Source organism: Peromyscus leucopus, chromosome 5 (genome assembly GCF_004664715.2).
Source record: "Peromyscus leucopus breed LL Stock chromosome 5, UCI_PerLeu_2.1, whole genome shotgun sequence".
NCBI classification, from domain to species: Eukaryota; Metazoa; Chordata; class Mammalia; order Rodentia; family Cricetidae; genus Peromyscus; species Peromyscus leucopus.
The window spans coordinates 62,876,765-63,383,166 of NC_051067.1; the positions used below are offsets into that span (position 1 = coordinate 62,876,765).

At 44.7% G+C, this 506,402-nt stretch overlaps 1 protein-coding gene, 1 non-coding gene and 2 pseudogenes across 4 annotated transcripts; 3 read left to right on the forward strand and 1 right to left on the reverse strand.

The window, feature by feature from the left end:
- Window positions 1-909: 909 nt before the first annotated feature.
- LOC119088112 lies at window positions 910-14,747 on the forward strand (annotated as a pseudogene).
- A 40,206-nt stretch (window positions 14,748-54,953) lies between these two features.
- On the forward strand, window positions 54,954-465,789 carry Camk1d (calcium/calmodulin dependent protein kinase ID). 3 transcript variants are annotated; one of them, XM_028891816.2, is made up of 11 exons: window positions 54,954-55,069; window positions 209,076-209,207; window positions 321,665-321,739; window positions 400,259-400,397; window positions 408,067-408,193; window positions 425,669-425,744; window positions 445,427-445,539; window positions 447,437-447,515; window positions 455,449-455,536; window positions 457,056-457,177; window positions 459,644-465,789. In XM_028891816.2, exons 1-11 carry the CDS (start codon window positions 54,978-54,980, stop codon window positions 459,666-459,668), a joined length of 1,068 nt encoding a protein of 355 aa, XP_028747649.1. In that variant the 5' UTR covers window positions 54,954-54,977; the 3' UTR covers window positions 459,669-465,789. The 3 variants fall into 3 exon arrangements, with proteins under 3 accessions (XP_028747649.1, XP_028747637.1, XP_028747645.1); XM_028891804.2 differs by having other exon boundaries at window positions 457,056-457,173; XM_028891812.2 differs by having other exon boundaries at window positions 457,056-457,130.
- LOC114708498 lies at window positions 420,281-421,022 on the reverse strand (annotated as a pseudogene).
- Window positions 465,790-485,654: 19,865 nt separating the features above from the next.
- Window positions 485,655-485,848, forward strand: LOC114708848. Its single transcript, XR_003736855.1, has one exon. It is a non-coding gene; the product is annotated as a U2 spliceosomal RNA (small nuclear RNA).
- Window positions 485,849-506,402: the final 20,554 nt, after the last annotated feature.

Sequence of the window (506,402 nt, forward strand, 5' to 3'; positions counted from 1 at the left end):
CGCATCACTGGGTATGAAACAACCTCTGTGGGGAAGTGAGTCTGCCCAGCTCTTATCAACTTCTTGTGGCAGAACTCCCTGAATATGACACAATGTCCTGAGGGAAGGGAGGCCTGCAGCTCTTATCTTTGTCTCTCAGCTGTCACCAGGGCATTCTGGTGGCCAAGACCAATGAGTCACTTGGAGGAGCCCTGGAAACAAGAGGTGGGGATAGAAGTGTATGTTGTGTAAGCCATTAGAATTGCTGTTCTGAGGGATTGTGTTCAGAATTCATTGAGAGGTAGACCAATTAGCTCTATGGTTGTTGAGGGTTCCACCCTATAAGAAACACCAAAGCAGTACAGAGGTTGCAATAAGATAGAAAATTTTAATTTTCAGACTATTTGTTTGTTTTGAGTTCATGGACTTGAACTGGCCATGAACTCACTATGTAATCAAGGATGACTTTGAACTCCTGATCCTCCTACCTCTACCTCCCAAGTTCTGGCTTTACAGGTGTGTGTCATTGCACCTAGCCTGGACCAGAATCTAAGCAGAATGTTGTAAGAGGTAGGCAAAAACACTTGGATAAGTGACTTCAAATATTAAGTAAGATGGCTTATCCACCACCTCACTCTACTCCCAAGATCATACTAGCATCACAACTCCTGAGCTTCCCAGACATCTGCCAGCTGCAGAAGTTGTTGGCTGGGTAGGGCAGACAATGTGGGGCCTGAGCTAAACCAGGGATAAGAGAGAAGAGGCTGGGTTTGACGATTTCCACATGGCCACCTGTCCCTGATCCAGGCTGTCACATGCAATCATCAAACTAATCTGTAAGAAATGTGGACTTGTGGCGAACCCAGGTGTGAGCCAGTGGGAACACCATGGGTACTCACCCTGACAAGAGGAGTGTGAGTCTCTGGGAACATGGAGAAGCTGATGAGAGGAGTACCTGGGCAAGGAAACCACCAGGGAGCCCCCGGGTGAGTGCCCCGGATTTTCATCTTGTGTTTCTTCCTCAGGTACCCCAGAACAATACCAGTCCCATTTGTCCTGAATTTGCAAGAATGCTTGATTTTGAATATTCTGTTTGGTTCTGAAAAATACAATCTTACTTATCAGTATGGTTTTATGTACTAATTTTTGCCTCAAAAAATAGCATAATCTCAAGATCTTTGAATTCAGCCGTGTTCTTTTCCTTGTAGTAGGAAATTTTCTAGGAGATGGCTAGAGATGGATCATTTGGCCAAGCACCAGGCTGGGGTCTGGAAATTGCTGATGCCGGCCACAGTGTGTGCCACCGCTACATGTCAGTGGGTTTGGAACTGTGGAAGAAGATGAGATGGATCAAAGGCCCTGCTAAATGGAACTAAATATTTTCAGAGGGTTGTGAATTATTCCAGAAGGGCCTTCCTTTAAATGTAAATGAGCCCAGAGAAACAGAAGTTCTGGTTCTAGAACTTTCTGCTTGCCCAGCCTAATGGCTTCCCCTTCTGGCTCACATCTGACTGACACTGTTCTTTGACCCTCTTTCATTCTCTCTCTTTTGCTTTGCAAAGTCGTTTCTTGATTAACTTTTTCACGGTGGGCACATGGGTAGGAAAACTAAGTCCTTTTTTTTTTTTGCCCCTTCTCATGCTATTGATCATTTGAGTGAGAAAAGAATCTAAATTCAAACTCATTTCCCACAAACATTTTGAACAAATTATTTTATTGTCTTGAAGCATAATTAAGTTTTAAAGCTTTGTGTTTTTTCTTTCGGCCATCTCTCCACCCTCTTCCACTTAAGCAGGGCATTTCTTCATAGCAGGGTGAGTAAACACTTTCATCAGTGGTCCTTCTGAGAGGATAAAGGGGATCACAGTCAGGGTGAAAAGCTATGCATCTTCCATGCCAGGGGCCAAAAGTTGGACCTTTTATGGATTTCATGACTCACCACCAGGAGCCCAAAAGATTAATTTGCTCCTCTTGTGTTCCTAATCACATGGGCTGAACAGCAGCTAGAAGCCCAAACTCCGGCACTTTCACATGGTTTGAACGACCCAGGAAGCATACATTTCTGACAGAGTGCCAGAAAACAGAACCGCTCCTTGGCAAACTGTCAACTTCCAGGTCTAAGAAAAACAACCTTCAGCTTATGTTGAGTCATATGGTAGAAGGTTAGCTAATAAGAGAAAGGGGCAAGTTGATTTTCTTTGTGGAGGGCAAGAGCTGATCATAACTCATGTAGCAGTCAGGAGTGGGAATTATGAATGAGCCCAAGGGAGAATGTGCTAGCAGTTGTGGCCAGCTAAGAGAAGGATGGACTGCCTCGGGAACCTCGGAGTTCTTCATGGTAAGAGTTACTAATCGGTGGTGGTAGATGTCAGATCCCAAAATATACAGGATGCCTGGAACACATGATCATTAGGTCATGTGAGAACTGTTTGTGGTAGATGATCAGAAGATGGTAGATGTTCCACATACGCTGAATAAAATGATCGTGGACTTAATTATACCTTAGCTTCTGGGATGGATGATATCACAGCTTTTGTTTGCTGGAACACTCATAATAAGGTTTTAGTCACAACCACCTTTAGCTATTATATTAAAAAATTAATAGAATATTCTCTCCTACAAACAGTAGCTGAGTTTGAAGTGGTAACTCGGTTGTGGTCCCAGTTTTACTGATTAAAACACTTATCTTAACTTGGTATTGGGAATTGCACACGATGATACATGCTTGTAATCCAACACTCAAGAGGCAGAAGCAGGAGGATCATCATGACTTTGAGGCTAGCCAGGGCTCAAATGAGCAGACCTTGTTTTAAAAATGAAAATAAAACCAAATACTGGTGTTGGAGTTGTGATAGATCTCAGTGGTAGAGAGCTTGCCTAACCTGGGCAAAGGCCTGGGTTCCATCAAGCATGTTAAAGACAAATCAGAACCACCTTAGAGTCCTACGGATGAAACCAACACACAGCACACAGCACAATTAAACACAAAGTTCTGTTCAATCACCCTGGTTAGCAGAGGCAGAGGGCTTCAAACTAATAGGAAACAGGCTTCTGGGTAGCAGCTGGTGCAGAGGATTGAAGAAGGCACACCAAGTGTGGTCCATCTCTTCTAGAGCCTTCATTGACCTTCAGTAGAGCTAGGAACAGACTCTGTAAGGCAGGAGCAATAGAGACAAGTAATGATCAATAGTAAGGTGAAAAACTTTACAAGATGGTGCTTTCAGGTAGGATTCAGAGGCCCACGGCCACGAACAAAGCACAGTTACTATCAGGAAGTGACAAACTCCACAGCTGTAGTCACGGTCAACCAAGAAGGAAGGGATCTTGCCTGATTTAGCCTCCCTTTATTTTCCCTTTTTCTCTTTCTCTGCTCTGCCCTCTCTGGAGCATGGCAGGGACCTGCTATCAAGTTCATCTAGCCCTTTAATTCACTATGTAGTATAAACTGATCTCAAAGGCATAGCCTCAGCTTCCTGAATAATGGGTTACAGACATGTACTATCAAGGGGCCAATACTCTTCTCTATCAAGTATTAGATTTAGCTGGGCGGTGGTGGTCTACACCTTTAATCCCAGCACTCGAGAGGCAGAGGCAGGTGGATCTCTGTGAGTTCCAGGCCAGTCTGGTCTACAGAGCGAGTTCTAGGACAGCCAGGGTTATACAGAGAAACCCTGTCTAAAAAAAAAAAAAAAAAAGAGTTAGGCTTGTTAATTTGATAAGAGGACATTTCCTGCTATATGAATACACACACACACTTTATAGGCAGCTACAAAACAAAACAACAACAACAAAAAACTGAAGTCATTTCACATCAATTCAACTTTATTGTCTTGATACTTTTAGGGCTCTCTGTGGTCACATATAATTTATTAGAGGGATGAAGGAGATAGTCTACTAAAATTTTTGTAGATGTAATTTTTATAATTGGATTTTTCCTGTTGAATATATCATAGGTATTTTTTTAAACATTCTGCCAACTTTTGTTTCATATTTTAGTTTCTCCTGCTAAAATATATTTCCTCGGGTGGCATGACAGAGCTTGCGTTTACGATGCCGGAGACCCTGGGGTCAGTCCTGAGACCCAAAGCAAACTATCGGAAACTTACATGGTGTTTGATATGATGTAACCCCTCTGTCCTGTCCACCCTACCCCAGTTACCAGCCCTGGTCTCCTCATTCCCATATCACACCTCTGCTAGCACCATTTGGAAGGCCATCAGTCACAACCACAGATACCTTAGTCTCTCGGCTCACCCCCACACTCTTCAATCCAGTGGACATTTCTTAGAACACATCTTGTTCTTTAGATCAGCATATGTTACTAAAAATAGTGGGTTTCACTGTGACATTTTCAGAGATGTGGAATGGGCTTTGATCATACCGACCCCTCTTGTTACTCTCTCTTCCTCTAGCTCCGTTTCTCTTCCTCTTCCCAAGTAATTTCATCTCTGCTTCCATGATTTTTTCTTTTTAAATCTAAACTGCACGTGAGAGAGACCAGGAGAAATTTGTCTTTTGGAGTCTGCCTTAATTTGCTTAACACAGTAGTCTCTGGTTTCATCCATTTCCCTGCAAGTGGCAGAAATTTGTCGTTTTATTAATTTGTTTTTTATTGTGTGTGCGTGTGCATGAGCGTGCTCTCATGTACTTGTGAGGTCACTCAGGGCCTCCTCTGCCACTCTCCCCTAGACGAGGTAGCCAGTGCGCTTCTGGGAGCTGCCTGCCTCCGTCCCCCAGCACTGAGACTGCAGGTCAGGCAGGTTGCCACGCCCTGCTTTTACCTGGGATCTCAGCTCAGGGCCTCATGCCTGTGCAGCAAGCACTTTATCCACAGGGCAGCTCCCCAGCTGACATTAGTTCTTTTTTTTTTTTTTTTTTTTTTTTTTTTTTGGTTTTTCGAGACAGGGTTTCTCTGTGTAGCTTTGGTGCCTGTCCTAGATCTCACTCTGTAGACCAGGCTGGCCTTGAACTCACAGAGATCCATCTGGTTGTGCCTCCTGAGTGCTGAGATTAAAGGCATGCTCCACTGCCACCCGGCTGAAATTTGTTCTTTATATTTGAATGATGCTCCTGCACACGCACGCATGCATGCACGCACACACACATCTTTATGCCACATCTGTTTTATCCATCCAGCTATTGATGGGTACCTAGGCTGACTCCATAGCTTGGCTATTGTGAAGAGTTACGTAGTAAGCATGGGTGTGCAGGTATCTCTGTTGTCCTCTGCCTCTGATTTCTTTGAGTATATACCCAGGAGTGCCATAGCTGGATCATATGGTATTTTTTACACTTTGAGGAACTGTATTACTAATTTCCCTAGTGGTGGGGTTCATTTACATCCCCACCAATAGTGTATAAGTGTTCCTTTAGAACTCACCTTATGCAAATAAGATGCTTTGTGCAAATAAGATGAGTTCCCACTATCCAGTAGACCTTGTAGAGAACCGTCACAGCCCAATGAGGAACTGTATTGCAGGACACACAGAATTGGGGATCAGCTAGTCTGTTTAGGGGTTGGTTTAACTGCCAACCTTAAGCCTGGGACTGAAAAAAAAAAGACATATAAGACACATCTCTTTATTCAGTACCTAACAGATTGAGGTGTCTTTTTCACATAGTAAAACATGTAGGTGTTAGGTGTACCGTCTGATAAGTTCTGACATCTGCACATACTCACGTCCTATCCACCCTCCTCCAGATAAACAACTCTGTCAAACCAGGAAGTTCCTGTATACTCAGTACCAGCTTGTTACCCACAAGAGGGGCAATCAGCATTCTAATTTCTACCAGTTAGTGTTCACTTGTCTATTTTAAAATTTCATATAGGTAGACTAGTTTAATTTAGTATTTACTTTTTGTGTCTGGCATCTTTTTTTTTCAACCACAATACTTTTGAAATTTGGGAATGTTGTCCCATGCATTAGCAACTTCCTCCTTTTTATTCTTAAATAGTATTCCATTATATTAATGCATCAAAATGTCTTAAGTCATCTGGTTTATATACATTTGTATTTTTTTAATTTCTGGGCTATTTTCAACAAAGCTGATATAAGCAATGCTGGTCAGCATCAGTACGTTTTGATTGTTTTGGTAACTTGACACACTCTGGAGTCACCTGGAAGAGAGTCTCAGTTGAGGAAATGCCTCCGTCAGGCGGGCTTGTGGGCAAGCATGTGGGGGCACTATTGTCCCTTTAATACTGTACAAATTCCAGTCGTTAGGGTTTCTTGTCAATATTTACCAGTATTGATCTCTTTCACTTCAGCCCCGAGTGAGTGGGAAGTAGCATGCAACTCTGGCTTTCCTTTGCATTTACCTGAGGACTAAGGACTCTGCACACCCTCCATGTACTGTTCGCATACAGCAGCTTCTGAGGAATGGCTGTTAGAGTCTCCTGCTGCCTGAAAACTTTATTTAACTTGATTTTATGAGCATTGGTGTAAAGGTGTCAGATATCCTGAAACTGGAGTTACAGACAGTTGTGAGCTGCCACGTGGGTGCTGGGAATTGAACCCTGGTCCTCTGGAAGAGCAGCCAGTGCTCTGAACTGCTGAGCCATCTCTCCATCTCCTGGAGGAGTCCTTTTTATATGCTGAATATAAGGCCACTGCCAGATGTGCATATTGCATTTTTCTCCCAGACTGTGGCTTGTGCTTTTCAATTTCTTAATGATATACTTTGAACAAACTTATTTTAAATTTGACTATGTTGAACTTATCAGTCTTTCCTTTCATGGTTATTCCTTTTTTTCTTTTGACTGAGAAACTGTTAGAGACCTCCCTATCCCAGGGATGTCCTAGGTGCTTTTCCTTAGATGTGTTTTAGTTTTGGTTTTGACTTTGGGGACCTAAGAGCAATCTTAAATAATTCTTTTGTGATGTCCCCCATGCTTGCCCACAGGCCAGCCCGATGGAGGCAATTTCTCATCCAAGACTCACTCTTCCCAGGTGACTCCAGCTTGTGTCAAGTTACCAATAAAAATAAGAATGTATAGATAATGGCCAGCATTGTTTAGATCAGGGCTCAGGGCTTATTTTTTTCTCCATGTGGACATTTAATACTTCCAGAAGAATTTGTCAAAATGAATTTCCCCACGGAATCACCTGGGAATCATTGTTGAAAGTCAACTGACACACAGGGATCTACACACATAGACAAAGTTCTGTGCTCTGTCTTCTGTTCTGTGTATCTGTTTATTGATCTTTTCCCAATACCATGCTCTCTTACAATTTTATAGTAAGTCCTAATACTGAGTGGTGTAAATCTCCCAGCTTGCTTTTTCTTTTTTACCCAGATCATTTTGGATAAGTTTTCATATTTTAGGGACAGTTTGCTAATCTTCACAAAAATAATTTGGAAAAAGAAAAAAAAATGCCAGGAGATGGTGGCACACACCTTTAATCCCAGCACTCGGGAGGCAGAGCCAGGCAGATCTCTGTGAGTTTGAGGCCAGCCTGGTCTACAGAGTGAGATCCAGAAACAGGTACCAAAACTACACAGAGAAACCCTGTCTCAGGAAAAAAAATAATTTGGAAGGATTTTGGTTGGATTAATATTGAATTTACAGACAGATTTGAGGAAAGCTGAAAATACCTTAACAAACTGAATTTTCTGACTTATAAATATGAACACTATCCATGTATTTGAGCATTTAATTTTTCTCAATATTTTACATTCTCTGTGTGTATGTGTTCATATGTGTGTATGTGCACATATGTGGAGGTCAGAAGTCAACCTGCAATATTGTTACTTAGAAGATGATGTCCATCTTGTTTTCATGAGACAAGATTTCTTTTTTAAAATGCTTATTTTTATCTATGCGTGTATGTGTGCTTGGTTGTGTGTGTATGTGGGTGTGTATACCATATGCATGCAGTACCTTCTAGGGCCAGAAGAGGGTGTCAGATCCTCCGGAACTGGAGTTACAGGTGTTTGTGAGCCACCACGTGAATGCTGGGATCTGAACCAGTGTCTTCGGGGAAAGGAGTAGCTCTTACCTGCCAAGTCACCTCTTCACTCCAGAGACAAGGATTCTCAGTGGGGTCAGGGGCTTGCAGATTGGGGGAGGCCGATGGCCCGCAAGCCCCAGGGACCCTCCTGTGTCTACCTCCTTGTCCTGGGGGTTACGAGTGCACACCACCACACCTAACTTCTTGTGTGGGAATTAAATCAGGGCCTTGTGCTTGCACAGCAGGAAGACTTCTGTCCGAGCTGCCTCCCCAGGCTTCGCTCTTACAAACATGCTAACAGGCCAGGCTGACTGATACAGGCACTTCCTCTCAGGTGACTTGAGGCTGACAGTTGAGGCAAACTAAGACAACCACTGAGCTCTACCCGCAGCTGCCAGGCGGGGTTGTGGAGAAGAGAATTGAGGCCAGGACCACAAGGCCTGAGACCCCAGCAGGTTTTTCAGGTGATTCGCTGCCAAGTCCAGCAGCTCTTTTGTCTCCTTAGGTTGTTTTGTTTTTGTTTTTTCAAGACAGGGTTTCTTTGTGTAGCTTTGGCGCCTGTCCTGGAACTCACTCTGTAGCCCAGGCTGCCCTCGAACTCACAGAGATCCACCTGCCTCTGCCTCCGGAGTGCTGAGATTGAAGGCGTGCGCCACCACCGCCCGGCAGAAGTAGTTCGGTTGTGTTGCCTACAGCCTGCTGGCTCCTGTGTCCGAGCATCCACGTTTCCAAGGAGAGACGCAGATTTGCCCCCTTCAACACTTTGGGAGCCCGCTGCCTGGGTTCCTAAGGTGGCCGAAGAGTGTTCACCCAGCTCAGGAAGGACTCGGTGAGCAGTCGCGAGAGTGGTCTAGAAAGCTTAGTTCACCCAGCTCAGGAAGGACTCGGTGAGCAGTCGCGAGAGTGGTCTAGAAAGCTTAGCTGCTGTTTTGGAACGCCCAGTCTGTGACATGCTGAGGCCACACTATGGTCTTGTTCCAGGTAGAGATAGATTACTTCCCTAGCTGGAGGAAGGGTGGGACAGTTTTTCCTCTTAGGGGGATTTGTGTGAAGCAATGGAAAACACACGTGGATTAAAGGAAGCAGGAGAAACGAGTCGATGGTTGGGGTGAAAGGGCGACGTTGTTTTAGATGGTTTAAAACCACAAAGGATTGGTAAAGCAGGGCATGCGGGCTTGTCTGGGAGATGGAGAACACGATTCCATGTGTTTACTGGTTTCCTAGCAATTAGCCAGCCTCAAAATCTTTCAGAGGAACTTGGTTGCCTGGTGGAACATTGCTTTCATCATGTGGCAGCCGTTCCAGGCTAGCGCTCCCGCCCTGGGCAAGCTGCTTTCCCTCCCTGTCAGCCGGGAGCACGTAGGTCTCACCACCTTCCTTAATTCGGAATAAGTTCACTTTTCTTTCTTGTTTTTTTGTTTGTTTGTTTGTTTGTTTTTTGTTGTTTGTTTGTTTGTTTTGTTTTTGGTTTTTGGTTTTCTCGAGACAGGGTTTCTCTGTGTTATTTTGGTGCCTGTCCTGGATCTCACTCTGTAGACCAGGCTGGCCTCGAACTCACAGAGATTCTCATGGCTCTGCCTCCTGAGTGCTGGGATTAATGGCGTGAGCCCCACTGCTGCTGCCAATGCCGCCGCCGCCGCCGCCGCCGCCACCACCACCCGGCTAAGTTCACTTTTCTAACCTCATCTCTGAATGCTTTTTTCTTTATGATTCTGGGGATGAAACCCCCCTCACCCAGCTCTCCACCACTGAACCCCCCTACCCAGCTCTCCACCACTGAACCCCCCCACCCAGCTCTCCACCACTGAACCCCTCACCCAGCTCTCCACCACTGAACCCCTTCACCCAGTTACCCCCTCACCCCCTCACCCAGCTCCCCCCCTCCCTCCCTCACCCAGCTCTCCCCCACTGAACCCCCTCACCCAGCTCTCCCCCCCTGAGCCCCCTCACCCAGCTCTCCCCCACTGAACCCCCTCACCCAGCTCTTCTCCCCCACTGAACCCCACTCACCCAGCTCTCCCCCACTGAACCCCACTCCTCACCCAGCTCTCCCCCACTGAGCCCCCTCACCCAGCTCTCCCCCACTGGACCCCCTCACCCAGCTCTCCCCCCTGAACCCCACTCACCCAGCTCTCCCCCACTGGACCCCCTCACCCAGCTCTCCCCCCTGAACCCCACTCACCCAGCTCTCCCCCACTGGACCCCCTCACCCAGCTCTCCCCACTGAACCCCCCTCACCCAGCTCTCCCCTACTGAACCGCCTCACCCAGCTCCCCCACTGAGCCCCCTCACCCAGCTCTCCCCACTGAACCCCCTCACCCAGCTCCCCCCACTGAGCCCCCTCACCCAGCTCCCCCCACTGAACCCCCTCACCCAGCTCTCCCCCACTGGACCCCACTCCTCACCCAGCTCTCCCCCACTGAACCCCCTCACCCAGCTCTCCCCCACTGAACCCCCTCACCCAGCTCTCCCCCACTGAACCCCCTCACCCAGCTCTCCCCCACTGGGCTGACCTCCAGCCATCATCACTAAATTCCTAGCAATGTAGCCTGGCTTCTCGAACATTCCATCCTGGCCTGTCCCGGCACACGCCATCCTGTGGCTCACCGCCTGGCCTCTGCTTAACCAAACTGCCTTCTTAGCATGGAGTTTCTCATGTTTCATGAGCCTTCCCTTCATGATGTCAAGTCACACTAGACTTGGTTTCCTTAGCTCCCCCAGATGCAGGCTCTACGATCAGTGTGTTGGCTAAATATATAGTCTTGGCTGGGGGCTGCAGCTGGCCTCGCATATACAAGGCCCTGGGTTCAATAAATTGACATTAAATAAATAAATAAGTAAACACTGTCTTGCCTTGGTTACTAATTACCATGTAGATGGTCAGTTCGTGGGTCCCCTTCCTGGACTTGCCAAGAAGCTGGCACAGGTCTGGTTGCTGGGCCTTGCTGAACATCAAGAAATGCCCTCTCTTGTCTGAAGTGGCTCCAAATTTACACACCAGTGCCAGCTTCAGCAACCCTCAAGTGTGCCCTGAGGAAAATACCACCACAGAAAGGAATACTTTTTTTCCTAGAGGCTGAACAGAGATGAATCCAGAACCATAAGACAGCTGTAGCAGTGATGATGATGGTACTCCGTAAAGTACAAGTGACTGACGAGGTGGGGCAATGCTGAGAAACACAATAATTGGAAGGGAACAATAGAGATTTAAAAAGCCATACAAGGAACGAGGCTTGGGGGTACTTAACTGTAATCCCAGGTATGGGAATTGAGACAGGGAAGATTGGAAGTTTGAGTCTAGCCTGGGCTACTAGTGAGTTCAAGGCTAGCCTGGATTACATAGGGGAGACTCTAAACTAACAGTCCTTGGAAAGGAGGAAGAGGAAAATGAGGAATTGCTTAATGTATACAGAGTTTCTGTTTTGTATAATGAAACATCCTGGAGACTGGATAAACAACAATGTAAATACATTTAATGCTATTGAACTGTACAGTTAAAATGGTTAAGATGGCAAACTTTATGTTATCACAATTCAAAATGTGCTGGAGAGGTGGTTCACTAAGCAAAGTGCTTATGGGTAAAGCATGAACACCTATAGTAAAACAAAAACAAAATCAAAACCAGGCAGAGCTGAGTGTGCCTGTAATCCCAGTAATGGGAAAACGGAGGCACGGGATCCTTCGGGTTTGCCGGCTAGCTAGTGTAGCTGAATTGGCGAGCTGCACATTCACTAAGAGACCCTGCCTCAAAAATAAGGTGGAGCGTAGTTGAGGAAGACATTCATCGATGACCTGTGGATTCCACATGCTCATACAATGTCCATGCACATACACACGCAACCACACACACATATGCACACAAATAGACAGCTAAAAAAAACCCCACAGTAACGTGGGAAAACAACAAATGGTGGATGATTTGGGTACAGTGGAAGGCCCAGAGAACCCAGGTGCTCAGGATTAGGAGGCCAAGGTGGGCAGCGGTTCTATGGACCACAGTTGTGGTCGAGGTCTGTGGCTGTGGTTGAAGCCACAGGACTCGTGGAGGTGAAGCCAAAGACAAGGATTGGATCCCTATCTCCAAGCTGGGCCACCTGGTCAAGGACATGAAGATCAAGTCCCTGGAGGAGACCTACCTGTTCTCCCTGCCCATCAAGGAATCTAAGATTATTGGATTTTTTCCTCGACACATCCCTAAAGGATGAGGTTCTAAAGATTATGTCAATGTAGAAGCAGGCTGTCCATTGGATCAGGTTCAAGGTTTTTGTCACTATTGGGGACTACAGTGGTCATGTTGGTCTTGCTACTAAATGCTCTAAGGAGGTAGACACTGTCATGCTAGAGACCATCATCTTGGCCAAGCTTTCCATTATCCCTGTGCAGAGAGGCTACAGGGTGGGGGTAGGGGGACAAGGGATGGGGACGACAAGATTGGCAATCCCTGCACTGTTCCATGTGAGGTGACAGGCTGCTGTGGCTCTGTTGCTGGTGTCCATCATCCCTGCCCCCAGAGGCACCAGCATCATCTCTGTTTGGTGCCCAATTAGTAACTGCTGCTGCTGGCCGGTATTGATGGTTGCTAGACACCAGCCAGGGCTGCACTGCTACCCTGGGCACCTTTGCCAATGCCACCTTTGATGCTATCTCTAAGACCTACATCTACCTAACCCTGACCTCTGGAAAGAGACTGTGTCCACCAAGTCTCCTTGTCAGGATTTCACTGACCATCTTGTGAAAATCCACACTAGAGTCTCCATTCAGAGACTCCACATAAAGTTTTTTTTTAAAGATTTATTTATTCATTTTATGTATATGATGAGTGCTCTATCTGCATGTATACCTTTATTCCAGAAGAGGGCATCAGATCCCTCTATAGATGGTTCTGTGGCACCATGTGGTTGCTGGGAATTGAACTCAGGACCTCTGGGAGAGCCGTCAGTTCTCTTAACTGCTGAGCCAGCTTACCAGTCCCCAAGGTTTTTATACAAGAAAAATAAAGTGAATTAAGTCTAAAAAAAAATCACAATAAAAGTGTTAGTGAAGGATTAGAGAGGAAACATTCATTTCTGAAAAGTAAATGTTTAGAAGAAAGTTGGGGCTGCCCCCCCCCCCCAGGGTTTCTCTGTTTAGCTTTGCACCTCTCCTGGAACTTTCTGTGTAGCCCAGGCTGGCCTCAAACTCACAGAGATTCTCATGGCTCTGCCCCCTGAGGGCTGGGATTAAAGGTGTGTGCCACCACCACCTGGCGAGGCTGGCCCTTTTTAATTACAGCATTTTGGAGGGAGAGGCAGGTAGATCTCTGGGAGTTTCAGGCCAGCCAGCCAGGGCCCCATATAGTGAGACCCTGTCTCAAAAAAAAAAAATCAGGTAATAAAAGTACCTAGATCTAGAAATCAATGGCCCCAAATAAATGGGAATTTCTCAAGGAATCTTATGCTGAGAGAAGAAAAAGCTGCCAGTCAGAAGAGGAATGCATCTCTAGGAAAGAGAGTTCACATAGAACTAACCATTTGTCATATTACCTTATAAGAGTGAAATCCAGACAAGGATGGCTTACTTGTGGAAGGGACCATACCTTGACCAAGGTTGCTTAGATGTGCAAATCCTTGATCTATTTTAACCTTAATCTTACTTCAGAAGCATGAAAACCAACTTGGGGATTTCTTGGACTCTTTGTCTTTCTTCCCAGTGTGGCCACATGGGGTAAATCTTTTTTCTGCTTTCTACTTCAATGTGGCTCTTTAACTGGCTTATTGAGGGCAGGTGGCTAGACTTGACCCAAGTCACAGGCTTGTGACCCTCAAGTTCAGTACACTCCCTTTCTTTCACTATTGTGTTCCATAGAAGGTTCTAGAATGCTGGAAAGCACAGGTAAGCTGTCATTACCCTTTCAGGAGACTGGAGGCCCCCTGCTGCTCTCTCCAGTGGCTTTGGGCCCCTAATGCTGCCACAGCCAAGTCACTGTGTCAGGCCCAAGGTTAACGGCTGGCGAGAATTAATTCATTGATTAGCATGCTGGGGAAGAGCCAGGCCTTTGCTTATGCTGAACTGTGCTTTGGACCTAGAAGTTCTGCCAAAATAAAGGGGAAAAAAAATCCTAAGATGATACATCTGAAATGAGATTGATGCCATTAACTGGAAACCTAAATATCTTTCTTCTGTTGGTTGACTTTGTTGACGACTATGAACACGGGCTCTTGTTTTTATTCCAAACTGCAAACCTGGGTTATCTGATGAGGTTTGGTAATAGGTAATAGTACTATTATAGCAGCTGACATTTGATATCATGTTGAATTTATAATCCATTCTGAGTCTTTTCAAATGGTCTTGACCAAAACCACTTGAGTTTAGAGCATCCTCCCCTGTGAAATTTAGACAGGAAAAACACTTGCCCAAGAATTCAATGAAGTACTTATCTACAGTCCAGAAGCAGCAATGGAATGTGGATTTGTACTCAGTGCTTTCAACCACTCAGGACGAGGGTTGGAAAGATGGTATGAATACTCTAGTGAGACATTAACAACACCAAGATGGTGGCATCTGTGGACGAGGCCCACATGGAAACTGTATCGAGTTCTGATTTCTTTCTCCTCTCATTTTCTTGTGGTTCTGAGGATGGGATCCAGGGTCTTGCCCATCCTAGGCAAGTACTCTACCACGGAGCTACATCCCCGGGGCTAAATGAGTTCTCATTCGATGACACCTCTCATTCATATGCTGTCCTATCCCCAGGGACTTTGCAAGGCCACACAAGCTACTAAACAGTACACATATGATGGTAATCAGGGTTTTAAGGACTGTGAGGACCACGACTGAAGTTCTGATAAGCATGTGCTTGTATTTTTAAAGTGAAGGTGTAGCTAGAGTTTTCCTGCCTTGCCCACAGTCAGGACGAATCTTTGTCACCCGCCAGTCCCACAGCCGCTCAGACCCAACCAAGTAAACACAGAGACTTATATTGCTTACAGACTGTATGGCCATGGCAGGCTTCTTGCTAACTGTTCTTATAGCTTAAATTAATCCATTTCTACAAATCTATACCTTGCCACATGGCTCATGGCTTACCGGTACTTTACATCTTCCTTGTCCTGGCAGCGGCTCCAGGCAGTCTCCTGCCTTCCTGTTCTTTTATTTCTCCTCTCTGTTAGTCCAGCCTATACTTCCTGCCTAGCCACTGGCCAGTCAGTGTTTTATTTATTGACCAATCAGAGCAACTTGACATACAGACCATCCCCCAGCACAGCCAAGTGCAGACCATCTCAGACACCTGCACTCAGGCCCGTGGTCCTGATCATCCTCTATGCGGACCTGCTGGGTAAAGCCAGGAGGAAACCGAGAACGGGCTCCCACAGGACATACAGAACATCCCACAGCATGAAGGCCCAGCACAAAGAGGGTGCCCCCCCCTTCGTTCAAACTTCATCTGATGGCAGCTTGGTGTTGAGAGGGTGTTAGTAGCCTTTCTGTTACTGTAACTAAACATCCGGCCCAGTCGGTTTAAAAAAGGAAGGGCTTATTTTTGGCCTCAGTTTTCAGTTGACTGGCCTGCTGCTCTTGGTCCCGTGGTGAGGCAGCAGGATGGTCATGGTGGGAATGCACCATGGATGCAGAAGGAAGGAAGAGAGCAGAGCCCCTCAATCCTCTTGAGAGCACAGTGTCCGATGACCAAATTCCTTCCACAAGGCACCGCTGTGTAAAGATTCCGTTCCCTCCTCAAATAGTGCCACCGTGGAGACTGAGTCTCTATTACGTGGTCCTCTGGGGAACATATTTGATCCAAACTACGGCGGAGGGCCTCCCAGGTGCTCTGGTGGAGGGGCTTCTGGAGCAGGGCTGGAACCTGTGAACAAGGTCCTCCAAGAAGTAGCTCTGCTTTCTTCTGCGGTGTGAGAAGCAGGCTTCATTGACAAGAGGCAGACACTGTTGGCCACCAAAGACCTTCAGCCTCTTCTGCTTCTGAGTTGTTCTCTTTCTCTTCAGTCCTGCCTTCACAGGAAGAACAATGGTAGGTTTCTTCCCCCAGCCCCACCTGTGGGAGGGGAACCCATGATTATGTGCATCAGGAATACCTGCATACCTGTTTACCCATTAACATATTTTTATTACATTTTACGTGTGTGTGTGTGTGTGTGTGTGTGTGTGTGTGTGTGTGTGGTCAGAGGACAACTTGTAGGAGTCTGCTCTTTCCTTCTACCCTGTGGGTCCTAAGGAGCTGACTCAGGTGCTAAGTTTGGTGGCAAACGTCTTAAGACACTGAGCCAGCTCACCAGCCTCCATGTGCCCATCTGTAACAGCTGTGTAATGCATGCACAGCAGGATGCATACTCAGGGCCTTTCAACCACCTTGTCTTTTACTCTCCTCTCTTCCAAATTCCTAGGTGTACATTATGCATGGTTGCAGTGAAGTTCCCCCAATACCATACTTCCTCAAATGGCCGTTGGTTCATGATGTTGCCCCTGTCTAGAAGGTTGCCATCCTTCAGTTGGGGAATTCTCACTGATGGTTTTAGATCTGTTCAGGAGGTGACTGCTTGCCTCTTTATATTCCCATAGATCTGGGCATACACTACCCAAACTTCAGTTCATTATAGTCCCATCATTGTCCCGATTCCCAGTCAAAGGCTCTGTATCGATCAGCATCCTGGCATATGTCCTTTACAGTAGATGCTCAATAATATCAGTTGAAATGAATTGATAATACATGTCCTAGAGCTTGAAATGAAAGCTTACGAGAAGCCTCCTAAAAGATACACTGAAATTTATTTCCAAAGCTTTGGGAACTTTCCCAAGAAAGATGTTTACCTTTCATGTAAGGAAGAACAAGTTATCAACGTACTTTTAGAGAAGATCTGGGTCCTTTTAAGCTCACAAATAGAACATTCCCATGCTAACAGATTTAATTTTGGAGAAGATCACATCTCTGGGCACCTGGAAACTGAAATTGCCAAAGGCCACCACACTAGCCACAACTTCTATCTGCCAACACCTCCTCCAAGACATCCCACTCCTGAAGAGAGACAGTGTAAATCTCCTCTTTGAAGAGCCCTGCTCTGCGGGGTCTTAACTGTGGGGTATATCAGACTTTATTTAATTGGCATTTGGTCTCCAGAGAGGGACTCACTAAGTAGAAACACCAGGGGACACTTGAAGCCATTTAGAGGCAGAAATAGAACCAGCTCCTTGCAAATTTAAGAGGTTTTGTCAAAGAAAATGGGAAAGTGGAGAAGAAGGATTCATCTCAGACACTTAGACATCCTCCAGATCCATAGTTCACTGTGAGATGGGCAGAAGAGAACCTGTCTCCACGTTGCTGCTGGGTTTGGATAACAAGTTTCCCTATAAGGCTCAGGTGCTGACGGCATGGTTATGAACTGGTGGATCCAGTCATTGGGAGGTGATTGGTTCATAAGAGTTCTGACTTCCCAGTGAGTTAATCCATTGACATTTTTCATCTGATGGCAGTACTGGAAGATGATGGGATCTTTTGGAGGTGGGACCTACTTGAAGAAAGTAGATGACTGGGTACGTGTCCTTGGAGGCCATGTCTTGTCCCAAGTTCTTCCCTGTTTTCTCCATTTCCTGCATTCTGTGAGGTGAATGACTCTGTTCCTCCAAATTCTTCCCCCATGGTGTCCTGACTTATCATGGTCCAGAACACAGCAAGCCAAATGCCCATGGACTGAAATCATTCCTCCTTTTAAATAATTTCTTGTACTTATCACAGTGATGAAGAACTGGCTGCCACAGTTGCTCTAGGGACCCCCCCCCTCATTGTTACTCCACCCCATCACAAAGAAAGCTGGTAGAATACACCAGCTGAAACAAGCCACAGGGTCACTTGCCCACTGGTAAATTTTCACACTTGGCATGGTGTTTAATAAACGTTGAGTAAGTGGATTGAATGCTAGCAACCAAACAAAATACCCAGTAGGTCATTTGTGTAAATTGCTTTAAGGATCAAATCAATTACAATTTTAAGGCAAATAATCTTCCTGTTTGTTTTATTTCTGAGGCTAATCCAAGGACAGTTTAATCAAGGCTGGTACTATTTCATTGTATTCATTAGAATAGTTCAGGACCCAAGTGTAGAATTTAGGTCCCTGAGGGCAAGGATTAAAATTTGTTTTTTTCTTCTTCCTTATTAAAAAACTGGTGGCTGATTCTAGGAACCAATGTGGTGAATTCAAGATGGTTAACTTTTAATGAAAATTGTTAAATAAAGCATTGTTTCCACTAATTATATTACTTTAAAGTACTTATTGCAGTATTTTGCCATTAGAAATGATCCAACCCTGGTGTAGTAGTGCATGCCTGTAGCTAGCACTTGGGGGCCTGGAGAAGGAGGATTAAAAGGTTGAGACTCACAAACACTGGAGCAAAGGAAACCCAAATGAACTGAGTATATATTTGTTTTATTATTTTTTTGTAAACTGAAAAGAAGCCAAATCAAGCAACAGTAAAAAGCAAAACAGAACCTCCATCGTTTCATTTGTATTATTCCAAGATCTTTTGGTCCATTTCCATCTGCAAAACAAACTGTGAATTTAGTAAAATGCACCTTTGAAGGAAAGTTGCTTATTTAAGAAGAAAACAAAAGGAAAAAAAAATCATGTACGAAGCAGAGTTTCATTGTCAAACATGATAGTTGGCCTCCAGAAAGTTCTCCAGTGTATGAGGAGGAGTTTTGAGTGGGTGCCAGGGCACTTCTCTGGAAAAGGTTCTTAAAAATATTAAGTAGAAAAAAACAAAACAAAACTCCTGACTTTAATTTGGTTTTCAAGGCTTTAAAGATATTTTCTTCACAACCATGGCAATAAGGGAAAACTGGAAACCATGAAAAGGCAAGTGGAGCGGTGAGAAAAGCAATAATACAGCCATTAAGAACAAAATGATACAGTGTCAAAATAGGAATCCCCCTCAGAACCCTAGTCTTATGACTTTCAACTCCTAAAACAAAGCTTTGAGCTTTGGGGAAATGGCTGAGAGAAACGCTTTCTGGTTTTGGCCAGAACTCGTCTTGAGCCTCCTCAGATGAGTCATTCCGCCCAGTGAATGGATTCTACCTCTGTCCCAGGGTGAAGATGCTTCAGTGAATGGCAGCCATCAAATTCTTCCTAACACTCCTTGTGCTGGGCCCCTGGTTGATACCCACTAATGATTTGTTTACTCGGTGCCTAGGGATGTAGCTCCTAGAGTGCTTGCCTAGCACACCTGGTAGCCCGGGTTTTAACTCCAGCACTGTATAAAGCCAGGTATGGTGAAACATGCCTATAATTCCAGCAGTGGGATTGGTGGGTAAGAGGCAGAAGGTCAAAGTCATCCTCCTCAAATAGTGAGTTTGAGGCCAACATGGGATAGATGAGGCCATGTTTCAGGAAAAAAAAATATTTTTCCTCACTTAAGTAAACCAGATGTCCTACATGAGACCAAAAGGCTAGAAATTCTTCTTCTTCTTCTTCTTCTTCTTCTTCTTCTTCTTCTTCTTCTTCTTCTTCTTCTTCTTCTTCTTCTTCTTCTTCTTCTTCTCCTCCTCCTCCTCCTCCTCCTCCTCCTCCTCCTCCTCCTCCTCCTCCTCCTCCTCCTCCTCCTCTCTCTCTCTCTCTCTCTCTCTCTCTCTCTCTCTCTCTCTCTCTCGTTTATTCAGCTGTAAATGCTCATCTGTCTTTCTCCTTCTCTTCAGGCAGCTAGAACAATGCTTTCTTGTCAACACTAAGCCTTCTATAGATGACAAGAGCTTGATCCTTCATCCTCAGACGCACTTGCATTTCTCCACCCTGCTCGTCTTCTCTGGACTGAATTTTCCAGGCCTGTTGGCTTAAAAGTTCTGATGAATTCCTTTTGCTTCTGTGTCCCCAGTGGCTCAGCTTTTGTCAGACTCCCTCCCTTCCTTCCTTCCTTCCTTCCTTCCTTCCTTCCTTCCTTCCTTCCTTCCTTCCTTCCTCCCTCCTCCCTCCCTCCCTCCCTTTCTCCCTCCCTCTTTCCCTCCCTCCCTCCCTCCCTCCCTCCCTCCCTCCCTTCCTCCCTCCCTTCCTTCCTTGTTCTCTCCCCCACCCCATCTCTCTCTTTATTCTGGTTCCTAATCCTATTTCTGTCTGTTTCTTTGTGGTCCTGGGGACTGGATGCAGGTCTCTACCATGGAGCTGCATCTGCAGCCTCTTTTCTTTGTCTCTGAACAGAATGATGATGTGAGTTCCTCAACGATGTGTCTTCATGACCAGTGAGGACTCCTTTCTGAATTACTGGCATAGGTAGAAGCAACAGCTATGTTTATGAATATTAGAAGCGTTGGTGCCAGTTTTTGCCCCGACCACTCCAATTTTCCCCTCCCCTACTTAATAACACCTCTTGATTCAGGAGTCAATAGAATAGTACCAGTGTTCAGAGGCTCCTCCAAGAGGACATTGGCCAAATGCTCTAGGGCATTGGGATTTCTTGGGGAGTCAGAGTGAGGAAAGGATGCTCCTTGGAGATATATATTTTAAGCCTTTTTTCTTTTCTGTTGTGTGAGTCTTTTGGCACTTTATTTATTTATTTAGGTTTTTTTTGAGACAGGTTACTTTGTGTAACCTTGGCTGTCCTAGAACTAGCTCTGTAGACCAGGCTGGCCTCGAACTCATAGAGATCTAGCTGCCTCTGCCTCCATGTGCTAAGATTAAAGGCATGCACTACCACCACCCAGCAGCACTTTGTTTAAGATGAAAATTATTAACAAACATCCCGCTTACAAAGGGAACTCATTTCTGGCACAGCACCAGAGTGGGGCCACAAGATGGGATCTAAGGGTAGAAAAAGGAAATGACATCAGTCTTGCTAAAAAATCTCCTTGCTTTCCTGGGTCCAAGTTTCTTCTTGGATGAACTGGAAGTGATAGCTATTCCCAAACTAACTCCCAGAAAGTTTCTGAAACCTGTAAACTTTTGGTGCCACACATGGAACATTGTAAAGGCCTTAGGAACCTGGCCCCTTGACTGTCTTCTCCTTGGCCACAGGGTTCTTGTGTAAGCCCCAACTCTTCTTGGATGCTTGGGTTCCTCACTGCAGCCACCTGAAGCGCCTAATCTGTGACCTCATAGACTTGATGATAATCGCTACTTATTCAGTGAGCATGCATGCATCACGAGATCTAAATGCTTTACGCAAGTCAACTTGCTTTATCTTTGCAACTATGTGAAGTAGTTGTACAACTTGCAGAGAGGGAAACTGAGGCACATGGAAGCTTTCTTTTGGCTGCTTTGCTGTTGTGACTCAAACAAATAGGTCACTGGCTATCTCAGCTCAAGTTCATGGTTTCTGCTTCAGCTACACCTTTGATGGTAGAGACTTTGGGGACCTGATTAGAGAATCCAAATGACTCTTGCAACGCCTTCTGGAAGAACGTGTATTTCCAGTTCCCAAAGCCAACTTCTCTTCAAACTTTTGGAAAGAGATTCCTTTGGAGTCATTGCTGCTGGTGATTAGCAGGGGGTAGAGGTGTTGAGCCTCTGTGGAGTTGAGCTGAGTTAAAAGGGTGCTTACTCCCCGTACATCCCGGGGCTCACTCATTCTTCCACATTAGCAGCTCTGGCAGGCCTCCAGCTGTATGTATTGGACAATCCACCTGACCTGGCCTAGTTTCCAGTGCTCCTCACACATAACCCTCTGGAGACAGCTGTGCTGTTTCAAGAATCAGCTCCTACGTGGGAGGTCTGATTTACTGGGTGGCTCATGGGATTATCAAATATTTTAACTATTACTTGTCACTTGAATGGGAGCCCTTTCCACACTCCCTTCACAGGTCGGCAGCAGGGAGATGGAAGAGAATTGTGTCCTCTCTGGCCCTTATTAAGAAGGGGCTGAGCACAGTATCTCCTTGTAAGGAATTCTAGAGTTGCTGCTGCCAATAGCTCTTATTTTTTTGCATCTGCTCCATGTCCTGAGCAGCACGTCCAGCTCTTTGTGTGCACCCTCTCAGTTTTACCAATAAGGAAACCGAAGTGTAGAGGATGGACTTACACCACAGGTGGAGCAGAGGTTGAAATTCCGGCTTGTCTCATTTTGAAGACTGTTTTCCTGCCCACTAGGCTAGCTTGTCTACAGCTGCTGTGGTCCTCAGTAAGGAAGAAGAGGGTGTTCATGGGTGAATCTGCATACCAGGCAACTTGCAAAAATTCCCACTTGCCTCTGGAACCCATTGCTGGGATTGACTGGGTTTATTTGGATGATTATGGACAAAAATTTGCATTTTGTGTTTCTAGCAGCTCAGGGTTTGGCAGCTGGGAGGGAAGTAGGTTGAATGAAGAGCTCAGAGCCCGGGAAGCAAGGAAGAAATGAGACTGAATTTAGAGACCAAACTCCTAAAGCCAGAGATGATAGCACACACAGGTAATCCCAGCACTTGGGGGGAGGGGTAAGGCAGGCCTGAGGCAAGCCTGAGCTACAAAGCAAGATGCTGTCTCAAAATACAAAAATAAAAAAACCCAACCCAAACCAAACCAAAATATCAGCCTCCTTGAACCGGTAAGATGAAGGCTATACAAGTAGGTGACCGGGGTTGGCTGCACAAACCTGGCTTATAGTGAATGGTAAAGTGATGAGCTTCGATCTACAGTTAGACTTGCCAAGTTCAGACACTCCATATTTGGAATCAACAAGCCAGTATCAGCCAGTTGAAGAAGTCCATTTCATTAAAGACACACAAGTGAATAAGAAAACATGGGGTGGGGGCTGGTTCAGAGAAAATGGTTTTGCTGAATGTTCTGTGCTTTGGATATACAGTTCATTAAGTTCGTCTCCTTTCCCAGTTTATTAAAATGGCCCTTGCAGAGGTGGCTGTTAGTATGCAACCCGCTAGTTGGGGTTGTCGCCCTTCTCTTTGAAATGCCAGGGCCAATCTTTCTGTGATGTTGATCAGACATCCTTCTGATTTAATGAGGTTTGACTGTGTCTGAAGTGTTTCATTATTGTACCCACAATAGCTTAGTAATGGCCAATAGCTGGTGTGCAGTGGTGGAGAACACACATTTGTGGTGTATACAGAGGACTGAAGGCATGATTGTCAATGAAGGAAAACCTAACTAATTGCTGTACATGGCTTGATTCCCCACTCAGACTTCCTTTTTGGAAAAGACCAGCTGCCCCTAGATCCACGTGGTTTTAGGGCTAGAAGGAGGCTTGGGTGTAGATGACATCTTTTCAGATGTTCTTCAGGAGCATGAATTTCCATAAGAACCCAACCCAAAGACAATTCGGAAAAACTCACATTATATATAATCCCCCTCACCCAGTGTGATTCTTCACAGGTAAGCATTAGCATACTGGCTCTCTCTCCCATATGGACACTTCCCCCATCCCACCCACCCCTCTCCTTCATCTCAACCTCAGTATCTCACCCAAAGAAACAACCAGGCTTCCTTTGTAGCCTCAAGGAGTCCAGGATGTGAAGCAGGTTGTTCATTACATTTTTTTTTTAAATTTTGTTGTAACATTTTATTTTTATTTTTTGCAGTTCAAGATAGATATATTTACATGCATATTTAGGGCATGTGAAAGTTTCTGTATTGCTAAGATCATAAATTTGACTGATAAAGACTACTACTTAAGTATGATGGCTCGTTCCTGTAATTCCAGCAATGGGGAGGCTGGGGCAGGAGGACAGCTATAAACCAGGCTTGCTTTGATTACATAATGAGGCCCTTGTCTTAAAAAAAAAAAATCAAACCAACAACAAAACCCATGCTGAACAACAAACTACTATTTAGTCTAGAACACTGGTCTATGTCACCTTTCACAAGCCTCCCTCCCTCCCTCCCTCCCTCCCTCCCTCCCTTCCTCCCTCCCTCCCAAAAGCATGTAATGATTGACTGCCAAGGGACACCTACTGATGTTCAAGCTTCACTGAATAAAGTGCATATTATGCCTTTATGAGCCCCTACTACAGATGCTTAGCTGGTAAGGCAAGTTGTCCTGATTCCACCTAAGAGGATGGGTATGTAGATACGGTTTCTAGGGATGGTGATGGGCTGTGCAGACCCACAGCTTCCCTAGAGCTTTCTGGTGAACCAGCACACTCTTCTCCCAAGACTTGTTGAATGGGGCTGCAAAAAAACCTCCCCCAGCTTAGGAGCATCTATAGTCCAAGTCTCCTTGGCAGCATATTTGAATAGAAGGCTGGCTAGACACAGATGTGATCCGGTTTGTAATGGTGGCAAAGGCTACAATTCAAGCTGTTGTGCAAAGTTTGACACTCGGATGAAGCAGTGTTCCCTAAATGTTTCTCTGCTCACAGAGGGTGCTGCACAGGAGCTGGTGCCCACCACTGCTTTATGATGATGTGAGCCCAGTAGATGACATTCAAGGGGGAGCTAAGGATTCATGTGTGACTCCTAAAGAGCAGGGTAGAAAGAATCTCTGCAGGCTCTGTGCTTATTCTAAACAGTTTATATTTAGGAAAGTCCGTCGATATGATCAGAACCTCTCTTTTCTTTATGGCACCCTTGAGGTTAACACATCCATTCCCTTTATGGATGCTGGCGCCCTTGAGGTTAACACATCCATTCCCAATTTTAAAAATGAAGCAAGCTTATGGTCTGATTTTTACTAGTGTTTTGTTTTGAATTTTTCCAACTCAGTAAGTGTTCCATTTGCAAAATCAGGACATGCTTTTTATTTTTATTTTTTTCCACCAAAAAAGAGGCATAGAATTGTGAGATCCTTTCTTAGGCTCAGTCCAGACATCTGTTTCTCTGAAGAACATTTGTCTTTTACATGAGTAATAACTAGGCGAAAAGAAACAAGAGAAATAGATGATCTTTGCTGCCATGGGGAATTATTTATAAAAGCACACCAGGTCTCTAAAGCAGGGACAAGTTTCCCCCTCAGCAGCCCCCTAGGTTTGCAAGAGATGTGTCCCAAAACCCTCAATGGATGACTGCAACTGCAAAGAATATGGAGCTGTGTATCATACTCTCCTATTCATACATAATCATGGTAAAGTTCATTCTATGAATTAGGCATGATGTGGTGGTTTGAATGAGAATGGCCCCCATAGGCTCATTTATCTGTAAGCTTAGGTGGAACCTTTTGGGAAGGATTAGAAGGTGTGACCTTGTTGGAGTAGGTGTGGGTGGTTTTGAGGTTTCAAAAGCCTATACCAGTCTCTCTCTCTCTCCCTCTCTCTCTCTCTCTCTCTCTCCCTCCCTCCCTTCCTCCCTCTCTTCTTTTCTTCCTCTCTCCCTCTTTCCTTCCCTCTCTCCCTCCCTCTTTCTCTGCCTGCCTGCCTTCTTGTGGATTGGGATACAGGATACAAGCACTCTGTCCCATGCCTGCCTGCTTCCTGCCTGACACGATAATAATGGATTAATCCTCTGAAACTCTAAGCAAGCCCCAATTAAATGCTTTCTTTTATGAGAATTGTCCTAGTCATGGTTTCTCTTCACAGTGATAGAATAACTAAGGCACATGGTAAAGAATTAATCATAATAACTAATAGGATAAAACTATTATAACAACATCCTTAAAATTTAGGATTTGTTTCATTCTAGAATTTCCCATGTAATATTTTGGACTATGGTTCACTGCAGGTAACTAAGACCATGAAAATAAAACTTAACAGAATACTGTATGGGTATAATAAGAATACAGTAATCAAAATTTTTGTTGGAAGAAATGGCAAACCGTGAACAGAACACAGAAACTGCTAGTTTCCACCGCTGTTGCTGAGAGCATCAGGTTTGGAGTTTTCAGTTGAGGGCTGATTGAGCCCATTGTTTTTGGGTGTAGCCAGAAGTTTTCCTGTGTTCTACAGGAAGTAAACACACAGAGGCTTATACTAATTACAAAATGTTTGGTCTATGGCTCAGGCTTACTGCCAACTAGCTCTTTTATCTTAAATTAATCTATTTCTATTAATCTAGGTTTTGCCACATGGCTGTGGCATTACAGGTCTGCTGGGATCTTGCTCCATGGGAGGCAGGATCTCACTCTCCAGACTCTGCCCTTCTTCTCCTGTACCTCTGCTTGGATTTACTGTCTGGCTCTTATCTTGCCTTGCCATAGGCCAAAGCAGCTTTATTTATTAACCAATGGGAGCAACACATATTCACAGCATACAGAAAGACCATCCCATAGCAGTTGGGTCTGTGGCAAGGCAGTATTTCATACTGGTGTAGTGGTAGAAAGCTCACCTGTGGTGGGAGGAGTGTAAAGAGATGGTGAGGAAAACCAGGGGTTCTACAATCTTTTTCAAAGGCATATTCCCAGTGATCTAAAACCTCCTAGGTTCCAACTCTTAAAGGCTCCATTGAGAGTGCCAAGCTGAGGACCCAGCCTTTAGCACAAGGGCTTCAGAAGGTACTTAAGATCAAACTGTAGCAATAATCATGCAAGCAGATGCCAGGAAATAGAATTAAAGTCTATGATAGAAGAACTTCACAAACAATTACTAAAAGGATGAATTATGTAATGAACCCTGATGGGAGGATGAAGAAGCATTTACCTTCACTGCTAAAGGTAAAGTCACATCAAATTGAATTCAAGATAGGTTAAAAAGTAATCCATAAAAGGAAACTTTAAGCAAACAGTAATGAAAACATGAATGATCATAGAATTGAAGATATCATGATGAAAATCAGTGGAATAAATGAAAAGTTGAAAATGAATACATTGGAAATACATATATACATTTAATAAAAAACCAGTTTTGGTCACAATATAAGCATATAATATAAAAGCACGCATTATAATGAATGCCCATCAAATGTGTTTCCCTCCTTCTTCCTTCTCTTCTTTCTTTTATTTAAAAAATATTTATTGTACATATATGGGTGTTTTCCCTGGATGTATGTATGGACAGCATGTACATGCAGAGCCCCTGGGCATCAAAAGACAGCTTGGATCCCTGGAACTTGAGTTTCAGATGGTTGTGAGCCACCATGTGGGTGCTGGGATCCAAACCTGGGTCCTCTGCAAGAGCAGCCAGGTGTTCTTAACTGCTGGGCTGTCTACCCAGCCCTTTTCTTTCTGTTCCTTTCCTCTTTTGTTCCTTTCTTCTCTTCTTTCTTTTTTCTAATAGCATCTGTCTATATTGCTCAAGCTGGCCTTGAACTCCCAAGCTCAATCTATTGCTTCCGCCTCACAAGGGGGTGGAACTACATACACCACCATGCTACTACAGCCCAGCTCCCTGAGCCTTTTGTTTTTCTTTGTCATTTTTTTGTTTGTTTGTTTTTGTACTGAAGAAACCCAGGTAATAATAATAACTGCTTTGGACAAAGATAACACTGAGCCAAAACAGAGATATTTCAAAGGAACATTCATTAACAAAAATATATTTTGAAAAATTCAGACCCAAATAATATAAATGGTTACTTAGATGCAATTTCATGAATTCATTTTTCACTTCCTAATTAGCAAAGATGTTAAAAAGCACTTGAGTCTAGGACAGGGCTCCCTAAGCTTTCTCTACTCATGAACCATTTTTGCCCAAGGAATTTTCATGTGACCCTAGGTATATGGGTATGTAAAGTAAGTCTACAATTCAAACATTTACTGATAATAAATCATAAGGAAATTTATCTTGAAACAATTCTTTGGTATAAATATAATTTTACTATTTATTAACTATGAAAGCAAATTTGCATACTAATGAGATGGATGTGCTTATTCTTACAAAAAGCATTAAGTCTTGGCTGAATGTTTGATTATGAAGGACATGGAGCATCTTCAATGTTTTTCAGAGTTGATCAATATTTTGATTTTGTAATTGTCAATACTGAGAACACACTTTGCATAAATATATAGTACAAAATGGCAGAAGTATGTTTAAGGCCATTTCAGTCAGATATTGTTGGAAATTCTGTCCTAATCCCAAGCCAAAATTCATTTAACAATTTTAAAAATAAATCTTAAGTCAGCAATTCAAATAACAATTTTAGAAATCAAATGTTCTGGACAGAATACAATTCAAAATCTGATACTTATATGCTCAGGAATGAAGATAGGAAAAAAATGTGAGAAGCCCTGGTTTTCCGTAATTAACCCACTATGCCTTTAGAAGAGTAGAACACTGTGTGTGTACTGGTAAAACATTACAGTACACAGCTTACATTCATCTTGACTCTGAGCTGGGGCTCTCAGGCAGTAATGGTTGATATGCAGTGAGATAGCATGCACAGGCAGAGTGGACATGAACAGGTGGGAGTCAGATTCATCGTGTGCTTGATTTTGAATTCATTCTTGATTATGGTACATCCACAACTCTTATACTGCAGCCAAATTTTTCACAACCCCTAACATCCAAACTGTAAGACCTTACATGAGACTGCAAACCCACTTTTAAGAAGCTGTGTTCTAAGGTGTATATATAGGAAAACAGCCCTTTCATTTACTACTGAAAAGTGTGTAAACTGGCAAGCTTTAAAAAATATTTATTATTTGAAAATGTCATACATGTACACAATGCATCTTGACGAAATCCACACCTTCTTCCCCTCCCCCAACTCTCCCTAGGACCCTCATCACATCTCCCTTCCAATTGCACGCCCTCCTTTTATAATTTGTATTTATTTGTTTATTTTTAACTCAGTGAGTCCAGTCAGTGCTGGCCACATGTGCACTGGCGTGGGGCCATCCATTGGAGCCATGGGCAGTGTGTCAATATGTATCAGTTCCTAAAAATATTTTGTATACTTAATTTTATTTCATGACTTAGAGTGATGTAGACCAATATTTATACACTAGGATGCTGATTGCAGCATTATTAATTAATTAGTTACCTATTTAGTTAAGTAACAAATGTTCAATAGAGAATAATCATTAATAATATAGAAGATAAAGAAAAAGGAATATTATGTAACTAGTAAATATTTTATTCTCACAGAACAAATACATGAGAAAGTCTCAGGTTATAGAACTATGAGAGAAAGAGATACATTGGCTCCATGTTTGAAAAAAATATGTTTAGAAATAAAAACAGAAGGACAATAAGCAAAAAATTAACTAGTCATCTTGGATAGGATTGCTGGTGAATTCTAGGTTTTTCTGTCTTCTCTACAGGAATCCTATGAGCAGCCAAATTTATCAGTGAACTGACAGGTCCCACATGTACTTTTATTGTATTCATTGTTCCGTATCACTGCAGTGGACAGTCCAAAACTCTTCATTTAGAATTCAGGTCCCTTCATATTGGCTCTCTGCCTCTCTTCCTATTTCCAGTGGTTCCCTAGCCCAGGCTCTGACTCCTCCGGCTAGCCCCCTCCTTCTGCAGACATCTTCCCAGGGCATGTGCTCTTCTCTCCACCCCTAGCTTCCCAACACCAGTCACATACTTCTAGCTCCCAGGGTTGACGTGAGGTCCTCTCTACTCTAGGGATATCTGCCCAGTCCAGCTTCTGAATTCCTGCAAGAGCTTGCTTGCTATAGGTCTGTTTTCTAGCTTTCTCCATGGGCATCTGTTTCTGCAACTAGATTGGAAGAACCTCTGGGGCAGTCCCTAGTGATGTCTACTACTGTTGTTGCACTCATATACAGCAGGTACTCAATAAGTACTACAGCCAGTCTCTTTGCTACTCTTTTTGTGGCAATGTGGCCTATTGTGCATTTGGAAATTTTTTTTCCCATGTCCCTCCTTTACCTTTCAATACAAATCCACTTAGAGACTGATAGTCCAGATTAGAGGTAATCTCTGTAAACTACAGGAGCATTCCAGAATGAATAGAAATTAGACTGTAGACTAAACAGACATTTCTCCCTGGCCTTGCTTTGTGTTGCTTTTCATACTTCTCTTTGATGCGTTAATGCTAGGCAGATATTTGGACTCTTTCCTGGGGCAGAGGGATGGAGCCCAAGGTCTCACCCAGGCTGAGCAAGTGCTCTACCAAGACACACCTTCAGCCTTCAGCCTCTTTTATCTATCTTAGCAAAGAAGAAACTGTAAAGAATAACGGCTTCTTTACTGCTTTTCACGTGAAATGAAATTCATTTGAGTTGCTGGAGTTTAAAGAGTCTGGCTGCATTTGATACTGGACATCAGAGCCAGGAGGGTAGCAAGGGCTGGTGGCTATAAGGTAGAGGCAGAAAGTCACAGACGCAGATACCTATAGGAATCTCACTGGGTATGGGTATGGGTGGGACTGTGGTGGATTTACCGTGGGAGAGCAAGGCATATTGAGTGACCTGAATTCTTATTTGCTTAGGCCTGTGGAGAAAACCTAACCATTTTGGGGTGTGTGTGTGTGTGTGTGTGTGTGTGTGTGTGTGTGTGTGTGTTTAGGCCAGAGGTCAATGTCAGACCTCTTGAGACTAGAGTTTCAGGTGGTTGTGAGTTGCCATGTAGGTGCTGGGAATCGAATCTGAGTCCTCTTCGAGAGCAACAAGTGCTCCTAATCATGGAACCAACCCCTAGAAACCTATATTTTAAACACTGTCTACTGAAAACAACAAATACCCTGTGTGGCTGCACAAGTTGCATTTAGAGACTATCCTGGGCCCATGGATCACCTGTTTGGGATTTCTTTTTCTTTTCTTTTCTTTTTTATTTTGAGACAGGGTTTCTCTGTGTAGCTTTGGAGCCTATCCTGGAACTCACTCTGTAGACCAGGGTGGCCTTGAACTCACAGAGATTCTCCTGCCTATGCTGGGATTAAAGGCGTGCGCCGCCGCCGCCGCCGCCGCCGCCGCCGCTGCCGCTGCCGCCCGGCTCTGTTTGGGATTTCTTATGATTCTGGTTTCTGTAGGAATTACAGAATCACTAAATACAAGCAATGACTCCATGGTTTTATCCAGCCTCCCCCACTTCTCTGCCTATGAAACACAGGTCAGCTAGTCTACACCAGCGAGCTTTGATCTTTTCCATTGCTGTTGCCAACTCCCAGACAGTCTCGAATATCTGCTCCTGGTCACAAGGCCAGAGGGTTGACCAAAGGTGTGGATAGACAAATTGGTATGAGTTCATTCCTACAAGAGGCAAAGCTGGCTTAACTCTGTGCCCAACGGACGGAGCACCAAAGTCACTTGACCACTGGCAGGCCATATGACATGACTCTTCTCTTTCCTGGCCACTCATCAGTCTTGAAGGCGGCAACTGTTTGGCTTCCTCTGTAGACGGCAACCGGGGAGGTCAGAGGAGCTTTGCATGACTGCTTCAATGGAGGGCAGGTCTTCTGGAAGCTCAATGCTCTGTTCTAGAACTACAGGTTTTCCACACTGCGCATGCTGTTCAGAAACTGTGACGGCTCCCACAGTAGTGAAGGAATTACTTCTGGGTACCATTTCATGTTCAGAATTAGAGACTCTTCTAAGCTTTTGAGGTGACAAGGACATCAGGACATGGTGGGGTTGTAGAAAGGAGAGAAAGAGAGCCAGGCCTTGCCAGTGACTGCCTGTGGGGTCCTTATGCTGGCGGCTCAGATCGGCCGGAAAGCTGCTTGAGGTGGCTGCATTTTGACTGCTAATTAGCTTGTTTGGAGAGCTGGTTTGCCCCCAGAGTGGCTCTGGGAACTGGTGCCTGGCCTTTCAGCAGCTGCCGGGATCTGTTGTACTGGTGCAGCCCATGAAGCTTGGGGCCAGAGCTGGGGGTGGATCTGCTGTGTAAACTCCACCCCTCCAGCTTCTGACAGGAGTGGACCCAGGAGTGGAGGAGCAGGGAGCAAGGAGAATGTGGTAAGACCCTCAGAGCACATGATTCCAGGCAGCGGTTCTTGACCTCTGGGTCACGACCCCTTTGGGGGGTTGAATGATCTTTTCACAGGGGTCGCATATCAGATACCCTGCATATCAGATATTTACATTACCATTTATAATAGTAGCAAAAATACAATTATGAAGTAGCAATGAAAATAATTTTGTGGTGTGTGTGGGTCATCAGAACATGATGAACTGTCTTAAAGGGTTGCAGCAGTGGGAAGGTTGAGAACCACTCCACTAGGGGCTGAGGCAGCTGTCCTCTTTGCATGGGCTTCTGGGAAAGAACCCAAGAAAACAATGTTTCACTACAAGTTGTTAGATGGAAGGAAACTCCAGTTCCCCAAACTCCAAATAGAAATGAGCTCAGTCTGGACCATAGGAGGCCCTATGACTACCCGTGGTGCCTATTAGCATATCAAAGTGGATGCTGGCCTCTAAGCTCACAGTATCCCAAGTACCTATTACACATTTCAAAGTCCAAGCTGGTATCCTGTTCACAGTTCCTTCCCTACCCTAAACTCCCTCTAACCCATGGGCATCCCTCTCCCTGGCTGTTCATTCTTCTTATAACCCTACTATTATTGCTATATTTCTCTGTCTGTCTGTCTGTCTGTCTCTGCTCCTGCTTCTCTCACCATGCTTTCTCTATTCTCTATCCCCTGCTCTTCTCCCATCCCTTGCAGATATCCCAGGCCATGTCCAGTCTGCTTCTTTCTCTCTCTGCTCTGGACTCCTCCAGACGCCCCTGGCTGTTCTCTCTCTCATCTCTACGATAAAACCCTTTCCCTTAGCCACACCATGGAGCGGCCATTGTGGTCATCAGTTTATCCACATACTTCCCCATTACCTAGAAAGTCTGGGAAATGCCACTGTCCCCACTCATGCCTCCACTCCTTCGTGGGTGGCTCAGTTTTAAATCTTTGATCTTACAGCTGGGGGGCTGGGACTGGTCTTGAACTCACTGTGTAGCCCAGGCTACCTTCAGACTGGCAATCTTTGCCCCAGCTTCCCAAGTGCCGCCAAGCTCGACTGGGGCTATACTTTTTCAAGGAATTCAAAAGCTATTGATTTTGTATAAAAATATGTATTTACTATAAATCTACTTTCATTCTAAACTGATTGTGTGTGGGGTGGGTGTGGGGGAGGATGTAGGGGATTGAACCCAGGGCCTTGTATATGCTAAGCAAATACTTGCGTTAAGCCCAAGATCCCCTTGGAAAAAAAAATGTAATTTCAGAAACTGCCACAGATAATGTATAATGGCACTGAGGGGGACATTAAATAAATTATATTCTGAGTTCTTCTGTTTCCCAGGGGCCAGCCTACTGTGCAGTTCGAATGAAAATGTCTTGCACAGACTCATTTTTTTGAACTCTTAGTCCCTGTATAAAGTGGAGGTTTTGGCACTAGATATATGAAAGGAGGACATGATCTCTCCAAGGTATGGTTGAGGAGAAGGTTTTTATTGTAGATATGAGGGAGAAAACAGCCAGAGGAATCTGAAGAGTCCAGAGAAGGGAGAGAAAGCAGTAGACAGAACATGGCCAGTAGACTGAACCAGGCCATGAGAGGAGGCGGGTGGGGAGAGTGAGAGGGGAAGAAACGAGAGAGGAAGCAAAGGAGACCAAGACAGAGGGCCCAGAGAAAGTCCAGAGAACCAAGAGAGAACATGGCTGAAATGGCTGGGTTATATAGGAATGAGAAGCTGGGGGAAGGGAAGCCCATGAGCTGGAGACGCTTATGAGGGAGCAGGGTGAGAAGAGCTGAGAGGAGCCGTGAGGCCAGCATGGACTTTGTAACAGGTACATGGGAGAGAGCCAGGAGGCCAGCATGTGCTTTGGTATGCTAATAGGCACCACAGTTAGCCATTTGTCCCAAGGTTCTTTTGGACCTGACTGTCCCCAGCTGGTGGATCTGTTTGGGGAAGCTTTGGAGGTGTGGCCTTGTTGGAGGAAGTATGTCACTGGAGGTAGACTTCAAGGTTTGAAAGACAGCCCTGGACAGAAGAGATGGCTCAGTGGTTAAGTCGGTGGCTACTCTTCCTGAGGACCCAGTTTTGGTTCCCCACACCTTCCCAGTGACTCACATCTATTTGTAAATCCAGTTCCAGGGGATCTAATGCCTTCTTCTGGCCTCCATGGGCATGAGGACATGGTGCATAAGCAAATATGCAGGCAAAACACTCTTACACATAAAATTAAGTAAATACATACATACATGCATGCATGCATACATACATACATACATGGATAAAAGACTTAGGCTGTTTCTAGTTTGCACTTTGTGCATGTGGGTCAGGAGGGGAGTCCTCAGCTTCCTGCCCCTTGCTGCCACACCTCCTGTTTGGCTGAGACCTTCCTGGTAGTCAATATCCCTGACTTTGGTATATACTTCATAGAGTTGCTTCATTTTGTCTTCTGATTTATTCATTTGTGAATTAACAGCCAAATTCCTGTGATAGCCCAGACCCTGATTCAGTATCAGGTATGAGTTGGGAGTATATGTAAAGATGAATATAAAATAAATGTCTCCCAACCCCGAGGACCTGGCTTAAAGTGAAGAGTGGTTTGATTCTGAACTTTGTCACTGGGCTTTGGAATTTTATTCCCTTACCCATCAAGCGAAGAGCTCATCTCCAACTTAATTTTCTTTGGGATTGACCCACGCCTCAGGCTGGAAGCTCTGTGAGCAGGAATAACTTGTTTTGGCTTTGTCTGCTCCTTGACTCTGGCAGGTGTTTCTTCACTATCTCATTATGGCTTTGATGCTTTTAAGAAAATTAAACAAAGATTTCATCCAGTTTTGCAAGCTGCCTTTGGTAGGAGGAACGATCTTAATCACTCACCTGACTGTGGCCAAAGGAGACCTACAAAGTAACTTAGGTTCACACCCCAGCTGTTATTTCCAGCTGGCTGGCGTTACCCCTTTAGCCTCCTTCTAGTTTAGACACACACATGAAACCCTACCGACTAATCTTCGTGGTTGTGCAATTTGAAAGTGAAAGCTTTTGTTTGGGTAAAGTGGAGGACAGTGACAGCACAGTGTTCATTGACTGTGTCCCAAGGGAGAACGCCAGTTCCAGGGTTATGGAACTGGTGTATTGACCCCCGATTGTCTCTTCCCCCAGCGATGCTTGCTACAGGGAAGCTGCACAGTAAGCATGAACTGTGGGGAAGGGTTACTTTGTAAAGATAACCAAGTACTCAGTCAAAGTCCCTATTATTTAAAAATAAAAACATGCTGGGTGTGTTGGCAGAGTTAGGTAGATCTCTGTGAGTTCCAGGACAGCCAGGGCTCTTACATAGAGAAACCCTGTCATGAAAAACATATGTATATGGGCTTCAAGATTAAGTTATTAAAAGCATCTACTATGTCTATGTAAAGGACCTTATTCCTTTTTATTATTTTATAAAGTTGATCAATGTCAACTTGGTTCTGTTTTAGTTTTTCATTTAATGTGGTGTTTTAATGGAGTCCTTATCCTAAATATTTCTTCTGATCAGAATTATTTAAACAAAAGTTCTATCAGTCATTGGCATGTGTGTGTGTGTGTGTGTGTGTGTGTGTCTGTCTGTCTGTCTGTCTGTCTGTCCGTCTGTCTGTCTTAAACCAAGGGTTGATTTAGTAAACCTGGGTTACCCTCAACCACCAAAGCTGGGATGCCAGCTCCTATTATACTCCTCTAGCTTTTTAGATAAGGATTTATAATCAGAACATTTAAATAACCCAAGCATGGTTTTATGTCATGACCCAATGACCCAAAGACTCCATATTTCAAGTGAAAAAGCCATAGCAATTCTGATCTGGACTGCAGATTGGCTTCCCCTGTGCCAGACTCTTTGCGGTCACTCCCTGCCTGGTGATCTTAAGACATTCCAGTTAACAAAGAATGCTACCACTCCCATTTTCTGGGCAAGGAAACAGGCTTGGAGGGATGGTTTTACCTGCCCAAGGCCACAAAGCCATCAAGAGGAGACAGACCAATGGCACCCCATTTACTACCTTCCTGCTTTCTGGATACCCATGTTCCATTGCTATCAAAAGAAAAAGTGACAGTTCTGTGTGGTCTGAGTGTCGGTTAAGTTCATGGAGTGTTTACTTAAAATTTTACCATGTTTGCCCCTAGGGCTGTGCTAATATGCCTTTAAAAGGTGACAAGGAGGCTGGGGAGATGGCGCAGTTGGTAAAGCACTTGCCATGGAACCATGAGGACCTGAGTCTGGATCTTCAGAACCCATGTAAAAAGTGTCATATGTTAACACCTGTAGCTCTTGAGTTAGGGGGCAGAGATAGGAGGGGCCTGGGGGCTTCCTGGCCAGCCGGTCTAGCAGAATTGGTGAGCTCCAGGTTCATAGAGAGATCTTGTTTCAAAATACAAGATGGAGACAACTGAGAAAGCATCTGTCATTCACCCTTGGCCTCTATGTGCACTTGCTTGCACAAGCACATGAGTGGGCAAGCGCATGAAAGCGTGCACAAAGTGATAAAGGCCATCATCATGATAGCAGCCATCAGGACTGAAGAGGCTGGACACCTGGGTACACAGAACCCACATCAGGACTGGGGTGGTCTGCTCAATACCAATGGAGCACCCACAGACTGAGCATGCTGGGCTGAGGCACCCACCCATCTCTCATGGACTCAACCAGAGACTAGGATTTCAGAAGGGTGGAGGGGCAAGTGTGACCAGAAGATATTATATACATGTATGAAAATGTCAATTAATTTTTTTTTTTGAGACAGGTTTCTCTGCATAGCTTTGGCACCTTTCTTGGAACTCACTCTGTAGCCCAGGCTGGCCTTGAACTCACAGAGATCCGTCTGCCTCTGCTTCCTGCATGCTGGGATTAAAGGCATGTGCCACCACCGCCCGGCTTGTCAATTAATTTTTAAAAGACTAAAATTTTGTTTTTCTGAGACAGGGTCTCTCTATGTAGCTCTGGCTATCCTAGAACTCACTATTTAGATCAGGCTGACCTTGAACTCACAAGACCTTGCCTGCCTCTGCCTCCCAAGTTCTGGGAATAAAGGCATGGGCCACCACACCCACCTGGCTAAAAACTAGGTTTTTTTAAAAGCTCAGTTTATGGACAAAAACGGAAATAAAGCCTCCCCTGTACACAAAAATATTTATTTCAAATAGCAACAAAAGCCAGATTCCATGCAGATCATTTTCCCTGAAAGAACAAGAACAGAGTGAAATCCGGATTTGAGGTTGGGAAATAAAAGATGCAGAGCTGTCTTGGCATCTGTCTGCCCTCTTCTCCCACTCATTTGCCATTTGTTACTTGCAGGGGAAGTGGAAGGAAGGACGACATGGCAGATGACAGTACCCGAAGCTCTGCTTCCTCCGGGCACCTTCTGAGTTGGACTTGCCTCTGCGGCCCTTGTGATCCTGGGAACATCTGGTTTTCGGAAAGGGCTGCGTGCCGAGGGCCAGACGGGATCACATTAAAACTTTGAGCTCTATGCAGGCACAGTAGCGGCAGCAGCAACAACGAAAAGTATATAGGAAGCCAGAAATAGAAGTTGGAGCTGTGGCCTGCCAGTCTGGGACCGCGATGGTGTGTGGATGGGCTCTAATTGAAGGGCCCGCATGAGTCACGCTTACCCAGCTCAGGGAGCCGGCAGCTCAGGGGCTCAGCATCCTTTCGTAACCCTCGGTAGCTGGGTTGAAGGAAAGAGAGAAGTTTTTGTTCATGATCTCATTCCAATCAGAATGTGTCCAGACGCCCAAATATTTGATTTGAGCCCGGTTGCTAAGAGACCTCCCACTGGGACCCAGCTGCCTGCGGGCAGGAGGGCGGTATTGGCATCGCTTCAGATTTCTGCCAATTTATTTTGAAACCAGAAAACCTGGAACTGCGGCCTCCTCAAGGCAGCCATGGAGAGAGAAGAGATCTGAGCCAGCCAAACACTAGGGGAAAAACCAGTACTGACCTTCTGCTAGGAGCTTTGGGAGGGCTTGGGAGAGAATCCTAACGCTGCGATTGTTTACTTAGCGTTAAATGTGCTGGACTGGTGAGGAAGAAAGCTGGGGTATTGTGCTTAGGAACTGCAGGTGACATCTTGAAGCAAGCTCGGGGATTTCAGAGCAGTGGGGGAGTTCCGTGTTATTATTGGGTATTGAATCAGATTGCCCTGACTCAGACTCCCAACCACACATACCCAGCGTCTTGGGTTTCAATTGCCCAGTGACTTTAACCCCTTTGGGGGATAGCCTGGGCAACATTGGTCCAGGTGAGTGTGTGAGCAGCCAGTGTACTAGGCAGAGCGGAGAACCTGGTTGTGATCCTCTCATTTCTCAACAGGACAGCTGTTTGTCCCAGTTAGGCCTTGGTAGGCCAACAGGAGAGGCTTCTCTACTGCAGGACCACACCCCTGGGCTGTTCTCTGCCAGAGACAGTGACATCCACAGGCCCGGAACGTCTTTCCAGGTGTTTCTATATTGAAAAGGCTTTAGTACTTATTCACATAACACGTGAATTTGTGTGCAAAGCCTAAGTTTTGTCATGGAGATTTTTGGATGAGGTTTGTAATGTACAAATTCTAAGGATCATGGATGGTAAACCTCAGTTTTCAGTTAAAGCCCAAGTATGAGTCAGGTGTATGTGTGTGTGTGTGTGTGTGTGTGTGTTATGTGTGTCAGCCAGAGGTTGACGTTTTCCTTAGTCCTTCTACACCTTATTTTTCTGAGATAGGGTCTTCACTGGAATCTGAAGCTCACCAGTTTGAGTGGGTAGATTGGCTGGTGTATGAGCCTCAGGTATTTGCCGGTCTCTGCTTCCCCCCTCCCCCCAGCACTGGGGTTACAGACATGCAGGCTGGCTTTTTAAGTGAACACTGGGGATCTGAACGCAGGTCCTCATATTTGCATGGCATGTACTTTTATTGACTGAGCCATCTCTGTAGCCCAAGTCAGGATTTTGTAGAGGAACAGAACTAACAGTATGTATTGAGATATCAGAAGGAATTGGCTTATGTGATTATAAAGGCTGAGAAGTCCTATAATCTATTGTCTGAACTGGAGACCCAGGAACCCATGGTATAATTGCAGTCCACATTGGAAGGCCTGAGAACTAAGAAAGTGAATGATGGAGATCCCAATCCAAGGTTGCCCTCCTCCCTCTGCCTTTTGTTGTATGCAGATCCCAGTGTGGTGTGGATTATGTGATACCCACATGCCTTGGGGTACGGAATCCACTGACTCAAACGCTAATCTCATGAAGATACCCTATCAGACCGGGCCTCACTTGGGTTCTCTGGGACCCAATCAAATTGACACTGAGAGCTGTTACCACTCTCCATTTCTCCCTGGGACTATACTGTAGTCTGTGTTGTGTTTGACCCAGGGGCAGGTACTAGTTTGGCACTTCTTATGAAGAAGTTAAATATGGTACAGGAGGAAGCTTGAAATTAAATATGCAAATAGGAGATCAAAAGGCCAGGGCAGAGCATGGACCTGCGACCCACGACAGCATCTGGCATCTGGATTTGCTTTGAGAGGCTCCAATCAAGTTTGTTAGGCTGGAAAAGAAGATGAAATAGAGGGGAGATATGTGCACAGTTGCATGAACCAAAGACTCGGGAAACTAAGAACAATGTGATGTAGTGTGGAGAACGTGCTGCGGAGTCCCAGCTGTGTGCATCTCAAGGTCCCGAAAAGCATCTCATCAGAAGGCAATAGGATTTCCATCTTAGGAGTCAGGAAAAAGGTACTTCCCAAAAGCAAACTATCCTTAAATCCAGAGAAAATACTCCCCATTAAAACAATTTTTTTTCACCTTAGCCTCTGCAGTGAAGAAATTTGAAGCTGGGTGGTGGTGGTGCATGCCTTTAATCCCAGCACTTGGGAGGCAGAGCCAGGTGGATCTCTGTGTGTTCGAGGCCAGCCTGGTCTACAGAGCAAGATGCAGGACAGGCACCAAGACGACTACGCAGAGAAACTCTGTCTGGAAAAAAACAAAAACAAAAACAAAACAACAAGTTGCAATTTGTTTCCCAAGCTACAGTCCCTTTGGTTAAATAGACCATCTAAGGCACTCAAGGTTTGTTACAGGCCAGTGTAATGCCACAGTGAGTAGAAGCGGTCGCTGTGCTTTCCTGGTCAGCTGACTTCAACCCCCAGAACCCACGGTAGAAAGAGAGAACTGACTCTCGAAAGCTGTCCTCAGACCTCCCCACTCGCCATCATGCTCATGCCCTCCTCCCCACCAATAAAACATTCTAAAAAACGTAACGATGCATCTTCATGAAAGAAGCTATGATGTCACAAGTGCTGCATTATGATGTCATCACAGGATCCCTTTGGTGCCTGACCAAGACAAACCGTGTCCCGTTTTGAATCCAAATCATCTTGCTAATGAGGAACATTGGCAGGAGAGGGAGGAGACCACTCCAAAAGAGATAAATGCAGCAGGCAGAGGGCCAAACTCCACATGGAGATCTTGAATATTCCACAGAATATTCAGCCAAAACCTGTCTCTTCGTTTTTCAGTAATGATCGATGACAGAGCGTAGGGTAAAAATAAACCCACTTCTGGTGTTGTTTCTGGCTGCTTCAGCGGGAAATAGCTTCGGTAACCTTCAGGGGACCGGGAGATGTTTGAGATTTGGATGCCTGAGGCTCTCCAGGGAGGCAGAGAAGGGAAGGCTAAGGGGCCCAAGTTCTTCACTTTGCTTAGTTCCAGTACAAATTTCATCAAGAGAAAGGCTCCTGTCCAGGCCGACAGTTTAAAAGTCTCTCCCAACTGTCAGTTTAAGGACTCACGGGCATTGGCAAGAGTGTACCTGCTCTGGGGTGGAATTATCCTCTGATGCTCCCAGAATGCTTGTGTCCATCGGAGGTGTAAATTCCACAGATGGCCTCCATGAACTCTGGAAGAAGCAGCCAGACCAGGATTGCTGGGAAGCACTTAGCTCAACTGTGTGGCTCTGTAACTTTGTGGATGGCTAGTTTCTCTCATCTTTCAGCAGCATTTAGAAATGATAGACAAGCTGAAAAACCACAGCAGCCCAGTCAACTTAGAGGAGAATTACCCTGCTTCCTCCTTTTTGAGACAATCTCCTACTGTCCCTGCTAGCCCCAAACTCACCTCTTGGCTGAGGATGACTTCGAACTTTTTATATTCGTACACCACCCTGGGGTTACAGTGTACTACCATCCTGGTTTATATGGTGCTAGGCAAGCCCTCTACCAGCTGTCCTATTCTTCCTATCGTTCCTTCCTTCCTTCCTTCCTTCCTTCCTTCCTTCCTTCCTTCCTTCCTTCTTCCTTCCTTCCTTCTTTCCTCTCTCCCTCCCTCTCTCCCTCCCTCTCTCCCTCCTTCTCTCCCTCCTTTCCTTTCCTTTCCTTTCCTTTCCTTTCCTTTCCTTTCCTTTCCTTTCCTTTCCTTTCCTTTCCTTTCCTTTCCTTTCCTTTCCTTTCCTTCCCTTCCCTTCCCTTCCCTTCCCTTCCCTTCCCTTCCTTCCCTTCCCTTCCCTTCCTTCCCTTCCCTTCCCTTCCCTTCCCTTCCCTTCCTTCCCTTCCCTTCCTTCCCTTCCTTCCCTCCCCTCTTCCTTCCTTCCTTCCTTCCTTCCTTCCTTCCTTCCTTCCTTCCTTCCTTCCTTCCTTCCTTCCTTCCTCCCTGCCTTCTTCTTTTCTATTTATTTGTAACAAGGTCTTGCTATGTAGCCTCAGGGTGACCTGGAACTCCCTAGTAGACCATGCTGGCCTCAAACTTGCTGGAATCCTTCTGTCTCCGCTTAATCTAGTACTGAGACTATAAACGTGGGCTGCCACACCCAGTCTCTTCCCCCCTTCACCTTCTTTCCTATTTAAGAAGATATAAGTCATTTTACCTTTACTAAAAAATTGTGGGCATAACTCAGTAGTGGAGTGCATGCTTAACATTTGGGAGGCCCTGGGTTCCTTTTCCAACACTCCCCAAATAAAAACACCGATCTTATGCATAGGTCTACGTTTTAAGCAGAAAAACAGCCATATGTTTCTGCTGCTGGATTCTATGTGTGCTGGGGATTGAACCCATGTCTGTGGGCATGCTATGAACATGTAGATATGTAGAACAGTGAGAGATTGCAAAGGTTTTATTTCAAAGAGCTGATGCCTGCAGAGTCAAGGCACTCAGGGAATGTTGTACTGACAGGGTCTTGTTAATTGATAGGTTGTTTGTTTTTTGTTTTTTGTTTTTGTTTTTTTTTTGTTTTGCTCCAGCTAGAGAACCCCTGCTGGCGTCTTCTGACAGTCCAGGATTATTTACATCTAATATAAAATGCACCCATCTAGTGCAAGTCTTGTAGGTGGGTGATTAAGGGATGTGTTTTTTTTTTTCTTTTAAAATAATTTATTTTGTAATCCAAATGGAAAACAAACCCTGCCCCCCCCAGCCAGATGTGACACATAATAAAAAAAAAAGATGCATATTATCAATACCGTATGTTTGTCGGCTGCCTTTCTCTGTGAGGTTCCAAGTGTTTTTCAGAAATATCTCGCTGTCCCCATATGTTATTCCTGGCTAAAAAAAGGGCCGGGAAATGCCTGAAGTCAAGCAGAGTGTGAGATGTCAGAGGAGATCTTGGTTCTTTTATTTTTCACAACACCTTGCTCGGTTCTGTATTTAGCGCACCCAACTCTGGGGCACAGGGTGGTGCCTCTCTTTGGACTAAGTCATGTTAAAACAAACAAACAAACAAAACCCATCTCTATTGTATCCTGCAGGCTGTTTCTCGCTGTAGCCCTAAGGCAAAAGCTTGAACAAGCAAACAGCTCTCACCAGGCAGACTGATGGAGCCAATTACTTTCTGACTAGCTTCCTGCATCACACTATCTGCAGTCAGTTACTAGCAGGGCACCAGCCCACTCACCAGCCACAGGATGCTGAGGCACAGTTCTGCGGAACTGGAGTGAAAGATCATGAATGAACCCTCGCTGTGAGACCGTATCACCTGGAGGGATGTCACAATGGTAGATTGCATTTGGAACTCTGGCTAATTAGGCTGTCTCTGACAAGTCCTCGGGACTTCAACCCAGACTTGAAGACCCCTTAAAGCTAGAAACTGAGATTCATTACGGATGCCCAGTGTAGGAATTCAAGAGGCAGAATCGGGACTTTCTCTGCAGCCACTGTTCTGAACTTCTTAAAGACATTCAGTATTTACTGAGGTTAAGGTGAAGTCATACCAAGGGCAGAAAAGTAACCACAGGGGTCTATCCTCCCTATTGGTGACAGAATCAGTGTAGAGTATTGCTATGCTGGCTGCAAGTCCTGATTGTCACACTCATCAAAGCACTTAACATTGTCATGTGTGTCTAAACGAGGCCTTTTTCCAAATAGATCTTTTAAGTTTGTCTAGGCTCATCGGCTGCTGACCCCCTGCCAGGCTCTCTACCCCAACGCTCACCACACGCCTGCTGAAATCAGAGGCTAATGTGATACCGTTTTGGTGTTCATTAGCAGCGTTTGCCAAATATACTCAATCCTGTGTCCATGCACCTGCAGATTCAACCAACTGTGGATGGAAAAGGTTTGTTCATTTGTTTTTTTTTTTAAATTGCATCTGTCCTGAACATGTACAGACCGTTCTTGTCATTCCCTCAGCAGTACAGTGTAACAACTATTTACGTAGCATTTACATCTTGTTTAGGTACTGTAAGTCAACTAGAGTAGATGGGAGGAGTATGTGGGTCTTATGCAAATATGATGCCATAAGGAACTCTAGTATCCATAGATATTGGTATCCTGGAGATAGGAGGAAGATCCCTGGACCAATCCCTGGAGAATGCCAAGGGATGGCTGTGTTTCAACCTCTCCATCTCCTAGGTACAAATGATAGAACTTGCCACTTTCTGGCTCCAATGTGTTGGGTGGGGCTATACAACTGGTAGCAGCCAATGACTTGCAAGTGGCAGTGATAAGTGTCATTTTGGGGATACAACAATTAGTTGCTAGTTCAAGACCTGAATTAAATTCCTTTAGGCGTAGCAGCTCATAGAGTCTGAGATTGTACTGCACTCAGGCCCCTAATCAACTCATGACAGATGTGAGAAAGAAATCTTTGTCATCATTACCCAGTATAATTTGGGGATTGGAATAAACACTATGCTATTCTGAGGGTTTCACCATTATTGGTTTGGTTTTTTTTTTTTTTTTTTTTTTTTTTTTCATGCTTTTCCATCTTCAAATTCACACCCACCCTTGTCTGCTTGGCAGCTTCTCTCTGGTCCTTCCAGACCGTCCTTATCAGGCATCTTTCCTGCACAGCTGCTTCTGAGGCCTCCTGGATGCTGACACTCTTCAGCCTGGGCTGGCACCGATTGCTGTGCGCATCTCTATCGCTGCCCGTGCTCGGTACCTTCCTCGCTGCTGTGATGAATACTGGACAGTAGCAATGTAAGCAGGAGAGAGTTTACTTTGGCTCACAGCCTGAGCGAACAGTTCATCACTGTGTGGGAAAGCTGGGGGGCAGGAGTGTGAGGTAGGGGGGGCACATTGTATCTGCGGCTGGGAAGCAGAGGGAGAGAGAGAGACGAATGCTTCCTTGTGCTCCGACGGCTTCCTCCTTTATATTCTGCCTGGGACCCCAGTCCATGGGATAGTGCCACCCACACTTGAGTGGGACATTCCTCCTCAGTCAAACTTTTCTGGAGATAACCGCACAAACATCCCAGGTATGGATTTCCATGGTGACTCTAAACCCCATGAAGTTGACAATGAAGACTGACCACCATGGAGCCGATAGCCCATTTTATTATTGCTATTTATGGAGCTGATATCTATTTTATTATTGCTATTTATGTTCTTTTTTTCCTTTAGACTTTAAACATCTCCAGGGTGAGAAGTGTACTCCACTCCTTTTCTATTTATAGTGTCTATTTGAAGCCGCAAGCTCAATGAATGCCTCCCAGAGCAATCGAGGCTCTCAGAGATGCTGAAGGGCGCAGCTGAGGCCTGCACCTCAGTGTTAGGCTGTCTGGTCATGTAGCTCAGAGGCAGAAGGTTTGCTGGCCTGTCACGTGCAAAACTTGCTTCAATTCTCAGCCCTGCTCAAGGGAGTTGGGGCCAGGGGGAGGACTTGAGGAAAGAAGTTTATAGTCCTTACGTTCCCGGGTAAAAGATAATATATACAGTGGTTCGATAATTTGATAAATTTAGCATTTACCAAATTGTGGAAGATATTTGTTAAAACTAAATATTTTTTCTTGATCCAACATTATTATCTATATACTTCAATTACTTGAAAGAAAAAAAATTAAAATCATACTTTCTTCTTCTAATACTTACAATTTAGTTTTTTAAATGGGAAAAAAATTTTAAAAGATGGGAGAGATGAACTTTTTGAGGGAAAACTTCAAAAGTGTTTTTTGTAAAGCCCCTAGTGAGCTGGGCGTGGTGGCGCACGCCTTTAGTCCCAGTACTCAAGAGGCAGAGGCAGATGGATCTGTGAGTTCCAGGACAGCCGGGGCTACACAGAGAAACCTTGTATCAAAAAGCCAAATAAATAAATAAATAAATAAATAAATAAATAAATAAATAAGCGTCATAAATATAAAGTCCCTAGTGGTTGTTTAAGTCTATCTCTGCTTACAAAATGAAGGGAAAAAAGAAAACGAAACTGAAAATGCAGCTTGGATAATAAAAATTTTCTTTATGTAGACAACTATATAGATTTTCTTTTTTATTTATTTTTAGAGTGATTTTTACATTGTAGAAGGAAACATTGTTAAATGTCTTTCATTTTCATAGTGTATCCATACAGATTAGCAATTCTATCTTCCTCAGCTATTTGGAATATACTATTAAATTCCAAAGTGTGGGCAGGAGAGGCAGCCTAGTCACATGCTTGCTGTGAAAACATGAGGTCAGATCCCCAGCCCTGTGGGGTGGCCTATCTGTAACCCCAGTACAGGGGGATGGGAGAGAAGCAGCTCTGTAGCTGGCAGCCAGTCAATCTAGCAGAAACAAGCTTCAGCCTCAGTGAGGGATCTTGTCTCCAAAGATACTGTGGAGGCTGAAGAGATGGCTCAGTGGTTAAGAGCACCTGCTGTTCTCCTAAAGAGCTGAGATCTGTTCCCAGCACCCACACTGGGCATCTCAGAACTGCCTGTAACTCCAGTGGATCAGTCCTCTCTTTGGCCACCTCAGGAACAAGGTCACATGGCATAGAGTCACACAGACACACATAGATAAAAATAAAAAAAAACTACACACAAAATAAGGGGGAGAAGTTTTGAGAAATACACCAGACATTGACATCGTGGCTCCACAAGCACATATACACATGCATGTGTGCATACACACATGTGTGCCCATATATGAACATACACATACAACACACACACACACACACACACACACACACACACACACACACACATACACACCCCACAGCAAATGGGTAAGATTCTCAGTGCCTATAGCACATGATGTAAATGTTAGTTCCGGGTAGATAACCAGGGGAGATCCCATTTCTTAGGGCTAGCTCTCTACATGAGAGGCAGCAGCATATTTACTGTTCTTAATTCTAAAAACACATCTATGCGTGTTGCTAAATGCACTTCATTGAGTTGTTAAGAATAGACTCTTAACTCTAATATGAACTGACAAGATCGTGTCTCAGTGCCAGTCAGCAGAAGAAGAAAACACACATCTGGGAGAGAGTCGGGGAAACTGCGCACTTTCCTTAGATCTAAGGCACACAGGATAATGTCCTCTGCGTAAATATCTAAGGGGCTATGTTTATTTAAAAGTCCCTTGTGGAGAAAGAAAGAAAGAAAGGAAGAAAGGAAGAAAGGAAGAAAGGAAGAAAGGAAGAAAGGAAGAAAGAAAGAAAGAAAGAAAGAAAGAAAGAAAGAAAGAAAGAAAGAAAGAAAGAAAGAAAGAAAGAAAGAAAGAAAGAGAAAGAACCCTGCTGGTCATCTTGGGAGCAGCACAGTAGAACTGGCCCTGGTGGTATGGGTGCTGGTGACAGGCCCTCTGGGCTATGAGAGCAGGAGAATTGGCCCCACCCCTTGCTGCCTGCTGCATTGGGTGAGCTAGCTGGGGCAGTGGTGGAGAGCTGGTGGGCTGACCAACCCAGCTACCACCTAGGCCTGGAACCAGGGCTCTGAGTTGGACCACCCAACATCCACATCATAGATGAACTGCTGGAGCGTGTGAAGGGGCCGTTCATGCAGACCCAAAGCTGCAGGATCTCCACAGCACAGGGCAACAACAGGATATCCAAGAGGAGTCCCAGTGAGGGCCCAGTATGGATAGTGTAGCAGCAGAAGCCAGAGGTCTCGAACCAGACAATGACTCATTGGAGTGAACACTTTCAAAGTAAAGATGTATGGACAAAAGGGTTTACTGGGTGACTCATGTGTCACATTACAGCTTCCATGATGAGATTTTCCCCTTCCTTTTAAATCTTGTTATATTTTATTTTGGGGGGAGGTTGCAAGGGCAGAGGGCAGATATGAAGGAACAGAGAGATGAATAGGATCGGGATGCATAATGTGAAAACCACAAAGAATCAATAAAAAGTAAAAAAAGGAAGGAAGGAAGGAAGGAAGGAAAATGAAACTTGGAAAAAGGTTTGGATAATAAAAATGTACCTCTGGAGATATAGTAATCTTATTTTGATTTTGACCTATAAATTCTCTCTTTTCTGTGTTTTTTCTCTTTAAAAGATTTTCATATGGTTCCTGCTGTCAGAGGCTCTGTGGTGTGCTGGTTGAGAGCATGGCTCTGGAGCAGGCTGCTAGGGTTTCTTTCACTCATGCTATGTGACCTGAGACATGTGACTTACCTTTACCAAGTCTTTGCCTCTTCCTCCATAGAAGGGGAGTGAAATGACTTCAGAATGTGATGTGGGGATTAAGAACTGAAGACTGGCAAAACATTTAGACTGGGGCCTGTTGCATAACGTGAGCTCAACTATTACTGTGAAGTTCCTATATTACAAGTCCCTTCCTTGGGGATTTAATTTTATCCATATATTGTTGTTCTTGGTGTGTATGTGTGTGTGTGTGTGTGTGTGTGTGTGTGTGTGTACATGTGTCTCTGCACACACATAGGTGTGCATGTGCATCTGTGTGTGTGTGTGTGTGTGTGTATGCAGGTGTGCATGTGCATGTCTCTGTGTACACACACAGGTATGCATGTCTGTGTGTGCATGTACACATGCAGGTGTGTATGTATCTCTGTCTCTCTGTGTGTGTATATGGGGATCCAGAGGTTGATGTCTGGTGTCTTCCTCAATCACTCTTCACTTTACTTATTGAGATAGGGTCTCTCACCAAACCTGGAGCTCACCAAGTTGGCTAGGCTGGCCAGCTGGTAAGCCTTGGCATCCCCAGCACTGGGATTACAGGTATGCACTACCATACCCAGCTTTTTCATGTGGTTTCTGGGGGAATTAAACTCAGATTCTAATGCTTACATGGTAAAAACTCCTCAGCCCAGCTTTATTTTATAATTGCAGGTGCATCTTTGAAACTGTATTATTTACTTTAGGTCTGTGGTGCTATGGATCACACCCAGGGCTTTATGCATGCCAGGCAAGTAAAGCCCAACTGAACTCCTGTCTCTAACCCTAGTCACTGGCTGTCACCAGGCATGGGCGTTAGAAAGCCTGCAAAAGGTCTGGGTCTGGGGGCGCAGACCTATAATTCAACCACCGAGGAAGCTGAAGCAGGCCATCTGTAAGTTCAAGGCCAATATGGGGAACCTAGTGAAAGCCTATCTTAACAATATTAAGTAAGGAGGCTTAGTCGTTGAGATGGTTAGTGGTTGAGAGCACTGGCTGCTCTTCCAGAGGGCACATCTTTGATTCCCAGCACAGAAATGGTGCTCATGCCCATCGGTGACTCCAGTTCCAGGGGCTCTGACACCCTCTTCTAACCTTGGAAGGCACCAGGTACGAATGTGATACCCATACACAGATGCATGCAAACACTCACACACATAAAATGAATCTAAAAAACATTGTTTTTTTAAGTAGTGAAAAAGAAAGTGAATTACAGCTTAGTAATAATACCTAAAAAAAAAAGAAAAGAAAAGTCTGCAACAGGATGATATGTGGATATAGAAATATAAATGTCTGTCTTCATAATTCATGTGAATTGACTTTTTAAAGAAAACTCAAGTATCTCTTTGGAGATACTTTTATCAGGACATTTGGTATTGGTCATCCATATATCCTTGTTTTATTTGTTTTCTTCCTCCCTTCTTTCTTTTTCCCCTCCAGGTTAGGATCAACCCCAGGGCCTTACATATGCCAGCCAAGTGTTCTTCCCTTCCCCCTTCAAAGATTTGTGTTTATTTGTATGTATGGGTGTGTTGCCTGCATGTACAACTGTGACCACGTGTGTGCCTGGTGCCTGCAGTGGTCCAAAGAGGCATCAGATCCCCTGGAACTGGAGTTATGGAAGGCTGTGAGCCTCCAGGTAGGTGCTGGGAATGAGGCTGGGTCCTCGGTGAGAGCAGTGATTGCTCTTAACTACTGAGCCATGTCTCCAGTCTCTGATTAATACATTTTTAGGCAAAGCAAAACAAACAACAACAACAAAAAATAAAAATAAAAACCAAAACCAAAACCTATTATATTTTAAGAGATAAAGTAATAGTACTGTGGATAAGCTTTTCATCATATGAAAACATACACTGATTTAGAAGGTCTAAAAATCATCTGTCTAGTTGATGCCATTGGCCTGTCTACAAACTATTTTGAATTCCACTCAAGCACATGCACAAACCAGTGGAAGACCTGGAACTGGGGCCTCATTTCTGGTTTCTTTCTTTCTTTTTTTTTTTCTTTGGGTTTTCAAGACAGGGTTTCTCTGTGTAAAAGCCCTGGCTGTCCTGAAACCCACTCTGTAGACCAGACTGGCCTCAAACTCACAGAGATTCACCTGCCTCTGCCTCCCTAGTGCTGGGATGCAGGTAGGGTGGGACCACCACTGCCTGGCTTCATTTCTAGTTTCTAATTCTTTCCATCATCCAGCTTGCCTAGCTGGCATATCAAGTTAGGTGCAATAGTCTGAAGAGGGGTAATTTAGCAATTTTCAAATTTAATCTGAGCATTTGCTTTAGGGTAGCATAGTCTTTCTTTCTCCAATACCATTTTCTCAGTACTCAACCTGGGTCATATAAATTAGGGGTTAGCTGGAAAGTTTGAGTGTAAAATTAGTAACCCTTTAATGATGGGTCATTAAAATGCCTTTTCCTTGAGCTCTTTAACTAAACAAATGTTAAGGGCTTTAAGAAAATATAAAGACTTTGAACCTCTGTTACTCATCATCCCATCACTATAACAAATACCAGATGGGCCAAGGGTGTAGCTCAGTGGCAGGTGCTTGGCACTTGTGAGGCACTGGCTTCAATCTCCAGCACCAAAACCCAAGCTAAAACAAAACCAACCAACCAACTGACCAACCAATCAATCAACCAACCAACCAACCAACCGACCAACCACCACCACCACCACCACCACCACCACCACCACCACCACCACCACCAAAAACCCCATGCAAACAACAAACAAAGAAAGGGAGAGAAAAGCCCCCAAACACATGAAATGATAAACTTGTATTACTACAGAATCTGTGAGAAAAGGCCCACAGTTGGGTATACCAGTTCTCCCTCCGGCCTTGGCTAAGGCACATGTCATGTTAGAAGCATTGTGTGCCTTTGGTTAGGAGGCAGGAAGAAGAGGTCTGTATTCCATATTGTTCTTCAAGATTATACCTCCATGGCCTAGGTTCCACTGCCTCTCAGTAATGTCACAGTAGGGACCAAGGCTCTAAAACATGGACCTTTGCTGTACCTTTACCATTCAGACTATAGCAGAACCCAAGCCTTAGTAATCCAAATATCTGACAAAGCTTTTTTTCCCCTTCATATATATATATATATATATATATATATATATATATATATATATATATATATTTTGTTTTTCGAGACAGGGTTTCTCTGTGTAGCTTTGCGTCTTTCCTGGAACTCACTTGGTAGCCCAGGCTGGCCTCGAACTCACAGAGATCCGCCTGGCTCTGCCTCCCGAGTGCTGGGATTAAAGGCGTGCACCACCACCGCCCGGCTGCTGTTTTTTTTTTTTTTAAAAGATTTTATTTTTATTTTTTTATTTTGTGTGTATTGGTGTTTTGTCTGCATGCATGTCTGTGTGAGGGTGTCAGATCCCTTGGAACTGGAGTTACAGACAATCATGAGCTGCCATTCGGGTGCTGGGAACTGAACCTGGGTCCTCTGGAAGAGCAACCAGTGCTCTTAACTGCTGAGCCAGCTCTCTAGCCCTCTGTCAAAGCTTTTGGAAATAGAGTTGTGGAGGAACCGACACCTGCTGACTGACAGACTGTAGTTTATTGGGAACGGACTTAGGGAGGCAAAGCCAATGCCAAAGGGGAATGGCAGCTGCCAGTTCTTCCACCAGAAAAATGTGGAAGGAGCGGCCAGCTGTGTTGGAGGAGAGTGTGAACACTGGCCATCTAGGAAACAGAACTGTGATGTTTACAGGACTAAGGTTAAAATATTCTTTAAAATTTTTTTATTTAAAAATATTATATATATGGGTGCTTTGCTTCCATGTATGTCTGTGTACCACATGCATTCAGTGCCCACAGAGGCCAGAAGAGGGTGTCAGATCCCCTAGGACTGGAGTTATAGAGGGTTGTAAGCCACCATGTGGGTGCTGGGAATTGAACCCTAATCCTCTGGAAGAGCAGCCAGTGCTCTTAACAATGAGCCATCTCATCTCTCCAGTCCCTGAAGCATTCTAAAAGGATGAAAGGTTTGATTTTTAATTGCTCTTTCCAGGATCAAGAACTTTTGTTTATTTTACATGGCATCTGGTAAGGGAGAAATGAAAATAATCCAGCCCAAACGAATGTGCCTTTGGCATTTCCATTGCCTACAAACCACTGGATCTGCTCTTCTGGGTGTGATTTTGCCAGCTCTCTATTAAAAAGCTAGTCCCCACCCCCCTCAGGAATCTAGTCCAGATGGAAATAGCTTTTTAACCAATGAACCAACATCATTATGGAGTTTGGACAAGAAAGCAAGCTTCTTCACAGTATTGCTACCAGCAATACAAGTATCAAATAGTGAGCTTAGGTCTATTTCTTTATCTACTCCACACTGCTTTATGGAACAGTCACCAGGTATAAATTACAGTGACTATGTTGGTGACACAGGCAGTGATGGGATGCCAAGAGCCTGGCTCTCAAGGAGCTTGTGCAGTCTGGTAGGAAAAGGCACACCTCCTGTGTGTGTGTGTGTGTGTGTGTGTGTGTGTGTGTGTGTGTGTGTGTGTTCTCGTATGCTCCAGTGTATGCACACACATGTGAAGGGCAAAGGGCAACCTCAGGTGCCACTCCTCATGGACTACCCACATCATTTATTCTTCTTCTTATTTTTAAATCATCTCTTCCTGGCCTAGAAATCACCAAGAAGATTAGGCTGACTAGTTGGTTGGCTACTGTACCCCAGGATCCACTTATCCCCACCTTCCCAGCCTTGGGATTACAAGTGTTTGCTACCACATCTGGTCTATTATTATTATTATTATTATTATTGCAAAAAAAACCAACAAAAAACCAACACCAAACCAACCAAACAAACAAACAAAACAATACCAAACCTAAAACCCCAAACCCACCTGGATTCTGGAGATCAAAGTCAGGTCCTCACATCTGCAAGGCAAGTACTTCACCTACTGAGGCACCTCCTAGTCCCTTCCTGCTACTTTTCCTTATACTTTGATTTTTCCTGTGAAATTGTCTCTTTTTGATGGGACAGAGGAAGAGAGGGAGATGGAGAAAAAAAAAAAAAAAAAAAAAAAACAACCAGGAAGGAGGATGGGACAGTGTCAGCTGTGCTTGAAGTTGACTTCTGCTTGTCTTTACTGCATATCTCTGTATAGAGTTCATATATATATATGGGGCTGCTGTATGCTCTGGACTATGGGGACGTCTCCATCTTTGAGAGAAGTTCCTTAATTCTTTCTTTCTTACATACTGAGTGTGTAGGTTCTTTTTTGGGTTTACAGCAGCAACCGTGGTCATGTAGGCACAATAGCTTTCTGAGGTTAGTCCCAGAAGATTATAATGAAGCTGCAAAATTCCTATGGCCTAGTGACCTCTAAGCCAGTCATAACATCACAGTGTGACCCATTACTCATGTGTTTGTGGTAATGGTGGTGTAAACAGACCCACAGAGCTGTACCTTGCCTAGAAGTACTACAGACACCATTACTTAAGTAAATAATGCCTGATGACAGATGATTCTTACTGCTTTATCTATTTACTGTGTTGAATTTTTTATTCTAGAACACGTTCCCTCTACTTATGAAAAAGAGTTGCCTGTAAGTCAGTCTGTTATATTATGCTGGCAGCACCCTCTTCTCTCCAGTGTTTACTGTTCCTCTTGATTGCATCATTTTGTCTTGTGCTAGATTTAATTTCACGTTTTGTTCATTTTGGTCCTAGGAGCAATAGGCGGTTTCTCCCCCCACCCCCACAATGTGTGTGTGTGTGTGTATGTGTGTGTGTGTGTGTGTGTGTTATCCCACAGGCTGGGTGTGTAGTAGGCTACACCATCTTGGCCTGTGTAAATACACTTAACATGATGATCATACAACCACTCAGGTGTTCCCCTTTCTGCTCTGGAGCTAAGGTCCACTGAAAGGTGGAAAATGGCACTCAGACTCCAGATGGTTTGTCTTCTGACCTCCTTGGGGGTCACCAGAGAGCTTGAAGGCAGAGCCTCTGGCCAGTCCGACCCAAAAGGGAGGTGATGGGGGAAGATTCTTTTTCTGAAAGCAGATTCACACCTCCCCCTTCTCAAATTGGAACAGTCCTGGGAAAATGGGACAGGTGTCCCTAATCAAGAGACAGGGCTGTTTACTCAACTCAGCAGAGCGGCCCTCGGGGAGAGGAAATCTTGCTACAAAGAAAACTTAAATTTTCCGATCCAGAGGTAGTCCCTGCCAGTGGCAGGCCACAAGACCAAGGAACCCTGCTGACTGTCCTCTAACAGGTGAATAGCTGGTCAAGTCAAAGTTCATTCTGGAGATCAGAGGCCCAGGAAATTCTTTGTTTCTTTGCCTCTACTACCTACTAAGTAAGCCCTCTGCGGGGTATGCCGATGGGGGAAGGAGGTAAGGAAAGGCACCAGAAGCTGCCTTTCCACAGGATCCTAGGTTTTGGCCACAGCCGCAGAGCATCAGGAAGGAGCAAAGCGAGAAAGAGCAAACCAGAAGGGTTCAAACACTAGCCAGTCCAATCACTCCAGTCCTGGGCTAGGCCAGCTGCTACGGTGTCCCGCATTCACCCGTCACTTGGCCGCCAAATATCTCCAGGAGTTTTGCTTCCAAAGAGACCACCAGGCAAGGCTTTGCCTGCCCTAGGAGTGCCTGTCCCGTACACTCCGAGGCTCCCTTTAGCGGTCCCGAAATTGACCTGAGGCCGATTTTGGTGCAATGCGAATTAGCTCCAGCAGCGGTGTCGGGAGGAGACTGCTGAGCTCTGGGAGCGCCGGCTTGGGCAAAGCTGGGACCGGGAGTCAACGCCCGCCGGTCGCTGGCTCCATCCAGGTCCCTGCCCATTGCCTTGACTACCAGCTCCCACCCGCCCTCCGGCACAGCAGGCTTGGGCCACCGGCTCTTGGGCATGCGAAGGCGCCCCGCCCTGGGCGCCCCGATTCCCTGAGCCGCACATCTCCACCTTGCCGGGAGCTTCCGAGCGCCACGCAGAGGCGCCCCCTCCTGCCCGAAGAGGGAAAGCCCGGGCGCCCCCAGCCTTGACTTCATAATAAAGCTCCCCAAAGGCTAGGGCTCCCCCGCGCGTTCCAGCGCCTTGCACCTGCCGGGTTCCCCTACCGGCCCTTGCTGGGGGACTCTGGGTGCGCGGACAGCCCAGGAGCGTGCGTGGCCCCGTGGTCAAGTGCAGCATCCCGGCGCCCAGGGCACGGCGCTCGTGGGGAGGGGAGCGGGACATCCCCGAAGGCCGCCTCGCGGGAGGCGGGGAGGCTGCCGGGTGCACGGGGAGGGCGGGGAGCCCGCGGGAGGAGGCGGGCTGGAGGAGTGGGGCGGGCGGCGGGGAGGGAGCAGGAGCCAGGCAAGAAAGTAGCAGAAAGTGAGGCTGGCAGGCGGCGGCAGAGGCAGGAAGTCTGTGCCGGAGAGCAGCAGAAATTAGAGCCAGGGAGGGACCGCGGCGGCAGCAGCCAAGGCGAAAGAGGAAACTGCCGAAGAGGAAGCTCTGCCGCAGCCCGAGTCTCCCTGCGCTCCGCATCCTCCGGCTCTGCATCCCCGCGCCCAGCATCCCCCTGCGCCCGCGCCGCGCCCCCGGCGCCCCTCCCCAGCGCACCCCCGGTCGCCCCACAGCGCTAGTCTGCCATGGCCCGGGAGAACGGCGAGAGCAGCTCTTCCTGGAAGAAGCAAGCGGAAGACATAAAGAAGATCTTCGAGTTCAAGGAGACCCTCGGAACGTAAGTGGGTGCTGGGGACCAGAGGGTGGAAGTGGCATCGTGGCAGCAGCTTTGCATCGGCGGCTCCCGCTGCTGCCGCCGCCACCACCACCGCGGCAGAAATTGACTGGTCGCTGCGTGTCCTCATTGTCCCATGGTTCGCTCTTGCGGGGACCCTCCGCGAGTCCACCGCGTGGGTCTGCGCCCACGGGTGACACCTCTCCTGGGCGGGGGAGGGGAGCGCTGGGCGCGCAGAGAACAGCCCACGCGGGCGGGCGACTTTCCATTTCCCTTGCCACCACCGCCCTCCACCGATTTTTCTCTCCACGCGTGACTGTGGGCTGAGTATGGTGGATCTCGTTGATCGCTGGCTGTGTGCACTTACCGTGTGTATGGGCGCACTGGGTCGACGAAAGTGATCACGAGGAAATGAAGCTTTTGGTCCTGCCCTTACATCATATAATCCTATGGAATTGACATATGCGCGTACTATGTGTAGGCAAGACTTTGGATGGCCTCAGGATGGTGAGAGGGAAGAATTTCGCAGTATTCAGAGTGACATGTGGGCAGAGCCTCATCTGAGTGTATATTTCACATAGGGTCAGCCGCACGCACGGGGATGCATGTCCGGGTGAGCGGAGGGTTAAGTGAGTCTTTAGAGGCGGTTCTCTCCGCGGCTTCACGTAATGTAGTCTCATGCTTGATGGTTACATCTCAAGAAAGCAGAAATAATCAAAAGTGTGTGTCATCAGTGCTCTGAACATGTGCCTCTCAGCACAGCTGCAGTTCCCTTCCTGCGCATGAGTTGGTTTTGTTTTGTTTTGAAGCGCCTCAGATAGGTACAAGGGCTGTGAAAGAATTCAGCGCTGCCAAAGGAGTCTGAAGTTCAAGTTCTTTTCTCCCCCTACTTGATCAGCTTCTGATTTTGATCAGTATCTGTCCATACAGATACAGTTACACACGGGCTGCCTGAAATGAGCGTTTTGCTGGGGTTTAGGAGGTGTTGGTGACACGGAGAAAAGAGGGGGTGTTTCCCGGGCATATCTGTGTGGCTGGGTGCTTTTCTGTCTTTCCTTATGCCACCTTCACCTTCCTATTTCTGCACCTGCTTTGCTTTCTCAGGATCCCATTTTTAAAATCTGCTCTAAGCTCAGAGTTCCACAGCTAAATATTGCTAATGATTTCCCTTCATGCCTCTCCTCTCCCGCCCCCACCTGCAGTGGGTCCCCCAGAGAGAAGTTGTAGGGTGACATTCTCAGCTGTGCTGAGCTCTAGAACAGGGTCACCCTGCTGCAGCTGCTGCTGCTGCTGCTGTGCACCAGGGAAGGCATCTCTGTGCACCTACTTTGTGTCTTTGTGGAAATAAAACAAGGGGCTCTTAGCTTTTTAGTAACGAGGGTTAAGCTTTTAACTTTCCCAGTTAAGAGGATACTTCTGGTCCCAACTTTTCAAAATTGTCGTTTAGGGTTGAGGTTGTGACTTTGAGATGCACAAGTTAACAGGCAAACAGAAATGTACCTTCTGCTTGTCCATCAGGGACCTGGCACATGATTGGAGATTGAGGAATACCCTCCTGTGTGAACAGATCCCCTTACATGTCTTTTACCTGCAGGAACCCCATTGCCTGCAGCCTTCAGGTACAATCTCCCTTCACTGACTGTCCTCACTGGCAAAGCCAGGCACCATGCCTGCACCTCTGCAGTGGCCAGGCTGCTGAGAGGGAGCCGGCTTCGAGCAGATTGTACTGTGTAGCATGCTGCTTGGGTTCACTGGAGTGGCGTCCATTTCTGGGAAGGACAGAGCCTTGACTTCATGCTGACCTGAGCTCAGGCAGAACAGCTTCATGGACTTGAGCTGTGCTCCTGTGAGCTGGTTCTTTCCTAGGGTCCCTTCTGTTTGAAAATAATTCTTTGCAAAGAAACTCTCTGGTGTAATGCTGACAGGGTACCTAGGTTGGTACTAGAAATACAATGATCAAGATTTTTTTTTTAAATTGATGACATAATAATATTGACAATTATGGTGGCATTCTTAAAAGTATACTAAGCACTAGGTATTTATTCTAAGTTTCTTGTGTATATTAATCCATTTTAACTCACACACACAAAATTCCTGACATAATTATGTAGTGCTACCCATAATTTCCAGACGAAGAAACTGAGGTATGAGAGAGACTGTGAGCTAATGAGCTAGCTACTAAGTGATGGAGATAATGTTCAGAGCTAGGCAGAAGAGGTGCGTGTGTGTGCACACGTGTGTTGGAGTGCACGTGGAGGCCAGAGGTCGACACTGGATGTCCCTTCCTTTGCCTGCTGCCTTACCGTTTGAAGCGGGGTCTTAGACTGAACTTGAGGCTTATCCATTTGGATAGAGTAGCTGCCAATGAGCTTCAGGGATCCAACCGCACTGGGATTACAGATGAGGGCGGCCATGCCCAGCTTTTATGTGGGTGATGGGAATGCAAATTCAGGTCCTCAGACCCTTTCCTTACTGAGACATCTTTCTATTTCCAGAACAACTCTCTGTGATCCTCAATGCTGTTCAGCTACTTTATAGCCTAAAAATGGCAACTTAACCTGAGAATAGGGATGTAGCTGAGTAGTAGAGTGTTTACCTACCATGTGTGAGGCCTGGGTTACATCTCAGGACTACAAATAATTATAAAAAAAGGTTTTCATATACGGAAAGCCACTTTTAATAAGGACACACATAAGAGACTATTATGAATAACCTCCTATCTAAATATGCAAGGACTTTAGAGTTCTTGGATCATCACCATTGTACCATCTTTCTGAACTTGCTAGAAGTGGTCCCAAGTTTAGGATGTCTGGCTCACCCTGAGCCAAGTCTAGTGACCTTGGCCTAAGTCTTACTATAGAAGTTACTTTCTGTCCCTTTGGTTTGGGTTTTATATCTGGATTTTTCTCTTATTTATAATGAAGTCCAGCAGGAATCAGAGGTGTAGACAACAATAATTGAATAATTGGAGTCTATGCCCAAAGATCCATGTAGCTCCAATCATACTGTTTCCCACACTTTTACCAAACATCTTTAAGATCCTAAGGTAGGAAAGCCCTGCCAGAAACTGGTCAAAATGCTTTTGGAATAAAACATTGTAAAAAAGCAAACAAAACAAACCCAGAGGAGGATTCAGTAGCAGGCTTTGTAATCCTGTATTTGGCAGTCTAATCTGGTATCTCTCCTCATAGGCTGGAAGGTCTAATGCTAGAAGGAGAGGGTCAGGCCTTTTGTCCCTGTGCTTAGAGGGACCTTGCTTAGTAGGGGCCCAGCGAGTGGTAACTGGATCAGGAGGGTTGAAGAGGAGATGGAGGGAGGGGAGAGGGGCGGGCTCCTGGATGCATATGTCCAATGCACCTTCAAGTCAGGCCCCAGGAAATGCTGTCAACCCCTATCTTCACTTTAGTCTCCTTCAAAGGGGGATCCCAGAACCTAACTGTATCTCTGAGTGAGGTGGTGAGACTTAATTACTGTTTATTAATCAACAACATGTTTTCAGATCCTTGGCACACAGTGAGAGCAAATAAATGTTGTGTAACAGCAAATTAGGAATGGTAAACATTTCTGTTGGCACGTTTGCTAGGCTGTTAGAGTCATCTCTGCTGGAGGGGTGTGTGTGTGTGTGTGTGTGTGTGTGTGTGTGTGTGTGTGTGTGTGTCTGCGTCTATGTGCAGATGCATGCATATGTGCACATCACATGTAGGTGTGTAGGGCAGAGAACAATCTTGGCTATTTTTCCTCAGGCCACAACCACTGTTTTTTTTTTTTTTTTTTTTTTTTTTTTTTTTTTGAGACAGTGTCTCCCACTGGCCTGACCTCACTAACAAGGCTAGGTTGACTGGTCAGCAGCCCCAGGAACCAGGCTGTGGTCTGCCTCTGCTTTTCCAGCTGGCTTTCAAGTGCATGCTGCCAGGCCTAGCGTTTTATTTCTATTATTTTTAAAATTAAAAAAAATGGGTTCTGGGGATTGAACTCAAGTACTCAGCTTTGCAAGGCCAACATTTTACTGACCGAGCTACCTCCCTAGCCCCAGAGATATCCTTAAGCACCTTCTGAAAAAAACAGAAACTTCCCATCCAGCATTCGGAGAAGGATATGGGAGGTTTTCAAACGCCCCGACAACTCAGTGGTTCACTTGTGTCTGGAAGGCATTTCTAATTGTTGTTCCTCGGGGTTTGCCTTGTGTGACTAGGTGCACCTATTTGGAGGGCCATTTCGTGTGTGTGTGTGTGTGTGTGTGTGTGTGTGTGTGTGTGTGTGTGTGTGTGTGGTGTTCATGAAGGTGAGTGAGCACGTGTGTTTTCATGCACATGGAGGCTAGAGGTCAACTTTGGACCCTGGCTTTTGAGACAGGGTTTTTCATTGGCCTGGAGTTCACCTCTTCCCTAGGTTAGCTGGCCTGTCTCTACTTCCCCAGTGCTGGGCGATGGAGCATAATGCCCAGCTTTTATGTGGGTGCTGGGGGTCAAACTCAGGTCCTCAGGCTTGTGCAGCAAGCATTGTAACCAACCAAGAAGTTTCCCCAACCCCATGGAGGGACATTTTTATGACCATCCAAGCAGAGGATGGAACACTCCAGGCCAGCTGCTTTCCCGAGTAGAGGGAGTGGCAATGAGTCTTTTCCATTACCCAGGTGCCTGCTGGGGGCTGCTTTAGGAGGAGAATAAATGGATATTTCCTACCTGTCTCATCCTTACACTGCTGAAATTGCTCAGTAAATACACCTGTTGAGGACAAAAGTAATTGATTTGTCTGCAACCCTAGATGGGAAATAGATTTGCCTCTTCTTTTGGTGGTGGTGGTGGTGTCCATGTGTATAAAGAATGCAAAATTCCTTGGGGTAGTTTGCATATTTGCACTTCTGGTTATCTGCGGATTCTGAGATCAGTCAGATTTTTTTAGAATCTGTGAAGATCATTTGAAAGATTAGAAAGAGAAGGAGGGATGTGAAGCCTGGGTCTCTCTGGGAGGCTAACCCAGCTGCAGTATTTGCTGTTAGTTTGGATTTCTCTGTTTGGAGGCATGATAAATATTCAGTTTATACATCTAAGATTACCCCTGGAATACCTGCTATGTGCTAGGCAAATTGAAAAGAGATGAAGAAGTCAAGCTGTGATGGTTCCAGTCCAGCTAAGGCTGGGAGGAAGTGAGAGGGGGAGGGGAGGAGCTAAGGAAAATGATGGATAGGCTTGGATCCCTTTAGCTTGGGCTCCAGATTGGAGGGGCTTGAGCAGAGGAGTGATGCTTGGCTTTGCTGTGGTGAGTGCTGTCAGGCTCAAGGGCAAAAGTGGAGAGAGCAGGAACCTTCTCTCACTGCGGTACCCTAGGTGAGTGGAAACAGGGCTGCAGGATGGGGGAAGCGGCCTTTGGGGTTACACACTCTGGTGTTCCTATGCGTGAGCTTACTGGGGTCTGGGGAGTGGAATTGTGGGCTAGAGCTCTTCCCCAGAGGAACTAACGAATGGCTGGGTCTCAAGTCCCAATCTGTGGTTTAAGCTTGTCAACTGAGTGCGCAGTAATTATGCGTGGTTGGTGTCAGGCGGACACTCATGCTCTCTGGGGAGGACGCGAGGGGTTAACTTGTTGAACCTTCCTTTGCCTGGGTCTCCATAAATCCCTCTAATCTTTCCTTTCCCCAGATAAATCTCCTCAAATCCCTCCAATCTCTCTTCTCCCTCCTTTCTTCCTCTCCCCTCTCCAAAGGCTTAGGTGGTAGATCATCGGGGAATTGTCATATTATTGGTCAACTTGCCTGAGGGTGTCAGGCTCCCGGACCTCGTGTCTGAGTTCTTACAGCTCCGATTTCACAGGAGTCAGCAGGGAACCCAGAGCCCATTGGATTCACATTCCTTTAATTAATGAAGGAATTTCTAATAGGTGGCTAACACAAGCCTGATGGCATAGTCAGGCTGATTTCTTTTCTGACCCACTATGGCCAATTCAGGGCTTATGTAGTTAAAACAGGAGGACACGTGGACTCTGGGAGGGATGCCAACATTTTTTTTTTCTCAGTCCATGTTGGTTATGCCCTCTTGACTTCCTGTGGTGCCAGAGAGCACTTCTTCTTCTGGCTGGCTTTTCATTAGATTCTATAAGATTTTTTAAAAGAAGGTATATACAATGCATACAAAGTTCATCCTTTGGCTCTAATCACACCAAGAATAACCTCCAAATGCATGCCACAGGTCAAGTTCATTCTGTGGCAGACCACATTGATTCCATGACTTCAGCTATCAGCTCTCGGCTATGATGCTGTGTGTTTCACCAGGACTAAAGTTAATGAAGGGACACCCCCACCCCCACCCCATGTGCGTGCCTATCCCCCTAGTTTAAGAGACAGAGCGTCTCACTGGGTTGGAATTCACTAGGTAGGGCTAGGTTGGCTGACCAGTGAGTCCAAGGACCCGCCTGGTTTCTGCTTCTCCAGCACTGGGATTACAAGTGCATGCTACCATACCTGGCTTCATAATGTGGGTTCTGGGAACCCAGCTCAGGTCTAACACTTTCCCAGCTGAGCTATCTCTGCAGCCCTACAGATGCTGTTCTTGGTTGGCACTGAATCTTGGGGACAAGTATTTAAGATCGTTTATTTGCTGAGCCTGGGTAGGGGAGGCAATAAAAATTAGTAGAAAGTTCACATCAGCACAGCTGTTGGTAGCTCTGTGACACTAGGTGTTTTCTTAATTTTTCTGGGTCAAGGTGGAGATAGAAGGCACCGCCTCCTGGGTTGTGTAGGGGTTCAATGACATCTAGGCTGGAACTGCTTTCAGCAGCTGGGCTGACTACCTAAGGTCCATCCGGGCCAGGACCAGTGGAGAAGAGCACGCTAGTGTCTGTTGGAAATTGATTTTTGGACGCTCTTGTGGCAAATATGGAGAATGTGTATTTAACCTTTCAGAAAATTAATTTGAGCAGCCACAGACAAGCTCTCATTCAGCTAGGGCCGAGCACCCGCTGATTGTTCTTCGAGGTACATCGAGCAGCGATGAACCTGGTTTAGAGGTTACCTGGGAGTGAGTGCAAGTTCTGTCAGGCTCCACTGCCTCCCAGCTGTGTGGGGTTTGGTCTTACTTGACCATTCTGAGCGCTGTGGCTTCCTCCAGAAAACCAGGTACTAAGAGGACCTAACATGAAGGTAGCGATGAAGAGGGACTGGAGAGTGCTTGGGAACCACCAAGAACAGTATGTGAGTTAGGCTTGACGGTGAGCCTAGCTGGCCCATTAGTCTCTGCTCCACAGATGCTATTGGTGCAGATTTGGGGACGGCACTGCACCATTCACAGTTGTTGCCAGCAGGAGGTGATTAAACCATATAGTGCTATCATTAACCAAAAGACTCAGCCTGAAAGCATTCTCCAGGCCAGCTCGTAAGCTGGAGTGACCTAGTTTGCTGCATCCTTTCCTCTGGCTGGCTAACCAGATTTGCCACTCTCTTCCTGTTTCCTGGGCTGAGTTTGAAAACTCAGTCTGCATCAGCTGGTGGAAGAGTCGTCTTCTCGTAGATGCCCAATGGTCTTCGCGCTGCTGTGGCTCTTCTTCAGCACCAGTCTTCTGTTCCTTTAGGTCAGCTGTTTGCTTCCGCCTTGTTTCTTACTGCAAGTGAGACGTATGTGCCTGTGAACACAGACGTGAACTCTTTTTTATTTTTTACAGTGCTGCAACTGGAACCCAAGGTCTTATGCATGCTTGTCAACTCTTCTACCACTGAACTGTGTCCCCAACTCTGAGAACAGTATTTTAATTGGATGACTGAAGTCACTTACTTAAAATGTCATTTCATCACAGCGTTGTGTAGTTTATAATGTTTGGGGCTGGGGACATAGCTCAGTTGGGAGTACCTTAGCTTGACCCCCAGAACCCATCAAAAATGTCTGGGTGTGAAGGCATGTGTACGTAAATCCTGTACTGGGAAGGCAGAGACAACTGGGAAGGCAGAGACACATCATTCCTGGGGCATGCCGGTGTGCTGGCCCAGCTTACTTGATGATTTCCAGGTCAACGAGAGGCACTGTCTCAAAAACAAGTGGATAGCAATTGAGGAATGACGCCTGAGGGTGTCTTTTGGCCTCAACAACATGCTCATACATGTTCACATCCACCTACATACGCATGTGCACCTGCACACACACATACTAACATTCATGTGCAGCTGTGCCCAGTATCTTAGTTCCTTCTCCTGCTGATGTGCGAAACGATCCCGGCAAAAGCAACTTGATGGAGAAAGGGTCCATTTCACCCTTCAGTTCCGTGGGACAGTGGGTGATGGCAGGGGAGTCAGGCATCAGGCACTGGAAGCAGCTGTTCCCAGTCACATCCACAAGCAGGAAGCAGGGAACAATAAATGCATGCCGCTACTCAGTTCCTTTTCTCCGTTTATGAAGTCCAGGGGGTGGGGCTGCTCACAGTAGGCAGGTCTTCCCACCCCAATTAGTGCAGTCAAGGTAATCCCCCAGAGGCCAGGCGACTTTAGATTCTGTCCTGTTGGCAGTTAACATGACATCACACACAGGCACAAACAGAAGCTCTGGCATTACTAGGCCTTGCACATGATAGGCAAGTGTTCTGCCACTGACCTAGACCCCAGGTCGTTGTATAGTTTAAGATACCTACGTACTGCGTTTATTTTAGTGTGTTTTGTGATGGCACCACATAAGCACAGGGGAGAATTTGTTATAAGCTGTCCTTGTTGGGGTTTTGAGATGGGAAGTGGGAGACGATCTCAACAGCTCCGAATTTCTCAGGCTCTAACGCATTGGAGCTGGGTTCCAAACTGGACATTGTCCTTGTTATTGTAGCCTTTGTTTGTATCAGTGTCTTGTGTCATGGTCTGCTGGGAACTCAACTTTTCCTGCTCTACTTGTTGAGAGGATGTCTCTCTGTCTTTCATGAGCACACCTCAGATCATTGGAACCAGTTTTGCAATGAGTTGGGTTAGTGTTACAGATGGAATCCTGAAAGCATCATATTAAATAAATAAAGCCTTGGGCAGCCCCTGAAAGAGGAAGTTACTGGTTAATGAGTCCCTTGTTATAGACCACATTAACAGGTACAAAACACCAAGAACCATGAGTCTGTTTTAAGATTTCATTCTAAGCTTTCAGGGTTATTTTCTGGGGCAAATTTCCTCTAGGGAGTGAAATCTTACATGGTAATTGGGGTCCTGCTCAGGCCGAGAGATAGCCCCAGAGACCATGAGATGAACACAAGGGCCTTGGTGTTTAGTAAAGGTGAAAAAAGTGTTGGCTTTGTGTGGCCCTTTTGGCCCCTTTTACAACTATGATGTAATAACAAGACTTCACATTTGTTTCCTGCTCTTTTTGTTTCAACAATTGTGGTTAAACATGTAACTTTAAACTCTTGTAGCCATTTCTAACTGCATAGTCCACATTTAGAACATCCGTGTTGGGCAACCACCACCACCACCACCACCCATCTATAGAAGTTTTTACTCTTCCCAAATTGAACCTTTGTACTCATTAACTAATACCTTCCTCTTCTTCTTTCTCTTCCCCAGGCCACTGACAATCACCACTGCACTTTCTATCTCTCTGGTTTTGACTTCTTTAGGATGCCTTATATAAATGGCCTTGTGGACTTGTGTGTTTAAGCCCATTTTACCTAGAATGTCTTCAGGTTTTCCTAAGCTGTAGCAGGCAGTGGGACTCTCAAACTTGTAAAGTGTTCATGTTTCACTGTATGAATATACTGCATTTTTGTTTATTTATTCATCATTAGATCTAATCTGTTTCTGCTTCTTGGCAACTGCGAATAATGTTTCTATCAACCTGGATATGCAAATCTCTCCTCAAGACCATGTTTTCAATTCTTTTGGGCACATATACAGAAGTGCCAGTGCTGAACATATGATAGGTCCATGCTTCACACACACACACATTTTAGAAGGGAGGTTCTTATTTAGCTCAGGCTGGCCTTGATGTCTCTAGGCATCCAAGGATGACCTTGAACTCCCGATTCTCTTTCTTTCATCTCCCAAGTGTTAGTATTATGGGTGTGAACCACCATGCCTAGATTCCATGCTTTGGTGCTGGTGGTTGAACATGGGGTCTCATGCATGGGAGATATGAGATAAGCACTATGCTTAATTTTAGTTGAATTAATTATTTTAGTGTGTGTTGCATGGATATGGTACATGCACGTGTGTGTGCACATACTCACCCATACATGTGCCTGAAGAGGCTGTAGCAGGATGTTGGGTGTCTTCCTGTCACTCTCAGTTCTGTTGCCTTGAGACAGGATTTCTCACTGAACAGGAAATTCACTGTTGTTTTTGACTAGTCTGGCTGGCCAGTGAGCTCTCTGGATCTGCCTGTCTCTGTCCCCAAGCACTGATGTTACGACTTCTGCCCAGCCTTGGCTGGCTTTTCACATGAATGCCAGGGATTCAAACTCAGGTCCTCATGTTTGCAGAGTAATCCTTCTCACTTACTGAGCTATCTCCTGACACCCATGATTCTGCTTTGAGGTATTGCCATACAGTTTTCTGTTTTACAGTGGGCAAAGTAGTTTTTATAGCTCTGGTTCCTTCTGATTCTTCAAATAGCTTCATAGCAAATGAACTATAGTTGTCACCTTTTTACAGCTAAGGAAACCAGAGGTCATAGGGGTTGAATGAGTCAGGTTAAAATGCCGTTGAGTGGAGATGAGGCGTCTGGCCCCTGATTCTGAGTTTTTCTTCCTATCTCAAGATGCTAACAAAGCTCCTTGTTCGCATTGGTAACATAGAGGAGGTGCTGACCATAAAGGAGGAGACCAAACCAGCACCCTCGATGAGCGCGTGTGGCAGAACAGCAGTGTGTCGTAACTGCTGGTAGGGAGGGATTGCTGATTTTAGCCCTTGCCGAGACACTCCCATCTGGGTCCGTTTCAGGCCGTTCATGGTTTAGTAACCCACTTGCAAGACTCCTGAGCAAGGTTCTCCTTGGACAAATACCATGGGGATGTAGAGGGCAGGAACCAGACTTTTCTGCTTAGCTCTGTCAGTCAGGAACCAAAATCTTGAGCTTACCATCTGTGCGACTTGATTGCCTTGATACATGTGAATCATATACTCACATTACAGTCATTTTATAAGTCCCAAATGAGCCAAGCCAGGTGTAAGGCAGAGTATACAGGGAGGCCTATGTCACCCAGAAGGCATTACTCTATTATAAAGATTATAGCTTTGTGAATGAGCTTTTCCCAGGTGTGTTAGCAATATGCTCACCTTTGAAAAGGTAGCTATTATCTTTTGGGCAGGTCTTCTATAGAAATTGGTCATATAGTGACCTTGAATCTGCTCCCAAAGTTTCTTAGTATATTTCAACTGGCCCTACCTAGGTGATTATTATTATTATTATTATTATTATTATTATTATTATTATTATTATTTTCAGTCTCAGATTTTAAGTGATTGACACCTTAAGAGAGACTTTGAAAAAGAAATTATGAAAACAAATATTATCTAGTGAGAGAATTTGAAAATCATGGAAGGGTATTGTCTTGGTCCATTTTCTGTAGCTGTAATAGGAAACTATAGAGTAGGTAGTTTATAAAGAAAAGAGGTTTACTTGACTCCCAATTCTGGAGCTCCAAAAGCATGGCTAATGCATGTGATTGGTATCTGGTGGGCTTTATTTTCAGGAAGGAGACCTTCCAGAAAGTCTCCAAGTAGCACAGGTCATTATGTGTACACACACACACACACACACACACACACACACACACACACACACAGGGGTGGTTGTTTAGAAAGCCACTATTGAAATTATGGAAACCCACTCCCATGGTCTTACTCCATCCAGATGACTTCCCACAGGCCCCACACAGACCCCACCTCCAAATGCTGTTAGTGGACGGCTTTGTGCATTCAATCTCTGCATGTGAGTTCTGGGGACACACCTAACAGCAGGTATAAAGAAGTAACTGCATGGCTGGATGAACCCTGGGCACTCAATTCTTCAAGAGGATGGGTGTCCCAGAGGTCTCTAATGGAGGTAGCCTCTTGGTTGTGGTAGGATGGTGACTATTTGCTGATTGGTGATATTATTGGTATTTTGTCATTCTACCAGCTGCTGTGGTTGGGCCACTATGCACAGGTTTGCTATTGGCTCTGGATGTGGTAGTGGCAGTCTTGGTTGAATGCCACAGATGACTGGCCGTGTGAAGTGTATCAGTGTTCTGTGCCAGCTTGGTGGTTGTGGTGATAGTATTCCTTGACTTACTGTCATGGTCACCTCTTCTGCCCTTATCACCACTTCTAAACATGTCCCCAGCCTCAGCAGTGTGACGGAACCTGGTGCCAAGATGAGATCCTGCTTAACTGGCTTGTAGAGAGCTAATAATACACCTGAGAAAAAGGAGATAAACAATAGTCATGTCCAAGTGTGGCTGACTGTCCCTGATAGGGCAAGATATGGGAACGTGGCTTCTCAGTTGCTTCCTGACAGATGACACAAAATAAATGCCATTCCATACACAGCCCTCTCTTCTGACAAAGTGCAAATACCTCATACCTTTAAGTCAACTTCTTAGCTACATTCCCCCCCCTTTTTTTTTCTTTTTTTGATTTTTTGAGACAGGGTTTCTCTGTGTAGCTTTGCGCCTTTCCTGGGACTCACTTGGTAGCCCAGGCTGGCCTCAAACTCACAGAGATCCGCCTGCCTCTGCCTTCCGAGTGCTGGGATTAAAGGCGTGCACCACCACCGCCCGGCCATTTTTCCCCTTTGAGATAATGTTTTTATGTAGCTCAGGGTGGCCCCAAATTTGCTATGTAGCCATAGATAACTCTCAACTTCTGATCTTCCTGTATCCACCTTCCAAGTGCTGGGATTTACGTGGCATGGAAGATTGAAGTCTGTGTGTTATGCTTGCTAGGCCGGTGCTATAGCCCCAGCCACTCTAGTTTGGATCTTAGATGTCTACCAAACACTCCTGTGCTAAAGGCTTGTTCCTATCTTGATACTGTTGGAAGGTGATGGAACTTTCAAAAGCTGGGTCCCAGTGAGAGGTTTTTGGAAGTGGATGACGGGACTCCAGGTTCTGCCTCCTTTCCCTCTTGGGTCCTGGCCACCAGGTGAGCATCTGCTCCACCGTGATGTGCTCTTTTACAACAGGTCCAAGAGTAATGAGGCTATCAACCCAGCACTGCCCAAACTATGAGCCCAAGGAGACCCCCTTCTCTTGGTGTCTCGTGTTTGTTACAGTGACAGAGGTGACTGATACATTCCCTTGAGAAGATCATTCCATCTTCCAGTTAGATGATGATGACTTTCTTATTGCAAGGAGGGCAGGAGGCCCAGCAGTCTTCCTCCACAGGCTGTGAAACCAGGAGCTTTGAGATGAAACGACCTGTCCAAGGTCTCATGTTGAAGCCTGGCAATATTCAGGCCACTAGCTCTTTGCCTGAGATTTTTCCCACCATGTCACGCAGGTGTAGAAAGTGAACGTTGGGAAGCTCTGGCCCCAGCTCCGAGGCAACCATGGTTCCTAGAGGACATGCTGCATTGTGGGCTTTGCCTGCCTTGGTCATTGTTTTCACATGCCTGTGGCCTTGGGATTCACTTTGCCGGTGTCAATTATTCTGAGGATGTGATGGGCTGCTGAGAAATGCAGAGAGCGGTCAATACTTTAGTTTCTCAGCCTGGTTTTCTCCCGCTGTGCTGTGTTGTGGCTCATAGGCCATGTGTCTGGGAGCCAGTGAGGCAGTTGGAACCAAGGGCAGTATATATTGGCCCCTATACTCCTGTGCTGAGGTGGGTAAACATGTCCTCAGGGAGCAGGTCCTACCCAGGGACAGAACTTAGCTCAGCTGGAATGCCAGTGTGCTTAGTAAATGCTTAAAGGATTGTTGGGGAAATGAATGATGAGTGGAAGAAAAGCAACATTGCCTTTTATTAGATCAATGACATTCCAGTTCCAATGGTTCCACTTAGAGCTATGAGGCCTTGACTGAGTTAGATCAACCAAGTTGCTTTTTACATTATTTTTTATTTTTTTTGCTTAAAATTTTTATTCCATTTATGTGTATGTGTGTGTGTGTGTGTGTGTGTGTGTGTGTGTGTGTGTGTGTGTGTGTAGGCACATACATGTCACTGTGTGGAGGTCAGAGGACAACTTAGCTGCTTATCTCCTTCCATGTTGTGGGTCGCAGAGATTGAACTCAGGCTGCCAGGCTTGGCAGTGGGCACCTTTACCCACTGAACTACTTCACTGCCCTCTATTCCTGTGCCTGTTTTGAGACAAGATCTCTTGTAGCTCAGGGTGACCTTGAACTCTTGATCCTCCTCTGTCTCCCTAAGACTGGGTTTAAAGGCATGGACCACCATGCCCAGCTGAAGATCACAGTTTATCTTTCCAGCTTATGGTGAGGATCTTATCATAACCAATTTTGGGGGGATGTAGGCATGCTCCATATTATGGGTTCAAAACAAAGGGTGCAAGCGAGTTTTAAGCAGGTGGATGCTAGACTCCATCATGTGATTACTTTCACTGGAAAGACTTTGATCTGCTGACTTCAGAAATACTGGCGGAAATTCATTCCTGGGACCCACATTATGTTTTCAAGAATAAGAAAGTAAGCGTTAAAGAGCTATTGGTTATTTTCCTTGTTCCTGCCACAAAGTACCCGACAGAAGCAACTTAGGGGAGCGAGCGTTGTTTTAGCTTCTAGTCTGTCATGATGGGGGGAGCCATGGCAGCAGATACATAAGGAGAGAGAGAGAGAGAGAGAGAGAGAGAGAGAGAGAGAGAGAGAGAGAGAGAGAGAGAGAGCTCTTATTTTCCTTTTTCATGCAGTCCAAGTCCCCAGTCCATGGAATGGTGCCATGCACACTTGGGGTGTGTCTTCTCACCCCACTTAACCCAGTTTGGACAAATCTCTCACAGACATGCCTAGAGGTTTGTCTCTAGTTGATTCTCCATCCTATTGAGTTGACAATCAATGTTAATTATCACAGCAACCCTTTAGAGATCATTGTAAAATAGTTGGTTTTATTGGAATGAGCTTAGAGAAAGATTGAGAAGATATTGAAATATCACAAGGGGCTGGACTGGAATTAAAGAGTGATGGTCATGTGGATGATGGCAAGGAGGAGGCTGGGTAGTCACGATGATAGAAGCATTCAATCACTCACTCAGTCATCAGTTTTTGAGTGCCTCTGGGGTGAGTAATGCTGGGAGACTCTTGCGTGTTATCCCTGTGGCCTGTGATGGCTGGACTCTGTCATCACAATGGCCTGTGAAGAAGCCACATGAAGAATATGTTGGGTCCCAGTTGAGAGCATCAGTCTTATGGCTGCCCTCGGTTGCTCATATAGTTCAGGTGAAAGAAAGGCCACAATGGCTCTCTGGTCCCTTCCCTTGAGTTCTGTGGCTACATGCAGCATCCTGTGGTCCTTGCCAACTATGTTCCTTCATACTAGCAAGGATCAGTTGTCATGTATGTGTCTGTGTGTTCACACATGTTGTACACATGTTTGCATGCATGTAGAGGTCAAAGATCAATTCTTGTTGTTGTTCCTTAGAAGCTGTCCACCTAGGTAATTTTTGTTGCTGTTTGTTTGTTTTGAGGCAAGATCGGCCTAAGGTTGGCCAGATAGGCTAGGCTTGGCTAGCCAGTATGTCTCAGGAATGAATGCTCCCGTCTCCACTTCCCCAGCGTCGAGGTTACCACGTGTACCACGATGCCCAGCTTTTTCGTTTTTTTTTTCTTTTTTCTTTTCTGTGTGTGTTTTTGGGGGTTGAGCTCAGACCCCCCTGTTTGCAGGGTGATCACTATCAACTGAGCTGTTGCCTCAGCTCCACAAACTGACTTTTTTCCTTCCCTGCTCTTTCCTGCCCTCCCTCCCTGTAACCGAACCCAGGGCCTTGTGCGTTCCTGTCAGATGCTCGACCCTGAGCTCTGGGTCCCCAGCAGTTGTTTCGTTTTTTTGTGCATTTGTTCTATGGTGCCACCCGAAGCCCTGTGCAGGCAGAGACGTGTTCGCACACTCGCTGCCTCTGTGCCCCCCCCCCCAATACCCAGCACACTGAGTACTACAGAGTTTGAGTCCTAAGCAGTGTATGCGCCTCTGCAGTCACTGAGGGAGCCTGCTTTCCTAAATGTTTTCATTAACGATAAGCCCTGGAGAATGTTCTCTCATATTTTCTCCCTCTGGATTTCTTCTTTAAATCATCATCATTTGCCATGTTTGGATTCCTTACCGTTCAGATTATCCAGCATGAAGCTTTAATCCATGGGCTTCGCTTCACTTCCTCGCTAGTCTGTTTTCAGGCCCTTCATCTGAAAGGGGAAGAAGATGAATGGGAGAAGTAACCTTAGGATGTATAGTAGGACTTCAAAATGGCGCTTAGCTCCATAGTGCGGAAAGTAAATGTGAATGATGAGTGGTTATGAATGGTTCCACCCTTCTGTTAATTGGGTAACCAAGGCTGGCTGTGTCTGTGGGCATCCTTGACTTTTTCTGTTGCTTTTCCTGCTTAGCATTCTCCCATCCTTTCCAGTGTGGCTTCTTGTGGTCTTGAGATTATCTCCAGCAACAGTGTGTGTTTGGCCTTTTCTGTTTTGTACATACATATATGCAGATGTATGTGCAGATGTGCATACATATGTGTGTACATGTAATATGGAGGCCAAAGGTCAGCCTGGGTGTGGTTCCTCGGGAACTGTCAACCTTGTTTGTTGAGACCTGGGGCTCTGAGTTGAGGCTAGGCTAGTTGGCCAGTAAATTCCAGAATCCATCTGACCCTGTCTCTCCAGTGCGAGGAGTACAAGCATGTGCCGCCACACCCATCCTCTTAATGTGGGTTCTGGGAATCAAACTCAGGTCCTCCCCCTTGTGTGGCAAACACTTCGATGACTGAGCTGTCTGCACAGCCCTGGCCTTTTCGTTAATTATTTACTTATTTATTTATTTTTCCCCTCATAAACTGAGCACTTTAACAATTTTATGATCGCATTTTTTTTTCTTTTTGCATGCCAGTTTACCTAAAGCCAGAAGATGATGCTTTGGTTTGCATTAATTTTCTTCAGAAAAATGTGATGTCTGTCGAAAGAGAAACTTCTAGGCATTTACAGTTAGTACCTTCTGACTTTTTATCCCTTAAAACTTGACAGGCTCTTTGTCTCAATGTCCCAGATTCATTGACTCTGAGGTAAAAGTCCTTGTCCTCAGTACCTTGGCCGAGCTTTCTTAGTAAAAAGGAACCCCACCGTTCCCTTTGGCCAACATCTATTTTTTGTGGTACTAGGTGTTCTGCAGAGGTCAAAGGGCTGGTGTAGTGGGAAGGTGTGCGGATGGCATGGTAAAGAGAAGTGAGGCTTCCAGTATTTGAGTGTCTTCTGGCCACTGCTTCCCTGGACACGTGACTTTGGGACAAGTCATTTAATGAGTGTACCTCCCTGCGGATTAAATCCTGACTGACAGATGAGGAGAACTGACTGGATAAGTCCCCGGGAAAGACTTGAACTTAGATATGTCTAAAGAAATTTCTAGAAGGCTGTTCAGCTCACAGCACACTGAGATGGGGCTGTGTCTCTCCTCCAGGATGTGTCCTATAGATGCCCCCCCCCCCGACTGGTTTGTTTTTTCAGGTCCCCTGGGGGACCTTCCAGGGGCTCTGTGCAGAGTCTTTGGTTCTGTTGCTGTAGCATGCTCAGAATTTTATCCTTCCCCTGGGCTTGTCCTGGAGCCCCGACCTGGAAGATGAGTTCATCTCAATCTGCAGTGGAGTGTGTGGGTCCAGAAACTGACCTGGTGTGTGCTTGTCAAAAAACCCCGTGTTGAGGAAAGAAATGGGCTTAATAACCATTGTATGGGTCAAGAATACATTTTGTTACTGTTTTGTTATTTCTATCCTGGCATAATGAAGCAGGTCCTCTCTCCCTCCCTCCCCCTCTCTCTCCCCCTCCCTCCCTCCCCCTTCTCTCTGTGTGCACAGGCTATGTAAACTGGAGAAGAGCTGTAGCTGCTGTTCCTTGCCGCTCTCCACCTTTGTATTTTGGGACAAGGTTCTCAAACTTTTTTGTGTTTTGAGTTCATTGGCTTGGGACTCATCTAGCAGGCTGGCTAGTGCCATCTACCCAGCAGTGTGCACCTCCAGGGCTGACAGTTTTGTGTGGCTTCTGGGAATTGAAGTCAACCCTTGCATATAAGGCAAGCGCTGTACTGACTGAGTTATCTTCCAGGCAAAGAAAGTAATTTGTAACACATCCAGAGAGCGGAGATTTATTACTCATTTGCACACCAACAATGGCAATGGCAGCCGTAACAAAATCCTAAATAAAACCCAACTACAGCCTTTCCTTAGGATTCCAGGAAGCACAGTGTAGTGGTCGCTGGAACTGGGCACATGCATGCCCTCTACAGCTTAGGTGTCCGTCAACAAAGGGCTGCAGGAAATTCAGTCATATATCCAGAAATGCAGAGAAGTCTGGTTAGTTTTCTCAAATGGCTAAACATGTACAGGACCACCATGTCAGTTCCTGCCCCGCCCCCCCCCCCACATTTTTTTTCTTTGAGATAGGGTTTCTCTGTGTGGTCTTGGCTGTCCCGGAACTCTGTAGACCAGGCTGGCCCTGAACTCCCAGAGACCCGCCTTCCTCTGCTTCCTGAGTGCTGGGATTAAAGGCGTGCGTCACCACTGCCTGGCCAGTCCCTGTCCCTTTTGCATGACCTGGTATTGAGCTGGCCACTTATCTCAACTATGACAGAGAAGTTTTAAAAATTTCCTACGTGAATTTAATAATTCTGCTTATTCTTGTCCCACCCCTCTTACCCCTTTACCCTTACCAACTCACCCCTCCTCCCACCAAATGTCCACTCCATTTTCATGTCCGTTTTTTTGTGTGTGTGTGACCTGCTAGACTTAATGAGAGTTGCTCACGTGGGCGTGGTGTGGAGTTAGCCACTGGAGCATGAGTAAATAAGTCACCAGTGGCTACGCTACTTCCTGTCTTTCAACAGCCCTTGACTGTCATGAGCTCCCTGGAGTGGGTCTGCGCCCTGGGAGCCCTTTCCCCATCCATGATTAAACACTTAGTGGTTCTGGCTTGTGTTTGCCCTTTGCAGCAGCCACAGATGCTCTGGCTTCATGAATGCCATGACCATGCCATCAGCCTAGGGCAGTGTTTTATGGCCCCATCCTTATTTCCTGGCTCATACATTCTTTCCGCCTTCTTTTCCACAGTGTTCCCTGAACCTTGAAGAGGGTGATATGGGCATCCGGTCTAAGGCTAAGCACTCACCAGTCATGTGTTCTCAACACTTTGCCCGGCATGAATCTCTGTGTTCACCAGCATTCAGTGCAGAGAGAGGCGTCTATGATCAGCCTGGGGGAAGTACACTAGTTTATGGGTATAAACATAAATATCTAGGAGGCTAGGACAGATATGTTTTGATGCCAGGCACATTACCCTCACATAAGGTATTTTATTTTATTTTATTCAATTTTCAAAATTCTTACTCTAAAGTAGTTTTTTTTCTTTTTCATATCACAATGTATTCTAAATGTTACTCAAAATGTTATTAAATCCGGTGACTTTTTCTCAGGGCTCCTTAACTTTGAAGAATCATCATTATTATTGTGTATAAATGACTCATCATATATTATGTACCTCAAGCAGTTTTTATATTCTCAATAATTGGAAAGCACCAGGAGAAAAGCAATAGGAAGATTAAAAATGTGGAGCATTCACTCTGTTAAGAAGGAGCTGGCAGCTTGATTGGCGGTTCCTCACTGTTTCTGTTTAGGATATGTTTTGAAATCTGTTTCTCTAATGATTTGTGTGGAAGGTGACCTTTTCCTGTTGTCACAGGAACTTCTTAGCAATAAGAAGCAGTTAAAACTGTATCTGATGTTGAGTTAACATCCAGAGGTATCAGAAGCCAAGCTGTTTAATGTTCCGGTTTGATTCTAATTTTGCCTGCACTTCATCCTGAGCATGCTTCTAACAGGAGAACCTGAGCTCACAGGTGCCCACGCCTTAGTCTTCTGGAGTCCAGTGTGACCTCTGAGGTTCTGGACGTATCTCCCTCTGGGGCAAGTTTTAGAGCTATTCCACCTACTCAGGTGCACAGGCCCACATACAAAGGGCTTTATGCTACATTTAGTGTCTTGAATACTCTCTCCGACTTGAAATTCTTTGTGTGTGTGTGGGCTATGAACATTTGTGTATGTGTGTGCACTTGTGCATTTATGTGCATGTAGAGGTCAGAGGCCAAGACAGGGTGTCTTCCTTGATTGTCATTTTTTTAAGACAAGATCTTTTGCTAAGCTTGGACTTCCTTGATCATCAAGACTCCCTAGCCAGTGAGTCCCAGGGATCTTCCCCTGTCTACCTTCCCAGTGCATGAATCACTGTGCCCAGCTTTTTATTGACTGCTAGGGATTAGAAATCATGTACTCATGATTCCTCATCTGGCAGATGCTTTACCAAATAAGCCATCTCTCCAGCCCTTCCAACTTTAAATCTTAGTATAATCTTGATTCAGAGTCGTCCCCCCCCCCCCCCCGCCTTGTGCTTTGCATTGTACTTCCCCAACAGTGAAGTGTAGGGCCTCATTGCAGAGAGTGTGGGAATAGGGGTGTGAGTGACAGATGTGTCAGCATCTGGCTGAGGCAGTTTGCAGGGAAGGCGAGATGGGGCCCCAGTAAAGAGGCGTCAGAGGACTGGGGACACGGCTTCTTCAACAAAGTGCTTGCCGTGCAAGTGTGAGGACTTGCGTTCAAGTTCCAGAACTCACATTTGAAAAACAAACACACACACACTGGTTGTTGTGGCATGGGCTTTTAATCCCAGCACCAGTATGACGGAGACAAGTGGCTAGCTAGCCTACGTAGGTTGGCAAACTATAGGCCAATGAGCAACTCTTGACTCAAAAGAACAATGGGGATGGCTTCTGAGGAATGACACTATAGAGGATGGCCTCTAGCCTCCATACACATGAGCTGACGTATGTGTACACATCTGCATTCACATGCATACCTTCCCACAAGAACATGTTTATGCGTACATTTACACACACATGCGTGTGCGTGCACACACACACACAAACACACACACAACTGCATTTGGCATTTGGTGAGCATCTAGGTAGAGCTCTTTTATTTGTTCAGGTCTGAATCCAGCAGAGCGGTGAGTGAGTCCCTTTCCAGCCGCCAATGAAGGGAATCGATGATTTTAAATGGCAGAGTGGAGGTTTCTAGTGCTTCAAGGAACCTGTCACACACAGCTTAGTTTATACAACAATTATGTAGTTTGACAACAGAAAGGAGGCCAAAGAAAGTCCTTTTATGAAGCAGATGACATCATGTCACTTCTGCTTTTCATGTGATTGTTGTCCTTATAAAATAGAGTGACGTTCTGGGGAGAGGGGCAGATGCTGCCCGGTCAGTATATGCTTAAGAACGTTTCTGAACTCATTTAAGGCTCATAGGCTTGGTACTGATAAAATTAGCCAGCTGGTCACTTCGCCATCTCTTTGGGGTTAGCATGAATAGTTTGAGGTTCACATGAGAACAGAAGGGCTTTCCTGTAGCCAAGGCATTTCATAAACCTCTTCTGTTTTGATTTAGTTGAAAGCCTTCATTCCCCTTTAGACTCGGAAATAAAAATGGAGATGGAAGTGAAAGGAAGGACCGGACTGTGCCTTGACAAGAATCGCAAGAGAAGGTCATTTTTGTGTACACCGAGCTCTGACAATGGGCCTGTGCCTTAGAAAGGCAAAGAATTAAGCGGCCCTCTTCCTAGTGTGGTCCCAGGAGGTCGGTTGGGTTGAGAATGGGAATCCCTCAAAGAGATAGCTTGGGTACTGTTTCTTAAGACACTGGAAGTTGGAAAAACATGTCACTGTAGAGCCTGTAATGAAGGACGTTCCTCTGGCAAGCGGGCTCAGCAGAAGAGTGCCTCCCATGGTCCCTGCTTCGCTGTGAGGGGATGTCAGGGCATTCTGGAATTTCTAAGCTTGAGGATGTTCAATCTGGAGAGGGCCTGCAAACATCTTGTTCACTGGTCAACTCGAGAGAGCAGAGGCCTAGAGACCTTCAATAAGGCCACACATGTGGGTGACAGATTGAGTTCAGAGTTCCCAGCGGGCATTCTATAATTTCCTTGGGATTTCAGATGTTAATCTTCTTTTGGCTGTGTGCATATATGTTTATCTGTTCAGGTGTGTGTGTGTGTGTGTGTGTGTGTGTGTGTGTGTGTGTGTGTGTGTGCGCGCGCGCGCGTGCGCGCGCGCGCGCATGTGCGCGTGTGCCTGTAGGAGAGTATTTGTAGGCCAGAGGTCACCCTCAAGGGCAGTCCACCTTGTTTTTAGGCTTGGCTGGCTGACCAGCCAGCTTCAGGGTTCTGTGTTTCTCCGCCACTCCAGTACTAGGTTGCAAGCATGTGCTCCATTCCCCACTTTTTATGTGGGTGCTGGGGTGTGGTTGAACTCAGGTACAGCCAACCCTTTGCTGATTGAGCCGCCTCCCCAGATGCTGAACTCGAGGAGACAGGAACTCAGAGAGGGGCTCCTTTGTCAGAGTGAAATGGTTTCTGTCTTTCTTCCCTTCCAGTCTACTGCTGTATTTGTGGCCCAGTCAGGGACGGAGTGTGGTGAACTGTCTCAAGCTGTTAGGAGAATGAAGTAAGCTGACAAACACGGAGTTCTTAGCATGACACCTGCTCCAGCTTTAGTACTTCACCCATGCCAACCTTTCCAGTCAGCAGCGTGACATGGCGTGGGCATTGTTTGATGTGCCTAATGATTGTGTTGTCATTGTTCTGGCTTTGTGTTCCAGAGGGCTGCTTTTCTTCCCGGAGACCGAACACAGGAGGATCCCTTTATCTGCTCAATTAGCATGGAGTTGATTTTTTTTTTTTTTATTACTGCTTGGTAATTTTCAGTTGCTGATTAGTGGTCTCTGGTGGCTGACACGGGAGAGCCCTGTGTAGTGTGTGTGTGTGTGTGTGTGTGTGTGTGTGTGTGTGTGTGTGTGTGCATCTGTCTTCGCACACAGTAGACATTTTATGCTGGCTTCATTTACGTTGTCTGTTAACGAGTTCTCAGCTCAGAGAAACCCAGCACTGGGGATTTGCAGAAGGTGGCCGGGTTGTGATTACAGAATAAGTATCTGCGTCTAGCTCTTCTTGTAAGAACTTCTGTGAAGCAGACAAAGTCTGGGCCCCTGATTTTGCCTCTGCTTGCCAGGATGATGCTAACCCCGGTGAGGTGCATTTAATTTTCGTGGCTGAGAAAATACGTTGTCTGAAACTCACTTGCAAGCCTTTCTAAGGAAACATCTTGCGCTTCTCGGAATGGATGGTGCAGGCAGAGTTCTCCAAAGGGAGGGTGTGGCATTGGGGAATGGCTCCAGTTTCTTCTGCAACTGCATCAGTTTCCTCTCTAGGTAATTAGATAATTCCAGATGTGCCAATTAGCTGGTGCCAGGAGCTTTCTCATTGGTAGAATGATAAATCTGGCAATGCCGTCGATGGACTAGTTTTTAGGTTGTGGGTGTGGCCTTCTAGGTAGCTTGGGAGTTTAGAGTGAAACTTTGGGAATATGGCTCACTTGGTAGGGTGCTTGGCTAGAATTCACCAGGCCCTGATTTTGATACCAATTACCATGTAAATTGGATGGTGAATGCCTTTAATCCAGGTAGAGGCAGAAGAATCAGTAGTTTAAGGCCATCTTTGGCTACATAGACAATTGGAGGTCCTGTCTTGAAAAACCAAACCAAACTAAACCAAACACATTTTATTTTTAAACAAGAAAACAACCTTGGTTTTTGAATTCCGTCACCATGTTTTGACAACTGGTGTTCTCCCACACCAATGGACACTCCCATTCCTCACATCAGATGAGTGTCACAAGTTTTTGTGTTTTTTTTTTTTTTTTGAGACAGGGTTTCTCTGTGTAGCTTTGGAGCCTGTCCTGGATCTCGCTCTGTAGACCAGGCTGGCCTCGAACTCACAGAGATCCACCTGGCTCTGCCTCCAAAGTGCTGGGATTAAAGGCGAGCACCACCACCGCCCGGCTACACAGGTTGATTCTAATAGCATCTCCTTCTGGTTTTGTAGGGCTACAGTGGCAGGCTCAGTCCGAGAAGACGGCCCCAGCTGCTGGGCCAGTTCCAGACCCCAGGTTGTGGTCTGTCTTGAGTGCATAGCTATAACCAGAAGATTCCTGTCGCCCTTTCCCCAGGTTGATAGTCTGCTGCTGTGACTATTGGAATTCCCGAAGTCCTTGCTCACATTTTCAGTCTATGGCGAAGGAGGCTGCGTGGGGGGTGGGGGGTGGTAAACATGCGGATGGGCATTCAGGGGAGCAGGTGCTTTGGCTGAGGACAGAAATGTCCTGGATGCAGAAGCCTCAGTCACTGTGAGTTTATGGGATACTATCTGGCAGTCACACAGATGTGTACACCAACCAGGAAACAGCCTAAGGCTCAGAGCCCATTATCTAGCCCCTCACCCTTCCTTGAGTTTGGTGGGTAGGGCTTAGTGGCCCAACCCTCTCATTACCTGGGTGAGGGTTACCCCCTGCACCCACCACCATCCAGAAGCTATCCAAGAGCCCCTTCCTGCCCCCACACTCTCATTAACACTTCCACCACTCCTGAGAGTCAGGGGGTCTCTTCTGTCAGGAGCCAGGATTAAGACCAAGTATTATGACAAAAGATGAACCTCTCACCACTGTCTCTCAGAAGTTACAACAGGCTTGGGAGTCCTATATCAGGAATTAGGGACAGAAACCAAATACGTATTTTTCATTATACTACACGCTCAGTTGGCTTTTCCCCTGTGTTACCCCATTAGGGAAAATATTGCATAAGGTAATAGTTGGATTGTATTAATGGAAACCGTGTTTTAAAATGTATGCCAAATCTTTGGCTATATGTTCTTCCCAGGTTGCATTTAAATCTTGTAATAGCAATCATGTGTGCTGAGGGGACTCATAGAACAACTCCCTCTGAATCTGGCGTCTTGGCAGGCTGAAGAAGTGATGTAAAGGGAAAACTCTGGAATTCCTCTTCCCTGCCTTACGTCTAGGATGCAACAGGGAACACAATTGCAGACCTCTCTGCCTCCAACTCTACTCATCTATCTAAAGAAATAAAGGCCGGCTCATTCAAACTCCAAAGAATGTTGCCCCCAGAGTAGTCATCTCCAAGCCCTCAGGATCTACACCCACCCCTCACCCCTCTCTGTGTAGCAAAGGGGGTGTATAAGTTGGTGTGTAATGTCAGCAGACAGATCATCACGCCTCTGAATTTCCCTTCTGTGTTGTGGTTTTTCTCTTCTTGCATGCTAATAAGTTTGTAAGCGTTTTCTCCTTTCATCCTTGTCAGTTTATTGCGGTGAACCTGCAGAAGGTGGAGGAGAGAAATTTCCCTTGAATCCATACATTGTAAACTCCTTATGGTACCCAGCATGTTTACTCACACTGGATTCCAAGCTACACGTGGATGAACCTGACACCCTTTCGGGTAGTTTACATGAGTCTGTGCGTAGGAAACACTGGAGAAAGAAATGAAGTACAGTTCTCTGTGTACTGTGATATTTTCTGCCATATTAAAAAAGCAACAACTCCCTACTATTATTAAGAAAGGTGATTTTATTTTTTACAGGGCTGGGGCTAGGACCCAGCTTTGTGTATGTGAGTAAAGCTTGCTATCACAGAACTGTATACACAGGTTTAGGAAGAGTGTTAACTACAAGAGTTTGAAAACCAGAAACCTCAAAGGATTGGACCATTTCTGGAAGAATTTAGTTAAAACATGCTCCTGCTAATGCATCATTCACTGTCACCTTCTGGGCTCCAGGTTTGTCATGAGTAATCTATTCTTTACTCTCCAAAACATTCCTTAAGGTTCACAGCTAGTGAGGAGGAGGAAATCTGGGGTCCTATAGCTCTTCTTTTATAGTCTAGCCATTTTTCTCTTTCTCTTTCTAAATGTGCCCCAGTGAGGAAGGTGCTGCTTTTGTATAATGCACTTGGGGAATCAGCCTACACAATCCAGGTCCAGGATGCAGTTTTCTGTCTGAAGTGTTTCATTTGCCTAAATAATCAAATTAGGTAACCACCAAATCCCTCTTTGTTTTAGGGTTTACAAAGTTAGCTACAATTAGAATAGATCGCTCTCTCCTTTTTTTTTTTTTTTTGTTGTCGTGAAGAGCCTTTTGTGGTAAAACTAATTTTGGTTAGTAACAGAATGAGAACTCACAGAACATCCAAGCAGGGAAAATGGATACAGAATTTCAGGACGTGCTCAGAATAAAGTCTTCCTTTCAGCACTGAGTCGGACGGCTGGCTGGCAGTGTAGGGAGATGCTGGGTGAACTTTAACCTGGCGCTCACCGCTTGGACATGTGAGCAGACGCTGATTCCACTAGGTACAGTCACGGATTTTATTAACTATGTCCATTTCAATTCTACCCGAACTTCAGCAACAGCTGGAATTTTTTTCATCATGTCATTTTTTTTTCTTTCTGACAAGCATAACACATGTTAAAGTTCTGTTAGAGAAATAAACATTGAGGAGGTTGTGCATTGGGAAATGAACATGCTTAGGATAGCTTATGAATGCACACGCACTGAACTAGCCTTCTAAAAGCCTTTAAAGTAAGTTGATTCGAGAATTCTGGCTTGGATTTGATGGTGTACACCTTCAATCCTAGCACTGAGAGACACAGGCAGGGGAATCTCTAAGTTGGAAGCCAGCCTGGTTCAGGCTAGGTAGGAATACATGGTAAGACACTGTCTCTAAAAATAAATAAATAAACAAACAAACAAATAAATAAGTAAAATCTGGAGCTGAGGGCATGGCTCAGAGGTTAAGTACTTGCCAGGCAAGTCTGAGGACTGGTGTTTGGATCTTCAAAATGTGGTAGCTGTCTGGTGATGTGATAAGGGTTCTGCCTGTCACCCCAGCCTAGGGAGGGGAGTCGCTCAGCAAACTGGCAAGCAAGACTAGCTGTATCGGTGAGCTCGGTGTGTGATTGAGTGCCCTTGCCTGAATGAACGAAGTGGGAAGAGCAAGAAATGATGATTCTAGACAACTTCAGGCCTTCATAGGTACACACACTTGTGTACACGCACCCAAACACATGTGTACCCATATGCATGTAGATATATACAATGCAAAAAAACCAAAAAAACAACCCCCAAAAACCCAATGCATAGATCACACACTCATACACAAAAAAATGAAAAACGATTACTTGTGGAACAAATCTCATTCTTCATGGCAAACGAATGAGTCTTTCCTCTAAGGTCAAGAATAAGACAAGAATGCCATTGCCATTCAGTACTGTACAGAAGATTATAAATGATCTAGGGTGTGTGCCCAGCAACCTTCTAGAAGGAAGATCACTATTCACCTTGACCTTCTTGGGTTAATTCCTGTATTCTTTAGACAGACATACTATTGTCTGCAGTTAAAATTCACAGCAGGGGGTGGGGAGATGGCCCAGCAGATAGGAATGCTTGCTGTGGAAGGTGTGGAAAAGTACCTAAGTAAAAAGTGTGGTCCTCGTGTGCCGTTCACCACCTCCACTGTGAAGGTCAGAGGCAGGAGGATCACTGGGGTTTTCTGGCTGCCAGCCTAGCTCCAAGTTTCCATGTCTCAAGGGTATAAGTCAGAGGGTGATGGAGCAGGAATAATGTGGGATGAAGATGTCAGGTCTGGTGGCGCATGCTTGTAACCCCAGTGGTGGGGAGGCCAAGACAAGATTCTTGGGTTCACTTTCCAGCCAGGATAGACTGTTGAGTGAACTCCAGGCTAACGAGAGACATTGTGGAGGAGGAGGGCAGCCTTCCTGAGGATGGTATTAGAAGTTGTCTTCTGGCTTCCACATATACCCATACACATGTTCACATGCACACCACACCCCCACCCCGACATGAGCATGCAAGACACGTACACACGAACTTTTATAGGAAAAAGAAAGTGATCTTCTTCATCCTAGCTATGATAATTGGAGGTTGGGAACAACTCAACAGGAGACTTATAAGCCATGGTGCAGCAATATAATGGGATAACCGTCAGTGTTAAATTGTGAATAAGGATATGGATAATTGGTGATACTGCTTAGTGTGAAGAAGGACATATGAGATAAGATGATCCTAATTTTATGAAAGAACATTTGTCATATGTGTGGGAGAAGGCTGAAGGCACACACATTAACGACATTAACACTCCTTATCCTGAGGGGCTGACATGGTAGATGACTTCAATTTTCTCCTTCTTACCATACTGTACATTCTCAATTTTCTGGAATAATCAGGTATTAACCAAGATGCTAATTTCATTCTCACTTATTTTATTTTATAATTATTACTAGTCTCAGGATAGTGACATTATCCATGCTTTAACGTGGGAGTCTCGATGCATATAAGCACACATCATTATATACTTACATATCTAATATCTAATAACTCTCCCCTGCTTTGGGATGGGAATCTTGCTCTATAGCTCAAGATGGCCTTGCACTTGTGATCCTTTTACTTCAAATCTCCTAGAATTTGTCTGGGGTAAACAGGTATGTTCCACTGTGCTCTGCTTTATTGTCTACCAGAATATAAATCCTGAAAGAGTTTATTCATTAATAAAGTTAGTGGGACTGGGGAGTCATTGGCTGAGTGGGTAAAGTGCTTGCTGCAGAAACACGAGGACCTGAGTTTGATTCCCCAGGACCCACATAAAAAGTTGGGTGTATATACAAGTCTGTAACCCTAGTGCTGGGAGGCAAAGATATATGGATCCTGGGGCCTTGTTGACCAGCCAGTCTAGCCGAAACAGTGAGATCCAGGTTCTGTGAGAGGCCCTGTTTCAAAACAAAATAAAACAAAAACAAAGCAAAACAAGCAAACAAAAATAACCGCCCCCCCAAACAAAAAACAAACAAAACTAAGCCAGATCAAGAAGTGATTGACTGGAAAAGATACCCTGACATCAGCTTTTGGCTTCCACACACCCATGCACAGGGGAACACCCCCCCCCATATATACATATGCTTGTATAACACATACAAAGGCACACACACACACACACACACACACACACACACACACACACACACACGAGGTTTATTTAGTTAGTAACTATAGAGGCTGAAGTTATAAGCAGCTCAGCTCTGGCAAGGGGCCCCTTAGCTCTATCACCTCAGGACAGTTGGCACTAGAACGGCAAGAACTTGGGGGGGAAGGTGCTTCAGGTGAGACAGGCAGAGCCAGGCCGAGAGACCAGTCTCGGGAGCTCCCAGTGAATCTTCACCTCTTCAAGGCCCCACCACCTCTCACCTTACCATGCTGAGGACCAGGCTCCCAGCACATAAGCCTTTTAGGGACACATTCAGGTCATTTCCAAGCCTTAGCGGGACTTGGGGAGGAGAGTGCTGAGCCCTTGGTAGTGTAGAATCTTACAGGAGTCACCTTTGACACTTACAGCGTTTTCTCACTTCCAGCTTTTCCCCCTAGACTCCAGCTTTTAGATCCTGTGGTCTGCTAACAATGGTGTCAAGTGCAACTGGCCAGAAGCAGAAAGCCTGGTCTCTTTCTTTGGCAGTGTGGCTGTTTATCATCTCTGTTGGGGGCTGTTAAAAGGCACAAGGAGAATTACCTTTTTGCTAATTGCAAAGGTTAGAAGCCAAAGCAAAAACACTCCTATCTAGCATGCCTTTTAAATTAATAAATTGCTAAGACATGCTTAGTTGGGAGATCTTGGAGGTCCTCACAGTCAGTGCTGTGATTGCCTCAGGATAGAGGTACCGACAATTTTCAGATAAACCGTGTGGCAATGTCGAGGTTTGTCTGTGATGCTAAGAAAACATCGAATTGTTTGGGAAATGATGAGATGCAGGCATTGATGTGATTTCGTAACTATGTCCTGGTGAAGAAGCATTCAGAGTGTTCTGAAAAGCCAGTGGGTAGAGGAACCTGCTCCATGAGCCTTAGATGAAGGTGAGGCTTGGGATTTCAATTGTGAAGTGTGTTGCCGTTAAGCATGCAGGCACATAAGCTGTCCATGTAAATCATACTATCTAAGGACTGAACTCCGGGGGCGCCGTGTCCTTCCTGTTTGGTGGATGATCTGGGAGAGGACTCAAGATGGGCTGTCTGTGTGAGTTTATTAGCATCTGCTAGAGAAAGGGCTAATTATGCAGGTTTCTAGGGATCCATGCCAGCTCCAGATTGGAGCATTCTGTATACTAGGGTGTCATCAGAGTTTGTGTTCCTGTTCCTGCTTAAAATGCACATGGAGCTGGATGAAGGGCTAGAGGAGCAGGTTGTTGTTGGTGGTCCCTGTGCTCCATGCTGTACCAGCCCTAGGCGCTGAGATCGAAGCTGACATTCTGTTCTCCCCACTGCTCTGGGGATAGGCTCCTCGGGACATCAAGGAGTCCAAGGACATCCTGACGCTGCATCACTGGGGGGGTTGCGTAGCCAGAGGGCTTCAAGGGGGGATGCGGAGTGTGAGAATGATGTTCATCCTTTGCACAGTACATGGAGACACGGGAGCTGCCAAGTGGCTTCATCCAGGCCTGAGTGAGAACGTGACCTAGTTACTGTGTCTCTCGGCATGCTGGCAGAGTGACCAGACTTCACTTCCTTTTCCCTGCTCACAGCAAGAATTCTGCAGAGCCTCTTGGAGGCTGGAGGGCCAGTTTTAGTAACTTGCCCTTTCCTGTTTGGCGATGGTCCATTTTCTTTTGGGTGAGTGTTAATGGCCATGGGCTTGAAAGTTTTATTTATAAGGAGACTCTTTTGACGAACTATGTCCTTGTCAGGTAGCATCTTCTGAAGCTGCTCCCGTTTTGGAGAAGAGGACAGCACAAAGTGGCAACGAAACCTACGGCTTTGATGGTCATCTGTTGTCTTTGGAGTTTTTCATTCTTTCCTTTTGATGCCCTCCATCTGGATTTAGGTCAAGGGAGGGAGAAAATTCGGCACACACACTTGTAGTAGATGCCCTCCTTGATCTTCAGCTAGAAGGTCACATTTCTCAAGGCTAGGCACTGCCTATGGGGTGTACCACCCCTTCTGTGTGAGGTGAGGTGGCTGGTGGTCCTGGGTGTAATTTCATTCAGGGTCATGTGTGTGACCAAAGGGTGGCGACTCCATGATGTGAATACTGCTGTGACCGTTTATGAGGTACCAGCACCTTGTTGTATATTCATGTTCAAGGCCAATGAGGAATCTTCACAGTCCACCTTGAAGTACCTGAGAATCTCTGGAGTAGATCAGTCTCTTTTTCCCTCGGAGTAGGTGAAATTTCCAGACAAATTCCGTGGGTTTTCTTTTTTTCTTATTTTTTAAACACAGACACTCTTACCAAAGGAGATTTCCTTACATGTGCTATTCTAGAACTGGAAGAGATGGTGTGTGTGTGTGTGTGCGCGCGCGCGCGCGCGTGCGCGCATCCACTATCTCTGTATCTCCTTTTTTGATGTGCTGGGGATTGAACTCAGGTCCTTACACATGAGCTGCATTCCCAATTCTGTCTTTACTTTCTGAAGTTAAAAGATAAATGTAAGTGTGTCCATATATATGTGAGTATAAGTGACTGAGGAGGCCAGAAGAAGGCGTTGAATCTGCTGGAGCTGGAGTTACAGGTGGTTCTGAGCTGCCAGATGCAGGAACTAAGAATGGAGCTGGGGTCCCCTGTGAGAGCAGCCGTATGCTTCTCACTGCCGAGCTGCCTCTCCAGCCTCCCATTTTTGGGATGAGATCTCAGAAAATTGACTGGAGTGGGCTTGAACTTACCCTGTAGCCCAGGCTAGCCTAGAGCTGTGCATCTTCCGGACTCAGCTTCCCTAGTCGCTGGGAATAGGCCTCCGTCACTAGACCTGGCTGTCACCATTTCTTTGTCCCCGCATCATACAGAGAAGCAGGCACAGAGGCGGTCTAAGCATGTTCCTCGGTATCACAGCACTCGCTCGGGATGCCAGGATAAATCCAGGGTTCAGGACAGGGGAGAGCATGGGCTTAGCAGTTCTGAAGGATGCATGTGCCACCATCTTTCAGTGGCTCTCATGGTCAAGGTGAGCGAAAGCAGAAGCAGCCCATGTAATGTACAATTGACTCATGAGAATAAGGAAGCGCAGAGGTTGTGAGGACCCTGCCCAAGGCCATGCACTGAGTGGCCCAGCCTGGTCCAGCCACCACAATGGAGCAGTCAGCATGCCCGCAGGTTCTGGATAGGTGAATACAGAGCGTTGAACATAGTCTGAACTTTGAGAATCAAATGAACGGGAGCCCAGAGTGGTGGCACATGCCTGTAATATCAGGAGAATTACTGGGAGCTTGAAACTGAGGCCAGCCTGGGCTACAAAGTGGGGTCCAGTCCAGTCTGATCTAGAATAAGTTTTTTTTCTCAAAATATAAAACAAACAAGAAAGAAGCAGATGAGTAGTCTTTGATGAAGGGTTGACTAATATTCCCAGAGCCCAACATTGAGGGAGTGTGAATACAAGGTGTGTGCATGAAGTACATATGGGATGTGTGTGTGTGTGTGTGTGTGTGTGTGTGTGTGTGTGTGTGTGTGTGTGTGTGTGTGAGAGAGAGAGAGAGAGAGAGAGAGAGAGAGAGAGAGAGTTCATTCCAGGCTTAGCACTGGCTGAATCTAGACCAGTAGTTCTCAACCTGTCGTGGCCCTTTTGACAAACCTCTCTATCTCCAAAAATATTTACATCGATTTATAACAGGAAGGTTGAGAGCCACTGTTCTAGACCCTCATACTGAGATACTGCCTGTTTCCTGTCAAGATTAAGGCCAAGTTTTTCTCAGGGGGTGTGTGTCTTTATATCTTCAGTCTTTGGCCATCAGGGCTAAAGTCAGATTTTTTTTGCCTGGGTTCTTGTTATTCTCAATGTAAAATTAAATACTTTAACTTTAGGCTGGATGGGACTCTGGGGACAAGCTAGGGTGTGCTTTTTCCTGATTAAGCTAGCCTGGCTTTGTAAATGAATGTTCCAGAGGACTGTCTTTGGGAATTCCTAAAGGGCTTCTAACATTGTTGATATCACATACAGAGAAAATGCCCCGAGCAATCAATTTTAGAAGCTCATCTTGCTCTCAGGGTTTCCACAGCAAGGCGATCTCATCCCAGCTGGATCACAGGGGTGCCTCCACATTCTTAATTCTTCTGCCAATTTTCCAGACGCTGTTGGGAATTTATCCTGACCTTTTTTTTTTTTTTCTTTTTTCATTCCATTTTGAGTACTGAATACTTTGCTGTCCCTACTTAAACTGGCATGAATAAAATATGCCTCTTCAGGATGATGGTTTTCAAATGTTTCTTAAAGAAAAACAAAGCATGCTGGTTGGTGGAAGCCAGGAGGCCTGTTAAAAAGTCCCTGTAGTTCCTGATGGTGGGTTTGAGAGGAATGATACCTCCTTCACACAGCATATAGTAACCACAGACACAAATACATTTAGATGACTGAGATCGACTCTTTCCAGGTTGAAAATAACGCCTCCCCAGAAAAATCTGTGACAGCTATATGAAATGAATGGGCTAGCTACTACCCACAGTATAAGTTAAAATGGGGAGATGATTTGGAAAAATAGCACCCACAGTAGTTATAAAATAGCCAATCCACATATTCATTGAGTAAATTTTCTTTTTCTTTTTATTGCAGTATAATATGTAGATCATAAAAATTTATCATCTTAACCATCTCATGTGTCTGATTCCATGCCTCCAGTATGTTCATGTTGTGCGGCCATCACCACTATCCCTCTCCTGAACTGTATCATCTTCCCAGAGACTGTCCTCATTAAACAGGAAGTCCCCATTTCCCCTCCCATCACTCCCCAGAATCCATCATTCTTCTATCTGTCTCTGTGAGCCTGGCAGGTTTAGGGATCTTAGGAAAGTGGAGTCTAGCGATTTTGCCCATTTGTGACTCGATTATCACTTGGAATGCTTTCCTCCTCCTCCTCCTCCTCCTCCTCTTCCTCCTCTTCCTCTTCTTCTTCTTTTTCTTCTTTCTGAGACAGGGTTTCTCTATGTAGCTCTGGCTGACCTGGAACTCATTCTGTGGACCAGAGTGGCCTCAGACTCAGAGATGGCCTGCTTCTGCCTCGCGAATGCTGGGATTAAAGGAGTGCACCACCAGGCCTGCCTGGCTCACTTGAAATTCTAACAGCTTTTGGTAGAATTTTCTTCTTGCACACATGTATACACACACATACACATATATGCACACACATACCCCTCACATTATTTCTTAATTTCTTGGACATATTCCTTCCAATGGCAATTTTGTATCCTTGACTCATATCACTCCAACTCTTCCCCCATCCCTGGCATTCACTATTTTTCTCTCTATTTGAATGAGATCAGTTTTAAAGAGAATTTCCTTCCTTTTTGAGGAGTACATTTTCAGTTAGCTCTTTCTCTGCATAATCTATTGTGCCAAGCTTTTTGAAAAAGACAAAAATTACTTCACTCAAATCCTCATAAACCTAAATAAGTATGACTTGGAACATGAGCGCAGGAGAAGGGGGAAGTGAAATTAAAATGGCAGTCATTTTATAGATGTTCTTATTGTGTATCCTTAGGACCTTAGTGAGACTGGCTAAGAGATTTAAGCTTTGGATAAGTGTTCCAGTTGGGTTCATGGCCTAGCTCTTGAGAAGACCCTTTTTAGTTTTCTGTAAGTAGAGGTCAACACTATGCAAGGTGGAAATTGGAGACTAAAATTCTGTCTGGGATGATGAGGGAGACTTGGGAGAAGAATGAGGATATGAGGCAATTCCTGAGGCATGGGGAGTTTTAGCTTTGAGGGGAGGAGAATGGTTAGGATAAACACTCCTGGCCAGAACACCTCTAGGGGGAGGTAGAAGGATATAAACAATGGGAGGTAGAGGGCAGAACTGAAAATTTCACACTCTGCACTTTACATCTTAGATGTGATGGCTTCTCCTCATGGTAAACAATTCTCACTCCTCCAGACATCAGTTGCATGTCATGCCAACTTAATTATGCTATTACGTTACAGACCCTACAGGCAAAGGGCTGCCAGGACTGTTCCCAGTCACGAGTCCCTGGTGAGACCTGTGCTTCTGACCACTGGCTGTACATCCAGGCTTTCCCTCAGTTTCTCCTCAGGTTGCACTCTTTGCTGTGCCAGTTCACAAATCTCAGGGAAACGCTTTGCTTTTGTTTACTAATGTATTAGAAAGCATGCGTTCAGAACAGTCAGATAGGGAGGACACATGGGGGGAGATAAAGCGTAGGGCGCAGACAGAGCCTGCGCGCTCTCTCTGGCCTCATCACCCTCCCCGCAGACATTTTGCATGCAAACAATAACAGCACAACGGTGGTGGCTGGGTGATTAAAGTGGGGGAACCCTGACATCCTCTTCCCTGCCAGTCTGTCTTCTGCCCCCCTCCCGGAGAGCTCAACACTCTGGGAACTGTGGCCCACGTTGCCACACCTCTGGTGAGTGCTGTTGAGGGTTTAATCTGCTGTCCTCAGCGATAACGTGTTCAAATTCTGACTCCTGCAGCCAGAATTCCCAGAAGGGTCTCCAAATGAACCTCCTTTTTGTATATTGGGGGTGGGGGTCGCTCTGCCTGGAGCACATTTTCCTTCTAGGCCCCCGTAGAGACTGTATTTGATCTCTCAGTTTTGTCTTGTCTCTGCTGCCTGTCTGGGGCTTAGCGGAACAGGCTCCTGAAGTGGCTTGAACAAGCACTTAGAATCTGCTTTGAGGAGAGATCCACAATGGGTCCATTGTCCTTTTCCCAGCCACCTGGTTGGGCTTTCTGTCTAAACTGTTGTGGCTCCCTAGGTCAGGTCACACGATCCCTGCCGTCCTGGCCGCAGGCAGGTCCGGGCCTGGTGTACCTTCACATGCTGTTCCTGGTGGCTGGGTTTTTAACTTCAGCACTGTCCTTTAGCGTTGTGTTTGGGCCCCGGCAAGGAGATGTGCTACACCATCTCCATGTTTGGCCTACAGCTGTGTTTGTGTGATTTCACAGCGTTTCCACGTCTCAGCCGTGCCCCACCATCCGACCCAGCTCATCTGCAGCTATTGGTAATCTCTGTGTAAATTAATCTTTCAAAGCGGCAGATTAAACTGATTGCTCTCCAGGCTGAGTTCTGGTGTCTGTACCTTTCAGCTGCCTCACAGAAGTGATTAAAATAAGAACTTTTTTTTTTTTTAAATGAGTTTTGGTACCCAGTTAAACTTATTTTTGAATCTTGTCTCAATGGTTTATTTCCATCATGTCCCTGTTTTTAGCATAAAAACTGAAGATGAGGAAGGGTGGGCTTTGGAGGGGTGGGCTTTGATCTTACTGTGTGCGTTCATGCCTTTCAGGCAGCCTAGGATAGCCATGGCCTTGATTCTGCTTTGTTGTGTCTTCCCAAGATATCCACGGTGAATCACCAGCATAGCTTCTTCTAGCTCTGGTTTTTCTTTGCAATTAAAACCATTTATTTCTGATTTAATATAAGCAAAGGCCCTGTGGCCACTGTACACAGGCTAACTAGCATGGAATTTAATCCAACACATTGCAGACATTTCCCTGTCTGTCAGTATGGCCCCATGCTCTGACCTCCTTAAGGACAGGGCTGGTGTCTTCCCTGATCTCCCAGGGCCCAGGAGAGTGCCTGGCACACAGTAGGTGCTCAGTGAGGGCTTCCTAAATGAGCAGATTCCCCTTTAAGTGTATAGAAAAGTTGATACAGGATGTTGAGTTTGCTTAGAGGCAAAGTCAAAGAAAAAATGTTGGCCTAGGAGTGCGTTTTGTTTGGCCTGAACTCTGCCGAAGCATTTTTAAGAACCAATATGTGAAAACCAGGTTGATTCTAACAATGAAACTTAGATGTCCAGCTCCTCTCAGAATGTTTAAGACCTGGAGCATGTTGGAATCAAGGCGGTAGGTTTCCTTCTCACGGGCACTGTATCTTCTTTTCCTCAGTCATCCCTAAAAAATTCTATGAAGCCATCAGTCCACACGGCCTTCCAGTGGACAGCTGAATATTTTTATATCATAACTTAAGAGCAGTGAAGAATGTTATTTTCTTATTGTGAATGTTGACATCTTTAAATGAAGCAGTGACATCATCATTTTTACTGTAACCGGTTAAATGGAAGTCAAATGCCATAGACATTTGATACCTGCCATTATCTGCTTAGAAAGTACTAGCTCATTTTAACCATTGGAATTTCTACCTGTTTTTCTTTTCCTTTAAATCAATATTCTATCCCTGTGGAATTTTATCCTGGGATATCATATTTATTCCTGCAAAAATATGTATATATGTTTAAATTAAATTTTCTCTGTCTGTAAGGGTCTAAATATATTTTAAAAAGCCATGTATATGGTTACCCCAGTGCTAAGCTAATGCTACTATACATTTGAATACAAGTACTGTAAAAGCAGGATGCAGAGTATGTTTCCTGATGCAATGGGTGGAGCCTTCTCCTTCTCACCCTCCTCCAGTCCTGTCCATGATAATGAATATTCATCACTTCTGAGGTTCAGTTGTTCATCCCTTTTCCAGATGTGACAACAATAAAACTGTGTCTAAGTAAATCAATATGTTGAGCTGGAGAATCACTGCGCCAGGCCCTCCCTTAACAGGACTTCACTCTTGTAGCCCAGGCTGGTCTGAAACTCTCTGTAGCCCAGGCTGTCCTCAAACTTGCAGTCTTCCTGCTACAGGCTTCCTGGTGCTGGGATTATAGTGAAGAGTTACGCCCCCTTCCGCTCCTTGAACTCCTTCTGAGTTGAGCACCAGGCTGTTTATTATGCGTCCAGCCTAGCTGTTGCGTTAGCCTCTTCCTTTCCAGCGGGGTGTTCCTGGGTCCAGGAGCCTGTGCTGCTGTGAGGTATGAGAGGGTCCACATATGGGTGCAGTGCCTGTCAAACCCTGTGGTGTCTCTTAGAGGCTCACTGGCAGAGGGCTTGGGAGGTGGTTCCCAGGAACGCACAGGAGGTTACAAGATGAGGAACATGGTGGACCGCCAGTTCCCCAAGGACAGGACCATATATGCCATGGCTTAGCTCTGTTAGGACCTGCCTCTGGGACAGCACAGTGGCACGAAGATCAGTGCTCAGTAACTTATTTTTTTTTTTTTTTAAATTCATGATCTTGCTTTGCAGTCCAGTCTAGCCTTGAACTTGTTATGTAGCCCAACCTAACTTCCAATTCATGATCCTTTTGCATCAGCCTCTCGAGAGCTGGGTGCACCACCATATTTATCTAGTAATTCTTAAAACTAATTTAGACTACAGCCATCCTTGGCTTTTGAAGCTTGAGGATTCATCTCCTCACTCAAATTTATTATAACCTGGAGATAGCCCTAGATTTTGTTCCTCCTGGTCATTTGAAAAACCAGAGTTTCCAGTTGAGGGCCACCAAGGTAAGAGCGACTTCTGCTGTCAGCTTTTATTCTGTAAAGAGGTGCCCTCCTCACAGTTTAGTTAATATCACAACTTTCTGGCGGTGTTTTTTTAATTCATTCATTCATTCATTTGCATATGTATGTCTGCAAGTGTGCCACAGTGGGCGTGTGAAAGTCAGAGGACACCTCTGGGGAGTCAGCGCTCTTCACCCCGTGTGTTTCAGGTGTCAGGTTGTTGGACATGACAGCAGGCCCCTTTACCTGCTGGGCCGGCTCTCCAGCCCTCTGCTGGTATTTTTGCAGTTTAAATGGTGCCGAGGGCGCACTGCCCTTGACTGGATACCATAACTTCGTACTTTCCAGCTTTGAGATAATATGAAAGCGTTGAGCATTCAGTGGAGACGCCTGGGAGATTTGAAGTTGGGTCTTTTCTCCGGGCGAGTGTGCTTGGTAGCATCCTCTGTCAGCATGTGGGATGGTGTCTGTGGACCCCGGCCCTCAGTTTTCCTGCCATCAGAGGAGTGAATGCTGGTGCTACACAGTGTTCTGTCCTGTTGAGCTTCGATGGTCAGGTGAGCATATTACACGCATTTTCAGCTTAGACTGTTTTCAAGTCCTAATGGGTTTATCAGGACATGACCTCATCATGGGCTGGGGAGTATCTGCAGTGCTGGGGTGTTTTTTTTTTGTCACTGTCAGGGTCCTTAAGTGCATGGAGGCTGTGATGCGCCTTATGGAGAAAAGGCATGTGTTATAATAAAAGCTTCATTTGGGCACAAATTATGACACCACTGGCTCCGAGTTCATTGCTAATGAGTGAGCGCTTGATAGCAAAGGCGGCATCTGTAAACAGAGACACACAGAAAACAAGGTTGTACATTGCTCAGCTGATGTGACCAGAGGCTTGTGGGAGCCTTGCTCTGTGTTCCTCTAGGGCCTGAGCTGATTCAGCATTGGCTATGACTTTGTAGGACAGCTCTACAGCTAACGAGACTCAAGTTTATATACTTTCTATACTGAAGTTATGGCTTTAGGAATTAAGACAATAACTTTAGAATAATATCTAGGTAGGAAGAATCACACTCAGGAATTGAGGGAAGCAAGGACTGTTTTATTTTTGCAGGATAATCTGCAGCCTGTTTCCCATGAGTGTCGTCTATGAATGTCTTTGAAGTCCACTTTGAAGAATTATGTTCTAATGACAGGAAATAAATGCCTTTGCCGTCTGTTGCCTTAGCTTTTGGTTTTCTTTGGTGCTAGGGATTGAACCTGGGGCCTTGCAGGAATGATAAGCATGTCCTCTACCACTGGGTCACACTCCCCTGCCTCCACCGTCACCGCTTAGATGTCACTACACGCTTACTTCTCCCTGTGTACTTCAAGTCCGGACAGTACAGTGGAGAGCTGAATAAAGAGGACAGTATCCAAGTGACTCTCCTGCTTCACTGAAGTTTGTGTCGATGAAGGATAAAAGGGCTCAGAAAAGAAGCCGGAGTCAGAAGCTGTTCTGGTCTCCTACTTCACATTCAGACCTGTCCTTCTTTCATTGTTTGAAGTCACATGGCTTTTTTTTTTCTTTTCTTTTTATACACTTTTTAACATTTAGTGTGTGTGTGTATTGTTCATGGACAGAGGTCAGAGAATTTTCTGGAGTCAGTTCTTGCCGTCTTCCATGTGAGTTCTGGGGATTGAACTGGGGTCATCAAACTTGTGGGGGCCCATAGAGGCTCCCTAGTAAGGCCTTACTCAAGGTCAGAGAATCTGAGCTTGCTTTACCCAGCAAGGCTGCATAATGGGATGATTTGGCCACGGGCGTGGTTACCACATGTTTGGAAGGGTCTACACTTGGCTGTACGTTGTGCTTTGATCTCACAAGGGGGAGGTCTTTTGCCTCTCCCCTTGGCATATTATAAAAAGTCCTTTGAAATAAACCCCGAGGCAACTGGGTATTGACCCAGGGCCCTCCCAAAGCTATCCTGTGTCTCTGTCTTTCTTCTCATCTCCATCTATCTTTCTATCTAATACTCTTAATCACCAAACCATCTCCCCAGCCTTTATTTTTATGGCATACTTAGTTTGATTTGATCCCATGGCAGCAGGGGAGCTGTAAGAGACTCTTGATCAGCCTCTGTGTGTATGTGTGTATTGTGTATGTGTGTATGTGAGTATGTGTGTATTTGTATATGAGTATGTATATATATATTTGTGTGTATGTGTGTATGTATGTATGTATGTGTGTGTATGTGAGTATGTGTGTATGTGAGTATGTGTGTATGTGAGTATGTGTGTATGTGAGTATGTGTGTATGTGAGTATGTGTGTATGTATGTATGTGAGTATGTGTGTATATGAGTATGTGTGTATGTGTATGTGAGTATGTGTCTATGTGTGTATGTGTATGTGTGTGTATGTGTGTGTATGTGAGTATATGTATGTGAGTATGTGTGTATGTGTGTATGTGAGTATGTGTGTATGTGTGTATATGAGTATGTATATATATGTGTATGTGAGTATGTGTCTATGTGTGTGTGTGTGTGTGTGTGTGTGTGTGTGTTTGAAAGCTATTTTTGGAAAGTATAAGGCCCCATTGGGCGACAGGAGTTGTGGGTGGGACAGTTGGGAGAGACCACATGGTGTAGTGCAGTCAGGCAGAACCCTTAGTGGGCGATCAGCTCTCCTTCTTTGTCACTCTGGACTTGGGAATGTTATTCTGGAAAGAAAGGCTAAGCAGTTTCATGATTGGACAACTGGATGAAAGATGAAAGATGGAGCATTCTCCTAACAGTTCACAGAGGGCCCTTTGCATGGGAGGAAGGTGCTGGGTCCTGGTGGCCTGTTACCCACTCAAGCGGTTTATGTTGATCTGTTTGTTAGCAGGAGAGGTGCTTGGAGAGAAGCAGGGAGAGGAAAGGAAAAGCTGCCTTCAAGGGAAACGCCGCAGTGGCATGCATGGTCTCAGGACCAAGGTAGCCCCGTGAAGGCTGTGGCAGCAATGGGCTGTCGGCTGGTATTGAAAGTGCCCTGTGAAAAGCTGTCACTTCTTGTCATCCTGTTTTTTTGTTTTTGCTTTTTCCTGAGCTGAGGACTGAACCCAGGGCCTTGTGCTTGCTAGGCAAGCACTCTACCACTGAGCTAAATCTCCAACCCCATCCTGTGTTTTTATGGACTCTGCACTGTGGAATTACACTGAGGCTGAGAACTTGGTTCTGGCTTCAGATGGACCCAGTTTGGTCATCCACCAGCCTGGGATCTTGGATGACCCCCTATTCTGTGTCTGTATGTCTTTCTTGTATAACAGTGGTGATAGGTCCCACTTATTGTGGATTTAATGAGATGGTGTTCCTGGAATACAGCACTCAAAACAACAACAACAACAACAACAATGATGTCCAATGAATCCCATGAGAAGATCTTATACAAAGACACATCAACCCATCGTTCAGAGCTGGTTTCCTAAGACATTTATTTTTCACCGTGAAAGAGGACAGTGCACAGCTCCTGTAGAGACTGGGGTGGAAATTTCCAGTCAGAGCATTTAAAATGTTTGGTTTGCAAAAGTTTAGCATGTTTGAAAGTGATCATCTATAATCAGTAACAATTTGTAGTATAGCAAGTGATGTTACATAATGCTTTGAACTTTTAAACCCGTTCTTTTTTCTTCAGTATTTCAATTCCTCCCCCTCATAGACCTCATGGAGGCTGATGTTTGCAGCAGGGACCTAAGACTTACCAGTGTCATAGATGATGTTCCTGGCTTCCCAGTTTTTGGGGTCCCATGGTGACGCTGGGGCCAAGTGGAAACTTTCTGTTTGATTTTAAAACAAAGAAAGGAAATCAAAGAGATTTAAAAAAATACATACATCTTGAAGAATAGAAAGTTTACCTGGAGAGATGGTTCAGTGGTTAAGAGCACTGGCTAGCTGATCTTCCAGAGGTCTTGGGTTCAAGTCCTAACTCCCTCATGGTGGCTTACAACTTCTATAACTGTAGTCCCATGGAATCTAATGCTGGCTTCTGGTGTGCAGACAAAACACCCATCTACCTAAAATACATAAATAAATCTTTAAGAAAAGAACAAGAAGTTGAAGAGGAAGCTACTTATTGAGCAAATGCATTTCTTTCCTTAATTTCCTCAAGTATGTCAAATATTTTTGAAGTTATGGTGTACCTTATAAATATATACATTTTTTTTTATTAGATTCAAAGACTTAAAAGGTGTAGAAAAGCTAGGAGAGAAATCAGATTGCTATTGTTAAGTGTTGTACAAGGCCACATGAAGATGGAGCCACCTTTTTTTTTTTCCTTCATACAATGCTGGGGATAAACTTAGGACCTTACTCGTCCTACACAAGTGCTCTGCCACTGGACTAAATCCCTAACCCTTGTGTTACCCATGACATAGATTTACCTATGAGAGGTAGAATCATCAAAGGGATATTAGAAATCAACTTTCTAATTATAGCAATCAAGTAAGCATTCTGAGCACAGATTCATTTCTCTTACATTTCCTTTGATAGATGACAGACCTACCTGCCAATGAGGACTTCTGGATGTGGGGGTCTCACCATGACCACCACACTTTGAGTTGATACCATTATAGTTCAAAGGAAGTTTGGTTTGGTCTGTGCCTTCATATTAAGAGTAACTGTGGTACCCACAAGACCCTCTGCAATACTGAAAATAGGTGTCCCTAATTCTCCTTTTGGAGACATCTGTAACTGGCTTTAGTCCAACCAGCTTAATTTGTAGACCTAAAGTATGAGGTCACCTGCTTATGGCAGAGATGGAGAGGCTTTGTAATGTGATATGTTGTCTCTAGTGCAGAAGTATACCACTGTAGTCAGAGGTTTTCCTGTGTCCTGCCCGGGGGTAAACACACAGAGGCTTATATTAATTACAAACTGCTCAGCCATTTGCTCAGGCTTAATACTGGCTAGCTCTTACACTTAAATTAACCCATAATTCTTACCTATGTTTTATTTATGAACCAATCAGAGCAACACACATTCACAGCATACAGAGCAACATTTCACAGCAATATCATGAAACTGTTATGTCTGTCAGTGAGTCTTGGTGTCATGTTCCTTATAGAAAACACCATTATGTAGCTATAAATGTATACCATTGTGTGTCTGTGCATGTTTGTGCATGCGTAGGGGCACTGTGTATGCAGGAGCACGTTCATGTGTGTTCAAGTGACGTCTGCTGTCATTCTTCAGATGTCATTTACTTTTGTTCTGTCTTTTTGAGACAGGATCTCTCATGGTCTAGACTTCATCAGGTTTGAGCCCCAGAGATCTGTGTGTCTTTGTCCCTACAACACTGAGATTATCAGCATTGTGCTTGACATTTTTTTTCTTCCTGCGGGTTCTCAGGATCTGTGGTAATATATTGTATATTCTAATAAACTTATCTGGGGATCACAGGACAGAGCCAGCCACTAGATTAGACATAGAAGTCAGACAGTGATGGCACACACACCTTTACTCCTATCACTCGGGAGACGGAGAGCTGTGTGGATCTCTGTGAGTTCAAGACCACACTGGGAACAGAGCCAGGCATGGTAGCACACGCCTTTAATCACAACACTTGAGATCCCATGTCTTTGCTTGGGAAGCACACACGCCTTTAATTCCAGGAAGTAAGATGGCAGGGCAGAAAAAGGTATATGAGGCGTGAGGAAACAGGAACTCACCGTCTTCAGACTGAGGAGTTCGTAGAGGTAAGCTAGTGGAGGAAGCAGTTCGCTGAGACCCTCAGGGGTGAGGACTCAGAGGCTTCCAGTCTGAGGATTCGCGGAAGGAAACAGGATCGGCTGAGGAGCTGGCGAGGTGAGGTTGGCTGTGGCTTGCTCTGCTTCTCTGATCTTTCAGCTTTCACTCCAATATCTGGCTGGTTTTTTTTTTTTTTTTTTTTTTTTTTTTTTTTTATTAATAAGACCTTTTATCAATTCCTGTTACAGGGATCAAACTTAGATCCTCATCCTTGCAAGGTACATCGGAGCTGCCTGCCTCGCCCTCCATATCAGAGGCAGTCGGTGAACTTGCGTGAGAATGCCACTATCAGCTCTGACTGTGTATTGGTTCATGCATCCACAGCCCTAAGCAGCTATCTTAAAAAGATTACTTACAGTCTGTCAGATCTAAACATTGAACAGCTAACACCACCTGCAATTGTCTTTGCCTGTAAATGCACAAGTGTCAAAAGCCCCCGAAAAAAAAACCCCATTGATAGAGTCTCCCGTGAATTTGACAGTGCACCCAGGGAGTTTGTTGGAGACAGTATCTGCGAAACAAGAGTTTGCTAAGCAAAGCCACAATGGTGACATTGCTTCTACCTCCTCTGAGAACAAACACTTAGCTTTCCTATCTGCAAGTGTAGTTAAGTGTTTATTACAGACCATTCTTCCCTGAGCTAACAAGCCTCCTGCCTAGCAATCCTTTGCCAACGTTTGACTGTTTGTTGGTGATGAGGCCAGGTGGGGTGGCACACCTTTAATCCCAGCACTGGAGAGGCCAGGGCAGGCAGATCTCTTCAAGTTCAAAGCCAGCCTGGTCTTCATTGTGAGTTCCAGGACAGCCAGGGCTATATAGCAAAAGCCTGTCTCAAAAGAAAAAAAAAAAGTTGTTAATAAAATTCTAAGTATTTAAATTGCTCTTCTCTCTGATTGTTTTGAAAGCAACAGAGTAAAACAGGAAAATAATAAAGAAAGCAGAAGAAAATAGAGGTTAATGCTTGGCAAACGATTTGTTTAATCTTAATTAAGCTGTTGCCTGTGCTAAATCATGCATCCCGCTCTGGGCCTCCTCAGTGCTGGATTCCACTGCCTGTTGCCCCTCACATGTTTTCATGGACGGTTCCAGTGTCTTTCTTCTGCCTCTTCCTGACATGGAGTATTGAGGTCAGCCAAAGTGAGTCATCGCCAGTTCAACTCTCCAAACCACAGACTTTTCCTTTCTTCCTCAGGGAATTTCCTTGCGCAGGGCTCCTCGGTTTTACTGCCAAGGCACCCTGTTGTCTAACCACCCTGTTCCCCGGCATTTCTCACCCATCTCAGCATCCCCTTCCCCTGCTGCCCGTGCTCGTCTCAGCTCTCCCTAAGTTTTGAAGTGCATCTCTGAAAGCCACATTCCTACCCCACTACCTCCGCTTCTCTTGTCCCTTCTGCTCCTGGTCAGGAATTGAAACACTTTTTTTTTTTTTTTTTGGCTTGGTAAAAAGAAGCTGGGTCCTTAGGCCATATCCCAGGGTGGGATCCAGACTGGTAGATTGTTCTGAGCCTAATAAGGAAAATGGGGAGAGTATTGTCTACCAAGGGAGAGAAAAGTCCCCCAAGGCACGTGGGATGTGGGACCAGGGATGAAGGACTAGTTAGTGATAGAGGGATGAGGGGTGAGCATCCAGGGATGAGGAACAAGCAACCAGGGATGAGGGTCAGAGCTAACATGCACAAATGGTCATACCACACCTGGACCACACCTGGAGATATACCTGTGTAGGATGCTTGGCTGTGGTGCATAAAACCTTGCATCAATCTTCAGCATGGCATAAAAGAAAAGCAAACCAAATTGAACTCGGCATGGTGGTTCATGGCAGTAATCCCAGCATTTGGGAGGTGGAGGCAGAAGGAACTCGGGTTCAAAGTTGTCCTTTATCCACAGCTACATAGCAGTTCTGAAGACAACCTGGGATACATGAGACGCCGTCCAAAACCAAAACGAGACATAAGTGTTTGGAAGGAGTCTGGTGGAAGATCCACCTCAACTCCCCTCCTCTCTTTCCCTATACCCGCTCCTTCAAAGCCCCCCAAACATAGCTCCTCCTCCAGAGAGGCTCAAAGACCACTGCCACAGGGGATATATAAGTGGCATCCCAGAAAACAGACTTGTGGGTCTCGAGTCCCTGTCTCCTCTCTGCGGGCCTGGGAAATCGCCCGGGAGCACTTTACCCATTAAACCTGGGCTTTCCCATTTGGTCTGATTTGGTTTGTTGCGACAGCGGAGAGGCATTCAGGAGACCTAAAACTTACCATCGTGATCATGTCAATTCCCAGCTTATAATCTGTCACCAAACCAGGACAGTAAACGTCAGCAGCACATCCCATTTCTGTCCTGGTCATCCCATCATTCAGACATCTGAGAGAGTTCAGCCGCTTGAACGGTTTGCGGTGACTCTCAACATCCGCTCTTTCCTCCCCAGCCGGGCTATGCTGTTTCATGTCTTTATTTCCACCTGTCCCTCTTTCTGTATCTCTGTAAGCCCCTCCCACTTTGTATCCCCCTCTAGGTCTCCCCCCTGTCCCCTGTGTAGGCCGGAAGGCAACCTCAGGAACCGTTCACGTTTTTTTAGGTCTCTCTTTGGGACCTAGCACTTTCTGATTGCACGAGGCTGTCTGGCCAGCAAAGCCCCTGGGGATCCACTTGTCTCCAATCTGGGATGACAAGTGTGACCGCCAAGCCTGACTTTTTACACGGTGCTGGGGATTGAACTCAGGCCCTTCTGCTTGTGTGGTGAGCACTTCCCCGAGCGAGCCATCTCCTCAGGCCCTGGGTCTTCTGTTCTGACTCTCTCTTCCCTCAGTCCATCCTTCATTATTTCTCAACAGTCCCTCCTCTGAGAAGGTTTTCCAAGGCACTGCACAGAGGGAGGCTTTGGCTTCGTTAACTCGTGTCTCACAGGAGTACGTGGCATGGACTGTGGTGAAGGACTTTGCTGTTTCTCCCTGCAGCTGAAGCCCATCTCATCAGCAGCAGCAGGTGGTTTGATTGAGCTATTTATTTATGTCTATTTATCTGTCTATCATCTATCTATCTATCTATCTATCTATCTATCTATCTATCTATCTATCTATCTATCTATCATCTATCTATCTATCTATCATCTATCTATCTACCTGCCTACCTACCTACCTACCTACCTACCTACCTACCTAGTCTCACTATGCAACCCTGGCCAGTCTGTAGACCAGGCCACCTCCAACTCACAGAAATCTACCTGCCTCGGCCTCCTCAGAGCTGGGATTAAAGGCATGCATTTTTTCCCAGTGGTTCTATGTTCTAAGTGCTGACCCTGCCCCGCCCACTCCCACCCACCCCCCAGTCTGAATCAGAGGAAAATAAAACCTGAATTCTTCCCCAGTGGCATGGTTTGCTGACTCTTTCAAATGCTCTGTTTGGGGCTCCCCCATGATTCCAGATATGCATGTGGCGAGGTCATTTGCTTGTGAAAATATTGGAATGAGAGAGAGAGAGAGAGAGAGAGAGAGAGAGAGAGAGAGAGAGAGAGAGAGAGAGAGAGAGAAAGAAGAGCCCAGATCTTTTACTTGACGACTTGTTTTTATCCAGTACAGAATCAGGGGGTATTCTGGCTAGTTTTATATCAACTTGACACAGGCTTGAATCATTTTAAAGGAGGGAACTTCAATTGAGAAAACATCTCCATAAGATCCAGCTGTAAGGCATTTTCTTAATTTGTTACTGATGGGGGGAGGGCCCAGTCCATTGTGGGTGGTGCCATTCCTGAGCAGGTGGTCCTGGGTTCTGTAAGAAAGCAGGCTGAGCAAGCCATGATGAGCAAGCAGTAAGCAGCACCCTCCATGGCCTCTGTATCAACTCCTGCCTCCAAGTTCCTTCCCTGCTTGAGTTCCTGTCCTGGCCTCCTTCAGTGATGGACTACAATGTGGAAGTGTGAGCCAAATAAACCCTTTCTTCCCCCACTTGCTTTTGGTCCTGGTGTTTCCCTGCAGCAATAGTAAGTAACTAAGACAGGGGCAAGTGGCATGTGGTGACGCTGAGATGCTTTGGACCCTGGAGTTTAGCAGTTCGAGTAGCCCCTAGCTCAGCTCACTCATCACACAGTGCTCATGATCGCCTCTGTCCATTTCCCGGGATTTTCCTGGGCTTGCCTTTTCCCTGGACTGCAGGGAACTTCACTCTCCTGTTTACTATCCTTTGCTTACCCTTCCCGTGATTTAGTTACTCACCTCAGTGATGCCTTCAACCTCTCCTTAAGCAGGTTCTAGGTAGAACCAAGTGAATAGACCACTCCCTCAGCCCTGTGACTGTGGGCATGACCCCTGCATTCATGGTTGGAGGGCTGAGAGAATGTGCATAAATTTACCAGTAGCATCATGTGATAAATGTTGTGATAGACACTATGGGGAAAGCAAGGAAAATAGGGCTTGATAAGGTGGACTGGTCAGGAAGCCTTAAAAATATGTGAAATACTTTTTCTTTTAAAAATATTTATTGCCGGGTGGTGGTGGCACATGCTTTTAATCCCAGCACTCGGGAGGCAGAGCCAGGCGGATCTCTGTGAGTTCAAGGCCAGCCTGGGCTACCAAGTGAGTTCCAGGAAAGGTGCAATGCTACCCAGAGAAACCCTGTCTCGAAAAACCAAAAAAAAAAAAAAAAACATTATTTAGTGTGTGTGTGTGTGTGTGTGTGTGTGTGTGTGTGTGTGTGTGTAATTCTGGAGACCACATTGGAAGGTTGGTTCTCTCCTTCCACCTGATTGAGGCAGATGATCAGTGAGGCATGGCTTCCCTTGCTGTTTCTGACCCTGCAGCATATTGCACACTAGCTGGCCCTTAAGCATCTGTCTGATTCTCTTGTCTGTGCCTCCCACCTTGCTTGGGGTTCTGGGCTTAGAGATGATATTCCCACTGTATCCTGAGGGTTCGTGAATCAGTCTCAGACTGGCAGACTTGTGCAGCAAGTGCTTTTCCCTGCAGGGCTGTGCCCTGCGCCGCCCCCACTCTACTTTTCTCTTTCTATAGATCTGCCCATTTTAGGTACCTCCTGAATGGGATCCTATAGAATTTGCTCCTTTGGGTCTGGATTCTTTCACTGCTAGCATAAAGTCTTCAAGGGATGACTGCCAGAACTCTTTCTGGGGTTGAACAACATTCCATCATCACATCAATAGACTACATTTTATCTGTGCTTCTGGAAAATCTTGATCTGTACTTTTGAGTTTCCTACTGTTCCCATAATTTTCATCAACTTAATGAGTGTGCCATATTGTCAGTGTATATTTCTCAACTGATTGACTTTACTAATGATTTTGAAGGCAATGATGATGGGAAATGTCATTTCCTGGTGTGTGTGTGTGTGTGTGTGTGTGTGTGTGTGTGTGTGTTTATGTGCATCTTCTTGAGTGTGTATATCACTGTGTCTTTTAAAGTTGAGGTCATCATGGTGGTGAGCATGTCTAGGGAAGATGATATGGGTCAGAGGCAGAACTGCAGGAACTTGGGACAGATTACACTATCTCCTTCCCCAAAGGGGTTTAAAGGGGAAGCCAGTGTCATAGAGTCTTAGCATTCTCCCGATTTACTGCCCAGGTCGACTCAGAGTTATGTCTGTCCTCTTGGAGTAAATGTGTCTCAGGACTGAAACAACACCCAGGAAACCAAAGTACTTCTATGGAGGGCTGCTTTCTGGGGGAGGCAATAATTGTTTTTATTGTTTATGTCTCAAACAAAGGAGTTCACATTCAGTATGATAAAGCGGCTAGGCAGATACATGCATGCATGCATACATAATGCATATATACACACATACATGTTTGGCCAACAGTTATTGGTTCTTTCTTATTTACAATGACATGCATTCAATGTCATGACCAGAGCCAAAGCAATTCTGTGCCTTGAGTAAGGCCTGAGCTTGGTGGAGACTCAGGTCCTCCTGCCTCCCAGTGCTGGGAATTAAACCCAGGCTCTTGCACATGCTGGGCTCCCCCCCTGAGCTATACCCCTAGCCCAAGGCTCAGTTTGATCTTGTAAGATATATGCTTCACATTGCCTTCTTTTATTGATTATTTCCAGCCAGTTCTGCAGATTTTTTTTTTCAGGGCTCTTGATCTTGAATCTGTACTAATTGCCCAAGGCAGCAGTCTAATGATTTGTTGTGGTGGCCCTTGCATATCTGTGACATTTCTAGAATGTGCTTGGTGAGTCTGTCCCCTTCTGTCTTTGCAGATCCAGTTCCACATTGTAACACGTCCTCAAAAATCCATTCGACTTCATTCATCTTTAAAGCTGTGAGCCTATTTCTTAGGCTTCCATTACATCATCTTGCTAAATGTTGGCTCATGAGGTGTTTGAGCTGCTGAGGGTGACTGGTGACCCAGGACAAGATGACTGTAGTTACTTCCTTTGTTGTTACTGTTTTTTGTTTGCTTTTAAGTCAGGGTTTCATGTAGCCCAGTCTGGCCTCAAACTTCCTATCTAGCTGAGGGTTGTCTTGACCTCCTGAACTCTTCATCCTCCTCTGCCCCCTGAGTGTTGTGAGTTCAGGTCCGTGCCACCACACCCTGTTTATGTGGTGCTGGGGATTGAACCCAGGGCTTGAGTATTACCATACAGATACTCTACTAGCTGACCTACATCCCCAGATCTTATGTTTTCTCTCTCTCCCATTTTTCTTTAAATGGTGCTAGAGACTGAACTCAGGCCTCCCACATGCAAAGCACACACTTTCACTGAACTACATCCTAGCTCTTGCCTTCCCTGTCTTGTGTGCTTACTCTGTAAGCACATCTAAGTATTGTCAGAACACTGAGAACCCGAGCTCAGAAGTTTCTGGCTTTGGTTAAAAAAGAATTCAGTTCGTACCTTAGCACTTTAGCTTATGTGTACACAAAGTGAATTCATGTTGCAATTCACCTTTTGTGCAGTCCTGCGGAAGCAGACACCTGAGTACTGTTTCCTTCAACCATAGGCACAAGGCTCTGGGGTGGATGCAGTTTTCAGAGCAGAGGCAGGTGCTGGCAGGAGTGTGTGGCAGCAAGCCCTTTAAAGAGACGTGAGATTCCACCCACTTTTATTAGTGTGTGTTTTAGGGGGGGGGTAGGGAAGGGACTTATGGGACTTAGGGCCTTGTGCATGCCAAGCAAGGGCTTTATGATTGAGCAACATCCCCAGAACTAGGTTTTTGGAGACAGAGTTTTGATATGAAGCTCTGGCTGGTCTTGAACTCACTATGTAGCCCAGGCTGGCCTCAAACTCACAATCATCTTGCCTCTACCTCCTGACTTTAGATTTGTCAATAGAGCTATGTTGTAAATGCATTTAAATTACTAGTGCTATTCTACCTGGCTTCTTACAAACATATTGTTGATAATAGTTACAAAGTTAGTAATCCAAATAACGATTTCAAAACAGAAGGCAGAGCATCTGTTGATGTCTTTTGGTGGCTTATCCCTGGTTGGAGTTTGAGTCTGGCTGGCTGGGTTGGTGTCCCAGGGGACAAATGGGCAGAGACACAGGAGAGCCAGGGCTCTAACCACACAGACGTGTTCCTTTCCAGCTGGTAAAGGAAAGGAGGCTGTTCTTTTACCATGGTCCCTACCTTCTGTTTCCTGGGACCCCACCTGCAGCGGGAGCTGAGAGCCTGAGACACTCTCTGGATAGAGATAGCAGAAGGGAAGCCAGGAATTGCCGACTCCCCCCAGCCAGCTCCTCTTGATGGGCACTAGAGAAAGCAAAGTGGGATGAGTAGCTTATTGAAAATGAAACCAGTAATAAGTTGTAGCAGATGCCCGAGGTAAGACTAACAAAAACAAGCCATGGTAATGTGGGGGTGTTTGGCACTAAATTTTCTACCCCCCCTCCCCCATTGTCTTCTTTGATGAATCACTTGCTCATCTGTGTTTGGGCCTTCTGGGTTCTCTGCCTTCCTGCAGAGTTTGTGAACATCATCCAACATCCTCCAACTGCCTCTTTCTATACTTAACTCATGATGGGGCTGAAATTCTGTGCTTTACAACCTTGGGTTGGGCTCTTGGGGAAACATGGACCATTTTTATAGGAATCAGACCCCTTTCTTCTCTTCTACGTGGTGTAAATATAGCATGATAATGGTGATGGTGATGATGTGTAATGGTGATGGGGTGATGGTGGTGTATGATGGTGATGTAATGGTGATGATATGTGATGTTATGGTGATGATGATGTTATGGTACTGCTGATGGTATATAGTGGTGATGGTAGTGATGGTATGGTGCTATTGATGTGTGAAGGTGATAATAGTGTGTGATGGGATGGTAATGATGATGTGTGGTATGATGATGGTGGTGGTGGTGGTGATGTGACAATGATGTTAGCATGATGCTGTTGATGATGCATGATGATGATGATGATGATGATGATAATGATGCTGTTGCTGCTGATTCATAGTAATGATAATGATGAAAAGAACACTGACGTGATACTGACAGGCTGCTGGTCACTTGCTGTTGTCTATCTTGAATTATTGGATTTAGAATAGTATTGAATTTAAATATTCCATTTCATTGTTACCATGTATTTCATCATATAGCTATCACATATTTCAGATATACATGTTGCCATATTTTGTCTGGAAAAAAATAAGCATTTTTTAGAGATTGTGATAAGGAGCCTGGGCCTGCCAATCTTGAAATCAGGTTTTCTGAACTGCTTTCTGAGTTATGGAATCATATGCTTTATTCAGGAGTTTTCAGGCTTCTCCTGTGCTGGGCTCACATGGAACACTGGTTAAAACATGGGTTGCTGAGCTCAAGCTTTGGAGTAGTTGTGGACTTGAGAACTGACGTTTCTAATAAGTTTCTAGGTGACGTCGATGCCATGGTATGATGCCCAGGCTCTGAGACTCACTCAGTGTCATCCTGACCACCACCCACTTTTCACTGGTCTGCAGCAGGATGAGGAACATGTGGTGTGGTTTCCAGAAGTGTAAATGGTTAAAAGGAGAAGATTTTTCCCTCCCCCTTTGCCATTACTGTTGCCACTCCCTAGTGGAATGATGGGCTTTCTCCGATGAAATGAAGATGGTTATATGCTAGTTTGGATGTACTGACCTTTACTTTACAAAAAAAATTAAAGTTGAGGGCAGGTGAGGTGACTCAGCATCGCTTGCTGCCAGATTTGACAACCTGAGTTTGATTCCTGGGCCCGCATGGTGGAAGGAGAGAACTCTAGCTTCACAGAGCTATCCTCTGAACTCCACATGTGTGCTGTGACATCCACATATACACACATGTGCATATGCACATACATTTACACAAATACAATGTAATAACAATGAAAACGAATTACTGCTGACAACTAATTCAGCTCCCAGATTGTTTTTTTGTTAGAAAGTTTTATAGCTTTTGGAAATCCATAATCTAGTAAATATGTAATTTGGTTCTTTAATTAAAAAAAAATCCTTTCTTTTTAAAGTAGAGACAGGGAGGAGGGAGGTAATGAATGTTTGGCTAGGGATTTACTGGCTTATTTTTTGATGACTGTTGCAAGCTTTCTGATTTCTGAGTGCCATGCCTAACAGCGTGGAGGGCACAGCGGCCTATGAACAGTGGGTATGTTGGCTGCTGTGTTCTGTCTTTGAAGCCATTCTCCTTCCCTGTAATTTCAGAATTCACGGAGGAAGAAGAATAACTGGCTTGAGGATCCTGGTTTGATTTTTCTGTGTTCGTGTATGTGTGCGTGTGCACATTTGCACATATGTGGGTACACATGTATATGTGTGTGTAGGCCGGAGGATGGCCTTAGATATCTTTCCCTGAGCGTTTCCACTCTGTTTTGTGAAACAGTCTCCTACTGGCCAGCTAGGCTAGACCGCCAGGCTGGTGTGGCCCAGGATCCACGTCTTTCTCTCCCCAGCTCTAGGACTGCTGTGTGCGCGGTGGTGATTGGCTTTCCCACTTTGAAAAACAGCGTGTTCTTGGGATCAAGCCTAGAGCCTCCTCCTTGCAAGGCAAGCACTTTACTGATTGAGCTGTGTCCTCAGCCTGGCTTGAGTTTATGACCTGACATCTTAGCTGCCCAAGTCCCCTTACCTCATACTCAGACTGAGATGTGTGTTGCATAAATATTTCTAATTTTTTTGAACATTTTGCAATTTTTCAAGCCTTGCTGTTTGAATAAATGTAACGCAAGTGCCCAGTTGTAGACATCTCTCTTGGAAGGGTTCTGATGGGCAGTCTTCATTGTCTTAGACTGTTCTAAGCCAAGTATTGAAGAAAATGCAGCAACTGTTCCTCATTAATTTGAACTTGGATAGCCTCCATGAAAAACCCTCTTAGTCATAGTGGCCCAGCCTTCTGCCTTCCTCAGCTGAGTGATTGATTGCTTTAATTCACCGGTTGGCTTTGCCTGTGTAGACATAGTTTCATCTGAAGTTGTTCAGACTTTTCTGGATGGCCAAATACAGTCCAACACAAGGAAATAAATTACGGAGAATCAATTTCTTTGTTCAAAAGATTTCACAAAACAGTCATTTGGAATTTCTATACTTAATCCTAATTGATTTTTTTTCCCCTTGATAATCTGTCTTCTTTCTGAGTTTAAGTTGTTGCCTGCCCATGGTTTTAGACTCTGCTCCCATTTTAATATGTTCCTTTCTTAGTATATTAATTTCCTCTTTCAGGAATATTGATATACCATATTCTTCAAAAACTTTTCTTCTGTATTAATATAGCTGAAAACACATGTGATTTTTCTTTCTTTCTGTTTGTTTGTTTTTCGAGACAGGGTTTGTAGCTGGAATTTTCCTGGTCCTGCCTGTCCCATTGTCAGGACAAATCTCTCTCACCTGCCAGTCCTGCAGCTGCTCAGACCCAACCGAGTAAACACACAGAGACTTATACTGCTTACAAACTGTATGGCCGTGGCAGGCTTCTTGTTATCTAGATCTTATATCTTAAATTAACCCATATCTATTAGTCTATACGTTGCCATGTGGCTCCTGGCTTACCAGTACCTTACATCTCGCTTGTCATGGCAGTGTCTGGCAGTGTCTCTCTGCCTCAGCCTTCCACTTCCCAGAATTCTCTTCTCTCCTTGTCCCACCTATACTTCCTGCCTGGCTACTGGCCAATCAGCATTTTATTTATACAGAGCGATATCCACAGTAAGGGTTTCTCTGTGTAGCAACCCAGGCTGTCCTGGAACTCAATTTGTAGACCTGGTTGGCCTCAAACTCACAGAGATCTACCTGCCTCTGTTTCCCTAGTGCTGGGATTAAAAGCGTGCGTCACCACACCCAGCTGATTTTTCATTCTAAAAAGAACTATTCAGTATGTCAGCCAATAATTTTCTTTAGAATTTTGGATGATAATGTTAGTGAAAAGTATTTGTTTGTGTAAATAGCTTCTGAAAATTGTTTCCTCTGTGTGTTACATGTCCATCATATTTTTCAAAGACTTTAAAATATATTTTGTATCATTATTCTAAAGTTATGGCTCTGAAACTACTCCTTGTTTGAAGCAGATTATAGTCGTGGCCTTTGTCTTCTTTAAAAGATGGTCATGTGATTGTGGAGCAGGAATACTTATTAGTATGTGACTATTCTTATGCTAATACATGTGTACAATGTGTAGTAAAATATAGCATAATAAAAGGCAGTATTTAAAATTGAGTATCATCTGCATTGATTATTTTTTGTGTCCACTTTATTTTCCCTTAGGAAATACAGGGGAATCCCTTGTCAATGGCTTGTCCATTTTCAAAACATATAAATCAGTATTAACTATGTTAATGGAGAGGTTTCTGGAAATGTCAATTCAGATGGAAATGTTTGGCTTGGGCTGAACTTTCTGTGCAATTATTCATGCAATGCCATTTGCGTTCACTGAGATTTTGTATTATTAATAGAATAGAAAAATCAGCATTTTGTCAGTGTGTAAGACTTTGCTTGTTTTTCCTGTCTTGATTGCTGGTTGCACGGAAAATTTGGAAAGTGATAAAGAGTGTCACTCAACGAAGAGGGGGTAGGGTGACTCTGTCTGTTCTGGAGGCCATCATTTGTAAGTGGTCTGAATGGAGTGTGTTAAATAGTGTGCATCCAGGGCACCTGCCCTCTGTGTGCTCTAATCCCACAGGTGGTGGACTGTGGGAGCCATCCACAGAGAAGAATTGCCATAAGCTGGGGTCTTAGTGGCCTCCAGAGGAGTGGTTCCCCGGCACGTGGCAGTGGAGAGAGCTAGAATTTTCCACACTCAGTGTAACTTATTTTTCAATGTGAGCAAAGACCCGTTTTGCCTGTGGCTGCTGTCAATTTATAGGCTTGTTCCTTCACTTTTCTGTTTTCCTCATTAGTTCAGAGCCCTGGCTTCAGAGCATCGGTATTGCTCCTGGCTCACCCTGGATGTTTCATCAGAAATGAGCCTCCTCCAGGGTGTGGCCAATGGTGTATAGATGACTCCCTTAGCTGTCCAGTGTTGGAGATGCCCCGGGGCTGCCGAGGTCAAGTGACGCTGCGCAGTATGTTTGGGGCTGCAGACTTAGACTTCTCAGTTCTGGGTTCTTATTTAGCTGTGGAACAAATTACTTAAGTTCCTGGATCCTCTTTCCTCATCTATCAAATGGGGCCATTGGTTTTCAGAACAGTATTTTCCATCCCTAGCCACATGCGAACATGTCCATTTTGTCACAACTTCCAGTGATTAGCCTTATTTTTTCCACCATGGCTGTATAAATTGAAATCTTTTGGAATTATTAACCAAGATAGGACTAGAAGATATTTGATTATTTACTTTAGAAAGGCTTGGAGAGTTGTGTTTGTCCAGGAATCCCAGATCTACATATGGTAAGAGATAGGGAAGGATGGTCTCCACACCAGTGTAGAGGAATATTCCATAGGGTTATTGGCGAAGAAGACTACAGCTGAGTAGCTGTGATTGAAGATTGCTCGTACGAAATAACTGCTTTGTGCTTTCTTTTCTTGATTAAACGGAACCTCACGATCTCATTTTGACTTAAAACTCAGAAAGACAGCAGGAGGTCATCTGTTTGCAACTTCATTGTATTGTGAAACTCAGAGAAGAGGGCACCCGAGCTGGACTTGAATGATTTTAACTCCTGCACACCTGCCGTGTGTATATACGTGTACATGTATGTGGACGCCTGATGTTAGGCCTTGTTCTGTAACATCACGCTGTGTTTTTTTGAGACGGGAGCTCTCCTGGGCCTGAAGCTTGTCAATTGGCTGGCTGGACAGCAAGCCCCCGGGACTCATCTGTTTCTGCTTTCTCAGTGCTGGGATTACAAGCGAGCGTCACCACACCCAGCTTTTTACGTGAGTTCTTAAGGACTGAACTCCGGTCATCATGTCTGTATGGCAATGCTTTTCTGATGTCTCCAGCCCCTTAATCTAGTTTCTTTAAAATCTGTCAGGCATAATCTCATGAACACCTGGCTCTACCCCCTTTCTTCTTATTTTTTAATAAATAAAAGGCATACCTGGCTCTATCTCTTTTCTTATTAATTATCATTTTTTAATAAATAAAAGGCAAGCTGAAGAAAACAAATTCAGTAAGGTGGATGCTTCTAGCCTGGGGCCACTTGGAAGATTCCGGAATAGAAATGGGTTATCCCTGTACCTGTTGATGTAGGGCTGTAACATTTTCCAATGTTGGGTAGCAACATTTTCCAAGTTACTATGAAAAAATGAGAAAACGCACTAGATACCCAGAGCCAAGTCCTGTTTCCTGACTTTTCCACAGGCTTTATTGACAGCAGGCAGGACACACATTAGGAGTGAGTCAGCCTCATGATTTTCCTAGTGTGGGGGGTGCTGAGCAAACAGTGAACTCCCCAGTGGGCCTCAGTGGCTTCTCAATGAAGCCAGAAAGTGATTCAGTCTTAATCGAAAGGGAAAACACAGACACACCACAAAGCAAAAATAGAGTCTCTATTATTCCTCGGTTGCAGAAAATCCCGAGACTGGAAAAACAGTCTTTTCTGTTTCTTAGGAATTTTAATGTACACATTTGGTGTGTTATTATGAGCCTCTGGCTGGTATGAGCAATGACCTCCATAGCTGCTTTCTTTGCCACGACACAACTTGAGGTATGTCTTGCTTTCATAGTGATTTCAATCACCGAACTGAACTCTATAAAAATTCTTACTAGGCAGGGGAGGATTGAACAGACAACTTTTTCCAGGCTTAGTTGAACATCTCATCGATGGAACTTTTGAAAAGATGGCATTTCAGTGATAGAGGTCAAGGAGGTATGACGTAAGAGTCCTTTTCAGACTCTGCCTCAATGGATGACCCACTTTCAACATTATTTACTATTATTTTATGAATTATGTTTTTTCCCTCTAAGTCTAGTAGGACATGGTTGGCAGTGGGTTCTCTGAGTTAGTACAATCTTGAGATGAAGGTTTACAAACTTAATTTAACCTTGGTTTTCTTGGAGGTTTTTGGTACACATGGTTATATATAACAATATACATATGTATGCATATATGCACACACACATATTTGGAATTATCTAGAAGTCTGTAACATCCCAGATGTCTTTGAATTTCTGAGTACCCCTAACCTCTCTGGGAAGACAGAAGATTTCAGGACAAGACCAAATGTAGAGCCTGTTCTGTTGGAGAATGACTCCAGTTTTCTCCTGTGAATTGTCATCTGTCCCTTTCTTCCCTGAGAATTGTCATCTGTCCTCTGGGTTTACACTGGTCTCTGTGACAACCGAAGGGTCCAGTACTCTGGCCGTCAGGTGCAGGGGAGCAGCGCCGATACATTGTGCACTGTGTGTGTGTGTGTCATGAACTTGCTCTTACCTCCACTCGCTGAGATGACCACACTGCCTTCTGTTACCCAGTGATGTTCCTCTTGCTGTCTGGGGGCCCTGAAGACCATGTTCTACAAGCCCCAGCGTTGTGTACCTTAGGAAGCAGGAGGCGCTAAATGAAGCCCCTCATAGAGTCTGTGAAGTGGGTATGTTGGGCTGGGGAGCTAGTCTGGGTGGTATATGGCTTCCACCTCCGAGGGATGGAGATGTTCCCCTCCAGCTTGACCCAGCTTGTGCTCTGCTCTGAGAGCTTCAGGGCAAGCGGGACGCTCCTGTCCGTAACTCCCATGTATTTGTGGGCAGAGACGGTCCAGGGTGCTCTCTTGTCAGTACACGGAGCACACAACCCAGGCATTCATTAGCTAACAGTAGAACCCACGGGACCCGTCCCACAGCCACCTGCTGCCGGGGTCTGCCTTCTGACGCTGTCCTTTGTAAAATGTGAGGCCATTTCACCTGGTCGGTCTGTCTGTCTGAGATGGGGTTTTGTGCAGTCTAAACTAGTCTTGAACTCACTATGTAATTAAGGATGACCTCAAACTCCTTACCCTTCTGTCTCCAGCCCCAAGTGGCAGGCTAGGAGGTGTGTACGCACGTCTGGTTAATGTGTGCTGGGGCTGGAGTGTGCCTCACGCATGCTAGGAAGCCCAGCACCAACTGAACTGCATCTCCAGCCCAGGCCTGCTTGAAAATCTTGTTTGTTGGAGATTGAGCCCAGGGCCTCATGCACACTAAGCACTCTCTACCGCCGAACCTACTCTGCTTGTCCCCAGAGTCCCTTAAAAAATTCCCTGTCACATCCTTGTGATTGATTTCCTGATTTTTCCCGGAGGCCAGACATTTGGGCACAGTTTTCCACTGTTATGTGGTCGTTGTGCCCTTTGAAACTTCTCACTGTAGTTCGGCTGCCAGCAGGTGCTGGGGGTGTGCGGGGAGAGCTATTGGTAACTGGTCTTCGGAAGGATTTTAGTTGCGTATGGTAGGAAAGAGCCTTTCTCCGGTTAGTCTAGCTTTTCAGCATGCATTGGTAATGGGATAATTACACAAGGATTGAAAAAATTACTCAGCAGCTGTGATTGAAGTGGCCCCACGTCCATGAGGGTTACCACATAATGACAGGTATGCTGAGGGACGCGGTTCCCTGAGTGTGAATAAGTGCCGGATTTCAAGCCACGGCATGCCGCTGGAACCACCGGAGGACCCGGGAGCGAAGCTTGCTTCCTCCACCAGACACCTTATAGATAAATAGGAAATAGGATTCGGGTGCAGGGAACGCTACCAGCATGGTCTCTCTTTGGAAAAGAAGTAACACCATGTTTTGAGAGGAGTTATTCACATGCAAGGAGCTTTTGCTTGTATCTTGGAAGCCTGAGTTCAGCTTTTCATTGTGAAATTCTTAAGTTTAAAAATGTGTATTCGTCACTTTTCTCCTTGTTGTCCTAAAATATCTGACAAGAGAAACTTAAGGAAGGAAGGTTTATTAGGGTCCTCGTTTGAGGGGCTACACTCCGTCATGGTGCCAGGAGGTTGAGGAAGCTGGTCACACATGGTGTCATAAGCAGGAAGCAGAGACAGACTGTGCTCAGCTCCTTTTGTGGCTCTCCTCTCTTCATTCAGCCCAGGATCTCACTTTCCTGCTCCCCTCTTTTCATTCAGGATCTCACTTTCCCGCTCCCCTCTCTTCATTCAGGATCTCACTTTCCCGCTCCCCTCTCTTCATTCAGGATCTCACTTTCCCGCTCCCCTCTCTTCATTCAGGATCTCACTTTCCCGCTCCCCTCTCTTCATTCAGGATCTCACTTTCCCGCTCCCCTCTCTTCATTCAGGATCTCACTTTCCCGCTCCCCTCTCTTCATTCAGCCCCGGATCTCAGCCGATGGGATGGTGCAGCCCACACTTGGGGTGATCTTCCTCTTCAGTTAAACCATTTTGGGAGCACCTTCACAGACACACCTAGAGGTGTGTCTTCAGATCTGGAGAGATGAATTAGCAGTTAAGAGCACATATTGCTCTTGCAGAGGACCTGCGTTCAATCCCCAACATCCACATGGCAGCTCACAACTATCTAACTCCAGTTCTAGGGAGTCCAGTGACTTCTTCTGACCTCTGCAGGCACCAGGCACACGTTCATACATGCAGGCAAAACACCCACCCATACATGTGAAATAAGAATAAATAAGTCTTAAAAAAAATACCAGCGGCATCTCCTAGGTGACTCCAGATCCAGTCAAGCCTACGATGAGGACTCGCCATCACAAGGCGCTCCTCTAGTTTATAAAGTATGCTGTTATGAGTTTAACTTTTCATATGGAGATTTCAGGTATCCTTTTGCCTTTATCACAAAGGGCATCCCCCCCACCCCCGCCCTGTATTTTCCACTCATTAAAAAAATGTTAAGTTAGTCCTGGGCATGGTGGCTCACACCTTTAATCCCAGCACTCCGGAAGCAAAGGCAGACAGATGTTTTTGAGTTCGAGGCCAGCCTGGTCTACAAAGTGAGTTTCAGGACAGCCATGGCTGTTACACAGAGAAATCCTGTTTGGAAAAACAAAAACAAACAAACAAACAAAGACTTAATTTAGCATACAAAATAATGGGTTTCATTGTGATATTTTCATACATATTTGTTATTGTATCTTGCTCATATTCACCCCCATTACTCTTTCTGACTCTCCTATCCTTTTTTGTTTTCATGTCATTGAATAGCTGCCCTTCTGCTTGTATGTCATTCATGTATGTATGTATGTATGTATGTATGTATCTATCTATCTATCTATCTATCTATCTATCATCTATCTATCTAGTTAAATCTAGATTCAATATAGAAGAACAGGCAATATTTATCTTTCTCCCTCCCCTTTTCCTCTTGCTTGTTTGTCTCTCTCAGCTTTCCTTCTATCTCTTTCTCCCTTTACATAGTCCTCCTGGTTAAAAATCTAGTCTTCCTTCTGGTTAAAAATCTAGTCCTCCTCCTGGGTAAAAATCTAGTCCTCCTCCTGGGTAAAAATCTAGTCCTCCTCCTGGGTAAAAATTTGGTCCTCTTTCTGGTTAGAAACTGGGAATCTTTCACAGATTTGTAGGGCCCATGCTAATCTCTGTGTCGTTCCAATTTTAGTGTTTGTGCCGCCGAATCAAGTGAATGACAGCTGTTTTAAGGACACAGACACGAGGAGGCAGGAGGGCTGTGTCTGCTCCTTCTCTGGACCTCGAGGATCTGAGTTGCCGCCTTGTGTACTGTCCATGGCTTTAATGTGATGAGCAACTGCCTAACCGTATCACGAGGAAAGGTCCTTTAAATTGAACTTTATGACAAATAAAGTCTGTTGCCCCTGGGCGTTTTGTGATTTGTGGGCAAGTAGCCAGACTGTCCAGGCACACAGCACCCCCACAGTGTAAGTGGTGAAAGTGCTGTCCTCTTTTATCCAGATGGGAGCAGCTGAACATGATGACTGCATGACTTGGGTCCAGATAACAGTAGCCTTTCTCTCCAGGATCATTCAGACCACTATGAGTGCGTTTGCCTGGATAATTTGGTTATTATTGGGTTTGGTTCCTGGGCTGCCAAAAATCAAAGATAGTATCTTGAGTGGTGGGTATTTGAGGTGAGCAGTCTTTTGTGGCATCTAGATGGTTCTTGGTTTCTGTTCAGGATGCCCAGCACCTTCCCTTACAGTGTCCTGTTCTGTCATGTTCAGTATCCCTCAGATGGTTGGGATGTATCTTTCAGGGACAAATGTACCCTCTTCTTCATCCTCCATCCTCTTCCTGCGCTTTGTACCCCAAGTCTCTGTGAGAACTGCTCTCTGCAGCGTAGCGACCATCACCAATCCAGGGGGCACTTGAGTAGTGGTGTATATGGGCAATTCCACACCCCCATTTCCCGTCTAGGGCCCTCTTCCTGCGCTGTAGCCTTCTGCCCAGGCTCCCTGGACATCAGGAACCATGCCAATGTTCTCTCAAAGGGATCCCTTCATCCTTGGCCTTGTCCATCCCAGTGTGATTCTTACCTAAGTCTTCCATTTCTGAATGGCCCTGACAGTCTTCTCCAGTTGCCCGTCTGAAATCTAGTAAATATTTTGGCTCCTCCATATTATCTATCTATCTATCTATCTATCTATCTATCTATCTATCTATCTATCTATCTTTCTTTCTTTCTTTCTTTCTTTCTTTCTTTCTTTCTTTCTTTCTTTCTTTCTTTCTTTCTATTTTTTATTCTTTTATTTTTAAATGAAGTAATTATTTTAGTTTCAATTATATGTCTATGCATTTCTTTGTATGGGTATGTGCACATGAGTGTAGGTACCTGCAGAAGCCAGAGGCATTGGATTACCCTGAAGCTGCCATCACAGAAGGTTGTGAATCGCCTGTCGGCACTAGAAACTGAACTCCAGTCCTCTGGAAAAGCTGTGTGTGCTCCTTCCCACTGAGCCCCTCCCGTCTCCAGCGCCTCCTTTCATTTCTAATCACACTCTCAAATGTAAGTGATGCTGTTTCTCAGATGTCTCTTTAAGCTTCTGGAGTGTGTCTACCAAACAAAGGTCCCTGTGTTCCCCGTCCCCATTCTCGCTCAGCAAGAGCCAGCGCTCTTCTGCTTTCACTTCCTGTTTTGATGCTGCTCTGGTTTGCTCTCCAGGACCAGTCCAAAGTGATTTTGTAAATCACATATCTGACCATGTTAGTCTTTGGTCTGGCAGAAGGCAGCAGGTCCTTCCATTTCCTATGAAGTTCCAGCTGTTTCTTACGTCTTTGTTAGAGTGGCCCTATGTTGTGTTTGTCTGGGGCAGTCTTGGATCAAATCCATGCTAGCTAAGTGTGCTACTATTGAGCTATATCCCTGCTCTGGTATCATAGGTTTCTTTGATGGGCTTGGAGATTGAAATCATGACTTGTATGTTAAACAAGTCCTGAGTTTCATCTGTAGACCCTAATTTATTGAGAAAGGCTTTTGCTAAGGCCAGACTCCATAGATAGCCCAGGCTAGCTTTACTTTCATGATCCTCCTGCCTCAGTATCTGGAGTACCATGATTGTAGACACATCCCTCTTAGACATCCCAGCTACAGGTTGAGTAGACCTAATCTGAAGACCCAAAATCTGAAATGCTCCAAATTCTCAGACTTTTGGAGTGCTGACCTGATACTACAAAACTCCATGCCTGACCTCATATGACATGTAGAAGTCAAAATATAGCCAACATTAAAAACATTCTATAACAATCCTTTTTGCCTAGGAGGTATGTGACATATGCAGGAATTTCATGGTTAGACTTTAGTCCCACCCCCAAGGTACATGAAAGATTCAAATAGCTGAACAAAGTCTGCAATTTGAAAAACTTCTCGTCCCAAACATTTCCAGTAAGAGAGTCTCTCAACCTGTCTGGTCTCTGCACTAATGAATGATTTAATGATGTCGTATTGCACTCCGCCTCCACCTTATATTTCTCCAGCTGCATTGAACCACTAGATCAGTGTTGTGGTTTTCATTTGTGATCCTTAGCTCTTGCACACATTGGCCCATCTTTTCAGTCTGACCCTCCATCTCTTCTTCCTGAGTGGTGTGTATGTGTGTGTATGAGACTCTGTGCATGTGTGTGCAGGTGCTTATACATGTGTGTGCATTGTGTGCATGCTGGTAGAGGGCAAAGGTTGATGTTGAATGCCTTCCTTATCACTCATCTACCTTATTTCTTGAGGCAGGGTCTCTTACTGAACCGGAAGCTCGTCAGTCTTCCTAGGTGGACTTACCAACGAGCTTCAGCGATTCGCCTGTCTCTTCCCAGCCCACCACTGGGGTTACAGATGTGAGTGTCTGGGATCCAAGCTCAGGTCCTCATGTTTGCGTGACTCTCACTTTACAGAGTGTGCCAGCTCCCCAGCCCCACATCTTTAACTTCATCCCATCCTGGAAACCTGCTTTCTTACACCACACTAGGTGAGGCTCCCGTCCCCCATTGTCTCCCAGCACCTATACTGAGCTCTGTGTGCCTTTTACTCATTGTTAATTCCCCACTTGTTTTATGACTCAACTAGATTCTAATCGGAAGATAAACACAATGTCTTGGTCACTGGGCTCTGAGGTTAATTTAGTGCTTTTGGAGTCTTAGATGCTTGATAAAGATTTATTGAACAAACGAGACTGGATAAGGACATTGTGGTGTATATACACAATGGAACTATAAAATTCTCATCCTGCTATTAAACAACTTGAGCTCACTGTTATTATTCCAGTAAACAGTGCCCTGCCAGGTATACATCACCTTTTTTTAAACATTAGCCAACTTTAACTGGTCCTGGTATTATTTTACTATTTCTTCTAGCACACTGCTCATGATCAGCTTTTATTTGAGTACTGCAATGAATTCTCTTTAATAAAACATCTTCAGGGTATGGAATAGTTAGGCCTGATGTGGAATCAAGCCTGGCACCAAGTAAGCATATCCCTTTGCTCGGGACTTTCTTGTTGAGGCTGCTGGAGGTTTTCTGAGGACAATTTCCTGGTGTGGCTGGAGGCTCAGGAGGAAATGCACTCATTACTGATGGGTCAGATGGAGACCTGGTGGAGGAGCTGATTATGGAGCCATAGGTAAATGTTGTGGTTGAATTTGAAATGTCTCCCAGCTGCTCATGCTTTTGAACATTTATTTCCTAGCTAGTGGCATTGTTTTGGGAGGTTATAGAACCTTTAGGAGCCAGGGCCTACTTGTCAGAAGTAGGTCACTAGGGCTTGGCCTTTGAACTTTGTAGCCTGTCCCAGGTTCCTGACATTCTCTGCTTCCTGACCCACAACGATGTGAAGAGCCCCTACCACGTTTGCTCAGGCTGCCATGGACTGAACTGCTCCTCCGTGCCTCCCCCCACTATGATGGGCTGCCAGCCTTTGAAACAGCCTGACCTAATCTGCCCATAAGGTGTTGGGTCGGGTGTTTTGTGACGGCAATACAGAATGAACTAATATAATAGAGTTAGAGGAACTGACCAGAGTTATTATTGAGCTGTCAAAAGAAAGACTAGAACCACCTCGAAGCCCAAGGGATCAGGAGAGGAAACTGCTAGGCCGTCTAGCTGAGACAGAATGATTTTCCAGAGAGAACTAGTGCAGGACCCTAGGTGTAGGTGGTATTGGACCCAGGCACTGAAGCAAGGAGCATGCAGGGGAGGACATTCCCTCCTTCTCCCTGTTCACTGCCCTTCAGAAACTCTCCCATTGGCTGTCTCAAAGCCAGAGAATTGTAAGGCCAGCACAATGCTATCTGCCAGGCTTGATCTGCCAAGACAAGACTGATGGTGGAAGACAGATCTAAGAGGGTGGAGATTAACCAATTTGCTGTCCCAATAGTACATATAGTTAATAACATGTATAATTAATATGACACATAGAGTGTATGTTTCATAAAAGTAAAGAATAATGTTCTAGCACTGTGGTGGTGTGGGTCATCTCTCCTTTTGTCTCTCCTCTTCTAGCCTATCTGCTTCCTTTTTTCTTCTTTTTTACAACCTTCTGAATTCCTTTACTGCATTTTCATTGCCCGGTATGACGAGGAAGACACACATGAGCACTTTCTCTGTCTTGTGGTTACCTCTTGGACAGAAGTCAGTAGTTGGTGTAATCACAGGAAACCCGCATGACTTGAGGCAGGACCCACCCTCTGGGGATCTGTGAGTGTTTGGATGGTTGATCTTCATTGACTTGATTCAGAGTGACCACGTCCTCTGGGTACGTCTGTGAGGGTTCACCCAGAGAGATTTAAGTAAGGAGGGAGGACCCATCCTGAGGGTGGCCAGTGGCTTCCATCTCACGAGCTAGATGGAGTCTGGGGTTAAATGAAGAAGAGCGGAGAAGAAAGCGAGCTGGGCAGCAGCTTTTCTCTCTCTGCCTTCTGACTGTACACACAGTGTGGCCAGCTGTCTCACGTTCCTGCTGCCCTGCATTTGCCGCCATGACGGACTGTACCTCCAAAACCAGGAGCCCAAATAGCCCTGTCCTCCCTTCTGCCGCTCTGGGCAGGCATCTTACTGTAACAAGGAGAGTAACTGCTGCAGCAGCGTTGATCTCCGCACTCTGTGGAAAGACAGGTCGCTCAGCAAAGCAGTGTGGTCAGTGTGTACCTGGAGGGATGTCATCTTCTTTCTAGGGTGACAAGTCATGCCAGGGTACTTAACTTCCTGCTGGCACGCATGCTTGTGTGGAGCAAGTTAGTGCTATATTGTTTGGTTTGTGAGATAGAATCAATGCCTTTCCTATCTAGATTTCACTAAATGCGATTGAATTATGGGCCACGTGCAATGGTCTGAGCATGGGGCAATATGTTTCTCATTTATGGGATATGGGAGGATATGGGAGCACAAGGGTGTCTTAGACCACAAATGAACCCTGTGCTTCCTCACAGGCGCTAGCCCTACACTCCACATCCCAAGGACCAGATGGCTCTTTAGAAACTTTTTGGGGCTTTTCAGATTAGGAACTTTGATATAAACATATGATAAACAGTTTTAAATATACATTTTAAAAATCTTTGAAGGAATACATTAGATGAATTGAATTTTCTTACTTTTTAAAAATTTATGCTCCCCCCACCTTGTTCTTATTGCTTTCTGATTGAAGTTGAGAAAGGAAGAAAGATTAAAACACTAAGACAGAACATTAGGTGGAGTTTTGTGGGAGAGTTAGGCGGAACACATCACACCTCTACATATGGTCCCTGGAGCCTGGGGCTGTTCACGTCTGTGCTCTGTCTCCTGCTGATTGAAGGCAGAGGTGGAAACAGACTCCTCTTGCCTGCCTTACTGTGTGTGAGGCTGCCCTGTTACTAGCGGGGAGACAGGGCGTGCAAGCAGGCCTGGGAGAGGAGGAGGCAGATCTTTGATGAGAAGCAATGGAGAGATGCAGGGGCTTGGGGGGACAGGGGGAAGATACCATTGCCACAATCTGTCATGAGAATGGGGTAAACACTGCCAAGAGGTAATGAATGGCCCCCTTACTTCTTCCAAGGTTCCCTAACACTGGGTAAAATCAAGTGCGGCCATTCAGAGTGTCTGCGTGACCACCGAGGAGCTGGCATGGGATCGGGCAGGCCAGACAAGCCTGCTACTTCTGGCTCCATGGGACTGGGGACATCCATCATCAGCCTTAATAAGGTCTTTCCTCTTGTCCCAGTGACCAAGTCTGACTTCTTCCTTCTTCGCTCTTTCTCTCAAGGGACTGCCTGGGAAAGCCAGAAGTGAAGGCTGTGGGCCAATTGCTTTATATTCTGTCTTAAGATTTACAGCCTCCTCACTTTGCACACAGGGTCAGAGGGCGGGCGTTGGGCAGTCTCTGCTGGCTCCTGCCTATGTCCCTCTGACATCATCATCCTGTGACTTCCCTTTCAGCTGTGCCCTGGGCTTTGGAGTTGGGTCATCCCTGGGAAAGACAACCCAGGGGGCCTGACCATGTCTCAGGTCACATGCACGACTGTCATCTTTGGTTCTTCAGGAAGAAGGACCCAGGTGATTCTGGACTCCGTGGGCTCTGTGGAGATGGGGCAAGTGTTTCTATGGAAGCTCCTCTTTGTCTTTGGTAGTGATGATGGGGAGTGAGAGCCATTTGGCCCACAGAGATGGGTTCGAACTTGCTAGTGGTGATGGGGATCCTGAGGGCGGAGTCTGAAACCCCTCTACTTGCTGCAGATAGATGAGTCTGAGGCTCTCAGACTGTCTGCTGTCTGTCTGTATGTCTCTTGGCAAATCCATCTGGGGGCCACCTTGGAGTGAAGGCTTATGCTTTCCTCCCCAGGTGGGAAGTGGAATGAATGAATGAATGAATGAATGAATGAACGAGAAAAGGGCTCCCTCATCCCTGAAGACATTCTGTTGTCTAGTTTCCTGGCCTCTCACCACTTGTGTCCTTTCTTAGTCTGGCTCACGCTTGCCTTTCCCTTGACGCCAGATTCCGCCTGGCTGCCCCCACAGTGCTGCAGACTTGGTGATGGGAGCTGTTACCCAGCCAGGGAGACCCCGCGGGAGAGTCTGCATGGTGCCTGGGATAGAGGAAATGCACACAGCTCATTACTTTGCCTAGATGCATCCTGGGCAGAGGGCTCGTCTGGAACACTGGCATGGAAAAGCCATGGAAGCATGGAGGTGCTGAGTCAGCTTTCCGTTGAGCCCACCTCACGACCACAGTCTCTGTGTTGACCTAGAGATCAGGGCATCACGGAGACCGGGGACTTCTAGCCTAAAGCCTTTCTTATTTTATCTCCTCCTCTGCCTGCCCTTCTCCTGGGGATAGGCTAGTGCACCACATCAGTACCCACTGCCCTGCGGCCGTACGACTTCAGCACCAGACCTGGATTAGTTCCCATCCGTCCCTCCCGGCGTTTCTTGCTCCAGGAACATGGTAAATTGGTTTTCAGACCGAAGGATCTGATATTTTGAAGCACTTGCTTTTTCAAACAACAGGCTCGAGGCGTTCGTCCGTCTCCTCCCCCTCAATTGGTTAATTTTGTCAACAAGAGAGAGATCAAATGAGGCTGGGGAAGCAGAAGCTGAGAGCATGTGGAGTTTTGGAGCAGTTGTTCAGTTTGCCTGGACCAGGAGCACAGTATTGTATTTTATGTGATTATCTAGAAAGCTGGTGGATGCTGTGTGCACCCTAAAGGAAGACACCAGGGAAGCGGGGAAACAAGAGCATGGATTAAGAGTGCATGTGCCGTCTCCTAGCGATGGCCTCTTCCTAACAGCCGAGTTGCTTGGGCCTTGCCTGTTGGCCTCTTTCAGCTCTGCGTCTTCTAGGGAAGTCTGATTTGGTAAACCTTCACCTTAGATTACTTGTGGTTAGAATCCTCTTTTGATTACATTTGCATTGCTGTGAGGTAAGTACCTCAGGGAAACAACCCTAGGGAGGAAACACTCTCTTCAGAGCACGGTTTAGAGGTTTCAGTCAACAGCTGTTTGGTGCTGAGCTCCCCTTGAACAGAACATCCGACAGTAGGAGTGTGTGGTGAAAGACAGCCGTACATACGGACTCCAGACCAGACACTGTGACATGCCGCAGTGTATGTGGGACTCGGGATCGGGCACATCCTTGGCTTATGACCTGAGGCTGTTTGCTCAGCCTTCTGGAATCATCTTTGCATACGGAATCTTTCAGGGTTTGTTGTTACATGTATGAAGGCTCTGGTACCCAGCCTGCCATGTGGGGATCCCACGGATAGCCGCTGATGTAATAATCAGGAGCCAGGGTTAGGTCTAATCGGTACTGTCACATAAGTGGGGGGTCCTAGGCCGGTCTTTCAGTTAGCAGTGGATGCCCACTACTGGTCTAGAATTAGCATGTAGCGGGTGACTTTCTGAAGACACTAGAGATTTAAGGAGCTATGTTAGCAAGCCTGCATCCATAGCTGGAAAGTTAAAGCAGTCCTCGGGCTGTTCCTAAGCTCATTAAATAACACCGTGAAGTCGGTGTGCTGTGTACAAGTAGGTGCTCTCAGAGCGTGGTGTTAGCCTAGACTCCTTACTTGCTTCTGGCCTGTGCCGAGAGTTCTGAGGCTTGAAGGATGCCAATGGTGACTTTAGAAGAGACTGGGCTGGTCATGACCCCAAGGTTCCAGTGTGAGGGTGACCCTGTGAGGAAGGGAGGAGTGGAGGGAAGGAGGGGGCCAGGAGGCAGAGTGCATCACAGAGACTGCACCCCAATAAGGAGCTGTGACAGCACGCGTCAAATGATGTCTCAAGGTGCTTTCGCGTCAGGTTCTCTATTCAGCCACACGGACTAAAATTCCAGCCTCGCAGAAGGGAAGCAGGCAATGGGCATAAACCACTTAGTTTGCCTGAATGGCTTAGGCAGAGTGAGTTGTCACTCTTTTTAGTTAGGGTAGTGGGAACCCTTCCGAACACCAAGCTCTCAGATGCTAGGCAAGGAGTCATAAGGTTCGGCTAGGCTGCTTAAGCTGACCTTGACCTAGCAATCTTCCCACGTCCGTCTCCGGAGCAGCTGGGATGAGAGAGCAAGCAAACGTTCCAAAGGATGGCACCAAGCCTGCTGTGCTGACTCCACTGCACACTCTAGTATGTGTCAGGCTCAGCCGAGAGCGACTCAGGTGGCTGGAGTCATTGGCTCTTCTTTCTGAGCCGTGGTCCCCATGCTCTTCGTGTTTGAGCATCGGTTCCCTGTCCTGCCACGGAGAAGAACCATTGGATACGCCTTTCTTTGCGTACCTTATGTACCTCTGATTCTTTGTATCACATAGGTGCATTACTTCATTTGTTCTTTGTCCTGATGAAATGGTTCATAAAGAACCTGTCCTCTCTGAAGAAAAAAATGAGACACAATTCCCTGGGCCTTTCATCCAGTGACTTTCTCAAGGAACTTCTGGACCCCTTTGTTTTTGAAGCATTTCATCACTTAGGGTTCTTGGACAGGCCTTTCTCATGAGGTCATAGTCTGGTCCTTCCTGTGACTTTCTATTTGTTTCACTGTTTCTAATGTCAACATCTCAAAATGTGTTCAAAATACATGTTTGCTAGTTATCCCTGACTCTGTACCCAGGAGTCATGGGTATGTTTTGGCTGCTGTCTCTGAACCCCTTTGGGACTTAGCGACCTCACCTGAGTTGCTGAAGTTGGAAGCTTTGCAGGAGAGACGGACTTCATGTTGCCCTCCCTAGAGGAGCCTTTCATCTTTTTTTCCTGCCCTGCCCCATTCTACTTCACAGTTAATCATTTTGATTTGGGCACCAGAGAGGTAGTTCCGTGGTCTTATTGGCTGCTCTTGCAGAGGACCCGAGTTCAATCCCCAGCACACACATGGCAGCTCACAACTATTTATAACTCCAGTTCCAGGAGACCTGACACTTTCTTCTCTGTGGGTACCAGGCACACATGTGGTATGCTATACATACATCGATGCAGACAAGACACTCATACATATAAGATATAAAAATAAGTAAGTCTTTCAAAAAATAAGTTTGATTTTAGTGAAACAACAATAAAAAGCAAGCACCTTACCTTTGGATGCTGTGTGAACTGCATCCTTGGATCACACTATATTACTTTAATCCTTTAGAAAAGTGTAGTATTGGTGTTTGATTCAGCCTTCTGTGGGATCTCCAGTACTGAATCCTTCTAGACTCTGTTTCCATTTTCTTCTTGTAATATTTAAGCAGAGGCATAAATGCCTTACATGGGGAAGACTCCCAGGGGTAGAGCAGACCCTGGGCACTGTCACCTGTGACCCCTAGGGGCTCTTCTACACACGATACCCAGGCTCTCTGAGGACTTTGCTTTCTACAGCACAGACTGAAATCATTTTTTCTTTTCCACAACTCATCTTTGAAGTCATTTTGTCTGTTGCTTTCCACAGTTAAAAAGGCTGTGTGCATTGGAGAGACCTGGGCAGGTTTTTTTTGTTGTGGTTTAATATTTATTGACAGCTCTAGACTCAGGGTGCCTTTATTGACTAGAGGCCAGACAGTGAGAGTTGTCTTCAAAGCCATTTTTGGCCTGTATGTCCCTTTCTGTTAGCAGGAGACTTATCACCATTTATTCAACGGAAGAGTGTAAGTTGATATGGCCAAAATGCGTCTCTTCTTTGTTTGTTACTTTGCGTTTCTCTGCTCTGGGGCCTGGCAGTGTTAAGTACCTGGCAGTCTTGCTTCTGTGTTTTCCACCCCCTTGCTAGTTAGCATTGCTAGTGAGAAACCTGCCAACTGGATTGCCCACTGCAGGGATGCACTCTAGCATGGGATGCCCCTGAACTTGACCTTTCCTGGAGTCCCGAGAGGCAACCGAGATTGACTGCTTTCTTTATTGCATCTTTGGTACGAAGCAGTCTGGGGAATTAAAAAAACAAAACAAAACAAAACCAAAATGGGAAAGAATGTAGTGTTGTTTGAAATTTATCTTCCTTTCTCAAAGCAAATTCTATTTGTTTGTTTGTTCGTTTGCTTATTTATTTTTGGTAGTGCTAAGGATTGGACCCAAAGCCACCTGCATGTTGGAGTAGGGCTCTATCATCAAGTTTTGCTCCCAGCCCCCAGGACACTGTCTTTAAATTGAGAGAGAGAGACAGAGAGACAGAGAGACAGAGACAAAGGAGGGGTAGATATGGTCTCCTTAACCAGACCATAACTGTATAACTCCTCATAAAAGTTACTTTTAAATTATGTCATAATTATAAAATACTAGGTCCATCTCCTCCTGTTTCCACTTTGTGTTAGTCTTTTTACATTCACTTTTGGGGTCTGTTTTATTTGGTATGACCAAAGCCAAACTCTTCTTTCCCCAATCAAAATGTGACTTTTTTGTATATTCTGTTCCATATTCAAATACGACAACTAAAATCTGCCGTGAACTAGAAGCACTAGGCAAGTCCATGTCACAGGTATTCATAACATACACAAGACTGGATATTTCTATTCCGCTGGTCTGCATAACATACAACAGACTGGATATTGTATAAAATGACTGACTTACACAAAAGTAGGAAGTATACCATATATTTTTAAAGTTATAAAAATTGGAAGTTTGCAGCTTTTTTTTTTTTTAGCTGGGGGCAGCATCTCTCTATATAGCCCTGGCTGTCCTGTAACTCACTATGTAGACTAGGCCGGCCTCAGACTCAGAGAGATTAGCCTGTCTCTGCCTCCCGAGTGCTGGGATTAAAGACGTGCACCACCACACCATGTCTTTATTTTTAAAGTTATGAAAGAGAAATTTTTATGGCATAAATCCTTTAGCAATAGTTCAAGTCTTATTAAAACATTAAAATGGAACAAACATAGTCAAATATGAACTGCAGGCTCCTAGAATTATTTGTCCTTATTAGTAATTGGCTTTTTATGGGGTGTGTATATGTATGTATATGTGACATACATGTATACGCAGAGGTGCGTGCAACTGTGTATGCATGTGGAGGCCAGAGGCCAATGTGGGGTGGCCTCCTCTATGGCTTTCCACCTTATTAGTTTTGAGAGGACCTGCCACTGAATCTGGAGGCCACTGATCGGCTAGACTGGCTGGCTTGGGAGCCCCTGCAATCCCCCTGTCTCCACTTCCCTGTGCTGGGATGGCAGATGTACCACCACTGCTTTCTGTACGGGGGCTGAGGATCTGAACTCAGTTCTTTGTACTTGCACACAGAGACTGTACTCCCGGAGCCATCTCCCTAGCCCAGGAATTTGCTTTTCTTGATACTTCGATTTCTCTTAAAATTATACAAAATGTGTTTTCCCCCTAGTAATGCTTAATTTCAGACAGACTCACAAAGCAGTTTCACTCATTGTCACTATTTTTAGCTTTTAACCCCAAACCTCAAAAGCTCACTCCAGAGTTTTCATCATCTAAAATTTTCTAACAATTTTATTCTTTAAAGAAAAAAAAAAACTTGTATTCTTCTCTCATACATTACATTCTGACCACAGTTTCCCCCCTCCACTCCTCCCAGTCTCTCGCCCCACCTCCCATCTCCCCCAGATCAACTGTTCTTCTGTTTCCCTTAGTTAGAAATAAGGAAAGAAAGAAAGAAGGAAAGAAAGAAAAGAAAAGCAGCCCACCAAGGATATCTACTGAATGTGGCCTAACAAGATATAATAAGACTAGGCACAAACCCTCATATCACAGCTGGATGAGGGAACCCAGTAGGAGGACAAGGGTCCCAAGAGCAGGCAGAAGAGGCAGGACCCCCCCCCCGACTCCCAATGTTGGGGGTCCCACAAAAACACCAGGCTACACAACCGTAAGTTATATGAGGAGGACCTAACTCAGAATCATAGGGTTCTGGTTTGTCTCTCCAGTCTCTGGGAGCCCCTATAAGCCCTGGTTAGTTAGTTCGGTGGCCTGTGTTCTCATTGTGTCCTCAACCCCTCTGGCTCCTTCCCTTCTGTGGGGTTCCCGTCTCCCCTACAGTTTGGCTGTGGGTCTCTGCATCTGCTTCCATCGATTGCTGGATGACACTCCTCTGATGACAGTGAGCCAGTCACCCATCTGTGAGTACAGCAGAATTTCATTAGGAATCATTCATTTTTTATGGTTGTGTTTCTCAGCCATTTGAGAGTCCTCTGTTTGACTTTATTCTCTAGCTTCTGAAAGCTTGTCAGTGGAGCATCCTTCCTTCCTTCTTTGTTTCCTTCCTTGTTTCCTTCCTTGTTTCCTTCTTTGTTTCCTTCTTTGTTTCCTTCCTTCCTTCCTTCCTTCCTTCCTTCCTTCCTTCCTTCCTTCCTTCCTTCCTTTCTTCCTTCCTTCTTTCCTTTTCTCCTTTCTTTCTTATGCTTCCCTTTCAATTTTGAGTCATTTTGCTTTAGAGACCTTGTACACCACAGCAGAAGACAAGAGACTCCATTTGAAAGCTGTCTGTTTTAATAAGGTCTTTATAAGGCTGGTTCTAAGAAATGTATCCATGATAGTGAAATCTTGACTTGTGGGGAAAAATTGAAATTTATTAGTAGAAAGTAGGATTTAGGAAACAGATACAATGGGCGCTCATTGTGTACCAAGCGCTGTGGTCAGGTATATCAATGGACAACTCGTGTCCTAATTTTGAGAGAAGCACAGCACTTAGAAGTTAGAGTATAATATTGGGGCTCTCTTCCTGTAGGAATGGACCCTGTGTTGTCGTCTGTAGTCAGGCATGGCGATGCTCGACTCCATTCCCCTGGTCCCTGGTGTCTGAGACATTAGAGAAGAGAAAATGCTGCTTAGAATTCATGTGAGAGTCCCGCACTGAAGCCACCTTGAAAGCTGTTAAAATGGCGGTTGGCCAGAACTTAGTTTGATTGAGCTGTGGGGCGGCTATCTTTGTTTTGTCTCTCTTTGGCATGAAGGGGGGGCCGTAGTCCCGCTGACCCTTGTCCTTGGGTGGCATCCATGCTGGCACCACCATTATGGACTGTGAGGTGGACAGCACAGCACCAGTGACATGAAGGAGCGGGGCACAGCTGGCCTGCAAGGTGGACACTTTCCTTTGAGATTCCAGACATCACTGTCTAGTGTGGTGGACGGTTTTTTTTGTAGACTGGAAATGTTCCCAAGGCCTTTCCTTTCCCTGACTTGCCTTTATCCATTAAAATCATTGCTTTTGCAATGTCCAAAGTAATAAAAAAGAGAAAAAAAATGTTCCCAGTCTTTCCAATGTAAAAGTCATAAACCATGCTTGACAACCATGGAGAATTATATCACTAATTTATCTTTATTGTCAGCATAACTTTTAATTGCCTTACTTATCCCAGGGCCTGACTGTTGTTTGCTAGGATGAAGTTAACAATGTTTTGAAAGGTTGGTTCAGGGGTGAACAAATGATGTAGTCATAATAGCAGATATAGGCATGTTGTTGGCGTTTTGTGAATGTCAGCTACTAATTTTAACATTAATAAATTTTTGAAAGGAACAGGAAGTTCTAAACTGGTAAAAGGAAGGTATTCTAGAAGTTCTTGTTATTTGCAGAGATCACTTTTTGTGCCTGTTGCAGATATGACATGCAGGCATGAGTTTTGCCTCAACTATTTCTTTTGTTGTTCAGCTGTGGGTGTTGAGGAAGCTCAGCTGTTTGAAGCAAAGGTGGCAACTATGGAATAGACTGCTTTGCTTCGTGTAGTCTGAGCCCCTGGCAATAATTCCCAAGTCCTCTGGAGTTGAACCTCTCTGTCTGTGTTGATCTGGCTTGTTGGTAACTCTGTTCTTTCAAATGCTGAAATGCTGTGTTTTAGTTCACATCCCCTGGAGAGTTCTGTGATTCGCTCTGAGAACACAGGAGTTGCCTATTCCTGTTCCATTGTGACGAGAGGAGGAACATAAATGAAGGGGCTTTGGTTAAGGACAGGGACTGTTTTGACAGACACCCCTTCCTGTTCATTCTCAGATGGCTCAGCCCTTTTAGACTTGATGGTTTGGATCTGAGTTTTTTGGTGGGGCCTCACTGGAGCATCAAATAAGTCATTAAGTGATGTAGACTCAGTCACTGTCAGTACTGTGAAAAGTAGCACAAACATTAGAAAGCTGACCCCCAGCCCCCCACCAGGGACATTTATGTGACTTTCTCTCAAGAAACACACCCAGAACTCTTAGCAGGAATGATAGGTACCTTTCTGTTCCTTCTTCCCAAGAGCGAGGCCTGATGGGCTGCCTGGCTGCTGCTGCTCACTAGACAGCTTCCAGATCATTCTTTAGAAGGAACTGAAGAACTGTCCAGACTTCCTAACTTTTTTTTTTTTTTGAAGAGACAGTTAGGCGGTACTGAAATAATTTGATTTTTTTCATAAGAAAAATAAAATGAAGGCTAGAAAATTTTCTTTTAAACATTCAACATTTTGTTTTAGCCTTTGGGATAGATTTTATTTTTCTCTTTTACTTTTTATTCTTAGTCCTTTGTGCTATTTGAAAGAGGGAGATGAGAAAGAATTCTTTTTCTGGACATTTGCTCCCTGTAAAGATCATTGGATATGATTGCCTGAGTGAGAATGGAGTGTGGCTGCAAAGAGGAGGACTCTGGACAAGTCATGCGTAATGCTGAGTGTCCCTTAGTGCTCTGTGGCCTGGGAGAGCTGCTTAATCTCTCAGTGTCCTGGTTACTTTATCTTTGTAATGGAGACAGTGTTCCCTTTGGATGTTGTGCTGATAAACTAAACTCATTCTTGCAAAAACACTTACAAAAGTGTCCAGTACATAAAATGTTTATAGTTATTACCCTAAGAATATGCCCAGATTACATCATGCATTGTGAGTGTTATGGGGTCTTAGTTTCTTGGTGGATTGATACACACTTTGCAACTCATAATGAAGGGAAGCTGATGTATTGGCTTTTTTTTTTTCCCCTTCAAAGCTCAGTTTGCCACACCACACACATTTGGAGCCCCTCTAAAGTAGAGTGGATACAGCCTAATTAGCCGACTGAGGGTTGATAGTCACATTATGTAGCTGTGCCTGTGTGGAGAATACAGGAATTTAAAAACAGCGTGGGAAGGGAAAATGCTTACTGCTAGCTCTCGACATTCCTTACTAGCTGTTTCTACCGTGGGCCAGGTCAGCTGTCTCTTTATTCAACTTTCCCAATGTAAAAAATACTAAGGCTATTTGCTAAGAGAGGACTTAAGTGTTCTTCCCACCATGGTGTCAGTGTCAAGACAATGAATATGTAAATTAGTTTGATTGTGGTAATCATTTCACAAGTTATATATGTATATTAGAGTACCACATTATGCACCCTAAACATATACAGTTTTTGTTTGTCAGTCATACTTCAATGAGCTACACAAAACCACAAATCCATGAATATAAAGTCAATTTAAGGGCACCTTGACCTTCTACCTCTAATAATAATATTTTGGGTCTCTGCTCCCTCACCGAAGGAAGGAGTGTTGTAAGCTTTCTCATTGGACTTTCTTGGACCGCCAGCCTGCAAATAATGGCATGGAGACTTAATATTAATTATGAAAGCTTGGCTTTAGCTTAGGCTTGTTACTAACTAGCTCTTATAACTTGAATTAATCCATATCTTTTTTTAAATCTGCATTCTGCCACATGGCTCAGTTACTTCTCCTCAGTACGGCATGTCTGATTCGCTCCAAGTCTATTGGAGGAGTCTGCATGCCTAGATTCTTCCTCCTTTTCCTTTCTCTCCCCAGAAATCCCACCTATTCTCTCCTGCCTAGCTATTGGCTATTCAGCTCTTTATTAAACCAATCAGAAGGTGCCTTGGGCAGAGACACATCTTTACAGTGTACACAAATATTATTATTCCACTACCAAGGAGGAAAGAGGCAAAGAAGAGAGAAAGGGAAGGACGTTTCCTCATGTAACCAAATTTACACCAGCACATCTATCGTTTTGTCTTACATAGCACCTTCCTCCTTAGTTCACATTTGGATCTCTGCGGTGGTTGGTTCTAGTTACATCCATCCCTAGTACCACAATTATTCCACCTGTACCGTGAGGAGGCCAAACTAAGCAGATGACCTCACAGGTTCATAGATGAAAGTCTTATTGGACTATGCTAGTACATGTCTGTAATTCCAGCTCTTGGGCAACTGAGGCAGGAGGGTCAGTTGTTCAGAGTCACCCTTAGCTACCTAGTAAGCAGTGAGTTCAAGACCATCCTAGGCTACATTAGATTAAGACAAAATAAAACAAAACAAACAAAAACAACAGAAGATGATGGAAGTTTTACATTTAATACCCATAGATGTGCTGCTCTGGCTTCAATAATTAGTTAATTAATATATATTATTTTGCAGGGCTGGGTTATGACCCCTGGCTTCATACATGCTAGGCAAGTGCTCTCTCACTGGGCTGCACCCCTAGATTCTGCACCCCTGGATCCTGCTTCTTGTTCCTAAGGAGGGAGGGTTCTAGCTTTAGGTATACAAGCATTGGCTCATTGATAAGATGGAATATAATAGGAATAGGTTGGCAGCATCTCAGATGACCTCTGACCTATAGATTAGGCACTGCATACTGGGAGATGAATTGTGCACTGACCAGAGAGAAGGAGACTGTGTATTTGTTTGAGGCCCTAGAGGTCTGGGGCGTGTTTCCACGATCTCCAGAGGTGCTTAGAATGTGCTTTCGAGTTTTAACGAGAGGTCTGCAGTGGCCTTTTGGAGATTGTTTTGTTTGGTTACTTGAGACTTGAGTGTTTTCTTTAAGGAGACAGAATTCTGGATCAAGTTACCTGTCTTGGGAAATTCCCATTGTTCCTGAATAAAAAAGGAATGAGTCGGCAGATACCAGGGATACTAACTCAGAGGTCATTGGCTGATTGGATTCTAAGCATCCCACAGGATCTCCATTGAACATGAGGTTCTTACCCTTCCTGTCTGAACTTGTTCTGGCCACTGTGATATGAGAGGCATGATGCTGGGGTACCAGGCATGAAGAGCCTGGATAGAACCATTCTCTCTCTCTCACTTGAGCTCTGAACCAGTTGAGGAGGAGGGCTGAAGGGCCAGGCAGATAGAGAGCAAAACAGCAGCTTTGCTCCTGGGCTGTGGTGTATGGCAATGGAGGGCTTCCTGTAGGTGGAAGTTTCCCTGTCCTGACCACCTGCTCCCAAATAACTGATTCAGAGACTTAATATAAATTTTAAGTACTTGCCAATAGCTCAGGCTTGTTACTAACTAGCTCTTACAACTTAAGCTATTTCTATTAATCTCTGTGCTGCCCCAGGCTCATGGCTTTTACCTCTATCCCATTTTGTGCGTCCAATTCATTCTCCATCTGGCTGGCCACTCCTCCGACTCCACCCTTCCTCATCCCATCATTCTCAGTTTGGCTTTCCCACCCAACTTTATCCTGTTCAACTACTGGCCAGTCAGCTTGTTTATTAAACCAATCATAGCAACATATATTCATAGAGTGTACAGAAGGGTTATTGTACAGCAGCTTCCTGGTCCTGAAACTCAGGGTCAATGACTTCTGTTGCTCTCAGGCTATACCAGACCCCCTGGTCCTCTCCAGAAGGACTGTCTTTGGCACAGTCCCTTAGGTTGGGGTTCCAGATGGAATAAGTGGAAAAAAGGAGTTAGCCTGGTGTTCATTCTCTCCCTCCCTCCCCTTCACTCCATACTTCTCAGTGGTGTGAGCTGCTTTGCTCTAACATCTCCTGCCATTGATGGATTGGCACCTTGGAAACCATGCGCTAAGATAAATCTTCCTTGAACTGTTTATGTCGGATATTTTCACAATGATGAAGAAAAGCTCACTTACTCAGGAAGCAAGGGTTATGGCATCTGAAAGGTTTATTTAGAAGAATCCCAGGCTTCTTTGGAAGGTACATGTTCTAGATTTTCTCTGTCCAAGGAACCATCATCCCCTGCATCCTGGGGACCAGGACAATGTACATGCTGGGGTTCTGAGGCAGCAATTATCAAGGATGCTTCTCCTTAACAAAGTGGTCAGGTATCCTCTCACTGAGGGGAAGATTGGTAAAAACAGTCCAGGACAGGTGAGAAGCTGGTGTGAGAGAGGATGGAGGAGGTGCCCAGGGTGCATAGAGCCGTGGTATTTCCAAATCCCATACTTTCTTTCAATTATGTTCTGAGAGATAAGTGTGGAGCTGTACAATGACCTTTCTTCAGTTTAATGGAGCAAGAGATTGGTTACATATTTTTGGGCATTTAAATGATTGTGGGAAAATACATGTAGCATACAATGGACCATTCTAACTATTTCAGATGTGCAGTTCAGTGGCATTCACATTGTGTGTAACCATCACCACCCACATTCAGAACTGTTTCATCTTTCCAAATTGAAACTCTTAACCTGGTGAAAACCGGCTTCCTTGTTCCACCCTCCCATTACTGAAATGGTATAATGCTTGTCTCTGTGTGCCTGGCTTATTTCATTCAAGGTTCACTCAGGTTACAGAATATGTCCTTTCCAAAGAATTTAAATTAGCGTTGCCAATGTTAAGATCAGGATATAATACTTCATTTTGGCCTTAGTCTTAGAAGTGTTGAGAATGGAACATAGTATTTTAGAAACTCCCATCTGTCCATAGACAGGGTGTAAGAACTATCTAGCAAGAGAGAAGCCCCAATTTCTTTAAGAAAAAGCATTCTTGACATTTGTGCTGTTAATCAGCTAAGGGCCTGGTGTCACTTGAAGATGGGTACTGGAAGAACTTCAGGCTGACACTTACTTCTGTTATAGGGACTTCTTGATTCGGGTGCTGACTGACCAGCATAAGATGGTAGGCTATGGTTTACACATAAGCTCAGAAATCTCTCTCTTTTTAACCGGAGATGAAGATACAAAACATTTCTATCATCTGAGACAGTTCCTTAAAATCCTTTGATACCCCAAAGGTAAATGTTCATAGGGTTCTTATTACCATATGTTAGTTTCCCCTGCTTTGAATCCCCTATCTTTGGAATCACACTTAGGCCTTGCGAGATTCATTAATGTTGATACGTATGGAAGTTGTCCATCCCCTCCCCCCCAATTGCTGTGTAGTGTTCCACTGGATAAAATTTAGACTCCTGTATGTTAGTTACTTATGAATAGCTATGACCCAAATACCGGGGAGAACAATTTCAAGGAGGAAGGATTTATTTAAGCTCACAGTTCCGGAGGGTAAAGCCCATGGTGGCTGACCCACCATGGAGGGAGCAAAATGGGAATGTGTTATGGAGGAAATCCTTCATCTCATGGTAGATGGGAAACAGAGAGATTGGCAGCAAGAGGGAGGGACAAGATGCCCCTAGAATCCACTTTTTCTAAGTAGGTCTCACCTCCTAAAGTTCCCAGAGCTACCTACCTCAAGTATCACCAACAGGTGAGGACCAAGTCCTGAACACATGAGCGTTTTAGGGGAACATGTTACATCCAAACCATAGTACCATTGCATAATTAATGGACATTTGACTGTTTGGAGTTTGGGGCTGTTAGGAATAAAGCAGCTAAAACATCCTTGTGCATGTGTTTGGTGGGTTGTGTATGATTTTTAATTAAGGTAACTGTCTCCAGAGTTTCTGTTCATGGACTATCATATTTTTCATGCCTGCTGATTTTAAAATGAGTTGAAGGTCACACAATAAACCTTATCAACCAGAGTGCGGCTGTTAACTTGACACTGCCTAGAATCACAGGGGGGGAAGCGTCATCTTGAGGAATTAACTGGTCTGCAGTCCTGTCTGTGGAATAGTGTCTTATTTGTTAACTGATGTGGGAGGTCCCAGCCATTGTGGTAACATTATTCCCCAGGCAGGGGGACCTTGAACAGAGAAAAAGTGGAGCAATTGAACTGGGAAGACAGGGATCCATGCATTCACTCTCTTTCTGCTGTTGACTGTGGATGTGCTGCATTGAGTTCCTTGGCTTCCCAGCAATAATGGACTACAGCCTATTGTAACCAAATGAAACCTTTCTTGATTTAGTGACTTTTGGTCAGGGTATTAATCGTAGCAACAGAAAAGTAACCAGAACAGGAACAGATTGAGTGCAGGGAGGTCTGTGTTTAGGGAGTCCATGCTGGTAGGAGAGCAGACGATTGCTTTTATGCTTCTTGCCTGGAATCATCATTCTCAACCAAATTTCCTGAGAGCCCCAATCCCCATGAAAGGATGGTATTTCTTAATGCCTCTGTTGCTCGAATTTCTAAAGGCCTTAGAATAATTAACCTGGAACCAGATATTGGGGTAGATGCTGAAAGATCAGAGAAACAAAGGAACAAGCCACTGCCATGTCTTACCTCTAGGACTCCTCAGCCTGAAAAAGCCTCCAGTTCCTGTCTCCTCACACCTTATATACCTTTCTCTGCCCAGCCATCACTTCCTTCCTAGTGCTGGGATTAATGGCGTGTGTGCTTCCGAAATACTGGGATTAAAGGTGTGTGCCACCACTGCCTGGCTCTGTGTCTCTCCTAGACTGAGTCAACTCGTGTAGTCCAGGGTGGCTTTTGAACTCACAGAGATCCAGACAGATCTCTGCCTCCTGAGTGCTAGGATTAAAGGTGTGTGCCACCACTGCCTGGGATCTAAGTTTAATCTAGTGGCTTGTTCTGTTCTCTGATCTTCAGGCAGATTTTATTAGGGTACACAATATATCACCACAGCCTTCTCTGGAAGGGGTGGGAAAGAACCTTTTTGCTAATTCTGCAAAGAGGCATCATTTTCTAATTATAGAGTCTTACTGTGAAAAAAGTCATGAATTACTAACAACTCAGAATATAAACTAGTTTTGGGAATTCCCTCAGTCGGGATGAACAATGTTTTTAAAATAATCATTTCATGTTGGTTCTCCTGTCACTCTGTGCATTGTAATAAAAACAGTATTTGCTGCTGACTTGGAAGCTTTCAATGCTCTTAGAAAAATGTAATTCCACCCATATTAACCAGTGGACTTTTTTGGAGGGCGATTTTCTTCTGATAACTTACCAGAAGGAGAATATGTCAGCCTTAGGGAGTTGATGGGTCCCAGGAAAACAGCAGAAGTGATTTCAGACCCCCACTGGGAGATGTGGTGTTGATTTCCACTTTAAGAGTGTATCTGTGGGAGTAAAGAAATAGATTAGCTGCTGTTGTGATTTGAATGTGAAATCTCCCTCACAGGCCCTTGCTTTGAAAATGAAATCTTTGGCTTGCGGCTCTGTTACGAAGGCTATGGAATATTTAGAGGGTAGAGCCTGGCTGGTGGAGATAAGCCATTAGAGGTGGGCCTTGAAGGTTATACCCTTTCCTGAGTCCAACTCTAATACCTTGTCTTTCCTAATCTACTGCCATGGAGCCTGTGCAAACTCCCATTGCTGGGCATGGTGCTATCCAACTATGTCCCTTTCCCCATTTCCTCAAGAGACTCAAATCCCTCTGAAATTGTGAACCAAAATAAACCTTTCCTTCTTTATGTTGTGTCTGTGAGGTAATTTTGTCACAGTGATGTGATGATGATCAATAGAGCAATCCTGTTGATCAAAATGGAGAACATCCTAGAGACTTACACCACACGCACATATTTACACTATCACATTTTATAGCACTTAATGATATTTTTGAGCAAACTTGTGTGAGCCCATGTTGCTGATACATTTACCCCTTGACCCAGCAGTCTTGGTTCTATATAGTAATCCTGCAGAACCACAACCACACAGAACAAACAGCTTTTGCATGAAGTTTGTTAGTAAAGCTTTGTGTGTAACACTAGAATGTTGAAAGTCCTCAAAGGTCTGTCATTCAGAGACTGGTCCATAGGATGATTGTCACATGACTAAAGAATGATGCTGTGTAGTTGTTAAGAGAGTGATAAAAGGATCTGGAGAGATGGCTCACAGTTAGGAGCACTTTGGCTCTTGCAGAGGACCTGGGTTTAATTAAAAATATCTATATGGTTCACAACTATCCATAACACCATTTCCAGGAGATCTGATGCCTTTTCTGACCTCTTTGGGTACCAGGCACACATGTGGTATGCATACACACGTGATATGAATACACATAAAATAAAACCTAAGAATTAAGTTTTTGAGAAGAAAATGGTAATGACCTGCATTCCGATGTGGAAGGGTCTCCGTGGACATGGCCAAGTATAAAAATCAAGGCAGAGAGGCATGTTTGTGTAAGAAATATGGGTATATGAAAGTGTTTGTATGGATTTACTTGTATTTTCATCAAGAAACTCAAGCAAGCATAATCTAGGAAGCACAGAGAAGGGAGTGATTGATAGTAGGTATAGAAATAACTTCTCTGAGTGACTCCTTTTATATTTTGTTGACATTTGAATCATGCAAAGAAAACTAACAACCAACCAAGAAAAAGCTAATCTGTCATTGCAAGCCTTCACATTGAACTAGATAAGAGCAGGTGGTGGAAAGTGAGGAGAAGGGGTGAGGTCACCCACTTCGTTTCTTTTCCCAGAGACCAAGTCAAATGCTTGTTGAGCACCTCCACCACCATGCCAGCAGCTATTTTAGGTGCTGTCATGATGTGGGAGTGCTCATGTCCAAGCTTTCATGGAGCTGGCATTCTCGAAGGGGAAGACAGTAAACAACCAGTGATAAATGGGGGTGAAAAGACACTTGCGGCAGGAGAGGGAGGGGAGAGGTCTCTATTGAGGTTCCTGGGGTCAGGGGAGGTTAGTGGCTGGCGTGCCCATGAGCAGGACTGCTGCATATTTCACAATACAGTGAGGTAAATGCTCACATTTAATTTCTTGCTATAGTAGTCAGGATTTCATTTTGTTATAATATCGTGTTTTCTTCAGAGAGGTTTCAGATTCAAACCCAGAGTATGGCATGCTCTCCTATCCCAGTCACTACTGCCGCGATGCTTAGGGACTGGAATTCACTTGGATCAATAAGAAGTTGGTTGAGAGCTGAGGATACAGCTCAGTTGGAAGAGTGCTTGCCCGAGACTCTGGATGCAACGCCCAGCACCACTTAAAAAACAGGCATGGTGGTCTACACCTGTAATTCCAGCATGTGGATGGCAGAGGGTCAGAAGTTCAAGGTTATCCTTGACTACATATCAAGTTTGAGACCAGCACTGGGCTATGTGAAATCCTCTCTTTCTCTCTCAAAAAATTCGACTTGATCATGGTGTTTGGATTTCACAACAGTGGGACATGTTGGTGACAGTGCTATCTAGCTAGTGACAATAGACACAGGTTATTGGCTGGATAGGACATTACCATGGTAAATGTATTTTTTTAATTTAGGAAAATTTAAACATTTTAATATACTAGCTGTAGAAAATTGTGGAAAACCTCCCCTCATGTATAGATGAACCACACAGCCATGCCGTCCATGTGTTATTAGGACGGTCATTGCCTGAAAATACCATGGGGATATTTAAAGTATGCATTTGAACACATTTCTCTCATGACTGTTTTGTTTCTCATTCTGTCAGATTTCTCTCTCATAGTTGCTGAGTCACAGAAAAAGCTATAGTTTTATTTGAAAACTTTCTGTGATTAAGTTTTTTTTTTTTTAAGAGAATTTTCTCTATCTCTTTGAATTCAATTAAATTTTGGTAAAAGTTGAGAAATTGTGAGGTACCCACACAGATTCTTCAGGTCTACAAGTTAAAATTTGCCTGAGGAATGAAGGAACCATAAACAATGTAGACTAGGTGGGCAAATCTAGCTGCATGAGATTTTAAAAAATTAATATTTAATTAACCCATTCAATCACACATAGTTCTGTGTGACATGGAGCTAGTGTATTAGCAGGCATTCTTAGATTTGTGATTTGGTTTTAAAATGATCAGAAATCATGTATCTGTCATCTACCCCCCTCTCTCTAACTATCCCTCTCCCTTTTCCCCCTCCTCTTTTTTTTTTTTTTTTTTTTTGAGGCATAGTCCCACTGTGTAGCTAAAGCTGGCCTTGAACTTCCAATTCTCTTCCCTTAGCCTCCCCAACTGCAGGTCAACAGGATTATATCCATATGTCATCAATATGCCTGGTTCAGCAACTTTTCTCAGTCCCCCAGATAGCATTCCCACATTCAGGGAGTAGCAAGCTCAGGCATCATCATGTCTGGAACACTTGGCTAAAGAAGCGGTAGGCCCCTAGATGCATATCATTCGACCTTGGGGCTTGACCGCCTATAATTTCAGAATTAGCATCAGTGGCAAATGTTGAACAAAGCAGGAGAGAGTGAAGTTCATCTCCAAGTACATTCTGTTCTATTTCATATTCTTGAACTTGACCACTTAGCACCACTTATGGCTCCCAGTACAACACATGCATTCTGGACTGTTTTGGATTTCAGGCTGGGAATAATCTACCCTAAATTGTCTATTTGCATTTATAGCCAGCATAGGGATCCCTGATGAGAATGGTAGCCAAGAACTTCGGTGTGTCTATCAGCCATAAAGTACTCAAGACTTCCTTGCATCTCAGTTACCTGCAGAGATTTAATGGTGGGTATCTAATTGAAGAATAAGGTAATATGGCAGCCTCTCTTCTCCAGCTCAGATAAATGAAAATGAAAAACCCTGCTCATTTGAGGAAGCCAATGGTTATAGAAAATCTCCATTGACCCATGAACTGAGGGATTTGGCACATAATTAAAATTTTCTAATAACTTTAACATTTTACTTCGTTAGTTCTGAGCCAGTCTTATTTTAAAAACAACTTTTAGCAAACCACACAGAGTCTGTGTGCATGCACATATGTGAAGGCCAGAAGAAAACTTTGAGTGTTATTCAGGAGCACCGTCTGCTTTGTTTTTTTTCAATCAGGGTCTTTCACTGTCCTAGAACTCACCAAGTAGGCTAGGCCAGATGTTCAATAAGTTCCTGTCTTGCCTCCCTAGGCTTGTGATTAAAAGTCCGTGCCATCACACACCCAGCTTCCCCATGTGGTTTCTGGGGATCAAATCCATGTTTTCATGCTTGCACAGCACACACTTTACAGACCAAGGCTCCTCCCTAGCCCAAGAGGTAACATTCTTGAACAATACTCACATTTTTATTTATGTTGTGACTTTTATTTATGTATTTTGTCTCCTCCTTTTTTTTTTTTTTTTTTTTTTCAAGACAGGGTTTCTCTGTGTAGTTTTGGTGCCTGTCTTGGATCTTGCTCTGTAGACCAGGCTGGACTCAAACTCACAGAGATCCACCTGGCTCTGCCTCCCGAGTGCGGGGACTAAAGGCGTGCGCCACCACCACCCCGCTTATTTTGTCCCTTAATGAGGTGTTACTCCAACGTTACCAAGAAGAGTTTGGTTTGGAACAGCTAAACACAGGCCATTCATTGCATCCTAGAGTTGGGTTGCCACTTCCCCTGTGTCCTTTTTGATTTTTGCTTGTTTATTTATTTATTTCCCTTTTTCTGTTGTTGCTAAATATGGCTGCCTACCCTCTGGTGGAAGCTGGTCAGAGGAAGCCAGAAAAAGGTTGAGATAATCTTCAATCATCTGTCTTGAATAAGCAGGCATTGACAAATATTTCAGAGCATTCATCTCAGTTTCAGAATTTTAAAAACTGAGGGGAGTAAGTTTTTCTCTTTGGGGGACTATGATAACGAGGAGCTGAAACAGTGAGACAATGTGCTGAAGTATGCTAGCAAGTGTGAGCACCACTAGACAGGCCGAGGAGAATAGCTTTTCCTTTGTGCCCTAAACCTTGGGAAGGTTCTGGCTCCAGGGAATGTTCCATCGTTCCTTCTGTGTTTTAGGAAGGTCACTACAGTAGCTACAACAGCCTGCTTATGTTATTTGAGGGCTCTGTCTGGTCCAGACACATGAGAGCTGCCAAAGGAACCAGCTCATTGTACAGATCAACATGGCTGGGAACACATTTGCTTGTTAGGATCTCTACAACTTTCTGATTAACAGGCACAGGGGAGCCAGCGTTATGTTGTATCCCTTTTATTCCGAGCACTGAGGAGGCAGAGGGGAGGCAGATGGATCTCTCTGTGAGCTCATGAACAGCCTGGTCTGAACAGTGAGTTCCAAGCCAGCCAGGGCTACATAATGAGACCCCTTTTCAAAACAGCACAACTGCTAAAAACACTGAAGGGCACAGGGAGTTTTGGCAAGTGATTTGAGAACCCAGTCCTGTGAGGTTGGTCTTCCTGACAGAGTAAGATGTTGATTTTCTTGTTTTATTGAGAAAGTTGCTCATCACCACACAGAGACTGGAAGGAACAGGAAGATGGTTACAGTTTGAGCAATGTGGAGAGCAGATGAAGAGTTTGTGATTTGGGCCACCCTTATGATTTCTGGACAGTTGAGATTCAGGTAACTGATGGATCATTTGAACCGCCTCCCACTCTGTAGAGTGTGTGTATGAAATTGTCGCTTACTTTAGGTCTACCTAAGTGACCTTGTTTCCTCACTGTCCGTGTTCTGAGAATATCAGAAGAGGTAGATTTTCTAGTTCTGATGTAGCACTGTAGGGGTGGCATGTGTATCTGTTGAACAAATGAACTGCTCAAGCTGCTCCAGAAACCAGGCAAATGTGTGTAACCACTCATGTATTATGACCCCTCTGTTCGTATAAAGCTTGTACAGCATGTTCTTTGGGGCTTTTTCTGTGGACTTTTAAAAACACAGGGTCTTGCCAGGCATCCCAGGATTGCTTCAATGTCATGACCCTCTGGCTTCCACCTCTGGAGTGTTAGTGTTGCAGTCAGGTGCGACCATGCTCCACTTTATTGACATTTTAATTGAGCTGGTTATAGAGTTACCTGGCAATGTAAGAGATGATGGAGAGAGATTGTGTGTACCTTTTACCCTGTCAACTCTGCAGCCAAGATGCTGATGTCAATACAGTCTACTTGTGTTGTCCTGTGAGACATTGATTTTTATTCAAATACAATACAAGGTTGTTTTTTTTTTTTTTTTTTTTTTTTTTTTTTTTGTCGTTGTTGTTTTGTTTTTTAAGACAGGGTTTCTCTGTGTAACAGTCCTGGCTGTCCTGGAACTTGCTTTGTAGACCAGGCTGGCCTTGAACTCACAGAGACCTGCCTGCCTCTGCTTCCCGAGTGCTGGGATTTAAGGTGTGCTCTATGACTGCCTGGCTTCAAATATAGTTTTAAAGTGTTTTTAAAATGATGGAGTATGACTATCAAAGATAAAAGGAAGGGAGTGGGTGTCTGAGGCCAAGGTGGAACTAGAACTTTCTAGGTCTCTGTTGGGATGAAGTTGGCCTCGGTGCAGAGGAAGGGGTAAGTGTGGAAGATTGAAGGAGACCCTAGAAGAGATTTTCCCAAGGTTTCCTGGAGTGAAAGAGCCCTGTCTCCATTTCTCAGGGCTGGCCAGGTCTCTCTTGGGTGCCCTTCTTGCCCATACCCTGTATTCTATAAATATTTCACCTGTGCCAGCTCCGTTTAGTCCATATGCTGGGGATATGTGGAGTAGTTTGGACTTGCAGAGACTTGGAGTCTGGTTTGTACCCAAATCCCAGACCATGTGCCCTCTCTTTGTAACCTAAAACCTCCAGAATATTTTTAGAAGAACTGGTCTCTGTTTTGGTCATCTCTGACTTCCCCTTGATGCGGTTGTTTTTCTTATTGGAGGCAGGTGAGCAGATGATCAAGTGTGGGAGGTCTGGTCTTTCATCTTTTCATTATTTAGCAGCATCTTTCCATTTCCAAATCTCATCCCTCCCCAGCCCCCAATAGCATCTTGCCTGGGAGAGGTGGGTAATTGAGAGTGATAGAAATGAAGCATGTTTCCCATCAGGAAAAGTTGTGAGGGAGATGAAAGCCTGTCGCTCTCCCAATAAAGAGGAGCTGGGAAGGTGGTTGGTAAAGAGCTTGCTTTGCAAGCACAGGGACTTGTGTTCCTCACCTGGCGGTGGTGGCAGGTGGTAGGGGTAGAGGCAGCTATGGTGGTACCTACCTACAATCCTGGAGAGTCAGGTGGAGGCTCAGGGCTCATCTGGCCAGCCGGCTTAGTCTACTTGGTGAATTCTAGGTTAATAAGGGACCTCGTCTCCAAAAACACAGTAGACAGTGCCCTAGGAATGGCAGTCAAAGCTGTCCTCTAGCCACCACACGTGGGCATGTGCACCTACACACAGGCACATTCACACACTCAAAAAGAGGCAGTAGGGTGAAGAGAGGAAGGTGGGTTACTGTCTAGAACAGGGAGTTTTCCAGGCTGGGGCCCTTGAAGTTCATTGCCTGCTGAGCCTAAAGGGGCTCTTCTGAATGGGGACGCGACCTTGTTTCTATTCAGGGAGAGAAAGGCCACCCAGCCTTTTTACACTCCTGAATTAATTCCAGCATTCTAGGTTAGAAGGTAGCAGTTCTCCCATGCTCTCATTTTCATGTAGACTTAGGAAAGAGCTGGATTTCAGCCTATACAAATGACTCACAGAGTTAACTGTTTCCAGCAAGCCAGGTCTGCCCGTTGGATGAGTTAACTGTTAACTGTTTCCACGTGGGCATAACCAAGAGAGGCTACATTTGCATCCTGTTCCTTTACCTGGGTCATTACCTCTGCCACAAGACATGGAAAACAAGACACACCTTTCCCAGGAATTACCAATCCCTAACCATGTAACTGTATAGCAATGCTTCTGACGTGGGAATTCCAAGAACTTGTTTCCAGGGAAGGCTAATCGTCTGAACAATTGTTTTAAAGATAATATTATTTCATGAGGCTTGAAGAACCTAGGTTGAAAATTTATACCTTTTGGAGAAAATAATATTATATTGTAGAAAAGTTGAGCTGAAAGGACCCATTCAAGGGATTTGGAAAATGCATCCATTAAATTATTCTTTAAAGTCATTGTGTAAGATTTTTTTTTTTTTTAAAAAGTATCTTATTTCTGGCAGATTTTTCTCTTTCTTTTCCTCTGTTGTTACTTTTTCAGTTTACTAGGGTTACTTTGTAAATATCGAACACTTTCTTCTGATATTCTTATAAACAGATGAAACCAGGGAGAAAAAGGTGAGCTTTTGCCTAATGGTTTTACACATTCCTTTGGATCTGAAGGTGATGTCTACGAGGTTCCAAGGGTTGCTTTATTAGCATATGATCAGATGATTGCATTTGTTGGATTATTTCAAAATGTCCTGTACTATATAAACTGTGCTGGCCTTTGCTATCTCTGGGATTCATGGTTTTCTGCCATGTTGTAAGAACTGGGTCGGCCTGTGTGGTAGTTAGTGCCTTCCTGCTTTGAATTAAGGAAAATGCTTACATTTTCCCTCCTATACTAGAAAGACTTGAAGAGGGGTCCTTAACCTGACTGCACATATTAACTACAGTCAATATCATTACTTTTATGTTGCATATGGTTTCTTGTACTAATCACACAATGGCTTATGTTGGACATTTCTTTATATTGTAAATCTTTCTAGAAAAAGCTTCTGTGCCTTTTGGATCTCAAGAACCTGGAGCTGGAGGTACTGTTCAGGGCCGGGGGCATTGCATACCCCTGCATTAAACTAGCTGCCCTCTCTTGTCTAGGGCGTCTTGGTTGGCTTTTTTGTTTATTTTATGTTTTGTTATTAGACAGCGTCTATCTATGTAGCCTAGGATGGCTTTGGTCTTCCATTTCTGTCTCCCAGGTTAGAGGCTTGCACCACCAAGCCCGCTGCTTAAGTTCACTCTCCTCCCCATCACTTCTTTTCTTCATCTTTTCCTCCCTCCCTGCCACCCTTCTCTCTGTACTGTATACATATACGTATGTGTGTGCGCCTACTGTTTTCCACCTGATTTTCTGAGACAAGGTTTCTCAATGAACTGGAACTGGCTGACTAGGCTAGACTGACTACCAGCAGGCCCCCAGGATCTTCCTGTCTCCTCCCTTCATGTGCTGAACTTACAGGTGTGCACGCTCCCGCCTGACTTTTTACGTGGGTGTGGGGGGATCCTCAATTATCTCTTTACCCCCGTGCCGTCTCCCAAGCCCCGCTTGCTTTCTTCTGATGGCATAACTCTGTCTTCCTCGGGTCCTTCTCTCACCCACGCAGAGCTTCCCTATGCTGCTTCCTTCCTGCTTATTTTCAGCTCTCGTTTGCACTGTCCGTCAATAGCTTGGAGCTGAAGACATTCACCGGGTACTGATTCTCCCCCGGGTATATACTCTGTCTAGCCTCTAGGATATGGCCAGTGCTGGTGGGAGTCAGTAGATGTCTGGATCAATGTGTTCATGTCCCAGTGGGAGTGGCTGTCTTCGCCAGTCTCTTTCAGGTTTACTTCTGGGCCCGAGACCTACCTATTTACTACATAGACATCCGAGCTGCTAACAGCATGTTGTTTAGGATGGTTTCTTAGTTAGTTTCTATTGCTGGGAAGAGACACCATGACCATAGCAACTCTTATAAATGAAAATATTTAATTGGGGTGGCTAGCTTACAATTCAGAGGTTGGTTCAGTCCGTTATCATCCTGACGGGGAACATGATGGCATGCAGGCAGATGTGGTGCTGGAAGAGTAGTTAAGAGTCCTACATCTTACAGGCAACAGGAAGTCGACTGTGACACTGAACAAAGCTTAAGCAAAGGAGACCTCAAAGCCTGCCTCCACAGTGACACACTGCCTCCAACAAGGGCACACCCACTCCAACAAAGTCACACCTCCCAATAGTGCCACTCCCTTTGGGGGCCCTTTTCTTTCAAACCACCACAGATATGGTGAACCTGTTTCTTGGGTGACCAGGTGGGGATGACTTTCCCTATCGGTTGTCTTATGTGAAACATGTCCTGGTTTTTCCACCCAAGCCCAGCAGGCAAAGCCAGAAATTCAGCTTTGGCTGCCACAGAGCCAAAGAGATTCAAGAACCCATGTGCTGGGGACGTAGCTCAGTTAGATGCATGCTTGCTTAGCATGAATGAGGTTCTGGGTTTGATTCCAGCACCACATAAACTGGACATGATGATGCATGCCTGTATTCCTAGCATTTAGATGATGGAGGGAGAAGGATCAGAACTTCAAGGTCATCCTTATTATATAGTGAATTGGATGGTAGCCTAGGCTACATAAGATCCTGTCTCAGAAATCAAACAGAAGTGTAGCAGGCTTTCTTGGACCATCAGCCTCCAAATCATGACATGAGACTTACTATGAATGCTTGGTCTTAGCTTAGGCTTGTTTCTAGCTAGCCTTTTTCAAACTTAAAATAAACCACTTCTATTAATCTATATGCTTCCTCAAGGCTCATTTACTTCATCTACATACTGTCCACCCTGCTTTCCTGCTTCCTCTGTGTCTGTCTGTCTGTCTGCTGGCTGGCTGGCTCCCTTTTTCTCTCTGCCCACCAGCCCACCACTATTCCTCTTCTACCTAGCTATTGGCCATTCAGATTTTTATTAGACCAATCAGGTGCCTTAGGCAGGCAAGGTAAAACAGCAACACATCTTTACATAGTTAAACAAATGCAGCATAAACAAAAGCAACCCATCCTCACATAATTAAACAATTATTTTGCAACACACACAAATGCATCACATCTTTACATAGTTTACAAATATTCTATTCCACAACACAGAAGGAAAACTAAGCCCCAAAGAACCCATCTCCATCCAGCCCTCCCACCCCAGCTACAGAACCTCAGCTTTCCTTCTCCTCTGCTAGAACTATGTGGAAGACATGCATGTCTCTGTTTCTGAGCTGGACTGTGAATCTCTGTGTGATTAGAGATGTCTCCCTCTTCTTATCCTCTTGTGTCCAAGTACATGGGAAACCATGACTCATATGAGGCCATTTTTAGGGACCAATGACATGCCATCCATGCCATTTTCCAGCATATATGCTTATTCATGTCTGAACTGATCACATGCATTGATGGGTTGAGCACTTGGTTGTGAATCTTAGAGGGTCCTAGCCCAGCATCATACCCCTGCCTGTTCCTTTTCATGTACCTCTGAGGCTTTCTTTCCTGTGAATGGAATCCTTGCTCCACTTTCTTCCACTCAGGCTTATCCTTCCATAGAGGGAGGCTTCGTGGGAATTTTCCCAGCCTGCCTTTGAGTGTCTGACTGTGTCTTCTTTTTTAGTTTTTCTTTGTTTTTTTTTTTTTAACATTTATTTTTCTGGAGTATGTGGGGAGGTGCATGTATCATGGCACATATGAGGAAGTCACAGGGGACTTGTAGGAGTGAGTTCTCTCCTCCCACCATCTGGGTAGTGGGGTTAAAACTCGGTTCGTCGGGATTGGTAGTAATCATGTCTCTTCACTGAGCCATTTTACCAGCCCTTTACTTCTGTTTCTGGGAGGCTGGGATGTGTTGCTCACAATATACAAGTTCTCTGCCCTGAGCCACTGTCTCGATTCTTTTTTTATATGGTGTTTCCAAGTTTTGTTACATTTTGTTTACTTAGTGTGTGTGCTTGTGTGCCATGGCCTACATATGGAGGTCAAAGGACAAGAAGAGAACTTACAGGTGCCTGTTCCCTTGTCTGCCATTGTGTCCTGAGGATCGAACTCAGGTCTTCAGGGTTGGCAGTAAGGGCCTCTACTCACACAGTCGGCTTCCTGACCCTGCTGCTTTTTATTATTCAATTTCTGTTCACCTTTATTCTAGTTTGACTCTTTCCAATGAACATTCATTCATTCATCTGTTCACTCACTTGTTTCCCCCAATTCATTTACTTGTTCATTTATTGACTTTTTCACTCATTTATTCACTTCATGCATTCAAGTTTTTGTGAATATCTCTTATATGCCAGGTTTTTTTCTCAAGGCTGGGTTTACAAGGATCAACCATACTCCTCCTTCCTTGTAGCAACTGATCTCCTTGCCTAGGGAATCACATTTCCCTAGCAACCCAGCCTGCACAGTGGACAGAGTTGTGGGGAGCCTGAGAGGGATATTTCAGATTAGAAGCAGGAAAGCCATTGGCAGAGATGCAAAGACTTCACTGTATCCCAACCATCTCTCAATAGTGCCATCTGAGGACCAAGCCTTTGCCATGTGGACCATTGCTGGCATTTATGTTTCAAGCTGTAGCAGTTTGTATTTGGAGAGTCAGGGGGGAACAATAAAGTGGGAATGTCACCCATTAGAACTTAGAGGGGACAGCAGGTGCCCTGCCATTGGTTGCTGGGAACCCTCATGACCTTTGCTAGATTGTTTGGGGTATTGGGAGTGTGGAATCCAAGATGGGATTCTTCCAGTATGCTTCTTCTTTGCCTCTTGAATTCTAGACATTGTCGTTCTGGACATTAGGTATCTTATATCACCTTTCCTTATGGAAACCCCTCACTAGTTGACAGCACAGTATCTGTTTCGACACCAGGATTTGCACTGATGGCCCTCTTTTCAGGGGCTTTTCCTCAAAATTCCTTTGCCTTCAGAGACAGAGAGACAGAGACAGAGATCCATTTCTTCCATTTTATGGGGTTTCAAACCTGCAAGATGCTTGAGGGATCAGAGTTTGTGGGCATCCCCATGTGTCTTAACACCTGCATCATAGACAACATGTATTGATCACCCCAGAACCTGGAACCTGGGCCCCAAACTCACCTCAAGCAGTTGACTGGGATGCTAGCCAGTTAGTCTTAATGTTGCCTCTGGGCTCTCTGTGAAAACACTTCCCTGATGGAGCAACTGTGGATTCCAGTCTTCCTGGAGCTGTTATGGAGTAAGTGCTATTCTGTAACTGTTGCACTGGCATTGATGGTGATAATAGGTAGAGTGCATTGAGTGCCGGTCATGGTCAGGGCCCTGTGCCAAGTGTTTGATGTAGATTGCCTCATGCCATGTATGCAGTGCCCTCATAAGGTAGGTAATGCTAGGTCCCCTTGATGAAGGAAGGAGCTGTGACTTAGCAAAACTGAGTAACTTTTCTGTGACTCATCAGCTTGAACATGTGTGGGAATCCCCTGGGGGATGAGTGAACCCGGTGACTCATGAGGATCCTGTTGTCCCCATCTAAGAAAACTGGGGTGCATAGACGATTGCTGACAGCCCCTTCCCTGGGTCACACAGCTGGCCAATGGATAGAGCAGAGATGCCCATCAGGTAACGGACTCCAGTGTTCAGAACCCACTGCCTGTCAGACCCAGTTCGGGCTTAGTGAGCGCCCATTAGAAGCACACATGGTGATAGATGGGCGTACTGGATGCAAGTGGCTGGAGAAGCTCAGGTCTCCAGTGGGAGCTGGATGCTGTGTGGGTCAGGAAAGGCTCAATGCCAGGCCACCGAGCTGCCCTGCAGCCCGCCCTTCTTGCCTAATTCATGTGTTTCCCTCCACGGTGAGGAAATGTGTCTTTTCTCAAGGGGGAGGATGCCTGTATTTATAGAGCATCTTAGAGCACAATTACCTCTTTAATCCTCTTAGCAGCTTTGAAAAGAGGGCCATGAACCCAGAGAGCCGGCTCTCCGCTCTTGTCCTTTCTTCACCCCGCCCCACCCCCACGTTCTCAGTGTGCAGTATGGCACTGGGGAAAGGGGGAGGAGCTTGGGGGGGTGGGAATCAGATATTTCCTTCAATCACTTCTGAGCTGGGTAGAAGTGGGGGGGGGGAGGGGTGTGCTTGGGGTCAGTTTGCTCCATTCCTACTTATTTTAGAAAACCTCGCAGCTGATCGGAGAGTCCGCTTTCCACAGAGAGAATGCAGCAGCCTTTTGTGCTTCTCCAGAGACTCCAGGCAAGCATGCTGGAATGACAGCGTTTGTTGTCTTCTGAAACAGCATCCCTGTGCAGAGGAACTTTTCTCTGTTGTTCTTGGACACTCATGTGCGGCCTGTTGCTCATGAGGGACGCACAGCCTGCAGTCGGTACTGTCTGTCACCCCGCCCCACCCCCACAGTTTTCAGTGTGCACCATGGCACGGAGCACAATCCCCGCTCACCGGGCAGCCCCTGTAGGTCCCCTGAGGGAGCCAGTGCTGCCCTTGGCCATCTGAGCTCATTGGTGGGCCACCTCGCGCAGCTGCAGGGTTCCTTTTGTTCACATGCTGCTTTCTGTTATCAGGATGAAAAAGTCTCTATGAGTAACGTCTGCGGTTGCTGTGGTTCAGGATGCTTGCAGATGCAGGCTCTCCTGTTTCAGGGTGACCAATCATTTCCCTGCCCAGGCTGCCTTGCAAACAAAGGTGCAAAAAAGAGGCTTCAGTCACAGAGGCACTTGCTTGCCTTAGCTTCCGCTCCGGTGACAGGGTCCAGCTGCAACGACTTCCTCTTTCTGCTATGACCTACTCCCTTGCGCAGCCACACTCAGGGGTGGGGTGACCTGAGGGGAGCCCCCAGATAACAGTTGGGGGAGAGTCCAGTCTATCGTTACAGACAGTCATCATTTGGTTTCATATCTTTTTTTTTTTTTTTGGCCATATTGTTCCTTCTTATCTTTGTGAGACTAGAGTCTATACAGCCCAGACTAACATTGACTCCTGGCACTTCCTCTTGGTAAAGTTTATTTCTTATTTATTTTCAGTTCCCTACCCTTCTTCTCTCCCTCCCCGACTCTCTTTGCCCCTTCCCCCTCTTCCTTTTCTGTAGTTCTGGGATCGAACCTAGGATCTCACACACGCCTGTCATGCACTCCACCACTGAGCTGCAGAAAGATCCAGATAGCATTTTCTTTGTGTCTCACCTCAGGAAAAGGCAAATGCCTGGCCTTGTGTCTTGGGAGACAGTGAAGTCAATGGTAGGAGAACCTGGGGGCAAAACAGGAAGAAGGAAGTATGAATTACGGCCTTTAAAAATTGGGCACATAATAATTCTTCCACCTCCTTCCCTTGCAGGAAAGCAGAGAGCAGAGATGGAACACTGTCATTATCCTCTCTGTAATTACAGGAGAGAGCCAACGTTCTTGGAAAATCCAGCAGTCAGGGCTGCTACGCCAACTCACTCTTCCAAGATGGCCCCTGGAAGCCAGGCAGGGAGTTAGCTTAACAGAGAGGTTGGGTGTTTCTGTAAGACCTTTGACCGAGGGCGCTAAGACACCCCTCTGCTCCCCCACCCCACACCTCATCCATCCCCTTTGGCCCCTGGTATAGAAATTACCTCGATTCTCTTTTGGTGGTCTCCAGTTCTAAGTGCCACACATCATCTATGGTTCCAGCAATTCCTGGCTGGCCTTGACCTGAACCTGTGCAGGCAGGTGTGAGGAAGAGGAAGCCTGGGGGACTCCCTGGCAGAAACCTCTGTCCTGATTGGCCTCTGCCTTTCTCCTGGCCTCCTCCTGGCTCTCCCCTGCAGCGCCCCTTTTCATATTGCCAGTTACTGCCCAGGGTCGAAAGGCTTGTGTTTGGGATTCATAGCTGAGCACAGAGGGTAAGAGAGGAGCCTTTTGGTCGGGGGAGGGGGTGCGGGGGGAGGGGCAGTTGTGTGGTGTGGTGTGGTGTGGTGTGGTGTGGTGTGGTGTGTGGAATATGGTTAGAATCCTTTTGCATGCTTTCTCTGCTCCTCATTCGGGTATTTCTGAGCAAGAATGCAAACAGGCCTGAAATAGAATGTGTAAGTGTAACAGAAAAGCAGAGGGTGTTTTTTTTTTTGTTTTTTTGTTTTTTTTTTTTTTTTTTAGCAAATATGGCTAAAGCAGATTATTTCAATGAAGTAAAGGTGAGGGAGGAGAGGGTGTGGAGCTGGGCTCTGGGGTCTAGGGCAGGTCGCTGCCTCTCTGGTTAGTTGCTCTAGGGAGTCTGGGAGACCTGGCCCTAGGCTCCTGTCATACCCAGGATATGGGGGCCACTGTGTTAGTTACAGGGTCCCTCATCTCCCTGTTGTGGGGAAGGATGTAGAGGCAGGTTACATAGTGGTAGTCAGGTCTGAGTACCCCAGGGTCATTGCTAAGGCCCCTCCAGCTGCAAACATGGCTGCTACCCTCCATCTGTCTCTAGCTGAAGGAGTGGGGAGACTTGGCCTAATATTCCAGAACATCAAGACCCTGGCTGTGGAAGCTCTGAGCTCTTTGATAATCCTGGGTGGGACTCAAATTGTGACTCTCGGGTCACAGTGCTGAAAACTAGAAAGCCTTTTTATCCAGCAACAGTGTTAACTTTGCTAGGGGCCCGTGAATCCAGACAAGGTCACAGATAAGAGGAAGTTTGAACTCCCAGTAGGAAAAAAAAAATACTAAAAATACCAACATGAACTATTTTCATGCCTGTAGATTAACTAGGGTTTAATACCTGATACAACATGAATGTGAGTCTGCCTCGTGTTATGGCGCTCTTCACAACACAGAGTTCAGGTCATCTTTGATGTGGCTTGGGGCTGGCTTACTAGACTGTACAAAGGCAGGGTGGGATTCGGAGGCAGGTCTCCCACCTCAGAATCAATCCCCTGGCTGGGCTCCAGGCTGGTACCTAAGCTGGCCAAGTGTATTGTGGTGCCTAGCTCTGTGTGGGTCTCTCTGTGTATCCCAGGCCGCCATGAGGCTCACGATTCCCCCGCTTGCTCCCCTGCTCCCATGTTAACTCCTTGTGAGAACCCAGCACCGCTGGTATGGTGGATATTTTATGTGGGATCACTAAATGCCAGAGAGTTGGTCACTTATTTGGAATCTGGAGTCTATAAGGTGGTTTTATTCTACTTTTCTTTTCCTCCTCTTCCTCTCCTTCCTTTTTTTGAGTCAGGCTCTTGCTTGTAGTTCAGGTGGATCCTCTTGTCTCAACCTCCTGAGTGCTAAGATTAGAGGTGATGAACCACCACACTTGACTGTGTAGATTTGAATGGGATTAGCATCTATAGACTAAATAAGGCACCCTCTTCCTAATGTGTATATGGAGGATCTCACCCAATGAACTGAAGACCTAAGTAGAAAAAAAAAAAAAAAAAAAAAAAAAAAAAAAAGGCCAGATTGTCAGGGTGCTTCCTGTTTGATGGCCTTCATTTGGGACACTGACGAGGACAAAGGCATCAGTTTTTCTGATGTCTGGCTTGTCTACCTTCACACTAGAGCTACTATCCATAGCTTTCCTGGGTCCCTAGCTTGTCATCTTCCCCTGTAGATCTTGAAAGTTGCTAGCCTCTTATAGCTATTTGAGCTAGCTCGTTATAACACATCCATTCCCACCTCCATTCTGTTTTTCTGGATAACCCCGAATAATACAACCATCTGCTAAAATTATGCTTTGGGGCCCAGTCAAGACTCCACTGCCTCCATTACACCATCTGATTTTGAAAAAGGCAATAAATAAGTAGAGAGGTAGCATTTGGGGGGTCTCTGATGGTTTAGCCTTCGCATTTCAGAGAGTGGGTCAGAAACTTCTAGTCACTGAGGTACCACTTTATAAAAGTCCGCACATAAAAAATGTAAGCCTATGTAAAAGGAGGAATTTGAGATCCCTTTAATGATCAGTTGCCCTCTTTATTTGGAAAAGTTTGATTTCTGCAAACCCTTCCAGTCACATGGCTTAAATCAGATCCACTACCCCGCTACTCACAGCCTCTAATGAACAAATTGAACAGCCTTATTGATCCCTTTACAGGTTGTGTGATTTGCTGACTCGTTCCAGGGACACTTCCCTTCTGGGTGGCAGGGCCTGGGAGTTGCCCTGTGGCATAGACAGCTTGAGTTGATTTGTACTTTACGTGCACATTTGAGTTTGATTTTATTGGATTGACTCTGAAGCTCTCCTTACGTCCTTTCCAATCATTTCTGAGCCTGAAGCGAGGTTCAGCTCAGCTTGGCAGTGGCACACAGCCCAGAAGAAAGATGCCCAGGGAACTGGAATTGGCTGGTGGATTTCACGAGGGCCTCCTGTTACCAGAAAGATGCTATTCGACTCAGAAGGATTCTGGGGATTCAGTAAGATGGAGGTTTACCCTTGGTATTCAGCAAGTGCCAAAAATATCCAAAACGGAGGGTGGGGATTTGGGAAGTGAATTACCAGTAGTATAAATGTTTGTGTCTGGATAGGTCACTCAGTGGTTAAAAGTGCTCGCTATACTTCCAGGGGATCTGAGTTTGGTTCCTAGCACCCATATCAGGTTGCTCGCATCTTCCAGCAACTCCAGCTCCATCAGGTCCAATGCCCCCTTCTGCCCTCCAAAGGTCGTGCCCACATGTGGCATAAACACACATACATATATATAACACACACACACACACACACACACACACACACACACACACACACACACATCTATTTAATACGGGGTCACACTGTGCTTCTTTTCCTGGGAAGATATAAAGAAATGTCAGTTCATCTCATGGCTAAGACAGACCAAGGAAGTGACTCCAGCCAAATCCTGCTCTGTGACGCAGTGAGCTGAGTGAGGTGACTCAGAAGCAGCTGCGTCACTGGAGAGGCCACAGCAGAGGTGAAGACATCACGAAAGTTGGATCACTGGAGTCTCCACCAGTCGCTAACGTTCTACTACCCGTGTGCTTTAGTACTCCCTAAGACCACACTACAGATCAGGGCAGAAGGCAGTGGGGCAGGAATCTCAGGTGAAGGGCTAGGGACCGTTCCCACTGCTTCTATTATTTTCTTATTCTATCACCATGACCGTGGGAGTGGGCTATTCTGTTCTGTCAGACTCAGTATAGCTTTTCCCTAATAACATCAAATCATAAGCAAGTGATGGCTTCAGGGATCCTCTGTTCTGCTTTAAAGAACATTCCTGGGTCAGGGGAGATGGCTGGAGAGAGATGTTTGTTGAGTAAGTGTGGAAACGAGCCTCAGCTCCTGCCTGCCTGCCAAGCCTGGTGGTGCATGCCTGTAGCTCCAGTGCTGGGGGTGGAGGCAGGTGATTTCAGGAGTTCACTGGACACTGCAGTCCAGCTGCATGCTAAACCTTAGTTAGGTTCAGACCCTGTCTCAAAAATAGCTGGAGACACAAGTGAAGAAGTGATACTGAGACTGAGCTCTGGCTTCCACATTTCTGCCCATGTGTGTGCACACACAAAGGACATTGACCTTTCAGGGTCTCCACAGGATTGTATCCACTGGTACACACTACTGAGATCCCAGGACACCTCTCTCCCAAGCTCCACCCTTTCACATCCACTGGGATTCTCACACTGGCTTCAGCTCTCAGGAGAAAGTGACGGGTAACAACTTAGAGTTGCAAGTCTGAGGGACGGTTTCCAGGGACTGTTTAGTGGGTGCAGAACTTTTCCGAGGATGAGAGCTTTCCAAGGTCCCTGAAGTTAAAGCAGTGAGGCCCAAATCACAGACGCAACGATACTTAAAGGCTCCCAGGGATTCTCTGTATGTCCTGGATAAGAATGGTGTGAGAAGCCGGGCGGTGGTGGTGCACGCCTTTAATCCCAGCACTTGGGAGGCAAAGGCAGGCGTATCTCTGTGAGTTCGAGGCCAGCCTGGGCTACAGAATGAGTTCCAGGAAAGGCGCAAAGGTACACAGAGAAACCCTGTCTCAAAAAACCAAAAAAAAAAAAAAAAAAAAAAAAAAAAAAAAGGAAGAATGGTGTGAGAATATGGCTTTGCTTTTAGAGCAGTGGTTCTTAACCTGTGGGTCATAAGCCCTTTGGGCAGGGGGAGGTCGAACAACCCTTTCACAGTGTCACATACCAGATGTCCTGCATTATCAGATATTCACATTATGATTCATAACAGTAGCAAAATTACTGTTATGAAGCAGCAACAAAAATTATTTTTATGGTTGAGGGTCACCACAACTCAAGGAACTGTATTAAAGGGTTGCGACCTTAGCAATGTTGAGAACCATAGCTCTAGAGGGTTTTATACAGAGCCTCAGGTGAACAGTTGACCTCACCTACCATCCCACAGCAGCCAGCCGATAGATTTGCCAACGTAGATGCATGTATGTATATACACTGTCTACACATCATAAGTGAACCTCCTGCTGGATCCCCACCTTTCCCATCATAGATGTTAATGGTAGAGTATAAATAGACCAGGTAGTGCTCCTCACGACTCCTCTCATGGCCCATATTGTCCTTTCCGAGCTTCCGTATTCTGCTGCCCTATGAATCTGTGAGCTTGACTCTCTACAGCAATGGCTGTCACTGTTCACATCTGTCGTGTCTCCTCCTGGCTGGTGATGCTGTGGAGTGGACAGTGGAGCCCTTAGGAGGTGGGGCCTGCTTGGCAGAAGTAGGTTACCAGGGGCAGGCCCTGGTTCTGGTCTGCCCTCTCTCTTTCCTGGTCGGATGTGATGGGTGGAGTCTCCACCGCACAACCCTATAACCATGAACTCCACCATGCTTCCCTGCCTTCTTAGCTAGAAACCGCTAAGCTAAAAGGAAAACTGTCCTCTCTCAAGTTGTTGTCTCTGCCAGGCATGTTGTCGCTGCAGCACAGAGGTGACACCTTGGTTCTGTGAGCCACTGTGTCCCTGCTGCTATAGAAACTCAGACACCTCTGCGGCTGCATTCCAGCACTGAGGGGGAGGAATTACTGCTAAGAGAGCATGCTCCCTGGGTGCAGAGGAAGCAGGGGAGCTGTGAATGGTGGCAGCCACACTCCCAGAGCCAGGTGTTGGCGACACCTTGTAGGCCAGCGTGAATAGGTGCATCTCTAGTGATTAGAGCTGGGACAGGTTTTCTGGATGAACTCTTGATGGCCCCTGGGTGAGAGCCGCTGTCCTCTCATGCTCCAGGCCTCACTTCTGCTAATTAAACCTTGGCTGGGCTCAGAAACTACTCGAGGATCTCCCCGTCCCTGCCCAGTGTGACCCGGCAGAGCAGAGCAGAGCTCCGAAAGACAGTCTTGCAGTTCATGAGGGTGTGATAAGGGTAGTCAACCAGAAGTGCCACCCTAGGAGCTGGCATGCAAGTGAACTGCCTAGCGCAGCCTCAGTCACACTCGTGATCCCTCCACCACCTGCTGATGCGTGTGCTGTGGGAAGAGAACCAGGGCCATCGCCCCGACTTGATGGGAAGACAGGAATGCGGGAGTAGGGGAAAGATTCGTGAGCACAGAGGAAGATGTCCGGGGTGGGCTTTGAAGGAGCATCTCTAAGTGCTCCAGTCCCACCCCCAACCTGCTTGCTCTCCTACTACGGTAGTTAGGTTGGACTTGACCGATTCATTTTCTCCATATATCAAAGGAGAATCATGTCCGGTACACACCAGGGGTTTGAGAGATGAATCTGGGTTCCACAGCCTGAGTCTGTCTTTGACAGTCTTCTCCCTGCACCCCATGTTACCATGGGTCACTCTTGCAAGGTGTGGGCATATGTGGGCATGTATGTGCTGGTGTCTGAAGACAGAAGTCATACTGCGATAGAAAATACTCTGGAATAGCCAGGCCTGGTGGCACACACCTGTAATCCCAGAACTCCAGAGGCAGAGGCAGGAGGATTATTATCTCAAGTGTAGGCTAGCCTGGGCTATATAGTGAGTTCCAGACTGGCCTCAGTGCCACACAGCAAGACCCTGTCTCAAAACTAGAAAATACCGAGAGAAGTTCGACTATATTGTTTAGACACAGAGCAGATAGTGGTGAATTGTGAATTGAGCCCAACAAACTAGGCCGTCACCAGTCACCAAGCTAAGGACACAGTTGCAAGCAAGTGACAAGTGGATCACTAGGAAAACTTGATTAACATATTTTTTTTGAATTAGAAAACTGATGCAATTTCATCAGTAAAAATCATTTTAACAGTACATTTGAGGTGATACAAAGATAAGGATTTTTTTTTTTCCTGTTGTGGGGAGTGGTCGAGGTTGGCCAAACAAAAACAAACGATGGAAGAACCAGCAGCAAAAACCACCAGATTAAAAACTCCAGGAGGCCTGCGTGAGGAAAGCATCAGGGTTGGTCTGGAGGCTGAGTCTGGTCAGTTCGGTGATGGATGTTGTCACCTTGATGGGCTCTGGAGTCACTGAAAGGACAGCCCTGGGGCACGACGGTGGAGCAGTTTCTAGGGTGGGTGGGAAGACCTAACGGAAAGGTGGGCGGCACCATTCCACAGTGAGAGTCCTGGGCTACCCTGAAAGAGAAAGCCAACCCAGGATAGCACTCATCTCTCGCTGCTTCCTGACTGTCGTGTGACCAGCTGCCGAGCTCCTGCCTCCACGAGGTCCCTCTAGGGCGGACCGCATTCTCCATCCCTCGTTCCCTTAAGTTACTTCTCCTCAGATAGGTTGTCACGGCCATGAGAAAAGCAATGGATGCAATCCCCACAGCGAGCTGAATTAGAATTCACCTGGGAAGATGAACTCAGTGTGCCTGAGTTAATAGAAAGCCTGTGGCATACAGCCTGACAGTGGCCGCCATCCTTCAGTGGCTTCTTGTTGTTAAACATGAAAGACCCACAGCAATGCTGTCAGCCTGCTCCTGCTCAGTACACTTTTGACTGGGAGCCCCACCCCTCGTCAATGTGGCCCCTTGGGCAAAGGATGTTTCTGCAAGCACAGAATTTGATGGATTTGATGTCTGAAGGCTCATGCTCATGGTCTGTTCTGGGGCTCCCCTCCACTGCGAGAGGTTTGTGGCAGAGAGCCTAGAACGCCATCATCCCAGTGAGAATGCACCACGTCTGGAGGGACCCAAGTGACTGCCCCGTGAGCTTCTGTTCACTAGGAAAATGGAAGTTAACAGATACACCCCGCAGCCGAGGTCACTGTCCATCTTAGGGCCTCATGGCTGGAAGGCAGATCTTCCACACTGGTGAACTGGCTGCCCTCTGAAGTCATCTCTGTGAGCACCCTCCCTGCCTCCTGACATGTCGGAGTGGCTTGCCAGGGATGCAGCTTTCTGAGCTGGACACAAGGGGCCAGCTATGGCTGCAGTTGACCTCAGTTGTGACTTCCTTAGTATGTAGGGCAGCTTAGCATGAGTGAGAGCTGAGTTTTGAAGGCCTTTCCAGGTTGTGGTGCTCTCAAAGGATCCCTAGCTTCCCTTGGTTATGGTCTTAGGTATCATGGACTGTCAGCTTTGGAGACACTGTGACTGTGTGCCTTTATAAATGGGTGAAACCTTGGAGCATTTCCCTGTGTATATATTCATTACCCTGCCCCCATGCCGGCACAGAGGTTGGCTGGATCCTTATTATTTTTTGAGATAAGAGTCTTCTCACTGTATTGAAAATTCGTGATTGAGAACTCTGATTTGGCTAGAATGGCTGGTCAACAACTCCCAGGAACCCTCCTGTTTCTGCTCCCAACACTGGAATTCCAGGAGCATGCCGGTACACCAGGCCTTTTTTTTTTTTAAATGTACCCTGATCATACTTGCTTCCCATTCCTCCCAGGTCCAACCTCCCACCCTTTAGTTCCCTTGCCCCTCCCCCCCTCAAAAAACAAAACAAACAAAAACCTCCCACGAAGTCCGATTTCTGTTGCCCATATACTCCTAGGAGCAAGGCCAAACTCCCAGTGGCCAGCCCCTCAAAGAAAACTGAGGACCGTGTCATCCCTCTCTGTCCCCAGAAGCCATCCGCTGTGAAGAGCTACATTTCAGCATCTTTATCACAAATTTTAAGGACTCTCTTCAATAGCTTCATGTCTGGACTGTTTCTTTTTTTGGGGGTGGTGGTGGTCACAGAAGCCTTTAATGTCTCTCCTCAGTTATGAGTCTGCAGTCAGCGATACCACCGCAAAAGAAGCTTCCTTGTCCACAGCAGCTGGCTTTTTATGGGGAGTCTGGGTGTCAAACCCAGGCTGTCAGCAAGCATTTAACCAACTGAGCCCTCTCCTTAGACCTTTTATATATGGTCTGTCCTACTAATAAATTTATAGAGAGTTATAATATATCTTCTGGGTCATCTAGACATGTCATTTTGTGGCGCCATCTTTACAAAAAGCCCTCTTCTAGCCTCTAGTCTGAACACCTAAAATAAGTCTCGCTGGTGTCCCCAGCAGGAGCTGGCAGCGTAGCTAGCCGAAGGATTTCAGTGAGAGCCGAGGACTCCAGACGGAAGACTGTAGAGTGAGATGCTCTTGGTGGCCTTGGAGAAGGTGCACTCGGTGTCCCCAGGCTCCACACCTGCAGGTGCACGCTCCTGTGGGCACACATTCGGAGGATGCAGGGGAGACGTCAGGTGTTTTTCTGTATTTCTCTCCACCTTATTCTTCTGAGGCAGGGTCTCTCACTGAACTGGAAGCTTTCAGTTTGTCCAGATTGGCTGGGTGGCTAGAGAGTTTCCAGGACCTACCTGTGTCCACCCTCCAATGCTGGGGTTACAGGCACCTGCAGCCATGCCTGGATTTTTACGTGCGTGCTGGGAACTTAAACTCAGGTTTTCATGCTTGCCCACCAAATATCACCTGCCCACTGGGCCCCTTCTCCATGACCTCCCACCTAGGCCTCTGTTCTCATGTTTTTAATTTGTCAGCCCTAACCTGCACGGCTGCTGAGAATGGACTTTCTTTTGTATTGTGTCCTGTAAGCTGAGTTTACTATGTTTCTTTGGCAGTGGGGGGAAATCCCACTGCCAGAGAGTGGAGCACAGGGAAGTTATGACAGTACCACCAAGATAAACAGAGGACTGGAGTGCAGCGGCTCATGCCTGTAAATCCTGGCGTTTAGGGGGCTGAGGCAGGAGGTGTGTCTGGAGTTTGAGGTCAGCCTGAAATACAGGCCACACAGTGAATTCCAGGTCAGCAGCGAGTCTCTGTCTCAGAAAATAAAAACAAACTAAAACAGTGACAACAACAATAAAAGATAAATAGATGGGGAATTCTTAGTGAAATGAAGAGAAAAGATTAATTATATCTTTTGGCCTAGAATAGCATCTGTGTTATCAACTTTCTTATCTATTTTATTTATTTATTTATTCATGGGTGGAAATCAAACACAGGGTCTCATTTATGCACTCTTGTCAGTGAGATAAATCCTTAGCAATTTATTGACAAAGTCCGGAATACACACACACACACACACACACACACACACACACACACACACACACACACAATTTCCTTTTCCCTTATATTAGTATTGAATATGTTTTAAGTTACCTATTGGAGATGGGATGGGACCAGCTGGGTTGCATGTTGGGAGTCTCTTCAGTATCTAAGCTCTAGGAAGATTACTGGAAAATGCACGTTGCTTTAAAATATGGGGACTGGAGTTCTGGACAGCAAGAGGCAATAAGACAGTGGGGTGGCTGGAGAATAGCCTATGATGCTGATCTTGGGACTTGAATCCTCTGGTTTATTTCAAGCCTCCTGTTGGGGGAAAGAGAGATCAAACTGTAATATCCAAGGGATGCAGTGGAGACCCTGGCAAGGTTGTGTGTCACATGCCTGAAAGGTGTCATATTGTTCCTGACAAGACGGAATCTCAGCCATTTATAGTATGGTACATCTGATGAAGATAAATACTGGAAGAAGCTTAAATTTCATTACAGAGCCAGATTACCTGTGGCGGATTACCCATGGAAAATGTTGATTCCCAAGCTAGCTTCTCTGAGTTTATTTTTGGTATGCAGCTTATTTTTGAGTCATTTTCCTTATCAGGGGGTGTGTACTTAAGAAATACATGCTATTTTTTGTGTGTGTGTGTGTGTGTGTGTGGTGCTTGAGTACACTCTAATTTGTAACATAAATACGGTATGTGTGCATGCACACATGCTACGCTAGGGACTCACAGGGACACAGGGAGAGCTGTGGCCGTCCCTCCTTCATTCTTCCTGTCCTGTGTTCACAAAGCCAGGTGTCCCTCATGGCAGTCTCCTGCTATTCTTCCCTTGACCTTTCATGTGGCCTTTACCTTTCTTGCTTTGGTTGATTAGGAGCTGACTATCTCATGGCTACGAGTTGAGATCTAGGAATAAAATAAATGATAAAGACAAGGTAGGGAAGAGTGGGGGAGGAGGGGATTTGACAGGGAGTTTCATCTTATGGAAAACACCTGTCTTATTTGTGTGCAAAACATTTTCAATAGAAAAGTAAAGCTGGGGGTTGGTGGGCCATGAACTTAGATTCCAGTCACTTCAGCTATTTTTTAAAGATTTATTTTATGAACATACGTGTTTTGCCTGCATGTATGTGTGTGCAGCACATGCAGGCCTGGTGCCCATGGACATCAGAAGAAGGCATTGGATCCCCTAGAAGTGGAGTTACAGAAGGTTGTGAGCCTCCGTGTGGGAGCTGGGAGTCAGACCTAGCGTCTCTAAAGTGCGTGTGCCTTTTCACTCCTGCCAATCAATCTCCCTCTCTTCTTCTTTCTTCCATTCCTTCCCCCTTTCCTCCCTTCCCACCCTCATCGTGTTTATTAAAAACCTCAGATGCTAGCAAATACTTTTTTCTTTTAATTGGCGTGTGTTCAGATGACCTTATGAAACTATAGAATGAAAGGACATCAATTTCAGAACTCTCTAGAATGGTGAAAATATCATCAGGGAATATTTCTAATTAGTTCAAATGATATATCCCTTTTCCTGATTATCTAAGATACTTGTCTTCCAATGCATCTATTCTTTTGAGTTAAAAAAAGTTTGCCATTTAAAATAAAAGACTGCTTTCCAGTAAGTGCAGCAAAAATCTTATCTCTGTAGGAAATGTAGAATTCCAGAATGGTTGCTTGAGTGTGTTTTTGAGTGTTTTGATTTGGGCAGTTCTTAAAGGATGAAAATGCCAGAGTTTGTTGTCCTGGTAGAATACAGGAGGAGGAGATATGGGAATATCCATTGCTATCAGTCAAGGATTTAATGAAGGATTGAAAATTAAATGCCTATCTTTACCTACTGTAGGTAAAGTATCTTTTCCCCTCTTAAATATTCCTCTGCACGTATGGGCTCTTAAGCATCTCTCTGCTATTTAAGGGTTATCAATAAGTATATTATCAGTAACTTAGCTTGGTTGTTAACTACATAATGAAGTTTATGTTGGATTTTCCTCTTCCTTTTTCTTTTTTGTTTATGTGTGTTCCTTTGGGTGAATGTGTGTTTATATGTGCATGAATTTATGTGCATGTGGAAGTGGAAAGTTGATGTCAGTTGCCTTTCTCAGCCGAACCCAGAGCTTATGTATGAACTAGCTTACCCAGTCAGCTTGCTCCGGGGATCCTCTGTCCTGGCTCCCCAAGGGCTGGATTACAGATGGCTGCCTTACCTACCTGGCATTTACATGGGGCTGGAGGTTGGGTGGGAGGATCTGAACTCTAGTCCTTTCATTTATATATCAAACACTTGATTCACTGACCATACCCATCAAGGGGTGGCTGAAAGCAATTGGAAAAAAAAAAAAAAACTACAGATAACTTTGATTAAAATGAGAAACGTGTTTTTCTTGTATGCAAGTCTTGGTAAGTAGTCCAGGGAGGGTCAATGTAGTTCTTCATGGCTTCAGAAACAAGACTGTTTCTGTCTTCCTTTTATGGTGGTGGTGGCAGTGGCGGTGTGTGTATGTGTGTATGAGATCCATCAGTGGCCATGAGCAGAGGCTAGAGAACATTAGGTGTCCTGCTCTGACTCTCTACTTCACTCCCTGGAGACACAGGGTCTTTCACTGAGCCTGGAGCTCACTATTCCAGGTAGAGCACCAGGCCAGTGAGCACCTGGAATTTGCCTGTCTCCATGCCCCAGTGCTGGGGTTACAAGTATGTGTGACCATGCCTGACTTTTTATATGGTTGCCTGGGATTTGAAACTCAGGTCCTCATGCAAGTGCTGTTATCCACTGAGCCATCTTGCCAACCTTAGACCTCTTCTAGGTTTTGCTGTGTCCTGTGTAGCTTGATATGGCTCCACACTGGGGCTTCATTCCAGCAGTGGGAAGAGGAAGGGACTAGGAAACAAGATGTGAGCAAGCTAGAGCTCCAAGAGTTAAGCCTAACTAAAAGGGAAGGTGGGAAATTTGGTCCCCATTCTGAGTCATCTGGATCTTCCCTGGAATCAAGGGCTTCTGCAGAATAGCTAGAAGTCTTTTTGGCAATCACAGTCTTTAGTTGTAAATATACAACTAGAGTGGAATGATCCATTAATAAACAATCCATTGGTAACATTAAAAAAAGTTGAATTTCTTTCTATGTTTGTAATGGCTTTAAGTTCTCTTATTTTTTAGTAAGCCCCCATATATCAAGAGCTGAAGTAAACATTACTTGTTTTAAAATCATGAAATGCAGTAATTCAAACTGCCACAGATTATAATGTATCTTTCTATAAACCAACTGATTGGGTTCAGAGGTATTCAGTATGGCAAAAGCCTGAAGCAGAGGTGAGGTGATAGTCGGGGAAGACCTGGGCGGGGATCTGTCAGTGAAGCGTGCTGTAGGAGTGTGTATACAGAGTATGGAGGAAAGGGGTGGGAGAAAAGAATGGGGAGAACACAGATGAGAGGGTGCTTAGAAGCCAGTGCTGTGGAGGCCTGTCATCACTAGCTCACTAGACCTGGAGTCCAAGACTGTACATAAGCCAAATGGAAGGAGCTCATTGGCATTTGGCCAGGATCTTAGAGCAGGAGCCTGGCTACCCACAGAACAGAGGGGAGACATCTTCTGGGTATCCAGGGAGAAAAGGCTGTGGCTATGAACAGGTGAGGTTTGGAAACACAGAGAGGTACCCAGAGATACTTTGGCTATGATTGCCCTAATCACTGATGTGTCCAATTTCGGTGTAGGTAAAGCCTGGGCTCCTAAGCAGGCATTATAATATCTGAGGAAGGGTTGGCTCCCTCCTCATCACCAGATGTCTTCAGAGAACTGTTGGGGTATCCCAACTTTTTACATTGTGACATGAAGTTGTCACCTATGAAGTGCATGGCCCAAGATATTACATCACAATCTAATTATGAAAATCACTGCCAGAAACAACAGTCATGATTTAATTAAGTTTCCCATTTTGTGTTGGGCCCTCTCCATGGCTGTCTTGGGCCACAGTTTGGCTAACCCCATAGCTGGAGATGAAGCAGAAAAGGGGCCAACTTTAAAGAGAAGATGGTGGGAGCGGAGGGAAAAAGACCCCAAACACAAGAGCACATAGAGGGTGAGCAGCTCATCTCCAGGGTCTTGAGGTAACATCAAAGTCATCACTGAGGTAGATCCTCAGACGTTCTTACATCCAAGCTTTCTGGGGGAGATGGCTTAGTCCTTTGAGGACTTAATGAGGTAGTAAAAAGAAGTGACGTGATAGCATGTTCCTTTGTTAGCAGAACCCTTTTCTTCCATATAATGTCATCTAGTTGAGGATTTATGTCAGCTGTGCAATAGAATTTATGTAAACACACAGTTCAGTGGAGGCTGTGTTAAGATAGGCTGGGAGCGACTTCTCATGTCCTATTGAAATCTACTTTTTTTTTTTTTTTTGCCTTCGAGATTGCCACTTTCTTTTGACATTTGCACCAAGGTTGGTGATTTAAAGTCCTTTATGCTATTTGATGACTAATAGGCTCTATGCAAGGGGAATGGAATAAGGTCATTTGAGTTGAGGCTTCCTGACCAGGTCTTCCATATTTTGTCTTTAAAAAAAATACCAGTCTCAGAACACAGAACTAATAAGGTCATGTAGGGCGACCGTGTAGGGTGGCTAAGATGTAGAGATGGCTTTGAGTCTTATTCAACTGCGAGGAGCCTCTCCTCCTTTATTTAGTCTAATAAGAAACCCCGCTTTACCTGTGCTGCCCACAGTACATATCCATATGCATTTTCACGATTTTCTTGCCTTCTGATTGCTTTAGAAAAAATATGTAATAAAAAAGAAAGAAAGGAAGGAAGGAAGAAAAGAAGGAAGGCAGGAGGGACAGAAGGAAGGAAGGAAGAAAAGGAAGGAAGGAAGGAAGGAAGGAAGGGAGGAAGGAAGGAAGGAAGGAAGGAAGGAAGGAAGGAAGGAAGGAAGGAAGAGAGGCCTGTCAGAGCTGGAACTTTGATGCCTCTGGCCCTGAGGTGTAGGGATTTCCCCAAAACCTGGACCCCTTGCAGGGAGACTTGATGTCCAGGAGGAGCCCCTCTTGGGGTTTTGGGATTGAAAGAACACAGAAAAGGACTCTTCTTCAAATGGACTGAAAGAGATGATTCTTGGCTCAGACAGAAAAAACAGTCATTAGTAGATGTCTGTCCCTTACTGGTGAATTTTGAGGAAACTGTGTGTGTGTGAGAGTGTGTGTGTGTGTGTGTGTGTGTGTGTGTGTGTGTGTGTGTGTGTGTGTGTGTGTGTCATCGTGGAGTTGGGGGCAGGAGCAGTTAATGGGAGAAAATGACCTATTACCTAATGTGTCTTTCCCAAGATCTTAGTGTGTAATTCTAGAACCTGGTCATAGAGTCTGGACACACTGATTCTGTCTGCAATCTGCTTGAGGAAAAAGAATTACCTCTGGGTTCTTTAGTAAGTGACCATGCTGGGATGCCCAGAGAGGTGGAGTTTTGGCTGTGTGGGATGGTTAGAGGGCTGAGAAAAGCTATCTAACATGAGTGTGTGTGTGTGTGTGTGTGTGTGTGTGTGTGTGTGTAGTTTACCAACTATGTACAGCGTGAGGTTCTGTGTGCCTCTTGCTTTGCTGGTGAGAAAGAACGCTATCAAGTGCTCTGATTAGTACAAAGAGGAAACGGTGCTGTTATTAAATGCCACCTGGGTAATCACTTTCCCATGGACTGCTTTAGTGAGGCCCACAGGAACCCTCTGTGGCTGGCATTATATTTCACTTTACAGTTTAGGAGATGGACGCTCCCAAAGGCAACTTGCCAGCGCCTCTGGGTGAATCAGGCATGCACCTGGGGGCAGACTTTACCTCCACCAACTCCAAGTCCTCACCCGTTTTGTGATTCCTCCAGCTTTTCAGCTCAAATCTATTCTGTTCACTAAGCAAAGAGAGAAAGCAAGGGAAAGATGGAAATGCGCTCATCCCAGCCTGTGTGGGCAGTAGCAACTCCCTGTTTATATTAGTTATGATTATTTTTCCCAGTAAATAGTGCTCTGGGGTAGAGATTATTCATTCTCTATAATTTTATTGAGCCCATTATACCCAAAGCACTGTGTACTGGCTCAGATTCCCAGACAGTGCAGTGGTTCAGAAATTCTGCATACAGTGTACAGTATACTGTGTGCTGTGTGCTGTGTATGTGTACTGTGTGCAGTGTGCTGTGTACTGTGTACTGGGTACTGTGTCCTGAGTAATGAAATGGCTCAGATTCCCAGGCAGTGGAGTAATTCAGAAACTCTCCTGCTTGTTTGCATGTTTATAGGGAATTGGAGGATTTTGTATATGCTTAAGTCTGGGTCCTGCTGCTTAGGGCTCCCGGGAAGCTTTGTCATGTCCTGTGTCTTTACCTCCCATGTATGTGCCCATTCATGTGTTTATTCATGCCATGCATGCACACCATATCTCTTGTGTGTGTTGCTATGTCCTGGTCATGCTTGGAAGAATGAGAAAGAATCTGGTGACCTAGAGTTTATGTCATATGTAAAGACATAAGTATATCCTAGGGATTGTAAACTGGGAGTCATTTGTTTTCTCCTCAGGGAATGTGGCAACATTTGGGGGGTATTTGATGGTTGTGTGTGTTGCTCCTTGTGCTAGTGGGTAGAGATCAAGGGCACTGTTAAATCCTATAGTGCTCAGGACCAGTCACCCGCCCCACAGTATTATCCAACCCATATGTTAGTGGTGCTGAGGTTGAGTAGTCCTGGGACATCCCAAGGCTGTGTTGCCCAAAAGCTATCTGGACCTACCAGCACAGCGGGTGACAGTTGCTGGGTGTCACAGAGGGCTATGGGAGAATTGAGGGGGATGATGGTGGGTGAGTGGATGCCATCATGGATGTGGGAAGAATTGAGGGGATGCTGGAGCAACTATGAGGCATCGTGAAGCTTAGACAGCTGGAAGGATAGGCACAGCGTGACCAGGCTGAGGCTGAGAGTCGGGAGCAAGCGTGGCGGAAGCAGGGTGGAGAGCATGCCCTGTCGTGGAGCAGAAGGCTGTGTTTGGAGATGTGGGGATCCTGGACTGTAAATAAAAAGGGTGCACTGTAGACTTTGAGGCAGAGGAAGGCCAGGATGGACAGTGTTTTAGGAAGATTTGGCCACAGTGGTGGCAGGGTTGGTTGGAGAAAGGTTGGTCTACAGCACAGAGACCCCAGACAGGTGAAAAGGAACATGTCATGATGGCAACTTGTGCATGAAGGACAGAAATACTGCCAGTTACTAGCCCGTTCCTCAGTTTACTTGTGTGTAAATTGGGTGCAAGGAGGTGAAATGCTTTGGCTTTTAAATGTAGCTGAAGTGATGACAGGACTCAGGAAACAGAAGGTGACCTTTAGATGGCAACATTGAGAATGTACTGTCTTCTCCCAGGCTCCACAGGCAGGAGCTGTCCTCAACTCCCCAGTTACAGAGGAGGAAACGGACACCCAAGGTCCCATCCTGAACATAGCTGAGTCAGGCATTACTTGGAGGAGCCTGGCACCATGATACATGCTCCCAAGCTCAAGAAGTGCGTGTTTTAGGTGCGAGGCCCTGTAGCCTGCCCCAGTGGAGAAAGAAAGGATGATTCCAGCAGCACCAGAAAGGAGGTGTGCTTATGATGTGGCTTCAGGCTGAGACCTGGAGTTCTGTGGTGTCAGAGATCCTGGGAAGTTTAGTCCTGTGGCATTTTCAATCTTTCTTCTTTGGAGCCCATCTTTACTGCATAGAGAAACTGCCTGCCATCTCAGGGCTTCTTTAAGATCAGCGTTGATGGATTTCCTCCTTGTTACAGCTTTAAGCAGTGTTGCACTGTAGCCCACTCAGTGAATTGTGTGTGTGTTCATGTGTGCGTGTGTGTCTGAGCACACACATGCATATGTATGCACATGTGAATGTGTGCATGCATGTGTGAATCCATAGGTGTACATAGATACATGCATTTGTGTATGTGCTCATATGTATACATAGATACATGCGAATGTATGTGTGTATTTGCATACATGTACATAAGGATATATACATATCTTATATATTCACATGTGTTTCTGAGTGTATATATGCATGTGCACACCCACACACTCACGTGCACACACACACACTTTTGCTTTCTCTGGGTGTCACTGGGATAAAGAGCACTCTCCTTTCTCTCTGCTGCATGCAGCCAGGGGCAGTATATAATGTATTTAAATACATTCAATGAGATGCATGAACAATAAAAAAACCCTCCTGGAAGCTGGGTTTCCAGCTGAGTAGCAGGTCCCCTGTTGGCATGTGTAACAGCCGTCTGGCAGCCTGGCTACTTTTATCAAGGGAGGAGAAAGCACGTAAGGAGAGGAGGGAGGGGAAGGAAGGGAGCATGCGGGTGAGAAAGGGTGTCACAGCAGCATAGGGGGCTGGTGGGAAATGGGCAGGAACGTTGGCAAGCAGAGATCTGGGCACCAGACAGAGAACGTGCTTAGCTCACATGACTCCACCCTGGGAAGAAACACATCTCAGGCTGAATTAACTGAGTGTGATGCCTTCTCTGGTGCTTTTGACTTCCCCCCTTTCTGTTACTGCTGGACCAGCCTTGCAGAATCAGGATGTGGGCTTCAGTGGGAGGGAGTACAAGATGGAAGATCATGTTTGAATAATTTTTCTTTCCCTTGGGGGCTGGGACAATGACTCAGTCAGCAAAGTGGTTGTTAGAAAGCATGGGGACCTGAATTTGGATCCCCAACATCCACCTAAAAACTGGGTGTGACAGCCCATGTCTGTGACTCTGGCATTGAGAGCCAGGGACAGGTAGATGCTAGGGCCTGCTAGCCAGCCAGTCTAGCTGAAACCTGGAGCTCCAAGTTCAGTGAGAAACCCTCAAAAAATAATGGAGAGAGTGACTGAGAAAGACTCCCAACATTGGCCTCTGGGTTTACATACATGTGTGGACACCCATGCACACACAGGGTTCTGCTTCCCTGTGCTTCCTGAGGCGTGTGTCTCTATAACAGTAACAGAAGTGTTAGTTGCTTGTATTAAGTGGCCTTCTCTGTGTGTGTGTGTGTGTGTGTGTGTGTGTGTGTGTGTGTGTGTGTGTATTCAAAAAATAGTCCAAAAAGCTTCAAAATAGCCGGGTGGTGGTGATACACGCCTTTGATCCCAGCACTCAGGAGACAGAGGCAGGTGGATCTTGGTGAGCTTGAGACCAGCCTGCTTTACAGAGCAAGTTCCAGGATAGCCAGGGCTACCGAGAAAAACCGTGTCTGGAACTCCCACCCAAAAAAGCTTCACTGTCTGTCTTGTCTATCATCATTAATCTTGTTCTGTAATCTCTGAGGCCATGCAATTATAGTGTATAACACTTCTTGAAGGTATCTTAGAGGCTTCTCCATGCTACCTATAACTCCATCCCTGTAACTTCTGCCTCTGAAACCCCACTTCTTAGAGGGGACTTTTCCCTCTAAGCTGAGTGGTCCATCTAGTATCTTCTTCAGCACACAGAGCAAGCTTAAGTTGTGTGCATCGCCAGCCATGTCTGTCCCTTCCTGCTTGCTCAGCGGGGTTGCACAGGAGAATGGATGCTGACTAGGGAAGCAAAGGGGCCAATGGTAGTGTCTGGCTCACGAGAATTTAATTATGCCCTTCGTGACAAAGCTAGATTTCTGCTGTGTGGTGTTATCGCTGTTTGCTCTTTATTAAGGCCAAGATGACATGCTCTGTCATGCATGGAGGTGAAGAAACACAAAGCAGGCCACAGAAGGGCCGATCCCAAGCAGCAGGTGATGTCACTCTTCTCGACCCAGTCTTCTGTGCAGCACATGTCTTTGAAAACTTACTATCCCCCCCGAAAGGCACTCCAGAATTATTCTTTTGGCCAGGAGTCATAGATACGAAGAAAGAGGAGTCCATGTGTATTATAGGCTCTGCCACAGGCTGGGTGAGTGAAGATGGCAGCTACCTTAAGTTCCTCCATTTATTTTTACGTGTATATCAGTTGCTTCCTAGGGTTGCTGTGAGGATGAGAAAGGATCATATATGAGTGAGTGCCTGGGAATTTTAAGATTCTCTGCCGATCACACTTGGGAGGCTGAAGGAGCCAGACCCTCCCTTTTATTTCTCTCCAACACTCACAGAGGACCTGGGGTGAGGATCTACTTTGGGTTTACTCCGTCCGTATTCGTAGTCCCTAGCATTGGGTTTACTCCATATTCGTAGCCCCTAGCACAGTGCTCATTATCCCTCAAATACAGAACTAGGAGCATCTTCAAGTTATCTGAACTAGTCTATAGAGGAAACGGTGTTTGTTGGAATACTGAGTACCACTTGTCAACTTTAAAGGTAGGCCTGGGTGGCTCTCTAAACAGCTGTGAAAACTCGGCAGCTGCTGTTAGAGCACGCCACTCTGCCCTGCAGTCTGGACTTCTCTTAGAGCCCCACTTCTTCAGGTGTGGGAGAGTGCAAAGTCTGCCCCTCAAGCCAGTAAACTCAGTAGAGGAACAGAGAGGCCAAAACAGTTCTGGAGGTTTCCTGTGGGAGGTCAGGTGGTATGTGTCTCCTGGAGGTCATTGCTCTGAGAATCTGTATTTATGAAGGAGTTTGGCCCAAGTAACAGTGAGGTGGTCCAGCAATGGGCAAGTGTTCTTCGTCCACAACCCTTGACTTTTAAAAACACTTATTTGTTTATCATCTATCTATCTATCTATCTATCTATCTATCTATCTATCTATCTACTGTGTGTGTGTGTGTGTGTGTGCGCGCGCGCGCGCGCGCGCGCGCACACACACACACACATTTGCATAGCACATTACATGTGTGTAGGTTAGAGGACAAGTTGTGTGAATCAGTTTAGTTCTCTTCTTCCAACATGTGGGATCTGGGGGATTGAACTCAGGTCATTAGGCACTTTTATCCCCTTAGCCATCTTGCTGGTCCACTCCCTGTGTTTTGGGCAGAGCCTGGGGCCTCATGCATGCTAGGCAAGTGCTTTGTTACTGAACTGTATGTATCCTTAGCTCCCTTTTTACCTTTTGAGACAGGGTCTCACTAGGTTGCCCAGACCAGTTTTGAACTCACTCTGTAATGCAGACATACCTTGAACTTGTAATCCCCCTGCCTCAGCAGCTAGGATTTCAAGTTTATGTCTCTAGGCCTAGCTGTTTTCCTCTTTTTTGTGCCTAAGATGGATCTCAACACCTGGTTCACACTAAACCCAGGAAATGCTATTGTCCCTTTTCTAGGAATGACAGAGGACAAGTGGATGATGTAGCCAATTGATTTATGACCAGCAGCTGCATCCATCTTTTAAAACTTTGGTCAAGCGACACCCTGGAGAAAGGAGAGGCCCAGTGATAGGCTTGTGGCTTGTTTGCTGGTTTCTAGGCGTAGAAAATTGCCTACTGGCTCCCTCCCACTCAGACTGCTTATCCTCCCCTGAGCTCTTACTGTGATTCCCGATTCTTCATCTTGTAGGCCTTACCTGCTACATTCCCTGTTTAAACCCACCAATCTCTGGCTGTCTCTGGTGGTAGCTCATTCTGATCCCCCCTTCCAATTGTATCCACCTTACAATTATGACTTCCTCTGTGGTCATCCACTCCCCTGCACCTCAACATACCATTTAGGCCAAATGGTTCTTAACATGGCTTTCTCCTAGGGAGCCTGAGAAATGCACACCCTAGTCCTGCACTTGCCTGGTCTATCACCCGGCCTAGGATGGGATGGAGACATCGTTCACCAAGATCCCAGGATAGATGGGAAGGTGATTGCATAATCCAAGTCTTCAGCTAGTTGTCTGTCCTTATGGGGGAATGCTCATTTCCTCTCCACTTTGAGCTATATTTATTTGATACCTCAGATAATCCTTCCACAAGTAAACATTAGCCAAAGGTGGAAACAACCAAAGTTACCCTCAGGAAAAGGATGAATGAAATTGTGAATGCATCCATTGGGATGATTCTTCCTCTTTAAGAAGGAAGGCGAATCTGACCCCTGTTACAACACATGTGAACCTTGAAGACTGCATGCTAAGTGAAATAGGCCAGACACAAGAAGGCAAATACTGCATGATTTCACTTGCAAGAGGTACTAGAATGGACAGATTCATAGAAAGTAGCTTGATGGTTACCAGGGGCTTGGGGAAGGGGAAATGGAAAGTTACTGTTTAATTGGCTCTGGGTTTCCATTAGGAAAGATGACAGTGTTCTGGAGATGGATGGTTGTGATGGTTCCAAGACAACGGGTACTTTATATCACCAAACTGTAGACCTGCAGATGAGTAAAGTGGTAGATTTTACATTTACATATGTTTATACACATATAGAAGGGGTTTGCCCAAATATATACTGTATACTCAGAACTGAAAATCCAAATGCTTTTCCTAAACCCCCCAACTAAATTCCTCATCCTGAGGTATCTGTGGAGTTAATACAACCATGATCAACTAGGCCCCAACTCCTGGATGCCATCACCTGTTAACAATGCCAACAAATCATGAAGCCACCACTGGATTAATTTACAGATAGGACCAGAGTTCTTAGGATCCAGTCAACTCCTGAAGGCTCCAGCTGGCAACCAAGCCTTTGACACATGAGCCCTCAGGGACATTCCGGATGCAAAGTGAAGCAACCTAGAATACAGCCCTTGGGGGAAAAACCATCAGATAACCAGTATGTGACTGAACCAGTGTTGCTTAGACCCTACCAGTTGTTCTGAGTCATCGGCTTCCTTTGAGATGGGAATTTTCTTGTCTACAGGTGGAGAAATAACATTCTTTTCTTCTAGAACTTTGAGAATACGACTTCTTAAGTGACCAGTGTCCAAAAACAATCCCTGGCAATGTCCTGCTATTACATACATTTTGTATATTGCAGCTTTCTTCTCAGGGGACTCAGGACTTCTCCAGTTAAGTGTACTTTCCAAGTAGCTATGCACACCTAGTAATTTCTATGAGAACCTGGGTTTCCCCCCTCTGGTGAGGGAGCAGCTTTCCTGTTGGGGAATTGGGACTGTGTGGTGATGGCTCTGTTTCATTGTTGTGAGGAGGAAGTGCCTGTGAGTTTCAAAATGGAAATCATGTGGGTAAATAAAGTCTGAATGTACCCAAACTGTAACTATCAGCATTCTGGCCTTGTATCCCTCAGCTCAGTGTACCTACTGCCCAGTTTAAGATGGTTTGGGAAGCTTTGTGGGCTTTTGGAAGCCATTTCCAAAATGGTTATAGTGTTATGATTAATGGTTAATCATTTCATTTTCCCATCACCAAAACACTCCTTCATTGACAAGCAGAAAGGTATATAAGGTATGAGGACCAGGAACTAGAGTCTTTGTTAAGCTTTTAGGCTTCTAACAGCAGTTTAGCTGAGATCAATTTGGATGAGGACACAGAGGCTTCCAGTTTGAGGAAACAAGATCAGCTGAGGAATTGGCAAGTTGAGATTAGCTGTGGCTTGTTCTGTTTCTCTGATCTTTCAGCGTTCACCCAATACCTGGCTCTGGGTTTGTTTTTATTAATAAGACCTTTTAAGATTCGTGTTACAATCCTGGAAAGAGGTACATGGCAGAACAGACCCATGCAGCTCATGACCCGGAAGTGAAAGAGCAGGGAAGAGAGGAGTCATGCCCCATTATTTCCTTTGAGGGCATGCCACATATGACTGAAGGGTTTCTCCCTAGGCTGTTTCCTCTAAAAACAATCCCACCCTGAGAACCAGTCTTTAACCTGTGGGTCTTGTGTGGCCAAGATTCAGCCTACAACATCTATATGCATGCTGAGGAAGCAGGATCAGAGCATTTTCTAAGGGGCTTCGTGGTCCTGCTGATAGCATAGGACTCCCCTGTAATTCAGTCCTCTCTAAAAGTCATCTGTGATATGAGACTTAATTCTGGTCACTCCTCAATGAGTCAGAGGAGTGCCATTTTCATGACACAGTGGGGACATACATGCGGAAGAGCTAAGCCTTTTCTAGCATCCTGTGCACTCCTTCTGTAGGGAAGACGGGGCAGATGTATGCAAATGAGCGTGACTTTCTGGTCCTGACAGGGATGGAAAATCCTCAGTTCAGCAGTGTGCATGGTTTCTCTTTCCGTAAAGGTGATCCCTGTGCTGGGATAACCAATGACAGCTGACAAGGAAGAGTTCAGCACACTCAGGATGTGGATAGACTTGGAGTCTGGGCCCATGCCTTTCAGTCCTCCTGTCCTTTGTGCCCTGTGTGGAAGCTGAACACGGGGGTGATCTTCATGGCTGTAAATGTGCTGGGTGTTTTCCTTGGCTGGCATGTTCAGTGTGACATAGATAGCCTAGAATCTTGATACTGAAATTGGAGCATCTCCAATGGATTCTCGCTCAAATCCTGAGTCAGCTGTTTTAAATTTCTTAGTAGGGCTGGAGGATAGAGATGTTCACTGATGCCTGCAGATTAGAACCACTTGGGGGAATTTCAGAGTCCACACACCTGGGATCTGCTTGATCCAGCTACATCAGAACCTCTGGGTGGTGGCAATTTGGTATGTTATATAAATGAATATCTTGGAAGACTTAAATGTACCACAATGTAGAGAACCCAAAGGCCATCTGGAAGGATCTGTGTTCATGGGTGGATAGAAACTTAAAAAAAAAATCATAGTAATCTATGAAAGTCTGAACTCACTTACCAAGCTAGGGGTGTTTGGGGCTGTGGAGGAGAAAATGGCCAGTGTACAAGTGTGAAGATTCTGGCCTTGGCATGTGCTACATGGATTTATATGGATTCACTCATGTGTTTTGTTTCTCACTTTCTCCGTCTTTGGAATGGGTTTTGTGACCCTTGCTCAGTATCCTAAAAGGGAAAGGAACTCATCAGATCACATACATTTGCAAAAGGAAACTGGAAAGGCACCATGCAAAAAGAATCTCTGATATGCCCCAGTGTAGTTACCTGTAATGAAAAGCCTGATACAGTCTCCCTCGGTCCAAAGAGAACTTAGCGCACAAGTCCAGAAATACCAACCTGTGTCCATTCATCAGGATGTTTCTGATAACACACTTCTGGAAGAAACACAGATGATGGAATGAGCCGTCTTCTTGAGCCAACTGGGAGAAATCAAGGCACAAGACGATACTGACTTAAGCTGCCTCTGGGTTCAGCCCTCATGGAGTATGCACCTTGAAAAAAATGCCTGTTGTTTTTGTTTGCATCAATGAGGAGACTCAGAGCCCATGGCTGGGAAGACTGTTCAACCAAATGCCACTATCTTATGGACAAGGGAAGCTTCTAGAACTCACAGTCCTTGGGTGTGACTGTGGTGCTGCTCTCTTGGTTTCTGGGTGTCCCCCCACCCCCTGCAGCCCAGTGATGGGTGTGACACTGGGAACAGACCATCTGTGTGCTTTGTTCAACTGATAAGGTTATGTGCACAAAAGCTCACTGGCGTTCAGATGGGCATATGCTTATTTCCCAGGGAAAAAAAGGTCCCCATGGCAGGTGACTGCAACAGCTTCCAGGAACACATGAAGAAAAACAAGCTGCATGCAGGACTAATATCGACAGCTCCCTTGGTGGAGGCGCCAGCGACACAGTGGGGTTTAAGTTGGCCTTGCTTGCTTCCTCCTCTTGGAAAGAACTGACCACACACACCTGAGAGGTGCTAGGGGACTGGGTATTTCTCCTGTGGTGACTGTTCAAAATTTGGTTGGCTGCCCATGTCAGCCAGAGAAGAGAAAGTGCTGATGGGACTCATCTTTGTCCCATTCCCTGAAGGAGATAGTTCTAGCTTATGCAGCTGTTTAGCTTTTTGGGGGGAGGGGAGTTGGATTTAGTTGGCTAAATGCATATATGTATGTATGTATGTTATGTATGCTCGCACATACGTATGTGTGAATGTGCCAAGGGTAGAGCCTCAGACCTTGTGTTTGCTAGACCAGTGAGACACAGTCCTCACCTGGCCTTTTATTTTCCTACCCTGGGACTAACCAGAGGACTTCCTAAACACTCTATAAAATACTAGAGTGGCCAGGTATGGTGGCACACACCTGTAATCCAGGAATTTGGGAGGTCAAGGCTAGAGTATCGCTGAAAATTAGAGGTCATCCTTGTCTACATAGCAAGTTCCAGCCCAGCCAGGACTACTCAGGAAGACCCCGTCTCAACCTTCAGCACCCCACAGGAAACACGTTAGAACATTCGGTAGAATAATGAGACGTTGGCGAGGCCATGGCTCCCCTGAGCTTAGGCAGCATTGGGGAAGCCATTGTCTTGGGCTTTGGAGCTGGGAGTGGATGTAAGTCATGTGGGTGTTTGCAGAATGGACAGTGGCCATGCACATGTGTGGAACATGGCTAGCCAATCATGGCATGTGGTGTTGGCAGGCTCTCATTGTAAGGTTACAATGCAAAGTGAGTTTCCTGAGGGAAGGACCCTGGACTCCTTTAGAAAAAAAGTCCCTAATTGACCTGAAATCCCAAGCACTTGAGAAGCTGAGGCAGGAGGATCACCAGTATGTCTGGGCTGCTGAGGGAGTTAAGGGGGTACTTAAGGGGGCCCTGTCTTAAATGAAAAAGAGGGAGAGTTTATAGCTCAGTGGTAGACACCTGCCTGGCAATGTGGAACACCTTGGGTTCCATCCTCAGTGATACCCTCACCGCCACCTTTAACATTAAAGCTTGCAAGGTGCCTCGTTAGCGCCAGGTAGTGCATCAGTCTCATAAAGCTTGCATCATCTTACTGTAGAATGAGCTAAAGGCTGAAGGGGAGAAGCTCACGTGATGGGTGTGGTTCAGCCTCATACTTGCTTTCTGGGTCCACCCCAAACACCAAATGCAATGGTGGGCTGTGCTGGCACTGATGAGATTAGAGATGGCACTTCCTGAAGACAGATACTTGTCACCCGGTTTTCTTCCAGGAAACGGGTTTTCCCTGACTTGTTATGATGAAGCAATGGCATGGATTTCAAAGTGCTTCCTAGCTGGTCAGCAGCTTGGCAGTGTGAAGGGTTTATTGCTGCTGATCCTCCCACTAATTAGTTATGTCTGCTTTCACAGTGAGACCAGAGAGGGAGCTAACACATGGAGAATGATTAACATAGGGTAATCCTGTACGCATATATATGACTTATATTTCTTGCACTAATTAGTCGTAGGCATAGTTAGTAGCAATTTAGGGCTCCCTTGGAGCCCACTCTGGAGCATTTGTATCAAGTAAACAAAACAATTATTAGGTTGCACAAAGCACTGTGTGGCTATAATTATAAAGAGAATGTCTGTGTCAATTCAGCTCTAGATATGAGTTCACATTACCGAAGCCAATCCCCCAACCTCTTCGGTAGAAGATTTGTGTTCTTTTTACAGTAACTGAAGTTACCTGCTTCAAGTCACATAAGAAACCTGTGGAGCTGGGGAGAGGGCTCTGTTGGTAAAGTGAGCGCTTTGCACATGGGGACCTGAGTTCAACTCTAGAACCCAGGGGAGGGGTGAGCTGGGTGAGGGGTGTGTATTTGCTGTTCCAGTGTTAGGAAACACAGGGATGCCTCCAGCTTGCCAGCCAACCCAGCCCACTAGAGAATTCCAGACCAGGAATAGACCCTGTCTCAAACCAAACCAAACCAAAAATGCAAAATGGCATTCCCAAGGAAAGACAACTAAGGCTGCCCTTTGACATGTGTGCACATACATGTGCAGTGTATAGGTATGCATACACAAGCACATATTTTTTTAAAGTCTATGAAGCAGATGGGATTTCATTTCCTATGTCTGCCTTACCTCTGAGTCTGTGTTATTCTCACATTTATCTGTGTATGTTTATAGCCTCTCTCTTAAAAATGTGTTTAAACATATATGCAGGAAGAAAAACTGTTTTGGCACTCATTTCTGTGAGTTTTGTCATATGCGTAGAACCCCAATCAAGATATAGAATACTTCCATACCCTGCAGTTGTCTTCTGTGGCCGTGTTGTAGTTAAACCTTCCCTCCGCTCACAACTTTGGCAAACTTCTTCAGTTTTTCTCATCTGAATGTGTTATAAATGGAACCATTGCATTTCCATCTTTTTGAGCCTGGCTTCTTTCTCTTAGCCGTAATTCACTTGAGATTCATCTATGTTGGTGACTGTATTAATAGTCTGATCATTTCCATTGCTAAGTAGAACACTGTTGTATCATAGCCAAAGGCTTGTTTAACCAATTGTCATTTGAAGGGCTTTTATGTTATTTCCCTTTGGGGCTGTTATGAATATAGCTGTCTCAGCTTTTGCATATATCTATATGCACCTGAGTTTTCATTTGTCTTGAGTAAATACCTAGGACTGGGATTTGGCGGATCATATGTACATGCGTTTAACTGTATCAGAAACTGCTGAACTTTGTCCCAAAGCATGGCACACCATTTGTGTCCCAGCATTGTTGCGTGACTCTAGGGAGTCTACGTTCTTGCTGGCTCTTGGTATTGTTTTAGCCATACTAATAGTCCTGCAGAAGTATCTGACTGGTTTTAGCGTTCAGCTTCCTAGTAACATGTCAAACATACTTTCATGGGCTTATTAGCCAATTATAAAATTTCATCAAATAATTGCTGAAATATCTTACCTGGGTTTTAAAAACAGTTGTTTTTTCCCCCCAGTGGATTTTTGAGCATTCTTTATTTTGCCTTTGCATATATGTTTTAGAGTTGTCAATTTGGGGAGCTAGTGAGATTGCTGAGTGGTAAAGTGTGGATACTGCTCTTCCAGAGGACCCAAGTGGAGTTCCCAGCACCCATGTTGGGCAGCTCACAAGTGTCTATGACTCCAGCTTCAAGGTGTCTGACATCCCTTTCTAGCCTCCATGGGCACCTACACTGACAGACATACACATATATACATGCAATTAGAGATAAAAGAGTCACGAATTTGAGAGGGAGGAAGGGGAGGGGTGGGTGGGAGGAGCTGAAGGGAGAAAGGGAAGTGGGGAGGGAATGATAGAACTGTATTTTAAGTAAAAAAGAAACAAAAACAAAATAAAAATAAGGCCAGGCATGCTGGCACACATCTTTAATCCCTGCACTTAGGAGGCAGAGGCAAGCAGATCTCTGTGAGTTTGAGGTCAGCCTGTCTACATAGTGAGTTCCAGGTCAGTTAAGACTACATAGTGTGACCCTGTCTAGATAGATAGATGATAGATAGATAGATAGATAGATAGATAGATGATAGATAGATAGATAGATAGATAGATAGATAGATGATAGATAGATAGATGATAGATAGATAGATGATAGGTAGGTAGGTAGGTAGATAGATAGATAGATAGATGATAGATAGATAGATAGATAGATGATAGATAGATAGATAGATAGATAGATAGATAGATAGATAGATGATAGGTAGGTAGGTAGGTAGGTAGGTAGGTAGGTAGATAGATAGATAGATAGATAGGCAGGCAGACAGATGGACAGACAGAATCATTTAAAAGTATCAACTTCTACTGCAAACCTGTTAGAGTTTGGGATGAGGTTGTGTACAGAGTCTAGGTCAATTTCGACAAAATGAGTATCTTCCTAATGCTACTCTTCCGTCCAGACACAGGCTCCAGTTCTTGGTTTATTGAGCGTTCTGGATTTCTTTCCATGCACTGCTGCCTATGTGGGTTGCACTTAGGGACAGGAGCTTCGTTTGCGGCTCTTGTAAATGGGAGTGTTTGAAGTTTCCACCTTTCCGCTGTTTGTTGCTAGTGTGCAGCGATAGGATCGGCTTGTTAGTAATTGCTGTTGGTCTTGTATTCGGTGCCTTTGCTAATTTTGGATGCTTTTAAAAATGTGTCAGTTCTCTAGCTTTTTTTAAATGTAAATAACTATGTCACGTTTACAGAGAAAATTGTTTTTTCCCCTCTTTTCCCATCTAATCTTTATGTTGTTTATATTTCACAATTGATTTTTGTCTGTGTTGCACTCACTGGGATTTTGGTGTAATATTAAATAGGAGACAAGGTTGCTAAGAGAGCAGATAGCCTTGTTTTTTAACCTTCAGGGGAAACATTCATGCAGTCGCCATAAGTGTAATGTTAGTTAAGAGGTTTTCCCACATGTTCTTTATCAGGCTAAGGCAATTTACTTCTGTTTCTAGTTTGCTGAGGTTCTTAATCAGGAGTAGGTGTTGCATTTTGTTAAATGACTTTCACGCATCTATCAAGATGATGATGATTATGTGTTTTTCTCCTTGGTGCATTAAAATTGATTAATTTTTTTTTTTTTTAGTTTTGGGTTGTGTTTGCATTCCTGGGACAAATAATACTCAATCATGATGTATTATCACTATATAGATTTCTAGATTGGATTGACTAATCTGTTAAGGATTTTTATATCTTTGTTTATAAAAGATGATGGTACTTTTTTTTTTATACCAATAGTATGTGGTTGATAATGCTTTGCCTGTGTTTATGTCAAGGAAATCTTTATTTATAAAGCTTGTTCAATTAAGGAATGATTTAGAATTGCTGTTATTGATATTCCTCTTCTCATTCTGTTCTTCTCTTTGTCTTCTACCTCCCTACTTCTCTTCCTTCCTTTCTCATCAACCAAGCTAGACTCAGATATACATACATGCTTGTATGCCTTAGCCCTCTCTCAGTATATATTTACATGTGTATATACCTCTTACTCTACTTATATTATATGTACCATTAAGGCAAGTAACAGTTATTCTAACTGCCAGATGCTGTCCTAAGCACTGTACACATATTAATCTGCTTAAGCTTTGTACCAACCCTAGTAGATAGATACTACTATTCCCATTTCATACATGATGACACCTCCATTGTAAAATTATTTGTTCAGAATACATTCTAGTTAGTGTAGGAAATTCATACATATATCTACAGTTAGATGATGATGATGATGATGATGATGATGATGACAGTAATGCTGAATCCTCCATTATCGCTTAACTAGCACCTGCTAGCTAGAAAATTGCTCTTGTGGGAATTGTACCTGCCACCTTTAGAATGAAGCGCTTTGTTCACACAGTTCTAAGAATGAGATTTATTCCACATGTAAGAGACCTGAGAAAAAGCACACGACTTACCAAAGAAGTGGCAATAGGCTTCTATGGAACACTCAAGTGATGTGCTCAGTGCCCCTCGCAATTCTCTTGGGAGTTGAGGCACATCTGAGGTCAGTGAATTTTGGAGTAATGAAATCCTAGGAGCGAAGACCTGGAAGAAGCTCACAGGGTCCAAGTCTACCTCCTGGTTTAGGATTTCACATGGTCATGTGGGAAGGCTTCTTAGCAAAGTCACATGCTCTTCCTTGTGGTGATAAGTTGTGCACCCCAATAAACCTTATCTGGGGATCACAGGACAGAGCCAGCCACTAGATTAGACATAGAGGCCAGATAGTGATGACATACACACCCTTAGTCCTATCACTTGGGAGGCAGAGATCCGTCTGGATCTCTGTGAGTTCAAGACCACACTGGGAACAGAGCCAGGCATGGTGGCACATGCCTTTAATCACAACACTTGAGATCTCATGTCTTTGCTTGGGAAGCACACATGCCTTTAATTCCAGGAATTAAGATGGCAGAGCAGAAAAAGGTATATGAGGCGCGAGGAAACAGGAACTCACCATCTTCAGACTGAGGAGTTCGTAGAGGTGAGCTAGTGGTGGAAGCAGTTTGCTGAGACCCTCAGGGGTGAGGACTCAGAGGCTTTCAGTCTGAGGATTCACAGAAACAGGATCGGCTGAGGAGTTGGCGAGGTGAGGTTGGCTGCAGCTTGTTCTGCTTCTCTGATCTTTCAGCGTTCACCCCAATATCTGGCTCCTGTTTTTTTTTTTTTTTTTTTTTTTTTTTTTTTTAAATTAATAAGACCTTTTAAGATTCGTATTACACTTCCTGGTGGCAGAACTAGGCTGATGGTGTTCTGTTACTGTTTCTCTTCACAAATACAAACCAAACATAGGATTATTTCTCATTAACCTCCATGATTGTTCCAGGGTCTCTTGCAGATACCGAACTCTGGACACTAAGTCTCTGTACATGAGATGCATGCAACCTGCACTCTTGTATACTTTAGATCATCTCTTGATCAATTACCTACTTCAGTGTCAATTCTGTGGCAGTACTTGCCATACTGTATTATGTATAGAAAAAATGACAAGAAAAATGCATACATGTTTGGAACTGGCATGTTAAAAACAATTATGCTGGGTGTGGTGGTACATATCTGTAATCTCAGCCCTCTACTCAGGTGAAGGCAGGAAAAACCAAGGGTTCAAGGACAACTTCTGGTATGTAGTGAGTTTGAAGCTGATCTTGGCTACATAAGACCCCGTCTCAACCAAACACAAATGGAACAGAACTGATAAAAGGCCTCCCAACTCCCCCAAACAACAACAATGAAGGCAGCCCTTCCAGTCTGAAGTTAGTTGAATCCATGGATAGAGAGCTGTGGATCCAGAAGGCTGGCTGTGTATTAGGGACCAAGTCAGGTGGCAGCCAGGCTCTCTGTCCAACAGCCTGCCCTGAGCACATTCATTCCCTGTCTGCTTTGTATTAAAATGAGGTAAATTGCTGCCAGGGACTTATGGAAATGACCAGCACCAGAGGATTCCCAATGCCTAGACCTTCCTCATCTGATTTGCTTAAGCAGACTGTCTGGGGACAAAGTCCAATTATTTAGAACTAAGTCCCTAATAAGCAAAATGATGATTACAGTGTTTGCCATCAGGAACCACCACGGAGCAGGGGCGACTCCAGGGAACCATCAAAACTGAGCAAAAGCAGAACCTTCCTGTTTTGCACAGAAGAGCAAGGCATGTACTCCTGCCAGGAATAAAATACATCTTCCACATTCAAATACGAAGCACCAGAGACTGACTACATCGGAGGAAGGAGACCCACAGTTGCTGTCCCCTGTCTTGGCTTTGCCTTTCTTTGTTTCATAGCAATAATATTTTCCCAGTGTTCTCTTTGGGTGGGTCCCAAATTTGCTTTTGTTAGCTTTCCCTGTGGGGTAGTTGATGTTGGAAATGGCTGTTAAATAGTGAGGCTGGGGAACTGATAATATAGAGAAAGGAGATTTTCTGTCCCAAATCACAAAGATCTCTCATCTCTGAATCAGAGAATTCTCTTGAGTTAATTTTTAATGGTTCCCATACCCAGATATTCTCAATAAAGACTATTACAAATGTGACATTGTGTAGAAGCTTGGCTAATTAGGCCCTGGTAGTTTTGTCCACCAAGGGATCACTAAACAAATCAACCATTGCTTTCTATGTACATGTATCAACATTTGTGTATGTGCACATGTGTGTTTGACGTCTACCTTTTGTTTGACATATGGTCTTTCATCTTTTTCCTTCAGACCAGGGACTCTAATCTCTTCTTCCATCATTGTTAATGATGAACACCAGCTATTATGTGATATTTCTTGCTTGACAATGACTATTATGTCCTCCATGAGTCAGCTCAGGGAACTAATGAAGCCAGGGTTGCTAAAACTTGTAGATGACTTTCTAAATAGTCTTATTAAATAAGAAACACAGAGCCAAACACAGGGGTGAAAGTCATAGAGATCAGGGAAATAGTGAGAGCCACCAGCTAGCCTTACCTCACCATGCTGCATAGCTTCCCAAGAGACCTACTTCCTGTCTACCCAGGCTTTTATTGCCTTGTTTTTGTGCCCTCTCATTGGCTCTTAGCCCAGTTACCTCACTTCCTTGTTACTGCCTGTCTCTACAGACCTCCAGGTCTCTATGGTTGGTACTGGGATGAAAGGTGTGTGTCACCATGCTTTGCTGTTCCCTAGTATGTCCTTGAACATACAGAGACCCTGCCTACTATGTGATCAGATTAAGGGTGTGTGCTGCCACTGTCTGACTTGTGTGTTTACCTTAAAATGGCTTGCTATTTCCTTTGATCTCTAGGCAAACTTTATTTAACATACAAATAAAATATCACCATATTTCAGCACAAATAAAATATCATCACAAAAACTATCTCACCAATATCCAGAGACCTCTGGTTCTATCCTGATATTCTTGGTTGTTTGTTGTGTCAGTGGGGACAAGGCCCTCATTTCTGTGGTTCAAAGTTTACGCTAGAAGATTCTAATGCCTAAAAGATCCCTGACCACTTGACGGCTTACTTTTGGCCACACGAAATTTGTTTTCTTTCTCAGTTGTCCTTTGTGATATTTGTAAATATTTTTGTTGGCAATCCCATGGCCTTATTACATGTTGTAGTGTTCACTGATGACACTGACGAGTGGCTGTGCAGTTTCCTCTTATCATGGGAACCTTTTTTATAACCCTATAAGGTAAGCATTGTTGATTATTCCCATTTTAAAGATTAGAACACAGGCTCAAGGAGGTTGAGTATCCTGAACCCTGCCTTGGGTTTGTTAATATAAACCAGGACTGTCCCAAAGGTACAGATACCTGGGGTGTCCTTTGAAGAAAACATTACATTCTTTCTTTGGCAATGCCATACACACATATAATAGATACTTAACATATTTTCTCCCCATTCCGTCTCTTGTTTCCCTTCCACTTCCACCGACCCTCTTCTTCCTTCCAACAGGTTGATCCACTGAGCTTCATTATGGAGGCTTTTATGAGCAACTAACCTGTGGCTACACCACTGGAGGAAACCCCGGCCTCAGCTAGGCTGACTTTTCTTTGTGTGTGTGTGTGTGTGTGTGTGTGTGTGTTAAACATTTTTTAATAAAATTTATTTTACATCCTGACTCAGTTTCCCCTCCCTCCTCTCTCTCCTATTTCCTCCCTCTCTTCCTCCCTCTCCCTGCCCACCCCCAATCCACTCCTCCTTAGTTTCTGTTCAGAAAGGGGCAGGCCTCCCATGGTTATCAACAAAACATGGCATATCAAGTTGTAGTAAGACTAAGCACCTCCCCTGGTATTAAGGCTGGGCAAAGAAACCCAGCGTGAGGAATAGGTTCCCAAAAGCCTTGGCTGTCTTTCCTTGTGTGTGACCTAACCCTTCAGGTTCCTGTAGGTTCCATTCATTGTCTGTTGAGCTGTGGGTTTATTATTTTTTTTTAATCATAAAATCTGTCAGATTTACCAAAGTACAGAAAGATAAGTGAACAGACTACCATGTACCCGCCACCCAGAATGAGCAAATGTTCACTAACAGGTTGTCCCAGTTGCTTCAGATTACTAAGACAGAAAGCTCTGCATATTGTCATGTCTCACTGCGTCTGTCTCTCCGCTCCCTGTGAGCAGCCTTTCCTTGAAACTGGTGTGTCTCTGTTCTTTCACTGCATCTGTGTGTGTTAGGAACAAACGATGTGGGCCTTCATATGTGATGATTGTGTTTTCCTATCAACATAAGCAGAAACAGTCATGTAATTAAATTTTGGTAAACTTTTTTCACTTTCATGTTTTTAAGGTTTATTTGTGCTAATACAAGTAGATCCTATCATTTAATTAATTTTCCACCGACTGAACTATTGTGAGTTAACCGTAGTTTATTTATCTCCTCTGAGCTGTTTACACCCTCTACATATACTGGGGTATTTGCATATCTCTTGACAACTACATACAGCTGTAGCATATTGCAGTGGTTAATATCTGTTGTCAAGTAGACAGGATCTACAATCCCCTAAGAGGTAAACATCTGATTATGTCTGAGAGGGGGTTTCTAGATTTGGTTACCTGAGATGGGAAAACCCATCCAAACTGTGAGTGACACCATTGCATGGGCAGGAAGTCCCTGACTGACTGAAGGGAGGAAAGGGAGGTGAGCAGCAGCACTCGGCTCTCTCTGCTTCCGGACTGTGAATGCAATGTGAGCAGCTGCCCTCAGCTCCCACCTCTGCCACTTCCCCACTCCTCAGCTCCCGCCTCTGCCACTTCCCCACTAGCATGGACTGCGCTCTCAGACCGTGAGCCCAGAGGAGCCCCTACCTTTCTTAGGCTGCTTCTCTCAGGTATTTTGTCACGGCTGAGAAATCAACATGAATTAGTATGGATTGTGGGTACATAATGATCTGTAGTTTGAATGCATTGTACTCCACTGAAAATGAATGGTTTTATTGTATTGAGGCAGGATCTTACTCTATAGTCCTGGCTGTCCTGGCACTTACTTTGTTGATCTGGTTGGCCTTGACTTGCAACAATCCTCTTGTACACAGAGGTGTCACGTCCTTGCACAGCTTGGGTCTTGGAACCCTGACTCAGGGTGATGAGAGAATAAGGACACATGGTCCCACACGCATAGAAAAGCTGACATTGGGTAGACTAGATTCTCTGCTGGAGAAGCCATAGGACCTCAGAAGCTGTGTGTTTATTATATTCAGTTGAACAGGGTGACAGGGTTATTGCATACAGCTAACAAGGAGTCAGGGTTATTATATATGCTGAATAAGGACTCAGGTTTAGCTAATCTCAGTAGAAGTCTCTGTAGGGGATCAGTCTTCAGGCTATAAACATCTAGGGGGAGAAAGCTATGGTGAACATTCTCTACATACACTGTCAACATTTGCACTTGGACCAAGGAAGGCTTTGCCATCCCCTCTGAGACTCCTCATCAGGAGAAGGCTTTGCCACTCCCATGGGGCTGAGGCATTAGGGCCCTTGACATGCTTGTGCCCATGTCAGCAACACCCATTCAATCAGGACTTCACTCATTCCCAACACCTATGCCTCTCCAGGTCTGAGCTTACAAGTCTGTGCCAAGGGCCCGCTGAAACAAGTTATTAAAAGATATTCTTCATTTCCTATAGTGCTTCAATAACCATCTTTATAGATATGGACTTATTTAATATCAAAATACATGACTGTATACTGCTTTTATTTAGGTTCTTAAATGTGATTTAATAAGCATTGCTGGAATACTTTGCAAAAGTGTTGATGCAATCTCTACTCATCCGCTTTCTCACAGAAGACTTCTTTTCCAAACCTGAATAAAATGGTCTTGTTGAAGGTTTACTTAGCATTGTTTTGATTTCTTTTTTTTTATGATTTATGTATTTTTATTGCATTGGTGTTTTGTCTGCATGGATATCTGTGTGAGGGTGTCAGGTTTCCTGGAACTGGAGTTACAGATAGTTGTGAGCTGCCATGTGGGTGCTGGGAATTGAACCTGGGTCCTCTGGAAGAGCAGCTAGTGCTCTCAACCCCTGAGCCATCTCTCCAACCCCCTTAATTTCTTTTTTAAATGTTTATTTTATGTGTATGAGTGTTTTGCCTATGTGTATGTATGTGCATTATATGCATGCCTAGTAGTCTAGGAAGTCGAAAGAGAATATTGAATCCCTTGGAACTAGAGTTACAGGCAGTTGTGAGCTGCCCAGTGTGGGTGCTAGGAACTGAATCTGTGCTCTCTGCAAAAGCTGCAAATGCTCTTAACCATTGATGTGTCTATTTCCAGTCCTGTGGTGGTTTGTTTTCTAATGAGTCTTGAGGGTTGGTGAGTGTGTCAATTGACCATTCTGTGGGGTGGGCTGTATGCTTGTGTTTTATCTACATGTATTTGATGGTGTATGTGTGTGGGGTTATCTTCTGCTGGACATGGGTTTCTGTGAATGGGCATATGAGTTGTGCAGGTGGTTCTCAGTGGAACGCCCTTGGTGTGGTGTGGATGTTAATACTTTAAGATTTTATTTGTGAGACTTGAATGTTTTTTCTTGTTCCGATAAGATTGTGGAATTCGAATCTTAAGGAGATTAACATACGCGGATCTTCTCATTCTTTCCCCCTTAAATGTCTCCTACATTTCACTGTAATTTTTAAATTTAGAAATGTTATTAACATGAGCTCTTTAAGGAAGCTAGATTTTTTTCTTTGTAATTATAGCCAGCAAGGCATCCACAGTTATTTCCTAAATACCACTCACCTGGGTATGGATGCGGCAGCCAATGCCGAACAGGAGGACAGCAACAATGTGCAACATGTGTTCTCGTGGTCTCCTTTGTAAGCTGCACACTTTAATCTTTGTTCAGCTCCATGAGGCTCGTGGAGAGGAAGTCACTGCCAGGTGGTGGCTGCACACACAGGAAGGGGGAGCTTGCTGTGCAGGACTGGCATTTTTGATTCAAAAATCAAGTAAAGAAACAAGGCCACTATCATCGTTGCCGATACGATGCTTGCCCTTAGGAGAAGGGGCCAGGACTGCACAGCTCAGAGAGTGCAGGCAATCCCTGCAGATCCTCAGCCTAGCGTTCTGGAGGGACAAGGCATAGTGATTCATTTCTGTGTTCCCCTGCTGCTGCTGAAGTGTATCTGATGTAGAGATGAAGACAATTAGTGTGGCCAGTTCGTATTTTAAACATAATTTTCAGAAGGATTGAAGTGTGAGGCAAAGGAGAGAAATGTTGAGTCTCAGTAGCATTCCATTTGTTTGTGTCTGTGTGCTTTACATATATTTCTCGAACCTTCCCTTCTTGATACCTGGGATGGCTTTTGCCATCGTGAGGGTGAAATTCCGGTTCTAGGGAGAGCCGGAGGAGGTGCAGGCCAGTTGCTAGATGTGGGGTGGGGTGGTCTGCGTGCTGTGCTTCAGGTCTGAGGGCAGGTGTGGGGTTCTTCTTTGAAGTTCTCAGCTGAAGGAGGAGGTAGTGGAGCAGAAGAGCTGTCTCTCAAGCAAGAAAAAGGGACAAGTCCAGGTAGCTTCATGAGTGAGTGCCAGGCAGAATGGCGGGCTTCTCATAGCTCAGGGAAGAACTTCAGTAAAAGTGAGTCAATTCTAACTTCAGAGGCAGTGAAGAAAAAGCTCCTTGATAGCATCTGTGCAAGCATGATGCTGGGGAGCTCTGATGGGATTGTTCCAATAGTCCCCCTTTGTAGTGGGGTAGAGAAATGGGGTTCAAGTCAGCATACAGCATGGGACAGGGAAAGTGTGTGGTCAAAGAGCGGGTGGGGTCAGTAGATGCGAAATGATAGGAGGAAGAATCTGGGGCTAAGGAGGGATGCTGACTAACTCAGCGGGATTCTGGCTCAGTGCAAACTGGTGTACACACACACACACACACACACACACACACACACACACACACACACACCTGTGCATACATACATACGGAGGTCAGAGAACAATGTTGGTTGTTGTTACTCAGGTGCCGTGTGCCTAGTTTCAGGACAGAGTCTCATTGGCCTGGAGACCCCTGATTAGTCTAGGATGGCTGGCTTCAAACTCCATGGATCTATTGACCTACCTCTACCTTCCCAAGGCTCGGATTCTAAGTGTAGGTCACCACATTTAGCTCTTTTTACATGGCTTCTGGAGACCACACTTGGGGCTTCATGCTTGTCTGGTGAAATGCTTTACCAACTGATCCAAGTCCCCAGCTACCTATGGATTTCTTTCTTCTCTGCCTCCCTCACCCTGGCATGGGAGCTCCTAGGGACAGAGAAGCCCATTCGCCTCTCTTCAACACCTTTTGGATAAGTTGGTTCAGTGTGTGTTCACTGACCAAATGGCCTGCCTGCCCCTTCCTTCCGATCCCTGCAGCTTACAGATGTGTGAACTGCCCTCTGTGTCTGAGGCTCTTTGCCGCTGCTCCTTAGCACCTGGAGGTAGCGTACAAAGTGCCCTGTCTTATGTGACCCGTGTCATTCTCATTTCCTTGAAAGAACAGCTACTCTTCCCAGGGCTGGAGCTAACTCATGTTTAAAGCATGGCTAGTTTCCAGTTTCATTAAGGACTTCCTGCTGAGCTCGGCTAATGTCTTCATGTGACACATTGGCCTGTTCCCAGGAAACACACTCTGATTTCTATGGGGATGTCAATGGTTGTGTCTCTTAAGCTGGAAGTGGCTTGCTGATGGAATCTCAAGGACTTTAATCATGGGCCAGTTTTGGGAGAGTCTTTTAGACAGCCCAGTGTTTTGGAAGCTCCCAAATCATCTAGTCTGTGGAGTCTTTGCTTCAGGGGCTGTCTTATTTTAACCTGTCCTGAATTTCAGGGCAGCCCAGCCCCAAGGGTCAGGGAAGCTGCTATGGAAGACCTAGGGTGTGTTCCGCAGCTGGAGCCTTTTTCTGCTCTACTGGGCCAGGTTGAGGGGCATGAGTCTGGGGCTTGGGCCTCTCTGTTGGTCTGAACAATGTCCTAGTTCCTGGCCTTGGGGACTTGGGAGCATGTTTGTGCCTACGTTCTTTCTGATGGATCATAACCCTCATGCCCAAGAAATTGAAACAGTTCAAGTGAACCAGACTGTTATGCTCAGGCCTTTATTGTTTGGGCAAGGTTAAGTACCATGGTATCATCTTTTGTTCTGTTGGGGCGGGGGGGTCACAAGGCAGACATACTGTTAGTTTTGGCCAGAAATGTGTGTATCATCCACTCTTTGTAATAAATTGACTAGCAGCCTCTGTGTGTAAGTGGCTGAACAACAAATATATTATTCCCCCATAGCAAAGCCTGAAGAGGTATGGACTTTTCTATCGACTGGGAAAAGTTAATGTGATTATATTGTAAGAGACAAAAGGGCCTGTCAATTGTGCTGGAGGATTAAGTTGGTTCTATTAATCAGGAAATGCATAATGAGATGTGTGGGCCATTGACAAGGAGAAGGGCCAGTGGGCGTGCAGGAGGGTCAGTTTGGCTCCTACTGAGTATTTGTAGTTTGGAAAAAAAGTGAAAGTTAAGCCAAGACCAGGGGGAGGGACCTAATTCTAGAGCACTGAGAACTGGGATTTAGGGTGGAAAATTCTGAAAAATTCTGCCCCTCTCTGCCAGCAGAGAGTGCAGGCTCAGCAAAGTAGGAAGGAAGAGAATCTGCCTCAGCCCTTGGCTGGTGTCAACACTGGAGGAACTTCGGAGAGGGCCAGCTGTTCTATTGGGAGGTTCTCTGGCTATGACAATGTTAATGAATTTACCCATCTAGCGCAAATGACTATTTGTAAGGTAAGGACAGGGGACTCTGGACACTTTGGGAGGGTGGGGAGCACAGTTGAAAACCCTTGGTACCCCACTATCCTCACTCTTTCTGAATGTGAGGTTGGACGGTAGCTAGACTGCTGGTGAAGCGGTATGCTCTCAAAACGACAGAGGAGGACTTCGGCATAAGGTTATTAGACTGTCAGTGTTCTTAGCTTGGTAGCAAAAAATGTGAATATCTTTGAGCCTTGCTTTTCTCAGCTGTAGAATGGGCATGATAACGCTACCATGTTGAGTTGTTGGTAGAATAAAATTTTGGTTGGTGATATCATTTTAAAGTAAGCTTCAATAAGTAGTATTGGTGATATGGTAATGCTATGATGATGATGATGATGATGATGAAGATGATGGTGATGGCAATTATCTAGGTTAGAAGAGCTTCATTTTGTTTTGCACAATATTGTGAGGAAAAGGAATTATTCTGTCTACTATAGTCTGCACATGGATGAAGCTGTATCTCAGTAATCAAGTATTTGCCTAACATACATGAGGCTCTGAGTTTGATCTCTAGTAATACACATGCACACACATATGCACATACTGCACACACACACACACACACACACACACACACACACACACACACACAGATTCAACTCTGTCCTCCTGAGGATGCACAGACTAGCACACATCATGACCACCTTCCGTTTACAGCTTTGTTTATGAAATTACCCAAGAGGCAGCTCAGAGATCAAAATGTATATAGCAAAGACAGACAAGAGGGGAGGGATTTTTAAAGGTAAAAAGAAAGCATTTTTATGCCATTAAGTAGCATCAATAAGGAAACTGTGGGCCATACACAAACTTCCTAAAGGCCAGAATCATTTGTTTCTGTTCAAAGGGATGTTTCAAGGACATGGAACGCAATCCAAATGCATTTGGTTGGAACGAGGATATTGCATATTAATCGGCTCTATTTATTTTCCCCACTTGCTTAAGCCCTCCCTTCTCATCACGGCCTGCATCAGGTGCACACTTTTCCATCAGCTGTTCAGAGCACACACAGTGTGGGCCCTTGCTCTCTCTCAGAAAATCCTCCTGTCCACACGTCACTCTCAAGTTTGAATATTGTTGCTTCCTGGTTAGTGGCTTTGAGATTTGTATAACTTCTTTTTCTTTTTTTATTTTATAATTTAATTTAATTTTACATATCAGCCACGGATTCCCCTGTCCTTCCCCCTCCCCCCCCCAGCCCACACCCCATTCCCATCTCCTCCAGGGCAAAGACTCTCCTGGGGATTCAGCTCAGCCTGGTAGATTCAGTCCAGGCAGGTCCAGTCCTCTCCTCCCTTCACCCAGGCTAAGCAAAGTGTCCCTGCATAAGCCCCAGGTTCTAAACAGCCAGCTCACACACTAAGGACAGGTCCCAGTCCCACTGCCTGGGGGCCTCCCAAATAGTTCAAGCTAATCTGGAGGGCCTGATCCAGTTGGGGGCTCCTCAGCTATTGGTTCATAGTTTATGTGTTTCCACTAGTTTGGCTATTTGTCCTTGTGCTTTTTCCAATCATGGACTCAACAATTCTCGTTCATACAATTCCTCCTCTTTCTTGCTGATTGGACTCCTGGAGCTCCATCTGGGGCCTGGCCGTGGATCTCTGCATTTGCTTCCATCAGTCATTGGATAAGAGTTCTAGTACGACAGTTAGGGTGTTTGGCCATCCGATCACCAGAGTAGGTCAGTTCAGGCTTTCTCTTGACCATTGCCAGTAGTCTATTGTGGAGGTATCTTTGTGGATTTCTGGGGATCTCTCTAGCACTTTGCTTCTTCCTATTCCCATGGGGTCTTCATTTATCATGGTCTCTTATTCCTTGTTCTCCCTCTCTGTTCTTGAGATTTGTATAACTTCTTAAGCTTTAGGAGTCTAGTTTCTGAGTGGTGACCGATGATGATGATGATGATTTTGTATCTATTTCCTACTTTTGCTATCACAAATTAGCAAAACTCAGTGGCTTTTGATTACCACAGACTATCTTAGTTTTGATCAGAAGTCCCAAACTGAATCTTGTGAAGCAAAATCAAGACATTGGGAGGGCTTGTTCTCTTCCTTGACATTCAAGGGAGAGTCTAATTTTTGTTTGTTTGTTTGTTTTTTGAGACAGGGTTTCTCTGTGTAGTTTTGGTGCCTATTCTGGATCTCACTCTGTAGACCAGGCTGACCTCGAACTCATAGAGATCTGCCTGGCTCTGCCTCCCGAGTGCTTTACCACTGCCGCCCGGCTTTACCCTTTCTTTGAGAGTCTACTTCTTGTCCTTCTAGATGCTAGGTAGGAGCTGAAAGCTTTCTTGACTTGCATCTCTTCCAGCAGGGATGTCGCTTGACTTCCATTGTCACATCACCTCCGAATCTGACCTTTCTTGTCCTCCTGCTGCAAGGACCTTTGTGATTATAATCTTGCACCCAGGACACTTCTCACAGTAGAATATACAACCTAGTTACAACTGCAAAATCTCCTTGGCTGCATCAGGTGGCATATTCACAAATCAGAACCTGGATATCTTGGGGGGATCCTGAATCTCTCTACTGTAAGATTATACAGGGCTGTGAAAACAGAGAACATGAGACACACTGGGATGTGTGCTGAGCATTGTGCATATCACTACAAACCACACTCCCTCAATTCTCTGACACCTACTCTCTTCAGACAGCTCTCTTCCCCCCCTCCCAGCCTTGAACACGTTCTACTGCATCAGCCTTACTTTGTCTTCCAACTATCTTCATGGCCCTGCACCTCTGTACACTGAAACATAGTCATTCTTCAAGGCCCATTTCAAATTCTCCTGTCTCCATCAATGAGTCCCCCAGTCTTACCTTATTCAAGAGTAGTCTCGGTGCAGACATTTGTTTGTCTCAAAGGCTACTGTACTTCTGTATCAGGGAAGGTGTGTGGCCGTCTATGAACCAGGGCTACATAACCCGTTCCTAGGAGTCCTGTCTAGACAGGCGGTCTCCACAGCACAGAGGGTAAACTTGGCTGTGGGACAGGGTTGTCACTGGCATTTTGTCATTGTCATATAGCTAATTGGGTGATCCAATTAAAATATCCAGTACAGGGCTTTGATTAGCTAGTCACTTTGTATAGATTATTATTATTGATTATTCTCTCTCTTTTCCTAAACATTTCTCCATTTCATTAACTTTCAATAGAGAAAGTATGGGTACATAATAAAATGAGTCGAAATGAGGCCTCCAATAAGCTTCACTCCCACACCATTCCCCAGAGGAAGGAGTGCCACAGCTTCTTGTCCATCCTTCCCTAGGTTCTCTCTCTCTCTCTCTCTCTCTCTCTCTCTCTCTCTCTCTCTCTCTCTCTCTCCCCCTCCCTCCCTCCCTCCCTCCCTCCCCTCTAATATAAATGTGAACATAACATATATTCTTTCACTTATATCTTGGGGATAATTCAATCACATAAATCTACTTCATTATTTTTAAATAGGTGTTTAGTGTTCTATTGTGTATGTGCATATTTTTGCCTGTTTGTTTTGGAGACAGTTTTGCTATGTAGCTCAGGCAGATCTGGATCTCACTATGTAGTCAGGTTGACCTGGATCTTATTGTATAACCCAGGTTGACTTGGCTCTCACTATATATCCCAGGCTCACCTGGATCTCACTGTGTAGCTCAAGTTGACTTGGAACTCACTCTGTAGCCCAGGCTAACTTGGATCTCACTGTGTAGCCCAGGTTGACTTGGAATTCACTATGTAGCCCAGAGTGACCTGGATCTCACTGTATAGCCCAGGTTGACTTGGAACTCACTGTATAGTCCACAGATTCCTGATGCTCCTCCTGCCTCACTTCCTATGTGCTGAGGTTATAGGTATGTGCCACCATGCCATCTCCATCATATTTTTTCAGATTATTCAGGATCCTAAGTATTTGCTATTTCTAACATTAATTGCTCTTTACAAAAGCAGAATATTGATGCTATTTTCTTTGCATAGCTGCAGCCAGCGGTCCCATCACCCGTTATCGAGTGTGCAAGGACTCTGGTTTTTATGAGGGAGCTTGGGGAATTGAAGAGGACACTGAAAGTATCAAGTTTTCAGGAAGCCCAAGGACTTCTCTTCAAGTTCTTGTTCAGCCATTGCTTTAAGCAACAGTGAAAGTCAACTTCAGGAGTGTTGCAATAAGAGGGTCCTACCACGCTCTGGCCAGGCTCATAATCCCAGCTATGTGGGAGGCTGAGGCAGGAGGATGCCAAGTTCAAGGGCTGCCTTGGCTATGGGGTGAGTTCAAGACCGGCTTGGACAGTGCAATGAAAGCCTGTCTCAGAAATTAAAACTAAATCAAGGGATGCAGCTTAGCTCTCTGGTAGAGTACTCCCCTAGCGGTAAGCCTTGGGTTCCATCCCTAGTACTACTTGAAAAAAAAGGGGGGGGGGCTGTGATGGCCATGGTAAGGACAAAGCTGGCCATGTTTCCAATGAATCTTTTGTTCTATCCCAGCCTTCGGCTCACATTTATACCTACAATTTGGGGGTGATGCCCACCGGCCCTACTAAAGGAACTGCCCTGTTACCGAGAGAACATTGTACCCTTGTAGTAGTCAGAGAGAAGGGCACAAGGATCTGCCAAGTCTGTGTCCTTGTCATATCTGAGGAAGATGTGAAGGCACTTTGAAGAGCCACCTCACAGTGATGTCTTCTGAATGACATCAGCATAAACTGCCACAAGACATACCATCTGGATGATATAGAAAGACGAAAATATTCCAGGAGTTCCTGATTCATCTCTTCGTTCCTCCAGCACCCATTGTCAAATATTCCCACACAGCAAGTAGCCCCATATAGATGCTTTATGGGCCTGTAAATGACACTAGCCCTTTAAGCTGTGGCCTTGGGAGACTTCCTGGTCCCTAATGAGCCAACATGCTTTACTTGCCACCATCTCTAAAAACTAGGCTTTCCAGAATCCTTCCTGGTGGTGTGATAAGAAAAACAAAACAAAAAACAAACAAACAAACAAAAAACCCAAAATTTGCCAACTCTGTTTGGGTCCATGTTACCCTTTGACAAGTGACGTGAGGACCACAGAGGTAAAATATGAGGGCCTGTCAGAGAATCGGGGGAAGAGTTGTGCTGCTAAATGAAGCATGTTCTGAGGATGGCAGTATGCATTCACTTGGAATTTATTTGTCTGCTGTATTTGGATCAGTGACTCTATTAACAGGAAAGATTTAGTGCCACAGAAAAGCCTTTAGAAACTGAAGATGTCAAAGGCAGTGAGGGTGCCAGCCATTTGATGCCTTTTCTAGTCACAAGGCTTGCCACGGTTGAGACCTGCTTCAGTGACTCGGGACGCAGAAATGCACTGAGAAGAAGAATGGATAAGGACAACAATCAGGCTAATTGGATGGATAGTTAAGAATACCTCTTCATGGTTCTTGAAGATCTCATGGACATTTGCTTGTCATTGTGGAATTTGCAGGGCGGCTACTCACCAACCCTACAGGTCCCCAGAGTTTTCTTGAGTGAGAGCAGCAGGAAATATTAGATAGAAGGATTTAGGGTATGGAGATAAACAGATAGAAAATACAGGATAGCCTCGAGAGGGCCTGGAACCTATTCCAATGGGCCCTGACTGGCTCTGTCCTAAGGTATTTACAGAAATGCCTAGGGGTGGAGCAAAAGACCTCCCCCCAGCTCAGCCAAGTGCAGACCATCTCAGACACCTGCACTCAGACCCATGGTCCAATCATCCTCTATGCGGACCTGCTGGGTAAAGCCACTAGGAACCTCAAAATGGGCTCCCACAGGAAATTACCAGTTTCAGAGGAAGATGGGATTTTGTTTTTCCAGTTAAAAAGAATAGGAGCTGGGACCATGGCTCTGTTGGCTAAATGCTTGCTGTTCAAGTATGAGGACTTAAGTTTGGGTCCCGAGCAGTCCTGTAGAAAGTGGGACTCAGCAGTGCTTGTCTGCAATCCCATCACTGGGGGAGGGGAAGGAAGGCAGGTGCATCCCTGAAGCTGGCTGGGCGGCAGTTCTAGCAGAATTGGTGAGACCCAGGTTCTTGAGAAAGCTTGTCTTAAATAAAGAGTAAGCGGTAAATATAACATTCAAATATAACATATATGAATATAACATATAACATTCATATTTACTGATATATACTATGTATGTCTTCTAGGTAGCCCTTTGCCAGGTAGAGGGAAAGCCCTTAGTAAATAGTAAAGCACACCTTAGTGAATAGATGCTTTATCACATTTCTCTATGAGGACAGGAAATCAAGACCCTTTTGATGTACTTGCTTGACAGAATTTGACTTTTCACACTGGGCGTGTTTTGGGTCTTTTGGTAAGTGTGCTGGTCAGCACTGCCGAATGGCAGTCATGACGTGGAAAAGTGAGGAGACCTCTCAGGAAGAGCAAGCATTTCTCAAAGTGCTTGGTTTCTGCCAGGGGAGTTGCTGAGACATGGAAACCATCTTTGTCCAGTGGTATTATGATCCATTCACTTTCTCTGCTCAGTAAGATGACTGTTGGGGTTAACATGTGGGTTTTTTTTCTGTTTTAAGAGTGGACTGTTCTGAAACAATAGCTCTAAACAGGGCCTGTCTAGTCCCTAGATTGTCTCAAGATAAATATCACCAACTTCATTGTCTTTTCCTGATTAAGTTCTTTTCCTATTTTTAAAAATACATATTGTCCCGGCCCAACAGCAGGGAAATGGCGTGCTTGGTGAACAGAACCTTTTAATTGATGGTGAGGGGCCTGGGGTAATGTTGGGGGGCCCAGCTGCGGGGTGCGATGTGGGTAGCAGGCCAAAGGCGAAGCCGTTAATAAAGTTAATAACACAATCAATCTGATTTGTATGTAGAGCAACTAAAGAGCACAGAAAGGCAATGAGCCAATAATAGCTGACTCTCAGCTAATAGGGCAGATCATTCCAGTATCTGATTATTTCTTGGTCTAATTTGGGATGAATATAATTTTACCAAATGGTTGGTTCAGCATACTTCATGAATCAAAAAAGACAACTCCTGATCCTTTCTGAAAGTCATTCCATCTAAGGAATCTGCATGTGTGTGTGTGTGCATGTGTGTGCATACATGCGTGTGTGTGTGTGTGTGTGTGTGTGTGTGTGTGTGTGTGTGTGTGTGTAAAATACATAAATACATACTTGATGGTCAGAGGACAACCTGCACTGTAGGAATTGGTTCTCTCCTTCTACTACATGGGTCTCAGGAATTGAACTCGGGTCTCCAGTCTTGGTGATAAGTACCCTAAGACAGCCATCTTGCTGGCCCCTCTCACTTTCTTTTTAAGAAACAGTCTGGACGTGCTCCCCAGGCTGCCCTCAAGTTCTAGGTTCAAGCTGTCCTCTTGCCTCAGTTTCTTGAACGTCTGGAACTCCAGGTGTGCACTCCCATGCCTACCTTCTGCTCTGATGGTAACAACTGGTAATGAGTAGGCGGTTTAGCAAGGACAACCAGGATTTACTTGCCTCTGCTCTGAACTCTCCCCTCAATAGAAGACACAGATCTGAAGACAGGATGTTCGGAATGGCTCTGCATATTTTCACATCTGGGGAGTACCTGACAACCATGGTTCACAAAACCTTTAATGCCAGGTATTAGTCTAGGCATCCTCAGGACATGTGGCATATTCTCGCTTTTCAGAGGGGATGGGAAGATGAGGCATTGTCCAGAGCCCAGTCCACTCGCCCTCCCATGGGTCACCTGGATGTTGGGCCATCACACTCAGCGTGACCTGGGTGTGTATCTTCAGTGGACTGGGTGCAACAGTCTGTAGCAGGATTCCATTCTTGAGCCTTATTAAAGCAAAACAAAAGGACCTGCTTTAGGGCCATTCTTAATGAAGTTGAAAGCTCAAGCAGTTGTGTACAATTCTTTAGTCCCATGACATTGGCCTAGTCTTGAGACTCTGCCCTCCAAAGATGGTTTCCTTCTTGGCACCCAACTTAGACTCCCAGCGGCTGCCTCCAGGTGATGGTTTGATTTAAAGGAGGGCAGGGCAGGTGCCAGCATCCACAGTTTGCACAATTCTCTACAGCTGCAGAGATCCTTGGCGTCGCAGGAACAACTTGTCCGACCTTTCTGCTTATTTGTCACAGACATTTCACTTTAGTAAGAACTTGGGTATTTTTTTAATAATGACTTCCTTTATAATTTAAATAAACATCTTTGTCATTTGAAAACGTGTAATTTTTCAGAACACTGGAATTTTTATTTCTCCTACAATCATACATTTCTAACACCTTTATGTCTGCCTTTCCTTTTTTTCTATTAGTTGTTACTTATGTCACCCTGGTGGGGGACATGCCATAAGCTCACAGATCTAGTATTTTCACCGGTCAAAACAAGGAGTGTTGTGTTAACTCTCTTGGGCAGATGTAAACCAATGTGTTCCACACAGTGTGCCTTGGGTGGAGGTGAAGAAAGCAGTCAGGTTGCAGAGGAGGAGGGCCTGTTCTGTGCTTCAGGCACACTCACATCATAGGCTGCTGTTGGCCGGGTAGAAATGTGACCATCTAGGACAGTGTCATGCCACTCAGTTTTGAATACATCCCACTTATGTTCACAGCCTGCAGAGTACAAGTGACAGCACTCTTTGTCCCCACTTCCTGGGCATTTAGTGTCCTGGGCTGTCTGAAGGCCCATGAGGCTCCCAGGCCTCTTCCCAGGTAGACCTGCTACCCCAGCTCAGTTTCCTGAAAGTGTGTTGTGTAATTCCACTGGAAGTGGCTGAAAGGTTCATTCACCCATTTTATTAGTGATGTTTTTAGTTAGCTTCCTTGAACAGGGGAAGTGTCTTCAAGTGATTTCTGTTTATCGTGAGAACAATAAAATGCATGCTAATCTTATTGTCTGAGTCCAGAAAGCATCACCTTTGGAAAACTTCAGGAAGATAATTTTACGCATGTTGTTTGGGCAAATGAGAAGAGTGGTTTTGTATGCTCGAGCTTGGGAGTAAGGGCAGTTGCCCTGACAACACTTTCTGTTCCTTCTGCTGTTGTCAACTTCAGTGCTGGGGTGGCAGGCTTCCTGGTAGCACCACCCCTGCACAGTGTACTGAAGAAGACCTCAGAGGGGGCTGAAGAGATGGCGCAGTTAGCAAAGTGCTTATGGACGTGAGGAAAAAGCAAAGAGATGTGTGGTGTCCTGTGCTTGTAATACCTAGTGCTAGGAGGCAGAGACACATGGTCCCCTGGACTCACTGGCCAACCAGTATAGCCCACATGGCCATTTCCTGGTTAGTGAGAAACCCTGTTGCCAAAAACAAAGTGGATGGCACCTGAGGAATGATAATGGAAGTTGTTCTTTGGCATACACTCACATGAATGTGTACCTACAAGCACATGTACATTTGTACATAGAACCTAACACACACATGCACACACACGCACTCACAGGCACACAGACACACACATACATACCCATAGATACACAGACATTCACACTCACACACATTCATATACACACATTCCATAACACACACTCACAGTTTCTCACACACACATTCATACACACACACACACACACACACACACACACACACACACACACGATAAAAGAAAGAGCTCAGGGGATTAAGGAGCATGTCTGATTTACCACTCTATCCTGCCTCTGCACTGGGCTCAGTGCTTGATGTCCTGGTTCTTAAAGACATTGACAGTGACTTCTTGTGTACTGTATCTTTCAGTTACCCAAGGACTAGATTAGTTGATGCATTCCAGAGAACTCTGTAGATATCAAGATGCCACCTGGTACCCTGCAGTTTCCCTGTAAGTCCTCTCTTCTTTTGGGAGGTAACAAGTGAAGAGTTTCTCCCATTTTCCCATTACCTCTATGTGAAGCCACGTCATTGAGTACACATATAAGCATTCTCTTGTTATTTTTTATTGTGCTAAAATAGGCATACCATAAACCTTATCATTTTAACCACTTTGGGTGTGGGTTCTGAACTATTATACATTGTGTAACCACCAGCATCTGCTTCTGGGTCCTTTTCAGTTTCCAGACTCTGTCCCAGTTAAACAGTCACTTCCTGTTCTCCCTTCCTCCACCCCAGTCCACTTTCCATCTCTATGAACTAAGTACTCCAGGGACCTCACAGCAGTGGAAACACATAGTGTCTCCTTTCCACGATGGGGGCTTTCATCTAGCACACGTTTTTCAAGGTTCATCTGTATTGGATCATGTGCCAGAGTCTTTTAAGGAATGAATAATGTTGCATTTTATGCATGGCATGTATGTATGGCCACTCACTGGCCAACCAGTATGTGGGGTATACTGGATGGCCAGTGAGCCTGGGAGACCACCGGTCTCTGTCTCCCCAGCACTGGACTACAAGCACATTGTCTGTATGTTCCATTTTGTTTGTCTATTTATTCATCACTTGATTTCTTTTTTTAAATCTCATGGCTGTTGTGTGTAATGCTGCTATGATTATGGCAAAAAAATCATCTTTCTTCAACTCTCTCTCTGTGTCTCTTTCTCTGTCTCTCTCTGTGTGTATACTGTACCTATTGTATGTGTGAGCATGTATAATGGATATGTCTACATGTACATATGTGGGTGCATGCACTTGCCTGTGGAGTTTAGACGCTGATGTCAGGAGTCCTCTTGGTCTACTCTCCGCCTTATGGTTTGAGACAGGGCTCTCACTGAGCCCAGAGCTCACAGATTGGCTAGACTGCCTGGCCAACAGCTCCAGGGATTCATTCACCTGTCTCCCTGCTCCCTGCACTAGGGTTACAGCAACGTGTGACCATGTCCAGCTTTTAAATGGGTGCTGGAGATCTGAATTCAAAGTCCTTCAGCTCACATGGCAGGCACCTTAGCTCCCAAGGCATCTCCCTAGCTCCTTTTCTTTTGAGTCTATACCTGAGAGTATAAAGTCCAGGCCGACTTTCATTCATGATTGGACTTCAGCAACTCTTTCTGGGCCTTTCTCATGTACCTGTCCCGTGTCCATCTCTAGGCACCCCATGAGTGGCTCATGTTGTCAAGCCTGAGCTGCAAAGTTGTGAAACACTTTGCGGGTGTGTGACCCACGTTTCTGCCCTCCCACAGGACCTTAGATAGAGCCTTCCACCCACAGTTCAGAACTAACACAGAGGGCGTGCTGCTGTTGGAATCCCACCCCTGCTCTCAGTCTTCTCCCTAGCCTTCCAACTCCAGCTATAATCTCACATTCTAGCCGTTTTCCAGGAAGAAAATGACACATAGAGGTCAAAAGCTCTATTTTCCCTCATGCAAGCTTCATATCTGCAGGTGAAGGTCCCCTTTTAAGTAGACTGTCTCCCCTGCATTGGCCATGGTCTCTTCTTGTCTGTGTGGATTCCCTGGTGGAAATAAAAGAGCTGGGGTATGTGCAGAGCAGGGTAGGGGACAGTGAGCGAGGAGAGGCCTGAGAGTAGCCATTGACCCATCCCTGCAGGTACTTGCAGCCCTGAAGGGATTCTCTGTGTTCTGGAGAATGGATTTTGTGAATTGGAAAGATGCCAGGGGGTGGGGGCGTCAACCAACCCCACTGGGTTAGCAGCATTGGGGACTGTTTTATACAGTCTAAAGAATGATCTATGGCAGACATGCTTTTGATTTTGAAAGAGTTTATTATCTATACAGTAGGTGAAAGTAAAGGAATAAGCAGCAAGTAGCAGACAGATGGAAGTGGTGGACAGACAGCAAAACATCTTCAAATCAGGCGCTCAAAAAAATGCAGCCAAGATGACTGGAGCAGCCCAGCTGAGGGAGTCAAGAAAAGGTGACACTAAATCAAGGGCCTATAAACACCCAGCAGAAACTGACCAGGGGCGCCTTATTAGAATTAGCTACAGTTCCTGATAGTATCTCCCCTCTGGTGAGGTTTTTTAGTAAAAGAACAAATAGTGTAGAAAGGTGACAATATCTAGTTGGGCACTTACAGTTATTCAGCAGAAGTGATTGGGGAAGCCCTGCTATAACAGTCATGACTAAGTTCCCAGACTGAGAGTTCCAGGCAGAGCTGAGCTTTCTCTCTGTAGATGAGATTCCATTTTCTTTTTTCTTTTTTTTTCTTTTCTTTCTTTTTTGGATCTTTCTTGTCTTTTTATTTATTTTATTTTACAATACCTTTCAGTTCTACATAGCAGCCACGGGTTCCCCTATTCTCCCCTCTCCCACACCCTTCCCTTACCCCCAGCTTACCCCCCATTCTCACCTTCTCCAGGGCAAATCCTCCCCCCGAGGCCTGCAATCAACCTGGTAGACTCAGTCCAGGCAGGTCCAGTCCCTTCCTCCTAGACTGAGCCAAGTGTCCCTGCATAAGCTCCAGGTTTCAAACAGCCAACTCATGCAATGAGCACAGGACTTGGTCCCACTGCCTAGTTGCCTCCCAAACTGATCAAGCCAATCAACTGTCTCACCTATTCAGAGGGCCTGATCCAGCTGGGGGCCCCTCAGCCTTTGGTTCATAGTTCATGTGTTTCCATTCATTTGGCTATTTTTTTTCAATAATTGAGTAGAACCGAAATTTATTATAAGCCACAGTCGTCCTAGGGACCTCCATACTATAAATATAGCCTCTATGGTTCTATGGGCTGTGGTCTGATTGTTCTTTATATCTAGAATCCACTTATGAGTGAGTACATACCATGACTGTCTTTCTGGGTTTGGGTTACCTCACTCAGGATGATTTTTTTCTAGTTCCATCCATTTGCCTGCAAATTTCATGCTTTCATTGTTTTTCTCTGCTGAGTAGTACTCCATTGTGTATATGTACCACATTATTTCCATCCATTCTTCCGTTGATGGGCATCTAGGTTGTTTCCAGGTTCTGGCTATTACAAATAGTGCTGCTATGAACATAGCTGAGCATGTATCTTTATGGAATGAATCAGCATTCCTTGGGTATATGCCCAAGAGTGGGATGGCTGGGTCTTGAGGTAGTTTGATTCCTAATTTTCTGAGAAACCGTCATACTGATTTCCACAGTGGTTGTACAAGTTTACATTCCCACCAACAGTGAAGGAGTGTTCCCTTTGCTCCACATCCTCTCCAACATTGGCTGTCATTGGTGTTTTTGGAGATTCCATTTTCTTACCATGGGATTAACAGTCACAACCTCCTTGGAAGGAGTTCACCTTCTAGCTGTCCTCAAAGGCACAGTGTTTTTACTCCTGGGCTGTCTTGTTACTATCTTTCCTCCCTGTCACAGTTTAGTAGGGGCAGCCTGCCCCAGGAAAAGGGATCTGGAGGACATTTGAGAACAAACATGCTAGAGTCTGGGACAAGAAAGTTCTCCTCACTCCCAGAGTTAACTTTGAACAAGTTTAAACAGCATATGACAATTTTCCAGGATAATGTGCATTGCAGGAGTTGAGTGGAAGTCAAAAATGAATGAGGAGACTCTGGTGTAAAATTACCCCTGGTGTGGGAGGCCTGGTCTTTCCCCAATGAGATTTCTTAGTCTCAACACAGTGCTTACATGATGGAGGAGGGATCTGGCATCCGAGTATTCAGGTCTTCTTCACCCTCATTGGGTGACTCTATCCTTGGAAAAGAAGTGATGAGAAGCACAGGTCATGGGCTCTGGGCTTGTTCTGAACTGATTTTTTTTTTTTGCAGCCAATCCCCTTGATAGTGAGCAGATATCATAGGGACTGTCTGATTCCAAAGATTATTCTGTGAAAATTCTGTTGAGAGGCTGTATGTATTTATATTTAATGATGATTGTTTTAAGTGATTGAAGAAGCTTCAGGACATAGCCTTCTGAGTGAATAATTCTACTTTATAGATTTGGGCAGAAGGTTCTTGCTGGAACTTCCCTTTTGACTGTTTCATTGAATGACTATCTTCTGCCCTTTAGGGTCTGTATAATTAAATGCAGACCACAAAAATGGACCGACTTCTTGCTTGAGAGTTAATGTTCTAGTAGGAACATTATCTCAAAGACTCGTAGTCCACTATACCAAACAAATATGAATTCCTGTACCTTTTGGTCCTATCTGTGCTTAAGAATATCTTTGCTAGGGGCTAAAGGATGTGAGCTCTATTTCTAGGCTAGGAGAATGCTGTTCAGACTGAGCATGCCATCACTGGGGAGAGGTGGGCTTTTAGGGTCCACACATCCTGGTTACAGTGTGTTTCTCTCTTCTCAAAGAGTTGAATTTATATTGCAGTTTTGCTAATCATCCTCACTATATGGTCCTTGTTTGTTTGTTTGTTTGGAAAGGAAGCTGAAGAATGAAAGTTTGCCTAGTCCTACCAGTTAGTATCCAAGTGCCAGTATCTCATGTAGCACCAGCTCCCACTGTAATTACATCCTTACCAATTTATGAGAATTAATTCAGTGTTTGGGAGGTATTCTAGAAAATTCTGTGGGTGAGAGAGCCTATAAGGACTTGGAGAATTTTAGTATCTGTGACTTTTTGGTCTACACAACCATGCTATGGATACCATTTTTTTTTTCCTCTGAGGGGGAGCCCCTTTAGGGAATGCTCTTGTTGCCTACCACAGGACCCTAACCTGACCATGTTGTATATTAGGGTGCCAAAGGGCACTCAAAATAGCCAACTCATGGCAGCCTCCACTGCCCTTATGGTCAGACATCCACTGTTTCTTTGCATTGAGGTACGGTTGTCCACATGTTTTCTTCTAAGGACATTGGGAAGGAGCCCTGCTGGACACAAAATGACAGTAATGCCTGTGGTCATGTTCCTTGTTACTGTGCTGGAGTTAGAGGGGCCTTTCTGAAACCAAACCCTCTCACCCCAACCCTTCTTGTCTCCCTCTCTTCACAGTGGGGCCTTTTCTGAAGTGGTTTTAGCTGAAGAAAAAGCAACTGGGAAACTCTTCGCAGTGAAGTGCATCCCGAAGAAGGCGCTGAAGGGCAAAGAGAGCAGCATCGAGAATGAGATCGCCGTTCTTAGAAAGTAAGTGCTGGAGAGCAGCCTCTCCTCCCCATCTTGTCTGAGCATCCTCCGGAGCAAGGAGAAGGCCTGGCGCGAGGCTGGCTTCACAGGGGTCGGAGAGGTCACCAGCTACTAGCCCGCAGGAAGAAATGGGCCCAGCAGTTGACCACTGGTACTCATGTAGTGCTCTGAAAATGCTTTCCTATAGCTCCGGTGTCTTACAGTGTAGCAGTCGTTGGAGGGAGTCCTCTCCAAAGGGCACAGTTGTAGGCTGACTTGATTCACCAGAGCCGAGTGACGCTGGTTGGTTCCAGAGGCCCAGTCTCTCCTATAAAGTAGAACTCAGACCATTCCCATAGTGTAGTGTGCTGAGAATTATAATAACTTTTGCCACTGGTATTGCTTTATTTTTTTTATAAGGATGTGAAGCTGGCAAGATAAAGCCCTTGTCCAAACTCCTATACGTATAGTTTATATGTGGCAGAACTCAGAATATCAATCCCTCTTGTGCTGTTTCTACATTTTGTGATTTCTTACCCCCTTTCTCTGCCACCCACAGCCCTGGGCACCCCGGAGTTTCCAAAGAGCTTCACTTATTCATTGAATATCTTCCCTTCTCATGTGTAATAGAACCAAATCAAAATCTCATCCCCTTCAGTACAAGGCCACATGCAAGCCATTTTGATGTGATCTGACACCCCCCCCCAACTTTCCCCCATACTCGGATGGTTTTCTACCTGATCACACTCCTTGTACTGTTAGGATTAAGTCTTTCCACCATATTTTTATGAAGTTTGAAGGAACAAACCTTATATGGCACCTGCTTTTGCATGTTTGGCATCTATCTGAAAAATTTTGAGTTGCTATTAATAAAAGATGTTCAGAATATCCTTGAAATTTTTGGGGTTTGGAATCAGTACATAGCAAGAAATCCAGTCCAGATAAACAAGTGGAATGGGAACAAGCCTTATCTAGGGACCCAAGAAACCACCCACCGTACATCCTTTCCACATAATCTTTCACTTCATTCCTTCTGGGGCCTACAGTGACCCATGGAGCGTGCTTTGCCACTCAGCACTGCTGAGGTGGTCAGCACAGTCTGTCCTGTCCTGACCTTTGGGCAACTCAGAGAAGAACACAGACTTGGTATCAGTGTTCCAGAACAAAATAGTCTCCATGGCTTTTAGTGTGAGGATTTGTTTTCACTCATTTGTTGGGTTGGTTTCTATGCTCTTTGGGTTGTCTATTGGAATTAGAGAGTTCTAGGCTGTGCTGCAGAGGATTGTAGGAAATGGTTCTGTAGAGGAGAGTCTGGGAAAGCAAAATATTTGCATCAGACAGGAAAATACTGTGTTAATGAAACATTTATTGAAATGTCCTATTTTTCCATATGAAATCAGTGTTTGAGGAAGAGGTTAGTCACTGGTGACATGAAGATGTAGATGTGTTACAGACAGTTGACATTTCAGATGGAATTCTCTTTCTACAGGTTCCACTTTGGACCCAGAGGTTGTCTGGGCTTAGAAATAAAAGAGCCCAGGAATCCATATGCAGTGTTGGAGATCTTTTCCATCCATATGGGCAGTGGGTACAGGTGCAGGCTTTTATAAGCTTGCCTTGGTTCATGCCATGAATATTTTGACTTAATCAGTATCTCCACCCAGTGCCTCAGTAGTAATTACATCTTTAGACAGGGTATTTAAAACCTGGGAGGACCATGGATTTGGAATGATTTGTTTTGATAGCTTCTCACTATCAGTTGCTAGGAAGCCTAGAGGCATGGACTCTTCTCTAGGGAGTAAAGAACAAAGGAATGATTTCTCAGGAGATAAAAGTCGGGTTATCTCCTATGCTAGTTTATTTTGTTAATCTTTTGCAAATGATTTACAAGCAGGCTAAGAGGAACTCCGCATCACAAACAGCTGAAAGAAAATTATATAGACTTCAAAGAAAAGAGTTTGGCACCATGTTTAGAAGGCTGCCATGGTGATATTCATTCATTGAAGAAATATTTATCAAGTTCCCATCATGCACCATATCTTAGTTTGGGTTTCTATTGCTATGATGAAACACTGGACCAAAAGCAAGTTGAAGAGGAAAGGGTTACTTTGGCTTACACTTCCAAATTGTAGTCCATCATTGAAGGGAGCCAGGAACTCAAGCAGGGCAGGAACCTGGAGGCAGGAGCTGATGCAGAGACCATGGGGAGTGGGGGGTTGCTGCTTACTGACTAAGTCCCCATGGCTTGCTCATCATGCTTTTTTTTTTTTTTTTTTTAGAACCCAGAAACACCAGCCCAGGGATAGCACCACCCACAATGTGTTGAGCCTACTCTCATCAATCATTAATTAAGAAAATGCCCTATAGCCAGATACTGTGGAGGCATTTTTGCAGTTGAGATTCTCTTCTTTCAGATAACCCTAGCTTGTGTCAAGTTGACACAAAACTAGCACACACGAAGAGGCAGCACTACTGGACATGGAGTTCTTGACATCTGAGATCTAGATTTTGCTACTCACCAACAGGATAAAGTTATAGATGATTTGATAACAGCATGTTCAGGGGACCCAGGGGTGGGCTTGAGGACAGGTTGCATGGCTGAGGGGCAGCCACATAAGTATATTTTTCCAGAAAGGCAGATAGACATTCCAATCAGAAGGAGCAACTCAAACAGAAGCTAGGAGACCCAGGCTGGATATGTAGTCCAGTGGTAGGTTGCTACACAGGCCCTGGGTTTGATTCCTAAAACTATAGAAAGAAGTTAAGAGAAAGAAGAGTTAGAGAGAGAGAGAGAGAGAGAGAGAGAGAGAGAGAGAGAGAAAGAGAGAGAGAGAGAATGGTGTAGGAAGAAGTTAGGAGATGGGAGCCAGGGGATTATTCTGGGGGAACTGGCTCCTTTGATGGGGGCAGAGGGTTTGAGGTGAGGCAAATGGAGACCCAAGTTTGGGAAAAGATAGGATGGGGGGACATGCTCTAAACTCCGCTTTGGATTTTGGGCTCAGGCAGTAGATATGAGGAGTGATCGGGTTATCATGAGAGAAGCTATATGATGATTTATAAGTGTCCTGTGGCAGAACTTGGAAGGACTGATTGGACAGAGCAGGAGCATGGAGTGAGAACACATAAGAGGTCATGAGGTGAGTCATGTAGAGAAATGAAGGAACGTGTTAAAACGGGCTATGGGCTGTACGGAAGACATGGATATGAAGATGCTAATACAGGAGGTCAGGATTTGGAAGAGGCAGAGAGGTGTTGAAGGACAGATAGGAGCTGATGATAATGCTGTGATTTCTCACAGGGGTAACTGGGTGACTGATCACCTCATTAACTGAGATGAATGATCTATGAGCAGGAAGGTAAGGCTGAGTTCTGACTTGGGCATGGTGGATTTGGAGGTCTTGGGGCTATCCAAGTATAGATGACCTATTGACTTTCCAGGGCTGGAACTCATCATAATCTAGGCTTTTGTAGAGACTAAACATTTCTGAAACACATACTAAAATAAATCTTGGGGAAGGGTCTGGAGAGATGGCTTAGTGGTTGCAAGCACTGGCTGCTTTTCCAGAGGCAATTCCCATCCTTCACGTGGTGACTCACAATCCTGTGTAACTTCAGTTCCAAGAGGATCCAATGCCCTCTTCTGGTCTCTGCAGGTACGAGGCAGGCGAGTGGCATGCATACATACGTGTAGGTAGAATATCTATACACATAAAATAAAGCAATGAAACAATTAAATATTGGATAATCAATTGATGTGCTCTTCCCTGGGGAAGACTTTCTCTCAGCTCTCAGCATTCCCAAGTTGCCAGTAGTTCTTTGTGTGGGGATGATGCCTCCTGGGCTTTCTGCTGTCCTCATTAGGAGGTCCATTGTTATCCTTGTTCAGCTCATGTTTAGGCAATTATGTTGTGAGACTTGATGGGTGTAGCTTCTGATGTTTCTAGGAGACACACTCTCACAGCAAACTCCCTGATCCTCTGGTTCCTACAACCTTTCCACCCCCTCTTAGCAGTGTTTCCTGAGCCTTTAGGTACCAGAGTTGTATTATAGACATACCCGTTGGGACTGGGCTCCACAATTCTGCATTTTGATTGTTTGTGGTTTTCTTTCTTTCTTTCTTTCTTTCTTTCTTTCTTTCTTTCTTTCTTTCTTTCTTTCTTTCTTTCTTTCTTTCTTTCTTTCTTTCCTCTCTCTCTCTCTCTCTCTCTCTCTCTTTTCTTTCTTTCCTTCTTTCCTTTTCTTTTTTGCTTTTGTTTAGTTTTGTTTTGTTTTATTTGAGACAAGCTTTCTCTGTGTAGTTTTGGTGCCTGTCCTGGATCACGCTCTGTAGACCAGGCTGGCCTCAAACTCACAGAGATTTCTATCTGTCTCTGCCTCTGGGATTAAAGGCGTGTGCCTCTGCCACCCAGCGATTGTGGTTTTCTATAATGGTCTCTGTCTGTTGCAAAGAGAAGTTTTCTTGATGAGGGGTGAAGACTGCACTTGTCTGTGGGTGTAGGGACAAACACTTAGAATGTAGCTAGGGATTATGCTGGTTTAGAATAGTGGTGGTGGTAGGTTCTCCTCCCAGTCCATGAGTTCACCAGCTCTGGCTAGTTGGCTAGGTGTCTGGTATCAGACATCATTTCCTTTTTGTTTGAGTGAGCTTTCAGACCATTTAGAGACCTGTTGGTTACCACCGAGGTATGCATGTCACCACTATACCCTTCGGTTTATTGTGCCATGCTGGTCGTTTTTGTGGTTCATAGGCATCATAGGTTTCAAACCTGGGTAGAACTCTTGGTTGCTTTCCTGAAAACACACATACAAGTAACTTTCTAGAGATTGAACAGGCTGTACTTATATATTTAGGAGTGTGTGTGTGTGTGTGTGTCTGTGTGTGTGTGTGTGTGTGTGTCAATAGTTAATGGGAAAAAAGGCTATGAATTTGAAAAAGAGCAAGGAGGGGTATAAGGGAAGGTTTGAAGGGAGGAAAGGGAAGAAGAAAATGATGTAATTACATTATAATCACAAAAATAAAGGAAATTAAAAAAATTGTTTCAGCAAAAACTAAAATAAGATAAATCCTGGCACAATTTAACTAGTCATTATAGGTAGGGTCCAAGATAGGCCTCCCATGTCCCCTGGCTGTTTGTGTATTTTCATGCTGTGTTTCATCCAAATGGGCCCATTTAAGAGACTGCTTGTCCTCCTACGTGCTAAGTTTATTGTAGGGTGAGAGATTTATTTATTTCATTGGATAAAAGTAATGCAGCTAATATATCCTAGTAGATGTCTTTGTACTTGCTCTGAAAATAGTTCCAAAATGAATTTTCAACTTGATAAGTAGATATTAAACCAAGTTTAGAGAAGGGGGGGAGGAAGCCTGATAAACATCGTGGTAGGCTGTTGCTATGCAGCAGAGAAAGCCACCGCCTGACTTTCGGGTTTAGTGGGCTGGATTTATATGATTCATCATGCGCTGTTAGAGACAGAGTGGTTAGCTGTGGTCCTGCGAACAGAACATTTTATGCAGTATGGAATATAACATCGTCAGCACCACTCACCTTAGTTGGATTATACTTTATGATTTCTGTGGTCTTATTTGCTTGGAGGGCAGCCAGGGCTCCAATCTGATTTGATAGCATCACTTCTAGCAGTTTGCTGGAGTGGGAAGACAAATGCATTAACAGTCTGCAGTAAGATGAGAGGTGAAGAGAGAAGGAGATGCATATAGAAAAGCAAGGGGCAGGAAAAGCAAAAGGGATGTGTCTAGAGCAGCCCCTTGACTAAGACTTGGGGAAACTGAGGCTCAGGTTACTTAAACATGAACTTGTGTCAGCGAAACCTTGAAATAGTCATTTTTCCAACATGAAGTCAGTTCCTAGGGAAGAAGTCAGTCACTGGTGAAATGAAGTGGTAGATGTGTTACAGACAGTTGACATTTTAGATGGAATTTTGGATGGGTCCAGAGCCCAACAGATGAATGAAACATGGCCTCCATCCTGATGAATGAAACATAGCCCCCATTCAGATGAATGAAACATGGCACTGGGACTGAGCATGCTGTTCTGATGATTACTTTGCAAGCTGCAGAGATTTTCTTTAGGAAGGGGCCTGGGTAGGAACTGCTTTGAAACTGTGGGTTATCATCACCTTGTCAGCGTGGGGAAGCATGCAGTCAGTGATGGTTCTTGTTTTGCTCTGATCCACTGGCTCTCACCTCCAACTGCTCGTTGAAGTTAACTGGGTAGGTTTTAAGAACACATTGACGGGGGCTGGAGAGATGATTCAGCATTAAGAGGGCTTTATTATTCATGTTGTCAACTCACAAATGTCCATAAGTCCAGCTCTGACCTCCATGGGCACCTCCTGCACTCACTCACACCTACACACACACACACACACACACACACACACACACACACACACAATGTACACACCCACATATAATTAAAAAATGGAAGGAAGACCGAATCAGCTGTGCCTCTTACTGTGAGGCAGGGATAATCACAAGAGTCCAAGGTGTTTTTCCCCCCTCTGGTGCCTCTTCCTGCCTGTGATTTTTATTCCCTAAATATTGCACTCTGGATGGCTCATGCAGACTACTTATAGAGTCCCCTTTCTCCTGTACCCCAAATAAATAAGCGTTGATAGTTGATGTGTTGGTCTGATATTGAGCCTCTCCATCTTTAGTCAAGATCTACACCCCTACATAAGCAACCCTTTATTTTGTGATCTCTGGTTTTCAACTCCCATTCCCCATGTTTCATGCGTACTCTCTGAAAGGAGTAGGTCATTGTTTCTGTCTCCCATTCAGCTTCGGTATGATACATATGTCCTTCAGCTTGTTCCCCTGAATTGTCCTTGTCTAGGTGAGCCCTTCCCTTTTATATTTCATGGCTCCAATGTCTCCCTGACTCTGACATCAGGTGTCTTCTTTCTACGACTATGAAGTTTCCATTTCCAGCCCTGAACTTAGAGGCATGGCGCTGACCATGGAAGCAAGAAGTAGGGATACCCCAATGAGTTTGGGAGGTTAGAAATATGGATGAATGGGTGCTGATTGGAGAGTCTAGGGCCTGTTCTCTCTGGCTTTGCAGACCATATTAGTCAGGGATCTCTAGAGAAACAACCAATGGATTATGTGTAGAAATACAGAGAGATTTAGTAGGAGGGATTGGCTCATGCAATCATGGAAGCCAATTACGGAGTTCACCTGTTGTCTGCAACCTGGAGACTCAGGGTAATTCAGTCCACACCTAAAGATCAGGGAGTCAGATGAACCATGGTTTAACTTAGTTAAAGCTAACTGGGAATGCCGATGTCTCAGGCCTGCCTATTAGTTCTGTTGTAGCTGTCGAGGAATAGAGTGGTACCCACTACTTTGTTGAGTCTGATCTTCTAGAAACACACACACACACACACACACACACACACACACACACACACACACACACACACACCTAAACACTACCTTACCAGCTTTCCAGGCATCTCTTAGCCTAGTCAAGTTGACATATAAGACATAATACCCTGAGCATGTGGATGGCAAGTCCATCAACCGGTACACAGTACTCTAGAAGAGGCAAGTTGGAGTCAGAGCTGATTCTCCCACAGCAACAGAGTGAACTTAAGTCACTTGAGCAGAGCTTGGCTGCTCCCGCCGCCACCTTTCCTGCTATATATACGACTCTGTAGGTGTTAAGAGCAGTGGGAGAACAGTGTGCTTCTGCATGGTCTGCGAAGCTGGGCTGCTTGTTTGCCTGCTCATTCCTGTGTTAGCTCCCCGTCTCCTGATGGACACAATTACTTGAGGAGCTATCTCTCATGTGAACCAGGCTGTGGTTAAATTCCTCTTGTAACACATCTTGGCAAATATTTTCTCCCTTCTTCTGTAAACTTACTTAGCTAATGATTTATACAAATGTCATTTAAATGATTCTCAGAAAGTGCGTGTGTGTATCTTGTAGCATAGCGTGTGCCTTTAAAAAAAATCAAAATAGCTTTCATTGGAGAATCAGTTCCATGAAAGGTTAAGTACAAAGAGTTCTTAGAGAGACAAGGATGGTCAGCATAGGAATCAAAATAAATACACACCAGTGCTTCTCTCTCGCTTTTCTACTCAGCTCTGGGTTGTGTCTCCTCCATCCTGTTTTGGGCATTATTTATACGAGTAGACGGATTATTTTAGTAAAATCTAAATTCAGGATTATTATTGGGTGATTCAAACATTTGTTTACCATTTCATCGTAGTATTATTTTTTTTAATTAATTTAATTTAATGTGTATGGGTGCTTTTTGCCTGCATGCATGTCTGTGTACCAAGTGTGTACCTGGTACCTACGAGGGCCACAAGAGGGCATCTGATCCCTTGGAACTGGAGTTGCAGATGGTTGTGAGCCACCAAGTGGGTGCTGGGGATTGAACCCAGGTCCTCTAGAAGGACAGTGCACTTAACTGCTGACTCATCTCTTCAGGCCCTTGTCCATAATTTTAGTGCTTTATAAGCAAAACTCTTTTTCTCAGGCTTGGAAATTAAGGTCAGAGGTCAAAGCCAGGTCTGGGGAGATGAACACTAAAATAACTTTTTGTGTAATAGTAATTGTATGTAATTGGATAAATCTTATTTCATATCCATTTTTAAGGCACTTGCAGTTTTCTTTCATTGGCATTTGAAAAATGGTTTTGAGTGTATGACACAGGCAGGTGAGAGGTGCCACTTGGGAATCTGAACACATACAAGGATATTAGACAGATGTTAAACAGATGTTAAACAGATGCATTGCTGTAATAGCAGGGGGCTGTACTGGGCTATTGTTCTTGTTGAATGAACTAATGAGCTAAATTTCCACATATATGCACATATGTATGCTTACATATGCAAATATGCTGTATGTATGTGACATATTCATGTATTTTAAGTGTATCTCATTTTCTTATACCTTTCTATTGAATGCTAAAACATCCTTTATGCCTCATAAACACATCCTTGATTCTATTATAATGTCTCTTGTCTGGAGTACCCAAAGAAGATGAGGTATAAGAAAAGCATTTTAACATTTTCAGATATTAGGCATCATGCAAACATAGGCCCTCCCACCCTGTTCTCTTAGAAAAGCTTCTATTTCTTTGAGTGGGAACTGCTTTGTCTGTCCATCTTGTAGAAACTGAGGTGCCAAGTGTGCAGTTTGGTGAGCAGGGCATCCAGGAAGAGAGCGGAGCTCTCCCTTGTAGAGCTCCTCTGTCTCTAGAGTCCCAAACCTTTCCCTCTAGTGGGTCACCTGTGTGACTTGAACAGCCTTACAAGAACTTACAGGAAACCCGTCTTGTGATTCCCAATGAATAGTAAGACATAAACGCCCATAAGTTCAGTTATGACTGATGATGTTCAGGTCAGACTACAAATGTTTGTCCTGATCCAGCGTACTGAAATTCAGAACAATGTAGACATATCATTTGTGGGTTTCAGTACAAATGTTCTCCCTTCATCAAGATTTAGAGCTAGCTAAAATTTCTATAAACACTTCATCATAAACCAATGAAGGAGATGTTGACGGCCACATTTTACCAATGGGGAACTAGACTTAACATAACTAGTCGCAGGAAACATAAGGTCTACCTCAAGCTTTCTGTCCCTTCTGTCTCAGGTTGGCTTTTAGCTCGCATCTGCCACCATGTTGTCTCTTAAGGAAGAGGCCACATATTGATATAAGCAATGATGCTCATGAATTGTACAATAATAAATCTCTTCCTGTAACTTGTCATGTGACAGAGAAGCGAGATATAATACTGATGAAGACCTGAGAGTTTACCTCAATAAGTTTGCATGTAGTAACTCTCCTTAGAAGTTTCCAGACCTTGGACAAGTTGTTTCAACCCAAGTGTCCTTGGTCCATAAGGGAGATGGTGTTAGTTTCTCTCTCATGGATGCTGTAGAATTTTCTTGAATTTTTTTTGGTAGAGGTGTTCATTTTGTTTTTGTAGTACAGAGGCTCAAATCTGAGGCCTTGTATGTGATAGGCAGGTGTTTACTCTGATGCTTCAGCACCCACTCCTGCCGGAGGGATTAAAGACTCATGGATGCAATGCCTTGAGAACACTGTCTGCCTGGCATATTGGGTGGACTCTGTAAACGTTTCCTTTCTATCTTATGCTTATATGTAGGGGAAGATCTGGCTAGGCTGTGGGACTAAGGGGAAGATGCCTTCCCTGAAGTTGCCCCACTCAAGTTTTATCTCCAAAGGCTCCCTTTGGAGCACAGGCATGTCCTGATGCCACAATATACAGTAGCAGCAGGGATAAGGTGGCTGTCCCTTTCAAGGAGAGAAGTGTAGTAGAGTTGTGGACTTGTCAAGAATGTGCCTTACTATTTTTCTTGCTGAAAAGCTCTTATGAAAACATTCCGTGTGTTAACATCTGCTTTTAATGTGAGTTGCTGAGCATTAGAACTAGAAAATGAGCTTGAAGTGTGGTTCTACTGACTTCAGGATAATTAAACAGGCCCAGAAAGATGGAGCAGCTTGCCCCAGGGCACAGAACAAACTTGGGCAGATGTGGAGCCCAAGCGATTTCTGGACTTTTAATTTAGAATGGTTTCCATGGAACCACACCACTTCTCTTGTAGAGCATCTTTCAGAAGAATACAAGAAAATAACTTTTCAAAAAAAAAAAAAAAAAAAAAAAGGAAGAAGGAAGGAAGGAAGGAAGAAAATAACCAGACGTTATGGCACATGCCTTTAATCCTAGCCTTTGGGAGGCTGATGCAAGTGGATCTCTGCATGTTGGAGGCCAGCCTGGTCTACACAGTGAGTTCCAGGACATCCAAGGCTACATAGTGAGACACTATCTCAAAAAATAACTTTCCCTCATCTTTTTTTTTTTTTTTTTTTTATTTTTCGAGACAGGGTTTCTCTGCGTAGTTTTGCGCCTTTCCTGGAGCTCACTTGGTAGCCCAGGCTGGCCTCGAACTCACAGCAATCCGCCTGGCTCTGCCTCCCGAGTGCTGGGATTAAAGGAGTGCGCCACCACCGCCCGGCCAACTTTCCCTCATCTTTAAAAGCCCCCTGGCATGGTTGGCCAAGCCTCACAAATCTACCCCAGCAGCTCATCTGGGTTCCGACGTGGTACACTGGATCTGGTTTCTGAAGTTCCTCTGGCAGTTGAATTAGAGGTGCTGTTCTCTCTGACTTCTCCCCTTAGGGGGGTGCAGTGTCGCTGGGGGCGCTAGAGTTCCTCTACTGTCTGCTGCCTGTGGTCCTCCCGTATTCATGAGAAAGGAGGTCCAAGGTCAGCCCAGAGCCTGACTTAATGGTTCAACGTGGGAAAGGCTTCCTTCCCATTTCAGGTCCACATGATGGGCCCCCATCTTTTCCACTGCCTTGTCAATAGAATGAAACTCATGAGGAAATAAGCCATGCTGTAGAATTATCTAGAAAATATGGGAAATGTTACTCTTGTATTAGATCCTAATCCTAGTAGAGAAGCTTCCATCCGGCTGTGTGCCAAGATTCCTGCACTCTGTTAAGTTCTTACTCCACCATCAGTTAGTCCCACCTTCCCAGCTGCCACTGTGTCACATGGCTTTGTTCTGAGGGATGTCCTACCAGAACTAAACTGATAACACCCCACCAGCGGGTTTTCACAGCCAGGGAATCTGGTGGAGCTCTATGGAAATACAACTCAATTTCAACCCAAGGAGATATTCTTTTTTGTTTATGTTTTTTTTTTTTCAAGTTGGGGCTCGGAGGATGGCCCAGGGAGCAGAGCACTCGCTGCACAGCATGAGGACCCGAATTAGATCTTTAGTATTCACAGGAAAAGCCAGGCTTGGTGGCATGCGCCTGTAACCCTGACACTGGGAGTCGAGGATGGAGAGAGGTGGATTCCTGGGACTCACTGGCCTGCCAGTCTGGCAGAAACTGACATGATAGGTGTATTGAGAAACTCTCTCAACAAGTCAAGTCGGAAATGACAGAAGATAGCAGAAGCTGACCACTGGCTTCCACATGTACATGTGCAGGCGAACACATCTGCACATACATACATGTATAAACAGATGCACGCATCCCCATCAACCCCCCACATGATGCTTTTGCTTCAAAACCCAATAAGGAGTCTCACTAGACTAGCCGATGCTGGAGTGAAAACCTGTGGTTTTCTGTAGTTTTATTTTTTTACCTAGAAAAAAATTTTCACATTCCTGTCTCAAAACATTGTCATGGAGGAAAATTTCATGGCCTCTTGAGCAGGCTGTTTCATCCCCAGAACCAGAAAGTAGTCAGGTGACTCAGTTGCCATTTCCCGAGTACTTCATACATCTCATATTGTGTATTAAAGCTTGGAAGGTAAGCTAGAGTGGTGGCCCATACTTGTACTCTGGAGGCTGAGGCAGGAGGATTGGTCTATGTAGTGAATTCTAAGCCATCTGAGGCTACACAGGGAGACCTGTATTGAACAAAATAAAACAAACACTTGGGGGGCAGATCTGTTTGCAGCCTCTCCTCTTCCTGTCTAATTCTGCTAAAGCTCATGTTTAAAAATGTTGGTTTGGTAGCAGATGGGACCCTAGATCTCATGGATGCCAAGCTTGTGCTGTACCACTGGGCCACACCACTCACCATGTCTAGACTCCGCTGTGGTTTGGCCTTGTATTCTTCAAATTCAGAACAGGCCATTTTGTAGGTGGGACTTCCTTTTCTGAATATTTTAAGATGTCATCAGAATGGCTGAAACTTTGGTAGACATGTTCTGAAGCCCTAGTGTGGAACTCTCGCTGCTGCTTTGCCTGCCTCTCACTTTTAATAATTGTGCTTCATTTCTTAAAATGCCGTGGAAGGCTGGGCAGCCAGTGGCGCACTAGGGGAGGCAGAGGCAGGAGGATCTCTGTGAGTTCGAGGCCAGCCTGGTCTACAGAGCAAGATCCAGGACAGGCACCAAAACTACACAGAAAAACCCTGTCTCGAAAAGAAAGAAAGAAAGAAAGAAAGAAAGAAAGAAAGAAAGAGAGAGAGAGAGAAGGAGAGGAAGAGGGAGAGAGAGAGAGAGAGAGAGAGAGAGAGAGAGAGAGAGAGAAGGAAAGAGAGGGAGAGGGAGAGAGAGAGAGAAGGGAAGAAAGAAAGAAAAAGAAAGAAAGAAAGAAAGAAAGGAAGGAAGGAAGGAAGAAAGAAAGAAAGAAAGAAAGAAAGAAAGAAAGAAAGAAAGAAAGAAAGAAAGAAAGAAAGAAAGAAAGAAAGAAAAAGAAAGTGTCGTGGAAGGTTACAGACTGTGGTTGGTGAGCTACATTTCATGCACCAGCAATATTCATAAGAAAGTTGGTCACTGAATTTCTTAAAAGAGTCTGTCCGGTCAACAGCTTTTCCTCTCTAAAATGGCCATTTAAGTGATAGAGTTTCAATAATCATTTAGGTGGTGGAGTTTCATTATACAGACTGGAAGTACATTAGCTCATGGAAGCAATTTGTTTGGAGAGCAATCATTAAATCATTACATCGATTATTAGTGGTACTCAATATATCTTCCAAGAGGCAAGATACTGTTCCTCTTTAAAAGGTAATTGAAAGAGTTTTCTCTTGGAAGGACTGTATGTATTGTCAATGGGAATAGAAACTTCTGAATGGAAACAGTTTTGAAGAAATAGGTTGTGAAGCCATGCTCAGGAAATAGGCTGGGATATTTCACAATATTGCTGCTGAACTGGAGGAACAGATGGTCAGAGCAGCAATGTGAGTTCCCCGAGTATGTACAGACTCTGGAATCCTCTCTACTGGGGGGGTTTGCTTAGTGTGCACAGAGGATTACCTTTCCAGCATCAAAATTCTTGATTTCTTCACCTAAGTCATAATTATTTGACATAAAACAACACAGTATTAGCATGTTACTTAGAATCCCTCTGCCCAGATCTTAAACTAACATATAGTATAATGCATTCTATGACAATATTTTCCCATATTTTTCCTTATTCCACCTGCCCTCTTCTTTTCTGGGTTGTTTTTGAGTTGGGAAAGAGGCACAGATCTCACTGTGCATTCCAGGCTGATTTGATCTCAGGATCCTCGACCACAGTCCCTGAATGCTGGCATCACAGGCGTGCAGTGCTATGCCCAGCTTTTGTGGTATCTTACAGGATGACTTCATGTGTATGCAGATGGTGGAGCAGAGGCTTTCTTACAGCCGGACCACTGTGGAAGTGCCTGATCTTGGAGGCTTAGCAGGGTTGGCCTCGTAGTACTTAGATTGTAGATCTTATTATTCTGAGCTGGAGTTGGAGATTTTTTTTTTCTACTAATCTTAACAATTGCATGGCAAAAGTAAGTTTTATAATACTTTCATAATTAGTTTTGATTGTAAGACCTACCTAGGAAAGGAAATACTAAGTTCTTGAAGCCAGTGAATGTCCATACTTTTTTACCTGAGTAGCTATGGTGGCTACACTGGGAACTGTCTTTCAAGAGGCTACAAGTGCCTCTAAAGATGTTAATGAGATAGCTCATTGGGTAAAGGCACTTGTTAACAACACTGACAACCTGCAAGTTGTCAAACAAAACAAATATTAATGTAAAGTTTTGGAGCTGAAGGTACCGCTCACTTTCAGAGCATTTGCCGCTCTTGGAGAGGACCTGGGTTCAGTTCCTAGCACCTGCATGGTGGCTCACAACCATCTAATTCCAGTTTCAGGGGACTGAATGCCTCTTCTGGTCTCTGTGTGCACTGTGTGCACAGGGTGTATGTATACAAGCAAAACACAGAACATGTAAACTGTAAATCTCTTTTTTAAAGATATTTATTTATGAATGATTTACTCTCATGTATGTAGGAGCAGCACACGAGTGTGTGGTGCCCCTAGAGATCAAAAGAGGGCATCAGATCCCCTGGAACTGGAGTTGTGGATGATTGTGATCCACCATGTGTGTGCTGGGAACTGGACCTTTGTAAGAGCATCAAGAGCTTTTAACCACGGATTCTTCTTTTCAGGCCCCAGAGAAATAATCTTAAATGTATAGATTTTAAAAATTTGTCTGATAGCTCAAATTCTAAATAATTTAGATTTGTCTTTTAATTGTACCAAGTAGGAGTTTTTAATTCCACCTTCACATGTTAGTGTTCTAATCCCCAGGGTGATGGTGTCAGGCTTCAGGGAAGTGAAGAGATTCTAAGGGCTCCAGCCTACTGAATGATTAGGGAGCTGTTAAAAAGCAACTCCAGAGAGCTAACTAGATGTTTCTGCCATATGAGGACATAACCAGAATCCACTGGCTAGGAACCAGAAAACAGGCTTGCCCTGTACCCAGGGTCTACTGGCACTTTTTGATCTTGGGTTTCCCAATTTCTAGAAGGTAGGAAGTACATTCCTGTGCCTCATAATCCTCCCAGCATATGGTACTTTATTATAGCACCTTGAACACACCATGGTTGAAGCCATGTTACCCTCCTAATGGTGTCTTCCCAAATCCCTTCAATCCTTCTTGTTTCCCGCCTCCATTCACCTCTGTAAGATTTACAAGGATGAGGGTGGGTGGTGCTGTGGATCTCCTCCCAGCAGGCTTCACATCATCTCTCCTGAAATGCTGCTATTCTGTCCTGATCGGGTGCCTGTGCTGGGATCTGGGCCAGATGGTCTTCTCTTCAGTCACACCAGCATCCTTTGGTAGCCTGTGAGGGATAAAGATGCTCTGTCCTCACCCTAGAGTCTAGGAACCGGAGCCTAGTTATAAAAAGATCCTCTATCAGGCTTGTCTACCCTTTTGGCTTTGTGACAGGAGTCACCTTCCATGGTCACTATCAAGAACTGCGTAGTTGAACTAACGGCAACAACAATAAATTGAAAAATCATCTCTTAATGTTTTAAATGAAGCTCTAATTTTCTATCTGTGGGTTGCATCCAGAGCTCTACTTGACTTTGTGGCTCAGGTTGGACATACCTGCAAGATGCTTAGGAGATCTTTTGCATGTTTACTCCTGATCAGGAGGCATTTGTGCTGAGTCCTGGGGTGGCTGAGCCGCCCTGTTCCCTCAGTTCCAGCCGTTTTTAGAATTTTCCTCTGCTGTGACATTTGCCAGCATGTACAGTGATGGTGCCTATCTTTCTTCTATGTCAGATTTGAAGCTCTCTGAGAAGAGAGGCGATAAACCTAAGGGTCATAAATATTTCTTGTACCTGACAAAGTTCTTGTCAAATAGTAGGTGCTTAATACACACACACACACACACACACACACACACACACACACACACTTTGGTGAATTATACCAGTTCCCAAGAGGGAAAATTGAGGAAGTAAACAACTAGTCCCTCTTCTCTGTTAAAATTAAAAAGCTTTACTTTAGGCCTGTTATGATGTTTCCGGCCTGAAATCCTAGCACGAGGGTGGATAAGGCAGAAGGATGGAGAGTTGGAGCAGCCTTAGCTGGAGGGCTGTAAAGCCACAAGGCCCTGTACCAGACACTGGTGCTACCACAACCTAAAATAACCACTTCCCTAACTTCGTTTGTCTGCGTGCATACAACTGTCAAGTGTTTTGAGACTATACACATGTCTCCTAACACAAGGATTTTGAGAGCAGTAAATTTGTACTCATTTCACAGATGAAAAAAATGAAGGGAAGACTAGTTTCAGGCCAATATAACCCCGACAGCAGGCTGGGAGTATAGCGGTAAGTATACATGGGCAGCTGGGCCGAGGCTCTGAATTCCATTATACATTAAAAACACAAAAAAGAAAACCAAAAAACCTTTCTAACAGAAGTGACCCAGAATTTCCCATTTTATTGTTGACCCTTAGGTGGGATATGGAATACACATTTTAAAAACTCACTTTTAAAATTTAGGCCACAAAGGGAGATTTGTAAATAGCAGTTAAAGACACCCCCACGGTTGAAATATTCTGTTTGATATTTGGCTCTTCTGCCTGCTCCCCCCCCCCCCGTGTGTGTGTGTGTGTGTGTGTGTGTGTGTGTGTGTGTGTGTGTGTGTGTATGTGTATATACTCATGTGTGGAGTATCTTCCTCTATTCTCCACCTTAATTTCTTTCTTTAAAAATATTTATTTATTTATTTATGTGTGTATATATATATATGTATATGTGTATATATATATAAAATTTGCCCATCTTATCTGTATGTGTATGTGCACAATGTGTGTGCAGGAGCTAAGGAGGTCAAAAGAGGGTATTGGGTCCCTTAGGACTGGAATTACAGGCAGTTGTGAGCCACTGTGTAGGTGCTGGGAACTGAACCTGGATCCTCCAAGAGAGCAGGAAGCACTCTTAACCACTGAACCGTCTCCAGCCCATCCACCTTATTTTTTAAGACAGGGTCTCTCCCTGAACCTGGAGCTCTTAGTTTCACGGAGGCTGGCTGGTCAGCAAGCCCCAGCAATCTCCATCTCTGACTACCTCCTCTAGTACTAGGGTTAGAGGCATGTTCCAGGACACCTAGCTTTTTGTTCTGTGGGTGCTAAGAATCTGAACTCAGTCCTTCTTACTCTCTCAGTGTGCACTTTGCCCTTTGAGATGCATCCTTAGCCTCTGTGTTCATATGTTTCCCTCCAGAATTCTATATGAAAAGATGCTATTAATGGTTCCAAAGTTTCAGTGAGTAAAGAACCTTCTGGAAAGAAACCCAGTTGGGGCTGAATTAGCAGGTATTTTATATCTTGTACATTATTGATGACTTACACACATTTTAAAAAATGAATCAGGCTCTGTCCCCATCTCAAGGCATTGAGAGTTGAGACTGGAGGGTCTTGACACATTTTAGAGCCGTATGCCAAAGAAACTGAAGGTCCTGTAGGAAAGGGGCAGAGGCTAGGCAAAGAGGTATTCAGTAAACCAGGAGGAGGTAGCAGAGGAAGGCTCTGCTTGTGAGGAATCACAGGAGGCAGCTAAGTGGTTAGAGCATCCAGGACAGGTATAGAGAGAAAGAGATTCAAAGTGTGGGCTGTGCCTGAGGCTGCTCGGGACATTTGAGAACATGCAAACACACAGGAGGATACTGCTGAAGTCATAGGCCAAGGTGCCCCAGGAGACTAAGGGGCTCATCCTTTATTTGGTAGCCAGTGGGGTAGCCACTGAAGACTTTAGCGTGGAGGCGGGTAGGAAGGAATTCTGGGTCATTTAATGATGGTTCTCTGCGTAATGTATAGGATAGAGGTCAGTTATACAGGTGGTAGGTGCGACTCTGAAATGTCCCCCAACAAGGTTATATGTTGGAAGACTTGTTTCCCCAGCTGGTGGCATTATCTTAGAAGGTCAGGAATGAGAGGAGTGAGTTTTTCAATCTGAGTAATCAGAACAGTCCAGGGACCACTAATAGAATCAGAGACGTAAAGAAAGAGGCATTGCATGGCACTGTTCATTCGGACATTTCCTTCCTTCCAACAGGATGTCTGATGATAGAATTAATTAAAATGACTCCATAGGCCTAAGAGAATGAGGCTAGGTCTAAAAGCAGTTAGACCCCAAGGTCTCCAGCCCTGCCAATGAAATGAGGTCTGCTGCTCTGATACTGGACTTGGTGAGTATCAAGTAATTCCCTGAGTGTCAGCTGTACTGGGGTAGGTGGACAGACCCACAAAGGGTAGGAGGGCACACTGGGAAGGGTTCTTCTTATCATCCGACATTGACATAGATCATAGAGTGAATATTATGAAGGTGTATTCTAGTCAGCAGTGCGCAGATATGGTATAGACAGAAATCTAGGCCCATTTCATAATTATAGTCTGGACCATATGTGTATTTTCATGTGTGTTGGCATGCACAGGTGTGTGTGGCTGTGCATACGCATGTGTGCTCACACATGTGAAGACCAGAGGACAACCTTGGGTCATTCCTCAAAAGCACTGGATATATATGTACTTAAATATACACATGTGCGCGCGCGCGTGTGTGTATTTTTTTTTTTTTGAGACAGAGTCTCATTGGCATGGAAATCAAGTAGGCAAGGATGGATTGTCAGTGAACCTTGGGAATCCTCTGTCTCTTATAGTCTCATGTACTAACATGTGTGTGTGTGTGTATGTATGTATATATATATATATATAATTTATAATTAAAATATATAATTTAAGTATGGATTCTGGGAATCAAATGTCAGGCCCTAATGCTTCCAAATAAAGCACTTTATTGACTGAACTAGCTTCCCAGCCGTGTTCTGGAATCTGAGGGTAGATCAAATGGAGCAAGCACTTGCTCTGACTGGCAGTATGCAGTGGAGACTCATCTTCTGAAATCCTAATTTCTAGAATCAGACTTTTAATCCCATAGATTGTGGATGATTTCACAAACTCTCCAAGTTTCCTACCTTTATCTATTTGTTTGTTTTCTCTATTACCACCAAAGTTTTTTTTTTCTATTACCACCAAAGTTCTTGAAATCATTTCTACATCTACAGCTCAACTTCCTCACAACAAACTCACCCACTAATCCCTCTACATCATGACTTCTGCTCATCTGTGGTACTCAAACCGTATTCCCCAAAACAATAACAAAATTGAATTAATTTTGAGTCACCAAATTGTGGTTTTTTTCATGGTATAGGGTCTCCTTGGCTTTTCTGAAACGTCAGAGCCTGTTGACGGACACTAGACCAACTAACTTCTTAAAACTCAGATCCCTTATGGTGGTGACACTAAGTACATTTCGTGTTCCTGTTTGTCTTTCCATCTGCTGACTTCTCTTCTTCCTTCTGTTTCCCAGCTGGGGACATTTTTCAAAATTCAACACCAGTCGGCTTTGCTTTCCACCCGGCCATCTGTGGAGATTTCCTCATTTGATGTCTTTAATCTGGAGCACTTCTCAGGCTGCATCTCCAGCCCTGGTGTCTTACCGAAGTAGTGGTTTCCAGAGCGGGGAGACAAGATGGCCCAGGGGGAGACAGAAGGAACATGTCAGAACTTGCTCTTATAAATTTGTTCTCATGAATCAGAAAGAAACTGAGACCCAAGGATACCATTTGAGATTGATGGTTGACCCACAAATCTGCTTACCTAGTCACATGAAAACTGCCTATGTCCTTTCAGGCATAGACAGGTGAACAAAGATATCCTTGCTCCCAAGCCCATGGTTGCTTGCAAGGATTTGTGGGGTACAGTACCTAATTTTACCCAGAGTAACTTTTACAAGTGGACCAAATTTTTAAGATTCCTGAAAGGAGCCATGGTTTGAAGATAATTCCAAAAATAAACTATAGTCATGTAGGATAATGAGAGGGCTGACTTTCCTGTTGGTCATCATTCATCATCACCTGGTCTGTAAGGATGAAACGGATGGCATGTTCAAGTATTCCTTTGGTCACTTCAAATATTGTCATTCATAAGGTTTTCTAGTGAAATAAAAAAAATGCTATTTGTGTTATTCTTGGATAAAATGAAGTCAATGTTGTTTCTTTGTTCTAACTTAATAAAACCTTAATATTGTATAATTTTAATTATACATGATATTCTAGGGTAATAATATTTCTGTATTTCTGTTATGATTTTTAAATACATGTGCCAATGTTAGAATTTTTACCTAATAGGTATTTTACTAACAGAGTTCATTATCAGTATAGGCTGTAGACCATTGTTCTCACAAAGTGGACCTGTTTGTATTTCTAGAGCTTTGTAGATGTATATGCTGGTGTTTGACTTGAACTTGTGCAGTTCAGCCAGTCAGCATGTCTACATGTCTACATATACCCCATAATATAGACCCAGAATGGACAGCAGAAACAAAGCCACATTCCCGAAGGTAACATGAGACAGCCCCCAAATCCAGTCTAAGGGGAAGGGACAGAGAGAGGCCCCAGAACCAGTCAAGGTATTTTATATGCCTTGTTGGCTTCTCAGAATACCATAGAAAGGCATTTATGAATCTCTGTTTGCCTGAGGCAGTTGAATGGTCGTGGAGGCCACTTTGATGAGGCACTGTGAAATCATCCTGCTGCCCATCCTCATGTGCCAAACCAGGGAAAGCCTAGGGTATCCCCATAAATGTGTTTGGAGTCCTTGAAGGCTCCCTATGCACTTGTATCTGATAGGCTATCAAGTCACACCTAGATCTAGATTCCGAAGGTTTCTTTCCTCTAGACCTTGGGATGGGTGCTGGAATTTGCTATCCTTCCACGTGACTCTCCCCTTTAAGTCTTCTAGTTTAGATTCACAAAGGATGGGAGGCTTAACTGAATCCAAAGCACTGAGGTATTTTGGGGTATAGTACTGGTATTGGTTACTTTTCTGTTGCTGTGATAAAAGCCCATGACTATGGGGGTATAGCACCACTCACTCTGACTCTCTTTAGGACTCTAGTATTCCTTTGGGGAGCGTGCTTCAGTTATCTCACTCTTTCTCATTAAGCCCCATAGCCTAAAGATTCTATCACTTCTCAAGAGCACCACAGACCAATGACCAAGACTTCAACACATGGCCTTTGGGGGACATTTAAAATACAAATCATAGTCCTGTGTCTTCTGATACATTACGTATCACTAAAGTTGACTAATCTTGCACTAGTCTTTGAAAACTTTGCTTCTTAATTAAAGAGTAGCTTTCCATTACCTATTGAATATAATCAGTGTATTTAATTTGTAATGCTTTTAAAGGTAAATTTCACTTTTTAGTATTATTATGCAAGGGTGTGCCCACATGCCTAAATGTTGGCATATGAAGGACAGAGGACACCTCTATAGGAGTCAGGACATGGGGATGGGTCTGAGGACGGGTCTCTAGAACTGTACTTTATAGAGTACCTGAAGCCATTAGAAGCAGAAAGAGCTAGAAGAGGCAATTTAAAACTGATGGCCTAGCAGGCGGGGGTGGGGAGAGGGTTAAGAAATAAGGAGGAGAGTGTAGAGTCCATTTTCTCCATCCTGCCATCTGTCTATGAGTTCTTTATGAGTCTAACTCAGGCCATCAGGCTTGTGTGATAGGCATCCACCTGGCCCTAATTCATCATTCTTAACCCTCCAAATCTGCATGTCAACCTGCGTTTCCTGGTGGCCTTTTAGGACATTTCTATCTTTCTACTTGGTTGAATAACAAGAGCAGAGCCCTTCTCTTCTGCTGTCAAGATGTTGTTTCTAGGATCATCGCCATCTTTGGAAACCATCTCCAGTTTCCTCAGGCAGGAAGCTTTAGTAAGAATCTCCTTTTCATTGTATTAGATCCTATTTTCATCATGGATCCTTTGGCTGCATCAGCTTGAAGGAAGAGGCTAGGGCCTCTTTTTCATATCCATTCCCCCATTCCTCACCCAATAAGTCAGGTGCAGAGTGACCTGAGTCCTTGAACGGGGACTTACAGGCTTCCTTGTTGTTTTTCTCAAGTTAAAACACTGCAAGTGGTATCTTCTTTAAACTTTCTCTTTCTTAGGGCATTTTTTTCATCAATAAAAAACCCAGTGATCCCATCTTCCTGTGGAGGCAAAGTTTGCAGTGTAGATACTCACAGGGCTTTGGGGCGGAGCCCACAATCTCCATGTTATTATGGTCTGGGTCTGAATGTCTACCACAGGCTCATGTGTTTGGATACCTGGTCCCCAGCTAGTGGCTCTGTTATAGGACATTGTGGGACCTCGCTGGCAGAGCAATGTTACTGAATGTGGGCCGTTGAAGCCTTTAGCCCAGTGCCACTTCCTGTTCCATTTGGCTTCCTGATTATCTAAATGTAACAAGCCACATTGCATGCTCACATCCCCATGGACAGAGTCACCTCAGTCACCATGCTTTCCTCACCACGGTGGACTGAGATCCCCTGAAACAGTGAGCCAAAATAACCTTCCCCTTTTGAAGTTGCTTTTGTCAGGCTTACACACACACACACACACACACACACACACACACACACACACACACACAGTCATTAATACATTCCATTGAAGTTTTCCAGAATGTTCTGTCAGACAAATCTAGATATATAAGCAAGATCTCTCTTGGCTGTCAATTTACTTGTCAACATGATCTGTAAGTAATTTAAGCTAACAAGTGTTCCTGCGTTGGACATCTATACTGCCTGTCCCAATTAATTCATTTGGATGGAAATAGGCAATTTTCTTTCCTTTTAAATGAGTGATAACTTCAGTGGTAGAGTGGAGCCTGCTAGTGTGCACAGCTTGTCTCCTGGGTCACAGGATTTGGTGAACTAAGCCAGTGACTCTGTGAGTGTTGGAGGAGTTGCCGAAAACCTCCTCTGAGAACTTGTTTCACATATTGTTGGAAAGTGTATTTTGTGTGCAGAAGCCTTACTGTTCAAACAGGGCTTGTTAACCATAGCAAGTTTTCCTGTGAACTTGAAAAATGGAGTGTAAATCCTAGACAATTGTATCATTAAAGTCCCATGGGGGGCAGGGGCAGGAACCAAAGTCAGAGAATCTCACGTTCTGTTCACCGGGGACCAGATGGAGAGTGTGTGCATGGGGTGGATGGTGGGATGGAGAAGAGAGAGCCACAAGAACTATCAATGACTGGAAATTGGCTTCTGGGAAGAGAGCCAGAAGTGACTGGCATTGCTTCACTTGAGCAATTTGACAACTGCCATTAGTTTACCATATATTTATGACTATATCTGAGAGGCTGACATTCAGGGTTGGGGGCACTGTAAATTTTTTTTAAAGTCTTGAAGAATTAGAATCACCATGCATGGTTATCACTGTCATTCTTTACAGTGAAGATAACAAGCCCTTAGAAAATGAACAGCCCTCGGCTGGAGATGTGGCTGTTACCTAAGCATGCACAAAGCCCTGGGTTTGATCCTCAGCACCACATACAAGCAGGTATGTTTGCACATGTCTGTAATTCCAGCACTTGGGAAATGGAGGCAGGAGGGTCCAACATTGAAGGTCATCCATGGCAACAATCTGGGACTTGCTAGTTCTATGCCAGCTCGGCATACATGAAGTCCTGTTTCAAAGGAGAGAAAGAAATGGAACAACTCCAATTTACCACTAGCCGTCAACTGAGCTGAGATCTCAACATGGACTTGATGAAGAACATAGAAGTCATAGAGGAAATTTAAGTTGGGTAGAAGTGATTTAGTAACAGAGAAAGATGACCTAGCATTGGAATGAGTAACTATGCTGTGCTGTCTTGTATGGAGAATTAAGACATGCACTGATTATTAGTCAGGCCCAGTGTCACTTAAAGAGGGGACTGGATGAGCTGATTTTCAGTGACTTCCATTGTGACAGTTCCAACCATGTGAGCTGAGTTGTTTTTGTTTTGGGCACATTGTGGAATAGGAACTGGTCTAGTAAATACATAGTTTGATGCTTGCCATTGTTAAAATAGCTTATCCATTTCCATTCACCCTATACTTTCCCCACCACGGGGGACTGATAGTCCTGGAAACCGTGAGCCAAATCCAGCCCCTCCTCCCACAAGTTGCCTCTGTCGGGCTTTCTATCACACTGACAAGAAAAGTGACTCGTACAGTCCATGAGGAATTTCCAGAATGTTTTGTCATCCAAACAGATGTTTTAAGGCTGCAGTAAAGCGGATGCTGCTCTTTGTAGGGGTATGTTTTAGATTGTACCTGACATTATCAACGGGTGTCAATCAGTTCCAAGCTCAATCCCTGCTTTGTTTGGCCTGTTTCATTCAGTTATCATTTCCATTTTGAGTTTTTTTAAAAAGACATGTTTTGAGGGCTACATGAGTGTAATTATAGTAGCCTGATTTAACATCATCAGAGCAGTGTAAGGCAGAGTGATCACCAGCATCACCTCATGCACAATCTTGTGTGCTTTAATCAGTTTCTTTCCCCAACACCACTTTGGTCTTTGCACACTTGAAAAGCAGGAAGTTGGTCATGACTCTCAGGTTCTGGAGTGTGTGTGTGTGTGTGTGTGTGTGTGTGTGTGTGTGTGTGTGTGTGTGGTCATGTAGGTATGTATACACATACATGAAAGTGTCTTTGTACATGTGTGGATGTATGTGTGTGGAAGCCAGAGGTCATCTCTGGGTGTCTTTCTTCATCACTCTCTACCTTATTTAAAGACAGTGTCTCTCATTGAGCCTGGAGCTCTGACCGGTGAGGTCTAGTGACCCAGCTGTCTCTGTCCTTCTGCAGTACTGGGATTATAGCTGTATACCATCATACCAGGCTTTTTACATGGGCACAGGGCTTCTGAACTCAGGTTGTTACGTTTGTGTGCTAGGCACTTTATCGACTGAACCGTATCCCCAGCTTCCAAGTGCAGGTTTTAAAAGCAGCGTCTGAACCTTGAGACTTATATAAGAAATGAAAATGCTAACGAAAGTAAGAGGCTTGTTCTAGGTCTATTGATTTCAGTTGGAAGCATGGCAGTGTATTTAAGTTGTAATTAAGAGAAAGTAAAATAGGATCTTCCAGGAAGAAAATATTGTATTTCCTTCAGCAGAGCAGTTTCATTGTTCACGAAACTGGCTGTCACAGGCAATGGCTTGGAGGGGGACATATGATAGCAGTGATGATCGCGGCCGTGGTAATAGCATATCCTGCAGCTCCCTAAGTACGCACATTGCTGCGCAGGTTTGATAGCAACACAAAAGACATTTAGACCTGGCAGCTGAGAAATCTGTGACTCTGAGCTTCAGTAACTTGACACGCTGGGATGGAAGTCAAAGTTTCTTCAGAATCTGAACCCTATTTGCCGATCATGTTGCCTTCTAATGTAAACATATATCGCTGTGCCTAGATTTAAAAGAACCAACTGGATAAGGGAACTCAAAGAAAGCTTGAAAAGACAACTACTAATATTTTGTCCTGACTGTAGCGGTAGTTAGACCCAGGGACGGATACTCAGCCAGATGAGTTCCTTCTGCTGCATGGAGGTCAGCTGAGGATGCACCCAGGCTGTGTCTGTGCTACCCAGTGATTCTGGTCTTTCAGGCACAGACACTGGGATTTGGAGAATACTGATGGAAGCTGGCCCACTCTGGAGGCCTCGTTCCGACCCTCTGATCGATTTGCAAGTAACATGACCCAGGGCAGAGCCTGTGAGAGCCTTGAAAGTCTACCGGGCACTCCAAAGCCTGTCTTCTGTGAACTACCATCACTGTTCCTCTGAAGCCAGGCAGAGACTTCCAGATGAGAGTGTCTGTCCTGTGTCCCCTGTCTCTCTGTCTGTCTCTGTCTGTTTGGTGTGTGTGTGTGTGTGTGTGTGTGTGTGTGTGTGTGTGTGTGTGTATGTATACAAGTTAGAGAAAAATTTACAGGAGTTAGTTTTCTCCTTCCACCATGTGGGTCTTAGGGATCAAACTCAAGTTGTCAGGATTGAAAGCAAGTCTCTCTCTCTCTCTCTCTCTCTCTCTCTCTCTCTCTCTCTCTCTCTCTCTCTCTCCTTTCTATTCAGCCCAGACTCACCCTCAGATTTATTCTGTAGCCCACTCTGGCCTCAAGCACACAGCCATCCTCTTGCCTCAGCCTCCCTGAAGGCTGATATTAAATATATGAGCCACCACTTCCGGTTGGGTGTCTCTTTCTTAATGCCTGCTAGGGACGTCGAGATCGTGATGGGAGGACATGCAGAGATGACCGGCCACACTAGTGCAAGCCCATAAACTGTGGACTGGTGACTGTGGAGCCCCCATGGGACTGGACTAGGCCCTCTGGATATGGAAGACGGTTGTTTGGCTTAAACTGTTTGGGAGGCACCCAGGCAGGGGGATTGGGATCTCTCCCTGGTCTATGGGCAGGCTTCTGGGAATCCAGTGCCTGTGGTGTGACTGACACCTTGCACAGCCTTGGTGCAGTGGAAAGGGGCTTGGACCTGCCTAGGCTCAGTGTGCTGGGCTCTGCTGACTCCCCATGGGAGACCTTGATTTGGGGGGTGTGGGGATGTGAGGTGGCTTGGGAAAGAGGGCTGGGGGGTGGGAGGAGGGAGGAGGGAGGATCTGTGGATAGTATGTGGAGTGAGTAGAAAATTTCTTAATAAAGAAAAATGAAAAGAAAAAAAAAAACAAACCTCCAACTTTGCTTTCTACTGACTCATCCTAAAAGCATTTTCTACACCATGTCAAGATCTCTGCTGCACCTGGGCGGAGGTCTCTGGAGAGAACTCTTAGGGCAATACAGAAAGAAGTGTTGTGTTGTGTCTCCCGCTGCAAACACACACACACAGAGGCATTACACCTACACATGCACGCATGCATACATTATCACCATAAGAACCTGGGATGGTTGCAACCCCAAGTTGAAAAGTAAGGAAACTGCCCTTCGCCCCTCACTTTGGTGTATCCATCTCCTTGCTTGCATCACTGACATGAGCAAGCGTGTCTGGCAGCTTTGGAGAACTGAGGTGCTCTGTTAGTTTTCTTATATTGCTGCCGGGGACCAGGAGTCACAGGAAGCTTGCTAGTTCTCTCTCTACCCCAGAGCAGAGACTGGTCCTCACCCTATCCCTTAGAGGAGGATTTGGTTTTGCTTACCTCTCAGTCAGGATGACCTTTCCCTGGCAGTTGACCTTGCTCTCCGCAGGCTTCAGGATTTCTTCTGTAGCTTCTATACTTGGATGTGACCTCTGAGGCCTGTGCACTGATGACTTCTTTTATTTATGTGCATGCGTGTTTTGCTTGTATGTATGTATGTATGTATGTATGTATGTATGTATGTATGTGTACTTCCTATGTGCTTGCTACCTGTATGTCTGGTGCCTATAGGAGCCTAAAGATGGCATCAGATCCCCAGATCCCCTGGAATTGGAGTTATAGATGGTTGTAAGCTACCATGTGGGTCCTGGGAACCAAACTAGGTCCTCTGTAAGAACAGTAACTGCACTTAGCTGCTAAGCCAACTCTCAAGCTCTTTTTCTTGTTTTTGAAACTGGGTTTAACAGTGTGGCTGAGGTTGGCATGGAACTCATGATGCTCCTGCCTCACTCATCCTTTCAGTGCTGGGATTACAGGCACATGCCACCACACCCTGCACCATGTTCTGATTCTTAGAGTTCTTTCCTTTTCTCAAACAAACTTCTCTGAACATTGAGAGAGGGTTGGTAAATAACTTAAAATTAATAAGCAATGCCTGAGGACTAGCCAGCCCACAGTCACTTTCCTAAAATACACTCTTGCTCTGAAAACAGGCAGGCACAAATGGTGGTTTGAAACCCCTCTAATAATATCCTATATCAACTTTTGAGAAGACTTGGAGCTGGGAACACACTGATTTTTAGTTGTCTACATGTATTCAGAGGTAGCTGATGGATCACAGTGACTTATCCTGGGCTTTGTGGCAGCCTGTGGTTCTGGATGCTGGCTGCATTTTAAAGTCACCATGGCCCATTCTACATCATTGGAATTGGAGTCACTGGGGCTAGTGTCCTTACATAAGTAGTAGAGACTTCCTAGGTGTTTCTAATGTTCAACCAGAGCTGTGCTTTTGGACCAGACAATCAGATATGCATAGGAGAATAAAGGATCCATGGAGATGTGTAGGTGGGATAGCTTATGTAGGCTGTGGTGGAATTCATTTTTCTCTTTGTCATAAAATAATTCATATTCATGTATCATTTTAGAAGATTATATTCATTCATATCTTCTTTGGTGCTTGACAGATGTCTAAGTTACTTTTCTACTGCTGTGATGAAACACCACGACCAAGGCAACTAATAAGCAAAAGCATTTATTTTGGGGCTTATATTTTTAGAGGGCTAGATTTCAAGATGGTAGAGCAAATGCCTGGCTACAGGAATGACCAAATCTGCAGGTAGGAAGGAGAGAGAGAGAGAGAGAGAGAGAGAGAGAGAGAGAGAGAGAGAGAGAGAGAGAGAGAGAACGAGAAGAGAGAGAGCGCGTGAGCTCAAATGCCGTTAGTTTTTTGAAACCTCAAAGCCCACCCCCAATGACACACCTCCTCCAACAAGGCCACGCCTCCTAATCCTTTCTAAACAGTTCCACCAACTGGCGACCAAGTATTCAAACATACAAGCCTATGGGGGAACATTCTCATTCAAACCATCACAGCAGATAATATTTGAATTTACCTTAACATCACTGTAGATTTTTCTTTTTGAGGTATTTGGCCCTGTTATCCATAAATAAAGGGAAAAAATAGGGAATGAGTATGTTGTAGAAAGGATTTATTGATGTCTGTGGTACTAGGAATTGAACCCAATGCCTGGCTCATGCTAGGAAAGCAGCATGAATTATAGCCTCACCCTGGATTTACTGGTTTGTTAATGATTTTGCCTTCAAGATTTTTCTTTCTGGTGGTGCTGGGAATTTACCCCAGAGCCACACACATACCATGGAGCTGTAATTCTGTCTTCACAGCCCTTTGAATGGTAGCTTTGTGCTTTGATTTAAAAACCAAACCAAAAACTGATATGTTTACATGTAGCTCTGAAGGAATGCTTAGAAATAACTGGAGGTTTTAGGGCAAGAGTCAGGGCTCCAATGGTGAGTTATGCTTGGCCATCCATCTTTAATACACCAATTTAAAAGGCAAGTGTTGCTAAAAAGAAGAGGGAAGAGATGTATTGTTTCAGGCCCCTTTGGGAAGAACAGATAAAGGGATCTGTTTGTTACTGAATAACACATGGTCCCTTTTGCAGGTTTTAAAAAGAACGTTAGGACAGAGTTCAAGGAAACCCAAAGACCATTGTTTCAGACTTGGAGAGAGAAACTCCAGGACAGGCGAGTGAGGCATTTTGCATGGCTGGTGGTGTCTGCCTGAGGGGTGGTGGAAGGGAGGGCCCTGCTTTCTGAATCAGAGATCAAGAAGCAGGCTGGCTCGTCAGTGCAAGTCTGAAAGCCGCTGAGTGGGGAAGGGTCTTGAGAGAGGGACAGAGAGACAGAGAGACAGACAGAGAGACAGAGAGAATGCCCAGAGTTTCAGTGTATACAGGCTTAGAATTTTTGGCTAGTGTCTGAACGGGAGATAGAAGGACAGAAAAGAAAAAGATATGTCCTCTGAGTTAAAACTCAAAAGTGGAGAACAGGAAAGCTTGGCAGTAAAAATCCTTTAGGAGATCTAGGGAGGGCTTCAAGGTCTGGAAGTACACATTGCCCTAAGGAACTAGTCCTCTCTCCTTTTAAACATATCTTCAGGCATATCAGGTTTCTTGACCTTATAAATGGGTGTGTAAATGCACACGTATGCACACAAGCATACATGCATGCATGGGGGCCAGAGGTTGATGGCAGGTGTCTTCCTCTACCCCCTTTCTTTCTTTTTAACTTTATTATTATTGCCTGTGTGTATGCATGCGAGGTGTGTGTGGTCATACACATGGGGAGGTCAAAGGACACCTTTTGGGAGTCTGATCTCTGCTCCCACCATGTGTATTCCAGGGATTTAACTCAGGTTAGCCAAGTGCCTTTACTCACTCAGCCATTTCACTGGCCTTCCTCTGCCACTTTCTGCCTGTCTATCTGTCTGTCTATCATCTATCATCCATCCATCCATCTATCTATCTATCTATCTATCTATCTATCTATCTATCTATCTATCTATCTATCTTTGAGACAAGCTCCTTCACTGAACTGGAAGCTTTTCCTTTAGGCTAGACTGACTTGCTGGTGAACCCCTGGAATACACCAGTCTCTGCTTTCCCAGCACTAAGGGTACAGGTGCCACCATGCTGGCTTTTGGGGTAAGTTCTAGGAATCTGTGCTCAGCTTCTTAGGCTTGCCTAGCAACTACTTTACCCATCAAGTTACCTCCTAGTCCCAAGTTACAACTTTTTTAGGGGTATTTTTCTATCCAGATGAATAACAGTCTTATTTGTGAACAGTAATATGTCTTTGTAATCTTAATTTTTTAAAGCTATTTAGACTGCCCTGTCTCCATCCAGGGCCAGAGATAACCTTGACTCAGATCCTGTCTGTTTGACCTAAAGTCATAGAATAGAGTAGATCTAAAAGAGGTAAAAAAAAAAAATAAAAAATAAAAAGTAAATCTATAAAATTGGCATGCTTTCCCATGAAGAAAGACCTCCCTCAATGGGCTTTGACAAAGCCTTATCCATATTTTTCCTGCTCATATATTATTTTTAAATCTTAAGGACCAGGCAATGTGATGCTTTCTCTTACCTTTCACATGGTATTTCATAATCTAAGGAGGGCAATTGTGATACTTTCCTTTTGTTAAAACTTAGTATGTTACCAGGGAAACAGGAGGTGGGATACAAAGCCGATGATGGGGGAGAGAGTCATCCGTGATAACCTCTAATGTCCAACCAGCTGCTTAACACAGTTGCCCCAAGTTTGACTTTGGCTATAGATGTGACCTTTAGGTTTGGATAGAGGAATAATTTGTGCAATGGTTCAAGAGATACTCATAATGAAGCAGTCCTGGCCAAGGTGTGGTTTGGTTATCAGTCTCCCTTCTGGCTCTGCAAGGTGGTCAGGAGAAGCCCTTATTGGTGTCATTACTTGACAGGATTGATCGGGTCCAGCCAGGTGATCACTTGCAGGGCGCAGCTTCTCCATCATGGATAGTTGTCCTCATCCGGGAGGTAGTCTTCCCTACACTGGCTTAGCTAAGTGCTCCCAGCAAAAATAAGGAAGATAGACAGACACAAAAGCAAGGCAGAGAAACTGGGTTTCATCCTGCTTTTAGTTATCCCCTGGGCTCAAGAGAGGAGCCATGCTTTTTAGCAAAGGAGGCGTCTTAATGCCATCCCGTGCATAGTAAGTAAGTTAGTCCCCTTCCACGTTGGCTTTGGAGTGAGTCGGTATGTTGTGCATCCAGATAGAGGAAGGAAATAACCCAAACAGGGATGGCTAGTACTTAAGAAAATTAACAGGCCCTCGGGGGCTCCAGGTGTTCTTTTATCCCCATGTCCCATCCTTTGGTGGCAGACAGCTTGCAAGGCGCAGAGCTCTCTCTGCCAGGTGTGTGTGGGTGACTGGGTGGGGAGAATCCCACAGCAGGTTTGGCCACCAGAAGAAGCAGAACTTGCAAAGAATTACCATTAGCCATTTTGCTGACTGCACTCTGCCCTGAGCCGCGTTTGAGAAGCTGCTTCCCCTGGAGGGAGTTTAGTCACAGACTTCAGATGGAGGCACACCCATGGAAGTCTGGAGAAAACACAGAGAAACCTTACCCTCAAAAAGCGCCTGCTCATTGTTTGGGGATTTGCTACAGATAGGCTAAGTAGCAGGTGGGACCTTCAAGGCCTGGAGCGGAGTTAGTAAATATTGAGTCAATATTTGGTAATTTTTTTTTTTTTTAATTTCCTTTGCCAGCTAACCCCTCAAGCGGGACTCTTCTCTGTTTCCTGCATGCAAGCCACCGTTGTCCCCATCCCGTGCACCTGCTTATGAATGGCTCTTGCACCCTGGAGGGGAAGTAATAAAGGAAGTTGCGTTTCCCTACACCAGAATTAAAATACGAATAATACTAAAAAGCCATTCTCAGCCGCTGTTCAGGAAGTGACTTAGCTGGGCCCTGTGAAGTGCTCCCCCTCCAACTTTTGTTTATTATTTATTTTAATTTTAGAAGTAAGTAGTGGTGTGTGCAAAATAGATAAACTGCACGCCTGCACTGCTCGGGAGGTAGCAAGCAAGGCAGCTTAGAGGCAGCTTGCAGAGTCAGCCTGTGGGCAGTAGCCTTGCTACCCTGACCTGACCCGACTCATACTACTTGATGTGTCTTTCTCTAAAATTGGAGAAAATTTCAACTAGGAATGCTGGCCCAGGACCCTTGTAAATCCCAGCACTTGGGGGGGGGGTTGGGGGGGGCAGGAAGAGCAGGGGTTCAACACCAGCCTGGGCTACAGGAGACCCCTGCCTCGCCTTTTGCCCCCAACTGGAGAATAACAGCAATGGAGCTAAGCATGTGAGAGAACAGGTTTCCAGATCAGGAAGGGGCTATTGACCCCTCCCCCCACCCAGTTCCTTCTTGGTAGTGGAAGTGAAAGTCACGCTGGGTTCTGGGCCCCGAGGCTTTTATAAATCAGCCCCTCCAGCAGCTCCAGGTGGAGGGGTGGGAGAAATTGCAAGAAATTTCGATTTTCATCATTTGCCACTTACTAGGAGCAGGGACTTAAAAAAAAAAAAAGCAGCTTCGTGGGAACGTTTGTCCCCCTTCATTACAATTATTGAGTAATTTCTAAGACATGAGTTTCTCTGGCCAGAACATCCTGTAAAAGGTAGAATTGCCAGAATTCTGGCATAAATGCTACTTTTCAATGCCGTTTGGAGTGCAGGCTTGTTCATATGATGCTGATGTGCCAGACCCTGAAGTAGAGGACAAAGGAAACAGGAACAAATTAAAATAAACACAGAGCACAACCCTTTACAAATCACAGGGTGCTGTAACAACACGGTGTTGAGCTGGTCACTCTCTGGAGAGCCTTCGGGGAGCCCGTCCAGCAGTACTGACTTGGCCATTTTCTGTGGCACTTCGGGCATCATTTTCATGACTGCTGCGACTCTCGCCTCATATGCATGCCTTTAACTGTGCTGTAGCTGTTTTGTGTGGCATGCCCCATAATTATTGTTGAATGAAGGCACTTTAACAAAACATGGGTGTGATTCATTTTGTTTTTTTCCAATTCAGCTCCTAATGAATTATATAACTTAGCTGGGTAGACACAGTGGCCCCATATAGGATAAAAGAGCTGGCTAAGAGATTAGAATCACAGGACCATAACATTTTAGAACCATAAAAGACCTGAGAGGTTTTTAATTCAGCCTATTTAGTTTGCAGATGAACAATGATAGCTCATAGAGATTAAATGACTTGCCCTGGGTCTGGAAGCTGGTGGCAGATGAACTAGCAATCTATGTCCTGGACACACTGGTTACCCACCTGTAAACTGAGGCTGCTGCTGAGAATTTAGCTATCTATTGTGGTGCGTTTAAATTTCATATGTCAGCTGGGGGTGGTAGTGCCCTGATGTCCTGTAATATTGTTAGGGGTGGCAGGGACAGAGGCATGGCTCCACGCTGTTGACTGAAGCAGCCTGAACTGCAGTTCTTTTCAGAGACCCTCACTGAGGCAAACCCAGGCTTCTTGCTTCAGTATAGAAGAGAATTTCAGGCCAAGCCAGTAAGAAGCAGAGTTGAGGTTTATTAAGATACACTGTTTAATCTATTATTTTGAGTGGTGTGTGTGTGTGTGTGTGTGTGTGTGTGTGTGTGTGTGTGTGTGTGTGTGTATCTTTTTGTGTGTATGCACACTTGCCATGGTGATCAGAGGACACTCAGGTATGAGTTCTTTCACCCTCCACCTTGCTTGAGATTGGGTCTCTCTTTTGTTGTTTGTTCTGAGTGTATCAGGCTAGCTGGCCTGAAATCTTCTCAGGATTCTCCTGTCTCCACCTTCCATCGGTGCCGGAGGAGCACTAGGGTTACAAATATATGCCACTGTGCCTGGTTTTTGTATGGGCTCTGGGGATTTGAACTCGGGTCTTCATGCTTGTGCAAGAAGCACTTTGCCCACTGAGCCGTCTACCTGGCCTAAAAGAGATGTTGAACAGAGCTGAAGTGCAGGGTTTAGGAGAGAGGTGCTTGGAAGAAAGTGAGACACAGCGAAGGACCTGAGTGTGCGCTTCTTTAAGAGAGCCACACTTCATGCTCTTTACAGTAGTATGGTCCACCATTTTGGAGAGACTGAAGCTATTATCTTCAAAGAGTTCTTAAGGAAACTAATGAGGTCACAGGATGACTCCTGAGCACCAGCCCCCCAGGACTAAACTTGATAACATGCAACTCTAGATTAGAGGGATCTAGGAAGGAGCCCTTACTGTAAACAAAGTTAATAGTCTTGTTTATGAGATTACCAGGAGATGTCTGTGAGGAGGCTGAGGCTCTATCCAAGGTCTTAAGCATCTGGTTTCATTGCTATTTTAAAATGAAATGTCTGTACATGAAAGGAGTACTATCTCTCTTGGCAGCCTTCAGAGCTAATGTTTGTTGTTCTAGAATTCTTGCTCCTTAGCTGGTGAGAGGCTTCAAGCAGACTCAGGGTAAGAGGCTCACTTTTCTTCTCATTCCCTTATAACTCTACTTAGCTTTTTGTCTGCTTTATACTAGCAGCATTGCAAAAGCTGAGGCAAAAAAAAAAAAAAAAAAAAAAAAAAAAAAAAAAAAAAAAAAAAAAGCAAGCAAACAAGCAAACAAAAAACCTCGAGTTCTAAGGCTAGCCGAGCCTACATAATAAGTACCAGGTAAGCTGGGGGTCTAAAAGGCCAAATAAATGAATTTCATTCATCTTTCTGCCACTGTTTTCCTTGAGACATTGAATGTTTGTGTGTGTATATGCATGTGCATTTGTATGTGCATGTGTACTGTGTGAGCATGCGTGCACATGCTCATGTTTTTACGTGTGTGTCTGTGCGCACGCAGGAGCACATAACTGCGGATGCCAGAGTCAACATGGGGAGTCTTCCTTAGTCATTTTCCATCCATCATATTTTTGAGACAAGGTCTCTCATTTGACTTGGGTAGACCGACTGGCCAGTGAGTTTCACGGATGCCCCTCATCTTTGCCTCCCCACCCCTGCTAGCGCTGGGTTCATAGATACCTGTTCAGCTTTTTATGTGGGTGCTGGGCATCAAAATCGGGTTCTCAGCAAATACTTTACTAACTGAGCCTTCTTGCCAGCCTGGGAACTAGATTTTTCTCTTTATCCTATTAGAATTGTGGGGTTGCTTTGTTTTCTCTCTACCTTCTGAACAACCTTCATGCCATTTTGAAGAAAACTGTCCAAGAGGTTTGTTCTGCTAATGTCGGATTCAGAGGGGTGCTGGGAAAGAGATGATCGTAGCAATGGCTACCAGCCAGGCCAGATATAGCAGCAGAACTCCAGCCTCAAGTCTACATTAACCAGCCCGGGAAGTCTGACAATAACCCCTGCCCTGATTGGTCCAAATGACCAGGACTTGATCAATAGCTGCCAGCTGCTCCAATTCTTGTCCTCCTTTCCAACTTAAAACCAACAGGAGACAAGCAAATGTGCTCCTGCAGCCAATCACAGAGCCTTGCTCCTCCCCACACTCCAGCAGCCCTCCCAGGCCCGGAATGTCACCAGGCCAGGCAGCATCTTCACTCAGGGCGTGTCTGAGCCTCCCCCTTTTTTTTCTGCTATAAAGCTTCCTGCCCGCATTTAATTTCTGCCAAACACACGGACAGTGGCTAGCCCCCTGTATAGAAAGCTCTGAATTAATAGCCTTTCTTTTCTCCTTTGGGTGAGCTGCCCTTTCATATGGGGAGAGACCAGGAAGGAGCCCGGCTCCACCTGCTTAGGTGCTCTGTCTGCTTATGACCATGCAGCCCCTTCTGCACCTGCATAATAGGGCTGTAAGGCTCATTTCTCCCTCCTCCCCTCCCTGACCCCTCCCTCCCCCCCTTCTTCTTCCACTTTTCCACATGGGTGTGCGTAAGCATGCCATGTATACATTTTCATGTGGAGGCCAGAGGACAACTTTGAGGTCTTGTTCCTCAGGTGACATTCACCACTTTTTTTTTTTTTTCAGACCATGGAGCTTACTAATTAGGCTAGTCTGGTTAGCCAGCAAGCCCCAGGAATAAGTCTGTCTCCACCTTCCCACCCTGGAATTACAAGGCATACCACCATGACTGTTTTGGGGGGTCTTGTTATTGTTGTTTTGTTTGTTTGATTTTTTTTTTTTTGGTTGGTTGGTTGGTTTGCTTTTAAATGAACATCGGTCCTTATGTTTGTACAGCAAACACTTTGCTGACTGAGCTACTGAACCCTGCTGTAAGGATGTGTGTTCGAATCCAGTTGCTGCTCAGGCCACGGTGTCAACAGCAACCCTTCCTCTCTCACAGGCACTCCACTGAGATGTTAGCTAGGACTCTTTAGCGAACAAACTCCTAGGCTCCAAGATTTTCACCCGGGAAAGTGAGTTTATACAAAAGCAGGTATCGGTGGCCACACATCCTGTCCCCTGTCCCCTGATTCCTGTGTGGGAATCAGAGAGCCTGGCTAAAAGCTTATGTTGTGAAATTACCTCCCTCCTCAGAAAGGTGTAAGACAAGACTCCCACTCCTGTCATGGAGCTCTGGTTTCCTCTCTTCAGAGCCTTTAGTGTCTGGGTGCTGGGGTCTGAAGCCCTCAGAGCCCCTGTCATGCTGTTGTCTGTCTTTGTGTCCATGGCGTTAAGAACTCCTAATAAACCTACCCCTAACAGTCCATCTCAGTGTCCCTCTTGAGCCCAGTGTCCGCTGAGACATTCCCCTAACACATCAATATTGTGGCATCTGACAGTCATTGTGACAACTATTTGATAACAACTAAATTGTCTGTTAGATGGCTGATGGGTGGGTAGCAAATAGTGTGGATACACTAGATAAAAGATGGTTACCATCCCAACTGAGAGGACATGAGAGTCATCATACTTCTCTGTTGCGTGGATCCTAATTGGTCTTAATAATAAAAACCCGGAACCAGATATCCGGGTAAATGTTGAAAGATCAGAGAGACAGAGGAGCAAAGCACAGCCACCTCTTACCTCGCCAATTCTTCAGCCTGAAAAAGAGTGAGCTCCTGTCTCCTTCTGCCTTATATTCCTCTCTCAGCCCAGCTGTATCACTTCCTATCTCCACCTCTAAAGTACTGGGATCAAAGGCATGAGATCCCAAGTACTGGGATCAAAGGCATGAGATCCCAAGTACTGGGATCAAAGGCATGAGATCCCAAGTACTGGGATTAAAGGCATGAGCCTCCATGGCCTGGCTCTGTTTCTCTTTTAGACTAGATCAATCTCGTGTAGCCCAGGGTGGCCTGAACTCCTGATCTTCCTGCTTCCTCTTCCCAAATGCTAGGATCAAAGGTGTGTCACCACAGCCTAGCCTCTATGGTTAACTAGTGGCTAGCTCCACACTCTGATCTCCAGGCAAGCTTTATTTGTTAGGGCACAAAAATATCCCCACATTTCTCAGAATGAAACACACACTGACATTGCCATATTTGAAGAGGGAAGGACAGGGACTCAGTCCCCCTCGTACATATCAGCTTACCAAGTCTCAGGATCCCCTTATGGGATTGTAGGCAATTCCTCACCATTATATGAAAAACATGTCAATGTGGCCACAGACCTCTCATTTCCAAACATACTGAAACAAGACAGATTGTTTGTTTTTGGAAATTTCCATTTAATATTTTCAAGCTTTAGTTGACTGTGAATAAACGGATGCATCCTAAATGGGACATTATGAGCTGGAGTATTAATGTCCACTCCATCTGTGGTATTCTCCTGCCCTGGTAGCCTGGTAACTCTGCCCAGGCAGGAGATGAGGTTGGCACTGTCTCAGATTCAACCCCTTAGAGTTTTCTAAATGCTTCTAAAATATCCATATGACAGTATCCCGAAGATTTCCCAAGGAGGATGTCACCTACTCTTGTACTTTCTAGAACCCATCTTTTCCCTCATGTTTCAAAATTGAAAATGTTTCCCATTTTTCAGGGTTTCTCAATATTGATTTGGACTCAAATCATAAGTAACTTTCAGAATTTACCAGCCAGGAGCATTTTTCTTTCCCAGGTCAATAATTAGCTGTATTGAAGTGATAACATTACCTTGTTTGGGGGACCATCCTGTATGTCAGTTTTCCAGAGCACTGACATTGCTGGGGTGATACTTGAAGTGGGGGTGAAGGATAGAGACTTAGTCCCCCAAGCAAGCACCAGCTTACTCAGTCGCTAGATTCTCTTATGGGATCATAGATATCTCCTCAATGTTCTATGAAGAATACACCAATGCGGCCACAGGCCTCTCATTCCAGACATACTGAAACCATGAAGAATAAGAGTTAATGCCCATCTAGTGCTTGGAACACAGCCCAGTGGTCACCTCATGTCTGCTCTGAGCCCTGTCACAGAGCTCCCGTGCTGAGAGAAGTTAGTGGAAATTCTGAAGAGAGACACATGTACCCCTCCCATCAGCCAAAAGGCCCTTTCTCATGTGCAAAATTAACATACTTACCAGCATGAGGGAGTTGGAAGCTGACCTCTAAAGAAAGGACACAGGAGGCTTCTACCTGACACTTACCCAGGAGATGGACCCAAAAACAAAGAACTCTGCCAGGCACTTCCCTCTGCTTGTCAAGAGAATGAATCTGGAGACAAAGAACCTGATGGCCACTGAGAGATGAGGAGCTCATATCCACCATCCATAAAACTCTGAAGACATTTTCTCATTAAAAAATGTGTGGGAGAGTATTGAGACAAGGTCTTATATAGTCCAGGCTGGGGAAAATGGGGGATCTTTAAGACAGAATATCGTCTTTATTTTCCTTTGGTTCCTAATGGATTTTCTTATTGCTTTAAGGCAGGGTCTTGTGCAGCCCAGTTTGGCCTCGAACTCATAATGTAGCCTTAAACTTTTGGTCCTCCTGCCTCTACCTCCCCTGTCTTAGGGTTTCTATTGCTGCAACGAAACCCCATGACCAAAAAGCAAGTTAGAGAGGAAAGGGTCTCTTTGGCTTACACTTCCACATTGCTGTTCATCACTGAAGGAAGTCAGGGCAGGAACCTGGAGGCAGGAGCTGACACAGAGGCCATGGAGGGGAGCTGCTTACTGGCTTATTCCTCTGGCTTGCTCAGCCTGCTTTCTTATGGAGCCCAGGGCCACAGCCCAGGGATGACAGCACCCACCATGGACTGGGCCCGCCCCCATGGATCACTAATTGAGGAAACTCCCTACAGCTGCATCTCCTGGAGGCGTTTCCTCAACTGAGACTCCTTCCTCTGATGACTCTAGCTTGTGCCACGTTGACATACAGACCAGCCAGGACACCCCCTGGTATTAGACATGTCCCACTAGGCCCAATGTTTGTGGTACTGGCATTCAAACTGGGACTCCTGCATGCTATCCTGAGCCCACTAAGACCCTGCTCGAATAACAGACTGTTCTGAGGAATGGAGACAGTGAAGGCAAGGGTAAGTCAAACTGTCTCACAACCAGATCTCCATATCTTCTGGATGGCTTTTATAAATAAGACTGCCATAGACATGGTGGGAAGGAATTGGATTCTTCTTCTCCTAGGCTTGTCCAGACTGTAAATAAATCTGTTTTCCCTTTGCCAATGTCTGTTTTCTGATTTTTTGTGGGCTACAGGGACACTAGACCAGCAGGTGTGAACCTGGGTGCCTGGTCACACCACTGTCACTCCTGTGCTGTTACTGCTAATGCAGCTACTGTCATTGGAAGTTTGGGGGCTGTTCTTGTCTCTAATTCATATATGCCTTCCCCCTTAGAGTCCTTTAATGCAATAGGTTCTTTTTTGCCTCCAGCCACCTCCACTCAGTTCCCTCTGTTTTGAGGCAGGGTCTCAGGTAGTCCAGGCTGGCCTTGAACTCATAATGTAGCCTTGAAATTTTGATCCTTCTGTCTCTACCTTCCTAGTCTCTTTTCTTTCTGTCTGGCTCATTCCTTGCCTTCCAGAATTCTCTTAAATGTCACTTCCTCAGGAAAGCCCTCCTAAACTCCAGTCTCAGTTGGGGGTCACACTATGTTTTAGACCAGAGGTCAGCAAATGCTTTCTATAAAGGATCCAATTATAAGTATTTTCGACTTTACAACCCATGCGGCCACTTACTCTACTCTGATGTCATAGTAAAAGATAGCTAGATGGTATATAGATGAATGCTCGAACCAAATACCATACAGCTTTATTTAACTGGACTGTTGGGTGTAGTTTACTGTTAAGGTTTGAATGTGAAATGGCCCCCACAGGCTCATGTGTTTGAACACTTGTCCCAGTTGGTGGTGCTGTTTGGGGAAGTTAGGGAGCCTTTTGGACATAGGGCTGTAGGTGGCAGATATTTGGAGGGTGGGGCTTGAAGTGTCTAGGCCAGCTCTGCTTCTGGCCATGGCCCTCTGCTTACTGCCTGCCACCGGTATGGAGCCTCATGCACCTGCAGCCACAGCTGTGAGCTGTCCCAGCCACCCTGCTTTCCCTGCTGTGATGAACTGCGCCCCCCACAACCTTGGGCCAGGATAAATCTTAAGTTGCTCCTGTTGGCGTTGCTGGCAGTCATGAGAATAGCTAAGGACACACTTTGTTTCCTAGCACTTTGCACTTTCCTCACACCGCATGCTTACTCAATGATTGACTTAGAGTCTCTTTCCTCCGGATGAACTCTGAGCTGTCCCTTTCTGCATCTACATGGCTTTTGGCACGTCTGCCATGCAATAAGCATGAGCAATTCTGTGAGATGGGAATGCATAAGGCACCCAAGTTCCTCTTATGTTTCCTACCTTAACAATACACCACTGTCCTTAATCTATTTGCCAAGCATTTTCTTTGTCTTTACCTTAGGACCGTTTCCTAAAAATAAATGCCCACCTCCTCCAGCCCCAACTCTAGAATCCTTTGGAGTTTTCTGCCCCCTAGAGCTTGGGCCTGTCATTGGTCACAGGGTTTTGAACCAGATGAGAAGTTACATTGCTTTCTTCTCTAATTAAGACACAGGGGTGAAACTGTATGTCATTATATGGGCTGAGGTCATCTTAAGAGCGATGGTATCCCTATTACAGGGAGGAGCCCTGGGACATGTCAAACTGGCACTAATGTGATTTGGCAGGAGAGGAAAAAAATAAAACCAGCCTCCACCTAGCAACCCACCCCAAGCATTTTGGATGTAGTAATTTCTTTTATACCAAACAAGTTTGTTTTGCTCAATCACACTTCAGTCTATAGGTGTGATCCTTACTTTTATAGGCAACTAATTTCAAGCAGCATTTTGGAACACACTGATCCCAGTTGTATTTTTCTTGCCTTCTGAGTGCATTGCCATGGAGGCTGTCAACACCCATTAGCCTCAGCTCAGTGGCCCCACAGAAGGGAGAAGCATCCACCCATGGAGCCAATGACGTGGACTCTGCATTCTCTTCTATTCTTCATTCCTGCTGTAAACGTTCAGGGAGTCAATGAACTTGACCGTTTCTGCCAGACACAGAAGGGTTTTCAAGCTCAAGTTTAAAGAGCAGTCCTGAACCCTTACTTCAATACTGAAAGCTTGTAGTAAGGTCCAGCCTGGAAGTGAGGGTCCTCTGGAGCCCCCCGAGGCAACTTCTGATCAGTTGTTGGTGTCCCATCCTCCTGCCTCCCTCGGCACACTCACAGGTTTTTCAAAGCTGATAACTATTTTTTATTTTCTGCATTTTTCTTGCTACTGTCCAGTGGGTCCTGTTAAGATTCCCAAAGGTGAAGATTGGATCAGAGTGTAACCCTCCAAGCAAGGACTCCAACAGAGGCTGTGGCAGATGAATGCTAGAGTGAGGCTACCATTTGTGGATTTCAGGGTCTGGTTCAGCATTTATGAAGCTCCTATAATGTGCCTGTCAGGACATTATTCGAACACAGCTTGTGTCCTGTACAGATTCAGAGCCTGGTGAGTGATCCTAGGTATCTTCACAGGGTCAAGGAAGTTGAGAAGCATGTCTGAAAGGGATAGGTCTTTAACATTCTGAATGCACAGTGCTGAGCTGAACCCAAGATGCCCTTTGTGGTAGAGGAAATATCTGTCACCCTCTTGAAAACTGAACCCAGCTGTGATGTCCTCACTGAGGAGAGTTTACTTTGGACTTCCAGAAATTAAGGCTAGGACATTGTCTAGGCATGTCCTCTAGTTCACCACTCTGGAAACTGTAGGTCATTGGCCTTCCCGGTTGACCGTCTACTCTCAGACATGCATTTAGCATCTTGGGGAGAGAGGATTTCTCTTCCTAGGAGGAACTGCAGTAAATGAGGGGTGGCCTGGAAGGATGTCCATGGAAGAATATGACTGTTCTAACCCTATGTAGAGGCCCATCTGAGGCCTGGGTATTTCCTAAAGGCAAGGAACCCTGTTCCCCTGTTCCCGGGGAGTTGGGGACCTGGGGACCTGGGGAGCTGATGCTCGAACCAGGAGCCTATGGGGGCATTTCAGCTTCAAATAATAAGATGATTTCTTGGCTATTTTTTCTATGCCAACTTGCCAGACCTGCAAAGTCACCCATAGGATTGTCTTCATCATCTACCATCAGTTATTTACATTCTACCTAAGGATGGAGGTAGTTAAATGTTCGCTGATGTGTGCTGGAGAGTTTGTGCTCATATCAGTTCTCTGGGAAGTGTATTCTGCTATCAGAATACCCGGACAGTTACCTGGATGTAATGCATTGATGTTGGCATCATGTTCTTTGGCATCAAGTCTTTGTATTACTGTGCTAGGTGTTATGGGGGATAAATACATACAATTTTAATTAATTTTTTAAATTGTATGTGTGTGGGCCAGACATATGCATCAGGTGTCTTCCACCATCACTCTATACCTTATCTATCTATCTATCTATCTATCTATCTATCTATCACCTATCTGCTCATTCATTCATTCATTCATGTATTTAAGACAAAAATCTCTTACTGCATCTGGTGTTCAGCAATTGACTAGTTTGTGTGTCTTGCCATTGAGCCCTTGGGGTCCACCTGTCTCTGCCTGCCAGTGCTGAGGTGACAGATATGGCATTGTACCCACTTTTATGTTTGTGCTGGGGGTACGAACTGAGGCCCCCATGCTTGTTCAGCGAACACTTTATCCACAGAACCATCTCCCCAGCCCACATACTCCTATCATTTCAGACCTGACATTAGGAGGCACAGCTCTGTGAATCCTGTGGGTTTGAAAGTTACCGACATCTTTCGATGCAAGCATTTTCTAGCTACATTTCCTTAGTGAAGGATAATTGTGGATTAGCTTTTGAAAGACCTCATTCATGTCCTGATTTTCAGAATCGCCACATGAAAGCAGTTGCTGAACCTGGGCCCCTGCTGTGAAAATGAAAATACTTGAGGATATTCTGTGGCTTTTCCATTATTCATGGCCATCGGTGGCAGAACATCATGGTAGCGCATCTGCTCAAAGCTTGTGATTATGGGTGGGGCCCCACTGTATTCTGGGTCTGTTTCATTCCCTACAGCTGTCCTCCAGCTTGATACGATCTGAATGAGGAAGATATTCTGCCTGTAAAAGGCTCTCCAGACATATCAGCTTGTGTTATAACCAGAGCTAGGCACCTTTTTACATATCCCAGGAAACAATCTAATTTTAAAAACAAGTTGTAGGGCTTGAGAAGAAGCTCAGGAGGTAGAATGCTTGCTGTCCAAGCCCGATAACCTGAGTTTGGTTCTCCAGAATTTACATAAAATCCAAATACTAGTAAAGATGTTCAGCATCCCCTGATATAAGGTGAGAAGTGAAGACAGGAATATTACCAGAAGCCTGAGGACCAGCTAGCCTGGTTATGTAGCAGTGAGCAACAAAAGAGACCTTGTCTTAAGGTAGAAGGTAAGGACAAATACCCTAAGTTGACCTCTGACCCCACATGTGTGCTATGGTGTGTCATAAACATTTACACAGAAACCACACACACACACACAAATGTACAGTTTAGTCACCCTACTTCCTGCACATTTATAATGCCCCAATTGAGAGATTAAATTCCTGGGTGCTCTTTTGGAACTGATCATAGACAAAATGTGTGGCTTAGATCTATAAAGAGAGGAAATTATTACTGTTTTTGTTGTTGTTGTTTGAGATAGAGCCTTTCTATGTAGCCCTGGCTATCCTAGAACCTGCTGTGTAGACCAGGCTGGCCTCAAACTCACAGAGATGTATACCACCATGCGTGGTATAAATGATCTTTGTAATGTCGGCTGGGTTGTAAAGGCAAGCCTGAAAGGAGGAAAAAGGATCCTGCATGGGTGTGTTGGGCATTTGTAACTTCTTTTACCTCAAGATTGTTAGCTGGGTTTCTGCAGCCTGGAGACCACAATGGCCCATGTGGAAGTAAAATTGAACAACTGCCACTTCATCTTTGAATGAGTATCTTGTAAAAGACATGCTATCAGTTCTGTTCAGACTACCTGCGTATAGCAAATCTATTTTTATTAGGTCTACAGAGACGAAAATATCTCAATATGTGTGATGTGATGTAATCTCTGTGTTTGGGGAGGGAATTGAACAGGGAAATGCATACTTGGGAGTTAGCAAAAACATCCACAGTAGCTGTTGGATGGTTTAAAAGAATACTCCAGCATTCATAGGATGGAGAAATGGTGTATCATCTCCCCAAAGACTCAAAAAGACTAGCGATATTTTTGTGATTGTGTGGGCCCACGTGATCTAGTTCGTTATCGCTATTTAGTGAGCAGTAATGAGGACATAGTCTCTTGGATTACTTGGATGAGGCACTGTTCTCTTGAGTTCTAAAACTGAACCTGAGGACTGTTGGTGGTTCTTCACCCTGACTTGTCTCTGAGAGCTGACGAGAAGCTTTAGGCTATTCTGTGAGGTGAGATTCTCCTCCCTGGAGGTGCTCATCGAGTTAAATGGAGGTGATGTGGAGGTTTTGGGGTAACAGAAGCATCTGGCTCACTGGGTCCTGGGAGAGTTTGTATTCACTTGGCATCACAGACTAAGTTATGCAACACCTCAGAGCAGAAACGATGTAGATAGGCAAATGTCAAGTCTGCCTCCGACTCCTGCTCTTCCTCCTCCATCCTTCAGTGTGTCCTCCCTTTTGTGACTTTGATGACTAACCTTCTGGTGAGTGACAAGATCAGGGATGGTGGGAGGAACAGTCCTGCCCGATAGATGAGATGCTGAGGTTGTGTGAACTCTTTGGCATTGGGGACCCAGCGCCCCTGCCCATAAGTACTCCAGATGGTCTCAAGAGAAGCCTCGTGGCTTCCCTATTGTCAGCTTCTGGAGATAAGAATGATGGCAGGAGTATAGGAATCTTTATTGTCAACTAGAGGATTCTTGAGTACATGTGTTAGGTAAAAAAGGCTGTTAATAGAAAGTGGCCTTTTGTGTGTGTGGTATGGAGCATATATGTACATGTTTGTGTGTATACATATGTCTGCTATTGTACATGTGTATCTGTGCACATGGATGCTGGAGGTTGTCATTGAGTATCTTCCTCGGATGTTCTTCATCTGTGGTATTGTATGTGTGGTGTGTGGGGTATGTATGTGTGTGTATTTATGTCTGTTGTATGTATGCATGCATGTCTGCATGTGTATGGACATATGTGTGTGCATGTCTGTATGTGGGGGCCTGAAGTTGATGTTAGGTGTCTTCTTTGATTTCTCACCACTTTATTTATTGAAGCATGGTCTCTCAGCTGAACCCAGAGCTGAGGGATTGCTGGTCTAACGAGGTAACTTGCCTTAAGAACCATCTATCACGGCCTCCCAAGTATGTGATTACAGGTGGCACTATGACTGCCTAGTTTTTACATAAGTTCTGGATATTCCGACTCCAGTCTTCATGATGACATACCAAGTACTCTACTTACTGACCCATCTCCAGCCCTCCATCTTATTTTTTACTGAGACAGGGTCTCTCTCTCTCTCTCTAAACCCAGAGCTCCCTGATGGATTAGGCTGGCTGGTGAGCATGAACTAGGGATTTTCCTGTCTCTGCCTCTCTAGTCCTGGGATTACAGGCACATATCATCCTACCTATCTATTTTTCATGGGTGATGGGTATCCAGAATCAGATCCCAGTGCTTGTGTAGCAAGCAATTTAATGGCTGAGACTTCTTCCCTGCCCCAACTGTGTAGTAAATGCATGTGAATAGCAGTTCATGAGCAGGGGAGAATCACTCACTGGATTCCACTGCCTTGTTTCTACAGGTAGGCCTCCCTGTTCCATTTCAGCTGTACCTTGAGACCCTCTTCAACTCAGGAGTGACCAGAAACAATGGACCAAAGCAAGGGACTTAGATCTGAACTCCCAAGTCCGTGCTCTATATTGCAAAGTAAAACCTAGAACAATTCCCCAGACCATTCCCTACTTATGTCTTTGTTTGCTTAAACAAAGTATGGGGGGGTTAATAAACATGTGTTTGTAGTTCATGGATGCAAATATTGATCTGGTAGCATGAAACAATTAAAAAGTACAGTAATGAAAGAATTTTCTTAATTTGTTTAAGCAGACGAGATATTTACTTAGAGATCTTTAAGTCCCTTGTAAGTGTCAAGGCACAAAATTGTAATCCAAAGCATGAAGACAAATCCTATAAATGAGAGCAAATTTGGTGTGTGTGTGTGTGTGTGTGTGTGTGTGTGTGTGTGTGTGTGTGTGTAGCATGGACATAGGCTCATGTGTATAGGGGGGTGCACATGCCCATGTGGACTTTTTTTTTTTTTCAGAAACCAGAAGTCGGTCAGCCTCAGCTGTTGTTCTGTAGGAGCCATCCACACTGGTTTTTGAGAGAGGTCTCTCATTGTTCTGGAGACTCCTAAACAGGCTAGGCTGGCTTGGCTGTAAACCTGAGGGACCCACCTCCCTCCACCTTCTCAGCACTGGGATTACAAGCATGTGGCATCACACCTGCTTTTTAACCTAGGTTCTGGGGATCAAATTTAGGTTCTTGTGCGGGAAGGGAAAGTACCTGGAGACTTGAGCTACCCCCCCCCAAACCCTCAGATTTGCCTGAGAACATGGGAGCATGACAGGAAAGCCCCCAGTTTCTCTGTTCTCTAGATCTCATGATGGTGTGTATCACGACATGGCTTCAAATATGGGAGTCCCAGTGTTTGAAGACGTAGGTTCTGACACAACTTCAAGTGCTCAGCAGGGCTGTTGTCGCATCCGCAAAATCACATTCATCATGGCGCCTCAGGTCAACTCACCTGGTATGCATTAGGCTCCTGGGATGGGGCAATCAGCCCTCAGGAGAAATTTTGTGCAGAATCCCATACCCATGTTTTCTGCTCAGGAAACAAGTTCTGTGGCAAGGGTTCCATTCTGAAACCACTCACAGAAGGTGGACATTTAGAATCTTCCGGAACTAGGGGAAGACTAGTCTCATGAATTGAAATTCTACCCCCTGGGGTTTCAAACTGCTTTTTTCCCTATTCCCCAGAGAACTATACACTCAGTTCTTGGTTTTTCCAAAGCAAAGCAATGCTTAAGTAATTCAGTAAAGGTCAGTATGCAGCCATTTGTCATGTCCACAGATATCAAGAAATCACTCAAACCAATTTCATTTCCTGTTTCCAACACTGGAAAGGATAAACAACCCCCTCCCCGACAGTGAAATCAAGACTCCTGAGTGATAGAAACTGTATTACAAAAGAGCGTGACATTCAAGGCAAGTGCAGGGCAGGCCAAGCAGGCCTTCTGAATTAAACAGCGTCACTCTTCTGTCAGATGGCTCTTTTATTTACTTAGGTTTTCCCTGTTGGATTCTTAGCAAACTGGAAATACCTCTATTTAAGTTTGAGATAAAATGTTGCGGGTGGCTTTTAAACTTTTAGAAAACATTCATTTGTGGAATACTTTTATTGTCTTGGGCCCTGTGGTAGATACTGGGCCTGCAGGGATGCGTGTGGGCTTCCACACCTGTGTACTCCACCTGCGTGGGAACTGGGGGAGGCGAGGATAGCCGAGCTCAGATTAGCAATGTATCTGGAGTCCCGATCTCACCTGTAAATGTCACACATCTTTCCGTCTCTAACTCTTCGATATTTCCCAATACAGTTCCTGTTTTCACTTCAAGCTCAGCCTGTCCAAGTTACAAATTCCTTATCCCCTACCCAGACTGGCTTTTCCAGCTGTGCTTTGTCTCAACTGGTGGAGATGCCAATTGTGCAGTGCCTGGAGCCAGAGACCTGGGAGTCCTTTCATTGAAAAGGGTCACCCCGTGTCCCAAGCCCTGCACCTCTCTTTAACCTTTAATTTCTATTGCTTCTCCTCTGAAGTATATCAGAAGGCTGCAATTTTACTCCAAGGCCATTGCAACCCTTATCTTTCATTTGGACTGTTGAAGTAGGTCCCTGAACTGACACCTTCCCCTCCTCTTCTTTAGTCCATCCTTAATTTTCTGACCTGAGTAGAGCCTTCTGGGTCAGCTCCCAGCTCCAAGGTAGTGACAGAGAAAGAGGCGTAGGGCAGTCAGCCAATGGCAGGTGAAGGCTTGTGTGATATCATCCCTACTCCCTTCCTACCTAAATCCTCTGCAAACAGATCTGAAGGCACCACCCCCTGTATACACGTCTCTGATTGGTCCCTTTATTCTCCAGGAAGATTAGACTTCTAAACCTTGTCCCCAATACAGCACCAGCCATGGACTGATGGTTGCAGTATGTGGTCATCTGTCATGTCTACAGAAATTAAGAAATCACTCCAACCAACGTTTCCTACATTGAAAAGTGTAAACAGTGTTGTCTTTAACATCCCTGCGAGCCTTAAGCATACTTTCTAGCTGTGACATCCAAGAACTTACCCATCCCCTCGAGACATTAGACTCTTGAAGTCTTGGGGACTTTGCAATGGTTTCCTGAGATGATCATCTGTAGCTGAAAAACCCCTTCCTGCTTCGTAACCCCAGACAGGTGCCTGCTTGGTGTGACCGTCCCCCAACCCCCTTATTCCTTTCCGGCTCTCAGGCTATGCAGTTCTTACCGCTTACCATTATGAATGTTTACTACTTGTCTGTCATCTCAGGTAGGAGGTCCTCCTGAAAGCCTCGGAGCCTTTCATGTGCGTCTTTGAATTCTTAGAACCCACGGAAGCAATGGGATGCCAGAACCATTTCTATGGTTAAGAATTTTGTACCAAAGACAATGCTTTGAGATAGATGTTGTGTAAACTCAGACAAAACATCTGAGGGATGATAGTTGTGATGCATGGGAACTAGTACAGGGGCTAGCACACTCAAGAATGATAGACATTGATGATTCAAGCCCTTAGATAAAACATGAGGCACAGTGTGTCTTTGACTGGGTGGTATTGCTGTTCCGGGTGTTGATCTGTCTCACTGAAGACATGCACAGGGAGCTCACCTTCTCCAGGGAACTTTCAGGGAGTACATATTTCATGGTGGTCCAAGGAACTTGAGAATCAATTTTTAAAACTCTGTGTATGTGTGTGTGTGCGCGCGCGCGCGCGCGCGCGTGCACATGTGTGTATACATGTGGACATATGATGTATGTGTGAGTGTGGGTGTCTCAAGTAGAGGACAGAAGATACCCTTGGGTGTCAGTCCTCACCTTCTACCTTGTTTGAGACAATTTTTTAATGATTACTGCTGCCTATGCCAGGCTAGCTGGCCCGGGGGGTGGGGCAGAGATTCTCTAGTCTCTTCCTCTTTTCTTACCAATGGGGTCCTGGGGTTATAAGTGTGGGGTACTGTGTTCAGCTTTACCCTGGGGGTCCAGAATGAGGTCCTCTTGCTTATGCAGCAAACACTTTACTCACCAAGCCATCTCTACAGGCCGAGTGTCCCTCGTATCGCCAATCTGCCCCCTGACAATATAATTTTACCACCTCTAACTTAGGAACAATATTTTGGGCATTTCTAGGGATCGGAACTCCATTGAACTTTAGAATGCGTGTGGACTCAATCTCATGTGTCTAGCAGCACAGGAAACATAAATGCCAGTTTCTTGTGATTGCCGGCCGTCTCCAGCAATGGAAGAACGGAGTGTTACTGTGGTAGCATGAGGCAGATCCACATTCAGTTGACCACAGAACCTGTTTTTCTGGAGCTGGTTGTACCACAGAACCATCCTTTGGGAAATACTCACCCAGTGAAGTAGTTTTATTTCACAGAGAACATTTGAAGTTTGGACCCATTGAGGTTGGAAAACTAGATAGGGACAGAAGCGACATTAGAACCCAGGTGCTCTAGCTTCTGGGTCAGGGACACTCTTAAGAGCCATATAGCTTCTAAGGGAGAGTGAGAAGGCAGAGAGAAGCCATTATCCCTCCCGTGTGTGTGTGTGTGTGTGTGTGTGTGTGTGTGTGTGTGTGTGTGTGTGTGTAACTGCCCTTGGCCAGAGCTGGCACTGGGTCAGCTGGGTAGTGCTTGCATATGTTTGTGCAGATCCTACCCCTGGCTATCTACTGATTTCCAGGATCTGATGGTGATTCCAGGACACTTGGGTCTAGCCTGACCCAAGTGGCTCTTCTTTAGGCTGTGTGTGTGTGTGTGTGTGTGTGTGTGTGTGTGTATGACTCAGTCAAAGCTTCTATAGTGTAACTCCTGTCGATTGGCTTCAAAAGAATCATTCAATAGAGGAGAGAGTCTCGTGGGTGAGTCACTGAAGAGCGGGGCATAGAGAGGAGGCCATCAAGGCAGATAATGCTGCTGCCAGCTGTCAGAGCCATTGCCTGTGTGGCCTGTAGCACTCCTCGGCTATGGACTGTCCTTGCGTGGGCTGTCGAAGGTTGCTTCTCTCTCTCCCTCTTCTCTGACAAGGAGTTCTTAGAAACGGGAGTTATTGAGAAACATCAAGTGAACAGCCCAGCCTCTCATCAGAGCCTGCAGCTGCCGCAGCCAGGACTGAAGTGGCTTTTGGCAAAAGCTGCTCTGGTAGTCTACTGGGCTTCCTGAGGGATGGGATGGGATAGGATGGGATGGGTGCCACTGGAGAGACACTGCCAGAGTAACTGGAGTCCTGATTCCCAGAGGCGCATAAATGAAAATGGACAAAAGTGAGACACCCTCCTCCCCCGCCTACTCATGTTTGTTACAGAGCCACGAAACTTGGAGTGGAAAGTAACCAGACTCACCCTTTATGTGAGATAAAGCAGGTGGCCGGATCCCCATCTGACTGTGGAGCAGAGAGGCTGTGACTCACAAGGGCCTGTAAGGAAGGACCCAGGTCTGCTTTGTCCTCACAACCACAGGGCAAGGTGTCAGAGGAAGTGGGGTGCCAGGCAACCTGGGGGAGTCAGTGAGGCTTATCTGCTGCATGGTCCTATCCTGCCTGTTTCATTTACACCCTTGACTTGGCTGAGATTGACCACCTGAATCAGGACAAAAGGCTTCAGCAGTGATACATGCTGCAAAGCTTGGGAACCATGGACTCTCCTCCTAGGACGGGCCTTCTAGTTGCAGACAGGGAATGCACTCTGGCTGCTGGATGATCATGATTTTGGGATGCATGGATAAATCTTTTCTACTCCTGGAGTGTAAGCTGGGTCAGAGGACACACACTTCATTTCAGCTTCAGCCACTTACTTAACCATGTCCCCCACATAAGCATGTACTTTGTCAAACCAAGATCTCTCCATCACTGTGACAAAATAGTTAAGAGATTTACTAGAGCAAAGGTTTCTTTGAGTTCACAGTTTCAGAGGTCTTAGTCTATGGTCCCTGGACCCCAATGCCATGGGTCTGTGATGAGTCAGAACAAGATAGGGAGTGTGTGGCAGACAAAGGATGCTCACCCCATGGCAGCCAGACAGGAGAGATGGAACTTGTGCCAACAGCCAATAGTCCCCAAGGGGTTGCTGAGATGGACCAAGTTCTCTCAGTTGGATCCGAGTTTCTATCATCTCTCCATACCCCATCAAGTTATGAACCCATCAGTGGACTGATCCACTAATGAGTTCAAAGCCTGTATGATCCAAACATTTCTCGACACCACCAATTATTGTGACTATGTTTAGTCCAACCCTCAACACATGAGCCCCTGGAGACATTTCAAATCCTAACTAGAATGAGTATTGTGATGAGCACTTAGCTTCCATGATCCCTGTTACCCACTCAAAGGATGCTGGGAGTTTAAAAATTGTCACTCACATTTTGTAGAAGCAACCTGGTGGCTCTTTTAGCCTACAGTCTCACAGGAGAGTGACTATTTAAAACCCACTTCAGTCTCTTTGGTCACCTTTGTTCACCGCCCTACCCCCAGCAGAGCAAAAGCCCATCCACTCTTAGCCCAATCTTGGTTATCCAGCTGATCTCAGAGAAAGGGGAAAAGAAATACCTGGAGTTCAAGGGTTATACAGCATCTCTGTATAATGTCCTGACCTCTGTTCATGGCTGTCACATCACTCCCCTTCTTCCCTTAAAGCAGGGCAAGGGAAATGGGAGGAGGGGAAGGTTGTCACTTGCTTTTGTATGCTAGTGATAAGGGGTCAGTGGTGTTAATCTGGTGTCACGGGTGGGTTCCAAGACCTGCCGGAGTCAGCTACTTATATACCCATTGAGCAGATTCATTCATTTCTCCAGCTTCAGTTTCTCTGTCTATACTGTGGGACTGATAGATACCCTGAAGGTTGGTGTAAGAATTAAATGAATTAATACAAACTGTGAAGACTGCTTTTGGCTCTTGGTGTGTGTTCAGTGAACATTACCCATTAATAGCAGTCGAGGCTATCCGTATTCTTTTTATTTTGGGATAGCTGTTGTTCTTGTATAGAGACACGAGCTTACTGTGTTGTCCAGGCTGGTGTTGAACTTGATATCATCCTGCCTCAGCCTTCGGTGCTCTGGGGTTAAAGGTATATGCAATATAGGTTTTTTTTTTTTTTTTTTTTTTTTTTTTTTTTTTTTTTTTTTTTTTTGCTTGTTTGTTTGTTTCTCCCCTCAAATACTTCTCCAGGGGCTTGGGATTTGGTTAGGTGGGTAAGTGTCCCTGTGTAAGCTTGAGGACTGGTGTTTGGACCTCCAGAACTCACATAAATGCTAGAAGAGCATGACAGCTGCCTACAACCCGAGTGTGTGCAAGACAAGACAGGAGATCCTTGGGGCACATGCTGTACAGTGTGGGGGATACTTTGAGGGTTGTTTCAGGGATCTTGTACATGGCGTTTGGGAAAGTCTGTGGATTGAGCAGTGAGGCTAGATGGGCAGATGTTTCCAGCTGGTTGGTTGGTGTCTGTTTCTCTCCCCTTCCTTGCTTCTTCCCTTCCTTCCATATTGGAGTACACTGTGTCACCCAGTGTGACCTCAAGCTCATGGTCCTCTTTCTTCAGCTTTCCAAGTGCAGGAATTATAAGTGTGTGCCACATGCCTAGCTCTAGTGAACTTTAAACTAAGCAAAGTTTTCTACCCACACCTCTCATTCCTTCATTAGTGAGGATGATTTCTGTTGGCCATATGAGAACCTTCTAACAAACCACCACAAGCCTTCCTGTGAAGGGTAGATGTTCTGGAGAGGTGTTGTGGGCTTTGTAAGGAGAGGAAAGCAGGAGCCCTTGTGGGCCATTGAGTGAGGAGGTAGTTCCCCAGAAATCTCTCACTGCACTATTCATATTTGCTCCGCATCTCTGCATTCCTACATCCCTGTACCCCTAAATCCCTGTATCTCTGCATTCCTACATCTCTACATCCCTGAATCCCTGTATCCCTGCATTCTTGCATCCCTGCATCACTGCATCCCTGTATCTCTGAATCCCTGCATCTCTGCATCCCTGTACCACTGCATCCCTACATTTCTGCTTCCCTGAATCCCTATATCCCTGCATTCCTACATCTCTGCATCCCTGCATCTCCACACAGGCCCTGGCTCTACTGCAGACTGAAGCCTCAGCTCTCCAGCAGGTACCTGACACTCTGGAGTTGCCCTAAGGATCTAAAGGCAAGAAACAGCTTTGAAGGTTGTTCAAAGGTGTCATGGGGCTTGTCTACCCAGACACAAAGAGAATCCTACCTCTAAAACAAAGGAAAACTCAAGCCCAGAACTCATTTTTATTTGAAAACATAGTTTTAGGAAAGTGAGCTTGACTAGCAAAAAAATGAAGGTTCACCAAAAGAAATATAGAGGAGTAAATGGAAGTGATGGCAGAATTTGGTGGTTTCAAGTCTTTTGCTATTTTTTGTAGAGAGATTTAATTTTCTCAGTTTTTTAGTGCTTTACTCTCCATGATGGATTGGTGTTTGTCATCCAGGCAGTGGTTGGAAGGAACCACAAGTTATGTGTTCCATATAAAAAACAGCCTCGTGGAACTGAAAAATGGCCACTGTAAAGAAACTTTGCTACAAATCAGAAAATTCTGCTTCCTTCTCCCTTTTCCTGGTACTGGGGGTTGAGCCCAGGGCCTCTTAAATGCTGCCTATCTGCTCTATCACTGAGCGGCACTCTCACCCCTAGCAAGGAAAAGAACGAAATTAAATTGGAATTAGAAACTATTTAGTTTATGCAATAGTCATAATAAATATAATAACATATAGAAACTATAGGGTAGGCAATATGGCTCAGTTGGGAAAAGGCACTTGATTCCAAGCCTAATGATCTGATTTCAATCCCCAGGATCCACTTGGTAGAATGAGAAAACAGACTCTGGAAAGTTGTTCTCTGATGTCCATACATACTGTGGCATGTGTGTGCAGGCACACAGCACACACATACACACTTAAAATATATGCCTGCAAATGTAATATCTCTATATACACAAATTGGTGAATTGCAGAATGCACATTTACCAAATCTCCAGTTCTCTTCTTTCTTCCTCAAACACACGTTGCCTCCAGTTCTTGGGTGCATGGCTTTGTGGGCCAATGGTTAAGTGCATTGGCACTATGGGGTCATGCCAGTGTATACAGATTTGGGTAAGTGATTTCACCTCAGAGTGTCAGATGTCTCATGGACGAAACCCCAGGGTGAAAGGGGAAAGTGGAACACACTGTGGGAAGGAAGCACTGGGGTCTGTGCCTGGCAGCGAGCAACACCGGCCACAGCTGTTTGCCATTGTTATTCTCCCTGTTGTTGCTGTAATTCCAAGTGCTGGCTCACTGGGTCCTCATTCACCAGCAAGGAGTTCATCATCTGTGGTGCAGGCAAGGACAGATGTGTAGCACAGATGGGTGCATGCCAGATCAGGAGCCCCAGGAAGTTTTCTGAGCTAGGGTGTCAAGTGTCCAGGCTGGTTCCTGTCCCTACAACTGAAGATAACCTTGAATTACTGATCCCCCTGTTTCTGCTGTGACTGCCCGGCTTCAGGTGTGCACACCACGCCCAGTTTATGAGGTGCTGGGAATTGAATCCAGGGCTTTGTATGGGCTTGGCAAGCACTCTTCCAGCTGAGCTGTATTACCAGTCCTGGCTGTGTATTTATTTTTATAATTAAAATACTTTCCCCTCTCTAGCTAATGGATTCTCTCACAGTGTCATCTGTCTATCTATCTATCTATCTATCTATCTATCTATCTATCTATCTATCTATATCTAGATATCTAGATATAGAGTATATTTTCATCATTTTCATCCCCTCTTTTTTCTCCTTTTCCCTCTCCCCAAGAATCCCTTCTTCACTAGTCTCCATCAACCGTCTTGTCTGTTTTGTGTGACACACTGAGTTTCGCTAAGGTTGCCTACATGAATATGAATAGAGGGTTATTTACTGGAGCCTCTACAACTTCTCAGTAGCTATATCACTGAAGAAAATGTCTTCCTATCCTTCAGCAGCCATTAACTGTCAATAGCTCTCCGGGGAGGGGCAGAGCTTCATGAATTCCTCCCCTTCTTGGTGAGGGGATGTTGATGGGCCCTGTTTTATGCAGATCGAGTTCAGCAGCTATTGTGACATGGTGAGACAACCATCGTGTAGTACCTGGAAGATGGCTTCTGGTAGCGCCCCTTCCTGCCCTCTGGCTTTTCCGTCACTTAGTCCCTTCTTCTGTGATGTTTACCTAACCTGTAGATGTCTGTTTACCCAGGAGAGGATAGGTGACACTGATGTTTCAGGCATGACAGTGGAAGGGTGACTCATAGAACCTGAGAAAATGTGCTATTAACAGAAGAGAAGTTGCCAGACAGTTCTCCACCCTAGGCACAAGAGTGAGCTCAAGAGGAGGAGCGTGTTCAACTCTCAAACACTATGGAGAGTTTGAGACAAATAATGACTAGGAAGTTCCCATTGGACTTGATTGAAAAGGAAGTCTTTTATGCTTTTATTATTATGGCAGTTTTGGACAAATGATGACAATCGTCCACCAACTTCAACAACTGGCTCTTGGCGAAGCTAAAATGAGGAGGAAGACCTGATCTGTACCATTTACTCACATCTTAGGTACTTTTCTGTGGCTGTGATAAAATACCCCAACAAAAGCATCTTAAGGGGAAAAGGGCTTATTTGGCTCACAGTTCCAGAGGGACACAGTCCATCATGGGAGGGGAAGACATGCCAGCAGTCAGAGAAGTGCATCGGCCCCCAATGGCCCACTTCTTCCAGGGAAGCTTTACTCCTAAAGATTCCAAAACCCTCAACATCTAGCTGGACATTCACCAAGAGTTCAAATATGTGTGCCCATGGAAGATATTTCATGTTTGAAACACAAAGACCCCCTTTTTTTCTATTTGGAAATGTCTCTCGCATGATTGATTTAAAATCACCATAGTGTCAACAGTTTGGATCGGGAATTTCCCCCAAAGACCCATGTGTTAAAAACTTTGTCCCCAGGTTGGTGCCACTGAGAGGTGGGGCCTAGAAGTCATAGGTTACTAGATGCAATGCCCTTGAAAGGTGTGATGGGACTCTGCCTCTTTCTCACTTTTTCTATCCTAATTATTCCCCACCATGATGTTCTGACTCTCCACAGGCGCAAGTGAAGAGCCATTGGTCATTGAGACCTCCAAAACCGTGAGCCCCAAATAAACCTTTTCTCTTAAGAAGCTGATCATCCAAGGGATTTATTACAGTAACAGAAAATGACAGAGACATCACTTTGGGTTGAGATGCTCACACTCTCCCCTTGGAAAGCTGTTTTAATCAACTCCAGAACAGGACCGCAGAGTGGCCAGGTGAGGAAGAGGAGATGGTAGATAAACTGGCGCTTCATTTCACACCACGTGGAGCTATATTCTCCTCAAGACAATGCTTTCAGCTGAATCTCAGTGCTGACATTTGTGCCCACCTCCCGCTCTAGATAAACCCTTGATTCCAGGGGGTTCTCTCCTACGTCTCGACAGCAAATGCCTCTTCTGCCATCTTTGCGTCAAATATGTCTGTAGTGTCTGATGCTGTGGAGTAGCACAATAGTGACAATGACAATATAAAGTGAGATATAAGAAAGGAGGGGCTTGAGTAAAAAGAGCTGATGCACCTGTGTCTACCCCATTTCATGGCAGAGTTGTTCTGACAGCTGGCATTAGAGTCAGGTCCCCGTGGCAGGAGCAGTGAGGGCAGAGGAAGGTGACTCAGCCTTGTATCTCTTGGCCACCTGGATGGATAATGTGACTCGGTGCCCAGAAAGCAACCTTTGGTTTTAATCTGGTTTCTTCAGGAGATCTACTTGAATAAAAAGGTGCTATCTCTAGGTCAGAAAAAGCAAAATGTCCTGCGTTTCTTCTACTTTCACACTATGACACTCCACACAGACGGCTTCTGTGACCTCAGGGTATTTCTCCCCATCAGTAAGTGAGCAAGCAGGGCAAGCCACGGAACCCAGCTGAGCAGCATCAACCCAACCCAGTTATGACATTGTCTTCCTGCAGACAAAGGCAGATTGCATAGATTAAGGGCTCTATCTACCAGGACTCCTCACTCCACCTATAGGTGCCAGTTACAAGCCCCAGGATACTTGACCTGTGCTTTCCAGACAACCCCAATCACAGAATAGAATGCCATTAATTTCTGGAGTGGCTCAGAGAACATAGGGAAGCATGCCTATCACTTTGCTATAAAGGATGTTACGGAGGTCAGTGATGACGTCTATGTAGGCGAAGTATAGAGGTGGCGAGGGACCTCCAGACTCCTGGCTAAGTCTCCTCTGGGGACTTCCAAGCGCTCTGCCACCAGCTCTCAGAAACCTGCCCTTTGGTGGTTGGATATATTATTTTTCATTTGTTCATTTTTTGTTTGGTGGGGACTGTGCATAGATTCATGTGTGTGTCGTATTCCTCAGCTGTAATCCACTCTTTTTCTTTTTTGAGGCAGGATCTCTCATTGGCCTGGAGCTCACCAAATTGGCTAGATTGGCTGGCCAGTGAGTTCCATGGATCTGCCTGTCTTTGTCTACCCAGCACTGGGATTACAAGCAGTGCCACCATACTATTTTTTTTTAAATGTGTTTTGGGAATCAAACATAGGTCTTCATGCTTGCAAGGTAAGAGCTTTACTGGGTGAACTATCTCTCCAGCCCACCTCCTGCATTTTTATGGAGATCCGTTGCATAATCCTGATTGAGGTATGGACAGCTTCAATCAATGGACAGCGCAAATCTGAGTGGCTAAAAATGATGCCATCTCATGCTGATGGGCTCGGTAGAAGAACCCGGCAAGGCTTGTCTGTTATTGCATTCTTCTTGGCTTCTCTGTGTCGTATTCCTTCCTCCAGGTTATGAGGCAGAGCCCCTCAGGAATGAAGAAATGTATTAGGATTTTTTTTCTTTTATATAGACAGGGTATCATGATGTAGCCACAGCTGCCCTGTAGACCAGACTGACCTTCAACTCACTGTTCTGGAGTTAAAGGTATGTGCCATCAGGTCCAGCTTTTGAATAACTGTAACCAGATATAAGACACGAACAACTTCAATTAGTTTGGCTCATGGTTTCAGAGGGATCAGTTCATCGTGGCAGAACATAACATCATAGCAACCAGAAGGCAGAGAAAAAAAATACAGGAAGCAGCCAGGGACCCTGTCTCAAACAGGGTAGAAGACAAGGATTGACACCTGAGTTTGCCCTCTGCTCTTCACATGCATGCTATGATATGCACACCCTCCCCCACACCCTCATGCTGACATATATACAGTGATTTTAAACAAAACATTATACCAACTGCTTCTCTGCCTAACTACAGTTGAATCCCCTCGTCTGTGCAGCCCCATTTCCCTGGGGACTAATGATCACTTGAGTTTCTTATGCTCCAGTTTACCTTGATAATAATATCTTAAGGTCATTAAGATAGTAATAAAATGGGAGCTCAGTGGCAGCAGTAGTAATATAGAAAGCTCTCCCTCTCATGGTCAGCCTCCTTGGCTCTTCTGGGTGCCCTTTGCCTTGGACCTCCAGGGGATGCCTCTGTGAGATGTCAGGACCTTGTACTTCAAAAATCTGGGCTGGAGAAAAAAAAAAGGCAACAGGGTACCTTCAAGGGCAATGGAGAGGACTTAGTGAAGGAAAGAAAAAGCTTCCAGAGCAGAGGAAGGGTTGCTGTAGCTGACATGCATTTGTCAATGGTAGCCTGGCGGTACGAGGAAATGTTCTGTGTACTCAGAAAAAGGCTGCTGAGTTTCTGCAGGCTCTTCTTGTGGAGGAGGGAGATGTTTGCAGAGAGGAAGGGCGTCTGCCCCTGAGGGTCTAGAAGTAGCATATTTCCTCTCCTGGTGCACAAGCTGGTCCTCTGCTTATGAACCCCTGGAGCTGTATCATTTACCAAACACCCAGAAACATAAAACTGCTCCACAGTTTGGGGGCAGCATGAAAGTCTTTAGAAACTTTCGTTGCTGGTATTGTATGAAAAACAATTTTATCTCAATTTTTTTTTTTTTACTAAGAGAGTAAGGGAGGAAGTGTCCCCCCTTCCCCAAGCCAGAGCCATGGTAAAGACTACAGGCCAGGGAGGCAGTGCCAAAAGGTGTCCACGGTCACGGAAAAAGACCCCCGTAGTCACCTGCCTTCTGGTGGCCCAAGACACTGCAGCCTCGGGGCAGCTGCGATGGGCACAGATTAGAACCCCCAGGAAGGACATGCTAGGCCACGATGACATCCAAGTGCCTCTCCTGCCCTGCATCCACAGAAGAGTGTTTGCGGCGGGTCTAGAGGCCAGCCTGCAGCAGACCAGACAGGCCACGGTCAGCACCCTGAGCGGGCCTGATGGACAAACGGAGGGATATGTCCACCTGGCTCCTCTTTGGGATGCTTTTGGTGTTCCTGAAAAAAACAAAAAAAAACCCAAAAAACCATCGGGGTCAACTAAACTGAATCCACATAAACTGGCTAATTCTAAATATTATTTTTTTCTCTCACCATAACCCCTTATCAAATCAGACTATTTTTGGCACCTGGGGCCTATCAGAGGCCCAGTTTTGAGCACCATCTTGGGGATATGAGTGGGAGGAATGGCCACTCTCTGTCTCTAGACCTGATTACCTGATGTGGGGACAGCCACCCCCGTGTCTTCAGCAGTGGCAGGTCTGAAAAGGCAGGTGAAGCAGAAGACAGGGTATCTATTTCCCCCACTGGGTTATTATTTTAATGATAATGCATCCCACTGGGCACTGAGTTAAGGCTTATCTCTAGTAACCTTCAAGGCCCCAGGAAACTTATATAAAAGTAAGCAAAACCACCGACAACTTTTGGGGATTCATATCCAGAATTTCCACCTTCTAAACTGGCATCTAATGGTGATGCATGGCTCCTGAAAGTGGGCAGCTGGTGCCCAGGGCAGCAATCCTGCCATAGTAATGTCACAGCCTTCCCCATCACCTCAGACTATGAAAAGCCATTTAAAAAATGAGGCAGTGTTATTGAAAACCCTGATTACATTCTCATCACAGAACTATGTGAGGTGAATTTGAAAACTCCATGACTTTTTTGTTTTGAAACCTGGGGCCCATTTCTGCACTTTTATTGTGTAGTTGTTGGGGCTAAGAGAACATTTTCTCTCGTTGAAATTTGTCACTTAGCTTTGTTAGCAATTACTCTTCTGTATCAACTGGTTGTGTCTTGATTATTTTACAAAAAGAATAAAAAGGAAATAAAGCACAAGACTGCTAGAAGTGTGGTGAGATTGAAGGGCACTTTGCTTGCCCCAAACAGAGGTTGATGGCATAGCTTTTATTAATGTTATCTTTAGGTTATTTCCATTTGGGGCTGGAATATATGATCCTGCTTGCAATGGACTCATTTTTCAAAATCACATGAAAGGGTCCCGGATCACTTAGCGAATCCCTTTCCAGTGGAAACGAGATGAGAGGTCACCGTCTTAGAGTCTGTTGGGTGCCCAGGTCTTTGACTTCCCAGTGCAGGCCGTGTTTGAGACAGATTTCAAGGGTAAGGATTGGTGGCCCTGCTGCAGGGTTAGGGGGTTGCTTAGGAAACCCCTTAACCCTGGAGGAAGAGTGTCATGTAGGAAGTCAAAGGCCCCAAAGGGTGATTGTGTTGTGCAAAAAGTTTGTGTAATAGAGCGTGGGAGAGGAGGCGCACAGTAGGGCCTTGCAGCGGAGGTCTCCTGAGCGCTCTTCAAAAATGAAGACTCACTTCTGGAGTCCCCAGTAATCACTCATAGCTTTAAGCAAAAGAATTGCTTTTGCCTCTTGATTGAGGTTTCATTTCAGTCCAAATCTAGAAGTATTTTGGAGTAATTACTTCCATCAAAGACACTTTCTTTTTTTTTTTTTTTTTTTTTTTTTTTTTTTTTTTTTTTTTGGTTTTTCGAGACAGGGTTTCTCTGTGTAGCTTTGCGCCTTTCCTGGAGCTCACTTGGTAGCCCAGGCTGGCCTCAAACTCACAGAGATCCGCCTGCCTCTGCCTCCCGAGTGCTGGGATTAAAGGCGTGCGCCACCACCGCCCGGCCTTCAAAGACACTTTCTAATTGAAATAATTTAAGTTCTGTGCCCCTCTTTGGAACTAGAGTTAAGTGAAGGAGTCTGAGTGTGCATGAGTGTGGGAAGTGTATGTGTTTGTATATGTAGGTGTCTTTGCGTGTTTGTATGTGAGTGCATGTGCATGTGTAAGACATAGTTAAAGACTGACAAGGAAATATGAACCAAATGTTGATGTAAAACACAGGTCTTACTTCAAACTAACTAAAGAAAACAATTTATTCTAGTGCCAAATAGGAGGGATCGTGACCCCAGGTATGTGAATTCATGTTGTCCCAAAGGCCATGTTGCCATGTGGTAACAGCTGGGAAGCTTTTATAGTAACAGGACAAGGGGAAGGCATAAGCCGCGGCACTTCCCGAATGCACTGGTGGGGACACTGGTGGTGGGTTACAGTGAAGTGGAGAGAGCTCTCTGTTCTGGGCTCCAGATGCTGCCTGGTGACGTTCTTAGCCTTTGGATGGTGGGAGCTAGTGGCTCACTAAACACACACTCCCAAAAGATTTCAATAATAGTTGCAAGGATGCTGGATCAGCCAGGCAGGGTTACTACTGGGGCTGAAGATATATCCACAGATAATTTGGCTGTGGATCTGCAACATTCCAATTTTTCATAATCATAAAATTCTAATCAGCCAATCAGGTTTCTTTTCCCTAGGAACGTCTACTCCCCAGATGAAGTGAAGTGTTTCTTCTAGGGCACTTAGTATGGGCAAATGTACACTTATTATGTAATGTTTCAATATTTGAAAACTATTTATTTGGTTTTATATGTATGAGTGTTTTGCCTGTGTGTGTGTGTATGTGCACCACACACATGCCTGGCACCTACGCAGGTCAGAAGAGGGTGTCAGAACCCCTGGAACTGTAGGTATGGATGGTTTTGAGCTACCATGTGGGTGCTGAGAACCAAACCCAGGTCCTTTGTGAGAGCAGCAAGTGCTCTTAACCACTGAGCCATCTCTCCAATCTCTGTTTCAATATTTATTGAAAAACAAAACTTGAATTATTTTGGTTAATAACCATAGTAGCTAATATTTGCCATTCTTACAGTATTGCCATAGTTTTAAACCATTTTCATGAATTAGCTTATTTAAACCTCCAGTACAGCCTCTCAAGAAACTGCTATTTTTACCCAATTTTCACAGAAAAAAAATCCTAAGAATGAGGATTCAGTAGCTAGAATAGGGAGATCAGAAGAATCTGCCTTCTGAATCCTAAGTAACTGAATTATATGGCTGCTACTTCAGGGGCATTTGTGAAGCAATGTGTGTGTGTGTGGGTGAGCCAGGGTGGGTAAGCCAGGGTAGGTGAGCCAGGGTGGGTGAGCCAGGGTAGGTGAGCCAGGGTGGGTGAGCCAGGGTAGGTGAGCCAGGGTGAGTGAGCCAGGGTGGGTGAGCCAGGGTGGTGGTAGTGGCTAGATTCCAGCTGGAATTGTTTTCTCAGAATTCTTTCCTTTTTGGTACCCAGCTTTCAAGGGTTGTGTAGAAACCAGCTAAACCCTTCTCCATGACTACTCCATAAGCCAGGAGCATACATGGTGGACCCCGAAGGACACACCTAGTTAGTAGTTAAAGGCGTGTGTGTGCTTTGCAGTAACATTACTAGTGTGCCACAGAACATGGTTATTAGGAGTTTAACAGATTAGTGTGTGCTTTTTGTTATCTAAATTTTTCTTCCACGATGACTGAAGCAATGTTTGTTCATAGACCACAAAGTAAAAAAAAAAAAAAGACATAAGCAAAATGAGGAAAATCACCCATAATCCCATCGTTCTGAAATATCCATTGATCATGTTGGCATCACTTATGTTATATATCACCCTGCATCATCCACCATCCCTCCCTCCGTCCCTCCCTCCCTCCCCCTTCCTTGTTTTCCGTGTAAATGTGTGGTGTAGGTACACAGGTGTGTAGAGGTGCCTGTAAGTAGAAGCCAGAGGAGACAATCCGTGCTCCTTCACTCTCCACCACATTCCTTCGAGGCAGGGTCTCTCACTGAACTTGAAGCTGGGGTGGTGGGTGGAATGCCCCAGTGCTCCTCTTGTCTTCACTCCACACTCTCCTGGGGTTACAAGTGTGGAGCCATGCCTGGCTTTTTACATACGTGCTGGGGATTTGAACTCAGGTCTTCATACTTTTGCAGCAAGCTCTCTTACCTGCTGAGCCATCTCCTCAGCTCCAGCTGGAGAATGACTATGCTGTGAGTGCTTTTTAATTTCTAGTGCAGGGGTTGACTAGGACCTTACCCATACTGCAGTACTCTCATTTTCCCCCCCTCCAGATCATTAGTTACCATTAGCTTTCATTGGCACTGGAAAATGAGCCACTCTGTATACTAGATAGATGTGACTGGTATGACCAGAAATCAAGTGATCCAGAGCTTGGCAATTTGCCATTGCTGCTTCCAGGACTGTTTGTCATCTTGGAGAGACTTCATAACTTTCCCTGCTACCTGTGCCTGCTTTGTGACCTTGGGCCCACACACTGGTTTTTCAGTTGCTGAGATACCTGCCTTCCATGGGACTGTGAGTTTCTCCTTTACCAGGGTGACAAAGATGGGCAGCCACAAAATAGTGTTTACTAACTCACTATTTTGCATGGATGGCATCCTGGAAGTCCCAACAGTGCTCTTCCAACATGAAGCATGAAGTCGTGTGTTTTCAGACTGTTAATTTTGTTACATAGAATCAAGAATTGGATCAGAGCCCCGTGGTCTGTACTTCCTTTGAAATGCCAACTCCAAATTGCCACTTAAAGCTTCCATCTCTTCAACAAGGCCAGAGAGGTAGACTACTATCACTTTGGAATAATTGTTTTTTTTATCCTGTATCGGTCCTTACTGGTTTTGGACTCAAGCATGGAGAGCTGATTGAATTATGGCCACACATTTATGATTTAGATAGCTGCAGATTTGGGACTCTGCTCTCCCTGCCCATCATCCTTGACTTTTTTCTTCTCATATAGATACCTGTTATAATCAATCACATATACAGTTTTGAATACAGTCATCCTCCCATGATTTTCCATTTTGATGTGTGTGTGTGTGTGTAAATATATGTGTACACACTAATGGGACTTTTGTTTTGTTTTATTTTGAGACAGGGACTCACTAGATAGTACAAGCTGGTTTAGGATTCACCCTGTATTGCAAACTGGCCTTGAACTCATGACTGTCTTCCTAGCTCAGTCTCCGAAGTGTTGAGGTTATAGGTTTGAGCCACTCCACCAGCTTTTGGATTTTTTTTTAAGTTGATGTAATTTCTTTATATGTTATTGTTTACAGAAAATTCTATGGAGCTGGGGATATTGTTCAGTTAATTGAATGCTTTCTTGGGTGCATGAAGTCCAGTCAATGTTTCATGTTTGCAAAGGAAGGAAAATGTTTAAGATTATGGAATGTATACTGTAGTGTTTAGTTTCCGTTCTGAGGAATGAAAGAACATGTATTTCTCAATGCTGTGATATATTGTTTCCAGATTCATATCTTTAAGTCAACACACACTGTGACATTTATCCAGTGGCACATGTTAGCCTCATCAGCCTGGCCTCTGAAGGTGACACACACACCACTGAACGCTGCCGCGTTGCTCGGGACAGCTGAGCCTAGCGTAGCCTTCTGAAAGCAGAGCTAGGATTCTAACTCTTGCCTGGGTTGAAACAGATAAAATCAAACTTACCTTACTTGATACATAAACCCACAAAGCATGTACATGTTTATGGCGTGGCATGTGATGTTTCTATACATGTGGAAATGTTTTGTGTTTTTGGGGGTGAACATAGGCTTTGTGCTACCAGGCTAATGCCATTGAGTGTCACCTGTCATGTAATATTTAATTCAGAGGAGCATATGTGTCTCTTGCAGTGCTTGTCATTTAAAATCCTTTGTTCTAGCCTCTATATTTTTAAATTTTGTAACACTGGAGAAGTAATCCAGATCTTCACATAATGCTAGGCCAGGGCTCTACTACTGAGCCCCTTCCCAGTCCTCTTCTGGCTCTTGAAATGCACAATATGTTCATGTGAGCTCTACATTTGCGGTTTTAATGTATGTGGATGGTATTGTGCCGTCTGTTCTGTTCCTTCTCATCTTCTGTTCACACTGTTGTCAACATCTGGCCATGCTACTCTGTTTCATTCTGGCTCATTGTTTCTAACTGCTTTGAGCCTGTTTTTCTCTTCATCTCCTCAATGCTGACTATTCTGAGTTGCCTGTACTCTAGTCTTTACAGAGGGTATCTTGATGAGACACCTGCTCATTCCCCATCACGGGGTGTGGAAGACTTTCCTGGGATCCCTGTGCTCGGGATAAGGCATGTATAACATTCAGTTTCAGTAAATGATTCCAGATTGGTTTGGTTTTTTAGTGAGTACTTATTGTGTACTTGATGCATTATACTTGGTGTTTAGAGGGATTCATGGGGAAACAGCGAGAGATTATTCTCAAGATGTGGAATACTCTTGTAGGAAGAAAGTTATACCCAAGTCAACATAATTGCAGCCATAGCTCATCAGTTAATTGAAAATGGCTTAGCTTCTCTTCCTGTTGCTATGATAAAATACTCTGACGAAAACATCTTAAGGATGAAAGGGTTTACTTTGTGGTTGAGGATACAGTCCGTCATGGTGGGGACGTTCAGGTGGCAGGGGATTGGAACAGCTGGTGACAGGACATCCACCACCAGGAAGCAGAGCGTGGTGAATGCCTGCTGCTGCTCAGCTCCTGTTCTCCATGAACGTGGTCCAGGGTCCCAGCCAGGGAATGATGCCGCTTGCTACATGCTCATTTCTCACCACAGTTAACACAATCAAGATACCCTCCCATAGCGATGCCCAGGGGCCTAGCTCCCCCGAGTAGTTCTAGTTTCTGTCAAGTTGGCGATTAACAGTAAGCATCATCCAATAACAATTTGCTTATTAATTACTGACTCGGGGTGGGGGGATGAATATATATCTAGGGAACCACAATCTCCTTTGAGAACATGGCATCCACAACCTAAAGGCCTCCCTATAGGGCCCTCCTATTACTGCCACCCTGGGGACCAATGGGACAATGGAGCTTACTCAAAGCATAGTGCGATCGCATGAGTGTGTGATACGAATTCAGTTACCGCTGAGGTCAAGGCGGTGGCGAGTGCCTATGTCAGTTGGGTAGGGATACTCAGAAGAACCGTGGAGCACTGACCTTTAAACCCAGGTCGTCCTTCTTCCTCATGCAGTGCTGCACTCCCTCCCAAGATGAGATGTTTGATTTGAAAAGGAGCCATGGAGTCTTGTCATATATTAAGCAATTCAGTGAATGTGCTTGAATTGTTGACTGAAATAAGATTGGCTAAGATTTTTTGAGTAGCATTTGATACGCTCTGCTTAGATACTTTATGTCTAGTAGACTGTTGGAGCTCACAGTAATCTTACGAGATGGGTATTATTATTATTATTATTATCTCTACTTTGCACCTCCCCCAAGCAAACAAAAACAAAAAAGACCCACTAATACATAGACAAGAGAGCAAAGTTTTTAGTAATATCCACACTAATTTTTTAAAATTAAACATTGCATTTTGAGGTTATTGTAGACTCACATGTAATTTTAAGAAATGGTGTGGAGACACTCCATGAACTCATTTATTGAGTTTTTCCCCCTGGAAATGTTTTGAAAAACCACACTCTTGGGCTGGAGGATGGCTCCGTGGGAAAATGTCTGCCACACAGACACAAGAACCTGAGTTCAGATCCCAAGCCCTCGTGTAAAAAGCTGGGCACAGTGGCACACTCCTGTAGTTCCAGGCCTGGGGAGGTGGCAACAGCCAGGTACCTGCGGCTCACTGGCCATCCAGTCTAGCTGAATCTCGGATGTTTGCTATCTTTGCTCAGGAGGAGAAAGGGTAGGCACCATCTTGTCATGCCCAGCTCCATATGAGGCTTACATGGATGTCTGGTGAGTGGCTGTTCTTCACTACTAAGTAGGACTGGAGATGTGTCATCAAGAATGGTCTCTGTTGACACTAGGGGGGTGGGGTCAGGAATAGGTTTGTTTTTTGTCTACCAGAAATGAAAACCTCAGCTCCGTGTCTCTTTGGAACTACGTTGACACAGGTGTTGGATCAGCATCATGGGGCGGAGGTCTAGGCTGTTCCTGAGCATTGTTGACATGGGTGGCAGTGAGCCCCAGTTTTGTTTGGTTTTGGAGGGCTTTGCCCATTACTTGAGGATTTCTATTGTGAGGCTGCCCTCCCTTGGTGCTTTGTCAAGAGAGAACATGGGTCTTTTGGTTTGTTTAGTTAGTTGAGACAGGATCTCATGGAGCCCAGACTGGCCTCCAGATCACTGTGTAGCTGAAATGGCCTTGAACTTCTACTGGTCCTCTTGCCTTCACCTCCCAAGTCCCAGTAAAGCAGGCATACACCTGCTATTCCCGGTTTATGCAGTGCTAGGAATCGAACCTGGGGCTTCATGCATACGAGGTAAGTATTGTATTCACTGCACTACATGCCATGCTCCAATTCGGGGTATTCTGAGCTGCCTGTATGGTATCTACAAGGCAAGAAGAACACCCAAAGGTGACATGTTGTTCCTAGGCTCCTTAGGTCCCTGATCTATCCCTGCCTCCTTTCTAGTATATTCTTATGTTTGTTTTATATATGAAATTCAGGATTTTAGATGGACTTAGCAGGGGAAATAGAGAAAAATGCATCTACTGGTTGGAAGTAGAGGTAGTCATCTGAACTGACCCCCCTGGGCCTTTGTGCTATGGAAACCCTGAAGAGACAGAGAGGGTTAAGTTGGAGTGCTCAAGCGGGGATTTGTGAATCAAGTTGGAGTTCGGTTGTCCAGGAAAGATAAGTCTTTGAAAAGCTAATGAAGGGAAAGTTTTCACGAGTATTTGGAAAGGCAGGGGGAGCCTGATCTGGAACTCCAAGAGCTTGTGAACAAGCTCCATGTCTCCATCAAGTGGTGATGCTCCTTGCTGTAGCTACCACAAGTCCAAAGCAGGAAGTTGGAGGGTGGCTCGCAAATCTTCTGTCATGTAGTCCTTTCTTTCTTCTCTCATATGTGTTCCTTCCAGGTGTTAGCCAAAGCCTAGGCATGCTTTCCCTGCACACTCTGGGGTTTCTCACTCTCTCTGCAGCTCTCTCCTGCTTCCAGCATGTGACCGCTTCCTTACAAAGGACATGGCTGTCTCTCTTCCTCTCCATCTCCCAACAGCTGCTGAGGTTTACATCTTGCCTGCCATGGTTTTGCTCTCAAACTCTAATAAAATCTCCTCGAGCTTAAAAAAAAAATCTCACTGCTGCCTGTCCCAGCAACAGATCGGACATTTGTCCCCACAGATCATTTTGTGCCTGTTGTAGAAACTCATGGGCAGAATCCACACAGAGTGTCCTCTTTTTTGCTGCTGTGTTCTCAGCATGATTTTGAGCATCTTCTTGCTACTGTGGTAATTCTTCAATATGCATGAGTATTCCATTGCAGAAACACATCACAACCTGCTTGTACGCACCCCTGTGAGTGAATAGTTGGAGTGTTTCCAGTCTTAAGCTAGTAACACTTTCAGGAATATTTGTTTTGTTTTGTTTTGTTTTTCGAGACAGGGTTTCTCTGTGTAGCTTTGCGCCTTTCCTGGGACTCACTTGGTAGCCCAGGCTGGCCTCGAACTCACAGAGATCCGCCTGGCTCTGCCTCCCGAGTGCTGGGATTAAAGGCGTGCGCCACCACCGCCCGGCTCAGGAATATTTGTATTTGAGTCTTTGTGAAGACACACACCTCCACCTCTCTCAGTCACTATCTAGGAGTAGACTTGCCAGGTGATTTGCCCGCTGTGTGTCTGTGTTCAGAAGTAGGCATACCATTCTTATTGCCTCTAGTGATAATGGTAGAGAATTTTAGTTGTCCAGGAGTGTTTGGTGCTGACAGTCTCCTAATTTTACCCAGTGGGGTATATGGGTATTCATGGCTCATTTTGAGTGCATACATATGTGTGTACACACATGCGCATGCTTTAGCTTGCTATAGTTTTTAAAGCAGTTTTGGGTTACAAAATAGTTGTGTGGAGAGTACAGTGAGTCCCCATGTAGTCTCATCCCTCGTTTCTTCTGTTAGAAGTGCCACTTGTGTGAGGGCTGATGAGCCAGTGCTGATACTGTTGTTGAGTAAAGGCCATAGTTCACATTGGGGCTCACTCTTGGTGTCCTGCACTCTGTGGTTTTGAACTAATGCATGGTGTTATGGATCCACCTCTACTGTACCCCACAGAGTGGGTTTAGTGCTCTAAAAGCCGCCTGCTCTCTGTCTGTTCTTCCAGTCCCCCCTTCTGTCTCCATCCTTTGATCTACTCTTTGTTGTCTCCAGTCTCAATAGTTGGCATCATGCAGTACATGGGCTTTCTAGACAGACTTCTTTCCCTGGGTGGCATGCGCTTAACTTTCCTGTTTCTTTTTGTGGGCAACTCACTTCTCTTTAGTGTTGAATCCTTCCCCAGTGAATGTGCCGTCATTTGTTTACCAACTGGAGGGCATCCTGGTTGCATCAAGGCCTGAGCAGTTACAGATCAAGCTTTTGTAAACATTGGTGTGTGCATGTTTGCTAGGGATGGAGGCTGAGTTACAGAGGGACTTTTGTTCAGTCACCTGTCTTCCCTGAAGTGGTTTTTACCTCTTCCCAGTTATGTCTGAGCCTGCCAATTTCATCTCTCCAGAGAGCAACCTCTGGCCCTTCCCTGGCTTGCTTTAGTAGGAGACTTGAAAATCCAGCTAGTCTTTGTACATACTGATCCAGTTCTCTGACCTTGCCCAGCCTCCAGAGGGAGGGACCCACTACCTTCAGTTCCTAGGCCTCCTTGGCCTCTAGGAGCAAAGCAGACTCATTTTTATTTGCTTCCCACCATCCTACCTTTGATCTTGAATTTTAGATTTTTTCTGGTCTTTTAAACTGGTTAAATCTTATCCATTCACTTTTCTATTTTCAATTTAATTGCTCTCTCTCCCCATGCACCCACCACCGCACGGTGCTGAAGACCAAATCGAGGGCCTTGTGCTTGCTAGACAATCACTCTACCATTGAGCTATATCTCCAACTCCTTCACCTGTCTTGATAATAATTATTCTCTTTATCTTTTCTGCCTCCAACTCATTCTTTCAAATGATATCTTCATGCTGTACTGTGATATGAGTTGTTATAATTAATCACCTGCTCCTTGATGATTGATGATAGAATTTCAGGTGTGTTCATTTGCTGTTACCTCTAAATCTAATATTCAGACACATATTCTTCTCCATGTATTCTTTCATGCTGGCTTCTTTTATGTATACAAAGATCCCCATATGTGAGATCATACGATCAAAGATGTGTATGCTTTGCATATTAAAGGGATCATCAGATTAATTTATCAAACGCTTATTGTTCTTCACACTGCAACCAAGCACTAGAATCCTTTCCATTTTCCGGCTGAGAAGACAGGGTTCCCAGGAGGCCAGGCATGTTGATTTCTTTTAAGCAGTGCATTTGCTCTTGCGTGGTACCTTTTTCAATAGTGCATGTTGAGAAATGGGACTGGGCTGTTTTTAAAGTCAGGTGGAAACAGAAGGGAACCACAGACTCTTCAGGCCCACAACGGAGCACTTCCCATCTGTGTTGATATTCGGCAACAATGCCTTTGATTGAAGTTTGTAAGGACAGACCTCAGAATTCCTTCTCTCTCTGAGAAGTGATCCTTTCCCTGCAGAGGCCCCTCAACATCCATGCACCCTGCAGGATCTACTGCAGAGAGGGAAGTACATCTGGCTGATCAGAGATTTTTTTTTTCTTTCAGGGACAAAATGTTCTGTTCATGAGTTCAGTGTGTTTCTCTTGTAGATCACAAAGAACAGAACCCAGATGGGTTTTAGAATCACTGTGATCCATCTCTACTTCATATCAGTACACAGTTCTGAGTGTGTGTGTGTGTGTGTGTGTGTGTGTGTGTGTGTGTGTTCACATATCATTGTATGTAGAGGGTGCATATGTATACATGGACTTGCATTTGGAGGCCAGAGCACAGACTTGGATGTCGTTATTCAGGATGCCTTTTGTTTGTTTGTTTTGTTGTTATTGTTGTTGTTGTTGTTGTTGTGGTGGTGGTGGTGGTGGTGGTGGTGGTGGTGGTGGTAATGGTATTCATTTGTGTTGTTTTGGTTTTTGAGATAGGGTCTCTCACTGGCCTGGAACTCACTAATTCAGCTAGACTGGCTGGCCAGCAAGCCCCATGGGTCTGCCTGTCTCCACATCTGGAATTACATGGCATGCCACTGTGCCAGGCTCTTTTATGTGGGTTCTGAGGATCAAATTCAGGTCTTATTCTTGCATGATTAGCACTTTACCAACTATCTCTCATGGTTCTGATTGTTAAGAAACCCACATTTATGTGGAGAATGGAAGGATATGAGTATGTGTGTGGAAAGTTATTCTCCTATGAGTCCATGGTGGGGCCTGAAAGGTAACTTTTCCCAGGGAGGATATGGCTACTCAGAGATGGATGTGTGGGAGGAAAATGGAATAGTGCAGGGTGTGTCCTCATTGGCCTGTCTAGGTGGGGAGGGAAGAGCCAGTGTGGCAGTCTGAAGTCCTGGGTTCAAGGCTTGGCTGGGGTCTTCCTAACTTTGTGTCCAGGAACATCTCAGAAGTTCTTACGATGCCCATCTGGAGAACTGGACACACTCTTGACCCGTCCCAATGCCAGTCTGTCTGGATGGGGCCAGATGATATTTGCAATAGTAAGCCCATTTGTTAAGTCAGGTCCTCTGTGCATTATTCTCCCTTTAGCTGTCTTTCTGGACTCCTTCCCAGTTCAACATACATGTCCTGGGTATGATTCACAGGGTGACACTCATGAGGACAGAGGCCATGAGTCCTCCTTTACGACAGTGCCACCAGCATCTACCACAGTAGTTGTGAATAAGTGAATGAGAAAATCCAAGTGTAGAGAACAGGCTTTCTCTTACCTTCTGAGACTTAAACTGTATGACAACACATAACTTTAGTAATAGTAGTAGCAAACTAATGGCTCCTCACTCTGTGCCTGGAACCCTGCTGAGCACCTCAGATATTATGTTTGCAGTATGGAATTGTTACTCACCTTTCTGGTGCTATGTCTAAATACCCATGACAATTAACTTAGGAGGAGGAGAGGTTCGTTTTTGGCTGAGAACTGCAGGCGTTCATGGTCATTGACTCTGTCTCCCTTACGCCAGTAGTAAGCAGTGCACCATGATGGAGAGTTCGTAGTAGAGCTGGATGTTCACCTCATGACTGATATGAAGCAAAGAGAGGAAGAAGGGGAACTGGGGTCGTCCCAACATTTACCCCAGGGGTGTGCCCAGACAGTGCAAGATTTTCAAGTGTCTCATTGCTTAAAGGCTCTTGTCATCTCCCAACAGTGTCATGGGATGGCCACCAAACCTTTAACAGATGGACCTTTGGGGGACACTTATCTAAGCCATAGCAATACCACATTCTAGGATTGCTGTTCTGTCATTTCCTGTTGATTTGTGCCGTCCTTACCAGCAGCTGTGTGAGGCACATCCCCACAAAGGTCAGCTCACTGCTGCCATTGAAGAAAGCTCGGCTTCAGTCCTTTGTTCTGTGCCTCATAGCTGGAGTTTGAACCCACGCCTGTGGCTCGGTAGCCACGCCCATTGTTCCCAGGGTTCATTGTCTCCTGTCTTTTTTCTGGGCGCCCCATTCTATGAGATCATTGCCATCCTGGAGAAGCTCATCCTTGATAGAATGGGATGAGTGACCCTGTCACTGATGTGCAATTCAGATGTTGCTTAAGCAGCTGCCTCTCTTGCATATTTCCAGAGGTTTCTATCACATTTATTCTTTCCCTCCTTGGGATTTGCCATGCAGAATTACTTGTGAATGTGACAAAGACACACACACACACACTCACACACACACACACACTCACTGTTAATATGTTCCAAGCTCCTGAGATACACAGATTTCATTTGATTCTAGAACAATCCCAGGAGTAGGTGTACTCTTATTATTCATTGAATAACTGAGGAGACTGAGGTCTGAGAGGATGTATGGCTTTCCCAGAGGGTGGGGCTGATAGGCCTGGGTTCAGCTCCAGGCAGTCTGGCTGACGGCCCTGCCCTTGGCCACTGTGCTCTGCCTCTCACTGGCAGCTCCTGTCCACTTGCAAACCTTCATGAGCTGCGCACGTGTTCACCGCAGGATGCTGCCGTCCTCGGCACTGGCCCCCAGAGCCCCCCAGAACTGATCATCTACTTATGTGACCCTGCCTCATCTCCAGGGATGAGGAAAGATGCTTCCACTCACAACCCCCTTTTGTCTCCAAGTGGAAGACCGTGTGAGACCCCTGGCAGCTCAGTGTCCATTTTACATGTTATATTTAAGGTCCATGTGTGGCTTATTTGAGATGGAATGAGAATATTCTCACCAGCCATTGTCCAACGTCCAGCTGAGGTATAAACCTCCAGAAGCTTTTGCTGGAGGAAATGCAGTGACAGACGGGTAGAGTGTCACTGACTGTGCTGTGGTAAGGCCCCTCTGTCCTATGACGTCACTGACTGTGTGCTGTGGTAAGGTCCCTCTGTCCTATGACATCACTGACTGTGTGCGCTGTGGTAAGTCCCTCTGTCCTATGACATCACTGACTGTGTGCACTGTGGTAAGTCCCTCTGTCCTATGACGTCACTGACTGTGTGCTGTGGTAAGGTCCCTCTGTCCTATGACATCACTGACTGTGTGCGCTGTGGTAAGGCCCTCTGTCCTATGACGTCACTGACTGTGTGTGCACTGTGGTAAGTCCCTCTGGTCTATGACGTCACTGACTGTGTGCACTGTGGTAAGGTCCCTCTGTCCTATGATGTCACTGACTGTGTGCACTGTGGTAAGTCCCTCTGGTCTATGACGTCACTGACTGTGTGCACTGTGGTAAGGTCCCTCTGTCCTATGATGTCACTGACTGTGTGCACTGTGGTAAGTCCCTCTGTCCTATGACATCACTGACTGTGTGCACTGTGGTAAGTCCCTCTGTCCTATGACGTCACTGACTGTGTGCACTGTGGTAAGTCCCTCTGTCCTATGACGTCACTGACTGTGTGCACTGTGGTAAGGCCCCTCTGGTCTATGTCGTCACTGACTGTGTGTGCTGTGGTTAGGTCCCTCTGGTCCTAGTTCTTGCCCCACATTCATCTGAGTGTTTGGAATGAGCAGGTGTTGCCTTTGTGTTCTGAGTGAGGACAGAGAACACCCTATGCTGGTTTCTTTCTAGGAAAGGAGGGGAGGAAAAACAAAACAATTGTATGTAGTTTACTTGGAAGAGGTCGAATTATAAGCATTACTAGGGATACTGTAAACTTTCCTGGGCTCATGAGCCCTTAACTCAGTTTGTTCTGTAAAAAGTGATAGATCTATGGAGCACACAGAAATAAAATCAGCACTTAAAAAGAAATAGGGTGTTTCTATTAGATGCTGAGTTTTTGGTAGTCTATAATAAAACAGAGCAACCCCAAACCAAATATTGCCCTTGTGTTTAATTTGCTTTATTGTGATTTCTGACACTGTAACTTTATATAGTAAGCTCTGCACTTGATGCCATGAAAACATCAAGTTTCAGGGTGTTGGAAGCCTGGACCAACAAGAAACACATCTCAGTGTAAACGTAAAGTAAAATAGATGAGGGACAGAGCGAGAGGTCTGGACACACGCTCTCCAGGTTGGCACTCTCCTGCAATTGCTCCTGTTTCCCCCACATGGAGATTGGATTGTCAGAATAGCACACGAGCGAGGTGAGAGGCCTCAGTGTGGCTGTTAACTGAAGAGCTTATTGTGTGGGAAGGTCTTGATCACAAGTCATTACATGCTCTACGTCTGCTTTTGTTTCTGCCTCCACACCGTCGTGTGGAGAGTACCGCAAAGGAGCTCTTACTGTTTCTGAGTTGTTCTGAAAAACTGGATTTCCAGATTTCCTCACAAGGCTTCACTTATTTGCACTTAAGCCATGCTCCTTGGTAGCATCATCCAAAGCCAGGGACTCTGGGTGTCACAGAAGAGAACATCCACCAAGGCATTTGAGTTTGTCCTGTGCATATGGTCATATCTCATGGTGTCTGTTGGTGTCTCCCAGGGTCATGAATGAACATGGAGAGGTTACAGGGTTGAGTCTGGTGGCTGATGGCATGTGAAATAGAACACAGCTGAACAGAGGCACGGCTGTCATATGAGCGTCACACTCACATGGCCTTTTTAACTTGCTTTTAGGTTGAGTTTAGATTAGAAGATCTCTATAGGTCTTTACAATCCTAAGCGTATAGTGCACTAAAATCTCAAAATCTCAGTCCAAATTCTTTAAAAAACCGTTTTCATTGGTGTGTATTAAATACACATAATGGTTTTATTATGGCATTTTCACATGTATATTATATATTTTGATTATAATCACTCCTTATTACCCTCTTGTTCCCTCTCTTAATCCCTTTGACTCCCTTCTTCTTCCCAACTACTTCTTCTACTTTGATGTTGTATGAGTGTGTGTGTGTCCCAACAAGTTACTCACATAAGCATGAGAACACAGGTATCTCCCCCTCCCTCATCAATCATTAACTGCCTACAAATCCCGAGGAAGAAGTGAGGCCATATGAGACTTCTCCCCTCATGAGGCCCTATCCCTCCATGACAGGAAGTTGATGGGCCCAATCTTGTGTGAGCTTACACGGTAACCACAGATACCAAGAGTTCAAAAGTGCGATGGGCATGTCTTCCAACTCCGGAAGACTATTCCTCTCCACCCCTTCCCTTCCTCTATGTTCTTCCTGCTTCCTCTTCCATGCTATCTCTGAGCTTTGGAGATGGCAACACTGATGTCCCATTTTTGACTGACCACACAACAGTCACTCTCTCATCACTAGTTCTGAGTCTCTGCGTTACCTTTGCCCACTACAAGAGGAACCTTGTCAGGGCGGAAAGAGAACTCAGTGGTTAAGGGTACTGTCACTCATGTAAGAGACTCAGGTTCAGGTCTCTGAAAATACATGGCGGCTCACAACTGTCTGCAATTCCTGTTCCAAGCCCTCTTGTGGCTGGTGCCGGCACTGTGTGCATGTGATACACAGACATAATACACGTGGGCAAAGCAGACATACGCACAAATAAAAATAAAGAAATCTTTACTAAAGGGGAGAAGAAGGAGAAGTACCTTCTCTAACCAAAGTCAGGAACAGCACTGATCTATAAACACGAACATAAATATTTAGAAGGCAATTTCATCTTAGCCCAAATTCATAAGATTGAAGGACTTTCTCATTCTGTGGAGAAGCCCTTATATTTGAACCACCTAGAATTCTGGTGTAGACAAGTCAGATGTGTTATTTCCATTTTAGAGATGAAGAAAATAAGACCCCGAAAGCTTGGGAAGCTGGACCCCAGACCTCCTGACAGCCCACTGCGTGTTCTTTCTTTGTGCTACCTCCTGCTTGGTGCATGAGGTGGATTGCCTCTCCATCTGTGGTTTTCCCCTTGGGAGACCCCAAGGTGCTGACCTGTGGTGAGTCACTTGTTCCTTCTCTGGTAGGCATGAAGTAGCTGAGAGTGATTTTCTTCTTCCAGTTTTGGCATTAGTCATCACTGGAATGTCATACTCAGTTTTGGCCGCCATCCTTAGGGAAACTGCAGAAACTTCAGAGAGGTTCCAGGGCAGATCAAAAAAAGCAGTGAAAGGATGCATTGGTGGTCCCTAGAGAGGCCTGATGGAAGTGGCAGTGAGGGGTGAGGCAGCTGTGATTCTCAAATAGCTCAGCTTTCTGCCTGGTTTCTCTCCATCTCCTTGGAAGACGGAGCTGGAGAAGGTCAGGTTCAATTGCAGAGCTACAACAGAGAGCGACTGAGTGTAATGAGCTTGTTAGCAGCCAACATCATTACAATCCGAAGCAGGCCACTCCTAACGGCTCAAGAAACTTGGTCCCTAGGGCTGTGTAAAAATTAGTTATTCTTGGGCCAGAGAGATGGCTCAGGGGTTAAGAGCTCTGACTGTTCTCTCAGAAGACCTGGGTTCAAAATCTAGCACCCACATGGCAGCTCACAACTGTCTGTAGCTCCAGCCTCAGGAGATCCAACTGAGATCCTGTTCTGCCTTCCTGGTGCACTGCACGCATGTGGTGCACATACATTCACACATGCATAAAAATACTCATTAACATAAAATAAAAACAAATCTTAAAAATTAGTTATTCTTTTAAGATTAGACATTAATTTTCTCAGGGGTTGTTCTAACCTTTTGTAGTCACTCCCCCATAGTCATGACAGGATATTCTTTAGGTATGGCACAGCCTGTCCTTAGGCAGAGGATAACAGATGGTTTCCCTCAGTCTCTTGGGGTTCTTTAGGTGATGGGGACAAAGGGTCATGCACATGGCTGAGGTTCGAGGGTACACTGGTATTCTTCTAGTTTCCTTTCTGTTCTTCTGATAAAACACTCTGACCAAGAATAACTTAGAAGAGGAAAGGGATTAATTTAGCTTACAAGTTCCATCTCATCATTGAGAGAAATAAGGGCAGGAACTCAAGCGGGACCCTGAAGCAGGAACCGTGAAGAGACCCGGCTTGCAGACTCATGCTTAGCTGGCTTTCTTATGCATCCCAGCACCACCTGCCTGGGGAATGGCACCCTGCACAGGGGCCTCTGCCCTTTCAGAGCAATCCACAATCCTCTCAGACATGTCCACAGGCCGATCTGATAGACAATCCTTTAATTGAGATGCTCTTCTTCAGCGACTCTAGGCTGTGTCAAGTTGACAGTTAAGGATGATTCAGACAACCATATTTCACTCATAAGAGTGTTCTGTTCCTCTGTGAAAGAAAAATTCCAGTGCCTCTTGATTGAAAGTAGTTTTTTTTCCACATTGTCTGTAAAGAACCACACATCCTAGGTCCCCCCCCCCCTTCCTCACTTACACCCGTCTTCTCTCAAGCTGCACAGAATGGAATGTGTGATGACTCACTTGGGAGAAGGAAGACAAAACAACCCCTAAAAACTCCATCTGCTTTGTCAGGAGACACCTCCAAGTAGACAGATGTTCCCATGCTCTTTTGGCAGATGTTTTCAGCCATATGACAGTCCCCGATTGACCACCTCGTGGTTCCACCAATCATCCTTGAAGTGACAGTTCAGTGGGGACAACAAGGCACAGGATACAAGGTTACTCAGCTTCTTGCCTTGCTCAGTGTCACAGGGACCGAAGAGCTGCTGACCCCATCTGGATTGTGTGCACATTGCCTTTTCTTCCACCAGATTCTGTGTTCTGTAGATGGCCTATGTGGCACCCCAGGGTGTTCATACCACCTTTCCTTCATACAGGAGGAATGTCACCACAATTCATAATTTTCCCCAGTTGCAAGTGTTCCACACCCACATACCTAGAGTCTGGTGCAGTTTTCTTCCTGTTGGTCCATTAGCATTCACGGTTCTCTGTTGCTGAAAGGCAAGTGTCAGTGACCACCAAGGCAAGTACCTCATTATCACATGGGCTAGTGTCTTTGTTTATTATTATTATTGTTGTTGTTGTTCCTGTGATAAAATTTTCTGAAAAAAAAAAACATCTTCATGATAAAAGGGTTTATTCTGGCACAGAGTTCAAGGGTAAAGTCCATCATGATGAGGAAGTCAAGGGAACAGAAGCTCAAAGTGACTGGTCATATCACCTCTCTAGTCAGAATAAGAATAATGGACAGATACATTCTCAGTTTGCTTTATCCATTTGATACAATCCAGGATCCCTTGCCCAGGGAATGAGTCCACTCACAGGTAAGATGGGTCTTTCAATATTCATGAATCCAGATAATCTCCCACTTGCAACCCTAGAGACTAATATAACCTAGATAAACCATTATGGGTATATCTAGAATCTTGCCTTTTAGGTGTTTTTAGATCTTGGCAAGGTGACAAAACCTTCTTTCATACCTGGGCATTTCAAGGTCATGATAGTGAGTAGGATCTGGCCACATTGATGGTATAGTCAGGAGATGAAGATTTGTCTTATTCACGTCTTTATTCATTTGTTTGCTCATTCATTCATGTGGCAGATGCCCTGTATCACTGCCCTGCCCTGAGGCATAGGATCCCATAGTGAGCCAGGCAGGCTGGTCTCCACTTTGATAGGATTTCCACTGGAGGGTAAAGAGGCAGTGGATGTGGAGAGCAAATGAAAAAAAAAATGGTAGCATAAAAGGTAAGAGCTGGGATGGTAGGAGTGGGGAGGATGGAGGAGGGAGGTTTGGGTGCCCAAGGCTTATATTCTGAGAGTCCAGGATGCACCAGTTTCTTGACTGCTCAGGAATAGCTTGGGATTGGCTTTCAGAGGACAGTACCACTGAGAGCTGCCATGTCCTGGGATTCAGCAGAGATGAAGCAGGCAGTCAGTCTCTTTCCTCCTTTCTCAAGAAACTCAGTGCCCTGCTGAGCTAGTAGTGTAGACGAAATTCTAAACAGTCTTAGTAAATAAGAAACACAGAGCCAAATACAGAGGTAAATAGCCAAAGAGATCAAAGAGTCCCAACTACCTTATCTTACCACCTCGCCACCGTCGCTTCCCCAGAGAGAGAGTTTATTCCTGCCTGACTTGTGTTTTTATTGCCTTTCTGTTCTGCCTTCTCATTGGCTCCAAACCCAACCACATGACTTCCTCGTCACTGCCTATCTATACAGACCTCCAGGTCTCTATGGTTGGTACTGGGATCAAAGGCTTGTCTCACCACACTTGGCTGTGTCCTTGACCACACAAAGACTCTGCCTGCCATGTGATCGGATTAAGGGTGTGGGCTACCACTGCCTTACTGCTGTCCCTGGCTCTCTATGACCTCTAATCTCCAGGCAAACTTTATTTACTAACATACAAATAAATTCACATTTCAGCACAAATAAAATATCACCATATAGTAGTTTTACTACGTAGACTGAACACCTTTAGTAAGTACAGTGAACACTTAAGTTAGTGCAGAACTTTCCTGACTTCATTAGTGGCAGTAGATGAGGCATTTTCTCAGTTTCTGTTCTATTGCTGTGAAGAGGCCAAGGCAACTTATAGAAGGAAATGTTTAATTGGGAGCTTGCTTACAGTTTCAGTGAGTAAGTCCATGATCATCCTGACAGGGAGTGTGGCGGCGGGCAGGCAGGCATGGTGCTGAAGAAGTAGCTGAGAGCTCACATGATCTACAAGTTGCAGACAGATAGAGATGGGGAGAGGAGAGAGAGACAGAGACAGAGACAGAGACAGACAGACTGATTGACTGGCCCTGGCATGGACTTTCGAACCCTCAAAGTCTACCTCCAGTGACACACTTCCTCAACACAGACACACTTTCTAATTCTTTCCAACCACAATAGTCCACCCGGGAACCAAACATTTAAGCATGGCCTATGGGGGACATTCTCCTTCAAACTACTACAGACATAAAGTTGCATTTATTTACCTGTTGTTTGTTGAGTGTCCTCTGAGCCTGTGGCACAGTGTGGGAGATCCTGACCTCAGGAAGTGCAGCTCAAGGCAGGTGGAAGGATGGACACACCATTAAAAGAGAAGAGGGCCTAGGTCCTTTCCCAGGCCAGACCAAGGACTCTCTGCTGTTCACATCTCATTCTGATTCTGCAAGTGTCAGTAGACTGTGAAAACGAGGCCTACATATTTTACTTGGTAAACTGATTTTACTTTTAGTGCTAAAGCTAAGTTGAGAATGGGAGCAATGAACTGTAGAATTAAACGGGGCATTTTATCTCAGAATGATTCATTCTTTTCTTTTTTTTCCTGTCTAAAACATGCACTAACTGATAAAAACCAGAATTTCTTTCTGTACATTGAAATGATACTCTATGGAATATTTTATTAGTGACAGTTCACTACTTAAAATGCACATTTCAGTAATGAACAGCAATTCAATCCTTGCAGGCTTCCCTTGTGAGTAGTTTAACGTCCTTCCAAACCACCTTTAGGAATCTGACCTTTTGATTGTGGTAAAACATATATAATATAGTGTTTCCTGTTAGCCATGTTTGAGCATCTCTGTGACATTGAGCCATTGTTGAGTGACCCTTAACCTAGCATCCATCCATAGAAATGTTTTGCTCTTTCATAGTCCTTAGAATTTTTGCAGTTTCTTGTGCTAATGGATGTCTCACTTTACTAGACACTATTGTTCTTGGTTTTATTTTACAAATGGCAGCTGATTGAATTCCCATCAGAACTCTATAGCGGTATATATAGATATAGATAGATAGATATGTATCTATATCAGTGAGAACATAGACCAAGTGGGATTAAGTAACAACTTTCAACTGATACAGCAAACAAATGATGGAGTGGGAATTTGAACCCTTGTTTCTCTGAACCAGGCACCTTTTCTATTGTACCACAACGCTGATTTTTCAGTTAAAATGTCAAGAGTGTCTGGTTCTGGCATTGTGCCTTCTGGTGGATGGATAACTGTTTTCAGCACAGATTAGGCTGGTGTTAATGTTTTTCTCAGATGCTGGACATGTTTCCCTTGGACATAAATTTTCTTGCTCCATAAATTTGCGGAGCCACTGAGCACCAACAAACTAGGCATGTGTAAAAACTATAGAAAATTGAACTGGGCAGTGTTGGTGCACGCCTTTAATCCCAGCACTCGGGAGGCAGAGGCAGATGGATCTCTGTGAGTTCAAGGCCAGCCTGGTCTACAGAGTGAGTTCCAGGATAGGCTCCAAAGCTACACAGAGAAACCCTGTCTAGAAAAACCAAAAAAAAAAAAAAATCTTTCTCATTTGCTTTGAAAGACGATTTGGACACCTAGATCCTTGTCATGTGATTATTACATCAGAACTTCTGATCCTCCCGAAAACCCTAAGTCTAGGAAGACTGACTGTCTTAGTTATTGTTCTACTTTTGTGAAAAGATGCCATGACTAAGGCATTTAATCAGGGCCTGGCCTATAGTTTCAGAGGCTTTGTCCATTATCATCATGGTGGGAAACACGGTGGCATGCAGGCAAGCATGGTGTTGGAGGAATAGCTGAGAGCTTTACATTTTGATCCTCAGGCAGCAGGCAGAAAGAGGGGGTGGGGCAGACAGAGACAGAGATGGGGGTGGGGGAAGTGGGGGTGGAGGATGGACGTGCGGGGGCAGACAGAGAGGAGGAGGCTAGTATGGGCTGTGAGGCTTCAAAAGCCCTACAACAAGGCCACACCTCCTCATCCTCCCAATATGAGCCTATGGGGGCCATTCTCCTTCAAACCACCACACTGACTTAGTTTCTTTTCCTGTTGCTGTGATGAAATACCTCAACAAAAGCAACCTAGGGGAAAAGGGGTTTATTTGGCTTATGATTCTAGTGGGATAAGAGTCCATCATGTTGGGGAATCATAGCAGCAAGCAGCATACATGGTGTCCAGAGCAGAAGGTAAGCACTCATACACAGGAGCCTCAAACTGAACCTCAAACAGGAGCAGAAAGTGAACATGACTTTTGAGACTTCAAAACTAGTGACATCTTTTAACAAGGCTACACCTCCGAAACTTACCCAAATAGTACCACCAACTTGGGACCAAGCATTCAAATGCCCAAGACTATGGGGGACATCTTATTTAAACCACCACACAATCTACCATAATGAGGAAGTCACTGTGGCAAGAACTTGAAGGAGCTGATTATATCATTCTCATAATCAGGTACAGAGTAATGGATGCAGGCATGCTAGTGGTCAGCTCACTTTCTCCAATCTTACACAGTCCAGAATCTCCTGCCTAGGGAATGGTACCATCCACAGTGGGAGGGTTTTCCAACCTCACTTCATATAATCAAGATAACTCCCCCCCATGGGCATGCTCAGAGGCCCATCTCCCTAGTGATTCTAGGATGTGTCAGGATGACAATTAGCACGGCAATCACAATGAGGAAAACAATCTGTTATTTACCTCCTTGCCCACAGAAGAAGGCACCCAGTTCTTTCATGCAAACACATGGACTTATAACACACTTTTCCTTCTTAGTCTCATTTTTGGCTAGGCATATGTGAAAATGCTAGCAGCAGAAAAGGCCCAAAGAAGGGCCCTGATGCTATAGAATCTGCTTATGTCAAGGTACATAAAAGCACACATGCATCAGTAATCTCCTTGGAAGACATACCCTGTTAACACAGTGAAGAATTAGCAATAAAGCATCCCAACTCCTTTAGCCTGTGTGCTACTATATTGAGCATATCACTCAGACGGGAAAACAGCCATATGGGAGCAGAGGGAAAGAAACGTGTTCTTTCTCTAGTTTGACATGCAAATAGGAGGGAGGATACTGCAAAGGCACAAGCTGGCTTTTCATCTTAGAGTAGGAGAAGACCACCCCAGCCCATTGGCATCATCATCTAATCCCCCGAGCTGTGTCTCCAGTCACCAGAGACAGCAGAATGATGGGGGGCAAATGGGAGGGGGTTCCAGAGACCTGTGGTGCAAGAGGGGCCTCTAGAAATGGAAGGGGGTCCTGCTGAGTTAGGAGGAGCCCTTCTTCTCCCCATTCCTCTCCCTTCCCACCCACTTTTGGAATGTATCATTCATTGACTGGAATGAAAAAGACTAGGGGTGGAAAGGCCAAGCTCCTGGGGAGTCTTCCATTTTACTTCTCATATGAAGACACAAAGATGTTTTCTCTCTTGGCCCTCCCCGGTTATTTGAATGCCTCCTCCTTGCCATCTTCTCCAAGTCAGTATGCCTGGTCTAGTTGTTCTTCATGACCTAGCACTTGATTTTGGTATTACCCACCCATATCCATATCCATATCCATATCCATATCCATATCCATATCCATATCCATAACCATATCCATATCCATATCCATATCCATATCCATATCTGCCCAGCCTCCTTCATTCCTCATCCGTTTACAATCCAGCCACTCCAAATCCTGCAACTCCCAAAGCACTGAGCTTTCTGTCTCCTCAGACCTTTTACAGTGACTATTCCCTCTGCTTTTCAAGGTGTGTGTGTGTGTGTGTGTGTGTGTGTGTGTGTGTGTGTTCCTTTGTTTCCTACCCCTATGCCCCTTTTCTGGGGTAAATCCTATTTCTCCTTTCATCACAAAGTCTGCCCAGAGCCCACTAACTTATCTTAGCCTTGCAATCACCCAAGAAACTGCCTGGGGCTGACATCTCTGTAGACAACCTAGGTTTTCATTATCTTCCTAGCTAGAGCTCAGGACATGTTTGCTGAAGGAGCGGGTGGTGATCCGCTCCCCTCGGCTGTTGGCTCCCCTCCCTACCCCACATTTCATATCATCTGATCTATAAATGTAGAAAACAGTGGGAGGCAGGGAGGCACGGCTGGCTGCTGCCTTCCCTCTGATAGAGTAGAAAGGCGTCCGCCCACCTTACTCTCCCTCCTCTCCTGTTACAATCTAGAATGTTCCTGCCTTGCTGGTGCCTTTCTTCCCACCCTGGAGCATCATCTTCATATGGGGATGGTGTTCAGAGGATGAATACTTTGCTAACTCCTAGAAATAGATGTGCTTGGCTTCTGTGTGTTGAAGGTAGAACTGAATTTCTTCAGGTGGCTTCAGTAAAGAGGACTTTTACCGTGGGAAAGACAAAGCCTTCTTTTGCTAATGTCCCCTTGCAAATACAGAGAAAGAGCTTTCCGAGGTTGTGTGTGTGTGTTTAGTTTGTATGTGTGTGTGTGCATGTGGATGTGCGTGTGTGCTGGTGTGCATCTCTGTGTGTGTAGTGTATATGTGCGCATGTGGTGTGTATGCATGTGTATGTATGTTATGTGTGCATGTGTGCTCATGTGTGTATCTATATGTGGTGTGTGTGTTTAGTTTGTGTGTTTATGCATGTGTATGTGTGTGTTGGTATGCATCTTTGTATATATATAGTATGTGTATATATGTCTATATGTGTGTGTATTATGTTGAGTGCATGTGTGCTTATGTGTGTGTATCTATATGTGGTGTGTGTGTGAGAGATAGAGATAGAGATAGATAGATAGATAGATAGATAGATAGATAGATAGATAGATAGAGAGAGAGAGAGAGAGAATTGGCCCCCAGAGGCAAAGGCTTTAACATACTCTGCCTCTGCTCTGAGGATAAATCAGGAGCATTTTTATCTGCATTCCCTCTAGGACACATCATGTGAAAACTTGTTTGAAGGGAGAGCTAATGTTTATTTACTTTATAATTAACATTTTATTTGGCTTTTGAGGGGGGGTGTCCATCTGTTTATTATTTGTTTAGTTACCACGATTTGCATACCATTGTATTAATTACCAGATAATTTAAGCCCTTAGGTATTTCTCATGATAATGCTCTTCAAAAGGATTTGTATTTAACACTGAAATGTCAAGAGAAGGTCTATTTCTTACTTGGGGGGTCTACCTCTGTCGCCTGGAGTTGAATTGGAGACATCTGTACATCTAAATTTCTCAGAAAGTCTCTCGGGATCTACCTCCAGACTGGTGATTTTGAACGCATTAGAACCTCAAATCTAAGACTTTAGTGCGAGTGAGTAAACTGTGAGGGTTTGAAAAGTCCCCCGCGGAGGGATGATAGGCGTCCTTATTTTCACTCTATAAAACAGCTTTTCCCCTTGCTCACGAGTGTCTCTTCCTAGCACAGCTCATAGAAAACTCCTTGTCGAGTTGCCAGTGAGACACACGGAGGGCTTGTCTCCATTCCTTCCAGTTAGACAGAGTTTATCTGTGTTACAAGGCTCACCATTGAAAAAGTGACTGGTTAAATAATCCCAGAAACCCCAGCCTTAGTATCCGGCAAGTGCACACAGCACTCTTCTTGGCCCCCATGCTGTGAGGGATTGTCCTGTCACTCAGGTAGGCCCTCCTGAGCAAGCTCAATGCTCTTGATACATTTGCTAATCAACATATGTCTACCAATAGAACTGAGTCTCATTCAGAGATACCGTTTCAAGCCCAATGGATGAAGAACAGACGCAATTTCAGAAGCAAGTGGTGCTTTATTTTCTCACTGGAAACCTTGAGGGAAACTGCTCTAAGCAAATGAAAACGTTTCTGTCGTGAGCTGTTATCAGGCATCTCCCTGAACTTGGAGAAAAGACCATTTTATACATTCTACACATTCTCAAAGAATATTCCAGACCAAAGCAGTTGTTAGTTGACAGACCGTGTGCCACCTCGTAGTTGAGTTTGTTGCTGGTGACATCCCACCCTCCCTCCGCCTTTCTGCACGGAACACGAGCATTTTCCTACTGCACTGTAATGTGGAAAAGGCTGCAAGTCCCTGCACTCGGCTGCTCACGGACGCTGGGAAGTTCTTCCTTTCACATGGGTTGTGAGGAATACTGTGTCAGCATCCACAGCTAACCTTTAGGGGATGGAAGAGTTCTGTGGGAGTAGGAGTGGTTAATAACGTTGGCTTGCCATGTAGCCAGGCCTGGCCTCCGATTCTCCGTCCTTCTGTGTCAGCCTTTTGAGTGCTGGGGTCACAGGTACTTACAATTCAGCTTTTTTTTTTTTTTTCAATTTAAATTTTAATGCTGGGATTGAAGTTGGAGCATCACATATGAGAGACACGTAGGTGTCCTGCCACGGAGACTTAGCTGCAGCCCTTACAATGCAATTTTGATAAACAACTTAAATGGGTTTAATAAACAGAGACTGTTTAGGAGTTAAGACATTTAAATCTGTAATGCTAAGGAAATAACTGGCTCAGGACATATGCTAAAACGTCTCAAAGAGATGGGGGTGGGGCCTTAAGAAGAAAAAGGGAACCGGACACTCCGAGTCAGAAGGAGGAAAAGGTCGTGCTTTTGCTTTCCTTAGCTTGTTATCAAGACTCACCACTGTCATGGATTCGCTGCCAAATTTTGACAGAGGTGGACTCTGAGAGCCTAGGCCTGTTGTGTTGTATTTATTTACTGGCCTGGGTATTAGACTGTATTTTATCAAAGCCAGAGCAGTGTTTATTTATTCCAGTATTTACAGGACCTAACACATGACAGGTCTTCAATAAATGGTTCTTGAATGAGTTAATGTGTATCCCTGTAGATACCATAGAAAAATAGAACCTAACTAATACCACAGCGAAATGGCTACCTGATTGGCTGAGTATTCTTTGCCAACAGCTCCTGAACAGTGACCTGGCATGAAGTTAAAGAAAATCCTCGGGCTTTCCTGTAGGCTGGCTCAGAACATGGTCTTTCCAATATGGAAAGAAAATAGCTTGGATGAAGACACGAAAGGCCTGCTTATTAAATTTACATATGGCCAGAAGCTAGATCCAAAATAATTCTACCAATAATGCACAACACAATAAATTAAATTGTGTTTTTCATTATTTTAATTTAATTTTACTACCCGCCTTTAAAAAAAAAAACTTATTTTAGGGTTTCTAGTTCTGATTGGCCCCTGACAATGTAAAAGCATATTCCAGAGTTATTGCTGATAAGGAGAGGGAAATTATGAAAATGGTAGAGTTGAAAGTAGTCTTCAGGGAGGAGGACGAAGGAGAAGGTCCCGTGGGTAAAAGTGCATGCTGGCAAGCATGAGAACTTTCTCCCCAGCCCTCCTCTGGCCTCCACGTGTACATGCCTGGGTACACATACCTACACACATGTAAGTGTGAACACGGGTGGGTGTATGTGGGTGGGTGCACAAGCACACACACACACACACACACACACACACACACACACACACACACACACAGTAATTTGGGTGGAATGAATTCCATAACCTTTTCCCCTCTAGAATAACCCTTAGACACCAGGGATGGCCGCTTGCTTCTCCTGCTGAGCTATTTACTCCTTTTGATGCGGTCCCTGGCCGTTTGTGTTCTCAGGGTTGTAGGAGGCCATCGAGTCTTCCTCACCTGTTGTTCTTCCCTGGAGGCCTACCTGAGTAAACAAAACAGAGTGGAATTAACCATTTGAATTGTTCAACTTAGCACAAATAAATGTGTATTTTCTCAATAGTGTGAGCGAGAGAGATGGGGACCAGGAAGAAAACCCCAAGGATTCTGCCAAATGAGTAATCAAAACCCACTTCCTTTCCTTTTTGTGAAAAGTCAGTTTATTCGTTGTCTTAATGTATCATTTAAAGGACTATTTCCTTACCAAGACTGGGATCTGGATGCTGGAAACTTCCATCTCTTTTCTCCTCAGGAGTTGGCTTACCTGGGCTGTTGGCCCTCTGTTTGCCTAGTTTGTTTCCAGTTTCCTTGCAGACTTCCTGCTGAGCCAAAGGGTCCTAGGCTTCTGTCAGTCTTGTCTGTGGAACTGGCAGACTGTCAGTGGCCTTGAATGGATGAGGAATTCCTGAGTTTCAGAAGGGTCTCCCGGCTTTTCCTCCTGAATTATACATTCTCTTCATGGGCAGTGCAAGCTCTGATTCCTGTCTTGTGTAGCTTCGCAGAGAAAATGTCTTTTGACATTATTTTTTTATAAGCCATTGCAAGTTAATATTAATTTCACATTAATATTCCTCCAAGGCGACATGAGAAGCATACCTTCTTCATCTCTGAAGCAATGGAAATTGGTGTCAGTAGCTCACATAGACATTTCTTCTATTAGGAATAAATTTTTCTAAAATTATTTATTGTTGTTTTATGTGTGCATGGAGGGGCCCATACATGCCAGGGTATCTGTGGAGTTCAAAGGACAGTTTTTGTGTAGCTCATTTTCTCCTCCTTCCACCCTTATAGATTCTGGGACTCTGAGTCAGGTACCCTATCATGCTTGCATACCTTAACTGTTGAGCCATCTCCCTGGCCAGGAATAGATTTCTAATACTCAGACATCTAAGTAGGAATGGAAGGTTGGATGACTTATAGATGGTTTGAATCCATGACTTCCTCTATTCCCCTCCCCATGGTCATTTTCATAGTACCCAACCTTTACCACTTGCCTCCAATCTTGTAGAATCATTCCAAAGTTCACACCCCATCCCTGCTTGCCTCGTTTCTTTTACATTTTTAAGTGGTTGAGCATTTTCACGAAGTATATATGATGCACTTAACATTTTTCCCTGCTCTTTCTTTAACAGGACCGGCCATCTATCTGCCACTATTTTTAGTAAAGATTAATAACAATGACATTTATTATGGAGCCATCACTTCTAATTTTGTTTCTCAACTCAGATACAAAATAATATTTCTTGTATACACACACACACACACACACACACACACACACACACACACACAGAACAACAGTGAAGAATATAAACTTCTTCCCTTGTTGCACTGTGTCTGTTAAGATGTGTTTGACTGTAGGCAACAACATTCAAGTTGGCTTGAACAGCACGTGGGTTTCGTCGGTTGTTGTGTCTCATTGCTCAGGGATGTGTGCTGGGACTTTGGTTTGGTTTGACTGAGTAAAACAACATTGGGATCAAGACCTTGGCCACCACCATTCGCTCTCTGCTCACCACAGTTCTTTCTATTGTTGGTTCCTTTGTATGGTCACACGATGGCCACTAGTGACTTCTGTAATATTCACTTCCTTATTCAAGACCTAATACCCAAGTCTCAGGCAGGAATGGAAATTGCTGTCCTTCATGACACCAATTGTGTGTCAGTGATGTGGTTCCTCAACAGAAAAAGGAAGGGGGTTGAATGGTTAGTGGAAGTCAACCTTGTAGTCATTGTCTGTCTTAAAATGCTAAGAAATAAAAGTTAGTAAGGAAATACTAATCTCGCCAGTTTCATCATGAAGCTCTTTATTTAAATTCTTTTTAGACTAGAAGACTTTCTGTAATTTCTCATATATAATCTATATTTTACATAAAAAATAAAAACATCATTGAGTAAAAGCTTCTATTCAGTATCTTCCTCTAAACATAGAAGTTCCCATGGGAAGACTTAACTTTAATTTTTCTTTATTTTATGTATATGAGTGTTTTGTCTACATGAGTGTCTGTGTTCCATGTGTATGCCTGGTGACCACAGAGGTCAGAAGAAGTTGTCAGATCCCCTGGAACTGGGGTCACAGACAATTGTGGGCTGCCATATAGGTGCCGGGGACCAAACGCTGGGTCTTTTGCAAGAGGAAAACATGCTTTTAACTTCTGAGCCATCTCTTCAGCCTCAGAAAGAATTACTTTAAAAAATTCTGCCCATGCAAAAACTGGACAAAATCTCAAGTCTTTGGATGGGAAGTGATTACAAAAAAAAAAAAAAAAATCAAGCATTCTTATAATTGGTTTTAAAAGATTTTTTCCCCCTCTGAAAATTAGAATTGTAATTTCCTGAAATGCCAGTGAACAGTTTGAATATGACTTTGTTTAATGGGATGTGCTTTCTCTTCCTGGCTTGTGTCTCTAACTGGACCACAGTTCCAAGTAAAGTAGGAATTTAAAAAACTCTCGTTATGTAACTTACATTGTCATAATAGTTCAGAAATAGCAAAGCTCCTTTGTCTGGAAAAATGTACCTGTCTTAAAGAAACATTGAGAAATGCATCCATAATCTCATTGCAGCATCTCAGAGCCGTTAACACTGGAGAAAATGACGTTCCCAGAGAAAGAACAAGTTGTGGGTCCGAAGCCAGTGTGTCACATGACTAATCATGAGGCTGTGGGCGGGTTATCAGCTCCTTGAATCTCAGTTTCCCTTAAAAAAGATAAAGTAATAGGCTCATCCCCTAGTTCTCAGCTTTTCAAGGTAAATATTGAAATGAAATGTGATTAGCCCCATGTCCCACACATCCTAATGTTAATGACGTCAATGCAGAAAACCAGAACTGAACAAGAAAAGACGTAAAACATGACTGCATTGTAAGGTGCTGTCCTGTTACCTCAAAACTGCCATTTAGTTGCTGTGTCCGATTCTGTGGTTTTAGAAACACAGCAATGTTCTCGGTACCAGTTTCACAGGAAGTATGCACAGAAGGTAAAAACGTGGCTGGGTATAGTGGCACAACCCCTCTATTCTCAACTCTTGGGAGGCAGAGGCAGGCTGAGCTATGAGTTTGAGGCCAGTATAGTCTACATAGCGAGTTCCAGGCCAGCTGGGACTACATAATGAGACCTACTTCTAAATAAATAAAAATTAATTAAATAAATAAGCTATATATTCATCCCTGTATATAACTAACTGTATGTGTAGAGGGAGTGAGGCTGGCATTTACTTGGACAGGAACTGTTTTGTGTTAGAATGTCCACTCAACCTGGACCAGAGGACTCCTGCTTTAAGGCATTCTATCCTGGCCCTGTACTGCTGTGTTCTTTTCACAAAGAGAGCCGTCTGCGGTTTGAGGACACAGGTCAAGAAGACCTTCCTATCCAGTACTTGTTCCCTCCTTGGACTCTCGACATTACTCTCCATTGGCTTCCAGTGAATTTCTAAGGGTCCATATGGGATTCTCACTGGGCCCTTCCTCCAGAGAGTTGGCGGAACCTGGGACATTTGAAGCCTGAGGCAGCTTTGTGTGCAGAATGTGGATAGAGTTTAGAAGAACAAGCCAAGGTTCTGGACAGCCAGAAAGAAGATGAAGCCTTAGCTCAGCTGCGTGTGGTGGTACACACCCAATATGCTCAGGCTGCCGAGCCAAGAGGGTTGTGAGTTCCAGGCCAGCCTGGGCTACGTAATCAGACTCCTGAAACCCAGTTGTATTGGCTGAGTCTGCTAATAACCACAAATCTGGGGGTGACTCTGCACATACATTTTATTTGATGGTTTATTGTTTTGATTTTATTTACTAGGAATTTGTTTCTTGGGGGTGGGCTTTAGTACGGTCTCAGAGGTAGAGTACATGCTTAGCAGGTACAAGGCTCAGCATTGGGAAAAAAAGGTGAGGGGCCTTTCTTCAGGGTGAATAAAGAATTTAGATTCTAAGCCCCTTGTCGTCATGACCAGCTGAGTTCTCAATAGAGATTGACTTGGTTGGTTATTGGTTCCCCAGATGTGCCTAACCATTTAAATTCCTAGAGACTTAAACTACATGATCCCCACGTTCCATTGCCTGGCTATGGGGCCTTAGAAAGCCGACTGAGGGCTGAAGTGTGCAGATCTTTGCATGACACTCTACACCTCCCTGCCCATGTGGCAGTGATGTCCCTCTACCAAAGGACTGCTGTGTTGTTGTTCTGCTTTGGCTCCAAAGATCCCTTTCCTTCCTCTCTGTGAATGAGGACTTAGTTCTGGCCAGGGGACGTTTTGTATATTGGGTGTTCCTTAAAGCCTGTGCTTTGCCACGTTTTCATTAGACTCCACTACAGCCATTGCTTGGTCTTGATGCAGAGTTACGACTAGACTCCACGTGAGTGAATGTTAAGCAAGGAAAGAACAGATAGCCATGTTTCTGGAAAGAGGAGAGGGTTGGGTAAAGCATGAATAAGGGCAATGTCCTAGAGGAGCCGTTGGTAACTTCTGATTAGATGAGAGCATCCCCTCACTGTCACGAGTTCTCTCAAGTGGGTGACACATTTCTGTTCAAAATGTTGGGTGTTGGAGCCGAGGAGAGAGCTCGGTTATAAAGCACTTGCTGGGCAAGCATGAGCACGTGGGGTCAGGCTGCAGAACTCATGCAAAAATCCAGGGATGGTGGAGCATGCTTGCAGGGTGAGCCCTGGGGAAGCTGAGACAGCAGATCCCTGGGGTTCACTGGCCAGCCAGCCTAGCCTGAACGGTGAGTTGAAAGTCAGCGAGAGACCTTGTTTCCAAACAGAAAGTGGAGAGCAAGTGAGGAAGACACCGAACGTTGACCTCTGGCCTCCATGTACCTGTGGACATGCCCCTCCCCTTTGTGTACCTGTTTGCATCCACACAAACATGCGCACACACACACACACTCACACACACACAAATAGACACATCCATGTATTCACACAGGTGTTTGATGTTGGAGGTAAGGAAATCTTCTTGATCTACATTGTATATTTCTTGAAGGTGGTTACAAACTTTCAGTCAGTGATATTCTGCTTCCAGAAACGTATGAATACTCTGAAGAAAGCAAGCCCCAATAATGATGGCTCATTCTTTCTCACCATCCGCTTTTCCTTTAGAGGGAGGAAAAGGCTGGTGGAGTTGTGAGCTGACGTTTAGCAGAGCTCCCGATCTCGCCATCATTGCCTGTTAAGAGCGTGTGAGTCAGCCTTGTTCTCCAAGGAAATCTAGATATTTACACTACAGTCAATTTTCCTTTCTCCACTTGCTCATGATGAACGAGGAACGTGTAAATGAACTGTCTGCTGGGAAATTAAAAGTAGAGTGAAGTAAAATTCCATGCTCCGAGTCACACCACGAGTAGGAGAGAGCAAGTCAGGGCTCCAAGTGTGGCGTAAAGGGATCTATTTCACATGGTCCAATTAAATCTTCCTGTGACAGAAGCTCCCTTGCTTTCCTCTTTGTGAGAGCTGGATTTTTGATTCCTGATTCCTGCATATCGCTTCTCAGTTCTTTTCATATAAAACCTGAAGGTGAACTTGATAGTGAACCTCTGACAACGTTCTATCTACCCTTAGAGTAGGCTGCCCATCTTTCTGGGGCTTTTTCTGCTTCAGCCATGCTGCAGACACAGACCTATTAACCGCTCCTTTCCACTCCTCTCCCAGCCGCTCTCCCCCTCTCTCTGTGCCTGGCTCACTGGCCGAGGCCCAGAACACAGGATGCCCCTGGGGCACAGAGGACATGGAACCATACTGAACCAGGCTGCGCTTCCCTGTCCCCACGCTGGCTTATGACATTTACACGCACCTCTGTGTTTCTGAACTGGCCTGGGAGCCACCTGGCATTGTGTCCTCATCTTCCCATCTTCACTGCTTGGCCCCATGTCTGGCAGTCCCCTAAACTCTCTTGACGTTTTAGAGAGGTCTGCGGTTTTTACGTAAGCTCTCTACGTATTGCACGATATGATGCTCCGCAGTAATCTCCGAGAGGGAGACGGTGACAGTCACAGGTCTGCTTCCCCTGCCCACCTGCTCCAATCTGAAGTGTGATCAGGAGCTCCTTGTGCCCCCATCCCTCTTCCCCTGGGACATGGGACCTCAGAGTGCTGTCTTAGGAAGCACAACTCCTCTGGTCTTAGGTGTTCAATAAATATTTCCTCTCCAGATGTTAAATCCACAAGTGCGGCCATGTCTCTTCCCAAAGATAGAAAGAAAGAAAAACCGATAAGCAGGAAAAACAAAGGCAAAAGAAACCAGATGGTCTGTTTACCTCCACATCCTCAGAACAGACCTCCAGACTGCCAGTCGTCAGTTCTCAGCTTTTCTTCTCCCTAGAGTGTCTTGACTGAACCATCTTGGCATTTTGAGTCCTTCGCTGGCTTTGTGGTTTTCCCTGATGAACCCACAGTGATGTGGTGATTGTCAGAGGTGATCTGGGTTTTCAGAGGCTCTTTTCTGTACTGTTTCTGCTTCTTATCCCTCCAATGTGCTTGGAGTCCTTTGCCTGCTGTGTTTTCTCCCTGCAGTGGAGTAGGCCATGCTGGCCATTCATCTACCCCAGACTTCTGTGTGAAACCTTAAGTGGTGGGAATTTTCCATACTTGTATATAGGTGTATTTGTGGGTGTCGGCATCTCCTCACCCCTTCCCGGTCCTCACTGTTGCATTGCTTCTTGTTATTGTTAAAAATAACAAACAAACAAATAAACAAATAAATAAGAAAGGGAAGGGGGATTTAAGAGTACAGTCTTATCACTAGATCTCTCTCTCTCTCTCTCTCTCTCTCTATTTGGCGGTCAGAGGTTAACAGTATGTATCTTACTCTATTGCTCTCTGGGTTATTTTTTGAGGCAGGGTCTCTCTCTGAACCTGGAGCTCACTGGTTCACCTAGGCTGGCTGACCAGTGAGCTCTGGTTATCCAACTGCCTCTACTTCCCCAATTATGCATGCTGCCATGCCCAAGTTTTACACGAGTTCTGGGGATTGAACTCAGGTCCTTGTGCGTGCACACCAAGCACTTTATCCTCTGAGCCATCTCCCCAGCCCCGAAGACAAGTTTTTGAGAGTCAGGGCAGGAATTGCCTTTGTATTGAAACAGCTCAGTGATAACTGTCTTCACAAGGTCAAGTGTGGCTGGTAACTGAATTTCTAAATTGCTTTGTTATACCTACTCCCTCTCCTCTACTTTTTATTTCATTTGTTTGTTGTCTTCAGTTTTTAGTAGTAGACTGTTTTATTGTTTGTGGTGCTAAGAATCAAACCCAGAGTCTTGCCCATGCTAGACAAGCACCTTACCATGGAGCCCTGGTAGCAGAACATTTTCTAAAGCTGTTGAGTTGAACCCAGTACCTAGACAGGGAAGTATACCGTTTATGGGTGTGTATTTTTGACTTCTGTTTTCTAAAATCGCTCATGATAAATTCTGCCAGTGAGGACAGTGGATATGTTGGCAGTCTCACGGTGTTCGTGCTTGATGTCTGTTGCAGGCAGGCTTCTGTAGGTTTATGCACTGAATTTTCTAAAGTATTCGAGAAAGCAGAGGACTCAGAAGAGTGGGATGTGAAGACACTGGTCAAAGTGACCTTTTAATGGTGCTCAGGGGAAAAGATCCTCCTGCCTGGCTGCTGTGAAAAGACAGTGTCGCTGTACCCAGTGGCCTGTGGGTGACCTCAGCGTGGCCCAGACCACCTTGGTTTTTGGCTTACAGACTGTGACCACCTGGGTGTGTCAGCTGCTCTGCTGAACAGGAGAGCAATGACGGTCACACTCTTCTTGCCTGGTTCCCTGAATGTCATTGTCAGGGATCCATATGGTGGTTTTATGTCCCCCCTTTCCTCTTGAGACCACTGAGTTCTGCATTTCTCTTGAAACTCTGAAATCTCTCTCTCTCTCTCTCTCTCTCTCTCTCTCTCTCTCTCTCTCTCTCCCTGTGTGTGTGTGTGTGTGTGTGTGTGTGCGTGTGCGAGTGCGTGTATGTGTGCGCGTGCACGTTCAGGTTCATGTGGAACAAAGAGCAGAGGGTACTTTGGTTTTTTTCTTCCTCGGTTCCTCATGCACCTTGCTTTTTGATGCAGGGCTTCTGCTTGCCTTGATACTCCAAGTAGGCTAGGCCGGCTGGATTGGCCTGTTTCTGTTTCCCTGGTGATGGGAACTTGGGCTGCCATACCTTTTTTTTTTGTTGTTGTTGTTTTAATGTATACTCTGGGAATTGAACTCATAGCTTTAAGCTTGCAAAGCAAGTGCCCTACCAACTGAGCTGTCTTCTTGGCCCAGCACCCCTGAAATTTCTAGAAACCTAGGTTGATAGCAGCTGGTTGGTTTTCCACAGCCTATTTGTCGTGTCCCGAGTATGTTGTAAGCAGTGCTTGAGCTTTCCCTAGATGCTTTCTACAAGCTGACATCCTTTGAGTCTTGGTCTATTATTAGAAGGGCATCATAAAACTCTAAACTCAGAACCGTCTCAGCACCCTCAGCCATCATGGCACAGGGATGCCAAGAGGTGAGGTCTGTAACATGCTCCCTCTGAAAACTCAGGGACAAAGCAAAACATGTTTCTAATCATGACTCTGATCTCAGTTATGAAGAAACTTGCTGTTGCTTTCTCAAGAAGAAAGAACATAACCTTGTGCTTCTTGTACATGCGATGGAAACGATCAGAAAAAATCAGATATGAGATTAAAATAAACATATAGCTAGTCACAAACACCCTCATGAATACCTGGCATGTAATTGCTTGAAAGAAGATTTTCATTCATTAGAGTGTGCCAGGTTTTCGGCAGCCTGCTCTGACCCACACAGACTGTGTGACAGCATCAATTACCAAAATGCACAAGTCAATCAGCAGTGGCTCCTGCCGCTTGGAGCGGGCACGTTCCTAGAACACCAAGGACCATCCCAGGGGAGCTTTGGTTTCTTAAGTCTGCAAGGCCACAGACGCTAGGCAGTTGTTCAAAACAGACTTCCCTCTGTCCTGTTTTTCTTCTTCTTCATCTTTTTATTTGACAATTTGCTAACTGCTCTCTAAATAAATGTCACCGTATTCCACCTGCTTTGCCAAGAGGCCTAGGATCATACCCCTCAGGTCCCATCCACCTTGCTTCTCGTGTGAACAGAGGCCGCAGCCTTAGGCTCCCTCCTCTTCCTTCTCAGGCTCTGTGGATGGTCCTGCCTTCTGCCAGGGCATGTGGCTCAGCCTCGCCTGAGCAGCTAGTAGACTGGCATCATCCTCATCATCCTGGGGATTGTGAAACCAAGAATCTTTGATGTGGTGTCGTCATAGCAGAGAAAGCACAGGGCATCTGGGGGAGGATAGAAAGAGGAAACAATGATTTTGCCCAGAGCATTGTTTTGACCCTTTCAACCATGTGAGTGTACAGAGAAGGGTGGGGGAGGGGAAGCTTGGTGAGCTCAAGTCTCTGGTGTGAGGCAGAGTGGATGAAGTTTGCAGTCTAGGCATTAGTGCCAGGTCTATGGCATCAACAGTATTCCATACAGGAGAGGCTACTATATCCATTTATATGTGGATTATTTGTATTATATATTTATATCATACTTAAATATCCACAGCAAATCTGGGAACCAACTTAGAAGGTGCCTTTGGATGCTATGTGTCCATGTCAGCAATGCTAGGAAATCCACTTTAGTGGTGTGCCTCTGTTCCAAGAACTCCAGACCTTAATGTCCTCCAAATCTCCAGGTGTCTGTTCTCATGTTCAAAGCACCTTGGGCACATCTATTCCTCTTCAACAAAGATACCAAAAAGGAAATAATATTCTCATAGAGGTGTAGTCTTACCAGGCTTTCTTAATGTTACAGGTGGCCAGGGGGAACTTGTCAACGTTTTACACTCTTCCCGAGAGGAGTACTGAGTGAGCCATGTGGCCTTGAACCTCTATCCTCAGGACACCCTGAATCTTACTATTAGTACAAGATCTATCGTCAAGGAAGTATATCCTCCAGGATAACTTTATAGTGGCCACTAACCCTGTGGACTCACCAGTCACCTAAACATCTGGATTCTTTCTCAGTAGCTTAGCAACTGACCAGTCTCTGTACACTTGGATCATTTGAGAAGCTTTAATAAAGAAGTCTCTGTGCACAGGGCACATCCCAGGCCAATTAAATTAAAATCTCCCGGAACAGGACTAGGTACTTGGGGGCGGGGGGGGGTAGTTGTTGTTTGGGAGGTGAAACCCAGGGCTTTGTACATGCTAAGCTGTATCCCCTGCCAGATATCAGTATATCTGAAAACTTCTCAGATAATTCTAACACACAGTTGATCTTGTGACCTGCTGCTGTTTTACCATGGGTTGTAACAGAAAGGGGAAAGAAACTGACAATCAGATATCCCAACTTTTTGTGAGCCTGTCAGCCTTTTGAGTGTTTGTAAGGCTTTATACATGTAGGAATAAATAGTTAATTTTTTTCATTGAGTTCTTTTGACTACACACTGGTGTGTGTGTGTGTGTGTGTGTGTGTGTGTGTGTAATTGGATCTAACTTATTTCTCCTTTGGATTAAAGACAACCAGATCCCAGCCAGATATTCTGGAAACTATTTTACACATAAGCAAATCATTGAGTATTTTTCTGTGGGTTTAGAGCAATGTAAAGTTGATTATGGAAGAAGTGGGTCATTCTTAAATGAATGGCTTCATAGTTCAGCACATCCCATATCTAATTGATGAACTTAACATGCAGAAGAGCCTACTGAAGTGTGAGTTTGTAACAAGGCTCCTGGGTAGCAAAGACCGTTCTGGGGAACTTGAACTCTTGGAGCCAAGCTTCCTAAGTCTCAAATATCTCTTAATGCACTTGGCCTCGTTATTGTTTTAGTTTCATTGATTGGAAGCATTGCAAAGAGCCTTGAAGAGTGTCTTGTTGAGCTAGGTAATTTCAAGATAAGAAAACGGAGACCTTGAGTGTTGACATAGCTGGAGCGTGACTGAGTAGAGAGAGACTGAGCCCTTCAGTGCCCCTCCCAGAGTACCTACCAGCATGGGCTCCCGTCTGCCTCACTGCATAAGAGAGCTAGCCGCTGTCTGCATCTGATGTGCCCGTGGTGTACTGAGGATGTCTAGGATACTCTTAAGAAACTGTGATCAGTTGTGAACTCTAAGTCTTTGTTTCTTTTTATTTGAGGCCATGTCTCACATAGCCCAGGCTGGTCCTGGACTCCCTATGTAGACAAGGATAACCTTAAACTTCTTATCTTCCTGATTCCATCCACTAAGTTCTGGGGTTATAGGCACATGTCATTGTGCCTGGTTTTGTAAGGTCTGATTAAATCTGGAGCCTCGTTTGTGCTAGGCAAGCACTCCATCAGCTGAGCCACATTCCCAGATCTTCTTTATTTACTTTTAACAATTCAAAGAAAAACTCATTTCACAATTGGAGAAAATCAACACATTTTACTTAATCTTTGAACAGTAACAACTATGACAAAATGGGCTTGTAAATTTCAGCTGTGCTGTGACTGTGTAAGGTAGCAAAGGCCTCGCTCTTTAGTCTCCTATTGATTATGGCTCCATCTGCTGGCAGCAAAGAGAAGTGATTTTAAGATCTGAATTTTGAATTCTGGACATTCCCTAGAGTGGCTCACTTACATTTATTACAGACAATACCTTGGTATACCCTGTGATACATATGTATGCACATATATTTGATACAAATGCATGTAAAGGTGTTGGAAGATAGCACACTAATAAGAGCATATATTTTAGTGTTCATTTGTAAATGAGGAAACTGAGTTATAAAGTTTAAGTCAAGCATCTGGACTTTTTTCAGTTAGATGTATCAGGGCTGAGAACCAATCTAATTTCTTCCTTTTTTTGCAGCTTGACTGATTAGTATGTGATTTTTATTATTTGAATTGATTTTACTTTATATTATGCATGTGGATGTTTTACCTACATGTTATATCTGGCCACTGCTTGCTTGCCTGGTGCCTACAGAAGTGAAAAAAAAAAGGCATCAGATCACCTGAAACCAGAGTGATTGTGAACCACCATTCGGGTGCAGGGAATTGAACCCAGGTCTCCTGGAAGATCAGCTTAACTGCTGAACCATCTCTCCAGCCCCAGTACGTGATTCTTTGTGTGCAGCTTTATGGATCTATTTAGCTGCACCAGATGTTGGTGATTTTGATGGAGAACTTTTTCAAAACAGCTCTTTATAAAGTCAAGCAATGTAACAGTGTAACAACCTGTTGCCCCTTGAGTGCAGGAAGAGAAGAGAGGTTTAATGTACCTTCTTCTCAGGAGACAGGCTGGTACTGCCCTTGGGAGATGTGCAAAAATGGTCACTTGAATCAATTTTCTGAATTCTGGGTTCGGACACACAACCTAGTTGAGGAGAAAATGTAAAGTGAGAACTCCGCTCAGCTTTAACATTTCCTGAGCTAACTAGTACTGGTTGGACTTGTACCTTTCTAGACGTCTCTTCTCTGCACATAAAGAGCACACACCCAAACACACATACACAGGGCAGTGTGAACCACAAGGCAACGGAAGAACTCAAATGGCACTGAAGAGAGGGGGATTGAGGCCCGTGAACCCCTAGGAATTAGCAAAAGGTTCTCCATAGAGATGAGTTTGAAAGGGTAATTCAGCAAGAAGACATGGAGATGATGAGCACTCCTGTATGACCCGAAAGAAGGTGTGCAGAGCTGGGCATGGTGCAGTCCGGGAGAACTGCCCGCCAGGGTCAGGAAAGTTTTAGTGCAGGGCAGTAGTGGGGAACAAGCAGGGCTGCCTTTCAATCAGGGTGGTGACGTGGACTTCGTACTGGACAACAAAGAGCCAGAACCAGAGTTCAAGGTAGGGCGTCTGGTTGACTCTCCAGTGAGCAAGAAGACTGCTGTGGAAGCCTGTGTAAAGGAAGAGATAACATCTGAGAATCTGCCCAAGTTATAAAAGTTATAAATGCCAAGTTATAAAGTTAATTTTGCTAATATCTGGTAAATATTTTCATACCATCACTTTCTCTTTTTATGGACAGTATCCCATTTTCTCAGAGTTATAACTTGTACTGCGTAGGTTGTTCAGCAGGGGGAAGAACCTGTTGATATAAGAAAGCAGGAAATACAATGTTTTTTTCCCTTTAAATTTGAGGAAAATGTGAATGTTTACTACACAAACAGGACTCTTACCTAGAACTATGTATTGTCAGAATGTTCTTCAATTCCATGCCAGGGAGCCATGCTTTTTATGTGTGAATAACATTTAGACTTTTAAATAAAATAAAAACCAAGAGTAGTGGGTGCTGTAGTCCTCTGGCTTTTGCTTTGGAGTGGTTAGCTTTATAGGAGAGAGCCTTTCCCAGACTGGACTGCCAGCCTTCGATGGTACTAGAAGCTCAGTGTAGTTCCTTGTGAGGCTGCAATCCTTGCAGAGGAGGGATGGTTTTTGTGGTGGTTGGAATAAGAATGGCCCCCATAGACTTATATATTTGAATGCTTAGTTTCCAGGGAGTGGTGATACTTGAAAGGATTAGAAGAATTAGGAGGTGTGGCCTTGTTGGAGGAAGTGTGTCACTGGGAGTTGGCTTTGAGGTTTCAAAAGCCCAGTCCCTCCCTCCCTCCCTCCCTCTCTCTCTCTCTCTCTCTCTCTCTCTCTCTCTCTCTCTCTCTCTCTCTGGTAGCCTGCCTGTGTGCCAGCATGCTCCCTACATGATGACAATGAACTAAACCTCTGAAACTATAAGCCATCCCCAATTAAATATTTTCTTTTGTAAGAGTCACCGTGGTCACAGTGTCTCTTCACAGCAATAGAATGCTAACCTGGCCTTGGCCTTTTCTAATAATATGCTTTGCTCCAGTTAGTTCTTTATGGGCATATTGCTTCCATCTCTTACCCACATGGCGTATTTAGCCTGAGTAGAAAGCAAGGTTGATACCAAGGAAAGGGATTTTGTTATGTCTTCCTTTCTCTAGATCCTTTATAATTTGCTTCCACAATTTCATCTTCCTTCAGGCAGGTCAATGGATCATGATGGAATGGAGGAACCCCCCCCCCCCCGAAAAAAAAAAACAACCAAGTAGTACTGAACTTTCTTCTCTCTCTCTCTCTCTCTCTCTCTCTCTCTCTCTCTCTCTCTCTCTCTCTCTTGTGTGTGTGTGTGTGTGTGTGTGTGTGTGTGTGTGTGTTACATTCCTCATTTATCATGGAATTCAAAATTTGTGGATTCTTGAACTGTGAAAAAGTAGGCTGGAGGAGAGGTGTTGATGTTAGTACATCTGAGACTGTGTGCAAAGCATGCTTGTCCTTTGGTCCTGATGCTCTCCCCAGCTTCAGGATTTTGGAACAGGGCCTGTGTGTACATTTGGCACCGTGTGTTTTTTTTCCTCTTCCTGAATTAATTTTAAAATGTTCTCTTGGCTTCTTCTGGGTTTTTCGCTTGGCTTTTAGTTACATTGTGGACAGACATCTGTTTCAATACCCATATGCTGTTTTCCCATTCAATTTTCCTCTCTCGGTCTGGGCCTACCACCCTCTTTGCATCTTTTCTGTCTATTGTTTGAGGTTATGGAGACGTTAATGTAGATGCATAAAGCATTTACCCTCAGCACATAGGTGGGTCAGCTAGTGCTTACTTGGGCTTGATAGCTTAGTGATGAAAATTAAATGAAATTCTTTTTAACACCTAAACTTGCTTCAGCTACATTATTGTCTTTAAATCCTGCACATTTCTTAGCAGTTTGGTGCTCTCCAAAGAGCACTCCTCGTGTGTGTATGGTCGCTCGGCCATGCTTTGGAAAAGCTGAATGTTGACTTAGTAGGGGGTTGGTTCTACAGGTTGGAAGAACCACAGCCTCCATTGGACCATAACTGCATCTCCATCTTTTTTTTCTGTGTACTCTCTCTCTCTATTTTGATGGAGAAGATATGAGCTTGTAAGAAGTTGTTTATGATTTTCACTTCCAGACCCTGTACTATTCTTTCTTTGACCTACTGGAACCTCATCAGTCAAGAGTATTACCAAGTATCTTGAGAGTATTCATGAAGCTGAGGTGGTTCAACAAATCTCTGTGCCCCTCGGAGTGGATAGTGTACTGTTAATGATGAGACTGATGCCTCTAACTTAGGTGTCATCGTCTTATACAGATAACTCTGGCTTACATTCTCTTAGATTTGTTTGTTATGACTTAGGGTCCTACTTTGCTTTTCTGTTGCTATGATAAAACACCATGACCAAAGCAACTCGGGGAGGAAAGAATTTATTTGGCTTATATGCCAGATCCCAGTTCATCAGGAAAGTAAGTCAGGGAAGGAACTCAGGGTAGGGTCCTGGAGGCAGGCATGCAAGCAGAGGCTATGGAGGAATGCTGCTTACTGGCTTGTTTCTCATGGCTCCCTCAGCCTGTTTTTATATAAACCCAGGTCCACTTGCCCAGGGGTGGTACTGCCTACAGTAGGCCGGTCCTTTGCATTTCGTTCAGTAATCAAGAAAATGCTCCACAGACATGCCTGCAGGCCAATCTAGTAGGCATTTTTTTTCACTTGAGGTTCCGTCTTCCCAGATGATACAGCTTGTATCAAGTTGACAAAAAAAAAAAAAAAACCTAACCAGCACACTGAGTTAATACAAAATTATGTAAATAGCTTTCATATGGGCTTGGTTGTAAGAAAGGACTTAGCTCAAATTCCAACAATGCTAATTATGAATTACATCACCTCGAATACTTGACCTCCTAGAATACTTGACCTCCTAGATGTTCGCCTCCCCCTTTAAAAATGAGGAAAATAATTTCTACTCTGTAAAATTGTTAATATTAAATGAAATATTTAAAAATCCCTAGGGCCTGGTGGTGTAAGTGAATTGTAGGTACCCACTTAGCATGCTGTAAATCCTGGGTTCAATTCTCAGCACCACCAGAAACGGATGCACAAACTTGACACACACTTGAAGCTCAACAATGCTATAATAAAACAGCGTTGTGAGCAGGCTCAAAAAACAAACAAACAAACAAACAACAACAACAACAACAACAAAAAACGGTGCACCCGGTGCATTGCTGAGTTTGGGTTTGTTACGTCCCAGGGCACGGAGGAAATTGCACCTATTACAGGAGAATCACAGTTGAGGTGTTTAGGAAAACAATAGGAGAGACATTGTCAAGTGTTGTAAACACAAAATGGTAGACTCTGAGATCTACAGACTGAGAAGCTGGACCTCCATGCACGGTGACTTTCTGGAATAGGAAATTAAGCAGATGGTTTGTGATCATTTAGTAAAGACTGTAGTGGTTGCTAGGAGCTAACGTGGGTTTACTAGGAACGAATCTTCCCAAACATTCCCATTTCTCTTTTAAATAGTCTTGTGTGCCATATAGCATGGAGAAATGTCAGTCCAGCAAAGTTTCTGATTGTTTCATGAATAAATGGCAAATAAGGGCTCAATGACAGTACTCGAGTTTGCAACTAAATGCCAATCAAAGCCAGTTGATCAATGTCAGTTGTCTTGGGGTGGGGGGAGTTTCTCGTGGAATACAACTTTTCTATTTAAAGTTTTGAGTAGGAATTTCAAAAAGAGCACTGTGTGGGTTCATACCCAATAAGCAAATGGACCAATGTTGGGAAGAGTAATAAATACAATAGATGAGTGAATCAAGATTTAGAATACTATGGTCGTCTGAAGTACTGGATGGATCCCAAAAGACTTCATTCAACAAAGCTTAGAGGTAGAGATATTGCTCAGATTGATTGCCTATCATGCTCAGGATACTGGGCTCAATCCCCAGAGGTGCCCAAACTGTGGCAACATTAACAAAACAAACAAAAAAGTGAAAGGTAATATCTTTAACTTCAAAAGACCAAGGCTGGGTAAGAAAGGAAATCTGATTTGGTAAAAATGCAAGTAAAAATGAGTAGGTGCTTAATGGACTCTTGAGCTAATTTCCATTCACTCACTCACTCACTCACTCACTCACTCATTCATTCATTCAATAAATGTCTATTAAATATACTCTCTGTCACACCCTTCTTTGGCACTAGGGAGACAGTAGTGACGGAAATCATTAAGATTCCCTACCTACCTAGAACTTACCTTCTTGTGTGTGAACACTTACTCAGCTGATGAAAACAAGACCCTTACATTACCATGCATTTGCATATGCATAATGCCTAGCTCATGTTGAGTAATGGTTTCCCTGTTCTTTAATGCCCTGCTCTTGAGAACTGTGTCTCATGCTTGGGTCATTACTTTGGCTTGAGAAACAGTCTGGTCAAATGAAAGCCAGCAGAGTGGTAAGAGACATAGCAACTCTGTTGTGAGACAGTTGATGGAGAACGGATCGACGACCAAAAGAAAAGACTAGAAGGAGGTATTATGAGTCTTACCAGTCTGTAGAGAGACCCTATAGGTTTAATCTCTGGTTCCCAAAGGTAATGATTAATGAACGCTAATTTCTAGTGACTGTCAGGCTCCCTGGGAAGGCTTCTTGGCTGTAGCCTATGTGTGCTCCCTGGGGCTGAGACGCCCTTACTGTCTTGTCCACCACTAAATTCCTAATGCCGGTGACTGTGCCTGGCATGTGGTAGGCTCCCAGCAGGTATCTGCTGAATGAGTAAGGGGAAGAAGGGACTCAGTTGTGGTTGGCATTTGTGGCACAGACCCTGCCCTTGCCTTAGAAATGGATGAATATTTATCTGGTGTTTTGGAAAGGTAATAAATAAATTTTAAACTGGTAAGTTTAGTCTGTCTCCATCATAAGGAGTCTGGAGGGGGGGTAAGTGATTAAAAACAGGTGCAGGAGGCCAGAATGTTTCCTTTTACCATGTTCTAACAGCTCCAAGTTAATTAAACCACTTCTCTTAAGAGACATTGAAGAGGCCATCTTAGGATTTATTTGAAATCACTCAAGTATGCTCATTCGAGCATTAACCATCCCAACTCAGCCCCATCATTTTCTTGAGATCGTTGCCAGAGCTCTGGCCTACACAGGACCCAGATTTCTGTGACCTTAAATACAATTCTAGAGGTTGGCATTTAATACCTAATTGTTCATGGTTTGCTCCACTGAGACAAGCTTTTTGAAGATAAAACCTTTTTTTTTCTCTTGTGTTCTTCCAGATATGTAACAGAAACCCAGTGAGGGATGAATTACTCAGTTGCTTGACTCACTGAAATACTAGTTGAGAGGGAGCGTTCATAAAGTAATGTCTTCTCAGCCGTTTCATTTTGGTTTGCCCCTACCATCTGTGGCTCCTCTCTGGAATGCTCCAATGGATATGAAAATTAATCTCCTGTCAGCACTCAATTAAGACATAACAGGTTCTCTGTTCTGTACACCCAAGTTAGGCATTGTGGCCTTTACTACAGCCTACCTTTTTGGCTAGGCTAATTCTTTGTACGTGGCTGAGTCTTTGTATATGGTGAAATGGTTATTAACTGTTGAATGACTAAATTCTTGGGCCCAAACAGCTTTCTTGGTCCAACTTCCAAAGATTGCCAGGACTGTAGGTGCCAATTTCTAAGCCCAAGTGTGATAAGATTCAGTACATCAGAAACATAAGAGTCCCAGGGACACTTATACTACATATGAACAACACTGCAATGTCTGGAACATATTTATATTTTTAAAAGTGTGTGTTATTTTCTAGAGTTTGAAGGTAACTGTGACTCCATTATTTTTTTTAGTAGCCCTCCATGTGGTCCCATTCATCTCAATTTCCTATAAATCTAGGCCCTGACAGTCCAAATTCATGTGACTAAATGGAAATATTTATGCTCTTAAGGAGGAAGAAATATACACAATACATACTGTCATTGATCATATTCCCTCATGTACAGTCTATAACGTCAATTCCACAAATATCTAAGACCTTGGCTGTTCCAGTTTAAGCTCTGGTTGTTTCTTTGGTGGCATGATTTATTTAATATAGTGCTATAACTCATTGCTGATACGATTTTACTTCACTTTACAGTAACTATTGCTGACAGATAAGTAGGCGCCCTGCACGGGTGGCCAGTGAAATGTGAATTTAGTGTAATTATTTTTAGCTCCCACAAACAACCACATTAACTAATAAGAGCTGCAGAAATAAAAGCAAAGCATTGCCACTCCTTGCTAATTATCTTCTTTTCTTCCAACTCTAATCAAGAGAAGCCTCTTGTTCAGTCTACCTTTTAGCTTTCTTTTTACAGAGGAAGCCATCTGATACCTGGGAAAACAATCCCTCCATTTTCCACAAACTACATATGGAATGTTGTATCTTGTTGTTTAGTGGCAATGACCTTTAAATATCATCCATCCATTCAGTAAGCAAATATTTATTAAACAGGCCTGTTACAGGCACAAGAGGGGAAACAAGTGAGTCTTGTGAATCCACTTCCAAGGGGCTCACAAGAATCTGCATGTTCTGTCTTGTCTTTAAATGGTTTATCAGGGATGTCAGCAAAAGGCATGTGGTAAGAGCTAATTAGCTCATTGAGGAATGAAATAGTTCTTCCTCATATGCATTAAATAAAAATTGAGCTTGACATTCTGAGTAGAAACTGCTCTTTGTGGGTAGCTCTGAGAGCTAGAAGGAATCTGCTTCCTTCTTGGGCTGCCTTTGTTGGAGACTTTGATGCTCTTTAGCCAGCAACATCTACATCTTGGTGAGAAACACAGACCCACTAAATCAAAATCTGCCTTGTCACCAGATCCCCGGAGAATGCATTTTTGCACTGAAGTTCAAAAATTCCTGATCTAATCCCTTTGTCTCTTTTTGTGTATACATTGTCTGAAAATGCAGATTGCTGGACTCCACCTTGGCTTTGTATTATCCAATCAAAGCCTGAGAATTTGGACATGTGCCAAACTCCTAGAAGATTCAAGGGCTGCCAGTTGAGAACTTACTTTGATCATCCTTGGTCATGAGATTGTCCTTGTAATTCCCTAATACCAGGGGATATCAGAAGGAAGAGGAAATAAGAAATCTGACTATCCAGATAGAAATGGCTTGCTTAAACATGTATTGTTTTTAAACTTTGAGATGAAATTAGCTTGCCTACCCACTAGTTAGTTCACTTGGGAAACTGAATTTCCTGATGGGATAAATGTGAACTCCAGTGAGAGTGATCAGACTGGTTTTCCTTTGCCTGCACTGGATTCATGAACATGACCATGCAACTGTTCTCTGGGGTATACTGGCTGTCAGGAGGGATGGACCGACACATGGGTGGCTCTTTAGACTAGTCTGCAGTTCCTGCATTGAGACAACAGAAAGAAGTTGTGTGCTACTCAGGGTGTTCATCCATTTGATGTGCAGCTATGTGAGAAAATACAGTATTGAGAGATTTGGTCCATGGCATACATGTTCAGCCACAGCATTCAACCCAGTGTTACTAATTGTGGGCTTCTAAGGCCTTAGGAATGGTGGAGAGAAGAGATTGAGGGAGTAATAAGTTGAGAAATAGGTTTGGAACAATGTGGTGGCGAGTCTTCAATGTCTTATTAAGGAATTAGGATTCTATCTGTCATTTTTTTTCCTTGTCATGCTGGGGACCAGCCTCAGCAGTTTCGGGGGTCTGAAGAATGGAATACCTGGAAGGCACAGTAACGACTAAAAGACAATGCTTGTGCAAGCTGACAGATCACATCAGGCTTCTGCAGTTGCTAAGTAGCTTCTCTGCTACAGTTTCTTTAGCGTCCCTAGCTTCTGCTTTTGCCCTGGTAACCTCAGTTTTATTATCATAAGCAAGGGGGAACAGAAAGAAAAGGGAAAATCACTCAATACAAAATGTTCTCATGATTCCAAAGATTATTCTTAGAAAATCACCAATATATTCTTCATTATCTTTTACTAAACACAGGAACTATACCAAACTTAACACCAAAGCAAGCATAATCTACTTTTATTATTAATGATGATACAATCTTCTGAGCACTTGACCCAGAGGATAGCAACATGCAATTTCGCAAAAAAGATAAAAACAAGAACAGTAGTCAATGTACCAGACAGTTATTTCCTTCTCACACAGCCTGCTCTGACTTCAAGACCCCTACGGCCGCCTAGGTTCCTCCTCAGCCCTCTGCAAACACCAAGGCCCGTGACTAGTGGGCCACAATGACCTCAGACAAGAAATCTGTCCCTGCAAGTCAGCAACTTCTGTTCTTCTATATCCCAACAATTCCAAGGAAGACCTGATCCAATTTTTAGAGATTCCATGAAAGGAAGCTCACCTTTCTTGGCAGCTCTTTTTTTTTTATTCTTTTTTTAAAAATGTATTTATTTATTAAATTACACTCAGGATATTAATCACATTTGTGGTATTCATAGATTACATTCACAGTATTCATTCAATTATATATATATATATATATATATATATATATATATATATATATATTTAATTTTAAATGTTGAATGCCATTTCTTGAAGGGGTAGGAGGTCTTAATTACAGGCTTATAGCACAATGGGAGAACCCCGGAGGGCAGAAGTTCGATACTGATGTTTTACAATCTTGCATCTAAGCTGTTAATGCCCATTATTCAGGATACACAGACAAGGAACTTACCTTAAGCATTCAGGAGGGTGGAACCTGGCAGGGAATTAGCATTGGGAGGATATCAAGGTCAAGGTTCGTAAGCAAGGCAACAGTTATCCAAAACGGGGGCCCTTTTATTAAAAAATGAGCTTCTGACTTAGGTTGTGTGGGACATCAGCAGGTCACCTTACTTGTTATGGAGACGCCTGCCCAGGCCACACAGGTGCTCTGTCTTAAGTTGGTGAGTGCCCCCCAGGCATTACCCGTCTCTGAATACTCATTATCATACTGGCTCAATTGTGTGTGAGCTGCATGGTTAATTGCTGCCAAAGATCTCAAAGTGGCACTAGGCTTGCAATCTGAGTGTTCGATACAGAAAAGACCAACAGAAGTCCTATCTCACCCATAGCCAGTAGGCTAAAGGCAACTGAGCCATTCCCTACCTTATCGGGCCATACTGTACGTTGGAGTCCTTGTAAGATAGTGTCCCAAAAGCAACTGGAACTTGAGTTTATAAATTTATAATTTTCAAAGCCAATTGAGATGTATATAACTACTGAATTAAATTTATCATGCCCAATAGAATGAAAGATTAACTAACTGTAGTAGCTACTTTTATTGCCAGGGTCTCTACTGTGCTAGCTGTAGTAAGCAATTATGAAATGGTATTCCCAGAAACAGTAGCAGCAGTGTGCGCCATTGTTATAACAGCAACAGTGGCAGCAGCAATGTCAGATTCTCTTCTGGATCGTGTGGACATCCACTGGCATGGATACAACTCCAGGAACACGAACCGCCAAGGCCCGTTTTTCTTGATCCAAGCATGACTTTGGCTGACAGCTCTTCTGGAGAATCCAATCTCATGGCTACAGTTCCTAGGCTTACATTAATGCTTGCCAAAGCTGGCCATATTGGGCTTTCAATCTCCATTGGCATCAGAAGGGTAGATTTTTCGATGACCCATTAGGTCTCTGTCATGTTGGGCTTCAGCAGCAGCCACAGGGTGCATTCAGTGCTCAGGAATCCAAAGAGGAACCTCATTGTCCTGAGGAAAGACATAAACCAAACTCCAGGGCCACACCAATACTAGATCGGGTCTCCTCCACGTGCTAGTAGAAAGATCCTTCCATCGCCCCAGAGGGTGATTTGCAACAGGAGCCCTCCAGTGGCAGCTCTTTTTAATCTAGGAACCCAATAAAACTTGTAGCAATCACTCCATCAATTGCCATATTGTCTCCACATTCCTTCAGGAGGAATCAAAAATATCTGGATTAAAGTTGCCATTTCCCTTTCTTGGTGGAGGCCACCATTTTCCTCCTTTTCTAGGTTCCCACACTTTTAGTTTGTCATCCCATCTATATGTTACTCCATCCATAGTCTTAAGCCAATACCCCTTAGTGTCTCAAGTTTTACACAATGCCCTTGGAATATCCTCAGAAACTGAATTATTCATCATGGCCAAGTTGAGTCCAGTGTGTTGAAACACATCATACCATGTGCTATAGTTGACCACACATTTGGTACAGTTTATTCAAGCCTGAAAAGCTTCCCCAGGCTGCAGTTTTTTTCCCATGACCTGCATAACTGCCTTAACCCCACCCTGGGTGATCATCTCTGTATAATTTCCTGTGAAATGTACTTCAATCCTTTCCTGTATCACAGAAATCACCATTGATCTAGGAACACAGAACATGAAGATCAGATAAAAGAAAAAGACTAGTATTACAAAGAAGTATTTATATGGAGGAGGACATGACATGTGCATACCATAAAGCATGACCTTGGGACATGCAGGCATTTCTGCCTTGGCCCTCTAGAGGCATGCTAAGCAGAAGATCCAGATGGGAACACACAAAGGGTTGATGGTCCACAATTTTGGGTCTCCTTTTCTTCAATCTCTGCTGGCAGCATGTCAGCCATCTTATATGCCGTTACCGGCATTGTCATGACCTTTTTTTCCGAGTATAATTGTCCTTACCGTTGTGTGTGTACTTTCTTTTTCACTTTTAGGATTAAGCATGAAAACATTGTTGCCCTGGAAGATATTTACGAGAGCCCGAATCACCTGTACTTGGTCATGCAACTGTAAGTACCCTGTTGTATGAATGCTGAGGGGTGTGAATGCCGGTCCCCAAACAAATAAATGCTGTGGGCTGTGTGTGTGAGGTGACAAGAAATGATGAGTCTGTAGGGCTCTGGAAAGCAAAGATCATCCTTATACAGGGCACCCATCCAGGCCTCTTCAGACCTGAGCAGGCCCGTTCTGTGGCTGTTGAATCTCACAGTTGGGCTCCATGCTCCTATTGCACTGTGCCTCTATGGCTGTCTCAAGTGCCAGGGCCAAATGCTGCCTAAAGACACTTCAGTGAGCCAAGTATGAGGAACACATCGCTCTCATCTCTAGGACAGACTCCCACCCCATCTTCATTTCTAGGGATGCCGGGGGAGGGAGGCAGATGGCAGCCGAGTGCTCTGCCCCTTCCCTTCTCTCCCTTTGGTGGATAGTCACACTTGTGACTGCACTGGGGATCCATGACAGACACAGAAAAGGAAGGTATTACTGGAGTCAGATGGTGACATTGCCACCTCCATTAAGTTGTCCCTATAATCCACAAACACATAGGATTTCCAAGACAGGGAGGAAGTGAGAATATCAGATAGAGATGACTTACAGCATATTGTTTTTTAATTTAAGGTAAAATTATCTTTCTCACTACATAAATGCTTTACTTGAAGTGTGTGATTGTTAGGAATATCTGTTCTGTGTTTACTAGAATTAAATATTAGGAATCTCTCAGAATGTTAGGCCATCTCCATGACCTGAAGAAGTAGATGCTGGGACACCACATTATTGAGTCCTGAGACTGAGAAGATTGTTGTTGAAGATCAAAACAGAGACAATGAATTTATTAATGAGGTTCAGACTTTGACTAGCCAAAGATGTGCAGAAGAAGTGGTGGTTAGGTAGGCTAGGGAATGGGTTTTCATGTTTTCTCTTCCTTATGGATGTTTGTATAACTTTATCTCCTAGTGATCATTTTGATACAAAGAAATTGTCCCAGAAATTCACTTTTTTATTATTTCACTACTTTTAAAATATTTCCATGGGTGGTAGTATTTTAGATAAATAATTTAGAAATGTCCCAGGTGGAAGTGTGTCTGATTTTCTTTGACATCAACAGTAAGTCAGGCTAAGTGGCTGTTTCATTGCTTAGTATAGTGGGACTGCCCAGTTACCCAGGAATCTTTCTTAGTTCTCTGCTCTTTTGTTAGTTGTAGATACTGCACATTTCTGTTTTTTTCCTTTCCTAACTAGTAATAATTCTCCCCAGATTTAGAGACAGTCCCTAAGAACGCTTCTGACTTTGTTTTGTATAGTGTCTCCTTTCTAAAGATATAAATGAATCATTTTCAAATATTGATTGCCTAGTAGGAAGAATATAACATTTTGGTGATGAGCAAAAGTCCCATAAAATGTCATCTGTGTATTGAGCTGCATGACTTTTTTTTATTATTGGTAATGTAAAATGACTAACATCAGAGCCAGAACCTCAAGGTCTTTGCATTTATTTACTCCAGGGTTGTGTGTATGGAAATACACCACATATCACTTTTAGTATCCCAGAGATGGAAATCTCATCTGTGCCACTGACTAGCTGGGTGAATTTGGGCAAATGACCAGGCCTCACTGAGGACCAGTTTCCATAATGGGCAAAGAAGAAGATGGCAGTGTTTACTTTAGAGATGGGGTGGGGAATATGTGAGAAATGGTCATGAAGAACAGGGCCTGGGTATGTGCAGGTTTCTTTATGGTCATCTGTATAATTTCATCAGAATGTCTCTGCAGATGCTCTTCAAATTTTAATGAGAAGAAGTCCAAACAGACCTCAGTTTTGCTTCTCCGAACGGCTTGATCATGTGCTCACCAGCAGAAGTGTATGTAAAGAGGAGTTAGCCCAAGAACAGCCAAGGGTCCAGAACAGACCCAATTGTAGACCAAAGCCTGGAGAGTCTGTGATTGGCACAGATATCCCAGTCCCATTCTGTGTTTCTCAGTTGAGAATGTCTTCTCTTGGTGGCTGCTAGAGGAAGTGTCATTAGCATGGACCACACTTATGGAGACTTCTTAGTATCTCAAAGAGGAATTAGGCAGGAACCAGCCTACCTTTGGTGGGAGCACTGGGTCGTTGTGTTAAGGAAATCCAGCACAGAATCCTTTTCTAAACGTGATGGATGTTTGAATTACCTAAAGAACAAGGCTGTGCATCTTCACTGTTCAACAGTTTAGAAGCACTGGATATGCCAATTACAACATGTTAACTTGTACCTATTCATGTTTCTTTGGTTTTCATTACTCTTTTAGGAATCAGTTTTATTGAAATGTAAATCACACAGAATATATTGCATTCAATTGAACTGGATGTCTCAGGGATGAACATAACACCACTATGTCTGATCCTCCCCTAAAAGATTCCTTTCCTTGTATCCCTTTCAACTTCACCATGGTCCAATCAATGATTTAACTTTCACGAGAGTTTTTTTTTTTAATTCTAAAATATAGAAATGGAATAATATAGTATGCACTCATTTGTGTCTGACTTAATTCACTCATAGGGATATATTCAGTGCCTTTGCTGAAGAAAACTTTAATTTTTCTCAACTGCTTTGGTAGCTTTGTCAAAAATCAGTTGCCTTGGGCCAGCAAGATGGTCCAGCAGGTAAAGTGCTTGCTGCCAAGCCTGACAACTTGAGTTCAATCCTTAGGTCATGCATGGTAGAAAGAGAACCAATCTCACAAGTTGTTTTCTGAACTCCACAAGTGTGTGTAAAACACACACACACACACACACACACACACACACACACACACATGCACACACGCACACGCACACACGCGCGCGCAAACATGATGAATGTTTTAGTTAAAATATTACTTGATCATATTTTTGTACTCATTATTCTATTCTCTGTATCTGTCCTTGTGTAAATATTATATAATATCACAGCTCCAAAGGACATCTTAGAACTAGGTGTACTTTATTCCTATATTACATTATAATGCCCTTTTATTGTTTATTATTTTATAAAATGACTTTGGCATTCCTAAAATAGATTGTTCATATAAATTTTTAAATCAAATTTTGAGACTTGTTTGTAGAAATCTTGTGTGGAAATGCATGGAATCTAAATACAAATTTGAGAACAATTGACAACTTGAATTTGAGCTTTAATTCATAAACACAACTAGTTTCTCTATTTAGGTCTTTTATTAAACTTAGTCTACATTTTACAGTTTTCAGCATGTGGGCTTTAATATCTTTGCTCAGTTTAATCTGAAATATTTCATTTTATTGGTCCTGTTGAAACTGGGTGTTATTTCATTATTCTAGTTGCTTTCTAGTGAGTAAAAGACAATGAACTTTTATAAGTGATCCCCATGGTAGTTCAAGTAGTTATTTTGTTTTGCTTTTCTGTACTGATTCTTGCTCATTCCCAAAAGAATTCTATGTAGCAAAACTTTAATAATTTAGCTTTAATTACCAAGTATATTTTAAGGTAATATTATATCTTTGAAATAGCTTTTGTCATATATTTTGGGGATTCATATGAAACAACTCTGATCTTTCCTCTCTTCCATGATCTAAATGAAATGTTTTTAAAGTAGTGACAAAAGAAATAAGAAGAAAAAGCAATGACAGAACCCCTGGGTGTATCAGAATACAGTATTAGTGGAAAGATTTCAACTTGCTTTGGGAATTTGTAGACTGTGTGATTATTTTGTCATTGGATTTGGTTTTGTTTGCCAAGATCTGACAGCATTTTACTCCTGAAGCCTGTGGTGTGTAAGTTTTTGGGTCTGGATCAGTGGGAAGTGGTTTTGTTCTTTTGGTTTTGATTGCTTGTTTGTGTTTGCCTTCATTTTTGACTCACTTGGAAAGTCCCTGATTTTTGAATATGTAGGATTTAGAATACAACATCTAGGAGTACTGGATTTCACAACATTTGTGCCAGAGAGGGTTTTAGTTTCCTAGGAAACATCACCCTCAGCACCGAGGCTCCTCAGCACTCTAACTCTATTGCTTTTATAATTACTATCTCAATTCTGAGGGTGGGGTGTATTTGTCCTATGCTGCTACAGGAAAGATTAATTGTTTAGGGTATATTTATGTACATTTTATTTGTGTTTTTGACAAATATATTTATTGAGAATGCTATTTGGGGGATAATCTTCTATAGATAGTAAGAGACTGAGATCTCACTGATATAATTTATAGATGAAAAGTCAGTTTAAGTTTATTTCTCATCTATCTTTGGTTGCAGACTCTCAGTCCTGTATTTGGAAATGATAAAAGGCCACCCCCTTCACTTTTCCCCTTTACATCTATAGTGGGTTGAATAAACTGCAAGGTGACACAATAAAGTATACATTTAAAGGGCTGCAGAGATGGTTCTGTGGGCAAAGTGCTTGCCATGAAAACATGAGGACCTGTGTTCATATTCCTCAAATCCACATAAGGCTAGATACAGCAGCACACATCTATAATCCTAATGTTCCTACTGCAACATGAGAGATGGAGACAGGAGTGTAGCTGGATTTTCTTTTACTTTAGCCCCACATTGGAATGCCAAAATGTTGATTGTTTTTTATCTTTTTCTTTTGGGGGACCTACCATCCAGCTCCCAAATAAATCATACACAGAGGCTTATTCTTAATTATAAATGCCTGGCCTTAGCTTGGCTTGTTTCTTGCCAGTGTTTCTTAACTTTGAATTATCCTATCTACCTTTTGCCTCTGGGCTTTTTCCTTTTCTTCTGTAAATCTTACTTTCACTTTTACTCCATGGCTGGCTGTGTGGCTAGGTGGCTGGCCCCTACTATCCTCCTCCTTTGTCTTGCTCTTCTCTTTTTTTGTCCCAGATTTCTCCTTCTATTTATTCTCTCTACCTGCCAGCCCTACCTATCCTTTTTTCTGCCTCACTATTGGCCATTCAGCTCTTTATTAGACCTTCAGGTGTTTTAGACAGGCAAGTAACACAGCTTCACAGAGTTAAACAAGTACAACCTAAAAGAATGCAATAAATCTTTGCATCATTAAACAAATGTTCCATAGCACAAACAAATGTAACACACTTTAAAATAATATTCTGCAACACAGGAGAATTCTTGTAGCTCAGATATTCTGGCATACACCTGCCTCAAAATGGAAGGCAAGACCCAACATCAGAGATTTTTCTCTGACCTTGACACAGCATCATGGCATGCACACACACACATTCATAGACACATATACATATTTGCACACTTATGTATACACCTAAACAAATAAAAGAATATATTAGAAGTATATTGGAAGTACTTTTGTAGAAAAAGATACACATTGTATTGTTTTTGTGCTTTACTGCCTTTCCAATAAGGCTTTAGGTTCCATACAAGGGTACCTCCAGAATCTCTCTCTCCAGCCTAGAACTACTCAGTAGTTTCACTTTGCTATGTGATAAGTACCACTGAAATTTTCCACAAGATCTGTTTATTCTGGTGTCTGTCTCATCTTAGTAAATGGCAGCCCCCTTCTTCCAATTTCTTAGACTCAAAACCTGGAATCATACTACATTCATCTTTCTCACCCAACAAACTTACTCACTCAGTATTACTAACAACATAATATCATAGCTATTGCCCAGGCCCAAGAGACTTGACTTTCTTTCCCCAACCTTACTACTGTACTGCTGTCTTAGTGTGTGTCATAGTTAGGGTTTCTACTACTGTGAAGAGACCCCATGACCAAGGCAACTCTTAGAAAGGAAAACATTTCATTGGGGTGACTTACAGTTCAGAGGTTCATTATCATTATTATCATGGTGGGAGACATGGTGGCACACAGACAGACATGGTGCTGGAGAAGGAGCTGAGAGTTCTAAATCTTCATCCAAAGGCAACAGGAAGTGAACTAGATACTGTACATGGCTTGAGCATATATCAGACCTCAAAGCCCATGTCTACAGTGACACACTTCCTCCGACAAGGCCTTACCTACTCCAACAAAGCCACATCTCCTAATAGTACCACCCACTATGAGCTTATGGAGACCAATTATATTCAAACTACCACAGTGTGCTAGCCAGACTCTTGATGGAGACTTCTAGCCCCAGTTTTCATTGTCTTTACAAGGCTTTACAGCAGCCCCTAGGACTGTATCAGCCCTGACACACTATAAGCCCCTGACCTCTTGTCCCGCCTCTCACTTACTCTTTCATTCAGCTGCATCCAGACCAGATCGCTGATTGTTCCTCAAGCAATCTGAGCTTGTGCCACTGCCATGACTTTGTCACAAGTGGAGATTATCTGTCTGTCCGTCCGTCCATTTGTCCATCTATCTATCTATCTATCTATCTATCTATCTATCTATCTACCTACCTATCTATACTTATTTTGTGTGCACACACATTACATGTGGAGGTCAGAGGACAACTTTCAAGAGTCATCTGTTTCGCTCCCATCTGTCTGTCTGTCTGTCTGTCTTTACTTATTTTGTATACACACATGTTACATGTGGAGGTAGAGGACAACTTTCCGGAGTCTCCTTCCGCTGTGTGAGGCCAGCGGTCTCAACTGGGTCTCAGGCTTGGTGGCCAGCCCCTTCATCAGCAGAGCCGTCTCTCTGGCCTTCCCTTAGATCTCTTAATGCTCTCCTGGAATTCAGGGAATGCTCGGATTTCTGCTAGATGCCATTCTTTAAAGCTATTTCCCTAGCTCATTTGTATAAATTCTCTCCCTCAACTCCTACTGTAGACATGTTGATTCCCTATCTCTTCCCCCAACATTATTTCTCTCGTTAACACTTTTCACCCTCAGAAAAGCTAACTTCTACTTTGTTGCCTGTGAGAATGGTACTCGTACACTGTGTGGAACACTTAATAAATATTCGTTCTGTACTCAAGTTTCTCTTCAGATCATACAAATCTTTCACTTTTTAAATATTTCTTCAAGGGCTAGACAGATGGTTCAGTGGTAAAGAGTACTTCTTACTCTTCCAGAGGATCTGAGTTCAGTTCCCAGCACCCATCCTGGGCAACTCACAAATACCTGTAACACCAGCTTCAGAGGATCTGACACCATCTTCAGGCCTCTGCAGGTACCTGCACCCATGTGCATATACCCCTCCATACATACAAACACATAATTAAAATGAAATAAATCATTAAAAATAATTTTTCAATTAACATCCTATAGAAAAGGAATGATGATTAAGAAATATATCTATTTTTCTTAATCTTTACAACAAACTTTGGAGGTTGTATGTTATAATTTTACATAGAAAAACCAAACAGAGAGAATGAATCATGTGATTAAGGCAACAAGTAACCCATCATGTACCCTTGACCAATGTAGTATAATATTCTAATAATATTTTCTAAGCAAAAAACTTGTGGGTACTATTAATGTGAATAATTCAGTTTACCTAGAAAGCCTTACTAATTATGATTCAGTAAATATTTTAAAGGCATGGAAGAAAGATTATTTAATAATAGCATAAAATTTTACCTGAAAAATCTCATTCTATTCACAATTACTCTGTTTTCCCCTTATATAATTAAAAAAAATGACTATGAATGGATGAATGATTTTTGTCAATATGGTGATTTACTTTGTTATGCTTATTCTAGGTGAGATGCAAACATTTCTAATATTTATTTCATGCCATGATAGCATTCAAATATGTATAATATAACCAGATACCTACTGAGATTGAAAACCTAAGAATTAAATGCATATTCTTTGAAGAATATTCATTTGGTTCCCAAGTAGCCCAGGACATGAAAATATATGCAATTTCCAAGAGAAAATGTGTTTTATCTACTGTGCTGGCTTGTGTATGAAGCTGCTTGAACAGTTCCCTATTTGGGGGGTAGGGTCACCAATGTTAGCTTTCATGGGGATATTGTATTCATAATTTATACACTGTGTTCCCAGAAACATTTTTAATTAGAACACAAATTATCACTTTCAATAGAAAGCCTTCGGTAAGTAGCCAAGCATAATAGTGAAGGAAAAATGTGTTTCTGAATATAATACCTTATTATATTTACATATAAATTACTGAAATCTTATCTTTATTCACCACAGACAGTTAATTAAGAACTCAGTAGGCCTGTAGTTTCTGCTCAATATTGGGTGGGTAGCTAGGAGGTTTTATGGCATAAGACATAGATGATCCTCTTTAGCAGCTGTCTTTATAGAGGGGTGATAACCTGCCATGACTGCTTTCTTTCAGAATTGTTCTCTGTGCTCTGAGAGGAAGCACCCTGGATGGAGGGTGATTAAGAGTTAGGCAGATGGGTGTAGGGCTAAGAGAGGTGGCTTATGCTCCTGGCAGAAGATCTAGTTCAGACAGAAGTGTTATTGTGGAGCCTGGAAGCGGGGTGGGGGTGGGGGAGGGGGAGACACAGACTCTGGTCTGTGAGTGGCTGAGCCTGCACAGAGTTGAACCTGTGAAGGGCTAAGTCTGTGGAGGGGTGAGTCTGTATGAGGTTGACCCTATGAGGGACTCTGTCTATAGAGGTTCATATTTGAGGAGTTTTGTCCTTTGCGGGTTCAACTTGGCTGGCTTGGGGGGAGGGCTGTGTGACATCTTGGTAGACAATAGTATCTGGAGACTCTGGCAGATGCCATCTTGGTACTTCTGACTACTGCTGCCCATCTGTCACCCACCAGGATAACTGATGAAGAAATACTCCTGGAATAGAAAGGCTTCGAAAGTTGCAAAGACAAAAATCAAATGGTCCAATATAATCTTGAACAAGTGTTATTAGAGTCAACTATATGAAATTTCTAGAACATAGTCACGCTTTCTTTCATCTTTTTAAATTCATAAATTTATAGCTATAAATCTCTTTATTGTCAGGACTTGGGGCTGAACCTAATTCCTCAGTCTTATTAGATAGGAACTCTACCACTGAGCTATATTCATCCCTAAGCCCTATAAACATCTTTTAAAGATTTTTAAAAAATCAATTCTTATGTGTATGTGTGTGCGCCTGTTTGTCTACTGTGCCCTGTGCATGCAGTACCCTACGGAGGCCAGAGGAGAACACTGGATCCTTGGAAATGGAATTACAGGCAGCTGTGAGCCACCCTCCGTGGGTGCTAGGAACCAAACTAGGTCCCCTGCCAGAGCAACAAGTACATTTAGCCACGGAACCATCTCTCCAGCCTCAACATCTTACATGGCTTTTGCTCTGTGCCATACATTTTGGTCATTGTGTTTTCATTTAAAATTTTCTGTTTTCCTCATGATTTCTTCTGTAGTCCACTGGTTGTTTAAGAGTATTCTGTTTAGTGTCTATATTTCTGAACTTTCTACTTTTCCTTCTGCTGTTGATTTCTGGTTCCCATCCCTTGCGAGGCAAATGGATGCTTTGCGGGATTTCAGTCCTTTTAAACTTTACTAACACTTGCTTTGTGACCTACCTACGGCTCTGGAGACTATCCTGTTTCATCTTGATAGAAGAGTGCTTCCACCGTTGCTGGCTGAGATGGAACTCCTGTATCTGTCGGGTTGAGTTGGTCTGCAGTGGGCAGGACCTGTGTTCCTTTGTGATCTTTTTGTTGACGGCTCCTATTGTCATGTTCCACTTACGACTACTTCATATATTTTAGAATTACAGTCTTCACTCCTGGTGTGTTTGTTTTTTATTTTTTGTGCTGAATTAACTCCTTTGGGACATATACTGTCATTTGTCTTGTAGGAGGTTTCAGCTTTTTGTAATCATGCTTAAATATATTTTTTACTTTTAATATATTTTATGGTACTATTTAAGATACTATATTCCCCATTTGACCCGCTCTATGTGACAAATATCTTTGACTACAAGTTAATGAGATCCTAAATTATGCACAACTTTAAAATGCCATAACTCTTTTGGGGGATGGTGTTCTGAAGATCATACTCATGGCCTTGCGTTAGGCAAATACTTTACCACCAAGCTGTAATCCCATAGCCCCAGATAAAAATCTTACCATTATAGAAACCACTACAGGATCTTCTAAAAGTATCATCTGACTACTAGGACTTACTTTTGAAAAGCCATAAAAGTGGACAAAGAGAAGAAATGGGCTTAGTCTACAAAGCATCGATTTCATTAATTTATTTACTTACACATTGCACAGATAATTTATTTCATTTAAGCATTCATGTAATCATTGAAAATCAGCAGGCTCAGACTTGTAAAATATAAAAATCTAGAAGGAATCACTGCTGACATTGTTGCTTCCAATTCCCTAGCAGATTGAAAACTTGGAGTTAATACAAAGAGCACCTGCACCATGATAGATTTCAGAGTGTATTAGATTAGACATTCTAGTCTGCCATGTTCCAGGACTGCCATTCTATGTGACAGCTTAATCAACGGAGCAGAGATCTGCTCTGATCCAACCAGTTTCCTCATGCTGTGCAGATTCAATGTATGGATTCCTACTGAAGGTGTTTTCTCATAGTGTTCCAATTTCTAAAAAGCTTCTGCTGGGCTCAGGCTTGTCAACCCTCTATTCTCTGTGCATCACAGCACTCTGAATGTGCCACAGTGCCACACAGGCTTCTTAATGCTCTGTGTCTGTCACGCAGCCCTCCTCTGCACCCCAGCACCTCCATCTGGCTACCTTGTCACCCTTCATAAAAGCTGTCTGCTCTGGTAGGCATTCTCTGCAATTATAGAATTGTACCATCATCGAGGAAAGTAATTACTGCATGCTCTAATCACCCCCTCTAGACTGTATGATCCCAGAGACCAGGTCTTAGAGAACTTGTCTCTTTCTTGAAATTCTGTAACCTTCATCTGTACTTGTTATTACAAATCACCTCATTCGTTCATTCATTCATTCATTCATTCATTCGCTCACTCAAGAAGTATTTATGGAGCCCCATAATATGTGTCGTTTTATTAGCTGGGGGGCTATAACAATGAATAAGCATTCTATGCTTATGAAGCTTATATAACAGGAGGAGAAAGAGACAGTAGTCAAGTAGCATAATAAGTAAGTGAGTACACAAGGTACTGCTAAAGTCTTTTGAGAAAAATTATAAGGGAGGATAAAGCATGCTTGAAGGTGGGTGGGTAGTTAGTGCAAAATGGCATGGTGACACTTGAATGTAGACCTGTAAGAGGTGAAGTGGTGCCACAGGACCAGGCCTGCCCCAGGCCTGTGATCCGTGCAGCCAACCAGGACCGGACCCAACCTGGGTCTCAACCCTTTTCTTTTGTCATCCAAAAACTCTTAATCATTCTAGCCTTTGAATGTGCGATTCCTAAGTGAAGTCAGATTTGACAATGGGGCTTGTGTCGCAAGAGACTGGGTACAAGTGCATGGGCTTGGGTCAGCTGTGTGCATCTGTTTTAATCACTTTTCTGTGGCTGTGATGAAGTACATGGCCAAAAGCAGCTTAGAGGAAAGGGCCTGTTTTAGCTTACAGAGGCGATACAGTCCTGATGGCAGGGAGGGTGGCCACTGGGACTGTGAGGCTGACCTGGCTGTTAAGAAGTAGAGAGATCACATTTCATTCACATGCAGGAAGGAGAGAGAGAGGGGGAGGGGAGGGGAGGGGGAGGGGAGGGGGAGGGGGAGGGGGAGAGGGAGAGGAGAGGAGGAGAGAAACAGGAAGTAGAGAGCCAGGCTCTAAAACCTCAAAGCCATCTTCTAGCGACATACTTCCTTCAACAAGTCTCCAGCTCTGAAAGATTCCTTTATTCCTCAAACAGTGCCACCTACTGGGGACCAAGTACTCAGGTACATGATCCCATGGAGGACAATTCTCCTTCAAACCACCGCAACACCTAATAAGCCCATGTAGAGTGACAAAAGTTACAAAAGTAAAGAGACGTGCCATCAAATAACAAGTAAACCCCATGAAAAGAAGGGAAATCTTTTCTGCCTGCTCTTGAACAAGGAGCCTGCTTCCCTTCTTCCAATGGTAGGATTTGGTTACTGAAAATTCTAATTGGCAGTAGTTGCACATATTTATGGGGCATAGTGTGAGTTTTCTCAATCCATGTATAAAATGTAATGTTTGCATTAAGGTTGCTGGAAAATCCTTAACCTCAAACATTTATTACTTTCATGTTTTGAGAACATTCAAAACCAAGTGTAGTAGCTATTTTGAAGTTTCTAGTTAAGTTTTGTCCACCTTAGTTAGAAGCCATTTCTCTTTTGCAGTCATGCCCCTATCTCCTTTACCCATCCTCTTCTTCCCTTGGTATCCTTCCCTGCCTCTGGTACATGCCGTTGTACTCTCTACTTATACGATTTCAACTTCTTAAGCGTCTACATGTGAATGAGAACATACAGGTTTTATCTTTCCGTGCCTGGCTCACTTTACTTAACAAATTGTCCTTCCCACTTAGCCACATTGCTGCCTTGATGTCCATGGGGACAGCCATATTGTGACTTTCTGATCAGCTCCCGCTGTAGGACTCTGCCTGAGAACTACAGCCTCAGGGACCCCTTTCTAACAGGCAGCCCTCACTCTGTAGTGCTCCACTTCTGTACTTCTGCCTTCAGCCTAGATGATGTCTTCCCAGTTGCCTTTTCTGATGCTTATTCTTTGAGGTTATTGAGAAGGCACTCTTGCCTCTGCCCATAGTCTTCTTATCCAGCCTAGCACCTTCTAGAACCCGTACCCCTATGGTTACTCTCCTGGCACTCTCTCTCCTTCTTAGCCTGATACATCTAATATCAATAAGAATGTAAAATCCTACATCAGTGTCCTGCCTGTCTTCTCTGCAGCTAAGCTGCTAGGGTCCTGTGGAGAAATTTGCATAGTGAGAATTAGACTCAGCCCATCCCCCATGGCTCTGACCTCCTTTCCTGTTCCTCATTAGACTCTTCTGTTTGGTTCCATTTTCCTAAACATTCCTTGCCCTTCGTAAGCTTTCTGCTAAGACAAAGGAGTTTGTCTGTTCAACTGGTGTCAGACATCCTTATAACCAAATCCCCACATTTTGGTTGCATTGCTTAATAAAACAGTTGGAACTTTTTTAGAATTTTATTTTATATGTGTAAGTGTTTTGCCTACATGTATGTGTGCATTGCCCTTAGAGGCCAGAAGGGGGCATCAGATCCTCTGGGAGTGCCATTACAGATGATTGTAAGCAGCCATATGGGTGCTGGGGATCAAATTCAGGTCCTCTGGAAGAGCAACTGATGCTCTTCTTTGCTGAGCCATCTCTCCAGTCCCACAGTTGGAAACTTAATTACTGTGTTGTATTAAGTAACCTCAACAGTAGTATTTGAAGTTAGTAGCCAACTGCAGTCACTGATTGGAACTAAATCTTGAAATACATCCCCATAAAAGAAATGGAACAAATTAAATGATAAGAGCTCAAATACTGTGTATGAATTTTCAAAAATCTATAATTGTACTCTGGAATAGCTTGGTGTGTGGAAACTATCTTGGTGGATTTCTATTTTTTTATTGGATAATTTTATATCTGTCTAGCAATGAGAAAAGATGGAGAGTATGAGAGTATGATTACATTATAGCATTCAACTTAGAGAGAGCATAAGAAAATTGCTAATGGAAACAGTTCATTTTACAAGGTTTATCTTTATAAAGGGTCAAAGAAAGTAGCAAATGCTAGCACCATGATGGGGAGACAGCTAAGTTCATGAAGTGCTTGCCTCGAGTGTGACTTACCCAGAAAGCCAGGCATGGTGGTGCATGCTTGATATACTGGTGCTGAAAGGGAGGTCTCTGGGACTTGATAGACAACCAGCCTCGATTATTTTGTGAGCTCCAGGCCAGTAAAAGAGCCTGTTTTGAAAAAAGTGTACAGTGACTGAGGAATAACACCAGGAGCTGTCTTCTGACCTCCATTCACATGCACACCTGCACATGTGTGTACACACACACCAGCAGTACCTACAAAAAAAAATGGGCTGAATTATTTATATATTTTGGTGGAAAATTTATAAATTAGAACTTGGGTGTGCTGACATATAACCATAATACCAGCACCCCCAAATTCAACGTCTTAGTTAGGGTTTTATTGCTGTGAAGAGACACCGTGACCAAGGCAACTTTTATAAAGGAAAACCATTAATTGGGGCTGGCTTACAGTTCAGAGGTTTAGTCCATTATTGTCATGGCTTGAAGCATGGCAGCATGCAGGCAGACATGGTGCTGGAGAAGGAGCTGAGAGTTCCACATCTTGATCCAAAGACAGCAGGAAGTAAACTGAGATACTGGGCATGGCTTGAGCATATATAAGACCTTGAAGCCCACCCCCATAGTGACTCACTTCCTCCAACAAGGCCACACCTCCTCATAGTGCCACTCCTATGGGCCAAGCGTTCAAACACAAGAGTCTATGGGGCCATACCTATTCAAACCACCACATTCATAGTAAGAGAAATGTCATGAGTTTGAGGCCAACTTGTCCTATATTGTCCCCCAAATAGGTTACGATTTATCAGAATTTGTTATGAACTTACCAGGTACTGCAGCAAGTACAGAGAAAGTATGTTCCAAATTACAAATATTATGGTCAGTGGAAAAGAACAGAAGCATGGTCAGTTTGAAATTCAGAAATCATTAAAATGTGACTTCAAGGAAGATTGTGGATAATATTACAAATGCATAGCAATAATAAATTCATGTTGAAAGAAGGAGATTCTTTCGACAGGGGTGTAGAAATAGTTATTAATTTAAAGTAATCAAAACATGTGAATTCTGCCAAGATGAATTATTCTACTTAGGTGATTTCCTGATAGTTAGATAATTTGTACAAAGAAGTTAAAAAATGTTTTGCTTTAATATGCTTTGTTATAAATTATTCAACTTATTTGAAATAGTTATAAAGTTTTATTTTTTTAAGTTTGTGATCTGGGGATCAAATCACACCAGACCTGTACATGCTCGGAAAATACTGTTACGCACACAGCCTTCTGATTCTTCACTTTTCCTTCTTTGTTTTTATTGTTGTTCTTTCGATATTAAATAGTGTGTGTGTGTGTATGTGTGTGTGTGTGTGTGTGTGTGTGTGTGTGTGTGTGTGTGTGTGTGTATACAAGTGACAGAGAGAAAATATGCCCTGTGGACTATATGGTATCCCAGATGGAATTGGGAGCCAGATAGCTGAGACACCATCTGTGTAATGTTTTTCCAAGGGCCCCTGCAGAGTTAAGACCTCCCTCCAAAAGATTGAAACCATAGTTTCTGCTAACTCTGCCATATTCAACTGTGACCTTTGCACTCTGCAAGTGGTTGAGAACACAAGGTATGACTGGGTCACAGTCCTCTGTGCAGGTGCCAGTGCTAAATGACTCTCGCTCTCTCACCTTTGGGCTTTCTGTGGGGCTCGTTAATCACAACCCTGTGAGTTTGGTCTAACATCTGCTTTCCTGAGAAGATGAGTGTGGTTATCTGGGAGTCAAGGACCAGCCTCCTTATAGAGAGCCTGAGTTCTTCATCATCAATTTCCAAGAATAGCTCCTCTGTCACTGAATTATGCATATTTTTACTCAGAAAAGCCACCCCAGGCTGCCTGGCTGGTGATTCACTGTCCTCCCTGCTCTCTGTCGCAGGGCTTGGCAGAGAGTGGATGGCAGTATGGAGTGGGAACCAAGTCATGACAGATGACGGGCGGGCAGGCGCTCTGAGATGGATTGACTCTGGCTTTCAGAACAGATGAGTGAGCAGTAAAGGGAGTGAGGACTCTGCCGGAAGTTGTGCGGAGATTAGGAGGGCTAGGTGGGACTCTGTCTGCTGCATCCGTCCTTCAGTACATCTTATTTTGTCCTCATCGTCTTACCACGACAGCTGACCCTCTGTGTGCGACCGGAGAGCTAATCCATTCACGATGCGCGTGAAGAACTCCAGTTTTCTGAATTGGAGTCCCAGTAGCCCGAGCCTTGCAGCAGAGCACTGAATAGTGGGGCAGGGTGGGCATGTCTGTCGTTTGTTTCTAAGCTCCTTTGTTAGCCTATCTGGACGTTAGTGTCTTTTACACGCTGGGTGTTATAATGCCATTTATGTCTTAGATGCGATTGAAAATGTTATGTCTGGATAATTACCTCTGTGTGTGCTGGTCTGAGATGACTGTGAGGATACAAGGCTAATGAATAAGTGCCCAGCTTGCCATTGCACATGGTGTACTCTAAATGTGTGTTTTAAAGGAAAGTTACATGTGCGTGCATAGGCCTCTATGGTCGGGAAGAACGGGAGAAATTTATAGAAAACTGGTAGGGACTGATTCTTAGAATAATAATTGGATATTTAAAGTGGGGCAAGAACTTTATTTTTTACATGGTAACTGTTGTGTGTTTGTGTATATATGGGTGTGTGTGCATGTTCGCAGGTATTTACATATGTTCATATGCCTGCACATATATGTACAACCGAGTGCAGACTTAGGCTTGCACATACATTAGAGTTCAGGGGATAACCTCAGATATCTTCCACCTTTTGATAAAACAGGATCTCCCATTGGCCTGGAACTTCACCAAGTCCGCTAAACTAGTTGAATTGTAAGCTGCCAGGGTCCTGCCTATTTCCACCTTTCATCTTGCCCTCACTGAGATTGCAAGTACATGCCTCTGTGCCCAGCGATTTACAGTGCTCCGGGATTAGAGTCATGGCCTTGTTCTTGCAAGGTGAGGGTTTTACGGGCAGAGTCATCTCTCTGGCCCTTGAACTTTTTCTCAGACCTTATTAAATAAGATATGAGGCTGAAGAGATGGCCCGGTGGATAATAGCGCTTTCTCTGAACCCTTGTGAAAGCTGAGTGTGGCCCGCATGTGCCTGTAGCTCCAAGGTGGGGGAGTGGAGAGAGCCAGATCCTACGGGCCAAAATGGTGAGCGGAGCTTCAGCTTTAGTGGGATACAAAATTAGGTGAAGACTGATAGAAAAAGACACCTGATATCCTCCTCAGGCCTCTACATGTGTGCACATGGGCATGCATCCCTGTACACACACATGTGCCTACACCATACACACTCTTACAAAGAAGACAGAAAAATTGGGAATGTAAGAAAGCTCCATTAGGGCTTCTTCCGGGAGAGCATTGTACAAATCCCTTCCGAGGTCTCGAAGAAGCCTCGGTCCTCTCCAGCAGACCACATCTGTCACTACTACCCTCCAAGAGTAGCTATTTTGCTACCGTCAGCCATTCTCACAGTAGCGAGAATCAATTATCACTCTGACCAAAAATAATTCATCTTGCCGGCATAATCAGAACCTAAATCTCCCTCCACAAAGGTGTGATGGAGGGACAGAGGTGGTTCCCCCGATGTGCCGTGCCACGCTGTAAATAGGAGGCCTAAGGTGGCACATTTTCAGAACGGATTCATTTTTAATACCAGCCTTCATGCTGAGCCCTTAATGACTTGGGTCTTTAATTATCTCACTGAGCAGTTTATGTTGATTGAATATGAGTCATTCTCTTGGATCTATTGATTCTATGCTCAGAAAAACATTTCACTGTGTGTTTTGACAAGGTACCTTTTAACACATGTTTATTGTGCTGTGCCCCTCAAAACTGTATCAGAAATGTGTCTCTGCCTTCTCTCTCCTGACTTCTGTACCTGTGGTAGGATAAAGATGCTGTTGGTTGCATTATTGCTTTAACACATGACTGCAGAATCTGTGCTTTTATTAGCACTTAATTTTGTGGCGCCGTGGAATGGTTGATGGATGGTTATGAGTGAGTACTAAATCCCAACTGTGTTATAGTATCCCATGAAAATATAATCACTGAATGAAACCAGTGGCATAAGTGTCTAGCTTAGAAGATCTAAATGGTAAGATGTAGGCTTTATTCTAAGATAAGAAGCACTGTGCATTGTATTACAGGCCTGAGAGTCTGTGACCAAAATATAAGGCCATTTCCCTCAATTCTGGGAGGGAATATCATATATATGATATGCCAAGGAAGTTGAGCTTAACAGCCCCTAAGGTTGCAATATCTGGAATTTTCTTTGCATGCATGGATGCTATGGTTCCAAAACATACTTTCTTGTTAAGGGCACCATTTTCTTCCCTCACAACCTCTGAGGATTGCAGTATACGAGCCCAAGGACAGTGTTTCCGTTTCTATGATTGGCAGGCCTCAGAAGAGCCATACATACAATGGATGAACAACCTGTAAATGCAGGTCTCTGATTTTGAAATTGAGAATAACTACTGCCTGCTCACAAGACATGGATGTGACCGTCATAAACAGTGGAGACTGAGGTGGTAGCTTCATGCAGGCTCTGGTATAAGGCCTGCTAAGCTTCTCATCTTGTTTTGCAAGCTCAGGTGATGCCATTGGCAGCCTTCACCACGGCACTTCCCAAATTCACTCTTTAGTCTCTCTGCAGCTGAGGCCTCTCCTGGTCACTTGGGGAATTCGTTAGTTTATGGCCTCGCCTGGGAGTCCAAGGACCAAGTTCTATTAGGTGTGAAGGCCTGACTCTAAACACAAGTCTGCCTTCATCCAAAAACCAAAACATTGAAAAGAAAGTCAGTGCAGACTAATTACTAATTATTAATCCCGGGTTAGCTTCTGAAAGAGGAACAGAGAAGGAGAATGATTTAAAGAATAACAGCTCAGTAGAGTTTGGGAACCTTAACTTGGCCAGCTTGTTCCTGCAGTCCCTGGGTGGAAGGAGAATTCCTTTGGAGCTCTTAGCTTTACAGGTAGGGGGAGGGGCAGATCCGACCAGAACTTCGAATCCCTTTAATGTCCTAAACCTGTACAACTTTTCTCTCCCAGTGCCCCGCAATGAGTTCTGTTCTTTACAGTTTTTCAGAAGGCTGTTGGTGCTTCAGGGACCAGAAGCACCAAGGTCCCCTCTCAGCAGCTTAGAAAGAGGCCGCGTGGTCCCTGTGTTCCTGCTTCCCACGGTTTGGATGAAACTGAGTTTATGGCCATTCCAGTCACCTGTGCAGTGACTGGGGACCATTAGTTTGTTTCCCTAGCAACCAACTTTCCTTCACTCCTCTGTTCTGGCCCTCTGCTCTCAAGTATTGCTTACTCTTTATTAATCCATTAAGGATACTCATGGACTAACCAAAGTCTCCTCTCAAGTAACTTAATTTCCCTCTTGGCGGTACACCCTGCTTCGTAAGTCTGTTTCCTCCACCCCTCACCCCCAATTTAAAGTCCATTTGAATAGAGAACTCATTTGAAACAGCATAAAGGGCTTGTTTTCACAAAAGATTAGATAGTAAGGACAAGTTTGAACAAAGACTATAATTTACCACTGAAAATGCTCCTGTGCTCAGTTTATTATTAAGAGGGAAACAAAATGAGGTTTTCAATTGGTAAGTTAAATTCTGTGGTCCATTCTGACTCAAGGATCACCATCCGGTGAAAAAGTTTATACAAAGTAAGCTGGATATTGGCATACAGAGGTCTCTCTAATGTACGTGGGAATGGATGCGGATGCATATTTATATTGTTTTATGATTTGGTCATGACCTGTTCACCATCTGATAATCAAGAGTTCTGAGCTCTGAGGATGATCAGTTCTCTGTGATCTTCATAGAGACCTGGTAGCTTTTCCCAAGCTTTGACCTCATGCATGTCTCACATAAACACACTCTTTCCCCCCTCCCCTCCCTCCTCTCTCTCTCTTTCTCTCTCTCTCCCTCCCTCCTTCCCTCATTCCCTCCTTCCTCTCCCTCTTTCTTAGAAACAGGGTCTCTCTATTGCAGGCTTGGCTGGATTAGGGTAGCCTGGGCAGTCTTGAACTTATGATCCTCCTGCCTTAGCTTTCTAAGTGCTGGAAATAGAAGCAGGTGCTCTCGTGCCCTGCTACAGACAATGACAATTGGCAAAAACTAAGCATAGCTCTCATGCATTCAGAACTTACTATTGCATGTGCTCTCTGTGCATCAACTCATTTGCTATCTATGTCTGTAACTAAAATAGACTCCAGTCAGATCCCGTCCTGGCAACAAGTAAGCACCATTGTTTCCTAAAACTGTAGCACCCAGAAGGCCCAGTGCCCGTCCCCGAGACAACAAAGAGGCTGCCTGGCACCTTCCTTTCTCTTTTCTCAGTTACTGAAGTCTGACTTTAAAGGAGTGTGTAAAAGAGCCAAAGTGGGTTGTTCTCCAGAAACTGAGCTGACACGTGAAATAGCAGAGTCTGCGTGACGAGGAAGGTGGTCTCTAAAGACCCGTTAAATGGGCCATTGTATATGCAGTTGATAGAACAGATCAAGGGCACTGGGCATGGTGGCGCACGCCTTTAATCCCAGCACTCGGGAGGCAGAGCCAGGCGGATCTCTGTGAGTTCAAGGCCAGCCTGGGCTACAGAGTGAGTTCCAGGACAACCGAGGCTGTTAAACATAGAAACTCTGTTTTGAAAAACAAGTTAAAAAAAAAAAACAAAAGATCAAGGCACAGCAGGTAAAGCTGCTGAGCACGAGCCCAGCAACCTGATTTCCATATCCAGGACCCACACAGTAGAAGAGAACCAATTATTACAGAGTTGTCCTCTGACCTCCACAAGCACACGCCGGTGTGTCCCCGGAGAACTAATGAATGAGATGACGTGTGTCTAGGACATGATTTATTTTTATTTTCCTAGAGAATATGCATAGGCTGTCCATGCTGTGGACAAGATGAAGAGGAAGAAGGCTTGCCAGAGTCATGCCTCCTGATGGTTGCCACAAACAGTGACAGCCAGTGACACTGATTGCTTTGCACCTGTGGGAAGCACCTCTGGCTTTCCTGTCGAGGTAATTTTGGACCTCACAACTGACATGGTGTTGTGGCGTCACCTTCTATTCCAGAGAGGGACAATACAGGGCCTACAGGCTTCTATCTTATCCATGAAGTTTTTAAAAGGGAAGGTGTTACTTAAACCAAATGGCTGAAGTATTTTCCCTCTGTCACCCATGACTTTTTAAACAAGGTACCTTTAGGTCTGAACACATCAGTCTTTTTTTTTTTTTTTTTTTATCTCCATAGCTCGGTCTGTATCTTTTTTTTTTGGTTTTTCAAGACAGGGTTTCTCTGTGTAGCTTTGCGCCTTTCCTGGAACTCACTTGGTAGCCCAGGCTATCCTCGAACTCACAGAGATCCACCTGCCTCTGCCTCCCGAGTGCTGGGATTAAAGGCGTGCGCCACCACCGCCCGGCTTTGGTTTGTATCTTGATGTAGAGACAACATCTGTGGAGACAACATCTTGGTAATTTGATTACAGAATGTCACCTGTTTGGTTCATAAAGAGATGCCAGTTGCTATTAGTAAATTACATAATGTGTGCAAGAGAAAGGCCCCATCTAGTTACAAAAGTGTAGGGATAGGCATGCAGAACAGGGCTTCTCTCTCAGTGTCACAGACATATGCACAGGTGTGCCCCAGTCTGGTGGTAATGCTAATTCCAGTCAAGTTGACAATAAGGGCTTACTGTTACGCTTAGCATATTCTATATTCAATGGACTAGCCATCATATGAACTTTGGGTTTTATCTCTAGCACTGCAGAAATAATGTTGAAACTATGTAACTAAAATGTGTGAGGTCCTGTGGCAGACAGAATGATGTGGAGTTCCCTTGGGTCTGTTGGATAGGAAAGACATCTGAAGAGGAGATATTTAAGTAGAGCAGAAATCTCCATCCTTTCGTCGGCTGTACACTGGGACTGCCTTTGCCTGTATATGGGAAGAAGGTGTAGCTTTGCAGTGGGCGGGGCCAGGGGGTCTGACACTCCTGCCTTAGCCGGGTGAGTAAATTCAGCATCAGCACTAACAAGCCATGCTCATAGGACACACCTAGACGTTGTGTGGGAAGAATGGCACTTGGCTTCAGTAGCCTCTCTCTGAATAACTTAAGACCTCAGCCAAATCAAGAGGGTAAGAAATAAAAGGCAATCCCAAATGATTCCGATCAGTACTTCTCAAAACTCCTGAGGTCGTCACCAGTGAGAGCAGTCTGAGGAACTGTTAGAGCCAAGAGGACCCTAGGGAAACATGATGAGGAAATGTACTGTGGCATCCTAAGTGCAAAGCACACTGGGATCGGGTAGTAATAGAATTGGGCGAAGAATGAATGAGCATCTGCACACTCTGTCATTTTTCTATAATAAAGGTTTATTTTAAATGAAGTTTATTTTAACATAGAAAACCCCCAGTTTGGGGGATTTGTGTAAGTGTCAACAGGGGCTGTCTTGGAAAATGGGGTAGTAGTGACCTTCATTTTCTTTTCTATGTATTTATCTGTATCCAATTACTAGGTCTTATCCATCTGGTTTTTAAACAGATGAGAGTTTTTCAAGAGTTATTAAAGACGCAGCTGGTGTATTCTGTACCTGACCCTTTTTTTTCTGCCTCCATCCCCCCTCAAATTTCCCTTCTTTAAGATGCCAGGGAGCTGGGGTTTTATTTCAAAAAGCAAAAATTTTATAATGACTGTATTATTCAAGGCTCCATGGCAACTGAAACCAAACTGGCTTGTGTAGGAAATAATGCTTCTTTTCTAAGAGCCAAATGGGGTAAATGTGACGTCATCAGTTCTGAACCCATTTCCGCCACTTGGTTCTTTTCCTATAAATTGTTCATTTCTTCCTCCGGTACCTGGGCTCATTCCCTCATGGTGAAGATGGGCTGCTCCTCTCTTCCCAGAGCTCTCAGGCAAGGACCCGCTTGCCTCAGGCATGTGCTCTGAGTGAGTCCTCGGGCATTTCTGTGGTTGAGGTCTCTTAGTCCATCTTCGAGCCTCAGGTCACTTGCACAGCTGTTGGGACATAGTGGTTACTGTCATGTCCCCTGGGACTATGGTGCCTGTATTGCAGTTAGGACTCTAGCTTCAACTTGCCTGACTTTGCCAACCCTTCTTCCCTAAAGGCTCAGGCATGATACTTGCCCCAGTCCCTGACCAAGGTTCTGTTTCCAATTGGATAGGCTCCCTAAATGACCATCCTGGGTGCTTCAGGGCTGTGGTCACAGTGGGCCACTGGATAATCCAGTGTCAAAATTCTCAATTTAAATCATGCCTTCAAAATGAGTGCATGCACACATGTACACACATACATGTGCACTTGTGTGTTTGTGTACACACACACACACACACACACACACATGATCATATATGCTCACAGCTTTGGTATATTGCACTTTGCACATCTTTGGGAGCCAGTGTTTGCCTTCCTCGGTTTCTGTCCTTAGGTATTCCCCGTCTCAGGATGGTTCCTGTAGCTTCAACCCTCCCAGTTTTGGCCTCTCCCCATGATCTTACTGGCCCTAAAGCCAACAAAATATGGCCAGGAAATAATGTCCAACATGTTCATTATTTCAGGTAATGTTACAAATTGAATGAGAAACGCCTCCCACAGGCTTCCGTTCTGAACACTTGATCCCCTGCTGGCAATGCTATTTTGGGGGTTCCTGGAAACTTCAAGAGGGGGGCCTGGCTGTCACTGGAGCCAGGTCTTTGGGAGTGTGCTATCCCTGGCCACTTACTGATTAACTGTCTACTTCCTGGTGGGTCACAGAGTAACACCTCTCTCTGTCATAACCTTCTGCAGCCATAATGTTCTGCCCAGTGTATGGGGCTAAGCAACCATACACTAACCCCCCTGGAACCATGAACCAACATAGAGCTTTCCTCCTGTGAAGGTCAACTCTTTTTGTCAACTTGATTTAAACTAGAGTCATCTGGGAAGAGGGGACCTCAGCTGAGAAAATGCCCCCATAGACCTGCCTCCAGGCAATGTGATGGAGGCATCCCCTTGATTAATAGTTAATGTGACCTTGATTAATAGTTAATATAATAGACCACTGCGGGGTGGTACCAACCATAGGCAGGTGGTACTGAGTAGTATAACAAAGTAAGCTAGAGTCTGGAGAGATGACTCAGTGATTAATAACACTAGTTATTGCAGACAACCCAGGTTTGATTCCCAGCACCAATGTGGAGATTCACACACATCCATAACTTTAGTCCCAGCATATCTAATGCCCTTTTCTGACCTCCCCAGGCACAAGGCATATATGTTGTACACATACATGAAGGTAAAACACTCATATGCATGTAATAAAATAACCTAAAAAGAAAACAGGCTGAGCTAGCCACGAGGAGCAAGCCAATTAGCAATGTACCTCCATGTGTAGTCAGAAGGTTTCTTGGGTCCCGCCTGTCCCACCCCACGGTTTCGCAGCCCACTTATGAAATAATCATTCAGAAGCTCATATTAATTATAACTGCTCAACCATTAGCTCAGGCTTATTACTGACTAGCTCTTACACTTAAATTAACCCATAATTCTTATCTATAGTTAGTCACGTGACTTGGTACCTTTTCTCAGTTCTGCCTTGTCATCTTGCTTCCTCTGTGTCTGGCTGGTGACTCCTGACTCAGCCCTTCCTCTTCCCAGAATTCTTCTTGTCTGCTCGCCCCACCTATACTTCCTGTCTGGCTACTGGCCAATCAGCACTTTATTTATCAACCAATCTGAGCAGCATATATTCACAGTATACAGAAAGACATACCCCAGCATCCATGACCTCTGCTTCAATTCTTGCCTCTAGGTTCCTACCCTGCTTGACTTCCTGCCCTGACTTCTCTCATGATGAACTGTGACCTGGGAGCTGTAAGAAGAAATAAACCCTCTTCTTGTCTAAGTTGCTTTTGGTCATGGTGTTTTTACAAACTAAGATACCCCCCTTAAGTTCTACCAACTTATTTGATCACACTGATAAAAAGTAACTAATATAATTAATATCTTACATTAGATTACAGAACATAGTATTTTGGTTAAAGCTTACTAATGTGTAAAGATACTTACTGACCATAGAGGGTCTTTAATACTAATTTTCTTTTGTCACTTATACAATCACATTTAGATTACTCCTAATTGAGGTCATGCCAGGTTTCAAAATTCACTGGTTCTGTGATAGAATCCGTGTGTCCATGTAGTCAATTAAAGAATGAAGGATGACTCTGGCTGTGAGGAAATACCTTATTAAAGAATCATGTGGCACTCGTGCTTCTGAGATTATTCAATATTCATCCTGGAGTGCTAAAACTTGGAAACTGCTCCATTAAAACTGTGTCAGTCGTCAGTGTGCCTTGAGAAATATTCATCTACTTGAGTTATGTATTCATATTCATGTTTAGCAGTAATTGTCTTAATGGAAGAAAATGTCATTCTCTGGAAGCTGTCATTTACTGACTGAGTACTACTTGTCATTTTTGATGTGCTTCTTCATTATATTTGGAAACATAAGAATTTTCTATTCCACAGACAAGTAGTTATATATTTTTTATTTTATTCTTCTAAGATACAAGATCTCCCAGTGTAGCCTGAACTAACTAGCCTCAAACTTATAACCCCCCTGCCTCAGTTTCTGAGGTGCTAGGATTTCAGGTGTGCTTCCTACCCCTATGCCCACCCAACCTGGATAGTTCTAATAGATTTTTGCTTTCATAGGACATGCTTTTGAAGAACATAGCTTATGAATACACGTCCACTTCATGTAATTGTGTGTGGTTCCATGCTAGAAGCTTGGCTCTCTCCATGGTCTGAGCCTGGAGCTTTTCAAGGTGGATTAGAATGTTTATGATGAAGCAGTTTATTTGCTATTACATTTGTGTTAATTCTTCCTCAGCTTAGAAAGGAACACATGACACTAAATTCAGTATAACATTTATTCACTTATCATATGACTCTGTGATTAGCATGCAGGTGACAGTTTTCATTGGGGCATTCTGTATGTACTAAGTTTTGATTGACCCCTCTCATTTACTCCTCCCTCTCCCTGCCCCCACCCCTGAGGTTACCCTTCTCCCCCAGTGTTCCTCCTCCCACCTTCCTGTCACATGTGTCCTATTACTTCATCCTTTAAAAACACACCTAGAATTTACAAAAAAAAAAAAAAATCCTCTACAATCAAATTTGAGTTAAGTTAAAGCTGAATACACCTTATTCAAAATACTTGGGACTGGGAGTGTTTCCAACTTAGGATTCTTCTTGATTTTGAAACATTGGCATAAGCATGTCACATACCTTAGGGATGAGGTCTAAGTTCTGAGACAAAATTCGTTTATGTTCCATTTATTTGTACATGTTAGCCTGAAAGCAATTTTACAGGACTGGTGTTGTATTTGGAGCCCAGGCTAGCCTCAAGCTCACTGTATAGTCAAGGGTGATCTTGAACTCCTGATCCTTCTGCCCGTGTCCAGAGTGGTGGGATTTCGGGCATGTGCCACCACACCCAGCTTATACAGTCATTTCATGTGTCTCTGTTTTGATGGCAACCTGTAATGCTGGGTCAGGTGTAGAACTTTCTTCTTGTGATTACACAAGAAGATTCTTGTGTTAGTGCTCCGTCAGCTTCAAGTTTGGGAGCATTAAAACGATTTCACCTTTCATATGTTTAAGCACATTGCATTTCTGGGATTTAAGCTGTCAAAAATCCTGTCAAGTTTGGATTTTAAGCCAGTCTGGAATCTGTCCAGGGATTTCCTAAAAAGCAAAAGATGTTTCTCTAGTTTTGTTTTTTGTTTTTGTTTTGTTTTATTTTGGATTTTTTTTTTTTTTTTTTTTTGCTTCCTGGATTATTATATGATTGCTAAATGAAAACAACCAAGAAAAATAAGAATGGGAAACTGTGCTGAACTTGGTTGTTTTGCAAATGCAGATGTTTATAAAGTCAAGGACAGGCACAATACTCTGTGGACATATGCCTTTGCTGTGTATTCCTCTGCTCTGGAATTTGGTCCAGCACAGCTCAGGCTATGGAGCAGAAAATACGGGCTGTGTCCATGTCACAGTGTGGGTATGAAAGGTCAGTAGGCTGCCTGGGTAGGAAGGTAGCCTTATGCACAAAATGAATCCTATAGTATCTTGCAGTGGGCTGTGAAATCCCACAAAGTCCATTCAGTTTACAGGGAAAAGAGCTGTTTCTTTGACCAGAATGCTTGTGTGGCCTTGGAATGGCTGTTGTTTTCTGAAGTAATGATACTTCTTGGTCCAAGTTTTCTAAAAATAGGGACTTTATGAATACCACTCTATTATAAAACTTGATAGGATTTTGACAGTTTAAATCCCAGAAATGCAATGTTTGTGCAGCTTTAACATTATGTTTGATACATGATAGTTGCTCAGGCAATTTATTTTTTAATTTTAATATGATCTCACCCACTGCAATTCTTCAGTGCATAAAGCCACAGCATTCAGTGAACTAGTGGAAGCCAAACCATTGCTCCCAGGGTGAATTCAGCATTAGGTCCCTCAAGCCTGTAGTCACAGATTTTAATAACCTTATGTGTTGCTACATAATAATTTTCATGTGTGTCTCTCTTTAAAGATGCCTCATTTAGTATATGTTGTTGATTCATCAATGTTGAACTCATGGTCAACAGCACTATAACTCAGATCTGAAAAGGCTAATGGAGCACATATATTTTTCTGTAGAAAGCATACCTCAGCCTTCCTGAGCATGGAAACAGAAGACAGAACCTCTGGGTTGTGCTTGGGCACTTGGAAAGCAGCAAACATCACCAACAAAAAGCCCAGATGTGTGAAAAACTTAGCACCAAATCAACTTCCAAAAAGACACTGGCTTAGGGCACCCAGGCTTGAAACTGGGAGTCATAGCAGACCCTCAGCTGGGAATGCGTCTGTCATGTGACTCAGATTTCCTCTCCTCTGCTCATGTGGAAGAATGGCCACAGAATTGCCCAGTGCAGTGATCTGGGAGTTGCACAGACATTTCAGCCAGAAGTCGAATTTATAAACGTGCAATCCACATGTAATGAGGGTGCCAATACTTGGGTTTTAATTTCTTCCTAAATATCTTTCTCCACAAATTTATAATCCAGAGCTTCTCCCCATTGACTTAGTTTGAAAATTTAATGCTATTAAATCTAAGTATCTCTATTTGTAAAATGGCCATAAATTATTCTGTGGCCAAGGATTTCCACTTTGCCTGGCTTAGTCACTAAGAGTTATAGACAACCTACCAAAACAAAACCTGCACACAAATTTTTGCCAATAAGTTAAATATGATTAACTATTGTGGATCCCTTTTGGTACCCATATGCAGGCTTCAGGAGATGAGGAGGCCGGGGAGTGTGGTCCTCCAGGCCTATCCCAGCTTTCCCTGGCCAGCTGAGTTGCTTCCTCTCTTTCAGTTCTGTTCTGTTTAAGGAAGCATGGCTTCTTGGGTGGCTGTCTATGATAACTACTCTGCTTTCCATTTCAAAATGTTTCCTCCACATCCTCCTAACACTGACCTTGTCACCAGCTCCTGAAATTCGCTTGAGGGGTCTGCTATAAATTGAGGTAGCTTTGTCTTTCTTCAAGCATGCTCCACTAGAAAGGAAATGTAATTCTCTTCTCCTGGGTGGCTTAAACTCCCATATATAGGGTTGAACGTGAAATGTGTTTCCCACAATTGCTGTCTATCTGGGGCCTGGCTCCATGCCTAGACTCCTGCAGGCAGCCTTCCATGCTTTGTCCATGGGTCTAGCTGTCTGCTAAGCAGCAGGCAAACGGTAGCAAACATGGGATCAGGGGAAGCATGCTAAAAAGCCCTTGCAACAGGGCACTTCGTTCATCTCACGACCCATGGTGGGAAGTCATTGGTACAGTCCCCTTCAAAGGCACACTGAGTAAGAACCAACTGGAAATGAGTTCCCTGGCTGGGCAACCATTTTCCCGAATCAGTATTCTGTCCCATGAGGTGGTAATGTGCTCTTCAGGGACAGGAGCCCACCCTGGTATGCAGTCCCTGGGACGTCACAGAAAGCACCGGGGAAGTGACATTCACAGCCGCAGTCAGCATGGAGGAGATGGAGTCGTCAGAGGTATTTCTGTCACATCTTCCCCGCAATGACACTGAACCCATATGAAATGCGCCTCTACTTGAAAACGTTGCGGTTTCAGGTGCACAGAGTAATAGAGCAATGATTATCTGTCTCTTCCTTCTTCTCCTTTTAAATTATTAAATGGTTTTGGGCTTCTAGCATGCTTAGCAAGTTCCCTACCACGGGATGGCCTTGAGCTATCTGTCTCAGCCATTCACAGGAGCTGCTTGAAGACAGGTTCCATCTGTGACTTAGACAGGAAGACACTCAGTGCAAGCAGGCCAGCATTCTGCCTGTGGGGACAGCGTATGCGCATCGTGGAGGCAGACCCTGGGTAGACCTTATATAGTCTCTCACTTTGTCTGTAAAGCCTCATTTCAAGGTAGCTTATATCATGGTGACCCCAGGGTCACACGTACACAGGTGCACACACAGTTCGCTCATAGCGTAGGAGCTTGGGATCAGCTGGGCTATGATGAAAGGGGGTTGGAGGGGATGAAGCCAAGCTGCATGTCTCAGGGTTTCTGCGAAAAAAACAAATACAAGGGGTGGGCAGGAAATGTGTTTCCCACCCTTGCTATCCACCTGGGGCCTGGCTCCATGCCTAGACTCCCGCAGGCAGCCTTCCATGCTTTGTACATGGGTCTAGCTGTCTGCCAAGAAGAAGGCAAAAGGCAACAAGGATGGGATCAGCTTTGCTGTGATAAAACACCATGTTCCAAAGCAGCCTGGGGAGAAAAGGATTTCTTTCAGCTTACAACTCTCAGGTAATACTCCATCACTGAGGGAAATCAGGGTAGGAACTTAGGGCAGGAACCTGGGGGCAGGAGCGGATACAGAGGCCATAGAGGAATGCTGCCCTTCTGGCTTGCTCCTTATGGCTTGCTCAGCCTGCTTTCTTATAGTACCTATGACCACCAGCCCAGGGGTGGCACTGCTCATAGTGAGCTGGGCCTCCATCAATTGTTAATCAAGACAGTGCGCCACAGACTTGTCCATAGGCTGATATTGTCAGGACATTTTCTCAGTTGAGGTTCCCTCTTCCCAAATGACTCTAGATGGGTCAAGCTAACATAAAACTAAGAAAACTAGTATGGCCTTTGGTTAGTAGTATGATTAACCTTAATCATGAAGGCAGTTCTTCTACCTAAAGTAAATGAAACAAAGTGTGCTCAATAAGGACTTAAGCTGTTGTTAGTTCTCTAGCATTCTTACAAAGGGCATATAATTTTTTTCAGTGCTGGGCATTGAATTCAAGCATGACTCCCACATGCTAGGCAAGTACTCTGTCACCAAGCCAGATCCCCAGCCTAGACATGTTTCAGTCTTATCAAACCAGAGCACATGGTTTGTGACTCTAGGAACAGGCAATGTGTCGCATTAGCTTTGGGAACAGGTGTGTTTAGTAACCGTGTGTCCAGATTAACTAAAAGTCATACTAACTGGAAACTCCTGGCTTCATGATTTCAACAGTAGCTGAACATCCTTTGGAGATGCATCATAGTCCTGTAGCATCCTTATTGACTTGGTGCTTAGTCATACAAAAATAGTTTCCTCCTTATCAACTTTAAGGGCATCATAGTATTGTCCTGAAATTACAAATTATGCTACAGTATTGTAGATACAGTTATAGAATACAGAAAAAGATCATGCTTCCATCAACTCACTTATTTATTGTTTAGTATAAGAGCAATTCTCCCTGCATTGTTGTGTTGGAATTCAAGATGGCTGATACCTTGACCATGGTCCAGAAGGCACATGATAGCATTTAGGCTGTTTCTGCCATATAACAAAACACCTGAGAGAATCATGAAGAAGAGTTGTATTCTGGTTGATAGTACTAGATACTGCCGTCTCTAACTAGTCAAACCCATTGCTTAAGGCTTTATGGCTGAGTAAATACTTCTCCCATAGCCAGGAAAGAAGAGAGGATAGAAGACAGGGTCACACAATCCCCATCAGAGACACACCCCAGTGATGCACTAGGTCCCATGACAAAAGGGTCCATCATCTTGCCACGGCACCATCCTTAAAGACATGGGAAAGATTCACCAACATGAGCCAAGTAAGAAAGGCTAGAATACAGAGAGATATATAAATTACCTGGGATTTGAGTGGAAAGTGAAATAACTGTGCAATTCAGGAAGGCACTGCCCATCCAAAGTTACTTGACATCAACTTGACAGGCAAATGAGAGTTTTCCAGCTGGAGGAGAAGAGTTGGAGTGGGTGGGACATACCCCAACTTCAGTACATAGCCTGGAATTTGCTTTGTGCAGTCAGTAGTTGATGTACTGTAAGTGTCAATTGCTTCTTTCTCTTAAAAATAGAATTTAGAAAAAAAAATAATTGCCATTATTCAGGGTACCAATTAGTGGAGGCTGGGCTAATTAAGTTTTTGCTATAACTTCAGTATATCAGAAAGCAGCATTAAAATAATGTGTTTTATTTTAATATTAAGAGAGGCGGGGTTTTTGTTGTTTGTTTTTTAACTTGGCTGGGGTAGCACATTTGAGCTGCGTGGTTTTTATTTGGAGTTGCAGCTCACAAATCCAACTTGGCATCATATAGCCTCTTTCCAACACAAATCTAAGGTATGAACTAAGAAGAACAAGAAAGATGGGGAGTCAAATAAAGCATTGGTGTTGGGACAAGTAGCCAGAACCTGCGGAGGAGGATGGATGTACCTGCTCGAGGTTTGTGGGTTACAGACTTGGAATGCAGAGGGGGAGATGGCTTAGCAGAAATTGTAGGATGTGGTGGTCAAAGGTCACTGAAATTTATTCAGCAGTGGTTTCTTGTCCTTAACGTCTCATGGATTTGACATCTTTGATTGTGATGATAACAGATGGGTGTCTTGAAGGAGCGTGGGCACAGAGAAAAGAGACATGTCGTAGGTTCAGGCTTGCTCAGCTAAGCAATGTCAAGTCTCTGAGACTTCTCTCATAGCTCTAATGTTAGCCCTGGACAGATTCCCTTCAAATCAGTGTGTGTGTGTGTGTGTGTGTGTGTGTGTGTGTGTGTGTGTGTGTGGTGTGTGCACATGTACACGCGGGCATTGCCATGAGTACCCATCCATGTGTGTGGAAGCCAGACGACAACGTCAGTGAGGTTCCTCAGGTACCATCCACACCTTCTCTTTTGAGACAGAGTTTCTCCCTGGGCCTTGAGCTTGCTGATTGGTCCAGGCTGGCTGGTCAGTGAGATGCAGAGATCTGCCTGTCTCTACCTCTCTAACTCTGGGATTACAAATGTGTACTACCCTGCTTGACTTTTTCCCCACTTGAGTGCTGGGATCAAAACCAAGGCCTCATGTATGTACAGTAAGCACTTACTGACTGAGCTGTCTCCCCACCTCCCACTTTATTTCTGAGGGGGGGATGCCTAAGGATTTACATACGCTTATCACAGACTCTGAGGCTGAGGAGAGACTCAGTAAATGGATTTCCTCTCCCCTAACCTCAACTCTATTGTATAACTCCTTTACTCCTTAGGAAAGGCAGAACACACATTTCTGCAACACAGTGTATCATTTTTTCACAAACAGCATCATTATGGCTACCTTGGCCTTTATGGTCTACCCAGCAATATATATGTATATTGTCTAGGCATGTCCTCTAGTTCACCACTCTGGAAACTGTAGGTCATTGGCCTTCCCGGTTGACCATCTACTCATGCATTTAGCATCTTGGGGAGAGAGGATTTCTTTTCCTGGGAGGAACTGCAGCAAATGAGGGGGTGGCCGGAAAGGATGTCCCCCTGTAACACAATAGCCCATACTGACACTGACAGTGTATTCCTCTATGCTTCCAGAGTCCTGGTGAAATCTGAATATGTTTATTTGCCCTGCTTGTGTATGATATAGACTTTGGATGGCAGTGGTGGACAGAGCAGTAAAAAGTTGAACAAAGTAACAATACAGTCTGATGATCAGAAAACACAGGGAAAGAAAGCAACAAGTAAGCTCACATAAGCCCTTTCTTGTCTTTACCTGATCTCTGATCCTAGGTGGATGTTAGCATGAATACAACTTGGTTTTTGTTGTGGATTCAACTCTGTAATACACATTTTGTTACTAATTTCTTTACCCTTAAATAACTTCAACGAAAGAGTTGATCTATCTTTGCCTATACTTTAAAATAATTGGCCTATCCTGCTCCTCTCTAAGAGCATTGGTTTCCTAGAATTGGTTTAGAGATATTTGCTCCTGAGATAGCATAAGCCCCCAGCCTTGTGAGTATGTGGGCTGTTCGGTTCCTTCCAATTAGGGATGACTATGATTACTTGGAAAGTGGCCTTCCAGGGAGTCTGATCTCCCTCACTGAGGATAGGATTGGGTGTTAAATATGGATGACTTGCTTGATGTATTGGCCTTTTGCGTTTTATATCCATGACTGTATGTTAATATTGAAGTTCATAGGTCTCACAGTAAAAAGCCAAGTTAGAATCTCCCCTCTCCCCACTTATTTTCTCCTGTGACTTCTCATTCTTCTGGAAGTTTCTTAAGCAGAACTAATGTGTTCTTGTTGGTATGACAAAATGCTTGATGGAATAACCTACAAGGATAAACAGCTTACTTTGGGCTCACAGGTTCAAAGATCCAGTATAGTCCTTGGTGCCATCGATTCTGGATTAGGTAGAGCCTCATGGTAGGAGCAACTACTCACTTCATGACAGACAGGAAGCAAAGAGAGAGAGACAGGAATAAGATACAACCCAAGAACCCACCCTTAGTGATCTATTTCTTCCAACTAGGTCCCACTTTCTGAAGTTTCTAATATCTCTCAAAGTAGCTCTGCCAGCAAGGGACTATGCCTGGAGTACACAAGCTTGGGGGATGTTATTTCTTCAAACCAGACTGCTCCTCAAATACTTTGTTTGAAGGAAGTGTGTTATATTATGCACAGCTATCTATTTTTACATACAAAGACAGTCTTTTGTTTTGATGCCCCATGTTGTAAAATGGATTTGAGTTTAATGTCCAGATGGGACATTCAGTGTCCAATACCAATTGAAGGAGAGATCTATTCCCTTTGTTAGGAGATGTAGGTCAGCGGCTACAGGTCATAGGAACTCTTTCCAGTTCATCCTCAGCCTCAAGTCTTGGAGCAAAGTGAGTGCCCGCAGCAAGATGATGAGGAACATCATCACTCACATTATCCATTCAAAGTTTCTAAGCAGAGGAGGCCTTCTGTAGACAGGGCCTCTGCTTGTCGCCTGCCCTATCCACTCCTGCAGTGTCACGAGCAGAAGTTCATGGCCAGTGAAGAACTTCCAAGACAAATCTGGGACATTTCCCTCAGAACCAGTTAGGAACATGGTGAGTTGGGTACAGGCCCAGGGCCACGACTAATTTTGAACCTTATTTGTAGTTTTGTCCCAATCGTCTGACAGTCGAGGCAGTGTGAAGAATTTTACCACCTAAGGTCCCTTTATCTTCTGAGCCTAGGTATTGATGTTGCCCTCTGTGGATCGATCAGTACCAGCCTTGCCTTACTTACATGTCACATGAATCCAAAGTGGAAATGGAAGTGCACGCTGTTAAATTGAATACCTGGGTGCATCGCACCGGCAAATATTGATGGTCTGCTGTGAACAAGGCAGTGGTGAAACAATATGGGACGCGGCTTGCTCTGTAAAATGCAGAGCTCCAGACCCAGAAATCAAGTTAAAAACAAAAGTCAGGTGGAGTGGTGCACAGCTGTAATCCTAGTTCAGGCAGGCAGATGCGGAAATAGGTGACTCCCTGGGGCTAGTATAATGAGAGAATCTGAATAGACAAAGTGAATAGAAACTGTGAAATGACAGTTGAGATTGTTCTTTTGGCCTCCACATGAGCGTGCACACATGTGTATATGAGTGCAAGAATGAGCATACCAGATACACACACACACACACACACACACACACACACACACACACACACGGAGGAGAGAGAGAGAGAGAGAGAGAGAGAGAGAGAGAGAGAGAGAGAGAGAGAGAGAGAGAGAGAGAACACGAACAACAGAGGCTTTTTTATGACTGAGTTGAATTTTGTTGCTTCTTTGCTACTAGTACCTGAATCAGTGTGCTGTGTGGGGAGGATGCTTAGAGTCTCCTGGAAGTCTTCACTGAATTGGGACTTAAATCTTGATGTCAGAAGCTGGGACAAGCAGAGGACCTGAACACTGGCGGGGGGGGGGGGGATGTTGAAAAGACGGCTGAGCTGCTGCAGGAGGCTTGCTGACCTGGGAACTGTGAGCCTGGAGCAGTGTGGGAAGGAGGTGGGAGCTTTTAGCAGCTTCTCAGTGCAGCCAGGAGCTCAGCTGCTCCAGGCTTGAACTGTGGCAGGGGAGGGCGGGCGTGCATCTGTTGGGAGAAGGTGGCAGCCCTGGTCCAGGCCACAGACATCCCTTTTTATTGTGAGACCTCCCCCCACACCCCAGGGTGAGTCACCTTCTGGAGGCGGGTGAGAACCTGATTGTAGAGGCTCTGGGAAAGCCCACATGGAGCCTGGAGCCTCTGCAGTTATATAAATGGAAAGTTGAAAAGGGAAAAAAAAAAGATGCAGAAGGTTTGTGAAGATGGAATACATTGTAGCTGAGAAAATTCTTGGCTGAGAACATGTGGGGAGTGCTGAGGCAATGTTGGAAGAGTTTTGTTTTCTTCTTGGTAGAAGGAGCCAGAAGGGACCAGCTTCCCCCACCCCCTGCTTTGTTGGAAAAAAAATACAAATAGAAAAGATTGCAATGAAGTGGAGTCCAGAGAAAAAAGTGAAAATAGGAATTTGAAGGCACTGAATGGGTTCCTGAATCTTAGAGAGGTGGGGTGGGATTTAAAAAAAAAAAAAGTGTTCAAAATTGAGGTTTCTAGCTTAAAGCTTTGCCAACTTAAAAATGGCAAACAAACAAAGAAAAAACCATGTTACAGGAAAGGAAACCTCATTCTTTAGGGATAGAGTGAGGCCAAAGAAAGGCCGCTGTGTCTTCCTCAGAAAAGTCCAAACCATTCTGGTTTCTCCCTATGGCACTAACAGTGCTACTCATTCATGTGTGTTGCGTGTATATGCATGTTCATGTGTGAGTAAGTATATATGTGTGCACATGCATGTAGAGGCCATAGGTCACCCTTGGGTGTTGTTCCTTAGGACCTTACCCACCTGTTTTTTAGTACATAGTCTCTCACTGGACCAGAAGTAAGCTGACTAGCCAATGGGATCCACCTATCTCCACCTTGCTAGTACTAAGATTATAAGCGTGTGCAACCATACCTGGCCTTTTAAAAATGCAATTTCTGGGAGCTGATCTGGGTCCTCATCCTTATATGGCAACACTTTATGACTGAGCTGTCTCCGCAGGCTGCAGTATTGATTATTTCTGAAGTCTTCCAGACTTGCGACCAGATACTGGTACTATTTGGTTTAATAAAACTTGAGACACATAAGAGAATGCATTTCAAGATGAACATATGATAGGCCATGTCTTCGGTCTTTCAAATTTGCATGAGCATTTTGTATTTGCAGAATCCATTCATGATTCCAAATCACTTACCCTTCAGTTGTTTTTAAATAGCAGTCTGCAGCTTCTCACCTCCCAGGTCGTCTACCCCTTCTGTGGGAGATAAACCAGGGAACGAAGCACAAGTCTCATTTTACAAGAGAAAGTCCTCCCCAAGAACTAGAAATCATTTAAGGCCATTAGCTCTTCAGCAAAGAAGGAGAGTTTTCAATCCCCAGATCTTGGGGTTTTTAATCAAGGTCTTAGGTCATTAGGAAAGACTTAGGTGACCTCCTTCTGTCCCTGGCCTAGGACAAGGTGGCTCCTCATCTGCCTTCAGCATCTTCTGTTGACAATCCAGAACAGCGTTGAGAACATTTCAGATGGCATCACAAAATGCTCTCCTATCCCTCCTGCCTTCTTTTTCTTCGGGTGTCTTTGTTCCTTCATTCAACACTTCCTCTGCCAACCATCATGGAAACTGTTGAACATTAAGGGGACTTCGTAGTACTGTTGCCCTTCTTATAATCTGAAAGGGGAAAAGCTGACAAATTCAGGATAAGAATTCATATGTCTTGAAGGAAAAATCCTTTAAGGGTAGGTGCTTACTATAAAGGCTCACAATTCACTGGAATGGTCAGTTTCTTGGCTGTGTTTGGGTTGCCAATTGCCCTATTTTCCATTTAAGACACTGTAGTTGGATTTTTTTACTCTGCTCTTTGGGGGCCCACCACCCAGCTCCCAAATAAATATGTGGAGATTTATTCTTACTTATGAATGCCTGGCCTTTGCTTGGCTTGTTTCTAACCAGCTTTTCTAACTTAAATTATCCCATCTATCTTTTGCCTCTGGCTTTTACCTTTCTCTATTCTATATACCTTTCTTTCCTTTTTACTCCATAGCTAGCTGAGTGACTGGCCCCTAGTGTCCTCCTCTCCTCCTTTTCTTGCTCCTTCTTCTTGAGCCTAGATTTCTCCTCCTGTTATTCTCTGCCTGCCAGTCCTGCCTATCCTTTCTCCCGCCTTGCTATTGGCCATTCAGCTCTTTATTAGACCATCAGGTGTTTTAGGCAGACAAAGTAACACAGCTTCACAGAGTTAAACAAATACAACATAAAAGAATGCAACACATCTTTGCATTGTTAAACAAATGTTCCACAGCATAAATGGATGCAACACATCTTAAACTAATATTCCACAAGACACAGGCTCATTTTAGATTCTACTCTGTCATTTGATTCATTCAGTTCAAATGGACTAGACACCCAGGGTAATGACATTTTCCTCATCTCGAGATTTCTGGTAGAGAAGGTGACGTTTTCTGCAGGGGACAGTGACATGGGGTTGTATACAGTGACTGGTCCTAGGCTTTTCTGAGCATGTGCCTGATGTTGCCTAGAAAGGGAATTTGCTGACAGGTGAGTGGACAGATAAGGACATTGTTTTCCATTGACCCAATATCCTCAGAAAAGGGACTCCTTAATGGCATGTAGTTGGTATTTTTTTTTTTTGAGAGAAAAAAAAATCTATAGAAACAATCATAAAAAAAATACTCATCCACAGGGTAGTACCAACAGTCATTCATCATTCTGTTCTCATCTTATTTGTATTTATCTGGATATTTTGCTGCTGGGGATGAATGTAGGATTTCATTCTGCTTTTTTTACATCTATCATGAAACTATTCCTTCAGACTCACCCCCTGCACCTTGTTACGTTCAGGTTCGTTGAGCCAGGACTCTGAAATCGAGGGAGGAAGAAACTCAGCTGGTTGGCTCCAGCCTCCAGTCCTCCTGTAAGGATGGTTTTATCTTCTTGTGTTTTCTGAAACCACCCGTAGCTTTTGCTCTGGGCTGTTTGTGGCTCTAGTCCCATCAGAGAATGGGGTAGGATGGTGATGTTCACTCTGATGTCAATAGAGAAGCGGAAGTCCCAGTTGCTGGACCCAGCATCCCATACGAGTACATCCATGGCTGGTGAGCATGGAGAGAGACGACTTACAGACTCCTTGTATGGAAGAAGATAACCTATTACAGAACAGTACAGGTCACTTGCTCTTATTTTGCATGATCCCCTCCTGGATGTATGTGGATCCTGTCTGGAGAAGGTTCCTGAAAATCAACATTAATCTCCCTGTAAGTCGCAATGCCATAGATCTCTCTCTTAACAACTGTAGAAAGGAACACTTGTACACTAAATGAAATAGGTATTGTTTCACCGACTTCGTTTCTGATAATTCTGAGATTAGTGTATATAGAAACGGTACAAAAAAATCCATTTTCTTCTTATCCTGAGCACAGAGCTCATTTATGCTTCACACTTAATTCTGCAGCGAGATTTTGCCCTATCACTGGGTTTGGGACAGTGGCATGTGAATGGAAGCAATACATACCGGGTCTAGCTCATCAAGACCTCCTGTAAAAACCTTTTGTGCTTTTTTTTTTTCTGGATCACCCAGGATCTCCCTTAGTTTTCATGCTTATAACCCAAGGGGTGAGTGTGTAGTGAGGGGTTCATTTTTAGATTTACTCATTTACATGTATGAGGGTTTTGCCTGTATGGATGTACCATGTGCATACCTGGTACTCACTGAGATCATAAGAAGGCACTGGATCCCCTGGAACTGAAATTACAGATGTTTGTAAGCCACTGTGTAGATGCTGGGAACTGAACTTAGGTCCTTCGTAAGAGCAACAAGTGCCCTTAACTACTGGGCAATCTCTCCAGTCCCCTTCCAAGCTATTTTTTAGAAGGGTATCATAGCTGGGTTGAGATGGAATAACAATGCTTTATGCTGCACACACACACACACACACACACACACACACACACACACACACACACACACCAGTTTTTCTCCCTCTCTTCCTCCCTTCCTCCCTCCAAGTGGATATGAGGGTATCCATAAGGACACTTGTGTGTCATGTCGATTTCTGTTGCGTTTGACATTTGACCAGCCATACTGGAAGTTTCCATTAGCCATTCCTATTGTAAAATAATGTTTTTGTGGACATTGTTTGTGTATTTCATGATAAAAATCAAAATCTGTTTCCTATAACCTTTTAGATAAAGTTTCTATCATGAAAGGCCCCTCAGACCCACCTCTTCCTATAAATCCCAGGCCAATAAAGTCTCCGGCTTTGCCATTTCTGGAGCAGTTTCTGACTAAAAGCAGACTCAAAGAAGCTTCCTCAGAGAAGATGATGTGGTTTTTCAGACCCCACTATTTACAAAGTGGACTCTTGGTGACTGGAATAGAGGCGCCACCTACAGGGAGGAGGGTGAAAAACACTGGAAGACACTGCTTTCCAATCAAACAATACAGGAGTGTAAAGTGAAAAGAAAACCAGGCCCAGAGTGATGGAGAGCAAAGAGTGGGGCAGGATCTTCTGCAGCCAACACAACAGAAAACAGCATCTTTGCAGGAGCTCAGGCAGTCCCCTTCCTGCCTGCCTGTTGGAGTTTTCATAATGATTTATGTTGCAATTTCATTTACATTATTTCCCTGAGTTTGGGGACCCTTAATTGTCTCCCAGTTACTGGTTGCTTTTTGCTACTGCCAAATGAGGTTATCTCAGAGAGCAATGGCATGAAAAGTATCCTCTGCTGGTGTAGGTCACATTGCCTGTTCATGTAAAGCAGGGGAGGACGCTATGTTGGACTGTTGTCCCTGCGCAGACTCAGGTCTGTGTTCTTTCTAGAACCACACCCCCACACTCACCTATTACTGCTGTGACATCAGTGCTAGTCCAGAATGAAGGGACCATTGGCAGTGAGGACCAGCAACGAGTTGTTTTGATATGCGATGGAAAAAAAAAAAAAAAAAACTTGGTTCAAAATAAGATTCTATAAAAGTCTATTTGTACACTTCCCATAACAGTAACTTGGTTTTCTTGGGAAGACCTAATTTCATGTATTTGTCTCCCTTGTCATTAAGTCAAGTGCTAGCCAAGATTTTTGTGTAGAAAGACTGTTCCTCTTAGCTTGGTGTATTGCCCCAAGGCTGCTTGTTGATTTCTGCATTTCTTCGGCACCCACACATTGAATGTTCATGAGCCCGTAGGTACAAGGAGGTGTAGTAAATAGCAGAGAATGCTTTTCAGAATTTTATGAAGAAGCCCAGAGCCACCCCAAGGGCAACATCAAGGTCTGCCCAAAGCTCCTAGCACCAATAGGATGTGAAGTTTTCTGGAAGCATCGCTCTGCAGAGGTCATTGTGACAGTTTCCCAGGTGTGAGGCTGCAGAGTTGAGAGTCCCTGCAGCCAAGGACAGGTGCACACAGCAAGACCATACAAAGCCAGCCTCTGGAAGCACTATGGAGAGACATACAAGAAAAAGGTAGGAACCTTAGCTTCACTGGCCATAGCAAAACATTTGAATAGAGCTGATGCCTGGAATAACAAGCATTTATTTTATACCATTCCAGAGACTAGAAGTTCAAGGTCAGGATGCTTGCTGATCAATTCCCAATGAGGACTTCCTTTCTGGTTCTTCAGGTTCTCACATGCTGGGCACAGGGAAAGCTCTGGTGCCTCCTCTTATAAAGGATGCTAATCCCATCATGCCCCTAGATATCAAGAGATCATCTAAGGCCCCATCTCCTAACATCATTACTTCAGAGGATAGAGTTTCACAATTCAGTCCATAAGAGGGGGAAAGGCTAAAAGTAGTACCTTAGAACTTCTTCTTCTTCTTCTTCTTCTTCTTCTTCTTCTTCTTCTTCTCCTCCTCCTCCTCCTCCTCCTCCTCCTCCTCCTCCTCCTCCTCCTCCTTCTTCTTCTTCTCTCTCTCTCTCTCTCTCTCTCTCTCTCTCTCTCTCTCTCTCTCTCTCTCTCTCTCCTGGTTAAAAAAATGACTGAAGAAAGGGAAGGGCCCTGGGCTTAGTGGTTGCAGGATTCATGGTTAATCTGACACCTGCAGCCCTGTGGTCACTGGTGGCCACACTATTATTTCCATTCTGCACTCCTGTCTTCTGTGTCTGTGTCAAGAAGTCAAATGGCACCAGACAGTGTTGGCGCACCCCTGTAATGCCAGCACTCAGGAGGCAGAGTCAGGTGGATCTCTGTGAGTTCAAGGCCAGCCTGGTCTACAGAGTGAGTTCCAGGACAGCCAGGGCTACACAGAGACCCCCTGCCTCAATGCCATTCCCCCTAAAGAAGTCAAACGGTAGAAGACTCATGGGAGACACTTAAGCTCAACTTAGGTCTTATGTGACACTGGGGTTTCCATGAATTGCCTTTTGCCCAGAGGCTGGTGGGAAATGTGATATTGGATTACCTTTGTTTTCCAAATTCTGAAGGTGCCTGTCACTCACTGGCTTTCACAGCAGGGACAATCAATGTAATTCTAGGTGCTGTGTGCTGGCCACAGCAGATACCTGTACACCTGCCGTTTGTGTTTACAATGAAAGGTCACAGAGTGAATTCAGACTCTGGTCAATGTTTGCTGAAATCTAACTAGTGAGAAAGGAGGAAAGAAGGGGTGATCACACCACCACCATGTTTGTCAAATCCTGGGCTGCAGATGTTCACAAGGATTAGTATGTAGGAAGGAGCACATGGTCACATACAAAGCCCCATCCCCATTCCCATGGAGTGGCATTTACCTGAATGGATTCCCCAACAGTCCAACAGCTAAACCTATGTGAATCTCCCAACATACCAAGCCTGGATCTTTTTATAGGAAGAGATTATCAACAACAGGCAGAATACCAGTTTTATTAATTTATAACAAAATACATAATTGTCAAGTGGTTTCATATCTGCTAAGTAGCATAGTGTTTCCCTTTCGGCAAAGTTATTTGAAAAGGAAAATGATAATCGGAAGAGTGCTTGATGGATGGGTACAAAGCAAGAATAGAAGTGAGGGTATATTATTTATGGTGTCATCATCCTCTGATAGGATTGGAGATTTTCACCTCCACTACAGCATGTTCCTGACGGGGTTCGAGGTCACGGACATTGGGCAGGGACTCTGTCTTCCCTGATATTGGTAGGAGCAGTGCTAACTTCCAAGTGATTGGCCCCACTTAGAATGCTCCCTCTGCTGTCTGGCTCTGCTCTGCTCTCACCCCTCCAGGTTTCCACAGTCTCCCGTTAGCATATGAATCTGAGTGACTTTGATTCAAAGTGCAGTCACCAAGCACTATGTAAAATTCAAGCAGTGATCACGCTTATGTATGCCTATCCCAGAAGGTTTCAAATCTATTTGTATTTCCATTAACAGATATAAAAATAGACATCAAATTTCTCTTTATTCTTGGCCTTGAAGTCATGGATTTTGATGATAAATTCCTCATATTCCATATATTTCATTCATTCATTTACTCATCTATCTATCTGACTTCTGTCTGTCTGTTTATGTATCTATCATCTATTTCCATCCATCCATCTATCCATTCATCTATCTATCTATCTATCTATCTATCTATCTATCTATCTATCTATCTGTCTGTCTGTCTATCTATCTATCTATCTATCTATCTATCTATCTATCTATCTATCTATCATCTATTTCCCTCCCTCCCTATATCTATCTATCTATCTATCTATCTATCTATCTATCTATCATCTATCTATCTATCTATCTATCTATCTATCTATCTATCTATCATCTATCTATGACACACAGTCTCACGAATCCCAGGCTGACTCCAAATTCACTGTGTAGCAGAGAGCCTTGATCTCCTGCTCCACTGCCTCTGCCTCCCATGATACTGTGATTACAAATCTGCACCAACACATCCTTCTGCTTTTTATTCTTTAGCAGCCAAACCCAAGCAGTGGCCTAGGGAGACTCATTAGCAGCCACTGGGCGACTTTTGGCTCCATGTCATCAATTCTCTTCTTTGTCTCATCTCGGTTGCAATGCTAGTATTCGTTACAACAGTTACTTCTGTGCCCTTAACCACATCTCACTTAGTTTTATAAACAACAATAATAACAGGCATGTTCCCCAAATATTCAAATAGTTAAACAATTGCCACTTTGCTGGCTTGATACCATTTGCCACAATACAAAGCTCTAATAGTTTGTGTGACTTTTTTTTTTTTTTTTTTTTGCCTCCAAAGAGCAGTTCCATTACATAATCTCCTGTAGGAGGCTGTGTTTTTAAGTCAAATGTACAAAAGTTTGTAATGTCTATTCCTTTAGTTGGATATCCTTGGACCTGGGGAGTGAGATTTTGCTTATTTAAATAAAGGCAGTAGTTATTGAATGTCTGTAGTATGCCAAGCACAATGCCAAGTGTGCATCTATTTCCAAGTTCTAGTAGCTTTCTTGTTCTTGGGTATAGAAATCATCCTTCTGCAGTCCTTGTCTCATCCCTTTAGGTGAGGGATTCTTAACCTGGCATGATTGGCATTTGGGTTGGTATTTTTATTTCTGTACAGGGATGTCCTGTTTATTGTAGGATGCTGAGTAACAACATCCTTGGCTTCCTCTACCTGCAGATGCCAGTAGCATCCTCTAGTCCCCAGAAAAAGAACTGTCTCTGGGCATTACCATATGTCCCTAGATGAAGGAGCAAAATCACCTGCAGTTGAGAACTGTTGTGCATTACACCTGCCAAGTTTCTTGACTTTGCCTAGAAAAATCAGCAGCGGGCCTAGCTACTGCTCTCCTGATGCTTCACTTTGAGCCAGTGTGTCCCCAGAGCCTTGGAACTGTGCGTGGAGATAAAGGGCTGTGGGAGGGACAGCACAGTTCACTGCGACAGCAAGCATGTCACTTGCACAAAGGTCAAAACAGATGGAGGAAATATCTCCCTTTGACGGTAACAACTCCAGATCCTAAGGCCTATAGCTTAATATAATTGCTCCCTGTGGAGCAGTGACTTCAGGGGTTATCACTTGTAGCTCAGTGGTTTGCCCGGTACCCTACCTCCTTTGCCCATGCATCCCCTCTTGTTATGAAGGCTATACCTGAATGTTATTATATTAGTCACTATCCTCCTTGCTGTGGTAGAATCTCGGAAAGAAGTGCTTAAGGGTTCTACTGCCCAGTTTGAGAATAATATGGTGGAGAAGATGAAGGGGAGTTCAAGGCTACAGAGTATATGTCTGGAGCACCTCACGTCACAGGAACCCTGAACCAGGTATAAACCTCTGGTCCTACCCCTACAGTCCTGTCTGTTTGCTAGGTCTCAGGTCCTAAAGGTTTTATAACCTCCCAAAGATGGGGACCAAGTGTTCAAACACATGAACAGGAAAAGGACATTTTCATTCAAACTATCACAGTTGTCAACAGTTTAACTAAACGTACAGTGGGGGACAGGTAGGCAATAGACCTGGAAATTGCCTGAATAGTTTTCTGGGGTTGAACTGGTGTCTCAACCCATTGTGCACTTAGGATAGTGTGCACTGGGTTTGAGACTGGGTTAGAGTCCAGGCTCCTGCCACCAACCGTAGCCCAGACTTGGGACTGTCACCTGACAAAAGAGGATAGCAAAGAAAATGGTGCCTTGGTACAACTCATCCCCATCTGGACGCATCCCTGAGCATCTGGTCATGTAACCATGTAACGTTGTTCTGGTTGTCTTCTCTTGCTGTGACAAGGCACCCTGACGAGAAGGAGCTCAGGGGAGGGAAGGGTTTAGGACAGTCCCATCACCCAGGGAAGCCACGGCAGAAAATCAGGACAAGAACTGAAGCAGGGACCCTGGAAGAGCTCTGCTTACTGGCCCATTCCCTAGCTCACGCTTAACTAGCTTTTTAAAATAGAAATAATGTTTTTTGTTTTCATTTCCCCCTTTTATTAAAAGTAGATTCTCCTCTCATATAATAGATTCTAATTACCTATTGCGCTCCTTTTACTCCTCCCAGTTCCTCCTCACCCCCACTCCCATCTGGATCCACTCCCTTTCTGTCTCTCATTAGAAAAAAGCAGGCTTCTAAGAGATAACAATAAAACATGACAAAATAAAATGTAATAAGATAAAACAAAAACAATCACATTGAAGTTGGACAAGACAAACCAACAGAAGGAAAAAAACCCAAAGAGAAGGCACAGGAATCAGAGACCCACCCACTCACACACCCAGGAGTCCCATGAAAATGATGAACTGAAAGCTACGGTATAAATGAAGAGGACCTGGGTAGACCTCTGCAGGCCCCATGCTTCAGTCTCTGTGAGTTCATAGGAGCTTTGCCCAGATGATTTCAGGGCCTTGTTCTCCATGTGTCCTCACCCCCTCTGGTCCTTATACTCTCTCCATCTCTTGTTCCATAGGGTTCTCTGAGCTCTGAGGGGAAGAATTGGATGGAGACATCCCATTTAAAGCTGTGTGTTCCAAGCTCTCTCTCTCTCTCTCTCTCTCTCTCTCTCTCTCTCTCTCTCTCTCTCTCTCTCCCTCTCCCTCTCCCTCTCCCTCTCCCTCTCCCTCTCCCTCTCTCCCTCTCCCTCTCTCCCTCTCCCTCTCCCTCCCCTCCCCTTCCCCCTCCCCCTCCCCCTCCCCCTCTCCTCCCCTCCCCTCCCTGTCTCTCATGTCTGGCTGGGTACCTCTGTATTTTTTCCTGTGTCTTGTAGGAGGAAGCCTCTCTGATGATGGCTGAGTAAAGAATTAATCTATGAGTATTTAACTAGCATTTTTTATATACACCAGCTCCACATGCTTAAGGATGGCACTGCCCACAGGGCTGAGCTCTCCTACATCAATTAGCAATTAAGAGAACTTGTCACAGCCAGAGGCCAATCTGATAGAGGCAAGTCTTCAGTTATGGTTCCCTGTTCCCAGGTGACTCCAGGTTTGTATCACATTGATAGCTGAAGCTAACTGTGACAGTCAAGGTATGTATTCACTGGAAACACATGGTTACATTTTCTCATTATAAACATACTTATCAATATTAAAATCAGAACACAATTAGTTTAGAAACACTCCAGGGACCGTGTGCATTTCATCACCTTGTAATAGTATGGTTTAAAGCATAGGAGACAAAAATGTCCTTTGCCTAAGATAAGTCTTTGTGTTGAGTTCCTAAGTAATTTGAAAAATTACAGTTTGATCTCTAACATTTACGCCAACTTTTCTGGTGCATTTTTACAGCCGAGTTCCACTTTAACAGTTAACTACAAAGGAAATAATGGGGAGCCTTTAACGGCTTATTCTTCACAGTTCCCAGTGAAATCGGTGTAATTAGGCTTTCATGAAGGAACTGGTTTTTCCTCATTAAAAAAAAAAAAATTATGCTCACTAGCACAACTAGAGCTGAGGAAGCTGAAGTAATGGAGACTTGGGGAAGAAGTTGATAAGGTTGTCAACATAAGGAAGCGCCTCAGACTCAGTCACGGCAACTGTCCGCAGGTTTTGTTTTGTTTGGATTTTTAGTTTTTGATGCAGGGTCTCACTATATAGCCTTAGCTGGCCTGGAACTCACTGTATAGACCAGGCTGGCCTCAAACTGACAGAGATCCACCTGCCTCTGCCTCCCAAATGCTAGGATTAAAGGTGTGGGCCACCATGGCCGGCTCTGTCTGCAGGTTTGAAGTGATCTCTCCTATTTCCTGGTTATTCTAACACATGTACATTTTCCTCCCTGAGGAAAAAGAAAAAGATCTACAGCAGAGAAAGGAAAGTCAATGTTTGCAAAAATAGACATTCTTCTGCAATCAGTAGCAACCCTGGTGCAGTGCTGTAAAGCCGAGGAAGGGGGCTTTAAACCAAATTGTTTCAACGGTTCTCAGTAGTTGAGGTTTTCGGGAAAACTCTGCTATCAAGATGGAAACATGGCCAGGCTAATGAAGGTCAAGTTCAAAGCACAACCTCTTGTCAGCCACAGACCCATCATTTGGTTTCTTTTTCAGAAGTAGAGGAAACGCTCCCAGTATTTCTCTAAGGGTACTCACTCTTATTCTTGGTTGGATTCTGTCTAAACATTGATATTGATATCTCCAATATATATATATATATCTCACACAGAAATGCTTCAATTCCCACTAAATGGTGTTTGAATTTTCTATACAGCACAAGAATGCTGTGTGTGTGTGTGTATGTGTGTGTGTGTGTGTGTGTGTGTGTGTGTGTGTATGAAGATATGTGATATGTGTAGGGTGTTCATCTATGCTAGTACATGTGGAAGCCAGGGCCTGTCATGTGAGAAGACATTGGGATGTCTTCTCAATTTAGTCTCCACCCTTTCTTTCTGTTTTTTTTTTCCTTTGTTTTCTTCTTGAGATAGGTCTCTTACTGTACTTGGAGCTTACCATTTGGGCTAGACTGGCTGAGCAGCCAGCCCTTGGGATCCTCCAGCACTGACTGCGGTTACAGTCACACACCGCCACGTCTATTTGTCTGTTTATTTATTTTTGCTCCGGTGCTGGGGACCAAGCACAGGACTCTCCCCACTGCTTTGTCGTATGCCTTTTGCTGAAGCCATGGTGCCCACAGGGTACACATCTTATCCTCAAGAGAAGGATTTTAATTAGCAGACACTCAAGCCACCAGATGGCTCCCTCTGGTTTTTAAATCTGCACTTAGAGGAGATAAATGGCCTTCCCTGAAAAGCCTGCTTGAGTGAGTGCAAGTGCGTTTGGAAGGTTGTGCTGAAGTCACGGCAGGAGCAGGTCTCCATGGGTCCAGGCTGAACTGAGCAGCGGACTTACTACTTGAAGGTGTTGCTTCTTTTATGAATGGCATAAGATCCTCAGGATGATTTCAACACATGAGTCGGGACTTAATCTCACTGGCTGCCTTATTTATCGCTTTAAAGCTAAGATGGCTCATCTCTTGATTCTTCTTCCTCGAGCTTCTTTTCTGAATACGTAGGACCTGGGGAGGCTTGTTGTTGGATCTTACCCTCCCCAAGAACACTGAGAACAGGGGGAGGAAGTCCTGATTGACTTCATATTGTCTCTTAGACCTGCCCCTTCCTTTCCCATAGTCCTCTTGGGCATGTTCGTATTTGCAAAGTACATCAGGTAGAGAGTCCTTTGATTTCATCCAAACCAAATAGAGGTAGGGTGAGACCATTGTGGAGTTTTGATCTGAGATTCCCTAACCAGACTGTGTTAGGTCCCCTTTATTTCATGAACGTATCCCACAAGGTCTCATCATGAGCCCCATCATACTATTGAAAAATGGAGACATTCACCTGATTTTGCTCTGACCAGGAATGAGCCCTTAGGAAGGAGGCAGGTTGGATGGGGTTGGCCTTTGATGGTAGTCCTCAATTACACCCACTCTGGCTTTTCCCCACACCAAGTACTTGATGGTCTTCTCCCTCCTCAGGGAACAGGCTTTCTTTTTGTGTTGTTTTCTTAATTTTTGTTTTGTTTTCTGGTGTTAGGGAACAAACCAAGATCATTGAGCTATATCCCCAACCCTTAATTTTTATTTTATTTTACTTTAGATGGTGTCTTGCTAAATTGTACAGTTTGGTCTTGAATTTAGGATTCTCTGTCTCTGGCTCTCGAGTAGTGGGGATTACTGACAGACCAGTATGCACCCCAGCAAATGGTTTTCATTTACCAAGTCTCTTCTGCAGTTAATCTCAGGGAAAACTATGGCAACACCTCTGCCAGTTCTAGGGGGACAATAATCGCTTGTTCCAGCTCTTGGGTATCAGTACTCTCGGAGGCACAGCTGAGAGGTTAGCATGGCATACGCTGTAAGGCAGAGAAGATACAAAGTTTATTAGCCACCGAGTCACCTTGATACTGGCTCTCAATGTTTAGATATCGCGATCACTAGGTCTGATAAAAGAGCCAATATTTGCAATCCTAGCTAGCTCTCAGTTGATAGACAGATGCTGCTGGTCCAAGGACCACCTCCTGAGCAGTGAGACCTTGGAGGAAATATTTATAATGTTCAGCTTTTGTCTTCTGGCAGAAGGTATACTTTTGTAAAAGATTGTCAGAATGATGCTACATCAACCAATCACCCTTGAGTCCCAGGCTGGGCTTGGATGCTCTATGTAGCTGAGTACAACCTTGAACTTCTGATCCTCTGGGATTACATATGCACTACCATGCTTGGCTTATGTAGTACCGGAATTCAAACCCGAGGCTTTGTGAATGTTAGGCAGGGGTGCTACTGATTGAACTCCATCTCCAACCTTGAAAATGTTTTAAGGTGATTTGCCACATCCATTGAGGTGTAAAAGAACACAATTCAACGGTAAGAGCCTATTACTGAAGACACCATACATCTTGCATCCAGGACATAGAGAAATTGGGCTAAACACAAGCTGGAAGCTTCCTCCCTGTTGCCAGCACATTCATGGTGCAGAAGGTGCTATGCAAGTTGCTAGGGGATAAACTGCATCAATAGTCCTGCCCAGCAGTAGTGAGCTAGCTGGTGGTGCAAGATGTGTCCATTGCTGCAGTAGTGGCCTGCTTGTTTGTGGGGTAACCCAGCGCTTTCTGATTGGGTCTGAGGCCTGCTCCCCAGCAGGAATGGATACCTGCTACTGTAAACTTGGTCAAAGCTTATGGCCACATGTGCTACTTCCATCCTTGATCAGAGAAGCATCTTTTTGCAGAGGGTGATGGCTAATGCAGAGACTCATGTCTGGTCAAAGTTCTAAGAATAAGCGACTGTTAATCCTTCAGCCCTAAATGGAGCACCTGTAACATTCCCTCCAAGAGCCAGGGGACATCCTAGAAGAGGGCTAAGGAGATTGTAAGAGCCAGGAGTGCTACAAAATGTGGCAGGGCCATTGCCGTCATGAGGACACAGCCGTGGACAAGACCTGAAGACACACACGGGGTCAGGCATGGGGAAGACAGGGTTAGTATGAGAGAGATTTTTGGGAAGGAGGGAGTCAGCAAGAATAGAGGGCTGACAGGCTAGTGGGGGATGAATGGCATCAAAATGAATTATTTATATGTCTAACACTAACAACTTTTTAATTACAAAAAGGAATGCAATCTGACCCCTCCGTGGAACTCCCAGCATCAGTGAGAGAAGAGGCAGGTGGTAGGACATCATGCAGAACATGCTTGTCCAGGTTTTATTTCTCCGTGTACATGTAGAGATGAATCCCATATGCATCAAGACATGGACCGTGAACAGCCAGAAGAACTGGTGCTCGGTACTGAGCGAAGAGAGACGTGTTGAATGATGAGGGACCTGACATATCCCCTGCTCTTCTCCTCCGACAAGTCCCTTCAAGGCACCCCCACTCATCTTCCAGCCCCCCCAGTGCTCCAGGCTCAGGAGACCTAGAGCTGACATCTCAGATAAGATGACGGCTGACAACTTCTCTAATCTCAACGCCAGCCAACAGTGGTTCAAGCCAGTGGGAGGCACAAAGCCCTGTTTGTCCTCACAGAGATGCCACATGGAAATGGGAGCCTTTCCAGCCATTTGGGTTTTTTAGTTGTTTAGTTTGTGTTTTTGAGAAGGGGACTCCTGCAATGAGGTGTTCTTTTTTTGTGAATGGCCCTAAAAGAATCAACAAGGATTTGTATCCACGGCCTTTTAATTCCCATCTAAGAGGCTGCTCTAGGCAGGTCTCCTGAGAGGTGCATTGTACCCACTCTTACCCTTCAGGCTTTCCAGCCTGGGAATAAATTGTGAGCCAAAGACATGCAGGAACCAACTGAGGAGTTCTTAAAGGCTGGCTGCAGAGCACCGGACTGCGAGTACTGATTAATTCACTCTCCGGAGGCCTTTGGCCAGCCTGGTGGGGGATGTGAAGCAGTGGGCACAACTCCACGGGCCTGCTGTCTCAAGGCAAGAAAAAGATCTATGTGCAAGGGCTAAGGATACAGCAGAGTGGTCAGAATTCTTGTCTAGTGTGCATGAAGCCCTGGGTTTGGTGGCCAGCATCACCTAAACTGAGTGTGGTTTTTAACTATATTAGCTATTTCTCTTTCTCAAGGGTACTCCTAAGTCACTCAAATCCAAACGAATTTTTTAAAGTGTGTCTTAGCTATGTTCAGTATCAGATCTGTACTTAGTAGTGTCTGCTCTGCAGGCCTTCCAATTCTCTTCCAGTCACTGGCCATAATAGAAGGGAATTCAGGGATCAGATATTTAAAATCAATGCTCTTTCATAACAAGTACTTTTCGTCTGTGTTTTCATTAAATCTCAGTGTCTAATGGATACAGGAAGCGCTTGAAAAATCTCAAAGTAAAAATAAATACTAATTTTTCTCCTCTGCCCACACATTATAAACACATTGAAAAGTGATTCTTAGGACAGAGCCTTTCAATCTTTCATGTGTAGGCACACACCATATGCCTTTTTCCTAGCTAATAAATGGTTCGTGAAGATTTTTAAATTAGCCTATAAACTGGAACTGATGGCATTTTAATGGTATGAAGGGAACAGTATAGTCAAATAGAGAACTGACTGATACAGTATAAAGTTTTTTTAATGTTTAAAAAGTAATTATTTTTATTTTATGTTCATTGCCATTTTGTATGCATTTATGTTTATGCACCATGAGCCTGCCTGGTGTCCTCAGAGGCCAGAAGAGGGCATCTGATCCCTTGGGTTACAGACTGCTGTGAGCCACCATGTGACTGTTGGGAATGGAACCCAGAATCTCTGGAAGAATAGCCAGTGTCCTTAATTGATGAGCTATTTCTCCATTTCCACATGTCAAGTTTAATTAAATCTAATTCTGCAATGAAATTATGAGAGACGTCTCCTTTCTCCATATAATCCTACAACTAGAATCATAGAAACCACAACTGGAACATGTGGTTAGTATCATTTTTCATGATTTTTTATACAGTTGTAAAATGGAAATATAAAGACAAAAGTGATTTTCCAAAGGGGTAGAGGGAGAATGCTTGGATTTTCACTCACCTGTCCCAGATTCTCAGGTACCTGGCCTTTTCCAACTATGTGTGTGTGTGTGGGGGGGGGTAGGTATGGTCATGTGGAGGTCAGAGGTCAACTATGGTTGCCTCCTCAATCCCTTTCCACCTTACTTTTTGAGACAAAGTTCTATTCAGATGACAACAGACCCCTTAGGAGGTTGGACCTAGTGGAAGGAAATTAGGCCACCAGGAGAATTCCCTTAACAGGGGTAGAGGGTCCCAACTTCTTCACAGCTGGAAGAGAACACTTCAAGATGTCAGTATAGGTAAGGATATCTTAATGGCTCAGGAAATAGCCCTAAGAAGCAATAATGAGATTATACAACTTAAAAAGCTCCCGCACAGCAAACACAACCGTCGGCAGAACAGATAGACAGCCTGTGAAGTAAGAGGAGACGTTTGGCATCTTTACCTCAGACAGGCAGTTAATATAAAGGACTGTAACAGTCAAACACCCCCCCACCCCCGCAAAGGAAACCTGCCAGTCAGAAATCCTAAGACATTGGTATTTTAATTTTTAAAAGCGTTATTGATTTTTATTTCTGTGTGTGTTTGCCTGGATGTGTGTTTTGTGCAGTACATGGGTACAGCACCTGCGGAGGAGCCAAGAGGGCATCCGATATGGAACTACAGTTACAGATGGGTGTGAGCCACCGTGCAGGTGCTGAAAACTGAGCCCGTGTCCTCTGCAAGAGCAGCGAGTGCTCTTAACACCGAACCATCTTTCCAGCCCCCCCAAAATATTTTGTAAAGTGTTGAGAATCCTTAGTGATCAGGAAAACCCAGATTAGAACTACTTTGAGTAGTTCTCGGCTCAGGGAGGATGGCTAACTGTCAAGAAATCAAATGGTAGCAAATGCTAGCAAGACTGTGCGTCTCTGCTGGTTTCGCCTCCCCCATCTCTCTTTGTCTCCTGGCCTCCATAAGATGAACAGGTTTCCTCTACCACAGCTTCCCACCAGGAGTCACTGCACCGCCATAGGCCCCAAACGATGGGGCCGAGTAACCGTGAATGGAAACCTCCAAGACCATGAACCCAAACGGACCTTTCCACCTTTAAAACTGACTGTCTCAGGCATTTTGTCACAGCAACCAAGGGTGAATGACGCACATCATTTGAACAAGTAAAGCAAAAATAAGGCTAGTTTTAATGTGGTTAGACTATAGCTTAAAGCTTTGGGAAGACTTAAGAAATTCCTTTCAAATCTAGGAATGTCAGCAAGTTACTGTGATCTGTGGGGACCAAGCAGACACCTCCAGTCTGTACTTATATACCAATAGCTTTTACAACTACATTTCATTGTGTGCATGTGAATATGCATATGTGTGTACACACACATCATGGCGTGGGTTTGGAAATCAGGGGGCAGCTTTGGGGTGAGGTTGGCTGGCTGTGGGACTGGGAAGTTGAGGTTGCCAGACTCACACACCAAATGCTTTGACCTGTTAGCCATCTTGGTGGCCCAGTAATACCTTTTTTAAAAAAATTTAAATTTTTTTTAGATTTATTTATTTTTTATGGGTAGGAATGTTTTGCCTGCATATATGTGTGTGTACCACATGTGTGCCTGGTGCCTGAGGAATTCAGAAGAGGGTGTCAGATCCCCTGGTACTGAAGTTACTAATGGCTGTAAGCCACCATGTGAGTACTGGCAATTGAACGTGGATCTTCTACCAAAGCAGCAAGTGCTCTTAACTGCAGGATCATCTCCCCAGCAGCCCCCTTTCCCAGCAATATCTCATGTCTTGCTCCAGTTAACATTTTTACTGACAACACGTGGGTACCTAGGCACTTTGTGTTTGAGTCACGTCAGCCCCATGCAGTCCAGGCCAGCGCTCAGCTGAGCGGCATCCCCAGCGGCTGGCCCATTATGTTCTATAGAGCAAGTGTGATTGTGGGGATGAGAAGACAGCCAGGGACACACGCGGCATACACGAGTGTCTTCGGCGCAGTCTTTCGTGTCATGGCGGTCGCCTGAGATTTATCATGGCCGTAAGCACGTCCTCCACAGCACAAGGCACTGAAGCAAGCCGCACTTGTCTTTTAATCTGATTGTGTTGTGAGGTCAGACTGTGGGACGTCAGCGTAGGAGGCAGCTGTGGACCAGAGGCTTTTTCAGATGCTGAGTGTTTCAAATGGGCCGCAGCCACTTAACCTGGAAAGTGTGTCAAGTGGCTCCCCGGGAGTGAGGCAGAGATGCTGTCTCCTTCCCACAGAGCTGTGACTCTGGACTTGCCGCTTGTGCCAGTGCTGAGCACTCACGCATGGCTTTGCCTCCGAAATGCAGCATTCATTACCTTTCTGTGTAGATTTCAGGAAACTCCCCCATGCTCTTCTAGCTACCAGCTTGGTATTAACACCTTCCAGAGACAGCCCTGGCTGCATTGGGAGGCCCCAGTTGGGTACACATGGGGAGATATCATAGCCAGAATGTCTGATGCATGTATAAGTGATTGGCTTAGCTACAGTTCCCATTAACAGAACCTCTGTCTGAGGGTAATTAGCCACTGTAGGAAGGCAATTATGAGTTGGCCTTGGAGCAGTGGGTTTGTTTTTTTTGTTTGTTTGGTTTTTCAAGATAGGGTTTCTCTGTGTGTATTCCTGACTGTCCTGGAACTCACTCTGTAGACCAGGCTGGCCTCAAACTCACAGAGATCCACCCGACTCTGCCTCCCGAGAGCTGGGATTAAAGGCGTGCGTCCCCACCACCCAGCTTGGAGCGGTGTTTTAAGTGGCTTGGTATAATCCATGTTAGGAAGCAGAGGTTGGAAGCTGCAGCTTGTTAGAAGTGGTTCAGGAAAGAATTATCCATGTAAGGAGGATGAGCCAGAGATCTCACCACTGGAGTCATGACAAGGAGAGGATGCCTTCCTGCGGCGGGTCGCCGCATGGGATGGGGCCTCTGCAACACTCACACTCGGCCCAGCTCTTCTCACAAAGCAAAACTGCATGCACCCTGGAAGATGCTGCGTATATTTGACTCGTGTTTGTGCATTTAGTGTGAGTGTGTGTGCATGCACACACATGGGTGTGTGTGTGTGGTATATATGCATATGTGTATGTGTGGGTGCGTGGAGGCAGAGGAGGGTATTGGGTCTCCTCTTCTATCACTTTCTACCTTGTTGCCTTGAGCCGAGGTGATCTCTCACTGAAAACTTGGAGCAAACCCTGGTAATCCTCCTGCCTCTGCCCCCACATTACTAGTATTCTAGGCATGCATGTGTCCACATCTGGCTTTTTACACGGGTGCTGGGGACGTCAGCCAGTCCTCATGCTTGTTCAGCGAGCTGTCTTGCCCACTGAGCCATCTTTCCACCCCGTATTCAGCCAATCTTGATTGAGTAGATGGCAAGTGCCAGGGCCTGCTATAAAGTACAAATAATAAAATCTCTTCCCTTTTGAGATGCAAGGGGAGGCAGACATCAATAATCAGACATAATAAATAAACAAACACCATGGCATAGTACAAGATGCTGCCTAGCATAGGAAGAAATGAAGTGATCTGGAAAGATGCATGGTTGCAGCGGGAGGGGTGGCCACTCGGCCTCAGTGGGAGGGGTGACCACTCAGCCTCAGTGGGAGCGGTGGCCAGGCAATCCTCAATCATCACGTGACAGACAAGCAGACTAAGGAACAGAATACGGTTAAGTGAGTGTTTGGTGCAGTGAGAGGGACATGTTGTAGGCAAGGGCAGCAGTAACTGAGAACTTAGAGGACACAAGATAAAATATAGCTGGTGTGGCCAAGGACCCTCAAGGGAGCCAGTGTGATTGGTGGAAAATGAAATTGTGTAGATAGTCAAGGAAGTGGATCTGGGAAGAACTGGGGCAGGGAGGTGAATAAAATCAAAATAAATTATATGGAATTCTCTAAGAATTAATACAAATATTACTACTTTAAAAAAGAGAGAGAGAGAAGTAGCGCATAAGCCCGCAAGGGAAGTGAGTCAAGATTGGTTTGGTGTGTCAGTGGGAGTGATCTCACAGGGGAATCTGGTAAAGAACACGAGAACACTTGTTTCCTAGAGTCTTTGTGTGGTGGGAGGGAAGTAAGGTCGAGTGCACGTGACAATTGTCATTGGAAAGATCAAGTGTCAATATGAAAAGAAAGAGTGATGGAGTGCACACGCTTCTGTTGGAGTCAGGGGAAGTTCTCCTTCGGTGGTTTCACCCCGTGAAGGTGATTGCTGGTTTTCCACTGAGAATCTTGGAGAATACTGACCGCAGGAGAGAAGGTGCGAAAAGGTTGTCAGCAGGAGTTGCAAAGTAAATGGAGTAAAGAAGTAGAATGTGATGCCAGGCAGCACTGGGGCACAGTATGTTCAGGGATTTCCAGGCCAGGCATGGTGGCGTACACTCAGCTATTACCAAAGCTAAGGCAAGAGGATCACTGAAGTCCACAAAGACCAGATCAGCCTGAGTAACATAGTGAGATCTCACCTCAAATAAATAAACAAGCCGTCAGCAAACCCAGCTGTCTTTCCTCCTCATGTTACATAGAAATAACATAGGAATAGAGCCGATAGGGTCAGAATTAACCAGGATCATAGCTTTTCAAGTCAGTAAGACAGGGAAGAGTTAGGGTATAGGGCCAGGACCAGTGATAATGATTAGCTGGGGGATTTAAGCTAGGTCTGAGTGCAAGGGAGCGTCAAGCGTAAAGAGGAAGATGTAAAGATGAGCGCTAGGAAAGATAGATTGTAGATCTCATCGGGGTTGGAGGATTATCAGAGTCAAAGGACTAATGGTGGCTGGAAATATTAAAGGAAGGGGTGACAGTGGATGTGTGATGATTAGATCGAGGGTGGGTCACAGTTACTGGTGATGACAAGGTCTGGGGTATGATAAGGAGCCTTAATGGATAACGAGAGAGGGTGAGGCTCAAACCATTGAAGAACCTCCAGTCGAGGACTTGAGTCCAAACATGGGCAGGATCATCACCATGTATGTAGAATGTGCTGGAGTGAGTCTGGAATTTTAATTATGAAATGGTAAAGGGGGTGGGGGAGGGGGTGACAGCAACAAGCAGGTTCTCTTGATCTTATGATTGGCAGGTAGTGGAGCCAAAGTGGACCTCACTTTAGACCTTTGCCCTGTCATGCACATCTGACAAGTCACGGCTTCCTGCACTGTTTCCTCCCCCATTGAAGGGTGGTGGAATGAGGGTCCAGAAGATAACGCATGTAAAATGCCTAGCGTAGCTCCTGGTGAACAGTAATTACTTAAAGGCCCTTTATGACGGTGCCCCCTTACTCTGGCTCTCCATGTAGGACCCTGTGCCACTCCAGTCTAGAGCCAAGCGGCAGCTTTTCTTCCTATTCCTGTGATACCAGTTGTTTCCTAAGGAAGGTTCACTTGAGCTTTTGCTCTGCGGTGGTCTAAAGGGTGGATCTGAGGAAGCTGGGTCTACAGGGAGCACCATTTGAGAGCTATTCCAAGAGCTGAGATTAGGAAGTCATTTTTAGTAGCAGTGAAAATGGAAGACACGTATGAACAAAAGTTAGCAGGATCTGAAACTCACATTAATGTTGGGTGGAGTCATAGACAGTGCCTCAGTTTCTCATTTCCATGGCCAGGCAGAAGAGATACGCAGGGCAGCAAGAAGCAGCTGTAGCAAAGAGATGCTTCACTGGTTCGATTTCTGCCAGACCTGGCAAAAATCAGATCACAGGCCTACATCATCAATCCTCCGTGGCATCCCAATAAACCATCATGTCTACAGCCCAGAAGAAATTATAAATACCAGAGAATGTTCTAGAAACATCAAAATTAAAATTCAAACCCATGGCTCTTTGCTCTAAAAAATTCATTTGTCTCATGCTATTTATTCCCAGCCAAATTGTTTGTCTCTAATAGCCATGCTCACTGATATTTTTATGACCCGGTTGGCTCACCTGGTTTGAAGGTTGAATCAAACTTGCTTCCTTGGATTAAGACTTGAAAAACAGATATTTACTTTTTTACACTACACATATCTTTTGCACAGTAATTTCTGCATGCTCATTTGCTAAATTATTTAAAGAGTTTTGAGAGGCGTGAGGATCTAGGAGAGATCTCATCTTAAGCAGCCATAAGACTCTAAGCAGCTAGTTAAACTTGTCTGGGCTTCCCTTGAGCAATTGTTTCTCCTGGGCTACTAGAGACATTTTAGAGTCCTGCTGGTGACCTACCACCACCAGGCACAGAGAATTGTGTGGCCTGGGTTTGTGGGATTTGGTTTCCTCACTCACCATATTGGCTTCTCCCCCTTTTTAAAACTCTTTTTTAATGACTGTTAGATGTGCTTTGTCTTTTGGTGTTCTCTGCCTCTTGGTACATCCCTGGGTATAAGAAGTAGTACATTTTTATTGGCTATAGGCTTTTAGATATGGCTTTCCCACCCTTCGCAGAGTGCCTACCATCAGACACACATTCAGTTGAGTGCTGATGAACTTAGTAAAGCTTCACTTGATCCCATCTGTGAATGGAGATATGGTCCAAGCATTTGCCTACCTCGTGGGGACTTAAATTAATCTGATATTATTGCTTATGGAGACACCTGTAATCCTACAACTTGGGATGCAAAGGCATGAGAACCTCAAGTTTGAGGCTAGCCTGAGCTAATACAGCAAAACCCTGTCTCAAAAAAATAATAAAGGTGTCTGGGAGGGGAACCTGGGAAGATGGCTCGCTCAGTCAGCAAAGTGTTTGCCACATCATCTTGAGGACCTGTGTTCTCATCCCTAACAACCCACATAAAAAGCAGGGCATGGTAGTGCACATCTGTAATCCCAGCACTGGGGAGTTGGAGACAGGTAGATCCCTGCGACTTTCTGGTCAGACACCCTACCTGGGTCAATGAGCTCCATGTCCCATGTCTCAGAAGTGAGGTAGAGACTGATAGAGGATGCTATTGGATATCAGCATATGGCCTCCACAGACACACATGCAACTAACCTTCATATAAATGCTCATGCAGCCACATGAACATGCATGCATACACACAGCTGCAAACCAAACATACATGTTCAAAACAATAACACATGATATTAATAGTGGTAAGTAATGAGTAGTGCTTGGTACGGGATTGTGCTTCATGTCCTATGATTTGGTTCCCTGAAGGTCCCATGACATATGTGTAGCTAGCTACTCACTTCTCACACCTAGGCTATAAACAGGAAAGCATCAGATTCATGGAACAAGAAGTCAAGGAGCACACTTCCTCCTCCTGGCAGCCTACTGTTTATTTCAGTGGCAATACTGGCTGAGACCCGTCGGCCTAGCAGACACTGGTCACTGTTAGCCGTCTGGTGGCACCAGCTTCTTCTGAACTATTAGTCCTGGCCACTAAACTCGAATGCCCTTCTGTGACCCCCAGTAAATAACAGGCTAGGATGTGAGCCTGTTTGCCTGGCTGGCTCTAATCCCCACAATTATGTATCAGTACAATCGGTATTTCTTTCCTTAAGAAATAAATTAAAAAGCTTCACCCTTCAATGTCCCTCCTCACTCTCAAGCTCTCCACTGCCGTAGGGCTGAGAGACTCTGGCAACATGCTCAGACTGCAATGGAAAAAGATAAGCCGGTTTTGATTGAAATTCCTCTGTGGGCACCTTGAGGAATTTCACAGCCCAGTAACTCTGCGTAGTCAGTCCTGGAGTCTCTCGTTGAGTTGTGGCACATTGGCTAGGAACTTGTGTGGCGGCCAACCAGATGTGCAGCCGATCCTGAAACATGCCCGTTTTCTTTCAATGGATTCCATCACTGTGCCAGATGCAAGGGCTTCCTTCCATGGGACCTCTGCTATGCCAAGCAGGCTGAGTTTGTCCCCATGAGAACTATGCACCTTTCTCATCCCCTTTCCTCTCTCCCAATCCCTTTGTTATAGCCCAGTCTTGTTCTTTGCTGGTCTTCTGCCACCTCGACACCGCCTGCCCCCCACCATGTCCCCAAGGAGGAGAGCCAGAAGAGCACATGTACAAGTACAGGAGACTCTTGGGTTTCTAACCACTGAAGAGACACATGCCATAATTGTGTTATCTATTCATGTAACTGCCAGATTCTAGCGAAAGCGACTCTGACAGTTGATTGATTTTTAAACAATGCACATTTGGAAGCATAAAGTCTCCTGTGTCATTGTAAGCTTTTCTGGTACTCCCTAAGGAAGGATTTGAGTTTTTAAAAATATTTGAGTATAAAACCCAGCAAAGAACACATGAGAATTAATAAGAAAACCAACTTCATCTGCTTGTGTTTAAGTGCCAATTGACTTGGCTATATCCACGTGATCCAATACCAGGTTCCTTCCCCGAACATCTTCTCATTCCCTGTCTCATTTCTCTTGGGGAACAATACCTTCATCCTTCTCTTAGCTGCCCATGCCAGAACAGCCTGGTATTTGTGCTTTGTCACAGAACTATATCCCTAGCCCATCTCTTCTTTCTTCTGACTATGCTCTCCGCTTTCTGCTTTGTGATCTTTATATATATTGGTTCATTTTCTGCTCCCAGGGAAAAGGCCTCTTCAAAGCCTCAGGTTGCTCCTAATTCGGCTTAGTTTAGCTCATGACCGAAGAGAGCGACACAGCTTTTGTGACCAACTCCAACAGGTGCAGCTACAGGCTTGTGTTTGCAGAGCCTGTGTTGTAGGGATGGGAGGCTGCGCATGCCCACACATCCAGCTGTTAAATGTTCTCATGCCGTTCTCCTCCCTGCCTTGCATTCCACCCGCCATGGAGTTCTGAGAGCTCTCCTTCCTCCAGCTCTCTTCCCTTCCCTGATGTTCCTGCTTTCTGCTAGTCTCGACTCGTCTTTCTGTGGATCTGGGGTGGCAAGATCCTGATAGCCTCCATGATTCCATTATCCTCCCCCAATCTGTTTGTGTGTGCCTGTGTGTGTGTGTGTTTTGTTTTGTTGTTTGTTTTTTATATCAGAATGTTCATTAAAAACAGAAGCAGAAACCATTGTGGTCAGTGAAATACTTGGGGACAGAGCCCTCCCTGACCACAAGGGCTTCACTGCCACTACCTCCAGACTTTTACCCTCCACCCCAGTCATTCCCCTCCTTCTTCCCCTAAACCTAGAACCTGCTAATCTCAGCTGCTAAGTCCTGGCTCCCATTCCTGGAATCACTCCTGCCTCCTCTCCGGCCTTGCCTCTCCTGCCCATCACATTAACCCCCCCCCCCCAGTTGCTCCAACCCTTCATACTTCTGTTATGGCATTTTATGTTTTCAGGGCTTATCTAGTGGGAGGTGATTGTCAATGCTGGTGACATGTTACCAGGTCCTAAACTCCTCAGCTTTTATATGCAAAGGGGATGCAAACTACAATCTAAGCACAAAGAAGTAAGGAAGACTCTCAGAATAGCTGTAACACAGAAGAGGCAGACACGAAGTATTACCACCTGAAGTTCATTGAACTCCTGATGTCAGCCTTGGATACACACAACTGCAAGTGCACACACATCCCATATGTGAGCACACTGGTTCATACATATTCACCTACACATACACACATGCACACCACACACAAGACATGTGCAATAAATAAATAAAAATGATTGAGAGGAGAAAGGCAAAGCATTAATTGAGGGTCCCCTGGGGCAGTGTTGGGGTCACATCTGAAAGCTGTTGTTGTGTTGATGCCTGTGTTGTGTGTGGTGAGCATTTGTTACTTGCGATCAGACAATTGTAAAGGCCTCTAACTAAAGGACTATCGCACACTATTGATTTAACCCTATCTTCTTGCTAGCCAATCAATTCATCCTTCCTGGGACCTGGGTTACCTTATCCCTTCCACAAGGCCGATAATAGTCACCCATGAGAACCAAGTGAAATTCATATTTGTATGAGTATTTTTGAAAAGTGAATTATTTGTGACTGTATTCATTGAAAGGGGGCATTATTCATGACTAATAAGTTTCTAACTTATAAAAATATTATAATAACCAAGATGGTAAGAACTAATTTACCTTGTCATTTGGGGTATAATTTCCCCACTTCCCTTCTGCCTGCCTGTAACCAGCACCTCTCAAGGCCTCTTCCCCGACCCTCTGTTTTGGAAGCCTTTCCTGTAGCTCCTGATTCAGAGTAGTTGGAAGACATGCAAAGAGGCTTAGCCATGGTGCAAAGTCACAGGGGGGACAGGACCCTGGGTTGTAAGTATAGTTGTCCCTGGGTATCATGGGAAATGGGTTCCAGAACCCCTACTCATACCAACAATCTCTGGATGCTCCTCTATTATCTACAGTGGTTATTATGGGCTAAGGAGATAGCTTAGTTGGCAAAGTTCTTGTCTTGCAAACACAAGACCTGAGTTCATTCCCAGAACCCATGCTAAAACATAAAACCATGCACAGTGCCTCACACTTGTAACCCCAACAATGGGGAGAGGGAGACAGGAGAAACCCTGGGGCTTTCTGGCCAGCCAGCTTTGCCTAATTGATGCTTTCCAAGCCAGTGAGAGATCCTGCCCCCAAAACACAAGATGGATGGCACCCAAGGAATGACAGCCAAGGTTGTCTCTGACCTCCTCACACTTGCTCACACACATACATGTGCACACACATACAAAATAAAAATAAGTAGTTATTTGGATATTCTCTTCTGCAAATCCCCCTGTGTACTATAAATTTTTTAGATGAGTTGTAATACTCAATATCATAAGTAGTAAGTAAATGATTGTTGCACTGTATTTATTATTTCAAGAGTAACAAAAGAACAAGACTATTCCCCTCAGTACAGATGTGACCTGTGATGTTCTCTGAATAATTTTGATCCAAGTTTGGTTGAATCCAAGGATAGAAAACCCTTCGCAGATCGTTGATGTCTTAGTTAGAGTTTCTATTGCCGTGAAGAGACACCTTGACCACAGCAACTCTTATAAAGGAAAACATTTAATTGAAGTGATGCCTTATAGTTTCAGAAGTTCAGTTCATTATTATCATGATAGGGAGCATGGCAGTGTGCAGGCAGATGTGGTGCTGGAGCTGAGAGTGCTACGCATCTTGCAGGCAACAGGAAGTTGACTGAGATACTGGGCAGTATCCTGAGCATAGGAAACCTCAAAGCCCAACCCCACAGTGACATACTTCCTCCAACAAGGCCAAACCCACTCCAACAAAGCCACACCTCCTATTAGTGCCACTCCCTATGAGCTTGTGGGGGGCCAATGACATTCAAACCACCACAGCTGGCTACAGATATTTGCTTTGTGGAGGGAGGTCTTGTGTTACGGGTGGAAGACAAGATCAAAAGCTAGGAGATGGATCCATAAGGGCAGATAGACTGGAATGCTGAAGCCAGGTTAGTTTGGAACATGAGATGCTGGGAGACTCCACAAGGAATAAGGAGGCAAGCCATGGTTCTAGAACAAATGCTAAGAATCTAGAAGCTGGACAGTAGAGCCTCTTCCAAGACACTGATTTATTTTTACATAAGATCGCATACTCCATAGTACTGGGTACTGACTTGGGTCTAGTGTAACAAAATCAGTAATTTACATCTCTCTAGTCAAGATGCCAGTATTCATCTAATGGGCTGCTGGGAGTTAGTAATTGAGAGATACCAGAGATTTCTAATAAAATTTATTTTTTTTTCTCAGACAAGGCAATTTCAGGCAATCGGTAGCTCCTGGACTTGTTAGAGGTAGCAGATCTTCCAGATCCCCTTTTGGATGTGATGAGTGGACAGGCAGCCTGTGTTTTCAAATGCTCTTGTATCAATGACTTTAAGTACTGGGCTCGCTGAAATCTCATTATCCCCCAGCCCGCAGGCTGTCTGGTAGAGGGTGCAATTGTATTAAGTGTAGGAAATGAATACACTCTGAATTCAAGTGTGGGTGCAAACTGCTGGCATCTCTTGGCCTGTTGGATTCCCAGAGCTCTCACACAGTGTTGTATTCCTTGCTTCGGCTTAGCAGAAAACATGTGTTCTTAGAACTGTGACAGACAGCAGCTTGAGTGTACATCTCAGTTCAAAAACCCCATTCAGACATGTGTAAAGTGTGTGTGTGTGTGTGTGTGTGTGTATGTGTGTGTGTGTGTGTGTGTTCATATGTGTGTATGTGCCTGTGGAAGCCAGAGGTTAAGCTTGAGTTTTATTCCTCAGGAGCTGTCCTCATTATGTGTTGAGATAGTCTCTCACCGGGACCTGGGGCTCACTGATTTGGTGGGGAGGCCAGCTGACCAGCAAGCCCCCAGGATCCTCCTGTCTCCACCTCTCCCTGTTCTGGAATACATGACACTTGGCCTTTTGCATGGATGCTAGGAATCAAAGCCAGGTCCTTGTCACCTCACCTTGCCTTTCTCATAATAGATCTTGGCCGTCGCTTCAAAGGCTGAGATGGTAGTCTGACTTGCAGGTTCAGGCGTAGGGAAGGCCCCGCTCTTGGCCCCACCTCATTCTCTTTCTGCCTTTGAGCAATGCATTTGGGTTAGACTATAATCCATGAAATACCAAATTCATTTTTTTTCTCCAGAGTTTGTGGCATTTCTACTCAAGGAACTTTCTGGTTTTCTTATGTCTGATTATGAAGGATGTTTACCACTTACAATCCGAGGAGGAGTGTATAATAATGAGCTCCTGCCTTAGGTCTGTTTCCACAGAAACAACCTCTGAATCAGAGCTTTGCATGCAGGGGAGTTTTCAGAAACTCGAGACCCAGCAAGCAGGGCAAGGAGGAGGTGGGGTGGGTAGGTCCCACAGAGCCTCCACCTTCTCTGGAATCTCTAGAACTGAGATGATCCTTGGCAGGCTTCTCCTGCACGGAGCAAGGAAGGAGGAGGGGGCACATCCCTCATTCTGTGGGTGTGGGTTGTCTCCAGGAAGGGAAGTGTGACCTTGGGCAAAGGAGCTTTTATGCTCTAAGAAGTACATTCAAGAGGTCCCCGCTAAGAGGGGTCATCTACCAACACTCCCGATATCCAGAGAGTCACTGTGGGATAAACCACACAATACGCACCAGCATCCCTGCGCTGACCATCTTCCACCATCCTCAGCCCACAGCCCAACTTGCTTCCGCCACCCACTTCTCCCCTCTCCCAGCCTCCTGCTTTACTCATTTTTCTTTTCTTTTTTGTTGCATGTGTGTATGTGCATGCGCATGTGTTCCTGTGTGCATATGTGTGCATGAATGTATGGAGTCCAGAGGACAAACCTCCTTTTGTTTGAGATGGAGTTTCACATTGGCCTGGAACCTCGCCAAGGAGACTAGGCTAGCTGGCCAGTAAGCTCCAGGCAGGGCTTCCTATCTCCACCCCCATTTCACCAGGGCTAGGATCACAAAGCATGCATGCACCATGCCCGGCTTTTTATGTGGGTTCTGGGATGTGAACTCAGGTCCTTATACTTGTGAGGCATCTCCCCAGCCCAACACGAACAAGGAATAAAATTTATATACCCTAAAATTCATTCAATTTGAATGTGGCATTTGGTGATCTTTAGTAAATTTACCGTTGCCCAACCATCACACTAACCCAGTTTTAGAACATTCCCGTCACATAAATAGCACACACTTGAAAAGAAATACAATTTGAAGCAAAACATTTTAATGATGTTTCAGTGCAGTTAAGTTCTTAACTGAAGGATCTATTGACGGGCATGATATGAGTGAGTGAGGTTCCTTTTGACAGTTATCTGAGGTCTCAGAAGACCCCGGGAGATGTATCAAGTAGCTCTAACTCTTCGTTAGATGGCCTGTTCCCAGAGGTCATCTAAGAGCACCGTGTCTGATGAAGGGCTCTGTGCTATGTAAATCTTCTGCTTTATTTCCCAATAAAAGAAACCGTTAGAGCTAGGGCGGCTGTGCTGAGTAGAGGTGGCAGACGGCAGGACAAAGAATGCTCCAACAAGACACAACACGTGTGTGTGTGTGTGTGTGTGTGTGTGTGTGTGTGTGTGTGTGTGTGTACAGGCAGACAGAAGAGATCCGGGGAAGATGATGGGTTAAGAAACAGACATGGGAAACCTCCGTGTATTAAATGCCAAGACCTGACACTGGGCTATTTCTAAGGCGTATATACAAGAATATCCCTTGAAAGGATATTTGTCATTCCACGAATGAGAAAGTAGGAAAAAGAGAAGAGGACACTTTCCTGGGAAGCTTTATGGTATCTTCATATTCATAAACCACAAAGCTCACTCTTTTAAGATGTACAGTTGGGTGGTTTGGGGGATGTTCACAAAGCTTTTCAGCCATTACCACTAATTCCAGAACATCTGTACCCCCGCAGCTTAGGCTGCCTATCCACCTCCACTCACTCTTGGTTGTCTAGGTCAAACACTAATCTGCCTCCTCACCTGCAGCCTCACCCGCGTTGGCCACTCATAGAAACGGAATCCTACAGCATGGGGGTCTTTTGTGTCTAGTTTGTTCTCTTAGCGCTGTGTTCTCAGTACGCTTGTGATGCAGTCATGCATGGCAGTACTCTATTCTTTTCTATGAGTGGAGAGTCTCTATCTACTGTATGTATACGTCACATTTTCTTCATCCATTCATCTGTTGATAGACCTGTGGGTTTATCTCCACTTCTTTTGGCTATGAAAAATAGCTCTGCTATGAATGTGGATATAGGAGTTTTTACATGAATGTGTTTCCAGTTCTCCCGGGTATATACTTAGGAAATCGCTGGGCCATCATCTATATTTTAGCTTTGTGAGGAACTGAAAGCTGCTTTGCAGAATAGCTTTGTATTCCAGTCAGATATTTGTCATGGTGATAAAGTACCCAAGTGAATCAACTAAGAGGAAGGATGGTTTATTTAGGGTCACAGTTTAGGAGACCATTATTTGTAGATCTTAGGGACGCTTAAGAAGATATTTGTCATTTTGATACACACACGCCGTGTTCCTGTTAGTAATTTAAAATGTTTGTGAACGTGTAGGCTCTCATTCAATGTCATGCGATGCCTTTTTCCTCCTACAGTGAATATGAAGGGTGAACGTGTGGGTGCTAGGAAGCGAAGGCTAGAAAATCCATCAGTAAGACTTATTCTCGTCCACAATGGGTTCTTGAACACACAGGCAATGTGTTTTGCAAGCTACCTACCCCACACCCATGTGCATCTTCTGTGGGATTGCAACCATTTGAGCTAAAGGAGAAGAAGCCTGGTGCAGAGGCTGCTGCATTCCATTGTCTTAATCCTAAAAGAGCACATCTGCTTGCCAAGACGTTTCTGTACAGTTATGTCTGTACGGTGCATATCTGTACAGTCACAAGGAAAGACTTTCAAGGAGTTAATCTCTCAAAACACGCAACAGTAAAATGGCATCCCCTAGCTGCTCTCATTCCGTGATTTCACCCCACCTTGTCTGTGTGGATGGATTGGATCATGACATTGCCAGCCAGTCATCCACACCCTGTGGCTGGGGGGTCACCATCTCCCCACACACTGCTCTAGATCACTAATCTGCCCATTAGCACATCATCTAAATGTATTTTTGGCATAGAGTTTTAAAATAATGGCTGTGGACATGTGCTAAAGGCTTCTGTCATTCAGATGCTTTTAGCTGTGACCTCCTATTATACAGTAAGACACTAAGTTGTGCCCAGGCTCCCTTTACAAAGCCATATAGAACAGCCATTTAGTGGAGGTAGACTTGGGACTCTAGAACATCCTTTCAGGATGTGGACTACTTGCTCTAAACAGAAGAGACAAAATATAATACTCAGACTAGCTCAAACTCAGGTGGCTGAGAGAATTGAAAGTTAATGAGTGAATGGATGAATAAATGAATGAGGTGGAAATTTCAAGAGAAATGACGCAGCAATATATGCTAAAGGACATAGGTTACAGAATGTTTCTGTTATGAACTGGAGCACATGGATTGAGGTTTACATGGCTGTGTGAGAATGTCATGCTCAGCTAGACCCAACCCATACTCAACTATGCAATTTTGTATAACATATATCGTGTGTGTGTGTGTGTGTGTGTGTGTGTGTGTGTGTGTGTGTGTGTGAGAGAGAGAGAGAGAGAGAGAGAGAGAGAGAGAGAGAGAGATTAGGTGTGTGATGTCAACATGAGCGATCTTCCTTTATTGACCTCTATCTTATTTTTGAGACATGACTCTCACTGAACCTGGAAATCACTGATTGAATTTCAGGCCACTGAATTTATTGGCTACTGGGTAGCAAATATTAAGGGATTTTTTTGTTTGTTTGATTGTTTTTGTTTTTGTTTTGTTTTGGGGTGTGTGTGTGTGTGTGTGTGTGTGTGTGTGTGTGTGTGTGTGCCATAAACGAAGGTGGGCCCAGGGATAAAACAGTAGCGAGTGAGGCAAGCATGGCCACACCCTTGTGGAGCTCCCCATATGGGAGAGGATGGAACCAGGACAAAAGGACAAACTTCACACAGATGAACTTGCTGGTAACTGATCACAGCCAACAAGGGCTGTACAGAAATACAAAGTGCTAAGCAAGAATGAAGCTGAGGACCTAATGGTGTGTGGGCACCAGGAGAGACTCGACTCCTCTGAAGCTGTGACATTCAAGCTGGGATCTTACATGATAAATGAAGGCAGGAGACTGAAAATAGGCAGAGGCTTGGCCTTTGAGATGCTCCGCAGGGAAAGGACCTGCCACCAACCTGACAGCCTGAGTTCAGTCCCTAAGAGTCACATGGTGGAAGGAGAAGATCAGCTCCCAGAAGTTGTCCTCTGATTCCCACATATGTGCTGTGACATGGATGTGTGTGCGCGCGCGCGCGCGCGCACACACACACACACACACACACACACAAAGTAAATAATAAATAATAAATAAATAAATGACTTGTTTAACATGCAAAGGTTCAACAGATACAGAGAATCTCTGGCCCAGCAGTTGGCTGAACAACAGACAGGCAACCCTTGGGTCATCTTTGCTCTTTTCAAAGCCATGTTCCATCTTCCTTTGCTTCTGTAAATGCATATGTCCTCCCTCCCGTGCATTGGAAGATGTCCCATAGAGATCCACATTAGCTAAGAAACAGCAGAACAGATACAAACACATACAGTCCAAAGAAAACAATGAGTAATAGGGTTGAAATGCATCCGTTAGATTTAACATAAAACCAGGGTTATCAGCTTTCTTCAGGTTCTGAGTCCCTAAGCATCTGTGAATTGCATAATTGCTCTCCATCAGTTTGGAACACACTTACCCAAGATAGGCCATGATATGCTCCCAGCCTGCTCCCACATGGGAGCTGTCACTTTTACAGACTCTGTAACCAGGTCCTGTCCTGAGACCTATTCCATAGCCTATTCTCGTTCAGTTTTTAGCTACTGAAGGAATGCAAATTTTCTATCATTCTACGAAGAGTATGATAAAAGAATAGTCGTGATTGAGAGTCACTTAGGGGATGGTAATACATGCCTCTGGGTGTGTCTGTGAGGATGTTTCCAGGCATTAACTTCAGGGGAAAGACCCTCTCTGAACATCAGTAGACCCATTAGGCTAGCGGAAAAGGGTTACACGAAATAAAAAAGAGAGTCACTGAGATTCAAACATTCCCATTTCTGCTTCCTGGTCTGCCAAGGTGTGAGCGAGCCACTACATACCGACACCTGTCACCATGAAGCCATCCACTACCATTCCTTCCTCTTCATGATGGACTATATCCTTTCAAACTGAGAGCCAAAATAAATCCTTCCTCCCTTAAATAGCTTTGTTCCAGACATTTGGTTACGCTGATGAGAAAAGTAGTTAATACTTCTGCCAAAGAAAATCTTTCTAATTGGAACTAATTTCAGAAAGGCCGATATGTAATTGTCAAAGAGCTAATTACAGGATTTTTCCAGTCTCATATTTAAGACACTCAAGACCATCTGTTGTCACAAGGCTCATGCTGAATGAGTTCACCCAGGTCACTTGTCATCTGGGGCTAATAAGAACTTCATTAACCTACAGCATCCCAGGCACATGCCACACTGGGGTGATAGCCTTCTCAGCCCCACCTGCAAACCCTTATACCCATGGAAAGGGACCTGCCATTGCAGAATCAAAGAACTCAATTGTAAGATCACATAGAAGGGTAGAAACTTGAACAAATTTCCATCCTAATGCTTGAATATATTAAAGACCCAGCCCATTTGTGGGAACAGGAAACGTGGGGCCTCCCCATCATTAAAAAGTAAATAAATAAAACAAAAGCTGCCCTGTGTCCTGCCTAGGTGGCAGTACTTTGTTCTTTTAAACTCCCTCCACGGGGTGCCTTGTCAGAAGTTTGACAAGGCATCTTTTCCCATTGTCTAACTTATTTTTAAAACATGTAGAATCATTCCTTTTATAGAAGAGAAAATGAGTCTCAGATAATTCAGTCCTGTGTGCCCTTCTTTGCATATTCAAGACTCATCCAATGCCAAGGTGTAGAAGGCATTGTGTATGCCAGGGACTCTGGGGACACTGCTGGGAGCCCTGACTTTGTGTTGTTCTCTGCCCCGCCACCCCTAACCCCCCCCCCCCCACACACACACAGACACACGTCTTTCAGTAGCAATGGTCAGGGTTGGCCAGGTGCCTTTTTTCATTTCCACGAAGTCACTTTTCTCCTGTTTCCTGCCTTTCTGTGTAGTCCTTAGCTAGCTCTTCCTTATCCGACCCAGCATTGTGTCCCCCTTTGCCCTAACCTAGACACCCTCTCTCAGTAGATCACACCTGTAACTTGACTGGAAAGATCTTTGACATACTGATGTCTCACTAGTTGTCAACTCTGTCCTTGGCTTAACCCTCTAAAGTTTACACACTCTTGATTTCTCTGTCTAGTAGGCATCTTAGTTCTATGTATCCTACCCAGGGCTCTAAGTCTGTGTCATTCAACATGTGCCTCCTAACACTAACTAAAGTTAAGTAAGATTAGAAAATCACTTCTTCAGTTAGTGAGACACATGCTATTAATGGCTACCAGATTGGACAATAGAGAAAACAAGTATTTCCATAATTAGAGAATTCTGTTTTCCAGCACCCTCCATAGTTTTACTATTCCAAAACTATACTTTTATCAGGGTCCTTGTATTAGCTAAGGGCTTCTATAGGAAAAAATTAGATAGTGGTTGGTTATCATAGATTCATGAGACTAAAGAGACTAAGATGTTCTACAACCTGCCATCTGCAAATTAGAAAGCCAGGAAAATCACTGACATACTTCAGTCCACATGCAAAGGCATGCAAACCAGGGGAGCCAGGGGTACACAGATGCATATCTAAAGATGGGGAAGGCCACCATTTCTGCTCTAGCCATCAGGCAAAAAGGAAAAAGAGTAAATTCTTCTTTCATCCATGTCTTCTTCTATTCAAAGTCTCAACAGATCATGGGATGCCCACCTGTGTTTGGGAGGGCTGCCTACTTCATGGAGTCCATCAATTGAAACAGTAATTTCTTCCTCCCTCACAAACATACTTAGAAATTATGCTCAACCAGAACCCTGGACACTCAATAACTCAGTCAAGGTAACAAAGAAACTCAATCATTGCAACTCCCAGTTCAGAGTGGTGTCACCATCTACCCACTCCTCACGTCCAAACTCAGAGGTGTTCTAGGGTCTTCTCCTTCCAGCAAACTGACACTAACTTCATCTGTGGACTTTCTCCAAAACATGCCCCACCCCTTTCCAGTGATCTTGGACTGCTGTGTCCCTCAGTCAGATACCAACCCCTCCACTTACTTCCCCCTAATCTGCCTGCTTCCACTCTAGCTTGTACAACCCATCTCCAGCAGTGACCAGAAGTGAATGGGGAGGTGTGTAAGACAAAACACATTGTATGAAATCCTCAAAGAACTAATTTAAAAAAGTACTTCTTCTTTTAAGAATACTCTGGCTGGGCAGTTGTGGCACACACCTTTAATCCCAGCACTTGGGAGGCAGAGCCAGGCGGATCTCTATGAGTTCAGGGCCAGCCTGGACTACAGAGTGAGGTCCAAGACAGGCACCAAAACTACACAGAGAAACCCTCTCTCAAAAAAACAAAAAAATAAAATAAATAAAAATACTCTGTTTATATCTGTACTGCATTTTAATTAGATTATTTGTTTCTTGATGTCCAGTTGCTTGAGTTCTTTATTTTTAGATATTAGCCCTCTATTGGATGTGTAGTTGGCAAAAATCTTTTCCCGTTCTGTAGCCCACTGCTTTGTCTAAATGGTGGTGTCCTTTGCCTTATAGAAGCCTTTCGGTTTCATGAGGTCCCATTTATTAATTATTATTCTTTCCTGTGTGTACTGTATCTCTTGTTCATCTCTTCTCTTGGATACTGGAGATCAAATCTAAGTCCTTACATAGGCTAAGCACCCCTTCCATGGCTGATTCCATTGTCTCTTTTTATAAGGTTATTAGTAAGTAAGATGAACTACTTTGCCTTAATTAATTTTTTCAAAGGCTCTGACTCTAATTGGAGCCACTGAGGTATACTGGAGAGTTGAGATTTAAAGATACAGAGTTTAGGGTGGGAAACACAGTTCAGCTCTATTGTGCCACATATGAAGAAGACAAAATAAGCAGAATCAAAATATAATGGTACATAGGGGGTTAAATTTTTCTGGTCCATTAGATGGAAAGGCATTTGTTTGTATTTTGGAAATCCCTGAACAGATTGAAGCCTGGCAGATACTGTGAAATGGAGTTCTAAGAATAAATTGTTTTTGAAAATTATTGAAGTAGGATTTGATGAAGGAGGAAAGTCTTGATGGCAGAGGTGGGGTGAAGTAGAGCCTTGTTCTCACTGTAATGGTTGAGGGTGTCCCCCAGGAGCAAAGTTGTGGGGACCAGAGTTCAGTGCAGGAATGGGAATGCTAGGCATTAGACTGGAAAGGTGAGGGGCTGCCCTGACTGACAGAGGAAAATCCCAGGCACTGACAAGTTGAGACTTGATTGATGAAAAAGTGGAGAAGGAAAATTTGCCCTCTTTTGGCCCCCACCCCCAAACCTGGCCTCATCTGCCCTCTGGATCTCATGGTTTCTCCATTAAAAGAGGCTTCATTGGTAGAATCTCTTAATCACAACCTATATGGTCCAGGAAGACCTTCCCCCCACCCCAGGACTAAATATAAAGAGAGCACTTGATTCTCAGAAAACACATTTCCAGCCAGCCTGGCTGAATGGAAGGGGTACATGAAGACCACATTGCTCTTGTACTGTTCCAATGTCTTCCTTCTGTGCTGTCCCTGCCCTGTTACAGGACACCCTTATGTAACTTCTTATGACGGCTTCTTGTACCTGCCTGGTACAAGAGCACAGCACTCTTTAGTCTTCTCCCTGTTACTCGATCTCATCTAAGAAGCATTCTATGATCGGTTAGTGGAACTCATCTCCCTGTTAATCTATCTCATCTAAGTAGTGTTCTATGATAGGTTAGTGGAACTCATCATCCAGCCATCACTATGGGCACTTCTGTTGGTGGTTGTGTGGGTGGTGTTGTTAGAGGGTCTATTAGTTACTTTTCTCACTACTGATATCAAATACCTGACAACAAACAACTTAAGTGAAGAGATCACTTTGGCTTGTAGTTTAAGGGGATCCAGCCTATCATAGTAGAGAAGGCGGGGCATCGGGAGCATGCAGTGCTTGTCCACATTGGATCCACAGTCGGAGGAAAGACTGCACAGGAAGTAGAATACCAAAGCCATCATCCCTCACCCCCCAGTGAATCCCTTCTTCCAATGAGGCTCCAAAGCAGAACCACCTGCTAGGGACCAAGTATTGGCTAACATTTCACATTCACACCGTAACAGTTTTACATATAATTTTACATAGTAATGAGCATCAAATTTTAAGATAACAGAACACTGTCTTTTAAAATCAGGTAGTGGGGGCTAAGAAGACAGTTTAACAAGCAATGTACTTGTTATGCAAGCTTTAGGATCCACCACTGACCAGCCATTCTAAGCAAATCAGTGAGCACCAGGTTCGGTGAAAAAACCTATCTCAAAATGTAAGGTGGAAAATGATTGAGGGAGATATTTAACATTGACCTCTAGCTTATCCACATCCCCACATAAGTGCAGAGAGAGAGAGAGAGAGAGAGAGAGAGAGAGAGAGAGAGAGAGAGAGAGAGAACCATGTGGATAAGTTCAAGTACATGCAAACAATAGGGTTTGCACTATAATTGTTGGTGCCCTCGAGAAGTTACACCGCATGGTAGTCCACAAACCAGTCAATCCAAGCTTAATGTTTTCTCAGTACAGCAGCTTTGAAATGGTATCATGTCTCTTGACAATTATTTTTTTCCACTCATAGGGATTTACATAGTTTAAAAGCTTTACAAATAAACTGAATTTTCACTGAGATTGTGACATCAAAGTATTTCACCTTTGCATATTTAAAGTTGACCCACTATGGCAGCTGTGGACAGTAATAGGCAAAGAGAGCCACAGTAGCAAAGTTCAGTGTAAACTCCAGCAGTCATCGGAACTGGAATCCAGGAGAACAAAGAAATGTGGACCATGTCTTGTGTCCTTGGTGTTTGGTAGCCAGTTTGTCTTCCTGTGTCTGCATCCCCTGAGACTGAACCTCTCCCTCCACGGTTGCCTCTATGTTGACCTTCTGAAGCACAATGAAAATTAATACTCATTATGATATTAAAATTATGACCATGTTGGATCTTTAGGAAGTGAATAGAGGGAGGCTGGGGATAAAGCGTGGTAGAGAAGTGCTTGCTGTACAAGCATGAAGACCTGGATTCGATCCCCAGCACTCACATAGGAAACGCTTGCAGGTGAGACAGTATGTGCCTGTAATGGTAATGCAGGAAATTGACTACAAAAGGCTCCCTGGGGTTTGATGGCCAGTCTAGACAAGTGATACCAACCTCTGGCCTCCACATGCATATGCACATACATACCAGCCATGTACACACACATATACACATATACACACACAGAGGTGATTAAAGCTCTATTCTCATACATGGATGAGTCTGATGATATAATGAATGAATTAATGGCCAGTGGATTCTTTCAAGTGGATTCAGTATACAGCTGCTTTGGCTGGGGCTGCTGTGTATCCCTTTCACTCTCCATGCAACACCTTTCGTACCTCAAGACTCTGCCAGCAAGAAGCCCATTGCCAGACGCAGCCTCTTGGCCTTGGATCAGAACCAGAGCCTAGCTAAGGTTCATCTTTGTAACTCACCTAATTGATACTATGTTGATAGCAATGGAAGACCAAGACAACTTCCATTCATTTATTGGATTGCATCATCCTTTCTTACGGTTCTCCTCCCTTTCCCAAATCTCCTGATACCTTACCCCCACCCTAATTTCATCACGATGCTCTTCCTGCTTTAATTGGAGTGTTCCATTTTTAACATGCGGCTTTAGCCCTTTCACAGCAGAGGCTTCCTAGAGATGACAGTCGTCAAGAAGGTGGCCTCTCCACACAACTCACACAGGTCAGCTAGCCTAAGAATGTGACCTGTGTCTCACCACGAGACTCTTTCCTCTGCTGATGCTGCAACAGTATAACTTCTCATGTCTGCTTCACATGTGTTTTCAAGAATAAGCAGGTGTCTTACTCAGTGGAGGGAAGTGTCTTTTCTCACAGCCCTGGAGGAGGGGGCTGCAAGCATAGGTTAATTCTGCTGGGAACTGCTCTTTTCCTTGCTCGTGGTGGCTTCCAGGGCAGATGGGACAGAGATCTCCTTATAAGGATCTAAGTCCATCATGGCAGCACCACCATTTATGACCTTACCTCAACCTCAGGATATCCCGAAGGTCTGCCCCCCAAATACTATCACTTTGAGACAACCAGCTTCAAAGCAGGAATTTGGAGATTCGTTCATTTCTTAACAGTGGGCGTTGAAAAAAAAAATGCGTGCCTTATGAGGTTTTTTTTTTTTTTGAAAGTATAAAGTGATTTGCAAATTTAAGATTTCTTTTTAAATTAATATTGTTACTTTTTTCTGTCAAGTTTCTAAACATTTCCCCAGAGCCCTGGTTTCTAAGGAAACCAAATTCTTCCTGAGCGATATTCAGAAGCAGAACTCTGGTGCAATGTGAAGTTTACGATGTCAAATCTTAAATGTCCAGCTAGTGAGGCCTGTGACAGCAACTGACCATCCCCTGATGCTGATGCTCCAGCTTCCACTGCACCTCTGTCCCATGGACATGCACATATTTTCATTTTAGAGAATCCATCAAGACCTTAAATATACCACTGTAGAAAAAGACCTCCCAAGAGTAGGAAGCCGGGCAGATGGGGTTCAAGGGAGGCAGAGGAGCAGGCAAGGTTGGGCTATGGAATGCCTGGTCAGGAGGTGAGATGGTGGGCGGGGTAAGGATTATTGCCTGTCCTCCAGCAGCTGCAGAAGAGACAAAGGGGTGACAAGTGGTGACAAGCTGGCCATGGAAGGGAGGGCGTCCCTGGAAGGTGGAGCAATGTTAACAGATGAGCGATGTCTTTTACCCCTCTGTAGTTGATGCTACTTAGCTTGGATGTGGAGCTGGTGACATGGTGTGTGCGTGGGCCCATGCTGATGAGTAGTGGGCACCCAGGGAAAGCTGAATGAGTGTGGAGTAAATAATGAGGTGAGTGCCTGCAGGGCATCCATGCTCACCTTGCCCCTCTGCTGCAGTCCTCCTAAGGTAGTACACCCCCTGGTTCTGCAGAGGGTCAGATATTGAAATCCACTGGGGCTCTAGAAACCCTTTGCATTTCTAGAAAAAAAAAGAATGTAGAGAATTTGGTATCACTTGCCAAGACAGGATGTCTGGGGAGCTTGGCTCACTGCAGGATAGATTGTTTAGACGACATGGTTGTCAGGAAATACTGCCATCTTTGTTGTTTTCCTGTCTTTTCACTCTTTGGGTTTTTTTTTTTTTTTTTTTTTTTTTTTATTGCTCCTGAGTGCCTCGCCTTCTAGATTGTCAGTTTGCTTTGCAAGGGAAACATTCTCCAAGCACATTATTGCTTAGAACAACGACAGGTAATAGAATAAAACTCCAAAACACGGGTCTTTTATAGCTGCAGTTGTTTTTATTGTCATTATTAGCTTTTTGCAGAGACGGTTTCAGTGGATCCATTATTGCACATTAATTGCCATGACTTGCAGAAAGTGAATCATATCTTCGCGTCTGTGTGTGCCACTGCTAACATCTATCTTTTGTTGTATTAAAACTGTAAAAACAGGAGTTGTTTTAAAAGCTGGTTTATGGTTTTAATATTTCTAAGAAATATATGTTTTATGTGGTTTTGGAAATTTGGATTTTTTTAATAGTATGTCCCTTGAGTTTCTTTCCACAATGCCTTAATTATTTAGGTAGGGCACTGTTCTTTCAGTGATACATGCCTTCTCAAGCTTTGAAGGTAGTTGGTTGTCTCTGTCTTGTTGATTCATCAGGGTTGCAGCCGCATAGAGTGGCAGGGTGAAAGGTGTGATATGGCAGGGTCAGAGCCAGCATATCTACCTGCCCTTAACTATGGCCACTGTAAGTTCACATTTGGGTGTGTATTGAAAACACCAAACCCATCAAATGAAATATAAAACTCAAAGTAAGTTAGAATGAAACGTTGTCACCAGCTCCATATCCGAGCTGTGTGATGCAGTGCCCTCCTTTTCATTATTTTATTTTGAGTTGGGGGGGGGTGTGTCTCACTGTGTAGCCCAGGCTAGCCCCAAACTTGCCACCTTCCTGCCTCCGCATCTTAAGTCTTGGTTTTGCAGGTATGCATCACCACACCTGGCATAGTGCCTTTCCCCGTCCTCATTCTTTTCTGTAAGTCCCCAGTGCTTTGAGAGTCTGATAACTTTGAAGGGTGCACACCTACTGATTGCTGAAAAGAGTTGATTAGATTCATCCACTCGTTTACATCAGGAGAAAGGCCAAGGTCCAAAGTTCTAAAAAGCACTCATGTACCCAGTGTCTTAGGGCCTAACATTGACCAAAACTCCAGACCCCTGCTGGGAGGTCAGTATATTGCTCCCAAACTTCCTTGTCATGTAAGACCCCTGCTGCAACCCCTACCCATACACACAAAAACATCAGTCCAGTGTCATCTGCTTATATTAGATGATGGTTAGTCAGGGAGGCCATTTCGACTTTATATTTTCACAGCAGAAGAGATAATAGAGACCAAGGTCAAGAAAGACTTCTTAGGAATAGCTATGCCACAGTCTTGGGGTTGTTTGTTTGTTTGTTTTTGTGTGTGTGTGTTTCTACTTTCCTTTTATTCTACCCATATTTACTGCTGTGACATAGGTACCTTTTCTAGGGATTGCTCCAGGGGAAATTGTTGGGCAAACTCTAAATTGAGAATTGGGTTCATGTTTTAAATTTACTTTTAAAAACAAAGTTTGTGGACTGGAGAGATAGCTCAGTGGTTAAGAGTATTGGCTGCTCTTCCCGAGGTCCAGAGTTCAGTTCTCACCAACCAAGTGGTAGCTCACAACTGCCTCTAATAGAATCTGATGCCCTCTTCTGTCATGCAAGTATTCATTCATGCAAATAGAGCATTTATATGCATAAAATACATAAATAAATAAAAAAAGAAATGCTAGGTCAAGTTTAAAAAAACAACAAAGTTTGCTCTTTTATCCTACTGAGAACTCTGAGTGATGATTTTGCCTGCATCATTCCGCAGTCGTCTGTGTCTCTAATGTCTAATTTATTTGTTCCACAGTGTGTCCGGTGGAGAACTCTTTGATCGGATAGTGGAGAAGGGGTTTTACACAGAGAAAGACGCCAGCACTCTCATCCGCCAGGTCCTGGACGCCGTGTACTATCTCCACAGGATGGGCATCGTCCACAGGGACCTCAAGGTGAGGCGTTGTTCCGCAATACCATCCAACTATTCCACAACCCACAACGCACCTGCTGGAGAGGGCTGGCTATGGGGAAGGGATGAGGCTGCTTTGAGAAGAGACAGGTGGAAAGGGCGGCCGTGTACTTTTTGGGTGTCAGTGCATTGAGGCCCAGAAGTAGTTTAAAAGAGAATGAAGATCAATGTAGCTGGCCACCATTTACAAGATTCTGTAGCCATGAGGCAGCCCACAGGTCCATAGAGAGGTGGTTGTGTATTAATTCAAGAACATTGAAAAGAACATCCTGTACATGGCAGGAAAACCATGGAAACCCTTCATCCCCAGTGCTGGTTAGGTTGTGGGGTGTGTATGTGTGTGTGATTTTGTTTGTTTTGTCAGTTTGACACAAGCTAGAGTGATCAGGGAAGAGAGAACCTCAACTGAAATAATGCCTCCATAAGAACGGCCTGTAGGCAGGACGTGGGGGCAGTGTGATCAGTGATTAATATGCGAGGGCCCAATCCACTGTGGGCAGTGCTACCTCTGAGCAGGTGATCCTGGGCTGTAAGAAAAGCAAGCTGAGTGAGCCATGGAGATCAAGCCAGTAAACAGCAGTCCTCTATGGCTTCTGAATCAGTTCCTGCCTCCGGGTTCCTGCCTTGAGTTCCTTCCCTTACTTCCCTCAATGATAGACTATGACCCAGGACTTGTAAGATGAACTCAACCCTTTCCTACCTAGGATACCCCCAGCGGAGCTCTTCAGGGCCATGTCCCACACCCAGCCCTTTATAAACACTGTAGCCATATGTGAAAGAGAAGGAAGAGCAGGCAGAGTGTGGGGTACAGGACGAAGGTGGGCACTGCAGTAGGTACTGTAAATGAGCTTCCAGGTACAGCTGTCCTCTGGTGTCCTGGAGGTCCCTCTCCCTCCTCCCCTCTCTTCTATTCCCTCCTCCCCTCTCTCCTTCCTCTCCTCCTCTCTTCCCCTTCATTCACAGTCTCCCCATTTCCTTGTTTTCCCTCCTTCCCTTCCTGTTGGTTTTATCTAGTTGCTTTTTTGAATAGAATTTTATTATGCAGACAAAACTGGCTTCAGGTCTCTGGCTTTCACCTCCTGGGTGATGAGACTGTAAGTCATTGTCTTTTCTGAGGTGTGGGTATAGTGACTCTTCATCTATTAGCACTGAAGAGTTTGGGCCTTATAGTGGCCACCTTCGTGTCCCATTCCCTTCCCCTCACCCAGATTTTAGTAGCTGTCATACACAAGGACTGGGAAGTCAGTGAGAGCAGTGCTGTTGAGCCCAGGTTGTGGTGTGACTTCATGCTACAGTGTTACAGGTCCAGCCTCCACACCCTACTGTGTGAGTGAGACAGATGTCCACCCCCAGAACATATGTGCACCACTCAACATATAAACACAAGGATGACTTGCAAGCACGCTGCCCTTAGCAGGAAGTAAGCTAGAGTCAACTATAAACATTCGTTAAACAGAAGTTGAGCATCTCTCCATCATCTGCTCTTGGGTATCAAGGAGTAGAATGGCATAGCTTTCCCTTCATGAAGACTCCCCTTTGGGTTGGGGTGTGGCTTGGTGGCTGAGCACTTGCCTGGCATGTTCAAACTCTAGGTTCCATGTCTAGTGACACAACATTTTTTTTTTTTTTTTTTTCGAGACAGGGTTTCTCTGTGTAGCTTTGCGCCTTTCCTGGGACTCACTTGGTAGCCCAGGCTGGCCTCGAACTCACAGAGATCCGCCTGGCTCTGCCTCCCGAGTGCTGGGATTAAAGGCGTGTACCACCACCGCCCAGCAACATTTTTTTATTAATAATTTTTTTCATTTATTTTACATACCAACCAGAGTTTCCTCTTCCTCCTCTCCTCCCACCCCCCACCTCACACCTCCCATCTACCCCCCTCCCCATCTACTCCTCCTCCATCTCCATTCAGAAACAGGCAGGCCTCCCATGAACGTCAACAAAGCATGGCACATTAATTTGAGGCAGGACCATATTTTTTTAAAAAAATCAATTTATAAAGAAAAGATGTACTCTGGAGTTTTCTCTTTTTCTTTCCATGTATCATTTTCTCTCATCATTTTTCTGGTTCCATTTTTTCCCTTTTCCATAGTCATCTTAGGACCTTCTAGAGATCTCCTTTCCGAGATGTGAAAGTGTTAACCTCAATCAGTGTTGGGGAGGTGCGCGGAGGTCAGTACGATCTCTGTGTTCTGGCTCTGCCCATAAGGACTGTGATCAAGCAGGTCTGCAGAAGACCCATGAATTTGCCTTTCTAAGTGAGTGGTGATGCCTTTCAGGTGACAGTGAGGCCAGTCTGGGGACCCCGCTTGAGGAAACACCAGAGAAAGAGACATGGGGATGTCAACAAGCCCTTCTGGCCTCTGCTATCTTCTTGGTAGCAAGTGGGCTGTGAGTATGATGAGCTCATCCTTGGAGCCCCAGGCTCTGCTGGGTAAGAGAGAAGCTAGGTCAGCCAGCCCTTGGCCTCCCTCCATGCGGAGTGGCACTCCTGCCCTGCTCTTTTGTGCCCCCCCCCCCCCCCCCGCCACATGCCACGTCTGTGCTTTGAACCTACAGCGGTTGCTATCAAGCTGTTGCTAAGCAAGTTAGTGCTGCAACTTCAGAGAGGTGGTGTGCAGGGCCGTCGGCACTTCCTAGGAAAATAAGTTATAAACAATTAGGAATTATCCAGGAAGAGCGGTGTTCGTGTCCCCCTTAAAAAGTGGGTCAGTGAGACAGGAGACCATTTTCCACTTCTACCTAGAGCTGCTGACAAGTGCTTGCAGCTCTCAGCCTGGGGCACTTTGGGAACACCAGGCCCTTCCGGAAGTGCATCCCATGGCAATCAAAAAGAAGGGGGAAGATGATTTGACGACTGGGCTTACCCTTGTGGCAGAACACAGTGGCTGCGTTAGGATTTTTGTGTGATCTCTTTTCAGAGGCTCCAAGGAGTTTCATCCATGTGGTGTTAAATTTTCATCAACTCCTGATAACACGAAGGCCACCCAATCTAAGCTACAGCAACAGCCAGCCTGTGGTGCTAATCAAAGCCATACGTAGGGTCTGCGATGCTACCCTAACCCGTGATCAAACATACCCGCTTCTCCTTCCAAATAGATGTTCTTATGTGGGCCCTAGGAAACCACTGGAGACAACCCAGTGCTCTGTTTTGTTAAAGTCCAGGGAGTGAGAAAGGAAGTGTGTACGACTCCCACATGGAACTTGGATGGGTTCCTTAGCTCTGCCTTATTGATACTTAGAGACGGAGGACCCTGTGTGGGCAGCAGCCCTGGGCCCTGCAGGCTGCTTAGCAGCTCCCCTGAATTCTATCCTCTAAATTTCCAACACCCTTCCTGGAGGCATAGAAACGAAAATGTCTCTAGGCTTTGCTGGATTTTGTCCACGGAGGGACACAACTGCCCCCTGTTGAGATGACTGGATTCATCGTGTTGTTCTGTGCAGCAGTAACTTTCCCAGAAATGTGTTGAATGGGATCTTTTTAAGGAGTATTATGTAAATTATTACCAAGAAGGGAGCTTCATAGTCTAATTTGAATGTTTGCCCACAGTTGTCTTACAGAAATGCCATAATATGCAACAAAATAACTTTTCAGGTGAGCCCAGGCCCTTCAAAGGGTCCCCTTCTGGCAGGAAGAACTGTGATGTGGTGCATATGCTCTTTGTGGCCTTCACACGCACAGCCTTCATACTGCTCCTGATGACCTTTCACCCAGATCACCCCTTGGGTCATCCCTTGGCCACTTCACCTCTGCCTCTCTACCCCCACCTGCCGGGAAAAGCCTTGTTGCCATTACCAAACCTTGAGGCCACTCAAAGTATTGATCCCAACAGTGACTATCTAGCTGCTTTAACCCTCTTCGGAGATAACTGTTCAGGAAAGCATCTTACTGACCAGAATGAACCACCTGTGGGGTTAGGTGTGTGTGTTGGGGGTGGCTTGGCGATCTCTTGCCTGAGTTGAACTTCCTTTGGTACCATGAGTCATGTGCTTATCTCTCCAGCTGTAGAAATCCTGGGGCAAGGAAAAGTAAAAGCCAGTGGTGGTGAAATGGAGCCCTCTTTTGGCATCTGTGACTGAGTCTTGCAGTTCATTAATGGATAATTCCTAAACCCCATGCATTTTACAACAAGAGGAAGCCCCTCTCCCATTTCCCAAGCATTTCAACTGTTTTAACTACAGACTGGTCCATTTCAGTTTCCTTTCAAAGCCTCCAACAGCATCACTTGATTTCCTTCAAATCTCACTCTTCACAAAATTGTCATGGTGACTCCCGACTCCAATTACTCTTTGTATCACTACTGCAGGTGACTGAAAATATTTTTCCCTTTGGATTCTGTTAAAGGGAAAAAAATGTTTTGACATTTGTTGCAGCAAGAAAGAAGCCTTTTTTTTGAGACTGCTGCCATAGGGGAGATAGATTGAGCCCTGCTCTGGCTCTGAGCACAAGAGGAGCAAGTGATACTTGGAGTAGAACAGGGCTGGGATGGAGGAGAGCACAGGGCCTGCAGGGTTGCTAAGAAGGACTGGGTAGAGCAGGGGTGGGGGGAGGAGAGCACAGGGCCTGCAGGATTACTAAGAAGGACTGGGTAGAGCAGGGGTGAGGGGAGGAGAGCACAGGGCCTGCAGGATTGCTAAGAAGGACTGAGTAGAGCAGGGGTGGGGGGAGGAGAGCACAGGGCCTGCAGGGTTGCTAAGAAGGACACTGGGTAGGTGATTCAGTCCTCCAAATGCTCGCACAAGCATGAAGACCTGAGATGGATTTGGTCACCAGCCCCACATAAAGACGCCAGGCATGGCAAAGCACACCTGTAATCCCAGCACTGGGGAGGCAAAGACAAGAGGATCCCTGGAGCTCACTGTCCAGACAGGCTGAGCCCAGTTGGCCGCCCCAGATTCAGTGGAAAGAGCCTGTCTCAAAAATGAAAGCATTTGAGGAAGATCCTCAGTGTTGACCTCTGGCCTCCACGTGTTCCAACACTTTAGCACACACACACACACACACACACACACACACACACACACATACACACACACTAAAATAATTTTTTAAAGGAAATTATTAAGAAGAGACATTAGGAGTTTTGCTAAGACAGCCTAACAGTGGTGAGGACTAGGGCAGTGTTGGATGTAGCTCAGTGGTAGAGCCCTTACCCTAGCACATCAAGGGCCCTGGGTTTGACCCACAGTGTCATAAAATAATAAATGAATGAATGAATGAATAAATAAATAAATAAATAAGGATAATAAAATAATAATTAAAAAAAAGAAATAAAGTGACCTCACAAGTCTCGCACTAAAGTCAGACCAAGGACTCATAAGTGGACAAAGATTCTCCTCTTTGACTCAAATTGATTATAAGAATCATCTTAAATCTATTGAACACAAGATATCCCCACATATCTGACCAAACCTCTTATCTCCCACCGTCAATACCATGTCACCCTGTCTAATGCCTGAAGCAAAAGTCCTATCAAGTTGGCCTTGCCACTGTCCGCCTTAGTCACAGTTCTTCCCCTGACTGTCCTCCAACCTGCCCATGGCTGAAAATTGCCACTTAGCCTCTGTAGCACTGGACTTGAATCAGTCCCTCTTCCTATAAAGCCCCAGGGTGGCAGTGAAGAGTACTCATTGCCCTTAAAAATGTCAAAGTAAGTGTTTATTTAACAGCATCAGAAGCACCAGAGGAAGAACTTGGTCATTTTTCAGGGGTGGGGATTCCCTCTAAAGTGAGTTCACTTCATCCATGCTGAGACTCTGCTTGGCTGGCCTGGCTAGAGAAAGAGGAGCTTGAGAGGTCAAAGTCAAGGCTTTGCTCTGAAGAGGGCTCAGAGGACCTTGGCCAAGGTTTGGTCAAGGACAGGGTCTTGGACAATCCTTACAGTTTCTTCATAGCAGAGACTGCATGCCAGAGTTCCTGCCTGCAGAGATCTACTCCCACCCCATCTCAGATCTACCAAAGGATGTTTCTCCTCTGTTTAATATCCTCACAGTGAACAGTTGATGATGGTATACAAAAGACCAAGAAACACGTTTTAGACAAGTTTTGTCACTCTACTTACAATAATTCCTAAAATTCAATGTGCAGCAACCAAGATTTGCCCCAGAAGCCTGACAGGAGAATATGGCTTTATCCTTGGTCTGGGGGGTGGGTAGTCAGTCTGGAAATAGGATGAGAAAAAGATCTTCCATTCAAGATCCTTCATTCTGCTCTCATTCCTTTAAGGTTTATTGTAGACAAGAGCCACAAGTACTTATTCACTCACTAAATCTTCAGAATTGTCCTAGTGGTTAGATGTTCCAGGACTGTCCTGACAACCATTCCCCTGAGAGATAGCATCAACTGAAGCCACACAAAGAGTAAAGGATAAATAAAAATACAAGTTTGTCTTCCATGTTGAGTTTCTCAGCCCCGTGGAGCTGGGGCTAGCCCGAGGCAGGTGCATCATGGTACCCATAAGCCCCACCCCAATCCTTGCCAGCACCAATGACAATCTGCAGGTTTGCCTAAAACTCCATGTAAATAATATTTTATTGTCTGCCCCAAGGAAGTCCCTCCTATATGTCACTGATATTGCAAAAATCACAGTGAAGACATGCTGAGCACAGAGATATACCCCTGTAATCCCAGGAGGCTGAGGCAGGAGGATGATAAGTTTGAAGCCAGTCTGGATCCCACAGCAAGTTCCAGGCCAGCGTAGACGACATAATAAGATCCCATATCAAAGTAAAATGACACAGACAACCAACCAAACAAATCGAAGACTGAAGGTCTGGAAGGTGGCCTGAGACCTCGGCTGTGTGGAACCCCTATGCTCTCCCTTCATAGGAAGACACTGGCCTGTGCTTGACAGAAAGGCAGAGGCATCTGCAGCCACATGACAAGGAAGTGCCGCTTTTTTCATTTCCAAAGTTCTCCTCCTTCCCCTGAGAGGGGTGTGAGCAGGTAGTGGATGAGCTCAGCAAGGTGCAGCCCATCTGCCAGGATTGCAAGACATGGCGGGACAGCCAGGAGAGAGGCTTGCATCACAGCAAAGTAACCTGCAAGTGTCTCTGGCTTAAAAAGAAAGAAAAGAAAAGAAAAGAAAAGAAGAAAAAGGAACTCATGAGAACCTGCAAATTCTGCAAACGTGGTTTCATCGCTTAGGAATCCTGTTCCCCTAGCCAAGAACTGAAATGACAAGGTCTGAGAGCCATCGGCTTCTTAGGTTCCCTCAAAACCTGGTTTTTCATTTCCAAGAGGCAGAAATACTAGCCAAGGCAAAGAATGACATTGAAGACTTGCTTGTGCCAATGCTCTGCGGGGCCCTCTGCGGCCTGCTTAGTGGGCACCGCTGTTTTAATTAACATCTGTTGACGGAGACATTGTCTATACTAAAGGTCAAGGTTGTTCTTAATTGTGAGACTTGATGAGTCTCCCTAAGTAAGGTAGCTTTAAATGTATCTGCTGTTCAATTGTTTACTTGCTTGTTTCCAGATCGAGTCCAGAGCCTCTTGTATGTTAAGCAAGCCCCAGACCACTGAGCCACATCCCCAGTCCTCATTTTAGTTTTTATTTGGAGAGACATGCTCTCCCAAGTAGCTGGGCTGTAGGTCTACACTCCCGTTTCAATTTACTCTAAGCTGTCTTTGTTTTGTTTTGTTTTTTCTAGCCTGAAAATCTCTTGTACTACAGTCAAGATGAGGAGTCCAAAATAATGATCAGTGACTTTGGTTTGTCAAAAATGGAGGGCAAAGGAGATGTGATGTCCACAGCCTGTGGGACCCCAGGCTACGTTGGTAAGAACAGTGTATGTGCAAGCACGTGCATGTGTGTACCCATAAAGTTGGGGTGTCTCCATGGCAACATCATCATCTTCATCCTGAAGCACTGGAGCCCGGCACATATTACAACTGCCTGCCTTTCTCTTGAAGGAAAGATAAAAATACCAAGAGATACCATAGCAAGTTAGCAGTGAAGTGGTTTCCATGAAACCTTTTAGCAGTTGGGTGGAAATCCTGTTTGATTTGGTTGTGGGCCCAACTAGAGTCTGAGAGCAAAATGGGATGAATTCCCAGGTTCTAATACCAGAATTTGTGTGTGTGTGTGTGTGTGTGTGTGTGTGTGTGTGTGTGTGTGTGTGTATTTTTGGATGATTTACAGTGAAACACTGAACCTACAGTAAGGTGCAGGCAGACTCAATAAAACATGCAAAATGTTGAGATCGATGTAGCCAGAGAGGAAATACTTGTATGAGGAATATGGAAGAAGCCATAAGGAAGTCATTCTCTCCAAGTCATCTCACCCTGATCTGTGCAGGCAAAGCCAGCGGTTATACTTTTTCCTAAATGCATAACTGCACCTTTCTTCCTGTTATTCATACAAAATGCAGAGAAGGCTACCAACAGCTGTGAACAGCTGGTCACTGAGATTCACCTTCTGTTTTCTGGAGCATGCCCACAGGAATTGTGTTAGTTTGCTGTTACTGTAACAAACACCTGAGATAATCAACTTATAAAGAGAAAAGGTTAATTTTGCCTTGTGGCTTTGGAGGCTTCAGACTGTGAGTAATTGGCCCTGTAGCTGTTGGCCTTGCAGCAAAGCAGCACACCATGGCAACAGCATCTGGTAAAACCATTCACCATGAGACTGGGACATGGTGGGGAAAGGGTGGGATATTAATAACTCCTTCAAAGGTGCAGCCCCAATGACCAGGACACCTCACAATAGGCCCAGCTTCAGTGTTCTGCCATCTCCCCAAAGCACCACATGCTGGGGACCGAACCTCTATCACATGAGCCCTTAGGGAACACTTATCCAGAAAACTGTTCACATCCCTGAGTCAATCACTTAGCAAATGTGTACTCAGTGTCTACCACGTCCCCAACACTGTTCTGAGCGTTGTTCAGACACCTTACCTGCCTTCACTGAGCTTGCTGCTTGGTAGCCAAAACAATAAACGAGAGAGAGAGAGAGAGAGAGAGAGAGAGAGAGAGAGAGAGAGAGAGAGAGAGAGAGAGAGAGAAATGGACAAGGCCATCTCTGATTGTGCTGTGCTGAGGAAAATGAAGCCAGCAGCGTGCCATAGTCAGTGGCAGGGATTGAGGGGCACTGAGGACTCTGTTGAGAGAACTGGGGTTTGAGCCTTCACCTGGATGACAGAGAGCAGCTGGCCGCCAGGAAGTTAGAGAAGAGGGGACATTCTAGGAGGGAAATAAGCTAGTTAAAAAGCCAAAGGCAGAGAGAGGGCAAGCCTAGGTATGTTTGGTGTTGGGTGAAGTTGGAAAATGGAGACCAGGGCTGAATCCTCATGTAAACTTTGAGGGTCTGTCTTTGTGAGAGCAGCGTGTGCACTAGGCACGGTGGGACATTCCTGCATTCCCAGAGCTGAGCTGGGGGGGGGGGGCAGGAAGAAATTGAGCTTGAGGTCAGTCTGGGATGTATAGTAAGATCTTGTCAAAAACAAATAAACAAATAAACAAAAAACAGAAGAAGAAGTGGAAAAGAAGATAGAGAGACAGGAAGGGAGGTAAAGAAGGGGGAAGGAGGGATGGAGAAAGGAAGGGAGGGAAGGAAAGAGGGAGGGAGGAGAGAAGAGGAGAGAGAGGAAGGGGAAGGGGAGGGGGGACACTCCTAAAAAAGGGAGATTAGTGTTGCACAGCCTACACCATTCCCATGAGTCTTCAGGTAACAACTAGGGAACCTTCCTAAAGGGCTGAGGAGATTCAGTCTATAACCCATTGGTCTAGAGACAGCGGGACACTGTGGGAGTGCCCCGTGACCTTGGAGGCACTCCATGGTGTTTCAGGTCCTTGCATAATTACACTGTCATATCAAAATGGACTTGTCACTGCTGTTTCATTTTCCAAATTACTCAGAGGAGGGAAGCAAAGAGCCAGCAGAGGAGAATGGTGAGTAAGATGAGGGAAGAGATTTAGAAGGATGGGAACCTCACCAAAAGGATGTGGCAGCCTGAGCAAAATGATAAGACCTTGTTACTACAAATTTAAAAATGTTATGCTGCTATGCCATTCGTCTATTCCAGAATTAATTATTTAATGCCTGCCTTCTGTTTGAGGGATTCTAACAGAATGAAAAATGGATTAGGAGAAAAAAAAGACAAAGCAGACAGAAATCCTCCCTTGTGTCCTTACATTTAGAGAGAAGGAGTCAGATTATAGGCAAATAACTAAGTAAATTCATTCCTGTGTTATCTCAGTAACAGGGATAAGGGTGTGTGTGTGTGTGTGTGTGTGTGTGTGTGTGTGTGTGTGTGTGTGTGTGTGTGTAAGGAGTGTGCATGCAGGAAGAAGCCAGAAGACAATCTCAGGTGTGACTCTTCAGGTCCATCCACCTTGTTCTTTGAACAGTGTCTCTCACTGGGACCTGGAGCGTGCCAACTAGGCTGGCTTGAGTGGCCAGCGAGCCCTGAGATCCTCCTACTGCCTCCCCAGTTGGGCTTATAAGCTCTCATAACCATGCCTGGCTTTTTGTGGGCACACTGGGGTAGAGTTCTGACCCTCATGCTTGTGCAGCAAACATTTTATTGACTGACCCTTCTTCCCTGCCCCTGCATATCCTTTTATAAAAGGGAGACATGGCCCGTGGAGACAGTGTCACTTACTAATGGGTGATTATAAACATCACTCCCTCCCTGGCGCTGAGTTCCTATTGCATGCAGCTTCAATGGCTGGTTCCATCCGACCCCAGGACAATGTGGCAAGGTATATAATATAAGATGTGTGTATGGTTATGTATTTCAAGTATAGCGTAACTAGTGTATTGCAGGAGCAAACTGTAAAGTCCTGGTAAGGAGGGGAGTCATCAGTAGCTGGCACAGCCAAGAGGAAAGTTCTAGAACTGAAGGAAGGTGGAGCTCAGGCAACAAGGAGAGTTAGAGTTGCCGCACAAGCCCTGAACTCCTCTCTGCTGCTACCTGTAGGATCTGTGAGAAAGGTCTGGACTCCTTTAGCTTGGAGAACAGGCTGCTGCAAACCAGCACTTTCTGGTAATGATAATGAGGAGGAATCGTTGGCCCATCTGGTGGCAATGAGCTGCTCAGAGGACCGCAGTGTCTGTCAGTATGATACAGGCCTGGACCTGGAATCCATTTAAGTCAAGGGTTCTGTTCTCCTTGACGCCAACATCAAGAGGCAAAGTCAGAACTAAGAAATGTATCAATTAGAGTGCCCGAGCTGTGGAATTAATTAAAATACCCAAATGGGTCCCCTGAGGTCACTGAGTATGTGACAGAAAGCATCCATCTTAATCATGGAACTGATAAAGAGCAGGGGTGACAAATATACTCCTGTTTAGTAGAGGAGAACCTCTACTGTGTGTGTGTGTGTGTGTGTGTGTGTGTGTGTTTGGGGGTGTGGGATGTTTGTGTAGTGTATGTTAAGTGCTGTGTATGTATCTGTGCCTGTATGTATGTGTGTATGTGGGGGTGTGGGGGTGCATGTGTGGTGTATGTGTGTGAGTGCGGTGTGTGTGTATTTGCTTGTTTAGTTTTGGTTTTTCGCTGTTTGCTCATTTCACTTTTTCTGCACACTAACATGGTTGCTCCGATTCAAGGACCACAGTCAGGTCTTATGGTTTCAGAAACAAAAATAAACTTTAAGAGAACTTGAAACACACAAATCAAGTGTCTATGTGTCTCTCAAGAATGGAGTGCCATGTTGCTCTCTTCCAACCAGAGTGCTGCTGTAGAGAGAGGGTGACTGGTGGCAGGCCTCTGCCTGAGCTGTCGTGGTTCTAAAGGGAGAGTTTTCCTTATTAACTCTTGGTGAGCAGGGATGTATCACTCAGCAGTATTTCCTTTCCAGCACACCACTATTTCCTGCTATTTCCTGATTGCTTTTGACTTGGAACTGGGAGAGACTATTGGCACCTGGGCACATCATTTTATTTACAATCCAGAACTATATGAGCAAAATTTTAATTCATGGTTGAGCAGCTCCCACACAAGGGATCATCCCAGTATCCTTCCAGAACTTAGCTTCAGCATCGCTAGCCCAGCCATGCAGGCATCATTAGTCTATTTCTGCCTTAACTTGCCTAAAGTAGTTTAAACACATTTGGTCTTGTGTTTCCTTAAATGAAGCTGGTGAACAGTTGGTCAGCATTCTTAGAATGTTACTTTTTCCACCCAGTTAGAGGAATGCCCTTAATTCAAGGATCACTGAATTTTTAGAACTTGTTGAGATTTAAGATTGGAGAGGTCTTGGAAACCAGAGATGTGGATCAGCACAGTGTTAGTATTGGGACCACCATCCTCAAGATAACTTAGCCTTGTAGCTGGTACCAGTCATAGCAGGTAACCTGAATGCAAATGTCTGTTTATTTTAGTTGATGCATGTGTGTGGCATGTGTTGATGTTCATTTAAGTATGTGTATATGCATGCGAGTGCGTTAGTGTGCGTGTGCGTGTGCGTGTGCGTGTGTGTGTGTGTGTGTGTATGTGTGTGTGTATGTGTGTGCGTGTGCATGCGTGCGTGCGTGCGGCCAATGTCAGGAGTCTTCATTTGCCCTCCACTTTATTTTTTGAGACATGGTCTCTCACTGGACCTGGTATTCATAAGCTCAGCTAGGCTGTTTGTCCAGTGATCTGTAGGGAATCCATCTGTCTTCTCCTCCCCGGTGCTGGGACTGTAGAATAGCTCCTGGTTTTCACTTGGGTGCTAGGAGCCTAAACTCAGGTCCTTAAGCTTGTACAGCAGACACTTTACCAACTGAACATCCCTTCAGCTCCTGGAAGCATGCTCTTCCAGACCTCTGCCATTGGTTGGGGATAAGGGGAGGCTAAGAGTTCTCATTTTATCATGCATAACACAAACATGCTAGACCATGTATCTCCTCTTTTTTTTTTTTTTTTTTTTTTTTTTTTTGCCAAGGATGTAGGCAGTACTAGGTCTAAAACACAGGCTAGGTAAGTGTTCTGCCACTGAGCTGTCTCCAAGACTTGGTTGTTGTTCTAAGATATATGCACTTCTGTAGATATATGATAGCCATATGCCAAAAAAGCCCTGCCTTTGTCTCTGTCCTCCCAGGCAGGATGAACTGTATTAATTTGATGGGCATCTCTCCCTTCTGTTCTCAGCAGCCGGAGTAATCTCCATTGATCTTTCCTCAGAGGACCTCTGCTCACTGTGGTAGGCTCTCCCCAGCAGAGTTTTGCTTCTTGTTTTTCACTTAGTTTCATACTTTGGCAGCTGAATGGATGCATTACTTCACTGTTCTCATCCCCTCACCACAGGCCAGTGCTAAAATGAGATTTTTATGTAGCTGATAACATGTCATGCCAAGCTGATGGTAGTCAGATGGTCCAAATAAGACTTCCTTTTCTTTCTTTCACATCAGCCTGACAGTGATAACTCCCAGCAAGCATCTCATGCCATGTGCTATAACTAGGCCCTACTTGTTAGGAAAGACAGGGCCCCCTAACGGGGAGACTTCTAGGTAACATGTTTTGGTTTTCGTCAGTCTTTGCACGAATGAACATTGACAGGGACAAAAAAGCTCATTATTAGAATGAAGACAAAGTAAACCCAGCCTCGCGTACATGGCCACACTAAGCCTCTCTCTATTGGCAGAACGTGGGATCAAAGCCAGGGTCCTACACATGCTAGGCCAGCACTCTACTGCTAGGCTCTATGTCCGTCCTAACTCACTTTTTCCTCATACCATCATCTTTTAAAACATGAGGACCAAAGTTCAGTCCCCAGAGCCCACATGAAAAAGCCAAGGAAAGCTTCTTACCAGACTTCAGAAGAACAGATTATCTTAGGAATAAAGTACTTTGGTCAACCATAAGCCAGACAGGATGGGAGGCCAAATACTCACACCATTCCATAAGGGTCATATAGCCGTTATCTATTATGAATTGCACTAAAATTCCTTAATCTGACACTTACCTCCTCCAGCCCACTGAATTCCAAGTTGCTTCTACATTCAAAACCCCAGCTACTTCTGGATTTTCTACTCCTTTCCTGTTCCTCAGCTTCATTCCTTCACCCATCATCCACACCCTGGCTTCAGTAGAGTTTGCATAGTAATCCCAGCTTAGGTCCCAACGGTAATTACCAGCCAAGGTGATGCATTCATGGAGACTTTTCAAAGCCTGTAATCAAAGTCAAGGGGCTACTGGAACATCAGAGTGGACTGAGGCTCTTTAGCGATAGACTTTTTAGTAAATTATAGTTTTAAGTCATGGGTTATAAAACAGCAAAGGAGCCTATAGCAGCAAAAGGAGTCCAGAACTGCCCCAAGAACCTTGCACTCTCCAAAATGGAAGATGATGGCAGACGAACCATGGCCAAGGATGGGCCTGTGTTTCAGAGAGGTGGGGGTTCTTTTGAGACAAGATCTTGTTACGGAGACGAGGTGGCCTTCAATTTTGTCATCAGCCCATCTCAGCTTCCCAAGTGCCAGCGATATAGGCATGTCCAGGCTCAGCAGTATCCAGATTCTGATACTCCAGAGAAAGCAGTGTATGGTCAGGTCTTCACAGGACATTCCTTCATCTTGTATTGGGTTGTTTGTTTTTAGATATTACTGCTAAAATTTCTGCTGAAACAGATCTAAGAACATTGGGCATTCCTTCCTTTGTTGTCATGAGATTTTCCCCTCAAGGCCAAATATGCTCTTAAAATGTATGTCTGAAGCTCTAATAACACCAAAGCTGGGTTGTGTTCCCCTTGAACTCTAGCACTTGTTATTTGTTTTTGCTCTTTTGGGGGGCCTGCTACCCAGCTCCCAAATAAATTACCCACAGAGGCTTATTCTTAATTATAAATGCCTGGCCTTAACTTGGCTCGTTGTTGGCAAGCTTTTCTTAACTTTAAATTATCCCATCTTTTGCCTCTGGGATTTTTCTTTTTTTTACTTCTGTAAAAATTACTGCCAGGCGGTGGTGGCGCACGCTTTTAATCCCAGCACTCAGGAGGCAGAGGCAGGCGGATCTCTATGAGTTTGAGGCCAGCCTGGACTACCAAGTGAGTCCCAGGAAAGGCGCAAAGCTACACAGAGAAACCCTGTCTCAAACCCCCCCCCCAAAAAAAAAAATTACTCTTGCTCTTTGGCTTTCTGTATAGCTGGATGGCTGACCCTTAATGTCCTCCTCCTTCTCTGGCTACTTCTTCTCTTCCTTCTATTTATTCTCTCTGCCTGCCAGCTCTGCCTATTTCCCTCTCCTGCTTCACTATTGGCTGTTCAGTTCTTTATTAGACCATCAGGTGTTCTAGACAGGCACAGTAACACAGCTTCACAGAGTTAAACAAATGTAACATAAACAAAAGTAACACACCTTAAAGTAATATTCTACAACAAGCACTTTTAGTTAGTTTTTCATCTCTGAACTTTCTTCTTTCCCACTGTTTAAAAAAAAATTGTCACTGGGGATGTAGCTCAGTTGGTAGAATGCTTGCCCAGCATGGACACAGCCACAGGTTTGATCCCAACATATAGCATAGACTAGACTTGTGGTGGTGAATGCCAGTCATCCTAGCACTTGGGAGGGAAAGGCAGGAGGATCAGAAGTTCAAGGTCATCCTTGGCTACATAATGAGTCTGAGGCCAGCCTGAGCTATACAAGACCCGGTCTCAAACTAATTTAAATAATCGAAAACATCTTTTTTTTTATTGTTTTACTCTACTGGGGACCCATCACCCAGTTCCCAAATAAATACACAGAGACTTATTCTTACTTACAAATGCCTGGCCATAGCTTGGCTTGTTTCTAGCCAGCTTTTCTAACTTAAATTACCCCATTTCTCTTTAACTACATTTTGCCTCTGGCTTTTTACCTCTCTTTATTCTATATATCTTTCTTTTCTTTTTATTCCATGGCTGGTTGGCCCCTGGTGTCCTCCTTTCCTTCTTTTCTCGCTCCTCCCTCTTCTCTTAAGCCTAGATTTCTCTTCTTATTTTTTCTCTCTTCATACCACCCCTGACTATTTCTCTCCCCTCCCTAGCTATTGGCCATTCAGCTCTTTATTAGACCACTCAGGTGTTTTAGACGGGCAAAGTAACACAGCTTCACGGAGTTAAACAACTGCAACATAAAAGAATGCAACACACTGGGTAGTGGTGGTGATGCATGCCTTTAATCCCAGCAGAGTCAGGTAGATCTCTGTGAGTTCGAGGCCAGCCTGGTCTACAGAGCAAGATCCAGGACAGGCACCAAAACTACAGAGTAACCCTGTTTCAAGAAGGAAAAAAAAAAAAAAAAAGAATGCAACACATCTTTGCGGCATTAAAACAAATATTCCACAGCATAAGCACATGTAACACATCTTCCACTAATATTCCACAACATCTTCTTGCCACCATCACATGCAGTGTCGCTCACTCTTTGAAACTCTCCTGCAGTGTCTGCCTGTTTTCACTCATCTAACAGACATGTGTTTCTCCTTGTGTCTTCCTGAAGGGCAAGACTACCACTTGTGCTCCAACAGTTTAACTGGTCACAGGCTCCATGGCATTCCGTATCAAGAAAGGTCACATTCAGCTATTCCACAGACGACACATTCCTTTCACTAAAGTGTCAAGCACTCTGACAAACAAGACACCAAAACATGGACAGATAATGATATTTCTAAGGCATAATGACAAACAAGCCTACCTATAAGTCTACTCTTTACTCTAGCCCAGGTTCTAAAACTGTAGAGTTGCCTTTTGTTTGTTTGAGGCAGGGTTCCATGTAGTTCAGGCTATCATTGGACTTGTTAATAGAGTTGAGGATGACCTTGAACTTCCCATCTTCTTGCCTCTACCTCCCAAGTGCTGGGATTACAGGTATGGGCACCATGGGTTTTATTTAGAGTAAATGCACTAATTTCAGACTTTTAGTCAAACTACACTCGAGCTAACCCAAAGCACTTCTTCCTCTGTGCCTGATGGTCAGGTCTATTTTCTCACACTCTTCCTTGAGAAGGCTGATGTCCAGTGACTTCTGAGCTCAGTGCCCAGGAGAAGAGGAACACTATGTTCCTATCCAGCAGTAGCCAGAGTCACTTCCTCGACCCATAAAGCCAGGACCCAGTTTAAGCAGGCACTCTAGTCACCACTGATGAAATGATTGCATCAAGTGAGCAATGCCATTCCAATACCCTTGGTTCTAGACCACTGACTTTTATTCTGGCATCTAGGGCTGCACCTTCCTGACTGTGTTACTGTCCTTCCCCCCTGAGGTGATCATCTGTGACATGCTGAGAGGAAGGGGAGAACAGACATCTTAAAGAGGGGAACAAATCACCTCCAGTGTGAACTTGAACTTGGTGACCGGGTGATGGTCTCTCGGTTTACCCTCCTAGCAGGAACTGCTTTGGGGTATGTCCTAAAGTGCTCAGGAAAGGGGGAAATTTCTGTCCTTTGTAAAATTGGTTCCCATGTCCCCACCTGCACAGGACAGCTGATCTCTGTTTTCACTTAGATAAATCTTTTTCCTGCCTCCCTTTCAAGAAGAAAAAATCAGGAATTAAATTATTTTACAAACGAGATGAAAGGCCCCTAAAATTCTTTTTTTTTCTTCCCCACATCTCTTGGGCCCCACCCTTACCAGGAACACTTTCCCTAAATCAATATAAAATAGCTAGGTTTATAGACGCCGTTGCCCACAGAGTGGAATTTTCCGATTGTGGGTTGGTTGCATCTTACAGTAATAAATCCCTTCGTGTTAAATTCTAGACCTACTGTTTTCCACAAAGCTTGAGGGAAACATAGACATCCAGAGAACTCTGTCTGTGGAGAACTCTGATAGCTTGTGGGATGATCTGATGCTTTAGTGCACCTACATGGTTTGCATAAAGATGAGCTTTAATTTACTTTAATGAACTAGTAAGTTTCCATGAGGAAGACTGAGGAAAGCTGAACAGTACTCTAAGTCCCGTGAGGGAGGAAGTTTTGAGCTGTTAGCTCATAAAGTAACATTTTTCTCCTGTTAGATTTAAACCTAGTAATTCTGAGATGTCTTTGAGAAAGGGTTTTTAAAAGAAGAATGGCCTGAGTGGCAGGCATACCCACATGCAGAGAATTAGAGCCAATTTTCTTTTATCCCACAAATTCCTGGCAGAAATTACTTGATTATGGAATGATTGATCTTGCTTTTACTCAATATACATATTTCCTAATAAACAGTTACTGGCATTCTAAAATCCATTTGGTTTTTTTCCTTACTTTTCCTTCATCCCTTTCTTTTCTCTCTCTTCCTCTTTCTCTTTCATCTTCCATCTGCCTTCACTTCCCTCTCACCTCCCCCCACCATTGTATGTACTCACTAAACATTTTTAAAGTGATAGATCTCTTTATAGCCCACTTGCGTAGAATTTGAAAGTATCATTCCATAAGAACAATGGCATGTGTGGTGACTAGGTTGCGTCTCAGTTGAACTAGACTGTGCTTGGCCTGGAACATACAAGGGCTGTTCTATATCCCTGTCTCCAGCAGTATGAAGTCTAGATGTCACAGTGTGATTCCCAAAGCCGGGACAGGTGGAGGGGGATAGTATAAGGCACAGTGAACTATGAGGCTGCTATGTTGGAGGATTTGGGTGAGAGGTTTGAAGGGCCCAACTGTGTATTACCCAGGGAGAGTTTGCCCCACAGCCCCAGCTTGCTAGCTTGCTCTCTCGATGCCTAAAAAGGCTGGCTTTGACCAAGCCTAATGGACAGAGGATGGGACGTACCGTGTATAAGTTCTTCTCAATAGCTTCAAGTGTATGGGTCTCTCTACGGCCTTCTCCACTGGGCTCTCTACAAGGAAAGCTGTGCCAGGAGAACAGGCCTTTCCTGTTCTGCCTAGTACCACAACCCCTAGTCCCCTGTCATTAACTCCACTGACGTGAATTGAATTGAAAGCCTACCTATTTTAAAAATGTTGGGGTTATCGGGAAGTCATTGGCTGAATTTCCCACCACCTGTCAATTCTGCTGCATGCCATTAGAAGAGAATGTTTCCCCTTGAGGGGAAGATCCCCTGGCATCTCCAGGCTCATGGAACCCTGGCAGCCTGGCTCACAGGGTGTTGTTTGCTAAGTCCCCAGGCTCAGCTCTGCCCCTCATTGGTCTAGAAACTCATTATCATCCCCAAGGTTGTCAGCTGGATGCTGCTGTGGGTTTATTTTATTTTTTAGAAGAATTGCAGCAGAGTTTTGCCGAGTGGTCTGAGACCAATAGCACAATAATAAGGCGTTTGGCTGGTTATCGCCATGCAAGCTGACTGCAGAAAAGACCAGAATACTGAGTCACTCCCCAAGTGCTCTCTATCTGCTACTATGCCACTGAAAAGAAATGCAGAAAATGGGAAGAGGCGGTCCAAACCAGCAGGTGGACTCGGGAGAACAGAAGGGTAGCAATGGAGACAGTCTCTCCACTGGCTTTGGGAGATCCTAGGATTTGATCTCCATGTCAACCTACTTAAAGAGTGTGCATGCATGCACGTGTGTATATTAAACTGGGAGTCTCACACTTTCTTTTTTCTTCCATATAAACCTTTTGTTTCAATAAATAAAGAGTATTTGTGGCTTAGGTTTTAAATCACATTTACAGATAAGGAAAAGTAGACCCAAATGGTAACAGTGAAGCTAGTGTCGCTGGAGGAACATAAGCCCCACCCCCCACCCCACCCCCCACCCCGCAATGCACTTTACACCCGAAGAGCAGGGGACAGCATGTACAACTCACTCTAGACCAGACTAGGAGCAGGGGGGGGAAATGGGTCCTTGGTGAGGGCCACGCAGCATCATCTGACCCCTCATGTCCTGCTGCAGAACCAGTGCACAGCTGTGCTGTCAGAGGAGCTGGAGCTGGGTTCCTGTCCACACCAAGTGGCCCTTCCGTTGACACTGAGCCGAGGGCATTAGCTGCAGAAGGTACCCACTGATTATCAGTATTAGAACAGAGAGAAGAAGCCACACAGATCTCTGCTTCTTTAGGAGGACAGCCTCAGATGACCAGCACCGCCCCAGGCTCAGTCCAGAAACTTCCTATTGGCATTTGCACCAGACAAGGCTCCCCAGACTTCCGGCATCATCTGCTGGCCTATGAGGTCTGACTGGCTTCCCAGAGTGTTGGAAACCTTTATCTTGCAATTCCCAGGATAGATTTCAACTCCACCAGCTATCTCCTCAGGCAGGTAAGCCTCCTCGTCAGTTTGGACATCAGCATCTTTTGTGGTGGCAATTGTATACATAGGACTTGCTTTTTGTACTGCGGCCTTCACCAAAGGGAAATCTTGTTTTCTGCAATGCACAGTCATTCAAGGGTCCAACAGCTGGTACGAGCAGTGGAGGACCAGCCCACCCAGCAGCACTTGGTACCTGGTTGTATCTTTTGCCACCTTGCTGCTTTGCCTTATTGAGCAGATAAGTGAGATCTTCCCCTGAGGACTTTGAGCTCTGCTTGAGTCATCTGATTAGACATTGGAATTTTCTTTTGCTGTTCAATCTGCTCTTCTTTCTTCTCATAATAGTCCATAATCTTAAGTCTTTGGGTTTGCACAAGATAACCTTTCTCAATGTTTAACTCTTCTTCGGCCTTCACATCTGTTCTTCTGCTTTCTCATTGGCGTCTTGTTTGATGGAAGCCATCACGTGCTTAACCTGCTTCTGCAGGTCTGCATCCGTGAGTGTCATGGTGAAGGCAAAGCTCGGACAAGGGGGCCACCTCCAGTCCAGACTTTAATTCGTGTTGGAGCAAACCCGAGAGGAAAACCCAGAGCAAGACTCGGCTTCCTTTACTTTATAACCCTGCCTTCCGGTTCCTGCCTGGTCTCACACATTCTAAGCAAGTGTTCTACCTCTGAGCTGTATACCTGCCCCTGAGATTTTGTTTTCTAAGCATGTCTGTGGGATGAAAGGAAAGCATTGAAAGCCATTGGGGTAAGCTTTTCCAAAGAATGTTCTCTAGTCCCCGTGGTTCCAGCAGTCACATTACAGGTGAAATCAGAACTCAGGCTCTTGGTGTATGTATGACTCATGTCACGGTGTTTTTAAATACTTGGAATTACTGAAGATGCTGCTTACAAAGCACTTCACTTCATGGTTTTCTTTTCTTTCTTTCTTTTTTTTTTTTGTGGGGGGGAGTTTAGAGACAGCATGTTTCTCTGTATAGTTTTGGTGCCTGTCTTGGATCTCGCTCTTAGACCAGGCTGACCTCAAAGTCACAGAGATCCGCCTGACTCTGCCTCCCGAGTGCTGGGATTAAAGGCGTGTGCCACCACTGCCTGGCACTTTGCTTCATGTTTTTAAATATTAGTTATTTTGTTTTGTTTTTAGTTTTAGGGTTTTATGCTTTGAAAACCAAGTTTCACTCTGTAGCCTGTGCTGGCCAGGAGCTCACTGTGGCTCAGGCTGGCCTCAGACCCACAACAATCCTCATCTTCCCTCAGTCATGAGCCACTTGGCATTTTATGGCCTAGTTCACCTCCTGTCTTTGATTCCAAATGCAGTTAAGAACTTCACCAGAAGGTAAATGGTTTACCCCCTACAAGTTTATTAAAAATTACTATATCAGTAAGACATCAAAATGAGCAACAGAATTTTGGCATGAATGCATACATTTCCATCCACAATCTTTTCATCCTGATATTTGCCTATTGATAAGTTAGAACGTTCCCCTAACATTCATGCTCCAAATGCAAACCAGAACATTTTCTAGCCATATGATTGATGTTACAAACTTTGTTGTATAGGTAGAATCCCACAATATAAAAATGACTGTAGCAAGTCCATGGCTTCAGGAACCTGAATATCACAGGCCTGGAGAGATGGCTCAGGCGGTAAAGTACCTGGCTTGTGAGCATGAGGACCTGAGTTCAATCCCCAGAACCTATGGCTTTTGGATTTTGGTTTTTGTTTTGTTTTAGAAACTGAATGTGATGGGATTGTAATATCAGCACTGGGGAATCAGGGATCCCTGGTGTATTCCTGGTGCATCCCTGGTGAATCCCTGGGGCTCACTGGCCAGCTAGCCTAGCCTACTACCTGAGTTCCAGGCCATGGAAAGCCTTGTCTCAAAAAAAAAAAAATGTATGGTACTTGAGAAAGGCGAGCCAAGGCTGTCCTCTAGCCTCTGAATGTGGCCTCACGCACACACACAAACCTCAACGTCTCAAGTAATATGAACCAGCTGCTTGCTTTGAATTCTGGGCAGTGCCTTCCCCAGCTGCCCAGAATGTTAGTGGTGTTCCTGCTCAAGCTGAAATGTGTGGCTAGTACCAGCACGTTCTTGTCTCTAAGCATTGAGGATTTGGAAATGGGTTTTTTTTTCTTTTAGAGATACCCTCCTCCTACAGTCAAGGAGGGGGAGGAAAAGGGAACAGAGATGAACTGAGTTCATCCTCGGAGAGATACGGCTTTGCAGGGCAGTGGTCTCTGTACATCTTAGCCCAGGGCATGGACCCAGTCTTTGCTCATCTACTATGTAAGCAGCTGTCAGTAGATCTGCACAGCTTCCTTCTCTGAGTCTGTCACATTGGGCACCTGCTGCAGTGACAGTGAGTTTGTGCTGTCAGGCTGGCACTAATTCCGCTGTGCTCCTGTGCCACTGGACACCTGGGTTGGCAGGTTGGTAGGACCAGGCTGGAAGGCTGGCCTTCTTGCTAATGAGCCCTGGGATCCTTGAAGTGGTCCAGGCCTCTGCCCACCAGCTTGACTCTGCTCCTGACATCTGGGTCACTCTGTGTGTGTTGTGAGAATGTCATCGGGTGTTCTGGGTGCCTCCTCTCCTGTGATAAACCTGTCATCAGGCCCCTGAGGGCTCCTGCAGGTGCAGTCACTGAGCACCATCTGTGCCGATGTGTCCACTCGTGTCAGCCTCCTAAATCAAAAGGACATTGACTGTGCTCAAGTGGCTGCCTTTGTCGCTTCCCACAACAGAGGAGTCTGAGAAACATCCTCTTAGCAGTGAGTCAGGAAGGACCCATTTATGCACCTGGCTTCTAACTCTCCGAGGGCTGTTTCTCCAGAGGGTGACCACCCTGCTTCACCGGTCTGTAAACCTTTTTGCTACTGCATTGAGGGCAACCATAGCCAAGACAAGACAGACATGCAAATGCATTTCTTCCGTTCTGTTAAGAAAAAAAAAAAAGTCTGATAAAAGACTTGATGGAATTTAGGACTGAAATGTAAAATGAGATTTGGGTCGATCCGTAGGCTGTATTTCTCTCTCGTGGGCAGATACTCAATAGGCGTTTGTATTCTATTCTTTTTAACGTATGGGTATTTATGTGTATGTATGTGCACATTTGTGTATGTGCAGGTGCATGTATGTGGGTGGATGTATGTGCACATGTGTGTACCTTTGTATGGAGGTCAGAGAACAGCTTTGTCTGTCATCACTCAACCGCTGTCCTCCCTGAGTTATTTACAGCAGTCTCTCTCTCACTGGCCTAGAACTCACCAAATAGGCTAGGCTGGCTGGCCAGCACACTCCAAACATTCGCCTTCCTCTCCCTCCCCAGCACTGGGATCACAGGTGTGCTTCCACACTTTTGTTTTGCTTTGTTTTGTTTTTCGAGACAGGGTTTCTCTCTGTTGTTTTGGTGCCTGTCCTGGATCTCACTCTGTAGACCAGGTTGACCTCGAACTCACAGAGCTCCGCCTGGCTCTGCCTCCCGAGTGTTGGGATTAAAGGTGTGCGCCACCACCGCCCGGCTTTTCCACACTTTTTATTTGAGTCCTAGGGGTCGTACTCGGGCCCTCCTGCTTGCAAGACAAGCTCTTTACCAACTGAGCTACCTCTTCAGCCTCCACCTTCCTATTCATGCTCAGGGAGTCATTTATCTTCCAGAGAAGGAAAGGACAGACTTCCGTGGCAGATTTTCTGGACTTTTCTTAAGGACTGAAGAAGTTCTCACTTTAATAAAGCAGTGTGGTCTAACAGAAAGATCCCGAACGAGGCTCAGACTGGCCTGCTTTTCCCTGTCTCGCTGTGACTTGGGAAAAAGCACTTCTCAGAGGCTCCGTTTCCTGCCCTTGCTCTCCGAGCTCGGGAGCATTGCTCGCTCAGTGTCCGTTGAGATGATGAGAGCAGTGAACGTTAGGAACCGCTGGCACGAGCCCCAGCTGAGAGCAGCACTTGGTGAGATTAGGGCCTCCGGAGCAGAAGTGGGTGAAGAGATCGTTTCTGGCTGGATGGCTTTGACCACTTGGCCCAACCTCTCAGTGCCCTTGTGTCTTCCTCTGTAACTTGGGGATAATGAATGTGTGATAGCAGTGTTTCCCCAAGGGTTTGGGGGTAAGTAAGCCATCCGAATCTCAGAGGACACACAATTCTAGGCATAGCAAGGACTTTATCAATGATTCTATTTTCCCTTTGTCTACCTTTGTGATTGTTCTGGAACTCGTGCACCAAAGAGGCCTCGAGCATGGATATGTTTAAGGTAAAGGAGGTTTCACTTGTCAGGGAGATGGATCATCTCACGTGTACTTAATCCACATCGAGTGCCCCCTGCACCAGACGCTGTGGGTCACAGACACCAGGTGGAGACCTGATCCTGAGCCATGGCCACAAGGCCAGGGACACGGCCATCATGTCGGGTTCAAAACGAGCCCAAGCCCTGGAAGCAATGGCTCTTGGTGGACTCCTGGCTCAGTGGTGCAGGGAGATTCAGGAGCAGTCCCCCTCCTCTGCAGAGGAGCAGGTGAGAGTGCCGGTAGGCGAATACCCCAAACTCGGGGAAAACGAGAGAGCTCCAGGCTAGCCCTGCCCTCTCCACTGGGCCGTACACTCCATGAAGGCACAGTAAGGACTACTCGCCCTTGTCCCCATGGTACCTCACCAAACCCCACAGGAGCCAGGGACGCTGTCCTTAGTCACTTTGTGGGTACAACTCATATTCCTTACCCCAACTGAGTGTTACCTTCTCACAATACTGTTGACTAAGCTATGATACTTAGAACAGAATATTTATTGATCAATTGATGGATAATTATTTCTACACACACACACACACACACACATACACACACACACACCTCTTTGTATTTTTTTTACTTAGAAAAGCTGACAAATGGGGTCATTTATTATTATCTATTTAAATATCTTTGGAACTTGGGGTGAACTTGAACGTAGGACTTTGTGTAGGCTGAGCATGTATTCTACCACTGATAGTTTGGGTTCCTCAGCCCCCTGCTCAGTTTCTAGACTCACAGGTGGCTCAAAATCTGAACATCCAACAAGGAAAAACAAAAATCAGAAAGTGAAAAGCCCAAATAAGTGTCTTTGGTCTCAGGCATTTAAATCATCAGGATTGTGACTCTCCTTTATCTGTCCACAGCTCCTGAAGTTCTTGCTCAGAAACCATACAGCAAAGCTGTTGACTGCTGGTCCATTGGGGTGATCGCCTACATCTTGTAAGTATTGCCGGCCACAAAGGCTCCCCTCTCCTTTTATTTGACTGTGGTGATATTGTTTATTAACAAGACTCTTTAAGATTCATGCTACATTTGACTGTGGTAAAATATGTATAACACAGATTTTTATCATTCTGGAGTATTAAGTTCATCCTCAGCAGTTCCACCACTGTCTATTTCCAGAATGTTTTCATCATCCCAAACTGAGACTCTGTCCTAACCAACAGCTGCTCGCTACACGCCTCCTCAGCCCCTGGTGACCTCCACTCTACCCTGTCTTTGTGAACCTGACTGCTCTTGGGGCCTCATAGAAGTGGGATCAAATGGCAGTGTTTCTTTTGCGATCAGCTCATTTCGTTTATGATGTTCTCAGAGTTCATCCGTGTTGAAGCACATGTCAGAATTTTCTTGCTTTCAGGGCTGATGCCCAACTGTCTGTACCACCCTGAGTTTATCTTCTCACCCCTCTGGGGACAACTGAGAGTTTCTACCACCCTTGGGCTTTTGTGCAGAATGCTGCTATGGCCATGAATGTACAACTGTGTACATTGTTCAAACCCTCGCTTTCAGTTTTGGGGAATGTGTGAGTCTAAAAATGGAGCTGATGTTTATATCATATGATAATTCTTTGTCTGGCTTTTGAGAGGCCACTAGCAGTGTATGCAGCAACAGACCACTTTAAGGAAACATCCCCAGCAATCATGTTCGGCATTCACATCAATGTTCACCCCTTTAAAAATAAAAAGAGCATATCCAGGCTTGGTGGCCCCCCACTTTAGTCCCCGCACTTGGAAGGCAGAGGCAGGCAGACCTCTGTGAGTCTAAAGCCAGTGTAATCTACATAACGAGTTTCAAGATGGCCACAGCTACGGAGAGAGACCCCGTTTCAAAACAACAACCAATTAATTAATGAACTACAAAAATAAAATATCCCTCCTAATAGGTGGGATCTATTTTGACTTTCATTTTCATTTCCCTATTAATTTATAACAGAGACTCTTCTCATGTGCCAGTGTGGCTTTGGAGCGGGTGGGTTAAAAAACACTGTGAAAATACTAGTACAATTCCAACAGAAATCACAATTAGGAAAAAAAATGAATGGAAATCAAAACACATGGTTTGAATTCCTCATTTCCTGTTAGAGGTCTTACCTCCTTGATCCAGGAAATGTCTTCTAGCCCATGCCCCCTTTGAAGCCATTTCAGGACCATCCATTCTGTTCCTTATCATTGGGTTTTGTTTTGCCTAAGTCTACTCTAAAGCTGGTTTTAATTGCAGTTGTATTTGCAAATATTTATTATGTGATAGGCTTTTATATCAGGTTTAGCCTGACCAGTTTCTATAATGGCTAGGAAATGAAGTTCCTCTCCTGATCATCCCCCAAAGAAGGGGGTGTTCTCTACTAAACAGACCCCCCCCTGCCAAAGGTTAGAAAAAACTGTGGCTGGAGAAGCTTCCTGCAGTATATGGCCTCCTTTTTCCTAGAATCCTGCAAATACACCTCCCCGTGTGTTCACTTTGCTTCGTTACCTAGGAAGCAAATGATCTTTTTGCAGCAACATGCAACGGGGCAGCTGGTGCAGGCCAGTGTGGGGTGGGGTGAAGCCCCTGTGGGTTTGTACTATTGCAACAGGGGAGCTCGACCCACTGTGATACACCCCATAGCGTTCTCATTTATGGAAATACATGAGTTCTAAGACTAGGATATTACACTTACTTATATATGTCTTCATTTTCTAAGCATGTCGGGCATGTCATGGTTTAACTGGAAAATGTTCCCCACAGACTCCTAAGGTCCCAGTTGGTGGTGCTGTTTTTAGGAAATCCTGGAAGCTCTAGGAGGTGGGACTTAGCTGGGGGATATGGTTCACTGGAGGTATGGTCTTGATAACTCTATCCTGCCCTCTCTTGTTTCTGTCTCCCTCTCTCTCTACCCACCTGTGGTGAACTGTGAGGTAAAATAACCCATCCCTTCCTCTAAGTTGTGTCTGTCAGGTGTGCTGGTCACAGATATACAAGGGTAACTAATACTGCATCTTCTGCAGTGATTTCTTGCTTTAAGGGTGGGCAGAGTGAGGAATAGACCCTTTTGAGAATCTAATAACAGTTGTCAGAGTCTGAGAGTCCAGCTCCAACCTGTTGAAGGGTTCTTGCGGGGAGAAGAGAGGAATGAGTAAATAATAGAAAGACAATAATAAAGACAGAGACATGGGATAGCTGGGCAGAGGGAGCTTGGGTCAATACCCAGTTGCCTCGAGATTTATTATTCCAAAGGGCTTTTTATGCAATGCCAATGGGGCAAGGCAAAAGACCTCCCCCTTTCAAGATCAAAGCACAATGTACAGCCAAGTGTAGACCCTTCAAGACACCTGGTAACCACACCGGTGGCCAAATCATCCCATTATGCAGCCCTGCTGGGTAAAGCAAGCTCAGATTCTCTGACCTTGAGTAAGTAGTAGGAAGCCTCTGCGAGCCTCCACAAGTTATGAAATCAGTCCCCTCATAAAACCACACACATACAATTAGGCATAGTCCTGCGTAAACAGACAGTTAAGTTACAAGGACCCTGTGTTATTCAGCCTAGCTCCATAAATCCCTGGTTACAATCCTCCTTAGAGCTCCTGACTCTCCCAGCTTGCCTGGAAAGCTTAAAAAAGGAAATGAAAGACTAGACCTTTCTACCAACAGTTGAAGCTGATCTTGGTGGCCTGGAAGGGTCTACCCTGGGACTGTACTCACCTTGGGTTTGTGGGTATCATTTTTTCCCTTGACGTCTTGACATAGGGAAGGGTATCAGCAGTTGCCTGGGATGGATATTGATTAGTGTTTCTTAGAATTATCGGGTAAGGAGCTAGAAAGACGGCTCAGCAGTCAAGGGCACTTGCTGCTCTTGCAGAGGACTGGAGTTTGGTTTTCAGCACACGTGATGGGCAGCTCACAACAGTTTCTAACTCCAGCTCCGGGGGCTCTGATGTCCTCTTTGGCCTTTGTGGCACCCCCAGCGCACGCACGCACGCACGCACGCACGCACGCACGCGGTAAAAATACAATAAATCTCTAGAGTTACTGAGTAAGCGACTACAAGTAAGAATGCCTTAGAGCTCCAGCTGTTAGAAAAGATACAGCATAGTAAACAATGACCAGTAACAATGCCTGTGATTCCGTAGACCCACAAAGGCCAGTAAAATCCCTGGGGAGCCTCTGTTTCTTGCTTGCAGGTGGTTCCCTTTCTTGCTGTGTCCTCCCATAGCAATGAGAGCACATAGAAGCAAGCTCTCTGGTATACTTTCTAAACCAGCCAGTGACAAAGAAAATGGGACCATCTTGCTTGGCAACTTAACCAAGTGGCATTGTGGAAGAAGGAAAATCGCCAAGTAAAATCACGGTGCTGCTAGAGAAGGCTACAAGGAGTAGACTGGTAGGTAATAGGCACGTAGCTGCATCTGCCCTGAGCCACGGTTAGGAATATATTAGGAGATAGTAATGGTTAGCAATGCCATGTGGAGCTTCAAAGAGTTCCAAGGTGCAGATATCGCGTGTGTATCTTGGTGTGTCTGAACAGTGGTATATCTAGGCACTTACATCCATGGTACACAATGCAGTATTTCAAGTTGGTCTTAAAGGAAGACATACCATATTTCTTGACTTCCACTTTAATAAGAACTTGATAAGTTCATGCTTGATGGTTTTCCTTTGGTACCACCAGCTTTCCCCAGAAAATACCATCAGGTTGATTTCATGACTGTGTCAGATTTCGAGATGGTGGGCAAGGACTCCTTTTTTTCTTGGTGATGGCCAGAACTCTACCAAGCCCAGGCAGAGATTTGGGCATTTTAGTTATATCCTATAAGGTGTTCAGATGCCACCTGGAGGTTGGTAGCATAGACCTGTAATTTCAAAGTTTTGGGGGTACAGAGGCAGGGGAATTGGGAGTTCAGTGCCACCCTGAGCTACTTAAAACGTTCCAAGACAGTCTCTACTACATGAAAAGACACTGTGTTAAGAACTTTCTGGGTATAATTTTCCATGTAACACGGCTATGTATAGAAAAAACACTACCTTTGATTTTAACATTATTAATTGTAACTTACTTATAAGTTTAACTTGTCTGACTGTGTACATCACTAGCACTCTGGTAGAGTCACCTAGTCTTTTCATATTTATATCTCTAGCACCCAGGTCGGTTTCTAGACAGAGAAAACACTATAGAAATGATGATCATTGATGCTGGTAATAAGACACTGGAGGCTCTTGGTCTCATATGTTCAACCAGCAGTTGGAGTCCATGGAATGAAGCAATCATTGAAGGGACTGAGAAGGGATATACCATTCAAGGTCTATGTAGAAGACTGGAGAAGATTAACAGACAGCAGGAGAGACATGTGAACAGAGGAGGGATGCAGGCCAGGGCTAAGTGTGCTGTGATACTTGGAGGGCTGGTGAAATCTCCCTATGAAGGTCCAATGGCCTAAGCTGGTAGGGGTGGCATGAAATTGGCACTAGGTTAAATCAGCATTAAAAACAGAAGCCAGGGCTTTGGATATGGCTCAGTCAGTAAAGTGCCTGCCACCCAAGCTAAGGGCCTGACCTTGGCTCTCCAGCACCCATATGAAAGCTGAGCATGGTGGGGCATGTCCATAATCCCAGTCCTGGGGGAATAGAGACCAGTGGATTCCTGGAGCTCACTGTTTCGCCAGACTGATGAATCGGAGAGCTCTGGGTTCAATGAGAGACCCTGTCTCAAAAAGGAAGGTGGAGAGAAATTGAGGGAGATAATTGAGATCCACCTCTGGCCTCCACATAGGTGTGCTCATACCACCATCAGCATGTACACAGGTATATAACACACAAAAACACACAAACAAAAAATGTGCTTTTCAATCTCAGACTTTTACAACTTCAACTTCTTTGTTGCTCCACTATACATCCAAGGAATGTATAGCCTTCCTTCCAGCCACCCACTGTCTGTAGAGGGTACACAGCTATGGAGCAGGCTGAGGCCAACAAACACCACCAGAGAGAAACCAGCTTTCCCAAGACCCTTCTTCTTCTCCGTTAGAGTGGAAAAGACAGCAGCCTCTTCCGATTTTTGGAACTCTGCCCTATCATTTTCAATTGATCAGCCTGTCACCATGAGATATTAGACCACAGCAAAAATGGCTGAGACAGACCACATCGCCACGCTGTCGTCTCTCTGCACACCACATAAACATCACTCACTTTGCCACTGCAGGTGCTCGTTAAATTGCCTCTCTCTCTGTCTCCTTGCTCATTTCTCTGTTATCCATCATGTGGAAGGAGAAATCGTTTTTCTGTCAAGGCTATTCATCGCTTTTGAGCACACTTGACAGGTCCCGATCCTGCCAGGGATCTTCCTCTAGTGCTGGGGATTTACAAGCACCTTTGTCTGCAGAGCTTAAGCTGCTGAGAAAGATAAGGTAGTGTATGCTGGTGTCCAGTGTGGTGGGCTTCACCTGGCCAAGATAGTACGAATGCCAAGGGAAAAAAAATAAATGCCAAGTGAACATTTCATGGACCAAACTCTCACTTCAGAAAGATTAATGATTGTTTCTCTAAGTTATGCTCAGAGATGCATCATGCTGCAGAAAACACACTGGCTTTCTGCTGAGATGAAAACTGATACCCTAGGGACATTCACACTCCCAAACTGAAGAAATCAGGTAGATCAGAAGCAATGAAGCAAGCTAGATAGGCTTAGCTAGGCTTCCCCGTGACCTCTGACCTGTAAAAATGCAGCAATCCCCTTTCTTTTTTTTTTTTTTCTGGCCTCCCACACTTTTCACTTATTAGAACTAGGTCACATAAATATTGATGTGCCTGTGTGTGTGTACAACTTAATTATCTCTTAAGAAAGGAGTGAAGAACACTTCATCTACATACAGGTAGGTTCATTTCCTCACACAGAGACTGATTCTCGCCAAGGGAGTCCCAGCGGTTGACAGCTGGCTCTTTATGGAATGCAGATGTTTCAGGGAAGGAACAAGAGACCAAGTGACGAAAGGCAGAGACTGCAGTGTAACCACTGGGCCCCAGCCCAAGCTACAGTATTGCAATAGTGATTCCTACTCTTGCTACCAGGAAGGTTAATAAATAGAAGAATACTTGCTGCTATGACCAGCGGGCAGCCAGCACCTTGTTATACCCTGAACTTTGCATGGTAGGGTCCATCACATCTTCCATGTCACCCTTAGCCCCCCATCTGGATTGTGCCTATAGAAATGTAGAAAGTAAATTAGGTTGTAAATTAGTGATACAGGCCTATAATCCCAACTACCAGGGAGACTGGGGCAGGGTGGTGGAGAGTTCAAGGCCTTGCTGAGACTGCAAAGTAAGTTCAAGGCCAGACTGAGTAACTTAGCCTGCATGAAAAGTAAAGTAAAATAGGCTGAGGCTCATTCACTGTTAGAGCACTTGCCTAACTTATGTGAGAACTGGGGTTTGGTCCCCAGAGCAAAAGAAGGAAGGAAGGGAATGGGAGAGGAGGGGAAGAGGAAAGAGGGAAGGAGGGAAGGGAAGAAAAAAAATGATATCTCCAAGGAAAAGCACCAGAGACTCACACCCTGTGTGCGTGGGATCACGGTTAAGAGACTCAGAATGGACGTTTAAATAATGAGTTGTCTGTTGACTGAATCACAGTGAGACCCCACCCCCACTTAGGTCAGGATGCGCATGGCAAGAAACAAGCATATTCCCTCCCCAGGAAAGGATGCACGCGGGATGAACTAGAGCCAATTGTTTCCTGTGCAGACATGAACTCGGCTCCGTGGAGATGGGTAGCCTCGCCTGTGTTTGTGAAACCTAAGAGTCTCTCCAGGTCACCCTTCTCAGTCTAGAGAAACATGACTGCTTATAGCTCGCATTCTTATCAGGTCAGAGTGGCCTGAGCTGACCGGCTCGTTCCTGCCTTCCTTTCTCTTGCTCCAGGGGCCAAACCTGCACCCTCCTCCTGTCATTTTGGCATTGGCCCTTTTGGTTAATCAGGCGACGCTTATTTATGATAATTCCTGAGTTTGCTTTGGCTTGGTTTATTGGTCGCATCTTGGTGTGCCTGTGTTCCAAGGACTTGCAGAAAGGTTAGCCAGCTCCTCTCTGTCCTTTGTAAAGAGTGGACCCTATGGATGCTAAATGCCATTTGTGGCTTGAGAGTCCCAGTAGCCTTAGTCTTTGCTGCAGATCCTGCTTGGTCAGACTTGAGCTTTGTGAGCGTGGGAAGGCCTCTCCTCTGTTCGGGGCAGGGGCCAAATTAGTCTCCTGTACCTGCTGTTCTAGCCCTGTCTTCTCAGAGTGTTCTGACTTCAATCAGGGGGTGCTGGGCATGCAAGGCCGTAAGGAGAACGTGCCATAGCCATGCACTTGAAGTTCTAAAACTGTATATTTTGGATGACAATGGACACAACCCCCTGTCACTGACTTCAGGCCGAGTAGTCTCCACTGTTATCTGTGGCCCTCCTCCAGAGAGCATACCACGGATGGAGAAAGTGGAAGAGAGTAGCTGGCATCTGCCATTTCTGAACCTAAATACACAGCTTTGGGCCAGATGGAAGAACATTTTTCTTCCTCTAGTCTCTCATTATCATCTAGAAACTGTCGTGTATGCAGCAGCTAAATGATTTGGCATATTTAGCCTGGAGAATGGAGGGCAGAGGATTGACAGGCATTCACTTTACTAACATTTATTGAGCCTAAAACATGTCAGGCAATATGATGGGGTGCAGAGATGGCTCTATTCCTGCCCTGGCCTTGGAGGCACTTGCTGCCTGCTGGAAGCAACAGACAGCAAACACGTAAATTGCTATCTAGTCTTGCTGGCTGTCATGAGGTGGGAGGCCAGTGCTGCAGTGGATCCTGGGACTGAGCCAGGAAAGGCCTGAGGCTGTTTCACAGGATAGGTGACAGCCACCTGGCATTGAAACTAGATAGAAATTGGCCAGGAAAGAGCCACTCTAGGCTCTGTCTTTAAATAGGATGTCCAACCTCACCACATAGATGGATAGTTTATCCCTCAAGGTTCAGTTTCCTGACAATCTGATAGAGGAGCAAGGTGGCATATGCCAGGTATTCCAGGACTCGGGAGGCTGAGGAAGGAGGATTGCAGGCTGGAGGTCAGCCTCAGCTACATCCTGAGGTCCTTTCTCCACTTCACCTCACTCTGTCCCATCCTTGCTAAAAGGGAGGGCCTTCCTATGTTTGAGAAAAGATATATCATTCAATTAGGAAGATAATTTTAGAAACACAGTTTTAAAAAGTTGAGCTAGCTTCCAACTATAGAGATCCAAAACTTGAAGAAGAATATACTCTGTGGGCTGAGGGAGCTATAGACCTGAATTAGGTCCCCTGAAAACACATACATACTCTCTCCCCCCCCCCCTCTCTCTCTCTCTCTCACACACACACACACACACACACACACACACACGTGTGCATGCACATGCATGCATGCCTGAACACCTTCCCTCACACATGAACCCACATAAAACTGTATCATGCATGTGCACATATACAAAACAAAATGAAATTTGACCTCTGAATTAATTCCTTTAGCACAATACTGAGCACTCAGAAGAGTCACAAGAGGTCTCCTTGCATTTTGAAACATTTATTTGGGGACATATAGAAGCAGGAAAGGGGTGGTGCATTTAGGGGGAAATGAATAAAACCAGTACACAGAGACGAAAATGTCATTCTGCTATGAGGTGACAGGATGGCAAGTGCTAAGCAGTGTTTGTGACTGAGGGGAGTGTCATAGAGGTCACAGAGGGAGAGACATCAGCTCACACCATCACATCAGCAAAATGCTGGTGGAGGGATGTGGGAGCTTGTGATACAACTCCAAATAACACAGTGCTCATGAGGCTTTTCCAGATTCTTGTCTCTTGGCCATGTGGTAGGAGACTAGAACTGCGTCCGAGTCAGCCACGAAGTGCATTGTGAGCTTGGAGTGGCTTCGGGACATAGTGGGATGTACATCAAGAGTCCGTGGGTCATGGGAGGCAGAACCCCACACATCCCCCAGATGGGACTGCTGATCTGCATAGATGCCTATCTGCCTATCATCAGAGCTAGAAGGAGTAGAGAGTGGGGGCAGGGGGAGACTAGGAGACAGTCAGGAAAGAAAGGAGAGGAGGAAGAAATGGAGGAAGGAGGAAGGGAGCCAGAACAGCAGGAAGAATCCAGCCCATCTAGTTGCACAACTCTAGTTTGGAATTCTTCCCAGGCTGCAGCATCCTTGGTTGGCACTGGAAGTTAATCACCTCTGCACTGGATTGTCTGCACCTCTTGGTGCTTGGATCTGAAGAATATTTCTTGTGAGAACTAATTTTCATTGTCAAAAGTTGCACCACAGTCCCTAACCCAGGGTTCCTGGCCATGGGAGCTCTCCTCACTCCTCTTTGTCCATATTGTGCCCATTTCACAGCTAGCGTGAATTGTGTTTGGTCTCTCTAGAGGAGTCTCCAGGCCGTTTTGCTAATTCTTCTGACTTCCTCAAGATGGTGGCCATGTGACTAATGTAAGATTTAAAAAGTTGAACCCAGATGGATTAAGATGCTCATAGTGTTTGTTCTTCCTCTCTTCCTCTTCCTTTCTTCCACAAGCCCTGGTCTTCAGTTCCAGCTTTGCAGGACTTAAGGAGCGTGTATCCTTTCCCCTTTCCTTTCTGCCCCAAATCTTTCCCTGATCTGCTTACCCATTCTCAATTTTCCAATCATTATTCAAACCCCAGGGGATGGCAAGAGGACATTTACCAGTGTGTTCTCATCAGGAGCACATGCCAGAGTCTCTGCACGTGGCCTTATGATGAGAGCCTTCCCTGCTTTCTCCCACCTGCTCTTTTCTCAGCACATGAGGAGGAAGATATGAGGAATGCACATGCTCAAACACATGCTTACAGAACTGGGTTGCGTATTGTCATGATTCAAGCCTCATTGCCCTTCTGGTCTAAAACCAGATAATATGTTCAACCCCTTTCTGCTCACCGATGGGTACTGGGAATAAGTACAAAAGATTTATTTGCTTTCTAAAAGGCTTTGTTTTATTTAATTGTTTGAAAATCTATCATATCCAGAGTAAGATGAATGAAACCCATATTCCTTAATGCATGCCCCCACATCCATTCAATAGAGCTTGTTGAATGTCTGCCAAGGGTCGGTCGGTCGGTCAAGACAGAAAGACGAGCAGTGGTCCCAGAAAGACGAGCAGTGGTCCCTGTGTACCAGCAGGACTCAGAGTCCAAAGGATGCTCAGACATGGTTGATGCTGCTATAGCTTTTCGGAGGCACACTGAGCCTGAGCTGGCCTTATATGGCTTATCTGGCTTGCAGACACATGGGGGAGTTTGCGGTTTCAGTCATTTTTTGATAATATTTTTTATTCTTTCTTTGAGATCTGTATGCATGGATACAAAATATTCTGATTATCTCCATCCCTGGATGACTCCTCAGCCCATCCCCCTACCCACTTCATGTCCTCTTCCATTTCTAAGAGAAAATAAACCATGGAGTCCAATTAGTGCTGCCCATATGTGCATCACTATAGGGCTGCCCAGTGGAACATGGGCAACCCACCAGTGGCTACCCTGCCAAAGAAAGATGACTCCCCCTGTCCCGGCAGCCATTAACTGCTGGCGGCTCTTCAGCTAGCCGTGGGGCTTCCAAGGCCCCACTTCCAGGCAGGAATTTTGACTGGCTTGGTTTTGTACAGGGAACCACAGCTGCTATGAATCCAGAGTGTAATGGCCGTACAATGTCCAAAGACAGCAGCGCACAATGCTCTTCCTGTCCTCAAGCTCTTGCAGTCTTTCTGCCCTCTCTTGTGTGATATTCCCTGATGGCTCCGGTCCCGAGGCTCCCAGTGGCAAATGGATCCACCGCTTTAGACCTCTGGTCACATGGTGAGATAAACCGCTCATCTCATGGCCAGAGAGCAAAAGGGAGAAGAGGAGACTGGGTTCCCATGAACTCATCACAAGGGCGGGATCTAAAGACCTCCCACCAGGTTCTACCACCAAAAGGTCCCACCCCTCTCAGTAGCACCTCCCTGGAACCAAGCTGTGCAGACATGCATCTAAGCTACAGCATCATACGGTACAATCACTCTGGCGGCAAAGTCGGACTCTGCACTCATAGAATAGCATGAACCCTTCCTTGGAAAATAATTTCCTTCTCCTCAGAGCCTTTCCACTCTGGTTAGACCAAAGCAGGGAGGTCTGGGTTGTCGTTCAGTTGTTGGTGTGGTATTTTATGTAAAATATTCAAAGTAAGTTCCAGCCCCCCAGAAACACATTCACATGCACTTAGAAAGTTGACCGTATATATCACGTTCTTCCCCAATACACTGTCCAAAAGGCATTCCAGAACTTCTGCCTCGTCCCATCAGAGTCCATGAGGTCTTGTCGAGGAGACTTTTTCTTCTTTGTGATGCTTTGCAGCTCTTCAGAGGAGCATTGTACTGAACTCAGGTGATCTGACATAATTATATCAGAATTTGGATCAAGATAGACAGAGGCTCATTTCTCTATAATCCTGCTCACCCACAAACAGGCTGATAATGTCTCTAGCCATCTCCCACCATCTGTCCTGAAGAAAGGCAGATGAAGACCATGAGTCATTAACTTTATAACTACAGACACCTGCAGGTTCTTTATTTCTTTGGCCAGTCATACGGCCTCATCTCTAGCTCTGTTTCCAAACCTATCACACACAAAAGTCATGACACTGACTTCAGGGGCAGATGAAGAAAGAGAACGTATTGGTGTGCCCCGATCTTTACAATGACATTCATTACCAGATACCTAAAGGTTAATATGATTTGATTCAGAAGGACTTACAAAAAGAGTTAAATAAAATTCCCTTTCTGCCATTTAAGTTGCCCATTTATGCATTTATCTTCCTCATCTGGAAACTGAGGATTGAAAGCCCTTTCTCCTTAAATATCCACCCAAGGAGGCAATATGTGTAAGATGAGCATTGATCTTCATTGCGCACTTGGTTCGATTGGAATCACCTCAGAATCTCATCTCTGGGTGCTATTGTGCTCATTGAGCATCTCATGCTCAATCTGTGATGCTAGATTTAGAGAGGGTTAACTGAGAAGGAAGGACTTGCCCTGAATGGAAGTAACACCATTCTGTGGGCTGGGCCTCCAAGCTGCCTAAACAGGAGGAAGTAAATCTAGCACACACAATCATCTCTATGCATCCTACTGTAGATACAATGTAACCATCCACCTGGCGTTCCTATTTCTGTGTCTTCCCCACCATGATGAACTGGACTCTCAGACCAGGAGCCGAGATGAACCAGTCCTTCCTTAGGTTACTTTTATCACGGTGCACTGAGAAAGTTTCCATTGTGTAACCCAATGCCTGACACTTGGTAAATGATCAGTAGATGATGGCTATTATTACTAACTTCTGAAAGACATACTCTCCATGTTTAGTTTACTTGTTATAGGAAACTAAGTGTTCTATTTGTCTCATTTAAGTGAGACTCAACTGGGAGACTCTAGAAAGCAAGACTCAGCTATGTCTTATTTATTGCTATATGAGCATTTTGCACAATGCCATTGCTCCATATCTCTCTGTAGAATTGGATCAAAATGGCCTTTTGTCTTCTAGTCCAAATCCCCACACACATGCTCAGATCTGTCACTACCTGTGGCCTTGAGACTATCTTCTCTCTAGGACTCAGTTTACCAGTGTCCTGGAGAGGAATAATGAGTTCTGGACCCCAGGATAAAATTCTGTGACTGTGACATCCACTTCAAGCTTTAAGCTTTTGACTCAAGGCCTCAAGCTAGGAGGAATCCCTTATGTGATTTCTATAGTCAGTGGGATAGTTAGTTTCTGATGGCCCTATAGAAAGGGAAATGGATGCATGAAGGATTTTGTCAGGCACTACGAATAGGAACTCAGGTGATATCTGTTAAAGGTTCCCCATGTTCAGTCTCGTTGCCTTGGAGACTGTTATTTATAGCAGATTCTATTGGTCATTAGGATGTTTTACTGCAAAAATGAAACAAGTGAAAAATTACTGTACTTGAGGAAAACATGGTTGAAATTGTCTCTTCTTTTTGGAGTAAATATTCGTTTTAAAATGTTTGACCCTATTTAGGGTTGGGGTGCTAAGATCAAGCCCAAGGATTCATTCATGGTATATGCAATTATTCTACCATTGGCCTACACCCTAGTGCAACTGATTTCTTCCATGTATTAGAATGTGTGCTGTTACAACATGCACAGGTGCATATAACCTGCCCATGTACATATAAGCATAAGTGTTTTAAATAAAGCATTTTCTGTTTATCAGAGAACAATCAAATACTCCTTAAGTCATGTTGAGTATTAACAAAGGACAACAAAGAGCCAGTCACAATGGCACACAACTATAATCACAGCACTGAGGAGAATGAGGCTGGAGGATCATGAGTTCAAGGCCATAGGGGGACCCTTTCTCCAAACCCTAAAGAAATAGCATTTAGGACATAGAATCTATCCTCTAGGAACTTATCAGCAAGGTGATAGCCACAATGATAAAAACATAATTTTTCCAAATTTCTTGAGAAGACCCAAAAAAAGAGCTGAGATTTGAGCTGGCTCTTAATGGAAAATGTGTAGAGAGGATTGAGCAGGATAAGAAGGTAGTCCATGAAAGGTGAAGGCATTTAAGGACCCATTCATCTAACAAGCCTTTGCTGAGCTTTGTGCTAGGCTACATAGGATTGAAAAAATGACTGTGAAATGATTGCTACCTTTGGGGGCCTTTGAGGAGCTTTGGGGACCACAGAGTCTAACACAGAGGTGATGAGTCACAGATACAAACCAACACATGAGCTGTACAGAGGGGCCTGGGAAGCTGGACGAGCACAAAAGAGAGATGCAGCACCTTGCAGGGTATTGGGGGTTGGGGACAGGACAGACATCACCAAACAATGGCCACATACCTAGAGCTTTGTAACCTAGCAAGTCATTCCCAGCACAGAGAATGGGGTAGGGAAAAAAATATTCTAGATTAAGGTTAAAATGTAGCTTCTCTAGACCAGCTCTAAATTAACCTTTCCTGTCTCACTTTTATAAAAGCTTCATCCGTCTGTCTGTCTGTTCCCAACCATAGTGTAATACCATATCCGTAGGTGCTCTGGCTGCCTTGTTCCATGCCTGGGGATAGCTGATACTCAGTGAGCCTTTGGTGATGGCCAGAGGTCTGCCTGACCAATAGTCTGGTGTCTCCTGACCCCAGCGGAGCCTGTGCTGAGGAAAGGTAGAAGTGGGAGAGGGAGCCTGGGGACAGTGGTGGCCGCAGCCTGTGTTCACTATGGGTCAGGTCAGCAGGCAAGAAAAGGAGGTCAGCCAATGCGCACAGCAAATGCAGAATGCTTCAACAAAGAGGGATCGTTTTTTGCTCTTGTTGGGGACCTACTGGCACATTCAGTGAGATAAACCCTACTTACTATTCTTCTTGCCCAGCCCACAGCCTCTCTGCTCATTATTCAGGTCCCTATTGAATTCTAGTACCCTCTCCACACATGTGAACGCTGGGGAGGCCAAGCTATCTTCTGGAAACATTCACAGGAAATGGGGAGCAGGAGTGGAAATAAGGACAGACTGGGGACAGGATGTTCCTTGAAAGCTGCCCCCAATCACTGCTTCCTACGACCACCTCCTAGTTACCCATCCATCTGTGAACTCCTCAGTCGATGGATGAGCCCGATGATGAAGTGAACACCCTAAGGATCCACCCACCTGTCAACGGAGCCACCATCTTAGGGACAAGCCTTCGACATACGAGCCTTTAGGGGGCTATATTAATCATTGTTCTTGTTGCTATGGCCAAAGAGCTGACAAGAAGCAATTTTTTTAAAAAAAAAATGGTTTATTTGGGCTTACAATTTGGAGGTGGTATTGGCGACAGGGGAGTGAGTGGGTAGTCATATTATACTGCAGTCAGGAAGCAGAAAACACAGAGGAAATGGGGCTAGACTCCAAAACTTCAAAGCCCAACCCCAATGGACCACTTCCCTCAACGAAGCTGTGTCCCATAAAGGGTGCCAGAACTTTCCAAAATGATGCCACCAGCTGGGAACCAACTGTTCAAGCACATGAGACTCTGGGGGACATTTCAAATTCAAGTCACAACAGGGAGACACTGTCATACCCCAAAAGCAACAGTCAACAGAACTGTATCATTCCCTTAAATACTAAGAGAGAGGCTCTCATATAAAGTGTACTTACCACAAGAATGTAAAATACATTAAAATTTTTACGTCACTCTCTGCTGTCAGGAATGCTGGTACTTGTCCCCCACCACTCCTGATCCCTACTTCTCCCTGTCCTCTTGATAGCTTCCTGTCTTTGGTATCAAAAGGTATATGGAACAACAGTGACCACAAGAGGTAGGCCAAAACACAGGTGGATTGTGGAAACAAAATAACAAAGAATTAGCTACTGGTCATGACTGGGGCATCCTTGTGGCAAACATTCTTTTTTCCAGGTATGTAGATCCATGACCAAGGGTAGACAGTCCAAAGAACATAACTTAATGAAGGGTAATGACCACATTGAACTCATGGGCATCTTGACAGGAGCTCTTAGGTTATTGAAGCATTTCAGTTTCCAAGAAAAACTTTACCCTGCCAAATCACCCACTGGCCATTCATTGCTGATTTCCACATCCATTTATATTAACATCCTTCTCCATGGAAAACTACCTTAGCAGTATGGATCTGTGGCCAGGAGTGCCGTTTGGAAAACCCAAACCATACCTTATTCTCTCAACAAAGATAGACCATTTGCCCTCAGAGGTGGGCTTGTGCACTAGGTTCTTCCAGAATGTCTGAATAGCTTGGAGTATTGCTGTTCCACCGCCTCCTGAAAGTGAAGTATACAGGATGTGTCAGGTTGGTTGGTATTTGGGGATCTCCCTAGTTCTTCTGGGATAAGGCACCAGTGAATGCTCCTGTATCCTGAGCCTTTGTCTCTGCTTCTGAGCTCAGCCATGGGGGCTCAGCAGTCAACAAGGCAGCCCCTTCTTCCACGCATGTGTGCGTGCCTGGGCATCTACCTATAACACCCTCCAGGTAGATCCTGGCCCAGACCCTGACACTCCAGAAGCAAGGATGAGGTCCTGCCCTAGTTGCATATGAACAGGTCAGAGCTGTGCCCAGGGAGGATATGACATGGTGGAACCCTGCCAGCTGCAGCAGATGAATGTGATGGAGTACCTGCCAGAGAGAGAGGTCAGGTCTGAATCTTTCACTCCAGCTAGTTTCCAAGGGTCTGGGAGAGCTGAGCAAGGGGGAACCCAGATAAAGTGTACAACATTACGTTGGCCCGGATACAATAAGTGTTCCTGTGTTGGAAACTAGCCTGAAGCATCTTGATGGACACACCCCATGAATGACATGGATTGAAAAGGTAGAGTCACATTCTGGAGTTCTCCTTCCAGGTGAAGGTGTTGGGTAGGTACAGGCAAGCTCACCTACACAGAGTTCAAAGGCTGAAGAGAGAGGTTCCGTTCTCAAGTCTTCTCCTTTATCAGTTGAGCCCTAGAGTAAAGAACATAGACCTGGAGTCAGAGGGCTTAAGCTTGAGTCCTGACCTTGGGTACTGTTGATCAGTTTGCTTTAAAATGGAGATAAGGGGCTGGGGATTTAGCTCAGTGGTAGAGCGCTTGCCTAGCAAGTGCAAGGCCCTGGGTTCGATCCTCAGTTCAAAAATAAATAAATAAATAAATAAATAAATAAATAAATAAATAATGGAGATGATATAAGGACTATATTCGGGGGGGGGGTGTGATAAGACCACATAAATCCTGTGATGCTTATAATTCTGGACTTGGTTGCTACTGGGCTATAAACACCCCTAGACATAGAGAGATGAGGGGAGAGAAGCATGGGTTGCCAAGGTTGGGGCAAGAACCTAATAGAATCTGTCCTCGGGAGGAGAGAAACAGCCTTCCTTCCAGGAGCACAAGCCCAAGAGCCAAATTAGAGAGGCCCAGGGCAGTAGACCCCCCCCCTATCTTTGATTTCCCCCCTCCTTCAGCAGCCCTGCTGTGGTCCCCATCCACCGGCACCCCACTAAGGTCGATAATGCTGCCCATCTTCATTCACATGTCTACACAGGCCAGTGTCCAGGGACAAGGTAGAGCAGCTCTGGAAGGGCTGACGGGAGACATCTGGGAGGAGTGACAGCCCTAGGGCCTCTGCAGTTCTCCACAGGAGTGCTGGGATGCAGGCAGGCAGGCTGATTGTCTGGCGTTTATGTGGGTTCTGGGGGTTCAAACTCAGGCCATCACACTTCCACGGCAAGCACTGTACTCACTGAGCCGCGTCCCCAATCATCTCTTTCTTAATTTTAACTCAGGCCCCAAGATAGATTGAATTCCTTCTCTCTGGTCCTCAGAACACCTGCACGCACAGTCCTCTGTGTAAAAAGAGAAAAGAGGGAGAAAGAGCTTAGATGAAAAGAAATTGGAATATACATTAAGAAAACTGGCACAAGAAGAAATCCTTCTTGAAAATTTTTAACATTTTTCCCTCGACAAGAAAGCCAAACCATAAAGCAAAACACACTCAGCTGTTAACAAACAAAGAGCTCACATATCTAACATGTGGGGTTTTTTCCAAGACAAACTAACATTTTGCTCTGTTGGCTTTCCCTAATGCACACATTTTATTTTGCCCAAATCCTCATTATGGGCAAAATTTACATATCCCTCTCTCGGAGGCCCCAGGGTTTCCTTGGGTAGTGAAGTATGCGCTTGGTGGTTTCCGAAGCACTGGCTGTTTCATTTTGCCCACCACAGCAGATCTTTACAAATGAAAATTTCCAGGCATCATTCAGCCTCTAAACCACACTTGTGAGTTAGATGATATAGAATCCTCGCTGCCCACAGAATGTCTCCTGGCCTTGACCGCTGCCATCACCTACTCCCTCCTGCAGCCAGCCACGGCTGTGCCCCTGGAGGCGGGACAAATGAGAGATGGCTGGACCTTGATTGTGTTTATTAGGAACCAACAGCAAATCCCTACAGACCTACTGTCTGTGGATGCCTGTTCATTTGTTCTCATTAAACTGCTCTCTGGGCTGTTGCTGTGTTTGGAACAATCTCAAACTCTGTGGGAAGATCGGGGCTTGGCTTGGGGTCAGGCCTCAGTTTGGGGTCAGGCCTCCCACTGAGGCTGCCACATTCTGGCCCCAGGAGCCAGATCAGCAACATAGAAGTTTGTTCTTGGCTTCTAGAGTCAAGCACTAACGTCTTCTGCTCTGGGGTCACTTACTGCCTTGACCCCACCCTTTCCGGTTACATGGTCCCTCCAACCCAGCCCTACATGGGCCCCAGGCATGTTGTGGTCTTTTCCTAAGTATTTTAGCTGATTGAAAAAAACTACAGGAGAGGTATCACAGAATCATAAAGCTTAAAACCAATATATACATGGAATTTTCTACTCTGACCACCTATATATTAGATGTAATTTTGATCCCTGGAATACATTAGTGGCCTACTAGCAGTAAAGGTGACATTGAGAGCAGAACTGGGAAGAGAAACCATGACTTTCTTATTTTAATTTATGTTTATTTTATTTATCACTCTCTCAGTTGCTAAGCATATGTTCTAACTCTGTATATGCTACATGCCCAGCCCTAGAATCCACAGTGTCATTGGCTGACTTGTGGTAGTTGAATCTAATTGACATGTCTGCTCTTGCCATGGTGGCCAGATAACCCTTTGGTCTCTCCAGAGTTCTAACTTGTTTCTAGCAACATCCTAATTGGACCGCTGAGAAGTTGTCTTTGGAGTGGTCCAATGGCACCTTGGCTCAGGGGGGTTGTGATTCTACAGTGTGGTAACTTGAGTTGCCTTTTAATGTCTGTTGCTTATAATGGAGAAAACTGGCAGCATTTCTGATCCTCTTCTGATTCTTCCTTGGTGGAACAATAACGCACAGGCCAGGATGAGTCCTAGCAACTTGATATCCGGGCTGTAAAATTCCCTCTTCTTTCTTAGCAAGTTCCTAAATAGAATGAACCTGAAGGGTCCAGAAAGATGGTCAAGTATGCATTTTATTTGTTCCTTTTACCAGCCTGTTAGTTGGGGACAGTGTTATAGATATGATAAATAATATTCACACATGGGAGATTGCATGGTGATTTTTCTAGAGTTCATGGGATTCTAGTTAATGCCATGTAAAATATTATGGGGTGGCAGGGTAGCTCAGTGAATACAAGTGTTTGCTGTGCAAGCCTGGTGACCTTACTTCAATCCCCAGAAACCATAGAAAGCTGGCAGGCAAGAAGCGACACCAAAGTGTCCTCTACCACACTCATTCACTCTGACAATGTGCGCCCTGACAAACATATCCTACATATCCTATACACACACTAATAAAGACGTAACAGAAAGAGATATGGTGGAATTATGAATGTGTGTATTTGCCTCTGGTCGTGATGGAGTTAACCTTTTTGCTGCTTAGGGAGTCACATTTTCACTTCTGCGGCATGTTCATGTATAGAGGGTGTGTTTCCTTCACTGAGACTGGACTTCAGCTCACTGAGTGTGGGGTCCTTTAATTTGATGAACAGATCTTGAGTCTGCCTTCTAAGCAAAGTATAAATGCAGCACAGTGGCTGTGTATACACTCAAATCTTACTCCCTCTTGTTTTTCAGGCTCTGTGGCTACCCTCCTTTTTATGATGAAAATGACTCGAAGCTGTTTGAGCAGATCCTCAAGGCAGAATATGAGTTTGATTCCCCCTACTGGGATGACATCTCTGACTCTGGTAGGTCTCTCATGGCATTCACATCCAGATGACCTAACATAGAAGCCCAAGGACCCTGGGGCTCAGACTGGTCCAGGCTCCTGTCTTCTACTGGCGTTTCCGCAACACAACACCACAGTCTGTGTGGCTTAAATACCAAACATTTGTTTTGCACAATTCTGAAGGAGGAAGTAACACTGGGCATCTGATGAGACCCTACTTCCTAATTCATAGGCAGCTGTCTTCTTGGTGTGTTTGCACACAAATGGGGGTAGGACAGGGTTTTCTGGGTCTCTTTCATGAGAACACTCGTGTCTTTCCTGAGAGCCCTGCCTGCGTGTCCTGATCACCTCCCAAAGGGCCACTTCAGAGGCCCTCATCACAGGAGTTAGGATCTCAACAAAGGAATTGTGGTGTACACCAGCATTCAGTCTATGATTGCCCCTGAGAAAGCTTTATGAGCTACGTCTTTGGGCTTGACTTGGAAAGCAGGCTTGAGATATATAACCCTGGCCAAGGGATGCAAACTTGCCCATCTACCTTTCCCTGATAGCAGTGCTCTAGAAATGAAAGGCTATCATCTAGGATTTGATGAATACCAACTAGATGCTGAGTGCTAGAAGTCGTGGACATGCGCTAACTCACCCAGTCCTCAGGATGACCCACTAGATGGGTGTGTATATTATCCATGTGTGACTAGTGATGAGGCTGAAGTTCCAGGGGGTAAAATAACCCGGCCTAGTTTATGGAATCAATACATAGCAGAACCGGGATTTTAAACTCTAATTTTCCCGAAGCCCGCCTTTTATGACAAGATTGTATTTGTGAAGTCACATATCCTCAGCAAGATGTTCTTGCATTGAGCAGTCATGGTTTGTGTGATGGAGGTTTCTTGGCTGAGGTCATGATTTTATTGTCTGGAGCCCGTGTTTGAGTCACAGTATACCACACTGAAATCCTCCCAGAGAAGCTCATCATCCTTTCCAGAGGGTAAAGACCAAAAGCAAGCCCAGGTGAGGAGGGGCAGAACCGTAGAAGGAAGAAGGGAGGTGAATGGCACTCTCTGTTGAGCTGTTCACATGGATCATTTTTATTATTTATGTTATTTACTCCTAATTGGAAGCCCCTTGCCTGTTTCCTCAACCAACCTCAACCACCTTAGCCTAGGTTGCTGAAACAGACCTCACAGGGAATACTGGACTTCGGAGCTTAGAGGCCAGGGGCTTCCTCCAGAAGTTCAGACCTGTGGACAGCAAGCCGCTGTGCCCTGTGGGGCAATGGGTTCCAAGCTGGCATTCAGTATTAGCTTTGGGTTCTGTGGCCACATCCCTCCCAGGCTCAGTGTCCTACTCTGAGCCTTGCCCTGTCCATGGTGACCAAGCCCTCTGCCACACCAGGACACATCTTTGCTGCATCTTGGTAACATCTCATTCACTGAGTAGTAACAGCTCAAGTGCGATGCAGATGCTCCTCTGGGGTGTCCCCTCACACCTGCCCCCATGACCTGTTGGCTTTGCAGCTAACTCTTCAGTGGGTTTAGGAGAACCAGTAATGTCTATAACCCAAAGCATGTCTCTAAGGCAATGGTGAACTGAAGAGCATATGACTATGAAGATTATTCCCTTTATTCTCTAGACCAAAGGCATCATTAGTAGCTATCAAAAAAAGAACTTGGAGCTGGAAGTCAGGGTCCCAGCCTGGTTCTGTCACCTTTTCATTCATGGGTCTCTCTTGGAGTGCAAGCCATGCCTCTGCTTTTATCTAAACACTGGTGTCCTTTGTGCTCAAGGGACAATAGCAAAGGTAAAAAGCTGGTCTCACATTTTTAACGGTACACATATTTAAAACACAAGGGTATCCTGTCACCGCATTTCAACCCTCAAAGTGACTTTGTTCCCTACGCTTTCTTTTTAAACAGCAAAAGACTTCATTCGGAATCTGATGGAGAAAGACCCAAATAAAAGATACACATGTGAGCAGGCCGCTCGGCATCCATGGTAAGAAAGATCACCTTTGGGAAGACCATGCCATCCCACACCCTCCAGAGTCGACTTTTCCCTGGCTCCTGTTATTGGCAAAAACCCTCGGGTGCTCACTCCACCTCATCCTGGCAGGGGCTTTCCTCATCTACTAAGCCAGTGTTTGTACTTTTTGGTGCCCTCAGGATGCAGTTTTAGAATACACTCAGAAGTGCCTATAAGATAGCAGGTCGCTTTTCATCTTACAGATCGGTTTGAGGAAAACACCCAATGAGGCATTAAGATTGACTCCTTTGCAGTAGTTTATATATATTCTTTTTAGGTGATTTTTTTTTTCAATTAGTGTTTCTTTAACTCTAAAGGGACTCATTGATGCTTTATGGCAATCCACACACTATCAGTGTTGTGTTTATGTCATGAGGTTGGAACCTGTCTTAGTTAGTTTTTTTTTTTTTTTATTGCTGTGAAGAGACACCATGACCACAGCAACTCTTATAAATAAAAGCATTTAATTGAGGTGGCTCACTTACAGCTTCAGAGGTTCAGTCATCAGAATGGGGACTGTGGTGGCATGCAGGCCGATGTCGCACCGGAGCCATGAGTCCTACATCTTGACTCAGGGGCAACAGGAAGTGGACTCGATCACTGGGTGTAGCTTGAGCATAGGAGACTTCAAAGCCCACCCCCACGGTGACACGCTTCCTCCAATAAGGCCACACCTACCCCAACAAGGCCACACCTCCTAATAGCGCTGATCCCTGTGATATTATGGGGGCCAAATATATTCAAACTGCCACAGAACCCAAATTCACTGACAACTAAGTGTGACTTGGGTTTACACTTGGCTTGCTAAGTCTCAGCTTTCTCACTTTTAACAGTAACAATTCTAATTTACTAAGTTAAGGTAAGACATAGCGGAGCTAGTGTACATAAAGAGAGTCACACAACGTCTAGACAGAGCAAATGTCCGGTTTGTTACAGATCCATGAGCATCCACTTTGAAACAAGTACCCAAGAGAAGAAAAAAATATTCAGTGGGTTAGTCAGATTTCTGTTACTATAACAAAATACCTGAGCTGGTGAACTTAAAAAGACAACAGTTTTCTTTTTGGCTCACAGTTTTGGAGGTTTCAGCTGGTGCTGTTGTGGTGGAGCCTTTGGCAAACAGAGGGGATCCATGGTGGATCCACCTCATGGTAGCCAGGAAACAAGAGAAAGAGATCAGTATGCCATAGTTCCATTCAAGGGCACCCCCATGACCTAAAGCTCTCCCACGAGGCCCTCCCTCGTAAAGATTTTCAACACCTCCCAATAATGGCAAGCTAAGGACTAAACTTTTAGCAGTTACCTTTGAACATATTTAGCACATAAACTAGAGCACCCAGTATAATGAACATAGAGGCAATGAGGTGTAGCTGAGTTGTTGATCCCTTGCCTAGAATGTACAAAGCTTTGGACTTAATCCCCCAGCATACATGTGCGGGCACATGGGTGGGCACGCGTGCGCGCGCACGCGCGCACACACACACACACACACACACACACACACACACACACACACAGAACATGGAATTATTCAGGAGAAAGTTCCCATAAGAAGCACCACAGAAAATTGTTCTGTGTTTGGCTTGTCATCTTCTAAAGCATCCCCTCCAAGCTGTTAACCCCCTTCAGGGGATGCTCTTAGAAGCAGTGTCATAACCCAGCTTCACAGTATTCTAATTCCTCACTCCTGCCCTGATCCTTGTTGAGTCTCCTCTGTGTTCCAGAAACTCTGCCAATTGCTTTAAAGTATTCACTCTTTTTTTCCTCTCGGTAACCCTGGGAGGTAGGTTTTCTGTTCACTCCAGAGATAAGGAAATAGGAACTGAGTAGAGACACCACAGCCAGCTAATGGCAAAGCAGGGCTCCAGCCAGAAAGGTCTGGCTCCACAGCGAACGCTCTTCATTGTATAAAGAAGGGCGGCAGCAGAGGGTGGGGAAGCAAGGGAAGAACTTTCTGGAAAGATGGACGGTTCTGATTGTAAGTCATTGAGATATTTCTTAGTAACCTCAGAGAATGGTGTACATGATGTCGGTATAGGAAAGTTTTTCTTCCTTCCCACGCATAGGCCTTTAAAGGCCTCAGACTTTTGAGATTATCATATAGAGAGAAGTGTCTGGCTTCCTCAAGCTTGTCCAATAATTGAGCCCCACCCTGTAGGAAGTGAGAAGAAGACAGATTAAAGTCTGCCCTCTCTCTCTCTATTGTTGTTAATTATGTGTATGTGTGTGGACCTGCATATGGGTGGTTGCCTATGAGTTCAGGTGCCCATGGTGCTGGAATTACAGGCAGTTGTGAACTACCTGATTTGAGTGCTAGGAATTGAATCTGGGTCCTTTGCAGGAGCAATGTGAGCTCTTAACTACTGAACCATCTCTCCAGCCCTTTAAAAACAGTTTTACTAGCATATATTAATTATATATAAGATTAGGTTTCATTATGGTGTTTCATGTGTGTGTGAAATGTACTCTGATCACACTCACTCTACTACCCTTTCTTGTCCCCTTCCCACTAATCCCCCATGAGGTCCCCTTCTACATCCTTGTCACACACACAGACATATGCATGTATGTGTGGATGTGTACATATGTGTGTGGATGTGTGTGTGTGTGTGTGTGTGTGTGTGTGTGTGTGTGATGTGCATATGTGTGAAAAGAGAGTCCTATCAAGTTTAGTTAGGTTTGCTTACATAAATGTATGAGGAGTTATTTACATGGGTACCTTACCAGGGGGTACACCACTGAAAAATTGTCTCTCCTCTAGCAACCATTTACTGCCTACAGATCCTCAGGGAGGGATGGAGTCTCCTGGGTTCCTTCCCCCTCCATGACAGGGAAAGCTAGTTTCTCTTAAAAATAACAACAACAAAAACAAGTCAAAGTCTCTTTCTAGGAACTTCAGGAGAGTAGAATAGGCCCAACCAGATCTGGTGCCAAGCCAGGTTTTTTGAGTAGAAGGTTGCTGCCCAGCCCACAGGAAGGGGAGGAGCTCCAAGCAGGATGAGTAAATGTGGGCCCAGAATAGGTCTAAACACTGAATGTCCAGAAACAAACCATGGCACTTGATATTCCTTGGTATCGTAGAGTAAAAGTAGACAGGCAAGAGATGAATCTAGAAGTGAGGGTGAGGATTAGTGGAGTCTGGCTTGACTTCATCTCTTATTATCTGACTAGGTAAATGCCTGGACCCCTTGGGCATCCTCCACAGAATCCAGATCATACATGGTAATACACACCCTGGAGGAATTTTCAAGGGGTTAATTAAGATGGTACATGTAACAAACAAGACCACCTGGCACCCAACATATCTGTGACATACATGGGTTCTTAATATTTTATTAGTGTCCTAAGAAATTGAACTTTTTTGGCAAGGGGGCCTTGGTGGGTTTTAGGCAGGGTGGTAAGTTTTTTATTTATATATTTGTTGTGTTCCTGCTGCTGCTATTTTTATTTTCTGGTATTGAACCTAGGGTTTCAAATGTGCTAGGCAAGCAACCTACCACCAAACTGTATCCCTGGCCCCTTTTTCATTTTTTAAAATAATAGGAGACATGGTCTTTCTGAATTGCTCGGGCTGACCTTGAACTTGTAACCCACCTATGTGATTCCAAGCCTGCTTCACCAGGCAGAACAGATTTACATTCAGAAAGCCCTGTCTGGTTACGGGACAGAAGACTGGGGAGGGGAAGCTAGAAGGGGGTCTTGAATATGAGGCAGGAAGGTACAGAGCAGAGAGGAGGGGGCCTAATAATGAGAGACACTTGGGGTGGCGAGTATGAGAGTGTGTGGCTTGGGTATGGTGAATTGGATTTGGGCAAGGTGAGCCAGCCATGCTGGGACTTGGAGAGCCAGGGTAGGTACACAGTGAAGAAGTGTGGCACCCAGAAGAGAAGTCAAGCTGGGGACAGAGATTTAAGGTCATCCTTGGATGCCTGGAAGCTGTGCCACCCAGGGTTTCCTAATTGGAAGGCTCACAGCCAGCTCTTCCATTTTTACTGTATTTCCCAATTCTCAGGAAGCCCGGCACTGGGAAGTAATAACACATACATTTGAGGCATGCATCACTCAGGTCCCACGCTTCCCTGCATTGTGATAGGCAAAGGAAAAATGGGCCCAGCTGCGAGCCAGCGGGAGGGAGAGAAATGCCTACTGTGGAGCCTTTCCAACTTTGCTGTTCTCAAAGCTGTGCTCCTGACACACTCAACACCCCCCACCCCCGAACTTCATGTTAGTCCAGGCTTGTTAGTCCAGGCTTGTTCGTTCATCTTTATCCAAGCCACCCAGGGTTAGGAGAGCCCTAGGGAAGCACATATGCTTTCCTGGACCTCAGAACAGACCACTCGAGACAGAATAGGGCTCTTTTGTGGAAACTCGTCAGTACCATTTAGCAGCTATTTCTAAGCCCATTCTGGTTTGGGGTTTTGCCTTTCTCCTGCTGAGACCTGATAAGGAGCATGCATGCTGTTCACTGATAGCCAAAGCACAGGAACTGGCAACCAGTGGGAGAGGAGCCCATCCCTGCCTCACAGCAGCACTTCTGGGGCTCATTTCCAGGTCAGATGGCCCTGAATGTTTGTCTCTGGCTTCATTGACAAGCAAATTAAGTCAATCAGCATGAGAGAAATTTATTTTAAAGAATTAAGACAATTGCTTGCTTAATTGTGGGACTTAGGAAATAAAAAATGTGCAGAGAGACCCAGGGAACCGTGAATGTAGCAGCAATAATCCTAAGACAGAGTCTCTTCCTCTTTTCCCAAAGCCTTCAACTAATGGATAAGACTCACCCATATGATGTCATTAACTCAAAGTCTACAAATATTATCTAGGAAATACTTCCACCAGAACATAGAAACTAGCATATGTTCAAATATCTGGGTGCCATGCCCTAGCCAAGTTGACATACAAAATGAACCATCATTAACCCTGAAGGTTGACTGAGATTCCATCCTTCTGCAAGGATCCCAGACACATTGGCTCTGCTTGGCCATGGGAGTTAGAAGTAGTCTGAGAGACTGAGGTTGGGAGGTACCAGACATCACCAAGCCCATTTGGACCAAGTGGCAAAACCAGAGAGAGTAGAACATGTCTAGAACACACACACACACACACACACACACACACACACACACACCAGCATGAGGACCTAAGTTCAATCCCCCAGCACCACAAAACCCTGGCATGGCCTCACCTGCCTATAATCCCAGTGCTGGAAAGGTGGAGACAAGAGCATCCCTGGAGCGCACAGACTGGCCATGCTAGTTGAATTGGAAAGATCCAGGTCCAATGAGAGACTCTGTCTCAGAAAGTCAGGTGGAGAGTGATTAAGGAAGACACCCGCATTGGCCTCTGGCCTCCATGCATGTGTGCATGTGTGCACACGCCAAGTGATTATTCTACTCATGGAGTTAGTTTGCCTAATACTGATGAATAAACAGGGCTTAACTGCTCATAAACATTAGGCCCTGATTTAAAGCTGTATTTAGAAAATGCTAGCCTTGAATGATTATAAAGTAAAAGTGATCTAGATTCCAAAATAGAGGAGAGTCAAAAGTGAAATATCAGCAACAGATAAGAAATGAAGGAGCATTCTGACATAAAACGAGAAAGACAGGAGCACATTCATCAAATCATAGCTGGTTTACTTTAGGATTCACTGTTACAAAGAGGCCCTTCCCTCTTGCCCCACATAGAAAAGAAAAGCCCCAATAAACTCCTCGTGACTGACCTGAAGAATCATGTAACTCTGAGAGCATTTTCTCCTTGTACATTTGTGGCTGTCCAGATAGTAGATCGAATAGCACACTTGGACTTCAGCCTCTGTGAAGACCGCCTAACTGCTGCTGAGCCACCTGCCACCAGCTAGACTCTGACCCATATGCAGCGCAGCTGAGGATTGTGGGAAGTGAGCAGGCATCCTTCCCAAAATAACTCAGGCAGCATTTTCCTTAGATCCTGGCCTGTGATGACCCACCAGGAGGCATAGGAAGCCATAGTCAGGCAGCAGGCTCTGGCTCAAGGTGTTGGGAGACCAGGCTACTGACAAGCAGGTGGAAGTGAACTCCCCTGATCTCCAACTCCCCAAGCTGTTCGGTTTGGACCCAGCTCTGGCCGGTAACACAGGACTCTGCACACATTCTATGCTTTTGGCCCAATTATTTCCAAGAAAGGGCTAACCACAGATTCATTAGAATTAGCATCATTTCCTGAGGACAGAACTGTTAAAGATGATGCAGAAAGATTCTGAGGGAAATATCTCAGCTCATAAAATGTTTGTTGCCCAAGCCTGAGGACCCGCCAGGCATGGTGGTAGATAGCTGAGATACCACTGCTGGGGAGGCAAAGACAGGAAGATCTCTGGTGCTCGGTGGCCAGCTAGCATAGCCTAGTTGATGAGGCCCCAGATCCCAGGAAGGGAAAGAAAAAAAAAAGATGGCTCCTAAGGAATGACACGTAAGGCTAACCTCCACATGCACACACACACACACACACACACACACACACACACACACACACACAGTACATGTGCCCACACATACATCCTATGTGGCATGGAAAGAAGCATTCCTATGAACTCCAAAAGGGCGAAAGCTTCACTAAGATGTCTCCAGTTCCCAGACCATGCTCATTCCTCGTTTCCATTTGCTCCTTCACACATTTGTTTCGCCGATGTGTGCCTGGGGAAGGGGCAACTGGCGGCTGCTCGAAGTGGAAACCTACTTCCCTTCAGCTCATCTCTGAGCCTCCTCTGAGCCCTCCTGGGAAGAGAGAGGGATACATCTGGGGACACAGGAGGAGGTTGCCGTGAGCTGGGCTATCAGCCTGACACAGACTCAGTCTAGTTCCCGGACTACAGGGAAGGAAAGGCTGGGCAGGACGGGCCTTGGTCTCAGCAAGCCCGGAGCTTCTCCCTTTCATGTCTGGTACCTCTTGAAGATGGCGTTCTGCAGTGATGGGCCCCTTTTTATGTCCAGGGCAGTCCAGGTCCGGGTGGTGAAAGGTTTTCTCCTATAGCAGGTACCTTCTAGCCAGAAAGGTAGTCCAGGACTCTGAAGCCTGCCTTGCAGCTTTCTTGAGATCAATAACTTCTTTCAAAGATACCAAAGACCAACCTAGAATTGAATAATTTAGGATGAAAAATGGAACAGTCAAATTCAGGAAAGGCTTAGAACAGCAGGAGGCTTTTCCTGGCCTGGAGGAAAAGTCAAGTGGATATAGAAGACAGTATTGGTGTGAGAGAAGGTGTGTGTGACCTTAGGGAGTTCCTGGCCACTCTGGAGGAGATTGTAAGCAGAGTGAGATGCAAGATGGGAACAGGTGGGAGGGAGTGGGGAAGGAGGCTTGGAAACCCGCAAGAGCTCCAGTAAAACCACCTGGCCATGAATATAGAGTGGGCATGGTCCTGGGAGCCACAGGAACTTTCTAGAGCATGAGCCAAGCTGAGCTAAAGTTACTGGAGGTGGCAGTGTGCGGGGACCTTGTCTACAAGGAAACCGGAAACCAGGACCAGCTAAGGAGCAAAAGCGAGAGCTTGGAGAAGCCCTGAAGGGCTAATGTTGGTAAGGAGAGAGGAGTGAACCCGAGGAACATGCACTCAGGTTTCCAAGTTATCATGAATTCTAATGTTGCTGGGAGTGGGCCCAAAAGAGGAAAACATGAGAGACAGGTAGAGTGGACCAAGAGGGTGCTGGGAAGGAAGTAGAATGTCGAAGGTACTATAGGATGTGGGGCTTTGGCATGTGTGAGCTTAGTTCATCTGGGGAACTAAACAGCCTAGAAGGACAGCAGCCACCCCGCCCCCATCAGCTTCAACTCCCTGGGGGTAGGATGAAGCTTCCAGGGAAAGCAGCATGGGATGCTGTGGCCAAGCACAAAAAGCCCTTTTGAAGAAATCTGTTTGCCTGTGTTTCAGGATTGCAGGTGACACCGCCCTCAGCAAAAACATTCATGAATCCGTCAGCGCCCAGATCCGGAAGAATTTTGCAAAGAGCAAATGGAGAGTAAGTCCTAAGTGTGTCTGTTTCCACACTTGCCAAATTCTCAGGGGATTTAAACCATTCTGGAGAAAGCGATTCTCCAATTTGAGTATGTTGTGTTTCTAAGTGACCCATGAGAGTTTGGACAGAAATCCCTAGACCCTTACTCAATAAATTTTGCTAATTTTAATTTATTCTTCTAAAAATGTATTATTTTATTTTATGTGTGTGGGTGTTTGCCTGCATGTATGTCTGTGCACACACAGTTGTGAGCCTCCATGTGGATGCTGGGAATGGAACCGGGGTCCTCTGACAGAGTAGCCAGTACTCCTAACCACTGAGCCAGCTCCTCAGCACCATAAATTTAAGTGATTCTTGATTATGGAATATCACAGTGTAGGAAGGATTAAGTGTTTCTCATCTGTGGCTTAAAGAGAGCAACTGTACCAGAACTCACTTGTTTGTTATTCCTCAAGCAGAACAACCCTCTCTGTCTCCCTTCACTTTGCCAGACTTTGAATAGTCACCTTTTATTAAAGTGACCAAAAGGAGAAAGGGGGAACATAAAAACCTAATTGAGTGCATCAATTAGTTAAAAAAAAAATTGCTGAATTTAAACCATGGCAATTTCATGATCATTTATTGATTGCCTGAACTCTGTATTCTAATAGGCATCAGTAATTAAGAGCTGGCTGTCTTGCTGTGAGAGCCAACAGAAACAAAATTAGCTCTATTGAGCCAAGCACAGTAGTGCTTGCCTTTACCCTCAGCACTCAGGATGGAGGGAAAGGCCAGTCTCTGTGACTGTGACCAGCCTGGCCTACATAGTAAGTTCCAGGCCAGCTAGGACTGCACAGTGAGACACTGGTTCAAAAAGAAAAAAGAAGAAAATTAAAGATTCCATTAACCAACTTTTTTATTGGAAGTAATGCCACGACTTAGGACAACAGTATCAATGATAAACCAACCCTAGTGGTGCAGGCCTGCAATTCCAGGTACTCAGGAGGCTGAGGCAGGAGGATTACAAATTCAAGGCCAGCTTGGACAGCTTAATAAAAGCCTCACAAAAGTAAAAAGTAAAAAGAGAGTTGGTAGAGTATTTGCTTAGCATATGCACAGCTCTAGGCTCAGTCCCTACTACTGCCAAAAAAAGAAGAAAAAAAAAAGGTACCAATTATAGAAAAATAAACACTATCTTAAAATATCACATATTAAGACATAGTATTACATGTGTTTTTGATTCTAAGAGTTACTTTTTATAAATTATGTAGAGTATTGTTTGGAAATTATTCATGCCAGAAGCAAGTGAATTTTTAACCTCCAAAATGTGTTTTGATGGGGAAGAGAGCTAAATAAATGTGTGCACTTTTGAAAAGAATGATAGAAACTTTCTTTCTAAAGTGTCCTGAGAGTAGCTAAGAAAATTTGTAGCGCTCGCAATTTCTGGATAAGCGAAAGGAAGCAATCTCGGAGTGTTTTCCAACTACCGGAAATAATTGGTTCTCCTCCTCGCCACCTTTTTGTCCCTTTCCCTACATTCCAGCAAGCGTTCAATGCCACAGCCGTCGTGAGACACATGAGAAGACTACAGCTCGGCAGCAGCCTGGACAGTTCAAATGCAAGTGTCTCAAGCAACCTCAGTTTGGCGAGCCAAAAAGATTGTGCGTATGTAGCAAAACCAGAATTCTTCAGCGGGCGTTTCAGATGAGTCCGGGTTGGGCAGGATTGCTGAGCACAGACGGTTTGCCCTGCAATGTTCTAACCCTTTTAATGTTCGTGACTACCATAGAACATTTTTCAACATTTAATACCCGCTCTATGTGATAATCATTTCCATTTGTAGATAAGAAATCCATGGCATAAGTACCACGCGACCAAAGATAAGGCCTGGGCACTTCTTGGTCTCTCTCCTTCCTCTGACTTGCCTCTTACTGTACAGTTTCCCTCTGGACTGACGAGGGAATGGTAGAGTCCTCATGGCCTGGTTGCACTAGTTTCTAAAGTCTGGGTTTTGTTGGTTTTGTTGTTGTTTTTATGAGAATGATGAGTATTTGGATTTATTTATATGCGCCAACCTGGCTTTGCGATAAAAGCAACAGTGATGGTATTGCATTGGCCTTCATCTTTGTAAAGAATGTGGTATCCTTGAAGGCACACTCCAATTCTCTCCCACTCCCCATCTTTATATGTGTATTAACCTCCTACTAGAGCATGCCAATGATTCTCTACTCCAAAACCATTGCCTTGAAGGTTCCCATCAGCCCTCATCCCCTTAACCATCGGGCATCATGTGCCTTCCTACTTGGCTTAGTAAAAGAATTCCTTTCTTTGTGAAAGAGCCATCTCATGGCTGAATATAGAGCACACACCTATAATCCCAGCACTCTGAAGGTGAAAGATTCCAAGTTCAAGGCGAGCCTGAGCTACACAGTAAAACCATCTCAAAAAAGCAGAAGCTTAGGGTGTAACTCGGTGGTAGAGCATTTGCCTAGTAGGAAACAAAGTTAAGATGACCCTGGGTTTGACCCCCCAGCATCCTCCCCCTCCCCAAAGGAGTCATCCTAATCTTGTTATTCATTCTCAACTCATACACAGTTCTTAAATGTTCTTATGGCCACTCCATGGGCTTTTCTGACACAATTGCACACCTCCAGATCAGTTATACTTGTCAGCACAGACCCTTCTTACCACCCTTAACCAGAAGCAATATCACAGCCGACCACTCATTTCTTTAAAGATTCGTACAACGGCATCAGCAGCAGTGCTTATTTTAATACTTTATTTTATGGTTCTCCCTATGTCCAAATGTACGAAGTGGCTAGGGATGTCCATTCCAAAGCTGTACCATAGGGCTGCATCAACAGTGCCTTCCAAGGCCTTATGAGTCAGTTTTCTGTTACTGTGACAGCATATGAGAGAAACATGTGACAGGAGGCAAGTGTTACTTCGCCTCACAATCTCAGTCCTTTCTGCCCATGGTTACTCATGGCAGCCAGGAACAAGGGAGACAGAGGACAGAGGGCTGGGAGAATGATATGTCCTTCAATGACCTACTTCCTCCAGCTAGGTCCCACATCCCAATAGTCAATCCAACTTTGAATTTATTAATGGATGAATCCCCTGATGAATATAGGACGTTCATGGTCTACTCACCACACAACACTACTACAGGGCCAAACTGTCTATTGTAAGCCTTTGGGAAGATTTGGTGGGAGTCATGAACATCCTCATTTCAGAGACCCATGATTCAATATGCTTCCTGAAATGTAAATTTGGACCTGAAATGGGGTGCAGGTCCTTTTTTCATTCTAAAAATGCCTACTTCTGCTGTTGTAAGATGCGATCTGCTCTTCTCGGCTGGTAAAGTGCTTTGTCATGCACTGAGCCCTCAGAACCACAGAAAACAGCCAGGTGTGGGGTGGCATGTGCTCCTCATCCAGCGTAGGGGAGTGGAGACAAGACTCTCTGCGGGCCAGCCTGCCTAACCAGCTCAGCAAACTGTCCCCCAAACAGACAAAACAAACAGGAAAGCAAGACGGAGAGTGGCTAAACATGTCTATCCGAGGTTGACCTCTGGCCGCCACACACATGTGCACGTGTGTTATCCGCGCGCGCGCGCGCGCGCGCGCGCGCACACACACACACACACACACAAACATGACACATGGAGACACAAATTAAAATAATGAAAAAAAATTAAAGAAACGAACATTCTAGTAATGATGGTATGTAATCCACACCTATCCCAGTGCCTGGTCTATAGAAAGTAGTAGATTTTCCTAGTGTGTAACATACAGTATATAGAAAGTGCTAAATAAATGGGGCCTCAGATATCCTATGTCATGATGGACATACCATATCATTTTCAAAGACAAAAAACAATTATAATTATAAAGAAAAAAGGACCTCAAAGTTGGACCAGAGAATAAAGCAATTTGAAGACATGGCAGAGATTTTCCTATAGGGCGATGGAAGGGCAGGATCTGGCAGTGTCGCTCAGGGTAAAGGGTAGAGGGCTTGCCCAGCAGCTACATACAAGTTTCACCCACCTAGCCCAGCACATTTGACTGTCTTTCTGGGAAAAGGCGCGTGAAGTTAATTCTAAACACCCGTGTCTGTTGTCCCTGGCAGGTCTGGCACCTTCCACGCTCTGTAGTTTCCTTTCTTCTTCGTCGGGGGTCACAGGAGTCGGAGCTGAGAGGAGACCCAGGCCCACCACTGTGACGACAGGGCACACTGGAAGCAAGTGACCCGGCTCTGGAGGTGGGACCCAGGGGGCGGAGCCGGGGAAGGGGAAGCCCCAGGCCGGAGCAGCTCCAGCATCGGAGACCCCACCCACCCTGCATGGTGCGCCTGCATAGGACTGGAAGACAGAAGTTTTTTATGGCCATATTTTATACTGCAATTCTGATGTGTTCATTTCTCACAAACTGTACTGACTCAAGGGGAGCTGACTTCACAGGATCTGGTGCTGTATATACGAATCTTGCAAGGCTCTAACTGAATGGACCTTCTTGCTCCCTTCCCCCAACTCCACCACTTCCGCTCTCTCGGTGTAGGAAGCCATCTAGGGTGTATTTTTTTTCATGAAAAAAAAAAAAAGGTTTCAACTGGATTATTTAAATATTGGTAAATGTTGTGCATTAGAATTCTTTTTTTTTCTTTTTGAGACGTGTCTTTTTTGATCTCTTGTCAGTTACATGACCTCTCTCATTCGCTCCTTTAATGGTGGCTTTATGTTACCTTTAAGAGATTTTTTTTAATCCAGGAGGAGTTAAAAGGTATTTTTTAAAATTCTAAGAGGATCAAGAATCCGTCTCCAAGGCGGAGTGCACTTTACTTGTGTTCCCTGGCCCTTGGGAGGTCACCCCACCCCTGGGCTGGGCAGGCTTCTCTCCAGGTGGCTTTTGGCAAGGAACCTGCAGAAAACCTTACCAGCAGCTTCCCCTGAGAGCCCCTAACCAGCCACAGAAGAGAGAACCTTGTTTCTGCCCTAAATTCCAGGCTCCACATTACAGGTGAACTGCGCTCTAGGAACAGGATTCCCGCAGGGCATAGGCGCCCCCCTTAGAGGTGGGACAGGCCGCCATCTTGTTTTTAAAATGAACCACACACAGCCCTCATCTCTCATGGGGGATGATGGATGAAACTCTGTTTCTCAGCTATGCACTTTCAAAACAACTCTCTCTCTCTCTCTGTTTGTTTTAATTTTTTATTTTAATTTCTAATGCTACCCTTCAAATGGCCTATAGCACAGACTTTCCCCCTCCACAATTTTACCCTATTCTCTCATGAATATTAGCCAAGGGAGGGGACAGAAAAGGCTCTAAAGAAGAAACCTTTTTGTTAGGTGAGAAGGAAAGGCTCCAGGTGAGCAGGATACGGCCCACCTCAGAGATGGCTGACTCAGCAAGGTCCAGCTAGTACATAAGCCTTCCCTTACATCAGAGGAATCTAAAATGAAAAGCAGCTAGGGTAGTCAGGGAATTGTATGCCCTGGTTTGCTAGGGACTGAAGAATTTCCCCAGATATGGAACTTGAAGGCTAAAGTCAGGACTGTCCTATGAAAACCAGTCCATGTCATTGACCTGCACAGTGGTTAGATATAGGAGAAGAGCAGGCACAGAGCATAGGCCAGGGCAGACGTTCTCCAAGGAGGCTCTCAGACCTAGGCAAATAGCTCAAATGTCAGTTTTGCCCATGTTCCCCTTCAGCCCTCATGTCTGTTTAAAACCTGAGCCTCAGTGGCAGTCAGCTGTAGCCAACCAAGATGGGCTGTGATAGGTGTCCCTGATGGCCCAGGCACAGTCCTGAGGTGGTTGTCCTCATACCCCTCTCAGTCCTGCTAGACCAGTAAGTCATCCTTGTCACTTGTACACTTTTACCTCTAGCCCTCCCCAGTGCGCACACACACACACACACACACACACACACACACACACACACACACAATCACTAGCGAAGCAGCTCCAGTCCCCCAAAGAACCCAGTGCAAGATACCTAAGAGCAGTTCCAAAGTCAGACATCTGGTCTACCTGTTCCCACTTGCATCATAAGCTCCCAAAAGCTTAGTGAGAATCCTGCCACACAAGCCCAAAGAAGAGTAGCAGTTTGAAGCTGTCATTTCCAAATCTATAGACCTCTTGGGAAGAGTTTCTAAGATGACAACAGACCCAGTTGGAAAGCAGATGCCACTGAGTATGGAGACTTACTTACCTACTCCACCCTTCAGAAAGGCAATGAAATAAATATTACAAACAGTATTTAAGAAAACCCAGAAATGTTTCTAAAGAAGTTTATAGGATATTTCCTACCAACAAGTGTCATGGGAATATCCAAGTTCATATAATTAATAAAAAAAATGCAGGTGTGCTTGGTGGGCTATAATTATAACACTTGGGAGGCTGAGGCAGAAGGATCTCAGTTTCTATGCATTCTGAGCTAATTAGTAAATCCTTATCTCAAAAGGAAAGAAAGGAGGAAGGAAGGAGGTAGGTTGGTGGGTTGCTGCAGTAGATGATTTTACCTGAGTTTAACCTGTCATGTGTTAGCCCTTTATGCTGTATGGTACACATAACTATTTGCACCTACAAAGTAACATTATTATTAGTGATGAAAAGACTTCATAGAGCTGGTATATGGGTACATGGACTACATATAAATATATATGAACTACAAATAAACACAGAACAGTTGAAGAGTGAACCCTGGTACAGGTGTCTACCTTGCAATCAACTATGCTTGATTCAACCTTGACACATGGGGTCTCCATGAGCTGGTGTAAAGAAGATGATTGCGAGTGCCAGCCCTGTAGAAGATAAGGCTGAACATGTCTCCAGGAAGCACATACATGATGTCACTAACTTGGGTTATTTCCTACTATTTTAAGAAAGGTGAAAACATGTACCACCCAAGTCTTCCATTCTGAGAAAGTCAGGATGGTAGAAAGATGAAGTTTCACTACCAGTTGGTATTGTTATAGAATAATCTATCAGACCATAGAATGGACTTAGTCTTAAGAGCTGGAAAATGGGGTGGCAGAGTCTTGGCTCCCTCACTCTTGTTAGATTCCGCTGACATAGTCTGAGAATTTCCTGCACATACCAGTATGCTTGGCAGCATCCTGTGGACACACAGGCCTCTCCCTCTCAGATTGCTTTCCTAATATCAAGCTCTTACCAGCCCCCCCCCCCACTATAGCCTCTTCACATTTTCTGAGCAAATGGATATTTATTTCTTTACTTGGTTATGAAATTTTGAAATATTTCCAGAATATTCTTTCCTTCTTCCTACCTGTCCCTCCCTCTTTTCCTGGCCTTCACCCATACCTGAGGCAGAAAGGGCATCTAACACTCATTTAAAACCAACAGTGAATCAGAGGGGAGCCCCTTCAGCTCCAAGGCCAATAGCTTGTCCTTCCTAACCACGGAATCTGTAGAGTTGGGAGCTTCGTGTGGGGGTTAGGGAGGGACAAAGGCAGCTGGAGGCTGGAGGGACAGGGTCTGCCACAAAACTCTTGAGGAAATGGGAGCTGCCCAGTGACTGGGACAGCGACCCCAGTGTCAGAGGCCTTTGTAAGAAGCCTGGCTCCTTTTTTATCCCTTCCTACTGCCTCTAACCCCAAAGGGACTCTGGCTCCAGAAAAATCAGCTGCCATTCACCTCTGTGTGTGAAAGGAAAGAACTCTGGAGAAGGCATTGAAACAACCCAAAAAGTATGGATTCCTGCCCTTGACCTTGATTCTGGGTCACTTCTAAAATGCCACCTTGAGTCTCCAGCCATACCACTTCAACCGTGCCCAATGTCATCTAAGATGCCTCCTTAAGAAGACAGCCACATCCATTTGCACATTGTGGTTTTGAGAGACTTCCAAGCTTCAGAAATCTCTGAGTGTGGTATCTGAGGAACACGGCAATTGGCTCAGTGAATTCCAGACACTGTTTACCTCCTTAACCTTTTTGTGTCTATACCGCAATGCCCAGCTTGGGCTGGATAGCTTGTAGATGGCAGAGAGAACTGGCCTTTACACCACAGGACAAGAATGGTGTGGACACTGGAGAAGGAACCAGCTGGTCCCCTCTTGAGAGGTTGATCTCCCATGGGATACAAAATGTGGTATGGTCAGCACTCAGGTTTGATGTTTTATGAGCATGTTTAAACAGTAGGGAAAGCCCACCCAGTGGAAATGACTGGGATTTTAGACCTAGGTATCCCTTTGGCCCACTCAGAGTTATGGCCAGAACTGACATTTCACGCTGGGGAAACCATCCTGGTGCCATTATTCCAGGCTGCAGGCAGGAAACCTGGGGCCAGCAGCGCCTCTTCCTTGCAAGATTTGTGCAAGGGCTGTGCTGGGTTTTCCTAGGCCACAAGGAAGGAAGGTGAGGGCCGGTGAAGGACAGCTCCTTCCATTTTTCATAACCAGAAATCGGGTTTTTCGGGTTTGCACAATCACTCTGAGCAAGTGAGATATGGGCCCTGCTTGCATGCCCTACAGAACCCGTGCTAGGTCCCCATCCCTTCTCCTCACATTCCAACAATTGCCTTTCCCTTGAATACATTCCAGACCAAACACTGTTCAGTTTGTTTCCAAAATTAAAAACCAATGTATATATCTGTATGTACTCCACCTCTCTTTAAGGGGTTACCTGGTCCTAGGTTGGAGCTGCAAGCAGAAAAGGTATTCCCATCCTTCAGTTTTCAGAATTGAAAGTTTTGAGGTGGTTTTTTTGTTTGTTTGTTTGTTTGTTTGCTTATTTGTTTTTTAAGCCAAGCTGGGGAAGCAGATTTTTGAAAGGCAAACTTACTTCCTGCTACCTCTACAAAGATTTGTGTGCAGGTGAGTTAGCTTGAAAACTTCAACCCTGGGTAGCAGGCAGGTCTAAGGAAGAGGAGGAGGAGGAAAGGCCATACCCCATCCACCAGGGCCCTTCTTGGTGGTCTCAGTGCATCACGGTCTGCCTACTGCTCTGGTGTGTGCACTGGAGCCCAGCTGTGAAGTCGGCCCTGCATGCTGGCCACAGCCTGGCCTGCCTTCTGCCAGCAGCCGAAGTCTTCACAATCAGCAGGGAGGACTGTGCCCTGTGTCGCCTCCCTGTGACCTCCAGTGGGAGCAGCTCAGCTTGTGGCTTTACGGGTTCCACTCTTGCAAACCCAAAGGCTGCGCATTTGGAAGCCAAACATTCAGTTCAGCATGTGGCTGCCGTGGCTGGTTTCGTGGACAAAGCAAGCTGTGGAATGGCTTCTCTGTGTCTGTGTTTTTCTAAGCCAAAGGGACAAACAGTTGCATCGACCCCTTGTATTAAAGCCGCTTCTGCATCCTCCATACCCGCTTTTAACCTTGTCTCTGGGGAGTTTGTTACATAATTACCGTGTCCTCTGATGATTTTCCAAACTATGTTACTTATAGGTGATTTTATTTTCCTTATGGATGGGAAAAATGGTAAAGCTGAGACATGTTTGAGGCTTTAGTCAAAGACATCACTCAAAAGTCCCAAACACTAGTTAACTTGCTTCTCAATGGGGAAAAAAAAGTCTTAGTTTGAACAGACAAGGATTCTGAGGCCCTCCTGGATAACCCTGCACTTTGGAAAACCAAGCAGGGGGGTTGGGGGGGCAGAGCTGGCAGTTGGGCTACAAAAGAGAGAAAGAAGGGCCTAGAACATCAGCTCAGGTGTTTGTCCCACACTGCGGAATCTGTGGTTCTCCTTGCAAGGTACTTGGCCATTTCAGGCAATGTAAGACAGTGTCCAGTATCACAGCAGTATCATCAGTTTGAGAGACCGCATGTTTCAGAGAACATTTATCTTAGTCCCACATTCAGGTGAGAAGACACCAAAGGTACATTCTTTCCAGCACATCCATTGGAACGAGGTCTAAATTGGCTTCTGTGGCTATATATGATGTAATTGGCCTTCATCAAGCTCTCTCCCAACAGTGGGCATGTTTTCCCAACAGCTTCCACCGTCAAACCCAGGATCGGCCCCATTCACTATGACCAGGCTTGCAATTGGTTTGGTTTTTTTCATACATGCTTGTCCAAAAAAAATTTTTTTTAAAGTAAAAGAAGGGAAACTGTGCATTTATCCCATGCATGTAATAAACTCTGCAAGAAGTTTAACCCCCATAGGTTTGCGGCACTGCAAAATTGTTCATGGGTCTATGTAGCAAATGATTCTCTGCCTTGACAATCATGTATACATATCGATTTCTATCATAATGATAATGAGATTGATGACTTCTTGTTTTCCTCCAATAAAGAGAATTAATCACCTTTGGATGTAGATGGTCTGTTCCTATATCTTGAATAGGATATTGCATTTCAACATCTCTCTCTCCTTTTTTTTTTTTTCTCTGATTTGGGGCTTAGTTATTTATTTGTCAATTGATAGACTGGCAATGATGTGGATGGTTTGTTAAGCAAACCCTCTGTACCTCTGAGCTATACCCCCAGCCCTTTAAGTTTAGACTTAAGGGAAAGAGTCTGGATTGAGAGCCTGAAAGCTCATGAGATCACAGAGATGTTTCCCATCAATTGCCCAACAAGCAAGGTGGAGGGGTGGGTTGCTGGGTTCAATGTTATCTAGACAAGAAGGCCCCCTCCCTTCCTCCTCCTCCCCTCTCCTCCTCCTTCCCTCCCCTCCTCCTCCTCCTCTTCTTCTTGCTGTGGAAGCTGGCTGGAGGGTTGCCAGGAACTCAGGTCATATCAATTAGGTATTCATAAAATGTTTGGCAGAAAAGTCAACGTTGATTTCCAGGAAGTCCTTCTGAGCAGAGGTGGTTTTGGCAGGGCCAGGCTTGGGCAATCTGTCCACATTCTTCTACATCCTCAGCCCAGCTTGCCATTATCAATGACCAAAGGAAGAGTCTTGCCCAAACAGAAGGCAGCTGATGGCTGTTTTTATTGGGATGGGAGTGTCTTTGTATTTTAGAAAACTGTTTGAAGAGAAGCATTGTTTCATAGCCCATGGCATATACTATGGCAATCAGATCTGACATCACACAAGTCTTCTAATCCAGTGGTTCTCAACCTAAGGGTCTCAACCCCTTGGGTCAAATGACCCTTCCACAGGGGTCACATATCAGATGTTCTGTATATCAGTTGTTTACATTATGATTCATGACAGTAGCAAAATTATAGTTATAAATTAGCAATGAAAATAATTTTGTTGTTGTTGCCACCACAACATGAGAAGCCATATTAAAGTATGCAGCATTAGGAAGGTTGAGAACCACTGCTCTAATCCAAATAGAAAGTGGTTTTGTAGAGCTAGGAGAAATGAATTGAGCATGTGTTATAAAAATATAGAATTGTGGGACTGGGGAGATGGCTCAGAGTTAAGAGCACTTGTTATTCTTGTATAGGACACAGTTTGGTTCTCAACACCCACAGGGTAGTGAAAGTTCCTCTATTCCTCTAGTCCCAAGGGATCTAGATAGAACCCTTGTCTGGCTTCTGCAAGCACCAGACATACACACAGTACAAGGATGTGCATGCAGACAAACACCATACACATAAAATAAATATTGAATAAAAAGGAATGCAGAATTAAAATTGCCCTACACAGCTAAGACCACATGAAGATACCATGAGCCTTAGTGAGAAAAAAGCTCTGAACCAAGAAAACAGAGTACACTGCTGCCTCTCCAGTTTGTTCTCACTTCCTTTGGCCCTGACAAAGGGATCTATAAATGCAAAGGAACCTTTGTGAGTGAATAGGTGGTGATACAGCTAAAGATAACTTGATGGGACAAAGGAAATCTGGTGTATTATAGTTTTTGTTACTGCTGTTGTTTTTGTTTGTTGTTGTTTGAGACAGGGTCTCACTATGTAGCCCTGGCTGGCCTGGAACTAACTCATAGACCAGGCTGGCCTCAAACACAGAGATCCACCTCTCTCTGCCTCCTGAGTGCTGGGATTAAAGGTGTGAAGAGTTTACTATTTTTTGAAGGACTTATTATTACTATATATATAATACTATTGCATAATATATTATATATTATTATATAATTATTGTACTTATTTACTATTTACTTGTGTTCATGTGCACATGCAATGCCATGCATGTGTGGAGGTCAAAGGACATCTTGCAGCAGTCACTTCACTCCTACCACGTGGGGCATGGGGGTCAAACTCAAGTCGCCAAGCTTGGTGATAAGCACTTTAACCCACTGAGCCGTCTTGCCAGGTCAAGGAGTTTTAAAGACAGGGCTCATGACCAACTGTCACTGAAAATCTAGTGCAGCGAATGGATAGAAATATACAACTGACCGCTATGGAAGGCCAGTATTTACTACGCCTTTGGAGTTGCAATGTTCAGGCTCCAACTCCTGCTTTTTCACTCCAGCCTTGTTGATCAGCAATCCAACACCTGTCTTCTCCAGAGCCAAGCTTCCTGTGACCCCAGAGAGGTTCAGCTCCTATTTAGTTTTTTTTTTTTTTTCCTTCAGGTGACTCTCAGGCCTGTGAATTCTTATATGAATAAAGACATATTTAAGAGCTGATTTTAAAAACAAACACAAGAAATGAACCAAAACCCCCTACAGAGTTACAGGATTGCCCATGCAGGAGGAACCATGCTGTAATGGCAAGTAGTGGATACAAATAGTGTGCTCCCAAAGCCTCCTGGCTTTCTCTGCTCCCCAGAGGGATCATGGCTATAGCAAATACTCTGTTTGATGGCCAATGATTGCTAAAAATCAATGCCCAAAATTGTCTTTCAGGTTGAACCATTTTTACTGGGTTGTTATGGTCTTCATGTGTGAATATACTTGGTCTGCCCAGAGATCTCCAACAAGATCTAGCAAGAATGTGCCACGCCTCATCTTCTTACATATTTCAACACAAAAATAAGGCTCATATCTCAAAAGGAATAAGAGATAGTTTGCCCTAGAACCAAATAGATATAGAGTGACCATGGCCAGGAACATAGATTTAGGTTACTCCAAATACTATGTTCCAATATGATAACAGTTTCATGAAGCTTTTATAGAAACAGAACAGAGTTAAAAATCTGAGCCCTTAAAAATACATGTGTGGAACCATCAGGTCAGTGGGTTACAGCAAAGTGAGAAACACGTTATCTGCATCAGATGCTCCCCTAGTGACATTCTTAGCCTTTGGGTTGGTGGAAGCTAGGGGTTTGTTTGTACATTCCAGTGGACACAACGATAGATATCAGGTCAAACATAGAAGTGGCCAATAATGTCTATTAAAAGGATTAAAGGTTCCCCACCATAATTTGGTGATGAGCCTGCAACATTCCCACTCTTCATAATCATGGAATATTAGTCAGTGAGACTTTAGAATTTCTAATACAGATTCACGTTTTTTTGCCCTGAGAACTTTAGTTCACACATACTGGGAAAACTTGTGAGCACACCAAGAATGTACATTGCCTAGCATTAGAGAGGGGGGGGTGAAGAGAGAGAGAGAGAGAGAGAGAGAGAGAGAGAGAGAGAGAGAGAGAGACAGAGAGAGAGAGAGAGAGACAGGGAGGAGAGAATATTAATGAATCATGTAATGGCTTCCAGTCAGAGGAAGTAATGGAGATAGCACATGCATCTTGACTTGAGACAAGGTATTGGCTCAAGTGAGCCCAGCGGACCTTGATGCATTAGGCCATAGGTGAGCTGTGGGTCAAGATTTGCAGAATGTAGCCTGGTTCCAGGGAGGGATTGGGGTTGGGGTCACCTAGCCTCTTTTCAAGATGTGAGAGTTGGAGAGGGCATTAGCCTTCACAAGGCTGTCACTGAGGAGCTGCTATACAGAAAAACACTTTACACCCCTCATTTGTCATCATACTGTTCAAAAATAGCCAGACCTCCTCCTCTCAATTTACTGACAGAAAACCCAAGGAAACTAGCCTTTCACTCAGGTCTGTTGGCAGCCGGGAAATTGGGTGTAGGAGCACTCAGAACCCACACGCCTCTGTGACCTATTTCCTCTCTATGGCCCCGCAGTGCTTTGTGGATAAATCCTGTCCCGAGCTTTTCATTCATTTGCACATGTATGCAGTCAACATTTTTGAGCACCTACTGTATTCAAGGGACTCCTGTCCCTTGTCAGCACGATCCTCCAAGCAGAACAACCCCCATCTTTATAAAATCAGCACTGTGTACTTACAGAAGGTCATCACAGCTGGGTTTGTTGACTATTAGCATTCCCTAATATAAAGAGAGCATGGCGAGAGTCATTGGACCTGATTATCCAGCTACTCCTCACAGCCAGCTGTATGCACTTCTGTCCTAATTGTGTGTGGCTTTGTGGTCTTGGGGAGGGGCTAGCCTGTCCTGAGAGGAACTGCATGGATTATGAGCTCATCTTAATGTGGTTGCATGGGCAACTCGGACTCCTTCCAGGGAGACTTCATGGAACAAAAAAGAAAGGCATTTTTAGTCCACAGGTCAGTGCCTGTTTGCCTCCTGCCTCTTTGTTTCTTCCTCCTGCTCCATTGTCTGCCTGCCCCTTCCTTCCTCCCTTCCTTCCTTCCTTCCTTCCTTCCTTCCTCCCTCCCTCCCTCCCTAAGATTTATTTGTACTTTGTATGTTCATTTGCACCCGTGGAGGCCAGAAGATGGAATCAGACCCCCAAGAAGTAGAGTTATAGGTGATATGAGCTGCCATGGGGGTGCTGGAAATTGATTCCGGCCCTCTGTAGAAGTAAGTGTGCTTAACCATTGAGCCACCTCTCCAGCCCTTCTTTCTTCTTTTAAGGAGGAGTGTGTGTGTGTGTGTGTGTGTGTGTGTGTGTGATAAAGAGAGACAGAGACAGAGATCCCTTGAGCTGGAGTTACAGGCAGATGTGGGTGCTGAGAACCAAACTCGGTTCTCTGCAAGAACAGTACATGCTCTTAACCTCTGAGCCATCTCCCTTCCCTCCCCCACAATCTTTCTTTTGCTTCAGCATTATTCATTTTTTTCTTCTCTCTCTCTCTCTCTCTCTCTCTCTCTCTCTCTCTCTCTGAAATCTTGGGGATTGGCTCTAGAGCCTCACACATCACACATACTAAGTAAGTACTCTACACACAGCTATATCCTTGGTCTCCTGTTTATTTTATTTTATTTTATTATTTTATTTTTTTTTTTGGTTTTTCGAGACAGGGTTTCTCTGTGTAGCTTTGCGCCTTTCCTGGAGCTCACTTGGTAGCCCAGGCTGGCCTCGAACTCACAGAGATCCGCCTGGCTCTGCCTCCCGAGTGCTGGGATTAAAGGCGTGCGCCACCAACGCCCGGCCAAGTTTATTTTGTTTTAAGATGGAATCTCACTAAGATATCCAGACTATCCTTGAACTCATTCTGTAGACCTGGCTGAACTTGAAATTGCCATCCTCCTGCCTCAGCCTCCCAAGTATCTGGGGTAACAACCATCCACTCCCAGGTCCAGCACTGTATTTGTTCTTTTGCACGCAGAGAGTCTAACCCTCTGTCCCTTGCTGGACAGGCTCTCCGTATCAGCACACAGAGGATTGAGTGAAGCACACTTCAGGTTCTGAGCTGCTGGCCCAATCTGGCTCTAATCATGCAGAAGAGCTCAGCTGCTGCCCCTCTAATGAGGACCAGCTGTTCCCCTCCATAGCCGTGGAAGACAGCTGAGGCTGACGTTTGTGGTCACCTGGCTCAAGGCGCTTACCACCTGTCACTCCAGGGAGAACACACGCATGCAAGAGCCAGGCCTTGCTAAGGACTCCCCAGAGGAGAGCCTGCTGCTCCTGTCACTGCGCTTCTGAGAGCAACTATGATCTTCTCACTCTCCATCGTCTGGGATCCAGCTAAAAAGAGTGTGGGCTAGCAGCTGGAGTGAGACTGGAAGGCTTGTGTATCCAACATGCTCTCAACTAGTGCTGCTGCTGCTGCTGCTGCTCCTCCCTGGACCAGACTGAGCAGCAGCAGATTCCAGGAGCCTTTTCTGATGGTTCTCTTGCCCGACCATGGATCCAAGTCACCTAGGGAGCTGCTGGAAAATTCTAAGGCCCAAGCCATGAAACTCAGGGTCTCGGGTGATTTTCAAATGCAGCTGGGGTGGGACAATGGCTAACTAGTCATCACACCACCTTGAGCTGCAGGACAGGGCAGTTGCCTGGAAATGCCACAGACTCCAACTATGCAAATCTAGACTATCAATGTAAATGATAACCAGTCTTCCTCTCAGAGTCAGGATGCATCCTAGCCTGGTATTGCTTCAGGCAGTACAGAGTGATGAATGTGTGACATATGTATGTGTACACATATGCAGAGGTCACCTGGGGACTAGATCCTGGCCTGATGAAGGGTAGAGTACTGCTCAAGGTGGAAATGTTAGGCAAATCTGAGAGAGGTGAGCCTGTCCTGAAAATGCACGTGCAGGGGGATTTAGAGCATCTGAAGTACTTGATTCTGTCCTCACCCCGGCCGCATATGGTAAGTGGGAAAGGCACAAACCACTCTCTCTGCCTCAGGCGTGAGGAAGCTGGGTCTTAGAGGAAGTGACATGGAAGGACCAGAGTTAGTCCTATCAGGCCATTCTCCACAGAGGCCAGGGCAGTGTCTCCAACCCTACCCAACAGACTTGAAGGTGACAGTGGAAACCCTGGAAGCCTAGCAGGAAAACTTAGAGAAGAGCAAACTTTCCCCAAAGCCTCCTAAGTGGATGTAATACAGCCCGTGAGCAGCTTAACGCACCAAGAGAAGGCGGATGACTGGGATGTGTTTCTCCACTATTTCCTCACTTGGTTGGTTTTCTAGATCAACTCTCTGGCCACCCACAAGCCCAGCATGAGCAGGTTAGAACCTTGGTGTTCTTTGTGCATCCCTCTACCTTTTCAGGTGAGGCTGTTCTCATTCACATTTTCTGAGCATCTCCTCTATGCGGGGGCTGCTCCAAGTACTGAAGATACAGCAGAGAGCGATGTGCATGTACACTCAGACACACACACACAATCACACACACAAACACACACAGATGCACAGATACCAATACACATGGAGACACACACATACATACACAGGCACAAATACACAGGGACAGACACAGATACACACAGATACACACACACACACACACACACAAATGCATAGACACCAATATACATGGAGACACACATACACAGGCACAATACACAGGAACACAGACAAATATACACACAGATATACACACACACACACACAAAGATACATACTTGTGCTCATGCTCACATGTGCACCTAGACACACTTGTGCATGCATGCACAGAGACACAGACTCATGCTGTCACGCAGATGTACACTCCCCCCTCTTCCTTGAGGTTTCAGTATGCCCACCCTCTCTCATTTCAGCCCTTTCAGCCCTTCAGTATTCGTCAGAATGTTTGGCACCATGAGAAAAAGCCAGATTTTCAAGCCCACCATTCAATACAAAGATTTCAGATTGGGGAAGTATCGAATGAGCTTCCTGGTCTCCAGAGACCAGGCTGTATGAAGCAACTATTCCAGCTTTGGTGAATCCATAAATCTTTCACATCGCATCCCACACAGAAGCCTAAATCAGTGTGCACTGGAGATTTCTGTTTAAATACTGTCTGGGCTCACTGAGTGGCCAGACATTATCTAGTCCTGTCTCATCAGTAGCCAAAAGCTCCATATTTCACGTGGTGCCTTCCTCCATCTCAGCCACTGAGAGAGGGTCTTGGAACCCCAGGGAGTCCTTGGTCTTGTTCCCTGGTGTGCCACCAGCAAGCCATATGGTCTTGGATGATTCATTCCGATCTTTGTCTTTCTGTTTCCCATTTTACAATGATGCATTTGACAAGGAAACCCCTGGGGCATCCTTCAGCTCTTAGAACCTCTCCATCCATCGCACTTCAGTGAAATGCCATTGGGTTCCAGTGCCCCTCAAGGATGCTGCCTTGGCCTCGGAAAAAAAGACAAAGGAGGGGTGCTGCCCAGTCAGGTGTAAATGGTTCAAAGCCCGAGGGATATGGAAAATTTTCACAGTTGAACCTGCAAATGTCAGGATTTTTTTTTCCCCTCCAAATTTGGATCCCAGCCAGGAGCAGGGAAGCACAGGAGGTAAAAATGTTTGAGTCGTTGTGAAGTGCACATTTCCTGCTGTTTCTTTCCAAGTCTGGGTTAAATTAACAAGCTCAAATGCGAACATTAACAAAGATGACTCAGGCTCGGAGAATGTTGGTAGCATGACACTGGTTTTGAGGAACAGCAGAAACGGGACTCCTCTCCTCCGTCCGTCCATTTGTTGACAAAAGACAGCAAGGGATCATTAATCTAGTTCTCTGGTCTCTAAACGGTATTTTTTTTTTAGTGTGTATGAGTGTTTTGTTCGAATGTATGTATGTGTATCACATGTGTGTCTGGTACCCACAGAGTCAAAAGAGCTCACTGGATCCCCTAGAACTGGAGTTACTGAAGGTTGTAAGCCACTATGTGGATGCTGGGACCCAAACCCAAGTCTTCATGTGTCTAAATAGTTTTGATCATGCATCCTGATGATAAAAATATTTTGAGCGTGCTCCAAATATATGGATGTTAATATATTTGAATATTATAGATGTATAATACTATACTGATTAGCATATGAAGCATACACAAAGAGAATTAAAATGACAAGATCAAGAAAAAAATTAAATTTCCCAGAGAGAAAACTTGATGAAGTTTTTATCTTTGTGCAAACTGGAAGGTTCTATTTTTTATTCTTTTAATCTGTTTTACAAGTTTGTTATAAAGCAACTTGAAATTACAATTCCAAGCCTAATTTATCTAGATTCTTTGTTTTAACTGGAGAGGTTATGGTGTAAAAATATATAGACTTAAATGGAAGGAGTGTACTGTTGAGCGTGCTTATAATTAGGAATGTAATCCAATGCAATTTGAACATTTAAAAGACTGAAAGTAGAAACCGCTCCCTTCTCTCCTGTGGTGTTGGAATGAGAACGGCCCCCATAGGCTCGGATGTTTGAATACTTGGTCCCCAGTCAGTACAACTGTTTGGGAAGAATTAGGAGGTGTGTCATAAGGGTAGGAGTTGAGATTTTAAAAGATTTGTGCCATCCCAGTGTGCTGTCTGCCTCCTGCTTATGACTTGAGATGTGACCTCTTAGCTGTTTCTGTTGCCATGGCTCCCCTCCTCCATCCTGGACCCTAACCCTCAGGAGCTTTCCTTTCTAAGTTGCCTTGGTCATGGTGTTTTATCACAGCAATAGAAAAGTAACCAAGACAATTACCGTCATCCTTTTCTGTCCTTCCTACCAAAGATGTCTCTAAGTTATGGTATAGAAACATATATAATCTAATCAACATACAAACAGTCCCTCCTAAAGACACAGTTCTCTAAATATGTGAATGTTAAGCCTAATGTTTCTATTTTAAAGTCTAAGTAAAGACAAAAAAAATTTAATTGTTAATAAAATAGAAACCATTGTATATAGACCCAGGGCTTCCTCTTGGCTAAATCACAGCAAAGAGCTTGGGATTTCTTACTGCTGGAGAAATGGTCTGAATCTCTTGGAGAATGTGGTACCTTTCTGTAGAACCCAGCCAGCCCTCGAATGAATAGAGTTGATCTAGAAAACACAGTGCAAAATCTTTCCAGATAATTTTGCACTTTATGAATCAAAGTGGAATCTATGTAGAGTGTGGTGGCGTGAGTGGTGGCCAAGGCTATGTGAACAAGGACTTTATGGTGAGGCAGGCGTTACAGAATTGTAAGTTGTTGTGGTTTGAATAAGAACGGCACCCATGGCCGGGCGTGGTGGCGCACGCCTTTAATCCCAGCACTTGGGAGGCAGAGGCAGGCGGATCTTTGTGAGTTCGAGGCCAGCCTGGGCTACCAAGTTAGCTCCAGGAAAGGCGCAAAGCTACACAGAGAAACCCTGTCTCGAAAAAACCAAAAAAAAAAAAAAAAAAAAAAAAAAAACACGGCACCCATAGGATCATCTATTTGAGTGCAATCACCAGCGAGTAGCACTGGCTGAAAGGATTCTAAGGATTAGGAGGTGGAGCCTTGTTGGAGGAAGTGTGTCACTGGGGGTGGGCTATGAGCTTTCAAAAGTCTATGCCAGGAGCATGCTCTGTCTTTCTCTGTCTCTATCTTTTTCTCTCTGGGGATCAGGATGTAGATCTTAGCTACTTCTCCAGCACCGAGCCTGCCTGCTGCCACGCTCTCTGCCATGATGATAATGAACTGTGCCTCGGAAACTGTAAGTAAGCTAGTCCCCGGTTAAGTGTTTTCTTTTGTACAAGTTGTCGTGGCCATGGTGTTGCTTCATAGCAATAGAACACTGACTAAGACAAAAGTCTTTCAAGAATTCCAGTTTGCATGCTGATTGATGCTTGTGACCTATTAGGGTAAAGAATAAATACAGAGAAATGTAGATAAAGTACTTACTGCATAGAGAACCATCTGCATCTTAGGGCAACTGAGGCACAAGGACCTCCGTTTCTGGAGGGTTTCCCAAAGTAGACAGCTTCAATGATACCTGAGTGTCTTGTTCCAATGTCGATTGATTTGGTCAATCTGGAGTGGGGCCAGAGATTCTGCCTTCCTAGAAAGCCCTGAGAGTCAGAGATACTGCTATTCTAAGACCATAGACCCAGGAGAACAAGTTCCAGCATGTATGATCTCCCACAGGAGCTGGAGTCGTCTTGAATCTATAGCAGTTGGATAACATAGTCAGCAGGTATAGAATCTAGGTAGAGGCTGGCAACTGAGCTACAGGAACTATGAGTTGTGACTAATTATCACCAACTCAGCCGTCCAACCAACAACACCTCATTGTTAGTTGCAGTCAAATCAAAGCATTTGTCAATTCCCTCCTCTGTGAGAGGCAGTTAGAGAAGCAATGCTCATGGGCTCCACAGCGCCCCCTGCAGTCAAGAGGAAACTCCAGAGTCGACCAGGCGCTCTACACAAAGCCTGCCTGACAATCTGGCTCATGTGAGGACTAAATGTAGGAGTTGTGGGGTCAAGTGTCCCCTCTTCTGTGGGCTGTTGGCACACACCCTACCCCTGGAGCTCTTCCAGGAAGGGAAACTCCCTTTGTGGCCTGGCCTTTTGCAGCTAACAAGCAAATCGTAGTGCTGGAAAGGATTTGTTCCAACCTCATCCCGCACAGAGAAGGTAAGACCCAAAGGCCACAGGGGTCAGCCACTGCTTTCTCTCTGGTTGACTGGGGCTCCTCCCTTAGTTTAGAAAGTCCTCCTTCTCGGATTCTATGGTAATCTTTGGCCCCCACTACAATTGTGAAGAAGCTGGAAGAAGCTCACGTGTTATATTGTTTCAAGTGTGTGTGTGTGTGTGTGTGTGTGTGTGAGAGAGAGAGAGAGAGAGAGAGAGAGAGAGAGAGAGAGAGAGAGAGAAGATCAGCCTGCTCTCCACAGAGATCTATCTTTATAGAAATCCCCTACATCAGTGGTTCTCAATCTTCGTAATGCTGCACACTTTAATATAGCTCCTCATGTTGTGGTCACCACCAACCATAAAGTTATTTTCGTTGTTAGTTCATAACTGTAATTATGCTGCTGTTATGAATCATAATGCAAATAGCTGATATTTCCAATGGTCTTAGGTGAGTCCTGTGAAAGTATCATTGGACCCCAAAGGGATCATGACCCACGGGTTGCGAACCACTGCCCTACATAGTAACACAGACAAAGCTCTGGGTCAGAGAGGCTGCAGAAGTTGAGTCTGGTTAAAGCTGAGGGTCTGTCTGCCTCAACACTTGCTATATAAATGCCAAATTAAAAAAAAAAAAAAAAACCTTTTTTTATTCCCAGGAGAAATAAGGGTCATGCCCTGCCAATTCTAATTCTGCTTTCTCAGGCTGTCTGTTATTCAAGCCTTTAAAAACAGAGTTGTTGTTGTTGTTGTTAAGATTACATTTAATTTATTTATTTGGGCCAGCACATGTCACGGCACAAGTGTAAAGATCAGATGACAACTTCTGTCCTTTCTCCTGCTCCTTAAGGGTTCTGAGGATGGAACTCAGGTCATCAAGCTTCCAGTGAGCTCACTTACCTGATGAGCTATCTCTCTGGGCCCTCATCCAAGGCTTTTACACTTAGAAGTATATTCTATCAGAGCAGGGTATCCCATTCTAGCATTTAAGAGCTTCTAAGAGTGACTAGAACCCATTTAGCACCCCTGGAAAGGAAATGCTACCAGATTGCCTGTGCTCAGTAAGTCCCACCCACCCCAGCACAGACATGCCCTCAGCCTTCAGTGACAGACATGCCTGGCCTCCTAGAAGTCTCAGGTTAGCTTCAAAGGGCAGAGAGCCAATTTTAATCAGGGGTAGTTCCAGGTGCTTCCTTTCAGCCAGCCAGTTGTTTGCATCTGCTACGTCTTGGACTCCAGGGAAAGACCAGAAATGTTATAGATGTAATCAGGAAGAAGCAGGTTCCCCTCAAAGTGGAGGATGAGTTACAGCAGAGGTTGTGGGGGTAGGAAGGCTAGGTGAGGCTGGCTTTGGGGTGGGCAGAAACTATTACCTTCCCAAGGCCCTGGAACCTTGGTGGGGATTTTGAGGTTCTGGGGAGAGTCTACTCTAAGGGGAATGAGATACAGAGTGGAATCTCAGAATTAGGAGGTGGAGCCAACAGGGCTGTGTTCTGGCAGAATCCACAGAGGTGGGGAATTGGCTGTCTATGTAGGGTGATAGCAAGAAAGACAGGATGCTTGCAGTTATCCTAGAAATCCATCTGATGCATACTCATCCCCCGCCTCCTGCTAAGTTTCTCCATGGGGATTCATTCATAGGTGCTCTGGGAGCATGGGCTGAGCCCAGCGGCAGGAAGCTCAGTCTCTCTGCTAGCTGCTGTGTTTATTCTGGACACTATCACCAAGAGAGCCTGAATGTCCTCTGTGTCTGCTTCCCTATGGCTGAGACACCTGCTCATCACATGGCCATGCAGAAGCATGCCTGAAATTGAAGACCATAGGGAGCCAGCAAGGTGGCCCAGGCGTCACTCTGTTTCTTGGCTAATTCCCTTTTGGGGGTAATTTGCTTGCTCTTGGTAGTTGGAGAATTCTTTTTTAAATTTCAACTCCTTTGGCTTGACTGAAGTGTCTTAAGGGACTAGCTGTGCTTGAACTCTCCTGATTGGGTCTTCTATTTTCATTGGTCTGGGGTGTTATATGTGTAAGAGAGAGGATTGTGAGCAATTATATGCCTACTATATCCTACAGAGGGGAGATATGCTTCCTGCTCATCTCAAACACATGCCCATGTACTGTCTAAGCAGGAAAAATCTAAGTTGAATATTGTTCCCCAGTTACTGTGATGTGTGTGTGTGTGTGTGTGTGTGTGTGTGTGTGAAGTCAGAAGCATCTCAAGGACCTTTCAGAGAATCTGCATAGATGCTCAGTAGATGTAGCAGGAGACTATGACTCCTTGCCTAGGCTCTGTCTTCCTGCTGTAGAAGAAATGAAGATCTTTTAGTGTGTGATATGGGACCTGTCCTTAAAGGAGGCATCCTTCTTCTAGCCCTGTGTACCTCTCTGTCTGTGAAGGTGAGAAAACTCTGTCAGCTATGGGGTGAGTATACCCATTTCTTATACGAGAGTGACTGACTTACCACACTCTTGATCCAGCCATGTCCTGGTCACCTCAATGAGGTAACACGTGAGAATTCTGCCCTGTGAATGAGTAGCCAATTCTGTTCCCAAGGATCACAGAAATCTCTAGGACATGCCCCGTGCACTGAAAACTTTCTGTTCCAATGTTTCTCCATTGACTTCTAGATTGTTTGACTAGGGCATGCGTTTCTACAAAGCGGGGATTCTGTCCTCTACTCCGCAGGGTCCACCATAGGAGTTTGTTGGCTGTTTTGTTACTAGAGAATGACAAAGGAGTCTGTGTTGTCCCCAGTGACTGTTCATCAACTTTCGGTTCAATACAGCTCTCAGACGGGGACTGTATATCAGACTCAACCTTTGCATAACAAAATTGTCTGTCTCACACTTTAAGAAATTCTGACTTGAGAGAGTTGAAGTGAAAGCCTGGGTTAGGGTGTGTATTTCGGGTGAATGGAGCTTTACAATTCTGATAAATTGTTCGATACTTCCCACTGACTTCCCTCCAACTCACAGTGGTTCTGAAACGACCTCCTATTATTTGGAATAGCAAATCTAAGTCTGCACAGTGATACCTGTGGTTTGGTTTCAGCACATCCTTGCAGCACAGTGCACCACCGTTGTGTTAGAAATAATGTAACAGAAATGTCAACCAGCTACAGGTTGCAACATTTAGAAGTACCCCCTTTTTTTAATGTTTTTTTGAGACAGGGTTTCACTGTGTAGCTTTGGAGCCTACCCTGGAATTCACTCTGTAGACCAGGCTGGCCTCGAACTCACAGAGATCTGCCTGCCTCTGCCTCCCGAGTGCTGGGATTAAAGGCATTCGCCACCACCGCCTGGTGTAGAAGTACTCTTAGGCAAGAACAAAAACTAGAAGCATTTGGCTGGTTAAGCATTTGGCTGGTTAAGCATTCAAGCTTTGAAGCGGCAGTTCAGCTGAGAGCCATTGGGATGAGGACACAGAAGCTTCCAGTCTGAGGAAACAGGACCAGCTGAGGAACTGGCAAGGTGAAATAGCTGTGGCTTGTTCTGTCTCTCTGATCTACCATGTTTAACCAGCCAAATGCTTAACCAGCCAAATGCTCCTAGTTTCTGGTCCTCACACCTTATATACCTTTCTGCTTTCTACAACCACTCTCTGGGATTAAAGGCTGGCTTTCTGGGATTAAAGGCGTGTGTCACCATGCTTGACTGTTTCCAATGTGACCTTGAACTCACAGAGATCCAGAGGTATGTCTATCTCTGGAATGCTAGGATTAAAGACATGTGCTATCACTGCCAGACTATTGGCTTTTCTGTTCTCTGACCCCAGATAAGTTTATTAAGGTACACAATATTTTGGGGAACACAATACCACCACAGAGTTCCCACTCTTAAGATGGCTTAGAGTTGGTCCCAACGTTTGGGGATGAAACCGAAGCAGAATTCGCAGCACGTTGTCTCCTGGACAAAGTGTGTGGGAGCTCGATGATGTTCATTTCCATGATATCCTGGATGGAGCTAGCTGGAGGCATAAATATGGTATCTCACCACATAAAAACCAATGTGAATGCAATCGTACCCAACGGTGTAAAAAGAATTGGGAGCTGGAAGCTGGTCTCATGACACAGAGTGAGCATGAGGACTCAGAGGGGACAGATGTCCACAGTGTATGTCCCCCCCCCCCTTTGTGGGTTCTCACTCATGGACTCAATCTGTTTCAGTGTCCTGATAGTCATCTACCATAAAACAGCTGTCCAGATGTGAGGTTTTCCCACTCTTTCTGTCTCACTGGCAACTCAAGCCACTACTCTAAAGAATCAGTGGGCAAAGAATGGAGCCCTTTGTTTGCCTTGTTTGGACTCTTGGGTGGCCCAGTTCTCAGTTCTTGAAACAAGTGAGTGAAACCATTTGAGAAGAGCCCTCCTCGGAGTCCACAGCTTGCCCATTTCTGTATGAAATCAATATATTCCAGTCAAGTCTCCATGTGGCGGGTTTATGTGATGATAATAACCTCTTATTAAACCCACTTTTTTTCAGATTTATACTTTAAATAATGCTAATTCACAATTAAATTTTTTTAACCATCAAATTTCCTTTCTGTCAAAAGCAGCCCTGAAGATGTAAGGAAGTGTGTCTGTCTCATGGGCTTAAGAGTATTGTTGGTAGAGTCCTAGAGCTTAGAGGTCTGACTCAAGGAGTTTCAACATACCCTGCCCAAAGAAAGCAAACAAAACCAATGATAAAAACACAGGGAGGGCTTTATCTTAGTTACTGTTTCATTGCTATGAAGAGACACCATGACTGTGGCACTCTTATAAGAGAAAGCATTTAACTGGGGGCTTGCTTGTAGTCTCAGAGACTCAGTCCATTATCGTCATGGTGGGAGTATGGTGGCAGGCATGGTGCTGGAGACATAGTTGAGAGCTACATCCTGATCCACAGGTGGGGGTGGGGATGGGGAATGGGGGTGAGGGAGAGAATGAGAGAGCAAGGAGTGGGGAGGGGCTGGACCTGGCATTGGCTTTTGAAACCTTGAAATCCACCCCCAGTGACACACTTCCTCCAACAAGGCCACACCTCTTAATCCTTCTAATCCTGTCAAAGGTTTCCACTTCCTGGTGATTAAGCATTCCAATATATGAGCCTACAGCGGCCATTCTTACTCAACCACCACAGGCTTTAACCAAAACGGCCATTTGGGGAAGATGGAAACTAGGCATTTTAGTCCATCTTCAGGGTACTGACATAAGCTTTAGGTTTCTATAGAGGAAAATGGGGGTGCAGGATGAGAAGTACCTGTGATCTGGTTGATCATTATCGAAATTCTGTTTATGCAAAATGGCCCCAAAGAAGACCTTATTGTTTGGGGGTGGGGGAGGCAGTAAGGTTCCTGTTCCTGGGATCCGAGGAGATTTAGGACAATGACTGGAGACTCTCAGGAAGCTTTCTTGGAGTCCATTAAAATTGGCATAAAATGCCTCAGCTTTTTTTTTTAATCTTTGTGCCTTCAACCTTGAAGGGGGATGAGTAAAATTAGGTTATCACTAATTTCTGTATCAGCATGGTGCTTGACATGCCTACCAGCAGCACTTAATCTAGAGTCCAAGCCCGTAACAAAGGAGACATGTGGCATGAAGATGCCAGACTTCCGTCCTGCTGTTAATTCCTGTATGCGCCCATGTGAGGAGCCAACACTTTTTTTTTTTTAGCAAAATGGCTTCTGTTTGCCTGTTCATAGTACCTAAAAAAGCCAACCCAAAGTCCAAAATTTCCCTGTGGAAACCACAATTTGTTAAATTTTATAATGAGTCCATGATTATTTTAATATAGCATGGTATTTAAAATAGCTTACAAGCCAGGTTGTGTGGCACATGCTTATGATCCCAGCACTTGGGAGGCAGAGACAGGCAGATTTCTGTGAGTCCAAGGCCAGCCTGATCTACAGAGTGAGTTCCCATACAGCCAGGGCTACACAGAGAAACCCTGTCTCAAAAAACAAACAAAAAAAAAAATTGCTTATCACCAGGAAAGCAGAAATGAACCCAAGTGGCACCATAGCTTACAGTTGCACATTGGAGAACATAAATCCATGTAAGTGTGCAGATTGAAATTCAGTTCTTTCCACGGGGACACAAGTTGTGACAGTAATGTCTACCGGCTAGCTGCTCAGCCCATAGCCAAGGAGGAGGCAGCAGTACCATTTGGGTGGACAGTGATGAGAGAGTCAAGTGGAATGGCAGACAGCAAGGCTTCCGGTCCTCTCCATCTTTGCCAAGCGTTCCTCAAGAACTGTAAATGGGAATGACTAGATAGGGTACTTCATGTTAGCGTCAATTCAGTGGTTTTCATTATATATCAGTGGAGAACATCAAACACCACATTTCTTAGAGCAAGTTGTCTTTTGCAGCTGATATCCCATCTTTCTTTATTATTAAAGGCATCTTTTATGTTTAGCTGTTGGCATTTTGCTTTTTGTTTTTGTCTTGAAACTTTTGAGGGCATTTATCCTGGGGAAAAAAAAGCCAACTTCTTCTACATGCCAATGTTGTAAATCATGTGGTTATTTCAAATGTGTTGTTAGTGGTGGGCTAATACACTAATTCTTCAGGAGAAATAGAAATAATCCTCTGCCGTGTGTGTTTGTCAGTTTCTCGGCTGTAAATGCGCCACATCTGGCTGGTGTCAAGCACTCGACAGAACGTCACCGAGGCAGAGCTGGGAATAGATGAGCACAGTGGGATCTTATGATTTGGTATGAGCCCATTTTGACAGAATGCAGCACGCCACTGATTTAATACATGCAGAAAGAACACAAATAAGAATATGTTACAAACACACCACATAATACCACCCAGGTCAAGAAACAGAACATTACCTGCAGGGAAGTCCACCACATCTTTTACCATTTTGGATCCCTCTCCTCGTCAGAGTCAGCCACTGTCCTCATATTTAGGACACACCCTTTTTCTTTCTTTTCTTTTTTTTTCCTTTTGGTTTTTTGAGACAGGGTTTCTCAGTGTAGTTTTGGTGCCTGTCCTGGATCTTGCTCTGTAGACCAGGCTGGCCTCGAACTCACAGAGATCGGCCTGCCTCTGCCTCCCGAGTGCTGGGATTAAAGGGTTGCCACCACCGCCCGGCTACACTTACCCTTTCTAATGCTTACTTCTGTACCACACAAGTATGCACGTTCTGGTTTAAATTGATCCATTTTGGATTCTATACTAATGAAATCATGCTTTGTGACTTCTTTTGCTATTTCTGTATTTTGTGCAACATAATATCCATGAGATGTATCCATGCTGTTGCCTGTAGCTGTGGTTGATTCACCTTTTTGTTGAATAGTATTAAAGCTTGGGAATGTTCCCAGGAATGTACTGGAACCAGCTTGCCCAGACTGAGAACGGATGGCTAAATGTTCATGGGTTCTATAAGCTAATTGATAGAATGTTGGGAGCTTGAAATTGGCCCTGAAGGGAGTATTTACACCACGGAAATTGGCAGGCGCTAAGAATTAGAGCTCTTCTCTCTGGTGTTGAACATCTTGTCAGTTACCAGTAACTATATGATAACATATTTGTCTACTCTACAGTACACAGGAGTTTTGGTTTATTTCTAGTTTGTATCTCGGAACATTCTTTTCCATGTGTGCTGGCAGAATGGGCTCCAATTTCTAAGGGATGCTTATATATACTTTTATTGCTAGGCTACTGCTTGTATACTTATACATCATTATGTATCAAATATCAAGGTTGTATTTTCCCAGTTCCTAAAGACACTGAACATTTTTACTTAGGTTGTTTGGTTCGTTCAGTTTTTTTTTTCTTAATGTAAAAATATTAGTTCAAGTCTTTTCCTGATATTTTGCTTTCTTTTTCTTGCTGATTTTCAGAGTTCGTTATATATTCTGGATATTCTCCTACAAGCATCTACTGCTACACACTTCCCTCTACTACTTTTGTGTCTCTCCCCTGGGGAGTGGTTTCCGGTGCTGTGGCACTTTGAATGAGAATGCCTGCCCTGGTAGGTAGGCTCCTGTATTTGAACACAACCTTCGGTCCCCAGTTTGTAGCACTGTATGGGAAGGTGGTGTGGTCTTCCTGGGAGAAGTGCGTCATGTAACTGGGGGTGGGCTTTAAAGTTCATAGCCTTGCCCCATTTCCAGCTCATTCCTTCCATTTCCTGCTCATGGGGGAGGATGTGATCTCATGACTGGCTGCTTCTGCTGCCCTGTCTGCCACTTGCTGCCATGGTTCTCCACCAGAGGCTCTAAACCATAATCCCAGATAAACTCTTTCTTCCATGCTTTGCTCTCAGGTATAGCGTGTTATCATTGCCACAGGCACCATGCTAACAGCAGCAAAAGCTTGTTTAGATTTAATGTGGGTGCGTTAGGACAAACTGGGTTTACTTTGATTTTGTGTGGATAAAATTTGCTTGATTCCTTTTAACCGTCTCGGGAATTGCTTCCTTCCTCTTAGTCTGAGGTCTTAGCCTAAGGTACAGTCTATCAGAAAATATAGTATATATTTTGAAGAATAGCAAACCTTTCTCTTCATAGCAAAAAATGTGAATTAGAAAAACACTGAAGGAAATAGGGTGACACACCCCTAAAATTGCAGCACTCAGGATCTGGAGATAAGAAGACGCTAAATTCAAAGCCGGCTTGGGCTACCCAGTAAGACCTTGCCTTAAATAATAGTAACAGCATATTAATAATTACAGCTGGAGGTTTTTTCTGTCCCACTCTGTCCCTTGGTCACTTGTAAATAATCAGAGGCTTGATATTAATTACAAACTGTTTGACCTATTTCTCAGGCTTATTACTAACTAGCTCTTACAAGTTAAATTAACCCATTTCTATTAATCTATGTATTGTCACGTGTCTGTGGCATTACTGGTCTGCTGGCATCTTGCTCCTTAGGTGCCCGGATGGTGTCTGCCCCTGGCTCTACCCTTCTTCTCCAATATCTCCGCTTGGATTTCCCACCTGGCTCTTATCCTGCCTTGCCATAGGCCAAAGCAGCTTTATTTATTAACCAATGGGGGCAACACATATTCACAGTGTATAGAAAGACATCCCAAATCAAATAATAATAACAATGATAAACATATGCTGAATTCTTTATCAGCCTTTCTGACTAAGATCAAGTGTAGTATCTGTTTGTATTGGTTTGATATCTCAAATTCCTCTATCTGAGAACAGTGTATTTATTTGGTGGGTTTTTCCAGCTAGGAGATAGAATAAGAGCTTGATCCACTCACTGCACTCATTGTTCTGATATTTCAGTTCTTCCAGAAGTGTGTACCCCTCAGAGTATATACAAAAGAAAAAAGTAACATGGAAATACATTTTCTCACATACACTATTGGCTACACATACACAAATTAACTAATAATTAAATAGAAACCCACCTTTGGCTCCATACCTGACAAGGCTGTGAGGGAAAAGACACCCCTTGCATTGCCAGCAGGAGTGCAAAGTGGAACAGCTGCAGAGGAGTCAGTAACAAAAGCTCACTCTCTGAGTGCATCTTCCTTTATAGATTTGACATCTTTATAAAGCAAGATTAGGACTGCCAGGCATGGTGCATGCCTATAACCTCTGCACTCAGGAGGACCTAGCTGGAGGACTGAAAGTTCAAGGCCAGGATGAGCTACAAAGTGAGACCCTGCCTCGATACAAATGTTTTTTCTAACTATTAAAAAAGAAACTGTGGAGGCTGGAGAGACGGTTCAGTGAGGTCTAATTACTTTCCTATTCTGTAAAGAGACACCATAACCAAGGAAACAAAAAAAATAGACAAAGCACTTAATTGGGGGCTTGTTTACAGATTCAAAGGGTGAATCTATGACCATCATGGTGGAGAACATGGCGGCAGGCAGGCATGGTGCTGGAGCAGTAGCTGGCAGCTCACATCTGTCTGATCCACAAGGGAAAGATGGGTGGAGTGGGGTCTGGCATGGGATTGAAACCTCCAAGCCCACCCCCAGTGACACATCTCCTCCATCAAGTCCACACCTCCTAATCAGTCCGAAGAGTTACTGGGAACCAAATATTCAAATATATAAGTCTACAGGAAGCCATTCTCTTTCCAAACACCATAGTAATCCATGTTACTGGCTGCAGATCTCTTAGTTAAGCCCTGAGAAATGCATATTCTTTTTTTAAAACTTTTTTTAAAAAAATATTTATTATGTATACAGTGTTCTGCCTGCATGTATGCCTGCAGGCCAAAAGAGGGCACCAGATCTCATTACAGATGGTTTTGAGCCACCATGTGGTTACTGGGAATTGAACTCAGGGCCTTTAGAAGAATAGCCAGTGTTCTTAACCTCTGAGCCATCTCTCTAGCCCACATATTTCTTTCAAAAAGAAATGAGGACAAGATATTCTCCGCAGTGGTGGGGTTCTTAATATTTCCCAGCATTATTTTCTTTAGGCAGCTACTTTTTCTGATCCTATGTTTGCTAATTTTTTCCCTCCAGATGTAAAAAATAGACCTGTCCCAGAGGTATAGGCTTCTGATCCCAGCTAATTAGGAGGCAGAAGCAAGAGGCTGTTTGCAAGTTCAAAGTCTACTTGGGGTACAGAGTGGGTTCAAGGACATCCCCAGCAACTTAGTAAGATCCTGTCTCAATTGTCTCAAAATGAAAAGTAAAGAGGATTGGGAACATAGCTCAGTTGTATAACACATGCCTAGCCTGTGATAAGGCCCTAGGTCCAATTCCCAATTATAATAAGTGCCTTAAACAAGACAGTAGTTCACTCCTCTTTTCTGTCATGTGAGCATCCAGGCTTCTAAAGAGAACAGAGGGATGAGGCATCTACATCCCATGAAGTCTTCTGTGGACCTAGGTCTGTTCACACTCTTCTTCACTATTCCATTTCTGATGTTTTCCACCTGCACGGCCAGGATGTTCTTAATGCCATCACCATCACCCACTGAGAAGGGGAAAGAAGCAATGGGCGAGCCTTCCATTTATGTGTTTACCCAAAAGAACCTGCAGCTACTGCACCATCCCACGGGACGGCAGTTAGACACATGGCCGCAACTAATGTCGAGGAAGGCTGGGGACAGTCATCTAAACACGAGGAATCTGAAACTTGAAGGATTCTAGCAATGACTGGAAATGGGGGGATCCTTAGGTATCCCCAAGTTAGCTGAGCCATGAGGTGACCGCATTCAGAAATCCCCAGGAAAGTGGGCAGCAACTTCCTCTTGCCTCTTTCTGGCCTCATTTTCTCCTTAAGTTTTCTTGTCTCCTTATTGCATCTTCTCTTTTAAAGACATTTTATTTTACATTTATTTATTTTTGCATATGAGTGTGTGTTATGTGTGTTTGGGAGAGAGTGAATGTGTGTGTGTGTGTGTGTGTGTGTGTGTGTGTGTGTGAGAGAGAGAGAGAGAGAGAGAGAGAGAGAGAGAGAGAGAGAGAGAGAGAGTTTGTGTGCCCATGCACACATGCATGCATGCACTGTATGGGTATCAGAGGACAACTTGCAGAAGCTGACTCTCTCCACCATGTGATCCCCTAAGAATTAAATTCGAGGTTTCAGGTTCAGTGGAAAGTACCTTTACCCACTGAGCCATCTTCTTGCCCCCTGAATCTCCTTTTCTCATTTGGAATAATAGGTCTTCCAAGGTAGCCACAGTCTCTGTAAACATACACAGTTTTGTGGGTTTTTTTTTTTTTTAAATTTCTGCCCTCCATCTTAGATTGAAAAATGAAAAGAAAGGAAGAGGAAGGATAAATGAAGAACAGTGAACAGGGTCATGTGTCTCTTTACAGAATAGGAAAGTAATTAGACCTCACTGAACCATCTCTGCAGCCTCCACAGTTACCTTTTAATAATTAGAATTTTTTAGAAACATTTGTATCAAGGCAGGGTCTCACTTTGTAGCTCATCCTGGCCTTGAACTTTCAGTCCTCCAGCTAGGTCCTCCTGAGTGCAGAGGTTATAGGCATGCACCATGCCCGGCAATCTGAAGTTTTCTAATCTTGTTTTATAATGATGTCAAATCTATAAAATAAGATGCACTCAGAGAATGAGCTTCTGTTACTGACTTCCTCCACAGTCTTACTATTTCCTATAGAGGTATTTTTTTTCCTATCTCAAGTATTAAGATTACAAAATTCACAAGCTACCATCTTTGTTTTAATATGATTCCTATATACACGTGGAGTACTATAGAGCCCATTTGGGGACATAGTGGTACAGCCTCTAATAGCTAGACTTGAGAAGTACAGGCAGGAAGACCGGGAATTCAAAGCCATCCTCAGTTGTGCAAAGAGTTTGAGGCCAGCCTAGTTTACCCGAGGCCCTGTATCCAAAGCCAATGTAACAAAAACAAAATACAAACCATACCAAACCTAAGGATTTGCTTGACACAGATTTTTGCTCATTGTATTTTGTGACATCAGTCTTTGGCTTCATGGGATTACTTAAGGTGCTTGTTTTTATTTTCTTAATACTTAGATTGTAAAAGTAAGAAAATGAAGCAGGTTGGAAGGAGACAGACTGGTCTCAACCTGAGAATCACCAGGGAGCTTCCCGTTACCACCCGGCCTGAGAATCATCATCAGAACCTAGAGAGGAAGCATACCTCACATTTTGCAAACCCACCTGCAAACAGATAGAATGTATAAGGGCCGCCTCACCTATCAGTGACTGCATCAGACTCTGGCAGCTCAGACTATAACTCCCAGCCAGCCGAAGAGCCTTACGTAAATGCCTATTTGAACTGAAGAGCGTTTGGGGTATGAGATGGAAGCCAGGATTCTGTGAGATCATTCAGTCACCTGGGGATAAACTGCACAACAGCAAGTGTGATTCCTATCTCGGTGGCTGCATGTGACACAGCTCCTCTGGTTTCTTTTGAGCAGCTCCCAATTCCCCAGGCCCATATCTCACGCCTTAGTGTTGCTGCAGGCAGGGGCAGAAGAGAGGACATCTGGAGAAAGAAGGCTCCAGGAGGGATCTGAAGGTTACAGTCCCTCCTTCATCCTCTGTTTCCTATCTAGCATGAGGTGAACAGCCTCCTCCTCCAAAGCCCCCCACCACCACCATTGCATTCTGCTTTCCCATGGACCGGAGCCAACAGATGAGGACTGATGGCTGACACAATGCTTTGAAACCCTGAGCTAAAATAAATCTTTCTTCTTTTAACTTATTCTTTCAGGTGGTTTGGTCACAACAAGAACGCTGAGAGCCGCATCACTCAAAGGCTGGGGCTTGCATACAAAAGCCTTTGTCCACTCCCTTCACTTCAAATTTCATCCCAAATAAAAGAAACATGAGTAGGGGAGAAAGGATGGCTGTGGTATCGTGGGGAAAGTGGTGTTTGTGGTGACAGGCTGTCTGCTGGGTTAAAAGGGGGTGCCTCCCCTTTGTGGGGGCCAAGGGATAAAGATCAGGGAACAATGGGAAGAGTAGACAAGCCTTTGCCATTGGACTACATCAGGATCTTCACTTCCGCTAATCAGACCTGCAGGAAGCAGGAGGCTGAGCAGAGAAGATGGTGTTGGGCGAAGTAGCTAAGAGTCTGGTGGGCCGTGGGGAGTGGAGCTAGTTCACAGCCAGTTTGGAGCTGAGAACAGACAGAAGAACTTCGAACCTTAGCATCTGCCAAGCTTGGCAGGTTCTCTGTGCTGCTGGCAGCCCCCACTGGAAATCTGTTTACCCCGAGAACGAAGCATTCGACAAGCTTCGCTGTGGAAGACAGCCACGAGTTCGGTTTAAATGCTGCAATTAGAGGGAGACACAGAGCTGATCCAGCAGAACTTGAGGCTGGTGGGGCGCTGGGGAATCCGAGGCAGACGTTGGGGTCTGGGGTAAAACCTGTTCCGTTTACACAGAAATTATTCCAGGGAGAAGCCATCTGCAGTTAGAGTTTTGTAGAGATGGTTACTGGCTTAAAATTAGGCTCCAAAACTAGAAATTTGATCTTTCTTGGCTTTATCCCCCCCCCTAGTTTTCTCCTTATTTGAGTAACATATAGTCTATGTAAAGAAACTTCTGGAGAGGCAAGTTCTTTTTGGTTGTTGTTTTCTGTTCTGGTGATTTAACCTAGGGCCTTGTACATGCTGTGTTAAATATTCTACTATTGATATTCTGAGTCAGGATATTGCACAGGCTGACTTTGAGCTTGCTCTGTAGCCCAGGAATGTCTTGAATTTATAATCCTCCTGCCTCAGTCCCGCAAGCAGCTGGATTACAGGCATGTGCCACACAGGTCCAGTCAGATACATACATTTTCTCATTGTTTTTCTTAGAAATGTCTGTTTCCACTGCATGAGGGAGGGAGAGTAAATATGTGCTACAGGTTTTATAATGTATTTGGAAACAAAGCCAATAGAACACACATAGCGCGCGCGCGCGCGCGCGTGTGTGTGTGTGTGTGTGTGTGTGTGTGTGTGTGTGTGTATAGTCTGTATTAGCATTTCTCATCTCTGTGACCAAATATTTGACAAGAAGGAGCCTAAGAAGAAAGGATTTATGCTGATGCATGAACTAGAGAATACAGTATGTCACAGTGGAGACACTGTCATGGCTGGGATGAGCTTAGTCCAGGGTGGTATTAGCTGGCACTGGGACCTTGGGACCTGCTTTCCTTGGATCTCTTAGAATCATGAAGCAGAGTTCCAAACCAGAGCCAGGGCTCAACACTAACCCCAACCTTGCTTCTGCACTAAGTCTGAGAGATAGGCCTCATCTCCCAAAAGTTCACAACCTTCAAAAACAGCACCACCAGCTGCTCAAATGCATGAGCCTGTGGGGGACGTTCAACACTCAAAACCTAAGATATTGACTCATGCAGTTATAGAGGGCCCCAGCTGCAGGCTACAAGTCTAGAACAACCTGCGATATGGTTTAAAGTCCTGAACATTGATGGTGAGTGTTCTAGATCTAGAAGTCCAAGAACTGGGAGCCTGAATGTCAGAAAATTGACATCCCAGTCAAAGGCAGACACACTTGGAAAAAATGCCTCCTTCCTTTTTTCTAGTCAAGCCCTGGGGGAGCTGAATGACTCCTGTTCATGTTGAAGGAACAAACCACTTGCTTTACTCTGTCTCACCAAGTCAAATGCTATCTCTTCTACAAACACCGTCACGGACACCCCCAGAAACAACATCATGGGTACCTTATACCTATGGTCCAGTCCAGTTGACACATAAAGTTTATCATCACAATAAATAATGGATTGTAACCACAGTGTGCTGGTAAACTAACAATCCATGGGGTTTATGGGGGATCAGCCATGGTTTGCAGCATTTGCTGGCTTTGGTGGTGTAAATGTTCTCATCATGACTACTTTCAAGCTTCAAGCTCCCACAGGAAGTCACTCAGTGCAGTGTTAAGTGTAGAAGACCATGATTATATCTCACAAAGCAATCAGCTCCAGGGGGGGGCTTCACTTTGTGTCAGAAAGACCATGTGCTGGGAAGTTTGGAGGCCACTGTAGGATAGGTTGTGCTGGTGTGCTGACTTCTATAGCAACTGTGAAGGAGCACCTTGGCTTGCTACCACAGAAAGCACTTTGATTTTAGACACTCAAGCCAAGGACAGAATGTCAATAAGACTAAGCTCTTGTTTCATGTCTGAGACAAAGCTAAAGTCTCATTTTCTAAAACATAATTTTATTGGTTTTTTCTGTCTCTTGCAACCAAGGAATCATGATTGAGGTAGTTACATATTGTTAGGGTCCACAGATCATCCCACAAAGACCACCACTCACATATGCAATTAACAAGAGCATTTATTTCTTGAGACAAAATTCCCACATGTGGGCATCAGCCATTTAGGTAGAATGGTGGCAACCACAAGAGGAGTGTGTAAGCTCCCTTTAAGCACAGCTAGGGGAATTCCAGGGTTAGGAGATCGTACCCTTAGGCTGATTAGTGGGTTCCAACCTAGCGGCAACAAGTCATCATGATTGGTTGGGAGCAAGAGATTTTACAGCTTCAGGGTAGGGTAGCTATCTTTTATATCACAAGGTTGCAGGGATTAGTTATCCCTAGGAGGGCCAGCTCAGGACAGGAAACTTACACTGAGGCCTGGTCTTCTGGCAATACTACTTGGACCCTGTCATGAGGTCAGTCCTGCTATAAGAGGGGATGGCCACTTCAGTGTGTGTGTGTGTGTGTGTGTGTGTGTGTGTGTGTGTGTGTGTGTATACACATATTAATCTGGCAGGTGTCTGTCACATGTAAATGCTTAGCATTCTTTCTTTCTGTTCACCCCTCAGTGTTTTTTCCATCAGCAGCTCACTGGTGTTCTTTATGAAAGGGCTTGAGTAACTGAATGAAGTGTTTGTGTTTGGGTGGGAGGCACCGCATAGCTGTGTGATTGTTTTCAGAGTCCAAGGAAAAAGCACTGGGAGGGCTACATTCTATAAGGTGGCACAGGGAGATTCCTACCTACCTTACCCATGTATTGGAGTGCCTGGGCACCTAGTGAGAGCTCCCCAAGCAGCCACTGCTTTTAGTATTCTAGTAAAGTTGATAGCTGAGACAATCCTTCAGAATCAGATGACTAGCTCAGGTATTTACTGGCTTATGTCGTTGGGGTCAAGTTAATCTTTCTGACCTTTATTTTTCTCTTCTGTAGAATGGCATTCTATTTTATTTTTGTATGATATGTGCTCCAGGCAAGTTGAAAAGTTTCAAAACGATAACACAAAAAAATTAGCCACAGCCCGGTGTACATATGCAATTGCCCAGGGCCTCATCTTGGCGAAACCTCCTCCAAATGGTCCCTGATGCATCAGAGCCATTGGGAGTAATATTATATTCATGTGATAATGTAACTTCCAGCCAGAGTAGTTCCCTTCTTTAATGGTCCTGAACATCTTTTAAACAACATGGGAATTAGAGCCACGATTGTTCTACTTTATCCTTTTACCACCCACAGTTCCCATGTAAGGAAAGACCTCCTTAGGGATGTCAACAAGGCCAGCTGTCCCCGATTCAGATTGTTAAACTTTTAATTTAGTTCTACTATGAGAAGGACCAAATGTCTCCCAGAAGCTCTCTGATGTCTGAGTAAGTGTTAATCTTTGGAGAAGCATTTTTTTTTTCTCTAAATGCCTTGATGTTTGCTATTCATGAAATATTGCATTTTTGAATTAAGTCATTGCAGTCTACTTCTATTCCAGTGACCAGAAGGGGCCTCCTAGGAAAGAGATGTCCTATACCTTCCCTTTACTATTGGGTTTCTCTGTAAATTGTAAAATCCAGTTCTGCTGAGGGTATCATGTATTCTGCAAGAAGAACTTGGATTTTAGGAGGGTGCTCTTTCTTCTCTGCTGTGTTGTCTTTCCTTTCAAGGATAGTTAAACAAATGGAAGATAAGACTTCCTGGTTCTTAGGCAAGCTTCCTAACTTAGGTTCATTGAAATTGTCTTACAGAAATGGTGGAGATCAGTAAAGAGGGGTAAGAAGAGGCTAAGTAGGATTCTTGATGGATCTGAAGTCAGCACATTGGACACAAGTCATCGGAAAACCCTCCCTGGAATAAACCCCATGTAAGAGCAATCATGGCCACGCACCTACACATAACAATGCATAACAATGCATATGAGAGGCTCTTTACATACATGGCCTCACGGTCGCTGATACAATGCTAAGGGTAACTATTATTTCCATCTCACAGATTCCATTCTAGGGCTTGGTATGACTTGGATAAATGTCCCCCAAAGTCCACATGTTCAAGGCTTTGTCTCCAGGATGGTGCCACTGGGAGGTGGTAGAACCATTGGAATGTGGCTCTAGTGGGATGCCCTTAGATTGGCAGAGGTATGTTTTTGAATTGGAGTGAGAGATCCTAGTGCATTTGTCTTAACTACTTTGCTAGTGCTGTGTTAAAACACCATGACCAAGGCAACTCAGAGAAGAAAGAGTTTATTGGGGGTTTACAGTTTCAGAGGGTGAATCTATGACCATCCTGTGGGGAGCATGGCAACAGGCAGGCAGGCATGGCCCTAGAGCAGTAGCTAAGAGCTTACATTTGATCCATAAGCACAAAGAAAAGAGAGAACTAATTGAGAATGGTGTAGGCTATTGAAATCTCAGAGCCCACCTCCTACACAAGGCCACACCTCCTAAGTCTTCCTAAACAAATCCACCCACTGGGAACCAAGCATTCAAATATGTGAGCCTATGGGGGCCATTCTCATTCAAACTACCACAACCTTCTTCCTCACTTTGAGCCCTGGCTTATGAAAGGGATGATTTTCAAATTTTGCCACATGCTTCTGTCATAATGGGCTGCCTCATTGGAAGCCCAATGCTATTAGGGCCACGGGATCTTGGGCTAGAAGCTCTAGAACAATAGGATTTGAGTAAGAATGGTCCCATAGACCATATACTTGAATGCTTTGTCACTAGGGAGTGAAGGATTAGAAGGAATTAGAAGGATTAGGAGGCATGGCCTTGTTGGAGAAAGCTGTCACTGGGGGTGAGCTTTGGTGTTTCAGAAGCCCACGCTGGGGGGGCCCTTCTCCCTCTCCCTACCCCACCCCACCCTGCGCCTGCCATCTGCCTACAGATTAGGGTGTTCCTCTCAGCGGCTGCTCCACTGCCATGAATGTCGCCATGCTTCCACCAGGATGATGACAGACTAAGCTCTGAGACCGCCCCCCCAATTAAATGTTTCCCTTACAAGAGTTGCTTCAGCCATAGAACTGTGACTAAGACACCAAGATCATCTTTTTTTCTCGTTATAAATTAATGATCTCAGGAATCTGTCGTAGTGGCAGAAAGCTGAAGAGCACAAAGGCTGCTGACCCCAGAATCTTGCCCTTTCTACACGGTCCTTGTTGACCTCTCCTCTAGGACTGAGATGACAGCTTGAAGACAGGGCTGCTCAGGAAACCATCCTTTCTGCAAATGGAAGTCACACAGCTTCTCATTTTACTGGTTTTGTCACTCGAAGGCTTGGGTAAAGTCAAGGGAGGGTCACGGCATAAGCAATCTCTGGGAGAAAAATCTCAGCTCCCACACATCCTGGTGTATGACCTTGTGATGATAGTAACAACCACCTCTACTAACTGTGCCCCTCCTTCAGATCTGCATTGAATTGAAGCTTGGCTCCTAACGTAGTGGTGCTGTGAGGAAGGGACTTTGGCAGGTAATTAGTGTTAAGTGTGTGAGCTGTGAATGACTTTATTAAGAGAAAGAGGAGACAGCAGACATCTCCCACTCTCTGCACATGCCCTTAGGAAAAGCCATGCCAGGACTCAGTGAGAAGCTGGCTCTCTGTAAGCCTGAAAGAATGCCCTCCAAGAAAGCAAGCTTTCAGTGCCTTGATCTGGGGTTCTCAGCATCCCAAACTATGGAGAAATCACTTCTATTGTTCAAGCTACAAAGCCAGTGATCTTTTGTTATAGTAGCCCAAGTAAAGCAGTACAACAATGAATGCCATTCTCAAAGCTTTACATGTATCAACTATTATATATATGGGAAAGATAGTTTATTACAGTCATATGTGCATTACAAATGAGAGGTCTGAAGTTTGGAGAAACCATATACCTTAATAGTGAAAAGTTGTACACACACACACACACACACACACACACACACACACACACACAGAGTAAAGCTCCCATGGAAAGACCGTCTGGTACTAGAGATTATGGTTATGGAATATAGAGGGGCAGAAAGATGTTTCCTGGAGGGAAAGAAATATTCCTATCTTGTTTTACATCTTAATGGTGTCTCTATGAGTGTATATATTTGTCAAAATTCATCAAACTATGCACTAGGTTGTATCTTATATTATTTATAACCAAAAAATTATTAGAGTTAACATACTTTTTAAACGAATAAAAAGATACAAAGGAGAGCCAGAACACTGTTCTGACTCCCATTTTCACCACATATTAACTGTGTGATATTGTTTAAGTCACACAGCCTGTGACTTCATGCCTTTGGATCTCTCAGATTCCAGTTTCTCATCTGTAAAATAGATACCATGTTTTCTTTTTCTCTCTTTTGAGTTTCTGAGACAAGATTCAGGTAGCTCAGGTTAGCCTTAAACTTGCTATGTAGCTGAGGATGACCTTGAACTCCTGATCCTCCTACCTCTACCTCCCAAGTGCTGGGAAAATGTGCTGCTATTTTCTTAACATATATTTTACGAGTATTATAAAGGTAATCCATTCATTCAATGAGCATGTAATGAGCACCTGCTACCTGTCATGGTCTGATCATAGACATCAGGGAACTACCACTTGGGAAATACAGCCAAAAACACAGGGCCCCAGTGACCATGGGGCTGATTGCCTGGGGAGGGAGGAGGAAGCTGCTCTGAGTGAAATGAAAGCCATGTATTCGGCTGGGTGATAAACCGGAAACTCTCGGAGGAAAACTCCCAAGTTTCAAAGTAGGAGGAAAAGGAAGCTGTACAAAGCTCAGCAGGAGAAGGGCCCCAAGCAGAAGGAATATTGTGTGCAAAGGTATTGAGGCGGCAATAGGTTTGGGCAGCGTGTTTGCCTGGTGTGCATGAAACGCTGGGTTCCAGTCCCTATATCACAAAAAGGATGTTAATAAAAAGGTGAATAAAGCATAGGACACAGTCATCAGGCAGCATGGAGACCAGCACTTGGTAAATCTCCAGACGTCACTGGACCCTGGGTGCTGCTTGCATTAGTCACTGAGTTCCATGGCCTATGGAACACTGTTTACAGGCTCATGGGCCAGAGACAGATGGAGCTGCTCCAGCTTCCCACTGAGCTCCTGAAACGGAAGACTTCTCTAAGCTTTGTGAGTTGTTCTCATGAGATGTCATGGCTAGCAAGCTGAAAAACTCTGTGGCAATTTGCCAGCTGCCTGGTTTTAAATCTAGTCCCTTCGGTGGAAAATGAAATTGAGAACAAATTTCAGAATTCTAATTGGAATCTGTCCCCTGCAGGGAGAAGTCTATTTTTATGTTCCAATACCATACCCTAGAGGATTCTGGGAACCTGGCCTGTGTCCACATTCCATGCCGGGGACTAAAGTGAGAAGGAGGCACTCGCTTGCTTCCTAAGGAGGAAGCCCACAGTAACCCTCAGGTCTCCATTTCTCAGTGAGGTTTAGCCTCCAAATCTACTGAAAATAGAACAGACACCCTGGGTCCGGCTGAGCAGGAAGAGAGGGGAAAGAAAGAAAAACTCCAGGGGGCAGTTGAAACAGTGAAGACTTTTGTTCTTTTGACATTAATAGCATCTGTCTATTCTGAAGAGCACTGATTTATGTGTGTGGCTTAGCCAGTGGGGGCAGGGCGCGAGGGGAACCCTAGCACAGTGTTCATGTTGGTACGGCAGGTCAGCTTGTGGGCTGAGAGACATGATATATTTGGGGAGATGCAAGCAGGTTATGTTAGATGTTTATGGCTCTCAGGAAGATGAAAACCCGTCTTTCCTGCACCCAACAGTATGATAAAGTGCTAGAAACATCTGGATGCATTCATCATGTTTCAGAAGGAAAAGCTGACCAAAGGTGAGTTAGGCAGTTCCAGCTTGAGGTTGAGGAAAATGGTGTCTCCCCCAGCCCAAAGCCTTATCAGTACTTGACTGTTAGAATCACAAAATGAATGTCCAACTCACTGGTATTTTGTGTCCGACACCAAAATGATTTAAACAAGTTGAATTCAGAGTTTTCCTCAGAGGTCTAGAATGGTTCTTTGGGAAATGTGCTCTGAGTCTCTCACATGCTCTGACTTCTGCCACCTCTACCACCTCAGAAACAAAGGGCAGGCGGGTAAGCCAGCCCCTGAAAGTTCCAGGAGGAAAGTTGAGGGGGACAGTGATCTGTGGCATGTGCGGTTGGAAAATGTATAACTGCAGCCAGTAGCGGATTTTCAAAGAGAAGTAGGTTCTGTGTAACGGGAGTCACGGTGGTGGGGTAGAATTTTCCCATGTTTGTGTACTCTTCCTGAGTTGAAATCCTGTCCTGGTATCTCAGTTCCCACATGCTACATGCCACAAGTGGACCATTAGTCATGATCAGTCATGATGTGAAGAGCAGGGGGGACTTGTGGGTTCTCTGTCTCCTCCTGATGATCGAGATGAAGGATGGGTGACAAGAAAATTCTGTAGTGGGCTTGGGAGATGGCTCAGTTGGCAAAGTGCTTGCCTTGGAAGCATGAGGAATCAACCCGAGCCGATTTCTAGAACCCATGGGGGAATCATCCAGGCATAGTGATGCACCCTAGTCACTCAGGTGCAGGGGAGGGAGAGATGGGCAGATCCCTGGGGATCACTAGCTACCCAACTTAGCTTACTTGCCAAGTATCAGGCCATAGAGAGACACTGTCAAGGAAGGAAGGAGGAAGGGTGGTAGGGAGGGAGAGAAGGGAAGGGAAGGGGTGAATGGTACCTGATGGATGACACCTGAAGTTTTCCTCTGACCTCCACACAATGGCCACTCATGTGCACATGCATCTGTATACATGTGTGTACCCCTACACATGAATTACACACAAAAGAAAATTCTGTAATGAGAGCAGAATGAATGTTCTATCCAATTACTAATGCTCTAGACCAAAACAAGGAAAAACACGGTAAGAAATGTTTTAAATAAAAAGCATTTCTCCCCAGTCGACATGCTGTGTTCCTCTCTGAAGTCCCCTGTGATGTATAGTTCTTGGCAAGCAGGTAGATGGGCTGGATCTGAAAGATGTATGCCTCTGGGACATTGAGTGAGTTACCTGAATGGGAGCTGTGGAAGGACCAGGCTTGTCCCTCCCTCTAACTGATGCTTATAAAAGTTTTCCACATGGCCTTGGGCTGGGTAACCAGGAGATTTGCAACAGCTTGCCTCTTCCAAGCTAAACACTGGGCTCTGAGTTATTAGCTCCAACTAAAGCAACTGCCTTGAGGATTTAGGGGAAGTGCCTATGTGGAAGATATTTATGCATTTGAGAAAATTTTTATAAGATCAGTCCTCTTGCTATGTCTTACGGGGCCATGTTGGAGGTAATATAGATATGAAAATGGCTGTTTGGTTGATTGATTTTAAATTCACTGATGGAAGGACAAGTACAATGACATTAAATCGTCTCCATGGCCTCACAGAGGAGACAAGATGAGGGGACATCTGAAGTCTCAGGTTCATACTACTAGCTGAAACGGAGGATGGGTGACAAGAAGATAAATTTCAAACTGTGTTGTGGCATGTCACAAAGATAGCCCTTTGCCCATAAAGCATTCTTTCTACCATTGGAAATGTTTTCATGAAACGTGGGGGGCCAGCAGATAGAAGGCGTTATGGACCACGTGCTTATGTCCCTTGAGATATCATGGATTGACCCTCATCCATTCTGTGGAGATCCCATGAAAAGATAGGCGTAGGGCTGAAGAACGGTCCAGCCAGCGAGAGCACTGGTCGCTCTTGCAGAAGACCTGGGTTTGATGCCCAGCACCCACATTGCAGCTCGTAACCATCTGTAACTCCAGTTCCAGGGGGTCTGACATCCTCTTCTGGCCTCCATGGGTACCAATCATGCACATACATACATACATAATACATACACACATACAGATACACATACAAGAAAAACACACATACACATAAAAATGAATCTAAAGAAAAATAATGTAAGGAAGGAAGAAAAAAGAGATGAGGGGAGCAGGGATAGGTGTCAGTGAAGCAGGAAGTAGTTTCCAAAACAATGATGTGCGACTTCAGTACTAGCTTCCAAATCAACCCCTGCCTTGATCTGAGACATCTATGTTCCAGAACTGTGAGAGAGAAATGCTGTTTGTGACATCCTGCTAGGGCTTTGTGTGATAGCCATCCAAGCTGCCTAAGACAGGACTATTTATAGAAAGGGTGTGAGTATGGATTGAATTTCCTCAGTAGAATCCACAGAGTTACTAGTTACCCCGAATTTCTCCGTGCTTTCGATTGAGTCATATAAACTCTCCATTGGAAGTTAGACTGCACCTAGGAGACAGTGAGTGACTTAGGAATATGACTTTTGAGCATCTCCAGGGAGTGGCAGTTGTCCTTCATAAAATGACCAAGCCAGTCATGGTGGTGATACAGGCACGGTAGAGATGTTGTGATACACAAGTGTCTGGGGGGAGGGCTGTTCTTTCTGTAGGACATGCTTTTGCACTACTGAGTTATTAGAGCACAGTTGGAACGGGCTAAGTCTAAGATAGTGCCCACACATTCCCAACTCCTGGCACATATGTCCATGTGTGTTGTCTTCCCTCTGTGTGTGTGTTGAAGGAAGAACGATGACTTGTTTCTGATCTGAAGTATATCTCGAAGGTGATGAGAGTTCACTTCCTCTCTAGATGTAAATTGTGTCGTGTTTGTGCATGATCTCTATTGTCCTCTAAGCGCGTATGTTTGATGTTTGAGAGGCCCATCTGGCAAGAGCATGAGGGCCGCTATCTAGCCAGTGAGGCTTTAGTTCAACACATGTCAAGAAACTGAGTCATGTGCCTTTGTTACTTTTCTGTTGCTGTGACCAAGTTCTCCAACATAAACAACACAAAGAAGGAAGGATTATCCTGGCCCACATTCTCTAAGAGTTCAGGCTGTCATGAGGGCTGGGGAGAGGCTTGATGTGGCATCTCTGCTCACATCATGGCAGATGAGGAAGCTGAGACAGTGATAGGCAGGGCCCAGGGGTAATATTTCTCCAAGGACCTGCCTCCAGTGACCAACTTCTTCCAGCAAGGCTCTACCTCCCAAAGATTCCAGAACCTTTTATCAGATGGAGGCCAATTGTTCAAATCACCACGGGGCATTTCCGATTCAAAGGATAAGATCTGCCAACAGTCACATGAACTTTGAAATGGAAGCCTTCAGACAACACCTAAGACTTTGACTCAGCCTTGCTTAGCAGCGAACAGCACTAAGCTACCCCTAGACACTGGACTGTAGATGTAAGGCAGCAAATAGTCATCCCTTTATACTACTAAGTTTCTGGTAATTTATTACACAGCCATGGCTACCTAATATATCAGTCTACACTACTTAGATTTAGATCATTTTAGAAATACTCAGAGCTATTCCAAATACCCAGATAGTTTCTTCCCAAGAGGATCTTTAAATTATTATCTCCCAGAATGAAGCATTTGTTCTAAAAACAAAACAAAATGAACAAAACCCCTCATTTTTCCTCAGCACAGTGATTTCTCAGCCATGGATGTTATCTCCCCCATGTAGAAGATACTGTGTTATCTCAGTGTGGAAGCTAGGCCCCTAAGTTGGTTAGGAAGAGACTTCTGTTTGCAGCTCCTAGGTGTCCCCAGTGGGCTGCCAGGGTGGGATCCCCTCACTTAGGATCACATTACATCACTCTCTGACACTGTGCTGGGGGTAGTTTTGTCCTCTTTTCCCGTGCTCAAAGGTCTGGAAATGTTGACATCCACTCCCAGGGTGCCCAGCTTCACAATTAAGACATGATTTTAATAAAAGAAAAGCTCTGTTTCTGTGTCTGTTTTAAATTTTCCCATTTTTATTGGACAGGAAGACACAAAATGCCAGGCCATGTGGCTCATGCCTAGCCATCTGGCAACTAGAGATACATCTCATAGGGACAGAGGATACAGCCAACTCATGAACCTTTAATGGGAAGCAGAATTCATTGAAAAATTCAGATAATTGAAGTTTCATTTCACTTCCTTTTAGGAGCCTCTTCCCAGGTCCCTTAGAACCCCACCCCCATAAACCAACTAGACTTTTACCCCTTTGCCTTGTGAAGCCTCTGGTGGCAAAGCCAACCAGCTTTATAGATATCATGGGAACAGCAGCAAGAAGGGGGTGTGAGAAGGAAAACAAGAGCCTTTGAGGCCCGCCCCCTACTCTGAGAAAGGTAGTGTTGAAGCAACCAAGAGGTGACTTTTATATCCCCTCTATAGTTAGTTATACAAGATGGGAGCTGGTGATGCTTCTTTATGGATGTTTGCATAATCTTTGTGAAAGCCGGGAGCTAGAAGGAAGCTGAACATTTATGCACAGAACAAGTAACTTCAGCTGGTGGCAACTCAGCTGCTGTGTGTAGGATTCTCAGGATTTGAATTTAAAATGCCCCCGACAGGTGAATATGTTGAATGTCAGGTCCCAGGTGGTGGCACTATTCTAGGAAGTAGTGGACTCTTGGGAAGCAAGGCTTGGCTGGGGGAAGTAGGTCCCACAGGGCATCCCCTTGAAGATGATATCTGCCTCCTGGTCCCTTCTCTTTCTCTGCTTCCTGTCTGGCATGTGATGAAGAACCTTACCTACCATCTACTGCTGCCAACATGATGTTCTGCCCAGGGACATGGGGCTGAGCACCCATGGACTGGGCCCTCTGAAACCATAAGCCAAAAGAAATAGTTTTCCTTTGGGCTGCTGGAGTTAGGTTATACGTATTCTAAAGCAGGAATTTTTCTTAATGTCAGCACCTAAGGGGAGCCAGATTCTCTGGAATAACCCCTGTGACCCTTGCATCTGGTCGACAATAAGATAGATGCAAGGAAGAGGAGGCAACCTGGATGATGTTTGCATTTTTAGAGAGGAGAGAGAGTGGGGGCAGGATGACAAATAGAATTATCCTTGAAACAAGAATTCATTTAAGCCAGCAATGGGTGGGCAGTAAGGCTTGGTGGGTAGGGGATCGATTGAAGGAGAATTTTCGTTCCTCAGGACAAATCCAGGTTTCTGCTTCTAAAGGTTTCTGTGAGAAGGGTCTTCCACACAAAGAAGCGGGTTTAGTTCATTTGTGACCTCTGCTACATGGCTGATGCAGGAAAGTAGGGCATATGGACTCCAGCTGTATAACATGGTCACTCTCTCCCTGGATAAGAGAAAGGGATCTGTAATGTGTAACCTGTGCAATATAACAATAGTCAGGTTGCTATGACCCCCAGGAGGAAAAAGGTGGGCTGGGTGTGTTCTTGCCCTGATTGCAACTCTCTGGGCTTAGAACCTGGTTACTCAGAGGGCCTGGGTTCTCAAGAAATGAACTTTTTCTGCCTCCTTCCCTGAATCTCTCCAGTTCTTCTAAGGTATGGAAGCTCAGCACATGATGCTGCCTCCCTGGCTTATTCTTCCCTCCTTAGGTATTTAGTTAATGTTGTATTTTGTTAACCACTGAGGATTCAGTGGTGAATTTGCCACAAGTCCTACTCAGGGAACTCACAAACTTGTGAAGTAAAATGTGGTCAATTTAGACAGTAGGAATGTCCCCCAAATGCCATAGGACCATGGAGGAAGCAGAAACAGATTCCACCGGCAGAGGGAGGGTTAAGAATGGCTTCTCCCATTAGGTTTCTGAGATGCTTGCCTCTTGTACAGTGGTATAAATACGTTCACCACTTCTGAACTGGGGCTTCCCAAAACTTGCCATCTTAACCATTTGTATTGTATCTTTTACTACATTTTTTAAATTAAAAAAAAAAGACATTTAGCAAAACTTTCCAAATGGCTGAGCTAGACTCTCTCAAAACTTCTCAATCACTGCGTATTTCAAAACTGTAAAAATGTAAGGAACTATAATGGTTGCTATGGAGATTAAGAATCATGTACTTGAGAAAGGGTTTGAAACACAAATGGGATTTTCTCGGTGATGGACAAAGAAAGGCCTAAAGAGAAGGGATAGAAAATATATGATATAGTCAAAGACATTGCATGGGATATGGCTTAGGATGAGAAAGTATATTGAGGATGGGGTGGCTAGTCTTGATTGTCAGTTTATTTAGATTTAGAAGCAGGATGGAAACACGCCTCTGGTTGTGTCTGTAAGGGAGTTTTTACATTAGGTTAATTGAGGTGGAAAGAAAGCCCCCTCCTGTGGGTGGCAGCGTCCTGTGGGCTAGGGGTCTGAATTAAATAAAAAGGAGAAAGTGTGCTGAGTACCAGCACTCATCACTCCACTTCCCAGCTGTGGATGCTGTGTGACCAGCTGCCTCAGGGTGTGTGTGTGTGTGTGTGTGTGTGAGTTTAGGTTCACTTTCATGATGTTGTGCAAACATCATTATTGATTCTAAAACTGTCTTTTGTGGCATTGATGATGATCCTGGAACTCCATGCATGCTAACTACCATAGGGCTGCACCTACAGCTTCCAGAACATTGTTATCCTTCAAAAGGAATGCTGAAGCATTCTCCATTCATTCCAGCTCCTGGCAATCATCAATCTACTTACTCTCCTTTTCCCTTCTCCTTTCCTTCTGGAACCAGAACAGATGGTTCTGCTTGATGCTGGTCTGCTTGATGGGACCTATAAATCTTAGGCCTTACTTATTTTCCCCATTATTTTTAATTTCTCAATTTGTGCCTGGACAAGTAATCTCAATGGATTTATCTTTATTTTTCTCTGAATCTGTCATTAAATTCCTCTTGTGAAAATTTTATTTCAGTTATTGTACTTTTCAACTCTAGAGTTCATATTAAATGCTTCTTAATAATTTAATGTTTCGCCGGGCAGTAGTGGTGCACGCATTTAATCCCAGCACTCGGGAGGCAGAGCCAGGTGGATCTTTGTGAGTTCGAGGCCAGCCTGGTCTACAGAGTGAGATCCAGGAAAGGCACAAAGCTACACAGAGAAACCCTCTCTCGAAAAACCAATAATAATAATAATAATAATAATAATAATAATAATAATTTAATGTTTCTATTCTCTGATAGGATATTGACTTCTTGGTGTTTTTATTTTTTATTATTTATCTACTTTGGTATTCCTAAATAATAGAAAACCCAGGTTTTCCTCTTAAATTTCCTGACATAACAGCCTTAGATCCAAGGTTCCAGAAATCAATGTGGACATTTTGACAATGTAGACAGAGTGTCTATTTTAACTACCTACTCAAGAGCTAGGAAAAATAAACTCAGAATGGGTTCACAGACTAATGAGACCTACTATGAGATGGACTTATACTATGGCACTAGACTATCTGACCCCTTATCCATGAGCATCTCTTTGACTCCTGTCTCAGATATAGTTCAGCATCAGTCCCATAACTCCATGGTGGCCTTAGGGTTCCCTTGCTCTGTACACACTGATGCTAGTAAGTACCCACAGCTCCCTTTGTATAAGTCTAGGAAAACTAAGACATATTACAGTGTTATCACAGAACCTTGCTTCAACAAGGATTCCTGACCTCTGCTTATTCAAGGGACTGAGTAAACTGTTGTAGGTCTTGGAACCAGTTGAAGTGCTATGAGCCCCTGAAATTAGAAACCAAAATCAGACTTTTGGTTGCTAGGTCTAGATTGACTGATGTCAGTTGTAGGGATCAGTCTGATGTTTACCAGGTGGACCATCTTTTTTATCTGTTCAACCCCATAACCTCTCACTTGGGTAACTTATTTGGCCCTGATTCCTTTTACAGCTAATATACTCACGTTGTCTCTCGAAGTTCTGTACACTATGTGTTTTCGGTGCCCTAGGGAGGATTTCCCACAGTCTTCTCTGATCTGAAGATCATAGGATGCCTATTTCTGTGCTTCCCAGGGATGCCAGTACCCAACACTTTGAAAAGGAAATGTATTCCAGATCTTATATAAAAAATAAAATAAAACAATTTTTAATTAATGAGTCTTAAGCAAAAACTTAGCTATTTAGTAATACTAATGATTTTTTTGAAGATTTATTTATTTTTATATTATCTGTATGGGAGTTTTTCTTGCATGTATATCTGTGCACCATATGTATGCAGTCCCATGGAAGCCAAAAGAGGGTCCCAGATCCCCTGGAACTGGAGTTACAGATGGTTGTGAGTTGTCCTGTGGGTGCTGGGAATTGAACCCAGATCCTCTGAAAGAGCAGCTAGTGCTCTTAATTGCTCAGCCACCTCTCCAGCCCCTGACACTAGCCACATTCTAAGAGCTGGTAATTTTCACTATTTCCACGACAGAAGGTTCTACTGGGAACCACTAGCC

Excerpts from the sequence above, each read along its gene's own strand:
- Camk1d (XM_028891804.2), top strand. The coding sequence starts at position 54,978 with ATGGCCCGGGAGAACGGCGAGAGCAGCTCTTCCTGGAAGAAGCAAGCG. Across the intron at positions 55,070-209,075 it reads TTCAAGGAGACCCTCGGAAC|TGGGGCCTTTTCTGAAGTGG; the intron begins GTAAGTGGGTGC and ends CTCTCTTCACAG. Across the intron at positions 445,540-447,436 it reads GGATGACATCTCTGACTCTG|CAAAAGACTTCATTCGGAAT; the intron begins GTAGGTCTCTCA and ends CTTTTTAAACAG.